General features: G+C 41.6%; 3 protein-coding genes and 1 long non-coding RNA gene across 10 annotated transcripts in view; all 4 read right to left on the bottom strand.

The window, feature by feature from the left end:
• Window positions 1-43,174, bottom strand: part of NPAS3 (neuronal PAS domain protein 3) — a 1,108,131-nt gene extending 1,064,957 nt beyond the window's left edge. For 3 of the 7 annotated variants that reach the window (XM_061611614.1, XM_061611618.1, XM_061611619.1), the window contains exon 1: window positions 37,732-38,610. Coding sequence is in view for 5 of the 7 variants with exons in the window: in XM_061611618.1 (XP_061467602.1) it covers window positions 37,732-37,781 (50 nt within the window). In the remaining 2 variants the exon portion in view is untranslated. Of the gene's footprint in view, window positions 1-37,177; window positions 37,226-37,731; window positions 38,611-41,766; window positions 42,968-43,101 lie in introns of those variants that run through there. The other 4 variants (XM_061611611.1, XM_061611613.1, XM_061611612.1 and 1 more) reach the window with 3 other exon arrangements.
• An 87,226-nt stretch (window positions 43,175-130,400) lies between these two features.
• Window positions 130,401-413,004, bottom strand: LOC133377466 (A-kinase anchor protein 6-like). Its single transcript, XM_061611610.1, has 13 exons — window positions 412,912-413,004; window positions 397,338-397,604; window positions 391,597-393,408; window positions 369,028-369,150; window positions 340,377-340,473; window positions 338,930-339,096; window positions 248,023-248,171; window positions 229,928-230,048; window positions 196,690-196,836; window positions 187,000-187,224; window positions 174,435-174,650; window positions 151,357-154,724; window positions 130,401-131,365 (listed from the first exon to the last, which is right to left on the bottom strand). The coding sequence occupies exons 3-12, from the start codon at window positions 393,256-393,258 to the stop codon at window positions 151,395-151,397; spliced, it is 6,237 nt and encodes a 2,078-aa protein (XP_061467594.1). The 5' UTR covers window positions 393,259-393,408; window positions 397,338-397,604; window positions 412,912-413,004; the 3' UTR covers window positions 130,401-131,365; window positions 151,357-151,394.
• Window positions 413,005-432,008: 19,004 nt separating this feature from the next.
• Window positions 432,009-455,311, bottom strand: LOC133378020 (A-kinase anchor protein 6-like). Its single transcript, XM_061612806.1, has 3 exons — window positions 455,286-455,311; window positions 448,105-448,456; window positions 432,009-432,215 (listed from the first exon to the last, which is right to left on the bottom strand). Exons 1-3 carry the CDS (start codon window positions 455,309-455,311, stop codon window positions 432,009-432,011), a joined length of 585 nt encoding a protein of 194 aa, XP_061468790.1.
• A 64,079-nt stretch (window positions 455,312-519,390) lies between these two features.
• On the bottom strand, window positions 519,391-534,180 carry LOC133378384 (uncharacterized). The gene is made up of 3 exons (XR_009760992.1): window positions 534,091-534,180; window positions 524,019-524,147; window positions 519,391-520,879 (listed from the first exon to the last, which is right to left on the bottom strand). It is a non-coding gene; the product is annotated as an uncharacterized LOC133378384 (long non-coding RNA).
• Between the last annotated feature and the right edge of the window lie 42,536 nt (window positions 534,181-576,716).

Here is a 576,716-nt window from a genome sequence, read left to right as displayed (position 1 = left end):
GTTTCCAATCCCTGAGATATATATCAATCAATTTTTTTTCTAAATAAACATGCCAATTAATCCAGCTCATCAAATCTACTAAATCCAATAATTTCAAAACACTATAATTGAACTATAAATCTATAATATGTAACAGACCTATCTCTTAATAGATTATAAAATCACCTTCCTCCAACAGTTATCTTAGTTGGTTTCAAATCTCATTAACATCATATCATTTTAATCTTCCACAAAAAGTCAAAAAGAAGTTTCCAATCCTTGAGATATATGTCAATCAATTTTTTTTTTCTAAATAAACATGCCAATTAATCCAACTCATCAAATCTACTAAGTCCAGTGATTTTAAATCGCTCTTCTGTCATTCTCCATATTGGGTCCATCTTCCATCTTCCATCTTTACGCACCCAAAAATCTTGCTGTCATAGTCATATAATAAAAGTCTGATAGGAATTTCCTCCATCACAGATATTTTCTTGCCATCAAATCCAAACGTATCACTGAAGTATTGTTGCAAAGCCGCATCTCTGTTCCTCTTTTCCACGTGATACACTAGTACATCTCTTGAAGGTTTTTCCATTGACACAAGACAGGGATTAATTCTGTTAACTTTCTCCATTTCAAGTTCCATCAGATCCTTCCAGTCCAAGAATTTTTTTGAACCGATAATATCTTTATCTCCAAACTCTTCAATTCCTTCAGGGACAGCGCTGAATTCCAAACTGTAATATTTGTCTCCAGGATCCATCACAGCCAGGAAATCCAAATCTTTTTTCATGTCCATAATTAAGCCAATCTCCATAGTTTGAACCTTGCCTTTAATTTCTCTTTCATCTTTTTTTTGTTTTCCAGATCTATCTTTATTCTCCTCTCTCATAGAATCCTGAGTTTCTTTCAGCTCCTGTCTCATTTCGTAAAATTCAATTCTCCACGCTTGTCTATTATTTCTCAGTTCTTGTTTTATTGAGTTAATCCCATTCATTATTTTCTGAAACATGTCTAGAGTTAAAGTCCCTTCTTGTACATCCATGGTCTTCTTAATTGTCATTCTTAAAGCCAAAGGCACAAAACTCCTTCAATTTTCAATGTCCCAAACAAAGAGCAGCTTATTTCTTTAACCAGTTACAAAGGAGTTAATTTTTCCAACAAACTAACGTCACACGCTAGACAGCCCTTATCTCTTATCTGCCTGAAAGTGTAAGAACAGCTTTAGTTCACAGCGTCGAAATAGCTAGTAGCAGAGAGAATGAGCAGATTCGTCAAAAAAAAAAAGTAGATCAGAAAAAATAGTCCCAGCCATAGATCAACAAGATTTCTTATCTCCTCCAATCAGAAATCTCTCGCCCGTTGTAATCTTTAGAATGCCATTTTCCATGTCAGCTTTTTGCAATAAAAAAAAAAGATAAGCTATTTATATTTTCTTCCCCCCTAGCTCCGCGAACAAAAAAAGGAAAGTCTTACCTCATCTAGGTTATCTCAATTGCTGTTACTTTGACAAATCTCTTTAGCTGTATAGATAAGAAAATGATGAATGTAGACAGGAGGATGTTTGCCTGTTAATCCGTAAAAAAAAAACGGGTCACTTATCCAGCTGAGCTAGCATAAAAATCCTCGCTCTGTCTGAGCTGCTGGAAGACAGACGATTCTGACGAATTCCAGACTCCAACAATCAAAACAAAGCTATGTGGGAAATCTCACGTTTCTTCTTTAACCGGAAGAAATTATTCCCAGTCAGAAAAGAGCCTTCTGACTGAATTTAAACTGGATAAGTTTCATCCAAGACGGGAGCCCGTCTCAGAGGCTGCACAGGCGTAGGGATCCTCCTGGGAAGTCCACCTGACAGTATTTCCATCTAGTCCGCATTTGACCAGTTTGCTAATCAAAAGTTCGTGGGGGACTTTGTCAAACACTTTGCTGAAATCTAGATAGATGACATCTACAGCATTTCCACCATCTACTAAGCTAGTGACCCGATCAAAAAAAGAGATGAGATTAGTTTGACAGGATTTTTTCTTGACAAACCCATGCTGGCTCCTACCAATCACAGCATTGTCATCTAGATAGTTGCCAATGGACTCTTTTATTATCTGTTCTAATATCTTTCCCGGTATTGAAGTCAGACTGACCGGCCTGTAATTCCCCAGATCTTCTTTTTTACCCTTTTTAAAGAGCGGGACCACGTCTGCCCGTCTCCAATCCTCCGGCACCTCTCCCGTTCTCCAGGATTTCTCAAAGATGATGGCAAGAGGTTCCAAGAGTACACCAGCAAGTTCCTTCAATAGAATGTGACGTGGAAGCTGCTTTTAAAACACTTATTTATTTATTTGTTTGTTTGTTTCATTTATAAACCGCCCATAGCGAGTGGCTCTCTGGGCGGTGTACAAAAGGTTAAAATACAAAATTTGGAAGAAACAAATCACCAGGAACAGATGGCATACCAATAGAGTTGTTACAAGCTACTAAGACTGATTCTGTCCAAATTCTGACAAAAATTTGTCAACAAATATGGAAAATAAAACAATGGCCCACAGACTAGAAGTGCTCAATATACATCACAATTTCAATGAAAGGGGACCCCAGGGAATGCAGTAATTATTGAACTATTGCCTTAATATCCCATGCAAGTAAAATAATGCTCAAGATTCTACAACAAAGGCTCTTAGCATATATGAGCGAGAAATGCCAGATGTCCAAGCTGGATTTAGAAAGGGAAGAGGAATCAGAGATCATAGCGCAAACCTAAGTTGGAAATTCCTTGCTCCAAGGAATTTCCAAAGGAAATCATCCTGTGCTTCATAGATTACAGCAAAACCTTTGACTGTGTAGATCATGAAAAACTATGGAATGCTTTAAAAGAAATGGGGGTGCCACAGCATCTGATTGTCCTGATGTGCGTCCTATACTCTGGACAAGCGGCTACTATAAGGACAGAATATGGAGGAACCGACTGGTTCCCCATCAGAAAGGGTGCGAGACGGGGGTATTTTATCACCCTATTTGTTTAATCTATACACAGAACATATACAGAAAGCGGGATTGGACCAAGATTAAAGGAGGTATGAAAACTGGAGGGAGAAATATTAATAATTTAAATATGCAGACGATATCACACTACTAGCAGAAACCAGTAATGATTTGAAACAAATGCTGATGAAAGTTAAGGAAAGCACAAAAGCAGGACTACAGCTTCTTGCCAAGGTTTAAGCCTTGGATCCTGTGCATACGAAGTATGTGCCATCTCTGAACTACAGTCCCTCCCCCAATCCTTGGCACATATTCATGGCTATTTTATAGTCAATTCTAGCAGCACTATTGTATGTTATTAAATAGTCTACATTTACAAATATATAAATGTGTACATGTATATGTAAATGTGCACATGTATAAACAACATTAATCATGCTTTTGGTGCACCCTTGAATCAGGCGGCTGGGACAAGGACCCCATCACCCACCCCACTATAGTTCCAGTCCTGTACTTCCAAGTTGTTTACAACTACACCTGTAGTCTGGCAGAGATACTGGACTTGAAATAGACTAAAGATGATGCTGGAGAAGTCTTGTGTCAGTCTCATTTCAGCAGCAAAGCCACCTGAAATCTCAAGGTGAAATAAGAAATCTTATTGCTGGAGGGGTAGGTGTGAAACTGACAATTCACTTCTGTAGACGTAACTTAAACAGCACTCAGGAAAATGAATCACATTTTTTCTGCAATAACATTCCATTCTGGGTGTAATATTCTCAAAACAGAAGTGCAGTCTGAAGGGAAGATGTCTACATTCCATGCATGAAATGACAAACAGTTGTGCATTTATTAGCTTTCTAAGCTGACCACCTGAAAAGGCCTGAACTGAGCAGCAAGATCCAAGATAAATCCAAGTTTTAGGTATATGATACACTGGATATTGACTGTGTTCCTTACAAATGTGTTTGCAATAGTTTACCTTTCTAACTATCTGGGATCGCTGTATGCTAGAAATTGTTTTTTTTTTAGTGTTTGCATTTTTTAGGGAGAAGCACATGCAATTTCTAGAAAATCAGAAATAAGTTAGCAGACTCTAATCCATATACTTTGATTGAAAATCCATCAATTGGAAAGGACCCTAAAAGATCATCTAGTCCAATCCTGACCAATGCAGGAAATCCACAATCCCTGATAGGTGGCCATCAAGTCTCTGCTTGAAAACCTCTTTTCTGAAGTATTATGTTCTAGAACAGTTTGTACTGTTAGAATGCTCTTCCTAATGGTAGTTAAATGTTTTTTTTCTCACAATTACAACTCATTGGTTCAGGTTCTATTCACTGAAGCAACAGAAAACAAATTTGATCCATTAATTCTGGACTATATATTTGGTCCATCTATCTTCAAATATACTAAGATGGCTGTCATTTCACCTCATATATCACTCAGCTCCTTCAACCTTTCGTCATATGACCAATCTCCAGGCCCCTCACCATCTTTATTACTTTCCTGTGCACACATTCTAGTTTGCCAGTATCCTTCTTAAACTGCAGTGCAGGAACCTTTTTTTAAAAAATGGGAGGAGATTTACTTTCAAAATCTTCAGTAAGGATGCATATCTCAATGCAAACTTTGGTTGTACTCTTTCAGTCCAGTGTCCACCGAGACTCATCAGGAAACCATACTACCCTCCTGATGGGGCTGAAAATTCATGTGGCCAAATCTATGATAGATTTAGAATCTGTCTTTTAATTATTTGGATTCTGATGTGTCCGAGTGAGGGGATTGGCTTTGAAGCCCTATCATGTAATTAAGGGTGTTAAGCTGGCTTCACTCAGCAAAGAATCCCAACTTACTCAAACATGGCTAGAAGATATAACAGCAAAAGTGAATTTCTGTTTGGTGTGCTGTTTGACACAATCAGATGCTATAGATTCATTGGCACTTCCTGTGTTACTGGAATTCCAGCTCTATTGACACATCATGTGTCCTTTCAAGTGACACAATACTTCTCAGTCAGGCCTTCCTCTAAAGTACCTGCCTCTTGCAGACTTCTCTCTCTTCAGCCACCCTACACTAAATTCCTTCACAGGGTAAGGGACAATAAACTATTCACTGTACCATACCAATAGAGAAGGAAAGTTTGGAAAGGAGTTTTTATTCCAGTTATGATCAATATCCATGAACTACCAAACATTTAGAAAACTTTTTATGGGAGAAGGTCTCATTCTCTTTAACTTTCCAGAGTACAGTCTAAAGTACAGCTAAAGCCTTTCATTTGGCCACTCCATGTACTGACTGTGGTTCCAAAACTATGGTGGAACAATTGACTTCTGATATTACATTTGGTTGCTTTACACCTCCCTGCTTTTAGTGAGGAAATCATAAATCAGGCACCTTCTGATAGGGAAAACCTTTTTGGCACTCAAACTGATAACACACTAGAAATGGTTTTAAAAGAATAGATCCTTTCCACAAACTACTTAGCTGGGAGTCCAGAATCTGTGAGTTCCAATCTCTGGTCGTGTCTCCTGGATGTCAAGGGCCAGCTAAAGATCACCCCACAGTGAGTGCCCTGCCACCTGTGCAGCCATGGGCAAGTTGCATAGTCCCAAGGAGCCCAATTCCTCAGAGGGAGGCAATGGTAAACCTGCTCTGAATACCGCTTACCATGAACACCCTATTCATAGAGTCGCCGTAAGTTGGGATCGACTTGAAGGCAGTCCATTTTTCACCCTAAAGATGTTTTGGACTGTAACTACCATCATCCCTGACCATTGACCATGCTGCGTGAGGCTGATAGAAGTTATAGTCCAAAACATCTGGATGGCACCATGCTGAAGACTGTTCTAACCTGCACACATGCTCCTTTGCTTTTTCACACCAGCTTTCCGTTCCCATATATCATAACCTGCCTATTGTATTCTCTTGTATTCCAGATATTCCAAGACTCAGCCTCCTCTTAACTGCACCATACCCATCCATATCTCTTTCTCAGTCCTTCTAGTAGTTGCAGGCACGTACTTCCTAAACATAATTTGCAGAATGTTGATTTATCTTTCCCTCTCTATATAGGCTAGGATATGATGACGCTTAAGGACTGGTTCAGGTCAGGGTAATCTACAGTAGAAAGAAAACCATCAGCTACTTAAGTTTCATGATACTATTACTGAAGTAGCAAAATTTAGAACAAGCGGAAAATCCCAGTTGTCAGTCTTCAAATAGAAATATTGAGGAAAGGTTGGAGTTCAGAACCTTTGAACAAAAGACTTTTCTTCCCGTTGCAGCAAGCACAACTGAGGATTCACTAGTGACTGAAATTAACCCCAAGAGGCTGAGCTAGTGGAGATGAGTGGTCAGTTTTCAGTAAAATGTGCTGGCCTCCAATAACTGCATAGGTTTCCAAATTCCTCATAGATTCTTCAGTAAAATATACCAAATTGCATAGCTGAAGTGGAAATTTCTAAGCAGAAAGTAAAAGGAAGCCAAATGCAACAATGCTATCCAAAGTTTGCAAAACACGGAATATATTTTCAGATGGCTGAATGTCAATCCTCACACCACTAGATAAAATTATTTATTTTGCTTTAAATAATGTACCTAACCTTCTAGCCCACTTATAGTTTCTTGATGCAGCTTACAACCACAACCATTTCAATGCAGTACAATCATTAAAACAAACAATTTAAATCTCAGAACAAACTGCACAGCCAGCAGTCAACAATTCAACCTTTCAGTGCAGAAACACTAGTATCTAACAGTGCAAATGCCAAAATATGATAAACTCATGAATTTCTGGCTCAGGGAAAGTAACAACCTATTGGACTTAAGGGTGGCACCTCTCTGTGAACTTCCATATTACTCATTAAGTTCAGTATTCCCTATTAACCTTAACAGTATAAATATTCAGTTATGAGGAACACTCAATGAGGCAACATTGGAAGACGTGGAGGCCCTTGCTTATATCAAATGATGAAACTATAAAGATCCAGTACAAACTATCCCCTACTTATATGTGGACAAAATAATAATATCTGAGATATTATGCATATGAGATATGTATATTCTCTCAACTGAAAGCAATCTGGCTTTTTTTTTTAGCAAGAAATAAGATTTCTAATCACAGAAGACTCACTTTTATTTCCCACTTTTTAAACAATCTAATGTATAGTATAAGTCTCCTATAAATCATGTTCTCCTTGATGCCATCACATGCTGTAGTAGTAGTAGTATTTTCATTGCCTCAAAATGAAAAGCAGAGAGGATGTCCATTAAGCCCACCTAGCCATGTTAAGTAATTTTATACAGGAAAAGGGGACTGACAAAGATATAAAACTGAGTGAGAAGATTCCTGGACCAAAAGGAGAGCGTCACAACATTGAAAAAAGCAGGTTATATCCAACTGTTTAAAGATATTAAGTTTTAATGGATGTCCAAATCCACATACTTGTCAAAGAGAGAAAGGATCTCACATCAGTGCCTGAATATGAAATAGCTCCTGGTCAAGACAGTGCAGTAATAAGTGCTCCTTAAAATAATTTCCTCAGTGCACAACAGATGAATCCTGGTATGGATTCTTAAACTGATATATGGCGCTGGGATAATAGCTCAGTGGTAGAACACATGCTCTGGACAACATTTGGGAAGTTAGGACCCTTGGAGAGCCACTGCCAGTACTGAGCTAAATACATCAGTGGTCTGACTCCACATCAGTATAAGGTGGTATACAGCCAGCACGGATTTTTCACATTCCGCAATATTAAATTGAAATACCCTCCATGCCATTCTGATGCTTCCCATAAGCGCATTTCCAAACAAAACCTTACAAAACCTATAGTCCTAGACTCAGAAACGCTTGCTTAACAACCCTCTAAGTTTTCATAGTGATGCACACAACAGTCAGAGAGAATTGACAGTTTGAAGTGTAAAACAAGAGAAAAAAATCCAGACTCCTATTGGACTTTTTTCTGTCAGTAGTCATAATTAATTAATTATTAAGAAATTAATTAAAAATCAGCCATGTTCACAGTGTACCTGTAATCCTATTACTGACCTTGCCCCATACTCTGACCTTCATCTTCTGCAGCTTAAAAGTTCTAAAAATGCATGGCTAATTTTTAATTAAGAAATTTAACATTGAAGTCTATTATATCATTGGCCATGCTCAGTAAAAACCAACTGTCAGTATTCTAAAAGCCAGACTCTCAGCTGTTTGGCTTGGCTAATCAGGTGGCCACACCCATGCCAGACCTTTATTTCACTTTAGACAGTCATGGTTTCCCCCAAAGAATCCTGGGAAGTGTAGTTTGTGAAGGGTGCTGAGAGTTGAAAGGAGACACTTATTCCCCTGACAGAGCTCCAGTGGCCAGAGTGGTTTGAAAGTCAGCCCCTCTTTCCTCCAACCCCACAGAGCAAGCCATCAAGGGCTCAGGATACCACCTGGTTTTGCAGTATGCCTGGAACTGTAAAAAGAAGGCAGCTATCAAGGAACTGGCAAGCTACAATATATTGCCAGTGGACCTAATCCACATTGACGGGCCACAAATTATTCAGGCTGCTTTATGTACCGCTTCTGGGACTTTATATCACATTGCATAATTAATTAATCAGATGGCAGCTATTAGTGAAAGCATTCTAGTATAATCTTTACTAGGGTTCCATCCGTGATTTGGAGAACATGCCTATTGGCATGTATCATTAACCAGTAGGAATAGAAGAGAATACATAAACTGGAAGGAGTGCCCCAGAATCCTCTCGATCTCCGTGAAGATCACTCCTGCCTGTAGCATGCATTTGGTCCTCTCTCCTTCAACTTTGTTGGGTCATCTTCTTTCAACCTTCCTAAGGTGTGAAAATTCCAAAGTCATTTGCATATTTTAGAGGACTTGAAGAAGGACATTATTTTTCTCATCTCAACTGGCTCTTGGGAAGAGCAGAAGCAGCACAAAACGCCTCTGAATATCAGCCATTAGAGAACAACAGTGTGAAATGGCTATTACACTCATGTCCCACTTTTGGGCTTCCCATTGGTATTCGATTGTCCACTGTGGGAAATACGGTGCTTGATTAGATGAGCCTTTGATCCAATTCAGAAGGGCTCTTCTTATGTTCATCCAAGAAGTGAGAATATCACCATGGTCGGGTCAGTGAGCCTGGGTTAGGAAGAGTACCGGCCTAGCAGAATCTGTGTCAAATATTTATGCCTATGCTTACAATTAACAAACAAAAAACATCTGTGACGTTCTGCGAGTCAGTGACCTGTAGCTGAGATGATGCCCTGATCAAATGCTGACAAACTGGAATAATTTTGAACTAGAAGGGTTGTGCAAAGTTGGCAGAACTTGGAAGGAACTGTAAGGAAAAAATGATGTGTGGTATGTATGGGAGAGATATGGAGGGTGTGATGGGATGGGGAACATTAGCACCAGATAGCCTGAGGTTCTAGAAAAAATGTAATTAAAATTAATACTATGGCCTTTGTTCCATATTACAGGCTTCCACTTTCACAAAAATGCATGTCTCATGTTAACAAATACATCATTTAACCAAAAGGCAGCACCAAGTTACAATGACGTCATTAATCATGTTTAGTAACAAAAAGAGATGAAAAAGTCTTACACAATGAGGGACTATAAAAGTGGGGGGAGAGAAAGGGGGAGTTAAGCAAGAACAATCTAGCTCAGTAAACTTGTGTTAGTTCAAAACTATGTAACAAGCATTCAAAAAGGACTTCCTAGTCAGTTGGTCCATTTCAGAATGGTCTGTCTGTTCCAATGATGAAGACTCAACAAGGGATGACCAAAACAGGTCTCACTTCCATCTGAATATCAAAGGAACTGCATATCCCTCTTTACTGAAGTTTTTAAGAAGGTGCAGCAAGTCATCATCATTTGACAATTATCCCTGTTGTGCCAGTAGGTTAGTAGGTATATTTATTGTAGCAGAAGGCTTCCAGGCAAAGCTGACTGTAATGAAGCCTTGAGGGTGCAGGTAATGTACTAGGATATTCTTATAAGTATTGCTGAATAAAGCTGAATTGTATCTTTTCCAATTTTGGTGTGGATTTCTGTTCCCAAGTGCACTGTCTGTTTAACCCTTAACAATGACTAGCGACAGTGCTTTCACCAGGCTCTGGGACTCAGCAAATGGTGCACTTTGCTAATGTCTACCACTAGCAATGACTTTAAGCAGGGTAGAGTATGTCAGGATTCTCCTTCTGAATTCTTCAAGCAACCAAAACAAGGATTGTTGTCTACATGGGGCATGTGCTGCTCCATGTTTATTTTATACAAATCCATCTATTTAGTGCTGGGCAACATCTGTCAATTCTGGTTTCTCTGTTTTTCATTTTTCCAGTCTTCCAATTCTCCACATTAGTTTTTTATTTGTCCTCATGAAAATTCAACAACATTTTAGTGCAAATTTCCACTAATATACACATTTTTGTATGCCATTTTGCCTAATATACATATTTTTGCAAAGCAATGCATGTTATTTTCGCTAATATATGCATTTTTATGCACATTTTACCTTAGGATATGCATTTTTGTACACATTATTTGGCTGGAGAACTGCAACTGCAAAATTTAAAGACAAGAACATTTCAAAGGATTGCTGCATTTTGGTTCACATATTATTCTAGAAAGTGCAATTAAGTAGGTTTACCTTTAAATGTGAACTGAATTGAATTTCTACACCTATGTTACGAATGCTGCATCCAGTATATAAAAAGTGAATGGAGCTTCCTCCTAAAGTAGTCAAACTTGTGGCTTTCAACATAATGCCACTCACATTTGGCTACTACTATGCCATGCTGCACAAGACAATGGTGTCATACTGCACTGTTAGTGGCACATAGGTCATTCTGATGTGGCCACAGCGGAAAACATCTTTTCTTAAGACATTTGCTATGCAAAACCCATTCCTATCCAATGGCTCAAAAGTTCTTTGACTGTAGCCATGCATTATTACATAACCTTCCTCAAGGAACCTTAAGTCCTTGCAATACTGACAAAAATTAACCTATTGGTAAACAAATGCAGACCGCATAAGAAAAGGATTTGTTTTTAATGCCAAATAGATTACATGTTATAAAATATGCTTGACTCACCTATCGTTAGAAATACATTTTTGATTTATCTCTTTTTTAAAATGTTTACTAGCAGCATTTATTTTTAAAAAGGCCAGGAAATTGGCATTTATTGATTTTGAAGAGCTATCTATCCGAAAACTAGATAATTAGTTCTATTTTATTGAACTGTTCATCCTAGAAAATTCCACCACTGTAAATGTAAAGAGAACATTACCATTCGAAAATATTAGTGCCTGAAGCTCGTGTCTATCAATCACATTTTATGCACCTATCTTCTTTCTGCAAAGCATTCATTGTAGTTACAAGCTCAGAATTCCTCAAATGAGTCCAAGCTCTTCAAAGATGTTTGTTGTTTTTATTTGTTCTTATGTTAACTGGAATCTATTACATGGATGTTTAATATTTAACAATGCATCTTGCCTTCTCTCATCACACGATTCATGACATTACTGAAGTTTCACATCAATGAAACTTCTCTAGCAAAAATAGTGAATAAATGCCAAATTTATAAAGTTAAAGCATGTTTGATGCTAGAAAATTACTGTATCAAAATACACGTCTACAATAAAATGAATGCATTTTAAAACAGACTCACTTGACAGTAAAATACAGCAACAGTTTGAGTGCAAGCTCCTCAAGGCATGGAATTATTCATGTTTCTTACAGGTGGTGTTCTCACTGGATACTACCACAATTTAAACAGTAAATTTGAGCCAGTTTAATCCCAGTCTTGAAAACATCCACATTCCAGTTAATGTATTTGGTTCTTGTTTTAATAATCATGTAAAATACATTATGTAAGCACCAAACTTATTTATGTTCTCGTAATCTTGTAGCCATAGCATTACATTATACATCCCTATCGTATTTTTCTATTCAGTGTGGTTTGACCTTCTCAGTTGCAATGGTACAGCTCTGTTCTGATTTCAAAAATCATGCTACAAAAATCTGTCAAACTAGACCCAATGCAACTCAAGATGTTTACTATAGATGTTTACTATAATGTATCACATTAGTAAAGTAAGATGCCAAGTAACAGCGTATATGGGGCACTCTTCTGTCCATTTGCATTGCATTTATTTCAATGTAATGCACATTTGAAACGTATATCTGAGTGAAAACAATGTTTTGGCTTCCACACGTCCTAGTACATTTGGATGCAAATCCAGTTTGCACCATGATACACGTGAGGACAGTCTCCAAAGCGCCCAGTGAAAGACAGAATGACTGAAGATGAGTATGCAGTTCAGACAGGACATGAAGGAAAGAACAAGAAACACCAAATAAGTAAAAAAAAACCAAAAAAACGCCTGCCCACTGAACCAATGTAGCCGTCAGCAGAGACCATCTCATTTGCATAATCGTTGCACCATCCATACTCACAAAAGCTGGAACCCTCTCTCTCCTCTCACACACTTCCACACCCTGAGATACTTGTGCATGGGAATGTGGTTGCAAATGAGTAAATAGGCATCTATTCACTAGGTGGGCAAAAGCGGCATAATATGTAGTGAGTTGTTGTCTACTATTTGCCGGTTGCTTTCCACTGCACCACTGCCCAACATGCTGCTTTTACACTTTGGGAAGCATTATTTTGTTCAGCAGACTGGATTGCTCTTGAGTTATCCCATTCAGCAGGTGAGGGCTTTGATGCCCCAGATCATCACAGTTTGGTCAGAAATGCTAGAGCATTATAGTTGGGGGCAGAGGTCTTCACCCAAACAAAATGTGATAAGACTAGATGATGGGTTAACCACAAGAAGTGGGTCTTGGCCTCTGGTGTTGCATATTTTCTCCACTCCAGGATTCATTTTTACTTACCTCATCTCTACAGAGATGATGGTGTCCACTCTCCACAGAGAGAGAGGATATATGGTCAGTTGGGTGGCAGAAGGTAACTTAGCATGAGCTGGATTTTCTGTGGCATTTTGGGTAGGTTTGAAAGAAATTTGGCTTTAAGGTAAGCACCCTGAGGTAACTTTTGCAAAGGTTATCTGACCAACCACCTTGCATTGCCAACCAGCTCTAGTGGTTAGTTTGGTCTGATGGTCTTGGGATCTGGAGGCCCACCCTCCTGAATAGTGAATAGTGGGACAGAGTGGGGAAACAGGCTCCCCTCAGCACCCCTTTGTGGCAATGAGAACCTCGCTCTGTTATAACAATTGTGTTTGGGTTTGATCTGGGATGATGTTACCCAAACATTAAGACCAAGGTTATTTAAGCATTCCCTTGATCTCTGCCAAAATTCATGCTGCAGGTGTTCAGTTCTCTGCTGCACATCCTTTTGTTCTGTTAACAACATTCTGACCATTTACTCCAACTTTCTTGTGTGTGAGTTTTCCTTCAGGCGTGAGGCCAAGATTGTTTTAGCACAAATATATCAGGGTGAGGAAGCATGTGAGAGGGGAGAGAGGTAAAAGAGGAAAACTGACCATCCTCTAAATTAACCACTATTAAAAAAATTACACATCCCTCAAAAATGTAAACACACAGAAAAGGGAGGACCACTATGCATAAACCAGTTTTCACTCATAGACCTAGTACTAGTCTCCTTTCATTCCAAAAGTACTCTCCAATGGGTGAAGTATAAGTCTGCACAATCCTTATGCTTCCTTCAGAAAGGACTTCAATTATATAAAAGTGTGCAGATGCCATTATGCTACTAACAGGAAATCAGTTGACATTTTTCCGTTAGATGCTACCTTCTTGTTATTATCATTGTAAATTATCTATGACCTTACCCACAACTTCCACAATATAAATCAACAATAGAGGACTGACATCTATGGCTGAAAATCAAAGTCAAATGCTCTGTTGGGATAGATAATGTGCCCACATATAATGCCCTTCTCATATGTTATTTGTATTGCCAACTATAGCTCTTGCATATATAATTTCCATTATACTTTTATAAATCAGCGTTTTGAGAAATGATTTTGAACCATAAATATATTTTCCTGGTTAAAATTCTTTGAGATGTTCTTAACAAGAGTCTTAGATAATGAATTTGGGCAAACTCTGGAACAGTCTTTACAGTATTATCATTCTCATTAATTTTCAGAACTACCCACTGTGTTGAGATGATTGTCATGGGCCTAAGACTTCAATTTGGCTAAATATTTTTGCATATATTTCAACATATAAGCAACTAACAGATGTTTAAATCTTACGTTCGCACTCTAGAAATAGTTAAATATTTACTATAATGCTATAATTTATTTTGCCGCACTCATCTTCACCTCACTTTTTCTGCTTTTAAACATTCCTTTACTGTGCTCATCAACAGTAGACAAAAAGCTTTCATAAGACTACAAAACAAACTGGATTTAGTAAATATAGCTGTGTTAAAACCTTTAAAAAAATAGAAATAAGGAACATACCACAAATGAAAAAATAAAGACAAATACAGAAATGCTTAATGCACAGCCGTTATATAAGGTTCAAATTATGTAAAATATTTTAAATTATTAGAGTAAGTTCTTCAAACTCATGGTTTCTTAAGGCTATACACTCTCCCTCATTTTCTCTTAGACATATAACAATTTCCTTAAATTATTAGAACCTGTACTAATAAAAATAATATTACTTTTTAAAGAGTTAACAGTGACTAAATGCACTATCCCACTTTAGTTCCACTTTTTTTAAAAAAAAATGCTTTTTTGTTATCTTTGAAGACCGCTTGTTTCCAATTGTTTTCTCCTTTAGCATCCTCATATCAGAGCAATAAGTATTTCATTACTGGTTTATCTGTCCAGAGGCTTGAGAAGCAGTAACAATTAACCCTCCCTTCACAGTGATTGATACAGGCTTTGCTTTCAATTTGTTCCACTACACAGATCATGAAATTCAGAATGCGATCATCCTTATTGACCTGTACCTTCAAACACATTGCTACAATGAGATGAAAGTAATTATTTTTAAAAAAAACAAAAAGGAACACAGGACTATTCAATGCTAAAAACAAGGCCTTCAAAAAACTTTCTGATGCCCTTCTACGAAACTGGCAGTATCAGAACTGAAATCAAAAGATGGATCTCCTTTTCAATCTAGAAGTACTCACATTGGAAGTGTATTTTATCGTCATCATACCTCAGCAATTCAGCTCTGCCACCTACAACATTGTTGTTGCTGCTGCTGCTGTTATGTGCCCAAGTCGATTATGACTTATGGCAACCCTATGAATCAACAACTTCCAATAGCATCTGTTATAAACCACCCTGTTCAGATCTTGTAAGTTCAGGTCTGTGGCTTCCTTTATGGAATCAATCCATCTCTTGTTTGGTCTTCCTCTTTTTCTACTCCCTTCTGTTTTTCCCAGCATTATTGTCTTTTCTAGTGAATCATGACTTCTTATGATAACCTCAGTTTTATCACTTTAGCGTCTAGTGATAGTTCTGGTTTAGATTCTTCTAACACCCAATTATTTGTCTTTTTCACAGTCCATGGTGTCCACAAAGCTCTCCTTGAACACCTCATTTCAAATGAATTGATTTTTCTCTTATCCACTTCTTTCACTTTCCAACTTTCACATCCATACATAGAGATCAGGAATAGGTCCCCAGATATTGTTGGACAACAACTCCCATCATCCACAGACTGCATGGTCAATGGTCAGGGATGATGGGAGCTGTAATCCATCAACATCTGGGGACCCAAGGTTGAAGAACACTGTACAAGAATAAAGAAAGATGGGAAGGTTTTATATTTACATAAAGTTAATTAAAGCAGATCTCTCCTATTCCAACATAATGTATCCAAACACATGGTTCTAATCCACAGAACATAAATTTCATTTGACTTCCATTTAAATTGGGCTTAAGCACAACTGACTTTCTCTGAATGGAGACCATTCAGCCCAATCTATAGGGAAAACACACAACAGCACCTCCCTTTCCATTCACCAGAAAGCTGAAAGGAAGTGAAAGGACAACCTGGACTGTGTGCTTTGTACAACACATATAATCCGCTTTCCCTCGAGATCAAGGCAGCATACAGTTTATCCTCACAACAGTCCTCTGGGGTAGTTAGTCTAAGAGATGAGGATTTAAACCCTGGTCTTACCACAAAAACCCTATTCATAGGGTCACCATAAGTTGGAATCAACTTGAAGGCAGTCCATCTCCATTTTAAGAACATAAGAGCCTGCTGGATCAGGCCAGTGGCCCATCTAGTCCAGCATCCTGTTCTCACAGTGGCCAACCAGGTGCCTGGGGGAAGCCCGCAAGCAGGACCCGAGTGCAAGAACACTCTCCCCTCCTGAGGCTTCCGGCAACTGGTTTTCAGAAGCATGCTGCCTCTGACTAGGGTGGCAGAGCACAGCCATCATGGCTAGTAGCCATTGATAGCCCTGTCCTCCATGAATTTGTCTAATCTTCTTTTAAAGCCATCCAAGCTGGTGGCCATTACTGCATCTTCTGGGAGCAAATTCCATAGTTTAACTATGCGCTGAGTAAAGAAGTACTTCCTTTTGTCTGTCCTGAATCTTCCAACATTCAGCTTCTTTGAATGTCCACGAGTTCTAGTATTATGAGAGAGGGAGAAGAACCTTTCTCTATCCACCCTCTCAATGCCATGCATAATTTTATACACTTCTATCATATCTCCTCTGACCCGCCTTTTCTCTAAACTAAAAAGCCCCAAATGCTGCAACCTTTCCTCATAAGGGAGTCGCTCCATCCCCTTGATCATTCTGGTTGCCCTCTTCTGAACCTTTTCCAACTCTATAATATCCTTTTTGAGATGAGGCGACCAGAACTGCACACAGTATTCCAAATGCGGCCGCACCACAGATTTATACAACGGCATTATGATATCGGCTGTTTTATTTTCAATACCTTTCCTAATTATTGCTAGCATGGAATTTGCCTTTTTCACAGCTGCCGCACACTGGGTCGACATTTTCATCGTGCTGTCCACTACAACCCCGAGGTCTCTCTCCTGGTCGGTCACCGCCAGTTCAGACCCCATGAGCGTATATGTGAAATTAAGATTTTTTGCTCCAATATGCATAATTTTACACTTGTTTATATTGAATTGCATTTGCCATTTTTCCGCCCATTCACTCAGTTTGGAGAGGTCTTTTTGGAGCTCTTCGCAATCCCTTTTTGTTTTAACAACCCTGAACAATTTAGTGTCGTCAGCAAACTTGGCCACTTCACTGCTCACTCCTAATTCTAGGTCATTAATGAACAAGTTGAAAAGTACAGGTCCCAATACCGATCCCTGAGGGACTCCACTTTCTACAGCCCTCCATTGGGAGAACTGTCCGTTGATTCCTACTCTCTGCTTTCTGCTTCTTAACCAATTCCTTATCCACAAGAGGACCTCTCCTCTTATTCCATGACTGCTAAGCTTCCTCAGAAGCCTTTGGTGAGGTACCTTGTCAAACGCTTTTTGAAAGTCTAAGTACACTATGTCCACTGGATCACCTCTATCTATATGCTTGTTGACACTCTCAAAGAATTCTAATAGGTTACTGAGACAGGACTTTCCCTTGCAGAAGCCATGCTGGCTCTGCTTCAGCAAGGCTTGTTCTTCTATGTGCTTAGTTAATCTAGCTTTAATCATACTTTCTACCAGTTTTCCAGGGACAGAAGTTAAGCTAACTGGCCTGTAATTTCCGGGATCCCCTCTGGATCCCTTTTTGAAGATTGGTGTTACATTTGCCACTTTCCAGTCCTCAGGCACGGAGGAGGACTCGAGGGACAAGTTACATCTTTTAGTTAGCAGATCAGCAATTTCACCTTTGAGTTCTTTGAGAACTCTCGGGTGGATGCCATCCGGGCCCGGTGATTTGTCAGTTTTTATATTGTCCATTAAGCCTAGAACTTCCTCTCTCGTTACCACTATTTGTCTTAGTTCCTCAGAATCCCTTCCTGCAAATGTTAATTCAGGTTCAGGGATCTGCCCTATATCTTCCACTGTGAAGACAGATGCAAAGAATTCATTTAGCTTCTCTGCAATCTCCTTATCGTTCTTTAGTACACCTTTGACTCCCTTATCATCCAAGGGTCCAATTGTCTCCCTAGATGGTCTCCTGCTTTGAATGTATTTATAGAATTTTTTGTTGTTGGTTTTTATGTTCTTAGCAATGTGCTCCTCAAATTCTTTTTTAGCATCCCTTATTGTCTTCTTGCATTTCTTTTGCCAGAGTTTGTGTTCTTTTTTATTTTCTTCATTCGGACAAGACTTCCATTTTCTGAAGGAAGACTTTTTGCCTCTAAGAGCTTCCTTGACTTTGCTTGTTAACCATGCTGGCATCTTCTTGGCCCTGGCGGTACCTTTTCTGATCTGCGGTATGCACTCCAGTTGAGCTTCTAATATAGTGTTTTTAAACAACTTCCAAGCATTTTCGAGTGATGTGACCCTCTGGACTTTGTTTTTCAGCTTTCTTTTTACCAATCCCCTCATTTTTGTGAAGTTTCCTCTTTTGAAGTCAAATGTGACCGTGTTGGCTTTTCGTGGCAATTGGCCAGTTACATGTATGTTTAATTTAATAGCACTGTGGTCACTGCTCCCAATCGGTTCAACAACACTTACATCTCGCACCAGGGCCCGGTCCCCACTGAGGATTAAGTCCAGGGTTGCCGTCCCTCTGGTCGGTTCCATGACCAACTGATCTAGGGCATAGTCATTTAGAATATCTAGAAACTTTGCTTCTTTGTCATGACTGGAACACATATGCAGCCAGTCTATGTCCGGGTAGTTGAAGTCACCCATTACTACCACATTTCCTAGTTTGGATGCTTCCTCAATTTCATATCTCATCTCAAGGTCTCCCTAAGCATTTTGATCAGGGGGACGATAGATCGTTCCCAGTATTAAGTCCCTCCTGGGGCACGGTATCACCACCCACAACGATTCTGTGGAGGAGTCTGCCTCTTTTGGGGTTTCGAGCTTGCTGGATTCAATGCCTTCTTTCACGTATAGAGCGACTCCGCCACCAATACGTCCTTCCCTGTCCTTCCGATATAGTTTATATCCAGGGATAACCGTATCCCACTGGTTTTCTCCATTCCACCAGGTCTCCGTTATGCTCACTATATCAATGCTCTTCTCTAAGACCAAGCACTCCAGTTCTCCCATCTTGGTTCGGAGGCTCCTAGCATTACAGGCACTTGTAAGCAGTGTCTCTCTTCAAGAGTCTTTGGCACTTGTGGTTAGGCCTGTGGTAATTTTGCTCTTCTGAATTTATATCCTGTGCCCCTGCTCTCACAATGCCTACTTCTAGGCCTACCCCTTTTAAAATTTCATCATTTCTTTGGTTTTTGTTTTCTTTCAGGTCCTAGTCTGACACTGTAACCACTATACCATATTAGCTCTCACTGCATTGCTCCTCCCCAGTGTAGAATACTGGGGAGGGTGTGGCTCAACAAGTCCAGCAGCAAGCATTCAGCCAGGGGCTACGTGCTCAGAATCCTGGACTGCAATCCCTCTACTTGATGGAAAGGGTTCCAGCCTCTCTGCTGGTACGTCTTGCTTGTGCAGAGACCTCTATATCTAATTGGGACCAATATAGCTGAAGAGAGTTCCACTATGACTGATTTCAAATTCTTATTCAGCCATGAAGCTTATTGGGTAAAGTGGGCCAAATGATGACATACCTGTTAGTATAAATGCGATAATTAGTCATTGTCTCCTTGGGGGAAGGGCAGAATAAAAATATAGTAGATTGGGCTACACAGGCAAAATGTCTGATCTGGTATAAGGCAGCTTCCTAAGGCTGCAGTCATCAGCAGAATTACTCTGCTTACGAGATTTACTTCTAAGTAAACAAGCTTACCACTGCACGAACTGAAAAGCAAGTTTCACACACTAAAATACTAAAACAAGAAATGTTGTCAATGCACAAATAAACCTAACTAGCCTCAGAAATAGCCTTGCAAACATTAACCTCCACAAACTGTTAAGTTTTATAAAATGTCACACGCTTTGTAAAAGAACAGCTGGGCCTTCTTGTTTAAAATAAGGCCTAATGTTAAAAAAAAGCCAGAAAACAAAACTGTACATCATGATGTTCTATATAGGCCTTGAATCACAAAAAAGTGATGGAGATGAACCAATACTGTATGGATTAGAAATGAATTATTTTGAACTATAATCATGTGCTAGCACAAAGGGGAGACAGAAACTAGCCATTACTCACAAGCTGATCTACAGATAAACCAGGGGAGGGGTAAAATGTGAAAAAATTATATGCTAAACTAAGTCAGGAGAATAATGAAAATCTAAAGTACTGTTACACTTCAAATAACATTCTATTTAATGTCTTTGGTGTACTGCACACTACTGGATATTCACAGAGTATAATCCGCAAGTGCCTGGGAGATAGTAGGGTTAAATCACACAGCTTCTCCGTAAACCAGCATACAACAACATAACATTAGATGTCAAAGGAGGTCTTTGTAGAAAGATATAGGCTTAAAATGGTAACAAAGGGAGTTTTGTTCATATACTTAACTTTGTATGCAATCGTACATTGCCAACAATTATAATTTTTAATGCCTCCATTTCACTGAAAAAACAAACCACCACCAAATAAAGATAGAAATTAAAATTTATTTTAAACTCAGGAGAGGGAGAGTTAAAACTAATTGTAAGCAAAGAAAGAAAGAAAGAAAAAAGAAAAAAAGAAAGAAAGAAAGAAAGAAAGAAAGAAAGAAAGAAAGAAAGAAAGAAAGAAAGAAAGAAAGAAAGAAAGAAAGAAAGAAAGAAAGAAATTCCTGAGATTCTTATGAACAGACTGTTTAAATGAAGAGCACTTTAATCAGTAGAGGAATCCTCACGTTTCTAATGTCTTGCTGTGCATTCTGCAGGTTAGAGTAGCAGCTGGTAGAGGTCATATATCTTTTGTGAGCATCCCAAAAAGGCTCACTGCCAGATTGTTAAATTATGAATAAGCAATGAACAAAAGAATGCAGATACGGTAGTGACAAGATAATCCAAGCAAATTTATCTATGACAAATTTCACAGGATTAACAAATTACATTTACACAGAACAATAAAAAACTGCAAAAAAATGATGAGCCTACTTTTCCCTAACAACATCAGCCAAAAAGAAAAAATCAAAAAGGGAGGGGGTGGAGAGACATTGCACAGTGTGTATTTACATAAAACTTTATGTGAAAATAAAGACATGTGCAGCTCATTCCAATGAATATTTACTTGAAAGTAACTTCAATGGAACCTAGTAAGTGTTTCTAGGACTGCATCAATAATTAGGGAGAGAAAATAAGATTTTTTTTTCTTAAGCAAGTAGTCACAAATATCATGCATAAAATGCTTCATCAGATGTTTGTGTGTTTATTATTTATATTTTATATTGTGAAATACTGAAATTATTAGTATTCCTCATGACTAGAATCAATTAAGGTAAAAATAGCAATGCATGGCCAAAAAAATAGAACTGTTACTTTATTTTCTTTTTCTTTTCTTTCTTTCTTCACTTAGTACTCAACAGTAAATAAACTTTAGCTATGAAAAAAATTCTAGCTACCTTCCCCAGAAGTTTTAAAAAATTACTTTTATAGCCTACAAAATACAGAATGCAAATTAGCTACAGGAGCATCTTGCTTTTTTAAAAGAAATTTGCAGATGACAATAATTTTTAACAAATCCATTTTTGAATCATGAACGGATGCCTTCAGCTTGAAAAGTAATATATAGATTATCGAAAATGGGAGCAAGAATGAAAGAAACACTAATTGCAAAGCTGCAGGTATTCTAGAAAACATGTTCACAACCAGTCCGCTCCCAGTTGTGCATGGTTACATATGGCTAATTGCACCAAATGTGGATGCACATTCATATATGTATTCAACTGAAAGTATTGCAGTGAAGATGCATTTGGATATGCATCTTAATGTATACCTATTTCATTACCATGGCTCCTGATCCAGCCAGTGATACATTTCTGTTCAGATCTCCTCATCAGGATCAGGTTGAGGCAAATGGAATATAACACACACAGAAAACATTGACCAAAACTTATCCATATAGTCCAGAATCATGTTGCCAACAATCGCCACACATATGCTTCCAAGTTATTAAGGCAACAGTTGTTCCCCATTGTATGATCATAGCAGCTGGTACGAAGTATGCCATCTCTGATTATGATTGCAAAATGGAAATGGACTGCCTTCAAGTCGATCTCGACTTATGGCGACCCTATGAATAGGGATTTCATGGTAAGCGAGATTCAGAGGGGGTTTACCATTGCCTCTCTCTGAGGCTAGTCCTCCCCAGCTGGCTAGGGCCTGCTCAGCTTGCCACAGCTGCACAAGCCAGGCCCTTCCTTGTCCGCAACTGCCAGCTGGGGGGGGCAACTGGGCTCCTTGGGACTATGCAGCTTGCCCACGGCTGCACAGGTGGCAGGGCACATAACCCCCGAGCCACTCACTGTTGGGGTGATCTTTAGCTGGCTCTTGACACCCAGGAGACACGACCAGGGATTTGAACTCCCACCCAGGCTCTCCTCCCCATTGTGCTATACCAGGTATTGATTATGATTGCAACTGGCTACAATTCAGAGCCAAGAAGTTGTTTTTATGTCAAATGGACTCAACCTTAACTGGCATTTTATTTTTAAAGCCTGTAACACTACTCCATCATATAAATGCACTAGTAGGATTCAAGCCAGAATATGACAACCTGGATTCTAAATACATTAGCCACTTCCTGTGACAGAGTTAGGACACATGCAGTTCTGTGCTGAATTTTGTCAATTATGTGGAAGTACCATTCATCTATATCAATAGGACATGCTTTTGTGATGTAGGAATCTATGACTGTTAAAACAAAACTGTACAAAATTAGTCACAATCAGAAAGGTTGCTACGTAAGTAGAGTCCAGCCCTTGTTGACACAGTCTTTGCAACTGGTATAGCCCTTGCTGACACAGTCTGTGATTAGGAGGATAAGCAGCACATAGATCAAATATGGCTCTGATGCTGCAATGTTAGGTGGGGGTAGGAGGAGTGGTACAATTCCAATTCCCCACCATACACAAAATTGGGAACATCTACTCTTAAGACTTTGTATTCATCCAAAACAATTTTAAGTGTCTGGGAAATGTAATTAAATCAGACAGCTTTGTTAGTGCTTAATTTTGTATCTTTAATGTGTCATTTATTTCTAGCAGGATTTCAGTACACCTGACTTTGTCCACATTGTGCATATCAGCCCAACTCACTGGCTCTCATTCACACACAATGGGTTCACTGAAATCAATGGTGTTTAAGTTAGTCAGACTAACCAAAATCCCATTTATTTCAAACGTCTGCTTTAAGTATAACTGAATCTCAATCCAATATAGTGTGCATAATCCCAAAGAGCATTTTCTTACAGTAAATGAAGAAGGCATTGCACAGATTGTCATATGTACATCTGAACCCACACAGGGGTCAGGCTACAGCAACCAATGTTGAATCGCAGAATCCTGAAAGCAAGCAAATGTGTAAAACAATACAGTACTGGTCTAAACTAAAACCACTTATTTTAATTTTAAATCTCCTTATTCCAATTTGAGAATACATATTATTTTCTATTTACTTTAGTATTTTAAATAACACATTTTAATACATATATTAATAAATGTAAAGCTTTACTAGGAGAAAGGGCCGGATATAAATCTAATAAATAAAATAAATAATAAAAATAATTGTCTTCAGCACATGTATATGGTGTTTACACAGCCAACATGTTTTTACAAAGTAGTAAGCATAAAATATGAAATATTAAAGTGAACATATAGACTTTAAATCTTCAAAAACCAGCATTTGAATACAGTTATTTCATTTATGCTGCCAAAACGCAAGCCAGAAAACATAGTAATTTAGTTTTATATAAGAAACATATGCTTTTGTTAAAGATGATGAATAAAATAATGAATAAAAAGAGACCGGCATTAACATTATTTTGGCAGGTTTATGAACCTCTCTATTTCCTACAAAGCATTAATTCACTAATAAAGTTTTCTTTGTGAACCATTGGTTTATACAGAACTGAAGTATAACTGCCAATTCTATATCCAGTGACACTTTTCACAAATAGGATCAGCCACTTTGTGTCATTATGAAGGTTAAGGGATAAACAACACACTCTACAAAAGTCCTTTTTTATCCCACAGCCAATATTGTAAAGATTCAGTCATTCAGCCCTTTCCACTGACCTCCACCTTGACCTATAAAGACTATTACCTACAAGTGGTTGAGTATTTTGTGTTTCTCTACAATGCTGCAAGTCTATTCTTTCCTTGGGGTAAAAAGACCTTTATTCCAAAACTTAGCAAATTATACAGTTATGTCAAAATGGCATTCAATCTTAAAAGGGTAATTCTACAACAAACTGTATCATTTAAGCTACTGCACAAGAAACGTGAACTTTAATCCAAGTGAGATTCAAAAGCTTAACCAGCATGAATAGTCAAGGGTGTGAAATGAAGCTATGAAAACCCGTAGTTTATATAAAGTATAATGTAAATGTTGAATCCTTGTTCTTTAGCTATATTAACCATTACCAGCAATTTGAATAACAAATCTGTACTTTTCAATTTACACAAATATACAAATCCATAAAAACCACAATTTTATCAAGTTGTATGAACCACAAATCCTCTGTTTAAAAGTTATTCCATCCTTGTTCAAAGACTTCATGGTGTTTATTTAGTTGTTGAAGCAGAATGCAGATATTTTCCCTCACCTAATGCATCTGATGTGATCATTAACTTCTGCTCCCAAGTGAGTGATGTAATGTACCCTGCCGATGTCCAGATTCTGTCTCCTTGCCCAACTTTGTAGAGCTGGGTTAGTCTGTGAGTGGGACATCACCAGAGAAGAGACTACCTCTGGTCTCCTTCTTTAGATTCAAAAACCTAGAATGCCTCTACATAAAGCATCAGTAAACTGTCTATTATCCTGCCAAGTGTTAAGGAGATTTTTTTTTTAAAAAAAAAATCACAGCAGATTCTTCATGACACAAGAAATATATACTCCAGTTCTGAAATTCAAATTGTACAACGAACAGGCACCAGTTCATTTTGTTAAGGATTTTCAAAATATAAAGGCAATCTAACCTTCTATTGATATTATTCTGTGATTTTTTTCATATATAGGGTTCTACCAGATCTGCAAATAAGTTCACAAAAATTTGTTGTTGTTATGTGCCTTCAAGTTGATTATGACTTATGGCGACCCTATGAATCAGTGATCTCCAAGAGCATCTGTCATGAACTACCCTGTTCAGATCTTGTAAGTTCAGGTCTGTGGCTTCCTTTATGGACTCAATCCATCTCTTGTTTGGCCTTCCTCTTTTTCTACTGTTTTTCCCAGCATTATTGTCTTTTCTAGTGAATCATGTCTTCTCATTCTGTGTCCAAAGTATGATAACCTCAGTTTCATCATTTTAGCTTCTAGTGACAGTTCTGGTTTAATGTGTTGTAACACCCAATTATTTGTCAGAAAAATTACTAACCTATAAAAAATAATCACTTGCTACTAATACATATGCAAATTTAAATTTTAAAAGCTCATAATGGAGCTGCACACTGGTGTAAATGTAAATAATTTGTTTATTTGTTGCTTTTCGACCCACAAGGATCTCCAAAGCAATATACAATAAAATAAAAAACACCAATTAAAACACAACAAAACTATTATTAAAACAAAATCAGGGAGCAGAAAAGCCAGGTGAAATAGGCAAAGATGGAAACAATATGATCTTCCTAGGGCAGGAGTTCCACAATCAGGGTGCTGCCACAAAAAAGGCCCTGTTCCATGTACCCACCTACCTAGTCTCTGATGGGACATACAACAGGATCTCTGATGAATATCACAAATTTAGAGCTGGCTCATATGAACGAATGGGGTACTTCACATATCCTGGTCCCAAGCTGTTTAGGGCTTTATCAGTACAGTATCTTGAATAGTACGCAGAAATAAACTGGAAGCCACTGTAGTTTATATAAGAATGGTGTTACGTGGTCCATAAAGCACTCACCAGGGAATAGTCTGGCTGTCACATTTTCCACCTTCTGCTGTTTTGGAACATGCTTCAAGAGCATCCACACATACAATCCACTGTAATAATCTAAATGATAGATTCTTAAAGTATGAATCACTGTGGCCAGATCTACCTTCTGAAGGAAGAGATGCAGCTGGCACATCAGCTGAAGATGGGCAAAGGCACAGCTGTTTAAGACACTCCTGGACACCGCAGCCAATTGGCCCTCCAGGAACAATGTCAGGTACAAAACTACTCCTAAACTGTGAACCTGGCCCTTCAGAGGGAGTGAAATCCCATCCTGAACAGACTATACCCCCAATTAACTTTACAGGATCTCAAAAGTTTACTTAACACCTTTCCCAGCCTTAGGGTCAGGAAAAGGAAAGGAGATTAGAACTTTGTTCTAAGACAACTCACAAATTCCATATACAAATGCAAACATAAATCAGGATAAAAAGTTCTTTGCAAAACAAAACGAGGAGCTTCTGGAGCAAAGGTACTGGCTGATAATGGACAAGATTTTAATCAACACTATAATGAGCATATGTGGTAGAGATTAAAAAAAGAGGGCTGAGTCCTGCTGAATAATGTGCTTCTAAATGAAGGGTCCAACTGTTTACCTTGTCAGCTAGGGATAATTTCTAGTTGCCTGTAATCCCAGGCAACATGTTAACAACAAGCATGAGTTCTATAGAGTAGCTCCATGGCAAACCTCTTGGTAATACCATGCATCTTTTTTTCCAGAAAAGACAATAAATACAAAAGAGCAGAAGCACAAGGTACACATTTTATTTATGTAGAATAAGTGTGTGTCCGCTTTATTTTCTGCTCAAACCTCTGTATTTTTAATACCTTAATTTCAGTAAGGCTTACTTCTGAGTAAACATATGTATGACTGTCACCTTTATATACACTCATGATTTCTCTACCCTTAGGTGAATACGAGCTGGATGGTATAATACTCCAACAACATGTATGCAACAACAGTTTTGCCAGGTTTGAACCTAACAACTAATTGCAGTTAGTTAATATCAAATAAGTAAAAGCAAGCATACCTCAAAGCAATGACTGAGATTCTCTTCCAGATCTGTCTAACTCTTCGTATTAAGCAGACAAAGTAATAGAGCTATATCTTGGTCCAGAACCCTCCTATCAATTCCAATTGACTTAGAATCTCTTGCTGGTTCCATTTGCTACAATGTATTCAGCATACACTGCTGAGACCAAGCATAACAAACATGACTTCTCTGAGCAACATACATTTTGTAAGGGAGCAATCAAACTACCAGGCAGACAGTGGAGGAGGGACCAGTAGAAGAGGACCTGCCACCCTGGCTGAATGCCAGCTCTACTGGGAGCCGTGTGCATGCGTCGGCCAGAAAGCACCGGCTCCAGTCAACAGGCCTCCCAGGGAGTGAGCACTCCACATAGACCTGTTGTTGTTGTTGTTGTTATGTGCCTTCAAGTCAATTACGACTTATGGCGACCCTATGAATCAGTGACCTCCAAGAGCATCTGTCATGAACCACCCTGTTCAGAACTTGGAAGTTCAGGTCTGTGGCTTCCTTTATGGAATCAGTCCATCTCTTGTTTGGCCTTCCTCTTTTTCTACTCCCTTCTGATTTTTCCCAGCATTATTGTCTTTTCTAGGGAATCATGTCTTCTCATGGTGTGTCCAAAGTATGATAACCTCAGTTTCATCGTTTTAGCTTCTAGTGACAGTTCTGGATTAATCTGTTCTAACACCCAATTATTTGTCTTTTTTTGCAGTCCATGGTATGCACAAAGCTCTCATCCAGCACCACATTTCAAAGGAGTTGATTTTTCTCTTATCCACTTTTTTCACTGTCCACCTTTCACATCCATACATAGAGATCGGGAATACCATGATCTGAATGATCCTGACTTTGGTGTTCAGTGATACATCTTTGCATTTGAGGACCTTTTCTAGTTCTCTCATAGCTGCCCTCCCCAGTCCTAGCTTTCTTCTGATTTCTTGACTATTGTCTCCATTTTGGTTAATGACTGTGCCGAGGTACTGATAATCCTTGACAAGTTCAATGTCCTCATTGTCAACTTTAAAGTTACATAAATCTTCTGTTGTCATTACTTTATAGTCTTTTTGACGTTCAGCTGTAGTCCTGTTTTTGTGCTTTCCTATTTAACTTTCATCAGGCCTGAATGGGATTTAATTTTTTAAAAATTTTACTATGCCAGCCTTTTGGCCAGCGGAGTTCACAAGAGTATTAGGACCTGGGGGACGGGTCTGACACAGGAAGGGTCTGACATGGGAAGGGTCTCATGTAAGTCCCCCCAAGGCTCCTCCGCCACCACGCCTCCTGAATGCCCCATTTTCGGGCCTTCTGCCGGCTTCCACCGGGTTTCTGTCCACCAGGCTGGCCGTCCACAACAGACCCCCGGCAGCGCCAGGAGGCTCCTTCAGCTACATCTCTGCCATGGCAGAAGGCTGCTACCAGCAGAGCCCGGAACAGCTGGGAGCTTCCTGGCACCAGTGGGAATCCGTGGCACCCAAGGGAAGGGTGAGTTGGATTGCTTCCTAAGTCAGATATCCTAAAATAATTTCTGCACTTGTAGTATAATAGTTAATGTAGGACTAGGACCATCCATTCCACATCCATGCTCAGATAATTTGCCATATACATGTAGATATAAGATGTGCATATGGTATCTTACTAAATCATTTCATAGCACCATGAGACAGACCAGAGTTCAAATCCCCAGTCATGAAATTCACTGGTTAACCCTACACCAGTCAATGCTATCTCAGCCTAACCTACCTCTTGGGGTTGTTGTGAGGATAAAATGTGAAGGGGGGGGCATGTATACCACCTTGAGCACCTAGTTGAAAAAGCAGGATATGCATGTAACTGACTAACTGATTTAGTCTCAGATTTGGGCACAATATGACAGATGAACTGTTTTGGGGTCCACATGAACAATTTTTCAGTGTCTATGAAGTAGCAAAAACAAGGAAGTCTTTTGGCATCTTAAAGACTGTGGACTATAAGATTTTGTGGAATTCTTCAGATGTTATCCTTAGCTAGTAGGTATAATGTATAAATACAGGTAAAGAGCAAAAATAAACAAGTAAGATGCAGATGAAATACAAAAGGTATAGCTTCTTACAATAACATTAAAGCTTAAATGTATGTAAAATAAGCACAGCGACTATTCACAGCAGTTGTAATTGATAAGAGAAATATCCTAGCTATGTGAAAAACACCTGTAGTTGAATAAAAGCCCGTTTTCTCGATTCAATCCAGAGGTACAATTTAACTTCTTGATGAGTTGTAATTCAGCAATTTCACATAGTAATACATCTTTGTGTTTCCTTTGTTCAAGAATGGCCACTTTCAGTTCAAAAACTGCAGGTCCTGGGAAATATTCTCCCACTGGTTTATGAATATGGTAGTTTGCATACAGAATCACATGTTTTGTCTCCCATCTTTGTGATTTGTATCAACTTAAAAGCGAGGGTTCAGTAGAAAAGGCATAGTGTGAACACAAGTTGTGTCTAAGGCCCTTCTCCGGGTCCCAACTCATACAGAGGCCCGGAGAACAGTAACAAGATCTAGGGCCTTTTCGGTGGTGGCCCCTGAATTATGGAATGCCGTCCCAGATGAGATACGCCTGGCGCCTTCTCTGTCATCTTTTCGGCGCCAGGTAAAAACCCACCTCTTCACCCAGGCATTTTAAGTTTTTTTTAAATTTAATCTTATGTTTATTTTCTTTTACTCTGTTTTTAAATATGTTTTATAGTTGTATGCGCAATACACACTTGCTTGTATTTTAAATATTGTGGTTTTATCGTGTTGTACACCGCCCTGGGAGCTGTTAGCTATAGGGCGGTTTAGAAATGCAATTAAATAAATAAATAAATAAATAAATATGCCACATCACATGGAAGTTAGTACTACCAAGGAATATTAACTTTCCTAACCATCTTTTCAATTTGCTCAACGTATCCCTCATCTTGGCTAGTATCCTAATCTTACTCCCTCATGACCCAGTACTTTCTCATTTAACCAAAACAATTGATTTTATTATTTCATTTTTATTTATAAAAACATACTTATACCAATTTTCAGCCCTAACAAGAGCCCCCAAAACAGTTTACATAAAAGAACAAAAGCAAGCAAATCACCATCAAGTAACAAAAATAAAAAATAAAACCAAAACCTAAATCAAAAGAAGCAGAGTAAAAACCTTCAATGATCTATGGAAAATCAGTAAAATCGACATGGAATATAAATGCTTCCCCTACCTACCTAAGGGTCAAATATGGAACTAATCTCATCTCCCCCACCCCCCCGCAAATAGAGTGCTGGCACAAAAAAAAACTCTTTCTCTTGCATTCCCACTAACTGAACCTCTTTAGTGGTGGGTCATATAAAGCTGAATTTGCACAGGTAGGTTTGTATAAATATCATACACACATAAGCTTAAGCATACTTATATGAGGGGATAGAGTAGAGTTTCTTTCTAAACATGTACAAGACTAGCTACTTCACAGTCAAGACATTTCAAAATTCCTGCCTTCATACCACAATAACATCAAAATTATTTGATATACATAGGTAGATAAGTACATGAATGAAATGGAAATGGACTGCCTTCAAGTCGATCCTGACTTATGGCAACCCTATGAATAGGGTTTTCATGGCAAGCGGTATTCAGAGGGGGTTTACCATTGCTTCCCTCTGAGGCTGAGAGGCAGTGACTGGCCCAAGGTCAGCCAGTCAGCTTCATGGCTGTGTGGGAATTCAAACCCTGGTCTCTCAGATCGTAGTCCTGCGTATGCAAAAAAAAAAGGGGGGGGAAGCCCACAAACCTCAGATGACACATTGTGGATGAAGCATACATATTAGTTCTGGAGTGATAATGGCTTGGCTTACACAAAATGCTAAAAAATGGCTTAATGGTACATGTGTAAGTTTCAGGATTCACACGCTCCTCCCTCCCTTTTCTTCCCCTGGCACAGCCATGACGAGATCAGAAGCTTTCACTTCCAATTTCAACTCACAGCAGTAACTCGTTATTTCCAAAGCTGGCCAAAGTGTAGTTTAAGGAATAATCAAACTTAAAAACATGGTTCACAATTCTCGCTTGTTTCCCTAAACCACAGCTAACACTAACCAAACTTTGCCATAATGAGGAACAGCAGTTAATTGAAAATGGAAACAAAAGCTTCCAACTGCCTCCTCTCGCTGTACTAGAGGTGACAAGGCAGGGAAGTATGTAAGCCTGAGAATTAACCAGTAGCACCACTAAACTAGTCTTTAGTGTTAAATCCAAACACAGGCAATGAAAGACAAATTGAAATGAAATTGGCCTGTGTGCTGATGAAAACACAACATAAAGCTGAGAAGAAAATGATGAAACTAGTCCCTGGATAATTATCAGTTCTTGCCCCGCCTCTTGCATCCCAGCATTTGTAATCACTTCCTGTTCTATGTTGAATGTGGTTGATTCAATCACCAGACAGGTCTTTTCAGTCTGATACTGTGATGTTTGCCCTCAACAGCAGTGTGTGGATTGTACTTTTAATGACTGTTACTTTATGAATATTTTACTTTTGTATTTGTTTTAATCACTTATGTAATTTCATTCCTTATCTTTCGTTGTACATTGTCCTGGACTCTGTTCAAGGAAGGGTGACTCATGAATACAATAAATTATGTTGATGGTAATGATAATCATAATCATAATAATAATCTTAAATCATTCTAAAGTTCCCAACTGTGCAGAGTCTTTCCTGAATTAGCTCTGAAGAACTCTGGGAATCTCTGATCATCTGTAGATGAAGTGAAATATGGCAATTTTTTAATTCAATATCTTAGAAGTTTGCTTCTATAAAAAACGAGTCAAATGTGAACTTCAGTATGCAACAAATATGTTGAGGTATCATTTAAATTAATGAGCACTCTATTTTTTTCAAAGTTCTCTTAAGAATGGGAGAGTTTAACTGTACACAGAGTGGCTGCAGTAAACAAGAATTTTGAAATCAGTCTTGTGAAAGATAGAAAGAAAGATGCAAAAAGCTATGAAATAAAAATGTAATATATGTAAGCAATTCATGTGTACGCTCAATTCTGGCTTTTTAAAAAATGATAATAGAATTTCAATGTATATTCCCAGAAAAATAACATATATTTACGAGTTTAAAGAAGAAACTACTCCCAGTATTTCAATGTAATATCATTCAGTGTAATACACAATCATATCATAAATTTTTAATGAATACTTCTACTCAAAGCCCTGTTAAAATAAAGGGCAGAGGAGAACCATTCACAGGCACTTTATATATTGTGAAACTACTGACTGTACTGGTCACAAAACAATGTTGCAGTCATTTCTGATATAGCAGCAACTATCAGATCCTTGCTGTGTTACCCTCCTGAAAACTAATACAGTACAGTATTACAACAAACTAAGATTACCATATTAGGTTCTACAGATATCAATAGTTCAAACATACTCTAACTGGAAGCAATTTATATCAAAGCAAAAAACTATATTATATAGGTTGAACAACGTAGAAACATTTCATTTAAAGTATAAGTTTAAAGACCTCACCAACTATAAAGTACTTAATACATCTTTCACAAATACTTAATAAAAGTAGTGATGAAATGTATTGATGAAGTCTACTGAATTTGTTGAGATGTAGATTCAAGAGAAGGCAACATGTGCTATAATATTCAGATTGACTGACCACAGACAAACATCTCATGTGTTCTCCGACATGCAAAATATTCCATTACACCACGTCATCCTTAAAAAAACCCAACAACTTGTAACTGGACAGACAAAATTTCTATAGCTCCTAATAAAAAAACACATTTCTATTATCCAAGGCCAAAAACATTTATCAGTGTCTTATAAAATGAGATCTAAATATTAACAAATATTTGAAAAGTAATATCTAATTACTGTGCATCTAGCAGTCCTGCTAATAAAATGTCAGTACTAAGCTCTATCACATACGGAATTTAAACAAAATTACTATGAAGCCTCCATATAAAATTACAGAACAATTCAAATGCTTCAGGATACTGACTTTCCTACATGTTACACCACCAGCTTTAAAAACTATATATGGCATAACTGTTCAACAATTAATGTTTATACTTTTCTAGTAAGACATCAACAACAGATTGCAGTTAAAACAGACGGATGGAAGCAATGGCAAAATGATGTGCCAACAATGCCTATACTGAAGTGGCTCTGCTTTACAGTTTAATAATGAAATAGAACATCAAATTGCTAAAAAGGAAGAGTATTATTATAGCAGCCTAGCAAGAACCTTCAAAAGATATGCCAACTTGCTCACCATCTCATGCCATGGTTGCAAAAACCAGCTTAAGTGTGGGATACAGTAAGCAACTTGCTCAGAAGGAATTGTTATTCACTGGTGAGATGCTAATTACATAATATTCTACATCAATAATAGAAAATTGTCTGAGAAAACATGCTATATAGCTGTAACTTGTTCTTAATAAAATAGAACCATGGGCTGTGAAAAATATAGTCAAAAAGCTTATAGTAGAAACTCATTAGCTGCTAAAATGCATATTATAAATTGATCAATACTCATATAAATCCCAAATAATATGTGGTCCAAGTAAGTAAAAATACAGTATACCAAATATATAGGGAGCATGTTTCAAAATGTGAACATCAGTGCCACTGCTCCATAAATCAGAAATCAGAGATATTGTGGTAATGTGGGAGGTTCTATTTAATAAAGGTCATTATAACTCCTAGCTCTAGAGCTATAAGATCTAATATCCTCTCTGGTACCTCTATGATATGCCCATGCATTACTGTTCTTGTTGACAGTCTGTTGCCTTGGAAATATTTCATTATTTCAGTTTTTCCATTTGTAGACCCTTGGCCTTGTGATATGAAGGCCACCCTATTTCATATTTTCGATTATCATTTAAGCAATCTTCTGGAGCTATTTATATAAAAGCAAGTGTTAGACAATGCATATCATCATTTATCACTGCTGTGTTTAACCATATAGTCTAGGAAGAAATACAAAAAAAATGAAGGGTGCTTTTTTCACTCTACATTACAACATAACACAGTGATATGCTTTACAAATCACTGTTGGCGTATCACATGCATTACAACTGTATGCATTTAACTTCCTTGGATATATCATCAAAGCTAGATAATCCCAAGCTTTCTTGAACAGTTTGCTGCCTATAACACTGTAGAAGGAAATTCAACAGCTTCAATAACTTTTTTCTCAAATAATTAATCAAAAAAGTTCAAAAATGATCCATACTTACTAAATAACAAATAATTGTAATTTTTTAAAAACTAGCTTACCAATTATAATACGCTGAGTTTTATAAATATTAAACTTTTGTATGCACTGAATTGAGGCTTAAGCTACAATTCTACACACTGAGACCTACTTATTTCAGTAGGGCAGGCAACCCAACACTATTCATGTTGACTTGGTTGTAAATCCCATTATACTCAATGGAGCTCCCAGGTAAATTCAGATGGACAGAATTGCAGCATTAATCTGTATTGCAACGTGCAGGATGACTGTTCATAATATTTAACAAGGAAGAAGTAAAAAGAGAGACCAGATTTAAACTGCTGCAGCCAAGAAGCAAGTAAAGTATGGGCTGTGTGTTAAGAAAATACTAAGCATTTATTTAGTAAAAAAAATGCATTACTGATTTATCTTATATTAAGAGGCAACTGTTTGACATAGTATGTCTTAAGCAGAGCGCCCCCTTCACAAAAAAACTCGTGTTCCATTTAATCATAAAATAGTTGGAACGTTGTAAGCAGTGACAACAAGTTAATCCTCCAGACATAAAACAACAGTCTGGACACTAGGCCAAGCTTTGCATTATTGGTGTTCCATGAATGTAAGTGACTTTCCCCGCTGAAATTATTACTCCTCCCACTCCTTACAGGATAAAACTACTCTGATCCAACCTTTCAGATGACAGCATCAGAGCTGAACAAGAATATGCTATTAAAGGGCATTAAATTAAATACAGTATATCCTCCTACAACTTCAATCAGAATTTCAGACCAAGTGTTATTTAGTACAGCTCTCAAGTGGAGCAGAATAACAAATCGCACACTTTGATTTACCTTCTTCGAATGCCAAATGGAGACAGGTGATAAAGAAAGCACTCATGCACAGGCTATGAAGTTTCCCCTAGAAATTAATTCTATCTTCAAGATACCTATCTCAGAAAAATTCCCAAAATGGCACACAAATATGCCTCTGCTGGAGAGATTACTGAAGCTGTCCCGACAAACACACTTGTTACTAATATAGTACCAGGCTCATATGGGGGGGGGAAACCCAGAACTCTCTGGTTCGGGGGTGGGGGCTTGAAGAGAAGACAGCACATATTGCTATTTATGTGTTGGTTTTTTTCCATCTCAAATGCACAACTCTATGTGCAGGAAACCAGCATGCTGCTAAAGACATTATTAGCAATACACAAATGCTTTTACAGCCACTGGAGGGAAAACACAGAATTTTCATAGCTAAAGAGAAGCAAAGGGATTTTAAACCTCTGATTTCCATAAATTTCACCAAGATGATGTATTTCCATCAGGAGCATATCCAAATATAGCTGAATGCAACAGTTTATACTATGAACAAAGCACTAAATACAGCATGAACAAAAGCAGAGTGTTTGTATTTAAACCTATTTAGAAAACAAGATAAAATCAGCTCAAATCCAAGCAATTCAGCCCAACTGATACCCAGATTATTCCCTCAGATACCTATTTTGACACTATGAGCAGACATATTTACAATTATAGTCTCCTTTGACATCCTGATTAGAACATGTTTTAAAAGCCAAATGTTACACTGTATCAGCAGAAAGCAACAATTACAATTCTTCATATTCCCCTGATCAATCATTCTGCACCTCAAGTTATCTAGGCATTTTTAAAAGCAACTCAGAGAATAGTTTTCATTTTATATCTTAATCTGGAACCTTCCTCGCCTCTTCACTACCAAGCAGTACCAGTAAAGCAAAGGAAGCAAAACAGGAAACCAATCTGTACTATGGTCTCAATTTGGTAATGAGACTGAAATGATGCTTTGAAGATTTTAAGAAACATAGTTCAGTGACATCACATGAACTTTTAAACTTTGCAATATGTTGCTTAGAGGAGGAAAGACTGTCCTTCCTTGCAGCAGTGGATGCTATCATTCCACAACTATTCTACTCTGGGCAATCAAGCTTCTCAGTACCCATAGCAACCTCTATGCCATTCCCAATTGTTCTCTAAAGCTTTTTACTCTGTCCCCTGTATCAGCACCCGTCCACTTTCCTTTTTGCAGGAATTAATCTGCACAAAGAAGTGCTGGGTCTTATCCTGTCTAGAACTCACACCCTATGCTCAAGAAGCCCTGTCCCAGAACTCTATTTCTAGGAAGGCTGGTTAGAATTACCCAAAAACATACTCTGCACATGCTCAGAAACAACAGCTTCTAAGACTAAGCCTTGATGAGTAGTGACTCAGACTAACCTTTCAGCATCTCTTGCCTGACTTGGCCTTTAAGTTCACATATCTTTAGAGGCCTTTCATATCCTCATTAGCCATTGTTTCCCACTCCCATTGTTTCCAATGGGTCAGCCACATGAGCCCATTACTTTCCAATACAGTTGCCATACAACGTGAGCCCTTCTCTAAAAGATGCACTTTACTTTCACTAAGATGACAGCTGCAGGCATGTCAACAGCCACGGAGCCGATCAGGAACGGCAGTAAAAGTATATGGGAAGGGCGGGGGTGGAGGAAGGAGAGGAATAGAGAAGGAAACAGAAGTGGCTTAACAGACCGACAGCGAGTCCACTCCTCGCATTTACTGCCACAGCAAACGGTTCTTGAGCCTGCTAAAGCATCTCCACCGACTGTGCAATAACAAACAAGTTAAGGACTAAACCCAAACCTCGAGTGATTCCAAAAGGCGGGTGAAAGGGGGAGGGTTAAGCGCAAGGCACTGTGGAATTGTTGCAGAGCTTCAACTAAACTTGCCCCAGCAGTTAAGGAGGAGCCCAGCAAGCCCCTCTCCCGTAGTTTTGGCCTAGCTGTACGTACCCAGCCGGCCCTTCCACAAGGAAGCCCTGGGCCTGGCGAAAGCTCTTCGCGTCTCCACGCACCCCCGACCCCTTCCTCTCTATTCCGCTTGTCGCCGCCCGTCTCTCTCCACCTCACCCCACCCCCCCTCGTCGAGACCATCCAGCCGAAAAGTTGCCTCCCGGGAATTCCGCCTTACACCCCCTTCCTTCCCTCCTTCCAACGCACCCAGCCAAACACCGACTCCTGCAATGTGGAGAGGTGCAGACCCGCTGCTGCTGAGAGGCTAGCCTAGCAAGTGGTGTGTGTCTGTACCGCGGCAGCAGCAGCAGGCAGCAGACGACGACAAATATTCATGCACCAAGAGAAACTCCCGAGACCTAGCAGGGCGAGCGGGTCTTTGCAGGCAGAAGAGTCGCCGCCTGCCTCTCCTCCTCCTCTACCACCACCCCTCCCTCCTCTTTTCCTTTTCCCGGGCATGGAAGCCAACCAAACCAGACCCGAGGCAGCGAGCGGCGGCGCCCCAGACACGGGCAGGCGCTGCTGCCGCAGGTTCAATACGGAGAAAGTGTTACCGTTCTCGCCTGGAAGGATCCTGCTGAAAGCTTGGCTTGGTGGGCGCCATCTTCCTGGGCTTTTTTCCCCCCTTTCCTCTCTCCCTTACTTTTCCCCCTCCTGGTGCTGGTGTGTGCTGTTGTGTCTAGCAGGAGCTGCGGCGGCGGCGGCAGCAATGGCCCTGCTTAGGCAGGCAGGCTGAGGAAAAGTACTGAGGCCAATGCATTGCGGACTCCCGCTCCCCGGCGCAGCAGTCCTGGCGCAGGTTGCTTCGCTCTGCTCGCTTGCTAGCGCTGCCGGTTCTCTGGCCGTCGCCGTCCATAAGCCGAGAAGCGGAGAGAGCCCAGGCTCCGCCGCCTCCGAAGACATACCAGACAGAGTGACGAGTGGCCGGCCGCAGCTGAGGGAGAAAGCCGCGCAGCCCCGGCGGGCAGCCCGGCCGTTGGCATTGCCCGGCAGGTGTGACAGCGAGGCACGCAACGAGAGAGCCAGAGCCCGCGGGACCGGCTTAAGCGTCAGGCCAGGCCATGGGGGGGGGATGAGAAGTCAGGGCTCTCCGGGCTTGACCGCTGTGAAAGTATTTCTGGGCATTTTCCAGCTGCTTCCCCAGCTCCGACCGCTCTGACTCGTGTGCAAGCGACCGGCGAGCCTCCGCTGCCGGCGCAACAACGCCACTCAGTTGCAGTTTCGCATACTTTCCTTCTTTGGAGTAGCAGAGCCAGCAGCAGGAGAGGGAGAGAGAGAGAGAGCGAAGCTGGAAAGTCGCAAACATGCGCTCACTTGGTGCTAGGGCTAAATTCTGGCAACAGGCTGTGTGTATTCACGGAATCGCACATGTCATAAAAATAGAATCGGGAAGGTGTACTTTGGAGGACATACACCGTGTGAACATGGATACACTCGCGTGTGCGTGCGCATACACACCCAAGAGGTTATTAGTGTGTACTAATCGAAGCACGTATACGTCTATTAGCGTACGTGCATGTCTTTATATACGCGGCGTGTGTGTGTGTGTGTGTGTGTGTACGGAGGATAGAATGACATCCTTCAGCTACACAGACTGGCTGCACATGCGTCTGACTCCTGTCCTCCGTCCAACTACCGTATACTACTGAGGACGTGGGAGACAGCGCGGAAATGGGTGCAAATGCATCCATCGGGATGAACGGTTTACCGTATTTCTCGTGGCATAGCGATCGCTCACCCTCTCAGAAAGTTCACTTTGTTGTTTCAGCCCACTACAGTGCCAGTTTTTAAAATTAACTAAAAAATATCTTAAAAAAAGGGTGGGAGTAAGAGTGTTTTATCAGCATATCAGGGAAATATTTTTTTTTCTAAAACAAAGTGTAAGAGCAGGGGAGGGGGGCACTTTTCGGACCTATTTTCCGAATGTCGGCTGGTTACAGCAATTGCGTATTTGTTAAATCCTGGTATTTTTGCTCCCGGGCTAACAAAAAGTAAATTCTCAAATAAAAGCAAGATAATCAAGACCCCTAAAAAAGATATCCAAGCTGGATTTTGAGAAAACTAAAAGGAATGCATCTACTCCACCCGTGGGTAGGTAAGCGATGGCTGCATAAGGAGTTTGCAAAGTGCCAGAAAGTTTAGCTGCAGGACGCAGTCAGTGACCCAAAAAATATTATCTCTGCCACAGGAGGCAGCGAGTTTGACCTGCCTCACGTCCCTCAGGGCTCTGAGGAGCAAATATAGCCACCCTGAGTCGCTTGCATCCCGAAGTTCTACAGCAGCCTCTGTCTGTCTCCAAAAACCATTCACCTCTTTCTGATTTAGACCCACCAATTTAAGGAGTCCTCCTTTTGCAGTAGGGCACATCAAAATCAGTAGAAATAAAACAGTTGTAAGGATGTGTAACCACCTGAAAAATGACCCAGTAACTATTCTGCAACAGAATACAAATGTTATTCCTGTAAGTGCCGGTGTGAGGATTCTAATACTGCCAGACTCCATAAAGGCAGCCTAAGTACCTTTCTGTCACCTCTCCAACTTCTCCCACCCCATTCAAAACAATAAAGTTAACAGGTGTCATTTGGATTTTGCAGTGAGTGTGGAAGAACTAGCAACACCTTGCTGCCTTACTGGAACATTTTCACAGAATCATTTGGAAAAGGATTTTGATGTATTAATTTTTTTTTTAAAGCTTGCTCTTAATCTGCCTGTGCAGAGTTAATATTATGAACACTTTTTAAGGGTCTTATTATACTATGCATTTTGAAAGTAAGGAATGGAACTTGGAATTGCAAGAGTAAAAATATACTAATAAAATTAACTTCTTGGAAGTAGGTTCCACTAAGTATAATAGAACCAATTCCCCTTGAAAGTATGCATAGGATTACATCCTTCTGGTGCAATCCTAAACATATCACTCAGTAGTAAATCCTATTGAATTCAATGAGGCTTACTCCCAAGTAAGTGGGATTAGGACTGCAGCCTTAGTTGGGACAAATAGTTACAGGTTAGAGGCGACTGTATTTATTTCATAAATTACACATACAATTTAACAAATACGTACTATTCCTTTTGTTTCTTATACCCTAAGCAATTTTAGTATTACACTTTAATACTAAAAACTGAGGAGATGGTTCATGTCCCTTTCACAATGCAGTAGAAATTCTCAAGAGATAATTTTCACTTATGTAAAACTAATATCCTATTTCTGATCCTTGACTTCCCCTTTCACAGTCAAAACTATGTTGACTCTTACCCTGTGCTTTCTTGTTAAAGTAAACATAAGAATTCTTCAAGTGATAAAAACAATCTGGAAACTAAGGAAAATGAGCACTACACCCAACTTTCCCCTGTCTTTTGTACTTGCTATACTGCACTTATTTTATATAAAGAATTCCTGTGTTTGCTTTAAGAAAAAAAGGGACAAAACACTGATCTTGAATTTCAAGCATTCAGGGGCTATGAGAGTGCTTTAGCATCTCTTGAGATGACTTCAGGAATCCCAGAATTTATCCTAAATTTGCAGAAGCATCATCAGCAGATAAGTTCATTAAAAGTAAACCATGCATTTTCCAAAACGTGCCCTTAACAGGTGCCTGGTTTAAGAGTTTCCAAACCAGTGACCGTTGGCATTTAAATTTCAAGTACCTGTTATTTAAGTTTGTGAACAACCTCAAGCTTTTACTCATCTAATTTGTTTTAATGGCATATTGACAGAAAGGATATTTGGAGCAACTTGGAGGGCACAAAAAGAATGAAAAATCAAATGTTGCAGAGTTCAGTGTAAAATCCGTCTCTTGCTTCCTACTTTTTGATCAATACATGTTTGCTGTAATCTTCTAGTGACACAGAAAAGCAAACAAAAATTTATTATAATTACAGATCCTATTAGCATTCCACCTGTCTGAATGTTTGGGGGAGGAGAGCAAAAAGGTGAGGAAGGGCTTTAAACTTCACTATGACTTATTGCCTAAGCCAACTTGGTTAGGTTTCCTTTCCTAAAGGAGCTGTCTGGGAAGCTCGAAATTTGCATTAGAATGCATTTCAGTTGAGTATCCAACAGTGCCGAGCCCACTTATGGTTTCCTCCTAGATTCCCCCTTAGTAACAGGTGACATGCTAGCACTGTTGTAATAAAAGTGTGGAATTGCAAGGGTGAAACGCCAAGTGAAAACTCTATCTTGTTCAACTGAAAACAAATTATCAATCACCGTAGCGTGATCAATTATACTTCTTGGCTGCCACGTTGTGGGGCTCGCACAAGGCTTTGACACTGAGAAATCCCTACTTGAGGAGCAAGGATAAGCAAACGGGATCCCAAACTTTGCAGCGGGGGGGGGGGGAGATCCTCTGCTGTTGAGCTTCCAGGAATCTCAGTTTCCCCTTTTGCTATTGTCGTCGAAGCTCAAGAAGCTAGAGTATTTCTGGCCACAGCTTTTAAACGATCCTTTTTGTATAAGTATATGCAGTCCCAAGAACAGCAAGAAAGACGTGATTTTTCTAAAAAAAAAAAAAAAATGAGCACAGAGGACACACACGCACAAAACAAGTGAGGTAGCCTAATAAACACTTTGGGAATTGTGCACTCACCGTTGTTGGTATGAAGTGATGCCCTGGACGTTTTGTGGGTTCCCGTTGGCTGCGGAACTGGCTCTCCCCATGCCCGGCCCGGCCGGCACTCCCCCAGCCGCCCCGCCAGCCGCAGCTGCAGTCACCTGCACGCTGAAATCCGGGAAGATCCGGATCATCCCCGCGGCTCAGCACCCACAGAGTGTCGGTGAAGAGGTACAGCAGCTCCTCTCCCTCCGGCGGCTGCAGCAGCAGAGCCAAGCACACTGCAATCCCATTAGTGAGCGGCGGCCACTGGGAGGGAGGCACGGCGCTTTGATCTGAGCGGCTGGGCTGAGATTGAGGGGGGGGCTTAGAGTGAAAGCGGGGAGGGGGAGAGAAGATATTTTTTACCAATTTGCAAACATGCAGCGTGTCGGGATTTGGGGAGAAGAAGCGCGGGAAGGCAACGCTGCAAGGGGGGGAAACGGGGGGGGATCAAGAAAGGAAATCTCTCTCCAGTCCAGGAACTGTGGCTAGACCAGGAATCCGAGCCGAGAAGGGACAGCGGGGAGAGGGGGCGCAATTACTTCAGCGTGGCTGTGAAAATGATGGGCAGCAAATATTACTTTCCCCCTCCTCTTCCTCTTTATCCTCCTCCGCCCCCCAAAACGCAAAAGTCTTGGAGGATTTCTGTTTCTCAAAAATGCTGTTGACCACAGCCGGGTGGGCCAGAAGAACCAACGGGGGAGGGGAGGGGAGAAGAAGAGGGGGAAGATCCCCGGCTCTGGAAAGAAAGGAGAGTGGAAGTGGAGGAGGAGGAGGCTTGTTGCAGCCGAAGTTCTTGGGAACTATGGTTCCTTCCGCCTCCCTCTCCCCCCTTCTGCCTTTCCTCTCAATGAAGAGCTCGTTTGCACCCAAGAGAAAAACGCGCCGCTTTTGTACAACGGTAGAGTTCGTTCTCTATTCTAGGGAAGTGACTCTCCTGCCCTCTTAGTGTGCGGCACTGTTACTGCTACTCAAACTTGGAAGGGGGGGGGGCGACGTGTGAGCGCGCGCGAGCGGGGGCGCGCCTGTCTGTACGCACCGGCCCTCGTCGTCGCTTCTCCAACATATCAATTATACCGTCCAATCCGGAGCTAGAAAGCCCTTACAACATGCATCCTGCGGGGTAGGAATAAACAAAATAATGAGAGAGGCAGTTCGCTCGGCCCGCCACAGCCACGCACGCCGTTTAGCAGAATGATTCACTGTGTCCACTTAAACTGGTTGTAGCGGCGACCCGCCAGCCACTGGGACGCGTTTGTATGTTAGCCGGGGCTCTTTCTTGACTCCAAACGGGCAGCGAGGGAGGGGACTCTAAGGTGGCCATCTTACCCTGGGACCAAAGTTCAGTGCTAGATCAACCAAGGCTCACTTCCAGGTAGATGAGCTTTGGATCTCAAGGAGTTTGTGGGATTAGGGATTTGGCCGTTCCTCTGCGCACTAGTGTGGCAAGGCTGAGTGCAAATTCCAATTCTCTGCCCCCCCTCCTTTAAACCTTCCTGGTTGCCGCTCAGCAAACAGAACAAAAAAAATAGAGACGTCTGTGTGCGGAACCTGCAGGCGGATTGCCATGCCGGCGGGAAAGGCGCTCGTGTTTTGTGTTGCAAGCTGTGCTTTACAAAGGCGCTTTAGGGGGCAGCACTGCTGGAATGGGCAGGCGGTAGCAGCCCCACGCTTCGTGCCTTTCCCGCTCGGAACAGAGGGACGTCCAAGGGGGAAAAAGCTCCTCGCTCCGCTGAAGCTACAGATAGACTCCCCTGGCGTAGATGAGAGGCACTGCAGCCCCGGGTCTTTTTTCTTTTTCTTCCTTCCCAGGTTCCAATCGCCTCGCTTGCACCTGGTTAGCTCATTCAGCTGGGGCACGTCCAGGCAGTTATGTAGGGGCATTTGCGAGGAGAGAAAGAAAGCGGGCTGTTCACATGGTCACTTTGGAAAGACCCATTTCCCCAAATATGGAGGAATCATTTGATGTTATTGTCTTTGCACGCACGATTTGAATGTGTGCAATCAAACGAGTCCTACAAACAAGACACCATGAGCCACAAGTTGCCAGCCTGTGTGCATCTTTAGACAAGATGAGTGGTTTTGGTTTTGTCACCCAGTGCTTATGGTCACTAATTCTCTGTATGTGGCAAGTTCACCACATATTAATAGAGCTGGTTGGCAGATAATGCTAAGCCAGACTATGGTTTGAGCATGAGTATGCTTGTTCCTGGAGAGATCACAGCTGCTGTGCTCTTGCTGCAGCCCTCCTGCTGTCACACTGTTGTGAGCTAAGTCATGGACTGGCTAGCATATCATTTGAATTTGTCTCATTTAGACAAACCACGATCTTTAAATCCAAGAACAAGCATTGTTTAGAATTGGTGATTTGTCTGGAGTAGGGATGGAAAGTTTGGTCAATTTTGGTTCTCTCAGTTTCTCCTTTCTCCAGTTGTAAATTCAGTTCTCCACATTTCTACAGCAATTTGCAATTTTTTAAAAAAATCCTCATGAAAATTCTTTAGCATCTTAGTGCAAATTTCTCCTAATAAACACACTTTTTGTTTGCAGTTTTGAATAATGAACACATTTTGGCAAACAATTTCTCATTATGCATTTTTGTATGTTATTTTCACTCATACATTCATTTTTATGTACATTTCCTCCTAACATGCATTTTTGTAAAAATTGCTCAGTTGGAGAACTGTATCAAAAAATTTGGATACTACGAATTTTGATGGCTTTATTTTGATTCTTATGTTGTTTTGGAAAGTGCGAATTTGACAAATTCGGCTTTAAACGTGAAGCGAATCTTATTTCTTCCCCTTCCTAGTCTGGAGCAAAACAAATCATGAGCCCAGATTTGAACAACATGCAAAGCCAAATCACAGTTTAGTTGACAGCAGTGCAGCAGGAGGAAGTCCAGGGAGGAACACAGCAGCCGTGATCTCCCCTCCAGAAACCTACACGTTCGCCCCAAGCCATGTTTTATTTTATTTTTATTTATTTAAAATATTTCTATCCCGCCCTTCTACCTACAATAGGGCACTCAGGGCAACTCACAATAAGATCATACACAATAATAAAAAAATTAAAATACATAAAAAATACATAAAATACATTTAAGAAATATAAGGAGAGTGATATTAAAAGGGACTAAAGAGTTAAATCTAAAAAGGGGAGAAAATAAAACCAGTTTCAGGCTCTACCTTCAGTCCCTCCCAAAGGCTTTCTGGATGGAACAAGATAGTTTTCAGAAGTCTCCAGAACACCAGGGATGGGGCAGAGTGGGCTTCTTGGGGTAAGGTATTCCAGAACTTGGGGACCACAGCTGAAAAGGCTCTCTCCCACATGCCTGCCAGTCTGACATCTTTCAATCCAGGCATGCAGAGGCAGCTGATCTTAAATCACGGGCAAGTACTTATGGGCATAAGTGGTCTTCAAAGACATTGGACCAAGGCCGTTTAGGGCTTTAAATGTCAAGATCAGCTCTTTGAAGTGGGCCTGGAAACAAACTGGGAGCCAGTGAAGTCAATAAAGCACAGGGTTGAAATGATCCCCATACTGAGGTCCAGTTAACATCCTGGCTGCCACATTTTGAACCAACTGCAATTTCTGAACCGTTTTCAAAGGCAGCCCCATGTAGAGTGCGTTACAGAAATCAAGTCTCAATGTCACCAATGCATGTGTCCAAGTCAACTGCTTCCAGGAACGGGCACAGTTGGTAAACCAGTGTGAGTTGGCCAAAAGCATTCCTGGCTACTGCAGCCACCTGATATTCAAGCAGCAGGGCAGAATCCAGGAGTACTCCCAAACTGTGGAGCAGCTCTCCGTTAAGAGAGTGCAACCCCCTCCAGTACAGGTTGCAGACCTATCCTTGGCACAGCTTTCCCTTTGACCAACAACACTTCCATCTTGCCCGGATTAAGTTTCAGTTTGTTAGCCCATGTCCAGCCCTTCACAGCATCCAGGGTTAGCATTTCCTTCCTGCAATCAGGCAAGGAGAGCTAGAGTTGTGTGCCGTCAACATATTGATGACATTGTACTCCAAATCTCTGGATGACTTCTCCCAGCAGTTTCATAAAGAAGTTAAAGAGCATGAGAGACAGAATGGAGCCCTGAGGGACCCTGTAGGCCAGCAGCCAGAGGCTCGAGCAGTAGTCTGCCAGAACCACTGTCTGGGACCTGTCTGCCAGGTAGGACTGGAACCACCATAATCCCTCCCAATCCCATCCCAGCTAGATGGCCCTGAAGGATTCCATGGCCAATGGTACTGACAGCTGCTGAGAGGTTCAGCAACACCAACAGAGGTGCATTCTTCCTGTCTGATGCCTGGCACAGGGTAATCAAGACAGTCTCTGTGCTGTGACTAGCCTGAAGCCTGATTGGAAAGGGACTAGGACGGTAATCCGATTCATCCAGGAAAACTTGGAGCTGAGCAGCCACTACCTTCTCAGTCACCTTGCCCAAAAAGGGAAGATTAAAAACTGGGCAGAAGTTGTTAAGTTCTGCAGGGTCTAACAAAGTCTTCTTTAACCTAGGCCTTATCACAGCCTCCTTCAGCAATGTTGGCATAGAACCTTCCCTTAGGGAGGTATTAATTAAGTATGCCTACCACTCCCACTCAGGCAGATTTGATTAACCAGGATGGGCAAGGATCAAGAGAGAAAGTAGTGGCCTGCATTTCTCCCAGAGTCATGTCCACATCCTCAGGCTTTACAAGCTGAAAGGTGGGACTGCCTTCAAGTCGATTCCGACTTATGGCAACCCTATGAATAGGGTTTTCATGGTAAGTGGTATTCAGAGGTGGTTTACCATTGCCATCCTTTGAGGCTAAGAGGCAGTGACTGGCCCAAGGCCACCCAGTGAGCTTCATGGCTATGTGGGGATACAAATCCTGGTCTCCCAGGTCATAGTCCAACACTCTAACCACTATACCACGCTGAAAGGTATCCATAGAAAAATGACCAGAGGACATCTGGCACAACTGTAGTTAATGAGGAATCCAAGTCAGTCCAAATACGGGCAATTTTATCTGGAAAGCGCCACACAAATGTCTCACAGCGAGCAACTCAGGGCTCAGAATCCAGTTTGGCTTAACATTATGTGTGAACTTTGTCATAGAAAACATACACTTTTTAAAATTGAATAACCTGAACAAGTCATTTCAGAGTCATGAATGAGGATGAGAGAAACACTTTCTCCTTATGTGTCTGTTTTGTATTGTTAGCTGAAGAGTTTGACACATGCCTATCTATGATGGCGACTTCCATTTACAGCAGAGGTGAGGAACCTCAGGCTCAGGAACCAAATGCCTCCATAGTCTGCCTCTGTCGTTCAAGGGGTATGCTTCCGAATACCAGTTGCTGGAAAGCGCAGGAAAGGAGAGTGTTCTTGCACTCAGGTCTTGCTTACAGGCTTCCCATGGACAACTGGCTGGCCACTGTGAGATCAGGAAGCTGGAATAGATGGTCCAATGGCCTGATCCAGCAGGCTCTTCTTTCTGTATGTTCTTAAATGCAGCCCTCCAGGCCTCTTTATCTGGTCCTCTGAACTCTCCCCAGGCCACATCCGTCCCTGCCCTTCTTCACACCCCAAATATTTTTGCCTGGCTGGAATGTATCCAGAGACTCAGGGTCTCGCTTGCGTAGTAGAAACCAGGTCTGTGTAGAAACCAGCCTATTGTACAAAGGTAGAATTTCTGTTTGTTCCTCCACCCACTTTTCCTTCTGGCTGCACCCACCACTGGCAGATGGCCCTTAGGAGGTTGCCCAGAAGAGAATGTAGCCCCGATTTACAGTGACAGTACTGTTGCAGATGAGAGTTGAGAAGAATTTGCTGTCTTCCTTTCTTTCTTTCCTCATACTTGTAAATTTCACTGCAATTTTTCATCAGGCTTTTATCTAAAATACTTTTGTACTTCATGCACTATTACTATATAATATATGGTATTTGGGGGGGGTTATACTTCACACTATACCTATGTAATAAGACTTAAGACATAGTTCTCTGAGGACTGCACCACCTCAGATATGTAGGTGGGGAATTGTATTTTTGCATGTTTCCCACTTTTCAGTTTCCTTACATTGGTAAAGTTCCGACATGGAAAACTGACTATCTTCATATAAAGAATTTGTTTTTCAGCGTATGTACATTTCTTCTCTTTCTAACTTTCACCATACCTCATGTGCAATGGTCTACATACAAAGGCCCATTTGGGATGAAAAAAAATTGAATGTCTGATGACATTAACAATAATAATAAATTAATACTTTATTGCCTCCAACTGCTAGGTAAAGCTACTCAATTTGGCTTCTATGTAATTTTTTTTTTACCTAGTAGTATTCCACCTAAAATTAATCTCTGCCTAAATTAATACAGGGGTCTACCTGGTTTATCTGCTTTTCTGTTATCCACCAACAAAGGAACCCTTGTGATTTGCCTAAGGATAGAGGACAGATCTGGGTAATGGCTGGTTTTTGTATTTCCAAGCCTGAGTGCAACCTGGTATCTGAACAGCACCTGATACAGCTTCATTGGAATGTTTGCTGCCAATTGCTTCATCCCTCACTCCAGCTTAAGTCTCTTACAAGATGCAGACAGAGATGGTGCATATAATGTGGCATTTTAATTGGACAAATAAAGGTATTGCCCTAGTGTAGGTTTTTGAGTTTTGCTTGTGGGCCAACACAGCTGCCTTTGCTTCTAGTACTACCTCACTGTCTATTTGAGTAGGGAGAGTCCTAGACTGTGAGCAGTAGGAGGACTCATCCTTGAAAGGCCATACCTCAGAGGCAGAACACATGTTTTTCATACAGAAGGGCTCAGTTTGATCCCTGACTGTTATCTCCAGCTAGGATTGGAAACGGAGGCGTTGTTGGAGGGTGTCCCAAAGGCCTCAAGTCCTGGGTCTTTTGTGATGGGTCTCGGATCTCCTGCTCTTCCCCCTCTTTTTAGCTTGCTTTTTTAAAAACTTTGCTAATAGCGTAGCTATGAGAGCCGGTGTGGTGTAGTGGTTAAGGTGTTGGACTATGACCTGGGAGACCAGGGTTCAAATCCCCTCACAGCCATGAAGCTCAGTGGGTGACCTTGGGCCAGTCGTTGCCTCTCAGCCTCAGAGAAAAGCAATGGTAAACCACCTCTGAATACTGCTTAACATGGAAACCCTATTCATAGGGTCGCCATAAGTAGGGATCGACTTGAAGGCAGTCCATTATTCAATAGGGTGGCTGGGCACACTGCAAAGCACAGTGCTGGTGAGATCCCAGCCACTCATGCTGTCATTTCCCAGAGACATCTAGATATGTTAGAACAGTGGTGACTGGCTTCCACTGGGACTGGTGGGGCAGAAGGCAGGGATCCCAACAAGAGATGGAGCCAGAACCAACCATTCTAGGTTTGTCCCCATCCTCCTCCCTGCAAGTGCAACACTGAGACGAAGGAGGAAGAAGCTGGCAGGCAATGCCACCCCTTGGTCTGGTTGCAAGTAAGGTGGCAGACAGGTAGGGGTTGGCTGCAGGCAGACAGGTTGGCAGGGCAGTGCCCCACTTACCCTAATGGGCCAACCTCCATTGTATTAGAAAATGCCATATTTACGCAAATTTGTGTCATGAAACTGCGCCTGAGCCTGTTAAGAATCTTGCAACACCCCTCACGGGAACCACTCCTCTCCAAAACCCAGGGGGGGGGGGCTACTATCAGCCTGTGTAGACAATACTGGGTTAAATGGACCATTGGTCTAACAATTCATATAGAGAAGCTTCCTAAATTCTTACTATGCCTGGGTGACTTACAATAAATAGAATCTTGATAGGGCAAGGTAGCGTAGGGTAAGGTAAGGTGATAAATTGGGGCTTCTAAGACTTTGTCCTGGAAGAAAAGAGATTTGACACTTCATTATCAGAGATACAGTTCTGATAAACTTCAGTTGTCAACCTTCACTCTTTTCCTAAGACTTCCTCTGAAATGTAGGTACTGCTGCAGAACTAAAGAAAAGGGATTAAGTGGCATGAAGTTCCTCACTCTCCTTCCTCAGATTTTCCTATGGAAAATTTAGAAGAACATCTGTCATTCTAAACAGTTAGCAGGAGAGAAAAGTGCAGTGAATTATGCTTTTCTCTTGTTTCTGATGTAATTTGGGGGGAGATAACTTGTGTTTGAGGAATGCACAAGCTGTTTCTGCATCTGGAGTCTTTATATCAGAAGAACCTTGGTGAAAGAAAGTACAACCTACCCTTCTGGTTCCTTGCAATGCTCAAAGCCATCACAGTGAAGTTGCTTTGCTCATGCAGAACATCCTGCTCGTCCAGGTGACAGTCATATTGGGCTGTTAATTTTGCTTGGTCTCCCCCTTGCTTGTATCACAAGGAGCAACTTTCTGTAGTCCACCTGCTCTTGAGGCGTTTTAGGTCCCTTGCAGTTCTGGTTTTAAAACACAAGCATTTTGAACCTGGCCCACTTAACACAAAACTAAATATCCGGCTTGGATAGAACTAGAGAAGCTTGTGCTTCCCTTGGCATTTAGTATTATCGCTTTAAAGCAAGAGTGGGAACAGTTTTATTCTGTTACATTTCCTCATACTAAGCTGAGGAGATTCATGCAAGCAGTACTTGGGAAGGAAACAGAGAGTAAGATGATGCATCTGATGGTGCTGCAGACCAGAAGGAAAATACAGGAAGGAAGGCAGATGCCTTGGGCACATACAGTAGGTTCAAGGACTGCATGTGGACTGCAGATTGCCCACTTCAGTTTGAAGGATGGGCTACCAGTCTTTTTGGACCTGTGGGCACATTTGGAATTCTGAGAGTGTGCTGTCGGCACCACCTCTTGTGGCTGCTTCTTTCCTTACGGCCTTGAGTCAGTCCCCCCCCCCCGCCTCCCAACAGGAAAATGAAAGCACATGTGTGCTCATGCAAACACTTTTTTTGATTTTTGAACAGGTCTGGGTAACAGTCAAAGGGAGTAGTATTAAAATTGCATGTGTTTGAATTTAATGCAGGGGTCCCCCCCCAAAAAAAAACCCATCATAAAATTAAAGCTTACTGTGGTAGACTGCACAGCAAAAATCACAGATCTGGTGGTTGTCAGCAGCACAAAAACATTGACCCAAGGCATGGATCGTCATGATTTTTATATAGTGTGATAACAAAACAAATAAATCACAGAGCATGTCTTTGTACACAAAAGTGACCTATGATTTGATGATTGTAAAAATTATGAGAACCCTTAAGGACTTGGGTCCATGTTTTTGCACCATGGCAGCACTGGATCCATTATTTTTATGGTTTAGTCAATGGAGATCGGAGACAGCTGTGATTTGATGGTGGTTTGCGGCAGTGCAGTGGAACCTATGAAAAAATATTCAGTTTCAGAGAATCCATTTTATAGGATCCAACTTCTTTTTGCATTTGTGTGCATACACCCTCTCTCTCTCTCCCCTTCCCCCCTCATTCTCTGGTTCTGGCATTCGTTATCTCTAACTCTTGATCTCTTGCTCTGTTATCTCTCCTAACTCCTCTTGCACCCCTCTTTCTCACCCCTGGCCACTCCTCTGGTTTCCTCCCTACAATATCACAGATGGCTCTCCTCAGTAGTGTAGTGGCAAATTACGAAGTGCAGGGCCTTTCAAGATAGTCACAGTTACACCCCTCCTCACCTTTTTGCTGCTGGGTTGAGAATGAGATCCTTGTTAATGCCTTCTCCCACAACAACAGGAGCCATAAGCATGAAATAGGAGAATGTTAGCTCCTGAAAAGAGTCTTCTTAGTGGATGACTCATCTCCTATCATTCTGATTAGCTCCAATCAGTAGGAAAGGACAAGGAAGCATGTTAGAAGACTCTTCTCAGTGGCTAAACCCCCACTTTCATATTGGAGGTAGGATGCTGGAGACATAGGGACCCTGCTCCCAAAAAGTAAGGTGTCTAAGATCCCCTGAGATTCTGCATGACTACACCCCTGGCTCTCCTCTCATTCTTGGTCACACTGTTTTCTGTTGAGCTGCTCAGGTGCCAATCTGAGCCTTAGAAAGTACATAAAACTGAAAGAGGAAGAAAGAGTCAGTGTCATTCTTCCAACTTCCTCTTTCAGCTCCCTGTATTTGTGGGGGTGGGGAAAGGTAAACATTCTGTCACCACCTCATAATGAAAGAGGTACCGTGTGGGGACTAAGGGATGTTCAGAGACTTTGTGGATGCCAGGGAACTATGTTGCCAACCTCCTAGGAGGTTTACTTTTGAGAACTCTGACTCTGAGACTTTTTGACAGCTCTCGTAAGAGCATTTTTCTTGGTAGATGTTTCAGATATTGCTTACTGTGAAATAGGCATTCTACATGTAGCATTTTAAAGGCTAAGCATGGATTTCTGACTGGCAAATATATTTATCCCAATTGTAGCCCCCTAAAGGGCACTGTGCCATAGGCCAGACTACAGTATGCATTTTTCCTTGTGTAGCTCCATAACAAGGCATCAGTAATATCCTTTTTTATTTTTATGCTAGCATTTTTTGTTCTCAACCAAATTAAGATAAATAATTCAATGTTAAAACACTGTCTGCATTCAAATCCTTTGTATTAAACAGCATCTGTGTTTGCATTCTACTTTAATACAAAATGCTTTGGACTGCAGCTAATACCAAGAGATATGAAACTAGTTAGTCCCCACATGTTGCACATAAAGAGAATTCATAATGAGCATCTGTGGGATGTGGAATGGATCCCATGAGTTAGCTGAAGACCTCATAACGTAAGAGCTGAGAAGCCTAAGTGAATTATGACTGTCTCTTTCCTCACAAGTAGGATTAATTTTCTATCCCACATATATTCATTATCTATCCTATTTATACCACAGGGACATCCATTGTTTGAGTGTTAAATATAAAGTCTTCACCGAAAAATATGGGATAGCTAGCTAATCGTTCCCTCCCCCCATTCACTAGCCAAAATGTTACTCACATTCCATGTTTAATGAACAATATTAGATAGAGACATTCACAGATAGTTTAAGCAAGTTTATTTTCTCTCTAATTGACATATTTTAAATGGTAAGGTTCTCATGCCATACTCCATCTGCTCATGAGTCTCCCAATGACATCAATAGAAATTTTGCATGCGGATCAAGAAGTGTATATGGCCTTTAGAGAACAGGTCAATAAATGGCTAGAGGAATGATCAAAGACTTCTTAACAGTACCCTTCCTTTTTCTTACAATGCTGTACAAGACTGGCATGAATATAGGGCTGTGTAAAGAGAATGATGCTGGGAGGAATTAAGCGTGTGGTAGCCATGTTTACCAGACCTTACCCAGTCTCATGGTACTGGTATTTATTTTATTGAGTTCTTAAAGTCCTGCCTTTCAAACAACTTTCAAGGTGGATCACAGGCTAAAACGCACTCATAACTGCCATTCAATAAAATCATAAAATCAGTAATAGATGTGCTGGAGTGGAGCTACCTCTCCTGACATCAGTGTCACTGCAGCTTACCTGGATGGGGCAGGATAGGGCAACAGCAAGGTTGGGACTGTGTGGATGCACCAGCAAGAGTACTGGATTGGCTCGGCCAGTCCTTCCACATAGCCCCATGCCAGCCCCATCCAGATAAGCGCCAGTGACAAGGATGTCAAGAGGACAGCTCCCCACTTCCTTCCCATCACATTGGCCACTGCTGCATATAATTCAAATATGACAGAAGACAGAATGTGACAAATTACTGCAGAAATATACTGCCGCCTCACGGACCTCTGAAGAATCATCTTGTCCCAAGGAGAAAAGAAGCCGAAACAGCTTGGTGAGCGGCCATCATCTACCTCCCAATGTTCCAGCTAAGGTGATTCCTCATTGTCCCAACTGCCACTATAGGGCTACAGGAAAAAGATGAAAACTGATTTAAGAATGCAGCATGAAAAAAGCAGACTTTTAAGACAGGAGTTTCCCTCCTGTTTGCATTTTCTATTTTATTATAGCATTTTAATTGATGCTTGTGGTTTTAATAACTTTATGTAAATCTTTTTTTGAGAGCTGCCTTTAAAGCAGTATATAGGTGCCTTAAAGAAATGAATAACATACAATAAAACAACGTTCACAGGAGGCATATCCAGATCCAGCACGGAAGAAGACCTGTGTTCAGAGCAGCCTTCAACAACCTAGTGCCCTCCAGGAGAAGGCTGTCAATGCCTACTAGACATTATGGCCATGTTCTATCTCCATTGCCAGAGGCAGTATGCCTTTGAATACCAGTTGGTGGGAAGAGCACTTGCATGCAGGTTCTGATTGTGGCCTTAGTATGGGCATTAGGTTAGCCTCTGTCTTGTTAGAGTTCACCTCACATCATTCCTGATTCTTGTCTATGCTAGCTGGGGCAGATGGAGTCCACCAGCAACTGGAGAGCACCAGGTTGGTTAGGGCTGGGTTACATCAAGCCCTTTGAATTGTGCCTGGAAGCAAACTGGCAGCCAAGCAGGTGAGCTGATGTAATATATTATTGAGGCAAGCTCAGGGAGGACAGAAACCTCCCGTGGAGCAGAAGGACAAAAGCTCACTTGATCTTGATTTTCAGTATGAATACAGACCGTGAAAGCGGGGCTTCACGATCCTTCTGACTTTTGGGGTTTTAAGCAGGAGATGTCAGAAAAGTTACCACAGGGATAACTGGCTTGTGGTGGCCAAACGTTCATAGCGACGTCGCCTTTTGATCCTTCGATGTCAGCTCTTCCTATCATTGTGAAGCAGAATTCACCAAGCGTTGGATTGTTCACCCACTAATATATTATTAATGTCCCATGTCATCTAAAAAGATGTACCACTGTATTTTTCTTCCAGCTGGTGGAACTTCTGGACAGTTTTGAAATTCATCCCATATAGAGTAAGTTACAGTAATCAATGTATATTATTACCAATGTATGGATCAATGTAGCAACATAGCATGTATCTCATACGTTGGATTAAATACCTCCATCCCTTTATATCCTTTTTGTTTACATGCTCTGAACAAGATTGTAATAGAATTTTAATAAAAAAAACCAAGCAAAAGAACTTAAATAAATAATAAATATTCTTAAAATGGCAATCAGCAGAAGCAAATGGGAGTCTGCTCTTGACTGAACCATACATAACCTATGGGGTCCAATAGTCATTCATAGCCTTCAATTATTGGAATACAAAATGTAGATTAGCAAGAAAAATATGTATGTGTGTGGATATGAGCATCTATGACACTAGGAAGGGAAATCAAAATAATAGTGTATATTATTATTAATTATTACCTTATAATAATTATAATACTTTAGACTGGAACTGGAATATCAGCAGCGTTCCCCAACCTTGTGCAGTACAGATGATGTTGGACTCAGCACCAACCAACATGGCCTGTGATGATGATGGGAGCTATAGTCCAAAACATCTGGGGAAACCAGGTTGGGGAAGACCAATTTCAACCTTCTTCACATGTTACACCCATGAAGAGGCAATACAATATGCCTCTGTATACCAATTACCGGGAATCACAAGTGGGAAGAGTGCTGTTGTGCTCAGGTTCTGCTTGTGGGCTTCCCATAGGCATCCAGCTAGCCAATGTGAGACCAGGATGGTGGACTAGATGAGCCTTTGGCTTGATCTAATAGGGCTCTTCTTACATTCTTATGATACAAAGGGGCTGCAGGACTGCACATTAACCCCCAACGCTGAGGTCTTGTGCTCATCCCAGCCCCACATATGTCGAGGGATAGTGTAATAAAACCCTGATTAAACATGCAGTCGCCCACCCACCCACCCCACCTTTTGACAACCCCAGGTTGCTCTGGATGGACCTAATTAAACCCTAATTAAACAATTAGGGCTGTGCAAGGCCCCCAATTGGGTTTGGGTCCCAGGTCGGCTTGGGTCTGGATTGTCCCAGGTCAGATCAGGTGCAATCCAAAATGCCAATTCAGGCCTCAAACCAGATTTGTGGGAGCATGCAGAGCCCTACTAGGAAGGATTATGGTAGAAACACTTAACATTTCAATCCAGTGATTTGCTGAGTACATGGAAACTGTTAGCCACATGGAATTTCCTCACCTACAAGGTGTTTTTGTTTGCAGAAACAGAAAGCACAACTTCACACTCACCCATCCATTAGCATGAATGGAGCTGTCCTTCTGTATAAATAAATGGGCAGTATTTATCTCCATGTTGGGCATACATTGGGGAGCTCCATGTGTGCACTGGAACACACATGGGGATCAGGATCAGAATGTAAATATTCAATTCTAGCTTTCAGCTTAATTTATTGTACAGCTGTGGTATACTATTACAAGATGTTCTGCAAATAGTTTTATCAGAGCTCAAAGCATTTCTAATAATGCTGTGCATTTTCTTCAATGCACTATATAGCATCCATACTTCTATGAAAAAAATTCAGAGATTATAATTTTTTTTATAAAGCTCACACACACCACAGGTTCTGTAACATAATAACACTTAATATTTATACATTATATTATCACAATTATATGTTGTATCTTTATATTAACTGCCAGTGTACTACTATTGCTTTCTCTCACAAGTGAAAGAAAATCTCTTCTCTAGAAATTCATTTCCATTTACTTAAAGTTAAATGGTTTGACTTTGAATTTTCATTATCTGCTGTTGGAAGAAGCCTGTGACAGATACTAGAGAGAATGCCACAAACCTTCATTGTATCATCTAATTTTTGCTTCACTTTAGTCAGATATCATTTAGGTAGAAAGCAAAACAGTATTCATTGAATGGGATAAGAAATAGAACAGAAATAAATATGAGGCTGGGATCCTATATTTGCTTATCTTGGAGCAGGGGTAGCCAACATGGTGCCCTCCAGATGTTATTGGACTAAAACTTCTATTATTCTTCGCAAGTATAGCCAATGATAAGGGATTATGGGAACTGTACTCCACCAACATCTGGAGGACACCATTTTGGTGATGCCTGCCTTAAGAGTAACTCAATGTACCTTCTTCTGAGTAGTTATGTATAAGATTGCACTGTGCAAATAGAATAAATCCTTTCTCTTTATACTGTTAGATTTTTAAAAAATAATTATACTTTGTTACATTAATTCTTTGCAACTGAAAAAATGGCATAATTTCATATAAGTGGAATATAACTTATTTTATTTATTTATTTATTTAATTTAATTTATATACCGCCCTAAGCCCAAGGGCTCTCTGGGCGGTGTACATACAATAAAGCAATCAAAATATATAAATACAATAATACAATAAAATCAAACCAACAAAGGTAAACAAAATAATCAAACAGTAGCAAAATACATCAAATACATATACTAATATGCATTAAAATGCCTGGGAATATAAAAAGGTTTTCACCTGGCGCCGAAAAGATAGCAGCGTCGGCGCCAGGCACACCTCATCGGGGAGACCGTTCCAAAGTTCGGGAGCCACAACCGAAAAGGCCCTATTTCTAGTCACCACCCTCCGAGCTTCTCGATGGGATGGTACTCAGAGGAGGGCCTTAGATGTTGAGCGTAGTGTACGGGTAGTTTCATATTGGGAGAGGCGCTCCACCAGGTATTGCGGTCCCATGCCGTGTAAGGCTTCATAGGTCAAAACTAGCACTTTGAATTTAGCCCGGAAACAAATAGGAAGCCAGTGCAGACGAGCCAGAACAGGTGTGATATGAGCGGACCTTCTTGTCCGCGTCAACAATCTGGCCGCTGCATTCTGGACTAACTGTAGTTTCCGAACTGTCTTCAAGGGCAGCCCAACGTAGAGCGCATTGCAGTAGTCCAATCTAGAAGTTACCAGAGCATGAACAACTGAGGCGAGGTCGTCACTGTCCAGATAGGGACGTAGCTGGGCTACCAATCGGAGATGGTAAAAAGCATTCCTTGCCACTGAGGCTACCTGAGCCTCAAGAGACAAGGAAGAGTCGAAAAGAACTCCCAAGCTACGAACCTGTTCTTTCAAGGGGAGTGTAACCCCATCCAGAACAGGGTGAACATCCACCATCTGGGCAGAGAAGGCACTCACTAACAGCGTCTCGGTCTTGTCTGGATTAAGCTTCAGTCTGTTAGCTCCCATCCAATCCATTATTGCGGCCAGGCAACGGTTTAGTACGTTAACAGCCTCACCTGAAGAAGACGAAAAGGAGAAATAGAGTTGCGTGTCATCAGCGTACTGGTGACAACGCACTCCAAAACTCCTGATGACCGTACCCAGCGGCTTCATATAGATGTTGAAAAGCATGGGGAACAGTACTGATCCCTGTGGGACTCCACAATGGAGAGTCCAGGGTGTCGAACAGTGTTCCCCAAGCACTACCTTCTGTTGACGACCCACCAAGTAGGAGCAGAGCCACTGCCAAGCAGTACCCCCAACTCCCAACTCCGTGAGTCTCCCCAGAAGGATACCATGGTCGATGGTATCAAAAGCAGCTGAGAGATCAAAGAGAATCAACAGGGGCACACTCCCCCTGTCCCTCTCCCGACAAAGGTCATCATACAGGGTGACCAAGGCTGTTTCGGTACCAAACCCAGGCCTAAAACCGGATTGAAACGGATCAAGATAATCAGTGTCATCCAAGAGCCCCTGGAGCTGGCCAGCCACCACCCGCTCCAGAACCTTGCCCAGGAACGGAACATTCGCCACAGGTCTATAGTTGTTCAAGTTATCTGGGTCCAAGGAGGGTTTCTTCAGGAGTGGTCTCACTACCGCCGCTTTTAGGCGGTCAGGAACCACTCCCTCTCGCAAAGAGGCATTGATTACCTCCTTGGCCCAGTCGGCGGTTCCGGTCCTGCCAGCTTTCACCAGCCAAGAGGGGCAAGGATCCAGCACAGACGTGGTCACCCGCACCAGTCCAAGGATCTTGTCAACATCCTCAAGCTGCACCAACTGAAACTCATCCAATAAATGAAGACAAGACCGTGGTCTGGATGCTTCATTGAATCCAACTGCTATAATATTGGAGTCTAAGTCCCGACGAATGCTAGCGATCTTGTCTTGGAAGTGTCCAGCGAACTCATCACAGCGGGCTACAGATGAATCTATAGTATTCCGAGGGCCAAGATGTAAAAGCCCTCGTACAGTTTTAAAAAGCTCCGCTGGGCGAGAGAGTGATGCCTTAATACTGGCAGCAAAATATCTCTTTTTTGCTGCCCTCACCGCTGCTGTATATCGCTTAGAGCAGGCACTTACCAAGGCATAATTGCATTCGTCAGGAGTCCGCCTCCATCTGCACTCAAGCCTCCTCCTCTCTTGCTTCATCACTCTCAGTTCCGGGGTATACCATGGGGCTGCATGAGCTCTACATAGGAGGGGGTGCATGGGAGCGATCGTGTCAACCGCCCGGGTCATCTCCGTATTCCACAGATCAACCAGGGCTTCAACAGGAGCGCCAGTCTTCTCAGTCGGAAAATCCCCCAGAGCCCTTTGGAAACCCTCAGGATCCATTAATCTGTAGTGTTCATAGTGGTGACCCTTGACATTCACAAATAACGTGGCTATGAATGAATAATCATCTTTCTTCCCCACCTCTTCCCACTAAGTATACATACACCGATTCTGGCCTGCTTGCACTGGCTGCCTATACGCTTCTGGGCTCAATTCAAAGTGCTGATTTTGACTTATAAAGCCTTACACGGCTTGGGACCACAATACCTGATGGAGCGCCTCTCCCGATACGAACCTACCCGTACACTACATTCAACAGCAAAGGCTCTCCTTCGGGGCCCACCCAGAGAGAAGCCCGGAAGGTGACAACAAGGAAACGGGCTTTCTCTGTGGTGGCCCCCGAATTATGGAATTCTCTCCCTGATGAGGTACGCCTGGCGCCAACATTGTTATCCTTTCGGTGCCAGGTAAAAACCTTCTTGTTCTCCCAGGCATTTTAACATTTTAATATCTACTTTTAACACCTACATCTATCACTCACAATCTTAATTTTAGTAATTTTAACATTAACATCTTAAACAGCTTAATATTTTAACTGATTTAATACATTTTTATACTTAACATTTTAGGATTGTGTCTGTCGTGTCCATGTGTTTAACTATGTTTAGTTATTTTGTTATATTGTTTCAATGGGTTTGATATATGTTTTTAATTGTATACTGGATGTTTTTATGCTGTAAACCTCCCAGAGAGCTTCGGCTATTGGGCGGTATAGAAATATAATTAATAAATAATAATAAATAAATAAATACAGTCCAAACAGTCAGTGTAGCTCTTAAATATTTTATTTATTTCCTCCAATTTTACAAAGCTTTGGGTTTTCAAGTATATGTTGACATTCTCACCAACCACTCATCTAATATATGGAACATAAAGCTGAACATCTACAAAATGGATGGAAATGGATGATGGAAGGAGGACATAACAAAAAAATAAAAGTAGGGAACATTTAAGGAAAGGATGCAAGCAAAGAATGGAAGAGAAGAGTCCATTCATTTCCTGCCAAATTTCAAATGCTTTCTAACATACTCAGAGATATATTTTGTATTAATATGAAACAAATACATTGGAAGAGTTCTGCCAGATTAGTCCAAAGGCCCATCTAGTTCAACATCCTGTTCTCATTGCAGCCAACCAGGCATCCACAGGAAAACTGCAAGCAGGACAAGAACACAACAGCACACTCTTCACTTCTGCTCCCCAGTGATATTCAGAGGCATACTGTATCTGATACTGAAGGTAATAATGGTTGTCTCCCCACCATGCATAATTTTACACACTTCTATTGTGTCACCCACTTACTCACCATTTTTCTAAACCAAGAAGCCCATAGGGGAGTTGCTCCATTCCCTTGATCATTTTGGTTACCCTTTTCTGAACCTTTTCCAGTTCTAAAATACCCTGTTTGATATTACCAGAACTGTATCCAGTTTTCCAAGCATGGTCACATCACAGAATTGTGTAACAACACTATGATATTGGCAGTTTTATTTTCAGTTCCTTTTCTAATGATCTCCAACATGGAATTAACCTTTTTCAAGATCTCCCTTGACAGTTTGGTGAAGGGACATGATTGTTTGTCCCCAATACAATATTCTTAGGGCTCATTATGACCACCCACAGCAATTCTGTGGACAAGTCTACCCTTTGGGGGATTTCTAGCTTGTTTGTCTCTGTCCTCTTTGATGTACGTCATCCCAATAAGTCCTTCCCTGAGCTTCCTATAGAGCTTGTATCCAGAGATAACCATGTCCCTCTGGTTCTATCCATTATGCCCACTAAATCTATGCTCTCCTCTAATATCAAGCACTCCAGCTGACCCATCTTGTCTCAGAGGCTTCTAGAATTAGCATTTATTTAAGGCATTTATATCCTGTCCTTTAGTCAAACAGAGCCAGTGTGGTGTGGTGGTTAAGGTGCTGGACTATGACCTGGGAGACCAGGGTTTGAATCCCCACACAGCCATGAAGCTCACTGGGTGACCTTGGGTCAGTCACTGCCTCTCAGCCTCAGAGGAAGGCAATGGTAAACCAGTTCTGAATACCGCTTACCATGAAAACCCTATTCATAGGGTTGCCATATGTTGGAATTGACTTGAAGGCAGGCCATTTCCAGTTTTTTAGCCGAAAAGGCTCCTAGAGCAGCATGTAGAAATTAGTACTCAGATGGGACCTGCCCCTATGTTCACAATGTAAAAAGATATGACACACAAGGAAAAAGGAATGGGAAGGAGGAGGAAAAGCAAGCTCAAACACAAGTTCTTAAAGTTGCAAGTCTTAAACATACAGCCGATGTCAGTAGACACTCTGAGCTCCTTCTGGGAGGAAGGGTGGGATATAAATTTAATAAATAAATAGAATATTAAACTGAAATAAATAACCACTTTTAACCTCCTTCTGATAAATCATACAAAAGGTTAAAATATCATCAGTCCTTTTAATTCCTTGATGATGGCCTTGGAATAATATCTCATTCTCAACATCATCTGTTGCCTAAGCAGATGCACTAGGAATGGAGGAAAGGGTGGGAGAGTCCACATATATTCAAGGAAGAAGCAAGCAGAGAATAAATTAGAAGGAAAATGCCCAGGGATAGTAGCAATAGCAATATTATTGAATCATTCAGAAATGTCTAAGGATATCAGCAAAACTAGGGAAAAACTCTGGAAGAATATCCCAAGATGCTATCTCAGTGGCTATTCAGCAATTATTCAGATTATTCTGATTATTGCAAGTACTCTTGGATGGAACAGATTATCTTGACCCATCCAGTCTGGGTTCAGGCCTAGTTATGGGACTGAATCGGCTTTGGTCACCCTGATGGATGACCTTTATCAGGAGAAGAACAAGGAGAGTGTGACCCTGTTATACTTACTTGATCTCTCAGCTGCTTTTGATACCATTGACCATAGTATCCTTCTCGGCCGACTTGGTTAGATGGGTATTGGAGGCACTGTTTTACAGTGGCTCTGATCCTGTCTCCAGGGTCATTTTCAGAGAATAGCATTGGGTGATTGTCTTTCGGCCCCCTGGCAGCTGTGCTATGGTGTGCCGCAGGGTACCATCTTGTTCCCTATGCTGTTTAACATCTATACAAAGCCTTGGGAGTGGTCATCAGGAGATTTGGGGTGAGGTGTCAGCAGTACGCTGACGATACCCAGATCTATTTGACTGTAACATCTGAATTGGGAGAGGCAGTGCAAGCCCTGGACTGCTGCCTGGACTCGATGGTGTGCTGGATGAGGGCCAATAAACTGAGTCTGAATCCTAGCAAGATGGAGGCACTGTGGGTTGGTGGTTCCCAAGTTCAGATAATTGGTCAGTTGCCTGGTTTGGATGGGATTGTGCTCCCTCTAATAAATAAATAAATAAATAAATAAATAATAAAGGTAAGCTATTCCTATAAAATGTATATTATCTACCTATGTCGTCCACTTCCACCACCACCATAACAAGAGAAATTATTTCAGATAATATTTAGGCTGCAATTCTGTACACTTCTCTGGGAATAAGTCTCAGTGAACTCAGTGGGACTTATTTCTGAGTAGATATGCATAGGATTGTACTGTTAGATGCTTATCTAGTTCCATATTATTATTTATTTATTTGTACATTTATATTCCACCTTTCCTCCAAGGAACTCAAAGCTGTGTAACTCTAGCACTGTTCGCGTGGTGCAATGGCTGTTATAAATCCTTCTGTAATGAAACAAACCAATGTTTGACTGTACACATTTATGTATATATCTCTTCTTTGAATCATATGTCACATCCTTAATTCATATATAACTACAGTATCTGCCAGGTCAGGTTGTGTATTCTGCAGAGAAGACCCATCCCACAGTGAGCATGGCTTTCTATCTAGTGGATGGGATAGGGCCTTCTTTGTGGTTTCCCCCTATTTGTGGAACTCCCTCCCTAAGAAAGCTTTGAAGGAACATCTCAAAACACATCTCTTTACACAAGCATTTTGGGGGGATTCTGTAAATGAATATGGTCGTTTTTATATTGCTGCTGAATTGAATTATTTTTACTTGTTTCATTGGTTTAATACGATTTAAAATGATGTTTACATTATTTGTTTTATTAGGTGTATTACAGTCCTGGGATCCTATAGGATGAGGAACACTATAAAAATGAAATGAAGGAAGGAAGGAAGATTTGAAACAGAAGACAATATGCCACTAATGATGAGATTAAACTGTTGCAATTGACATTCTTTAACTACTACTTCTACTTAAGATTTATATAGTGCCAACAGTGCAGTAAGCACTGAATTTGAACATACTGTTATGAGTCTGGGGTTTGGAATGGATGATTCCTGTAGGTCCCCTTCCAGTCTCTGATTTGGAATCCTGTGCCTTGGAATGAGGAATTCTCTCTGCTGGTCAGATGAGTCTCTCTTTTGTTAAGATAATAGAGTGGCCAGGTAGGATAATGGGTCTATCAGTTGCCCAGCAACTGGTGAATGGGCCAGGAAGACCCTTTCGTAACTGAAACTCTTCAGGAGAGCCTCTCCCCCCCCCTTCCTGGCTACTAGCAGAAGTTTGTGCTTTGATGTTTTTTAGTTGTGTCTAGATGGCTGGGGCTGGAGGCAGGCAGAGAGGCTATCCCTCTGCACCATGGCTTGAGGATGCCTCCTGTAACACTGATGGAAAAGCTGGATATTGGACTGCTGATGCCTTGAACCCCTCCATCCTAAGCTCAGGTTGGAATGTGTGTAAAAAAATAAACCATATTTCATAAAGACACCGCAGTATCCGCTGACCTTCCCAAATGAAACCAAATCCTGGAGGAGCACAGGGACCCCAGAAATCTCACCCCTCAGAGATTGGGGAGGCACGCGACAATACTTATTTAGTTAGAGCTGAAGATATTTCTATTTAGTGATGAACCAGAAAATACATATATTTCACCAACTATTTTTATTAGTTTTGTTACAGTATTCAGATTAAGGATCGATGCCCACTCATGAGTCAAAGTAGCATCCTGGGTAAGTTGACATGCTGCTGGCAACTTCAGACAGTGCTGCTTAAAGCCTCAGTTCTGTGTATACTTCCATGGAAGTCCGTTCCTTTAAACTGACAGTATTTGCTAGGCTTTTGATTTTCATGTATGGCAACTTATGCATCAGATGGAAAGAAAAGCAGGTGATTCTCAAGACAAGGTAGAATTTCATTAGAGATTCTGGGAAACACTGAATTAAGGGCCAAGACAAAAACAAGAGAGGGTATCTCAACATACTTGCATTAGTGCCAGGAACTAAAATGACTTTGCTGAAGTACAATTAATTGGAATTAAATGCCATTTAAATTATAATAGGACTTGCTTCCAAATATTTAGAAAATGGTTGTAATGGAAACGTCCTTCAAGGACAAATATTTGATTATTTTTAAAACTATTTAATTCACATTAGACTAGTATTATAATTTGCTTTGGTAGAATATTACCATTAAGTGGGTAGTCTTGTTTTTCAAAAGATGTGGGCTTGAGTATAAATCCCCCCCATAAAGAGTACATTTAACATATTCCTAAAATGTCCCACTGACTTGAGTGGCACACTGTTTTCAGTAGGATTCATTGCTGATAGTGTTGAGCAACTGACTTAGGCCTCTTCCAACTTAATAGAAATGGCCTGCAAAAGGGAATCATACCATACGACTTTCATGAGGCTTTCAATAAAACCAGGGTATCTGAAAGCTGCTCTGTATGTGGTGCTCCCCACCTCCATGCACCATACACACTTACTCATGGAAGCATGCATGCTATGTTGTTTTTCCTACCCCGTTTTTGTCTGTCTGGGAAGAAAGGCAATAACGAGGTGGGAAAGAATCACTTGATAAGACCTGCTCACATTGACTTCCGGGAAGGGTGACTTAGCCTGTGCCTGCTTTTGAGACGGGCTCCTGCCTCAAAAGAAGCTTATTCAGATATATCAGTCAGTTTTTTCTTTTTTTTTTGACTGATTAAACTTCTCCCGGGTAGGGAGAAACGAAGAGATTAACCTCAAAGCCTATTTTTGTTGGGACGACCAGATCTCATTAATTTATGGGACGAGGTCCAGCCGACGAAGGTGGGACGGATTTTTAACAGCAAGCTCTATCTGATAAAGCGAACGTTCACCTTATCTTCTAAGAGAGAACGCACTAACAGGCAAGCACCCTTCTTTCTATATTTTTCTTTTACTTGACTTAAATTGTTGCTGTTTAAAAGAGATTTGCCAGATTGATCAGTTTTTGACATCTCACTGGGGAGCCATAACTTCTCTCTGCTACGCACTAATTAATAGCTTATCTCCGTTTTTGTTGCAAAAAGCTGTCCTGGATTTGCATTCTAAAGATATACACAGAAGAGGGATTTCTATTCCAGATTTTTATTTTGAAAAATATTATACTGTTTTGAGACTACTCTCTTTTTGGTCTATTTTATTTTGACGAATCTGTTTCTTGACGATTGCCATTAATTGTTTCGATCCTGGGAACTGCATTTTGTTTACTTAACTATTGGAGAGATAAGGCTGTCTGCTCTGTTTATACTGTGATGTCACCAAGTTTGGAGTATTAACCCAATTGTTGCTGAAATAAGAAGTGGTTTTCCTATATTTTTCTTTTAAAATGGCAATTAAGAAAGTGGCTGAAAATCTGGAAATAACTATGTTTCAGAAAATAATGGATGAGATTGAGATAATGAAAATTGAATTGAGTAAAATGAAGCAGGAGATTAAAGATATAAGGGTCCCTGTGAGAGAGGTGACCCTGGAAGGGGTCCCTGTGAGAGAGGAGACCCCGGAGATTGGAACAGGGGTCCCTGTGAGAGAGGTGACCCTGGAGACTGGAATAGGGGTCCCTGTGAGAGAGGAGATCCCGGAGATTGGAACCAACGTGGAACAGGAACAAGATTTGGAGTCTATGGACTTTAGAAATAAAATCTATTGTTTGGAACTCAATGTTATCTCTGAAGAAATGAATGAAGATTCTAGAGATAAAGTTATCAATGGCATGGATAATCTTCTGGACTGGAATGATGTGATGGAGCCCAATATAGAGAAAATCTATGGAATTAACTGCAGCCATGTGACAATGGAAAAACTTTTAAGAGATGACCCAGTGTATTTTGAAAAAAAGAACAGAGATATGATTTTACAGCAGTATTTCAGCAACCTATTCAGAATGGATGGCAAGAAAATATTTGGGATAGAGGTAATCCCCATCAGACTCTTACTATATGACTATGGCTTTGACAGCAAGATTATTATGGAATACTGATAATGGAAGATTGGATATTGAAATTACTGGACTTAACAAGACTACTGAAGATGGAAGATGGAAAATGGAACTAATAGAGATAATAGAACAATGGCTACTGAAATTATTGAACCTAACAGATTCTGATGTGATGGATTAATTGAAATGTTTATTTTGACTATGGTTATGACAATAAGATTATCATAATTAGTAATGAGATGGATTAATCGATATGCTTATCTGGAAAAAAAAATTGATAGATATATTTCTTAAAGAATTGAAACCTCTCTTTGACTTTTTGTGGAAAGAATAAAGTAATGTTTATGAGATTTGATGATTAAGTAAGATAACTACTGGAGGAAAGTGATTTTATAATATGACTTAAGAGACAGGATTGTTATATATTATAGACTTATAACTGATTTGATCTTTGACAAATGGGAAGTCAATATTTTACTCTTTATTTTTTATTTTTGTTTTTTTTTTCTTTTTTTCTTTTTGTTTAACTATTTTTGATTTTGTTTTTTGTCTTTGAATGTTTTATGATTTTGTCTTGTATGTTTTATGAAAATCTGAATAAAAATTATTGGAAAAAAAAATAAGACCTGCTCACATTGTTCCTGTATTCAAATGCTTACTACAAATGGTATGGGAACATGCCGGAGGGAATCACAGTGCACATGAATGGAACTGTGGATCAGAGGAATCACCATGTGATCACCTGCTGGTGCTACCAATTTGTGGCACTGGGAGACATTCCGTGCAGTAGTGTCAATCCACCTTGGAAGCCACCTACATTCTCTCTCTCTCTCTCTCTCTCTCTCTCTCTCTCTCACTCACACACACACACACACACACACACACACAAACACACAGTGCCATCATGTAGAAGCATTCATCATTTAGATGCCATAATACACGTCTATATGCTGCTTAATCATTTACATTTCTAAGTGGTGTTTAGCCCTCCACATGGTGCCCTCCAGATCTTGCTGGACTACAGTTCCCATCAACCCTCACAACTATTGGCCATGCTGACTTGGGATGTGTTGACTATCCCTGCCAAAATAAATAAAGCCCAACAATTAAATGGTTTCTTAATAAATGAGAGAAGAGATACTTTAAACATTATACTGACATGAACCTTGCTTTTAGGAAAACAAGTGTCTAAATAAGTCATACTCCATGGAGGCGCTTGGCTGGAAGGAGCGAGGGGAGGAGCCATGGGCCGTGGGGCCGGGCAGCACCTCCAGCACCTTGGGCCTGGGAGGCACCGCCCAGTCCAGCTCCGGCTGAAGGAAGAGGGATGGGCGAGGCGAAGTGGGGCGGCCCAGCGGAGACTTGGCTGGGGCGAGCTGGCTGGATGAGGAGCTGTGTGAGAAACCAGGCGAGTCTTTGCTGAAGGAGTAGTAGCTGCTCTCAGGGGTCTCCAACGACGTGCTCTTCCAAGGGAAGAGGGGCAGCAGGGGAGATGGGGCTCATCCTGGCCAGCAGCTCTTGAGAAGGGCTGGGGCTGAACCTGCCCATCACCTTGAGCTGGGCTCCAGGCTGCCCTGGGTTCTCCGTCCACAGGGACTCCAGCTGCCTTGAGAGTCTACCTTGGCTGCTGCCGTGTCCAGCTCCATCTGCTTGAGGTCTATGTGCTTCGACGCCAGAGACTGGAAGGTGAGATCCAGGAGGTCCTGAGCATTGGCCATGTCTTCGCTTGCCATGATCCCAGCAGGCGGTTTAGGCTCCGATGCTGTCAGCCACCAGCGCCCCAAGTGTTGTGGGGACCTTAAGGCCCACGGATGAAGCTGGAGGTTCAACTGTGCCCTCGCTTCTCCTAGGTTCTCATTTTCTTCTTTGCTTTTTAATCAATGGCTGGGAGTGCTCCCGCCGCAATAAGTCATACTCAATATAGACCAATTGAAATAAGTTGTGCTCATCTTCTGGTGAGTCTACTCTGAATACGACTCAGTTAGATACAATCTCAAAATGTGTATATCTCTTTTTATAACTATGGGTACAATACAGCCAAATATAAGCATTTTAAAATCCCACTGATTTCCGTTGGAGACTTGCATTTCAGTCTCTTCAATTAAAAGCAATGGAACTTTAGTGCTTTGCCAATATTTTGTCAGGTTTTTGCTGTGGACATTTTTAGGTCCTGCTGCCTGAGACAAGGGCAAGATGGTGCCACCTTCCAATTCCACATATAGAAACCAGCTGGATTGGGAGCTCAATCTTATTTCAATGCTGGTAATAGGGCAACATCTGAGGGCAGCGGGCTAGCTCAGGGGTCACAGGTCAGTCTGTGTGGCGCACATAGCTCTGCCCTCCAACGCCTTGACACTCCTTTCCTCCAGCATCTGCTGCCTGAGGAAGTTGCCTCACTCTTGTTGTCAGCAAATAAAATAAAAATAGAGTAAAAGCTAGTTAACCTTTCTTAGTACCACTAGTCAAAGTCCTTAAACAGCCCCGCCCCTCGCTAAGGAAGGAAGCCTGCCTTCCTGCCTTCAAAGGAAGGAAGCCTGAGATAATCCTAAAGAGTTAAGCCCCAGCTGATAGTTGAGCTATCAGCCTCAATTAACACATCATTAGCTGGCAGCAGTAGCTGGGAGGGACCAGCCACACATATAAATTCAGAGCACCCTAGCGAGGGAGCCTGCTCCATGAGCTAGAGGGAGCCCCAGCTGACAAAGCATCAAGGCCAGAGCTGACAAAGCGTCAAGGCGAGTTAAGCAGCAGAGTGAGTTCGGCAGCAGGGCAAGGAGGCCAGGGCCCCCCCACTCTGCCCGTCTGTTCCCTGACCTCAACTAAACCGCAGTTTCCAACCCATTGATATAATAAACCTTAAACAAAACTATGCAGGTAAGAAGCCAGCAGGGGTGTGGGGGCTTTCCAGTGTTTTGCACCGCCTGCAGCATGTACGACTATCTGCCTGTTGGACAGAAGTTGTGGGTGTGCTCTCGGTGCAATGAGCTCCTGGCTCTCCGGGAACAACTTCACTTCCTTGAGGCCAAGGTGGCTGACCTGGAAAAGCTGAGAGAGGCAGAGAGGTGTGTGGAGGAGGCCTTCAGGGACGTTATAGCTGTGTCCCACTCCAATGATGATAGCTCTCCTGCTATCATGGAGAACGATGGTCTCAGGGAAGGAGAGCATCCAGCTGAGGAAGAGGGAAATGATCCCTTAGAAGGGACCCATTCCTTGGGGGATGAGCAGCTATCCTCTCGTGCCAAGGATATATCTCCAGGGGGTGGAGGGATCTTTGTAGTGGGTGATTCGATCATTAGGAACATAGACAGTGGGGTGTGTGATGGGCATGTAGACCGCAAGGTGTTTTGCCTGCCTGGTGCAAAGGTTGCGGATATATCCCGTTGTTTACATAGTTTGGTAGATAGTGCTAGGGAGGAGTCAGTGGTTGTGGTGCACGTTGGCACCAACAACATGGGGAAATGCAGCCGTGAGGTCCTGGAAGCAAAATTTAGGTTGCTAGGTAGGATGCTGAAAGCCAGGACCTCCAAGGTGGCTTTCTCTGAAATGCTACTGGTTCCATGCACAGGACCAGCCAGACAGGCACAGCTCTGCAGTCTCAATGCGTGGATGAGACAATGGTGTTGGGTGGAAGGGTTTGGATTTGTTAGGCACTGGGGAACATTTTGGGACAAGCCGGGCCTGTACAAAAGGGACGGGCTTCACTTGAACCAGAGTGAAACCAGACTGCTGGCACTTAAAATTAAAAAGGTGGCAGAGCAGCTTTTAAAGTGACTGAGGGGGGAAACCAGACAGGAGCTAAGGAAGGTCCGGTTCAGAGTAAACCTCCCCCCTGGGATAAAGACCAAAGGAATGATGAAGTTTTAAAAGGGGTAGGCCTAGAAATAGGCATTGTGAGAGCAGGGGCACAGGATATAAATTCAGAAGGGCAAAATTACCACAGACCAAACTACAAGTGCCAAAGACACTTGAAGAGAGACACTGCTTACAAGTGCCTGTACGCTAATGCTAGGAGCCTGCGAACCAAGATGGGAGAACTGGAGTGCTTGGTCTTAGAGAAGAGCATTTATATTGAGCGTAACAGAGACCTGGTGGAATGGAGAAAACCAGTGGGATACGGTTATCCCTGGATATAAACTATATCGGAAGGACAGGGAAGGATGTATTGGTGGCGGAGTCGCTCTATACGTGAAAGAAGGCATTGAATCCAGCAAGCTCGAAACCCCAAAAGAGGCGGACTCCTCCACAGAATCGTTGTGGGTGGTGATACCATGCCCCAGGAGGGATTTAATACTGGGAACGATCTATCGTCCCCCTGATCAAAATGCTCAGGGAGACCTTGAGATGAGATATGAAATTGAGGAAGCATCCAAACTAGGAAATGTGGTAGTAATGGGTGACTTCAACTACCCAGACATAGACTGGCCGCATATGTGTTCCAGTCATGACAAAGAAGCAAAATATGTAACTAGTCCCTCTGGTCCTCCTCCATGCCTGAGGACTGGAAAGTGGCAAATGTAACGCCAATCTTCAAAAAGGGATCCAGGGGGGATCCCGGAAATTACAGGCCAGTTAGCTTAACTTCTGTCCCTGGAAAACTGGTAGAAAGTATGATTAAAGCTAGATTAACTAAGCACATAGAAGAGCAAGCCTTGCTGAAGCAGAGCCAGCATGGCTTCTGCAAGGGAAAGTCCTGTCTCAGTAACCTATTAGAATTCTTTGAGAGTGTCAACAAGCATATAGATAGAGGTGATCCAGTGGACATAGTGTACTTAGACTTTCAAAAAGAGTTTGACAAGGTACCTCACCAAAGACTTCTGAGGAAACTTAGCAGTCATGGAATAAGAGGAGAGGTCCTCTTGTGGATAAGAAATTGGTTAAGAAGCAGAAAGCAGAGAGTAGGAATAAACGGACAGTTCTCCCAATGGAGGGCTGTAGAAAGTGGAGTCCCTCAAGGATCAGTACTGGGACCTGTACTTTTCAACTTTTTCATTAATGACCTAGAATTAGGAGTGAGCAGTGAAGTGGCCAAGTTTGCTGACGACACTAAATTGTTCAGGGTTGTTAAAACAAAAAGGGATTGCGAAGAGCTCCAAAAAGACCTCTCCAAACTGAGTGAATGGGCGGGAAAATGGCAAATGCAATTCAATATAAACAAGTGTAAAATTATGCATATTGGAGCAAGAAATCTTAATTTTACATATACACTCATGGGGTCTGAACTGGCGGTGACTGACCAGGAGAGAGACCTCGGGGTTGTAGTGGACAGCACGATGAAAATGTCGACCCAGTGTGCGGCAGCTGTGAAAAAGGCAAATTCCATGCTAGCAATAATTAGGAAAGGTATTGAAAATAAAACAGCTGATATCATAATGCCGTTGTATAAATCTATGGTGCGGCCGCATTTGGAATACTGTGTACAGTTCTGGTCGCCTCATCTCAAAAAGGATATTATAGAGTTGGAAAAGGTTCAGAGGAGGGCAACCAGAATGATCAGGGGGATGGAGCGACTCCCTTACGAGGAAAGGTTGCAGCATTTGGGGCTTTTTAGTTTACAGAAAAGGCAGGTCAGAGGAGACATGATAGAAGTGTATAAAATTATGCATGGCATTGAGAAAGTGGATAGAGAAAAGTTCTTCTCCCTCTCTCATAATACTTTAACTTGTGGACATTCAAAGAAGCTGAATGTTGGAAGATTCAGGACAGACAAAAGGAAGTACTTCTTTACTCAGCGCATAGTTAAACTATGGAATTTGCTCCCACAAGATGCAGTAATGGCCACCAGCTTGGATGGCTTTAAAAGAAGATCAGACAAATTCATGGAGGACAGGGCTATCAATGGCTACTAGCCATGATGGCTGTGCTCTGCCACCCTAGTCAGAGGCAACATGCTTCTGAAAACCAGTTGCCGGAAGCCTCAGGAGGGGAGAGTGTTCTTGCACTTGGGTCCTGCTTGCGGGTTCCTCCAGGCACCTGGTTGGCCACTGTGAGAACAGGATGCTGGACTAGATGGGCCACTGGCCTGATCCAGCAGGCTCTTCTTATGTTCTTATGTTCTCTTCCTAATGGTAGGGTTGGCTCTGTGCCTGGGGTGGGGGGGCATCTTTGCAAACACAAAGACCAAAGCCCTACTTTCAACATTCTTGTGCAGTTTTGCACTATTTGCAGTCATATTTCCCCATTTGCATCTGTATCTGCACCATTTTTAAAAACATCTTCATACTTCATTGTGTGATGTCAGCCAATAAGGGGCATCTACCTAAAACTCTCAAATGAATGTGTGGAGGGGAGGTGGAACCAGATACCCAATGCCCCTTAAACTGGATTGCTGCTCCATGTCTTTCTATACTATTCTTGCAGTTTCCTCACCAGCACTGTATGGCAAAGATGTTCACTGTGGTCAAGCTCTAGTCATATCTAGTTACGCATGATTAATTAAGGCAGAATATGGATGAAGATGCAAATTCAGATGTGCATACTGAAAGTAATGCAGGCCAGATGGATAAGAGCCACATTTGGATACACATCTGGATTTGGATACGCATCTGGATGTTGTCCATCTGTACTGGATTACCTGCAATGGAATGTGCATTCAGATGCTCATCCCAATGCATGTCCACATTTACATCCTGTCCAAACTAGACAGCAGCCTGCAACTGGATTGGTTAGAAAGCATCAGCCTAGTTCCCCCACCATCTACCTCATGCAAACAGTTTAGCACTGCTTCGCAAAGGAATATGAAAAATCACTCAAAAGAGGCTATACAAGATGCAGGGAATGAAAATATTTGTGAAATGTGCCCTCTTCTTTCAGCTTACCTTGGCCAGATTGTGCCATGCACTATTATAATTTATGAATATCTGTTTATAACCATAATATTATGAATCCATAATATTGAATATCTATCTTTCCCCACCTCCATTTTATTGTTTTATACTGCAATGACTTATGTTGTATTTCTCACTTCCCTCTCCCCCAGTTTTATTTTATATTGTGATGGTTTATCGCTTTAAGCAATAGATTTGAGTTGACTGATAATTATTACAAAACAATTTACAGTAAAAATTAAATAAAACAATAACTAAACTAATCCATTACATCTATCAATTCATATATTATTAATCTTAATTCTTCTAGCATCAAGTTTCTAGTCAATACATTTTAGATGAGCCACAGAATCATAGAATCATAGAGTTGGAAGGGGCCCATAAGGCCTTTGAGTCAAACCCCCTGTTCAATGTAGGAATCCAAACTAAAGCATACTCGATAGGTGGCTGTCCAGCTGCCTCTTGAATGCCTCCAGTGTTGGAGAGCCCACCACCTCTCTAGGTAATTGGTTTCATTGTCGTACCACTCTAACAGTTAGGATGTTCAGTTGAAATTTGGCTTCCTGCAACTTGAGCCCATTATTCCGTGTCCTGCACCCTGGGATGACTGAGAAGAGATCCTGGCCCTCCTCTGTGTGGAAACCTTACTAGTACTTGAAGAGTGCTATTGTATATCCCCTCAGTCTTCTCTTCTCCAGACTAAACATGCCCGGTTCTTTCAGTCTCTCCTCATACAGCTTTGTTTCCAGTCCCTTGATCATCCTTGTTGCCCTCCTCTGAACCCATTCCAGTTCCTTCTTAAAGTGTGGTGTCCAGAACTGGATGCAGTACTCAAGATGAGGCCTAACCAGTGCCTAACAGAGGGGAAGCAATACTTCATGCAATTTGGAAACTATACTTCTGGTAACGCAGCCTAAAATAGCATTTGCCTTTTTTGCAGCCACATCACACTATTGGCTCATATTCAGCTTGTGATCAACAACAATCCCAACATCCTTCTCATATGTAGTATTGCTGATTCAACTATCCCCTATCTTATAACTGTCCATTTGGTTTATTTTTCCTAGGTGTAGAACATTGCAACTGTCCCTGTTAAATTTCATTCTGTTGTTTTCAGCCCAATGCTCCAGCCTATCAAGATCACTTTGAATTTTGTTTCTGTCTTCCATGGTATTATTATCCCTTCAAATTTTGTATCATCTGCAAATTTGATAAGCGTTCCCTGTACCTCCTCATCCAAATCATTAAGGAAAATGTTGAAGTGCACTGAGCCTAGGACTGAGCCCTGCGGTACCCCACTTGTTACCTCCCCACAGTTTGAGAAGGAACCACTGATAAGCACTCTTTGAGTACGATTCTGTAGCCAACTGTGGATCCACTTGATAGTTGTTCCATCCAGCCTATATTTAGCTAGCTTGCTAATCAGAATATCATGGGGCACTTTATCAACAAGCTTTGCTAAAGTCAAGATACAGTATGTCCACAGCATTCCCACCGTCTACAGGGAGGTTACCTGATCAAAAAATGAGATAAGATTAGTCTGGCAGGATGTGTTCTTGATAAATCCATGTTGACTTCTAGTAATCACTGCATTGTTTTCAAGGTGCTTACAGATTGATCGCTTTATAATCTGCTTGATAGTTTCCCCAGTGATCAATGTCAGGCTGACTGGTCTATAGTTCCCAAGTTCCTCCTTTGTTCCCTTTTTGAAGATTGGGACAACATTAGCCCTCCTCCTATTGTCCGGCACTTCACGCATCCTCCACGATTTTACAAAGATAATAATAGATAGTTATTCCGAGAGTTCTTCAGCCAGTTCCTTCAATACTCTAGAATGCAGTTCATCGGGCCCTGCAGATTTGAACTCGTTCAAAGTGATTAGGTATTCCTTGACCATTTGTCTATCAATCTCAAGCAGCAATCCTGCCCCTTCAATATCATGTTTCCCGGGAGGGTCACAGACCCACTTTTGGGAGAAGACTCAGCCAAAGTAGGAATTGAGCACTTCTGCCTTTTCTTTGTCATCTGTTATCATTTTGCCATCCTCACTGAGTAGCTGTACCACCATTTCTTTTCTCTGTCTTTTACTATGGGTGTACCTGAAGAAAGCTTTTATGTTGCTTTAGGCATCTCTCGCTAACCTCAGCTCATTCTCAGCTTTAGCCTTCCTGACACCATCCCCGCAATTCCGTGCTACTTTTCTGTACTCTTCCTTTGTAGTCTGGCCTTTCTTCCACTTTCTGTATGTGCCCTTTTTTGTTTTCAGTTCATCTCTAAGCTTTTTGTGAAACCACATTGGCATCTTCTGCTGTCTTCCCCCTTTTTTCCTTGATGGAATTGTTTGCCATTGTGCCTTTAGAATTTCCTCTTTTAGAAACTCCCACCCATCTTGGACTCCTTTTCTCATTAGGGTCACTTGCCATGGATCCTTACCATTGTTCTGAGTTTATTAAAATTGGCTTTCCTGAAATTCAGGGTACACGTATGGCTACCCTCAGTTTTTGCTTCCTTTAAGGTCAAGAACTCTAGTATAACATGGTCACTTTCCTCCAGAGTTCCTGTAACTGCCACGATCTACCAAGTCATCTCTGTTGGTTAGAATCAAGTCAAGCATAGCCAATCCTCTAGTTGCTTCCTCCACTTTCTGTAGGAGAAAGTTATCTCCAATACAAGTCAGGAATTTCTTGGAGGGGCGCTGTTTGGCAGATTTTGTCTCCCAATAGATATCGGGGTAATTGAAGTCCCCCATTACTACTACATCATGCCTACTTGAAACATTGGCAATTTTCTTTGCAAAAGTTTCATCTTCATCTTCTTGATTGGGTGGTCGGTAGTCGACTCCAACTACCATGTTCCTTTTATTCCTTGCCCATTAATTTTAATCCAGATACTATTGGTGGAGCTACCAAGCTTATCCTTCTGTATTTCTGTGCAGGGATATATATTTTAACATATAGCATAACTCCAACTCCCTTTCTATTTCTTCTGTTCTTTTTGAACAAGTTATATCCTTCAATCGCTGTATTCCAGTCATGGGAGTCATCCCACCAAGTTTCAGTTATACCTATCAAGTTGTATTTACTTTCCTGTATTAAGAGTTCAAGTTCGTCCTGTTTGTTTCCCATACTCTGGGCATTAGTATACAGACATCAAAGACTATGTGATTTACGGCCTGGCTTCCTTCCTACATTTTTATGAAGACTATTACTGGGCCCCATTAGAGCTGTTCCCTCAGTTCCTCTTACTGTGCACAAGCCTTTGTTAGTCATTACCACCAAATTTACGTCTCCTTCCCCCTTTGGATTCAGTTTAAAGCTCTCCTGATGAATTTCTCCATACTGTGGCCACACACATTTTCCCCTGTCCTTGTGAGGTGCAACCTATCACTTCCCATCTTCCAGGAAGCAAAGCCCGTGGTCCCAGAATCAAAATCTGTCATGCCAGCACCACCTTCGTAGCCAGTCATTCACCTGGGATATTTTTCTTTCCCTTTCCACTCCTCTTCTAAGTGCCAGAAGAATGGATGAGAAAACTATCTGGGCCCCAAAGTCCTTGAGTTTCCTTCCCAGAGCTTCAAAGTCTGATGTGATTTCTTTGTAGCCCTGCTTGACATTATCATTCATTCCCACATGGATGAGAAGAAAGGGATATCTGTCCGTGGGCTTTATGAGCGATGGCAACCCTTCCGTCCCATCTCTAATCCTTCCTCCAGGGAGGCAGCATACCTGGCGAGTCCATGGATCTTCTCAGCATACTTGGGTTTTAATCCCACGCAGTAGGTAGTCTCTCACCACTACTAGTCTTCTCTTCTTGTCATGGGGCATGATTTCATTGCCTTTGCTTGACTGAGCTTCAGCCTCTCGCTTGCTGGGGTCTCCTGTAATTCTTCCCCTGCAGACAGTCCTCTAGTCTCATCTTCAAGTGCCTGGAAGCGGTTCTGTAGTTCCACCGGTGATGGATGTCTTCTCGCTTTTCTGCTCCTGTCTCTCTTTTCCATGGAGTTTCCTCCACTTCATTGTTGCTCTCCACAACAGTCTCCTCTTCTGCTTCAACATGCTGATGGTCTTCCACCTCCTGTACTTCTCTTTGCTATTGTTGTTTGTTTGTTTATTTTTTTATTTTTTATTTTATTTATATGCCACCCTTCCTCCCAGCAGGAGCCCAGGGCGGCAAACGAAAGCACTGAAAACACTTTAAAATCATAAAAACATACTTTAAAATACATTAAAACAAAAAAGCTTTAAAAACATCTTTTAACAAATGAAAGAAAAGATTTAAAAACATATTAAAAAGCAATTCCAACACAGATGCAGACTCAACATAAAAGGCTTGTTGAAAGATGAAGCTCTTCAGTAGGTGCCAAAAAAATAACAGAGATGGTGCCTGTCTAATATTTAATATTAATATTTAAGGGGAGGGAATTCCACAGAGTAGGTGCCGCCACACTAAAGGTCCATTTCCCATATTGTGCGGAACGGACCTCATGATAAGATGATATCTGCAGGAGACCCTCACCTGAAGAGTGCAGTGATCGACTGGGTATATGAGGGGTAAGTCGGTCTTTCAGGTATCCTGGTCCCGAGCTGTATAGGGATTTGTACACCAAAACTAGAACCTTGAACTTAGTCCAGTAGCTAATAGGTAGCCAGTGCAATTCCTTCAGCAGCAGAGTGACATGGTGGCGATACCCTGCCCCAGCTAGTAGTCTTGCTGCCACATTTTGCACCAGCTGCAGCTTCTGGACCAGCCTCAAGGATAGATCCACATACAGCACATTACAGTAATCCAGCCTGGAGGTTATCAGTGCATGGACAACAGTGGTCGGGCTATCCTGGTCCAGATTTTTTTTTAGGGAAGTTGATTGAGAGGGTTGTGGCACAGCAATTGTAAGTACTCTTGGACGAAACAGATTATCTTGACCCATCCCATTCTGGGTTCTGGCCTGGTTATGGAACTGAATTGGCCTTGGGTGCCCTGATGGATGACCTTTATCAGGAGAAGGACAGGGGGAGTGCGACCCTGTTATTCTTACTTGATCTCTCAGCTGCTTTTGATACCATTGACCATGGTATCCTTCTGAGCTGACTTGGTGAGCTGAGTATTGGAGGAACTGTTTTACAGTGGTTCCAATCCTATCTCCAAGTTCGTTCTCAGAGAATGGCATTGGGTGACTGTCTTTCAGCCCCCTGGCAGTTGTGCTGTGGGGTGCCACAGGGTACCATCTTGTCCCCCATGCTGTTTAACATCTATATGAAGCCCTTGGGAGCGGTCATCAGGAGAGTTGGGGCGAGGTGTCAGCAGTATGCTGACAATACCCAGCTCTATTTCTCCATAACACCTGAATCGGGAGAGGCTGTGCAAGCCCTGGACCGCTGCCTGGACTTGGTGGTGGGCTGGATGAAGGCCAATAAATTGAGTCTAAATCCTAGCAAGACGGAGGCGCTGTGGGTTGGTGGTTCCTGAGTTAAAATAATTGGTCAGTTGCCTGCTTTGGATGGGGTCATACTCCCTCTGAAAGAGCAGGTCCGTAGTCTGGGGGTGCTCTTGGATCCATCTTTGTCACTAGAGACCCAGGTGACCTCAGTGGCTAGGGGTGCCTTTTACCAGCTTCAGCTGATAAGACAGCTGCGGCCATTTCTGGACCAGGATAGCCTGACCACTGTTGTCCATGCACTGGTAACCTCTAGGCTGGATTACTGTAATGCGCTCTATGTGGGGCTGCCCTTGAGGTTGGTCCAGAAACTGCAGCTAGTGCAAAATGCTGCGTCAAGACTTCTCATTGGGGCAGGGTATCGCCACCATGTCACCCTGCTGTTGAAAGAACTGCATTGGCTGCCCATTTGCTACCAGGCCAAGTTCAAGGTTCTAGTTTTGGTGTACAAAGCCCTATACAGCTTGGGACCAGGATACCTGAAAGACCGTCTTACCCCTTATATACCCAGGCGATCACTGTGCTCTGCAGTGAGGTGGGGGCCTCCTGCAGATACCATCTTATCAGGCGGTTCATTCTGCACAATATAGGAAACGGACCTTTAGTGTGGTGGCACCTACCCTGTGGAATTCCTTCCCCTTAAATACTAGGCAGGCGCCATCTCTGCTATCTTTTCGGCACCTTTTGAAGACTTTCCTCTTCCAATAAGCCTTTTAAGTTGAGACTACCCCAGTCTGCGTCTGTGTTAGAATTGCTTTTAATATCTTTTAATATGTTTTTAACCATTTTTTTAACAAGATGTTTTTAAAGTTTTTAAAATGTTTTCAATGTTGTTTTGTTTTAATGTATTTTAAAGTCTTTTTATGATGTTTTAAAGTGTTTTTAGTGTTTCTGTTTGCTGCCCTGGGCTCCTGCTGGAAGGAAGGGTTATAAATAAAATAATAAATAGATGGCTGCAGCTGCCTTATCAGCCGAAGCTGGTAAAAGGCACTTCTAGCCACTGAGGTCACCTGGGCCTCTAGCAACAAAGATGGATCCAGGAGCATCCCCAGACTACAGACCTGCTCTTTCAGATGGAATCCGACCCCATCCAAAGCAGACAACTGACCAATTATCCAAACTCGGGAACCACCAAATCACAATGCCTCCATCTTGCTAGGATTCAGACTCAGTTTATTGGCCCTCTTGCAGCCCACCACCGAGTCCAGACAGCAGTCCAGGGCTTACACGGCCTCTCCCAGTTCATGTGTTACAGAGAAATAGAGCTGGGTATCCTCAACGTACTGCTGACACCTCCCCAAATCTCCCAAGGGCTTCATATAGATGTTGAACAGCACGGGGGAAAAGACAGTATCCTGCAGCACCCTACAGCACAACTACCATGGGGCCCAAAGACAATCACCCAATGCTGTTCTATAATGTTCTATAACATTGTTCCAGTGTTCTATCTAAGAACTCATCATCTTCTCAGGTACTCTTCAGTGTGGCCACGTGCCATTCCAGGCCCCTCACTTTTTCTTCCAACAGTGCCACCAGCTTGCACTTGTTGCACATGTGCGCCATGTTGTTCTCAGGCAAGAAAATAAACATGTTGCAGGTCACCACCACAGGATTGTCCTTACCATCCACAGTCTGTACTGCCTTTTCTTTCTTTCTTCCTACTTGTATTAAAATGGCCTGTGCTTTGTCCTGTCCTCCTTCAGGGTAAATAGGAGAGTCCCACTGGTATGTGGTGTGCCGTACAAGAGAAAAAAATTTAGGGACCTCCCCCACTGAACTCCTCTGCCAAACTCCTGCTTTACCTAATGAGGTATGTTTATTTGAAATCAAAATTAAGATTTTCAATAAGTAAGAAAAAAGGTAAAACATAAGAATTTACACGCAAGTGTATTATTTAGTTAGGGCTGAGCTGAAATGATGATTTATGAATATTTTAAGTTTTTATGAATTAAATTGCCATTTTTCATAGATGGACAGGGTTGTGAAATGTTTTAACTGATTTTAATAATAATAATAATATTTTAATATTGCATTTTTATATTGTTGCAACCTGCCCTGGGACATTACTGTGAAGGGTGCGTAAGAATTCATTATTATTATTATTATTATTATTATTATTATTATTACTGTTTTGAATTAGCTTTGTGGTGTCATCACAAAGCCAAACATCATGTTCATAGTGTGATCCCTGATTGTTTGGGATCAAGTTACCAGGTTGCTGAATATTTTCTTTCCTTCTTTTTTTAAAGGTACCAGTCAGCAGGTCAGGGAAGCAAGGCAGCAGGTTGGAGATAGAAACAGCTGCAAATTGGCACTGAACAAGTGGCAAATAAGGTGATCGAAGCTGAAGCTGTTAATGCCTCATGAAAGCCTTCCTCTTACATAGAAAATGTTTTCTTGAGAATGTTGAGCACAGCCGTATTATTAGTTTCTCTGTAAGGTAAAGAAAGATAATGTTGGCTAAGATATCATTTACCCTGTAACTCTTTGAAAAGTGCCTCTAGTCTAACGTCTGCCTAGATAGCCATCAAAGACTGGTTGAATGGATCTCTGTTTAATGTACTTTCCAAAGTGTAGCACCTATGAAAACATATTTACCCTAAGGCTGAAGTATAAAGACAGTGGAAATCGGCTAAGCTCAGGTAAGGGGATAGAATCCACAGTCTTTTATCCTGTAGGCTAGACTGTCTTCACATTGCTTAATCAGACAATACATTTTTGAGCTCTCAATATTAGCTCATGGTGAATATGATTCACTGCCCCTGTCAGAGAACAACAACCCTTAACACTTCTTTCCACTGATAAATAAACTCAAAGATTTATACAGCTAATGGTATAAGGAGATACACAGAGGAAATGGGTACCATCAAGAGGCATCATTTCTCTCATGTTTCTAATTCCATGGAATTATTCCTCAGGATCACCTATATCTATTGCATTGTTATACCATGGCAAATGCTCTTAAAATCCATTGGGTTGGATCTGGACATTTATGAGTGGCGTTACACTCGTGGAATTCTCCCACTCATGAAAGGCAGGGGAAAGAATGGTAGTTTTTGATGATTCTCCCTTCCCCTTTCAGCCTCTTAGAGCCCCTTAAAATCTGCCCTGGACATCTGGGGCACTCTCCAGAACAGTGTGGGAGGTGGTGCAGGCAAGTCAGCATTAGGCAGATGGAGGCGACTACCACAGGCAGCAGATGCTGCGCGGCCGTACCAGTGAGGTGTTGAAGAGCAGAGTTGTATGCCATGCTTTCCTGGAGCTATGTTCAGATATTGTTGTTCAGACTCATGACATGTCATTTATTTTTGTTACATTTTTATCCAGCCTTTCCTCCTCATTTTATCCTTATATCAACTCTGTGAGTTAAATTAGGCTGAAATATTGGGCAGTATCTAATGCTGCAGTTCCATGCATGCAGGGGAGCTTCCTCTTCTTCTCCTGTCCCTCCAGGGCCCCCCAACGTGCCTTGGGGACCCTCCAGAACAGATCTGTGTGGGATGGGGGGAGGAGAGGAAGTGGAAGTCCAGTTTCATTCATGGAACTATGCACATGGAACATTGGATACAACCCATTGTCTGGCTTACGGTCATCCATTGAGTTTCATAGATGAGTAGGAATTCTCCCAGAAGCCCTTGTTCAACACTATAACCACTGAACTGTACTGAGCCACCACATGGACCCTCTTACAATGTGTCTGTTCTCCCAATATTTCATCATGAGAGTAGAGGATGCAAAATGTTGGTACATACTTGAAAAAAAGAAGAGTGCGGCCAAAGCACTTCAATCCTAAGCCTTAAAGTGCGATGCAAATAAGCAAGTAGGGATTATGTTGGTATTGCCTGGCTTCCCTGCCACAGGATCATCTCTACGTTATTCCTCTGGAGCAGCTACAAAGCTGATGCACACCCACTCCAGGGTGTGGAAGCATCCTGCCATATTCAATCCCTTAATCTCAGGAGGATGGTAACCTTCATCCACTTTAGTTTGCTCTGTTTGTTTTATGAGGCAAGCAGCCACAGTTGGCCATACATTGAGCTACATAAAATATGGCAAATGAAATAGTTCTGAACTTTACCTGATAACATCAGTTGCTATTCATGTAGCTATTCCACGGTACCTATGACTCATTGCAATTCTACAGAAACCATGGGAAAAGGACATAATATTCTAGTTTTGAGCACAAAAAGCCTATCCATCATAGAGATATATGAAACCAGAATTTTTGGAGGACTTGGAGAAGTTGATTTACCAGAGTTTCATACTCTGGCAAATGACTTCCCCTCTACTTATTGTTTGGCAATAGTCCAAACACCAAGTTGCGGTTGCTGAAAAAGGAAGCAGCTGTCTGACCTGCTGCTCAGCATTTGAGTATGAGTTACTTTAGGTCATGTCATCTTCCAAAGAGTTGCCCCTGGTTTACCGCAGTCTCTTCCCATGTACCAAGGAATCTCCCAATTCCAAGGCAAGAAGCATCAGGAAATTGGATTGTTCTTTTCTTACTCCTGCTGCAGGAACTAGGGCTGATCTAAAAGCAAACATTTAACTTTGCAATGTTGTTTGTTGGTTACAAAGCTGCATCCCCCTCCATCTGCTGGGGCCAATCTGCCTCTGTACCCCAAAGATCCTCTGGTTGCGCTACCGGCTGCTTGGATAATTTAGCCAGCATTAAAACCCCACTTGCTTCACTTCCATCTGGTAAGACCTTTTTTCAGGGCAGCCTCTCAGACCACCTCAGTCACTGGCTCCCTTCTGATCTTCACTAGACCACAATTAATGACACCCTGGGTATTAATATATAGGCCTCAGTTCTTTCTTCAACTATTCTCATAGACCAACTTCTCATTCTATCACCTATTCCAGCTCACTAACTGACAGTGAACTCCCAACTGCCTGGAACCTCAGACAATCAGAAAGAATTTACCTGATCAGGCTCCATCTAATAAAATCTTAAAGTGATTGTTCCTCTCTCCTCTCAGAACCTCAGAACACAAAGACATATATAACATTTCTCTACACCCATCCTTCATCATACTACAAAAAATTCTCTAAAATCCCAATAAAATCAGGTGAAACAATTTAAATATGACAACGTATCTAGAAACTGACATCAGCAGTACAGTCAAATTTGTTGTTATGTGCCTCTAAGTCGACTACGACTTATGGCGACCATATGAATCAGCGGCCTCCAAGAGTATCTGTCATGAACCACCCTGTTCAGATCTTGTAAGTTCAGGTCTGTGGCTTCCTTTATGGAATCAGTCCATCTCTTGTTTGGCCTTTCTCTTTTTCGACTCCCTACTGTCTTTCCCAGCATTATTGTCTTTTCTAACGAATCATGTCTTCTCATGATGTGTCCAAAGTATGATAACCTCAGTTTCAACATTTTGGCTTCTAGTGATAGTTCTGGTTTAATTTGTTCTAACACCCAGTCATTTGTCTTTTTTGCAGTCCATGGTATGCACAAAGCTCTCCTCCAACACCACATTTCAAATGAGTTGATTTTTCTCTTATCTGCTTTTTTCACTGTCCAACTTTCACATCCATACATAGAGATCAGGAATACCATGATCTGAATGATCCTGACTTTAGTGTTCAGTGATACATCTTTGCATTTGAGGACCTTTTCTAGTTCTCTCATAGCTGCCCTCCCCAGTCCTAGCCGCCTTCTGATTTCTTGACGATTGTCTCCATTTTGGTTAATGACTGTGCCGAGGTATTAATAATCCTTGAGAAGTTCAATGTCCTCATTGTCAACTGTAAAGTTACATAAATCCTCTGTTGTCATTACTTTAGTCTTTTTGACGTTCAGCTGTAGTCCTGCTTTTGTGCTTTCCTCTTTAACTTTCATCAGCATTCCTTTCAAACCATTACTGGTTTCTGCTAGTAGTATGGTATCGTCTGCATATCTTAAATTATTGATATTTTCCCTCCAATTTTCACACCTCCTTCATCTTGGTCCAATCCTGTTTTCCGTATGATATGTTCTGTGTATAGATTAAATAAACAGGGTGATAAAATACACCCCTGTCTCACACCCTTTCCGATAGGGAACCGATCGGTTTCTCCATATTCTGTCCTTACAGTAGCCTCTTGTGCAAAGTATAGGTTGCGCATCAGGACAATCAGATGCTGTGGCACCCCCATTTCTTTTAAAGCATTCCATAGTTTTTCATGATCTACACAATCAAAGGCTTTGCTGTAATCTATAAAGCACAGGGTGATTTTCTTCTGAAATTCCTTGGTCCGTTCCATTATCCAATGTATATTTGCGATATGATCTCTGGTGCCTCTTCCCTTTCTAAATCCAGCTTGGATGTCTCTCTCCATATATGATAAAAGCCTTTGTTGTAGAATCTTGAGCATTACTTTACTTGCATGGGATATTAAGGCAATCATTCGATAATTACTGCATTTCCTGGGATCCCATTTCTTTGCAATGGGGATATATATTGCACGCTTGCAGTCTGTGGGCCATTGTTTAGTTTTCCATATTTCTTGACAGATTTTTGTCAAAATTTGGACAGATTCAGTCTCAGTAGCTTGTAGCAACTCTATTGGTATGCCATCTAATCCTGGTGATTTGTTTCTTCCAAGTACTTTAAGAGCAGCTTTCACCTCGCTTTCTAAAATTTCTGGTTTTTCATCATATGGTTTCTCCGTGAATGAATCTGTCATCCTTGCATCTCTTTTATAGAGTTCTTCAGTGTATTGCTTCCATCTTCCTTTTATTTCATCTCAGTCAGTTAGTGTGTTCCCCTGTTGATTATTCAACATCCCTACTCTTGGTTTAAATTACGCTTTCATTTCTCTAATCTTTTGGAACAGGGCTCTTGTTCTACCCTTTTTGTTGTCCTCTTCTATTTCTATAAAGTAACTATTGTAATAGTTCTCTTTGTCCCTACATACTAGTCGCTGTATTGTTGCATTTAGGGTTCTGACTGTGTTTCTGTCTCCTATCACTTTTGCTTTCCTTCTCTCTTTAACCATTTGAAGAGTTTCATCAGTCATCCATTAAGGTCTTTCTCTCTTTTTAATTAGAGATATTGTCTTTTTGCATTTTTCCCTGATAACGTCTCTGACTTAATTCCATAGTTCTTCTGATTCTCTGTCAACTAAGTTTAAAGCCTCAAACCTGTTCCTTATTTGATCTTCATATGCTTCTGGGATGTTATTTAAATTGTATTTTGGCATTATGATCGCTTTGTTGGTCTTCTTTAGCTTTACTCTGATTTTCAATATGGCCAGTTCATGATATGTACCACAGTCTGCTCCTGGACTTGTTTTCGCAGAAAGGATGGAACTTCTCCATCTTCTGCTACCAATTATAATTTGATTCCTATATTGACTATTGAGTTGTGTACTTACATTTGCAAGTAGGTTAGGTTCAGAGTCAGGCATTATTATATATCAAGAGTGTCTGGCCCTTGCCAGTCACTGAGACCAAATTTGTTTCCTAATAATGAGAATAGTTGGTGTATGCAAAGCACTGTTTCCTCTATGCACTTATCAAAACCTCCCAATCTGCACAGCCATCTGTAGAACAAAGCTAAGGAGCCAAGGAGTTTGGGGCACACTTGGGAAGGAGCCAGCCTGGGCACTTGGGTACTAAGTAGCCCTGGGTGAGCTTTTTCCTTAGCAGCTGCAAATGGTTATTTGAAACCAGACTTTCTCTCCAAAACAAAAATCACCCCCAATGCCTAGAAATGTACAGCACTGTATAAATTATATGACTGATTTATAAGTTACTCTTAATGGGTTCATAATTCTCCCATACTTCAATAAATATAAATTGTGATCTGATTGAAAGTAGACCTTTAAAAAAGGAAAAGAAAGAGAGGCTTAAACAGAACTGGGTTCTCAAAATTAATTACCTTCTCCTAAATATTGCAATTGGCTTCTCTTGGAGGAACACATTTTCGTCTTTGTAGCAGAAGTGATAAATGAAGAACCTCATCAATCTACCTCTTTACCCTTGGAATGGAACTTCTCTCTATATGCATACAAATCTTTTCCCCTTCATCTGCTTTTTGTTGAAAGTAACAAAATATCATTAGCATACTTTTTTGGAAGGGATTTTGCATGGAATGCAGTCAAAGATCCATATGTTGAGCAATTTTGGCAAAGTGCTAGTCCAATAGGGCAGGAAGGGGGACCCTATGGTTCTCCAGATATTATTTTTATGGGTTTTTTAAAAAGAAAATTATGGTGACTGAAAGAGTTGGGGGTCATAAAATAACCGCTCTCCAGTCCTTAGACATGAATGCTATTGCTGTTCAAATTGCTGCTCTTTAAAGTTTCTCCAGTGGCCACACGGGAAGAGAGAAAGAAAGGTACTGCTTCTTCCTCACTGAGGGAGCTGGATAAACTGTGGCTCTTGTCTCTTCCTCACTGCAAAAACAAGAAGCCGTTAATACAAGATGTCCCCTCCCCTATCCATAGACACCACTGCTGCTATTGCAGGGCTGTTGTGAGCTTTCAGCACCTCCAACCTGCAGTAGGGGTATAGCAGTCAACCACACTATATAGAGATTTTGTGTACTATTCTCTCATCTGAACTTGCAATGTGGGGATAAAATTAATGGATAATATTGCAGGGCTGTTGCATTTTCTCAGCTTCAGGTCAGCCTTCAATCTGCATACAATGTAATATCACTGGACAACACTGCAGGGTTGTTGTGAACCATTGGGAACATGACCTGTAGTATTCAGTGAGAACCACACTGCAAGACAGTCATAACTCAGTCTCCAAGTGGCAGCCCTTTCAAACACAGTATGGAGAATGAACTTCTTTTGCTTTGCAATTTGCATTTTGGGGTGGAGGTTAAAATGTTCTGAAATAAGAACCAGATTAGAATGAGCAGGAACTCTTCTCCATGCTGCTATCTTTTTGGTGTTTGTTGGGGACATATTGATGCACAGTCACAACTTTATTAAAATCTTACATTTTTCCATTGATTACTGTGGGTATCTCTTTCAATCCCTGGTAACATTTTAAAATACTTTCTGAATGTGAACCAGAAAGTAATCTACCAGATAGTGAGATGATTCTCCAAATCCCATGGAGAAGGAGGTGAGGTAAGGCAAATATTGCAGGACCATGGATAGCTCCAAGTAAGCAACTTGCTCCACAAAGGTTAAGAGCAGACAGCCCTTTTAAGCTCCTGCTCTCAGACTGCCTCTCACAGGCTCCACCTCCTTGTGATACTTAAAGGACCAACCCTCTGGCCTCAAAATGGGCACTCCTCCTCAGTTCCCACCGGGTGTGCCCCCATGCCACTGGACTGGAGAGGTCCTGGGGGAGGCAAGGGAAGGCGCATGTGAGGGTCCAGGATCTGGCCTTACAGATACAGAAGGTTCTTCTGGGGGCTCATGTTTCTCAGCCTCAGTTATTTCCTGATCTCCAGCAGCAGGCAGAGCTCTGCACCTGGTCTGGCTCCTTAGCTGGAAAGCTGTCAGCCTTTGCCTCCAAGTCTTGACTGCTGTTGGTCTCCAGGGTCATGACATCCTCTCTCCTCCCTTTCCAGCCACTACATTTTATCCTCCTTCCCACCCACCTCCCAGCCCCACTCAACATTCCATGCCATTGAGTTCTTATGGTACAGTTTGGGGGCTCACACTGCCCCAGTGTTTTTTACACACACACACACACACACACACACACGAGAGAGAGAGAGAGAGAGAGAGAGAGAGAGAGAGAGAGAGAGAGAGAGAGAGAGAGAGAGAGAGAGAGTACTTCTGCATAACTTGGATTCTTCTGAGTCTGCAGATACCTTTCTCTTATCTGTGGATGTTACAGATAATGGTGGGCACTTTCCCCTGAACTTTGGAAACAGAATATAAAATATAAAATACTATGATTTCTACTCTATCTTAAACAATAGTCGCTTTAGTGTCGCTTTCCATGACCACCAAGATTTTATTATTGACTTTTAAAGGGACAGAATTGAGCCTTTCAGTAATTTTTGTTAGTTTAAATGAGATTTAAGTGGAATTTAGATAAATAATTCACATTGTTTGTCTGCAAAGGTATAGAGTTCACCCCTCGGGAAAAGGCAACATGTGGAGATTACATTAGCCATATGTCCTGCTGTATTGCAGACTGGTTCTGCATGATGACCCCAGCAGTACAATCACCTACTCAGAAAGTTACTGTCATCCTACAACCATTAGTATGCTAATTAGTTATTTGCTTGGAACATGGTTGTCTATGACCTTCTCTAACCAGCAAAGTGGTGGTGAGATCAACTCTCTAAGCATGGCAATAGCATTAGTGGTCAACACATTGGTAGTGTACTGGCAACAGCCCAATATCAAATAAATGACATTGTTCAATAACCATAACCCCATGACTGCATTCCTGGGGAGGAATAAGTGGAATGTCCTTCTTGGAGGGAATAGCTATCTGGAACCCAGGCTGGGTGGGATATGGCTTGTTGGAATTCAGGTCCCACTTGTGTCCTACTAGTTTCTTTTTCAAATCCCGTTAATGAAATACTAGCCAGAAATTTGTTATAAACATTTTATTCCCATAGGTAATTGCATTCCTAATCAGTTTCTTAACAATTGTTGATCCTGAATTAACATTCTGTATATTCTTTTTCCTACAGGCCATCAATTAAAGTGTTGAATAAAACCAAATGTTTCACTAAGTCCTGGGGTAATTTGCCATAGACTTCCCAAATCCCTATAGTCTTCTCTTATGTACTATAAATTATTAGCACCCAGAGTTTACAAAAACATATTTCAGATCCTATTACAACATTCATAACAAAGTAAAAAGTGTATTTTTTAACTGCAAAATATGTTACTAAAATCTAGCACGTAATCCTATGGACTGGCTTAAACTGCAGTATAATAGGGGACAGAAACAAGCTCCTGACAGCCTGAACAATTTGGGGGATCCATCCCTCCAATGCAAAATTCCTCTGGGTTGAGGCTCACATATGTTCATGCCAACCTCAGAAGCTTCTATGGGGCTAGAAAATGTCAAAGAAGTCTTAAATAAGGGGTGGAAGGCACCTTCTCCACCCACTCTGCCATTATCAGAGCACTGCAGAGCACTCTCAAAGGTCCAAATTGGGGGAAGCAATGACATTACACAAAGTTGTCTTTCTACTGTCAGACTCAAATTGTTGTACCAGACATGAACAAATGAATTACATTCTTGCAGTGATGTTAGGATTTTTAAGCCAGATCCTCCAAGCTACTCCCTCAGCACAGCAGCCATTAGAACAAGCCTATTAATATAATTTGCAGTGTAATTAATTACTCAGGAGCAAATCCTGCTGAATTGAATAGGCTCATTCCTAGAAACTGTGTATAGAATTGCAACAGTACTTATCTTTATTTGCCCCAAATACTGACCCCTTACCTAACTTCAAACAGTTTTTAGTACAATGGTCTGATTTGTGTGTGTGTGTAATTTATAATGGTTCAGCACACAAACTTGCAAGTGATTACAAAAAATTAAAATCACAACTGTAATACTGAGAAAAGAGGAAGCCAAATTGACAGTGTTAACCCTGTTGCTGTTTGCTTGTTCACTTATCTACACACACACAAACACCATTTGAAAAATATGCACGCTACTTCTAAAGTATAAGATTGCTATGGAAGAGTGAAATGGAGCAGAATGACAGACTTCAGGAAAAAAGTGAGGACTTGCATCCATGCACTGTACACATATGGACAGCAGCTTAAAAACCACTAGACTGGACACCACTAAGGGTGAATTCTTATATGTCCTTACTACTACAAAATCAATGTGCTGTCTAGTATCTGTACGTTATTACCAGTAAGCAAACACATTTGTGGGATGATGTTGCCATCCAGCCACTCCTGTTAATTCATTCATGCATGTATCATTTCTGGTATGAGTGGAAGCTATGCTCACACACATATGAAGAAAGGTGGTGTGCAGTACAATCCTGTTCATCTATGCACAATCTTATGCACCTATGCAGAAGCGAGAGCATATGTTTCTCTAAATTTTAAACATTACTAGACTAGTTGAAATATTACATTGGAGGCCCGCAGGGCCAGCCTTAGGGGTGGGCCAGCTGGGTGGTTGCCCAGGGTGCCAAGCTGAGGGGTACGGCAAGCTTAAGCTAGCTGTAACAGGTGTCCTTGGGAAGCTGGAAGGGAGAGATGTACTTATTAGCCAAGCCTGTAGCCAACTGTAAGGGAGACTGCACCAATCATGGTAAGGTACAATCTTTCTTTATATCTGGGCAGCAATAGAGATAAGATTGGCCAGACAAGCTTATGATTGGCCCAGGCCAAGTAGCCACAGTTACAGAGTTTGCTGTAAGGAGAGAAGGCTTGAAGGAGGGACTCTGTGGCAAAGCAGATGGGCTGTTCTTGTCACAAAAAGAACTCCAGGCCTGCCAGAGAAAGAGTTCAAGTAATGACTGAGTGAACACCACCTAAGATTTCCAGGCAAGGTGCCACTGGAGGATAATTTTCTGTGGCAGTTACCACAGGGAAAGGCATAGGAGTGGTGTGGTGCCACGCCTTAAGGGAGGGTTCCTTCCTGTGTGAGTAGCAGAGAAGGCCAGTAGCAGGCCATAACCAGGAGACCTCTCAGACTGAGCTACAAGCAGCAGGAAGAAGCTCTATCAGAAGGGGTTTAGAATTTGAAGGAAGTACTCAGGAGAAGCACAACCTGATCCCTATCCCCTTATCCCAATGTAAGAAAAAATGTAGCATATCTATCATTCTCCTTGAACCCAGGGAAGGAGGAGCTGCAGGCGAGAATTATTTCATGTAGTCCATGCATACACAAGCTTTGTACACACATGGATGGGTCCAGAACCTGGAAAAGTTACTTTTTTGAACTACAACTCCCATCAGCCCAATCCAGTGGCCATGCTGGCTGGGGCTGATGGGAGTTGTAGTTCAAAAAAGTAACTTTTCCAAGCTCTGGATGGGTCTTTATAGGGGCAGCAGCAGATCCCCCAACATCATACCTGCACCGGACCCCACAAATCTTCTGGGTAGCCCTGCACTCCTCACCCAGGACACTATTTATCCTAGGGCCAGCCCTGGAGACCAGTGAAAATAGCTCTATGCAGTCATACCAGAGGTGGACAGATGTGCAGCACTGGTCTGGGGCCATTCCAAACAACTGAGCTCATTTTTGCCTCCTGGCTACTCTTTGCGCACTTCATTATTTGCATGTATAGATTATCTGGGATGCAGAGGTATGTGCAGAATATATTCAGAGGAAAAATCTTCCATGAGAGTAGGATTAGACAGATCCATGGCTTTGTATGCAATAAAGAAACTGTACATGGAAGAAGAAAACCAAATATATTATTGTATCAGAAGTGGAGCAGCAGAAATCCCTTCCCACTTTAAATCATTAATGGATAACTTATAGTGAGGGATGCAAACTCTGTAACATGCATTTTAGAAACTAATAGGCAATAACCCCTTGTGCTTCAAGAATGTACCTATAGCCAACAGATATTTCTATCAAACTTTAAAAAGCAGGGAAATTGGACAGCTATAGTGAATGCACCAGGGGAGCAGGAGATCTGACCTCTGAGATATTGTACTGCCCAACAAATTTGTAAAAATGCAAACACCATTTGGGTTGGGCTTTCACAGTCCAATCCTCTTCCTGTGTAGCTTGGAAGAATTTGGTAACATTTATTTTATTTATTTATTTTAAAATATTTCTATCCTGCCCTTCTACCCTATAATAAGGCTCTCAAGGCAGCTTACAAAAATAAAATGAAACACATACATAATAAAATTGTAAACAATAAAATCACAAAAACATTAAAATAAATTAAAATACATAAAATACAATTAAAATACATAAAATACGATATATATATAAGACAGTTTTGAAAGCAACAAACAGAACTTCACTCAAGCTTGCTCTGGATCCCTGTAAGGATTCCGTTAATCACCTAATATATATATATAAACGTAACTGTGATTAACCAAACAGAGGTTTTTATTATATTAACAAAACGTTTCAGCTTCTGCCTTCATCAGCTGCCAACATATAAATGCTGTTACCAAGGTGGCAGTTATAGAGCTTTGAGGATGGAATGCTCAGAGGGGCTTCATTTGCAGAAGCTAAGTAGTGGTGGTACTGTCCTCCAGGTTCAGGCCATGTGGTGGCAATGTGTCCAGAGAGTAAATCCAAAAGTTCTCCCTTTTGGTCAATGCTGCTGGATCTGCTGGCATCTCTATCGCTGTAATGGAAAAGTCCAACAGGCTGTGACCCTCGAAGTTAAAATGCTTTGCAACTGGTTGCTCCACTTTTTTTGTCAAAATTGCCTTGTGGTTTCTGAAGCGCATGCGTAGGTCAGTTGTGGTCTTTCCTACGTATTGGATATGACATCCTGATCTTTTGCACTTGATGATGTAAACTATATTGCAGGACCTGTAGGTGATGTTCTGTTTGATGTAATATGTCCTACCTGTCCTAGGGCTTGTAAAAGTGGCTGTCTCCCTGTCAACCCCCACAGGCACAGGTACAGCTTGACCCTCCTCCTCAGCTCCGGCTGGTGCGGAGAAGGGCCAAGCTTGCCCCGGCCCCCAATATGGATAACCCCATGGGGGCCAGCCCCATGCAGGACCTGGTCCATGTGAGCCAACCTTGGCACACTCACCCAAGATCCAGCATCCTGCGATGACTGCTGAGTCGAGGTCCCTGCCTGTTCAGGAGCAGACACCACTCCAGCCGACCTGCTGGGCCCTGCCTCCAGGGTGTCTAGGCGAGCTAAAATCAAATTCAACGCAGCATGGTTAGCATTTTCCAATGCAGGAACAGGTTGGCCATTGACTCCAGAGCTAGCCCGTTGCGGACCCCTCCCCCTAGCCCGCTTAGCAGGGGGATTATCAGTCATGACAGCAACCCCCTGATCAGGGGTAGGTTGCTGGGAGGAAGATGCAACAACTGTATGGACAGCCACAGCAGGTTGGCCCACAACGTTTGAGGTCGCCTGCTGCTGGCGCCTGCCCCTAAAATGTTTAGCATAAGGATTGCTAGCTGTGGCAGCCACTACCACAGCGGAGGTGGATTGTTGAGATGAAGAGGGAATGGCTGTATGGTCATTAAGTCCCGCACTGGACACCTGCTGACCCCTCCCCTTGGCTCGCTTAGCGGGGGGATTGCCAGCCGCAGTAACAACTAATTGAGTGGAGGTGGGTTACCGTGATGAAGCCCCCTCTAAGGCCTCCAGACGAGCCAGGATAGCCGCCCAAGGGGGTTCATCACCCTGTGGCCTGGAAGCACTAGGAGGAGGCATCTCCCCAACCAATCTAGGGGCCCTACCCTTTCCCTTAGGCCACCCTTGCCCCTTCTTGGGCGGCATTGTAAATTGTAGTGTATGCTATCAAATGCCCCTGTTGTTTAAGGTGACTTCTTGTCGATTGCCACCCGTAAGGCAAACCCGCCCCACTTGGCCTGACTAGGCCCAAGAGGCCCAGAACCAGCCTCCACCAAGGCCAAATGGCCCAGCTAATACCCTAGTGGGGGGAGGAGGATGCAAGGCCTAAGGGCCCATTGATCACTCCCTGAGGGGAGATAATGTCTAACAGGCCTCCGTAATCCCCCGGCTTGGACAGCCTCTGCCAGGCAGCACGTAAGTGCCAAACCCTGCTCTCCCAGGCAACACCGTTGGGACAAGTCTGCTTGATCCCAGCAGGGGGGGAAGTACTGCCCCCACCTGTGAAAGGCCCGGGTAATCCCCACTTGGACAAAGGCCTAAAGGCCACAAACAAAATGGCGCCCATCACGCCGCAATTGCGCCGTTTAAAATGGCGCCCGTCGATCCGCAGCCTGACGCTCTCCTGCGAAGCTCAGGCTGCCGAAGAAGAAGAAGAGGTGGGTGAGTGGGTATGCTCATTCCTTACGGGGTTGTTTAGGGAATTTTTCCTCTTTAGCATTTTGCACCCCCCAAAAAAAATATTTTGTACTTCTGCAAACCTTACCCTGGACCTCCCTCTTGCATGTGGGTGGTGCCACTTTGCCTATATAAGGACTGACATTTGGAGAACTGAGTTCACTATTGGTTTATATGATTTATTTCTTGCATGAAACTTGAATTCTTGCTTCTTATGTAATTGGGTAGAATTACACAGGATACATTATTGTGAAGGCTCTGACTTGCATTCTATCTTTGCTTTCATCAAGGGAGAAAAAAATAAGGAAGAAACTCTAGGAAGCAATTTTTCTGCAGTCTTCTAGCACCAGTATCTCATTTACTAAAAGTGATGACCCAGGGCGATGCCATTAAACTTAGATTTCAAAAATAGCTTTTTTAAACCCTCAAAACAATGGAGTAAATTTATAGAAAGATGGCCTCAACTGTGGAGATAAAAACAGTGACCTAGAATCTATACAGAATATAAAATGCATATGAAAAAAATGATGGAGTATATGGTGAAATGGCTATTATTCAGACCATGAAGGGCCAGGATTAGGGAGTGATTGAGGGCTTCCATGTCCAGGAAGTGCATGGAGTTTAAGCAACTTGCCTGGTACTTCCAAGGCTGTTGCAGATATGTCAAGGGATGACAGAATTCGCACAGCCCAGCCTTCTATCAAATGTGTGGCTTGGCTTGTTCTGTGCTGAACAGCTGGCCTCACTTGTGAGGTGAGCTTCATATCTCATATTTTGAACATCTGATGTGCAGAGACAATGCAGCAGAGTTACTTTAATCATACTTCAATTATTGGGGGGCGGGGTATACTTAATGTTCCCTGTTTTGAGGGAGATATATACAAATGTATCTCAGGCTTGTTTGGAAATGAAAATTCTTGAGCTATAAGTGTACTAGATTCCAGCTTTCTTAGTCATAGAGAAGTATCCTAACAATTTTGAAATGCTAGGGATCAGTCAGTGAGTAAGTCTGTCCCAAACATCTTTATTATATGTTGTGTGTGTTACCTTGGAGAGAGCATTCGATCTCAAATGAGGTTTGTTGCTGCAAATGTTATCTACATAGAGATCAAGGAGAGTAATTTACTCAGTTTACTAAATTTTCAATGTGATGTCTCAGATGGATGTAGTAACACTTTCTTGCCTAGTGGTTGTTGTGACTTTCTTCCTGGGATGAAATTTACCTCTTGAACCACAATACCTATTGGACCACAATACCTATTGGAACGCCTCTCCTGATATGAACCTGCTCGTACACTGCGCTCAACATCGAAGGCCCTCCTCCGGGCTCCGACCCATAGGGAAGCTCGGAGGATGGTAACAAGAACTAGGGCCTTCTCAGTGGTGGCCCCTGAACTGTGGAACAGTCTTCCCAAAGAGATACGAATGGCGCCGACGCTGCTATCTTTCCGGCGCCAAGTTAAAACCTTCCTATTTTATCAGGCATTTTAATTTTTTCTATATATGTTTTTAATCTGGTTTTAGATTATGGATTTCTATATATATATATCTGTTTTGTATTGTTTATGTGATTTTATTGTATTCATTCATATTTGTTGTACACCGCCCAGAGGGCTATGCTAGTGGGGCGGTATAAAAATTCAATAAATAAATAAACTGTTTTAGTCAGGAGAAGTCTGGCTCTTTGGCTAGACATTGTCTTGCTTAATTAACTGCCTTAAAAAAGCTAACTATTAAGGTTTTGGTGTAACAAGCTATCTATAATTTGGGGTTTTACTTAGCCAAAAGATCATACAATCTATTATTATAGCATGAACTGAAAATAAAAGAAAAAGAACCAACTTTGGTCATAGCCTCTGAGGCAAAAGGAGGATGTGATTTCCAAATTTTCCTCAGAAAATTAAGAGACTAACAATATTTTTCAAAACTATTTCCCCCTTAAATTTAACTCCTTTTCTTTTGTTCTTCCTATCCAGTAAACATATTAAGAATGGGGTTGGTTATATCATTATGTATATTGTTTATTAGATTTAGCCGATGCTTTTAAGTAGAAAATATTTACATGAGTAATATTTGGAATTTCACTATTCTGAAATTCCTCTTCTACCATCTGAATTGGACATGTTCATTAAAATACTCCTGCAAAGCATAGTGAATGGCTCATAGCAGTTGTATTTCTTGGGATCCTCCATTCTTGGGGCGGGGATTTTTTTGTTGTGCTCTTGCTCATCTTTTTGCATTTCCAGTCATGAACCTTCCTGCAATTTCATGATTTTTCATACCAGAAATTGTATAAATCATGTCGCTTACCAATATGCCTAAAGATGAAGTTCAAGATATATCGGATGAGGTAGGCTCTTTCTTATGAATGCACACATTGCACTAAATTAGCTATGGCATAAACCAGTCAAAATTAAGCACTCTGGAGTCGCATTAATATCAATGGGAAAAATTTAAGCAGGAATGGCCCTATGATTAGGCAAAGTGAAGCAGCTGCCTCAGGCTGATTTTGGGTGTCATGAAAGGGCTGCAAATGGTCAGCTATTAAATTTATTATCTCTGTATTTTTACACCCAGGGAGAGGCATTTGTGGGATTTTGGGCTTCATGTGCCAACATAACTTGGGTATGATGATTATGATGATGTTACACAAAAAGTTCTCCAAGTGACTTACAACATATTTAAAACATAAGCATAAGTAAAAATGTAATAATATTTACAGAAAAGCACATAAAATGTAAATGTACTGCCTTCAAGTCGATTCCGACTTATGGCGACCCTATGAATAGGGTTTTCATGGTAAGCGGTATTCAGAGGGGGTTTACCATTGCCTTCCTCTGAGGCTAAGAGGCAGTGACTGGCCCAAGGTCACCTAGTGTGCTTCATGGCTGTGTGGGGATTTGAACCCTGGTCTCCAGGTCGTAGTCCAGCACCTTAACCACTACACCACACTGAAAATCACATACAGTTCATAAAAAAGACATAAAGCACCCCCATAACAGCAGCAGAAAGCTTCAGTAGCATACTAACAGCAAACAACATCATCATAGTCCATCAAAACCCTGGGGGTGGGAGGTAAGTTTTTACCTGGTGCCAAAAAGATGTCAGTGAAGGGACCAGGTGGACCTTATTGGGGTAGCATTCCACCTTGACTGGAAGGGGGGAGGAGAAGATGCCAATTGCTGTTGTTTGTTTGTTTGTTTTGCCATAGGCAGCAAAATACCTTGGACCAGTCCTGGATTTCAACATGTGCTTAGTTTTGCTTTGGTCCTTGAAATCAAAGGGTTTCAAAAGTGTTTAACTGTTGCTGATCATACTCTTCATTTTTATGGTGCCATTGGACTCTTTGGCTTCTTTTCTGCAACAGACTATCATGCCTACTTCTCTGGGATGACATTCATGGTAAGCAACAGTAACAAATTGGGCTTGCTATGGTGGTAAACCTAAACCATTAGCTACACAAAGGCTTTAATACACTATGGAAACATAATTTAGGTTCCTTTCCACATCCCTCTGACTGCCAGAAGTGATATAAAGTTTCCTGAATTATCTTAACCTCACCTGAGCTCCTCCTCCTTTGGTCTCTAAACATTCCCTTCCCTTATTTATCATTCCCATGTCAGCTTCTGACCTGTATTGTCCATCAGATTATATTCTCATCCTTCTGTGTAGAATTTTGTCATTCTGTTCTCCCAACCAGCTAGCACACTCTTTACCTTAAATTAAAGTTAAAAGGTACAAGTAATAGTCATTTTGTCCTCTAGAGTAACCATAGATTTAACAGGGTCTGCCAGTGAGTCTAACAGCACTGATGAGGATGTGTAAACAAGGTCACATCTTACTGTGCAATCCTAACCATGTCTACACAGAAGTAAGTCCTATTGAGATCAGTGGGGTATATTCCCAGGCAAGTGGGGTTCAGATTGCAACCTCAGTCATAGACATTTCACTGCTTTTACTGTAATACATATTTGTTTTCAATTCTGTCATTTCTGTTTGAGGGAAAAGATTTTCTCGCATATAAGATATCCATCCACATTCCCAAAGAAGTTCTGTTATGAATGCTAATAGGCCTTCATTCTTCCCTCAACCAAAATTTGCTTTTTGCATTCAGGTCTAATTAAGACATATGGTGAATGATCTGTAGTGAAGCAAAATGATTAGTAGTTATGCTGGACTTTCTTGTGAAAAAATTCAGCATGAGAGTTGTTGGGCATTTCCTTATCGGTTAACCCTCTGCACGTGGTACCTGCCCTCAGAAATAAAGTCAGTAACATACAAAATGGCTGAAATCTTTTTGGGCAGAACTTAGCCAGAAGCTTGCATTCCCATCCCACCCAACTTACACATGATTTGAGAACATCAGTTGAAATTACTTTTGCAGGAAGAAGGTCACCTGAACCTATTTAATTTCCAGTGCTTGCAGCACTTTTCATCTCACTTAGATGTTTGGAATAAAACTCTTATTCCAGCTGCAAAATTTTACATTAGCCATGGGAATAAGCATGAGTTATTAATCTACTTAGATTCCTATAATTTATCCTCCAAGGCACCCAATGGATGGTGAGACTGGCCACCTAGCTTGAGGTAATGTTTAAACAGAACTGTTCCACATATTACACAAACAGCTACAGCTGCAAGTAAAACATAAATTAAAGTCATAACCAAAATAACCACAGGACTATTTTCTAAATCATTGCAATTATGGCAATTTTCTGGAAACTGGATTCAAATTAGATGTCATCTGCCATGGTCATCGGATTCTTCTATCTCATCTAGACTTCTCGTCGACGTCATTGGTGCTGGCTAGTCAGTTACCATTTTTGTCTTCTCTAGATTGAAGTCATTCTCAGCCTTCCTATGATAGGAAGATATTTCTTTTAAAATATTGATTCTAAGGAAATGATGTTTATAATACGTTTATATTATATGTTGGACTGTTGGATCTGCAGCATGCATTGAGGCACACAGACACATCACCACAAAGTGAAAATGGAAATGGACTGCCTTCAAGTCAATCCCGACTTATGGCAACCCTATGAATAGGGTTTTCATGGTAAGCGGTATTCAGAGGTGGTTTACCATTGCCTCCCTCTGAGGCTGAGAAGCAGTGACTGGCCCAAGGTCATCCAGTGAGTATCATGGCTATGTGGGGATTCGAACCCTGGTCTCCCAGTTCATAGTCCAACACTCTAAGCACTACACCATAGATCCTCTTAAACAAAAGAAAATGGGCCATGGATTACTGTAAACTGCTCAGAGAGCTTCGGCTATGGGGCGGTATACAAATACAATAAATAAATAAAATAAATAAATAAATTTATCTTTTTTAATTTAAAGTTTTAAATTTTGATCCAAAAGGATCTTTTTTATTTTTCAAATAATATTAAAATAAATTAATATTAAATTAAAAAATATTTAATTTTGATGAGGGTTTATGTTAAGAGATATCTACTATTTTGCCAGACCATTACTCAGTCAGCTCACTACTGCCTGTGATGTGGTGATATCTTCAGTGGTGCTTGTCACAGTAAGAAAGCAATTAAGGTAAAATGATAAAGCTTTGCATTTCATAAGGAAGGAGAAGGCCCATCATGGGTAGATTTTCAGCAAGAGAGAGGTGTTTTGATCTGTCACGGAGCATTTATATGTGCAGCCAGTGCAGATGTGCACTGCTATGTGAATGTGCCTTTGTGTCCAAGTGCTCATACAGGCCTTCTTTGAACTTGATGGATACATGGGATATATACTTCCATACAGAGCCATGAAACATATGCAACAGGTGTTAGTACCACTGAAATGGCCAGTCCTTGATAATGGGCAGAATGCATTCTACTCGTCCCAGACTAAGGACACTTCTAGATTATTGCTGTTTTTGGATGAGATTCAGTCACATACTGCAAAATTCAGGTTGCCTAATTCCAGCTGATCTGGCACTTTTGCACAACAAAAGTGTTGTGCCCCCCAAAAGGACTTTTTCAATAAGGAAAGTGATGTGATAATACACTCGAAAGTGTGGAATAGCAATTGCTTGACACAACATGGCATAACCTCCCCGCAAACAAATCAGAATGGATACTCAGTACATAGACAATACTATCTAACCTCCCCACAAATTTTCTGCAAACAAATCAGTATGAATAAACAGATTGTCTGGATATGACCTAACACAATATATTGGGGGCTGACAGCCCAGCTTCCAAACTGGCTTGAGCCCTGACACCTATGATTTTGAAATGGGTTGAAAGCTTGTCTTCTGTTAAGGACCATATTCCCTCAGGGTCAATCTGTCAGAGGCCTACATGCCAGCATTGAGCCAAAATTGGCTGGAGTTTGCTGCATTGCTGGTTTGCATAGTTGTGTGTGAGAGATCACACACATTTTCTCTCTTGCTGTCATCCCATTTCTCTCTGCATATGTGTGCTTTCCCCCTCCACTTCTTCAGTCTGTTTTGGCTTTCTCCCATTTGTGCCCTTCTGTTAAGAACAAATAGGAACTGATGGTTCGCAGAGGACCCACCAACACCACCACTTTCCCTAGCACTGTCCATTTCAGCTCCATCCATTTTCATTTTTTCTCTCCTGCCACTGCTGGCTAGAGGTTCCTTGTCGGCTAGAGGTTCCTTGTCAGTGGGGCAATGGAATCCACTCCGGATTTTAGTCCGACCTTTCAAAAAGACATGGATCCACCCATCACCACTGCCTCCTCTTCTCTCTCTCCCTGGGCTCCACCCACCCAATTGCTCATTGAAAGGCCTTTTTGTTCCTAAGGTCACCATGTAGCAGCTGATCTCCTTTAAGTGCACACACAGCAGAAGGGGAAATTATTTCCAGAGGGCTGATCTGGAAAGCAAGAGTGGGTTTACAGCATGTATAGGGTTCCAAGTTCACCATTGTTTGAAAAAAAGAAAGAACCACAGCTAAAATAGATCAGTTATGACTATTTGAAAATCCTAAAATAGATTTAAAATGTAAAAATATAGGTGTACAACACTAGCTTTTTAATTTTGCTGTCTGATTTTGCTATGGTCTTATGACAAAAAAAGTGTGTGTGTGCGGGAAGGAAATTATAAGATTGACCCTAACCATCCGGCAATAGAAAGAAGAGAGAAACAGAATTCCTTTCTTTGTAGGTCTGCTTTGTTGCAGAACATTCTTACTGCATTGCTTGCAAATCTTAGAGAGGTCAGAGAAGATGAACAAATGTGACCTCTGGAAATAATCTCTTTCATCTGTCTTGCTTGGCAAAGGACACACTTGTCTTGCAAATGGGGCTGTTTGACAATCATTGGTCTCCAAATATGGTTAAGCTTAATCTTTGGCGCTAACAACAAGCACACTTTTGACCTCCCTGGGGTGCAGTAGAGATACAGTGCCGAAAAAGGTCAAGGAACAACTTTCCCACAAAGATAAGAAACTAACAACCTTTTCCTTTGGCCAGCCCCAGAATTTGAAGGTTGGTTGTATAGGAGTTGACTTTTATAGATTAATTCAAGGTAAGGTAGTGTCATGGCCCCGTCAGAGGACTCCTCAGATGAGGACAACTCGGGAGTAACAGCAGCAGACCCAGGAGCAGCAGACTCAGAAGGAGACATGGAGGAGCCTCCTGAGAATCCAGCTCCTTCTCCCCCTCAGCTGCAGAGCACCCCAGATACAGCAGAGTCCCTGCAGCCAGATACAGACAGTGAACAGGATACTCCCCCCTCACCTGCAGAACGTAGACAGCAGAAGGTCAGGCAGAAGAGAGGCAGGCCTGTCTCCTTAAGGCCCAAACGTTCAGGACTCGCACCTGCTGTCAACCTTGCTCTTTATAAGGCACACCGTGGCTGCAGCTTGTTGCTGACTGCAACGTCAGGCGTGGCTTGTGTGTTCCTAGTTTCCTGGCACCCTCTTTCGGACTGACCCCTTGGCACTTGATCCCGGACCTCTACTGACCTCACTTCTGGACTCCTGACTCGGCAAGTACGCTTCAGACAAGCCTGGCCCTTATCAGCTCCCCTCCTCCTAGACCTGGCAGATTTATGACCAGACTGCCGGCTAAGGACTTTGCTTCCCTGCCAACCACCCAGGAATTTCCAGCCCCCCTACCGGCACTGCTGACGCAGTGTAGAGCTGACAGTTTGCAGTCAGCCCCAAACAAAGCAGGCAAACGAGGGAGTGGAGTAAGTGCTGACCATGGAGCAACTCCAGCAGGAAAACTTGCTCCTGCGCTCACAAGTAGACCAGCTGTTGTTGGCCGTCCAAGGCTTGCAAACCCAGCTAGCAGCAGCCCCACCCCCTCTCCCTACAGGGAGACCCAAGTGCCCTGTGACTCTCCCAGAGAAATTTACTGGGGCTTCCGACCAGCTCCCAGCCTTCTTGGCTCAGGCCCAGCTCTTCATGGAGTTACGACCAGAGGCCTTCCCAGATGATAAGACCCGGGTGGGATTCTTGATTAACCTGTGCACCGGGGCTGCAGCTAGATGGGCCACGCCCCTACTCCTCGAGCGGAGCCCCGTGCTCAACGACTTAGCCACCTTCACCAGAGAACTGAAGGCTATGTTCGAGGACCCAGTCCAATACGCCGGCTGCGGCAAGGCCGACGCCCCTTGGGGGAATATGTAACAGACTTTCGTTTATTACAACAAAACCTGGGCTGGAACGAAGCAGCTCTCATGGACCAATTTCAGGAGGGGTTGTCGGATGAGCTTCTGGATGAGCTAGCTAGGGTGGAGCGCCCTGGAACCCTGCATGCCCTCATACACCTGTGTCTCCAGATTGACGGGAGGCTGGAAAGCAGGCGTGCTGCCAACCAACCCCGGCCAGTCTACAGAGCATCAGCCCCAGTGGCTGGGCCCTCGGAGCCCATCGGCAAGGACCCTACACCCACGGCAGAACCAATGCAGCTGGGAGGGGCTCAGCCACATCTCTCTGCTGCCAAAAAGCTGCTGACGCCGGCAACAGGGCCTCTGCCTGTATTGCGGGGCCCCGGGACATTTTGCAGCCCAGTGTTCCGCGAAACGACCCACAGCCCCTGCCTCGGGAAACATCCATGCCCCGGCCTTCACAGGCCCCTGAGCCGGGGCAACCTCGTGGTTCAAGGGGCCTGCCACCTCAGTTCCTCACCGCCCAAGCATCTGACCGTGTTGATCGCACTGACAGTCCCCGGAAGGGGGACCCTACAAGTACCCGCCATGCTGGACTCGGGATCCACCAGCAATTTTATGGACGTGTCCTTTGCCAAGCTCCACCGGGTTCCTAGTCAACCCATTCGCCGCCCCCTCCTGGTGGAGACTATTGATGGCCGGCTTCTCGCCTCGGGCCCTGTAGTACAGGAGACAGTGCCGCTCGACGTGGCCCTGGGGGAGCACCAGGAAAGCCTCCAGTTCTACCTGGCTGCCGCACCCCACTTCCCGGTCGTGCTGGGCCTGGCGTGGCTCCAGCGGCACGACCCCATCATCCAGTGGTCCACGGGCCGGCTGACCCTATTGCCAAGCCAACTGCTGGAGGCCGAAGGAGCGCATCCTGATGACCCGGGAGGCAAGCTCCGCGCTCGAGCCTTACCGGAACAGTACCGGGAGTTCGTGGATGTGTTTGGGAAGCAAGAGGCAGACCAGTTGCCGCCCCATCGTCCTTATGACTGTCCCATTGATCTGCTACCCGGAGCCAAGATTCCCGTGGGCCGGCTTTACTCCCTGTCAGAACCCAAACTGGCAGCCCTCAGAGAGTTCCTAGACAAGAACCTGCGCCGAGGGTTCATTCGCCCTTCCACGTCCCCTGCAGCCGCCCCTGTCCTCTTTGTCAAAAAGAAATGTGGGGAACTCCGGCTGTGCAATGACTACCGCGCCCTCAACCAGATTACAGTTCGGAATCGCTACCCTTTGCCCCTGATCCCAGAACTGTTAGAGCGGCTGCGGGGCGCTCGCATTTTCACCAAACTAGACCTGCGAAGGGCCTACAACCTGGTGCATATGCGGGAGGGCGATGAGTGGAAGATGGCCTTCCGCACCCGGTATGGGCACTTTGAGTACACCGTGATGCCGTTTGGCTTGTGCAACACCCCTGCCGTCTTCCAGCACTTCATGAACGACATCTTCCGGGACCTCCTAGACCGCTTCCTGGTGATCTACTTGGATGACATCCTGATCTACTCGCGGAACCCCTAGGAACATAAGGAGCACATTTGAGCGGTGCTGCAGCGCCTGCGGGAGCACCGCCTCTTCGCCAAGCTCGAAAAATGTGCCTTTGACCTCACGACCGTGGATTTCCTAGGCCATCGGATCTCTCCCTCTGGTATCCAGATGGACGCCGCCAAAATTGAGACCATCCTCCACTGGGCAGCTCCGCGAAGCCCCAAAGATGTGCAGTGCTTCTTGGGCTTCGCCAACTATTACCGCCGGTTCATCTCCCACTTCTCCGAACTCACCACGCCCATCTCAGACCTGCTTCGAGGCAAAGAGAAGTTTGTTTGGACGGAGGCCGCTCAACAGGCCTTCCGGCGCCTCCAGCACGCCTTTACATCTGAACCCATCCTCCAGCAACCCGACCCTACCCGACCTTACATAGTGGAGGCCGATGCATCTGATAAGGCAGTGGCAGCGGTCCTACTTCAGCCGGTGGGGAGCAAGCAGTCCCTGCTCCCCTGTGCGTTCCATTCCCGGAAACTCAATGCTTCGGAACAGAACTACACCATTTGGGAGAAGGAGTTACTGGCCATCAAAGTAGCTTTCGAGACCTGGCGTCATCTCCTGGAAGGGGCACGCCATCCGGTCCAGGTACGAACGGACCACTGAAACCTGGAGCACCTGCAAAGCGCCCGACGGCTGAACCAACGCCAGATCCGGTGGTCCCTGTTTTTCTCCCGGTTCCACTTCATGGTCACCTACGTCCCTGGCCGCCGAAACACCCTAGCAGACGTGCTCTCTCGCAAGCCGGAATACCGAGCCGAGCAGGTCGATCGCCCCCTTCGCCCAATCCTCTGCCCAGAGAACTTCGCCGCTACTCACCAACCACAACCCCTCCTGGACCGGGTGCAGGAGCAGCAGCAAAAGGACCCCTATGCCCTGGCCCAGCAGCGAGAGCTCCAGTCCGGGACGGCCACCTGGGACAGCCCCTTTTCCTTGCATCAGGGCCTCTTGTACCACCGGAACCGGTTGTACGTTCCCCCGGGAGCTCTGCGGGGAGAGGTGCTCCACCTCTGCCATGACAGCCAGCCTGCAGGGCATTTTGGAATGTATAAAACCCTCCACCTGGTCCTACGGGATTTCTGGTGGCCCCGGGTCCAAGTGGACGTCAAGGACTATGTAGCAGCCTGTGATACCTGCCAGCGAGCCAAGAGCCACCCCGGCAAGCCCCCGGGGCTCCTGCTCCCACTGCCTACCCCCCCAGGGCCCTGGCGCTCGGTCTCCCTGGATTTTATCACGGACTTGCCAGCCTCCCGGGGAATGACCACCATCCTCGTAGTCGTAGACCTGTTCACCAAGATGGCCCATTTCCCCCCCTGTGCCAGACTACCCTCTGCCCCAGAAACTGCGCAACTATTTTTGACCCAGGTTTTCCGGTTACACGGCCTCCCCGACCACCTGATCTCTGACCGAGGAGCCCAGTTCACCGCCCGGTTCTGGCAGGCCCTGTTTCGGGCCCTGCACGTCCAGATCCACTTGTCCTCCGCCCACCACCCTCAATCAGATGGACAAACAGAACGCACCAACGCCACCGTCGAACAATACCTGCGGTGTTACACCTGCTTCCAACAGGACAATTGGGTGGATCTGTTACCACTGGCGGAGTTCGCATATAATAACTCCGTGCATGCCTCCACGTGCCAGACCCTGTTCTTTGCCTCCTACGGCTACCACCCCCGATTCTTCCCCTCAGTACAACCCCGGTCGCCGGTCCCCGCTGCGGATGTCATGCTGCAGGAGTTGCAGGCCCTGCAGGCAGTCCTGAAGGAGCAGCTGGAGCAGGCCAAGGACGCGTATAAGCGCTTTGCTGATTGCCACCGCCAACCAGGCCCGCCGCTGAAGGTAGGGGACCGGGTATGGCTCTCGACCAAATTCCTGCGTTCGCAACGGCCGTCTCACAAGCTGGAGGCTCGGAATGCAGGTCCCTTCCGGATCACCCAGCAAATTAACCCGGTGGCGTTCCGGCTCCAACTCCCTGCCTCCTTCCTCATTCACCCTGTCTTCCATAGATCACTGCTGACTCCCGCTCTCCCGCCTCACCCCTTGGGTAGTCAACCACGGCCCCCACCACCGATACAAGTCAACGGGGAAGAGGAATTCGAAGTGGCGCAGATCCTGGACTCCCGGAGGCATCGGGGCCGCCTCCAGTACCTCATAGACTGGCAGGGGTACGGCCCTGAGGAATGTTCGTGGGAAGAGGCGACGCAGGTGCATGCCCCTCGTCTGGTCCGGCGCTTCCACCAGCGCTACCCGGATAAGCCGGGCCCTGGCGGGAGGCGGAGGGTTGGTCGTTGGGCGGGGGATAGTGTCATGGCCCCGTCAGAGGACTCCTCAGATGAGGACAACTCGGGAGTAACAGCAGCAGACCCAGGAGCAGCAGACTCAGAAGCAGACATGGAGGAGCCTCCTGAGAATCCAGCTCCTTCTCCCCCTCAGCTGCAGAGCACCCCAGATACAGCAGAGTCCCTGCAGCCAGACACAGACAGTGAACAGGATACTCCACCCTCACCTGCAGAACGTAGACAGCAGAAGGTCAGGCAGAAGAGAGGCAGGCCTGTCTCCTTAAGGCCCAAATGTTGAGGACTCACACCTGCTGTCAACCTTGCTCTTTATAAGGCACACCGTGGCTGCAGCTTGTTGCTGACTGCAACGTCAGGTGTGGCTTGTGTGTTCCTAGTTTCCTGGCACCCTCTTTCGGACTGACCCCTTGGCACTTGATCCCGGACCTCTACTGACCTCGCTTCTGGACTCCTGACTCGGCAAGTACGCTTCGGACAAGCCTGGCCCTTATCAGCTCCCCTCCTCCTAGACCTGGCAGATTTATGGCCAGACTGCCGGCTAAGGACTTTGCTTCCCTGCCAACCACCCAGGAATTTCCAGCCCCCCCACTGGCACTGCTGAAGCAGTGTAGAGCTGACAGGTAGCATCAGAGAGACTTGCAGCAATCATGTACTACATTGTGCCTGTTACTAAGTTTTAAAACCTATTTCTAAATGTTTTTTGACCATCCCACACATTACACTCATCCTCATTCATCCTCATCCTCATTCATCCTCATCATCATCATCACCATCATCATTGGCTCTGACAGCCTGGTACTCTTCAGATATTCTGGACTGCAACTCCCCAAACATTTGGAGGGCACCAGAAAGGCAAAGGCTATTATATATTATTTCCTCATCCTTTATATACCCAGCTGATCACTGTGCTCTGCAGGAGAGACCCTCTGGCAGATACCATCTCATCAGGATGTCCATTCCATATGATCTGAGAATCAGGCTTTTAGCTTAGTGGCACCTACCCTTTGGAACGATCGCCCCTCCCTGTTATATATAGCACAGGCACTATATTATCTTTTTGGTCCCCTAAGAGCCAGTGTGGTGTAGTGGTTAATGTACTGGACTAAGACCTGGGAGACCAGGGTTCAAATCCTCACACAGCCTTGAAGCTCACTGGGTGACCTTGGACCAGTCACTGCCTCTCAGCCTCAGAGGAAGGCAATGGTAAACCCCTTCTGAATACCGCTTATGTCCAGTTCAGAGTGAGAACCACCAGTTGGAGACGAGGGTGCAATCAATTCTTGTTTTATTAAAGTAATGGATACATCAAAGGCTGTGCACCTCATAGAAACCCCTATGCTAACTCACTACAATCCCTAACTGCATTCTAGACATGCTCCGCAACTTGTGAGGAAAGTTGACTCAGTGCCCACTTCTGGGCGTGGTAGTCTCAAATAGGAGAGGTCTTGGGGCGTAACCTCTCACTCCGTCACACACACGCCTCCTTCTGCCCTGTCCGCTTCTCCCGACATCGTGATTGCGGTGAGGGGGGGGCGAGCCTCTGAGGGCTCATTGGAAAGCACAGGTTCCTGATCGGCAGGTGGGAGAGCGGAGGGTGGGGAAGATACTGCTTGGTGAAGGAGGAGTGTCTGCTCTCTCAGGAGCATCCCCCAACCCGTGGGAGTGCTGGGGGGCTGAGTGCTGTCCCATTGAGGGGCAGGACCAGCCGTGGGAACTGGCGGGGCAGGCGACTCGCTTTCTTCCCCAAGGTCAGGGTTAGACTCAACAACAGCTGGATCGTCCATGCTCCCTAACGGCTGAGGCTTCTGAAACTCATGCCTTCCCCCTCCTTCCTCGGGAAGGAGGCTGGGTCCATCACCCCTGGGCTCAACAGCTTACCATGAAAACACTATTCATAAGGTCGCCATCAGTCGGGATCAACTTGAAGGGAGTCAATTTTCATAAGATCTTATTTTCCAACAAACCTTTTAAGTGGACATTTTTTAGCTCAGTCTGTATCTGTATTGGACTTGAAATTGTTTTTTAAATGTGTTTTTATTGTTGATGTTTTTATTATTAAATCAATTCAGGATGTTTTATGGGAAGTGATTCATAAATAAAATAAATGAATGAATAATAAAATTACTATTAATAAATACTGGTGTCCTGTGGTCTCTAAACATTTTGGCTTTTCTCTTTCTCTGCCTCTAAATGGCAATGCGCAACACTGCAGAAACTGGTAGAGAAGAAATATAAATACATGTTCTGATGCAGCGATGCCCCCTAAACCTATCCTAAGCATTCACCCAAACCTCTGGAGCAGGGGGAAGGGAACGCACAGGGGAAAGAAGGGGGAAAGTCTCATTGCACTAGTGGTAATTCTTGTTCCCTCACTGGATTGTCACCTTGTAGTGGTGAGTGGGCTTGTGTGTTCCAATGAACCGTGAGCGATGCCGTCGGGCGTCATGTACTCCCAGCAGGGTCACCCATGGTGGTAAGGTCAAGGGAGAGGAACCAGACAAAAAACGATCCAAGAATGTCCTCAACGGCAGAATAGGCGGAAGATAACAATGTGTATGTTACAACGGCTGTGGCGGATGAAGGCTGCAGCAGATAAAAGACTTCCAATTGTCATGGTATCCATGCCATTGGATCAAAGCCTTTTTCTGTCAAGATTGAGTGTTGATCGTTGTGCACTAATCTCCCCACATAAAACAAATTCACGCACAGACATCTTCCAACCAACCTTATTCTGGAAGACAATCTTACTCGATCATGAGTGATTGCCAGTAGTAGTAGTAGGTAATCTTTGCGCTGACAGCAGGAGTTAGATGAATACTGCCCGATGCCTGCAAATTTCATCAGATATGCCACAGACTATATATCTTATAGGTGTTTATTGGTGCTCCCATTCTAGTCAAATGGGGATGACATCCAAGGCTCTGGAAAATGAAGCAAGGCAAGGCTCCCCGTTGGTTGTAAGGTAAAGCATGGTCAGTCCAAGCCTTCGAGCTGAGGCAAACCGCTATGTACGTCAATGAGGTGGGTACTGAGGCAAAATTCTTTTTTGCACAGCCCCCCAAAACAATATTTTCCATTTCATACATATTTTTCACTTGTTCAAAGCATAAACATATCTGGAGGGTGTCCCTCTGCCTGGATCTGCTTGGCTCCTCTGGGCTTTGCTGTTACATGGGGGGATAGCCATCTTTTCCTCTGTATAACTCCCCAGGAAGGGACTGCATGCTATGACATACAATTGCTTCCCAGGAGTATTTTAAAATTATTTTTTACCGCATGGTCATAGTGGCATGGTAGCTGCTCTAAGCAGCTATATAATGTCAACAAAGAAAGAAGGCAGCCCTCAGACCCCCTCATAGCTACATTTTCATTGTAGTGAACTGCACAGATCGTTTGCAATTTATTTTAAAAAATCCGCATGTAAACATATCAGCAGAAACCCATTATCGCATATATGAGAAACTGACATGGGATGGAAATAGGATGATTTGTCCATCCCCAACATTACCTCAGGACTATGGGCAGTATGCCTCTGAATATCAGTTGCTGGGGTTCATGAGTGGGAGAGAGCTATTGCATTCATGCTCTGCTTGTGGGCTTCCCATAGGCATCCTGGTTGGCTGCTGTGGGAATACAATGCTGGACCAAAGAGGTCTTTGGTTGGATAAAGCACAACTCTTATGTTCTTATTTCTTACACATCAAATGTGATGTGAGGGGTGAGGAATGGAGACTTGGATTCCGTTCACCAAACCCTCTTACCCCTAACCCCACATTCCCATTCACCAGCCCCACTTTCCAAGCCAAGAAACTCACCAGTCCCTGCGCCATGTTCCACCCTCTACTCAGTATCCAGGATCAGTAGCGGGGGCAGATTTTGCTCACATGATAATGTTGTCCCAAAGTGCAACTTTCTACTGTTCTCCATAGGACTAAATGAGAGCCTTTGGATCCCTTTGGAGTGTGTGTTTTTAGGCTGGGGCTGAACTTTCCACTGCCCTAGTGGCATTAGTCAAGAACAAGCTCTGTCTCTAGTAATACAACCCCATCCTAGGTTCTTTTTCATGGCCATACTAGAGTATGATGAAATAATGCAAAACGATCCTTATAATATATAGGTTAACCATAGAATCGATTTGTAGAATACTTGTGCAATGACAATTGATTTAGAAATCTCTGTTGCTCTAATCCAGGAACTCACATAATTTGGATATGGAATATGGTATATATGGAGACATATGTAATAGTATTTTATGGACTGCCGCATTTTGCAAGGTGTGTGTTCTAGTGTGAAAGCTAAACATCATTCACTCTCCATGCTGAATCCAACCTCTGCTGGACTTTGCCTTGCAAAAAAGACAGAAAGAGCTGTTCTTTTATTACTCACTTTGGCAGATTTATTATTTAACTGACGTAATTGCAATTGGGATAATACATTTGTGTCTATTTTAAGATGGGTGACATAATATATACATTCAATTCCTGCGGATGCTGGAACAGTTTGTTTTACTAGAATATTTCTAGAACAGAATTATTTGTGGCTTGAAGCTTCAGCTGGACATCAAAAGCTCCAGTGAAATACATACATACACATCACATATATGCATCTATTCCTATTTGGATTCTAGGTAGCCTGAATAAAAATCAATAAGACAGTGTACTTGAATTCAATTTGCTATTGCTCCCATGTGAATGGAACTTTCTGACATTATACAAGTCCTAAAGATGGAATATACGTGGAGAGGAAACAAGATTAGTTCAGACTAAGATTTATTGGTGAAAAATTGGGAAACAAATGTGACAAATGTATGAATCAATCAGATTATTGTCTTGTCCATCTAGCTTCTGTCCCGTGGTAGAAAGAAGCACAAACTGTGCTACAGTCATGAAAAGTCTAATCCAACTCAACACAAACCAGAAAAAAAGTTTGCCTCTTGATTCCTAATGGGTTATTTTTAAATATGTGATATTGAAACTAGGTAATTGTAAAATGAACTCTACTCCTATGACCACTGAGGTTGAACATCTGAATCAGGAATTACTGGGAAGGCTCTGGGTTAGTGTCTAACTGCAGTGGTGGGCCGGATGAGGGCTAACGAACTGAGTTTGAATCCACGCAAGACATAGGCTCTTGTTTCCAGTGAGTAGTTTCCACATCTGAGAAGTTTGTAAGTTGCTGCCCTGGATGGGGTCGCACTCTCCCTGAAGGAGCAGGTGCATAGTTTGGGGGTTACTCCTGGATCCAGCTCTGTCAATGGAGGTACAAGTATCCTCAGTGGCTAGGAGGTGTGTTTTACCAACTTTGGCTGTTCCTAGAGTGGGATATGCTGACCACAGTTGTCCATGCACTGGTAACCTCAAGGGTGGATTACTGCAATGTACTCTGTGTGGGGCTACCTTTTAGACTGATCTGGAGGCTGCAGTTGATACACAATGTGGTAGCTAGGTTGCTTGTGGGTGCAAACTACCACCAGCATATGACATCTTTCTTATGGAATTTGCACTGGCTGCCAACCTGCTACCAGGCCAAGTTCAAGGTGTTGCTACTAGCATGTAAGGCCCTATACAGCTCAGAACCAGGTTACTTAAGAGATTGCCTTATCCCTTATATACCCAATAGGTCAATGTGGTCCACAGGAGTTTCGCCTTCAAGTTCCAAAAGTTTTAGAAACCCGCTCCGCGGTATCTTAGAGTAGGGCTTTTGGTGTGGCTGCCTCTGTTCTGGGGAATAGCATTCCTGTCATGACAGGCACCCACTATCTGCACTTTCTGGAAACAACCGAAGATTTTTTTGTTCTGATAAGCTTTCCCAGCTGGATGAGCAGGCCTCTGCCATGGGTGTTCACTTTGTATTGTTTTTAAATCTATATGCTGTTATTTTTTATGTTGTTTTAATCTCTTTTTATTGTATGTTGTACATCACCCTGAGATGTGTGTGTGGAAGGAAATTAATTAGTCAATTAATAATGTGAAATTCAATGTTAAGAATTATTTAGTGTAACTATATGGTCCTTGGAAGGAGATCACAGGGACCGTAGTTTGGTGCACTCTTCCAGTACTTGAAAGGTTGCCTCACAGAGGAAGGCCACAAGCTCTTCTTGATCATCCTAGAGTGCAGGACATGGAATAATGGGCTCCAGTTAGAGGAAGCCAGATTTTGACTGAATATCAGGAAAAACATCCTAAATGTTAGAGTAGCACGACAATGGAACCAATTACCTAGGGAGGTGGTGGGCTTTCCAACACTGGAGGCATTCAAAAGGCAGCTAGACAGCCACTTATCAGATATGTTTTAACTTGCATTCCTGCAATGGCCTTATAGGCCTCTTCCAATTCTATGATCTCCATACAGCTTCAGTGTTGTTAGGGCCAAAAAGGAGTTATGAGGGATGTTCCATGAAGAGGCTTGGATCTGAAGGCTCCACAGCCATCCTAGTTCCTGGCATGTCCCCAAACCCAGGAGATATTTAGTCATGCTCCTGAGTGTAACTGAATTGTTCCCTTCCCTTTATTTACATTTTATTGCAGCATTTTATTGTAGTATACGTTGTACAGTTCAAGTTTATATCACTTACTGGTTTAGTAATGATTCAGGAGAATATATTTCACTCTTTTTTATTTTCTACCAATTTTCCCTTTCCTAATTATAAGGAAATTATTTACAGCGCCCTTGAAAAGGATTCCCCCCCCCCGAAAAGCATTGGACTCACAATAAATGCTAATTTGTAACACTTTTAATTTCTGCCTCCCCTTTTTTTTGCCTGCTAGTGGTGCTACCCCCAAGTCGTTACATTGTTTCCCCACCCCTAGGGAGATGATAGAAGGGCAGCCTTAGCACTGCTTAAGAGAGTCAGGCAGTCATCAGGGGACCATGCAGAGATTCATCAAGGGACGTGAGACACAAAGCAAGCCTGGAGAGAGTCTGGAGCCGAGAGCAGCAACCAGAGTCCAAAGATGGGCTGAAAGCTGAAAGATCCTGTGGTAGCAGGCAGCCGATGAAGAGTAAGGAGTCAGTTCCTTGAAGCTGAAATCACTGAAGGCAGAAGCTAAGAAGGCCTGCTAGGAGAGAGGAAGACTCATTTGGGAGAGCTGAAGCCAGTGCATCAAAAGATAGCTGTTAACCTGAAGTATCAAAAAGGGTTTGCACGTACACACATATTTGTAGCACAAACATGTAGTTTTTGTGAATTCGGAATTGTTCATGCTTGTCCTCAAGATGCTGCTTTCAATCTGGATTGATTCTAGATCCTGCTGTGCGCAAGTGTGGGCATGGCTACTTGACACGCATTTGAAAACCTTCCTCTTGATTAGGTTATTTATGTCTTTTCGTGCCTGCACATGCCCCAGGTGAATAAAGAAGGAAGTGGTGATTGCTATCTTGGTATATGCCCACTCACAACGTCATTGAGCAGGTGTGGATACATCCCCCATGGCAAGGGCCACCTACATTTGTTTTCAAATGGACACAGTGCGAGTTAATGCAGAATTGATTTGTAATGAGCTTTCAATTTTGGAATGAAACCCATTTCTCAAGAAATGCTTTTCAGGGCCAAAAAATATGCAATAGATTTAGATTGTGTGTGGAATTTAATGTGTGTGGGTTTAAATGTTCAAGCTTTTAATTTTTAATCTCTAATTTTTAGGATTTTGATTATGTCTATATGGAATGTACTTGTGTTTGTTTGTAGGTCGCCCAGAGTGGCAGATTAACCTCTGCAAGATGGGCGTCTAACAAATCTCATAAATAAATAAATAAACAAACAAACAAACAAATAAATAAATAAATAGAAAAAACATGTATTCATTCTTCATTTTTTCTAGAATAAAATGTGTGTATGCAGCCACAGTCCCTGACCAGAAAGGAAGTCCTAAGTAATGTTTGCGCAGTAACTGTGGGAGAGACTACCCTGACCAAAGAGAGACTTCAAGCAATGTCTTCTTTTAACTGGCGTGAAGATATGGAATAGCTAATGGTTTAGTACAGAGGTGGAAAGTAGAGTAAGTTGTTAGATTAGACACCTCTTTAAAGCACTAGTAATACCATTAAAGAAAATGTAACATCTTTAGTGCAACATTATGTCTTTAAGCAGTTATCAAAATAAATATTGTTATATAACCAACGTGCAAATAATATTCTTTAATATTATTCACTAATAGGCAAAAAACCTTGCGGTTTAAGAATGTACCTATAGCCCACAGACATTTCTAGCAAACTTTAAAAACCAGGGAAATTGGGCAGCTTGGGGAAGGAGGGGATTGGAAGGGGATGGGGAGGGAGGGGCAAAGGAAGGGCGAGGGGAGGGGCAAGAGTGAGGGGATAGGAGGGAGAAGGGAGGGTGGGTTTGATCTAGGGTTGCCAGGCTCAGGGCCTGAGAATGATTCTGTATCTTTAAGTGAAGAGAAAATTCAGCCAAGTACAGGTTTTCTTGCAACACTGTAATGGGAAAAAACACAAGGTGAAATTCTCCCTTCCCCCTGCACAACTTTTAAAGATACAGAAGACCTCTTGGAGGCTGGGCCTATCAACCCTAATTTGATCATTTGCATACTTTTTGAGTTCAATGGGATTTATTTCTGTGAAATCATGTTTGAAAATGGAAATGGACTGCCTTCAAGTTGACTGAACTTATGGCAACCCTTTGAATAGGGTTTTCATGGTAAATGGTATTCAGAGATGGTTTTACCATTGCCTTCCTTTGAGGCTGAGAGGCAGTGGCTGGCGAAAGGTCACCCAGTCAGCTTCATGGCTGTGTGGGGATTCGAACCCTGGTCTCCCAGATCCTAGTCCAACACTGACCCGGGGGAGGGGTGGGGAGGGGGGGAGGAGGGGAGGACATTGGGTGGGTGGGCACTGGGCAGAGGGAAATCCCCTTTCCTTTCCAAAGGGGAGGAGGAAGAGATTGGATGGGTGAGCACTGGGCAGAAGGGAAGCCCCTTTCCTTTTCAAAAGGAAAACACTGTGAAAAGTACCATTGCTATTCAGGCTTTCCCCCACCTTTTTATTCTACAGCAGGCACATGTAGCCTCCCACACAAATTTAAACCAAAGCTGTCCCTGGCCACATCCACACCAGGCTTTTATTTCACTTTGGACAGTCATGGCTTCTCTCAAAGAATCCAGGGAAGTGTAGTTAGTGAAGGGTGCTGAGAGTTGCTAGGAGACGCCTTTTCCCCCTCACAGACCTTCAATCAGAGTGGCTGACAGTTAAACCAGTCTGGCCTCTGGAGCTCTCTCAGTGGAACAGGAATCTCCTCTCAGCACACTTCCCAGGATTCTCTGAGGGAAGCCATGACTGTCTCAAGTGAAATCAAAGTCTGGTGTGGGTGTGGCCCCCTGATTAACCAAGCCCAGCAGCTGTTGAGTCTGGCTTTTAGAACAATGGCAGTTGGTTCTTACTGAGCATGCCCCGCATTATCATAGGCTGCCAGCCAAAATTTATTAAATTAATTCAAAATCAGCCAGGCATTTTTTTAACTTTTAAACTGCATAAGATGAAGGTCAGAGCATGGGGCAAGGTCAGTATTAGGATTATAGGTACTCTGTGAATATGGCTGATTTTTAATGAATTTCAACAGATTATGAGAAGTCTGAGAGAAAAAAGCCCAAAAGGGCTCTGGGTTTTTTTTCTCTCTTTTTAGACTTTGAACTCTCTATTCTCTCTGTTTTGTGTATTGCCATGAAAATTGAGAGGGTTGTTAAGCAAGCGTTTCTGGGCTCAGAACTATAAGTTTTGTAAGGTTTTGTTTTGAAATGAGCTTATGGGAAGCATCAGAATGTCATGGGGGTATTTTCAATTTAACATTTAGGAATGTGAAAAACCCACGCTGGCTATAGTATACACCCACTCTTGTGGCTGTATAATTTTGGAAAGTTATTTTTTCACTATGTATTTGGACATCTGTTAAGGGGTTCCTGAGATCAAGGAGCAGGTTTTTGTCTATGTTTGGATATGAATCAAGATGGCAGAACCAACCTTTCAAAACTGCACAGTTTCCCCCCGTTTCTTAGAATTCCAGAGCAACACTGGGTACAAGGCTACTTGCTATGCCGTATGCAGTAAAAAGGACAGCTTGCTGATCCCATAGTGAGAACACACCTTGTGGTGGTCCAGCGAAGGAGTCCTCCACCGTTTCTGGATAGTGGTGGGAAAAATAAACCGCAGCAGGCCCTTCATGACAAACCCATTCTCAAGTAGAAGGCATGAGCTAGCAAGATACAGCCCTGTGCAAATATGCAATTTAACTAGGTGAATATAATTCTGAAATTATAATGCTGCATTTTCACATTTTGTATCAGAAAATGTTCATACAGTACTACAGAAAGTAATGCATGTAGCAACCCACTGATTATTACAATCCTGTTCTCTTTGTGAGAAACCATAACTCAATTAATGAGCACATTCATTGGGTCACTCTCTGATATCTCCAGTGTGAGAACTGAATATAGCAGGGCTCACAAAGACCTCTGTCCCGAGGAAACAGTACTGGGCTAACGAAACTTCAATTGAATACATTTTTGGGGTAACAGATAATGCCAAAGGTGAAGGTTAATTATCTACAATTTCTCTTCAATTTTTTACCCAGTGACAGCATAATCCTATGCATGTTTACTCAAAATTAAGTCCCACTGTATACAGTGACAGGTCTGGCTCTACCATTAGACAAGAGTGAGGTAATCGTGTCAGGCAGCAGTTCCTGGAGGGAGGAGCAGCAGCACCCAGCTGTTTCTCCTGAACTTCCTAGCTATTCTCTCATTTGCCACACAACCTCTCCTGCGCCCCCTACACTGGTCTGCTACTTCAGGTGCAATGTGGGATGCTCTCTCTTCACCAGTGCTGAAGTTGGATTCATTTGCCAGTCCAGATGGCTTTTACTTGTCGAATGGGGACAAAGCGGCACTTCATCTTCCTCAAGCAGAAAAATGTCTCGGGCCAGCCCTCTTCAGTGAGGCTTACTGCCTAGTAAATGTGTTTAGGATTATCTCTGATTTCTAAATCTCAATGTCATGGGCACATTTCTTTCAAAAAAATTCACGTTCATTTAGGAAGGAATAATCTGTTAAGAATTAGGTTAGCATGAACACTTTTCAATTCTGTTTGTATATTTCACCTGTCATCAAAGATGAAGTGTTAAAAAGGTTTGCAACAGAAAAAAAATAAAATATTCAATACTTGAACAGACCTTTACTCAAAATTCTGTAAGAGATATTAGCTAATCAAGGCGTGTTGACAGATGATGAACTATATCACTAATTGTGCTGCTAAGAAACAAAACGATCTCTACTCACCTTGTAAGGTACAGTACATATCACAATGTTTGGACTGAGGTGACATGCTAATAGAGGATAACTGTGATGACTAGATAAAAATTTTAAACAGCGCCTTTTCCGTCAATTTCTCAGCTTGATGTTTCACATTTGCAGTGCAGATGTAATGATTTATTCCAAGAAATCCATAACCTTAAGGTTTGCACATTGCCATTTTCAGTCTCATTCTCTTCACATGCTGGTTCTTCATTAGCGTATGACTTTTAAGAATTTATGTTGATTTAGATTGCTTAGGCATTGTGTGCTTCTGAATTTTTAGTATCTCAGTACTTCTGGCATGTTTCCCTTTGTGTCTTCACCATTTATTTTTCTATGTAGCTGCTTTTGAGTTGTTAAAAAAGTTATTTAAAGTTAGGTAGGGAGCCCTCAGCTCAGAATTGTTCAGGTATAGATGGAGGTACAACACTTGAAATTGACTATCTTCATTCATGAGTGTTTTCTGATTTGTGGAGGGCACAGAAACAAAGTATTTATTCTTAAATAACTTTATAGAAATGCCTAATATTATTATTTCAATTTGAGTTGCTTCCCACAAAAGTCACGAAACGACTTACAAAAATTAAAAATCCAGTAAGAACCCAGGAAGATGCTTTACATTGAGTCAGACCATCTATCCAATCAGCACAGTATTGTGAAGGAAATAGATTGCTCTATGTTTATGAACTCAAAGCTAGATGACATTCTAGAGAAAGTTAGAGTCTTGTTGCAGGTTAGTCAAATTTGTTTCCAAAGAGATTTAGGGTAAGATCTGAAGCAGGCCCTCTCAGAGGTTCAAAAACGCCTGGGTCACTTCCAGCTTTTGAGGCCCCAGCCCTAAAAAAGACAACATTTTAAACTCCTTAATATGACAACACCTATATCGGTTAACAAAAATAAATAAATCCTTTTATCAAATCACAAGTCCTATTTTCTTAAATTTGCAGCTCTAAGCTGAGAGTGTATGTCACATTTTGGTCCAATGTGCCTAAAAACAAGTTGCAAAACATATCAAATGCCAAAAAGTTAACAAGGGGTCTAAATTTGAGACCCCCTTTGAGCTAGAGGCTAAGGCTAAATGGTCCTCCTGCTCCCTCTCTCTGATTGGCCTGGTTCTAAGGTCCCGGGGAATGTGGCTGAAGGGCCATTGGTTACTGTGGATCTTCTTATCCATTTACAGAGAAGGTCTGTGTGCAGAGGAGGTCCTCACAGAAGTGGAAGGAGACCTTGCTGATGCTACTGTGGAAAGCTTCACCGCTAGGGCTTACCCACTCAAGTGAGACAGGACCAGGAATGGCATATATCGGGACAGACCATGAAGCTGCAGGATGCTCCTCCACTCCTAGACACACTCCTTCCCCCAAAAAAACCTGAGGCCCTGGATATATGGCAGCCCTGGAGCTGGTGTATTTAATGCCTTTCCATAGCAGTCAGTGAGAAGGAAATATTTTAGGGAGTGAGGAAAACAGATGGAAAAAATGAGAAAAGGTACACACACTCGTCTTCCACCTTGGCAGGAGCAATCTAACAAAGCTCAGGATGCAGTGGTGGCTCTGCCGCATATCTCCCCTGCCAAGGAAGGTAGGGTTTTATTTATAAAATGTATATCTGTCTTGCACTAATGTTCTCACCACAGGTGATAGCAAATCAGGTCACATAAAATAATCCACAAAACATTTGCACAGTTCTATGATACCTAACTTAAAATTAGCTATACAAATTCATTCCACCGACAGCATCCCAAAATATAGGGAACTGCTTGATGAAGAACAAATGAAATGCCTTTACCTGATGCTGAAACCAACCCAATTTTGGCACCCACCTGAACTCAGAGGGAGAATGTTCCACAACTGGTGTGCCACCATCAAGAAGGTGAGCTATAGCCAACCAGACTTCAGTTGGTGATGATATGACCATCTGGGCCTCCCCAGAGGAGTCAACTCATGGGCAGAACAATATAGGGAGAGGCACTCTTTCAGCTAGGTGGGTCTCACGTTATTCAGGGTTTTATATGTCAAAGTCACCACCTTGAATTGGGCTTGATGACAAATAGCCAGTGCAAATGCATGGTGTTACATGCACATGGGCAACTGAACTAATCAGAACCCATGCTGCAACATTCTGCACTAGCTGAAATCTCTGAACTCTCTTCAAGGGCAGCCCTACACAGAGTGCTTTCAAGTAGTCAAGCTAGAAGTTTACTAAATCATGGGACACTGTGGCCAGACTATCCCTGTCCAGGAACAACCATAGCTGGTGAACCAACTGGTGCTGAAAATAGGCACTGGGTTTCCAGTGATAAAGTGGAATCAAGGAGTACTCCCAGTTTAGATACATGACCCTTCAGGTGGAGTGCAACGCCATCCTATATAAGCTGTCCACCTAATTCCTGGATCCAGAACCATCAGTCCACAGTATTTCCATCTTATCAGGATTCAGCTTCAGTTTATTGACCTCCTTCCAGTCCATTAATGCCTCTAGATGCTGATTAGCCACTTGTTCAACCTCACAAGATTCCAATGAAAAGGAGAGATGAGTTGGATGTCATCAGCATTCTGATGATACCTTGCCCAAGTCACCTGATGATCACTCCCAACAGGTTCATATAGATGTTAGATAGCATGGGAACAAGATGAAACTGCAGGCCCCCACTGCCCAGTTGCCAAAGGACCAAACAGAAGTTTCTCGTTGTTATTCACTGGATTGGAACCACTATAAAACAGTGCCTTCAACTCCTAACCAACAGAGCTAGAAGGATAACATTATCAATGGTATCAAAGGCTGCTGAGATATCAAGGATAATTATTAGGTTCCCCCACCATCCTTCTTCCAACACAGATCATCAATCATGGTGACCAAAAGCTATTTAAATGTCAAAACCAGATCTGACGCCAGATTGAAATGTTCCACAGTGATACAAGGGCCTTGACATGCTATCCAGAAAATCCTCCAGAGCATTCCAGAATCCCTTGGATGCCATAAGTCTCTGGGGACAACCCATCTTTATAGGTACTCCACCCATGCAGGGGAACACTGTTACCATCAATCCAAACCTTACCAGGAAATGGCCAGACCATGATAACAGAGTAATAAGAACTATCCCCACCAAGCCATCTTGCCTGGCTGACCAAGTCTAGGGTATGTCCTGTCTGTTTATTTATTTAAGACATTTATATACCACTTTTCAGGCAGACCTCACGAAGCAGTTTACATTTATTTATTTATAAAAATATTTATATACCGCTATTCATTAAAAAAAAACCCAAAACACTTTACTATATAAATACAGAATAAAACCATATAAAATTTTAAAATCAGAAATTAATTAACTAACTATCGTAGAATAATATTGTCTCAATCGCCTGCATAAGCCCGTTGCATGTGTTGGGTCAGTATTGCTCTGTTAAGCACATCAAAGTATCTCTGAATTGTTCCTGCTGGGCAGTTCTTCACAAAGTGTAAATGCACATCTATTTGGAAATTTACTATCAGGGAAATTCCATAGGGCTTTTGAAGAAGGGAAGACAGCTGGGGCAGGATGATAAACCCTGCTGTTCTTAAACTAGCTTTTCTCCTGTAGCGCAAAGAGTATTGAAAAATAGTTGTACATGTCTGTGGGTGCTTTTTGGAGCGCTAATAACAGTTTTATGTATGCCTATGCCTTCTAATGTTTAAAAGAAGGAATGGCAGGCATAAGACAAGGCTGAATTGCATGTTCATTAAGACTTTAAAATGCCAGAAATTAAAATGCCCTACTGTAACATTTCCGTGAGGAAAGAAGTGTATGATTGCATAAAACTTTCTGAGTACAATGAAAGTCTAATAAAAATATAATTATTATTGTTGGTCTATCACCTCAAACATGTTGTAAATGTCATTCTATCAGATGAGTCTGGTAACAGGTTTTCCATGTTGTACTTTATTGGACAAGGTGATTCATTGTCTAGTGCATTTTAAGATGTCAGCCCTTCTGGAAAGACAGGCACAATGCTAATTCACATGTGAATATTTCTCCATCGAAATATATGATTAAGGAAGGATTATTCTTTAGAAATGGGTCTTTCCCAACTTGCCTGAAATATGAGTGTTTTCTTTTTGGACTACAATTTATCATAGCAGCATCCATGGTAACTACATATGCTTCCCATCTCCTATGGGATTCCTATTTCAGACACCAAGAGTCGGAGTGGAGATAATTTTAACACTGCTCTCCAATAGCATACCAGGTAATTGGAATGAATTGTTTCTTGCTGATCACATCAATATTTCCAATAGCACATCAAAGTACTAAATAGTTTAGTATTTAGTAACAGCATGGTAGTTCCTTTACACTCCAATCAAACATGTTTACATGGAAGCGGAGCCTGTCTCTTTTTGTCTACGCAACTTTGTGAGACTCCATGTATGCTATGGGTGCTATATAAACAATAGTGAATCATATGTCTATGGGAGGCCGCATAGATCAGTGGCAGAATACATGCCTTGCATGCAGAAGGTCCCAGGTTCAATCCCTGGCATCTCCAGTTAAAAATGGTCAGCAGCAAGTGATGGAAAAGATTCCTAATGGAGACTTCGGAGATTCACTGCCAGTCAGAGCAGTCAATACTGGGAAAGATGGTCAAGGAGTCTGACTTGGTACAAGGCAGCTTCCCAATGGCCATATCATTGAGGAAGACAGTTGGTTTCCATTGTCACAATGTTGGTTGCTTTCATAGGTCAGCTGCTGATGCTATATTTAGGAGAAACCTCTACAATCCCACTTGGATTATTGACTTTGTAATTCTTTGTAGCAATGAAAATCTACAGATTAATTATAAATCATGGAAAGGACTGCAGTATCTTCTTTCACCCCTTCTAAATTCTAAACACAACTAGTGAATTTCAGTGGGAGTGGCTATGGGACTAGGAGAAAAGGTGAATGACAGATCAGCTTTAAGTAACCATCTCAATACTTTTTCATGTCTGTCATGTTATGATAACAAACAGGTTCAAGCTGTGGCTATAAGCTCCCCTCTCCCCAAGAACTTATTCCACATGAGTGTCTCTTTGGAAGATTCCCCACATGCCTATTTTAAACAGTGCTCTAAATAGATCAAATTCTGCACACTACCAGTCTAGGACCAAGGCAAGCATCCCATTTACTTCAGGTTTCTGATATGGTGCTAAAATGAACATCACAGAAATAGGCACAAACATATTTTAAAAAATAACTTCAGTGAGAATTGATCTTGCTTGCTCAATCTTACAGTTTACTCAAATGTTTGACCCTTCTGAGAAAATCTGTCATCTTCACTCTCCAGGAGCTTATGTCAAAATAAAAATGTGCATGATACGATTTGCAGTACATTTGTGTAGCTGGCATTCCAAGTAGGATAAAGAATGATGCCTAGTATAAACCAGACATTCTACCTCCAGTCTTCCCCCCACTGAGTGATGTGTGTATATACATGGTTGGTTTACATGAAAGCCAACACTGGAAGGCAGTTGTGAGCATTATCCCTCATGCTGAAATGGTGGAATGAGCAGGACACTCAATTCTTGGGTAAAGTTAATTAAGATAACTGGCTTTGGATAAATGTGGCTCATTCATATATCATTCAGAAAGACAACAGCAGTAAGTTAACTGTCCGTGAGGGGTGAATGTAGGGCCTGTATTGTTTTACAATGCAGGGCCTGCATTTTTTCACAAATGGGACTAATAGCAGCTTCAGTGTGTGCAATTTATATAGGTGAAATGATGCCAGGGGTGGGTGGGTAGAAAAAGCTAACTGGTTCCTCCCTCAGTGCTGCTATACCAATCAAAAAACCACTCCTCTGCAGCTACTTTGAACAAGGCAGATCAGATCGTAGATCTTTCTGTCATGTCTGTTTGGGCCAATATCCCTCATTCAACTTGTAGTTCCTAAGACACCTTAATCTGCTCCTTCTTAACTTGGCTTCTGCCAAATGGTGCCTGTAAATTGCTACAGCTCTGTGTCTAGGCGTTAGAAAACTTGGGCCAGGTTTTGCCTTTGTATGAGACTGAGGAAAACAGAATAAAATCCAAATGGGAAAGTTATGTGAACTCTTTCCCTCTCCTTATTTTGGAGGAACAGATTTGTGTCCACTGTTGCATTCAGAATTGCAAAACAATGAGGGGTGTACCACCTTCAAACAAAATGGGCTCCTGCTGGGAGGAAGGAATCAAATAAATAAATAAATAAATAAATAAATAAATAAATAAATAAATTGTACCATAGTAAACTGTGGTTCCAAAAAGCCTTTAAGAATAAAAATTAAAATCAGGGCAGCAGACTAGATAGTGGCACAGAACACAGAGGTAAACAGCGCACGAAAACAGTCCCTGTGTATAAGGGGAAAATACTTCTAAAAGACTTGTAGTGAGATGGTGCCAAAAGCAGCACTAGTCAGTTGAAACTGGTATCAATGTAGGAACCTAAGGGGACTAAGGGACAATCTTTGATTCTTGCCACAATATCACCAGCTGGAAAATACATCTCTTGTTTCTAGTTTGCCATGTTAAAAAGCAATCCACTTTGGATTAAATGCAATAGTCTCATCATAATAAAAACCACAGTTAGAACACATTTGATTTAACTGTTAGGACAATTAGGATATAAGAATATGTTTGTAGTTAATATCTGATGTGAGCCATATATGAAGAGAAAATTAACCTGGTGCATTTTATTTTTCTAAGTATATTGCTCAAAGCTGCCCCTCCCCCCACGTATTAAAAATGTTGCAGTGGGATTTGAAGCCAAATTACATTATTTCCCGCAGGGCTTAATACAAGGTAGGGCTCAATCCTGGAACCTGTGGTAAAGGCCAGGTTAGACTTGGACTGTGTCAACTAAACAGCAAAGCAGTGAGGTGATCTGAGCATGCACAGAGTATATTACCCATCTTGCTAAGGCTCTGTACCTTGTTACCATATGCTAAACCTTTGCAAGTTTGTGAGGCGGCTTGAAAGTGGTGGGTTGACAACATGGGTTTTCCTGTCTTCCTCATTTCCTCTCTTTCCTCATTGATTGTTGTATTTTCATTAAATATTGGTGTGAAGTTCAGCCCCATCACTTTACCTTGGTTAATCCCTTGATGATACGCTGAGGGACTATAGCATCGTCTGCATACAGAAGATCCCAGATTCATTCTCAACTGGCAGCAGATGATGGAACCTAGACTTCTGTCTGAGACCCTGGAAAGCTGCTGTCAATCAGAGTAGCTAACAGCAGGCTAGATGCACAAATAGTCTGACCTGATATAAGGCAGCTTCCTATGTTTTCATCCACCTTGCCTCAGAAGTATTATATAGTTCTATGGTTCTTCAAAACATTGAGTGAATTGTACACAATATGAATTACATGTAAGGGACTTGATAGAATTTATGCATGTTATAAACTATGTTAATGCTGACTTTCCAATATATATGTACTTTTCTGGATGGAGCAGGTTTTCCATTTCCAGATGCAAGCCACAATTTGGCTGGCAACTTGTAGCTATTTCAGAAAAAAATGTACTTTTCTTGCAAGCAATTTGGTTTATTTCACATATTTTGATTGTTAAGTCATTCAGGCCTAATCTGCACACAGTTAAGAAGAAAAGCAAATAAAATAGCAAGACACAATCTCAACTGAAGTGCAAGTTTGAATGTTCTAAAGGTTGTCAAATAATACAAGACTAAAATTGGAAATCAGTGTATTATTTGGGTTTACAAATAATTTGATGCTGAATTCAAACTTTGAATTAAAACTCCTAAGATCTTTAAATCTTACTACATTGTTTCATTTGGAAATTTCAACTTTAATACCACAAAACTTGTGTATATTTCAAATTAAGGCCATAGGAAGAGCCCTGCTGAATCAGACCAAAACCCCATCTTGTTCAGCATTCTGTTCCCACAGTAAGCAACCAAGATGCCCTAGGAGAAGCCCACAAGCAGAACATGAGCACAATAGCACTCTCCCACTCATGTTCCCCAGCAACTAGCAATCAGAGTCATGCTGCCTTTGAGCCTGTTGGTAGCATATTGCTAGTTCAATTCTCTTTTACAGCCATCCAAGTTTGTGGTGATCACATCTTGTGGTAGTAAAAGCCATAGTTTAACTATGTTCTCTGTGATGTATTTCCTTTTGTGAGTCTTGAATCTTCCACCACTCAGTTTCACTGAATGACCCAGTACAGGTATGGGGAAACTGTGGTCCTCCAGATGTTGTTACAAGCTACAACTCCCATCATCCCTGACCATTGGCAATGCTTGCTGGGGCTGAGGGAGTTGGAGTCCAATAGCATCTGGAGGACCACAGGTTCTCCATCCCTATTCTCCACATCATCCATAATTTGATGCACTGCTATCATGTCCCCCCTTATTCACCTTTCCCCCCCAAGCTGAAAAGTCCCCAACATTGTAGTCTTTCCTCATAGGAGAGTTGTTTCAGCCCCTTCATTATTTTAGTCGCCCTTTTCTCCACCTTTTCCACCTTTACGATAGACAGACAGACAGACCAGAACTGTCCAGGGTACTCCCAGGGTGGGCATTTCATAGGTTTGAATAGAGGTACCATGATATTTGCAGTTTTATTTTTTATTCATTTCATAATGATCCTCAACATAGAATTTGTCTTTTTCACAGCACCTGCGTGCTGAGCCGACATTTTAATTGAGATTTTCATTGTATTCAGACTTTTGTCTTAATTTCAGCCCTATGTATGTCTGTGTATTGACATCAACATCATAACCTTTATGTTTTCAAGCTTATTCACACTTGTGACTTGATCTATGCACTGCATCTGCCACTCAGTTCTTAGCTGATATGTATGAAGAAGTATGAAAACCACATATTGATCCTACAGGAGTCATGATAACAGATCACTTGGGACCAGTTTACTTGCATGGTCTCCTTACCCTGAGTGCTCACTCAACCACGTCACTCTGCAGAACTTGCATTGTTACAGGTACCACCACATAATACTCATTCTTCACTTGTAAGAAATCGTTCTTTTAGTTTGGCAACACCTATACCTGAAACTCCCTACCTATTGACACCCAGCAGGTGCTTTCACTGTATTTTTTTGGTGCCTGCTTAAAACATTTCTGTTTAGGCAAGCCCAGCCCTGTAGCCAGTCTACCTTGTTAGGTGGGACAGCCATATTTCTAGGTGGGGCATTGGGGGTGGAGTCGCATAGCACAAGCCAGTCCTCCTCCCCTCACTGGTGGAGAGGATGTGAGAGCCAGGCCTGCGGAAGGGAAAGGCAGTGACCTTCCCCCCACTCCTCCTCCATGCAGAGAGTGTATTAACTTACATTATGTTAACTTAAATAATGGGCTATGGAAAGTTCAAGTTAACAGAAAATGTAGTATGAACGCCAGGAATTAAATGACTGGCATATTTTTTATTTCATAAGAAAAAAGGATGTTAAGGATACAGTGAATATGGGGATACCAAAAGGTGTTAACTTCTCCTTGAGGGTTCCTCCATCTAATCCTTGTTCCTGACCTTTAGATTTTCCTTCCTGATGGACAATCATGGGGAAATCTTTTAACTAGTTGCTATATAAAGGACTAACTACGTGATTGGAAAATATTGTGGAAAGCTGTTTTTTTTTACTGTACTTGGTTGATTTTTCTGCCCAGAAACCCTGAAAAGGCCTCATGCTGAGATGCACACATTGGGAAAACTCCGAAATTAGGCCTGAGGTATGGCCTATGTGGCCAGCCAGCCAGCTAATAATAATGTCATGGTAGTGTTTCTGTTCCCCTAGGACTGTCTCCATCCTTTGCCATCAAGTTCTTAAGAAAAAGAAGAAAATAGCCGCTATGACTGTGAATATAATGAGTTCTTTAAAACAGCAAAGGGTAACTTAGGGTAGATATTTTTTCAGATCACTTTCAGTTATTCCTTTATTTCAGGTGCAAGAGTGGATGGCATCCAACGAAGCAGGAGGATGGGAGGAGGGAAAACCCAGGATGCCAGAAGGAAAAAACATAGATGATGAAGTTCCAAATGGATTTATTAAAAATAGTAAAGATAGTATTTCTTTACTATTTTTAATAAATCCATTTGGAACTTCATCATCTACGTTTTTTCCTTCTGGCATCCTGGGTTCCCCCCCCATCCTCCTATTTCTTTATTTCACCCTTTAGCAATAAGCACCCAATCCTGCTGTACTCATCATAATAACTGCACAACAAGCAAACTCTTCTTACTGCAGGCAAACAAACATGCTTTTATTGCTGGCTGGGTGGACAACATAACTGAAACTGAAAAGCAGATCAAATGAAAGTCCAAAGGGTGGAGTCTAACCCTAGCTCATAATACAAAGTTCCAATATATAACACTTCAAGGGTCATGTTACCATACCAGGTGGGTTTTTCAGGATCACATGAGTAATTATAGGGTGATTGTGACCATGAAAAATCCACCCTCAGTCAGAGAAAGTCTTGAAAAAACAGACTTTGGGGAGGGGGCTCTTCCAGATGGGGCTTTTGTTGTGCATTTGCCCTGCTTTATTCACTGATTTTTCAGAGGGTACTATTCTTACATTGCTCAAGCTCTTAAAACAAGCTGTCATTGTCTGACATGTCACAAATTAAAAAGAAAATTAAAAGAAACCTTCCTGGAGGGGGAAGCACAGCTCTAGACAGGCAGTGTACCCATTTGCCCCACCCTGGCTATAGGGCTGGGCAAGCCTATCCAGATACATAGATGTTGATGTGTTCTAATTTTATTTTATTTACTGTTGTTTTAATTGTCTTTTTAATGTTTTAATCACTTGTTTTTAACTGTTTTTATTCATAATTTTAATGTTTCTTATAAACCGCTTAGTTGGGTTTTTTTAAATAATCAAGCGACATATAATTTTTGTTAAATTTAAAATAAAAATGCATCTGTTTCAATGTCTGTACATGCTATCCATGTAGGAAATTAATAACCTTTGCAACAGTTCTTCATGAAGCAAGGTGTAGAGCATTAGAAGTTGTTATTGCAACTGTGGAACACCTCAGGTATTATGGTACAGATTTTGACTGTACAACTTTGTCAAAATTTCCACCTTGTCTTTATTGGCCCATTGTAGGAAGAATGCAACAGAATAGCTGATGGGCTTCTCAGAATTGGTTGATAGCTTTAATAGACATAAGAAGCCTTATGTCTACATTTTTACTGTCATCAGTGACCCGAGCCCCAGCAGCTTCTGTGAGAGGATCTGTTTTATTTTAGTTGAAATTCTGGGGGCTGCAATACGATGGAATCATTTTGCCAACTTAGTTGCATACAGGAAATAAACACCCAACCTGTACCTTATTTGATGGAATGCTGGTAATTGTGGGTAAAGAAGTGACTGATGCAAGTGGAGAGAGAAGAGATAGGCCTACTATTCCCAGAATGTCCGGAGGGATCCACTGCCTTTAATTGATTGATCAGCACAGGGAATAAAAGTGGTTTCCTGAAGGTTGCTGGAACTCCTGCCCTTTCCCCCCATCCCAGAAATGTTTTTCAGGATCTTATGTTGCAGGTGGCTTCCCCCACAGTGCCAAGAATGCCTCCAAATGGACCTTATAATGGCTGAAGTAGGGAATAAATAAAGGGTTAGGGTCAGTGCCATAACTAGGCAAGTGCAACAGGTGCACAGGCCCAGGGCCCAGGACGAAGGGGGCCCTGAAATGGATTTGCTGAAATGAAAGCAATTGTTATGTCGTATTTGTTTTATTATTTTTCAAAAAAAAAAATTAAGGGGCCCAAAAATAGAACCTTGCACAGGGCACATGAAAAGCTAGTTACGGTACTGGTTAGGGTTATATGATGGGCAGTATATTTGTTCTTCCTTAATGGAGCTAATAAACATTCTGCTACTAACCATTGAACGAATGTATATGTTCTTCATTTTCCAACAGGAAGATATCTTGTTTCCATCATGTGTGCATTTTAAAACAACATTTTTGAAATAGCAAGATGTTTGGGCAAATCTTCAGTGTTTGCACTGTAAACAGTCATAAGTGTCTGTTATGCCTATATGCCTATAAAGAACCTGGAAGGACCGTATAAGTATATAGATACTAATTGGTCAATGGATGCACTGTTTATTTTTCAATAGGATTCAGGTAAATGAGAGCCAGCTCTGAATTTTCCCCAGTAAACTACGTTTATTATGCCAGTTCTAATTATCATGCAATCTAGTGGTTTTAAGGCTTATGTTTTCCATACCACTGGGCATCACAAACATTAAAGCATTTTATATTGTCATTATACATCAATGTTTACACTTGGTTATACATATATACAGAAATTATTCACACCTTGCTATTTCCTTCCTTCAAACAAACATAATTTTACTATGAAAGCAGCTTTTTAATAAATGGTATAAGAAATACAGCAAGGCACAATTTTAAAAAAAGTGGGGGGTTTTCTGGTTACCACCTCAAGAAGCATAGTAGAAAACCAAAATGTTGTACTTAATTCAGTAGAATGTTAACAGTTCTTAATATACAACACTGTGTAGTTGTTTCTTGAAGTGTTGCATAGATTAATTTTTTTAAATTAAAACAAAAGGATAAATTTGTATTTCTTTTGAGTAATTTCCATTGTGTTGAATCAGGAGCACTAGGGTCTCTTCCTTTTGCTGCAATCAAATAAAAATTCCATTCTAAACATAGAATACTTTCAATAAACAATATGCATTATACACATAAAATAACAAATTTGATACATAAAATAGGAGAATAAATGGCATTTACAGTTCTGAAATGGTAATCCAGAATAATCATATATTCTGTGAAATTGCAAGATCATAAAAAAACAACTTAGTGGGTGAAAAGTCATACAGAGTCATACAAATTTGGAAGGGTAGGTTGTTAGAGGTAGCTTGGGAGAGAAATCCACATGAAAGCAAATGGTTTTGTTACAAAGCAAAATGAACATTGAAATAGGACCAGCATATGCATCCTGGTCACAAACCAACATGGATAAATTACATTTGGAAGGAAAATTTATATTGGGAGTCAAGTGTAACAAAAGGCAGTGACACAATGGAATTAGAGGTCATCCCAGAGTTTAGAGGATGAGCCTGCACCTGAAATGCAGCCAAGTTTCTAAAAGAAAAAGAAAAGGTAACAGCATGTTACAAAAAATACATTTTCATTTACAAAACACAATCCTTTTCAGAGCAACCAAAAATAGCTGTACAATGATCTCATACCAATGTACTTATATGCAAAACAAAAACAAAAACACACCAGCATATGAGCAACATTTTTCACAGCCTGAGGTTTAAGTCACTATCAGAGAGATATCTTTTTATTCATGTAGAAACCTCATTGATTTTTATAAAACAAGATTTAGTTTCTAAAGGCACAGGGGAAATAATCAAGTCTGACCTTTTCCCTCAATCCCGTCCTTTCAGGTGCCTGTGAACTTACCTTCTCTGCCTTTTCCAAGTGTACCAATCAATAGAAATGCATGACTCAATAAAGGCCAACCAACCAAAATAATCTCCAGTCCTAAACCCATTACATGGAAGTAAGCCCCATTAAAATCAGGAGAACTTACTTCCAAGTAATCCGTTTAGGCTTGGGGTGTAAGTAGGTTACGCAGGTTACATAAACAGAACCATAACTTATTCACTAATATGCAAAAAACCTTGCAGTTTAAGAATGTACCTATAGCCAACAGATATTTCTATGAAACTTTAAAAAGCAGGGAAATTGGGCAGCTATAGTGAATGCCCAGGGGAGCAGGAGACCTGACCTCCTCTCTGAGATATTGGACTGCCCTACAAATTTGTCAAAAAGCAAACACAACTTGGGTTGGTCTTTCACAGTCCAATTCACTTAGTTCGGAAGAATTTGGTAACATGGGGGACAGGGGAAGGAGGGGAAAGGCAGGTCTGATTATTGCATGCTTATTGAGTTCATTGGAATTTACTCCTATGCAATCATGGTTAGGATAGGAAAAAATGACCATGGGGGAGGAGGAGGGGGGAGGGGGAGGAGGAGGGGGGAGGAGCAGATTGGAGGGGGACAAAGGAAGGGGGAGGGAAGGTTTGATCATTTGCATACTTATAGAGCTCAATAGTATTTACTCCAGTGAAATCATGCTTACGATAGGTAAAACTGACCATGGGGAGGAGAAAGGGGAGGGGGAGGAGGGGGAAGGGGAAGGAGGGGATTGGAAGGGGATGGGGATAGGGAGGGAGGAGCAAAGGAAGGGGGAGGGAAGGGGCAAGAGAGAGGGGATAGGAGGGAGTAGAAGGGAGGTTGGGTTTGATCATACTTTTTGAGTTCAGTGGGATTTATTTCTGTGCAATCATGTTTGAAAATGGAAATAGATTGCCTTCAAGTCGATCCTGACTTTTGGCGACCCTTTGAATAGGGTTTTCATGGTAAATGGTATTCAGAGGTAGTTTTACCATTGCCTTCCTCTGAGGCTGAGAGGTAGTGACTGGCCCAAGGTCACCCAGTGAGCTTCATGGCTGTGTGGGGATTGAACCCTGGTCTCCCAGGTTGTAGTCCAACACTGACCCGGCGGAGGGGCAGGGACGGTAGGGGTAGGGGGAGAATATTGGGTGGGTGGGCCCTTGGCAGAGGGGAAGCCCCTTTCCTTTCCAAAAGGAAAACACTGTAAACAGTATCATTGCTTTTCAGCGTTTCCCCCATCTTTTTATTCTACAACAGGCACATGTAGCCTCCCACACAAATTTAAACCACATCCCTGTCCCTGGCCACATCCACACCAGGCCTTTATTTCACTTTGGACAGTCATGGCTTCCCTCAAAGAATCCTGGGAAGTGTAGTTAGTGAAGGGTGCTGAGAGTTGCTAGGAGACGCCTTGTTCCCCTCACAGACCTTCAATCAGAGTGGTTGACTGTTAAACCAGTCTGGCCACTGAAACTCTGTCAGGGGAATAGGAATCTCCTCTCAGCACCCTTCACAAACTACACTTCCCAGGATTCTTTGGAGGAAGCCATGACTGTCTCAAGTGAAATAAAAGTCTGGTGTGGGTGTGGCCCCCTGGCTAGCCAAGCCACGCAGCTGTGAGTCTGGCTTTTAGAACACTGACAGTTGGTTCTTACTGAGCATGCCCAACACTATCATTCAGTTCAATACAAAATTTCTTAAATTAATTAAAAATCAGCCAGGCATTTTTTAAAACTTTTAAACAGCAGAAGATGAAGGTCAGAGTATGGGGCAAGGCCAATAATAGGATTACAGGTACTTTGTGAACATGGCTGATTTTTAATGAATTTCAACAGATTATGAGAACTCTGACAGAAAAAAGTCCAAAAGGGGGTTGGGTTTTTCCCCTATCTTTTTAGACTTTGAACTCTCTATTCTCTCTGACTGTTTTGTATATCACCATGAAAATTGAGAGGGTTGTTAAGCAAGCATTTCTGAGTTCAGGACTATAAGTTTTGTAAGGTTTTGTTTTGAAATGAGCTTATGGGAAGCATCAGAATGTCATGGGGGTATTTTCAATTTAACATTTCGGAATGTGAAAAATGCACCCTGGCTATAGTATACAGCCACTCTTGTGGCTGTATAATTTGTGTCATTTATAGTTGCTTTAAGAGTAAAAAAAAAAAAAAGTGAAGGGACTCACACAAACAATCCGCAAATACAAGATGATACATGAAAATATATTTCTTGTTGGGAGTAATGAGTAATTTTTCATGATGTAGAATTTTTATGGCCTGGAGTTTATATATAGTGAGTGCTAAAGAGCTAAAGGTAACGTAGGGTAGATTTTGTTTCAGATCTCTTTCAGTTATTTCTTGTTTTTCATCCTTTAGCAATCCTGCTGTACTCATCATAACTGCACAACAAACAAACTCAACAAAGAGTTAAAGCTTCTGATGAGGATTATGAAGAAATAACTGTCAGAATACAGCTAAGAGTAGTACAAAGTACCTCTCTCAAGCATTTCCTAGGAGGCACTCCAGGCTTGCATTATATGCCTTCCAACGTAAGTGGAAATAGCTGGATCCATCCAGTTACCTTCTCCTTTGATCTTATTTGTTGCAACTGACCTCTCTCTCTCTCTCTCTCTCTCTTAAATAGAAAATGGTGTTTGCACAAAATTGTATAAAGCACAGGCATATGGTCTGAACCAGAACCTAATGCATTATTGGTTTGTAGCGGCCCTGTCCTTAAAACTTGTCATGGGTTTTTAATTTTAAAAAAGTCTTATCCTTGGACTCTATGCATTTCAAACTTCTAGACCTACAAATATAAGGGAATATAAAGTCACTGGGCTGTCATGACTAACTTAAGTCAATTGATTTCATTGAGCCTACTCTGAGTACAATTTACAGAATTAAGCATTCTGGAACAATTTGCAGTGATATGTAAATACAGAGTGAACCACATTCATACTGAAGTCTGTCAGGAGGGTGATCTTTGAGTGGGATCAGGCTTCTGCATATGGGTCTTCTTCCTAATTGGGGTCCATATATGCAAATGGTGTCTGGTCTAGCATTGTTGAAGGAAGAGAGGGGTCTCTACCATTGGGAAGGGGATATAGCTCAGTGGTAGAGTACATGCTTTGCATGTAGAAGATCCCAGGGTCATTCACTGGCATCTCTGGTTCAAAAGATTAGGTAGCAGTAAAGGAAAAACACTTCTGCCAGAGTCAGAGGAGGAAAACTAGAGAAGATAAACAAATAATTTGAGATTGTATAAGGCATCTTCCTACGTTCCTTAAAAAACATCTACAGGTGGGGAAGATAATGGGACATGCTCTCATCTGCTTTGTATTTATTCTTTGGAAGCTCTCACCTCCATGGTGGCGGGGGGTGGGAGGTACAATATTAAAGTGTCTCTGCCGATGAACACCACACCGGATGAGAGAACAGAATTATCACTCCTGATATAGAATTTTGTGAAGCTGCTTACAGAATTGATATTACTTTCTCTTAATGGTCAATTTTATAGCACATTGATAAAAGAATGAGATTACAACTTAGATACATTCAGCAGCAAATAGATTAGCTCACAACAGCTTTATTCTGGCTTGCAGCTGGAGCAAAAATCATATGAAATTAGTTGAGCTCTTTTGGTAAATATGCATACTGTCACCTTTGCGAACTGAGTTTATTTTTAGGGTACACATATACCATAGATAATTTTTTCTCTTAAGTATCACAGCTCCACATAAAATCACACATTTTAATGAGCTTAACAGCACAGGTGCTCCATGAAAAAAAAATGGTGTTTGCCATTTATCTTTCAAATTAAATAATGTGTTTTTAAATAGTAACTTTTTTCATAATACACTTATGGGAACAACATTTATCTGTCACATTTTAAGAGATGTATTAGTAATAAATGTAAATTACCTTTGGAAAATCAGTAATTAGGCTCATCAAAAAATAAACAATCTGCCACCAAAAAGATAATCTTTAGCATAGTTAAGTATAATAACTGTTATTTGAATAAGTTAACAAATTAGGATAGATTGCCTCTAATTCATTTCCCATAGCATGAGAGATGAAGTCAAAGTATCAACTAAGCTCTTACAGTGGTAGTGGTGGGGAGACACCTAGAATTCATTGAAAATACAGATCCCATAGCTTAAGCACATAGTTTCTTTTCACTGTCTTAACATCAACGATACCCTGACCCAGCACTCCACAGTAATGCTCACCTGGACTTTCTGCACTCAGGGGTATTCTTGGTGACCTCCAGATGTTGTTGGACTACAACTCCCATCATTCCTGAGCATTGGCTATGATGGCTTGGACTGATGGGTGTTTCTAGTCCAATACCATCTGGAGGGAACCATGTTGGCACTCCTGCTATACACACTAATCTGGGTGTAAGTTCTACTAAACTCAATTACTTCTTCTTTTTTTTCAATTAATTTTTATTCCAATTTTCAGAACCAAAACAATACAAAAAGAAAACAACACAAATCAATAACTAGTACAATACAAAAAGAAATATATATATATATATATATATATATATATATATATATATATATATATATATATAAAGAAAGAATATTGACTTCCGATTTGTCATAGTTCAGCTATAAATCTATAATATATAACAAACCTATCTCTTAATAGATTATAAAATCACCTTCCTCCAGCGGTTATCTTAGTTGGTTTCAAATCTCATTAACATCATATCATTTTAATCTTCCAAAAAAAGTCAAAGAGAAGTTTCCAATCCTTGAGATACATGTCAATCAATTTTTTTTCTAAATAAACATGCCAATTAATCCAACTCATCAAATCTACTAAGTCCAGTAATTTCAAATCGCTATAATTCAGCTATAAATCTATAATATATAACTGTCAGGCCCAGGATGTGACTCAGGAACCAGACCAACGATTGTAGTTAATTTGTGTTTTATTAGGGTAATGTCCAAACAAAGACTGCGTTTTCTCATGAATCAATACAGGGATACAGGTCCTGCGGCATTGGGAGAAAGTTGACAGAGCAAGGGACTTCTTCCCGCCTGTTCTTTAAGAAGGGGCCAAATGGGCGCACAATCTTTCGCTCCTCCTTAACTGCCCCTCAGGTACTGCCCGCCTTCCCCCCCTTCTCTCCTGTCTTTTCAGCTGTCTGCGTGTGCGCGGTGAGGAGGGAAGCATCACCCCCTCCTCTTCTGAAGTTTCCGATTCCAGGATGGGGGATAGGGGAGGGGCTGATGGTTAACTGCCTCCCCGCTTTTCGGCTGTGAGCAGCCCCCCCTCTTCCCCCTCTTGCTCTGAGCCTGAAAGAGGAGGAGGCGTGAGAATGTCCAGGGAGGGCTCAGGCTCCCCGTTGCTAAGCGACCTTATCACTGGCAGTTCCTCTGTTTTGTCTTCGCTCCAAAGGGGGGAAGTTCCTCCCCCTTCCCTCTGCCATCCATCCAAATACTCTTCTCCCAACTCTCCGGGATCCAGCTCCCCGGGATTGGGACCCCAGCTCTGCCTTCCGACACCATCCCCCCTCCCAGGCTGTGCCCCCCTCCCCTTGTCTGGCTTGGGACGGTGGGGAAAACGTTGATGGAAAAGTTTTACCAATTCTGGAGCATGCACATCAGCTGCATCTTCCCATGATCTGTCAGCCACCCCATAGCCTTTCCAGTGAATCAAGTACTGCAGCTTGTGGCGTCTGATCCTGGAATCTAAGATCTCCTCAACTTCAAACTCAAGCTGCTCATTTACCAGGAGTGGAGCTCCGGGAGGTTCCTCCGGCCGTAACTCACTGGGAGGGGCGGCTTTCGTTAAGAGGGATCGATGGAACACAGGATGTATTTTAAACGTGTCAGGCAGCTTCAGTCGGTACGCCACGGGATTGATTTGAGTTTCTATTTCGAAAGGACCCATCCTCTTGTCTTGTAATTTTCTACATTTGCCCGGCATCTGGAGGAAGCGGGTGGACAGCCATACCTGGTCTCCCGGTTGAAGGGGGGGCCCCTCCTTCCTGTGCAGGTCAGCAACTCGCTTGTACTCCGTTTTGGCTTCGTTTAACTGCTGTTTCAGTGTCTGTTGCGCCGCTTGCAATTCCTTAAGGAAGTTCTCAGCTGCCGGTACCAGCATTCCTTCTGAGCTGCTTGGAAGGACTTTAGGATGGAATCCATAATTAGCGAAGAACGGGGTTTGTTGAGTGCTGGAGTGCAGAGAATTGTTGTAGGCGAACTCTGCAAAATGCAAATATGATACCCAGTCAGTCTGTTGATAGGACACATAACTTCGTAAATATCTTTCCAAAACGGCGTTCAAGCGTTCCGTCTGCCCATCTGTCTGGGGGTGATGGGCGGAGGAGAGTTTTAATTCCGTCTGCAACTGTTTCCACATTGCTCTCCAAAATTTGGCTGTGAACTGAGTTCCTCGGTCTGAGACTACGCTGTTTGGCAATCCATGCAGCCGGTAGACTTCTTTTATGAATAACTTGGCCGTTTCTTTAGCCTCTAAGGCCCCTGCACAAGGAAGAAAGTGTGCCATTTTGGTAAGTAGATCCACCACTACTAAGATGGCTGTCATTCCTTGGGACTTGGGTAGATCAGTTATAAAATCCATGGAGAGGTCCTTCCAGGGTTCGTGTGGGACAGGCAACGGTTGTAACAGTCCTGCTGGTGTCCCTGTTTGTGTTTTTGTCCGCAGACAGACAGAGCAGGACTTTACATAACTCTCAATATCCTGACGCATTTTAGACCACCAGAAGTCCTTGGCCACGTTCTGAATAGTCTTGTAAATCCCAAAGTGTCCCGCTGTGATGGAATCATGGCACTGGCGTAGGATTCTGAGCCTTAATTCTCCTTCTGGCACATATCTGGCTGTTTTGAACCATAATAGTCCATTCCTCCAGTGAAAGGTTACTTCTGAGTCTTGACTTTGTCCTGTCTCCTGCCCATATTTTAGTACGTTTGCATCTTCTTGTTGTGCCTTTTTGAGTTCCTCTTCCCACGAAGACTGGCATGATCCCAACATTAATTTCTCTGGCGGGATCACGTACTGAGGCTGGTCCTCGGATTCACTTTCTTTGTACTGTGGCTGTCTGGATAAGGCATCAGCTCTCTGGTTTTTGGCTTGGGTTTGGTAAGTGATCTTGAAGTTAAACCTGGTGAAGAACTGGGACCATCTTATTTGTCTCTGGTTCAGCTTTCTGGCAGTTTGGAGGCTTTCCAGGTTCTTGTGGTCGGAGCGCACTTCGATCTGATGAGGGGCCCCCTCTAGGTATTGTCTCCAGTTTTCAAAAGAGTCCTTGATGGCCAGCAGCTCCTTCTCCCAAACTGTGTAATTCTTCTCTGCAGGCTTTAACTTCCGAGAGAAGTACGCACAGGGGTACAGCTCCTTTCCTTCTTGGTCTAATTGCAGAAGGACCCCCCTGATAGCAAAATCTGAAGCATCTGCTTCCACGATGAAAGGGCGGGTCGGGTCAGCAAAGTGCAGAATGGGCTCGGAAGCGAACCTTCTCTTCAGCTCCTCAAAGGCCTGGGTGGCATTCTCTGTCCATTGAAACTTCTTCTTTCCCCTTAAACAGTCAGTCAGAGGAGCTGTCAATTTGGAAAACCCTGGAATGAACTTTCTGTAATAATTGGCAAACCCCAAAAACCGTTGTACATCCTTTTTGGTGACAGGTTGGCCCCAGTCCAATATACAGCTTACTTTCCCTGGGTCCATCTCCACGCCTTCCGCTGAGATTCGATATCCAAGGAAGTCTAGAGACTTGAGGTCAAATCCACATTTCTCTAATTTAGCATACAGGTGATTTTCTCTCAGTCTCTGCAACACCGTCTTCACATGCTGGTCGTGGTCTTCCTGGTTCTTTGAGAACACCAGGATATCATCTAAGTAACAGATTACATATGTGTCCAACAAGTCTCTAAACACGTCGTTCATGAATTTTTGAAAAATTCCTGGACTTCCACAAAGTCCGAACGGCATGACCAGGTATTCATACTGTCCGTAAGCGGTCAAGAACCCTGTTTTCCATTCATCTCCCTGCTTCATCCTGATCAGATTGTACGCTCCTCTCAAATCCAACTTCGTGAAGATTTTTGCAGAGCGCAGTCGGTCCAGCAACTCTGAGATCAGGGGCAGCGGGTAGCTGTTGGGGATGGTGATCTGGTTCAATGCGCGATAGTCGTTACAGGGTCTGAGTCCCCCCCCTTCTTTTTCACAAACAATAGTGGCGCTCCAGCAGGGGATTGTGAGGGGCGTATGAATCCTCGCCTCAGGTTTTTATCCAGGAATTCCTTCAGGGCCTTCCTCTCATTCTCTGTGAGAGAGTAGATTCTCCCTGATGGGATGCTGGCTCCTGGCACTAGATCAATCGCACAGTCGTAAGGGCGGTGGGGGGGTAAAGTCTCTGCCTCTTTTTCATCAAACACATCTTTGAATTCTTCATACTTTGGCGGCAGGGTCACTTGCTCGATCTCTTGCACTGCCCCCGCTAAGGTGTTCTTGATTCCTTCAGGTTGACAGTTCTCCTGGCAATACTGTGAGGTGAACCACACCACCGCCTCCTTCCAACTTATTTTGGGTTCATGCTTTGCTAGCCAGGGCATTCCCAGAATCACCTCAAAGTTCGAGAGATCTGACACGTACAGCGAAATGAACTCTTCGTGCCCAGGGATTTGAAGTTTCACTTCCTCCGTGGCTTGTGTCACCCCTCCTGACTTCAGGGGTCTCCCATCGATAGTCTCCACAGCTAGGGGAGCGTCCAGTTTCCACCGGGAAATTCCATGACGCTTGACTAACTTTGCATCAATAAAATTTGTGGAGGCTCCACTGTCAAGGCAGTGGAATTAAACACCACTCCTCTGGAAGTTGTAATCCGAATAGGCAAGACCAACACCCCCTTTGAGGGAGGTTGGATCGTTGGGGGGCCTTTATACAACGCTGCCCCCAGTCCACCGGCCTGCACGTGGACTGGGTGTTCTAGTTTCCCGACGGCTCGGCTTTCCCCCCTTTCAGTCCACAGTCTCTGGCCACATGGCCTGGCTTTGAACAATAAAAGCATAAACGTTCCCGGCGTCGTCTTTCCTTTTCTTCTTCCGACAGTCTTGGCCTAGCCCCTCCCTGTCCCTCAGTTGCATTACCTGCCATCCCTGTAGTGGGAAGGGTCTTGTTGCGGGATGCCGAGGCTGAGTATCTCAGGACCTCCTGCTTCCTTTCCAGGCGCCTTCCTTCCATCCGGTGATCTATCTGTAGGCATAGCCGGATGAGCCCTAGTAGGTCAGCGGGGGGGGGAGGTCCTGGCCAACTCATCCAGGATTTCAGCATTTAATCCACTCCGGTACATAAACATCAGGGCGGCGTCATTGTAACCAGTTTCCTGGGACAGAATTTTAAAAGCGTTAGTGTACTCGGAAACAGTCCCTTTAGCTTGCTTCAGAGTGCCTAGTTGCCGCGCTACTGTTTCAGCCCTTTGCGGGTCTTGAAACATCTCGGTTATCTCCTGTATAAATCCTCTGTACCTTCCTAAGACAGTATCCTTTCTCACGAGATACGGAGTCACCCATTTTGCAGCTTCTCCCTCCAGGAGGCTAATCACGAAAGCTACTTTAGCCCCATCGTCTGGAAATTCCGTGTGCCTGACATCCAGATATAACTCACATTGAGCCACGAAGGTTGCCAACTGATCACTTTGTCCCGCGTATTTTGGGGACAATCCAATGGGAACCTTTACTACGGCAGCTGGAGGGGCTGTTCGCATCTGGTCTATCGTGGCCTTCAAGGTTTGATTATCCGTCTTCAGCGCCTTGACTGCTGCTAGCAGGGCTTGAACATCTGTCTGCAAATCAGCTACCTTAGTCCTCAGGAGTTCCACTTCTTCCGTCTCAGAAGTGGGGTTCGTTCCCCCCGCTGCTCCCTTTGACATCTTGTCCCAGTGAAGTGAAGAGAGCGTTGAGGGTGATTTAGGTGGCTCTGTCAAGCTGTCAGGCCCAGGATGTGACTCAGGAACCAGACCAACGATTGTAGTTAATTTGTGTTTTAATAGGGTAATGTCCAAACAAAGACTGCGTTTTCTCATGAATCAATACAGGGATACAGGTCCTGCGGCATTGGGAGAAAGTTGACAGAGCAAGGGACTTCTTCCCGCCTGTTCTTTAAGAAGGGGCCAAACGGGCGCGCAATCTTTCGCTCCTCCTTAACTGCCCCTCAGGTACTGCCCGCCTTCCCCCCTTCTCTCCTGTCTTTTCAGCTGTCTGCGTGTGCGCGGTGAGGGGGGAAGCATCACCTCCTCCTCTTCTGAAGTTTCCGATTCCAGGATGGGGGATAGGGGAGGGGCTGATGGTAAACTGCCTCCCCGCTTTTCGGCTGTGAGCAGCCCTCCCTCTTCCCCCTCTTGGTCTGAGCCTGAAAGAGGAGGAGGTGTGAGAATGTCCAGGGAGGGCTCAGGCTCCCCGTTGCTAAGCGACCTTATCACTGGCAGTTCCTCTGTTTTGTCTTTGCTCCAAAGGGGGGAAGTTCCTCCCCCTTCCCTCTGCCATCCATCCGAATACTCTTCTCCCAACTCTCCGGGATCCAGCTCCCCGGGATTGGGACCCCAGCTCTGCCTTCCAACAATAACAAACCTATCTCTTAATAGATTATAAAATCACCTTCCTCCAGCGGTTATTTTAGTTGGTTTCAAATCTCATTAACATCCTATCATTTTAATCTTCCACAAAAAGTCAAAGAGAAGTTTCCAATCCTTGAGATATATATCAATCAATTTTTTTACTAAATAAACATATCAATTAATCCAACTCATCAAATCTACTAAGTCCAGTAATTTTAAATCGCTCTTCTGTCATTCTCCATATTGGGTCCATCTTCCATCTTCCATCTTTACGCACCCAAAAATCTTGCTGTCGTAGTCATATAATAAAAGTCTGATAGGAATTTCCTCCATCACAGATATTTTCTTGCCATCAAATCCAAACGTATCACTGAAGTATTGTTGCAAAGCCGCATCTCTGTTCCTCTTTTCCACATGATACACTAGTACATCTCTTGAAGGTTTTTCCATTGACACAAAACAGGGATTAATTCTGTTAACTTTCTCCATTTCAAGTTCCATCAAATCCTTCTAGTCCAGGAATTTTTTTGAACTGATAATATCTTTATCTCCAATCTCTTCAATTCCTTCAGGGACAGCGCTGAATTCCAAACTGTAATATTTGTCTCCAGGATCCATCACAGCCAGGAAATCCAAATCTTTTTTCATGTCCATAATTAAGCCAATCTCCATAGTTTGAACCTTGCCTTTAATTTCTCTTTCATCCTTTTTTTGTTTTCCAGATGTATCTTTATTCTCCTTTCTCATAGAATCCTGAGTTTCTTTCAGCTCCTGTCTCATTTCATGAAATTCAATTCTCCACGCTTGTCTATTATTTCTCAGTTCTTGTTTTATTGAGTTAATCCCATTCATTATTTTCTGAAACATGTCTAAAGATAAAGTCCCTTCTTGTACATCCATGATCTGCTTAATTGTCATTCTTAAAGCCAAAGGAACAAAACTCCTTCAATTTTCAATGTCCCAAACAAAGAGCAGCTTATTTCTTTAACCAGTTACAAAGGAGTTAATCTTTCCAACCAACTAACGTCACACGCTAGACAGCCCTTATCTCTTATCTGCCCGGAAGTGTAAGAACGGCTTTAGTTCACAGCGTCCAAATAGCTAGTAGCAGAGAGAATGAGCAGATTCGTCAAAAAAAAAGTAGATCAGGAAAAATAGTCCCAGCCATATATTACACAAAAGTCTTATAAATCAAAAAGATTTCTTATCTCTCCCAATCAGAAATCTCTTGTCCGTTGTAATCTTTAAAATGCTATTTTCCATGTCAGCTTTTTGCAATAAAAAAAGATAAGCTATTTATATTTTCTTCCCCCTTAGTTCCGTGAATAATAAAAAAAAAGTCTTACCTCACCTAGGTTATCTCAATTGCTGTTACTTTGACAAATCTCTTTAGCTGTATAGATAAGAAAATGATGAATGTAGACAGGAGGATGTTTGCCTGTTAATCCATATAAAAAAAATGGGTCACTTATCCAGCTGAGCTAGCATAAAAATCCTCGCTCTGTCTGAGCTGCTGGAAGACAGACAATTCTGACGAATTCCAGACTCCAACAATCAAAGCAAAGCTGTGTGGGAAATCTAACGTTTCTTCCTTATCCGGAAGAAATTATTCCCAGTCAGAAAAGAGCCTTCTGACTGAATTTAAACTGGATAAGTTTCATCCAAGACGGAGCTCGTCTCAGAGGCTGCACAGGCGTAGGGATCCTCCTGGGAAGTCCTAAACTCAATTACTTCTGAGTGAACGTGAAACTGTAATTTAGGGAGCAGTTCTGTTTCCCTAAAAGAATGTGTGCACAGATATGGCACCTCAACTGAAGTGAATAGGGGAGCCTTATTAAGGGGATAGCTCTTTGAGACCAATGGCACAAAGACACTAATAAGTGATTGTTGAATAAGGGCATTAAGAGATTCACAGCATTTGTAACTGTTGAAAATGTTGAAAATAACACATTGAAAACACTGAAAATATAGCAGGAGAAGATGAACTGTATGAGTTTCCTTCCTTGATGTTATACTGTTCACATCTTTACACAACGTGCATGACCAGTTGTCTGTAGGGGTGAGCTGGCTGCAGTAACAGCTGCACTGATTTTTTAATTTCAGGAGTTTACAAGCATTTGCTTTACTGGAATTTTGCCAGAATTAATGGTGTTTGTGTATTGCAACTTTAAAACTGTTTTCACTGCACAAAATGTTGTTAAAATACAGTGTGAATAAATAGTAGTGTTCTGATCACAGATAATGAGGTGGAAAAATGGGTTCACAGGATAGTACTTTGTCAAAGTTGCACAGCACAAGAAATAAAAGTAATTTACAGGACTAGAGGTTGCAATGGAAATACCAATTTTCTATAGAAATGTTCCCCAGTCCAGCTCAAATTACACATTAAAAAGACATTTATATGTTACTAAAATTCAAATCAGAATGTGTATCCCAATGAAAGCAATGCAATGCATGTAGACAATGTCCTCATTCAGATGCACATCATATTTATGCTCAGAGTTCCTGATCCAGCAAGTAGTCCACACAAGGATCTCCTAAACTGGACCAGGATACATTACATAAATCTAACATTGTAGAAACAATGCACACCTTAACATGGTGAGGGCATTTGAGAGTGTTGAAGAGGCTGAGAGCAATGCTGGCAGGAGTCTAGACGAAGAGGCTAGACTCCTAGCAGGAACACCCACAGCAGAATGGTCAAAGCTGAGACACCAGATTAAGATGCATCCAAACTCAGAGGAAGGCAATGGTAAACCACCTCTGAATACCTCTTACTATGAAAACCCTATGAACAAAGTATCCAAAATGCAACATGCAACATGCTGGAAAATGAGACCCCCAGGTCAGAAGGCACTCACCGAGCTACTGGGGAAGAACAAAGGACAAGCACAAGTAGCACTGTGAATAGTGATGCAGCTGGGTCAAAGCTGAAAGGAAGCCCAGAGGCTGATGCGCACAGATGCAAAAGGAGAGTCCGGAGTTGTACGATGCACACAATAGGAACATGGAATGTGAGAAGCATGAACCAGGGAAAGTTAGAAATTGTCAAGCAAGAAATTGAATGTATCAACATTACAATACTTGGCATGAATGAATTAAAATGGACGGGAATGGCACATTTTCAATCAGGCAACTACAAAATATGTTATGCAGGAAATGAGTAATTAGGAAGAAACCAGATTGCTTTAATAGCAAGAAGTGATGTAGCCAAAACAATTAAGAGCTATAACGCAAGGTCTGAGTGAGTTATCAATGAGATTTAACAGGAAACATATTAACATAACCATCATCCAAGTCTATGCTCCAACGGCAAATGCAGAAGAAGAGGAATTGGATAAATTTTACACAGAAGTACAGGAAGAAATTGATCACACACCAAAACAAGATGTCCTGATAATCATGGGGGACTGGAATGCAAAAGCAGGGAACAGAGAAGAACTAGGAATTGTGGGGAAATGGGGCTTAGGAGAAATGAAGCAGGAGACTTATTGAATTCTGTGAAGCCAATAATTTGTTTCTTGCGAACACATTTTTTGAGCAACTGAAAAGACACATGGACATCATCAAATGGTCAATACATGAATCAAATTTAATTGGTATATTAAAATATATATACCAAATATAATTGGTAGCAGAAGATGGAGAAGTTCCATACTTTCTGCGAAAACAAGACCAGGAGCAGACTGTGGTACACATCATGAACTGGTCATATAAAAAATCAGAGTGAAGCTAAAGAAGAACAACAAAGCAATCATAATGCCAAAATACAATTTAAATAACATCCCAGAAGAATATAAGAAACAGATTTGAGGCTTTAAACTTACTTGACAGAGAACCAGAAGAATTATGGAGTGGAGTCAGAGACATTATCAGGGAAGAATGCAAAAAGATAATACCCCTACATAAAAAGAGAGAAAGACCTTAATGGATGATTGAAGAAACTCTTAAAATGGTTAGAGAGAGAAGGAAAGCAAAAGCAAAAGGAGATAGACACACGATTAGAACCCTAAATGCAAAAATACCATGACTAGTACGTAGGGACAAAGAGAACTATTACAATAGTTATTGTATAGAAATTGAAGAGGACAACTAAAAGGGTAGAACAAGAGCCCTATTTCAAAAGATTAGAGAAATGAAAGGGAAATTTAAACCAAGAGTAGGGATGCTGAATAATCAACAGGGGAACACACTGACTGACAGAGATGAAATAAAAGGAAGATGAAAGCAATACACTATAAAAGAAATGCCAGGATGACAGATTCATTCACAGAGGAACCGTATGATGAAGAACCAGAAATTTTAAAGTGTGAAGTGAAAGCAGCTCTTAAAATACTTGGAAGAAACAAGTCACTAGGAACAGATGGCATACCAATGGAGTTGTTACAAGCTACTGAGACTGAATCTGTCCAAATTTTGACAAAAATTTGTCAAGAAATATGGAAAACTAAACAATGGCCCACAGACTGGAAGCATATACATCCCAATTCCAAAGAAAGGGGGTCCCAGGGAATGCAATAATTATTGAACTATTGCCTTAATATCCCAAAAAAGTAAAGTAATGCTGAAGATTCTACAACAAATGCTCTTGCCATATATGGAGCGAGAAATGCCAGACGTCCAAGCTGGACTTAGAAAGGGAAGAGGCACCAGAGATCATATTGCAAACATACGTTGGATAATGGAACGGACCAAGGAATTTCAGAAGAAAATCACCCTGTGTTTTATAGATCACAGCAAAGCTTTTGACTGTGTAGATCATGAAAAACTATGGAATGCTTTAAAAGAAATGGGGGTGCCACAGCATCTGATTGTCCTGATGCGCAACCTATACTCTGGACAAGAGGCTACTGTAAGGACAGAATATGGAGAAACCGATTTGTTCCCCATCGGAAAGGGTGTGAGATAGGGGTGTATTTTAACACCTGTTTAATCTATACGCAGAACATCTCATACAGAAAGCAGGATTGGACCAAGATGAAGGAAGTATGGAAATTGGAGGGAGAAATATCAATAATTTAAGATATGCAGACGATACCATACTACTAGCAGAAACCAGTTATGATTTGAAATGAATGCTGATGAAAGTTAAAGAGGAAAGCACAAAAGCAGGACTCAGCTGATTGTCAAAAAGACTAAAATAATTACAACAGAAGATTTATGTAACTTTAAAGTTGACAACGAGGACATTGAACTTGTCAAGGATTATCAATACCTTGGTGCAGTCATTAGCCAAAATGGAGACAATAGTCAAGAAATCAGAAGAAGGCTAGGACTGGGGAGGGCAGCTATGAGAGAACTAGAAAAGGTCCTCAAATGCAAAGATGTATCACTGAACACTAAAGTCAGGATCATTCAGACCATGGTATTCCCGATCTCTATGTACGGATGTGAAAGTTGGACAGTGAAAAAAGCAGATAAGAGAAAAATCAACTCATTCGAAATGTGGTGTTGGAGGAGAGCTTTGTACATACCATGGACTGCAAAAAAATTATTTTATTTATTTATTTAAAATATTTCTATCCCTCCCTTCTACCCTATAATAGGGCACTCAGGGCGGCTTACAAAAATAAAATCAAACATACATAATAAAATTGTAAACAGTAAAATCACAAAAACATTAAAATAAATTAAAATACATAAAATACAATTAAAATACATAAAATACAACACACACACACACACACATATACATATATATAGGGATTGGTACTAAAGGGACTACAAAGGTAAAATTTAATGTAGAAGGCATAAAATCAGTGTCAGGCTCTACCTTCAGTCCCTCCCATAGGCTCTCTGGAACAAAATTGTTTTCAGAAGTCTCCGGAAAACCAACAGGGAGGGAGCAGAGTGAACCTCTTGGGGTAGGGTATTCCAGAGCTTGGGGGCCACAGCTGAAAAAGCTCTCTTCCGTGTGCCTGTCAATCTAACATCTTTCACTCCAGGCAAGCAGAGGAGACCAGAGGCAGATGATCTTAAATCCCAGGCGGGTACATATGGGCGTAAGCGGTCCCTCAGGTACATTGGTCCAAGGCTGTTTAGGGCTTTAAAGGTCAGAACCAGCACTTTCAATTGGGCCCGGAAGCAAATTGGGAGCCAGTGGAGTCGATAAAGCAAAGTGGTAATATGCTCCCTGCGCAGTACTCCAGTTAACATTCTGGCTGCTGCATTTTGAACCAACTGCAATTTCCGAACCATTTTCAAAGGCAGTCCCACGTATATTACAGCCATCAAGCTGTAATCAAGTAATCAATCAAAAAAAGATGAATAATTGGGTGTTAAAATAAATTAAACCAGAACTATCACTAGAAGGTAAAATGATGAGGTTATAATACTTTGGACACGTAATCAGAACACATGATTCACTAGAAAAGACAATAATGCTGGGAAAAACAGAGCAGAGTAGAAAAAGAGGAAGACCAAACAAGAGATGGGTTGATTCCATAAAGGAAGGCCCAGACCTGAACTTACCAGTTCTAAAGAGGGTGGTTTACAACAGATGTTATTGGAGGTCGTTGATTCATAGGGTTGCCATAAATCATAATAACAACAACAAGCACCTGTGTTAGATTTGGCATAATCCCCCCCTCGTAGAGACTGTGGCACTTCAAAAATCAGTATGTGTATAACCTTTTGTAGCCCAAGAAATATTAAACCACCATAACAATGTAATCAGATCACACATGTCTACTCAAAACAAGCCCATTGAGTTAAATGAGACTTATTCCCAGACAAGCGTGTATAGCGTTGCAACCTAAAGGTGCTGATCCTTAAGCTGCCACAGACTCTTCCAGCACAATCCTGTGTAGAGTTAAGCAAGCCTTAACTAATAAAATTAATAATCCTTTCTGCATTTGATCAGGGTGTTATTTGATCTTAGTATACTAAAGTTTATGTATATTCTGTGTTATTTCAGTGTTTAAACTACTGTTGTCATTCTGTGGAATTCTCATGAAATTGCTGCATATAATTCTGCATTACAGTAACTGTACTATGTTCCAGTTGTTGTTTTACCTAGGACTCAGGGCAATGGAGACACATTCGCCTATAGTAGAGGGACTGAGATAGCTTTACTCTGCACCATACCTGGGCACTGGGTAAAGGTGCCACTATCTCTACTTTCAAGGCTGCCCATATTTCCATAGAGAAGGATAATAAAATACAGTTTTCTATTTCAGAAGAGCAATTTGCATCTCATAATAGCCATCACTGGAAAGGCATTCAGGAAACTGGTTAAAACTTGTGTGTGTGTGTGCGCGCACGCACAAGTGCGTGCGCATGTGTGTAATATCACATTTTCTCTGCCCCACCCCGCTTTGTGAGTTGGAGAGCGACAGAAGTGGGAAACCTGCTTCTATTTGTGTAAGCTCCCTGCGTGATGTAAAACCCTGGAGTTATATTCAACATACTGCTAGGTTTCCATTATTGCAAGGATTTCTCCTTATGTGACAGAATTATCTCTTCTCTGCATGTCCCATAAATCTATTTGGGTGTTCCCCAATCTTCTGCAGCAGTTTGGGGGGGTGCAGGGCATGCACAGGGGGAGGAGAGGAGAAAATTCCTTTGCACTAGTGTTAATCCTTGTGCCAGTGGAAAACGTTGGTTGAATACCACCCCAATTTCCCAGTGATCTACATAATTCAGGAAGCCTCCATGATTCTCCGCTTCAGACAGTCACTGCCCAACTCACAGAATATGACAAGGAAGGGGATGAATGGGTGGATCTAGAGCACTCATTGACATGCACCTGCATGTGTTAAACCATTTTCCTGAATGCCTAAAGAGGGATTAGTGAACTGGGTAACCTAGAACTGAGAGAGCAGGTGGAGACCCTCTCCTCTTAACTTCTCTTCTCCACCAACAGCAGGATCAGCTATATTAATCCCCATGATGTGGGTAGGCAGGGCCAGTGCCAGACATCCTGGGGCTCTTGGGCACCAGATTGCCCTGGGCCCCTGCACATGTGCATACTCACACACACACAAGAATGCATGCCTACCTGTCTCTCGCAAGGAGGGAGCATCTTCCGCTCGAGCGCTCACTGGCTCCATCTCTCCTGTCTTTTGTGGTTGCGTGGGCTGCTATGTGCATGCATCGTTGCCATCAACCAAGATGGCGCTGGAGGCTTCAGCCCCTTAGGGAAACCTCGGCCGCCATCTCGGTTAATGACAGTCCTGCACGCAGGAGAGACGGGTAGGTGGAGCCAGCGAACAGGCAGGCAGAAGACAGGAGAGACGGGTAGGTGGAGCCAGCGAACAGGCAGGCAGAAGAAGCTCCCTCCCTGCAATCTGCGGCAACTATACTGGAGCACTACTCCTCCCCCACCCTATCGAGAGGTCCCTCAGGGGCCTCTGTGGCTCCAGGAGCCCTCGGCCAGGGCCCAAACTGGCTGCCCTTTGGGACCAGCCCTGTGGGCAGGTCCCAAAGAGCTGTTGAGGAAAACCTACAACATAGCAAGTGACATATGTAAGTGACAGTGGAGTATAATGCTCACTTGCTCACTCCTTCCCTTCCTCAACATAGTGAAACAGTATAACATCTCCTTTGGATCTTCCTCCAGTGTTGAATCTTTCTCCAGTGATAACTACTGCATTACAGAAAGAAGAGTGCAACTGATCTCTCTGAAAAGGAAATAACATGGGGGGACATGTGATGCAGTTAATTTTTGCAGGGTACAGATATCTGGGGAAATGCAACCAACAAGAATGAATTACATAAGGGATATTTCTTACTTTATAGCTGAACACAGATACTGAATGAATGAACTTCACATCAGCTGAAAATAGTGTTTAACTAGCTGCTTTTCACAGAGAAATAAACATATGAATTGATCAGGTAGGGATCAGCTTCTGCTTTCATGACTCTTGACAAATAAAAGCAATGATTTAAATTCATGTTCACCATTCTCAGCTGATGCTCCATTATCTATATCTAAGTCTAAAACATAAAAGAAAGAAGTGGCCTGGAATGGCTGTTAATTCAAGTGCTATGATCTCCTCAAAAACTCTGAGAAGCCATATTTTTGCTTCATTACACAGTCTTGCCAGCAATAAGCAAAGCTCATAGTGTTCAGTACCTACCTGTTTATGAAATGTGTGTGTCCAGGGAGGATTACATTCTACCTTTGTGTATTTATGTGCCTTTCTTTGTGAAGATGCAGGAGATTTTCTTCACATGTAAGAGCTTTAGTGTCCTGGTGCAAAACATCCTTCTCTTTCAAGTGATCAGACTTTAACTGAATGGCACCAACTGAGGCCTTTATATAAGAAAAACTTTCTTCAGACTTTGAAATCCCAAGCGGCTCTTCAGGATTATTTTTCTTTGAGTTATTGGGCAAGGAATTCAAGACTGGACATTCATTAGGGGTGTCTACATTCAAAGATTCAGTAGCATAATTTTTTAAATTATCTGATACTATCTGGCAAAGAGAGCCAGGCACATTGATGTCCATTTCCTCACTAAAGAAAGAAAACCCACTACATTCAGAAGATGTTCTAGGCTCATCTATTAAATCTAGGCCTTCATATTTTACTTCCTGTTCACTGTTAGCAATATATCCCTGTTGTTCCACTCGCTCTTCTTCAGGACAGGCTTCAAAAAAGCATTCAATATTTTCTGCAAAGTCCAGTGGGACCGGAGTGCTGCTCTTCTCTTCAACATATCTAGTTACCTCCCCACAGTCACTGTCATGAGAAGAAAGTGAGAGGTAAGAATAAAAATCCCCCTTTCTAAGTTGGATTGGCCTGTGCGAATGTTCTAGAACCTTTTCCCTGATCTGTGCTAATGAATGCGGAACAGTTGGTTCGCTTTCAGGCTGAGACTTGTTCTTCAAGGCTGTTGAGGCCATGTCAATTATCTCCATCACAAAGTTGTGCACTGAACAATTTTCCCCATTTCTTTTATCAAAAGGAGCAGATTCACAGCTACAACATGAATCACTACATCCAGCTGATGCATCTCTTTCTGTGTCATTTGATATTGAAGATGCACAGTAATCATTACCATGTCCACTGATTCCTGTTCTGCTGTGTTGATCATTTGGCAGCAATGTTAATAATGTATCTGAACCTTTGATATCTGGGTTAAATTCTGTAAAAGGTTTTTTAATAGAATGACCATCATATTGAGGATGCTTTTGATATTCTTTCTGAGAGCTGGATATATTTGACAGTTGAACAGACTCCTTGCCATCCATATGTGAATCATCTGAACTATCAGGAAATGCTTCACAGATACAACTTTCATTTTCACTTCCTTTACCATCAAGTGGGCTAACATTCATGGCAGCAGTTGAAATCTGAATAAGTTCTTCCTTTGGACTTTCTTGAGTAATTGCAACATTTCCATTCTCCATGTCATCCACAAAGTGATCTTTGGAAACCTGAAAGTCATCACTTTTCATTTGTCTTTTTGTCTCTGACTTATCATGATTCTCTGATGCATTTTTACTGTTACTATTATTTTCTGAAAGCTTAGGTATAGAATCATTCAAGAATTTTTCAATGTTCAATGAATCTTTTGCTTTCACAGTCTCATTACTTCTTAAATTCTTACAGCCCTGGATTTCATCATCTAGGTTACACCTTCTCTTCTCCTTTGTCAGATAAAATTTTGGTCTTATCCAAGTGTGGAGTTCATTCTTTATGTAGTCAAGTCCTGAAATTAAATTGCAGTCTTCATAAATATCCTCATCAGTTGCAATACTGGAATCATCATCTTCATCTTTAATGCCTGGCTCTTCCTCAGTCAGGGTGAGGGTAGAACTTGATAGCAAATCACTATCATCTTCATCATCAGTGCAGGCGGAGGTACAGGAAACATTAACAATCATGCTAACGTTGACATCGCTCTCATCAGCTACCGACCGACTGAGGTGTTTTCTGAATGATGCATTTGAATCTGGTGCTTTATTTCTGTGCAGTACAATATCTTCAGAGCACAGAGACAGATCATCACTGCTGCTTAGCTCAGTGAGAGAAGCTGGCGAATCTTCATTGATAGAGGACGCAATATCCAATGACATCTGGCCAGTCAAGGACATTCTTTGAGTAGTGCTTTGGAGTGTGATATCAGAGATGCTACGCTTTATTTTTTGGTCTAAAGGGCTCTGGATATTTTCTAAACGATTCAAAAGGTCTAATGTTCTTTTGCTAAGTTCCCCAACAGAATCACTACTCCCACTAAGGTCTCCAGAACCATTACAACTAAAAAGATCTTCATTGCTTTTGTAAGGAATTAGCCAACTCTCCAAGGATGTGCTACGATTAAGACAATCTCCACTTCTAAAAACAGTTGAGCCAAACAACTCACTTGTCACTGAAAGGGAGTCTAAAGAAGAGCTATGAGATAAAGTTGGGCACAGTTTTGCATTTGTTGTGTCATTCAGTTTCTTCAAATCCTCTACAAATTCACAGTGGTTGGGGTCTGCATCATCCAAGGTGGTCGATAAAGCAAGGTCACCTGTAGATACACATGGTTTAAACTCTAAAGGCTGATGTTCAGATGTAAAGGGAACTTTATCAAAATAAAAGCCATGAAGCAAACTACCCTTCTTCTGTGCTTTGTCTGAGTTTGAATGCTTCATTATCATCGGTAGCTTGAATTTGGAATCCTGAAGATACGAATAGTCATAAAATGTAAAGACATTGTGTTTTCCTTGTTGCAGTTCTTCTTCTGAACTCTCACAGTCCTGGTGGGCAATACTGCCCAGGTTTTTAATCTTGTCACTGGACTTTGACTGAGAACTATTTAAGAAGTTAAAATGGCTCTCCTCGTCCTCCTGGTTAACATTTTGTTTTATTGCATCAACTATATTCCTCAATTGAGAATCTGAAATGTTAATCATAGAATTATCCTGATTTCTATCAGTATCATTTAGCAAATGGACATCAGAACTGTTGCTAGCTTCTGCCTCACTTCCATTGATGGTTTTATTCTGACTCTCAGAATGCCTACTTATATTTCCACTGTGATACATATAATTCTGTGGGCTTGTCAAAGTGGTGCTGCCCATTAGGTCTGGCAAGCATTTGGTAGGTGACAATGATGAGTTTTTATTCACATATTTCTTTAAAGTGCCCAAATGGGTAAGGCTGGGAGATTTGCATGTTTTTTTCATTAGAGATACATGATTTTTTCCTGATAACTCTACATTGTGAAGGCTGTACACTTGGTAGACTTGGGGGCCTAGAGATGTTGTAGCGCCTGGGCTGCTGGGGCAATTTTCAGATACAATGGGATTTTCCTCTTTTTTTGGACTGTCACTATCACATGCTTCAGGTGGAGAGTTCAGTTTTGTGTCATTTTGCTTCAGTTCTTGATCAAGCTCATTGAATACCTCATTAATGCTAATTAATGTATTACTGATATCCATTTCATCCCATTCTAGTGCATCTTCATTTGCAGCATTTAGCTCCATTAAGCTTGGATCGATAACATTCAGGGATTCCTGTTAAAAACAGAATACAATAATGAGTTAAATTACAAACAGTGCATTTTATGCTATAATTGAGAGGCAATAGGAAGTCCCTTACTCCTTTTAAAGAGCCCATTGCTCATCAGTAACACTATGCAGTTATGAGCTACAAAAAATAAGAGATAATTACTGAAACACAGTAAATCACAGTGTGGAGCAATGAGCAGAATACTGAGCATAAACATAGGAAAGCATATTCAAATTCTAGATCAGCTATGAAGTTTACTGGGACTTGGGTTGTTAACCTAGGAATCAAGCAACAGCCGAGAGTTCAAAGGAACCCCTAAATTGCACACCTGATAAACCAAAGATAAACTCCATTAAAAACTGGAGTTCCTCCTCCAGAACCTAGAGGCTACCATCCACCATCACCTCTATCTCTTCTATTTATTTATTTATTTTATTTTATTAAGCTTATATACCGCCCGACTAGCAACAGCTCTCTGGGCGGTGAACATTAAAAATACAATAAAAATAACACAATACAGTATATCACAATACAAAACTGTACAAAAAACTGTACAGTCTAAAATCAAAATATAATAATTTAGAATTAACAGGAATTAAAATGCCTCAGAGAAGAGAAAGGTTTGAACCTGGCGCCGAAAAGATGATAGTGTCGGCGCCAGGCGCACCTCCTCGGGGAGACCATTCCATAGTTCGGGGGCCACCACTGAGAAGGCCCTAGATCTTGTCACCACTCTCCGGGCTTCCCTATGAGTCGGAACCCGGAGGACTCAGCTTTGTCCTGTTCCACCTAATCCAGTTTACTATGGCTCCCAAATTTAAGGTTAAGACTGCTGCTATTGGATCTGGTGATATATTTGCAGTGTATCTCAGGTGCTTAACTCCCCCTCCCAACAGCATCAGCACTGAAAACTCAGTAAACCAATGAAGGGACTGATATGACGCTGAGGATGCCTAGGATTATCTATGTAGAAGGCAAGATGAGGTAGGGAGTTTTGTCACAATTGCAGCTGGAGAAGGAAAGGTTAAACTGCCCCTCCCTGTGTTCTGTGGTCCTGATGAAACCTCACTCCTCCTGCTATTCATTTAAAAATGTGCTTCTGTGTGACACATTTCGTGTTATGTCTAGTTTGGCTCTTAGAAGCAAGGAGGAGTCACCATCCTATCTATAACCATGTAATTACCTGACCATAACAGTGGAGACAGTACAATCCCCTCCATACTCAGAATACTAGGCCAGTTCATAACTGTAAATCCCATGCATGATCCACATATTTCAGATTTGTAATGCAATGTGATAGCATCATGGTTCTCATGGCAGCCATGATATACTGAGCAACAACATAGTGAGGCCTTCTCAACATAGTTGTTGATGTCTCTACTCTGGGAGATGTAAACCTCAGATCTGTTGCCGCATCTGTTAGTTCAGTCGAGAAGTCTTTCTTAAGCAGAAGGAATACCAGGAAGCCAACAGAATCTCCACTATGTCTCTATTTCCCCAACACAGAGCACAGAATTTTCAATTCTGGGCTCCTGTTGAAGGGCGGGATATAATTTAAATAATAAATAAATAAATAAATAATTGGCTCTGTAAGGGTAATGGTATTCTTATAAACAATTCTAACTCCTCAACCTAGGCTGCTGGCTCAGTATGTACTGAACTGATGCTGAACTGAGTATCTGGTCTGAAACAGCTGAGCACATACAGGTCCTCCAGAATCATCCAGAAGTTTCAGTGATACACATCAGTAACCCACTGAGCATTAGATAATGCAAATGCAAGATCATGTAAAGTAATAGTTGACCCATCTCATTTCATATTCTATAAATATGTCCCAGTCTGGAGGCTCTCCTGAGGTCAAACACTGCAGATCAGCAGGAAAGAAGTCTCAGGAGTGATCACATCAACATTCTGAACTATCTCTTCATTCCAGAGATTGACTAGGTCTTCAACAGGATTGCCAGCAATGGCAGCAGGAAAATCTTGCAGAGCCATCACCAGATGGCAGACCATTTTAATAATTACCACTTCATCTCTGCACAAGGTTAAGGTTCCTGGCAACCCCAAATTCTACCAAGGAATGAATATAAGTCTCCATGTAGGGCTGGGAAATCCTAGACAGCTGTTGCTAGTTAGAGTGGACAATACTGAGCTAGATGGACCAATGGTCTGACTCAGTATAAGTAGCTTCCTATGGCCTATCTGATGCAGCATCCTGTTTTCCACAGGGAATAATCTGTCCATGATAAAGAAACACATTAAGTTGCCAGCACAAAATACCCAAGATATGTGGGTAGGACCAGATATCAACTGAGACAGACCCATGGTTGTCAGGGAGCCATAGAAATAATGAGCCACTCCCAACAAGGGACCTTAGCGTGGATGAAGTCCCCCAAGACAACCAGCCTAGGGGTTAATGTTAATCTATTATAACTGCTCCTTTGTTTAGAGCACACCCAACTGTGCTGAATTTTTATTTGAATTTCCGTTTGTTTGCTTGCTGATAAAAGCAGTATTAATGACTGTTTAGTATGACTAATGAATGTGAAAGACTTTAGTTGTAAAAACAATCCATCAATCGTCTAATCAAATACTACATTAATTTCATATATTGCTTATGCTGACATTGCTCTGGGAAACTGTTGAATAATGAAGCGAGACTTTAAAAAAATACAATTGTTGCCTTCCTATAAAATTGTTCATTTTATGTATACAACATTTACAGCTAATGTAACAAATCGTTCTCCCCTTTCTTTTAGAGATATAAAGTGTGAAAGAAAAGGAGATGGACATTCATTTTTCAAAGGATGTGGTGCAATGCTATAGAAGAGATGAGAAAGGAGGCCTATCCAACTTCCTTATTTAACTCTTTCGTCAGACACTTTGCAGGAGATGGGACTGCATGACACATGAGATCCCTTCTAGTTCTGGGATACTATAATTCTATTGTTTAGATACGAAAAACTCTGAAGCTTGTTTCCTGAAGCTCTCTCCATATTTCAAAATGCATACCAAGAGCAACAACCACATGCTTTAAAAGTTTTGAAAGGACAGAAAATCGGCTATAGATTGCATAGATTTTGTGAACTAGCAGAATCCAACTCCTGTTACTTAAGTATAAAACATTCATCCCTTTCTGGTTAGGAAGATAACATTGCCACTGTAAATCAGTCTTTGCCTGCTTCATTTACACATCATGCAGATTCAACAGTGAAACTTACACAATGATGTAACCTCAGCCCATTTATTTTAACTGTGGGCTCACTTATTTCAAAACTTACCTTTTGCCACTTAACTGTACAAAGTTTTACATGGGAGTATTGTCTGGAAGAAAATGATCGTGGCCAAAATGACAAAATCTTGTTATAAGCCATTTTTAATGGTTGCCCCAGGTGGTGTTCCTTTGCATTCAAAGAATCAGGCAAGCTACTAAAGTCTGACACTGTGGTAGTGGCACTGCAGGCAGTTGTATTGCATAGCTAGGTGCTGCACATTGCATTACAGTATCATATTGCAAATTTGCTGTCATGATGGTTGCAGAGGGCAATACACAACTTGCAAGAAACTTTGGTTTTTCATGTTATGTCAAGCATCTCCAAGGACCAATTTCTAAATGGGCACAGTTAAGATGCGTGGAGTTTGGAATGATCAATATACTCATATTTTAAAAATTTTGTCATATTTTTTTCAGTTCAAACTGTGAATTTCCCAGTGAAATTACACTGATCCTTGGAGTTTCTGCACCAGCAAATAATAGCTTAGGATGCAATTGCTCTTCCAATCCAATGTTGTAAACCCTAACAAAACCTTGACTTTGAAGGCAGGTTCACTGTTACAAGTGTTAGGCTTATTTTTAACTGTATATCATTTGGGATCCTCATACCTGGTTTTGTTTCCTATAGTTTTCTAATATCTGACTGTATGAATTGCAGGGAACTAGAAACAAGTTCCAGTTATGTCAGTGTTGTGGCAGATCACAAGCCAGTGGTTCTTCTTGAGAAATCTCATTGCTTATTCAAGACTTCTTTGAAATACTGGAAACTGACCAATTCAGGCAGTTTCATCACATGAAATAGCTTCAGGTACAGTAGCAATGACATGAAAAATGAGGGAGACATTTGTATGATACACACAGCCCAACTCTTGACTTGTTTTGGATCCAGAGAAGTTTGTGCATGCCCCCAAAGTGCATCCATGAATGCACAGGAAGAATTGCTAATTTTGCCCTCTAGCAGTAGCATCTGCATGTGATGTCATTAAGGAGGATCCCCTAACCTTTGGGAAGGCTTTTCAAAGATGCAGTGAACTTGCCTCTGGAAAAGGGAAACTTAGAAACTCTGAAAGAGGGAAACTTAAAAGCTCACATGCATGCAGTCCCTGTAGCTCACTGGGAGAGCATCTGCCTTGCATGCAGACAATCCCAATCTAATCTAATCCCCAGCATCTCCAGGTAGGAGAGGAACTTGCCTGAAACCCTGAAGAGTCACTTCCAGTCAGTGTAGATAATACTGAGCTAAATGTACTAATTGTCTGACTCAGTATAAGGCAACTTCCTCTTCATCTACATGTAATATTCCAATATAGATGCTTTTCTGTCTTGGTGGAACAGTCCTGTAGTATAACCACCAAATGCTTTTATACGTTGAGGGCAATTAACAAAGGCAGAAAAGTGTTGTCAGTTGCTGTGCACAACTGGATAAGCAGTTCCAGAAATGAAACAAAAAGAAATAAATAAATCCTTCATCTCCAAGAATGCATCAACCATAATGAAAAACAAAAATTATTTTATCTTTTGAAAAATGCCAGCAAGCCAGCTACTTCTTCTGAGGCAAATAGTCATGTTACAAGTGCCCGTTTCACCTCTGCATCCCTCCTGTTTTGTTCTAAATAGATCTCCTTGTGTTGTAGCCAGAGAACTGTCCTCTTCATGCAACACCTACATCTCATCATTAATAAGCAGAAACTGTGAAAAGGACATTCACACTGCAACATTTTTGGGTCCACAAATGTGTATAAAGACAACGCTTTACTACGAATGTCTAGAGGCAAGAGTAATTAGATTCATATACTTACTGTAATTAAAGTTAAAGCAGAAGCTAATTAGCAATGTTGTGTTTACTTAAAAAAAAGACCCTAGAGTGAGATCCATATTACATTTTTTAAAAATTTAATGTACACAGGTACCCACATTTCTAATTTAGTACATAGATTAATTTCTTCACTCTTTCGTTGCCCTTCCTAGGATTTGTAGGTAGAAAATGCATTCTAGTTTTAGAGGGAATCAGTGGAGTCATTTTTATGGTGTGAGCTAGGACAAGGTATATGTTCTGCAATCTTTTTTTCTAAATCATTTTTCTTACTGAAAATAATTAGCTTTTTGGACTCTTGCCAAAGAATGGCTCTAACCTTGTATTCAGCCTTATATTAAGGCAGGACACTGGTCCATCTAGTTCAATGTTGTGTAAATTGACTGGCAATTGCTCTCCAGAGTTTGAGACAGGAGACTTTCCTAGGCCAGGGATTGACCTTAGGACTTTCTTCATCCAAAGCATGTGCTCTACAACTGAACTATAGTCCTCCCTGAAAGAGTCAACTGAGAATTCTAGGGTCAGAGTTTTGCAAACATAGTGGAATAGCAGCATTGATCTCAAAGGTGTGTCCACAGTGCATGTGGTCTCAGTGAAGGACCACAATTGTGCAACTAATAGTGATCCTTCATCTACTGCATTAAGGCACATAAGTAACCTTAATTAGTCAGATAAGTAACATTAAACAGGGTCTAACTGGCAATAATATTGTGATGTTCAATACACAAGCTGAAGAAAGAGAAAATCCCTTGCTTATTTGGAAATAATTTGATAAGCCATTAACTGAGTTCCCTATTCCATTGATTGCCCCTCCATTTCCCAACGTTCCCCAATATCCACAGTTGAAAAAGTAAGAGAACAGTAGTTTACATTTCAGCTTATTTTTCACATGAGCCAAGAGAAAACCTGGGACATAAAAATTCTATCTGTGGTACTGTAACACTGAATTGGTCATTCCACAACCACCACCCTCCAAAACAGAAAAAAAGGCTAAAATGGAAGAATAGGAAACCCTCTGGTGGATTACAGAATTTATTTATACTGATGAGTATGTGTAGATTGACTTTTGGGGGGGCACAGGGGGCTGCATGAGAAGGATGGGGTGGGAAACTCTTTTAGCATGAGCAGAACTCTGCTTACTCTTCTCTGGATCCATCTCATAAATTCTTGCAAGAAAACAGTTTGTTTGCAAGAAGATCCATTCCAAGGCTCCAGGCATGAAAATCTGGACTGAGAATTCTGCAGCATGATGACAAAATCTATTTATCCATCTCTCTATTCTTTTTGGATCCTAGCCCATGCCAGAATCTCATATATCAACCTTAAAAGCCCCTTGCAAATGCCCAAGTGGCAGAAATAAACTTTCACAAACATTTCCAAAAGAAAATGCAGGTTGTGCCATTTTAAATGTTGGTCACTAAGACAATTCAAAGAAATTTTTACAATTTTCTGCAAATGGTGTTGGGCATACCTGTTTAAGTAAGTATTGTACCTTAAGCACTGTTCACACTCTGCCTTCAAAAAAAGAGGTATCACAGAAAACAGTGGTTACTTTCTGTTCTATCGCATTTTAAAATCAATTTAAGTGACAATCACTGGCTTATATGTCACATTGTATAGGTAGAGGGGATTTATGTGTGCTGATAACATCTGGCAACACAGCACATTTTTGCTGGAAGTTGTTTTTGCTGCTCTGTAGTTTGCTTTTCATCTGTCAAGGGGTTACATGACAGGTGGGTATGTGTTTGTGTGTACAGGCTTGAATGTCATTTTGGCCTCAGCATTGCTTCAAGTAAAATATATGCATTTCTCTCTTCCAAACAAATGCAATAAAGGTTAATAGTGGAAACAAAAAATACAAGGTATCTAGATGCACCTTAAAAACATATTTATGTGTGATTAGTTGTGCCAGAATGTGAAAGGGTTATACATTTAAATGTGTATCCTATAAACAGCAATGCAACACATGTAACCAGTTTCACACTGGAATGGATCCAGACTTTGCCTTCTGTGGACAGGATCTCACTGATAGAATGGGGTGATGTTTGCCCATTCCCATTTCCCCTGTAGCCCCCAGGACCACCTCCCACACTGTTCTGAACCAACAGGAACAATGTGGAAGGTGGTGCTGAGGGCTGCAGGAGGGGAAATCAGCAAAATTCACCTCCTCCCCTCCCTCTCCTGGTAATAGCATTCATTCAGGAGGTGCTTTGTCAGGGCTGGGTCACAGGAAGCAGTCTGGAGTGATGCAGGAGCTGGAGTAGGGACAGAAGAGCAATCCAGTTTGGAGGGCAAACCTGAAGGTAACTGGAGAAAAAACTAAGAATCACAACCAAAAAGCAATCTTGATCCGAGAGGAAACTAGAAGGCAGATTCAAGAACAAGCCAGGAATTAAAACCAAGCAACAAGACTAGGAACAGGTAGACCTTGTTACTTAAGTACAGTTCCAATGAGGCAAGAAGCCCTCATACATTTCTTCCTCCGCAGAAGGAGCCAATGGCCTATTTAACTGACAATTCCCTGACTTATATGTCAAGTTATATAGGTAGAGGGGATTTAATTATGCTAATAATAAGTCCAGAAGTTTCTTTTTTAATGAATAGCAGTATAGAAACAATTTTATAAACAAATAAGATTCTTTCCCAATAAGCTGTAGAGACACTGCTCACCACATGGGGCAGTGGTCAGCAGTCCTTGCTTCTATTGCCAGGAGCAAAGTCTAGATCCAACAATTTCTTCATTTATTCAAAGATTTATACCCAGCCTTTTTGGGCACCCTGCTCCTCACAAAGTGTTTGTGCACTCGTATGTGTATTTGAATGCACAGCCAATTTAAAACTCTGGTGCCTGATCCAGCAAGTGATATATTTGTTTTATATATGCATTTGTTGTAACAAGCGGAGGCTAGCAGCTCCAATGTCAGTGGGGCAGTGAATCCGTTCCAGCTCATCACCTTGGACAACCCCTTGAAAGTTTGGACTAAAACCTGGAGCAGATTCACTGCTCCAATGACATTGGAACCACACACACATCCAGTTGTAACCCACCCTGGGCTATTGTGACAAAGAGTGGGATCTAAGCCTTTGTTTTTTTAAGAAATAAAATAAATATATACAAAGAAGCCTGTTTATGCGCACCAATTCTTTTCTGGAACAAAGGAGGGCCATTTGTATGACTAAGATCGTATTCTGAGGTCAGCATCGTAGTTCTTTTTTCTTTTTCCATTTTATCTTGATTAGATTGTAAACCTGCAGGCAGAGCTATTGTTTGTATCTCTGTACAGCTCCTTGTTTGCTTCAGGTACTTTGTAGAAACTGCTTGTAGTTTTAAAAAGGAGGGTACCTTCCATTTTGCAATTGATCTAAGAGTGCAGGTGCTCTAAATGTGGAACTGCAAAAGTTAAGGGTTAGGAGCTGGCACTATTGATAGATCGATGAGCATTGAGAGCCTGTGCTTAAGTACATCCAACTGCATGCAAGCAAGTGATTTTGGTCTCAGAAGTGTTCTCCAAAACTGCACAGCAGTTCTAATAACAGAAGCAAAATGCTATGATTTTAGTGTAGATATATTGGCCTTTTGAGTTGCAATATGTGTACAGCAACTCGGGCACTAAAAGCCACTAGCACCGGGGAAACAAATATCGATATTAATGGCATCAATATAATTTTTGATTGTCTAAGTGAAGTGTGTGTCTTTGTGTGGTAAATGTGATGCATTTGTACAATCTGTAGCATTCTGGGGATAGGTTTATGGATTCCAGTCCCATGATGAATTAAAGTAAGACAATTTCTCCCCCCAATAATAATAATAATAATAATAATAATAATAATAATAATAGCAGCAGCAAAATTTGGCATCTTTCAACATTGCTGAGTAAACTAACTGCGTAAGCAATGACTCCATAAACTTTAGGAACTCATTTATTATGTTGCTATATCAGACACTGCATTTATTCACACAGTGCATCTATAAAACTGAGCTTTCATTAGAGCCATGGGGAGGCCCAAGTCTTTTTCTCTTCACTTGAGAAGGTGAAGCTCAAGAAGATAATTAAGCATGAAACAATGAGGAGGCTTGCTGGGTAAGCAGTAGTGTGAAAACAGTTACTCCTCACAAAAGAGGGGAAATTAGCTGGCTGGATAAAAGAGGAAGTGTCAGACTGGAAGATTGAAAGGACTGCCGGCATAAGCAGAGAGAGCTTGATACATCATTAATGCAATTTTTAACACTTAAAACCCCACAGCTGTCCAAATCCAAATGCATTCAGACACCACACATTCAGAGAAATGAATATGCCATGTTGAAATTATTTTCCTTAAACTACCCTTGTTCATCTTTCACTCCTTGCAGCCAAACTGCCAAATGTAGCAGGCTTTCAGTGCAGCATCTTTGTTTACAGAGTCAGTGCAAACAGAGCTTTCTAAAGAGATTCAGAGTCCTCATTATATTATAACACACACAATATTTTTTACATTGTAAACACCAATATTTCCTGGAGCAGAACGTTTGGTTTGGTTTTGCTGCTTTCAAACTGTGCAGTTTCATTTGTGATGTACATTTCCTTTCAAAACTTCCTTCTCCGGAATAGTGTTTCCTGAAGCAGCCAGGATTTTTTTTTTTTTTTGGCAGAGAGTCAGGTGCACACAGTGCCAAAAGAAATAGAATAAACAAACACTGCTTAATGCAGCTGGCTAGGTAATTTACATATTACTGCACACCAAATATGGAGACCTGAATATGGATTAGAGCTCCTGTGATGATACAAAAGCTGTATAGATACAGAAAAGGAAAAATTCTACATGACCATCAATTTACCTATCTCAGGAGTGACATTTCACTGTGAAATATATATAGAAACACATAGGTGCATTAGAAATACATTAAAATATATACAAGGAAATGGCTATGCTGTAGATTTTTATGTGTATATTTATGTCTGTTGGTCAACAACAGGCAACAACACACTATTCTTATTTGCTCTCCAAAAGGTGTCCTTTTCCCACAAGCAAATGATAAAATGCAAAGAATTTTTTTTTCAAAATGGCTAGCTTGTGCTAAAATGTTTTGGCATATTATAATGTTATAATAAATTTGAGTGTTCACCTGAAGCAAACTTAGCTTGAGATGTTCTGCTACACCACGCAATGAAAATTAAAATACAGGAACCTGTTTTAGTACAATGATACTTGCTTTTGGAAGGAGGATCTCCATATCAAAGTGTCCTCAACTTTTCCCATTTTTTTTTGGTTTATGTTTAAATGTATAATGAGCATACCCCTTGGCACTCATTAAATAAAACATTGCCCTGAAGTGGGAAGACAGCAGTTTTTCTATCAAAATTCAAAATCAGAGACGTTTAAAACTGTAATTCACTAACAGTCAAAAAAACCTTGTGGTCTAAGAACGTACCTATACCCCACATATATTTCTATCAAACAAAAAGCAGGGAAATTGGGCAGCTATAGTGAATGCACCGGGGAGCAGGAGACCTGACCTCCTCTCTGAGATACTACAAATTTGTCAAAATGTAAACACAATTTAGGTTGGTCTTCCACAGTCCAATTGACTTCCTGTGAGGCTTGAAAGAATTTAGCAACATGTGCCTCTGAGCATATGGTGAGTGGTGGCAATACCTGCCATCTCCAAAGAAGGAGAATTACATTTTTATATGTTTGTTGGTGTTCGTACTTTGCTTCATGCTTGTATTACTATTGTTTCTAGAGAGAATCTAATCTAGAAAAATTTATTTCTCTCATTATTCATCCTAGAAACCTGTGTCAAATTTATTTTTATTAATTTCAAAGCCTTTTTATTGGTCAGTGTCATGTGATGGTGAAGACAGGCTTTTGTGTTTAAAACTGGAGGTTATGTGCTGTTTCTATTTTGGGTGCATAAACAGTTAAATCTGAAACTGTAGTTTGATGTAAAATCAGACTGATTACAATATGTTGCTACTTGAGCAATGACTCCAGTTGTTGCAAAATACAAACTTGGCCTGCCCAAGATGCATGTTTTCAACCTGTTAGGAGGAAGGGGGAAGGAAAGGAGAGAGGAGAAAGGCAGACATGATCATTTGCATGCTTATAGAGTTCAATGGGATTTACTCCCATGCAATCATGCTTAAAATAGGTAAAACTAACCATGGAGGAGGGGGGGACAGGAGATGGGAAGGAGGGTGAGGGGATTGGATGGGGATGAGGAGAGGAGGGAGGAGGAGGAGGGGAAGGAAGGTTTGACCATTTGCATGTGTTTTCAGTTCAATGGGATTTACTCCTGTACAATCATGTTTAGGATAGGTGAAACTGACTTGGGAGAGAGGCATGGAGGGGGAGTAGGGGGAAGGGGATGAAGGGGGAGTAGGGGGAAGGGAATGAAGGGGGGGAGAAGGAGGGGAGGAGATTGGGTGGGTGGAGGGAAAGCTCCTTTCCTTTCCAAAGGAAAAGCATTGTGAATAGTATCATTGTTTTTCAGGGTTTCCCCCACCTGTTTATTCTACAGCAGGCATATGTGGTCTCCCACCTAAATTTAAACCTAGGCTGTCACTGACCACATCCACACCAGGCCTTTATTTCACTTTAGACTGTCATGGCTTCCCCCAAAGAATCCTTCAAAGTCTAGTTTGTGAAGAGTGCTGAAGGAGGCCCTGTTCCCCTCACAGAGCTATAATCCCAGAAGATGGGCTGACTGTTAAACCTCTCTGGCCACTGGAGCTCTGTCAGCGGAATAGGAGTCTCCTAACAACTCTCAGCACCCTTCACAAACTACACTTCCCAGGATTCTTTGGGGGAAGCCATGATTGTCTAAAGTGAAATAGAGGACTGCTGTGGCTGTGGCCTCCTGATTAGCCAAGCCAAACAGCTGTGAGTCTGGCTTTTAGAACACTGACAGTTATGAGCATGCCAGACATTATAATAGACTTCAATGTTAAATTTCTTAAATTAATTAAAAATCAGGCATGCATTTTTAAAACTTTTAAACTTCAGAGGATGAAGGACAGAGTATGGGGCAAGGTTTTTAATTAATTTCAACACATTATGAGAACTCTGACAGAAAGAGTACAACAGGGGCCTGGATTTTTTTCTCTTGTACACTTCGAAGTCTCTATTCTCTCTGAGTGTTTTGTGCATCATCATGAAAATTTAGAGGGTTATTAAGCAAGCATTTCTGACTTCAGGACTATAAATGTTGTAAGGTTTGTTTTGACATGAGCTTATGGAAAGCACCAGAATGGCATGGTATTTTCAATTTAACATTGCGGAATGTTAAAAATCCATGCTGGCTATAGTACACAGCTACACTCGTGGCTGTATAATTCCAAACAGTTAAACTGAAATTTGGAACCTATGGGCTTTTATGCAGGCACAGTAATCTAACTGAATCTCTTGCAATATTAACAAAAATATATTGCAAACAGTAGACTATCAAAACAGGGAACTCTACAGTCTAAATAAATGCACTAAAGTCTCATTTATAGACCAATCAATGTTGGCATTACAGAGAAATTTCACTGTTATTTAGGCTGCAGTCCTAGAGCTATTCCAATAGGACATCTGAGTAGAAATGGTTGAGATTGTGGTGTTAATTTGTTTTTTTAATATATTTATTTAAAATTTTGCATCAATTTTGTCTTCATGCTAATGGAAAAAGTCACATTCTGTACTGTTTTCTCAATTCATATTGAATCTAACAGGTGTCAGGAGTATACCAATGGAATAGTTTTTAATCCAACCAAGATTAAATAGTAACTGGTAATTTTGGTGGTATTAATGTAGATGCGTATCATCTTGTGGATTTGGGTACTGTATTCCATCCCAACAGAACACAAACCACAGAAATTGGCAATATGAGCAAAGATGCTTGCTGGGAATCTAGAGATCAATATATGTGGCCTTGACCTTCCTGGTTGTCACACAGAGGAGGGTCAGAGAAGATCAGTCTCTTCTCCATCGTCCCAGAGTGCAGGACATGGAATAACGTGCTCAAGTTACAGGAAGCCAGATTTCAGCTGAACATCAGAAAAAACTTCCTAACTGTTAAAGAGGTATGACAACGGAACCAATTACCTAGGGAGGTGGTGGGCTCTCCAACACTGGAGGCATTCAAGAGGCAGCTGGACAGGCACCTATCAGGTGTGCTTTAATTTGGATTCCTGCTTTGAGCAGGGGGTTGGACTCAATGGCCTTATAGGCCCCTTCCAACTCTACTGTTCTATGTTTCTATGAAATAGGATGGTGGGCTAGATAGATCTATGATCTGATCTTGCATGGCTCTTTTTATACATCCTACATCAGAGAGGACACAATCCTCTGACTTGAATGCACCATACTGTTATCAGCCTGGACACAGCTGATCACCAATCATCCAAGGAGAAGGGGGAATGAGTTCCAGATCCCATGCAACCTCTTCCAACTCTCCTAACAACCCCAAAGAGTGGATACTCTGCAAGTACAACAATGGGTGTGCTGCTACACTTCCTGTTTTCTTCATCTGGGCAAAACCCTTATGAATACATAACTCTCAGAAAGTCAGCACATATGCCACAACAGTTCTAAAGCATGACTTAATGAGTAGATTCCCTGAAATCATTGCAGTTCCTTACACAATACAACAATTGGGCTCCTGCTTGGGGGAAGGGCAGGATATCAATTTAATTAATAAATAAATAAACAAAAATAAACCCAGACAAGGGTATCCTTTTGTAGACAAGGGTATTCATTTGTAGAAAAGGCAGAAGGGAAGGGGACAGTTGCACTCCCTGGATGACCCATAATATCCAGATTCTCAGATTTCTCTTTCTTTCTTTCTTTCTTTCTTTCTTTCTTTCTTTCTTTCTTTCTTTCTTTCTTTCTTTCTTTCTTTCTTTCTTTCTTTCTTTCTTGTAAAAGTGTGTTCAGGTGCTTACTGTATCGATGAACGGGGACAGGAGCACACATGCAGGACCTACCCAATGTCATTTTATGTGTCACTCTGCATACTCAGTTCCTGACCTTCCCAATGTTGAGTGGGGAAGATCTGCACATTGTTTGCACACGAGAAAAACCCTCTGCATCCCTCAAAATATGAAGCAAAATGTGCAGGTATTATTATCCCCATTCATATTGGGAAAAATTAGCCTGTTAACACCTTTCAGTGTTTTCATGCAATGAGTGAAGTCATAGCAATGACTGGCATTTAAAAAAGCAGATCTAGCCAATTAGGCAAAGCGGCTAGAGTTACATGTCCATTATCTAGGGGGAAAAAAAACTTCTTGGTTCATTTTTAAACCTTTAAAAATGATTGCAGTCCCAAAGCATATCCAGGATGTTAGTGTACTTGTGACATGGCAGTAGCATGTCTACCCAAGAACAAAATGCAGCAACAGAGACAGGAGTTTGTGATCTTTCTAACTCAGGTCTTCTTTTATACTAGAAAGGTGACACACTCAATGAGCTTGCAAACATTTATTACACCCTTATTGCAGGGGGCAGGGTTGTGGCTGAGACTGTAGGACTGGCATAACCCACCGTAAGCTAACCCAGTGTTGTTAGGCCAATTTTGCTGGGGAAGAGTGGAGCTAGAGTAGTGTATGACAGCCCTGAAGTGTGGACCAGTGTTGTTATTCTGGCATCTTGGGGTTATTTTTAGGGAAAAGCAGTGGGGGAGCTGCACAGTTGTTTGTAGCAACAGTGCAGTTAATTAATAAGGGCTAGAAGGTGTGGAGAGAACCAGGGAAATCACTGAACGTTTCAGCTGTGAGTGGAATAAAAAAAGTCTCCTGGGTGCCAGGTCTATCCACAAATGGACATCAGGGCCACCCACTGAATAATAATAGAAAACATGGAATACAAGTTTCTCAGAAGCCAGGTCTACCTAAGCCTCCATGCCACTCAGTCACCAGATGTTCCAGAAATGGAGAGCTGTTCTTGGATGCTAATATATGCTTGCATATTTAGGGTATATTCTATGCCCCTCCCTGAAAAAAATCCTGTAGAATACTTAGATCAAGTCTCTGATATTATTGGAAAATAGGTGGAGCAAATAAGTTGTGCAGGATGCTGTCTTTCTTTCCTGATTTTTACACCAGTTTACAGAATGAGGTCTATGGTAAATTCTTACACTTCCTCCTTCCCCACTTGTTCTTGCTTTACAAAATAATTATTTAGTTTGCAATTAAGCCATTTCAGATGCCAAGCACTGTTGGTACTGAGTGACGATGTGTATCAAAACTAGTTCATTTTTTTCTGTTCTATAGGTGATTTTTCAAAATGTGTAATGAGCATCAAGCCATTTTGATTTTTCTAAGCAGTTCACCAATGGGAAAGGCAAAGAACAAGGATACTTAATTCAGGGCCAACTTTATGAAGGACTGTTTTCTTTGCCTGCAAGTGTCAGGGAAGAACAAAAGAAGAAGTGGATGAGGATATCAGCTCAGTGGCAATGCAGCATTTTAGCACATTTTTGTTTTCCAAGTTTGCTTTTCATTCATTATAAAGAATCTGGGATTTTTTCCCAACCTCTTCTCAAATGGTACTTTCAGCAACCTCTTTGACTCCTAAGAATAAGCATCCAAGAAAAAGGCTTCTGGAAATAGAACGCTTGGCATGTTTTTTTAAAAGTGAGCTGTCTCACCACTGCAATTTTTTCCAAGTTCTTACAACTCTAATTAAAATGTGGTAATTGGTTATGTTACCTCAATTACCATGATGCATGGACATTGATGCAGAGTGACACCAATTGAATCCCTTGGGTGTTATACCCTAAGGCCATCCCATTTATTGTGGCCTTATTATTTTCAATTAAGTGGCTGGATGTACAGCATACTTTCAAAGCCAATGCACATGGGAATTGTGCTGGACACATAGTACAGTGTACTTACAGAAGTGTTCGGCAGCAGAGGAAAATTTGCATGATGGAAAGGAAGCACTTCTCAAAACTACATGAATAATCTAAGTCAGAAATATTGCAGAGAGCCAGGAACAGACTTCAATCAGGCAGGAATCCCAAGCCTAAATGATACTGACTCAAAATGTGGCAACTAACAGCTTCTAAGTTGTGTAAGAAAGAAAAAGAATAGGGGCTTCTTATGCATGACAGATTTCAAGCAAGGACAGTGAAATCACAGGTAATGAATTGAAAAGAACAATATATTCTTTCTTTTAGAAGGGCTGCTTTGCCTGAGCCCCTGTAGGCATAGTAATTCTGCTTATATGATCAGCTTCTACAAGCCTTCATAAAAGGAAGACAGCAAGGAGAGTAAAACGAATAGAGATCTGGGCCAAGGTCCTTTTCAACTTTCCATTACAATCTATTGTTTAGGCTTTTATTACAAAGTCTATTTACAGAACATTCTTATGCAAGTTTACTTTGTACTGTGTTCAGTGGGGCTTACTCCCTGGAAAGGGTGCATACAATTAGTGCCCTATGTAAAGACTATCTGGGAGCAATGATGTTGAGGTGCATATATATTATACTGCATCTGGTAGCTGACTGATAGATTGGGCTCCTTCGGGAAGAAGGGCGAGATATAAATTCAGTAAATAAATACTTGGAGCCAAAAGTAGGTAACTATTATCCTAGGTCTATGTTGTTTCCATGACTAGAGGAGACGTGAGGCATCAAAAAAGGTCATTGGTCATGCCTTCAAAGCTAATATTTTTCTGAAGAAAGGCATTAGTGTATAATACGGATGGGGAAGCTATGGTCCTCCAGGTGTTGCTGGACTACAGCTCCCATCACCCCTGACCAGTGTCCATGCTGGTTCAGGTTGATGGGAATTGCAGTCCAAAAACATTTGGAAAAGAACAAGTTTCCCACCTCTGGGATATTGCATTTAGTCAGAGCAGAGTGATTAAGTGACCCTCAGGTGGAGATAGGAAGGAAGGAAAGGGAAGGGAAGGGAAGGAAAGGCAAACTGAAGGATTTTTGTTCAGTTGCCTATGTTGGTTATCTTTCCGGCACTTACTGAAGACCTTCCTCTTTCAACAAGCCTTTTAAGAATACCTTATCCCAGTCTGTGTCTGTGCTAGAATTGCTTTTTAAGATTTTTTTTAAAGCTTTTTAAAAAAAACATTTTTGTTTTAATATGTTTTTAAAGATGTTTTGTTTGAATATGTTTTACTATTCAATATGTTACAACATATTAAAGTGCTTTTAGTGTTTCTGTTTGCTGCCCTGGGCTCCTTCTAGGAGGAAGGGTGGGATATTAACAAACAAACAAACACGCAAGCATGCAAGCAAGCAAGCAAGCAAGCAAGCATACAAATAAAACTTCATGCAAATATACTTTAGGAAACACATGACTGGATGGTGAGAGGATGTTGGGGAATACTCCAGAACTTTAAGGAAAAATCACAGCAATTTAATTGCTTCCAAATTCCATATTGACATACACTGACAATATGAGAAACAATCATCTACTTTCTGTTATCCAGTCCTAGAGAAACTACCTGTTTCTGAGAAAATACTGTGGAAATTGCAAAAAAGATCTTTTAAAAATAGCAAAACAATATTTTTAAAAGGTGCTAAGAAGTCACCAAGCTCTTTTCAAGCTATTTCAACATAATCCTTAAGCAATAATAATAGGATGCTATTAGGGATCATGAAAAGAAAAATGGACAAAGGAAAATGTTGATAAATGTATTAAAAGAACAGAAGATGGAAGCAACTCCTGAACTTCTATAACACATCCAATCATCCAGGCCAGCATTTTCACTGTCAATGACTCTTGCCAACACTGAGTCAGATGCCATGAGAGATGTAAACACATCCCATTTGTTTTCATATATTACAGTATATTGTGGACAACCTCAAATAAAAAAAATATACTTGTTTCCCAGGGATACCATTCATGAGCCAAGACTGGCACACCATCAAGTACAGAGAGATAGGCTGAGCAGAGAAAGCAATCTTGGGATCAGCCCAAGAAATGACTACACAGGAACTAAATGAAAGGAAATGCTGTAGCAAGCCAGCTTAGAATTGGAAGGGGATGGCGGAGAGAGAGAGAGAGAATGCAAGAGAGACTAACTAATTTCAGTTCCAACTAGAGCATCCTGGTTCTAAGAACTCTTTTATCACCTGAGAAACTAGTAGAATTGGATAGCCCAATTTTCACAGATAGATGATAGATAGATAGCAAGAGGTCTCCCCAAAACAAAAAATAAAACCAATAATTAAAATATCTATAGTGAGAGTTCTTAATCGCTGCCATTTCTCAGCAGTTGCACTCCCTACCAGGTAAAAGGTAATTCAGTCTGGCAAACAAATCTAGGTTACCCCAGGCAAAGTGGGAACAAAGCAGTGTGGAGCTTGTGATGTTCTCTGACATCCTGACATGAAGAAAACACACAGTGCTTTTACACTCCCCCTACCTCACCTCCCAATCGATTCCTATCCTAATAGAGCCACAAGACTACTTCACTCCTGCTGCCAGAGTAGTGCTAGCCTTTAATTAGCACATAGCAGCTTATTTAGAGGAACTGCAGCTAAACCCAGCAGCAGCAGCTCGCATGAAAAAGACAAGAGTGGCTCCAGTTGCTGTGATGCTTTACATGTATGTTCAGCAGCTTGCAGAGCTTTTTCACAGTTGCCGCTTGCCTCTGCTTCAGGCAGAAGAGAGCAGTAAATTCCAGAAGGTGGAAAAGTGGAAACAACACAACAACACAACAAAAGCAGTACAGCTTCTTGGCAGGCACTGATATTTTAAGGGAAATAAAGCCGAAACTCTATCTGCATATCTATCACACGTCCTGCTCCTGGATCAGCGGGACTACCGCTGACCTATAAGAAAGAACTAGAAACCAGAAGGCAGGCAAAGAGTTGCTTCACATGGAGTCACACACACAGTGCCAAGTAAAACCAAATGCCCTAATAGAGGGATAAAGTCAGGCAAAGACACCAACACAGAGATGCTCCTGTTGGATTGTATTAATGTTGTGAGCCACTTTAGCAATGCTGGTCATACAGCAGGACACAAATTAAATCAGTCAATCCGTCCACTGCAGCCAATGACAGGATTCCATAGTCTTCACAGAAAGGTTGGGCCTTTAAAGGATGCTTTAAATTTTGGATAGTCTGTCTCAGGATAGGCTGAACAAGATTAGACATAGACAATTCTAGCGCATATATTTTAAACCTGTACAAAATATTTACTTCCATAGCAGTTTTCCCCTGTTCTCTTACACTGTTGGTAATAAAGGTTGAGGTTGGTGCTGCACGTACTAGTGCAGGACAAACTGGATGTATAGGATAAGTACATGATCTGCTTCATACAATTCTAGTCAAGTGATTGTACTGTATCATATCACAAACAACAATACATGTTTTGGTCTAATCCATAAAAGCATTAGCTACCCTTATCTGCCATTGATTTCAATTCTGCAAAATCCATTCAGTGCCTTAAAAGGATTAGAATCTATGTAGTTAAAAACAAAGCTCAAACGTTTATGCAATTCGTTCATAGCTCATTAATCAGTTGATTCCCTTGACATGATCATTTTGAGAGAAAGGTACAGAAACTTAATTATTTGGTTAGCTGTTGCACCTTTGGTGAAGATATCAAGAGTAAGATGAAAGAATTCTGAGACATTGGAAAAATATGCCTCATATGGATAGGTCTGGAGGGAAAGAACATCAGGCAGTTCACTTACTGGATGTTTTGCCAACTTCTTCTGCAGTCTAGTTTGCCACTGGACAGCTTGCATGACTATGGCTTCCCATCTCCTTTCAAGATTTACAATTATCAGTTGCATTGACTGGTGATCCGCATTCATATTACAGGTATCTTGGTCATCAAGGAGGTGCTGGCACAAACGCAACACTGAGCCTACGCCTCGGCGCCTCTGCTTAATTTCGCAGCAGAGGGACTGTGGACAGAAGAATGGTCAGTGTCAATGCACTATATTCCACTAAGGTATAAAAATTATACACTGCACTACACAGGGCAGTGTTGTTGTTTTATTAACATTATATAGCACTATAAATTCTAGTGCATAATGCATTATACAATTAAGGATTTCTGCCTTGTTCCAAAGCAGGGCAATCTTCTAAAAATTAGTTATCCCATCAACCTCTATTAATGTATGGCTTATTTGATGACAAATATTTCAAGACAAACAGGACTACAGTCATTGATTAGTTTCATACTATTCCATTTATACTGAGTATAAATGCTAGAATAGTCCAATATTTAGAGTCCTGAGTGTAGGCCTAATTAGGTGACAGCAATACTGTGGTTGTTGGTGAAAACACTTCCCTGTGACAAAATTTCAGTATAGCTACTATAATGGATATAGGTTTTATCATGTGAAAAATGTCCACTTAAGTATCATCAACATCCTAGAATGTGTGGTGCTGCTGTGAAGACTTATAAGGCGATAGCACCATACTACAAAATGAATCCCCTATTTATTTTATGGCAGCCACATTGTGTTTGGCGGTGGTAGGGGAACACTGTTGCTGAAACAAAAGAAGCTCATTCTCAATGCGCCATCTAGAAAAAATTATAATGGCCTGTTTTACAACACTGTTTGAGAGGATAATGAAGGGTATGGCCCTGCTGAACTTCTGGTGCCTGCAGAAGACATTTTTTAAAAATCCAGCAAGCATTTTAATTGAATGTTGATATTAAAGTTTTAACTGATTTTTATCTTTATTGTACTGAGTTACTTGTACACTGCTTAGAAACAATTATAATTAAGTGGTATATAAATTGTCAGACTAAAAACTATGTTTAAAATGCTGCATAAACCAACCAATACCAAACATAATATTCTGGGAAATAAAAATGTACAACACATCAAAGTAATGTCTGGTAAATTATCAGAATTATTGTTTATGGGCACAAACTAAAGTATGTTTTATTTCCCGCATGTAGTCAAGCTGATGTAGGTGTCCAAGTCATATTGATTTCATAGACATCAAGGCTGCAGCCCTAGACATATATATTAATGACTAAAAGCACAATCCTCTTGGTAGTTACACCGGGCTGAGGTCCTTCAGGATGTGGTGTAGCTGCGGCAGAGACAGAAGGGTGTTGGCAGCACCGAGCTCTGCCAGAACAAGAACCCCCTGGGCACAGCCATGACATGGCCAGAGAACTCTGTCACCTGGGTGCAGCCAAGGCCCAGCTGGTGCAGCTGAGACCAGTGCAAGTGGAGGCGACGGGAGGCCTGAAAAAGGGGCATTGCGGGGGGAGTGTTGGAATGGAACCTAGAGGATGCGAACTTACACTGCATCCTGAGCCTGTTTGGCTCAGTCCTGCACCCCTCTGTCCCAGCAGCTAATATGCTGGGGAAAAGGGTGGCAGAAGGAAAATGCATTTAGTTTTCTAACCACCGAGCACTGCCAGCACAGCCAGCCTCCTCCCCTCCTGGCGACTCCCGTAGAGAGGATGGATGTGGCGGCCCCTTCCGCTGGCTCTGCTTCCACCAGTCTCCACTTCCATCCAAGTTGGAGTGCACCTTTAGGCTGTAATTCTATACTTAACTGCCAGTAAGTCCCACTGAACTCAATAGGATTTACTTCTCCCCACTTGTGATTCCCAGCAACAGGTATACAGAGGCATACTGCTACCAACAGTGGAGGTAGAACACATAACCATTGTGACTAGTAGTTAGTTCTCTTTATTTTGGTCCATTCATCCTACATCTTACTTTGTTTGTGCTGTTCTGCACAAATCTGCAGCCAACGTTACAATGTGTTAAGTGCTTAAGTGTTAAGAAATACCAAGGGGAAAATGACACCACAAATGTCCAAAAAAAAGAGAATCCTTCAGCCCTAACCCCTCCCTGTGTTTCATTCACTGAGTTGCTTTGGATCTAGTATTTTCTACCATATTATAGCACGGAAGACTTCTTCACATTCAGAGGCTTACTAGGCAATTTAAATTGTGCAATGTGGAAACATCTGTTTCTTTCTGCAGGATGCTACAGATGAAAGTACATAACCCCATGAGAAAAATCTAAGCTATCACCCTAGCATTTTAGGTTTCCTTTTAGGGAGAAGGTGGTAGCAGCGGGATGGGGGTAGGGAATTACATTTAATAAGAAAAGCCTCATAAAAAATATCAGAGCTGTTTATAGATGTTTGCATCTGAAAAACATTGACTTTTTTTCTGTGCTAACTCCTAAATGAAACTGCTGTTTCCAAGAGGGAAAACTAAATACTGCCATTGTTTAAAAACTCCAGTTTTTAAGAAAAGTAGTTTTTCCTCAGAAAGTTTTGTGTTTCCTAACCAGTGCTAAGCTGAATTCCTAAAACAAAACAGCGGTGTGAATGTCTAATATCTATATGTATATATTCCTTTTTATATTCCTTTGAATAAAGGGGAAATTAATTGTTAAACTGAAAGTCTTCAACAAAAATTATGATTATATCCATAAAGTAGCTGAATGACTTACTAATCAGCTTGCACTTCCACAATTGGAGTGTGCTAGCAGTTAACAGATTGCTTATTAATGAACAAGGGTAAACAAGACAATGCAATCTCATTTAGAATGGGTGTTTTAATGCCTTTTAGTATTTCTGTTCAAAATGTTAATCCCAATAAGACTTCATTGTAAAGTAACACTGCACAGTTTATCAGCATGTGGACGTTATATACAGATGTTCTGCTTATTAATAAAATGTATTCTATAACTGTTTCAGTTGTCTAACTCCTATAAAAGCCCAAATCCCATTATTTCTGTAATGAGGGAACACTCTCCCTTTCATATCTCTGAATTTTAAATAAGCTGAATGACAAATTTTGAAAGCACTATTTACAGCAACACATACCCAGGAATTTTATTATTCAATTTATAGCTGCAATGCATTTTCTCGTGTTCCTTGAACTTGTCCAAATTTACTTTCCTGAAGTTTATTACAAAGAATTTTCTGGGAAGACAGATGTAATAGTAAAGCAGAAGTTACAGCAAGTTTCTTATTCAGAAACCCTATCAGCATTGCAGTTTACATAACACATTTACATATCAAACACTGCATCAGCCAGTGAAACTCTGGTGATACTACCAAGCTGCCAAATGAACACGTGCAAGGCTTCCCATTTTTCCTAATGTTTCTGCCTTGCACATGCCCATGTTCTGCTCAGAACTGTAAGTGTCACTAAAACATCACTGAGACTATGAGACATTAGTGAAGTGCTGGATGATGGGTGAAATAACTGGAGGGCTAATGTTGTCCCTATCTTCACAAAGGGCAAAAAGGAGGAACTTGGGAACTACAGACCAGTCAGCCTGACATCTATCCCTGGGAAAATTCTGGAGCAAATTATAAAGTGGTCAATATGTAAGCACCTTGAAATCAACGCGGTGATTACTAGAAACCAACATGGATTTATCAAGAGCAAATCCTGCCAGATTAATCCTATCTATTTTTTGACCTGGTAACCTCCCTGATAGACTGTGGGAATGCTGTGGACATAATATATCTCAACTTCAGTAAAGTTTTTGATAAAGTGCCCCATGATATTCTGATTATCAAGATAGCTAAATTTAGGCTGGATAGAACAATAACCATGTGGATCCACCATTGGCTACAGAATCGCACTCAAAGAGTGCTTATCCATGATTCCTTCTCAAACTGGGGGGAGGTAATGAGTGGGTACTGCAAAGCTTAGTCCTGGGCCTAGTGCTCTTCAACATTTTTATTAATGACTTGGATGAGGAGGTGCAGGGAATGCTCATCAGATTTGCAGATGATACAAAATTGGGAGGGAGAGCTAATACCTTGGAAGACAGAAACAAAATTCAAAGAGATCTTGATAGGCTGGAGCATTGAGCTAAAGACAACAGAATGAAATTTAACAAGATAAGTGCAAAGTTTTACACCTAGGAGAAAGAAATCAAATGCACAGTTATAAGATGGGGGATACTTGGCTCAGCAATACGACATGCGAGAAGGATCTTGGGATTGTTGTTGATCACAAGCTGAATATGAGCCAACAGTGTGATGTGACTGCAAAAAAGGCAAATACAATTTTAAGCTGCGTTAACAGAAATATAGTTTTCAAATCGTGTTCCTCTCTATTTGGCACTGGTTAGGTTTCATTTTGAGTACTGTGTCCAGTTCTGGACATCACACTTTAAGAAGGATGCAGACGAACTGAAATGGGTTCAGCGGGCGGCAATGAGGATGATCAGGGGACTAGAAACAAAGCCCTGTGAGGAGAGGCTGAAAGAACTGGGCATGTTTAGCCTTGAGAAGAGAAAACTGAGGGGAGATATGATAGCATTCTTCAAGTACTTGAAAGGTTGCCACACAGAGGAGGACTAGGATCTTTTCTCAATTGTCCCAGAGTGCAGGACATGGAATAATGGGCTCAAGTTGCAGGAAGTCTGATTTCAACTGAACATCAGGAAAAACTTCCTAACTGTTACAGCAGTATGACAATGGAACCAATTACCTAGAGAGGTGGTGGGCTCTCCAACACTGGAGGCATTCAAGGGGCAGCTGGACAGGCACCTGTTGGGTATGCTTTAATTTGGATTCTTGCACTGAGCAGGGGGTTGGACTCGATGGCCTTATAGATCCCTTCAAACTCTACAATTCTATGATTCTATAATTCTGGGGAGGTGAAGGGTTCATGAATGGTTCCAGCCAATCAATGCTGTCCATCGTTAGCTTCTACTGTTGGTCTCTTCAGAGCTATATGCTGGAGAGGTAGAGATATGCCTGTATCAAAAAGCTGCATTCTTGTCCAAACTTTGTAAGACCAAAAATAATTTAAGCAGTTAGTAGCTAAGTCAGATGGTCCTGAAAGACTGCAAATATAGCCATTTCAAATTTTGAATTAGATGAGTTCAAGGCTGAATCACACGTACATAGCTGTATAGGTTTGATATCTCCATGTAGGAAATATCACAATTCTTCAAAAAAAGATCTATAGAAAAGGGATCTATAGAAAATCAATGCAAACACACAGGCTAGCCTGACATGCTGATAGTTGTCATCTAACTACGTAGACATGGCTTTGGGTGTAGAAAGTGACATACAAAACTAATAAACAAAAGGCAGTTTTCATTTAAGTTGTAATTTGCTGTTTTTTTTAATAATGTTATTTGTTATTTAATTTTTGTAAATTGTATTGTTTTGTTGATATATTTTTATATTTGTGTTTTTCTTGTAAGCCGCCTTGAGGGTCTTTTGGCCATAAGGCAGGTATAAGTAATTAAAAATAAATAAATAAATAGTTCTTACTACTTTGATCCCTAGTCTAGAAACTATTTGTTAGGAGATTGGAGAGTGCAAGTAGAAAGTCAATATGTGTTGAGTAAGATCAGGGTGTAAAGGGTCCATACCAGTTCCACGTACTTCTGTGTTTGTATTGACCAGTTATCTTGATCACTTATCAATAGAATCTACTGTTAATAAAACAGTTTTCAAAAGTTTTCCATGAGATATCAAGCACATTTCTAATTCTTAGACACGCAATGAAGTAGAATGTTGGAAGATTCAGGACAGATAAAAGAAAGTACTTTTTCATGCTGCACTTAGTTAAACTGTGGAGTCCATTCCTACAAGAGGCAGTGAATGCCATCAAGCTGGGTGGCTTTAAAAAAAGATTAGACAAATTTATGAAGGATAAGGCTATCAATGGCTTCTAGCCTTGATGGCTGTGCTCTGTTACCATAATCAGAGGCAATGTGCTTCTGAAAACCAGTTGGCATAAGCCACAGGAGGGGAGAGTGCTCTTGCACTCAGGTCCTGCTTGTGGACTTCCCATGGACATCTGGCTGGCCACTGTGAGAATATGCTGGACTAGATGGGTCACTGATCTTCTTATGTTTTTCCTGACTGCTCTGATGAGCCCCATGTCTTAAAAATTAGCTTAGATGTACCTTATAAATGAAGAATAATAAGGTTTTCCATTAGAGACTTGAAAACGACAACCAGCAGTAAGTAATCTCTCAAAATAATAATAATAAAAAGCACCCCAAATGCCACATACTGGAAGTGAATGATGACTTGTCATCGTCTAAAGAAACACTGGCAAATCTGAATGTTTTTACTGATTTCAGGGTTAAAAGAAAATGTCACCTAAAAAAAGGGCTGAAACCTGTTGCCAATAGTGTGGCATAATCTATATGAAGCTAAATATTCTATAAGCATGCAGTGAAGTGCAAGAAAGAGCCACTGAAAAATGACATGATTAAATGGCACAACATGCAATCATTTGCTTTCAATTATATCAATGTATCTTCTTCCTTCCAAGGAGTCAGGCAGAAATATTGTTTTTTAAATGCCTCTATTAAATTGGGCACCAATAATAAAATAGATGAGAGTCCTAATAAGCTCATTTGCGTAACATACATCATACACTACAAAACTATTCTCTCCAAACAGCTTTGCTCATACATTTGTCTCCTGATTGTCATCCATCTTGCCTATATTACATGGTTTTTTAAAGGCATACTGCGGCTTTCATGGCCATTCATTGGAAACCCTTTGTACAACTTTTCTGATTAACCCCAGTGAGGATCTTTGATGCTAATTATGGGGATAAAAGTTTGGATATAATATACTTGCCGTCAGATTTTATTAGGATGATGGTCGAAGGAAAATTTCAGACTGACATTTTGGAAATATCATCTAACAGCAAGTTAGAAACATGGAATGACAGTTTAAAATGGATTGTGAGTTCTTTCAAAATAGTGAAGTGGTTTCCTTCATTTAAAAAACATACCTTTTATACTATTATCCACCAAATTGCTGCAATGAGCATCTCACTTGCTAAGATTCTTTTCTATGAGTGTGGTATCTCACTGACAAGTTTGGAAATGACATGTGACATTTATTATTAAAAATATCCACATTTCTAATAAAGAACTTATTTTCCTTTCACTCTATTTACATGTGAAAAATACAAGTGGCATCAAACTATTTTATTACAAATTTATTTTAAGTACGTTTTGATTGTTTAGGAATTTCTGCTTGATGCATTGCTATGCAACCTGAGTGATTTAGGCATAACTACTCCTGTCAAATTATGGGCTTTGAAATATATATACAAATCAATTATCTTTAAATTACTTGAAAAAAATTAAACTTCTAGTATTGCTAGCCAATAAGTAGCACTTGTATTTATTCCACCTTGACTGTAGCAGTACAGTACATGGATAGAGTAAGTCCAAAATAGATGCCTCTTTAATTTTTTTGCACATGAAAGCCATTTTTGGTACCACTCCTTATGCTGGGTTAAGTACTTATTAAAATCTTTCTTATTTAAAAAACATAGTTTGGAGTTCTGCTATTTAATCCGTATTCCTATGTAATTAGTAATGTGTAGTATACTTCTCTTCCTAAATTAAAAACTCTATTAAAATTCCAGTCATATAAAACAACATGAAAATTAAGTTATTCTGAAAGGAAATTATAATAGGTTACAGATTGGTTATATCATTACTGAAATGCTGGCATCTATCACAATGTCTCCCTGGAATAAAAAATGCAGTTTTGGCAATAATCTGTAAAAACGTATTCATTATTTTAAAGATTCTGCTATCTGAAGTCTAAACTAAGAAGCAGCTACAGGAGCATTTTAGGAAAACAGAGAAGTATGGCATTTTTTAAAAAACTATTTAGGTTCTTATAACTTTGTGAGTAAATGCAGACATGTTACTACTTGATAAGCAAATTTCCTATAGTGTTCCACTAGGTGTTGAAGAGAATCTTATATTCCACTTTCCCCCACAGCTTTCTTATAAAATTAATATTAAGTAGGACACATTCACAGTACTGTTTTTGATGCCTGCTAAAAATGTTTTTGTTTAGGCAAGCTGACCCAGACATGTAATTTGATTACATATACTCATTTTAAAACTGTTGATTTTGTCTATATTTGAATTTCTTCATTATGCCTTCTTGTTTTTAAAATTTGATGTTACTGGTATTTTCTTATGAATACTTTACATTGCTTTATGAAGTTTTTTGTGATTAAGCAGTATATAAATCTTGTTAAATAAATAAAAAATTAAAAAATCCCTTCACCACATGACAAGGCAATATAGAGAAATGGCTTGCAAAGTGACTAGAATTACCACTTGGCAAATGGTCAAATATAAATCCCATTGTATCTCACAACAAGGAAACTCATGCTGATATAATTACTATAATAAATGATTTCAGAATTTGAAATTCTTGAATCTTCTGCATTCACAGTAAATGAAATTTATTTCAAACATTAGTGCACAATCTTGGATGACAATGAAAGCTTTTGCTTTCTTGGAGAGCTAACCTTGCCAGATACGTTATCAGGATTACCTGATTCTGAGAATCAGTGAGAAATAAGAGACAGGAGATCACAAAACAGTTTCTTCTATTTCATGAGAGAGCCAGAGATAGCAGCATCCAGTTAAAACTTTACTAGTAGGAACTGCTGGCTACTATTGTTGAGAAATCAGTGATCCTTCCCCTTACCTGTAACTATTTGGACGTGGCAGGTGTGTGTGTGTGACCCTTAGCACCATGCAGCTGCTGGCTGGTTAGTCACTCCCATTGAAGTCAGCAGCATGTGCCACCACTAGGGTCTGTTAGCTAGCCAGCAGCTGCATGCCTGCATGGTGCTGGCTGAAGCATCACTGCTGCCCTTCAACTGTGTATGCATGTGCTCCTGTTCAGTCAGGCTGCTAAATGGGACTAGATGCCCTCAGCAGTTTTCTTCCATCTTCCCTTCCCCACTACTGATTCCTTTGTCCCCCCCTAGGGTTACAGCATGGATTGCCAACCTTTTTAGCCCTGTGGGCCCATTTGAATCTTTGAGTGAGTGCCGAGGGTGCCACCTCCTCTGGTTAGTTCTTTCTCCCCTCCTGGGATCGCCCTCCCCCCAAAATACAGAAAAAGAGAACATGCTTTCCCAAGGAATCTGGATAAAGGTTGGATGTAGTAGAATTACAGTAATACCTCAATTAACAAACTAGATGTGTTCCTGGACATTACTTATTTAACAGAAATTTTGGTACCAGAGGTAGTTAAAAGGAGCTTAGTGGAGGATTTGTTAACTGAGGTATTACTGTAATTTGAGCCTTGAAAAACACATTGAACTGAAAGAGGAAGTGGGAAAGAATGTCACTTCAGTTCTACATACTTTTCAAAGGGGAAAAAAGGTAATCACCCTCATCACTTCATGACAAAGGAGGCAGTGTGTCAGGAGGCTCAGAGGCTTCAAAAGTGCCAAGTGAAGACCTCAACAACACTATTGTGCCCAAGAGTGCCACAGAAGTAATCACTGGGCTAGAGTATTCTCTCTTGACAGAACACACTGCCTGCGTTCATGGCTGTCACTGGAAAAGACACAGCATCTGGTTGGCCACTGTGAGAACAGGATGCTTGACTACATGGGCCACTGGCCTGATCTGGTAGGCTTTTCTTATGTGCTTAAGGGCCAATTCAGACGTTCAAAGGAACCAAAGGGTTCTCTGTGTTACATGTTAAAGCAACACACCACTTCTGCTTCTTTTGAATGTCTACATCAGTCCTTTTATCAACTGGAGAAAAACTTTTTAAAACCATAGGATTATATCCAGAGATAGACAGGATGAGGCATGGGGCGGGTGAGCTGTAGCAGAATGGGGAAATGGGAGGAATTTGGTGGGGCTAAAGTGTTTTTTTACTTGTGCTACACATTTCTAGATTCAAGCCAAAAGTTAACACTGCCATGTAAAAGTAAACTGAAATATGTTTTGTCTATATAGGTTTAGATACCATCTGTACGAATTTAATATTAAAGGTTCTATTGTGAAACTATGATTTGCATACCATAATGAACATTAAAAAACCCCTGTATTTATAGCTATATAGAAAGTTAAGTTGAATGGAATTACAGCAGGTTTACCTACTAAAGTTTCTGCAAAATGCTCTAAACATTTTCTCTGAAATACATGTGTTATATATTTCATATTGTTAATTATATCAATTTTCTCTTATGTACGCTTCCCCAAGAGGGTAGTGGGTTTTTGAAAACTTCTTTATCATGGATTTTAAATTTAATGAGACAAGGATGGCCTGAAGATTTTATCTGTATCTCTGTAGAAATGTGATGTGTAACTTTTTTGTGTACTTTGATAGCTCTCATTTTGGAAGTAAGCAAGCATGCGATATATAAAGTGTGACTTAACTATTAGCCAGTTATTTAATTAAGTAATTGTTCTAAGGCACTGGTCAACAACTAGAGGTGCTTTGAGAAGGGGGCAAGAGGTGATGGGTGAAGGCAGGGATAGGGAACTCGTGCCCTCAAGGTGTTGCTGAACACTACCAACTCCCATCAGCCTCTGCAAATATGATCAATGGCCAGAGATTATGTGACTTGTAGCTCAACAATATCTGAAGGTTCTCCACACCTGGGTTAAGGACTTAACACCCACCAATGGCTTCTGCCAAGCCACAGATGTCACTCCTATACACCCCTTACAGCTGGGATGGGGAACCTAAGGCATGCATGAGGAACCTGTGGCCCTCTCGATGTTGTTCGACTGCAACTCCCATCAGCCCCAGCTAGCGTTGCCAACGCTCAGGGATGAAAGGAGTTGCAATCCAACAATGTCTGCAGGGCCACAGGTTCTCTGCCTTACAGAATCTAGCCTTTAGAGCACCTGCTCAGCAGGGCTTATCTATCATCAAACAGGAGGGGACAAATTGAGGAAAATGGAAGGATCCCTTGGAATTGAGATGCTCTCAGTCAATATAGGTTCCGCATATCCCTGCTAGTGGTAAGTTCACACACTCATTGTAAATCACATGCTTGGGAACAGGGGGGCAGCTGTGCCATTTTTAAGACTGGATACAAACATGATATTTGAAGTTAGGCTTCCAGATGTTCAAGTAGGTAAATAAATAGAAGGCTAAATTGTAACAGTGGCCATTCCTATTGACCACTGATGACTATTAAGAGTCTGAGGGGTCTCAGTTGCCTTAGCACTTTTTTCTATCACTGTCAAACAAATTTACCAAGAGAAGATTTAATTTTTACTCTAAGGCTGGGAGGTTGTCAGCTAGAAATGACTTTTCTCCATTCCCCTTTCCCTTCCCCTTCCCATGTTATGTAAATTGTCCCTGAAGTTCTGTTCAGCACAGTATATTAAGAACATTAGACCTGCCTTAACAGATCAGATCAGATCAAGAGTCTGTATAATCTACCACTGTTTCCCAAACATATGAGGCAGGCAGCTCAAGTTTTTAAATCCATGTTCTATCAAATCAAACTAAAACAAATGAGCATTCTCACGTGATGTGGGAATGAATCTCATAGATGTTCTCTTTTGTATACATAGGAAAGCACATAACAAAATGAAAATAAATGTGTCATGTATCTTTAAGGAATGCTGCAGATCCGAAAACATAGAAAATGGCTACTGTGCAGGCAGGAAGTATCCCTTTGCAACTAGTACAATAGTGGTTGTGCTGTACATCTAAAAGCAGCTATAGATGGTGATGATGATGGTGATGCAAAGGGACCATGAAACACAAGTTGAGTCATGCTTTCAATTTCTGTGTTTCTCCATCATGGAGTTCTGGGAGCACTTAAGTTTCCTTAAGTTGGGCCCCAATATGCACGCCAGAAGGAAGAAGCGCCCTCTCGGGTGTTCTCCCAGCCACCACCATCCCCCCCCCCGGCAGCCGAGAGGTCTTCTGTATCTTTAAAAGTTGTGAAGGGAGGAGGGAGAATTCCACCTTGCAATTTTTCCCATTACAGAGTTGCAAGAACACCTGCACTTGGCTGACTTTCTCTTCTCCTAATGATACAGGATCAGTCTCAGGCCAAGAACCTGGCAACCCTACACAGGAACCAGTTGCAGTTTATTCCCTTTTCCTCTTATTTATGCTAAACTTATGCAATAGTAATTCATGACTTCAGTCTGTAAAATCACACCATGAGTCTTCATTAAGTTGAATGTAGTATATGGAATTCAGCACTCAATATAAGGAGTCAAGACGTAAGGCTGACATTATTTTGATCCTTGTAAATGCTTATGTACTGAAAGATTTATCACTAAGTTCTGTGATTGGAAAAAGCAGCGTCTCCATACAAATGTGCAGGAAATCTTTAAGGTACCATAAGACTCTTTGTTGTTTTTACCTCAACACAAACTAACATGGTTACCCTTCTGGAAATGGAAACAAATGTGTGCATGAGACTGGGACCCATACATATTTAATATTTTATTTTACTATATGAAGCAGCCCTTGCATCAATGATGTGGTGTTGTGTATTTTTATTACCTTAAAGTATTGCAGTTGTTTCTCAGCATTCATTGTTCCTTCACTTTCTTGCCTCAGACAGGAATTGAAGATAAAAAGCTCAGTATCTCTCAGCCACCCTTTCAGCTCTTTGATCCTGACCTCCAGCTGCCTTACCAGGCTGCCGCTTTCAGGCGAAAGCAGGTCACGTGGACCTAACCCACTGTGCCCTACTATTGTGTCTTGGATCTTCTCTCCTAGGGTTTTCTAATACAACAAAGAAAGAAACTATAGATTAATCTTAAGCATATGTACTTGAAAACATACCGACAGTATCACTATCTAGATATTACCAATATTAGTCATTTTAATTCCTTATAAATGTCATTTACAGTACAATCCTATGCATGTCTACTCAAAAGTAAGTCATTTTGAGTTTAATGGAACTTACTCCCAGGGACATAGGTACAGAGTTGCAGCCTTTATCTTACTCTGTGTGGATACAGGCAACAACTGCATAAATAACCATAGATATAGCCAAATAAACCTGAGATGAGCAGTTTGGTCAGGTTTATTAGCCTCCCAGTTTTTAACAAGAATTTTACAACATATCAGGTGCAGATGTGTGGTCAAATATGTTACTGAATGTGTAGTAAAATGGCCCGAACCCTGAATAATCAATGACAAAAGACTCCCTTTGGCTTTATCCAAAGTAGATCTTTAGCAGCTTTCTCTGGCTTGGATCCAAAGACACATAAATGGAACTATGTTTGGGGACCTTCCTGCTCTCTCCTCTCCATTGCAGATGCCTGCCACCCCTGAAAAAAAATACTCCCAAGGGTTGAAGGACCATCTGAAGTGGTTTGAGTGTGTTGCAGGTAGCTCTGTATTGCAGGTAGGGAACAATGGATGGAAATTGGGAGGCTACCTTACATGAGCAGAAGCTAAGGCTGCATTCCTAACCTTATTTACCTGGGAGTAAGACTCTTTGAATTCAATAGAACTGAGTAGACATGGATAGGATTGTACTGTTTTCTTAACATCACATATAAACAAGACATATGAAATCATGTAATGATGAGAACATCATTCTACCAAAAGAAAAGTCTAACTAGAATTGTAGAATGGAAAAATACCCAAACAAAACCCATACATTAATTTACTGATAGTAATTGAATTTAAAAATAAATGCAATAAATATATTGTATTCAATATATAATTGTATTTATTTGTTTATTTAAAATAGTAATATAAAAGTTTAAAACAAATAATAAAAAATCCATACATTTTTGAAAGGCGACCATGGTGTATTTGTGAATATTTATATGTTCAGCAATGTGGTAATGTAGTCCAGTTTTCAAATATACCTGGGAAAGTAATTATACTGAGAGGAGCAGATTGATTTAGGGGGACATATTGCTCCTTTGCTGTGTAACACTTAGATAAATAAAAATATTGGAGTAGAAAATGAAATTAACTTCAGATTTCTCAAAAACTGAACTATGTTATTTACTATAGTCACTGGAAGCTTGTTATGATCAACCTGAAATATAGTCTTTCCCTCTTATATACCCAGTCGATTGCTGCACTCTGCTGGTGAGGGCCTCCTGGAGGTCCATTCCACACAACATAGGAAGTGGACCTTTAGTGTTGTAGCACCTACTCTTTGGAATTCCCTTCCCTTAAATATTAGACAGGAGTCATCTCTGTTATCTTTTCGGCGCCTACTGAAGACCTTCCTCTTTCAACAACCCTTTTAAGTAGAGACCTTATCCCAGTCTGCATCTGTTGGAACTGCTTTTTAAGATGTTTTAAAGCTTTTTTAAAAAAGTTGTTTTGAAAGATGTTTTGTTTTAATATATCATTAATACATTTTGTTTTAATATATTTTTAAATATGTTTTGTTTTAAATATGGTTTAGTGTGTTTTTGTTTGCTGCTCTGGGCTCTAAGAAATCTAATAAATAAATAAATAAATAAATAAACTTAACTTGTGAGGAAGTATTGTATGATGTCACATGAATTGTGATGGCATTGGTGGCACCACATGAATTTTACTTTATGCATTTTAATTCACGGATCCAGACACTGCACTGACTTACTAGACATGATTTCAAAAGGAGCCAAAGACCTAACTACACGTTACACTGCAGTCATGTGCAATGTTAGGCTAACAGCCCTTCTCTGTTGTGAAATAACTCTTGGGAAGAAGTTCTTAGTGTTAGATAATTGGAGGGGGAAGGGAGTGCTGCTTAACCCTTCCCCTACCAACAGCCTTCCTCCTGAAATGCCCCATTTTCAGCTGCTTTTCCTTCCTCCACTCACGGTTGTAGACTCATTTTTGAAAGGTCAACACAGCTCTGAAACACTGGTGAGGGGTAAGAGCAGTTGGGGAAGGATTTTCAAGGGAAGAACCCCTTCCTCACTTTGGAACTGAGAAGTTGCCACTGGGTTAATACTGCACATGCAGCTGCAGTATAATGTGTGGTTTAGCCCTTAGGCTGCATATATATATAAAAGCACATTCCTTTGGAATCATTTACAGTTACTGCCAATGTAGAATCAAGGGAAAATGCTATTATTCTCTTACTAATATAGTAATTTGCAGGCATCTTCTCCTACTAGCCACATATCTCCTAGTTTATGAGGGGGTTGAGATTGAGGAAGCGGGAGGGTATCCAACTAGAGTATACCCTGTGCCAAAGATAACTAATTGTGACCTAGATCATTTTAAAACAACTGTGACATGGCAATGATGTCACAGACAAAATCTTTAATCTTTGCTGTCATCATGGCATATGCAAATTGATGTCTGGTGCAGATTTTATGAGTTGTGAGTGGTCTGGCTGTATCTACCCATTTGACTATTCTTGGCTTACTCTAATAAATTTGCCACTTATTTTGCAGATAAAATTGCTTGTCTTCAGCTTGATTTGTAGCTAGTTTAGATAATAGCCAGCATATGAAGTAAAGGGTCAGATTTCCTTTGCTTTTTACTTATAAGAACCATTATGTGTTGTGGTTCTGTGAGTAATTACTTTGGAAAAGGACCTATGCCTGCAGAAGGTGCTGATTATCAACTGGTTTCATTAATCAATAAATCTTTAAAGGATAGAGATGGGTTAGGATTAGCCCCATTCAAGTCAGCGGGATGAGTGTGGACTAAGTGCTTTGAGAATTTACAGTCTTAGAATAAGCTTTGAAGCACACACTGAATTAAATCTACAGATACTCATCTACTCAAAAGCATTGCGTAAATAGTGTGTTGGGGAGATCATAACAAAAAACAACACATATTCTTGGCAACACCTTTCTATTTTGATGGCTCAAATATTGATAATTTGAAAGCTCTCAGTGGAATCCAGCTTTAGCTATTGTTTTTATGCTGTAACAAAAGTAGCAGCAGGAGGTGAAATCAATGCCCTTGGAGGGTAGGGTCACAAAAAAGGATTTATTGCCATTTTTTTGTTCTGGAACAGTTTGCAATCATAAATTCTTCATAAACAGAATACTTCAGAGAATGGTCCGTCTTCATATATATACGACAGAGGACATCAATTTCATTTAATTCACAATTTGTGTCAGCACAGCAGATGCCAATGCCTGCCTTGATAGGGTTGTTTAATATGCAATTGAGACAGAGTAATATTCAGCACAGGGGACAAAATTTCACAGATTAAACTGTACGCACCACTGACATTTCATTCTAATGTATTTCCATTCCACACTGTTCACCTTAGATGAAAGTAATATTAAAAACCATATCTCTCTATTTTACCATTGTTAGAAGTTAAAATCCTTGTCTTTAATTTTTTTATGCCAATTAAAATGTAATCATGCCAATTAAAACAGTATGCCTAGTGTTGTTAGTTTCCAGAGAGCTTTTTAAATTAAATTAAAGAAAACTCAATCAAAAACATCTTATTCTACATGAAATTTCATTTAAGAGGGAAAAAACAACAACTTTTTTTAAATGCAGAAATTACTTTGAAAAAATGATATAAAATTGCATCTTGATCTTAATATGTAAAAAAGAAAGGGTCTTTAAAATCCATTTTAAATTGCAGGGTAGTGTTTTATTGATATTTTAAAAATCTGATTATTGGGTAATGAAGAAAAGTTGATTAGCTGGTCATCTGGCTGATTGTGTTTCCTTTTGTTGTTGTTATGTGTGTTCATGTAGATTATGAGTTATGGTGACCCTATGAATCAGTGATCTCCAATAGCATCTGTCATGAACCACCCTGTTCAGATCTTGTAAATTCAGGTCTGTGGCTTCCTTTATGGAATCAATCCATCTCTTATTTGGCCTTCCTCTTTTTCTATTCCCTTCTGTTTTTCCCAGCAGTATTATCTTTTCTAATGAATCATGTATTCTCGTTATGTGTCCAAAGTATGATAACCTCAGTTTCAACATTTTGGCTTCTAGTGATAGTACTGGTTTAATTTGTTCTAACACCTTATTGGTCCTTTTCGTAGTCCATGGTGTGCACAAAGCTCTCCTCCACCACATTTCAAAGGAGCTGATTTTTTTCTTATCCACTCTTTTCACTGTCCAACTTTCACATCCATACATAGAGGTTTGGAATACCATGGTCTGAATGATCCTGACTTTAGTGTTCAGTGATACATCTTTGCATTTGAGGACCTTTTCTAGTTCTCTCATAGCTCTCCTCCCCAGTCCTAGCCTTCTTCTGATTTCTTGACTATTGTCTCCATTTTCGTTAATGACTGTGCCAAAACCTTGACAAGTTCAGTGTCCTTGTTGTCAGCTTTAAAGTTGCGTAAATCTTCTGTTGTCATTACTTCAGTCTTCTTGACATTCAGCTGTAGTCCTGCTTTTGTGCTTTCCTCTTTAAATTCCATCAGCATTCGTTTCAACTTATTACTGGTTCTGCTAGTAGTATGGTATCGTCTGCATATCTTAAATTATTGATATTTCTCCCTCCAATTTTCACACCTCCTTCATCTTGGTCCAATCCCGCTTTCTGTATATGTTCTGCATATAGGTTAAACAAATGGAATACACCCCTGTCTCATACCCTTTCTGACTGAGAGCCAATTGGTTTCTCCATATTCTGTCCTTACAGTAGCCTCTTGTCTAGAGTATAGATTGTGCATCAGGACAATCAGATGCTGTGACACCCCCATTTCTTTTAGAGCATTCCATAGCTTTGTCATGGACAGATCACTGCTTGCTGAAGTTTAGACTTTCAGCGACCTTTTCCCTCCACAAGGGTGGGGGACCTATTAAATTGGTCCGCCCCCAGAGACTAATGAATCCTGAAGGTTTTCAAAGGGCTCTGGGGGATTTTCCGGCTGATAGGACCGGCGCTCCTGTTGAAGCCCTGGTTAATCTGTGGAATGTGGAGATGGCCCGGGCTGTCGACACGATCGCTCCTGCGCGCCCTCTCCTTTGCAGAGCTCATTCAGCTCCTTGGTATACTCCAGAGTTGAGGGCGATGAAGCAAGATAGGAGGCGGCTTGAGCGGAGATGGAGACGAACTCCTGATGAATGCAACTATACGCTGGTTTGTGCTTTCACCAAGCGGTATATAGGAGCGGTGAGGGCGGCGAAAAAACAATATTTCGCCGCCACTATTAAGGCATCTCTCTCCCGCCCAGTGGAGCTTTTTAGAGTTGTCCGAGGACTACTCCATCTAGGCCTTCAGGACACTGTAGATACTTCGGTGGCCCGCTGCAATGAGTTTGCTGAGCACTTCCAGCATAAGATCTTATGCATTCGTTGGGACCTAGACTCTCATTTTATAGCAGTTAACCCTAGTGAGGTGTCTGGTGCACAGTCTTATCATGTTTTGTTGGATGAGTTTCAGTCGGTTCAGTTCGAGGACATGGACAAGGTGCTTGGACAGGTACGTGCAACCACTTCGGTACTAGATCCTTGCCCCTCTTGGCTAATAAAAACTGGCAAGGAGGGAACAGTTGGCTGGGCCAGGGAAGTGATAAATGCCTCCTTGCGAGAGGGAGTGGTCCCTGGCTGTCTGAAGGAGGCAGCAGTGAGACCACTCCTGAAAAAGCCTTCCCTGGACCCAGAGGATTTCAGCAGCTACAGACCAGTGGCAAATGTTCCATATCTCGGCAAGATCTTGGAACGAGTGGTTGCTGACCAGCTCCAGGCGCTATTGGATGAAACCGATTATCTAGATCCATTTCAATCGGGTTTCAGGCCCGGTTTCGGCACTGAGACGGCCTTGGTCACCCTGTTTGATGATCTATGTCGGGAGAGAGACAGAGGGAGTGTAACTCTGTTGATTCTCCTTGATCTCTCAGTGGCTTTTGATACCATCGACCATGGTATCCTTCTGGAGAGGCTTGCGGAGTTGGGAGTTGGAGGCACTGCGTGGCAGTGGTTCCGCTCCTACTTGGCAGGCCGTCTCCAGAAGATAGTGCTTGGGGAACATTGCTCGACACCGTGGGTACTCCAATGTGGGGTCCTGCAGGGTTCGGTTTTGTCTCCCATGCTTTTTAACATCTATATGAAGCCGTTGGGTGCGGTCATCAGGAGTTTTGGAGTGCGTTGTCACCAGTACGCTGATGACACGCAGCTCTACTTCTCCTTTTCATCTTCCTCAGGTGAGGCGGTCAATGTGCTGAACCGTTGCCTGGATGCGACAATGGACTGGATGAGAACTAACAAACTGTGACTCAATCCTGATAAGACTGAGATGCTGTTGGTGGATGGTTTTTCCAATCAGATGGTAGATATATATCCTCTCCTGGATGGGGTTACACTCCCCCTAAAGGAACAGGTTCGTAGTCTGGGAGTCGTTCTAGACTCTTCCCTGTCACTTGAGGCTCATGTAGCCTCTGTGGCACGGAATGCGTTCTACCAACTTCGATTGGTAGCCCAGCTACGTCCCTACCTGAGTAAGGAGGATCTTACATCAGTAGTACATGCTCTGGTAACCTCACGTTTGGATTACTGTAATGCGCTCTACGTAGGGCTACCTCTGAAGACGGTTCGGAAGCTACAGCTAGTGCAAAATGCGGCGGCCAGACTGCTAACAAGAACGAAGCGGTCTGACCATATAACACCTGTTTTGGCCCGCTTGCACTGGCTTCCAATACGCTTCCGGGCCAAATTCAAAGTGTTGGTATTAACCTATAAAGCCTTATACGGAGCAGGACCTCAATATCTGTCGGAACGCCTCTCCCGCTATGAACCAGCTCGTACACTACGGTCTGCTACGAAGGCCCTCCTCCGGGTCCCGACTCATAGGGAGGCCCGGAGGGCAGTGACAAGATCAAGGGCCTTCTCAGTGGTGGCCCCCGAACTATGGAATAGTCTCCCCGAGGAGGTTCGCCTGGCGCCGACACTATCATCCTTTCGGCGCCAGGTTAAAACCTTTCTCTACTCCGAGGCATTTTAATTTTTTGTTAATGATTGTAATGTTTGTAATTTGATTTTAGCCTTTGCTGTTTTTAGATTGTGAAATTTGATTTTAGACTGATGTTTTGTATTATATTGTATTTTATTGTATCTATGTTCACCGCCCAGAGAGCTATTGCTAGTCGGGTGGTATATAAGTTTTAAAAATAAATAAATAAAATAAATAAATGATCTACACAATCAAAGGCTTTGCTGTAATCTATAAAGCACAGGGTGATTTTCCTCTGAAATTCCTTGGTCTGTTCCATTATCCAACGTATGTTTGCAATATATCTCTGGTGCCTCTTCCCTTTCTAAATGCAGCTTGGATGTCTGGCATTTCTTGCTCCATATATAGTAAGAGCATATCATAATGCCAAAATACAATTTAAATAACATCCCAGAAGGATATAAAGATCAAATAAGGAACAGATTTGAGGCTTAAACTTAGTTCACAGAGAACTAGAAGAACTATGAAGTCAGAGATGTTATCAGGGAAGAATGCAAAAAGACAATACCTCTAATTAAAAAGAGAGAAAGACCTCAGTGGATGACTGAAGAAACTCTTAATATGGTTAAAGAGAGAAGGAAAGCAAAAGCAAAAGGAGACAGAAACACAGTTAGAACCCTAAATGCAACAATACAGTGACTAGTACGTAGGAACAAAGAAAACTATAACAATAGTAATTGTATCTGTCCGAGTTAACAGACACTCTAGGCAACGTATAAAACACAGTATACATATCAAGAACAATATAATCAATCTAAAACCAGCATCAATTTAATACATAAAAACTAATCCACCCCAATCCTGTAGGCCTGCCTGAATAGCCAGGTCTTTAAGGCTTGGCGGAAACCTATCAGGGAGGGAGCATGTTTATAAAGCTTTGTAATGACAACAGAAGATTTATGTAACTTTACAGTTGACAATGAGGACATTGAACTTGTCAAGGATTATCAATACCTCGGCGCAGTCATTAACCAAAATGGAGACAATAGTCAAGAAATCAGAAAAGGCTAGGAGTGGGGAGGGCAGCTATGAGAGAACTAGAAAAGGTCCTCAGATGCAAAAATGTATCACTGAACGCTAAAGTCAGGATCATTCAGACCATGGTATTTCCGATCTCTATGTATGGATGTGAAAGTTGGACAGTGAAAAAAGCGGATAAGAGAAAAATCAGCTCCCTGGAAATGTGATGTTGGAGGAGAGCTTTGTGCATCCCACGGATCGTGAAAAAGACCAATAATTGGGTGTTAGAACAAATTAAACTAGAACTATCACTAGAAGCTAACATGATTAAACTGAGGTTATCATACTTTGGACACATAACGAGAATACATGATTCATTAGAAAAGATAATACTGCTGGGAAAAACAGAAGGGAATAGAAAAAGAGGAAGGCCAAATAAGAGATGGATTGATTCCATAAAGGAAGCCACAGACCTGAACTTACAAGATCTGAACAGGGTGGTTCATGACAGATGCTCTTGGAGGTCACTGATTCATAGGGTCGCCATAAGTTGTGGTCGACTTGGAAGCACATAACAACAACGATAAAGCTTTAATTTTGAATGAAAGCAATTAAGGAAAGAAATAGATAGTAAAAACAAAACAAACACTCTTGTACTCAGCAGTCAACAATAATGCTTTATGCATCATGCATTATTGGTGTCTGGGTAAGAGAATCACTATACTGCATCTTTTGCCAGATTCGTATAACTCATGTTTGGCTGAGACTGAAGCCATCATAGCATGGAATGAATTATATGAAACTTTTTTTGTTATTTTTGTCAAATGTGATTTGAACACAACAGCATGAAACATATCCTTACTGCATCCTCAGACCTAGTACTTCTGTTTTGTACAAAATTTGCATATTCGTTTTTCAGCCATCAGTATGACCTGAAATATGTAGTGACATCCACACTTTTCATCTTAAGGGTATAGTAAATAGTTAAAGAGTAGATGTCTCTAACATGTACCTTCAGAATAAATTCTATTAACATTCACTCAAGCATGACAGTCAGTGTATATCAGATATACTGTATTATAGTTGACTTGGTGCATACCCATAATACATGGCATATTTTACTTACATTTTTTCTGTATTAAAAAAAACTAAAGTTATTGAAGTCAGATAAGAGACAAGCAGGGAATAAAAAAATAAACAGACAAGGAAACTAATGTTCTTTTTTTGTAATAGCATGAGTTGCTTGTTTGAAATATATGTAGTGAACTGAATGAAATAGATATTTGTGCTTCAAATTAGAAATCAGGCAGACAGCATACATCAAGACACAAAAAGTACACACAACCCACAAACAGTAATAAAAATGCAAATACCCCAAGCAGTTCCCATTTTTCATTAATTGAATCCACTTTTTCAAGGAGATCATTGGGTAGTAAAACACCACTTCTCTTCAAACCTTCAACTTTACTCAGCAATTCCATCTTTTTGGGCTGTCTGATTGACATTTCTACACTGTACCTCTAAAATGTAAAACAAAAACAAAGATGAGTTAACTATTGAAAAAATTATTCAGTTAAAATGTAATCTTAGAAATGGCGACAATCTCTTCTGTCAATATTGTATATTCATAAGTGATTTTTAACATGAAACTAACAAGATATCAATCATTATGATGGAAGCCTGCCAATGAGGGCCTTCCATTCGCTTCAACAGTGTCCTCAAATGCATTAGCTTAGCTTCTCCCATTGAAATCATGTTGGAGAGATAATGGAAACTGTTCACTTGCATTGGATAAAGAAAGGACCCAAATATTCCCCAATCCATTGCCATCCCAGTTTCTTGGGGAAAGCAGATTTTGCCATGCCCCCCCCCCAATCAGGCTTTCCATTTGCAGCCTGTTTACTTGGCTAGGATCCAGAGAAAGACTTCAGGATGCTCTTTCCCATCCTGGTGGCCTCCAAATGTTTTGGATTACAATTCACATCAACCCAGCCAGTATGGCCGTGTTGGCTGAGGGTGATGGAAGTTGTAGTCCAAAACATCTGAAGGGTACCAGATTATGGAAAGCTCCTTTTAAGACATAAACATGCTGAGTAGCTTTTATAGATTTCTTTTGGCCAGATCTCATGCCATATCAGAATCTGCCTTTGGAAGTGCCCTCAGATACAAACATGGTTTGCTATGTGATACAGGGTGAGGGCCAATGCCTGAGAAAATAAAACCTAATGTGTCCTTGGGCATGTAGAAACTAGCTGTGTACTTCTTTCAAGTCTAGCTTTTGTTTCAGAGAATCCAGTGACAGCAACTGACATCCAAGCTAGTCTTGTTGGCACAGACCTACCTCTTCACCTGGATTCTATTTTTTGTGAGAAAGAGAGAGAAACCAGGAACTGGCTGTTTATTTATGTAGCACAGTGTTCTTCAACCTTGGGTCCTCAGTTGTTGAACTACAACTCCCACCATCCCTGATCATTGGCTAAGTTTTGGAGTCAAGCAACATCTGGGGGCCCAAGGTTGAAGGAGGCACATTTTGCCCTGCCTTTTTCCTAGAGGGCCGACAATAAAAGGAAATGCAAAACATGGAAAATAAAAATAAATACAGAAAATATCATAGAAGCAATTATTTAAAACAAAATAAAACATTTAAAATTATTATTATTTATTATTATTTATTACATTTGTATACCACCCCATAGCCGAAGCTTTCTGTGCGGTTTACAACAATTAAAAACATTAAAAACAAATACACAAATATACAATTTTAAAAACACTTAAAAAAAAAACAATTTAAAAACACATGCTAAAATGCCTGGGAGAAGAGGGAAGTCTTGACCTGGCGCCGAAAAGATAACAGTGTTGGCACCAGGCACACCTCCACAAAGATAATTCCATAATTTGGGGGCCCTCTCCTTTGTTGCCATCCTCCGAGCTTTAAAAAACCACAGCGGAAAACATTAACAGTAAAACCAGTCACAGATAAAATAATATAATAAAAGCCGTCACAGCATAACACATGTAACTGATCAAGAGTCAAAGACTTTCCTAAAAAGGAGATTCTTCACCATTTGGGTGAAAGCCAAGAAAGAGGGGGCAAGATGAGCCTCTCTCAGGAGGGAGTTCTATTAACTAACCAGGGGACCAAGATGGCACTCTTCCACATGTCAGATGGACAAACAGGAGAAATAGATGGAACAAAAGGAGGGTCAATTAAAAAAAACACACACACACAGACAGACACTGCTCACTATTAAAATAAGAATGGGGGAAAGAAAGAGGACTGTGTATTGCAGGGCGGGTGTGGGCAGTGCGGGGAAGGGCCATAACTCAGTGGCAAAGCATCTGCTTTGTATGTAGAAAGTCTCTGGTTCAATCCTCAGCATCTCTAAATAGGGCTGGGAGAGACTCAGTAGTGGATGGCATGGTGGACTGCAGGTACTTACTTGACCTCCTGGCAGGTGAGTTGCTACTGCTTACCAGGAGGGAGAGGGGTGAAGCGGTGGGAAGGTTGGTGTGGTACAAATGCATGAGCACTGGATTGGCTCGGCTGGTGATTTTGTAACATTCCCCTCCCAGTAAGCATCAGTAACTCAAGTGCTAGGAGGCCAGGCAAGAGCCTTTGCTGCACCATGCCATCTGCTACTGGAGAGACCACTGACTGAAATCCCGAAGAGCCAATGACACTCACTATAGACAATGCTGAGCTAGATGGACCAATATGACCTAGTATAAGGCAGCTTCCTGTCTCCTATGTACGTCTGAGCATAGAATCATATTGCACCCATCCCATGTCTTGTGGGAAGGTCTGAGCACTCAAGGTTTGGGATGAAAGCAGGTTTTGTCCCCTCTGCCATGCTTTTCCCAAGTACAGAACTTTATATTTTCCTATAGTAGAAGCTATTCTTTGTATCATAGAAAGTAAACACATGCACTCAAACTCAGGGACACAGTTGGGCTTGGGGCTTAGCAGGGTCAGTCCAAGAGATCTTGCTGCCTGAGGTGGAGCCGCAAATGGTACTCCTCCCCAATCGAGGTGCATTTCATCTAGCTAACCAAATTATTCTGGCACCTGAGGCTGAAAATCCCACATGTGCCTCTCTTTCTTTCTCTCAGGAAAAATATAATAATAAATTAACAATTTGCTGCTCTTCCATGACACCCAAAATCAACTGTGTGGAGCAGCCACCTTGCTCTGCTTAATGGTATGGCCAATCTTGGGGCTTACTTCTTTTATGCTGTGCATGTGCGTTTCAGGTTTTGCCAACAGTGTTGTTAATCACAGGCATTTTATTTTGTCTTATAGAGCTCTTGCGCTCTCACTCTGTTCACACACATGTGTATACCTCTTCCTGTTCTTTATTTAAAAGGGATTGAAGAAACTGTGCCAATATGTATTTGATTACTAGTGTGTAGCACAATTATCCAAAAAGCATTTAAAAGGCCTACATAAATCACTTGTTACTATTAGCAAATGCATGCTAAATATTATGCTTCCCTTTCCTTGAAACTCAGTGATGAAAGCTACTCCTGTTGCTGTTACAGAAAAAAAAATCAGGGCTAACTATAACAAAATCAAAGTAGAAAAAAGAATGTTTAAAACATGGGTGTGCTTGCCAGATCCATGAACACTATATTCTAACAAAACAAAACAAAACTACAATTGGAGAGTACTTAACAAAAACAAGAAAGGTGTGAAATCACTGTTTCAGCTACAGATCCTCAGTATTTGCATGAATATGTTTGCATATTGTTAGTTTCACATTTTAATCTTTCATTTGCACTGCACATGAACATCATTTATATTTTGCCATCTTCAAATATTAGTCATTTGTGGATCACAGAGCAAAATGTTTTAAATGAGATGATTTAAAGCCTTTCTCATTATTAATGAACACTGATCAGGTGTTGGTGTATCCAAAATAAACATGAATATGCATAGCAACCAACCAAAGGATTGTCTAGATTTATAAAAGGATTTGATATGTGAAAAGAAACCAGGACCTGTCATTTCTCAAAATGTGCGTTAACAAGAGGCAATCAGGTCTGGAATTATGGAACTGGATCACACAGCAGATAACCATTTCCCTTGGCTAAAATTGCCAACAAGTATGCTTGTTGGCTCTATATGATTGCCTTTTCAGCTGGAAAGGGTGACTAGAGGAGATTACAATCTGCTTTATGTAATCTGATTTCTATTTAAAGATGATATAGCTGAAAAGGATTTACATAATTATTCCCATAAGTACACATAATATCAGGGTAAATCTAAGTCCATTTCAGCTGGGCGCTGAAATCCAGTTGGTTTTACGTCTTCCCTTTTTTCTTTTTTTGCCAAGTGGATTAATAGACTAAGAGAGTCCTCTGGCTACCTGAAACTGTTGTGGACTTGGCTAGTTAATATTTTTCACCTGTGATAGGCTGGGTTCAGCTGCTGTTGGCTGAAAAAGCATTTTTGGCAATGCTCTTGAGTTGGTGAAGATCAATAACTAAACAAAACGGCTAGCATATGCTTCCTAACAATAATGCTCTAGTTATCATAAAGACTTAATACATATATCATTTAATTTTTGTGCTAAACAAACTGGTTCTGCTATGCAACATAGCAATAAGGGTCTTGGTGACAGATGCTATAAAAGATGATTACATTAAAAATAAACAAGTTAGGCTTTTTATATGCTTTCAGCCTTCCTCACTGTGTAACCTACTGCATAAACAGCATGATGAAAGATGGTGATTGAAAGAAAATGTATTATACCGTGGCAGGAAGGAAAAGCTGAAAAAAAATCAATTTAATTGCAAGATATACTGGTTAGGAAAAGAACAGTCAGTATTTTGTATCAAGGTACAGAAATTAAAGTAAAGTTATTTGTTTCACTGTGGGGAAAGTGGCTACTGCACTGCTGAGCTGAGGTTCTGATAGCACACCATGGCATTGCTAGTGTGGGGTTTTTTTTTACCCATCAAACACCTCTACTTTCAGGCGAAATTAGCTACCCAGCTCTATCAGTGCTGCACAACCCTATTCTAGTAGGACTTTATCCTGTGGTGAGAAGATAATTTAATCTTTATATTCATTCTAGCCTTGGCATTAAGTGAGCAAAGGCTGCTCCATTGTGACAGGCTGTGAATGTTATATAGATTACTGTTCAATAGCATAAATAAATAAATAAGATTAAGAATTTTAAAAGTCAGAGGATTTCCCTTCCTTTCTACCCTCTCACTCCATCCAACAATGGCTGCAGTAAATAAAATAATTAATATTTAATTGTCTACTTCACCTGCCTGAGGGGCGGTTTTAGTACCTTAACAGTGCAGTTAACTGGATGCATCTGAGCACAAATAAATACTTTTTATTTATTCAGGAGAAAAAGGCTGTAACACTATTTACATTAAGGAATTTTGACTTCTTCCCTTTTCCCTCCCTCCGCATTCCCTTCCCCTTCCCCCACTCCCTCACCAACACTTCAATTTAATTAAAGAATTTTATCTCATACATATTGGCTATCTTCACAAAATGTTTTTTTAAGGAACTCCACTTGTCTGAACATAATTAAGAAATGTTGAAAAGATTATCTAGAGAAACTTATGATGGATGCTTCCTAAAGTTTTCTGGTTTTGCTTTAAAAGTGTGTGTGTGTGTGTGTGTGTGTGTGTGTGAAAAATCACACCCCAAAATTCTGTCCAAATAGAGACTGGAACAATGCCTTGAAACAACATTAATTGTCACCATGGAAACCAGAAGAATAAGCCATTTTGAAACTGGCCTAGAAGGCGCTCATTGAGCAACTAAAGCATTTCCCCCCCTGCCTCCTTCAGTGTTTAGGAACAAGATGCCTAGTTACTGAGAGGTCAAAGAAAGAAATCATCATGAAAGGCTTGGAGATGTCGGAGGCATGGTAATAATAATAACAACAACAACAACAACAACAGCAACAGCAACAGCAACAGCAACAACAACATTTGTACATTTAATAACATGGTAAGATCTCATTGCGTACACTTCCAGAAAGAGAAATGTCCCAAAAGTTATTAGGGCCAGGATACATATTCCCTCCCTGGAGTGAAACATTAGGGCAATATTATGCGGCCCTTGCTCCTAAAGCTCCCTGGGAATTCTGTTGTTGTAATAAAACTTCAGAAGAGGAAAGGAGGGGAGGCTGCATGATGGAATTCAAAATAATGCTCTAAAAGCACACAGAGAGATTAAGACATCCATTGTAAGACTTTTGTATGGTGCTTCTGTTGGTTATAGTGAAAAGAGACTAGACATACTGAACACACAGGGATAGAAGAATTAAGCCAATGAACATTTCTCCATTACTGGAAGCAGGTTATATTGTCTGGAGTGTTCTTCTTCTTTTTGACATTTTAACCAATGAATTTTACACTTGTTTTAAGGACACCATTGTATTCACTCATGTAGGAATTAAGTGATAAGTTTTTATTCAGTCATATATACTGTGAAAGTTTTAAAAAGATTCCTTCCTGCAGGAAAGCAATAGCTAAATATAAGCAAACACACACACACACGTATGTGTGTATAAGAACACACACATCCCTACACTTCATTTGCAAAAAAATCCTTGTGTCAACTGGCAATAAAAAATGCCTATCTGCAGCACTTCACTGTGAATTCACTCTCTAATCATATTCATAAATGTACATTGCATTAAAACATACACATACATGATATTATGTCTGTCATCTGTCTACATATAGTCATACTGTGTTTTCTGGCTAGTGTTTGTACTCTTCATGCCTAGGCTTCATGGTGGCCCCTTAGGAAGCCCATGCCTAATGCCATTCATTGATGAACAAAGACTCTTTTTATTCCAAAGTCCAGGGTCCAAAGCTCAGCTGTATACATGCAGAGAGTGAAGGAATCTGCTAGAGGCCAGACTACCCTTCACAACAGCTCTTACACATGCACCTTTTTTGTAATACCAAAGTGAGACATTTGCAAACAGTCCGGAGGCTTCGTTATATTTCATACACAGTCAATACAACCAGAATGTCTGGATGGTGTTCAGGTCCTTGGATTAGTGTTTCGTCTAGACAAATAACAGCCATTACTTCTTGCAAACTTCTTGCATTCTCTTACTATCAATTTAAGGCAAATAATTGCATAGGGAAATTATAAAGACTCCTACAGTTGTCCTTATAAATTAATAATAAGTTTTCTTGATTGGGATAAATTTGCTGCTGAGCCTTGGAAAAAAAAAGTGCAATGTCACTTAAAATTGCCAGAACTCACACAGCAAATTACTTCTGAGGCTAACAATTCATTTTCTTCTTCTAGTTTATTCCATTCACATGATCTAGAAATCACATTATTTTGGCCATGTATTGTTAATTGGACATAGATTGCATTATTTTTAATATAAATCAAACTACAAATATTAAAATGAATTGCAAATCCCCCAACAGAAGATCATAAAACAATCTTTTTAAAAGTATCTCTCATTAATAATTTAATTCTAATTATATCACTCTGAAAACTCAAGGAGACCCGTTACTTATTCCTATTAGATTCTCTTTTGAGAACAAACAATAATAATAAAATCTCACAGCTTTATATAAATAACAAAAGCTTAGTGATCCCACTATCGCAAAAAATAAAAATGGACTTTCTTTCATATATATATATAGAGAGAGAGAGAGAGAGAGAGAGAGAGAGAGAGAGAGAGAGAGAGAGAGAGTTCTCAGCCAATCATGCCCATTTTTCATCTTAACCCCCCCCCGGTGATGTCATTGATATAATTCTATGGAAGAACTCTAATAAGATGATGTACTCATTTTTATCCATAATAAAATATAGGATTTATATCAATTGCTCAGCTGATCCAAACCATTTAAATTTTTACTGTAACTGTAATATCTTTTGTGCCCTTTAATGAGTTTATATTAAATATTTAATACTGTTTAGGGCATATCCAGTACCACCAAAAACAGTTATATTCCCAGCAGTCCCACTGTTTCAGGCAGAAGGCTTGATTGATCCTCCTAGCCTGAATTGAGTAGAATGAAAAGAAGCAGTTGGAAAATAGCTGCAATCATTTAATGCAGATGACCTCTGACAGGCTCACAGCTCTTCTATCTGAACAGAAATTTGCATGGGGTCTCTGTGCAGAGGAACAATGTAACCTAAATGGTAGACAATCTTTATTCTAATGAAGTGGGTGTCAAGGTCAATGTAAAACTGCAATGATAAATGGTGCACCACTAGGCAAGAGAAGTTGCATAGGCATTGTACTGCTTTCACGTTAATTGAAGGCTGAAAATGCATGGAGTGAAAGCACAAGACTCTTCTCACCGTAATGTGTTAATGCAAAAAAATATTTTCTTCAGGACTCTGGAGCACTGATATGAATCTTATTGCAAGAACTGCAGCAGCACAAATACAATGGATTTTAGCCAATAACAGTGGGGTGGGGGTGGGGGTGGAGAAGGCACAGGAATTTTATTAGGATGCTTTATTTCTAGACTAACAACTTCAACAATCCACTCAGAGTGCCAAAAGAATAACAAGTCTCCAGACACCTAATGTAATTCCCATGATCCTTTTGCTATTTAGGAGATCTGTCTTTAATTAGTTCCAAACAAGCAGCCCTTTGGACAACTCTTCATTAGATACCATTCCTCCTGAAATAACGGTACTAAACCCCCCAGTTGTACTCCACATTTATTATTTTTCCCCGAGCTTCCAAGTTTCCTTGTTAGTATACAGTTAACATCTCCAGGTGCCTTTTGTTCTGAATAAGAATTAGACCAGTAAAACTGGGTTTTGTTATGCAAAGGGTGGTGTGCCTGGAGTGGGAACTAAACTACAGTCTGTTATTGCGGCTTTGTCAAAATGGCAATACAGCTATAATTATGGCACTTCATCAGTCAATCAAGTAATTTGTAGAAGGCTGTACATTTTGTCCCATAAAAATAAGAAAGACAGTAAGCTGCTTTTTAAAAATCTTTAACAGCTTAAGCCTGTTAAGGATACTTTGTTGTTAGCTAATATACTCATTACAAGCCAAGAATTTCAGCTTCACCTATTCAAAGAGGAAATGCTGTTTTATTATTAGATTTAGAACATCCTAAAGTTTGTGCAGCATTTCTAAAGACGTGCCGTACAATGTATGGTAAAACTATTTTAAAATTTGGTTTCTCCCTCACCATGCTCCAGTAGTTACATTTCATCCACAAAATCTCCTTTGAATTATCAAACTGTGTTTGTTCGTTTCAGAATGAAACACATACATGCAAAAGCAATACTGAAGTTAGAATGGGGTATACACATTTCTTAGCACATACACACATATTGATCCCACTAGTTTTTGAAGTAGCCCAAATGAGGTCCGCAGAGGCAATTTCTGTTGACACAATTTGATACAACTTGACACAAGCTAGCTTTAAATTTTTGAGTATTTCCCTGTATTCATGAACTTAAGCTCTGTCTCATTCCCAACATTTTAATAATATAATTAATTAATTAGGTTTCCAATATTTATCTATATTAACAAGATTCCTGGAGTTGCTATTAGAGTGATACCCTGCTGTCATTGCTCAAAAATATGTAAATTGCTTTTAATATTTAGCAATTTTGTACTGATTTTGATTGTTCAACACAGCTCACTAATACTATCTCAGTAATGGTTACAAAAACCCTGCAAGACAGGGCCTTCTCACAATAGTGCAGAATGGAGTGGTTAAGCTGAGGCTGGGTGGGAGATAGTGGCTTATCTAAGCAGGCTACCTAGCAAATTTATTTCTGAGGAAGCATTTGAACTAGAGACTTCTGAGCTTACACTATTACACAACATTTTTTTAGAATCCCAGAACTATAACAGTGCAGGACACCCACTGCCCCCTGCAAATCTGGAACATATTTACACATGAGTAAATCTCATTTGTTCCCCAAGCACTTGGCTCTGAATAAATGCAGTTTAATTCAGCCATACTGCTCAGTGCCTCTAATTTAGCAAGTTCAAAACAGTGCTTTGCATACAGAAATCTATTTCCACGATTCTGCAATCAAGAGAATATACGGTATATTTAAAAAAGTATATTCTATAGAAAACGTTACTGATGAAACTATTTAAAAAACTGTACAGCTTCATCTGTGTGTGATTTGTCAGGTCTGAAGCTTTGACGTGCCCAAGGGGCAGACCCCAGCGGGGAGTAGGCTGCAGAGCTAAATAGCTGTGAAAGAAGTCTTAATGTAGGATGGAATTCAAACTAACCTTGACATGACCTCAGGAAAAATATGCAAAAAGTAAAATGAATGCACTCTGCAAGATACATCCTAATTTTGTTGCCGGGCTGGTTAGTTTCGCAAACATAACTGAGACTTTAAAAGCAAAATAAGATATGAGGCAAGAAGGGAACAGGAATTCAGAGAAAAAGCTTAAGCAGGCATGATGCGTTACTGTGGAGGTATGTGAGCAATTTGGAAGCAATCCAAATAAAAACCAACACTGAACAATATTGTTGTCAGCCTGTCTATTCAGGAAAATTGTTTTTTTTAGGTTGAATATAAATGACACAAAGCCAAGATTACATCACTGCATTACAAAGTCTGTTGTGGCTTTTAGCCGAACAAGCCCCATGGACCTACTGGCTGATAGTAGTTATTCAGCAACAAGGTTTTTAATGTTTTTATCCAGCTTTATTACTATAAATACAAATTTTAAACAAAATCTCTTTTACAAATCTACATTCCTGTTTTATTCCAGAGGGTGCCCACTTGAGGCAAATAAAACAGCCATAAGCTATAAACTGATACAATGTCTTGATTTAGTTTTGATAGCTGTGTAAATCTATCCTAGTGGAATAGGGAAAAAAATCTTTCTAGATACATTGGAATTTTAACTGATAGCTAATTTTTTATATTGAAAATCAGTTTCATTATCTCCAGAATGCTATGGTGGCAAAATATTCACTGTGCTACTAACTAATTATAAGAACATATAGACAAGATGAGAGCCAGTGTGGTGTAGTGGTTAGAATGCTGGACTATGACCTTGGAGACCAGGGTTCGAATCCCCACACAGGCATGAAGCTCACTGCATGACCTTAGGCCAGTCACTGCCTCTCAGCCTCAGAGGAAGGCAATAGTAAACCCCCTCTGAATACCGCTTACCATGAAAACCCTGTTCATAGGGTCGCCATAAGTCGGAATCGACTTGAAGGCAGTTCATCATCATCATCATAGTCAAGATACCATTATAATCAGTGGGCTGCTTCAGGTCTTTGAAATACCGCTGTAGCAAGCAAGCCTGTGGAAGAAGTAATGACTCACCCATTGTGCCCAGCATCGCAAGAACCGCTTCTTGGCAGTGACATATGCAAGTGCAGTTAAACAATGGGTGTGCCTCCATGTTCATGTGAATCTCTCTCAGGAAGCAGCACATGTAACCATAGGTGTGCTAGGTTAAAATTTACTTCTTCTATGCAACTACCCCCACAGGGCTACTTGCATGGAGCAATTTCAACCATCTGAACAAACCTAAAGAAATGAGACCAAGTAATAATACTTTTATCAGAACAGATGGAGTCACACTTTACCTGGAGCAGCACATATTGTGGCATCGCAAGTAGCACAGAGTTGGAGTGTGTCTTTATGAGTTTAAAAGTTTCTATTGCTTTGCAATGTGAATGTAAAACCCATACTAGCCAAACTGTTCTTTTGCATTGCAAATCTGTTTTCTTTTTCACCTTACTGATGTTCACCTAATCAGGATGATAGGAGCACAAAAGGATGGTAAAGGAATGGAGGCAATTTAAACCTCACATATGAAAATGTTCTCAAAAGATCATTCTATTAGCTACCACAAATCTTTGCATTTTGCATTAATTCACTGGAAATATTACTACCAAATATTATCACCTCTATTTTCTATCCATTACATGGGCGGGTTTGGGGGGTTTCAAATACATACAGAAAATTCCTTATACCTTATTCAAATTGCCTACATATATTTGCATGGCTTATGCAAATATATGTATTTCTTAACACAGTTGCTGTACAAGCAAGATATCTTTAAATAAGAACTAAAATCAATAATATGTACATGTAGGCATCCTCACCATAACCTTGACCCAACTGAGCAATAAACATTTAGCCCTTTCCCAAAGCACCGTTATGTCACCAGCAGGGGCCACTTTAAACTAATTTCTGCACTATGGAAGTCACTTTATCCACAATTCACCTGAGTGGATTGTAGCGCCATGTCCAAACAGTCTATTCTAATGGAATGCTATGAAATATACTGTAGCTGGTATATTATTAGCCCTTTAAAATATTAGAATTTGAAGAAGCTCGTATTAAACACATACACACACACATACACACAGAGACAACTTTTTCTTACAATTGGTTACTTAATGGCAAGGCCCTCAGTTTGCAGGCATGTGAGGACATGCAGTTTTGAGGCAACAATGGCCTCTGGTCGTCTGCTGTGGTCAGACGTGCTCCCACACGGGGAATAGCGTGGTGTGAGGGACTCGATGGGGATGGACGGGGAATGAAGGAAGGTCAACCAGCAGAATTGGTTGGCTCTTCTTGAACATGGGGCATTTGGCTATTCCTCACCCCCACATACAGCATTCTAGAGTTGAGCTTTATGGGGCTGATGGCATTCACCTGACAGATGCAGGGAACAACATCTTTTGAGAGACCTGCAGAGGTGTCTGCGAGAGGTTTCTTGGCAGTGGGGTAAAGGGGACTAAATAGAGATTTGTCCCCCTTTTGTGGCGGTAAGGTGCAGGAAGGGAAGTAGGTAAGGACAGCTAGGTGGCCCCCTTAGGCACCTTTGGAGGTGATTGGTGGTTCTGGAAGCCTGTCTATCAGGGTTTTATGGCCCGATGACAGGATATGGGCTGCTTTTGGGGCCAACTTACTTCATCCACCTGGAGTTCTATGGCCCCTGGGGGTGGTGATGTGGGAAGCCCCCCCTGCTCACCTACAAGGTGTGGCCAGGGCAAGGGGTAAGCAAAAGGGACTTGGCCTTGCCCCAGCAGGGGCTAGTCGCCCGAGAGCTGTAGGGCAAGCTGCTTGCTTGTAGATAGTTCCCGCACTTAGGTTTCCCCTCTGCAGGTCGCTTTAATGGGTTTGTTATAGTTTAATATAGTGGCCCTTTGTTCAACCCAAACTGCTGTTGTCTGTGTTTTATTTTGCCCCTCGGCTGCAAAGCAACAACAATGATTTCAGTTCAATTAGGGCTTCCACCCATGACACTAAAGTCTGTACCTTAATATTTCAATACACAAAACATGCAGAGACTTGTATATGTCATGTCACTTTAAGGCAACAGGTAAAATAGAAATCAGCATGATTTGTGTCTTCATGTAATACCAATGTCACTTGAATATTTTAGTGGAGGCACACCTGTTTCTTTGTTTTAAGTATGCGATGTGTGTTTGGGCCAAACGAGTAGTGACATTAAATGTGTGATTGCATTTAATGTGTCTATTTTTTTCTACTTTTATATAACAGCTGGGTCAGGGGGGAGGAAGGATTGGGAGTGTGGCACATGGGAAATGGAGCTTTAATCCATTTGCCTTATTGCACTCCTGATAAATATCCCTCCCTCAAAGCTGGGAAGGAGCCTTTCATGAGTCCCCCCCCCCCCGTGACTGTTATAATAAATTTTTTAGACCATGTCAAACGCAGTCACACTTTTAATGTCACATCTAGTTTGGCCTTTTGTCTGTGTGCTCTTGATAGCGTTAAGATATAAGAGGAAACAAATACAAATTTATAGAAGCAAATATGAGAATTTGAACTCATGTAACATTTATAAAGTTCACAAAATAAACAAAGCACATGATCCAACCAAAGTTAAGCGTTTTGAAATTCCACTAATTCCAACTGACAGACATTTAAGGACATGATTAACACTCCCATTGAAATAAATTGGATTTCAAAGTGTTTAATTTTAAGTGCACAGTGCTCCTATTTTTTTTTAAAGTTGCAGAGAAAGAATTTTTTTACTCCAATTTGACAGCAATGATTCTTTCAGTAAGGTTGTCATCCTAATAATACTTTCTTAGGAGTAAGTCCTATGACACACAGTGGTACTTACCTGTGAGTAAACATGTATAGGATTGCATTGCACTTGTACAAAACAAAACAACACTACACTACACTACACTTCAGTGTCTTCCATCCCCTGCTTGAACAATTCCTACAAGTCTCTAAGTACTTTTGTACTTCTACAAATCTTGGGACTCATCTGTCTGCTGATGCCTCCCTCTAGTGCTTGGATGGTGCCATTTTGGTTACATAAGGATCAAAACTTAGATTGTTACTTGAAAAAAAATCATAACCACAATCCTATGCATGTTTACTTTGAGTAACTCCCACTGAGTTCAGAAGGACACACGTCTCCATAAATGCTTAAGATTGCAGTCTAAATCTAACTATTTTAGATTTTTCAATAAGGGTTATAGTATGAAGTATTAATATGGCATACATTTAAAAAATGAGAACAAGGTATAAATATTTCAAGAGAATCTACAGTACTTTATACATTAATAAGCCACTGGTAATACACTGACCCTATTAAATGTAATTTTTCAGGCCAATGGTGATTGGCATTAGATACTGACATTTGAAGAATTGCCATTATATTGATTTTACTCTTTGCATTTTAAATAACCTGCTGGACAAAGTAACAGTGGCAGAAGTTAGCTGTCATTTGGTAAAGCAATTAAGTACTTAAGAAAAAAAGCCAGAATATTGAAACCATGCAATAATCCTTAAGGACATTACAGATGTAATCAGTTTTTAACCCCTTCACAGGCAGATAAATTCCATCAGAAGGAACACAGAGAAAGGCTCAAAAAGACTATAGAGCCTGCCGTGAATACTGCAAATTCCATGCTGTTACACCCACAAAGAGATTCCAGCAGTCAGCAGATGTTTTAAGAAATATTGTTGCATTATTAAAGTTTTAAGATATTAGTACAACTATACAATGCACAATACAGCATAAGAGGCCACCTGGTGGTCAAATGAATCAATTAAACTTGAAAGAAAGACAAGCAAAATATTGTTCATTGTTGATGAATTAAAAGTATACAAATATAACCTTAGCTGTAATACAGAAGTGAACTAGAAATAAAAGAAACAAGCTATCCTTAGGAACAGTTCCTTTGGGCAAGAGGAAATCAGACTTGGTGAACAAATGATACAAATCCATAATAATTACAGTTTTTTGGGCTGTGCAGTCTTTTGGATATGTCGGCAGATGAGAAGGATATACATTTAAATATATTGCAGAATTTCTTAGGTTTGGAAGAACTTCTAAAAGGCACAAAGCAAGTAAAGAAGGTGTGAACGTGGATTCTCTTCACATCAGTGACATTTATCTGATTTTGCAAAACACTCTTGGGAGAGCAAGTTGGATCTCCTGTATCTTTAATAATGGTGTAGAAGACAGACTTTCATCAGGTGCCATTTTTCTCGCTGCTGCATGACAAGCTACACTTGCAAAAATTCCCTTTTCTGCACAGGCATTAAAGGTGAAGTAGCCTTTCTCCTTTTTAGCTGGTCACCCTGGTTGCCACTAGCCAGGTTGAAATAAGTCATAATGAAATTAAACATAAAGGCAATCAAGCCATATTTCCATTGTTCTCATTATAAACTGCTTTGCTAAGATATGCGATATTAGAAAACAAAGAGTGTTTATATTTTTGCTATGGGAAACATAATAGCATGTTTCCACCCCTCCCCAATGCAATTATTTATTTTAAACACTGCTAGTTCCTTACTGCTCCCAGTTATAAATGAGTTTGATACTTTTTGCTTTCTTACCATGCAATAGTCAAAAGTAAGCCCCGGTGAGTTTAGTAGGGCTTACTCTCAGGTGAGTGTGGGATTGCAGTCTTGATAATTTTTTATTGAGTTTTTTCTTCCAGTTTTCAAAGCCCTCATGCCAATCCAGCAAGGAAAATAGGAGGTTTCTGCACGGACTAATGAATTTCAATATTTCATTATTCATATAGAAAAAAACTATAGACTGCTTAATCATAAAGCTATCTACAGAACAAAATTATCGACAAAACACAGTCCTGCAATGGTGGAGAAAATCCCAGAAGACCTCCTAGCAATGACATCATTCAAGAGGAAGGAGAGGTGCCTTTGCAGAAGAAGAGGACCCAATTTTGCCAGGGGCTGGACCACATACAGTGGTTTGGCAGACCACATCTGGCCTATGGGACATGGTTTCACCATGAACCCTGATCTACAGGAACTTGGGGGGGGCGGGGAAAAGATCATCACTTGCCACTTTAATATTGATGTTACCAGTTCTGATAATGAAATCAAAGAAACAACAACTTCAATAACAACAACGTCAAGGAAGGAATATTTTCTAAGATCAAAACCCTTGTTGGTTGAAGCAGCTCATCTACTCTGAAATTGATGAGAATGAGGGCCAAAGCATACACTGCTAGGTCTTTTCTCTAGTAGTATTGCAAGTTGGAAACATTCCACCCACCCACATGTAGCTAAGTAGTAGTGATGAAGTTTCAGGAGTCTCAGCTTCCTCTACATTGATACAAGCATAAATGTACCTCATGGGAATTCTGGTAGCCATACACAATGACTGAGTGGGAATGGAGAAATACTGTAACACATACTGTTTACATTTCCCTACTTGTAACATACACTTACATTTAGGGGGAAAGCAATGCAAAAAATGGCCTAGGGTATTATTCCTATGCTATTCTTAAGTAATGGAGGACACTGAGGACACAGTATGATTATATTTTATGATACTGTTATTAGATTTACTGTCATATTTGTTTTAGCTTTTATTGTGATTTATATATTTTATGTGTAAACCACCTAGAGTTTGATTGCGTCATAGAAAGGCGGAATGTAAATCCAGATAAATAAAATGTGTGGGTGGATTTTTTATGATCAGATGTATTCCATATATCTGGTCACTGCAAGCTACACAGAGTCCATGCTCAACTAACAGTATTCAGCGACATGTTATCATAGGCAATGAAATCCACAAAAGTGAAGGAACAAATTTGGAGTTTATTGCTCTTTTGGCAAAGTAAGCACCAAACCAAGAGAATTGCAAGCATATTTATAGAATCTGAGCCCAATTTAATTTGTTTGATATTTATGGATACCAAATGCATGATTTGGCTCTTTAGAACATGTAGCCCAGTTTCACGTGTCACAACTACAGCCAACACAATATCAGCTCCTTCAGGAGGGAGGGAGGGCAGGATACAAATTCAATAAATAAATGTTAGTCAGAAAAGGACCTGTGGGCTTATGTATGCACATCAATCCCAATCATCCATTGACTGGGAGGAGTTATGGCTAGTGCACATGGTGGTGTCTAGTGAGTGGGGCATTCTTGAAAACCCTTTCATGTGGTGTGGTCCAACAGGTACTGAATTCATGAACAGGGCAAAAGATGACTCAGGTTCTTGAACCATGAGTCAGGGAGCATCTCTGTCACCAGAAATATTGGTTCAAGAAGTTATTCCTTTTTCTGCTTTGTTTTTCTGGGAAAATAACTTTGAAAACAGATGTGATAAATTACATATGATGTGTGGTTTTTCTTTTTCATACTTGAAAAATAGCATGTTGTGGAGAGGGTCAGACAAATTCATCCTATCACTCAAAAAGGTATTCTGGACAGGGTTTTTTTAAAGCAAGAAGCACTAACAGCAGTTAACCTCTTTTCTTTTTTTACTGGATAATAAAGAACACATTCTTCTGATACAGAAACATGAATACACTTAAAAACATATGGAAAGTACTGCTGGACCACACCAAATACCCATTCAGTCCAGCATCCTGTTTGTTTGTTTGTTTGATGGATTTAGACCCCACCCATCAATACAATTCCTAGGCTTACAAAATTTTAATACAAAAGAAAACAAATTTAAAGCATACACATTAACAATATACTGAAAATAACCAAGAGGATGAAGCAAAATCACTGGGTTGTTGTTGTTATGTGCCTTCAAGTCGGCTACTACTTATGGCGACCCTATGAATCAGCGATCTCCAACAGCATCTGTCGTGAACCATCCTGTTCAGATCTTGTAAGTTCAGGTCTGTGGCTTCCTTTATGGAATCAATCCATCTCTTGTTTGGCCTTCCTCTTTTTCTACTCCCTTCTGTCGTTCCCAGCATTATTGTCTTTTCTAGGGAATCATGTCTTCTCATGATGCGTCCAAAGTATGATAACCTCAGTTTCATCATTTTAGCTACTAACGGTAGTTCTGGTTTAATTTGTTCTAACACCCAATTATTCGTCTTTTTCGCAGTCCATGGTATATGCAAAGCTCTTCTCCAACACCACATTTCAAAAGAGCTGATTTTTCTCTTATCCGCTTTTTTCACTGTCCAACTTTCACATCCATACATAGAGATCGGGAATACCATGGTCTGAATGATCCTGACTTTAATGTTCAGTGATACATCTTTGTATTTGAGGACTGTTGCTAGTTCTCTCATAGCTGCTCTTCCAGTCCTAGCCTTCTTCTGATTTCTTGACTATTGTCTCCATTTTGGTTAATGACTGTGCTAAGGTATTGATAATCCTTGACAAGTTCAATGTCCTCATTGTCAACTTTAAAGTTACATAAAACTTCTGTTGACATTACTTTAGTCTTCTTGACATTCAGCTGTAGACCTGCTTTTGTGCTTTCCTCTAACTTTCATCAGCATTCGTTTTAAATCATTACTGGTTTCTGCTAGTAGTATGGTATCATCTGCATATCTTAAATTATTGATATTTCTCCCTCCAATTTCCACACCTCCTTCATCTTGGTTCAATCCTGCTTTCTGTATGATATGTTCTGTGTATAGATTAAATAAATAGGGTGATAAAAGACACCCCTGTCTCACACCCTTTCCGATGGGGAACCAATCAGTTTGTCCATATTCTGTCCTTACAGTAGCCTCTTGTCCAGAGGATAGGTTGCGCATCAGGACAATCAGATGCTGTGGCACCCCCATTTCTTTTAAAGCATTCCATAGTTTTTCATGATCTACACAGTCAAAGGCTTTGCTGTAATCTATAAAGCACAGGGTGATTTTCTTCTGAAATTCCTTGGTCCATTCCATTATCCAATGTATGTTTGCGATATGATCTCTGGCTCCTCTTCCCTTTCTAAGTCCAGCTTGGACATCTGGCATTTCTCGCTCCATATATGGTAACAGCCTTTCTGGTAGAATCTTGAGCATTACTTCACTTGCATGAGATATTAAGGCAATAGTTCGATAATTACTGCATTCCTTGGGATCCCCTTTCTTTGGAATCGGGATGTATATTGAACGCTTCCAGTCTGTGCGCCATTGTTCAGTTTTCCATATTTCTTGACAAATTTTTGTCAAAATTTGGACAGGTTCAGTCTCAGCAGCTTGTAGCAACTCTATTGGTATGCCATCTGTTCCTGGTGATTTGTTTCTTCCAAGTATTTTAAGAGCAGCTTTCACCTCACACTCTAAAATTTCTGGTTCTTCATCATATGGTTCCTCCATAAATGAATCTGTCATCCTGGCATCTCTTTTATAGAGTTCTTCAGTGTATTACTCCCATCTTCCTTTTATTTCATCTCAGTCAGTCAGTGTGTTCCCCTGTTGATTATTCAACATCCCTACTCTTGGTTTAAATTTCCCTTTCATTTCTCTAATCTTTTGGAATAAAGCTCTTGCTCTACCCTTTTTGTTCTCCTCTTCTGTTTCTATACAATAACCAGAGCTTAGAAAAGTTACTTACTAGCCAGCATGGCCACTGGATTGGGCTCATGGGAGTTGTAGTTCAAAAAAAGTAACTTTTCCAAGCTCTGACAATAACTATTCTAATAGTTCTCTTTGTCCCTATGTACTAGTCGCTGTATTGTTGCATTTAGGGTTCTGACTGTGATTCTATCTCCTTTTGCTTTTGCTTTCTTCAGTCATCCATTGAGGTCTTTCTCTCTTTTTAACTAGAGCTATTGTCTTTTTACATTCTTCCCTGATAACGTCTTGGACTCCACTCCATAGTTCTTCTGGTTCTCTGTCAACTGAGTTTAAAGCCTCAGATCTGTTTCTTATTTGATCTTTATATTCTTCTGGGATGTTATTTAAATTGTATTTTGGCATTGTGATTGCTTTGTTCTTCTTCTTTAGCTTTACTCTGATTTTCAATACAACCAGTTCATGATCTGTGTTGCAGTCTGCTCCTGGTCTTGTTTTCGCAGAAAGTATAGAACTTCTCCAACTTCTGCTACCAATTATATAATCAATTTGATTCCTATATTGACCATTTGGTGATATCGATGTGTAGAGTCATCTTTTTGGTTGCTCAAAAAATGTGTTTGCAAGAAACAAATTATTGGCTTCACAGAATTCAATAAGTCTTTCTCCTGCTTAATTTCTGTCTCCTAAGCCCCATTTCCCCACAATTCCTATTTCTTCTCTGTTCCCTACTTTCGCATCCCAGTCCCCCATGATTATCAGGACATCTTGTTTTGGTGTGTGATCAATTTCTTCCTGTACCTCTGCATAAAATCTCTCCAATTCCTCTTCTTCTGTGTTTGCTGTTGGAGCAACTTGGATGATGGTTACGTTAATAGGTTTCCTGTTTAAACTCATTGATATCACTTGGTCAGATCTTGCTTTGTAGCTCCTAATTGCTTTTGCTACATCACTTCTCAGTATTAAAGCAATCCCATTTCTTTTTAATTTCTCACTTCTTGCATATATTTTGTAGTGGCCTGATTGAAAATGTCCCATTCCTATCCACTTTAATTCACTCACTCCAAGTTTTGTAATGTTGATATGTTCCATTTCTTGCTTGACAATTTCTAACTTTCCCCGGTTCATGCTTCTCACATGCCATGTTCCTACTGTGTGCATCATACAACTCCGGACTCTCCTTTCGCATCTGTGCACATCAGCCTCTGGGCTTCCTTTCGGCTTTGACCCAGCTGCGTCATTAGTCACAGCGCTATTTGTACTTGTCCTTTGTTCTTCCCCAGTAGCTCGGTGAGTGCCTTCTGAGCTGGGGGTCTCATCTTCCAGCACTATCTCGTGTTGCATTTTGGATACTCTGTTCATAGAGTTTTCATGGTAAGAGGTATTCAGAGGTGGTTTACCATTGCCTTTCTCTGAGTTTGGATGCATGTTAGTCTGGTGTCTCAGCTTTGACCATTCCGCCATGGGTGCCCCTGCTAGGAGTCTAGCCTCTTGGTCTAGCCTCTTGATGGCATTGCTCTCAGCTTCTTCAACACTCTCAAACCCCCTCACCACGTTAAGGTGTGCATCCTAGAGTGGGAAAATCACTGGGACCAGCATAAAAAACAAGCATTCGCAGCACTGGCCAGACAGATGCTTCCAGGAACCCCTTAAGTAGAGCCTGAAAGCAATAGCCTTTTTCTGCTGTGGTTCCCCACTGCTTGACATTCAGTGGCACACTGCTTCCAAACATGGAGGTTCTATTTTGGCATTAGTTGATGGTTCTTGATAGACTATCCTCTGTAAATTTTACTTATTTTACTAATCGCATTTCAGAGCCATCTAATGTAATGGTTGTCACCATGCTTTGTAATAGAAACTTCTAATGTTAGCATTACATATAAACCCTACATATAAAACACCAGCCCTTGGTGTAATTACAAAAGAAATGCACAGTATTATGCAGCTGCACTTGGACTAGAAAGACATTGGTTCAAAGCCTTGCTCATCCAATAAATACATTGCTAACATGGGATGATATAAACCAGGAGTGGAAAACCTCAGGCAAGGGGCGAAATGAGGCCCTCCAGCCTCTGTATTTGGCCCTTGGAATTCTCCCCAGACCATGCCCCTCTCCAGACCACACCTTCTCCCACAGGCCTGGCTGGAATGTGCCCTTGAAACTCTTGCTTGCCTGGAATGAGGACGGAAAGATTTGTGGTGCATGTGTGTGTGTTTGTGTGTAGGGAAGCTCTGACTCTTGCATGGCTGGAATGCAACCTACTGTACAAAGATAAGAGTCACATCCATTGCTCGGCCCACTTCTGCCTCTGGCTCCACCCACCACTGGCGCGTGGCCCCCAGACAGTTGCCCACAAGGAAATGTCGCCCTCAGGATGAAAAACAGTTCCTTACCCCGATACAACCTATAATCGCTACTATCTAGCCCCTTCATGTCTATGCAGAGGTGAGGGCTGAGAATCACTATATGTATAGCACAGAAAGAGCAGGCAAGAAACAGCTAATGAAGGGAAGGGGTAAGGAAGAAAAGACCAGGCTGATGCAACGTATTTCCCCCTTTCCCAACTCACTCTTCCATATTTTTTGTTTTCTTTTGTTCATCAGTCACAGTGCTTGGGAGTATGCTTCTCCATAAAAGTATGTCCACCCTACACTAGGATTTCTGGGAAAGCACCACAGCATCAGGCGTTATTGTTGATGCTCAGGGAAAAGAGAGGGAAGAGGGGGAATAAACTGGGCCAGCTAAGCCCCTTCTTCCCCATCTTTTCTCCATTAATCATTCTCCTCCACCCCTTGCACACTGGCTTCCTATACTCTATGCTGCTGTGTGCAGACTCTGCACCTTTGCCCTCCATGTGAGGAGAGGCCAAAGGCCTCAGATAATTGATTTTTATGACAGATGGTTACCAGCATTCAATATAAATATGTATTGCGTATGAGAAGTGTACAATGTGCTGTTAGCAAAACAAACACAGTTTAACAATATCTTCTTTAGGTTTTCCTAAATCTTTTTAAATTGGTTTTGGGGAAAAAAGTCATGAAACAGATATTCAGATCTGTTCCAGAGAAATGTGCTTTTAACTTGCAACAAACCCTTTTCAATCAGTGTTAGAAGTTGAACTAATATTTTACAAAAAGCTGAAGGCTGCGATTTTTGCCATTTAGGCTAAAAGTTTATTAGCAAACCATAATCACTATCCTGATTGCAATTAAAAAGGCTCCCAAATGGGTCAACATGCTTAAGTGCGATCTGCAATCATTTAGATTTTAAAATGATGGTTATTACTTATTACCAGGATGCACAATGAGATATTGATTACTTTTAACCTTTAGATCTAAGGATTCAAGAAAGGTCAAGGCAGTAGTCTACCTTTCCTGTCTAGTAAACTTATGGCCTTTAACAGAATTCTAATGATTCTAGTTGGCAAGGCAGATCTGAAATTAGTTTATTCTCCTGGCAGACAGAAATTATGACATATTTTTAAAAGTCTGCATGGAGAGCATATTTTGTACTTTATGTTACAAGCTGGTTCCTCAAAACTGAAGCCAGTGTGGAATAATGGTTAGAGGGTTGTGACTAGGACCTGGAAGTCCAGAGTTCAAATCCCCACTCAACCATGAAGCTTGTTGGTGGGTGACCTTGCACCAGTTACAGTCTCTCAGCCTAACCTATCTCTCAGGGTTATTGTGAGGGTAAAATGGAGAGGGAGGATAACCATATATGGCACCTTGTGCTCATTGGAGGAAAAGTGGGATATAAATGTAATAATAAATAAATAATAAACTGTGGAGAGCACACAGAGGTCATCTGGTTAATCAGTTTGAGTTGCTGTTAACTGTTTTAAGCCATCTTTAACCTTAGTGTGTGGGAAACACAAATGTGTAAATATTCTCTCTCTCTCTCTCTGGTATGTATATAGCTTTCATCAGCGATGACTAACCTGTGACCCTCCATATGTTGCTTGGGCTACAATTCCCACCCTCTGTGATCACTGGCCACGCTGGCTAGGGCTGATGGAAACTGTAGTCAAAAACCATCTGGAGGGCCACAGGATCCCCATGTTAGCCCTCTTCAGACATTCTAACACTGTGTTCTGCAATCATGCAAGGGGAGCAACTATGGGGATGAGTGTACTAGCTCTGCCTTCTTCATTTTTATCCTTGTTATCCTCTGTGAGTTGTTTGGTGACTGTGTGGAGCATGGAACCTCCTGTATTTGTGGAGGCTCCCTGCATATTTGTTCTATAATGTACAGACAGCCTTCATAAGTATAGGAGCCTCCTCACTTCACACAGTCACCCACCAACTCTGGAGGGTGATGACACAGGGGCAGAGTTGGTGCACTCATCTCTGCACCTCCCACTCATGTGATTATAGTAAACAGCATCCAAATACCTGAAGAGGACATAATCTTTTCATACATTTTTCTACATAGTTATAGTCTAGGGGAAAAAGTGGACTGCACTCACATTTGGCTTCAGAAAACATAGTCTTTTTGCCCACCTTCCCCACAATTAGAATAAAATAATCTAAACTACTTTCTTGTACAAGATAAACTGATACACTGGACTTTAGTTGGGTATTTCAGCTTTCGTTCACTTTGCTAACATTTTGAATGGCTTCTTGCCTTTATTTCCACAAACTAAACAGAACTCACACTTCAACTTCAGAAGAAATATGGGCAAGAGAAACATATAACTGTTGTGTTACATTAATTTGCAGAACACTTGGCATTATCACTGCCAAGTAGTCAAATTGTTCCAGGTTGTTCCGGAAGGTTGTTATTAATAGCATGTTTTCTGAGGAAAGTTCTGTCTACTTTTGGAACTGCATTTCTGTTGCCAAGGAAACTCCTTTAAGCACAGCATTCTACGAGCACACTGCTGCTTTTGTTTGCCAGTATCCTATTCATATCATCTAAGTAAGCACTTTACACACACTTCAGTCTGCAGTTTCAAACATTTAAGTATTATAGCTTACAGTTTTTCCTCCCCTTTACATAAACTCTGCTTTTTCCCACTCCCCCGTGATTTCCTGAAATTAGTTTTAAATTATTTTAACAACAACAAAAAAGCAGAGAACTGCTCCCTCCCCTACACACTTTTTCCTTAATTTGAATTATAACTTCATAGTTTATAACATTAGTCTTTAAGTGTTAATTATCTTTTAACTCTGAAATTAATGTAGTCATTTCCTCTTGACTCCAGCCTACACAGTTATTGGAGTTTGGAGCAAAACGTGTCATTGAATCCTGAGCCAGAATTGTTGTGATTAATCCTGGTCACATGGACCATCTCTGCCGAAAGGAGATCACTGAAGAAAGGTGACAAAGACAGTGATTTCCTGTCAGCACAGAGTACGACAGAGCTGTCTAGAAGTGATGCAAATGAGGGAAACTTTCACCATGGTTTGTTTGATACACTTTAGGCCATGGCATTGCACAGTGCAAGAGTGAAAAGCACATAGAGCAGCAGCACACCCAGAGGAGAAAATGAATGGCATCTTCAGAAATGTCTCAATACCATATCTTCCAACATTTTACTGATGCAAATGCAGACACTTTATTTCCCTACAAATGATCACTTGCATTAAGCCCCACTCACCTATCCTCCATTACATTACTGAACATTCTGCTGAGTAGATCTGAGTGCTCCATTTAACTCTGCAAGAGTCTATCCTGCGTTGATTAGTAAAAGTTATGTTTGGTTAAAGATATGTTAGAAGTAGGGACCTCAGAAATTATTTCAGGGGGAGTTCAAGGTAGTCAGCACACAATTTTGGCTGCTTTCTGGATATATTTTTACATTTGTTCATTTAATGGGCAAATAATAAAGTTATAAGCTGATATATCTCATTACATGCTTGTGACACTTTACAAAAGCCAAATGTAAGAAACAGTCTGAGTCTGTGGAATTGCTTTTAAAGATTTTTTAAAGATTTTTTTTTAAAAGATGTTTTACTATGTTTTTAAATATGTTTTGTTTCAATTTATTTTAAAGTCTGTTTTTAGGATGTTTTAGAGTGTTTTTAGTGTTTTTGTTTGCCGCCCTGGGCTCCTTCTGGGAGGAAAGGGGGGATATAAATTTAACAAACAATGACCGCACACAATCCTACACATATTTACTCTGAAGTAAGCTTTACTGACTTTACCCTAAGGAAAATGGTTCTAAAAGAAAGCAAAGTTGCAGGAAATAAGCACATTTTATTACATAGATCTCAATTTTTCAAAAAGCAACAGATGAATTTTAATCTCTGTTAACTTTTCGGCGCCTTTTTTAAAAACTTTCCTCTTTCATGAGACCTATCCCAGTCTGCATCTGTGTTGGAATTGCTTTTAATATGTTTCTTTTTTTAAAAAAACAATGTTTTTTAACCCTTTTTAAAATATGTTTTTAAAGCTTTTTTTTTTTTTAAGTTTTTAAAGTTTTGTTTTAATGTATTTTAAGGTCTGTTTTTATGATGTTTTGATGTGTTTTTAGAGCTTTTGTTTGTCGCCCTGGGCTCCTGCTGGCAGGAAGGGTGGGGTATAAATCAAATAATCAATCAATCAATAAATTTTAGGGTGTTTTTCAAAGCATGTCCCCTCTTTGAAAATCACTATCATTGGGGGCGGGGTGAAAAGAAGAAACTACTTCTCACTTCATTCACAAACACCAGCCACAACTTTCAGCTTTTGCAATATAAACCATTTAGCCAGGCTAGAAAAATATAATTGTCCTATAATGTAATAAACCATTCAAAATGAACCTCACTGCCACTGCAGTATGTATGAGAAACAACAACAACCTGGCTGTGTACTACATAGTGTACTGCAGACATTATTTACCTGGACTCCTAAAAAGCTTTTGACAAAGTCCCTCACCAAAGCCTGCGGAGTAATTTTAGCAGCCATAAAATAAGAGGACAGGCTTATGGGCTGGAAATGGGTTAAAGAATAGGAGGCAGAGAGAAGGAACAAATCAACAGTCTATCCAATGGAAGGAATTAAGCAGTGGAACTGTATTGAAGACATGCAATTTCCATAGCTCTATCTGTAAATCAGTGGAAGAGCATTTGCTTTGCATGTAGAAGGTTCTAGGTTCAATCCCCAACAAATCTGAGTCACGCTGGGAGAGAACCCTGTCTGAAATTCTGGAGAGTCACTACCAGTCAGCATAGACAATAATGAGGCTGTGTACACACCATACATTCAAGCCACATGACTTTCTCCAAAGAATCTTGGGAACTATGGCTTGGGATTGTAGCTCTGTGAGGGGTAAAATACAGTTCCCAGGATTCTTTGGGGGAAATCATGTGCTTTAAATGTATGGTGTGCACACAGCCTGAGCCAAATGGACCAATGGTCTGACTCAGTATAAGGCAGCTTCCTATATTGCTAACTTTCACAAATGATCTGGAGTTAGGGGTGAGCCATGCTTGAGGCAGTTATGTGTGAAGCACCGCCATATTATTTAGGATGGTGACTGAAAACCCAGACAGATTATGGTGAGCCCAAAAGGACTTGGAAAACTGGATGAATGGGGCACAAAATGGCAAATTAAATTCTAATAAGTGCAAAGTGCAGGGGCAAAAAATAATAATCCCAGTCACATATGCACTGAGGAATTTGAATAAGATATCATTCTCCAGAAAAAGAATCTTGAAGTTGTAAACATTTATTTTAAATATTTATACTTCATATCTTCAAAAATAATTACACATAAGTAAAATAAAACAAATAAATCACCATCGAATCATGTAAAAATACAACAGCACATAAACAACATCTTAAATCAAGAATCAACACAGTAGTTTAAACAATAATTAAAAAATTGGTTCAATAGGCGTAAAAATTCCACTAATTTAAATTGCAGGGCAAAATAAAAGTCTTGGCATAGAGCCTAAAAACCACCAAGCTAAGTGCCAGGCAGGCAGTCCTGAGGCAAACAAAGTTGGAGAGTCACATGAGAGAAGGCTCTTTCCCTGGTAAACACCTGTCTAACCTCTCATGATGGCAGACAGCTCCTCTGTGGGTAAGCATAACTGGTGGGCTGATTTATGTGGTAGCAGGTGGTCTTTTAGATATGTGTGTCTCAAACTTATATGGCTTTAAAGGCTTTTAAAATCTATTTCCTTGATATAAACCCCACCTATCCCCAGTTGCTATTAGCCCCATCCAGGAAAAAGTACCTTATTTCTCTCTCCAACTTCTGATGAATATTTGAATGCCATTTAGTCAAGTGTACGAACCTCTCTTTGATTGGACACCTTCATATTTAAGCTTTCCTGTTGCTAAATCAACACATTTCCTTATAAATCATTATGCCAGTACTGGTATTTCTTGTACCCACCATGCCACACACATCCTTGTTGAAGATTTAATCAGGACACATTTTATGCAGTATGTATTTCAAGCACCTTAAATGCTTTTATAATCAACCCTCCAAATGTCAAAGGAGATGCCAACATTTTTATATTTGTAAAGAAATGTTTGGTTAATTTTACTCCCTACATGCTAACAATTTTAACAATCATATCTTTCTCAATTTAATGGGGTTTTAATCTAACGCACAATTAATCTTCTGGGGAAAATGTAAGGAATTATCATTAACTTTCTCTGTCTAGTACATTCATTTCTAATCTCCACAGCTCCAATAAACCCTGATTTACTTAATTTTTGAACACTCCAGGCAGAAATCTTGCACGAACACAGAGGTTTCTATTAAAGAATTAATGAGAGGAGTTTAGACACTTGGTCCAGATCCTATAAATCCTATGCAGGATAATTATCACTGGATCTTTATAGAATGCTTGTGAGAGCAGGCCCACATATTATAATGAGAGGAGGGGAAGCCAAAATAATCTACGCATAGACTTTAGGGGGCCCTCAGCAAGGTGCAGCTGATAGGCTCTTCTAACTCACATGTCCCAGTGCGGCTCTGCAGTATTTTGTTTTTCTGCCGCCACCAGTGCCATAGCAGTGTCAGCAATGCCACTCATCATCATCCCTAACTGAGGGCCTAGTAGTGAGGGTGTTGAGTGGCATCCCAACTAGGTCTAGCTACTGAGGGGTCTTCCTGAGCCCCTAAAGCCCTTGGCCAGTGCTCAACTTGGCGGATTGCTGGTGCTGGGCCTGATCAGGGATATTTCAAAGATCTAGATACTCTTTTCAAATTGTGTTATAACAGTAAAAGGATAACTAGGGAACAGAAGTAGAGTGAAATATCTGAAAACAGAGATATTTCTTACATTTATCTCTCTCTTGTCTTCCATCATTGAAGCCAAGGAGACCTATAGTTCCTAAGAAGTCTCCCATCCGGGCACAGACCTGGGCCACATTCATGTCATACATTTATTCCACTATTATTCTACTTTAAACAGTCATGACTTCCTCCAAAGAACCCTGGAAAGTGTAGTTTAAAGGGTGCTGAGAGTTGTTAAGACACCATATTCACCTCACAGAGCTACAATTTTCAGAGTTCTCTGGGAAACCACTCTAACAACTGTAGCTCTATGTGGGGAATAGGAGTCTTCTGTCTCAGCACCCTTCACAAACTACCCTTCCCACGATTCTTCAAGGGAAGCCATGACTGTTTAAAGTGGAATAAAAGTGGACTAAATGTATGGTGTGGATGTGACCCTACTTAGCTTCAGCAAGGTGGTTATCTCATGTGCCTTCAGACCATACCTGGCAACCAGTAAAATAAGTAAACTCATAGCACTGTATGTGTGCTCACAGCTCTCTTGTAACATTAGCATCTGTCTTTAACATGCTAGAGAACTGAATGATGAAATGTCAGTCTTGCCTCTCCTACCTTACCTTGCCTGTGCCCACCCAATTTGCTACTAATGCAGACTCCTTCTCCTCTTCTGGCTGCAAGCAAAATTTCCTGAATCCAGGTGCCTGAGACTGAAGTTGAATGACTTCCCTGTCTCACACTGGCTGCAGAAGCTTTGTATCCTGGCCTGGAGAGGAGGAGGAGGAGGAGGAGGAGGAGGAGGAGGAGGAGGAGGAGGAGGAGGAGGTAACGTATTGATGAGGCAGCTGAACAAGTAGAGAGGTTCAAGAATTACATATCAGCATTCAATTCATTGATATGCAACAGAAAGATATCAATATAAAAAGGTTGACAGAGTAGTAATAGCACTGAGACTTACCATCCATACTACATTACACTTTAGCTTACTATCTTATAAACCTTCATATTTAAGCTTTCCTGTTGCTAAATCAACACATTTCCTTATAAATCATTATGCCAGTACTGGTATTTCTTGTACCCACCATGGCACACACATCCTTGTTGAAGATTTCAAAATGATTGCAGGTTTATTTGAGGGCAGAAGGAGGAAAATTCCTCTTTGATATAAGAGTACATTACAGCCTTCAACCAACAGAGAACAAAAACTATGAATGAGCTATATATGTCAATTTTAAAAAGCCATAGTGTCATTATAAAATCAGGGGCAGAATAGCTTGGCTTGAATCGGTATGGAATTAGAGAAAGACATCATTGGAGACACATGCTGAACTGTGAATACACAGATAATTTTATCATACCTAGTTCTGATATTTCTATATTGTTATTATGCTTTTAATGTATGATCTTGCCTTGCAATGTACTTGTTTTATTATAGATCCTTCCCACTTATAGACTCCTTAGAGGCAAAGATTACTGCTGCCAATAGTGATAACACAGCAGGTAACCTGGCAGAGGTTTGCTGAGCTGGCTCAGAGGTGCAATTACTTATCAATTCAATAACTGGGAAGAAGATTCTGTGGATTTAAAAAATCTACCACCAGAAAAAAGAAAGTACAATGAACTGGCTTTTGTAATGGAGAAATGTGAATTACGGCGAGAGAAAAACATGATTCCAGTCCTTCAGAAAGATTTATTGCCTGTAGTTCTGCATGAGGATGACCAATTCAGCAGGTCAAGATCCAGTCAATATTGACCAACACAGAAAGCTATGGGAGGCGGTGCTATACTGTGAATAAAATATACATTTTGTATGAAGGAGACACATTAAAACTCAAATTCTGCACTCAGATGAGCCCTCGTGTGGTGGCAGATAGTACTGACCACATCAATAGAAAGAGTTCAGAAGAAATATGCTTCCAGTTGATAGATACCATCTCTCCATGGGGATGCCTCCACAAGAATAATTCACCATGTGCAACTGGCACAATAAAATCAAACTGTGATGTCTTTACCACAACTTTACCAAAGTAATGTGTTAAATGACCCTAATACATTTATTATAGAATATATTGCATATTCCTGGGAACTTGAAGCTGTTTTAAATACTAGTCTTAGGAATATAGGAAGCTGAATTTAACTTGAGTCCATTGAGCTCAATACTGTCTACACTGTCTGGTAGTGGCTTTCCATGGTCTCCCCCAGCCCTAGCTCAAGATGCCAAGGTTTGAGCCTGAGACCTTCTGCATGCAAGGTACAAGCTCTTTCACTGAGCTATAATCGTTCCCCAAGAAAACTAATGTTATGCTCCATTTGCACTATATATTTAAAGTAGTATCATACCACTTTAAACAGTCATGGCTTCCCCCAGAGAATCCTGGGAACTGTTGTTTGTTAAGGGTGCTGAGAGGAGACCTCTGTTCCCCTCACAGAGCTACAGTTTCCAGAATGTTTTAACAGTCAGTCCCTCTTCTCAGGAAATTTGGGGGATTGTAGCTCTGTGGGGGGAATAGGTGTCCTAATAACTCTCAGCACATTACAATTGCTATAACAGGAAAAAATTGTGAAATGGCCTCCAAGACCACCAGCAATTTTCAAGTGGTCCATGGGAAAAAAGTTTGAGAACCACTGACATAAGGCAATGATGAATATTGCCAGCACTGTATATAATAAGCTATACTGCTGTGATGTCCTATGTCAGTAAAGTAGTGCTCTTTGTGGACAATCAAACACGCTTATTTGCTCAGTCAATGGCTCTTCAAATGAGACTAAGGGCTGGTTCACACAGTAACTTACCGTGAGATTGGTGCTACTTGCATTCCCATTTAATTTGTATGGTTCACATGATGTTGCAGGCAATCAGCAGCTATCACACAGTTTTCCAATATCAAACCAATCCAATTTTAATGCGAAAAGGAAAGGAAAAACCGTTTCAGGTTTGCTGCGCTCCTCCGTGTAAGTGCTTTGCCTCAATTTTTTTTAGTGGGTGGGCTCTCTTATGCCCCATTGCCAGCTCCCTCTCTCTCTGCCGCCTGCAAAAGCTGCCTTTCACTCACTCCCCCCTCTATTCAGTTTCATACAGTTTTGTGTCACTTGCACCCCCAGGGCTCTCCCCGCTGTGGGGAGAGGCATGAAATTGACAAGAAACAATGAAACTGACAAAAAATCCCTCCACAAGGAAACAGTGATACTAAACCTTTCCAGAGGAACTCCTTGTGTGGAAGAAAAACATCAGATTTGAAGGTAGGAAGTGAACTTTGCAAATCTATTGCGATGGCAAAAGTTGCATCTTTACTGTGAAGTTCACTTTCTGTGTGAATGAGCCCTAAGTGCATAAGCTTCCTTCTGAATTTTCTAACCTAGAGGGTAAAATGCTTGTGCATGACACATGGATTTTAAAAAAAAATTGTATATTAATAAATAGCCCACAGAGAAACTGGCCTACCTAAAGTAGCTTTTCAACTTACCCGCATGTACATGCATTTCCTCTATTTAAGTATTTTGTATATGAAGTTTTTACAGAAAGTACAGAGAATTAAATGTACTTTAAAAAAAACAGCACACATTTGGTTAAATTATCAAAAAAGAGACAGAGAAGAAAGAAAACGACTTCTATCTGACCTTGATTGTACCATTTCTTGTATAAGAAATAAAAAAAAAGGCTAGAGGGTAGTTGTTTCTTGTCATTATACTGTTGCTGATTCTGTGGTTAGTTATTAATTTTATTTTTTATGATTTGCAATCTGCTCTTTGAGATATGCCATATGCTCAAAGCAATTCAAGGATGACAACTGTCAAAATTAGTCCAATAAAAATTGCCTAAATGAGGAAGATTTACTGCATCCTGATATTTCTGTAGGAACAGAAAGCCCCTGCTCCACTCCCAAAATGCTCCCCACCCCTCCATCTCCACATCACATACAAAAGACTAGAATGGAAGTTAAAGATGGAATTACTACATTTGAAGAAGTTGTCTTAAGTTTTTGTTAAGCAGAAGTTACCACAAAAAAGGAAAGCTCATTTTCTTTCTGTATTAGACACAAAGCGTTGTATCCAACAAAATCCTACTCGGAGTAGACCCATTGAAATTAATGGTCCAAGTTAGTAATGTCCATTAATTTCAGTGGATCTACTCTGAGTATGACTAACACTGCCTACAACCCAACAAGATTTGTAATCAATTAGCAAGTTTACCATTACTGTGCTTAATTCATTAAGAATATAGTGTATTGTTTTAATAAAAGAATATTTGCTTTATGTATAACTAGTAAAAATTAAATTGGAAAGATCCTATATCCTGAAAACAATAAACTAAAATCAAAACATTTCCTCGTTACACTAAAGAGGTGTGAAAGGTAGATAAAATCCAGACGAAAACTGCAATCAAAACACATTTTCTAAATGCTACTATAATTTTTTTCTTCATTTTGTTTCAGTCTACTTATGAATGCAGTTTCATCTATTTCAGTTCACACCAAAGACAAATCTTTGTCCTCCCATAGAATTGCACCAAATAGAATGTGATAAAGGGAACTTTCTCACAATTATGATGTTGGTGCAGGCTGTCAGCACCGAAGGCATGGAAATGAGGTTGGGGACAGGGAAGGGAATTCTAATAGACACCATGATATATACAATGAACGCAGGGCTATCCTGTGAGAGAAAGACTTGTCAAACTAATCAGATCTTCTATAGCTAGGTAAAGGCAGTAACAGAAGCGCTAACCTTGTAAAGATGCAGCTGCTGCTCCTCTGACATCATCAGGTCATGGCTGTCTATCACTATGGATTCCATGTCAATCAGCCAATCCCAGAGCTCCTGGTATTCTGAATCAAAGTCCAAAAGGCTGCAGATAAGGAACAAAATGTATTATGCATAATAGGGTATAGCTCTTGAAACCTTGTATTAGAATAAGATATTCTCAAAAAAGCATGATATTTCAAGCATTATTGCGAAAGAGATTCTTTATTTCAATTGGATGAATGAAAATTCAACTCCATATAAGCTGTGACCTAAATCTCAGCAAATGATACTAGATTCTGTCAACAACAGCAGACCTATTTCATTTGCTTCAAAAACTTTGAAAGAAATTAGAATTACATGTAGGGCTGCTTAATGGTTTTTAAAGTGCTAACGTATTTAGCAAACTTCGCTGCAATGAGCATTATGCGCTATTATTTGCACCAAAAATACTACTTTCACAAGAAAATGACTCAATACATTTAGCTATCCTTCTGCTATCTGCCTATCTCCGCAAATATATATCCTACATTTATTTTCATGCATGAGTAGCTAGCATTTCAACATAACGCTTTAAGATAGGCTTGAGTGAATATGGTAAGCCAGTGAGAACCAAGGCCAGATACAGTATTAGACAGGTGTTCCCTACAGACATGTTAGAAACCAAGGTAAGGACAGGAAGTCAAAACAATGAATCCTTGAATAGCCAGCAATCATTAAAATTCAAAGAAGGATCACAACGGTTTCCAACAAAATAAATCATTAGAATAAGGAGCTTAGAAGGATTAATGTTATTCTCTATTGAAAGCCTAGTGAATAAGTAAAACACTGTGATACAAAAAAAGTAAAAGTAAAAGAAGGTGCACATGGAAAAACTGCAAAACGGAATAGGGCTGATTTGGGTTGACACAAGATGTGGCTAGATTGGGCAGAGGCAGCCCCAAATTGCACTGGGTTGGATTGAGTCCACCCAGAGTGATCCAGGGCTGTCAAAAGGGGGGTGTTCTGGCAGCGAGTGGGAAGAAGGAGAAGCACAGGCAACCTGGGTGCATCTCCTGCCCCCCTCTTGCCCGTATGTCTAATCAATTGTTTAAAACCCTGATTAAACATGTGCCCAGGGGGTGGATGCGAAGAAGGAGACATGTATCTCTTTCTCCACCCACCTTCTGACCACCTGGGTAATTACAGTTTAAAATCCTGATTAGTCCTATGGGCAGCAGGTGGGGAAGGAGAGTGTGTCTTCTTTTCTGCTCCTTCTGACTGCATGTTTAATTAGGTTTTAAAACCCTGATTAAACATATGGTTGGGGCCAAGGGTGTAGTTGTACTGGGTCGCAGGGGTGTGTGTCATAGACCCCTTACTTTTGGGGGAGGAGGGTCCCAGCAGGGTCCCTATGTAAAGCCAATCAGCATGAAAGGAGAGCATTTAGCCACTAAGAAGAGACTTCTCACTTGTCTAACAACATGTGCCCTTGTCCTTTTTTGCTGATTAGAGTAAATCAGAGTGAAAGGAGGTAAATCAGTCACTGAGAAGAGTCTTCTCAGTAACTAACACATAGAATTATAGAATCATAGAATAGTAGAGTTGGAAGGGGCCTATAAGGCCATCAAGTCCAACCCCCTGCTCAATGCAGGAATCCAAATCAAAGCATTTCCGACAGATGGCTGTCCAGCTGCCTCTTGAATGCCTCCAGTGTCAGAGAGCCCACTACCTCTCTAGGTAACTGATTCCATCGTCATATGGCCCTAACAGTTAGGAAGTTTTTTGTGATGTCCAGTCGAAATCTGGCTTTCTGCAACTTGAGCCCATTATTCCGTGTCCTGCACTCTGGGACGATGAAGAAGAGATCCCGGCCCTCCTCTATGTGACAACCTTTCATGTACTTGAAGAGTGCTATCATATCTCCCCTCAGCCTTCTCCAGGCTAAACATGCCCAGTTCTCTCAGGCTCTCCTCAAAATGCCTCCCCTTTCATGCTAATTGGCTCCTAGGGTAAGTGAGAAGTGAGCTTCATGGCAAAGTATCTTGGTCTCCCAAATTCTAGTCCCACACTTGGCTTCATTTCAGAATTCTTGGCTTCACACTTGGCTTCATTTCAGAATTCTTAAAATCAAAAGGTTCTATCAATATTTAGCCTCCAGAGAGGGATTTTTTTTTTGGGGGGGGAGCCTTTGCACTCAGCAGTTTCATTCTGGTTCTATAAGTCTGTAATTGCAGAAAAGAGAGTGAATCCTGGGGGTGGCTGTGAGGAGACATGACTATCAGGAAGGGACCCTGCACTCCTGAACTGGCCACTACATTACTGGTGGGAGGGGAGGAGAGGGAGGAGTTGTGCCTTTCCTTTCACCACCTCCTGACTGCAGTCCCCCTCAACTGGCTTCGCCTTGGATTGTCCCAGGCCAGATGAGAGCCTCGTAGGCACCAGATCAGGCCCAGAATCAGGGGCTTGTGCACAGCCCTATTTTTTTTTAATCACAGGCAGTGTTAATGTATTGGGATAAAAAATGTCCCATGTGGTTTTTCCAGAAAAAGCTAGTTCAGGGAAGCAGTTTAAAGTGCTCTTCTCCTGATACAACACAGATGGCATTGTCTGGAACATTCTACTACATCAAATACATTGTGAATCAGCTTCAGGTAAAAACTTGCCCTATAAAAGCATGTTCCATTTCCCCCCCCCCCCACATGACAATTCATGACATGCTTTGGGTGTGTCCACACTTCATCAGAGATAGGAGGCTCATAGAGACAAATTGACTGAGGAAGTGAAACTGAACTATTAATCTCCCTAATGAAGTGTGTTGGCACTTGCCTTATACATTTATTAATCTGCCTTTCATGCACCTTGTGAACTGTGGTTGTCACTGGCTCACTTGCTTGGCTTATTACACTCATGCACTAAACAATCAAATGGAGTCAGAAAGCAAAACATCCTAAAGACTTTGGAACCATTCTGTTCCTCTCTGCCCAGAGAGTAAGGCCGTACCTGGGCGGGAGAGAGGGAGGGTGTGATTGTGCTCCTGTTTGTATGGCACTGTATCGGTCTAGATCAGAGGTAGGAAACCTCAGTCCCAGGGGCCTGATGTGGCCCAAGAAGCCTCTCTATTCGGCCCCTGGGAGACTTTTCAAGTCATGCCCCTCACCATCGCTATTCCACACACTCCACAAGCACTTGTGCCTGCTTGGAATGTGTCTGTCAACTGCGATAATGTCTCTTGATTGCCAGGATGGAGGTCTGTCTCTCTGAACCTCTTGTCTTTGCATGGCTGAAATATAACCTCTTGTACAAAGGTAAGAATCACACCAGTTGCCCCATCCACCATTGGCATGCACCCCTCCAAAGACTGACCACAAGGAAAAGTGGCCCTCCCCATTCCCCTATATAACACTGCATCATCTAAGAGCAATTAAGAAGATGGCAAACACAAGAGGCCTATTTGCCAAGCTCAGGAAACAATGGCATTTTGAGAAGCATTCTCAATAGCTGATCCACAGTTGTGAAACTCCATAACTCCTTACAAGCTGCATCAGGATGTTAAAGCACTTTGTATGCTAAAAAATGCTACACAAATTATTTAATAAAGAATGGCCCAATCCTCTGGAAGGATTTGTGCGCACAACTTCTAACAGATAATCAGGGAGATCAGCCTTGATAATCACCCACTGGAAGAAAAAAAGGAACCTACCTCTGAAACAAATGTCTGCCACTGTCAATCCATGGGTGCCTGCCTCCATATAAACAATCACCCCGCTGGATCAGGGTTAATCATTATCATAATCATATTAAAGATTGTAATACCTAGCTTTTGATAGCCAAGGCTAGCCAGCTGTGGGTGGTAAAAATTTGGTGATAGTTTTATTTTATTGTCACGTTTTAAATTAGTCATTACCTACACTGAGTCTTTAGGATGAATAAGGTAGACATTTTAATGAATCAATGAATGGTAAGATGTGTCCTTATACCTCACTGCAGTCTAGGCAAGGGTCCTTAATCATGGTAGAATGGAGTGACTGTTTGCCTTCTGTATGTTTAGGATGAAAATGGGCCGATAAAGAGTGTGATCAGTCAGTGTCAGGTTCCCTGCCTGCAGGTCCCTCTGTCATCTTGAGTCCAGACATTATTTAGTCAGGGAAAGGCCTCAGTACCCCCTTCTACACATACCATGAAGATGTGGCTCTCTTATCATCCTCAGATTCTGGGGATGATTCCAGTGTAGTTTCCCCTGCTCCAGAGCGGCATGGGAGCATGGAACTGCAAAATACCTTATGGGTCCTTTAGGGATGGCAAATAGCTCTTCTGGGGTGAGGATGGGGAGCAACTGGAAGAGAGGACCTTTACAGCTGCCTTAAACCTTCAGATGAATCTGAAACTTCACTGAGACAATATTTTCTACAGTTCAGCAAGCAGGGTCCACTGGGAGCTGCTCAAGGTTTGGTCTGATCTGGCGTAGCCTGAAAAGGCTCCAGTAACTTTCCCAACAGCCAAACAGGACAGGCAGCAGGAAAAGGATGGTGTGGTGGCAGAAATTGTCTCTCAGTTGGCAGTTTGTGAGATATTGCTGAGCGAAGCAGACAGATGAGGAGATAAACCGAGACTATATCATACAAGAATGCACATTTGGCCATTGTTGATGAAAATATTTGACCTACCAATATCCGGTAATGTGCAACTGGAATACATCTTTAGCCTGCTGCATGTCACAAAGATATATCATGCAAGGATGTTGTGGTTGCACTTCTTAACAACATTTTAATTGTTGGATTATAATTTGTGAATTATTTAGTCTATTTCCAAAAATTAGATCCAAAAATGTATAATCAATGGTTGCCAAATGGGATGTGAAATGGTATATTAATAGTAAAACAAACAGCTGTCTTGAAATAATGAACATGAGAGGAAGACCTGTAATCAGAAACAGAGCAGATGTGTTGCATGCAAAAAGGCTGCAGATTCAAAATATGGCATCTCCAGGTAGGGCTGGGAAAGACCCCTGTCAACTCCTGGAGTGCCATTGCCCGTCAACGTAGATATTACTGAGCTAGATGAACCAATGCTCTGACATGGTATAAGCTAGCTTCCTATGTTCCTGTGATAATAGCTGCATCAACACAAACAGCTCAGAATGTGGATGTAAATTTTATTTAGTCCCAGTAGCTTGACTGCAGGATTGAGTTGTAAGGAGTGTATTTTAACTTGGTGGACAGGTAATCATAAATGCAGAGTTGCATACCTAATCCTCTGAATTAGACATTTCTTAAGGTGTGGATGTTAATTCATTTGTATAAAATGAAAATTCATGAGAGTCTTCCTAATGAGAAGACCATCTTGCGAGTACCATTATCAAACAAAAAATTAAAGTGGAATTATTTTCACCAGCCAATTGTTCAAGTTTAATGTTTTGTATAATTTCTGGTATTGTTATTCAGTTGGCATAATTTCTTTGCTAAAATGCATACCCTATTTAGAATTAGGGAAAGGCTGCATATCCTCTAAAATAATCCATTCATGAAAAAAGAGCTCATCCCGTTCCAGTCATCATCTACTATATCTCTTTTTTTATACCATTATTTTTGGAATGTTCATAAGGCATCATATTTCTAACCAGAATGATTTCATAATATGATTAAAGGTCTTTCAGCTCTGCATATTTTGATGTTTTTTCACTTTAGTTAATTGTACCATGTGAAAACTCTAATTGTACCTATAGCCTAAAGATTCCTATTAATCACAGCTCTTCGATAAGTTGTTATCAAAGATATTTGCAAACAAATTAGTTAACTATTAGTCACATGTGGTTCAAATATCTAATCTAATACTCAAACCAAACAATCTGTATCTTGGCCAAATATCTTGTTCTAGTACAATGGTAGCTGCAGCCTTAAGCTCCTGGGAAGAATGACTGAGGGGCCATTGGATTCTGCAGATATCCCTCTCTACCAATAGAGACAGAGATTCATGTGCAGGGGAGGTCAGCCTCTGGATGTGCCCTGGTGCACAGTGGAAATCTTCACACCACTTTTGCTGCTCTGTGAGCAGAACTGCTGCCCATGGTAGAGGACCAAACACGGGAGTTTCAGGGGCATGTTGAGGGATGTGATGGGTCTTCAGAATCCTAAGTTTCCTAATTTCCTCCAACCCCCCCCCCAAAAAAAACTGAACACAAAACTACACCAGCCCTGGAATGGGCATTATTTATTCCTCCCACCCTCCACTGCAGTCAAGGGACAAATATTTTTAACAACCTATGCCTGAGAGAAAAAAAGAAAAAGTTATTATTGATGTGTATGTAATTTCTTAGACACCTACTATGAAAACTAGTTTTGAGGTGGCCTACAATACAAAAGTATAACAATATAATGATATATTTTGCTTTATAAATAAATTTGATATGTTTTTTATTGTACCTTGTGTATTCTATTGTAAACTGCTTTGGGATCTCTTAGACAGTAAGCCGGTCTATAAACTGAAATAATAATAATAATAATAATAATAAAAACTTATATGCATCTCATAGTGGACTATACATGAGCTAAATCAATCATGTTCAACAGTAACAGGCTCTGCAGCTCCTTCCTGAAGCTTGTGCAACCTGAGGGTATGGGGGCTGACAGTTCCTCTCCCCACCTTCTGCCCTGAGTGGAGCAAGCCAGCAGGCCTTAGGAAGTGATGCTGTCTCTGGTATGGAATCTTCTACTACCACCTTATGGTTGTTTTGCCCCTTTGTTGTAAACCGCCCAGAGAGCTTTGGCTATGGGGCAGTATACAAATGCAATAAATAAATAAGAAATAGGGAACATAGTGGGTCTTAGTTCTTAGTCAACATGCATGCAATTTCACTGCACATAATAATTATAGGCCAATAGACAACATTATACATAAAAAAGTATTAACAGCCATATGATTATCTACTGCAAGCGTTGCCAACATGGTACCCTCCAGATACTGTCTTAAGTGTCGCTTAAGAACACTTTGTTATGAGAGATGGCTCTAGCTGAAATTACTGCTGTTGTGTTTATTGTTTGACTTCTTTTTGGAATTTCAGTTTGAGTTTTACTCTTTTGTAGACTCAGACTCAGACTTACATCTTTGCAGACTCACGGCCTTGCAGTATCTCAATGAGCCTGCCAGCTAGTATTGCCGGCCAGATTTACAGCTGGCTTAACCGTTTGCGACCTCAGCAGCTACATGTTCAACAGTTTAACAACCTAGTAGTTGCGGGCTCAAGTGTCTTTTCCAGCTTGACGAGCATTTTAAGACCAGCGACAACCCTAGTCGAGAGCTAGGGAAGGGATATCTAGGACTGGAGCAAAGTTCTAGGTTATTTTGATGCATTAGTCGGGGTGAGGCATTCTCCCCCAGGAACACTTTCACGGAAGAGCATTTATCCCACCTTTACAAGACTCTATTGAAACGTCCATCGAGAGTCCTACTTTGTCCAACTTGAGATTCTTCTAGCAAGTGCTGTGCTTGGCTGTGGCAATTGGAGCTTCGGACAAGGATTTTAGCCCTCGGGGTATTGTGTTATTGCTGCCTGGACCTCGGCTTTTTATCAGGTTTTCCTGCTCCTGGCAGGACTAGGACCGAGGCCTGACTCTGTTGCTTTGCCCCTTTACCATCTATCTATCTGATGACTGTTTGTCTCTTAATGGGGCAACATTAAAGGAGGGTTGCCTTTGGGGGAGCTATCTTGGAGGTGTACGAGGGGAGGGTTTATTTTTTTATTATTATTATTTTATTATTATTATTTTTCTCTCTTTTTTTGGAAGTTAGTGTGGTGGGAAGGTTTTTTATGTGTTTGACACCTGCCTGTTGGTGTAGTGTGTTGGTTTTAAGAGTATAGCTTGCCTGCTATATAGGAAGGATGTGCTTTCAACATAAGTGGGCAGGGGAAGGGAACCAAGGGGCTGCCACTAATATTGTGGAGGGCAGAGGGAGATATGGAGTGGGGAGGCAATTATGTCATCAGGGGAGATGGAAGTGCAACAGGGTGTTGGTTGCCCCCAAATTGTCTCCCCATTCAAATAGTCTGGATAGCCGCGGTGTCAGCTCCCCCAGGTTGAAAATGCTGCTTGTGAATGCCAGGTCAGTGAATGGCAAAACGATGGCCATTCAGGATTTGATCCTGGATGAGCACGCCGACCTGGCTTGTATCACGGAGACCTGGTTGGATGAAGCTGGGGGGGTTAATCTCTCCCAGCTTTGCCCACCAGGATTCTCTGTGCAGCAGCAGGCGAGACCGGGGGGACGGGGAGGTGGAGTTGCAGTAGTCTATCGTGATGCCATCCCCCTGACCAGGTGCCCTCTCCCACAGTCTTTGGGGTTCAAATGTGTATATTTGAAGTTGGGTGGCCAGGACAGAATAGGGATTCTGTTGGTGTACCGCCCACCCCACTGCTCAACAGTCTCCCTTCCTGAGCTAGCTGGGGTAGTCTCGGGGTTGGTGTTGGAGTTCCCTCGGCTTGTGGTATTGGGTGACTTCAACATTCATGCTGAGACTGCTCTGTCGGGAGTGGCTCAGGATTTCATGGCCTCCATGGCAACCATGGGTCTGTCCCAAGTATTATCTGGCCCCACTCATGTTGCTGGTCACACTTTGGACCTTGTTTTCTGTGTTGGATGGGATGATGGTGATCTTGGTGTGGAGGAACTTTCTATAGTTCCGTTGTCATGGACAGATCACTACCTGGTTGGGTTTAGACTTCCTGGGACTCAGAACCTCTGCAGGGGTGGGGGACCGATTAGGATGGTCCGCCCCAGGAGGCTGATGGATCCGGATGGTTTTCTGATGGCTCTTGGGGATTTTCCTGTCACCGTGGCAGTTGATTGTGTCAAAGCGCTGGTTGACCTCTGGAATGGGGAAATGACCAGGGCGGTGGACACGATTGCTCCTGAGCGTCCCCTCTTACGGAGTGGAGCCAAACCAGCTCCCTGATTTACCAGGGAGCTGGCGGCAATGAAACGAATAAGATGGGGACTTGAGCGACGTTGGCGGAAGACTCGGTGCGAGTCTGACCAAACACGGGCTAGAGCCTATCTGAAGGCCTACTCCGTGGCAGTGTGGGCTAAGAAGAAACTTTTCTTTTCTGCCACCATTGCGTCTGCTGGGAGCCGTCCAGCAGAGCAGTTTCGAGTGGTCAGGGGTCTTTTAAACTCTGGCCCCCAGGAGGGTAATATAGAACACTCAACAGCCCGCTGTCAAGAATTTGCACGGCACTTTGCAGATAAAGTCGCTCATCTTCGCTCCGACTTGGATGCTAAAATTGATACAGTCTCAGGGGATGTAACTTTGGCCCCTGTTTGTCCAATAATAATGGATTCCTTTCAATTTGTACAGCCCGAGGATGTGGACAAGATCCTTGGAGAGGTGAGAGCCACCACATGTCTGCTGGATCCTTGCCCTTCCTGGCTTATCAAAAGTGCCAGAGGGGGACTGGCCGAGTGGGTGAGGGGAGTAGTTAATGCCTCTTTACAACAAGGCAGAATTCCATCGCACCTAAAAGAGGCAGTTGTACAGCCTTTGTTGAAAAAGCCCTCCCTGGATCCCTCTATAATGAGAAATTATCGGCCAGTCTCCAACATTCCATTTTGGGGCAAGGTAATAGAGCGTGTGGTGGCCGCCCAGCTCCAGAGATTCTTGGATGAAACGGATTATCTGGATCCATTTCAGTCTGGTTTCAGGCCTGGTTACGGGACAGAGACAGCTTTGGTCGCCTTGGTGGATGACCTTCGCAGAGAGCTGGACAGGGGGACTGTGTCCCTGTTAGTTCTACTGGACCTCTCAGCGGCTTTCGATACCATCGACCATGGTATCCTTCTGGACCACCTTGCTGGGATGGGACTTGGGGGCACCGTGTTACGATGGCTCCATTCCTTTCTGGAGGGACGAACTCAGAAGGTGGTGCTGGGGGACTCCTGTTCGACTCCTTGGCCGTTGACCTATGGGGTCCCTCAGGGTTCAGTTTTGTCCCCCATGTTATTCAACATCTATATGAAACCGCTGGGAGAGGTTGTCCGGGGGTTTGGGGTTCAGTGCCATCAGTATGCGGATGACACCCAACTCTATTTCTCCTTTCCACCTAAAGCCAAGGAAGCTGTCCTGGTCCTGAACCAGTGCCTGGCATCAGTGATGGACTGGATGAGGGCGAACAAATTGAAGCTTAATCCAGACAAGAAAGAGGTGCTCCTGGTCAGTCAAAGGGCAGATCAGGGAATAGGGATTCAACTTGTGCTGGATGGGGTTACACTCCCCCTGAAGACACAGGTTCGCAGTTTGGGTGTGCTCCTGGACTCAGCTCTGAACTTGGAGGCCCAGATGTTACACTGCAGCCAACTCAGAAGGGACAGGAAGGGGGGAGGCATGAGTTTCAGGCACCTCCGCAGCCAGAAGAAGCAGAGTTGGAGATTGTTGTGTCTGAGCAGGAGCGAACGGGAGGAGGGCAGCCTGCTCTTCAGCCAGTTCCCACGAGTAACGCCCTTCCCGAGGAGCCAAGCGCACTGCCCCCAGTTGATGCAGAGAACGGGTGGGGGAAAGTTTCAGAGTCAGTGCCAGCTCCTCCTTTTCCAATCAGTTCCCAGGAGGATTCCAGTGCGGCACCGCCTTCTGACCTCGAGTCTGTTGCTCGTGAGCAGGTGTCTTCTGATGAGCAGTTGGATGCGCGCGCCCTGTCCCCTCATTCCCGCCGGCGCGAGAAACGGACAGGGCAAAGACAGGAGTTACGAAGGGGCCAGAGATGACGTTCAAAAACATTTCCTATATAAGCCTACCGCTCCCAGTGGGGGGTTGTTGAGTCAACTTCCTTCACACGCTGCAGAGCATGTCTAGAGTATAGTCAGGGGTTTTAGTGAGTTAGCATAAGGTTTCCTATGAAGCGCAATGCCTTTGATGTATCCATTACTCTAATAAAACGAGATTTACTCGCACACACACTCCAGCCTCATTTTTCGGCTCTGGATGGGACACCAGGTCTCGGCCGTGGCCAGGAGTGCCTTTGCCCATTTAAGACTGGTGCGCCAGCTGTGCCCGTTCCTGGAAATGCCTGATTTGACTATGGTAATGCATGCCTTAGTTACATCCTGTTTAGACTACTGTAACACGCTCTACGTGGGGCTGCCTTTGAAAACTGTTCGGAAACTTAAACTGGTACAAAGAGCTGCAGCCAGAGTGTTAACAGGGGCTGGTTACAGGGACCATACAACTCCCTTGTTACAACAGCTCCACTGGCTGCCAGTTTGTTTCCGGTCACAATTCAAAGTGCTGGTTTTGACCTTTAAAGCCCTATACGGCCCAGGTCCAGGCTATTTGTCAGACCGTATCTCTCTGTATGAGCCTGCCTGGGCCTGAGATCTTCAGGAGAGGCCCTTCTCTCAGTCCCAACACCCTCACAAGTGCGATTGGGGGGACGCGAGATAGGGCCTTCTCAGTGGCTGCTCCTAGGTTCTGGAACTCCCTTCCTAGGGAGGCACGAATGGCCCCCTCCTTGCCATCCTTCCGTCGGCAAGTAAAGGCTTTTTTATTCCGACAGGCTTTTGGGATAGAAGGTGTTTAGGATTGGGCTTTACAAGGCTTGTTTTATTGTTTTATATTATTATTTGTATTATTTTAAATTGTTTTTAGATTTTTAAGTGCCTTTTAAGGTTTTAAGGTTGTGCACTGTTTAATTGTATTTTAATTGTATGTTTTTCTATGTTTTTAACTACATGTAGTTTTATTTCTAAGCCACCCTGAGTTCCAGTTTGGAAAACGGGCGGGGTAAAAATAAAGTTTCATTCATTCATTCATTATCAAACCTGCCCATTAGGCCATGTTGGCTGGGGCTGGTGGGCAGGGGCGTTACTACCGGGGCGCGGGGGGTGCGGATCGCACCCGGGTGACACCATGAGGGGGGTGACACCCACAGCCGCACCCCCCCACACTCCCGCTAGTGATGCCGCTGCCTACCCCTTCTACAGAGCGCACAGAAGGAGAGGCAGCTTCTCTCCTCACCTGGCGTGCTTCTGCCCTCCCCCTGACTGTCAGCCCATCGGTCCGCATCCCTCCCCTCTCCTCACCAACCACTCCACCCCCTTCTCCGCTTTCCACCCACCTCCCCCGGGTGAATTTCAGGGCTCTCCGGCTTGTTCTGTTTGTTTGTTGATCCTTCCTTTGGGGAGGGGGCCGAGAGTGGTGGAGTGGCAGGGGGGAGGGAGGGAGAGGGCGGGGACCTGGGGCTTTGGAGACGGCGGCGGCTCCTCTCTTATTGCCACTGAGTTGCGCTTCTCTTCCTCAGGCTGCAGGGGCCCCTGGCACCCAGTCCGGTGCACGCCGAAAGCAGGTGCCTGCTCGCTGGTGGTGAAGCCTGGACGGGCCTTCCACCATCAGCGTGGAGTGTGGCATGTGCACGTGCATGTGCGTGTGACTAGCCACCCATGTCCATGCCCCTGGGAGGGTGCGCATCAGAGGTCTGCACCCCCCCGCACTCCCGCTAGTGACGCCGCTGCTGGTGGGAACTGTAGTCCAACAACATTGCCTATCGGTGCCCTGCTATTAATATGAGTCTCCATATGTGAAGCAATCACATTATTTTCTCTGCCTACATTTCCTATTCACCCTTTTCTCACTCTGTTTTAAGTTTTGCTATCCCTTGCTGATAAACTATGAAAACCTGATGTACAGTAAAGTCAAATGGAAAATTTGAAATTCTTTCCTCCTAAGGTACCTATAGATTCCCCCCCCCGATGAATTATTTGTCCAGTGCCATTGTACTTAACAGCATCTAGGAAAAGTGTAGGTTGTGGAGGGGGAAAAGGTGCACCTTCTTTCTCAGGAGGAGTCTCCAGGCTCTGTATGTCTTATGAGAACAGGCCCTGGCAATTCAGGGATGTGCACAATTATAGTAAGAGGGAATATGTCCAGGGCAGATTAAAATGAGCAGAATATGAACAAAGTTTGGGTTGTGGTCAGGCTAAACACGTGTCAAGGGAGTAGACAAAGCATTCTGCTCAGCCACTCACAATCCATGTGGGGGTGGGCAAGAAAGGCTACGTGGAATGCAAACAAAGCCAGCACACTGCTAAGCCAACCCCTTCAGCCACTCATTTCATAATTAATTCCTAAAGAGTTTACAGTTTCTTTAAAAAAAGAGGGGAGAGAAAATAAAAATAAAAGGAGTGGGGAAATGGTGCCCACTTACCCTGTGGATGGTCTACAACTCTCATCATCCCTAACCACTCTGACTGTGCTGACTGGGGCTGATGGGGAGTGGAAATCCAACAAGAGGTTCCCCACCCCCATAGTATAAGAAATTGGCAATGCGCTTATCGGTATTTCTCAATATGAAGATTGTCCCAGTCTGCATCTGTATTGGAGTTTTTTTAAGATGTTGCATTTTTAAAATGTTTTGTTTTATCACTTCTTGTTTGCCACATGGGATTGATATCAGGACTGACTGGGCCACGGTAGGACATTCATTTTTTTGTTCTTGAGCCACTCCAGTGTTGCTTTGTCCTTGTGCTTGGGAGCATTGTCCTGCTGAAAAGTGAACTTCCTCCCAAGCTTCAGTTTTTTAGTGGACTGAAGCAGGTTCTCTTGCAGTATTTCCCTGTATTTTGCTCCATTCTTCCTTCAGTTTTAACAAGATACCCAGTCCCTGCTGATGAGAAGCATCCCCACAGCATGATACTGCCACCACCATACTTCACTGTAGGGATGGTGTGTCTTGAGACAAGGGCAGTGTTAGGTTTGTGCCACACATAGTGCTTTGTGTTTTAGCCAAAAAGCTCTCTCTTGGTCTCATCTGACCACAAAACCTTTTCCCACATCGCAGTTGGGGCACTATCATGCTTTCTGGCAAACTCCAGATGTGCTTTCAGATGGTACTTTTTGAGTAACGGATTCTTTCTTGCCACCCTTCCATACAGGCCAGTGTTATGCAGAACTCTTGATATGGTTGACTGGTGCACTATTACTCCACTCCCAGCCACTGAACTCTGTAGCTCCTTCAAAGTGATTGTTGGCCACTCTGTGTCTTCTCTCACAAGTCTCCTTCTTGTTCGAGCGCTGAGTTTTGAGGGATGGCCTTTTCTTGGCAATGCCTGGGTGATGTGATGCAGCTTCCACTTCCTGATTATTGATCCAACTGTGCTCACTGGGCTATCCAAACACTTGGATATTATTTTGTACCCTTTTTCTAATCTATGTATCTGTATTACATTATCTCTCACTTCTGTAGAATGCTCTTTGGTCTTCACTTTCTTTCCGATCCACAGCCTGACCAATGATCTTTCAACAGTGGGGTTTTATCCTGACAATGTGACAGCAACTTTAATGGTTCACAGGTGGAGGCCAATGGTAACGTCATTGTGTCCTCGATAGGGCAATTTCTTTCACCTGTGCTTCCACAGCACAAGGGTTGAATACTTATGCAAGCAACAGGTTTCAGTTCTTTATGTTTCTTACAAACATTTCCCAACATAAACCCAATGTCACCTTACAATAATTGATTTTCATTTTCAGTGTTTCAAAATAAAATATCATACAGAACAAAATTACAATGAACCATTTGTAATTCAGTTTTGATCCAGTTTACATGTTGGCCTGCTATCCAGGGCTAAGCCATAGTTTGGCTAAGCATTGTATCTGAATCCAGGCTCATGTTTTGTCTCACTTCAGACAAACCATGAGTGTAACTAAGATTGGTTTGTGGCTTACTTCTTGTGGGTTGTCTGAGGAGACAAACCATGAATTCTAGTTCAGACATAATGCGAAGCCCTGGGTAATGCAGCAGCAGAACTGGAGAACACAGTGCCCGCCATCTTCACTCCAGAAAAACCACATATTTGCTTGCTTGCACTAAGCCATAGTTTGGCTTAGCGTTGTGAACTGGGCCTTTGTGAAAGGAAGGGCTGCTTATTAATGACAGTCCAACTTCTTATAGTGAGAGAAAAAACTATAGGACAGTGACATAAATATTCTGTTGGGAAGGAAAAGCAATCAAACAAACAGATACAGAACAAAATTAATAACTCACTAAAGATGGAAAGAAAACAGGAAGTAGAACAGTAGTGGAAGAAGCCAAATTAGGACAACAGCACATAAGAAAACTCAGGCAAACATGTTGGAAGAACTTAAATAAAGAGAAATGTAAGACATGACTGGGGTTCCCAAAAAACAATTTTTGTAAGCAAAAAACAAAACAAAACCTGAGACTGTTGTCAAAACAATTGTTACTTGTTGAAAAAAGTCTTATAATGACGTGAAAGAGAGGAACAATTGAATAAAGGACATAAAGAAGTGGGAGAAATATGCAAGGTTGATTTATTTATTTATATTTGCATTCAAATTTTCCACCAAAATATACATAGTTCTGAAACTTACATACATAGAAATACATAGTTCTGAAACAATGCCTTTCGCATGACAACAACAAAAAACAGAGAAAATGGCAAGAATATGAACTGGGCTTAGCAATTCTATACTTACCTTATACATACAGATATGCTGCTGCTGCTGCTGCTTCTACAGAATGGGGAGGAGCCATAGTTCAGTGGTAGATCATCTGCTTTGCATGGAGAAGGTCCCAGGTTCAATCCTTGGTGTCTCCAGGTAGGGCTGGGAATGTACCCAGTCTGGAATCCTGGATAGCCACTAGCAGTCACTGAAGACAATACTAAGCCAGATTGACCAAAGGCAGCTTCCTATGTAACAGCCACTAAACTGTATACAGGAATATAGTTGAGGCAAGACACAGTTTTCATATTTAGCAAACTGGAAGAAATATGAGAGGCAGTCACACAAGTTAGCCATACTTTGTAGCACAGTTGACCCTCTTTCCTTGTTTATCTGCGTAGGATGCTCTTTCTGGAGTGGGGCTTACCTGTTAGTGGGGAAGAGTGCCTCTTCTGGGTGTGGGAAACACTGTTTCTTTCTGTTGAGGGAGGGAGAAGTGTTAGAGCAAGACCATTCCAATGATGCAGAGAATTCACATATAGCAAAAGAAATAGGGAAGACATGGGAGTTAATTGCAACAGTTATACATTACAGCGAGTACCCCCCTTCCCTTACTCACCTTAGTGTGGTGCTCTGTCCTGACCCCTCCAGTGATTGAAGTGGAGTTTGGGGTTAGGCACTGACATCTGGTCCCGAGGTGAGGTATCTGTTTTGGTTCTAGATCAAGAGCATTAGGGTTGTGTGCAAGTCCCTAGGGGTTTTGTAAGGCCAAGCTGCTTGCACAAAATGCCCTTTCTTCATAGTTTCCCATCACCAAAACTTATCCTTCATGAGCAATAAATGTGAGTGACATGAGGTCAGAGAAATAATAATAATAAATAATAAAATATAGTTTAATGCTGCATGCCCTATCATCTGACTATTGTATCCCTGTGTAAGGTTTAACTTTATGTACTGGTGGTGATGTGCTGTGACTGGTGCTGAGTAACACCATTTATCATTATTAATTGCTTCCCATGAGCGATTTACAATATAATAACAACATATATAAAACAGGTGCAACAATTGCATAAATAAAAACAATTTGGTGATGTGGCTGGGGTGGGAGGCAGGAGGGCTATTTATAATTCCCCCTCTCCCACTCAAGTCAGATACTGGGGCTTGGGACTACAACCCAAGCATCTTGGGCTTTATCTTGGCATCTTCATATAGTTTGCTAGTTTGCATATCATCGTTGTCATCATCATCGTTGTCATCATCATCATCACCCACCCTTCACAAGCAGGTCCAAAGGTGGATTGCAATAGTTTAAAATTCAGTATTAAAAACAAAATAAATCACAATCACAGGAATAGGGTAAGTCCTGAAAACATACATCTTGGGTGTCAAAGGCCAAGGTAAAGAGCATCTTCAGCATTCACTGAAAACTGTATAGTGAAGGTGCCAGGTGTGATTTGTCTTTGTGGTTCTTAGTTGTTTTACTTATGTTGCTTAGAAATATTAATAATGTTACTTAAGATGTGGAATTTATTATTATTATTCAGAGCTTGGAAAAGTTACTTTTTTAACTACAACTCCCATCAGCCCAATCCAGTGGCCATGCTGGCTGGGGCTGATGGGAGTTGTAGTTCAAAAAAGTAACTTTTCCAAGCTCTGTTACTATTAATAATAATAAGCAGTGGTAGTAGTAGCAGTAGTAGTAGTGTTTGGTTTTGAATGTGGGATTTGTATTGCATTTCTTATGGCATCTCTTTTGTTCAGATCTGTAAATTGATTAGAGATTTCTGTTAAAATATGAAGCAGTATATAAAATAAAAAAAATAAACAGGTCCTTTCTTCCATTTCTGAGTGTGAGCTTGCCTGCCCTGCCCCCCTTGAGGATTTAAAGAGAAAAATATATGTCTGCTGGAAACTGAGGGAATGCAAACAATCAAGAAAGAGACTGCACCCAAGATACACATGCACAGTCCACATTTTCCTTTTAAAAAATTATTTTGCCCCCCTTGTTGAAGGGTGGAGGGATAATTTAAAATCACATGTGGTTTGCAAACCTTGGGATCCCCCAAATATATAGCAACTTTTTTGTTTCGTATTGTTTCTGGGTGGGCCCATTTTGCTTCGAAAGTGATTGGCTGAGGGACTTTACATTTAGAAGGAAATTATACTGCTGCTGAACTACCTGGTGCTACCAAGCAATCTGCAATATGCATTGATTGTACGTTTCTCAGGAGCATCAGATTGGCTACTGCTGGAGAAAAAGTATTAAAGAAGACAGGCATTTCATGTGATCCAAGAAGGCAGTCCTTGTGGTTTTTTAATGCTTTTGATAAAATGCTGTTACAGAACCTTGGGGAATCCAAAGAAATAAAGAGCCAAGCTGTATATGTACCATACATAGGAAGTCTGAGAATATTCTGTGCATTCTCCTTGAAATAATGAGCAGTTGTGGTTAGCCTGCCCATACTGTGATAAATTCATGTAGGTCAATGAGTCATAGTACATTGATGGTGTGTGTGTGTCCGGAACAGAAAGTATAATTCTTGGCTGAGCAGGAAAAAAAATCCTCCTGAATAACATAGGAGTGAGGAAGAGAAGATCATGTTAAAAAAAGAGATAACAGATCACTGAGAATAAAACAACAAAAAGAATAGTTCCCTACCCATTACTTCCCACTGTGTGAACTTTTGACATATCCGCAAACTCTTCCTTTCGCTTGCTACTGCTGTTGTACTGCTCGCTGTACAGCTTTAAGGACATCTGTTCAACAGCATCTCTTTGTGCTTCCAGATAGCATAGCTGAACCTCAGCCTAGAAAAAGACAACAATAAATAAAACCCTTTGTTTTAATTCATAAGGAATGCATGCATAAAGTTGCTGCTTTTACGCCCAACTCAATGAGCAACTCAGCCCAAAGTTATCATTCACAATGGTATTAAATATTATCCTAATATTATTAACTTGGTTCTTTAAAAATAAAATTGGCTTTATAAGATTTGGAAGGAAAATAGCCTACAAATGCTTCCTACTCTGCTCATCTGATGCAGCCTATTTAGAGTCCCAATTGGCTAGCTTTGGCAGTATAACCCCACCCCTCTGATTTTTTTCTAGGAAATGTGCCGCTATCAAGCAGCCATGGTACATGACGATATCACAGTTCCTGGAAATAAGGTGACTAATTTGAAAAAAGTGCCATTGCTACCCAAATGACAGTACTGGGGAGAGGAGGAATGCATGAATTTGTGTTTTAGTCATACAATATGCCATATGCCCCATATATATATAATAAAATAGAATAAAACACCATAAAAATTACAAAATGATAATTAAAATGACTGGCTGATGAACAACATTTAAACAGTTGCATAGGCCTGTCTACATAAGAAAAGTCTTCAAAAGATGCCTGGAAATCAAAAGTGAGGGCACCTGCTGACTTTCTGCTGAAAGAGTGTTAAGAACATAAGAACATAAGAAGAGCCTGCTGGATCAGGCCAGTGGCCCATCTAGTCCAGCATCCTGTTCTCACAGTGGCCAACCAGGTGCCTGGGGGAAGCCCGCAGGCAGGACCCGAGTGCAAGAACACTCTCCCCTCCTGAGGCTTCCGGCAACTGGTTTTCAGAAGCATGCTGCCTCTGACTAGGGTGGCAGAGCACAGCCATCATGGCTAGTAGCCATTGATAGCCCTGTCCTCCATGAATTTGTCTAATCTTCTTTTAAAGCCGTCCAAGCTGGTGGCCATTACTGCATCTTGTGGGAGCAAATGCCATAGTTTAACTATGCGCTGAGTAAAGAAGTACTTCCTTTTGTCTGTCCTGAATCTTCCAACATTCAGCTTCTTTGAATGTCCACGAGTTCTAGTATTATGAGAGAGGGAGAAGAACTTTTCTCTATCCACTTTTTTTTTTTTTTTACAATAATTTTTATTCAAATTTTCATAAAACATAGAAAACAAAATCATAAAACATTCAAAGACAAAAAACAAAACAAAACAAAAATGATTAAACAAAAAAATAAAATAAAATAAAATGTTGACTTCCCATTTGTCACATATCAAATCAGTTATAGGTCTACAATATATAACAATCCTGTCTCTTAAATCATATTATAAAATCACTTTCCTCCAGTAGTTATCTTAATTAATCATCAAATCTCATAAACATTACTTTATTCTTTCCACAAAAAGTCAAAGAGAGGTTTCAATTCTTTAAGAAATATATCTATCAATTTTTCTCCAAATAAACATGTCAATTAATCCATCTCGTTAATAATTATAATAATCTTATTGTCATAACCATAGTCCAAATAAACATTTCGATTAATCCATCTCATCAGAATCTGTTAGGTCCAATAATTTCAATAGCCATTATTCCATTATCCCTATTAGTTCCATCTTCCATCTTCAATAGTCCTGTTAAGTCCAGTAATTTCAGTGTCCAATCTTCCATTATCAGTATTCCATAGTAATCTTGCTGTTGTAGCCATAGTCATATAATAAGAGTCTGATGGGAATTTCCTCTATCCCAAATATTTTCTTGCCATCCATTCTGAATAAGTTGCTGAAATACTGTTGTAAAGTCATATCTGTGTTCTTCTTTTTTACAAAATGCACTGGCTCATCTCTTAAGAGTTTTTCCATTGTCACATGGCTGCAGTTAATTCCATAGATTTTCTCTATATCAAGCTCCATCACATCATTCCAGTCCAGAAGATTATCCAAGCCATTGATAACTTTATCTCTAATATCTTCATTAATTTCTTCAGAGATAACGTTAAATTCCAAACAGTAGATTTTATTTCTAAAATCCATAAACTCCAGATCTTTTTCCAATTCCACATTTGTTCCAATCTCCAGGGCTTGTATCTTCCCTTTATTTTTTCTTTTCTCATCTCTGATCTCATTCTCCTCTCTCACAGGGTCCCCTATTTCTTTAAGCTCCTGCGTCATTTTGCTCAGTTCAATTTTCAGCTCCTTACTACCCTGTCGCAGGGTTTGTTTCGTTATCTCAATCTCATCCATTATTTTCTGAAACATAATTACTTCCAGATTCTCAGCCACTTTCTTGATTGCCATTTTTAAAACCACGAAAACAAAGCAAAACAAAAATAAAGAAGAACCACTTCTTATTTCAGCAACAATTGGGTTAATATTCCAGGCTTGATGACATCACAGTATAAACAGAGCAACCTGCCTTATCTCTCTTGTGCAAGAATGCAAAACAAATTTAGTTCCCAGCATCAAAACAGTTAGTGGCGTCGTGAAGAAGCAGATTCGTCAAAATAAAATAGACCAAAAAGAGAATAGTCCCAGACAATATAATATTCCTCGGAATAGAAATCAGGAATAGAAATCCCTCTTCTGTTTATTATCTTTAGAATGCACTTCCAGGACAGCTTTTTGCGACAGAAACAGAGATAAGCTGTTAATTTCGTGAATAACAGAGAAGAGCTATATCTCACCCAGAAGTTGTCCAAAGCCGATCAATCTGACAAATCTCCTTTTGCTGCAACAATTTAAACCAAGTAAAAAAAATAATAGAAAGAAGGGTGCTTGCCTGTTAGTCCGTTCTCTCTTTGAAGAAAAGATAAACGTATCGCTTAAGCAGATAGAGCTTGTTAGAAAGTCCGTCCGGCATTGTTGGCTGGACCTTATCTCATAAATTAATGAAATCCAGTCCTCTCAACAAAAACAGGCTTTGAGGTTGATCTCTACGTTTCTCCCTGCCCGGGAGAAATTTCATCAGTCAAAAAAAAAAAAATGTTCTGACTGATTTATATCTGAATAAGCTTCTTTTGAGGCGGGAGCCCGTCCCAAAAGCAGGCACAAGCGAAGTCACCCTTCCCGGAAGTCTCTATCCACTTTCTCAATGCCATGTATAATTTTATACACTTCTATCATGTCTCCTCTGACCCGCCTTTTCTCTAAACTAAAAAGCCCCAAATGCTGCAACCTTTCCTCGTAAGGGAGTCGCTCCATCCCCTTGATCATTCTGGTTGCCCTCTTCTGAACCTTTTCCAACTCTATAATATCCTTTTTGAGATGAGGCGACCAGAACTGTACACAGTATTTCAAATGTGGCCGCACCATAGATTTATACAACGGCATTATGATATCGGCTGTTTTATTTTCAATACCTTTCCTAATTATCGCTAGCATGGAATTTGCCTTTTTCACAGCTGCCGCACACTGGGTCGACATTTTCATCGTGCTGTTCACTACAACCCTGAGGTCTCTCTCCTGGTCGGTCACCGCCAGTTCAGACCCCATGAGCGTATATGTGAAATTAAGATTTTTTGCTCCAATATGCATAATTTTACACTTGTTTATATTGAATTGCATTTGCCATTTTTCCGCCCATTCACTCAGTTTGGAGAGGTCTTTTTGGAGCTCTTCGCAATCCCTTTTTGTTTTAACAACCCTGAACAATTTAGTGTCATCAGCAAACTTGGCCACTTCACTGCTCACTCCTAATTCTAGGTCATTAATGAACAAGTTGAAAAGTACAGGTCCCAATACCGATCCTTGAGGGACTCCACTTTCTACAGCCCTCCATTGGGAGAACTGTCCGTTTATTCCTACTCTCTGCTTTCTGCTTCTTAACCAATTCCTTATCCACAAGAGGACCTCTCCTCTTATTCCATGACTGCTAAGCTTCCTCAGAAGCCTTTGGTGAGGTACCTTGTCAAACGCTTTTTGAAAGTCTAAGTACACTATGTCCACTGGATCACCTCTATCTATATGCTTGTTGACACTCTCAAAGAATTCTAATAGGTTACTGAGACAGGACTTTCCCTTGCAGAAGCCATGCTGGCTCTGCTTCAGCAAGGCTTGTTCTTCTATGTGCTTGGTTAATCTAGCTTTAATAATACTTTCTACCAGTTTTCCAGGGACAGAAGTTAAGCTAACTGGCCTGTAATTTCCGGGATCTCCTCTGGATCCCTTTTTGAAGATTGGCGTTACATTTGCCACTTTCCAGTCCTCAGGCACGGAGGAGGACCCAAGGGACAAGTTACATCTTTTAGTTAGCAGATCAGCAATTTCACATTTGAGTTCTTTGAGAACTCTCGGGTGGATGCCATCCGGGCCTGGTGATTTGTCAGTTTTTATATTGTCCATTAAACTTAGAACTTCCTCTCTCGTTACCACTATTTGTCTCAGTTCCTCAGAATCCCTTCCTGCAAATGTTAGTTCAGGTTCAGGGATCTGCCCTATATCTTCCACTGTGAAGACAGATGCAAAGAATTCATTTAGCTTCTCTGCAATCTCCTTATCGTTCTTTAGTACACCTTTGACTCCCTTATCATCCAAGGGTCCAATTGTCTCCCTAGATGGTCTCCTGCTTTGAATGTATTTATAGAATTTTTTGTTGTTGGTTTTTATGTTCTTAGCAATGTGCTCCTCAAATTCTTTTTTAGCATCCCTTATTGTCTTCTTGCATTTCTTTTGCCAGAGTTTGTGTTCTTTTTTATTTTCTTCATTTGGACAAGACTTCCATTTTCTGAAGGAAGACTTTTTGCCTCTAAGAGCTTCCTTGACTTTGCTCGTTAACCATGCTGGCATCTTCTTGGCCCTGGCGGTACCTTTTCTGATCTGCGGTATGCACTCCAGTTGAGCTTCTAATATAGTGTTTTTAAACAACTTCCAAGCATTTTCGAGTGATGTGACCCTCTGGACTTTGTTTTTCAGCTTTCTTTTTACCAATCCCCTCATTTTTGTGAAGTTTCCTCTTTTGAAGTCAAATGTGACCGTGTTGGATTTTCTTGGCAATTGGCCAGTTACATGTATGTTTAATTTAATAGCACTGTGGTCACTGCTCCCAATCGGTTCAACAACACTTACATCTTGCACCAGGTCCCGGTCCCCACTGAGGATTAAGTCCAGGGTTGCCGTCCCTCTGGTCGGTTCCATGACCAACTGGTCTAGGGAATAGTCATTTAGAATTTCTAGAAACTTTGCTTCTTTGTCATGACTGGAACACATATGCAACCAGTCTATGTCCGGGTAGTTGAAGTCACCCATTACTACCACATTTCCTAGTTTGGATGCTTCCTCAATTTCATATCTCATCTCAAGGTCTCCCTGAGCATTTTGATCAGGGGGACGATAGATCGTTCCCAGTATTAAGTCCCTCCTGGGGCATGGTATCACCACCCACAACGATTCTGTGTTCTACAGCATGGAACCGGGGACACTAAATACTGACCTACAGCAGAGACCAGACAGGCCTCTGTAACACAGAAGACTATTAGCAAAGTTCTTGTAGATGATCTCAGTGATCAAGCTGAGATATAAAGTCTCTAGCAGTCTTTACCTGGACTCAAGTGGTTCAGGGCTCTGTAATAAAACAAGGATCTTGAACCTGGCCCAGTAGCATATACTGTAGGCAGCCAGTGGAGATGTTTTATAAAGGTGTTCCATGCTGTTGGCTATCACCCCTCTTCCCGCTTAGCAATCTAGCTGCTGCATTCTGCAATAGTCCGGAGACCAACCCTATGGGAAGCCCCACAAACACTGCATTGTAGTAATTCAGTCTTGGTACAACCTCTGTTGTGTATAGGAGAAAGAGAAAGCACAGCTTCCTGGACATGCTGCACTTTTACCCCTTTTGAGTCTCCCGCCCAAGACGGAACTGATGAAAAGGAAAGCCCATGGCTTCATGGAAATACGGCATTTTTGTGGGGATAATGGCAATGTTAGTCTTTATTTCAAGGAAATAAAAGCAGTGTATGACATCTACATAGTTTTGTTCAGTCATTTCCATCGCAGTCATTAGCATGCAAGTATACAGATCCCATTATTATTTGTACTCCTGACTGAAACCTTGGAGAGCTGCTGCCCATCAGTGTAGACAATATTGAGTTACATGGACCAGTGCAGCTTCCTATGTTCCTTATTTATTTATCCATGGAATTATGTTCTGCTTAGCTGTTGCCTAATGTTTCATACATTATGCTTCCAGCTCTAGCGTTTTATTTGACTAATGATGTAAACAACAACAAAGGCATAGAGCTCTTATTGCACCAGTCAACTTTCCCAAAGATTACTCAGCAACCATAACTTTAAGCAAGATGAAATAGATTAGTCCTGATGTTTTCTTTTAACTATTTCCTGGTCAAAGGGATGTTGAATAACATTTGGCTTCAGAACCTACTGAATAAAGTACTTTATCTATTGTAGCTATGTTGATGAGTTGGATTCTAGAGCTCAGGGCACCAAATGAAACAGGGATGGATTTGGCTGTTTCCCATAATTGTCCCTGGATTGTTGGGAGGAGTACAGAGTGGAGGTTGAGTCCAAGAGCAATTGGGGGCTGATATGGTGTTGTTACAACGTGCTCCACTAAAATGCAAACACACCAATTAAACAATAACAAGTTTCAGAAAGTGCTACCAATTTGTAAACTTTGCAAACTGTTTCTTCATTTGTAGTAGACCACAAATTATTACACAAGAAGAAAAGATCATAGTGGAAAGGGAATTCAGAACTTTAGAACCAATTCAGCACCTAACATGCTACCAGGCAGGTTGAGAAGGGGAGGCATCACTGCTGGTAGACTAAGAATGCAGTGGTGGTGGTGTAAATTCTGAAGTGCAGGAGCTCATCCCCATAGCCATGCCACCAAAGAAAGTCCAATAATGCCAGCAGTTGTGTTTCTCCATTACTACAACCCCCGCAAGAGCAGCAGTACACAGCACAATATTCAGTTTATTAGGATCAGCATGACTGCAATCCTATGCCTAATTTCCTGATAATAAGTTTAATTGAACTCATTGGTGCTTACTTCTGACTGCAGAGGTTCAACTTGTAAAAAACACTTGAACCAAAGATCTGCAGCCACCTGAAATCCAACCTTTAGCTTTTAATTATAAAATGCAAACAATCTTGCAAAGGAGTACCATCATTTAAACTGCTAGTATAGAGTAGAAACCCCATAAAAAAAAAAGTATCTGGCCTCTGTTTGATTGTTTTTCTCGTTCTCTGATTTCCTCGATGCTCATCTGTCACAAACAAACTTGAAAACCTCATTAGCACCTCATTCACTTTCCAGACCATGGAAGGTCCCTCAATTACTCTGGTGCTCTGGCAGATGACATCATTGTTTCTGCTCTGAAAAATGTCTTGAAGCTGTGCTCCTTTGCAGTCCCTGTCCACTTCACCACTGCCTACGATAAGAGCTTGTTGTTACATGCAAAGGAAAGGGCTATGAAATATTCTACACAAGGAGATTAGATAAAAGAGAATAAAAGTATAGGAAAGGAAATTTGTAAACAGAAAAGCATGTTGAAGACACATCAAAGCACCATAGTTTGGTGGTAGAGCACACGCTATGCATGCAAAAGGCCCCAGGTTCAATCCCTGGCATCTCCAGGTAAAGCTAGGAGAGCCCTGCCTGAAACACTGGAGAGCTGCTGCCAGTCAGCATAGAATACTGAGCTATCCAATGTTCTGACTTGGTATAAGACAGTTTCCAGTGTTCTTAAGACTACACTTTGGGCCATCAGCTGCAACACACGCACACCAAGCTTGGCATTCTTTTCTGTAATAAGAAAATACCTGTGCACATGGGATGAGGAACACTGTCCATCCTAGCTACAGTTATTCAGCAATGCTAATTTAAATTATAAGCAATTGCAGTTAGGAATGGGGTCCATGTTTTGTTAAAAGGCTCCAGTCCTCATTATTGGTTCCCTATTAATTTCTGATCCTAATTCAAAGTGCTGGTTTTGTCCTTTAAAGCCATAAATGATTTGGGACCCCTATACCTGAAGGAACATCTCTACCATAGGAACCTGCCTGCACTATTTAGTCTTCGGGGGGGGCGGGGCTGCTGTGTCTCCTACTTTCATCTAAAGTGTGATTGATGACCAGAGAGAACAGGACTCTCTTAAAAGTCAGATTATGAAACGTGTTGCTTTGAGACATTCAGCTAGCCACCTCCTTATATTCCTTCAGTTATCAATTACCAGGCATCCATTTCAATAATGTGTCCAGAGTTTACATCTGCGGCTTTGTTGGTTGCTGGATGTTTAAAATTATTTGTTATTGTTGGTGCTGTACACTGCTCTTGCATTTTGTCTTTAGTCTGCTATATTTTGGTTGCTTGCTTAGTTTTCAGTGTTTTAGTTGGTGGTGTTACCTGTCTTATGGGCTCCACTGAAAGGTGGGATAGATATATATCAGTGAATCAATAAATAAGGTGTGGAGGACACAGAGTACGACTTACCCCTGCTGTAAAAGTATAGCATAGACTAGGAGCTTTGCCCGTGTGTGCTTTGCATGCTAATCCCACCCCCAGAGACCCCCACTCTCCTTGCCAAACTCCAGTGCCTCCAGGCATTGGTGCACGTCACCTGCCATGGGCCTGCATGTGTTCCTTGCCCACTTGCTTTGCCTGTTCCTCCACTGGTGCCACCACTTACCACCACCCCATCTCAGTCTCTCTCCACCACTAAACCTTCCCACCCCCTCTTTACTTCTGCCTGTCTACATTTCTCTCCTCTGCTAAACCTTCCTACCCTTCTTTACTACTGCCTGTCTCCATTTTTCTCCTGCTCCTCAGGTGTGCATGCACATACAATCTTCAAAGAAGCATCTCACAAATGGCTATCTGGCATTGTTTGTAACATACTTTGCAACTACTGACTTATGTTTGTCAGCAAGCCAATTAAGTGCATTTTTATTTTGGCTATTGTCAACATGTCAGTAGGTGAAAACTTTCAAAAATTAATTGTATTTTGGAATAAAATTTTCTATCACTGTTATCAATTTAGTTTTCAGATTTGTTTGTGTGTGTATGTGATCAGTCTGCCTTGATAATTTCATGAATTTGGAAAGGTCATAGGAAAATACTTAATATATCCTTGTCATATATAATTAGCAATTGAATTCTGCAAGTTACCATCTCTGTTGTCTTTTCAGCACCTATTGAAGACCTTTCTCTTTCAACAAGCCTTTTAAATAGAGACTGCATCTGTGTTGAAATTATTTTTTGTAATTTTTTTTAAGATGATATTTGTATTATATTTATATAAAATCTCAACTTCTGGCTAACCTGAAAATACTTTAACCTTCCTAGGGTTATTTCTGCAAATTTGGTATTGTTCTGTTTAAGGGATGTCTCATCTTCTGTTACCGAAAGTGTTGCAAAGTTTTTCTCTATCACAATGCAAATTAGGAAAAAATGCTGCCAGTCCTCTGACTAACAAACTACTTAATTTGTATTTATTTGGTTTCTAGTAATTATCAGCGGTTGTGTTTTATATGTATTTTAATTTTTGTGGCTTTTATACTGATTTTAATCTTTTGGTCTGTGACCGTAATAAATGATTCATTCATTCAAATACTTTAACCATTTGGAGGTTCACTTATGCCCCACATTTCTAGTGAGAGGTATATCTATTCCTTTAAGACCTCGTATTCAGGGTCTCTTGATAAATGTGTGTGTGTGTGTGTGTGAAATCTCAGTCCTGTGGTGCAGAAGTACTTTACACTTCATCTCCTTTCTGTATTCAAGGGAGAGTTACACAAAGTATTTGTTCCCTGTAGCTTTTCTCATCATCATCATCATCTCTCTCTAGAAGTGAGGCCTGGGAAATCTCATGCAAAAGTGGGTAGCTTTATTATGTACAAGGTGGCGATTCCAAACATTAATTATAGAAAATTCACTTCAATTAATCAGTCTTTCCAATTTTGCAAAGAGTTCACATAAAGCAGACTGTAGTAGTAATGTAGGCTCAAGAGGTCACAAAGACATACATTATGTATTTCATAATCTGAATCTGAAGGAATACATAGCATCTTAGAATTTTCCATTCTAATTCAGACCTACTGACTGGTTGCCTCTGACCCCAATTCAAAGTGTTGGTCCTGACATTTAAAACCCTAAATGCTCTAAAGCCTGCATAACTTAGGGCAGCATTCATGAATCCAGTGTCATCTAAATGTTTTGGGCTAGCATCATCCTTGACCACCAGAAATGCTAGCTAGGACTGATGGGAGTCCAAAACATCTGGGGGGGGTGCTAGGTTGGGGAAGGCTGCCTTACGGAGTGCATCCTCCCATATATATGTCCCCATTCCTTAATTTCATGGTGATATTCTGCTCTGTTTTCTCAACTTCTCAACAGGTGCAAACCCAGGTTTTGTCTGTGTTGGCATCCAACTAGATTCATCTGACCTTTACATTGAGGGTTTTTCAGTGCCAAGTGATGTCTTAGAATTATCAACGGCTTTCTTTGCTGACTAACTGGAAGTCTGCTTACTGTGGCTATTCTAATTTGTAGATTTTTATATTGCTGCTCTGCCTCTGTTTTATTGTTTTAATGACAATTGAAGTTTAATTATGCTCCTTCATGCATTATTGATACTGTATGGTTTTAGGCTGTGGGCAACATCCAGCGGTGTCCGTCCACCAGCAGAATGGACTTCTGCTTGTGCAGTATGATTTTCTCTCCCTTTCCTCACCCTTGCTGCCCCCCTGTACCCCCACAATCTTCTCAGGAAGGTTTGGGGACTCCCCAAGAACATATGCCCATGTGGGGAAGGGGAGAGAAGACTATGGGAAGGCCAGTTGCATGAATGGAAGTCAGTTCACATGACAATGAATGTCACCTATTGTTTGTACACCATTATGCATGCTGTTTTTCAGCAAAGAATACAGCTTGTAAGTGCTTAAATAAAACAAACAAGCAAACAAACAAAACCTAAAATTGGTGGTGGCCCCCGAATTGTGGAATAGTCTCCCCAATGAGGTACGCCTGGCGCCGACGCTGCTATCTTTTCGGCGCCAGGTGAAAACCTTTTTATACTCCCAGGCATTTTAAAATGTATCTTAATAATTGTTTTTATCGTGTATTTTAAACAGTATCTTATTATTGTTATATTTTGATGTTGCTTGGTTGTTGTTGTTTGTTGTTTTGACTTTTGATTCTGTTATATTTACTGTATTTATATATTTTGCTTGTTTTATCTTTTATGTACACCGCCCAGAGAGCCTTTTTGGCTTAGGGCGGTATATAAATTAAATTAAATAAATAAAATAAAATAACTAAATAAAAGATATGGGGGGCACATGAAATAACTATATTCAATGGAATTCTAGATGCCTGCATATTCCCTGAATTCCTATATTTGATTGCTGCACATCATTCTGCACAAACCTTTATTATATGGGAGTTATTAACCTTTTTTTGTTTTGGCATCCTATGACTACCCAAAGATGTTTGCCTTTGTAGACTTTTGCTGGAACATGGCTGCTTCTTTTCCTGCTTCCCTTACAGAAAACAATTCCTTCTTTTGCTCATCTCCATGAACTTCAGTGAATGGATAGTATATGCAACTGCCCTCAGGAAAAGTGTCCCACTGTATCTTGACAATATGTTCCCCCCACACATCACATATTTTTATATATAGCTGTTGTTTTCAGCTACTGCAGACATTTTCAGCATGCACAAATCCAGGCAGATATCAGCTTCAAACAGATATTTCTGATTTCCATATGAAGTCATCTATCACATTGCTGCAGTACTTAAGACTTCCCTTGCCCCCTCTAACAGTTCATGTTCTACGGATATCATTGCAATTCCAGAGAGGCTTTGAAAACCTCAAGTAGGTATTGATTGGTTTCATTTTTTTTTTAAAAAATCCCATATTCTACAGAGACCACTGTAATACTCAAAAAGTCAAGAAAATTTGCACTGCAACAAGAGATATGAGTAAATGTACTGAAGATTATTAACGTTTTAGGTTTTTTTGTTAAGCAGCAAAGATGTTTTAAGTCACTCATCTGTTCTACAACTAGTTTGGTTTATAAATACTTTTAGGTAATCATTAAATTTGACATGTTTGTTTGTTAAACAGAGAGGAACATTAAGATTACATATCTATATATAAGTCCAGCATGAGTCATGAACTGCTGTGTTTTTTTGATACCCACCTGTTATGGTACAAAACCACACCAAGGCTAAGGGATCTCAAAAAGCTTGAATATTAAGGAATTGGGTTTGATGTGGTATAGTAAAATTAGAAATATTGGGGGGGGGAATAGGAATAAAAGTATCTATAGCTCTAGGCAGACGCAGGTGTCATTCTTCTGAGAGTGCCATGCCACATCATCCTCCCAGAAAACAAAACACCAAATAGACTACATTACTGTAGAGACAATACAAAGTATTCTCTTGTCACCTTGGTAAACGTCACTGAATAGAAAGTATAGGTTTGGATCCTAAGGTACTCTTGCACAAGTGGAAGATACTTCTATTTGTACAAAGGGCAGCACTTGATTTTCATTTATCTCCCTTATGTGTTTGTTTATCAAATTAATAAATGAAAATGTTCAGGAAGATCCCCCCAATCCTTGGGAGTATTTTGGGGCTACAGGGGGCTGCAGAGAGAAGGGGTAGGTGGGAAAAACCATGCTTGTTTTCATGAGCTCCATTCCGTAAGTCAAATGGATGTTAGGACCCAAGCCATACTTCAAAGGATATATTATCTGAATACTGAATTCATATAATGAAACACTGGCCAAATACATCTTCCTGATTTGCAAGTTCTCTATTTCCCATTACACATAATGGACATGGAAAAGTATTACTAAGCTGGTGGTCGTCAAGCCACTTGTGCTTTATTGTTTTCAGTAGTATTTAACCACATACAGTGTCACAACTTATGGAGATCTCTACGCCCAGGAGACAAATTTAAGATGACTAGTTAAATAGCAAATAAATATTAAAAATAAGGCAGATTCTGCAGCAGTTGGTGAAGATGTACACTTATGCAACCATTTTCATACATATGGAGTTCAATGCAACTACTGGACGATCCCTTTGTTTCAATGTTTGGGAATGACTCTAGAAGCACACAGAATCATTTAAACATGCAAATCATTCCCCATCACTGAATTGAATGTGATAGCCCACAGTTGAGTTTAACACACACATCATAGCCCATAACTTTTGCTATGAGGACTGAAGGGCTTAGAACAAAGCCAGTATTAACTTCCTGAAGTATTGGTCAGCAGTAGATGTTGGAGAAACTCAGAGCACACATTCAGATGAGCTACCTGCCAACCAGGCTAGTGACTTGTCCAACCAGTTAGCAGGCAGCAGCAATTCTTTGTAATATCCAAAGGGAACTTGCACAGTGGACATGCTCAGGTTATTTCCACACTGGAAGCTTGTACTTTCCTGCACTCCATTTGGATATTTAAAAAATACATCACTCGTGCATTGGGCTGGTGAAGCTTCTCATACTGTCCAGAACCACTTTAGAAAACATAACTGTTCTAAACATAAACTATTTGTATTGTGGAGAGGTCAGCTTCCCTGCTGCTGCTGAATTCCTGGCAATTTGCATACTATTAAAACATAAGCCATAATGTTTGAAAAAATTAATTTTAAAGCTGTGCTGTTAAAAGATGTTTGCTGAATTGTAAGCATCTATGACAGCTGGGAAATTTATTAACACTCTGATAGTTACACTATTTGTGCCTTAGCCTGGAAGGCAGTAAACAAAATCCCTTTTTTACTTTACAACAACGAAGGAGATTTTAATGCAAGAGGAGGTGTTTAAACAACAACAGTTTTTATCCCAGTAATGCAGTAATGAAGGCAGCATGTCTTTTTATTTTCAATATTTTGCATCCATTAAATTATTACTCTTATGCATTTGTTTGCTTATTTTTGGCTCAAGGGTGCAGTTTTATGTGTTAATACATGAAAGAAGAGAAGCAGACAATTCTGATGTAATTCAAAAATAATTTTGTTTATTGAATTGTTTTTCTTGCTATTCCTTAACCTACCATGTGTGGTCTAAGTAACCTCCATGTTAATTCCCTTTTTCTTATATGTCATCACTTCAGTATATAATGATGTACCAAACAAGGAAACAAGAATAAAAAGTGTATAATGAGAAGAAATAAACCTTGCTTCTCTTACTTGACCAAATTACTGCCTATCCAAACAATAATGTATTCATAATGGTGGAAATGGAAATGACACAGGATATTTCCAGACTCCAGTATTCAATCACACACCACGAAATTCAGGTGCACAATTAAAGTTGATTTGGCAATCTTGCACAACAAATCCCCAAACTGGACTTTTTGTGATAAGGGACAGGTGTAAAGAACAGCTGAGTTGGCCAAGGTAAAATGGCTCAGCTCTGGGGGATTTTGGGGAAACATCTTGCATGGTTTTCTGGGACTCATCAGGCTGGGGAATATTAGGGCATCTTACTCGTTACAGCTACAGCCTGTTATGGCTGAAGGGAGGCATCTGTGTTATCTGTACTGCCTGGTACTCAAAGTCAGGAGGCCAGAGTAGCTGTAAATTAGAAGGCCTGCCCTTCTGGACTATTCCATCACCAGAAGATGTCATGATTGGCGAATTGGCCTTGTTGTTGTTGCTGGGCAAATTCCCATAAAGGAGGGGTTATCCTTTAGCTAGTTGCCCCATTCCTATTCCTGGCTTGCATCTGCTGTTATAAGGAGCCAAGGGCTCTTACACATTCCTGTTTGTAAGTATGTAGCTTAGGCTAGATAAGATTTGTTATTTTGTGTCTGTGTTGCATTTGCTCACTATTTCTTGTATGGGTGTTGCTCATGCCTAATTTTTGTTGGAGTATTTGGCTTAAAGGAATTGTTACACTGCTCTTTCTTATATACACTTACTGTTAAGCAATAAACTACCTCATATTTACTGGTGTGCATTCTTTGGAAACAGTGTGGCTCTGAATCTTGTACCTTGACCATGAAGCTACTAACTACTGAATTGGTTTGGTTTGATGCTCCAGTGCAGTGAGTGTAAGGTTTGGCTCTTGCTCTTGGGAATCTCTCCTAGTCTATTGACACCTTGGGTTTTCCCCTAACTCAGGGTGGGAAATTGGCTAAGGAGGTGGTGGCAGTCTACCAGGTCCCTTGCAAGGTTGTTCTGGTTTTAATCAGCCTGGACAAGGGGACCATTGGATGTGCTTGGCTGGGATGCTTGCGTTTGGTGTGAATTTGAATAGTACTGGTGAACCATAGGTCAGTTCAACTGTTACAATGGGAAAATGCACTGGAAAGTGTGGGATAACGCTTGATGCAATGTTGCATAACTTCCCAGAAAACAAATCAGAATGAATGCTCAGTTAATAGCCAATGTCATCTAATCTCCCCATAAGCTTTGTGCAAACAAATCAGGATGAATGCTAAAAAAAACAGGCTGGAAGGTGGCCTCAGTTGTGACAGTCCATGTACCACCACTATTACTAAGACACTGCTGTTTGCGCATTCAGGTCAGAGTTAAGGACAATATGTGAGTGGAAAATTGAGCTGAGTAACCTCTTCCCCAACACACGCACACATGCACTCACGCACGCACGCGCACACGCACACACACACTGCAGATGTCTAAATGGAGGGAGGGAGTTCTTAAGCATATAGCCTTCCACACAATCTTCATACCAGTGAAGCATGTGGACATAATATATCTTGACTTCAGCAAAGCTTTTGACAAAGTGCCCATGATATTCTGATTAGCAAGATAGCAACATATGGGCTGGATGGATCAGGTGGATCCACAGCTACAGAATCATACTCAAAGAGTGCTTATCAATGGTTCCTTCTCAAACTGAGGGGAGGTAATGAGCAGGGTACTGCAGGACTCAGTCCTGGGCCCAGTACTCTTCAACATTTATATTAATGACTTGGTTCAGGAGATGCAGGAAATGCTCATCAAACTATAGATGATACAAAATTGGGAGGGATAGCTAATACCCTGGACAGCAGAAAAAAAATTCACAGGGATCTTTATGGGCTGGAGCACTGGGCTGAAAACAAAAGAATGAAATTTAACAGCGATAAGTGCAAAGTTGTACACCTAGGAAAAAGAAAGCAAATGCACCGTTATAAGATGGGGGAGGCTCAGCAATACTACATGCAAGAAGGATCTTGGAATTGCTGTGGATCACAAGCTGAATATGAGCCAACACTGCAGTGTGGCTGCAAAAAAGGCAAATGCTATTTTAGGCTGCATTAACAGAAGTATAGTTTTCAAATTGCATGAAGTACTAGTTCCTCTCTATTCAGCACTGATTAGGCCTCATCTTGAGTACTGTGTCCAGTTCTGGACCCTGCACTTTGGGAAGGATGCAGACAAACTGGAACAGGTTCAGAGAAGGGCAACAAGGATAATCAGGGGACTGGAAACAAAGCCCTATGAGGAAAGACTAAAAGACTGTTTAGCCTTGAGAAGAGAAGACTCAGGGGAAATATGATAGCATGCTTCAAGTACTTAAAAGGTTGTCACACAGAGGAGGGACAGGAACTTTTCTCAATTGTCCCAGAGTGCAGGACATGGAATAATGGGCTCAAGTTGCAGGAAGTCTGATTTCAACTGAACATCAGGAAAAACTTCCTAACTGTTACAGCAGTATGACAATGGAACCAATTACCTAGAGAGGTGGTGGGCTCTCCAACACTGGAGGCATTCAAGGGGCAGCTGGACAGGCACCTGTTGGGTATGCTTTAATTTGGATTCCTGCATTGAGCAGGAGGTTGGTCGATGGCCTTATAGGTCCTTCAATGGCCCTTCTAACTCTACTGTTCTATGATTCTAAGTGAAGGCTCTCTCCTTTCCTTCAGACATTTGCACTATTTGGATGATAATGATGATGATTTTGATTTATTACCGGCCCTTCACCCTAAGGTCCCAGGTAACAAGAAAGCAAAACAAAACATTAACAACTATTTAAAACAAATTACCATCACAGGAATAGGGTTGATGTTAGGGGATGGTGCAGGTTGCTGAAGCTCCACTTCCTGCTTGTGTGTTCTCTTTAACCAAGAGTAGGAAGCCTAAATAGAAATTCTGTGAAACAGTCATCCTTTACTAATGGATGGAAGGAAGGAACGACAAGAATCACTTTACACACAGATAACAATTTAGTTATCAAAATACTAGTGAACAAGCATGGCATTATAGAGTTCTTTTTAAAACAATTAGCCTCCTACAGTCCTAACAGTCTTTCTCCTGTGGTTCAGGAATGCACGGTAACACTCAGCCCAGTGCCTATATCCTTATTTCAAAGAGAATCATTCAAGCCGACATCCACCCTGTCAAGAATCTTGACTTTGAGCTGCTAATGTAGAATAAAAATCAATATATATTTTGATCATTTGATGAATATTTACTTCTTTCTTTAGTGCTCTGGGATTTCAGAATGAAAACTGCTGAATCAAGTCATTTTATTTTTCTGTGTTTGTGCCAACACCAATTTACTACCCTCTAGAAAGTTCCTGAACAAGACGTCCCAAGTGGCATACTTGTTGGTTTTTCCTGTCAGTCATAACAGGGTGCCAGCAGGGAGCCATAATCATTTCCCTTTCATACTGTTAGTGCTCCAGAAAGGAATTGTTTGATTTACTTCCCCAGAAAAAGTAAACTTGTCTTATTTAGATGGATCGTAGAATGCTAGTATCTTTATTCCTTTCAGGTTGTGCCTGAACTGATATTACCCATTAAAAGTTAAATACTTAGCATTTTTGGATCTCACAAAAAAAGAATGTATAGCTGCATTTCAACAGAAGGAAATCCTGGGAATGCTAAGAAAACAAAGAGCTTTAAAAATGGACTTTCTTCATGGATTTTTCTGAAAAGTGACAGTCAAATTCTAGCTGACTGCTGTAATAAGCCCTAAGACTTTGCAACATTGTTGAGTATGAAAAGATATGTTGCTCCAAAAAGCTTAGCAATTAAGATGCAACTTCAGTTGGCTGCAAATTTAGAAGAAATCTATGCTCATTTTTAATATAGTAATTTTTAAAAATGTATATCTAAAGTCTACCAAGATTGAATGTTTCCACTAGGATTTTTAAAAAGCACCTCCACATTTGAAAAAGAACTGTATTGGTTTAACAAGAACTGTAAATGCAAGCAATTTTTGTCTTGCAAAATAATTTTATACTGACGCAGTAGAAGGGCTTTAAATTAAACAGCATTTTTGTTGGTTTCTTCTTATAAATTAAATAAAAGTGGCAGTAGATGACTTACAGAAGGCTGATATCTGCTATACAGTTATGAGATATTATGCAAACAGATGTTTTAAATAAAATGAAATATTTAGATTGCTGAATACAAAAGCAATTATAGAACGTCTTAATTAAATTACATTTTTCATTCCCCCCCCTTTTTGTAAGGGAGATGGGGGTGGGAAGGAGAATTGTCCTGGAAACAGAACCAACAGGAAATGATGCTATATCTAAAACAGCTGGAGACTGTAGCTAATATAAATTTACTTGAAAATAAAAATGCTTTATGCCTCTAAAGACAAGCTATAACATGCAATAAAATAAAATATGAGAATATAAACGTATTGTTAAATCCTTACTTTATGTCTACATGGTAAGATGTGATCAACTACCAAAGAGGAGAGTATAGAACTGGCTTTAAACACACACACACACACACACCACACACACACACACTCACGCATGCACGCATGCACATACACCCCCCCAATACATATAATGAATTTGAACAAAGAATGGAAGTTCTTTATTAACAATTTTTAAAAAATCTGACAAATTTACCTCCTTTGATAATCAGGTCATAACTTTAGTCTGGCAGTGATGGTAGTATGATCCTATTTTTATTGCATTATCGTATATAGCCCAAATCTACTAAAACCCTTTTGTCTCTTCACTTTAAGTGTTTTTTAAAACTTCTTATTTATATGCCATGTTTTCCTCCAAGGAGCTCAAGGTGGTGTACATAGTTCTCCTCTCTCCATTTTTTTCTTGACAACAACCCTGTGAGGTAGGTTAAGCTAGGGGACAGCAATTGGCTCAAGGTCACCCAGAGAGCTTCATGGCTGAGTGGGGATTTGAACTCTTGTCTCTCAGCTCATAGTCCAAGAGCTAAAGGCAAGTAAAAATGAGTCTTACTTTTAAAATTTCAGTAACTAGGTTTCCAAATATTTATCTTTTCTTGCTCCTGATTGTGCAATTTTCATTTTTTTTAAATCCAGATTCATCTTTCCTTATCTAAAAGCTGAGCTCTATTAATAGTGACTGTCTGCCTATTGTGGCTCAGTCTCACAAAATTATAGATTCTTCTAGAAATCTGCACCTCTGGCTGTCCTCTTAGCCCACAGTCCCTGAGTCTCCCAGACTCTATTCTTGCTAATACCTTTCTGGCTAACCTTTGTGTGAGATTAACCTCCCCCACCCCCAAGTCCTCCTCTCTTTTTGGCATTTATTTTCTGCATGACTGAGGGATCACTGGCTGGCAATGCTGAGTGGGTGAGCTGCAGAATGTTATGAATACTGTAGGGCTCTAATTCTGGTTCAGACAAGGAGGGAACATCCAGATCTGTCAGACCAAAGGCAGTGGTGCTGGAAAGCAACCTAGGCCCCAGCTTCATGATTGAGCCAGTGGCCCCTGGATGTCTGGGGACCATACCCTCAGGCCTTGCACTCCCTCAAGGACCAATCCCCTCTACACCAGGGTCTTACGTCCCCATGACAACCTGTCAGCACAGGCAATGACACTTGGAGGGAATTGTTCAAGAGGAGGAGTGCACAAGAACATTGGTTCCCAACCTTTATGAATACGGGACCCCCTACATAAGCTCAAAAAAATTCATGACCCCCCTTCCCACACTAATTGTAATTTAATTCAAGCCTCTGTTAAGTGAAAAAATGTTGTGTGGCAAAATCACATCTCCAAATATCCCTTTCCATAAAAAGCTCCTTGCAGATGGGGAGGTGTTGCTTTTTCTTAATGCAAAGGTTCATCAAATTGGTATCCCTCCCCACCAATAATCTCAAGATGTACAGTCCTGTCTCCCAACACCAGTGGGTTACAATGATGGACAAAGATGCAGGTTCAAATCCCCACCCAGCCATGAAGCCCACTGGGTGACCTTGGATCAGACACAGTCTGTTAGCCTGACCTATCTTACAGGGTTGGTGTAAGGATAAAATGTAAAGGGGAGGACGATGTGACCACCTTGAGCAACTTGGAGGAAAGGTGAGATAGAAATGCAACAACAAATAAATAAATAAATACATTTCAGCTGCACTATGTGGACCCTAGCCTCAGCCAACCTACTGAGCTTTATAATAATAATAATAATAATAATAATAAAGAAAAAAAAGAAGCAGCAAAGTGGTAGTGCTAGTGGTGGGGATGCTAAAAGGTGAAGACAAAAGGGTGGATAGATTGAGTAGGGGGTTAGTGCTTTTAGGTCTTGGGGTGATCTTCAGAATGGATGACTTGGTTAGCATGCACTTGGGAAATGAGAGTGGAGCAGAAGACAGATCAGTGCAGGCATGCAGGCAAACACACCTGCCCCTCCTGCAAGCATCTGCATGTGTGCATGCATTTGGGCATGTGGGAGTGGGGAAGCCCTCAACAGGTACAGCATCTTGGAAAGAGAGATTGGGGGGGTGGAGTGTAGGTGGAAGAAAAGGGGGACTCAGGCACACACACTTAGTCTCAGAGATGGGTGGCGAGCAAGTCCTGAGCTTCCTCACTGCTCCTTGGCTCCATCTGGGCCAAAGGTGAGATCTGGGTGGCCTTGCAAATAAGAATAATTTTTAAAAGGAGATGGCAGTTAATCAGGAGCCAAGAAAGGCAGGGAGCTTTGCTGCCAGGAAGGAAAGGGGAAAGCAGCCTTTCCTTGCAACCTTGCTTCTTTTTGCTTCAGACAAGCCCTCTCCTCTCGTTCTGAGTAAGGGCGCCGTCAACAGCAGCAGTGTGAGGAGATGGGAGTTGGTGATAGTTATCCCCTTTTCTTCCTGGTGTCTCCACCAAAGTTTCTAGGTGGTCTGGTTCATGAGATACTACCAAAATGTCAGTCCCCCTCCCCAACTTCAGTGAAATGAGCTTGTAGCTGGCTGCTCTAACCCCTTTCAGGTTTGTACCAATAAGGGAAGTCAGACTTGTGACTGACAAAGCAGTAGCTAGACCCCATTGCAAGGCCAGAAAACAGTTGTTTTTTCCTGCTTATCTGCAAGTCTCATAAACTGAGTAAGTATTGTTGCACGCCTCCCCAATATCTGAGTGGTGAGATTTTAGGGGTCCCTGCGCTTCTTCAGGGTTTGCTTTCCTTTGGGAAGGTCAGCGGAGACTGCGGTGTCTTTATGAAATATGGTTGATTTATTTACACACATTCTAACCTGAGCTCAAGATGAAGGGGGTTCAAGGCATCAGCAGTCCAATATCCAGCTTTTCCATCTGGGTTGCAGGAAGCACCCCAAATGCCGTGGTGCAGAGAGCCAGCCTCTCTGCCTGCCTGCAGTTACCAGCCTTTCTCTAGACACAACTAAAACTACAAAACTCTCATAGGCTCCAGGAGGGGTGGGGAAGGCTCTCCTGAAGAGTTTCAATGACAAAAGGGTCTTCCTGGCCCATTCACCGTTGCTGGGCAGCTGATAGGCCTATTATCCTACCTGGCCACTCTATTTGGTTAACAAAAGATTCATTTGACCAGCAGAGAGTTCCTCATTCCAAGGCACAGGATTCCAGATCAGAGGCTGGAAAGGGAACCCACACAAATCATCTATTCCAACCCTCATAGTCATAACAGTATATAGCTTTCAGTCTTTTTCTCTCTTGTGTGCAGGAGTCAAACAAGTTTAAATTTTCCTGGCCTGTTGAAGAGGGCAGTGTTTTGAAAACCTTTCCCATATGAAGCTTTAATCCTATACTTGCTTTTCTGGTAGTAAAGCTGCAATATTAATCCCACATACCAGGAGTAAACCCCATTGAATTCCATAGGACTTACTTTTGAGTAGACATGGTTAGGATTGTGCTGTACATTAATGGGACTTTGAGAAAACATAGCAAAGAATTGTGTTTGTGTTGTAAATCTTTCTCTCCCCCTCCAATCCTATTTTTAATGCAATTAGGCAGGCTTACTTAGATATCACTGCTTTTCTTATGTAGGAAACTAATACTGATTTCATTTTTTAAAAATGTTCTGCAATGACCAACTGGTTTTGACAATAAACTATTATATGGGGTATTTTTACATCTCTGTGTGTATATATATGGAGTCTTTCCAACAACCTTATGAGGTAGGGTTGCCAACTGGAAACCAAGGCAGCTCACAATAAGAAATAAATCCCTTTAAAAGCCAATAACTGTGAAAACAAGTAGCAAAACAATAAAGCTGGAAAACAAGTATAAAGTTGCAAAACAGTTGCAAAACAGCTTAAATGATCCTGAATTTTGGGTTGGGTGAGTGAAGTTCCTTATCACTTGAGGTTGCAGTTCTGTGCATGCTTCCCTGGTTGAGTAAGCCCCATTGAATACATTGGGACTTGCTTCTGTGTAAACAAACATAGGATTGCACTATAAATATCTTTACAGGTTGTGTAAATAATAAACATCTCTGTCAGTCATGTTTATATAAATATTTCTTCATACTATGCCCTGATAAATATCTCATTTCACACTATGGTTGTATATCATTATTTCCTCTACATTTTAAGTGTGCCCTTCTTCCTTGGGGTGGTCATGGTTCACCTCTGTTGTTTTCATCCTGAGGGTCAGATTAGGCTGAGAGATGGTGAGTAGCCCATGGTCACCCAGTAAACTTTATAGCTTATTTCCATTTTAAAAAAATAATTGAAACAATTTACATGCAGGCAAACTTTATGAAATAGATCCTTGCAATACGTTCAAAGCACATCCAACTTGCATTTAAAGCACATGACTTCCCCTAAAGAATCCTGGAAAGAGTAGTTTTCCCCTCACAGTTATAATTCCCCCCACCCTTAACAAACTACAGTTCCCGTTATACTGTGGTGTGATTCATGTGCTTCAAATGTATTTATTTAATTTATTTATTTATTTATTGTATTTATATACCGCCCCATAGCTGAAGCTCTCTGGGCGGTTTACAGTAACTAAAAACATTAAAAACAAATATACAAATTTAAAACACATCTTCTAAAAACAAATTTAAAACACAATTAAAAAAATTTAAAACAATTTAAAAACACATGCTAAAATGCCTGGGAGAAGAGGAAAGACTTGACCTGGCGCTGAAAAGATAACAGTGATGGCACCAGGTGCACCTCATCAGGGAGATCATTCCATAATTTGGGGGTCACCACTGAGAAGGCCCTCTCCCTTGTTGCCACCCTCCGAGCTTCCCTCAAATGTGTGTTGAATGTTCCTTAAATACATGGTGTGGATCTGCCCTAGGTATGATGTGCATCCATTAGTGAATTGAAAAGAACAATTCTAAAATATAATTTCTTAAACAGGGGAAGGGTTGTAGCTCAATGGTAGGGCATATGCTTTGCATGCAAAGGTCCAAAATTCAATTTCTGGAAAAGGCTGTTGCCTGGAATCCTGGAGAGACAGTGGTAGTCCATGTCATCAGTATTTAGCTAGATGGTACCAAATGGCCTGAGTCAGTATAAGGCAGATTCCTTTGTTCCTAAAAATGGAAAGAGATCCAAGAGCCACAGTGACACTAAAATTTATTTATGTATTTTATTTATAACATTTATATACCCTTTATTGTAAAAAATCTCTAAGTGGTTTACAGAAGGAATTAAAACAAAAAATAAATTGGGCAAAAACAGTAAAAGGCAGGTACTAAAAACATTCAAAATAATAAAACCAACAATGAGTTAAAAACAAATAAAAAACACAATAGCTTCCACATGCCTTGGTAGGCTTGCCTAAACAAAAATGTTTTTAGTACGTGCTGAAAATTCTACAATGAAGGTGTCTGCCTAATGTCAGTAGGCAGGGAGTTCCAAAGCATAGGTGCTGTCACACTAAAGGGCTGATTTCTTACAAGAGCAGAAGTAGTACTATGTGGTACCCGTAACACACCTTGAACTTAGCCTGGTAGCAAATTAGCAGCCAGTGCAGATTTCAGAGCAGAGGTATTATGTGCTGATATGGTCTCACTCATGTCAGCAATCGTGCCACAGCATTTTGCATTAACTGCAGCCCTTGCATCAGGTTGTGTTGCATGGGGATTTCTGACCTTGGCTGACTGGCTGCCAGAATTATTTAGTTTTGGTTTTTGGTTAGGAATCCTGATTTGTTGTGGGATGCTGAGTTTTCTGCCTTACTCATGGAAATCTTGTTGTGGTTGGTATGGTATTACATTTAGGGAATCATCACTGTCTTTTCATTTTCTTTTTCATTTACCTTTAACGTCACTCCCCTACATCCATAGAAGCAACAACAGTGGTTCCATGCACTCAGCTCAACCCCCTTAAACTCACTGATGATATATCTTGTTGGTTGCATGATGGTTTGTTTCTTGCCCAATAGTGGTAAGAGAGAAATCACATACTGGGAAGTGTGGCTGCAATTGTTGTTCCCAAGCTGCTGCCTGTGACCAAACCATGCGTGCTTTCTTCTTGTCAATTATTATTCACTGGAATTGGGTTGGCTGTCAAAGTGAATTTATAGCAGCCCACAGGGTAGACAGAAAAGGGTAGAGGATCTTCTTACTCTTACTCATTTCTCAGACCTCTTTCTGAAGTGAAGGGTCAAATCTGTAAAGAGGTTTGGAGCAGCCATGTTAAAAGGTAGGGGCAAGGCATTCCAGGCAGGGGATTGCCAACCCTGCTTAGATATGTATATCTTTGCAGAGGATCTCTAGTCAAGCTTTACCAACAGCGCAATCCAAACTATATCTACTCAGAAGTGAGTCCTTCAGGGGCATCCATCTTTACTCCTGTGTGCTCCAATCTAACATATTTCCAACAATAGGCACCTTTCTTCCTACAATGGCCTTCTGGTGACTGGCCTGGCCTGAGGGCACTTCAACCCTTCTTGCCAGAAGCAAGTAGACTCGATTAAATGTTCCCTACCCAGGCTCCATCTTTTAGCTAAGATTTCTATCTTAATTTCCAATCAGAGAAATGTTTTTGTTTGAATTGTATTCTCCAAGCAACTGTGATTGATGCTGAATGTATCATGCTTAATGACATCACTTGGGCCCACCATGTGACATCACTAGGTCTCGCGCCTCTGAAATCTCAGGGTTTGGGATGCTTTTGACTTGGCAACCCTAATCAATACATGCAGGTAACATACTGGATTGTCTCTTGAGTAATTTGCTCTAATTGGTTCAGGGGATCAGAACTGCCCCCTTTACACATGAATCAGGTAAAGGGATTCCATGAATAGAAAAGCTGAGGGGCCACATTGCTACCTTGTCCCTGAGGTCGCACAATTCTTGGTCTCTGCTCCTGACATCCACATGTTAGGTGTGGACCTCTGTAGGGGAAAGTCAATGTGTTAAGGGTTCCAGGTCACATAAATGTCTACATCATAGGCTGGGGAGAGGCCAGCGCCACAGACTCACAGCTCCTTTCAACATGTGGCTCATGCATGATGGGAATTCAAAATTAAGCATATATCCCCATCTGCTGACCAATATTGCAGAGCCAATGCTAACAGGATCATATATTGTTGGTCCTCTGAAGAACTGCTCCTAACAGTTTTGAAGCAACATCATTTGATCAACACATAAAGGATTTTGTTTAAACTCTTTTGGGCCTTAGAACTTTGATGCATATTGCTCTGTGCCTGCTTCCTCCTTCAAAATGAGTGGGACAACCCATGAATGTAAGAGGTCCTCAGCACATAAGATCTCTGAATTATGCTCACCTGGTATTTGCTTTGCTAATCAGTACTGCTCCATTACTGCTTTATAAAAATGTTGATTATAATAAATATTTATGGTTGTCTCTCCCACACATGACAGTCACAACACTTCTATCCGGTGAAGTCTTTTTCTCTCTTTGGATCCCATAGTTCACATGTATTTGCAACACTGTTTCCTCCCTGCTTGACAAACTCCATCACACCCTTTTCTCTTCTCTCAACACACCTATAATTCACACACTCTTTCTTTTTGCTCTAACACATTTGGTCACATTTGCCTCTCTTTTGCTCTCTGCACCCTGCATTTGCCCTCTCAGCTTTGCTATAGGCCTCAGCACCCTATGTCTCCTTTTGTCTTTCCACAACCTCAGGTTTTTCTATACATTAATTTCTCATTTTCCTCTTTTTTTCTTCTTCCCTCCCCACCTTTTTTTTGTAGTGTTACCCATTTATCTCTGCACCTCTACATGTGTGAAACAATAACACAGGTTTTATTTTCTGAGGAATTCACACATCAAGGAAGCCTCAAGCATAAATTGCACCATGTGGCTGGCTGACAAAACTTGTGCCAACATCACCAAGTGCCTTTGAATCCAGGGAGAGGAAGAGCAATGCAGACCCAAGAGGCAGACTTTCTCCAGGCCTCACCACCCACTTTGGTGGGCCTTATTTGTCCCTGCAAAGATATGGGAAAGGACTACAAATGGTAGGTATTTGGAATTCTCCCAGGGGGCCACATATAATCAGAAAGAGGGCTGCAGTCAGACTGTGGGCCTTTCATTGTGCCCTACTCTTGAATATAATCACACCTTTTGGCTTTACTAAAAGGAAAACTGGCACATAGAACCCCTTGTCAAAATCTAGCTTTTTGAACTGATGAATGACTTTGCACCCCGGTCCTCCATACCTTTATGTGAAAGTAAGGTCCATTGATTTTATTCTTCCCCATTAAATCTCTCACATTGCTATATATGCAACAGAGCTCTCATCACCATCAACGCCAATGAAATATTTAACATCCTTCTTGAAACAGTCATTGAGATGGTGACAGACCTAGATTATATTCACATGCCAGTATTATGGCCTTCACCTACTGACTGTGAAAGCTTTCACAGCCCTGTTCACTAATTGAACCGACCAATTCTGCAGTGCTGCTGCATGTGATTTGTGATATTATGCCTTTAAGTGTGTTATTTAAGTTTGCAATGCAGTTAATTGAAACCCTACTAGATGCAAATCAAAAGTTTCAGCCTTAATTGAGATATTTTGAAAATTGAACCCATTGCTTCAGGCAGGTGCTACATGAGATTCCATTAATATAGGTAATTAACATTAGCCTCTGCTTTAATTAACATGCACACTTTAATTAGTAAAGCATTAACCAACATTAAAAAATCTGATCTTCATGCATCACAAAACCTGCAAAGTTATGACTTCTATGTTGTTTTTTTCCCCCAAAGGCTGTAAATCACATAGCACATTGACGGTTTTAAGAAGTATTTTATTCAATAAATAAGTTACTTGAAGTCCTTTAAATTTAAATATTTTAAATAGCATTAAACTAAGAGCTATATGTTACAGATCTTTATATTAACAATAGTTTCCTGAGAATAGCCCTGGGGACATAGTAAGAAACTTCTGAGCTACCCAGAAATCCTAATAAGCAATCTTTCAATTTTCCTGGTGAAGAAATCTGTGTAACTAAAAAGCTTGCACACTTTTCCACCAACAAGAGCTGTTCTGAAGAACCAAACTCACAACTACTGACTATATCAATACCAATAATTAAAAACCATAACAACTCCAAGCTCAGCCCAAGTACCTCCAGAATTATAAAGAAAAATCTGCAAACTTTTTACCCACTGAGTTCTAATCATGACATTTAACCCTAGCTAAAAGGCACAGTCTTATTTTTGCAGACAGTTGCTGTTTCTATAACAGAGGAAAAACACACTGAGTTTGCACAGTCCCTGAAACAACAACATTCTTTGAAAAATGTAATTGGTATGAGGTTGTGAACTCAAAATGCTGTTGCTTTGGAGGTTCCTGATAGCATTGATGCTTTTACAGGTTAGAACAATACATTCAATGGATTTGCAAAGGTGCCATTCTTTTATCCTCTGCTTTGGCTGGTACATGATACTGCTATTGTGGTTGTATAAGCTTATCTGACTATTGTTTTTGGATCATATTGTATATTTTGTATTTGTATTTTTAATTATTATACTCTGCCTAGAGATGCTTGCATGACAGGGGGGTACAGTACATAATAATAAATTCAGTTAATTTTATTTTATAGAGATATATTTTGTTATATTTATATAAATAAATATAGATAATAAATATAAATAATACATATTGTGGAGAACACCCATGCAATTCCACTGTTCCATTGGAGCTAGTTAACCTGCTGGCAACGGCAAATTACAACTACCTATTGTATGTTCAATTGAAAAGAGAACACATGTATTGGTGCTACATGTAAGTCAGTCCTTTAGAAAAAGACCCCAGATTATTCTGCATCCAGGGCTCCCACTGAAGTGGAACATTGTTAGTTAGATTTCATATAGAACTTGAAGGAACACACTTGCTAAAGTAAGAGACAACAATATGCATGCACTGAGAGGAGAACTACTCTTTGATTGAAGTCTCTGGAGGAATCGTCAATATAAGATATAAGTTTTCTGTCCTGAAAAATGTCTCTCCTACCATTCCTTGGAAGTCTGAATTGTCTTGTTTTATGAAGCTTAGACTATGAGGCCACTCAGATGTTCAGGAGAAGCAATATTTTAGAAACCTGAGAATCTCTGGACTCGAGCACACAAATTTCATGGTTAATCCCACTGCTAACACTACATTACATACATACTGCTGATCTTACTAAATCTAAAGGGACAAATACTTCTGAAATCCTCAGATTTCTCTGAATTACCAGATAAATTATTCCAGTCCCTACACATTGCCCTGTTAATCATTGTCATTTTCTGCTACTGTTTACAGGATTAGGAAGATGTCTACACATCTTTCTGTTTTTGTGTTAAATATATCCATCTGCTTCAGCCTTTTCTATTATGGTCCTTTCACATTATTTGTTTCCTGGCTCTTAGAAAGTTCTAGCAATAAAGTATGTTTTTTCTTTTTTCTTTTGAAGAATTGAAGGAATATTAATGTATCTTCTTTTTACCTTTTGTTCTATGTCTTGCATTTGTCAGATATTTGTACTTTTGAAACTGCCTTATCCTGAGACATGGCTATTGGTTCATCACCTAGGGCTTTCTATTTGGATTGATAGAGTTCACCCAAAATCTCAAATCTCTTTCAGTCCTTGATTCAATTACTGTTTGAGATTCTTTCTATTGGAGAGGCAAAGGAGCTTGGGAACATTGTCATGTAAGGCATGGTTTGCATCCAGTGATGACCCCTGCCAACAGAAGGGTCTTTGATTCAGAGAGTCTTCTGTTGGTGGAATGGAGAGGTGACTTTTGCTAATTCCCCCTTCCCTTGCTGTCCCTGCTCCAGAGGACTGGGAAACCCTTCATATCAGTGTGGGAGGTGGTGCAGGGGGAGGGGAAATCAGTGAAAACTGCCTCCCTCCTCTGCTGGCATAAGCTTTCACTGGATCAAAGAGCCTTTTATCAGCAAAGGGACAGCACTGGATGCAACCTTGTGTTTTCTGTCACTGAGCGATGGTCCCTCTCCTCACATGAAGGGAAGTATAATTTTTGTTAAGGAAATATAACAATGACTTAGTTTCTGGTGTCAGTTTTGTTTAAAATAAATGGCATTTGTATTTGGCCTATGCCATCTTGACAGTATTTTTCCTCCCCCCCCCTCAAAAAAAAAGATAGCAATAAAATTGTGGGAACTTTGTAGAAACTTTGGAGACAAATTAAATGTAAGATAAGTTTTGATCATGTATTTCCTCTTCCCAATTTGCATACATAATAGAAAAATGGTAGAGAATAGGTTAAACAGTCTAAAAGGATTTTAACCTTAAATTTGACAGAAGCTAAATGGCTGTGACATTGGGTGCGTCTACTTTATTCCAGCTAGTAATCCACCTTCAAAGTTCCTGTCAGGTAAATGACCTTGTATTTCATTAACTGATAATTAAATGGATTTATTCCACTAACGGTTTTAATTAAAATGCTAGAAATATTGATTACCCCTCTCATCCTTATTCCCCCAGATGAAAAAAAGGTTTTAGGAATGTTTATTTAGAGAAGACAGAGAATTAAATTAGATTGAATCTCTATGAGACCTGAAGACTGGTTCTTTCATTTCTGCTGCTCAAGCAGAAAAAGGTTTCAAATTTTTGATGTTTGATTAATTATTTTGAAATCCATTTATGCTTACCTTGGTGTTTAATTAAAAATGTCATTTTTAGCATAATTAAATTGGCTATCTGTGGAAGACTAACTTCAAACTTATATTTTTTTATATTTCGGGTAAAAGAAACTTTTACTTATTTGCTTTTGTCATAAAGATGTCATCTCATGAATGAAGAAGTATGAAGGGCTAGAGCTTAATTGGATTTTGTACATTTGAATATGTGAATACATATGCTTATGACTAAGGCAGGTTTATTTGGCTGTACATTTGGAATTCATCACATATGCTTTCAAAAATATTAACCTAACAAACATGGAGTATGCTTTTCCAAATATGCTGTATAAATTAATAACACACACATCACTATCTTTGGCATTCTCAAATATATTTTTACTTGGGCAATGTGCCTTTCATATTAGAGAACCAATATGCAACTAGTATTACTGTCATAGTCCATCTGATTTGTTTTAAAAAGCTGCTTTAGACTCTCAGCAGGTATCAGAACTGATGATGTTAAATTGGATGTCATGATGAAATATCAGACAAGGCAAGCCAGGTATTTCCCTTCACCCAAAGCACACAGGAATGTCAAGATCATATACAGAGGCTAATATCCAACATTAGTCATATTCAGTGTGGACCCATTGATATCAATGGGTTCAGGTCTACTCTGAGTATAGCTGGATATCACCTAAAGCTGCCACTCTATTTATAAAACTATTTTGTTAACCAGCTTAGGCTTCTACTTACCAGGGGTAAGCTCCACTGAATCCAATAGGTCTTACTTTTGAGTAGACATGCTTAGGACTTCACTGTAAAATGTTATTCCTACTTAAGCTAATAATTCACAGAGAACTATATCTTATTAACTGAAACCAGAACAAAGATATCATGTGATTCTCATTTCATGAAAGAACATATTCAAATCTCTACAATGCTGCAAAATACTCTCCTTAGAAGCACAATGGAAATTGGCCTGTACAAAAGGGACGGGCTCCACTTGAACCAGAATGGAACCAGACTGCTGGCACTTAAAATTAAAAAGGTAGCGGAGCAGCTTTTAAACTGACTGAGGGGGGAAACCCAACAGGAGCTGAGAAAGGTCCGGTTCGGAATAAACCTCCCCCCTGGGATAAAAACCAAAGAAATGATGAAAATTTAAAAGGGGTAGGCCTAGAAGTAGGCATTGTGAGAGCAGGGGCACAGGATATAAATTCAGAAGAGCAAAATTACCACAGGCCTAACCACAAGTGCCGAAGACACTTGAAGAGAGACACTGCTTACAAGTGCCTGTACGCTAATACTAGGAGCCTGCGAACCAAGATGGGAGAACTGGAGTGCTTGGTCTTAGAGAAGAGCATTGATATAGCGAGCATAACCAAGACCTGGTGGAATGGAGAAAACCAGTGGGATACGGTTATCCCTGGATATAAACTATATCGGAAGGACAGGGCAGGACATATTGGTGGCGGAGTCACTCTATACGTGAAAGAAGGCATTGAATCCAGCAAGCTCGAAACCCCAAAAGAGGCAGACTCCTCCACAGAATCGTTGTGGGTGGTGATACCATGCCCCAGGAGGGACTTAATACTGGGAACGATCTATCGTCCCCCTGATCAAAATGCTCAGGGAGACCTTGAGATGAGATATGAAATTGAGGAAGCATCCAAACTAGGAAATGTGGTAGTAATGGGTGACTTCAACTACCCGGACATAGACTGGTTGCATATGTGTTCCAGTCATGACAAAGAAGCAAAGTTTCTAGATATTCTAAATGACTATTCCCTAGATCAGTTGGTCATGGAACCGACCAGAGGGACGGCAACCCTGGACTTAATCCTCAGTGGGGACCGGGACCTGGTGCGAGATGTAAGTGTTGTTGAACCGATTGGGAGCAGTGACCACAGTGCTATTAAATTAAACATACATGTAACTGGCCAATTGCCAAGAAAATCCAACACGGTCACATTTGACTTCAAAAGAGGAAACTTCACAAAAATGAGGGGATTGGTAAAAAGAAAGCTGAAAAACAAAGTCCAGAGGGTCACATCACTCGAAAATGCTTGGAAGTTGTTTAAAAACACTATATTAGAAGCTCAACTGGAGTGCATACCGCAGATCAGAAAAGGTACCGCCAGGGCCAAGAAGATGCCAGCATGGTTAACAAGCAAAGTCAAGGAAGCTCTTAGAGGCAAAAAGTCTTCCTTCAGAAAATGGAAGTCTTGTCCAAATGAAGAAAATAAAAAAGAACACAAACTCTGGCAAAAGAAATGCAAGGGATGCTAAAAAAGAATTTGAGGAGCACATTGCTAAGAACATAAAAACCAACAACAAAAAGTTCTATAAATACATTCAAAGCAGGAGACCATCTAGGGAGACAATTGGACCCTTGGATGATAAGGGAGTCAAAGGTGTACTAAAGAACGATCAGGAGATTGCAGAGAAGCTAAACGAATTCTTTGCATCTGTCTTCACAGTGGAAGATATAGGGCAGATCCCTGAACCTGAACTAACATTTGCAGGAAGGGATTCTGAGGAACTAAGACAAATAGTGGTAACGAGAGAGGAAGTTCTAAGCTTAATGGACAATATAAAAACTGACAAATCACCGGGCCCGGATGGCATCCACCCGACAGTTCTCAAAGAACTCAAAGGTGAAATTGCTGATCTGCTAACTAAAATATGTAACTTGTCCCTCGGGTCCTCCTCCGTGCCTGAGGACTGGAAAGTGGCAAATGTAACACCAATCTTCAAAAAGGGATCCAGAGGGGATCCCGGAAATTACAGGCCAGTTAGCTTAACTTCTGTCCCTGGAAAACTGGTAGAAAGTATTATTAAAGCTAGATTAACCAAGCACATAGAAGAACAAGCCTTGCTGAAGCAGAGCCAGCATGGCTTCTGCAAGGGAAAGTCCTGTCTCAGTAACCTATTAGAATTCTTTGAAAGTGTCAACAAGCATATAGATAGAGGTGATCCAGTGGACATAGTGTACTTAGACTTTCAAAAAGCGTTTGACAAGGTACCTCACCAAAGGCTTCTGAGGAAGCTTAGCAGTCATGGAATAAGAGGAGAGGTCCTCTTGTGGATAAGGAATTGGTTAAGAAGCAGAAAGCAGAGAGTAGGAATAAACGGACAGTTCTCCCAATGGAGGGCTGTAGAAAGTGGAGTCCCTCAAGGATCGGTATTGGGACCTGTACTTTTCAACTTGTTCATTAATGACCTAGAATTAGGAGTGAGCAGTGAAGTGGCCAAGTTTGCTGATGACACTAAATTGTTCAGGGTTGTTAAAACAAAAAGGGATTGCGAAGAGCTCCAAAAAGACCTCTCCAAACTGAGTGAATGGGCGGAAAAATGGCAAATGCAATTCAATATAAACAAGTGTAAAATTATGCATATTGGAGCAAAAAATCTTAATTTCACATATACGCTCATGGGGTCTGAACTGGCGGTGACCGACCAGGAGAGAGACCTCGGGGTTGTAGCGGACAGCACGATGAAAATGTCGACCCAGTGTGCGGCAGCTGTGAAAAAGGCAAATTCCATGCTAGCAATAATTAGGAAAGGTATTGAAAATAAAACAGCCGATATCATAATGCCGTTGTATAAATCTATGGTGCGGCCGCATTTGGAATACTGTGTACAGTTCTGGTCGCCTCATCTCAAAAAGGATATTATAGAGTTGGAAAAGGTTCAGAAGAGGGCAACCAGAATGATCAAGGGGATGGAGCGACTCCCTTACGAGGAAAGGTTTTGCAGCATTTGGGGCTTTTTAGTTTAGAGAAAAGGCGGGTCAGAGGAGACATGATAGAAGTGTATAAAATTATGCATGGCATTGAGAAAGTGGATAGAGAGAAGTTCTTCTCCCTCTCTCATAATACTAGAACTCGTAGACATTCAAAGAAGCTGAATGTTGGAAGATTCAGGACAGACAAAAGGAAGTACTTCTTTACTCAGCGCATAGTTAAACTATGGAATTTTCTCCCACAAGATGCAGTAATGGCCACCAGCTTGGATGGCTTTAAAAGAAGATTAGACAAATTCATGGAGGACAGGGCTATCAACGGCTACTAGCCGTGATGGCTGTGCTCTGCCACCCTAGTCAGAGGCAGCATGCTTCTGAAAACCAGTTGCCGGAAGCCTCAGGAGGGGAGAGTGTTCTTGCACTCGGGTCCTGCTTGCGGGCTTCCCCCAGGCACCTGGTTGGCCACTGTGAGAACAGGATGCTGGACTAGATGGGCCACTGGCCTGATCCAGCAGGCTCTTCTTATGTTCTTATGTTCTTAAAGATATATTTGAAAGCTCTAATTCAGCAAAACACATTTATAATGCAATCCTAGGTATGTCTACTCAGATGTAAGCCCCATTGTGTGTAGGATTATAGGCATGTGCTTCCATGTAAGCATGTGATTTGCTTTATTTTATTTTATTAAAAGAATAATATCAGTGGTACTGGCAACCGCCCAGAGAGCTTCAGCTATGGGACGGTATATAAATGTAATAAATAAATAAATAAATAATATAAATAAGTATACTTTGCATGTGATCAAGTGACAGATGTTCTTCAATATTATTGCTTCCTTGCACACTGCTGCCACTGGACGAGGCTTTCTGGTGTTCTCAACAGGCAGTAATGTCTAAACTAGCTCTAGGTGCGCCATCTTGGGTTTGAGACCCCATGTATTTTCTCCAGTCATGTTCCACCAAATGAAAGATTTCCAAGTATGATTGGATACATCAAGCATAGGCACATATTGCTGCAGTGGTTTAATAGCGGGCAGAGGAGGGGGACTAGTTTGATGGCAGCAGTGCAAATTTATGACCGGCACTATTACTCTCCCAACATCAGATTGTAAATAATTATTTGCTGGTAGACTAACTCATTGAATCACACTGCAAATGGGATATCTTATTACATTTGTTTAACTGAGACTTGATGCATTGTTTAAGTAGATTAGGAAAATAATATTCTGGCAATTGTTAGCCCTTGGATCTAATCTGTCATCCAAAAGGGTGTTGCCTGGCTGGCCCGTTGCCAATCCAAAGGTTATAAAGGTATCTCCCTTTTTCCATCCCTTAACCTTGCATTAGATTTTTAAATAGCTCAGGGGAAGAGTGGTGGCGGGTGGTGCAGAAGCAAACAGAGAAATAGACAAAAATGCAAAAGAAATGGGGGGTGTCTTCATTCTTCTTGCCTGGAGTACTGAATTGGTAAGCATCTTGATAATTGCTCCTGTTCTGAAGGAGTGGGGAAACAAAGGGAAAAGGAAAATGGGAGGACGGCACAAGCATTGGTGAATGGCAAGCCTATTTGGCAGATGGGCAGGTGAGGGCTTGGCTCCCATCTCCTGTTCCCATGGGCTTAATTAATTGCTGGTCATGGACTAACTATTATTCTTGTTGGACTCCCATCATGTAAAAAGGGAAAAGTAAATATTGCGGGGTGGGGAAATACTGAAAGTACACAGGAAAATTTGGCATCCAATACACTGCTGGCATTAATAAAAGTTAAGTAGTTATAGTTGTCGTAGTAATTCTAATGGTGAGACATTACAATCTGCTACCTTTCCTATTTCTTTCAGTTTGAGATGCTGAACATATTTGTTTTTCAGAGAGATGTCAAATAATTTACAAATGTACACATTCCAGTTTTTATTACAAAGCCTCTGAAACTAGCCAAGATGAATAACTTAATTTTTTTAACACTGATGTGACATATTTTAACCTGTCTACATATAAAAGTAGTGCTGTTAACAATGGCAACTTTCTTCAAGTATGCTATGAATCACTGTATTCCTTTTTCCTTTTTGCATGCACCATTGCCACTATCTTACCTTCAGCGGTTTTGCTAGATTTCAATGAAGATGGAACCAGAGGGCACACATTAGAATTTTATATCAGTTCAAGAAGGGGAAAGAAGAAAGACATATGAAGCTGGAATGACATTCATTGAAGGCTCCCTAGGGAAGATAACACATGTTTTTGTCTTTCACCTGCTAGGCATGCTAAATCAGTGCAATGATAAGCTAATTTATGAAATATATTTCATTGAAACCTGGACATCTTTATTGTTGCTAGTTCAGCTATTACAGTTTGGGAAATAATGGATGCTGAAGTTAAAACAATATTAAAAGACTTGGATTTTTCTTAGGTAATGATTACCATATATCTTTCTAAGGCTCTGGCTTTCAACCTACACAAGTATGTTTTGAAACCATTTAGAATTAGTCAAAATTTGAAATATATATGCTGCCCTGGGCTCCTACTTGGAGGAAGGGTGGGAAATAAATAAATAAATAAATAATATTCATTTCCCATGCAATGCTAGTTATGCTGATGCTGTTTGTTACCCTATCAAGCAGTATAAGGCACTTGTGCCAGTAGTATATTTTATACTTATCATGCTAAAATACAAAACAGTTTAACACTTCTCTGCCATATGGCCTTTAAATCACTTTCTCAGCCTAGTGTGCCTGGTTGGTGGCTATGCCCTTTTGGCCCAATGAGATATGTAATGCCATAACTTTGAACCACAACTAGATTATGCTGGCACAGGAACAATGGTCTAAACTACTGGATCACTTAAAGCCAGCTACACCACATGCAAGATGCTGGTGGTACCAAAGCCATTCCATGACTGAACCAGGCTGTGCAGAGGTAAGATGAAATCAGAAAAGGCAATGTCACAAATGTGGGATATATTCAGCCACAAGAAAGTAAGCTGCACCCATCAATATACTGAACTTGCAGCTGACTGGCAGCACAGCAGGGCAGGCACACTCCAGAGGAGCTTGCTGCTTTGGTTATGTCAGTGTGATGCATGATGTCACATTTTTTTCATCTATAGGATTCATGAGACAGTCATTAAATCAAGTAGCTCAGTGCTTCTTCCTATGCAACATTACATAGAGTTAATAGCTTCACCATTTTAATCAAGAAACTGTTTGGTTACATTGTTTACCTTCACAGAATCTAGTCTGAAATCTTGTTTTTCACAGCCTTAAGGAGAATCACAGGGCACATGAGATTAGTTTCTGAATTGGCTGCCCATTACCTACCGGCAGGGCCAGTCCCAAAGGGGGGCCAGGTCGGGCCCTGGCTGAGGGTCCCTCGAGTCACAGAGGCCCCTGAGGAGCCTCTTGATAGGGTGGGGGAGGAGTAGCACTCCTTTTCTGCGATCTGTGGCAGAGTAGCTGCCACAGATCACAGGGAGGGAGCTTCTTCCGCCTGCCCATTCGCTGGCTCCACCTACCCATCATTTCTGTCTTTTGCAGTTGCGCATGCAGGACTGCCATTAACCAAGATGGTGGCCGAGGTTTGCCTAAGGGGCTGAAGCCTCCGCCTCTGTCTTGGTTGATGGCAGCAATGTGTGTGCATACCAGCCCGCGCATCCTCAAAAGACAGGAGAGCCAGAGCCAGTGAATGGGTGGGCGGAAGAAGCTCCCTCCCTATGAGACACAGGTAGGCGCATGCACACGTGTACCGGGACCTGGGGCAGCTGGTGCCCAAGGGCCCCAGCATGTCTGGTGCAGGCCCACCCTACCGGGTTAAGTTCAAGGTTCTGGTTTTAGTCCACAAAGCTCTATACTGCTAGGGAACAGGATACCTGAAAGATCATCTTACCCCTTATATACCCTTTTGATCACTACGCTGTGCAGGTGAGGGCCTCCTGCAGATACAATCTTATCAGGAGGTCTGTTCAGCAAACACAGGAAGCGGACCTTAATGTAGCGGCACCTACCCTTTGGAATTCCATCCCTTTAAATATTAGACAGGCACCATCTCTGTTATCATTTCCATGCCCACTGAAGACCTTTCTCTTTCAACAAACCTTTCAAGTAGAGACCTTATCCCAGTCTGCATCTATGCTGGAATTATTTTTTAAGATGGTTTTAAAGCTTTTTTAAAAATACGTTTTTAAAGATTTTTTAAAATATTTTTAAAAGACGTTTTAGTTTTAATATATTTTAACATCTGTTTTTATTTTTTTTTTAGTGTTTTTGTTTGCCGCCCTGAGCTCTTACTGGAAGGAAGGGAGGGAAGTAATTTTTAATAATAATAATAATTTTAAAGGCAGCCCCCCTACAGTGGATTATAGTGATCCACCTGGGCCATAACCAGAGCGAGCATGTGTCACTGAGGCAAGGTACACTTGTAAATGAAACAGATTTGAATTCAATTGTACGATGTGCACAACCACATCTTTGAGGACCACTGGAACAAGACTCAGAGATTTTGGTCAACCAAAAGATTGCTATGAGGCACCAATATGATATAGCTGCAAAGAAGGAACACTTCTTAATGTGCTAGAAGTTGGAACATAAATATCGATACTATTGCAAAAGCACTACAAGAATTAATTAAAAACTGAAACCAGTGCAAAGAGCAATTATTTTGATCCCTCAGGCAGAGAACATATCACCTGCCTTAGCCACCAAAAAGGCTTTACTAAGGTTGCAATCCTATTCTCATGTAACTAGGAGAATAGGTATGCCTAGGATTGCAATGTAAATTCTTGCTTTTCTGCAGGGAAGTTTGGCATATAGTTCTGCTTTTGCTGATAATAGAGTTTTGTAGCATATTACATGTTACTGTTTGCTGTGTATGTAGCTTAATAGAGAGGAATCTCTCTTAGGGCAGGGGACTGAACTGGGTATATTTATAGATACATTCCATAATTATGTCTCTATTTTTATTTTCTCTATGTTTTATTTTATTCTTTAGCTGCATGAAAAAGATGCATTTGCCTCATATTAAAAAAGAGCCCTGACAAAACTGTTAATTGCCTCTGAAAGAAGAGAATGACAATGGATACAACAGGACTTTTCCAAGACTTTACATAGCTGGATTTCACAAAATCTCTTTCAGTGACAGAAATAAACAAGTAAGAAGCATCTATCAGTACCCTGAATCATCCAGTGGCTGCAGACTATGGGGCTCAGTACGTTCCTCAAAACCACCATATATCTCTGATGGCTCTGTGGTTATTTAGACAACTTGAAGGGCATTTTCATATGTGAACCTTGAAGTGAGTTTTGCTTAAATAGCATAGTAATACAAATGTAACTCCTACAGTATCAGATTGTGCATTCAAATTACAAATGTCTTTCCTCAAGTTTTCTCCTCTGCTTTTACAGACACCACACACTGACATGGTCTGAATGATCCTGACTTTAGTGTTCAGTGATACATCTTTGCATTTGAGGACCTTTTCTAGTTCTCTCATAGCTCTCCTCCCCAGTCCTAGCCTTCTTCTGATTTCTTGACTATTGTCTCCATTTTGGTTAATGACTGTGCCAACATCCTTGACAAGTTCAATGTCCTCATTGTCAACTTTAAAGTTACATAAATCTTCTGTTGACATTACTTTAGTCTTCTTGACATTCAGCTGTAGACCTGCTTTGCTGCTTTCCTCTAACTTTCATCAGCATTCGTTTTAAATCATTACTGGTTTCTGCTAGTAGTATGGTATTGTCTGCATATCTTAAATTATTGATATTTCTCCCTCCAATTTTCACACCACCTTCATCTTGGTCCAATCCAGCATTGCGTATGATATGTTCTGTGTACAAATTAAACAAATAGGGTGATAAAATACACCCCCGTCTCACACCCTTTCCGATGGGGAACCAATCAGTTTCTCCATATTCTGTCCTTACAGTAGCCTCTTGTCCAGAGGATAGGTTACACATCAGGACAATCAGATGCTGTGGTACCCCCATTTCTTTTAAAGCATTCCATAGTTTTTCATGATCTACACAGTCAAAGGCTTTGCTGTAATCTATAAAGCACAGGGTGATTTTCTTCTGAAATTCCTTGGTCCGTTCCATTATCCAACGTATGTTTGCGATATGATCTCTGGTGCCTCTTCTCTTTCTGAATCCCACTTGGACGTCTGGCATTTCTCGCTCCATATATGGTAAGAGCCTTTGTTGTAGAATCTTGAGAATTACTTTACTTGCATGGGATATTAAGGCAATAGTTCAATCATTACTGCATTCCTTGGGATCCCCTTTCTTTGGAACTGGGATATATATTGAACACTTCCAGTCTGTGGGCCATTGTTTAGTTTTCCATATTTCTTGACAAATTTTTGTCAAAATTTGGACAGATTCAGTCTCAGTAGCTTGTAGCAACTCTATTGGTATGCCATCTGTTCCTGGTGATTTGTTTCTTCCAAGTATTTTAAGAGCAGCTTTGACCTCACATTCTAAAATTTCTGGTTCTTCATCATACGGTTCCTCCGTGAATGAATCTGTCATCCTGGCATCTTTTATAGAGTTCTTCGGTGTATTGCTTCCATCTTCCTTTTATTTCATTTTGGTCATTCAATGTGTTCCCCTGTTGATTATTCAACATCCCTACTCTTGGTTTAAATTTCCCTTTCATTTCTCTAATTTTGTGGAATAGGGCTCTTGTTCTTCCCTTTTTGTTGTCCTCTTCTATTTCTATACAATAACTATTGTAATAGTTCTCTTTGTCCCTACGAACTAGTTGCTGTATTGTTGCATTTAGGGTTCTGACCGTGTTTCTATCTCCTCTTGCTTTTGCTTTCCTTCTCTCTTTAACCATGTTAAGTTTCTTCAGTCATCCATTGAGGTCTTTCTCTCTTTTTAACTAGAGGTATTGTCTTTTTGCATTCTTCCCTGATAATGTCTCTGACTCCACTCCATAGTTCTTCTGGTTCTCTGTCAAGTAAGTTTAAAGCCTCACATTTGTTCCTTATTTGATCTTTATATTCTTCTGGGATGTTATTTAAGTTGTATTTTGGAATTATGATTGTTTTGTTGTTCTTCTTTAGCTTTACTCTGATTTTCGATATGACCAGTTCATGATCTGTACTGCAGTCTGCTCCTGGTCTTGTTTTTGCAGAAAGTATGGAACGTCTCCATCTTCTGCTACCAATTATATAATTGACTAGATTCCTATATTGACCATTTAGTGATGTCCACATGTATAGTCATATTTTCAGTTGCTCAAAAAATGTGTTTGCAAGAAACTTCATTGGCTTCACAGAATTTTATAAGTCTACTGCTTCATTTCTGTCTCCTAAGCCCCATTTCCCCACAATTTCTAGTTCTTCTCTGTTCCCTACTTTTGCATTCCAGTCCCCCATGATTATCTGGACATCTTCTTTTGGTTTGTGATCAATTTCCTCCTATACTTCTGCGTAAAATCTCTCCAATTCTTCTTCTGTGTTTGCTGTTGGAGCATAGACTTGTATGATGGTTATGTTAATAGGTTTCCCGTTTAATCTCATTGATATCACTCGCTCAGACCTTGTGTTGTAGATCCTAATTGCTTTTGCTACGTCACTTCTCACTATTAATGCAACCCCATTTCTTCTTAATTTCCTGCAAAAAATATTTTGTAGTTGCCTGATTGAAAATAATAATAATAATAATAATAATAATAATAATAAATTTAATTTCTTCATCGCCTATCTGGCCAATGGCCACTCTAGGCGACTTACAAAATTATTAAAATACAATTAATAAAATACAGTAATACAATAAAAACAATAGATCTACAACAACAATATTAAAACTGGGTAGGAGGCATTACAATTATATCGATTAACCCTCCCCGGATACCCCGAAGGCCTGCTGAAAAAGCCAGGTCTTTAAGGCTTTCCGAAATACATTTAGGGAAGAGGCATGCCGGAGATCTTGTGGGAGGGAGTTCCAAAGAGTGGGGGCCGCCACTGAGAATGCCCTCTCTCTTGTACCCGCCAATCTGGCTGTTTTTGTTGGCGGGATTGAGAGAAGGCCCTGTGTGGCCGATCTTGTCGGGCGGCATAATTGGTGGCGTTGAAGGCGCTCCGTGAGATAAACTGGGCCGAAACCGTATAGGGATTTAAAGGTCAATACCAACACCTTGAATTGGGCTCGGAAAGCAACTGGAAGCCAGTGTAGGTCGAACAACACTGGTGTGATGTGATCTCGGCGGCAACTATTCGTAAGTAGTCGAGCCGCCACATTTTGTATCAGTTGTAATTTCCGGACCGTTTTCAAGGGTAACCCCACGTAGAGCGCATTACAGTAGTCCAAACGAGAGGTGATCAAGGTGTGTACCACCAGTGGGAGCTGATGAACAGGAAGGTAGGGTTGCAGCCTTCATATGAGGTGTAGTTGGTACCAGGCTGCCCGGCTCACTGCCGAAATCTGAGCCTCAATGGACAGCCTGGAATCAAGCACAACCCCAAGGCTGCGGACCTGGTCCTTTAGGGGTAAACTCACCCCATTGAACTTCAGGTCAATGTCACCCAACCTTCTCTTGTCCCCCACAAGTAGTACCTCGGTTTTATCAGGGTTCAACTTCAGCTTGTTCCTTCCCATCCATCCACTCACGGATTCCAGGCAGTTGGACAAGGTCTCCACAGCCAACTCTGGTGAAGATTTAAACGAGAGATAGAGCTGAGTGTCATCCGCATATTGATGACACTGCAGCCCAAATCGCCTGACGATTGCTCCCAGCGGCTTCATATAGATGTTAAATAGCATGGGAGAGAGGATAGAGCCCTGTGGCACACCACAATTGAGAGGCCAAGGGTCTGATACCTCCTCCCCCAACGCTACCTGTTGGTACCACTCGCTCAATGACCTTGCCCAGAAATGGTAGATTCGAAATTGGGCGGAAGTTATCTAACACTTGGGGATCCAAGGAGGGCTTCTTTAAGATGGGCTTTACAATTGCCTCCTTGAAGGCTGATGGCATCACACCCTCTTTCAAGGATGCGTTTACCACCGCTTTGATCCCCTCGCCCAATTTCTCTCTGCAGCTCACAAGGAGCCACGAAGGGCAAGGATCAGTAAGACAAGTGGTTGGCTTCACAGATGAAAGCACCTTGTCCACTTCCTCAAAAGGGAGAAGCCGAAACCGATCCCAATTTACCGGCTTGCAACTGGCCAACTCTGCTTCATCGACTGTGTCCACGTCGCGCGGGATCGAGCTCCGTAAGTGTTCAATTTTATCAGCAAAGTGTTTTGCTAATAGGTCACAGGAGGCCTTTGACTGTTCCAAGGGTTCCTGAGCAACTGGACCAACCAGGCTTCGGACCACCTGGAACAGCCTCCTGGGACAACACTCCGCAGACGCAATAGAGGCAGCAAAGAAAGCCTTCTTTCCTACCTTTATTGCCACTTGGTAGGCAGCTACTGCTGCTCTAACCTGTGTCTGGACATCTTCGGAGCGGGATTTCCGCCACCGGCGCTCTAGTCGTCTCACCTCCTGTCTCAAGCTACGCAACCGCAGTGTATACCATGGAGCTAGCTGAGTTCTATTCAGGGGGAGAGGACGTTTCGGAGCCACCTGGTCTAATGCCCTGGTGATCCCCACATTCCACTCCTTCACCAGGGTTTCGACCGGGCGACCTTCAGCAGGTTCCAATTCCCCAAGCGCAGTCAGGAATCCATCCGGATCCATCAGGCATCTGGGGTGGACCATTTTAGTAGGTCCTTCACCCCTGCGGAGGGGGCATGGCAACGAGAAGTCCATATTTACCAGGTAGTGGTCTGACCATGACACAGGAGTGGCATGAATCACTCCCAACTTCAGACCACTTCTCTCCTCTCCCAGGACAAATACTAGGTCGAGAGCATGACCGGCTACATGGGTGGGCCCAGTATTACTTAGGTACAGTTCCCAGGAAGTCATGGTTTCCAGGAAATCCCGAGGGGCTCCTATGAGAGCGGCCTCGGCATGCACGTTAAAGTCACCCAGCACTACCAGCTCTGGGGACAATGCCCATACAGCCGAGACCACCTCTAGCACCTCGGCCAGGGAATCTGCCGTGCAGCGGGGTGGGCAGTACACCAGCAAGATCCCTAAACTGCCCTTCGGGCCCAACCTCCAGTACATGCAATCAACAATTTGAGTCCTATGGAGAGGAGGTCTGGCAAAAACCAAGGACTCTCGATAGATGACTGCCACACCCCCTCCCCGCCTTCCCACCCTCGGCTGCTGTGCATAACGGAAACCTGGCGGACACATGGCCTCAAGAATTGGAGCAGAGGCTTCGTCCAGCCAAGTCTCCGTAATACATGCCAGGTCTGCGCGCCCATCCAAGATCATATCATGGATGAGTGAGGTTTTCTGAGCCACAGACCTGGCATTACATAACAGCAGTCGAAGGTCGGTAGGAACCTTGCGTCCCCCAGTTTCCGTCTGGTTCTGAGCAGACCCGGAACATGGGATAGATATAATGCATCTGTCCCGTGTTCCCCTATTCCGGTGTGGTCTGCTAGCAGCACCCTTCCAGCGCCTGCCGCCCACACTTCCTATAACTTGGCCCCCCACCTCCCTCTCTGGCTTGCACATGCCTCTATCCCTATCTGCTTCTCAGCAGGCCACCCACCCTAATAAAATTAGTCCGGAGACCTGCCTCCGTACCCTGTAGCAGCAGTATTACTAATTTAAATTGAATTAATTAAACCAATAATTAATTAATTAAACTAATTAAATTACATTACATTAAATTAAATTAACTAAGTCAATACAAGTCAATCCAATTCACATTCATACACATTCAAGTATTGTAATGCTGATACGTTCCATTTCTTGCTTGACAATTTCTAACTTTCTCTGGTTTATGCCTCTCACGTTCCATGTTCCTATTGTGTGCATCGTACAACTCTGGACTCTCCTTTTGCATCTGTGCGCATCAGCCTCTGGGCTTCCTTTCAGCTTTGACCCAGCTGCGTCACTAGTCACAGTGCTACTTGTACTTGTCCTTTGTTCTTCCCCAGTAGCTCAGTGAGTCCCTTCTGACCTGGGGGGTTTCATCTTCCAGCACTATCTCGTGTTGCATTTTGGATACTCTGTTCATAGGGTTTTCGTGGTAAGAGGTATTCAGAGGTGGTTTATCATTGCCTTCCTCTGAGTTTGCATGCATCTTAGTGCGGTGTCTCAGCTTTGAGTATTCTGCCTTGGATGCCCCTGCTAGGAGTATAGCTTCTTGGTCTAGACTCCTGCCAGCATTGCTCTCAGCTTCTTCAACACTCTCAAACCCCCTCACCACATTAAGGTGTGCATCCTAAAGGGGGAGGTAGGGCATAGCCATCACGATTAATAGTCATATTAATAAAGGATAATAGCAGCCTTATCCTCCATCAATATGTCTGATCTGCTTTTAAAGCTATCCAAGTTAGTGGCCATTGCTACATCTCATGGAGGCTTCACATACTGGAAACTCAAAACATGTAGGCATACTGATTGGCCACCCTCAGTTATAGCCCTAAATAAAAATAGTTATAAGTTATTAAACATGTTAACAGGAGAAAATGCATTGAGCATTAATGCTCAAGTCTGGATCAAAAGGTTTCAGGAAATGACAGACAACAGGCTTGTACATCAAAATGTACATTCATGGATTTTGGAGAAAACAACTTCTAATCACCTTTCCTACATTATCTTGGAGTGTATCTGCATGATGATCCTATAATTAATTCTCCACCTGATAATTTTAGCTTGATAATTGCTCAGAAATGTTATCTTGGTCATGTAGGGTCACTCAAAGTTCTAATGACTCACGGCTGATGTCAGAGCCAGCTTGTCTGTTTTTTTTAAAATGAATTTGGGACTTCAAAATCAGCCTATGGTTAAAAATAAATGAAAAAATACTATAATTCTGGTTCATGGATGATACAATGTTTGTACAGTGTAATCCTAGGTATGTCTACTCAGAAGTAAGCCATGTTGAGTCTCTGATGCAATTTTTTTTAATGTGCACCTACAGTTTATGAGGAGCCTTCTGTGGAGAATAGCATAAATGATCTGGTAAATGAGTTTTGCTTCTTCCATTGATGGTGTGTGTTGAAGAAGTTTGTTAGATTACTTCCTTTTTTGCTATAGAGAAATATAGCAGCCATGCTCTCCCCATCTTCCACTTGGGGGAATGGAATAGATTCTAGATCCTAGGTTAAAAAATAGTGGGCACAATCCTAGTCAATTTAGTGTCCTGGTGCATAAATATGGGGGAAATAAACAAAGAAAAAAGTCAAAGAATTATATGAAGGAAATGGACTTAAGATTTGATGGAAGCTAGAAATGTCTAATGTCTGTGTCCAGAAGGCTTTCAGGTTTCTGCAGAATCTGGTAGGGGAGGTGGTGGCAAGGAAGGAGATACATATAATGCTCACAATCATTGAACAGGCTCTAAATAAAGTATGACATTTCTGCATAGTTTACCAGATGTTGCCATTGCTTTAAAATCTACTCCAGTTGGTACTTTTCAATAATGTGCTCAGCGTTAATGTCTAAAAATTATTAACAGCTTTTTATGATCTAATTATTTTCCATATGCACATTGAGGCAGGATAGTATTGACTCTGCCTGACCTTTTAGCAGAAAAGGTCTTCTAGTTAAAGGAAACATTTCTCTTTTACAGGAGCACTGTGCAAATATGCCCACAAACATTTTATAGCAAAGATAATAATACCGAAGGATTTAGGTTCACTTCTCAGCTGAGAAAGCAAATCTTTTTTAACTGAGATGCTTGGTCTATAACTCCTTTACTTATATCAACAAAGCATTACACTAAACATCACATGCAAGGCTTATAGTATTTATTAGTAGCAGAGTAGCAAGGTAGATTGTGCAACAACAAAAACTGTCATTTAATATTACAGGAGAAGTGCATGAATTGGCAGACGGGCGCAAGGTGGAAATGGAAGGTTTTCCTATATTTCTTGGTGGATTTTATTCTGAATTTTTCCAAGTTCTGATTTCCTATGGGATTGAAGTTATAATAGGTACAAGAGATGCTGCCTGTCACAATAATACACTGGGATTTGTTTTAAAAAAGTAACTGAAAATCCTTATTTTATTTATTTATTTTACAGATTTATAAACCACTTTACTCCCTGAAGCTATAGAAGTGGTGCACAATAAAATAAAATTAGATAAAATATAAAAAATTAAACTCTAAAAACTGTTGGAAGTGGGGCAAGAGCAACTCCTGTTTTGTTCTTTTGTTCATGCTCCAGAGGGAAGATAGAGCCAGGATCCTCCAGATGGATAGGCTTGTGATGCTCTGACTTTCTTCTGTCACTAGACTATTACGTCTTTAGGGAAGCTTACCTGCCCCTTCTCCTTCCGCCCTTTCCACTTCCTTTGTTCTCTGACTGTCCGGGAGAGAGGAGACATCCCTTTGTCTCTGCTCTCTCCAAGCCATGAGGCTAACCCTTACACCTGGGCGTTATGCCTCCAACTTAGTTAGTTAGTTAGAACTAGGTATGCTTTTCTATCTACAATGTATTTCTATAAATAAAGTAGCTTTTCTTATTTTACTAAGGGCTCATCCAGACGACTGTATAATCTGTGATATGATTGCTCTGTGTGTTCATTAATTTTCCATGGTCCATACGACCTCACCTGTTAAAGCGGACTTTCTTGCGGTTAAATCCGCTTTGGCATTACCGCAAAAAATGCGATTTGCTTTTTTAAACCGGGAATCATCCGCTGTACCTTCGGGTGCTCGGATGCAATACCGTGGAATTTAGAGCAGGAGGCGTTCCGTGGGAGGTGCTTGGGCGTTTCCCCATACCCCTTCTCTCATTCACAGCCAATCATATATTTCCACTTTTGCGCATGTTCAAAAATGACCAGGAAAAGCCTGGGAAAATTGAACCAATCAGAGCAATGGGGTGAACAGGAGCGATCAAATCAAAATCGGGAGAGGGAGGGTTGATTGGGGGGGAATCAGAAGAGCGGTAAGGAAGAACAGAGCAAATCAGGGGGCTGCATCCTTACGTGTCCAAAGCTGGGCGAGCAAAGGGAGGCTTTGGGGGCTATTCAAGGGCTGCTCTTCCCCCCTCCTCTCCCTGTGTGTGCACTTTAAATGAGGTTTGCTTGTTTTTCGTCTGTGTTTGTTTTGATCACTTTCCCTCTTTAATTCCCCTTGACTAAGGCTGCAATCTGAGACATGCCTACTCAGAAGTAAGCTCTGTTGGGTTCAGTGGGATTTACTCCCAGGTAAGGCTGCAATCCCAGACACATAATGCCCAATGGAGCTTACTTCTGAGTAGACATGTCTAGGATTGCAGCCCACGTTCCTTTTGTCTTTCTTTCGCATTAACTAACTTTTCTCTTCCTCATTCATTTTCCATTTTCCTTTCCATCTACCGACATAGTACTGGATATATACCCGGGCGGAGAGGAGATTTCCCCTACGCGCACACACCTTGTGCTGCTTATCTCCTCCCGTTATCTGTGCCTCCCCCTCCCTGCCACTCCTGCAAAGACCTGCTTGCTCTCTCTCTCTCTCTCTGTGTTTAAAAATAATAAACTCCTCATTACCTGCATTTCTGGAGAAATAAGTGGAATTGCCAGCCATGTGTATCTCCAGAAACGTTAATATGCATAAAGGTAAAAAAGCATACAGTTGGTTTTGCAAAATATCACAAAACAAGCAAGAAATAACACAGGAATTATTGGCATAAGCATACAAGTGGTTTGCTAGAGCATAGAGACTGGTGCTGTACCTTCCTAGACATGACACGTTGTTACTTTCTTTTCTGGAGAAATAAGTGGAATTGCCAGCCGTCTGTATCTCCAGAAAATTTAATATGCATAAAGGCAGAAAAGCATACAGTCAGTTTTGTGAAATATCGCAAATAAAGCAAACAAAAATACAGGAATTATTGGCATATAAGTGGTTTGCATGTTTCTTTTATCAGAGGGAACACCGCAAAGCCTGTGCTGGACGCTTCAGTGCAGATTGACATAGCAGCATGCAGGGCTGTTTGCCTGCATTCCCTGCCCGAGCCCAGAGCGGCCACCCGCCAGGGGGGGCTGTTTGCTTCCCTTGGGGGCAGCATTCCTGCTGCCGAGCCGCACAACACCCTGCAGTGAATAAGCCCAGGGGTTACGGGGGATTTGCCCGGCGATTACAAGCGCTGATCCCTTGCACTGCCCACAATCCCCTGGATGGCCAGGGGCACCTGGAGACACACACTCCAGCTGGCCCTGCTCCAGAGTGGCAAGTGGCAAGGAACTCCATTAGAGCTACTACTACTAAACCATCAGGGAATTCAAACTTTCGCGCTCTTACGTTCAAGCGCATGCGTGTTATTGCACTTTGGTGCAAAGGGGGAGAGGAGCATACGTCATATTTTGCGGACCAATTGACTGATAGGGGTGGTGTTACAGGCGGAGCTTGGAAAAAGCGAAAAGAATGTACGGATCTTCCTGTTGCATGTGCAGGTGCAAAAAAAGGGTATTTTTTACATCGGAAAGAGTGAACAAACAGGCAAAGTGGGAACTGTCAGATGACAAAGCGAATATGGAAAACATGGATTATCCGGGTCAGTTTGGACGAGCCCTAAGTCTCCAGTCTCAGTGATGCTGATGCAGGGTAAAAGCCTGCTTTCTTAGGTAAACGCGCACACACGCTGGCACACTTGCATTTCAACATCTGCTTTTACTCTGCTGCTGTGTTGCTTTAAACGAAATTAAGCACACAAATTACACACAGCGCAACAAAAGCAATAAAACTATTTCTATAATTAAACAATGAAACCATTTCTACAATTATAATCCCATAAGATATCAGGATCACACTTGGGAAAGTCTTCTTAAACAAAAATGTATTTAGTAGCAACCCAAACATCATAATCCTAAGTGCCTATCTAATTTCAGCTGGTAAGTGATTCTAGAAGTCGGGAGTTACAACATGGTTTCTAGTGGTATTCTCAGCAGTGTCCCATTTGAAGAGCACAGTTGCTGGACTAGGATGTTCCGTGATGGGCTTTTCAAATATTTCATATAAAGATTTTTTTAAATCCCAATTTAGGTCCTTTTCTAGCTACTCCACACCTCTCCCAAGGTCCCAAAGTTTTACCTGGGGGGGTAGCAGATGGTAGAGGACACTCAGCAACACAGCAGGGCTTGCTTCCTCTCCCCTAAGTAAGGCTTTTTTGGCTGGAGAGATGGGCATGGAGTACCAGCAGCAAAATATTGCTTTGCAACTAAATACAGCCATATTTATCTAGGCGCATACTATAGAACCTGGTTATGCAGCTCACATGCCTCTTTGCATTACTGAGCTTAAACAGTATAGCAGCAACAGTAAAATTAAGGATTTCTGATTTTCTCTATATATACACATCCAGTATATACATGTTACATGTATAATGCATGACCTTAAACTCAAATATTTTGTCCCTACTTAATTACATTTAAGGGCAGCAGTTAACTCAGCAGCCATGATCCAGCCATAGTTAGGAACTCTGATATCCCACTGAATTCAATGGAAGAGATTTAAGGATATGCTGGAAGGTCCCATGGAAGTCAATGAGATATCAAAGTGTTTAGGTTTGATGGGTTATGCCCAATATAGTTGCTTGACTGTTAGGATTGCTATTAATACACGTTAATACACTTGCAAGGGTTAAATTCAGGTTTCATTTAATCCAGATTATTTTAAAGACACAATGGGTGCTTCCACATAGCAGTTTATTGTGGACTAATGCTGCTCATACATGCAAGTTTTTCACTTTGTCATTTTGATGATGCCATTGTGTGGAATCTATGAAAAACTTGCATGCTAGAGTGGCACTGAGTCCAAAATAAACTGCTGTGTGGAAGTGGCACAAATAAGAATTGTTTAAAATCCAATTTAAAAGGCAATTTTTAAAAATGATAAAGAGTTATTCTGTATATGCATTTGTTGTTGTTGCTATGTGCCTTCAAGTCAATTACGACTTATGGTGACCCTATGAATCAATGACCTCCAAGAGCATCTGTCATGGACCACCCTGTTCAGATCTTGTAAATTCAGGTCTGTGGCTTCCTTTATGGAATCAATCCATCTCTTGTTTGGCCTTCTTCTTTTTCTACTCCCTTGTTTTTCCCAGCATTATGGTCTTTTCTAGTGAACTGTATATGCATAGGAGATAGTTAAAGACCATCTCTGTAATGACTATAAAATAGTCTGCAGTTTTTAATGTAGGTATAGTGCCTTCCATGCCCCCTCTTTCCATCTCTCAGCTGGTGAAACTAAAGGAGTACCATAGTATTCTTCAAATGACCAGACTTAGCCCAGCACCAACAACTTGATAGTTTCATTAACCTAGGGATCAGTTGCCCTTGTAGCTACTGGCCCATACTTTGTCACTCCAGAGGGCACTCTGGCATTGCTCTTAACCAACTGATAGACGCTATCATCAGCTAGTGGTAGGCCAAGTCTGGTCATTTGAAGAACATCTGTAAGTCCACTTCAGTTTAAAAAAATATATAATGTAGTCTATGAGAGGTTGGGGTTCATATTAACATTGTGAAAAATCCATAATTTCATTTATTCTACCAGCAGCTTTCAAAGCTACTGCCCTTCCAATGTAAGGCAGTATTGCTGATACACTCTAATTTGAGCAAATAGTATAGCCTTGCTTTGAAACAAATTTGATAGTCTTGTTTCTAATAAAGAAAAAATAAATGTAGAGTAAATTAGAATAAGAATACGTGGCTTTGCTGTTTGGGTTTTTATTATACAGCTTTAGTGTTATTTCACTAGTAACTATCATAGTAATATTTGAAAATGGCATTGTAATACCTTGACAGTAATTTCCATGTTTCATTGATAAGCTTTATTTTCAGTTTATTGCCATCCACAATGCCCATTAAAAATATAACTCATTGCAACTCACCCCATACACATTTTCATTAAATCTAATCAATATTGCAAAATAGGAAAAAGAAATAGACAGATGCCAAAGAATGTCAGCACAAGTTTTTCTATTGCCTGAAATAGGAAAGGAAGAAATTACATTAAAGTTTTAAGTAGAAACAAAAGTTTTCAGCTGATGCAGATAAACATCTATTAGACATAAAACTGTTTTGACCAAAACAAAACAAAAACCACCACTCTGAATATAGTTCCACTGGCTGCCTGCCCTGTTATTAAATGTAAATGGAAAATACATACAGAACTCCAAACAAGATAATACTAAATGAACAAACCATAGCTATTGCAGTATATTCTTTCCACATTAATTATGTACTCTTATCATAGTTGTATAACAAGCTGAGAATAACAAAAAAGAACAAGATAGCACTGAAGTTATTCTGCACAGAGGAAATAAACAAGCAAAATAATACAGATGTGCTTGTTATTAGATTATTAGAGTTTTATCTTGCTGAATAGCTTTCTTGAGTACAATGACTATATTAATCATCACTGTTCCTGGTAAATGATGCTCTAGTTCTGGAAAACTATTGCTGACATTTTCCTCCTTTCTTTAAGGTATCTTAATTCGTTATCAGGTTTGACTTGTTCAATGTGTCAGAAACACATTTCCTTGTTTAAGTGCCTTAAAAGGATTCTATCTGTTCACCCAAACAGATTATAAATCTCATTCTCACCTAATAGGTCTCCATCCTGAAAGGTTTTAAAGAGGCCTTCACATGATTTCATCTTGTTTCAAAATATTGCATTTATGCTGTGTTAGAATACATAAGAATCTTTTATACTGAAATCTGGGCTGGCATTGATATTACAACAGTTTAAGTTACACTCTAGATATTATCTGTTACAGTAATCCCATACCTGCCAACATTTTCATAGGACAAAATAGCGACACATTTGCTATACTCCTATTCTAATACCGAGGTTCACTACCTGAGCATTGCCTCATTCTCCCCATTGTACACTGCTGAAGATGCCAGTTCATCTGCTGAATATTGTATTTGTTTACTTTGCCACAGCTAGTGATGGACAAATCTGGTCATTTCGGTTCCTTCGGTTTCTCATTTTTCCCCAGTCTTAAATTCACTTCTCCACATTTCTGCAATTTGTGAATTTATTAAAGAAAACTCTTATGAAAATTTGTAAACATTTTAGTGCAAATATCTAATTTTTGCATGCATATGTCCCTAATATAATGCATTCTGTATGTTATTTATTTTATTATTTATTTATTTATTTATTGTACTTATATACCGCCCCATAGCCGAAGCTCTTTGAGCGGTTTACAGTAACTAAAAACATTAAAACAAACATACAAATTTAAAAACACATATTTTAAAAACAATTTAAAACATAATTTAAAAATTTAAAACAGTTTAAAACACATGCTAAAATGCCTGGGAGAAGAGGAAAGTCTTGACCTGGTGCCGAAATTATAACAGTGTTAGCGCCAGGTGCACCTCATCATACATGTCATTCCATAATTTGGGGGCCACCACTGAGAAGGCCCTCTCCCTTGTTGCCAAACTCCCAGCTTCCCTCGGAGTAGGCACCTGGAGGAGGGCCTTTGATCTTGAACATAGTCTACGGGTGGGTTCATATCAGGAGAGTCGTTCCATCAGGTATTGTGGTCCCAAGCCGTGTAAGGCTTTATAGGTTAAAACCAGCAACTTGAATCAAGCTCGGAAACATACAGGCAGCCAATGCAAGCGGGCCAGAATCGGTTTTATATGTTCAAACCGTCTGCTCCCTGTTACCAATCTGGCCACTGCATTTTGCACAAGCTGCAGTTTCCGAACCGTCTTCAAAGGCAGCCCTACATAGAGTGCATTGCAGTAATCTAATTTTGGGGTTACCAGAGCATGGACAACTAAAGCCAGGTTATCCCTGTCCAGATAGGAATGTAGTTGGGCCACCAACGGAAGTTGGTAGAAGGCACTCCGTGCCACTGAGGCTACCTGAGCCTCAAGTGACAGAGATGATTCTAGGAGAACCCCCAAACTACGAACCTGCTCCTTCAAGGGGAGTGCAACCCCATCCAGGACAGGTTGGACATCCACTATCTGGTCAGAAGAACCACCCACTAGCAGCATCTCAGTCTTGTCTGAATTGAGCCTCAGTTTATTAGCCCTCATCTAGTCCATTGTCGCAGCCAGGCACCAGTTCAGCACATTGACGGCCTCACCTGAAGAAGATGAAAAGGAGAAATAGAGCTGCGTGTCATCAGCATACTGATGGCAACACACTCCAAAGCTCCAGATGACCGCACCCAACAGTTTCATGTAGATGTTGAACAGCATGGGGGACAGAACTGACCCCTGCGGAACCCCATACTGGAGAGTCCAGGGTGCCAAGTAATGTTCCCCAAGCACCACCTTCTGGAGGCGACCTGCGAAGTAGGAGCAGAACCACCGCAATGCAGTACCTCCCACTCCCAACTCAGCTAGTCTCCCCAGAAGGATACAATGGTCGATGGTATCGAAAGCTGCTGAGAGATCAAGGAGAATCAACAGAGTCACACTCCTCCTGTCTCTCTCCCGACAAAGGTCATCATACAGGGCGACCAAGGCTGCTCCAGTGCCAAAACCAGGCCTGAAACCCGACTGAAATGGATCCAGATAATTGGTCTCATCCAAGAGTGTCTGGAGCTGGCCTGCAACCACTCGTTATTATCACTAACATATGCATTTTTAGACACACTTCAACCCAATATATGCAATTTTGTAGTCATTACTTGGCTGGAAAACTGGATTGCAAAATTTGGAAAGTGTGAATTTTGAAGGGTGTTTGTGTTTTGGAAAAGGCAAATTTGTTAAGTTCACCTTTAAATGCACCTTTAAACTGAATCAAATTTCTACATAATTCCTAGGCATATCCAACTTATTCCTATAGTAAATAAATGTTCTAGTTAAAGATATCCTAGAATAGCATCAGCCCCTTCAATGTTTATTCACCTGAAGAAGCCAAGCTTCAGGAATACTGGAGGTCCACACAGTGAAGATATCTGCAGTGTAAATGCCGACATATGAGCAGGTACTTGCAATTGCATTCTATGCAAAGGAGACACCCAGTTGTGTTGGTGTCCCAATTGTGTGGAAGCTTACACATGAACAGTTGCTCCTGTGTAGGCTTCTTCCACTGTAGATGCCAGAGCTCACATGTGGACATCTGGAGGGAGGGCCAGCAGTGTGCCCAATGCTAGGAGAGGGTCCTGGAGTACAGCCCTGTTCCCAGTAATTGTGTGATGCCCCCTTAACATGGTTAATTTGTGAAGGAGGCTGCCACTGTCCTACAAGCTTCTGTTACCAACTTCTGAAATGGTAGGCAATACTCTGTATGGCACCTTCATATTTATGCATGTGTGTTTACATGCGTATGCAGTAAAGATGCATCCACCAGCACCACCCAAATTTGGAGATTTAAATTCTACAGTCCTGGTTTAGAGGCCCAAAACCTATTTAGAAATAAACTATAAATAGTTAACAAGGTATTCCTAAAAAGCAACAATAGAGAAGAAATTGGGACATCAATTTATTGGGGACATATATGAAACAATAAGGATTGTCTGTGGTAAATAGGAACACCTGAAGTGTATGTAACTCAGATGCTTTCCAACAACTCTTTAGTGATGAGCTACTGCTGGGCATGATACAATGTCTGTAGATATCATATTTGTTTATTTATTTGATTCCTATCCTGCCCTTCCTAGCAAGGAGCTGAGGGCAGCAAAAACCCAAATGTTAAAACAATACAGTTAAAAATAAAACATACTTAAAACATTTAAAAGCAATTAAAAACATATAAAAACAACAACATGCAGAGTTATCAATTTCAAGATTACCAAGAACAGTATTTTTCAGCCAGCAAATGCCCAGGTAACCCTGAATGTTTTTAAGTCCCCCCACAATGTTAATAATGAAGGAGACCACAGAGGTCTGAAGGAGAAGTGTGGGGGGGGAGGGGTTTTTTGAAGGCAAGCGCTGATCCTGCTGGCCTTCAGGTTCACTTTAAAGTCCCGAAAATTGGGGCTTCAAAAGGAAGCATCATTATAATGTCAGGGGATTGACAGCTGGGTGGCCCTGCCTACCTGTCAACATTGGCCTGACAGGGATTGGGGAGATAAAGATCTAGGTTCCTCACCCCTGCCCTAGAATCTCCATTGGCTTCATATTACATTATGCACAAACGAGACTATAACTGCGACTGCTTTCTTCTCACAGGAGAATCGTAGCAGATGACAGTAGAAGTTTAATTTCTAATGGGTACCACTTGGTACTCTTCTACTGTTTAAAATAATATATGAAAGGTTGGCACAAACGCAACCTTCCTTTTGACAAACTTTCTACAGTCAACTTGGAGAAACATACATTAGTGTAAAGGTCAGAAATATATCCAATGCCACTTCTGGTCAATAATAATTTCAATGCCAGCTTGAAACAAATATAAAATCAGCATTCCTTAGGCTTAATTTCATGCCATAGAAGGAGCAAAGGATTTGTCGCAAATAATGACAATTGATGCTCCTAAATCTATTAGGTCCTTTGGTCCTTGAGTGAGAAAAGGACACATCATTTCCCCCCTCTGAACTCCAAACCAAGGCCCTACAATAAATTTTCAAATGCTCTTTAACCTGATTTAATATATTGAGTTGAGATACATTCCATTAGATATAATTAGATCTAGACAGGAAAGGTAGTTCTGAGAAGCTAATGAAATATCATTAAAACTGAATCTAAGATTGTTGATTAGGATAAAGCTAATCCTGATTAGGATAAACAAGCTGGATGATAGAAATCTGATTTTTCCCCACTTAATTTTTTTTTATGTGAGGCTAAGAAGCATAGGAAATGGAAACATTTCAAGATATTAAGGGCCATTTTCCGGTACTCTGAAATTTAGACACTTCATTGCCCTATCATTTCTATCGGTATTTCCATTTCACAGCAAAATATCATGCCCCACTCCAGAGCTCTTTGTGTGCACACAGAATTTCTCCATAGGCAGGTTACCCTATTCCTATTTTATGAACAGGGATGGCAGCTTTTCAGGAGCAAAGTGAATCTGAAAACCTGTGTGGTTGGTGACATTCCATCTACAAATCATTTCCAAGTAGGGTTGCCAGGTTCAGGGCCTGATCCTGATCATGTATCTTTAGGAGAAGAGAAAGTCAGCCAAGTGCAGGTGTTCTTGCAACACAGTAATGGGAAAAACCACAAGGTGGAATACTCCCTTCCCCCTGCACAACTTTTAAAGATACAGAAGACCTCTTGGAGACCAGGCCTGGCAACCAAGAGGTCTTCTGTATCTTTAAAAGTTGTGCAGGGGGAAGGGAGAATTCCACCTTGTGGTTTTTCCCATTACTGTGTTGCAAAAACACCTACACTTGGCTGACTTTCTCTTCTCCTAAAGTTACAGGATCAGTCTCAGGCCATGAACCTGGCAACCCTATCTCCAAGTGTGGTGAGGGTGATAAAAACAGCAGTTTTAGTGTGTTCAAAGCATTTACTGTTCATTATATTGTAATCTTTTTAACAATATTGTAAGACAGGGCTCTCAAACCTTCTACCCCAGAGCCCACTTGAAAGGGCAAAAAATGACTGAGGCCCACCAGCCAACAAATGCAGAGGAAGAGTCAGTCACAAAATGGTGGCCTTAGGCCTAATCAGCTGGCAATTATTGACATTTCCTATAGACATGTACTCTCTACTTAGATGTTGCTTTTTCTTTTTTCTTTCCGTCAGTCTATCCAACCCTTTCACCTCCCTTCTTCTCATTCTCTCTCAGGGGTGTAGTCATCCGGGGTTGTGGGGAATCATAGACCCCTTACTTTTTTGGAAGCAGGGTCCTAGCGAGGTCCCTATGTATGAGTCGATCATCATGAAAGGGGAGCCTGTTAGCCACTGAGAAGAGTTCTTGTCCTTTCATGCTCATTGCAGCCAATCAAAGTGAAAGGAGGTGAGTTACCCACTGAGTTTCCTAGCCTCTCCTTTCATGGTGACTGGCTCCTAGGGATGCCTGTTGTGGACTCAGAGACAACACAGAAAGCAAGGGAAATGAGGGAAAAAAGAAAAAGTGGTGGGACTGTGAGGGGGCATGGTGTGACTTTCACAAAGGGACTCTGCACTTCTGAATTTGCCACTACACTACTGTTTTGTTCTTACGCATGGCCAAAAAAAGAGGACATAGATTTGCCTAAATGTTGTGCATGCTAATTTAAATGTATAGATGCAAATGTAGAAACAATTACTATAATTTAAACAGATATACAATCACACTCCTTATTGGGGAAGACATACCAGGCAGCCTGTGTGATTGCTCAGTCTGCTCTCCATGTGCTAATTCAAGGCCCCTGTCCTGCCTTATTAGGGCTCTTTATCTTTAAACCAGACTTGGACCAGGCAGCTCTTCAACTAGACAACACCTTTAAATAGAGGTCTGTTGTCTGTAAAGCAGGACCACCCTAGGGGAAACAGCAGCTTTGATCCACCAGTTTTTTCTCAGCAGCCAGGGAAGAAAGTGGCAAAGCCCAAAAGTGGCCATGCATAAGACTGCCATAATGGGTGGAGGCTTCCCATACTTGAAGGTGAAGCAGGCAAATTGGAGAAGCAACTTCCAGAGAAGTACTACAAACAGGAAAGACAACAAGACCCGAACAATTTTCTAGTTCAGTGGTGGCAAACCTGTGACCCTCTAGATACTGCTGGATTCCAACTCCTCTCAGCCCAAGCCAGCATGGCCAGTAGTCAGGGACAATGGGAGTTGCAGTCCATCAATATGTGGAGGGCCACAGGTTCTCCAACTCTGATCTTGTGTGTCACCTGAATACACAGGGCAGGGTGAAGTATAATGTAGATGTCAATGCATGCACTATGGCCTTTTCAGCTACTGCTTTGCTATAAACTGGTGATGAGCTGTATTTTTAACTGGTGCTGGGCTTTTCTGATCTGAATTCATTTGCTTTATTATTTTAATTTTGTTGGTTACCTGTCTGATTTGTAAACTATATTGTTTTGTGTATTGTTTGTAGACAACATTAAGCAAACTGTTACTCTGTCCCTTTCATATCTCTTGTCCTTGGATCCAGTGCAAGCAAAACTATTGTTGAACAGAAATTTAAAAATGTGGATGGCCAAGACCTCCATGCTTTAACCAATGGGCAACATTTACCATTCTGATTTCGGCCTGATTTGGTCTGCCACTAACCAATGTATGCCATACTTATTTATACTTTTTAACAGTGCCTAAGTATAGAGGAGCTCTTCAGCTGGCACATTTTAACATTTTATCTTCAAAGATGTTAGAAGGCTGATTTACTTAAGTTCCTATCAAGGATAGGGTTGCCAGGTCAGAAGCATCCCAAACCCTGAAAGTTCAGAGGTGGGCCCTAGTGATGTCACGGGGGCAGGTTGTACTGATGTCACAGGGGTGGGCCATAGTGATGTCATGGGGTGGGCCCAAGTAATGTCACAGGGGTGGGCCCTAGTGATATCATTAAGCATGATACCTTAAGCATCAACCACAGTTGCTTGGAGCATACAATTCAAAGAAAAACATTTCTCTGATTGGAAATTAAGATAGAAATCTTAGCTAAAAGATAGAGTCTGGGTAGGGAACATTTAATCTAGCCTACTTGCTTCTGGCAAGAAGAGTTGAAGTGCTCTCAGGCCAGGCCAGTCACCAGAACGCCATTGTAGGAAGAAAGGAGCCTAGTGTTATGGAGATGTTATAGGAGTACTTAGGAGTAAAGATGGATGCCCCTGAAGGCTGCAATTTTAAACACACTTACCCAGTCCCATAGAACTCAATAGGACTTACTTTTGAGTAGATATTTATTTATTTATTTATTATTTGATTGATATCCTGCCCTTCCTCCCAGCAGGAGCCCAGGGCGGCAAACAGAAGCGCTAAAAACAGATTAAAATCATAAAAACAGATCTTAATATACATTAAAACAATGTTAAAAACATTTTAAAAAGCTTTAAAAACATCTTTAAAAAAGGGTTTAAAACATTATTAAAAAAACCCCATATTAACAATGTTGTTGTTATATGCCTCCAAGTCGACTATATTAACAATATATATATGGTTTTGATTGTGCTGTTGGTAAAGCTTGACTACAGATCCTCTGCAGAGATGTCCATATCCAACCCCCTGCCTGGAATGCCCTGCCCCTACCTTTTCACATGGCTGCTCCAAACATCTTTACAGATTTGACCCTTCACTGCAGAAAAAGGTCTGAGAAATGAGTAAGAGTAAGAAGATTCTCTACCCTTTTCTCTCTACTTTGTGGGCTGCTATAAACTCACTTTGACAGCCAATCCAATTCCAGTGAATAATAACTGACAGAGAGAAAACACACATGGTTTGATCTACCTTCACAGACAGCAGCTTGGGAACAACAACAATTGCAGCCACACTTCCCAGTATGTGAATTCTCTTTTACCACTATTGGGTAAGAAATAAACCATCATGCAACCAACAAGGTACATCATCAGTGGGTTTAAGGGGGTTGAGCTGAGCACATGGAACCACTGTTGTTGCTTCTATGGCTGTAAGGGAGTGAGGTTAAAGGTAAATTGTCACACAGAGGAGGGCTGGGATCTCTTCTCGATTGTCAGAGTGCAGGACATGGAATAATGGGCTCAAGTTGCAGGAACCCAGATTTCGACTGAACATCAGGAAAAACGTCCTAACTGTTAGAGCCATACAACAATGGAGCCAATTACCTAGAGAGGTAGTGGGCTCTCCAACACTGGAGGCATTCAAGAGGCAGCTGGACAGCCATCTGTTGGGAATGCTTTGATTTGGATTCCTGCATTGAGCAAGGGGTTGGACTTGAGAGCCTTATAGGTCCCTTCCAACTCTACTATTCTATGATTCTATGAAATCAAATTCAACCAGAAAAAAAAAGACAGTGATGATTTCCTAAATGCAATACCATACCAACCACAACAAAATTCCTATGAATAAGGCAGAAAACTCAGCATCCCACAACCAGTTAGGATTCCTAACCCAAAGCCAAAACTAAAAAAAATCCTGGCAGCCAGTCAGCCAAGGTGACAGAAATCTCCATGCAGCATAACGTGACGCTGGTGCTGCAGTTAGTGCAGAAAGCTGTGGCACGATTGCTGACAAGAGTGATACCCTATCAGCACATAATACCTCTGCATTGGTTGCCGATTTGCTACCAGGCCAAGTTCAAGGTGTGCTTTCCATGTTAGGGGTGCCACATAGTACTTATTCTGCTCTTGTAAGAAATCAGTCTTTTAGTGTGGCAGCTACACTTTGGAACTCCCTGCCTGTTGCAATTAGGCAGACACCTTCATTGCACTCTTTTCAGCACCTGCTAAGAACATTTTTGTTTAGGCAAGCCTACCCAAGCATGTAGAAGCTATTGTGATTTTTTCTGTTTTTAATTCAATGTTGGGTTTATTATTTTGAATGTTTTTAAATAAGTGTCTAACTGTTTTTGCCAATGATTTTATTGCTTTAATTCTTTCTGTAAACCGCTTAAGAGTTGTTGTTTTTTTACAATAAAGCAGTATATAAATCTTGAAAATAAAATACATAAATAAATTTTGGAGTCACTGTAGCCATTGGGTCTCTTTCCATTTTTAGGAACAAAGGAATCTGCCTTATACCTCTTAGGCCATTTGATGCCATCTAGCTGAGTACTGATGACATGGACTAGCATTGGCTCTCCAGGATTCAAGGCAATAGTATTTTCCAGAAATTGCAATGTGGATCTTTGCATGCAAAGCATATTCCCTGCTGCTGAGCTATAGCCCTTCCCCTGTTTAAAAAAGTATATTTTAAAATTGTTCTTTTCAATTCACTAATGAATGCACAGCACACCTAGAGCAGATCCACATAATTCATTTAAAGCACATTAAACACACATTTGAAGCACATGAATCCCACTACAGAATCAATGGGAACTGTAGTTTGTTAAGGGTAGTGCAAACAATAACTGTGAGGGGGTAACTATACTTCCCAGAATTCTTTAGGGGAAGTCATGCACTTTAAATGTAAGTTGGATGTGCTTTAAATGTATTGTGTGGATCTACTTAATAAACTGCCTGCATGTAAATAGTTTTAATTAATTTTTTATAAAATGGAAATGAGCTATAGAGTTTACTGGGTGACCATCGGCTACTCACCATCTCTCAGCCTAATCTGCCCCTCAGGATGAAAAGAGCAGATGGGAACCTTGACCACTCCAAGGAAGAATGGCACACTTAAAATGTAAAAGAAGTAATAATTTACAACCATAGTGTGAAATCAAATACTTATCGGGACATAGTATGAAGAAATATTTATATAAGCATGACTATCAAAGATGTTTATTTACACAACCTGTAAAGAGATTTGTAGTGCAAACCTATGATTGTTTACTCAGAAGCAAGTCCCAATGTATTCAATGGGACTTACTCAAACTGGGAAGTGTGCACAGAACTGCAGCCTCAAGCGATAAGGAACACTCACCCAACCCAAAATTCAGAATCATGCTACTTTAAGCTGTTTTACAACTGTTTATACTTTTTATGGTTATTGGATTTTAAAGGGATTTATTTCTTATTGTGAGTTGCCTTGGTTTCCAACTGGCAATCCTACCTCACAGAGTTGTTGGGAAGACTACACAGACACACACAGACAGGAGATGTAACAATACATAGACCCCATATAATAGTTTATTGTCATAACCAGTTGGTCACTGCAGATTTTTTTTTAAAAAAAATAACATCAGTATTAGTTTCCTACATAATAAAAACAGTGATATCTATGTAAGCCCTGCCTAACTGCTTTTTAAAAAAAATAGGATTGGAGAGGGAGAGAAAGATTTACAACACAAGCACAATCCATTGCTATGTTCACTCAAAAGTCTCATGAATTTACAGCACAATCCTAACCATGCCTACTCAAAAGTAAGTCCTATTGAATTCAGTGGGGTTTACTTCAGGTATGTGGGATTAGCATTGCAGCTTTAATCCCAGAAAAGCAAGTATTGGATTAAAGCTTTACATCGGGAAGGTTTTCAAACACTGCCATCTTCAACAGCTCAGGAAAATTTAAACTTGACTCCTACACACAACACGAAAAAAAGACTTTTGGTACTGCTGAAAGGTATATACTTATTCAATTTATGAGATGTTCAGATACAGGAAAAAACAGTTTGCTGCCTTTGCAATGCAGTCTAGGTACTGCTTGGGGCCCCAGAAATCCCTTGTTAATCACAACCCTGACTTCACTTATTGGCTACAAACCTGAAAGGGAGCAGCCAGCTAAGAGATCATTTCACTGAAGTTGGGATGGGGGTGGCTGATGTTTTGGTGTATATCTCATGAACCAGACCACCTAGAAACTTACTTTTTAAAAAAATGAAAGTTGAGAGTCCGAAGATTAAGTTGACTTACCCAGAGACTCAGAGAGGACCCCAAAAATCTGGAGTCTCTGGCCTAAAACTGGACATCTGGCAACCCTAATCAAAGATAGGTCCTGTCCAAGTAATCAACTGGAAGATGAAACTAGGGATGTGCTTGAATTTTGAAAAATTCAAATTTGACACCGGATTTCCTATTTATTTCCTTTTTTTGTCCTCACGGATTGGGTTTTGTAGCGATTTTCCACAGTTAAAGTGGATTTTTAAAAAAATTGGCTCAAAATATTGATATTAATATTGATATTTTCCTCAAAATATTGATATTAATATTGATATTTTGAGGAAAATATCAATATTTTTTAAAAATGATAAAAATGATTTTTAAAAATATTGTTATTGATATTTAAAAATATTGTTATTGATATCAATATTTTTGTGGGAAATAGTGAATTGATATTTATCTCAAATAGCAAACATTGATCCCTTGCAAAGTGGTATCGGAAGGAAGTTTGATGGAGAGAAAATCGAACCAGCACCAAAATGCAGATCCCATCCCTACTTGAAACAGTTTCCCATGTGTTTTTTTTTACTGTAGATTTTGTGAAGGGGTCGGAGACCATATAATCTACTCTCTTATGAGGCAGTTTCCTGGTTGAACCTTAGCGACTCTACTGAGTATTTTCTTGGGAAGGGGTCCAATATATTCATTACTGAACAGGTAGTAATATTTCTGATTGTAGTAATATCTCTTAGACGTTCAAGGACTGTTACCTCTTAATCTTCATCTTTGCTCTTTTGATTTTGTGACTATGTATTCATACAGTTGTATATTCTTTAATAGTTGACTGACTGCAATAAAAATGTTATTGTTATTGCATGTAGAAATGTAGGCTATTGTTCTCAGTACCCTCCCCAAACAAACCCCCCAGAATTCTTTTTAGAAAACTCTAAGTTTGTAATGTACCCATTCTCTTTGAGCCACAAGGTTCTTTGTTGTAAAATGCTATCACAACTTTTCTTTTGGAATATGTTTAAAGAGAAGATTGGCCTGAATCTCCCAACTTACTTTCATCTTTTAGGAATTAAAAGACTGAAGTCACATTTTTGCTTCAGCAACCACATAGCAGTTTTCTGCACAGCAACACAACCATTCCATTTTGCAATGTATTTTTTTCTCTAGTGAAGCCAGTATCTCAGAAAATCACATTATTATATTGTGTTATGATGCATGATGTTTTTTATAATGATGCGGCATGTCTAAATGACAAAAATCTGGCTCTCTACCAAAAATGTAAAGTGTTTTATAACTTTCTCTTTTTTGCACAGAAGAAAAGCCATTGCCGGTTCATATACCAAATATCCATGCTAAGAAATAGAAGCAGATCAATTTAACACAAAATATTCACAGATATTTTGTATGGCCACAATAATCAAAGACATTTCATAGGATTTGGGAGCAGCAGTTAGATATGATTTTCATGAAATTGTGCCCTACCCTGCAGGAGAAACACTAGGTACGCTCCTCAAGAAATGCAGTAGTTATCTACATATTGTATCTCTACAGCACAGCGCATGAGGAGTTGGATTGGATCACTTTTAAAAGGTCAGTTCCTTTGTACAATAGTTGCAAAATTTGCTCAGAAATGATCATGCTTTGACAAACTATCCTGTGTTTTTGTGATGAGTTTTGTGATAGTTCTAAACCAGCAACTTGCCTTTCATGCTCTGGAAAACTAGATTCTGGAACATAACAAACATGGTGGTTATTCTGTTGGCACATCACCACAGAATACCAGTTTTGGTGATAACAGTAATAGAACGTTTATGCTTCCTCTTGGTATGTGGGTATAAGAATCACATGCTAAAACATTGCATGACAGTACCTGCTGATAGCAAATTTATTTTGCAAAATTAGTAAGGCTAATATCTACACTGCATTATGTGCAGACTAATTTCCACATGTGGAGGAGAATCTCTGGATTTGGGACATAGTTCACCCAGGAACAAATAATATATAAAGAATCTATACCTTCCTACTTAAGATACAGAAGCTGAGCAAATACTATGTATAGCGGCAGGTTGCACTCACAACTGTGAAGACTGATTCTCATTTGACATTTTGGTACTTAGGTGTGCATGCTCTAGTATGAAATACATATGGGCCTTATCGATTATGAAGGGTGCATGTATTTTGTGTGTGTGCAAATATTCCCCATTTGGGGGATGAAAGGACATGGGTCAGGGCACCACTTGTGTCATGGTTAAAGCAAACAATGGGGAGGGGGAAAGTACGAACCCAGGCCAAGTATACTTGGAAAGAAGCATGTCCAGGTGCCTTTTGTACCTTGAAAGTCAACTGAGAATTAAGCCCTCTGAGACTGTTCAGTAGCTACTCTGGCTGTGTGGTTCAATGGCTGCAAGGGGACCCTGACGGAAATATGTTATACACAACGCTAGTCAGTCACAAGTAAATAAAGTATATTTCACCCAAGTTTCAAGAATGCTTATATACAAACAACAATTCCAATAGTATCAGCAATATTTTGGCCTGACTTCTAAGCTAGTTTGAAATAAGCCTGAAGGACTTCTATTCATCCTCTATCATTTATCCCCTATGAGTGGAAAGCTCCCTAGGAGAAAAACCAGCAGTTCTGTCTCTTGTAACAAATTGGTCTAAGGCACAACAAGCCAAAGCAATTAAAAACAAGCAGACTTGGAATGGGTGTGGATTTTATTAATACCTCTTTGTACCTGTTAAATATCACCCACTTCTATCCTGACTGCCATCAAGACAGGAGGACAAGGTTTTAAAAACTTGTATACCTATAAAGCTCTTTTTTTCCCCTGGCACAGAAAACACATATTTTGCTTTTTGACTAGGACTCATTCATTGAATCAGCTACCAAATCCAATTTTTAATAGAAAGTCTCTGAATAGCTTCTAATAGCAGCTAATATGCACTAATAACAGCTCTGAGGATATGCCTAAGATTATAATATATTAAAAGACCCATCAGCTTTTCAGAAGAACATGTAATTTTATGTTCATTGCTTCTTGGTTTCTGACGCACGAATTTGGATGGTTGCACCTCAACTTAAAGTTGAATCACAGCTAATATAATATTAATAAAAATTCAATAAAAGTTAAAGTTGTGTCCCCAATAGCATTAATGACTGCTATGGTCATTACCATGAGATAATTGACATTCTTGAACCTCTCTTCACATGGAAACATCCTCCCAGTACAGCCAATTTAATAGTAATGAGTGCTCTCTAAGATATTGTTTAACCAGGTACCCCAGCATAGTGCTTTTGCCCAGCTTCTCAATTCTCTAACAAACATTGCAATGTATACGTTATAGCCTTCTCATTTCCTAAGGATTGTTTCCAAGGTTTTCTTTCTTTTCCACTGTGTAAATTCACCATACAGTTGGCACAACTTTGTGCAATATTAAATGCATTATTGTCTCAGAAAATACATATGTAACAATTCCAGTTACCACATTTTGTAAGGAAGACACAGAAGGTAAGATGAATGGGAGAGAAAGCCTGAAATTTTGCTAACAGAAAATGTTAACTGAGATGATTGGGTAAACAGATGGAATGGATAGGATACAGGTCTAGATTAACCATTCGACTAGAACAGGGACCAACTAAACCAGTTCCTACGTGCTCCAATGCAAATCCCTGTGTGACATGTTAAGTCAAAATGCTGAAATCTAGTAGGCTCTAAACTACAGCTGACTTCAGAGTTATGGGATTAGAACAACATACAGTTCCATGTTTTTGATTTGGATCCATTGGGGGTAAAAATTCTTGTACTGAACTAGGGATGGGTAAATCTCTCCATTTTGGTTTCCCTCAGTTTCTAATTTTTTTACTTCAGTTCTCCACATGCCACATGTTTGCATTTTTTTAAAAAACAACAGCAGCACTTTAGTGTAAATTTCATTTTTGCATGCGATTTTATTTAATATTTGGAAAGCAATGTCCCCTAAAATAATGCATTCTTTTATGTCATTTTCGCTAATATATGATTTTCATGCATACTTTACCGGAGCATATCCATTTTTGTACACATTACATGGCTGGAGAACTGAACTTCAAAATTTGGATACATTTGAATTCCGAAAGACAGCTGTGTTTCACTTAGCATATTGTTTCAGAAAGTGTGAATTAGGAACATTCATCTTTAAATGCAAATTTAATTGAATTTCTTCACCATTCCTAAATGAAACTATATCTGGAGCACTATGTGACTCCAGATGAAATTGCAAATCAAAATATATGGTTTCTGAGCAGGATGTTTTCTCTCATGTCATAAATACAATATATACAAGCAGAAATAGTGTGAGAGGTATTTATAACCTGTATGGCTTGATTTAGACACAGGATGCTCCAGACTGTCACTGGTTGTACAGTTAAAGTTGATTTGGCACTCTTGTGCAACAACCCCCCCCAACATTCTGGACTTCTTGTAATAAGGGTGGTCATGAGGAAATGCACTGGAAAATGTGGGATGATGCTTGCCTAACACAGTATTTCATAATGTCCCTGGAAACAAATCAGAATGAACGTTCAATAAGTACCTGACATTGTCTAGCCACTGTGAAAACTCTGTGCAAACAAATCAGGATGAAACCCAACAAACAGGTCACATGGAAGTAACCATAATGATATCAGATACAACACTTAACTATTTTCTGGGGAGAAATCTCAACCTGCAATGAGTCTTTTCAGAAGTGGGATGAACAGAAAGTAAGAAGTAAATCAGGCTGTGCCACTTTTATTTGAACATGTTGTTTCCTCAAGCCCCATTCTTTCTAGAGAGATACCTATTTGGTTTAGTCTAGGGTTGCCATATTGCCTGGTTAGCTGGGTTTTACCTGGATTCTATCCATGGCACCTGGTACCCACTTAGTCCATTAGGTGGCCTGGATGCTCAGCTTTCATTAACAAAAAAAGCTAGTCTCTAGCCCTTGTGGATCCAGTGATAGAAGGCAAAACGTGGAGGCAGTTTTCTGCCCATTTTGCCCAGACTTCCAATGCAAAGTATTTAGAGTTTTCACACCCTAGAGATGACCAGGGCTTTAGAGCAATGCCAGTCTCCATCCATAAAGCCCATAAGCCTACATCACTTCCTTGCTTTTTCTTTGAGAGCTCTGGTGGGCACACGTGCTGCCCGCAAGTAATTTTTTGTTGTTACCGCAGTCACACTTTGCTTGGTCAGGTTGCTATGGTGAGTCCAGGGGATGGTGTTTCTTGTGCATGAGCTGAGTCGTGCTGCGGGCCCTTGGGGGGGGGAAGGAAGACTGGTGGCTCCTGAGTCCCAGGCAATGTTCATCCCAAAGGGATCAATGTCAGAACATACTTTAGTCATAGACGAGGTCCTGCTAATCTCTTGTCTAGTCTACAAAATCAAGTCTAAAATCCCTTCACAATTTCTGTAAAAGTTTTAAAACCTTTTATCTTGGGTAACTCTAATATCACACCAATGTTCTACATAGGCTTTGATTCATAGTTTATAATAACATTCTCCTGTGTAGTACACTGCTACAAACTGCACTGATCACATATTATAGCCATTCCGCCCCTGTGTTATCCTATAGGTTTTTTAAATGGAGCTAAAAAGATGAGGAGTAAATATTAAATGTAGAGGGACAAAATATATCTTTTTAGAGAAACATAATAAATGTGTTGATTACTGTAATAGAATATATGATCAGCTTGTCTTCTTTAGATGTACTTTCAAATGTACTTTAGATGTACTTTTGAGACAAGTAAACTCGTATCATTTACAGTGCAATCCAATACATGTCTACTCAAGTAAGGTACATTGGGTTCAATGAGATTTACTCCCAGATAAGTGGGTATTGGATTGCATCCTTAATTATTTTTTATGTTTGTTAGATTTTCTATGTATATATTTTTTTTAAAAAAAGATATGTGGAGTAAATCAAATAGATTTTGTTCATTTTCTTTCACTACCTGATACTGAGGATATGATCAGAATTTCCTATAGCCCTGGAATATACAGGCATACCCCGCTTTAATGTTCGCAATGGGACCGGAGAGTATACTTTAAGTGAAAATCTACTTTAAGTGAAGCAATTATCTTCACTTGTACTGCACGCAATCACCACTAGATGGCAGCAGCGTCATGCCAATAAAATGTATGTTATTGCGAAGCGCACAAACGTTAAGCTGGGTATGGGGACGTATGGAGCATGTACGTTATAGCGAGGCAACGTTAAGTGAAGCAATGTTAAGCGGGGTATGCCTGTATTGTTATTGTTCCCAATTAAGGCTATTCTGCCTGCCTCATTTAGCATAGATGTTCAGTGTAAAGCTTCACAAGTCAGTGAGAGATATTTCATATATTTTACAGTCTTCTGTACAGACCCACATCATGGTACTGCAATACAGAATTAGTAAGCTACAACAGATGTTAAAGAACTATAAGGAACAAAATCAGCAGGAAAATATTATTTACAAAGTTGGACCAGTAGCACAATGGATTTAGATCTAGAACTTATCTTATAGTATTTCTAAAATTATTATCTGAATTTTGACTTGTTTTTAACAGTGGAAGGGCAGGATATAAATCCTTTTAATAAATAAATATTACATAGTTTTGGAAGCTAAAGTCTAGGCATTTAAGGCCGAAAATTAAGTTTTTTTTAAAAAAGATTCCTCATATCCTCCCCCCGTTTTTGGTAGTAATTACTAGGCACAAAAACAAAACAACTGGGCAATGCAACCATAAATATACTTAATTTACATAATTGCATAATATGCAAATTAGCCTGCCCGGATTTGTGGAACTGGAATATGGCAACCCTAGTATAGTTTGGTTTTTACTTTTTTGTGTTCTTCTGTGCTGAGGGGAGAGAGAAGATTGTGTGAGAACCCAAGACTTGTACTGATGTGTGAGACTTCTCCTCAGAAAGGAACTTGTTAATATAACTACAAGATGTTGAAACTATACTGAAGGTTTGAAAAAAAGAAAACAAATGCAAAAAGAAGGGGAGGGAGAAAAAGAAGTGGAAACTTAAGGAAATATTAGATGTGGATTGTGTAGAGAAATTTTGTATCTCATGATTTGTAAAATTGTCCTCAGATTTACCATCATTTGTACATCAACTGAGAATTAAAACTTGCAATTGAACCTTCAGAGCAAACTTTTCAAAATGGCTGCAGCTATTTCCCCCCCCCCTCTGGCAAATGATTAAACTGGAAAACGAATGACCAAACTTACAGAAGGTCCCACTGGAAAATAGCATTTGACAGGTATCTTTATTCAAAATGTCATCGAGTCAACTCAATACTATAACACCAACACCAACAAAAATCTTTTTAATTACTTGTATAAAATACAGTATTCTTTCAGGCTGTCCTGAATAGTTCCTATGTAATTGTGGAGAAACCCTAAGAAGGTTACAGCAGTGAAACATTAAAATTCTAAGGGCAACTAATAACATTAAAACTTTATAGCCCCAGATAGAATAATTTAGACAAAAACAACATGAACATATGTTTTGTGTAATAATAACAAACATTTATAGCTGTCAAGAGAGAAAAACACAGGTTTATGCACACCTTAATGGCGTGCATGGCTGAGCATGAGTATATTTAAAACATAATATATTACAAAATTGACAGCAGGCATGACTCTTCTGGGTACTATGTTAAATCAATGAATAAATTACTAAAAGTGTGCTGTGGCTGTTTGGATGTGTAATTGAGCTTAACGTATGTAGTGTTATTTCAAAAGAAACTGTTCAAGAAGTTTCTAGACCAATCCACTATGCATCTTTTTAAAGCTGTTTGCAAATAGCAATAAATGAAACTGTCTCACAGTAGGAAGGAAGTTTAGTTATATACACATTACGCAAATGGGAAAAAAGTTAATTTTAATATGCTTTTCAAGAATTAAAAACAAACTAAAATGGCAACAGTACTTGCTGCATTCAAAAAATTAACATTTTCATACTGTGATTTAAATTTATTTTAATTAAGGATTGTTCTATATTCCGAAGTACTTATGCCAAAGTAAATCAAGAAGAAATTCACTAAATACATTGCAGGTGTGCCATGCTGAAAATGTTGCAATGAGGTCAAAACTAAGGGCGAGGTCCATTAAACCCCGAATACTGGGTATTAAAATATCATCCATTCACTTTAAAAGCATCCTTTTAAATTCTAAATTTAAATTTTTTAAATTTCTCAGGGGAGCACTTTATTTTTAAAACGTATTTCAATTTAAAAATATGAATTAATAGACACGTTTCATTTTGCAACATGAAGTAACAAGAAACCTGTAAGTCCAAGAACAGCCTATAAACATGGTATTTAGGATAAAACCGCTGCATACATATTTCCATTTGTAATTACTGAGCAGTTCATCTTACTATACACCTGGTTTGTGTACCAGAAAGTGTACACATGTAATATCTCATTTTGGCTATTCTTCTGGCCTGTCATTTTTTTGTGCAAATGTGGTGAAATGAATCTCTGTGATAGCAGTTTCAAGTTAGAAACGGTAGTAGTTTCAAGTTAGATGAGATCTGGAGGCTTAATTGAAGGAGAAATTGAAGCTGTGGAAGGAAGAAAAGAATGGATCTGCTGCTGGGCTTCCTAATAAGTTCATTTGCTGAAAGAAATGCTTGTGCTTGCCAGGGCTTGGACTCTCCTCTAGACCAGTGGTTCCCAACCTTTATGAGCACAGGACCCCCTTTATAAGCTGAAATTTTTTTGTGACCTCCCTCCCCCCAGGGAGGCAGGCTGGCTGCCAGGAAGGAAGGGGGAAAGCAGCCTTCCTTTGCAGCCTTGCTTGTTTTTGCTTCACAAAAAGCCCTCTCCTCTCATTCTAAGTAAGGGCGCTGTCAGTAGCGGCAGTGCAAGGAGATGGGAATCAGTGATAGTAATCCCCTCTTCTTCCTGGTAGCTCCACCCTCAGCCTCCTTTGGCATCTGCCATGTATTTTATAGGCAGATGCTTGCCCTTAGTGCGCCTGAAAGACGCTCTGGCGCTTCAGCAAAATGCCTCCCCTCTCATTTGGAGCAAGGGGGAGGTGTCACCTGCAGCGGCAGTGGAAAGCAGACAGTGTAGAAGGAGTGAAGATTTCTTTAAAAAATAATAATAGATAATTCATTTCTTTACTGTTCACAGCCCCCTCTGGATTACTTTGCGGCCCCCTGGAGGTCCCGGCCCCCAGGTTGGGAACCACTGCTCTAGACAAAGAAACAGCAAATGTGTGTGTGTGTCAGTGGTTGGGTGCCTCTCAAGCGATGAGTGGTCTTGTGCACTGGAAAGGAAACATGCATCAATGGAATGAGGCAAAATAGGGGGGGTGAGAGGTACAAGGAAGGCTTGCATGGGGCCTGGATATCAGTGGATCACTAAACACTTTTGAAGACCTCTGTTTGTTGCTGAAATGTCCAGTAGGAATGTCTGGGTTATGCTGGACATTTTTTTATTAAGTGGTGTATCTGGCCATTTGCCTTGGTTTTCCACCATTACACAACACATGGCAAGGTGGGAGGGGTGTTTGGAGACCAGAGTCCTTCAAAATATGCCTGATGTCTGTGGCAAAAGATGAGCGGATGATATATATTGTTGGAGCCTGATAAGACAACTAAATAAGTCATGGAGAGAGTACCATCCATTACATTCCTGATACTGAAATGGGACCGTCATTATGGAGGCCTGGATCCTTCCAATTTCCAGTATTAAAAATCTTTCACCACAAAGTCTACTTGTCAATTCTACCATAGCACAAAATATTTTGAAGTCTGCTGGATAGAAAATTCAGGATGTCCAGATAGATTTTGTCTTCAAACATTGTTTTACCTGTTTTTCCCTTTGTGCCTATCCTGGTGGAGAATAGTTGTGTTTTATGTATTCTACTGGGAGTAGAACTAAAAGATTCTACAGATAAAAAGGTTGCTATAAGATGTTGTGCTGAAATACTAAAACAGGCTAGCACTGCAAGAAAGAAAGAAAAAAAGGAAATATGCTACGCAACCTGGCAGAGTATGAAAGTAATTAAAATAGTTTAAAGAGAATGCTAACATGCAGAACCTAAAATTTGCCTTTATCTAACAGTATCTTTGTTCACATCAGCATTCCTTTTGTTCACGATTACACAGATAATAATTCTTCAACATCAACCGTAACAGCAAAAAATCTAATACTAAACTACTAATTAAACACGGTAATATTCAAAAGGTGTTAGTTGATTCTGAAGATATGAACACTTAATTTAAAACACAAATACAATAAAAGTATAAAATGCTTGCGGGGGGCAGAGCAGTGAATAGTGAGCACCAGTCAATGGAATGAAGAAATTTTTTTATTTTCAGAAGTACAATACTATTTCAATAATATGACAGAGGCTGTATGCTTGTAAGAAAGTAATTTTTAAAAACAAAAATGGTGATTGCTGCTGTATAAATATGCATATAAAGAGTTTTAAAGGCAAATCTTTTTCTATACTATTTTTTAAAAAAGGAACGAAAAACACAGTGATAGGTGTAGAACAGAATTGATTTTAGAGACCATTCCCTGAACCATTGCAAAAAAAAGAAGAGAGAGTACACTTAACGCCTACTCAGAACAAAGCATTTCCCCTTCTTATTGGCTAAGCCATGAAACACCACAGCACTCAATAACTGAACAAATGGGTTAAAAATGTCCTTTGAGAAATATAAATTGGTGACTGGAATGAAGCTAACCATTAGATGAGTAACATTGTAAAGATAACATTGTCTTCTCAGTATATTCAGGGGAGGAAACAGATCTGTTTTAAAAACTGATGCTTGGGAGAGGGAGAGGGAGGACAAACCAGTTCAAAGACTTTACACCAATTATCACGCAAATCCAAATATTTTATTTATTTATTTAAAATATTTCTATTCTGCCCTTCTGCCCTATAATAGGGCACTCAGGGCGGCTTACAAAAATAAAATCAGATATGTACATAAAATTGTAAGCAGTAAAATCACAAAATCATTAGGGACGGTGTAAAAGCCGGAACGGAATAGAACAGGCCGGAACGGCCCTTTATATAAGAAATTGATGCCAAAAACACTGGGATGTGTTAGAGACGCTTGAGAACAACATTTAGGAACAAAAACCATTCTGATAGGATTTTTTATTAACCCTTTAACAACCAAAATGCCCTCCAGAACGGAATGAAACAGCCCGGAACGGCGACTTCCCAGCGAGCCAGACCCACCAAATTCACCAGTCCAACACGACTACATGGGATGCATGCAATAAGACACAAAACTTCCGCGCAAACCACGTTCCGATACCCGTTCTGGGCTATAATACGCTTTTACGTAAAACAGCCCAGAACGGCGACTTCCCAGCAAGCCAGACCCACCAAATTCACCAGTCCCACACGACTACATGGGATGCATGCAATAAGACACAAAACATCCGTGCAAACCACGTTCTGATACCCGTTCTGGGCTATAATACGCTTTTATGTAAAACAGCCCGGAATGGCGACTTCCCAGCAAGCCAGACCCACCAAATTCACCAGTCCAACACGACTACATGGGGTGCATGCAATAAGACACAAAACATCCGCGCAAACCACGTTCCGATACCCGTTCCGGGCTATAATACACTTTTTGACTGGAAAGTTCTTCTGCCTCCACCTCATGAGCTCTACCCAATGAGTAGGAGTCCCTCCCACAGGTTGCAGACTTTACTAACCTTGATTTTGAAAGTAGTTGTGTCAGAAACTCATTTCACAGAAAGCAAACTGGTGAGGTTTGGCCTAGAACTTGAATACAAGGCAGAGGTGGAGTCTGAGCCCAAGCACACAAGAGCACTTCTTGGGACCCGGTTTTTTTCCTGTGATAGCACATCTATTTCACAGAAGGCAAATTCAATTTCTCTCCCCCTTCTGCCAGCCGACTTGCCCCTCCAATATCTCTCTTTCTCTCTCTCTTTTATTAGCCAAGAAGGGCAAGGATCCCATCCTTTCTCTCCCATCCTGTCCAAACATGCATACTTCTGTTCCCCCATGATTCCCCCGTTAAAACAGTGGGAAAGAACAGTATGCCGTTATACTGCCTGAAAGTTTGTCACTTTACTTTTGCACTTTACTTCTGTGATTTTCTGGATTAATGGAGTTGCAAATTTATTTTTTCTGGAAGCAATTAACATGGAAATGAGCACTAAACTTCCACTATATTCCACTAGATTTCCAGAAGTGACTTTTATGTCATGTGAATAAATAGAATGCAGAAACGATCAGGTAAGGAAACATGAAAATAAACATGAAAATAAACTGCTATGTAAATACAGCCTCAGTAATGTGAACCCACACCTACAATTTGAAATGATTCAAACACAGGTTTGCCACCTCAGTAAAATGAATGGATGTAACTGGTTTCCAGAAAGGTACAGTGACCTGACTGAACTATGGAACAAAATGCTAATTTTCACTATTCCTGTTGTTTTACAGTACACAGCCCTGAAATCTGAGTCTGATAAAGGGTGTTTTAAAATGTTTTAATTAGATACATAAATGTTGATACTGTTTTATCTCATTATATTTGTTTTTAATGTTTTTAGTTACTGTAAACCACCCAGAGAGCTTTGGCTATGGGGCGGTATATAAATACAATAAATAAATAAATAAATAAATAATCTATTGCAATTTCCATGGCACCACATATTCCCCAAGCATCAAGGGTGGAGATGGGAGTGGGACAAAGTTTGCTGAGACTAGGCACCAGCCAGTCTGAGTTAATGCGGTGCTTAATTTGTGTGCAGTGTGACTGACAGTGACTTAGATCATTTGCTATACCATGACACTTACAGCATGAGAATTACACTTTACCTTGAAAAGATTCTCCAATACAGAAAACCTGGTAATTCTGCTCCAGTGGTGGCTGGTGGCTACATGTCAGTGGGGCAGTGGAATCTACTCCAGGTTTTAGTCTGACCTTTCAAGGAGTTGTCCAAGGTCCCCTTCAGCACGTTGGACAGCTCCTTCAAAGTTCAGACTAAAACCCGGAGTGGATTCCACTGCCCCACTTACATGGAACCAATCTCCACCACTATTCTGTTCTTTACTCTAGGCTGTATGTTTATTTTCTAAATTTATCTGCACCTGTCATTTAATGAGTGAATTTATGTTATGTTATATTATGTTATGTTATGTTATGTTATGTTATGTTATGTTATGTTATGTTTATTTCTATGCCGTTTTTTGGCCAAAAAGGCCCTCAATGTGGCTCACAAAAAATAAACACAAATACAAAATACACATCAGAAAAGAACAATACAGTGTACAAAAATTTAAATAACAAAATATTAACATTGTTAAAATGCAACAAGAGCATCTTTCAATAACAATACAATAACAATCAGAACTTTCCTAATGTTTTGACAATGTCTACGATGTTCTGTCATCATATCTGAAGAGTACCTCACACAAATCCAAGATGGAAATCTGGCTTCTCCTCTCCCTTTTTGGTTGCTATGTAGACAACTTAAGAAAAGCATGAATTGGCAAAGATCTTATCAAATCAGGCCTGACATCAGCTCCTCAACCAACAGCTTAGGCCCAATGCCCTGGCAGGGGCCACTGACAACTTATACCGGGCCCCTGATGCTAAGTAAGTAGTTGTGCAAACCATTTTAAATTTCCAGCCATGCTGTGTCTGGAGCATAGTGGGGAATTTTAAAATGGCAGCTCAGAGGCACTGCTACCAGGTAAGCCCACAATTGGGATCCCACCAATACAGAAGGGAATTTACTGGCTGTGGGATTACCCACCATTATCCTGAACTGCCTTCTTTTTCTTCTTCTTGCACGAAGTCTGAGGTATGTGAGGGGCTTCCTTTGCTGGTGGCTTGTTGGGCTTGGCCCCCTCTCCCTCAGAGATGGGGTCTGGCCAACACACCTCCATCCTTCCTGGAGTCTCTTGTTCCTTTGTGTGCTGCTGATGCTGAGCCATTTTCTCCTCAGAAAACCTCAGCTTTTCATGAGTGCCCCTCTCCCATTAATTGCCCACTTTCTCCTCAGCGGCCCCTCCCCTCTTGTATAAGCTGTGAAAAACTTCTAAAATTCCCACTTCCTAGAAACTTCCATATAATTAAACTGCTGTGTGACTGTTTTCCAGCCAGCGGCATCACTAGCGGGAGTGTAGGGGGGTGCGGACCTCCGGTGTGTGCCCTCCCAGGGGCATGGATGAGGTGGCTGGGCTTGTGTGCACGCACGTATGCGTGCACACTCGAGGCCAGCCACCCCATCCATGCCCCTGGGAGGGCGCACACCAGAGGGGCACCCAGCTGGAGAAGGCCTGGGAATGCTGGCATGCCTCCCTCGCCCCACCGACGCTGCTCCCGGTCTCACCCGCCCGCAAGCCCGCCTCTGAGGAGGAGTTGGAGCAGCCTTGCCAGGCAACGGCATGGGGTGGAGCGGCTCTGGGTGTCACCCCCCTCATGGTGACACTCGGGTGCGGGCTGCACCCTCCGCACCCCGGTAGTGACGCCCCTGTTTCCAGCTTCTCTGAAATACTGAAGAATAGAATTAAAACCAGTCCTGTTCTGAAACAGGGACAAAAGCAAGTCACTCTGTCTGGGCACTTCCAGAGTGTCACTATGTTTAGGTGGGATTCAATCATAAACTGGCAAATTTAGGTTGCGCAATCAGAATTGGTTTGGAGGTCTTACTTATTATTAAATTTAAAGCTTGCCCTTCCTCCTAGAGGAAGCCCAGGGCGGCAAACAAAAACTCTAAAAACACTCTAAAATATCTTAAAAACAAAAGACTTTAAAAAGTATTAAAACAAAACATCTTTTAAAACATTTTAAAACAAAGCATCTTTAAACATTAAAACAAAACATCTTTAAAAAATCTTTTTAAAAAAAGCTTTCAAAAGTTTAAAAAAGTAATTCCAACACAGATGCAGACTAGAATATTTAAAAGGCTTTTTGAAAGAGGAAGGTCTTCAATAGGTGCCAAAAAGACAATAGAGACAACTCCTGTCTAATATTTAACGGGAGGGAATTCCAAGGGGTAGGTGCCACAACACTAAACACCTATGTTGTGAGGAATGGACCTCCTGATAAGATGGTATCTGCAGGAGGTCCTCACCTGCAGAGCACGGTGATCGACTGGGTATATAAGGGGTAGGACAATCATTCAGGTGTCCTGCTCCCAAGCTGATAGGGCTTTTAACACCAAAACCAGAACCTTGAATTTGGCCCAGTAGCTAATGTGCAGCCAGTGCATATCTTTCAACAGTGGGGTAACATGTTGGTGATACCCAGTCCCAGTGAGCAGTCACACCTCAGCACTTTACATCAGCTGCAGATTCTGGACTAACCTCATGGGCAGCCCCACATAGAATGCATCATAGTAATCCAACCTGGAGGTTAACAGTGCATGGACAACAGTGGTCAGACTATCCCGGCCCAGAAATGGCCACAGTTGTCTTGGCAGCCAAACCCGGCAAAAGACGCTCTAGTGACAAAGAGAGACCTAGGAGTACCCCCAAATAACAAACCTGCTCTTTCAGAGGGAGTACAACCCCATCTAAAGCAGGTAATTGACCAATTATCCAAATTTGGGAACCACCAACCCATAGCACCTCTGTCTTGCTAGGATTCAGACTCAGTTTACTGGCCCTCATCCAGTGCACCACTGAGTCCAGGTCTTGCACAACAAGCCTGCTTCTCTAAAAGAGCAAACATTTTGTGATAAGGAAACTGACAGGAAAATGCACTGAAAAGTGCAGGATGACACTTACTTTGACACAACATCATCTAAAATCCCTGCAAATAAATTAGGATGGATGTTCAATGAACAGGCCATCTGGAAGCGCTCTCTCTCTCTCTCTCTCTCTCTCTCTCTCTCTCTCACACACACACACACACACACACACACACACACAGAGTATGAATCACAGTTTGAAAACTTTTGCATTTGCATCACTCCCTACTTTTGTACTTGGCAAAATAGGGCATCAATATAAAACACAATAATGGATTTTAAGCCACTAGTCTCTTTTATTATATGATGAAAGATTATTATGAGAAATGATACGTCTGCTTTTTAATTGTACAACTAACAGTGCAACCCTATACACACCTACTCAAGAGCTAATCCCTACTGAGTTCAATGGAGTTTACTCCTGCCTAACAGAGCAATCCAACTTGATAGAGGCTGGCAGGAGTGAAGCCAATGGAGGTAGAACTGGAGAAGGGGTCGCCACATCCAGCTGCTGCTCAGAGGCCTTGTGGAGGAGAAGATGGTGGAAGGAAAGAAAATACATGTTTCCTTCTGCCACCCCTTTTTCTGGTGTAGGCTGCCATGATGGAGGGCCATAGGAGTGAGCCAAATGGGACCTGGATATTATGTAAATCCACCCTGGTCCCTCTTCCAACAAGCCAGCCTTCTGCCAGCTTCCACTGACTCCCCTTAGGCTTGGCAGGGCTTCCCTAGCAGACCTCCAGCTGAGCTGGGATGAGGGGCTTACGCTGGCATAGCCCGGTGTAGCCTGGCTGAACCCGAGCCCAGCCAGTACATCTGGAGGTCTGCCATATCCAACTCCCTCACACTGTAAATAGCAGTTGGATTGCATCCTAAGTGCATAGAGGATTGCACTGCTGCAACAACTTTCTTTCAACAGTGGATTCAAAATATGAAACTTTAGAGATTAGAAACCTAGAGCTGAAAAGCCCTTTAAATAAACTAAGGAAAAGCAACATATCAACTCACGTATATGACATTTCTCTGTATTGATCTAAAGACCCAAATCAATTCACTCGTAGTTTTTCAGTATCATAATACTGATCTTAAATACTATAGGAAAAGTAGGGTGGCTTGAACCATCAAAATGCATTAGAATTTCTAACCATAGGCTGACAAATTGCAGCTACCATTCAACTTTTCTTTCCTTTCAGTTTTCTTAGCCATTTTAGAAGTGTGTCCTGAGATTTTCCAATCAGGTTTTGCTTTTCTATGTCGGGATTAGTATTTTGGACCTACTTGTACTGTGAATTAGATTTGTCAGGTAAACATATTCCAGATCTTTATGTGGTGCAAATAATGTTTTCCACCTCTCATATCAGGTACTTCCATTTTATTTTCTTTGGAAACAAACCCATGCGGATTTTTGATTGTGCAAGCCCAATCCATCATTAAATTTAGTATGTGAATGAGAGTTCTATGATGTGTTAATAGGAGCTTTTCTCCCAGTTTTCTTACATGAGATTTTAGCAGGTTTTTTTACCTAAGAATAAAATTAAACATGTAGAAAACAGTAATCATATCCATTACTTTAATATAGGGCTGAGGAACCTCTGGTGCTCCAGATGCTGCTGGACTACAACTTCCATCATACCTGATTATTGGCCATATTGGCTCATGGGAACTGGAGTCCAATGCCACAGGTTCCCCACTCTTGCTTTAATGAATCCTCATGGGTTGTAGGCTTCTCAAAGTTTTCAGAGAATTCTCTTTTCCCTTGCTCCACCCAGCCTAACCAATATCGATGTAAATAAAATGAATAATTCCAAGGAGAACTTAACATTTTTCAGTATTTTGTGTGTGTGTGTTAGTAGTTGTGGTTTGTCCAAGGAAAAGTAGTACACTTTGGTGTCATTTTTGTAACCATAAACTAACATCCCAATCCAATGATTTCTTGAACTTTGATGCATATGTAGAGTTTCTCCACTTCCCCATTCACTTTGATAATGTAATAGTTTGGGCTACCTATTGCTTTGCATAAATGCATTAAGAGAGGAATCTGACTGTGTCAGGAGAGGGAACCAGTGGGGCAGATGAACCACCATACCCAAAGCCCCACAGGGCTCTCATCAACAGGGCAGAAGTGAGGGTAGAGCAGCATTCTTGTGCTTCTCTGATCTTTTCTGTGATTTTGTGTGTTTAAAGCAGAGGCGAGGAACCTCTATCCTCCAGGCCAAATTAGGCCTGGTATGTGCCCCAATTTGGCCAAACCATCTGCTCCATTGCTGACAGGTTGTGGAGCAGGTTGCTAAGGAACAATCAGAAGCCTTAGAGTGTGCTCCCAATGGTCCCTTGGCAAGTAAGGTTTGAACTGAAGCTGACGATACAAAGGAAAAATAATTAGTTTGGGACATCATTGTAATGTTAGGTGATGGACAAATGGGAGGCCCTGCCTATCTGTCAAAAAGGTTCTGGTGTGTGTGTGTGAAGGTCAGGATCCAGTCCAATCCTGTGTCACACCATTGGCTTAAACATTTACCTCCCATTGGAAATAATGGGAAGTAAACTCCATATGCCAAGTCCAGAGTTGTTTCCCCCCCCTTTTCAGGGGAGTGCTGGAGGACTGGGAACACTACTGAATATTTGGATCTATGGCATTGCTTGTTCTGCTCTCAGAACAACCCTGATCTGCTGTAAGCACACCCCATGCCAACCTCTACTGATGCCAGAGCTCCACATTTGTTGAGGCAAGGGCCATGGAGGTTTGCACAGCACTGGAAGGTTGGACCTCTCTCTACACCCTCGAAGGGGGAGATCTGGCACATCCTGTGACTCCTAGGACACTCTCCCAGGAACTATAGGATTTGGAGGTACTGCAAGGATTCCTACCAGTAGTTTTCCTTCCATGATTTATAATGATAAAAAATAAATAACAGAAATTAAGAGAAATTATAACTAAAGTTGGAACAAATACTTAAAAGTTTTGACAAATAAAGATACCATTTTAGGTAGTATAAAATTATTGGGAAGAGGCTTCTAATAATTATATTATGCCCCAGCTGTTTCAGTCATACAAAGTGCCTTCCATGGAATCACACTACTGGTCCATCTAACTCAGTATTGTTTCATATAGGGGATATTCCCAGCCCTAACTAAAATGCTAGGGATTGAATCTGGGGCCATTTGCGTGTAAAGCATGCATTCTGCCACTTGAGCCATAGCCTTTCCCATCTGATATCAATTTTCTGTCAGATAAGTAGGAACATAAGGAACAAGACACAAAAAAGTGAAAAGGGAAACAAGATGTGTGTGTGTGTGTGTGTGTGTGTGTGTGTGTGTGTGTGTGTGAGAGAGAGAGAGAGAGAGAGAGAGAGAGAGAGAGAGAGAGAGAGAACTGGGATATTATTTTCTACAGGAATAATGCCACCATTATTATTAGTCTCAATGAATCAAGTTTATTATATCTGCTAACTGGTATATTTCTTAATTAATTATCTGAATCTCTTTTATGTAAATGGGTCTTTTAAACAAAAAGTACTGCTAAAAGGTAACTAGTTTTCGTTTAAATTTTTTTTAATATTATTTATCTCTAGAAATTACCATGCTTTCCTAGGTGAACTTTAAATAGTCCTTCCTGTCTGTAGTTTCTTTATTCATTTTTAAAGGTCAAGGACTTGAAGCATTGCAATGGATGGGCTTAACTATTAACTATAGTTTGGGGGGGGGGAAATTCCATACTGAATACATCCTAAACTCTATTTCTAGTTGTGAAAAAGCAAAACACCTGTCACATAATAAAAGTCATAATAGTATATGCAAACTCTGAGTTCTTGAATATGAATGCTTACAATATATTTCTAAAACTGCCATTTTCCGCCCTCCCCATATGCTTACAAAAAAGCCCCCCATGGTAGTGTGGAAAGCACTTTTAAAAAGTCCTAGGGGGAAAGTTTCCTAGAGACTTTGAAATTCTTCCTATTTCTGGTTTCTTTGGAAGTTTGCAAAATCAGCTCTCTTCTACTGTCTCTCAACAAGGTTAAAAAAAAGAAAATACCCCCTAGATATATTCCTTAGATTTTCTATTATGCTTCACAGGTTTCTTGCGGTTTCTGAAGTAAGCCTTATTTTTCTCTTTTTGTCTTTTTTATTTTGATTACTTTCTCAACCTAGAAAAAGGGGGATTTATACTTTCAAAACCCTTTGGGGCCATTATCAGTTCAAAGGTCATAACTTACATATGATAACAAACTGAAATAAAGAAAAATATATTGTTAGGGGAATTACCTATAGAAATACCTATGGAATTCCTGAAGTTAAGGAAGGGAATTACCTGTGGAATTATCCATTCATTTAAGTGTCACACCTTCCCTGATAAATAGCACACTAAAATTCTTCAGCAAAATAACTGGCTGCTCAATTCAAATCAATAAATAAAATTTAGCTCACATTCATGCTATTTGGCCGTCATTCCTTTCTTAGGATTGCCAGGTCACAATGTGTGTCTGAGTAGAATCCACAACTGGCTGAATTCTGCCAACATAGTCTAGGCCAGGGCTGGGGAAGATATGGCTGTCCAGATTTTTTGGACTACAGCTCCCATCACTTCTGATCATTGACCAAGGTGGCTAGGGCTGATGCTATTTGCAGTCCAATGCTTTCTGATGGGCACCATGTTGACTACTCCTGCTCTAGACTGAGCAACTATTTCCTTTGACCAGCCTACCTAGCAATTGTTTCTCAGTCACTTAATTTCCACGGTACACAGCCTCATGTAACCCTAAGTGATATGAAGTTTCTTCATAGCCCCTTCTCTAAGGAGCAAACTAGATGTAACCCTAAACAAAGAAGAGTTAATGGCAGGTACAAAAGGGCCCAATTTTAATCAGAACTATAACAAGGAGGGAGGGAGGCATTAAGACAACCACACTGTGATCATGACTAATATCACCTCCCTCCCAAACCCTGCTATTAACATTTTTAATTATTTATTTATTTATTATTTGATTTATATCCTGCCCTTCCTCCCAGCAGAAACCCCTTTTAAAAAAGAACATAAGAAGAGCCTGTTCGATCAGGTCAGTGGCCCATCTAGTCCAGCATTCACAGTGGCCAACCAGATGCCCATGGGAAGTCCACAAGCAGGACCTGAGTACAAGAGCATTCTCCCCTCCTCCAGCTTCCAGCAACTGGTTTTCAGAAGCATACTCCATTGATAGCCTTATCCTCCATGAATGTGTAAAATCTTTTAAAGTCATCCAAGTTGGTGGCCATCACTGCCTCTTATGGGAGCAAATTCTATAGTGTAACTCTGTGCTGTGTGAAGAAGTACTTTCTTTTGTCCATCCTGAATCTTCCAACATTCAGCTTCATTGAATGTCCACGAGTTCTAGTGTTAAGAGGGTAAGGAGAAAAACGTTTGTCTAGCCATTTTCTCCATGCCATGCATAATTTTATACACTTCTATCATGTCACCTCTTACCCATCTTTTCTCTAAACTAAAAAGGCCCCAATGCTGCAACCTTTCCTCATAGGGGAGTCGCTCCATCCTCTTGATCATTCTAGTTTCCCTTTTCTGAACCTTTTCCAACTTTACTATATCATTTTTGAGGTGAGGTGACCAGAACTGTACACAGTATTCCAGATGCTGCTGCGCCATTGATTTATGCAACAGCATTATGATATCAGCAGTTTCATTGTCAATACCTTACCTAGGTATGGAATTTGCCTTTTTCACAGCTGCCACAAGCTGGGTCAATATCTTCACCAAGCTATCGACTAAGACCCCAAGGTGTCGTTCCTTGTCAGTCACAGCCAGTTCAGACCCCATGACCGTATATATAAAATCAAGATTATTTTTGCTCCAATATGCACAACTTTACACTTGTTTACACTGAATTTCATTTGCCATTTTACTGCCCATCCACGCAGTTTGGAGAGGTACTTTTGGAGCTCTTCGCAATCCCTTTTGTTTTAACAACCCTGAACAATTTAGTATCATCAGCATTTGGCCACCTCACTGCTCACTGCAAATTTGGCCACTTCACTGCTCACTGTTCATAAATGATCTAGAGAAATACTCTCTGCTTCCTGCTATTTAATCCTACTCTCTGCTTCCTGCTATTTAATCACCCTGGGCTCCTACTGGGAGAAGGGGTGGGATATAAATCTAATAAATAAATAATAAAATAATAACCAATACCTATCCACAAGAAGACCTCTCCTTTTATTCCATGACTGCTAAGCTTACTCAGGAGTCTTGGGTGAGGTATGTTGTCAAAAGCTTTTTGAACATTTAAGTACACTATGTCCACTGAATCACCTCTGTCTATAGATACAGTATAGCAGCTAGTCATCTCTAGTTTGTCCCTAATTTCTTGCCTTGGGAGAAGTCATCTAGGGTTTTTAAGGAAAGTGTCTGCAATATGCAGATGACATCTGGCTCTATTTCTCCATACTGTCTAATGTAGGTGAAGAGGTGGAAGTGCTTAATCATTGCCTGAGCTCAGTAACAAGCTGGATGAATGTCAATAAACTATAGCCTGACAATATGAAAGCACTGTGGATGGTTAGTTTCTCGGTCCAAGAAGGATGGGAATTCAACCTGTTTTGGATAGAGTTGCACTTGTCCTGAAAAACCAAGTTTGCAGCTTGGGAGCCAGGTATGCCACTTGAGGCACAAATGTCCTTGATGATGTAGCATGCTTTTTTCCAGCTCAGACTGGTGCATCATCTGAAACCTCTCTTGGACAGGGAATAGTATGGCAACAGTGATCCATGCTCTGGCAACATCCCACTTAGACTACTGTAATGTGCTGCAGCTGTGGCTGCCCTTGAATATTATTTGGAAACTGCAGCTTGTTCAAAATACAGCCATCATTTTAACTCAGATTTGCTGTGAACCATCTCTCCAGTTTGAAAAGAAATACAGGTTAACAGTGGTTGCAGGTTTACTTCCAAGCTCAATGTAAGGTGCTTGCTTTAATCTTTGAAGTTATCCTTTTATCTCCTGTATCAACCTGCATGGTGATTACAATCTTCCTCTGATGCTCTTCTCAGAGTGCCATCACCATCAGAAATCAAGTGAGTAGCAGCAAGAGAGAAGGTTTTTCCCCCTATCATTGATGCCCTAGTTATAGGATTCTCTTCCCAGGGAAGTTTGTCTGGCATTTATATTATTTTTTTTAATGCCAGATTAAGACATTTGTATTCTCTCAGGCATTTTGAAGGAAATCAATCTTTTAGATCTGTTAGAAAAGGAGGCTATATTTTCAACACAACCATTCTACTATCTGAATTGGTTTTCAGGATATGGTAATTTGGGAATTTTGTTTTAATGATGGTTTTTGGGGTAGTATTTAAATTATGTAGCTGTATTTTATTGTAATTTCTTATTGTGGGATGTATTTTATGAAGGACAATATATAACTATTTTCAATAAATACAAAAATTCCAATCTTCCCAATCCTTATCTCAAGCTGTTTAATCTGCCTCCAGGTTCCTCTTTATCAATAATCCTCAATCCTTTCCTTGTCTTATTACATCTTGTGTTTCCTACATTTTAGACCTGCTCCCAGTGTTCACTCTGCCCTATGTGAAGTTTTAATCCTATCCCAATTAACAACTGTTCCTTTCCTCACAGAAGATAGACTGGAAACTGTTTAGGTCCTGAGGAATTGAAGGTTCTGTGCTCACCAGCTCAGCCAATGAGAGGCTTCACTTCTAAAAACACAGTGAAATATTCAAATAATGTATGTAATGTCACAAGCCTTTTTTCCCCTTCTCCAATATTGTATGAATTTTACTTTTTAAGACAAAATGTTTTGAAGATAAGAACACTGACTAGAGTTAGACTAAGTTCAATGGGTTTGAGTTGAGACATCTGTTTTTTTTTTTCATTTTTGCTTCAGCATTACCCAGACTTTGAGTCGATACTATATTACAAAACCTGGTTAAGGAAGTAGTAGCATAAGGTGAGAGGACACCAAGGGTGTACTGTTTAAGGCAGCCTTTCCCAACCAATGTGCCTCCAGATGTTGTTGGACCACAACTCCCATCAGCTTCAGCCAGCATTGCCAATGGACAGGAAGATGGGAGTTGTGGTCCAACAACATCTGGAGGCACACTGGTTGGGAAAGGCTGGTTTAAGGGATAATTAAAATGCAATAAGCTTATCATATTTTGGCTTGCCTCATTTTTACAGATGTGTTCATATTACTTACTCTGCTCTTAGGCTTTCCTCATTCACAAACAAATGTACATGGTGACTGCTAAATTTGCTTTCGTTAATTAATATAAATATACACAAACATAAAAATGTGAATTTGAAAAAAACTAACACTGCACTAAAGTTCAGTGTATCCAGCAAAAATAAAATTCTAAAAGCCATTGGTCTAATTTGTGATAGATCTGTCAGTATAGTTTCATACAATTCAGCTTGTCATGAAATATTTGCAGTTAGAACAGGGGTAGGGAACTTGAGGCTGAGGGCTTAATAAGGCCCTGCTACCCTCTCTGTCCCCACACCATGCCACTTGGCTCCCCAGCCACATCTCAGGCCACAGTCCTCACTGGCCCAACTTCATACCCTCTTTGGTTATTCCTGCCTGGCTGGAATGTGTCCTTGAACACTGATAATGCGTTTTGCTTGTCTGGATGGAGGATAGAGAGGGGTGTGTAGAAAATAACCTACGGTACAAAAGTAAAATTTACATTGGTTGCTCCAACCAATTTTGCCTCTGGTCTCACCAACCACTGGCAAGAGGTCCCTGGAATGTTTTCCAGAAGGTTCCCCACTTCTGAACATGAGAAGTGCCTTGTATAAATGATAATATAAATAATAATCAAAAATAGCTGAAGCAATACCTCTTTGTCATATAAATTGCAATATGCAGAGAGGAATAATATGCTAACTCTTGAAACAAGTGTTTTAAATGTCTAGTCAAACTGAATCTATCACTTTGAAACTTCCTGAAATGTACTGATGACATCTACATAATCTGAGTAAGGAAGAAAACCCTTGCCACATTTCCCCAAGAAGTCAGAGAGTTCCCCCTGCTGTTAATCTGAGTCCACAACAGGATTTGCTTTCTGGATACTTAGTTGCAGGGAAAAACAGAAGGGAGTAGAAAAAGAGGAAGGCCAAAGAAGAGATGGATTGATTCCATAAAGGAAGCCACAGACCTGAACTTACAAGATCTCAACAGGGTGGTTTATAACAGATGCTACTGGAGGTTGCTGATTCATAGGGTCGCCATAAGTTGTAATCGACTTGAAGGCACATAACAACAACAACAACTGGGCATCACTAATATGCAGACCTGCATGCTTCCTTCCAGCTAACACCTAGTGCACACCACATGACTGATAATCTACAGTCAGATAGGGGCGTTGTGCCTGAAGGATTTGGATCAGTCATGCTTAAAAAGACAAATCCTCAACCAGTTAAGTGAAGTAACAGCTTGACAAGGACAGACTGGCAGGCAGGACACTACGTCAGTGGCCCACTATAAGACACTACTGTTGGGCAGACTTACAGAAGTGTCAGAATATCACTCGTTTCTATCTGTGTTTTAATAGAAGCCTTATGGAGGCCCTTATGGGAGATGAAAGGCAGGGTAGGAATGTTCTAAATAAATCAATAAATAAAACCTATCCATTGCAATCTGCCCTGTAAATGTGTATTAAAGGATGACATATAATTTTTTTAAACAAACAAACCCAGCACACATCACCAAAGATCTGCATCCCACCCTGGCAACTTCCCCCTCACGGTCCTTGGAGTGTAACCTTGTCTGTGTTTACAGATAGGTTTCTAAATCTGAAATAGATACTCACCAGCAAGAGCAGGGCACTAAGCCCTGAAATAAACCTTGGTGCTAACTTGGTCCCCCAATATCAATAGAGAAAGAACGGAAATGCTTTTGTCTTCCTCTTCCAGCAATCCTTATGCACCTTTTCATGTTGCACTTTGGTCTTAACCAGATCTGGTTCTTTATTTTTTGTAGTATCTGAAGTTATACCTTGAAAAGTCAAAATTTTCTAACCAGAAGCACAGCCAGTGTTAATATATTAAAGCAGTGGTGAGGAACCTCCACTTTGTAACCCCATGAAGCCCATCAGGCCTCACTGGTTGACCTGCTAAGCCATTTTTGACAAGCCACACCCATCTTTCCCAAACCTCATGTCATATATTATGTTATGTGATTGTAACTTCAATCTGAGGCTGTAAAGCCGGTGTGGGGAAACTTTGGCCCTGCAGATGTTGCTGTGCTACAACTCCTATCAGCCCCAGCAAACATGGCCAATGGCCCCATCTGTTCTATAGATTTAAAGCAGAATTATACAACTTTAAACAGTCATGGCTTCCCCCAAAGAATCCTGGGAACTGTAGACTGTTAAGGGTGCCTATTCCCCTCACAGAGCTACAATGCCAAGAGTTCCCTGGGAAGAGGGGTTGATTGTTAAACCACTCTGGAAACTATAGTTCTGCGAGGGGTATAGGGGTCCCCTAACAATTCTCAGCATCCTTAATAAACTACAGTTCCCACAATTATTTGGGGGGCTGTTTAAAGTGGCATAATGCTGCTTTAAATGTATAGTGCAAATGGTGCCATTGCTTGATACAATCTGGTAGGAAAGAGAGCAAATTGCCTTGCAGGAATGGTGGCATGCCTCTGGGGGCACCACTGATTGACTTGTAAGCAGAAGGTCCCCGTTTCAGTCTCTGGCATTTCCAGGTAGGGATGGGAAAGACCCCTTCATGAAACCCTGGAGAATTTCTGCCAGTCAGTGTAGCCAATACTAAGCGAGATGGACCAATGATCTGACTCAGTATTGGCAGCTTTCTATGCTCCTAGCATTAGGCCTATGACAGTTATGAACAACTGTTGAATAGCCTCTGTGATGTCACTGGTGATGAATTACACACTTCCCTTCCCCATGTCCTATGAATGTTGGGATTTTTTTAAAAAAAAAATTGGATCCATTTTTGCATGGTAGATGGTAAAGTATTAATTTAGCCTTCAAAAAGAAAATAAAAATAACCCAAAGCTAGCCAGTTTTGTTCCCACTCATTTCAATCTTTTCTTGTCTTTCTTTGAAGAGTGTATATTTCACCTGGAGTGTATATCCTTCTTATTCTTATTACAAAAGGGAGCTAACATGTTTTCTCTCTGAAGAAATGTTATTTACTCTGTAGCAAAACACGGTGCTAAGGGAGAAATGGCTTGCATTGCTCCAAAAAAGTCCTCACAAAATAGATACGGATATCAGTACTTTATTTGTAAATGCAACAGATGCACCATTATGGAAGGCTTTAACTCCAAGCAAAAAAAGAACTGTGGCAAAGCATATGACCTTCTCCCCACTACAATGGCCATCCCCTAATTAGGCAATGCATCTGATAGTCATTAACAGGAATGAGATAATGAATCACTTTCTCTCTTCTTTGTTAATTTGCTGTAACCAAGCGGCTAATGGATGTCAGAGCTGAGTGATTGCACTGATTATAGTGATTTATAGTTGCAACAAAACAATTTAAAACCATTCTGATTATTCATGTTAAAGATAGTTTATGTTTTGTTTACTAAATATTTTACATCCTTTTTCTGTCCCCTTGTAGACATCTGAGCAGAGCAAAAATAATTTCTTCCAAAAAATTTAAAAGTTTCAGGCTGGGAATATGTGTGTGCTGTTCCAGAGTAAGACATTTTATTTTGTTTATAGAAAAATTTAGCCAGTAGAAATGAAAAGCCTTAGGGTGGAAAGAAAACTTCAGTGGTGCCTAGTTCAAAAGGAAGAGGAAATAAGACAAACTTCAAGCCACTTACCTTGGGGCTCTCAGTCCCTTCCTCATTCTCTGCAGACACATCAGTAGCCAGTATCTCTGCTTTGATGATACCCAGAGCCCTAAGAATCCAGCTGTGTTGTCGTTTGATTTGCCTCTGTAGTTCCTTCCACTGACTTGCAATCATCTGCAGCATATCCTTCAGTCCTTCTCCAAAACAAGAGAAACAAATTAAATCACTCATTCAACTTCATCTTTTAATAACATTGTTTATACAAAAAGTAGCAAAGAATTCTTAGGGGAACAACTCCCCCCCCCAATCCCTCAACCTCAAGTATTTCAGCACACTTTACTAAGAAATATGATTGGGAATTCTTTTAAAAATTGGTATGCAGACAATAGGATACGGCCAAAATATGACACATGTTAAGTTCTGATTGATGATAGTGAAGAAAAATAAAGTAATATATAATCATTGGCTCATATGTTGAAGAAACTACAGAGGTATCCATACTTCAGCCTTGTTCACTGTGTTTAACAAACTATTGTTCTAGATACACATTTGCTGTTGCTTGCATCTTCTTTCCTTGTAAAAACATTATTTTTATTTCATAGGTATCCAAGGACTTTCTAGCTATCAGGGTTGTTGTTGTTGTTTTAAAAGACTTTGTTACCATTTTCCAACTTCTAAGGAATTATGCAAATCAGTCAACTGATTTAGTATAGCATGAACATTTTGGGGGGTACTATTTCATGTTCTATCAGAGTGTGTGCAGGTAGAGAAGTAACAGATGTAAAATTTCAAATAAGAATCACTCTAAAACCTAGAAGACAACTTCATGTTGTTAGTGGGGGAGGGAGCCCTTTCCAACCAGGCCAAAATAAAATCTGCAATTGCTAAGCACAAAGAGCATGCTGATTAAAGCCATACTATTAAGCTAGTCATGCAAAGTTCCAAAAATATGATTCATTCTGACTTAAGGGTTTTACTGAAAAGGACAAGCATAACTAAAGGAAATAATATTCCTAATTTTAAGATCTTTCATAATAAATACTTTAAAACTGCAGTAAAAATTAGCTTAAATTGCAAAGAAGCCTTTACCAGTGCAATTACTCATGCTGACTATGTAAAAATATATACATGTATAGATACGAACTCCTAATTTATCATCTTAATGTTATTTCCACAGCACCTACATCAAAGAATATGTCAGCATGAAGTTTTCAGTGGTGTAATTTCAATTGAAACTCAGCTGAGCAGTGAGACCAAAATAAAATGAACAGACTATTTGCTGGCAGTATTTCATTTTGTAAGTATCACAGCATTGTATGCAGTATATGAAACATTTATAAATCTTGAAGGTCAAACTGATAATGTAAATATTAATAATACATAAGGAAGTGAATATATGCAGTAATTTACAGCAATGCTTCTTTATTCTTTAATAGTCTGGAGACATAACGACTTGCAATATTTCAGAAGGATTTACCTGATTTGTGAGATACTATAAGATCAAGAAGTTGGCGTCCTTCTTCTACAACAGCTTCCTTCAAAGCACAGTGGCTGTCTACATTCAGCTTAAAACTCTGCAAGGGAAAAATATATATTTATATAGAGAGATTCAAATAGTAGAGAAGCATTGTAACATAAAACTTACTTACACAATTACCTGCTATTTTTATCAAGAACCACAGTGCCATTTACCCAACAGCCACATTCATTTGCAATACTGAAAGCTATTGATATTTCAGAACTGAGCTCAAAATGTTTCCATTAGATTAGCAAAGTGCATCTGTGTTGAAACAGCTGACAAATTTAGAAATTCATTACGTTTTATGAAAACATGTAGTCCGTAGGCTATATCTGGAACAATGTCCTATAAAATACACTGAGCTGGAGCCATCACAGGTGAGTAATCTTTTTCAGGGTCCCCCCCCCAAATATTGTTGAATAAACCATTTATATAAGTATTTGCAGCATATATTTATATCAAGTAATGCAAAATATTGTAACAAATTAATACTATTCATCTGATGTAGCATTTCCCATAACTGGAATAGACAAGCTGCATCAGATATCTTTCACCTTTACAGGCATTATTAGTATTATTGTTTCACAATAGTCCACTGTTATATTTATTTTGGTGATAACTAACTTCATTTTGACAATTAGACATAGGAAGCATAACAAAGAAACTACAGGAACTCTGTGTGAATTCTTGTACCTTTGATTATTTGATAAATGTTGCATAGTAATCTTTACAAGGGAAGACCTGCAAAGTTTAATTGAAATTATCTTATACTAATACATAGAACACAACATACTCATTCCCACACACTTTCAGCGGTTAGCCTCTGGGGGAAGGGAAACCCCTTACCAGAGCTTGGAAAAGTTACTTTTTTGAACTACAACTCCCATTAGCCCAATCCAGTGACCATGCTGGCTGGGGCTGATGGGAGTTGTAGTTTAAAAAGGTAACTTTTCCAAGCTCTGCCCCTTACTGTTCCTTCTCCCTCTCCTTGCTCCCAACTTCACTAGAAAGGATAGGAACCATCTCTATCCCAGTCATGGCAGCAAGTCCTGGACACTTCCTCATCTCTACCATAGCGAGTGGTCAGAAGGACAATTGTGCCCAGAAAGACAAGTGGATGGTTAAAGGAGGCTATCTGTCATTTCTACAGGGGAATGGATGAGATAGTTTTGCGCACAACTTCTAAGCCCTTCGGAAGTGTATCCTTTTCAAACTCAGAGTGGCCATGTTAATCTTTGCTATCTTTTCCCAGTAGCATCCCATCAACCAGTCATGTACAATCAGAAATCATGTAGGTTCAGATTTTTGCAGTTCCAGGGTCCTTCACTGATTATATGGAAGCAAACCTCGGGTTGTAACTGAGAGGACAAATTACAAGAAGCTGAAGCCAATTCTGGCTCCCTAATTATTGTACCTGTATGATATAAGATGATGATGATGATTTCTTGCCTGCCCTTCACCATAAGGTCCCAGGGCAGGTTACAGCAATGTATAAATACAATATTAAAATCATTTATTTATTTATTATTTTATTTATTTATTATTCGATTTATATCCTGCCCTTCCTCCCAGAAGGAGCCCAGGGTGGCAAACGGAAACACTAAAAACACTTTAAGACATCATAAAAGGACCTTAAAATACATTAAAACAAAATAATGTTAAAAACATTTTTAAAAAAAGCTTTAAAAACATCTTTTTTTAAAAGAAGGGTTAAAACATATTATTAAAGAAAACATTAAAAGCAATTCTAACACAGACACAGACTGGGATAGGTCTCAACTTAAAAGGCTTGTTGAAAGAGGAAAGTCTTCAAAAGGCGCCGAAAAGATAGCAGAGAGGGTGCCTGCCTAATATTTAAGGGGAGAGAATTCCACAGGGTAGGTGCCGCCACACTAAAGGTCCGTTTCCTATATTGTGCAGAACGAACTGCCTGATAAGATGGTATCTGCAGGAGGCCCTCACCTGCACAGCACAGTGATTGACTGGGCATATAAGGGGTAAGACAGTCTTTCAGGTATCCTGGTCCCAAGCTGTATAGGGCTTTGTACACCAAAACTAGAACCTTGAGCTTGGCCCAGTAGCAAATGGGCAGCCAGTGCAATTATTTCAGCAGCGGGGTGACATGTTGCCAATACCCTGCCCCAGTGAGCAGTCTCGCTGCTGCATTTTGCACCAGCTGCAGCTTCTGGACCAACCTCAAGGGCAGCCCCACATACAGCGCATTACAGTAACCCAGCAATATATAATCCTACCTGTGACATTCAACCCTTTGACCCAGGTTCTCTTTTAGTTGCACTTATTCCCATGGCAACCAGAATTAGCTAGTTGCTTGCCTCTATCCTGTCATTAATGTATGAAAAAACAAGTGCTGATGTCATACTGCTGACAAATCAGACATTTATGGCTATGTTTCTCTGAGGGGACATTTTCTGTCCCAAGCCATCTCAACAAATCTGCAGGAATTGACCTTCCTATCAATCAGATGAATTGCATTCAACCAAAGAAGTACTTCAACTGATTATAATATCAGTTACTGGCAAGATTCTAATATCCATACTTAGTTAAAAAAAACTTGGCAAGTGTAATTTTGAACTGACGAAGGATTGTACCATAAACAAGGAAATATATCTTAGTTTCTCATAGTTACTTGTGGGTAGATTTGGTGACTCCAAGACCACATGAAAATTGGAATATGCTGACAGCTAGGGTCATATTACAAATACTACCAATATGATTTACAAGGTATTCCTATCCTAGGTATGTTTACTCAGAGAAGAAAGTACCATTGAGATCAATAAGACTTAGTCTCAGGTAAGTGTATATAATATTGCAGTCATTGTTGTATTTTATATCTTTTTATTGTGTCTGTGGGCTGCCTTAGAAGGGCTTGCCCTGAGAGACAGCACGGAAACACTGGAAATAAATAAAAGCCACTTGCTATGCAATCACCATCTTGATTGTTCACTATTTCAGCTACACATCATGGGTCACAAATCACCTTGGTCTGCCAGGCTAGATCCAAAAGGGGCTACTCCTCTGCAGGCCCTTTTGACAGGTGGTGGGCCTGCCCACCTGTCAGTCACCTGATGTCATGTGATGTCAGGTGTATCTGTGCCCACTTTGGGCAGGGATTGGCTCAACTTGGGAGTTCCAGATCAGAACTCTGGAGTGGATTCAATCCCAGCAGGGCTTGCATCCAGCATTGAATTTAATCAGCATGAAAATGACAAAAAAGTGCCAGTTCTATGGAGCAGTCTGACAAGAGTAGCTTATACCACCCTATATGAAAGAAGATAGGCAGCAACATTTTGCACTAACCAGTCTCTTTGGAAGCATCCTACTTGATCACCTTATCTCCTGATATATCAGTGAGGAGTAGGCTGAAAAATAGGGATGGTGGAGAAATATGATTCCTTATGCATTTAAAGCCAAATCTATCAAATCCACACATTCTGAAACAATATGAGAAACACAAGCATCCTTCAAAATTCACATCCAAATTTTGTGATGCAGTTCTCCAACCATACAAAAATGTGTATGTTAGGGGAAAGTGTGCATAAAAATTAATATATTGATGAAAATAATAAACAAAAATATATTAGGAGAAATTGCTTGCAAAAATATGTGTGTTAGTCAAAACTGCATAAAAATGTGTTTATTAGAAGAAATTCGCACTAAAATGCCGAAGAATTTTCATGAGGATTTTTTGTCAAATTGCAAACTGCTGCAGGAATGAGAACTGAATTAAAGATTGGAAACGTGAGAAACTGAGAAAACAGAAATTGACAGAACCCTCCCAATAAAACATGGGGGGGGCAGGCAAGGTTCTCAGACCTTTAAAAGTTGCATAGAAGAGAGGATTTAGGCAGGTACAGATTGCTGCATAGAATAAGAAATGCACTGCCTACTTCCTACTCATCTACAGTAATTAAAGGTACCAGAGCTCTTTCTGCCTTTGTATCACTAGCTCACCCTAATTAGTAGTTAATCATATAAAAGTTTTACCCAGAAGCTTCCAAAACAAGCCAGTGCTCAAAACTTATGCTATGCTATTTTTGTTTTTTACAGTACTCAGTTTGTCATCTAAAATTTCTTAAACAACTTACTATATTTTAGGGACTCAGGGAACCTAATTGAAACATTTTGATTTTCTACAAAGATGCTCAGATTTAAAAACTGAGATAGCCCACAAAAATAACTTTTTTGATATTATGAGGCAAGTAGTGTCAAAACCAGAATGAAAATGAGACGAAGCCAAAAATATAAACTGGGTCAAGCATCCAGAAGAGAGGAAAAAACATTACTTTTTGTGCAGCTTCTTTTCTTAACGCTTCACTTTTCATGAAACCTTTTCTAGAAGTTCCTTTCATAAAAAGCAAGCTTGAACAAACCCTGACAATATTTAATTTACTGTTTACTTAAAACAGGCTTCTGTTGAATAGTTTGTAATCATGCACTTCACAAGAGATGTACCATGCGGGTGCCTCATATAGCAAAAGAAAACCTAAAGGGCCCAAGAGTAGGTTGGATAATTTCATGTAATTGATGCAGAGCATCGATGCAGCTGGATGCGGTGCTGCCTCAAGATGATGGGGATGCATTTGATAGGAAAATTGGAAAAGATGAGGTATTCTTCTTCATTAGAAAAAATAGACTTGCTGCCCTAGAAAAGATTCGTTTAACATAACATATCAAGTGTACAATGCAGCTTGATTTACAGGTGCACCTATTAACCAGTAATAATGTTGACTGAAGAAGTAAAATATGATGAATAAAGATGGGCCAAAACTCTGGGGCTTGATTTGCAATTTTACAGTTGCACAAAATTCAGACTTTGGCATCTTAATTTGCTGCAAAGCACAAATAGCGAAATCCAGCAACAGATTAACCAATATCACATTGGTCTTAAGGGGGAAACTCTTTTCACTAACTACAAGCATCATAGCAAACAAGAGCAAAATAGATGATAGTCAGTGACTTGTTACATTATCTCTACTCAGGTTTGTATGTTTTTCTTCCTCAAGATTGAGCTTGTTGCTTCCCAAACAAAACAACATGAACAAGTCTAGCATCAAGACCTACAGGTGGAAACATAAGCAGATGGACACTTATGCCCAAAGGCCAACATTTGAACTCATGTCTTCTACTTTATTTAGTCAGAAAGATTAGCCTTCTTTCAAGAATGACAGATTTAGGGTATGGTCCAGTGGAGTAGAGTTAGTGCTCATCCACATAATCCCATAGGATTCAACAAAATTCTGTTTTCCTGTAACTACGTCAATACAAGTGCATGCACACACAATGGAAGCATAAATTGCACAGAATGGGAAGTCCATGCTAACCCTTGCCTAACCCTCTTTCCACGTGCCATGAAACTTACTTGTGCTCTGGACCAGAGCTTGGAAAAGTTACTTTTTTGAACTACAACTCCCATCAGCCCCAGCCAGCATGGCCACTGGATTGGGCTAATGGGAGTTGTAGTTCAAAAAAGTAACTTTCCCAAGCTCTGCTCTGGACCACCCATTCTCTGAAATGCCCCCTTGCACTGCCTGTGCAAATGTTCATCTACTTGTATTGACTGGGGTATGATCTCCTCTGTGGGAATCCTCCATGTACTCCAACAGATTAAGCCCCTACTTTCAGCTTTATCCATAAATCTATTCTGCCAGAATTCTAAGCCTACTGACTCCCACTGTCTTCAAATTGGCAACAATATCTTAAAACAAACTACTTCAACCTATGCTATGTTCAGGTTAGCCTTATTCCATGTGTTGCATGACTAAAGATTGATTGACTTTACTGAAGAGAAAATTGCTTTCATTCTCTCTTGATATGTACATGATCAAAAAGTTTTTAAATCCACAATTTTCCCATTTAGCATTAGCTGCAAATATTGTATGTGTAAGTCTTAGGTGATTCTAAAATGTAGGGGGGAATTCATGGACTGGAATGTAGATAAAATATTTCCAGCATTTCCACTTCCCATTGAATTCCCCGAAGTGTTTTTGGGGGTCTGGAAAGTCTTAGGAATAGTGTTCAATGTGGCAGGGGAGGGTGCAATTGCAATGGTAAGGAGGAAACATCAGAAATTAGCTCTTTGGATTTCAGTAAGTGTTTTTGCATAGCAAGTGGAATTTTCAAACTTTTGGACTCTGTGTTTCTGCAATGGATTCTAAAATAATAACCATCAACATTTAAAACAACATTTACACAAATAAAAATCATTACATGCTGTGATGTTCCTGTAAGTTAGCATCTGTAAATTTGGTAAGTGTGGGTCTATTGGGTGATGTATGGTAATTGACTGAGAGAGAAAGGGGGAGTACATGGGTAAGAAGCTGAAGTAGGCTGGATGATGATTGGCTGAGTGGCTGGCTAGCTGAAGGTATAAATGGAGGTTTGTGAGTGATGAAGGTCGGGTCGGTTGGAAGGAGAGAGTTAGAGAGTTGAGAGAGAGAGAGGTTGTTGAGTGGGTTGGCAGAGTTCTGAGGGAAGTTTGGATTGGATTTGGCTGATAGTTAAAGAGGATATATACCATACGCTTTTGAAACATTCTAAAAGTAATCTTGTTATATCCTGTTATTAGTAAATAAATACTTATTTGGTTTACCAAAGGCCTGATCCTTGGCTGGGGAATATACAGACCAGAAGGGAGGGCAAGGTAATTACCAAGGCTGAACAGAAGCAGTATCTAATGGTGGCAGTGGTGAAGGGAGGAATTGTAACAAGTCAAGTATCCAGAGCAACCCAGAGTTGTATGCTTTTTATATAAAGATACAAGGGGGTTGGGAACAGCATAAGCACGCAGTCACAAAAGTAACCAGCTAGAGAGAGACTCAGGCAAAGTCTCTGGGAGTATTGGTTATAGGACATGACTGGTGGTGTTGCCTAGCAGTGGGATCTAGTGAGATCTGTGCTAGAGCGGAGTGAGAAACCATATAAAGAACGGTCCGGACTGGTGGTGTCCCTGGTGGTGCCTAGTGAAAGGCAGTAGCCATAAGCAGGTGGGAACCTGACAGGGAGAGCCAGGAAAGGGCGTCACACATGCCTTCAGCATTACTTTAGAATTAAGTAGGCATTGGTCCACAGCTCCTGGTCCATTTCAGCAGCAAATTGCTACATACAAATTTACCTGCCTTACAAATTTCTATGGCATCTGCTGAGATATAGGGATGTGTTAGAATTCTGCCCAATTCAGATTTGGTTCTGAATTTTCTATTAATTCGTTTATCCTCAACCACTGAGGATCAGATATTAATGGAGCAAATTTCTGTGACTATTTTTGAAAATGGACTTTAAAAAAATGCATCTCCAAAACTCTAAATCATTGGAAGAATGATTTCCTTTCAACATATCAATAATTTCATTAAAATATTGATATCTTTAAAGAAAAAATAGATGCTTCAAAGTATCAATATTTCCTTTAAAATATCAATATTAATATGGATAATTTTTCCAAGACAGATACAGCACAAACTCAAATCTATGCCAGCCTGTTAGGCTGACGGAATGCTTTCAAACCGGCATCAGAAAATGGATCACATCTAGGGTTGCCAGGTCTCCAGTATTCTCCTGGAGGCTCTGGATTTTGGTGGTCCTCTCCTGGTGAGTCACCTTAATCTCCAGACTCCTTATTAAAAAAAAGTTTCTAGGTGGTCTTGTTCATGAGATATACACCAAAACGTCAGCCACCCCCCGTAACTTCTGTTAAATGAGTCTGTAGCTCACTGCTCTAACCTCACCCTTTGTTTGTAGCCAATAAGTTAAGTCAGTGTTGTGATTGACAAGGAATTTATTGACCTCTAGGCAGTAGCTAGACCCCATTGCAAGGCCAGAAAACTTGTCCCCCCCCCTGCTTGTCTGAAAATCTCATAAATTAAGTAAGTATATAGTTTTCAGTCTTTTTCTCTCTTGTGTGCAGGAGTTAAACAAGTTTAAATTTTCCTGGGTTGTTGAAGAGGGCAGTGTTTTGAAAACCTTCTCCAGATGAAGCTTTGATCCAATATTTACTTTTCTGGGGGTAAAGCTGCAATGCTAATTGCACATACCTGGAGTAAACCCCATTGAATTCAATAGGACTTACTTTTGAATTGACGTGGTTAGGATTGTGCTGTAAATTAATGGGACTTTTGAGTGAACATAGCAAACAACTGTGTTGTAAATCTTTCTCTCCCTCTCCAATCCTATTTTTAAAGCAATTAGGCAAGGCTTACTTAGGTATCACTGTTTTTATTATGTAGGAAACTAATACTGATTTTATTTTTTGAAGAAAAAAAAGTTCTACAATGACCAACTAGTTTTGACTATAAACTATTATATGGGGTGTATGTATTTTTACATCTCCAGTGTGTGTGTATAGAGTCTTTCCAACAACCCTGTGAGGTAGAGTTGCCAACTGGAAACCAAGGCAGCTCACAATAAGAAATAAATCCCTTTAAAATACAATAACCATAACAACAAGAATAAACAGTTGCAAAAGCTTAAAGTGGCATAATTCTGAATTTTGGGCTGGGTGAGTGAAGTTCCTTGTCACTTGAGGTTGCAGTTCTGTGCATGCTTCCCTGTGTGAGTAAGCCCCACTGAATAAATTGGGACTTGCTTCAGAGTAAATAAACAGAGAATTGCACTATAAATATCTTTACAGATTGTGTAATAAACATCTTTGATAGTCATGCTTATATAAATATTTTTTCATATTATGTCCCAATAAGTATCTGATTTCACACTATGGTTGTACATTATTATTTCCTCTACATTTTCAGTGTGCCCTTCTTCCTTGGGGCGGTCATGGTTTACCTCTGTTGTTTTCATCATGAGGGGGAGATAGGCTGAGAGATGGTGAGTAGCCCATGGTCACCCAGTAAACGTTATAGCTCATTTCCATTTTAAAAAATTAATTATAATGATTTATATGCAGGCAAAGTTTATGAAGTAGTTCCATACAATACATTTAAAGCACATCCAACTTGCATTTAAAGTGCATGACATCCCCTAAAGAATCCTGGGAAGTGTAGTTTCCCCCTCACAGTTATAACTATCACGACCCTTAATCTACAGTCCCCATGATTCTGTGGTGGTATCCATGTGCTGCAAATGTGTGTTGAATGTGCTTTAAATGAATGGTGTGGATCTGCCCTAGGTATGATGTACATTCATTAGTGAATTGAAAAGAACCATTTTAAAAGATACTTTCTTAAACAGGAGGCGGATTGTAGCTCAATTGTAGGGCATGTGCTTTGCATGCAAAGGTCCAGAATTCAATTTCTGAGAAAGACTATTGCCTTGAATCCTAGAGAGCCAATGCTGGTCCATGCCATCAGTACTGAGTTAGATGGTATCAAAGGGCCTGAGTTGGTATAGGGAAGATTCCTTTGTTCCTAAAAGTGGAAAGAGACCCAAGAGCCACAGTGACTCCAAATTTGTTTATGTATTTTATTTACAACATTTATATACTGCTTTGTTGTAAAAAAATCTCAAAGCGGTTTACAGAAGGAATTAAAACAAAATTATTGGCAAAACCAATTAAAGAGAGATATGTTAGAATATTCAAAATAATAAAACCAACAATGAGTTAAAAATATGTTAAAAAACACAATTGCTTGTACATGCCTGGGTAGGCTTGCCTAAACAAAAATGTTTTTAGCAGGTGCTGAAAAGAGTACGACGGTGTCTGCCTAATGTCAATAGGCAGGGAGTTCCAAAGTGTAGGTGCTACCTCACTAAAGGAATGATTTCTTACAAGAGCAGAACAAGTGGCACCCATAACATGGAAAGCACACCTTGAACCTGACCTGGTAGCAAATTGACAACCAGTGCAGATTTCAGAGCAGAGGTATTATGTGCTCATAGGGTCTCACTCATGTCAGCAATCATGCCACAGCACAGTACTGCAGTCCCTGGGTCAGGTTGTGCTGCATGGGGATTTCTGTGACCTTGGCTGACTGGCTGCCAACATTTATTTATTTATTTTGTTAGAAATCGTGACTTGGTTGTGGGATGCTGAATTTTCTGCCTTATCTTGTTGTGGGTGGTATAGTATTGCATTTAAGAAATCATCACTGTCTTTTGTTTTTGTTTTCCTATTTGCATTTCATTTACCTTTAACCTCACTCCCTTTCATCTATGGAAGCAACAACAGTGGTTCCATGTGCTCAGCTCATCCCACTGATTATGCACCTTGTTGGTTGCCTGAAGGCTTGTTTCTTGCCCAATAATGGTAAAAAAGAATTCACCTACTGGGAAGTGTGGCTGCGATTGTTCCCAAGCTGCTGCCTGTGAAGGTAGACAAAACCATGTGTGTTTTCTCTCCTTCAATTATTATTTGCTGAAATTGGGTTGGCTGTCAAAGTGAATTTATAGCAGCCCACACAGGAGACAGAAAATGGTAGACAATCTTCTTACTCTTACTCATTTCTCAGACCTCTTTCTGAAGTGGTCAAATCTATAAAGAGGTTTGGAGCAGCCATGTTAAAAGGTATGGGCAGGGCATTCCAGGAAGGGGGCTGCCAACCCTGCTTGGATATGGATATCTTTGCAGAGGGTCCCTAGCCAAGCTTTACCAACAGCACAATCCAAACCGTATCTACTCAGAAGTAAGTTGAGTTCTCCTATTGAGTTCTATGGGGCTTAATCCTTTAGTAAGTGTGTTTAGAATTGCAGCCTTCAGGGGCATCCATCTTTACTCCTGAGTGCTCCCATCTAACATCTCCACAACACTAGTCTCCTTTCTTCCTACAATGGCCTTCTGGTGACTGGCCTGGCCTGAGGGCACTTCAACCCTTCTTGCCAGAAGCAAGTAGGCTCGATTAAATGTTCCCTACCCAGGCTCCATCTTTTAGCTAAGATTTCTATCTTAATTTCCAATCAGAGAAATGTTTTTGTTCAAATTGTATTCTCCAAGCAACTGTGGTTGATGCTGACTGTATCATGCTTAATGACATCACTCGGGCCCACCACATGACATCACTAAGACTCGCCCTTGAAATTTCGGGGTTTGGGATGCTAATGACCTGACAACCCTAATCCATACATGCAGGTAACATACTGGATTGTCTCCTGAGTAATTTGCTATGTGTATAATTGGTTCAGGGGAGCAGAACTTCCCCCTTTACACATGAATCAGGTAAAGGGATTCATGAATAGAAAGGCAGTGGGGCCACACTGCTAGGATCCACTCCATGACATACTAGGGCCTGCCCCTGAAATATCAGGGTTTAGGATGCTTCTGACCTGGCAATCCTAATCCCATCCATACTGAAATACTAGTGATTTGGGGAGAGGGGAAGCAGTAGGAGGAGCCAGGAACCTGAGGTGATAGATATATGCATGTATGGAAAGGTTACCTTTTGCACAGTGGGCATATCCAGCAAGACAGTTTCCCTGGCTGTAATCTTTTGGCTGGAAAAAGCTTATTTACTGTGTTCACAGTCCAGCACACAAATAGGCCTACAGTGCAATCAGATGAATATTTACTCAGAAATAAACTCCCCAGTGTTCAATAGGACTTACTCCCAGGTAAACATGCATAGGATTGCAACTTTCATATGTTACAGTACTGGTGGGTGAGCCACTTACTATCCATGGCTTTGCCCCACACTGCTATTGTAATGTTGAAAGGCCTGGCGCCATGTGGACCAACTTTGCAGTTGTTGCCAGCTTAGATCTGATTTTGATTTCCTATCTTGGTTTGTAAGCAGCAGCTAAGCTACAGTTTCCCATTCCAAATATCACAAGTGCCAAAACCAGGCACACAAAGGGAGGAGGAAAGGGTAGGGGCAAGGAGTGAGTGCATGGACACACATCTCACTCTTTGATAAACTATGTTTTATCAGCCTGATAGCTGTATTGTGACATCTGAACTGGCTACTGATAAATAAACTTGAATTATGCCAGTGTTTTCAAAGATTATTACTTACTGAGATATATAAATAACAGGTGTTCAGGATCATTGATTCTGTTGACAGTTACTATGGACACTTGCAGCCTGCTCCTATGTATGTTTACTCTGAAGCAATCACAGTGATTCAGTGGGCCTCGCTTTCAGTAAAGTGTGCATAACTCTGCATCCTTGCTGTTTATAACAACAATATACTATTATAAACTTTAAGTGAGTAGCCGCATTTATTACCACTTCTAGGAATGCTTATTTCCTGAGTTTTTTTATCTGAAAATATTTTATATTTATTTAACATTTTTATATCTCACCCTAAAAAAATAATTAAAACCACAAAATCAAATAAAGTACAGTAAGCATTATCCAAATGGGTGACCATATAAAAATGTCTTTATCATTTTTTCATCTTTGCTACAGTGTACACTGTATTTGACAGTATTTGTTTCTGCATAATAATGCTAAAGTTGTAAACGTACTGTTTTTAAACCAGGATAACAATAGTTTCTTACTATACTGGGAGGTATCCAACTAACGAGTTGCATAACGGTACCTTCCCTCTTCCCCTGCGAGCCCTCACTCCTCATCCCAGATCTGCTCTGGAGGGTTGGTGGAACCCCTAGAACAGATTGGGGGGGGTAAGAGAGGGGGGAATTCAACTGCGTAAGCAGAAATCTTTGCACTGACAGAAAGAGTTACTTAAGGCTACTATAGATATATATAACTCATAGTTTTAACTCTTTTTTCTTATTATTATTTGCCCAACTGGCAAAAACTAAGGTATACTTAGATAGCATAGGAGGAAGCAGGTTGCACCACCATCTCTGACACTGGATATATTTGTAATCATTGTTTTAATAAAATTAAGACATTTATATTTTATAACAATATTTTAGAAATACATGCAATTATTTATGTTCTAGGTTACACCAAGTGCATTTCATGTTCTTGAAATAGTGAAGTGAAATTTTGGAAGAAAGTATTCTTTATAAGCCTATTTCCTCCTAAATGTCTGGGGGTGTGGTGGAAGGAGGGAAAAAACAGATCTCTCCTTCCCCTCCCCTGACCCATGGCTTCACAATTTTTAGAAATGTTTAATCTCTAGGTCAGCCTTTGCCAATCTGGTCCTCTCCAGATGTTTTGGCTGACAGGAGTTATAGTCTAAAACATATGGAGGGCATTATGTTGGCAAAAGTTGCTCTAGTCTCTACACATGTTGTGCCCCATGCAAATATTCAGTGTGCAAATGTCAGGTGGGATTAGGCAAATTAATTCAAAATCCCCCAATTCATTCCATTTTGGGCAGGGCACAGACTTTCCAAACTCAAAATGAGTTTGCCTCTACTATTAGCCAGCCCTCCCTTTCAGTTTTCTTCCCCCCTCAAACAAAAATGAAAGCAAAACCTCTTACTTTTGAGAAAGGTAACTCGTGGCAGTGAGCAATTACTAGTGGAATTATGTTCAGGAGCATACTCGCAAGCATTATTTCTAGGGTTGCCAGGTCAGAAACATCCCAAACCCTGAGATTTTGGGGATGGACCGAAGGGATGTCACAGGGCGGGTCTGAGTGACATCCTGGGGTGGGTCTGAGTAACATCATGGGGTGGGCCCAAGTGATGTCATTAAGCATGATACCTTAAGCATCAACCACAGTTGCTTGGCGCATACAATTCAAACAAAAACATTTCTCTGATTGGAAATTAAGATAGAAATCTTAGCTAAAAGATGGAGCCTGGGTAGGGAACACTGAATCTAGCCAACTTGCTTCTGACAAAAAGGGTTGAAGTGCCCTCAGGCCAGGCCAGTCACCAGAAGACCACTGTAGGAAGAAAGTAGCCTACTGTTTCGGAGATGTTAGATGGGAGCACTCAGGAGTAAAGATGGATGCCCCCAAAGAGCTGCAATTCTAAACACACTTACTAAGGTACTAAGCCCCATAGAATAGGACTTACTTCTGAGTAGATATGGTTTGGATTGTGCTGTTGGTAAAGCTTGACTAGGGACCCTCTGCAAGGATATCTATATCCAAGCAGGGTTGGCAACCCCCTGCCTGGAACGCCCTGCCCCTACCTTTTAACATACAGACTTCTTTTCAGATTTGACTCTTCACTTCAGAAAGTGGTCTGAGAAATGAGTAAGAAGATTCTCTATCCTTTTCTGTCTCCTCTGTGGGCTGCTATAAACTCACTTTGTCAGCCAACCCAATTCCAGTGGATATAATAGACAGAAAGCACTCATGATTTGGTCCACCAGCTTGGGAACAACAGCTTGGGAACAACAACAATTGCAGTCAAACTGCCCAGTATGCGAATTCTCTTTTACCACTATTGGGCAAAAAACAAACAAGGCACACAATCCGTGGGTTTAAGAGGGATGAGCGTAGCGCATGGAACCACTGTTGTTACTTCTACGGATGAAAGGGAGTGAGCATAAAGGTAAATGAAATGCAAACAGAAAAAGAAAAGACAGTGATGATTTCTTCAATGCAATACCATACCAACCACAACAAGATTCCTATGAGTAAGGCAGAAAACTCAACATCCCACAACCAGTCAGGATTCCTAACCAAAAATAAAAACTAAAAAAATCTGGGCAGCCAGTTAGCCAAGGTCACAGAAATACCCATGCAGCACAACCTGACTCGGTGACTGCAGTTAGTGCAGAATGCTGTGGCATGATTGCTGACATGAGTGAGACCTGCTCAGCACGTAATACCTCTGCTCTGAAATCTGCACTGGTTGTCAATTTGCTACCAGGCCAAGTTCAAGGTGTGCTTTACATTTTATGGGTGCCACACAGTACTTGTTCTGCTCTTGTAAGAAATCAATCCTTTAGCGTGGCAGTACCTACCCTTGGGAGCTCCCTGCCTATTGACATTAGGCAGATGCCTTCATTATACTCTTTTCAGCACCTGCTAAAAACATTTTTTGTTTAGGCAAGCCTACCCAGGCATGTAGAAACTATTGTGCTTTTTATCTGTTTTTAACTCATTGTCGGTTTATTATTTTGAATATTTTAAATACCTGTCTTAAACTGTTTTTGCCAATATATTTTTTGTTTTAATTCTTTCTGTAAACTGCTTTGAGATTTTTTTTACAATAAAGCAGTATATAAATGTTGTAATTAAAATACATAAATAAATTTTAGAGTCACTGTGGCCACTGGGTCTCTTTCCATTTTTAGGAACAAAGGAATCTGCCTTATACCTCTTAGGCCATTTGATGCCATCTAGCTGAGTACTGATGACATGGACTAGCATTGGCTCACCAGGATTCCAGGCAATAGTATTTTCCAGAAATTGAATTTTGGACCTTTGCATGCAAGGCATATGCCCTACCACTGAGCTACAACACTTCCCCTGGTTTAAAAAAAATATCTTTTAAAATTGTTCTTTTCAATTCACTAATGAATGTACATCATACCAAGTTCAGGCCCATACCATTCATTTAAAGCATATTCAACAAATATTTGAAGCACATGAATCACACGACAAAATCATGGGAACTGTAGTTTGTTAAGGGTGGTGGGAATTATAACTGTGAGGGGGAAACTACGCTTTCCAGGATTCTTTAGTAGAAGTCATGTATTCAGCGGGGATTACGCAAACAGGGACAGAACTGCAACCTCAAGTGATACGCAATTTCATTCACGCAACCCAAAATTCAGAATCATGCCACTTTAAGCTGTTTTCCAACTGTTTATACTTGTTTTTATGGTTATTGGATTTTAAAGGGATTTATATCTTATTGTGAGCTGCCTTGGTTTCCTGACTGCAACCCTACCTCACAGGGTTGTTGGAAAGACTCCATACACACATACACTGCAGATGTAAAAATACATACACCCCATATAATAGTTTATTGTTGTCAAAACCAGTTGATCATTGCAGAACATTTAAAAAAAATAAAATCAGCTTTAGTTTCCTACATAATAAAATCATTGATACCTAAGTAAGCCTTGCCTAATTGCTTTAAAAATAGGAGGGGGAGAGAAAGATTTACAACACAAACACAATTCTTGATATATTCACTCAAAAGTCCCATCAATTTACAGCACAAGCCTAACCATGTCTACTCAAAAGTACTATTGAATTCAATGGGGTTTACTCTGGGTATGTGGGATGATTTATTTTTATTTATTTATTTATTATTTGATTTATATCCCGCCCTTCCTCCCAGCAGGTGCCCAGGGCGGTATGAGAAAGAATTAGCATTGCAGCTTTACTCCCAGAAAAGATTAAAGCTTCATATTGGGAAGATTTTCAAAACATTGCCCTCTTCAGAATTTAAACGTATCTGATTCCTGCACACGTGAGAGAAAAAGACTGAAAGCGATATACTTACTCAATTTGTGAGATTTTCAGAAAAGCAGGAAAAGGCAAGTTTTCTGAGTTGCAAAGTTACTGCCTTGTAAATCACAGCCCCGGCTTCACTTATTGGCTACAAATCTGAAAGGGAGGAATTAGAGCAGCCAGCTATGAGTGATTTAACTGAAGTTGGGGGGGCTGACATTTTGGTGTATATCTTGGGAACCAGACCACCTAGAAACTTAATGTTTTAAAAAAAATGAAAGCTGAGAGTCCGGAGATTTAGGTGAGACACCCAGAGACCCAGGTAGGACCCCCCAAAACCGGAGTATCTGTCTGAAAACCAGACATTTGGCAACCCTAATTATTTCCTAATATTGCTAGACATAGAACGAGCTCTCTGTGTCACAGGTTACCCCTTTCCCCATCTCAAAGGTAAGTTTGGGGTTTGCGGTAAGGAGGGCATGCTTTCTTTTTGTTTTTCAGCTTTCCTCAACAATTCAAAAGGAAACACTCAATTTTTCAAGTTTAAAAGAAAAGCTTTAAAAACTCAAATGTTTTTCAAGGCAAACTAAAGGGAGTTTGTGTATCACTAGAAGTGGGGTAGGTAAGTGTGTGATCTCTTGCTTCCACTTTTGTAGAGTCCTTCCAGCAAATGTAATGTCCCCAGAAGGCTAGAAAATCATTGGGTTGATTAATGTATATCTATGTCTACACCCAACCCACAGCAAGATGTTCCGCCCATCCTTTCCCTCCATTTAGATTTATGATTCCTGACCCCCTCATCCCCTAGCAAGGTCCTGATTTGCAGCAACTGTTCATACTTCTGTTCCAATGCCCAGTCTCTCTCCCACCTGCTCCTTTGTGCTGCTCTGATCCTTTGTTTCTATCTTTCTTGATTTCCAATAATATGAAGATTTTCCTTCCTCCCCACCACCTACCTATTTAGCCCCCCCTCTCTCTCTCACACACACACATACATACAGAGAGAGGGAGAGAGAGCACTAATCTACACATTCAGAAAAATAATGTAAATTCACCTAACCTTTCCTGTCTGTCAAAAGATTTAGGTATGAGAAAGGAGAGTTGTAATCTTACCTTCTCCCTGACATAACTTGTTTATAGCAGCATAGAAATGCTGCAGCCCAAGGAGGGCAGAACAACATTATTTTTTTCTTAACAAAGCTCAATTCTTGCATATGTTCATATAGGTACATCCGTTACCGCACTTTACAATAATTCTTACAAAAGTAATTTTACTTTTTTGTTTTTTACTGATTTTTGTTTTTGTTAACATTATCTGAGGCAGCTACCATCTATGGCAATATACTTTACACAGTCTGAAGATAAAATAAAATGCCTTTAAAAATACATTTGAAAACATTGCTTGAGATATTCAAATTACTGAAAACACATGGAAACGTTTCTTAAAAATGCAAATAAAACAGAAATGGGAAAATACTTAGTAAGGGTATATTAAATTCTTTTTGCATTGGCAAAATAAAATAAAATAAAATAAAAACAAAGCAAAACAGAAGAGGTGAACTTTTCATCCTCCACATGTTGCTGGACTGTAACTCCCACCATACCTGACCATTGGCCATGCTCAGGGCTGGCTCCAAATGGCTGCAGGAGCCCTTGAGGGGCCCCTCCACTCCCCTTCTGCGATTTGTGGCAGGATAGCTGCTGCAAATCGCATGGTGAGAGCTCCGGGGGGCCCCCCATTCTCTTGCTTCAACCTACATTTCTTGGCTGTTGCGCGGTTGTGCGTGCAGAGCTGCCCTTAACCAACATGGTGGCCAAGTTTCCCTAAGGGGCTTAAGCCTCTGCCACCATCTTGGCTGATGGCACACACGTGCTATGCACGCACATCCCTGCCATGTGTATCTTGCCATGCGATCCATGGCAGCAATCCTACTGTGAATCGAGGAAGGGGAACGCCGGGCCCCGGGGCAGGCTTGTGCCCAAGGGCCCTGGCATGTCTGAGGCCAGCCCTGGCCATGCTGGCTGGGCCTGATAGGAGATGGTATTGAATATCATCTGGAGGGGCGCAGCTTACCCACCACTGGGGCAAAGATGGCTTAAATACAAGACAGCTGAAAACCTGAAGTGAGGTCTAGTCATAGCAATGAATGAAGTTTTTTTTAAAATCATTAATAGGAAAAAAAACCTTTGCTGTTTAAGAATGTACCTATAGCCAACAGATATTTATATCAATGTTTAAAAAGCAGGGAAACTGGGCAGCTATAGTGAATGCACCAGGGGAGCAGGAGACCTGAACTCTCTGAGATATTGTACTGCCCTACAAATTTGTAAAAAGGCAAACACAATTTGGGCTGGTCTTTCACAGTCCAATCCACTTCCTGGGTAGCTTGGAAGAATTTGGTAACATGTGCCTCTGAATATATGGTGAGTGGTGGTAACACCTGCAATCAGCCCAAATAACAGAAACAAGTGTTGTGCTGATCTTGTTTTAGCAGGGGGAAAGCAACAATATTAAGACAGATGATATACAGTAGGGCCCCACTTCTCAGCACCCCACTTTTCAGCGTTCTGCTAATACAGCACCAGTGGGGTGATCAGCTGGAGGGGGGGCTGGAGCTCCCCGCACTTGCCAGAGAAGGGGAAGATCAGCTGTACTTCTCTTCTGGCGTGATCAGACTCCCGCTTGAGCTGATCGTGCCCGAGGGGGGGAAGATCTGATCTTCTCCTCCTCTGGTGCGACCAGCGGGTTAGGTTCCAGACCCCCACGCTACAGCTGATCTGCTTTTCAGTGGTCTTCGCTTTTCAGCGGGGGTCTGGAACCTAACCTGCCGTATGAGTGGGGCCCTACTGTAGTTCAGAATTTCTCTGCTCTTTAATCCAGGAGGTAAGAAATGGGATCCTGTGCAAGTTTGCTGAGAATGGATCGATCATTTGCATGTTTAATTAGTTCAATAGGATTTACTCCTCTGCAATCATGCTTAGCATAGGTGAAACTGATCACAGGGGAAGGAGGAGGGAGGGAGGGCTGGAGTGAGCAGGGGAGGAGGAATAAGGAAGAGGGGAGAGGGGGAGGGGAAGGAAAAAGGGGGAGGGAGAGGAGAGAGAGGGAGGGGAAAGGGATGTCTGATCATTTGCATGCTTATTGAGTTCAATGAGATTTACTCTCCTGCAATCATACTTAGGATAGGTGAAACTGACCATGGGGGAGGAGGAAAAGGGGGATGGAAGAGGAGAGAGAAGGAGAAAGGGAGGGAAGAGGAAAGAGGAAGAAGGGGAGGAGGCAGGATGGGAGAGGATTGGAAGGGGAGGGGTGAGGAGGCAGGAGGGAGGGGCAGGAGGGAGGAGGAGGAAAAGATAGGTTTGATCATTTGCATGCTTATTGAGTTCAATGGGATTTACTTCTATGTAACCATGCTTAGAAAAGGTAAAAGTGACCAGGAGAGGAAGAGGAGGGGAGAGAAGATGGAAGGAGGAAGGGAAGGGAGAGGGAAGGAGGAAGGGAAGGGAGAGGGGAGGGGAGATAGGGAAGGAGGTGGAGGAATTGGAAGAGGAGGGAGCATGAGGGGCAAAGGAAGGGGGAGGGAAGGGGCAAGAGGGAGAGGATAGGAGGGAGGAGGAGGGCAGGGGAGGTTAGATAATTTGCATGATTTTAGAGTTCAGTTGGATTAACTCCTGTACAATCATGCTTAGGATAGGTGAAACTGACCTGGGGGGGAGAGGGAAGTGGGAGAGAAGGGTAGGAAGGGTAGGGGGAGGGAGGAAGGGGGAGGAGAGAGGAAGGGGAGGGGAGGGGAGAAGATTGGGTGGGTGGGCACTGGGCAGAGGGAAAGCCCCTTTCCTTTCCAAAAGGAAAACATTATGAACAGTATCAACGTTTTTCAAGGTTTCCCCCACCTTTTTATACTACAGCAGACATACGTAGTCTCCCACGCAAATTTAAAACAAAGCTGTCACTGGCCACACCCACACCAGACCTTTATTTCACTTTAGACAGGCATGGCTTCCCCCAAAGAATCCTTCGAAGTCTAGTTTGTGAAGGGTGCTGAGAGTTTCTAGGATAAGCCTTATTCCTCTCACAGAGCTACAAGCCCCAGAAGAAGGGCTGACTGTTGAACCACTCTGGCCACTTGAGCTCTTTGAGGGGAATAGGAATCTCCTAACAACTCTCAGCACCCTTCACAAACTACACTTCCCAGGATTCTTTGGGGGACAGATGGCTATGTAAAGTGAAATAAATGTCCAGTGTAGGTGTGGCCAGCTGATTAGCCAAGCCGAACAGCTGTGTGTTTTGCTTATAGAACACTGACAGTTGGTTCTTATTGAGCATGCCCATGCTTATCATTGACTTCAATGTTAAATTTCTTAAATTAATTAAAAATCAGCCAGGCATTTTTTTTAACCTTTAAACTGCAGAGGATGAAGGTCAGAGTACAGGGCAGGGTCAGTAATAAGATTACAGGTACTCTGTGAACATGGCTGGTTTTTATTTAATTTCAGCAAATTATGAGACCACTGACAGAAAAAAGTCCAACAGGGGTCTGGATTTTCTCTCTCTTTTTTTACACTTTGAACTCTTGATTCTTCTGAGTGATTTTGTGTATCACCATGAAAACTTACAGTGTTGTTAAGCAAGCTTTTCTGATTTCAGAACTATAAGTTTTGTATGGTTTGATTTTGAAATGAGCTTATGGGAAACAGCAGAATGGCATGGGGGTATTTTCAATGTAACATTGCGGAATAGTTATTTATAAGTTGCGACTGAACAGAAACTTTGTGTTTATGAACATAGACCTGTTTTGTTTTTGTTTTTAAAACTATTTAGCACATGCAGATTTGTGTGTGAAGCACAAACAAACATGCACAAACACATTATGCCAGCCCTCATTCATTCCTCCTGGCTACTACTGGAACCTCCCTCCCCGAGTCTGATGATCAATAGTATGAAGAAGGCATTTTCACATCCCTTATTTTTGTTCAAAGAGGTAAGTCTTACTGCCTGCACACACAAGAGCCTTTTGCACAGCAGGATGAGTTCAGCCAAATGCCACATGGGAGGATGCAGCCCAGGGCTTGGGCTTGGTGTCAGAAGCTGTGTGAGGTGTGTCATGGAACAGATGGTTTTTGGGCAGCCAGGCTTCTATTGATTCCTCTCCTTAAGTTAGTATCAAATGCAAATATGATATCAAGATCATTCTGTCACTGCCCGTAATGGGAACTTAATTTCTTAGACTTCTGTTTAAATACAGATTAGAGTTTCTGCCAGGCCAAGAGCAAATGAAAAGTTGACATTCTAATTAATAAAATAGAGATCACAAAACAATGACTAATTCTGTCTTCCAATTTTTTTAAAAAAACTTTTTTATTAATGTGCAGTGCAATCCTATGTAAGAAGTAAGCCTCACTGGATTCAGTGAGACATTCCCATGTAACGATATGTACACGACTATCACGTAAATCATATGCTTATCAGAAAGCCAGATTACAAAATTGGAGTGTTTATAAGTATAAATATTGATTGGGACACATGCAAACTTACATACCACTGAAATATTCTGAAACTGAAGTTGCAGACCTTTCCCCACATTATATTAAACACGTGATTAAACATTCAGGTCTCAATTCAATGACAAGTGTTCACCTTTTGGGGGGCAGAGGTACAGCATTCCTCCACACCATATAATACATTATGCATAGCTTCAAAAGTCCAGTAGCCCACTGTACATTCAGAAGCCCTTCTTGTGAATAAAGGAGGTCTCCACAAATTCCCATTAAATGTGGCTTAATGTGCTGTCATTGGACCAGTGTCAACCACAGTCATCATCACAAACACAACTATTTTAATACTTATTTCTTCTACTTGCATTTAGAACTATTTAATAATTAAGAATGAAAATCCCTGATTTTCACATTTTCAAGTCATCAAAACCTTATTTGTCAGTTCTTATCAAATTTATTTGTTTAACAAAATTTACACACCACTTGATTGTAATAAAACCTCAAAGCAGTTTACCAAAAAAATTATCAACAAAATATATTTTAAAACAGTCAAAACCAATAAAGATCAACAATACTCTAAAAACAGATTAAAACACATGTAACATCTACATGAAATTAGATTCCATTGTACTACCCATGCAGGTGAATAGGTCATGTATGGATGTGAATTAGCCATTGTGTGTAATGCACAAGACTGTGCAGCTAGCTTCAGGTGCAGCTTGGAGATTTTGATCACATCACAAGCCTCCAACCCTTTGTCTGTATACCTAAAAACTTGACAATTACTTTACTGCTGTAAAACTGTCCTGTGAGTTTGAATGCACATTAATGCAACATCTACTCAACACCTTGAGTCGTATGACATTCAAAATGATACTATTATAATTGTGCCAGTGTACTGGTAATAGAGGAATAACAAGGCTTATCCACATGGGAGCATTACTTCATTCTAAAGATGCTATTTTTACCTTTGTTTTCTATTTGCACCATCTGCAGTGAGTGCTCAGTGCTAGCTGTAAATATGGTCTTTTCCATTCACACAAGCAATCCTTCCTCTATGAAGGATCAATCACACAGTTTTGTAATGATCACTTCCTTGAATCGTACATTTCCACTCCCTCTGGTTGCTAGGAAAGTGAGCATGCTCAGTTTATTTTACTAGCTGCAGTAGATTCCTTAACCCCCTCCGCCAAAATGGTGAGCCAAACAAGGGTAGAGAAAGAACATCTCATGAACCCAAAATTAGTATAAACACTCTAGAGCAGGAGTTCTGAAACTTTGTCTCCTACAGTGCCTCGTTCAAATTGCCAATGGTCTTTGTGGGCAAATGATTTTATTCCTGTTTTAGAAACTGTAATATGCTGCGCTAGATGATCTATGACTTTAAAATGTATTTGTATTGCTGCTATTATTTCTGCTTTGAGGTCTTATATATTGATACTTTTTCAACTTTCATCTACACAAAAGCTACTTAAGTGTCCCAGCAAGCTGATGTTGAAAGGCTGGCCTCCTAATGCATTGCCAGATAATCATCTGTTTTTAGATATGTTAAATCGGGTACCCAGCACAGCAATTACAAAAAAACTAACTGGACAAGTTTATTTTGAGTTCATATACTTGAAAGTACAAACCTTTGTTTGAGCACTATTATATCTTTGCACACAAGTTAAGGGAAAAAGAAAAAAATGCATTGTTTATCTTCCAAGAAGAGAGGCTGCTTGTTGCAGCAAATAGCTTAGAACACTGTCAGTAATCTGGCCCATGTGGCTGTTTGCAGCAACATAAAAAAGGCCAGCGGAACTGAGGAGAGCAGTCAGAAGTTACTTGTCAACCCACAGGAAACAAAATGAAAGAAGGGAGGATATAGCGGGCGTGGAAAGGGGTGCATGAAAAAGTAATGATTAACACACCTACCTAAAAACATTGAAGCAAAGTGTCTGCAACCACTAGTGGAGTGGAGTGGAAACGTATTTTTCTCCACTTTTTGTATTATCAGCAGATTGGGTTAGTACGTATTTACAGGGGGGAAACTGCATGATAGCTTCTGTTTGCTGGTAATGTCATGTGAATGATGCAAATTAAGAGGAGATGTGAGCAGCAGCAAACACACAGTAAACCACCGTGTAGATAAGTCCACAGTATGGGGCAGATTTGACCAAGGGGGAATAAGGCCAGCAAACAGAAAACTCCCACCCAATCTTCTAGAATTCCTTGAATAGTTTCTTTTCCCATATGTTGGGGCATGTGTACTGACTGATGCACTGTTAGTGGGCGGTTCCCGAGACCAGATGGGTGGGGTTCAACCTATCAGGGGGTTGCACTCCCTCTAAAGGAGCATATGTACAGCTTGGGGGTACTTCTGGACCCCCTGCTGTTGCAGGAGGCATGTGGCTCAGTGGTGTGAAATGCTTTTCACCAGCTTCAGGTGGTGGCCCAGCTGTGATTCTATCTGGGCAGAGCTGACCTAGCTTCAGTTGTCCATGTTCTGGTAATTTCTAGGTTCAATTACTGCAATGTGTTATACATGGGGTGCCTTTGTAGAAATTAAAAAATGAGAGAAACCAGTAATTAACCTCTGTCCCTAGATGGGAACAGCAATGGACATTAGGAGCAATTAAGGGAAGTTATTCAAAGGGTAATTAAAGACTGTTTAATTATAATCCCACTGCCATGCTCAACAAGGCATAACAAAAGCAGAAAGATTTTAATTAAAGGGATAGTAGACCTGAAAAACCTTAATAGTACTTTACCTGCCCTCACTGGACAAACACAGCAATTGAATTTCAGTTTTAAAAATAGCCACAAATCAGATCTAGAAGAAAAAAAGGAGGACAACACAGAAAACACTGGAGGACAACTGGCAGGTAATTATGTTGTCTGGATTCTCTGTAAAAAGTGACTAAGCACAGGATGGCAATTCCAGGCTAAACCACTAACATGGAACCAACCCACAAGTGAATGGAAAACATCCTGCAATTTTGCCAAACACCCATCAGTCTATATATTTTTTTCTGTAATGGATTACAAAGCTCATTAATGCAAGTATTGCTGTCCAGTATTTTGGCTTTTAGCACAGGAAGAATTTGGGTAGCATTTTCCAAATCATAAAAATGTGCATAAAGTAAATATATTATTATTATTATTATTATTATTATTATTATTATTATTATTATTATTATTATTATTATTATTATTATTAATTTGTATTCCGCCCTTCCTCTCAGCAGGAGCCCAGGGCGGCAAACAAGGCACTAAAAACACTTTAAAACATCATAAAGACACATCTTAAAATACATTAAGACAAAACAGCATTAAAAACGTTTTTAAAACTTTTTTAAAAAGGGTTTAAAACATTATTAAAAACATATTAAGCAATTCTGACACAGACACAGACTGGGATAGCTCTCAACTTAGAAGGCTTGTTGAAAAAGAAAAGTCTTCAAAAGGCACCAAAAAGATAGCAGAGATGGCGCCTGCCTAATATTCAAAGGGAGGGAATTCCACAGGGTAGGTGCTGCCACACTAAAGGTCCATTTCCTATATTGTATAGAACGAACTGTCTGATAAGATGGTATCTGCAGGAGGCCCTCATCTACAGAGCGCAGTGATCGACTGGGTATGGAAGGGATAGTATCCTGGTCCTGAGCTGTATAGGGCTTTATACACCAAAACTAGAACCTTGAACTTGGCCCGGTAGCAAATGGGCAGCCAGTACAATTCTTTCAGCAGTGGGGTGACATGTTGGCAATACCCTGCTCCAGTGAGCAGTCTCACCAACGCATTTTGCACCAGCTGCAGCTTCCAGACCAACGTCAAGGGCAGCCCCACATAGAGCGCATTACAGTAATCCAGCCTGGAGGTTACCAGTGAGTGGACAACAGTGGTCAGGCTATCCCGGTCCAGAAACGGCCGCAGCTGTCTCACCAGCTGAAGCTGGTAAAAGGCACTCCTAGCCACTGAGGTCACCTGGGCCTCTAGCAACAAAGATAGATCCAGGAGCACTCCCAGGCTACGGGCCTGCTCTTTCAGAGGGAGTATGACCCCATCCAAAGCAGGCAATTGACTAATAATCCGAACTCAGGAGCCACCAACCCACAGTGCCTCCGTCTTGTTAGGATTCAGACTCAGTTTATTGGCTTTCATCCAGCCCACCACCGAGTCCAGGCAGCGGTCCAGGGCTTGCACGGCCTCTCCTGATTCAGATCCTATGGAGAAATAGAGCTGGGTATCATCAGCATACTGCTGACACCTCACCCCAAAGCTCCTGATCACTGCTCCCAAGGGCTTCATATAGATGTTAAACAGCATGGGGGACAAGATGGTACCCTGTGGCACTCCACAGCACAGCTGCCAGGGGGGCAAAAGACAGTCACCCAATGCTATTCTCTGAGAACGACCCTATTCTCTGTAAAACAGTGCCTCCAATGCCCATCTCACCAAGTCGGCCCAGAAGGATACCATGGTCAATGGTATCAAAAGCCGCTGAGAGATGAAGTAAGAATAACAGGGTCGCACTCCCCCTGTCCTTCTCCCAATAAAGGTCATCCATCAGGGTGACCAAGGCTGATTCAGTCTGATAACCAGGCCTGAACCCAGACTGGGATGGATCAAGATAATCTGTTTCATCCAAGAGTACTTGCAGTTGCTACGCCACAACCCTCTCAATCACCTTCCCTAAAAAGGGAGTATTTGCAACCGGTCGGTAGTTGTCACAAACCTATGGGTCCAGGGTGGGCTTTTTCAGGAGTTGTCGAATCACTGCCTCTTTCAAGGCACCTGGAACCACTCCCTCCCGCAATGATGCGTTGACCACACCCTGGATCCACTCGGTCAGACTCCCTCGGCAAGCTTTAATAAGCCAAGAAGGGCAAGGGTCGAGAAGATATGTAGCTGGCCGCATCATTGCAAGCACCTTGCCAAGTCATCAGGCCGCATCAACTGAAACCATTCCCAAGAAATTGCAGCAGACGTTGCACTGGACACCTCATTGAGGACTACAGTATATGTAGATGGGGCATCAAGACTGCTCCGGAGGCGAGCAACTTTACCCTCAAAGTGCCTTGCAAACAATACCCAGTGGGCCTCCAAAGGGTCTAAGACTCCATTTCCCTGACAGACCCCTGACAATACGGAAAAGCTCCACTGGATGGCTACTTGAGGATGCGATGGAGGCAGAGAAGTGGGCCTTCTTTACTGCCCTCACTGACACACAGTAGGCACGGTTATAATGTTTTACTCGTGCCCGATCAGTCTCACAGCACGTCTTTCGCCACTTGCGCTCTAGCCGTTGTCCAGCCTTTTCATTGCCCTTAGCTCACTGGTGTACCAAGGTGCAAGCCGGGCTCCACAATGCCGGAGAGGGTGCTTGGGGGCAACCATGTCGAGAGCCTGACATGCCTCGCTGTTCCATAGTGTGACAAGGGCTTCAACAGGGTCACCCACTCTATCTACTGGGAACTCCCCCAGGGCATTCAGGAATCCAGTGGATTCCATTAGTCTCCGAGGGTGGACCATCTTAATCTGTCCACCCCCCCTGCAGGAAAGGATCGGAGCCATAAGTCTAAACTTCACCAGGAAGTGATCTGACCATGACAATGGGGTGACATCCACCCCCCCTATCTCCAGACCACCCCTTCCTTCATCTGGAGCAAAAACCAAGTCGAGGGTGTGCCCTGCCCTATGTGTTGGGCCAGTAACAACTTGAGACAGCCCCATGGTCATCATGGAGGCCATGAAGTCCCGAGCCGGAACACTGCATGGACATTGAAATTACCCAGCACTATTGTTCTGGGCTGCTCCAATGCCACAGCCGAGACAACCTCCACCAGCTCGGTCAGAAAAGCTGCCGGACAGCAGGGTGGATGGTACACCAGCAGCAACCCTAGTTTGCTGTCTCCTCGGCCCAACACCAGGTGCAGGCCCTCACAGCCAGCTCCAAGACAGAGTGGTTTCCTGGTAACAGAGATGGAAGTTCTGTAGACCACAGCAACTCCTCCCCCCCGTCCCTGCAGCCTGTGCTGGTGCTGCAGTGAGTATCCAGGTGGGCAAAGTTGGGTTAGATCAACTCCTCCAAGCTCACCCACCCAGGTCTCGGTAATACACACCAAATCGGCATTTTCATCCACAATCAAGTCATGGATGAGAATGGTCTTATTATTTACCGATCTGGCGTTAAACAACAACACACACAGGCCAGTGGGCACAGCAGATGAGCAACGACGAACCCATCCATGGGAGGAGTGGCAGCAAGGAACAAGGTACAGGAAGCCTTGCCTTTGGCTTCTAACGTAATTCACCACCTCCCCATGGCTATATTTCCTTCTGCCCCTAATCACTGAAATTGGGGTGGCATCACCCATGTATATACTGCAATATATATATTGCAATGATCCCATGCCAGTTTTAAAAAGTAGCATTTTCTTGATAATGAACTTCATTAATATTATACAAATCCTTGTTCAAATTTCACAATTGTCAGGTGAAAAGCCATTTTTCTTTTACTTATCACTGTATTTTCTTTGGTGGTATTTCTTTTTCTGGGTATAATTACACCATCCTACTGGCTCCTAAACTCAGGTCTAACGTTTCCCCCCCAATACTTGCTTCAAAGATGAAAGGTGAATCTAGTTTCTTATCAGCACAGGAATGAGTTAGAGTTTCAATTAATACCACTGGCAAGACTATGTTATGGATTTTCTTAAAATGATCTAATGTAGAATTTTTTTAAAAAATAGAAAGCTAATTGTTGTTGCTGATTATGTGTTAGGCTGCTGCACATGGTTTTTATATTTTTGTGATTTTAGGGCTTTAATATTGATATTCTGTATTTAAACAAAATGTGTACACCACCCTGGGAACTACAGTTAAAGGCCAATCTGGAAGTACGCTAAATGCATTTTCGCTGTTAGCTTCATTCAATAATCTTGCCTTACCAAGTGTGTCTCCAGGTACAGTTTAAGGCTGTCTGTCTCTGCTTTAGGAGGAGTCCAGTTCTCTGTTGTTTCCATGGCTTCATTTAACCAGTGAATGAATTCATCCAGCTTGCTTACAAACCCCTTCCACACAAAGAGAAAAGGACAAGAAAAAGGCAAGTCTGTTAGTAAAATTACAATCTGGTAAATACATTATTTTCATGCATTTCTTTTGACCATGAGAATATGGTACTGTTCTGGTCCAACAACTAAATAAATTAAAAGAATATGGTGGCATTTGATTATTATTATTATTTAATTAATTAATTTGTATCCCGCCCTTCCTCCCAGCAGGAGCCCAGGGCAGCATACAAGGCACTAAAAACACTTTAAAACATCATAAAAACAAATCTTAAAATACGTTAAGACAAAACATTGTTAAAAACATTTTAAAAACTTTTTTAAAAGGGTTAAAAACATTATTAAAAGAACATATTAAGCAATTCTGACACAGACACAGACTGGGATAGCTCTCAACTTAAAAGGTTTGTTGAAAAAGAAAAGTCTTCAAAAGGCGCCAAAAAGATAGCAGAGATGGCGCCTGCCTAATATTCAAAGGGAAGGAATTCCACAGGGTAGGTGCTGCCACACCAAATGTCTGTTTCCTATATTGTACAGAACAAACCTCCTGATAAGATGGTACCTGCAGGAGGCCCTCACCAGCACAGTGCAGTGATCGACTGGGTATGGAAGGGATAAGACGGTCTTTCAGGTATCCTGGTACTGAGCTGTATAGGGCTTTGTACACCAAAACTAGAACCTTGAACTTGGCCCGGTAGCAAATGGGCAGCCAGTGCAATTCTTTCAGTAGCGGGGTGACATGTTGGCGATACCCTGCTCCAGTGAGCAGTCTCGCCGACACATTTTGCACCAGCTGCAGCTTCCAGACCAATGTCAAGGGCAGCCCCACATAGAGCGCATTACAGTAATCCAGCCTGGAGGTTACCAGTGCGTGGACAATAGTTGTCAGGCTATCCCATTCCTTGATGAGGAGGATGGGGAAAGATTGGGCATAGAATATATTGGCCTGGTTCACACACTATGGTTGCATCAACACCATACAGTAGTGCCCCACTCATACGGCGGGTTACATTCTGGACCCCCGCTGTAAAGCGAAAACTGCTGTAAAGCAGAACTCATTGAATAGAATGGCACACAATGCCTGAAAACCGCTGTAAAAGCGGAACAAGCAACATATGAGTGGGGCTTTAGTCTACTTGTGTCTAATTGAGACCGCTGTATTAGCGAAGCGCTGTAAAGCGGGGCCCTACTGTACATTTAATGCACTGTTGTATCAATTTAACAGACATGGAAAATCCAGGGAACTGTAGTTTGGTAAGGGTGCTGGGAACTGTAGCTCTGTGAGGTCAGCGCCCTCACCAAACTACAGTTCCCTGGATTTTCCATGACTGTTAAATTGGTACAACAGTGCATTGAATGCATGGTGTGTGAATGTGACCTAAGGCAAATCATGGCTTCATGCAAACATAAAAAGTGTGTGGGTTCCCAAAGATAAGATCATAGATACTTTACTCCTTCCCATTCATTCTGCTGCTGCGCTGAACTAAGCTGTGATGTGGTTTAAGGTGTCATCCAAACCTGTGCTTGCGGGTTAGCTCTTCTGAACAAAGCATGAACCACAAGTCATAGGACAAACTGTGATTATAGTTTGTGGTTAGTCTGGAGAAAGCTTAACCATGAGTCTGGCTTCAGAGGACATGCTAAACCCAAGGCCTGCTTAGCTTGGTGCCTCAGAATGAGTGGGGTGGAGCAAAGCAACTGCAAACTCCACTCCTGCAGGCAATTGGGTCAGCAGTTTGTCTCATTGTGACATATGAACCAGGCATTTGAGATAATCTAGGGCAGGGGTGGGGAACACTTTTCAGTCTACAGGCTGCATTCCCTTCTGTTCAGCCTTCCAGGAGCCACATGCCAATGGTGGACAAGGACAGAGGAAAAAGTGGGCAGAGCGATGAATGTAAATTTTACTTCTGTATAGTAGACTAGTTTCTATACACATGCATGCACCCCTCTCTATCCTCCATCCAGGGAAACAAGAAGCATTATCGGAGTTGGTCATGTTCCAGCCAGGCAAAACCTCTCAAGGAGGGTGTGAACCGAGAGCAGTAGGGGTGTGTGTGACTGGGGAGAGTCCTGAGAGACAGACAGAGAGGCTTAGAGGGCCTGAGGTTCTCCACCTCTGATTTACAGTAACATGACTGGTTTATCTACATGGTTCTTGCCATGACCTTTACTTCATGGTTTAGAAAATTTGCAATGTTGTTTTCACAAAGAAATAAAGCCAATAATTTGGAAACAAGAGGGGGTGTAAATACAAGGAAACCCAAAATTTTGATTCTCAGAATTTCTATATCCATTTTATCAAGTTTTTTCATAAGCTGGTATAATGTTTAAACATCTGAGGGTAAATATTTCTGAATAGGAACATTGTGCAACAACCTGGTGCCCAACCTGGTGCCTTCCAGAAGTTTTGGAATACTCGCCCCACCAGCCACAGCCAGCATGGCCAATGGTCAGAGAAAAGGACCTTGAGGATGTTGACAAGGTGCTTGGACAGGTTCGTGCAACCACTTCTGTGCTGGATCCTTGCCCTTCTTGGCTAATAAAAGCTAGCAGGGATGGAAGAGCTGGCTGGGCCAGGGAAGTGATTAATGCCTCTCTGCGAGAGGGGGTGGTCCCTGGCTGCCTGAATTTATTTATTTATTTTATTATACTTGTATACCGTCCCATAGCTGAAGCTCTCTGGGCGGTTTACAGTAACTAAAAACATTAAAACAAATACAATTTAAAACAGATCTTATGCAAACAATTTAAAACATAATTTAAAAATTTAATAAACAGTATAAAACACATGCTAAAATGCCTGGGAGAAGAGGAAAGTCTTGACCTGGCGCCGAAAATATATCAGTGTTGGCACCAGGCACACCTTGTCAGGCAGATCATTCCATAATGATCCATAAGAGGCAGTAGTGAGACCACTCCTGAAGAGACCCTCCCTGGAACCAGAAAATCTTAATAACTATAGGCCAGTAGCAAATGTTCCATTCCTGGGCAAGGTCCTTGAACGAGTGGTGGCAGGCCAGCTCCAGACACTCTTGGATGAGACTGATTATCTGGATCCATTTCAGTCAGGTTTCAGGCCTGGTTTTGGCACTGAAACAGCCTTGGTCGCCCTGTATGATGACCTCTGTCGGGAGTAGGGTTGCCAGGTCTCCGGTTTTCTGCCGGAGTCTCCGGCAAAAGGGGGACGTCTCCGGCCTCCGGCAATACTTCATTTAAACTGGTGGATCTCCGGCTTTTCATTGGCCCCCTCAGGCACGCATGTGTGATTGACACACGCATGCGTGAAGGCTGTGGCTGGCCGCCTTCCCACCCTTTCTGGAGAGACAGGAGGAGGAGTTGAGGCGGTGCCCTGCAGTCTCCATCGCGGCCGCTAGAGCACCTCATCGTTTGAATCAGCTCGGGATGAGAAGGCCGCTTTTCATGAGGAGCAGGTTGGAGGCCGGTTCGTAGGCTCTTTGGGCAGTGAGTGAGTGAGTGAGTGAGAGAGAGAGAGAGAGAGAGAGAGAGTGGGGGGCAGGCAGGCAGGCCCCAGGCAGGCAGGCAAGCCCCAGGAAGGCAGGCTCCAGACAGGCAGGCAGGCCCCAGGCAGACCGTCCCCAGGCAGACCCCAGGCAGGCAGGCAGGCCCCAGGCAGGCAGGCAGGCAGGCAGGCAGATCCCAGGCAGGCAGGCCCCAGGCAGGCAGGCAGACCCCAGGCAGACAGGCAGGCAGGCAGACCCCAGGCAGGCAGGCAGGCAGACCCCAAGCAGGCAGGCAGGCAGACCCCAAGCAGGCAGGCAGGCAGACCCCAGGCAGGCAGGCAGACCCCAGGCAGGCAGGCAGACCCCAGGCAGACCCCAGGCAGGCAGGCAAGCAGGCCCCAGGCAGACCCCAGGCAGGCAGACCCCAGGCAGGCAGACCCCAGGCAGGCAGGCAGGCAGACCCCAGGCAGGCAGGCAGGCAGACCCCAAGCAGGCAGACCCCAGGCAGGCAGGCAGACCCCAGGCAGACCCCAGGCAGGCAGGCAGACCCCAGGCAGGCAGGCCCCAGGCAGCAGGCCCCAGGCAGGCAGGCAGGCCGACCCCAGGCAGGCCGACCCCAGGCAGGCAGACAGACCCCAGGCAGGCAGACAGACAGACCCCAGGCAGGCAGACCCCAGGCAGGCAGGCAGACCCCAGGCAGGCAGTCAGGCCCCAGGCAGGCAGGCAGGCAGACCCCAGGCAGGCAGACCCCAGGCAGGCAGGGCCCAGGCAGGCAGGCAGACCCCAGGCAGGCAGGGCCCAGGCAGGCAGCCAGGCAAACCCCAGGGAGATGGGCTGCATAACCTCAGAGGGGGGGCAGAGAGAGCGGTGGGCTGCATAACCTCAGAGACAGGGGCGGCGGCTGTGGGCTGAACAATTCTCAGCACTGATGTGCCTGTCTCTCCACCTTTATCTTGCTGTAGATAGCCGGGACGAGGTGCAGAACAGCCAAGAAACACGCACAGCAGGATCTTGGTAGGCATGCCTTTATGGAATCATATGGCTTCCTTTATGGAATCAATCCATGTCTTGTTTGGCCTTCCTCTTTTTCTACTCCCTGCTATTTTCCCAAGCACTATAAAAGATTATTCTTATTTTGTATAATCTTTTATAAGATGTTTCATCTTGATGCAATTAAAAACCATTCAATTGCTTCAGCAGGCAAAAAAGTCATTAAGTGGTCTGCCAAGACCCTCAGTAATGTTCAAGTAGTGGTGGTGGTGAGTTTGCAAATCCCTGGTCTATCGCCTTGCTGTCTGGTTGTGAGCTTACAGGATGCGGTGGACACAGGATGCTGGGTTTGAAGAACATAAGGAGAGCCCTGCTGAATCAGCCAAAGGCCCATTTAGTCCAGCGTCTTGTTTGCACAGTGACCACCTAGATGCCTGTGGGAAGCCCACAAGCAGGACCCGAGTGCAGCAGCGCTGCCCCCACTTGTGATTCCCAGCAAATGGTACACAGAGGCATATAGCTTCTGATATGAAGGGCCTTTACTCTGATCCAACAGGGTTCCTCCAGCAGCATTGTGGCATACTTGTGTGCAGGGCTGGATTACCCACTAGGCCCCTGCATTAGTGCCTATGAAACTCCTACAGGCCTACAAGGAAGTTTGGGTTCTACAAAATAATTTAATTAATGCAAATTATTGTCTGATGTAGCAGTTTACTCAGCCTTCACCCAATGAACAACAAACATATGTCTTAAGTAAATGTAGATTAAAAACTCACTTTGCAGCTGTTGTTGTTAGCAAAATCACAGATTACAATAGAGGAGCACAAGCCAAGATACCCATGAAGCATTCTCAGTACATGAGATTTTGGCGTGAGGGACAAAATGATAAAATCTGACAGTGAAGCAGTTTGCTTCTCTTCAAGATACCCAGCTTATAAATGATGAGTAATAAAAATAGACCTCAACCCACAAAAAGAGTGACTGGACAACCAGCCAGATGGGTTTTCCCAGCATTGTTGTCTTTTCTAATGAATCACGTCTTCTCATGATGTGTCCAAAGTATGATAACCTCAGTTTCATCATTTTAGCTTCTAGTGATAGTTCTGGTTTAATTTGTTTAACATGGCTGCAACCATATCCACTCAGAAGTAAGTCCTATTGAGTTCTATGGGGCTTAGTTCCTTAATAAGCATGTTTACAGTTGTTGCCTTCAAGGGCATCCATCTGTGCTCCCATCTAACATCTCTGCAACACTAAGCTCCTTTCTTCCAATAATGGCCTGGCCTGAGGGCACGTAAACCCTTCTTGCCAGAAGCAAGTAAACTAGATTAAATGTTCCCTAAAGGCATTGAACTGTGACCTGGCAGACCAGGGTTTGAATCCTCACACTGCCATGAAGCTTCCTGGGTGACCTTGGGCCAGTCACTGCCTCTCAGCCTCAGAGGAAGGCAATAGTAAACCACCTCTGTCTGAATACTGCTTACCATGAAGACCCTATCTGGGATCAACCTGAAGGCAGTCCATTTCCATTTTGCATCACCATAAGCTTGTGAGAAAGAATGACCTTGTCACTTCAGATGGACCGAGGAACACCCTATTTTAGGTAAGATTTCTATTTTAATCTCCAATCAGAGAATTTTTTTTTGAATGGTATGCTCCAAGCAACTGTGGTTGATACAATGTGTCATGTTTAATGATGTCACCAGGGCCCACCCCGTGACGTCACCAGGGCCCGCCCTGTGATGTCACCAGGGCCCGCCCCGTGACATCACCAGGGCCCACCCCCATTTTCTCAGGGTTTTGGATGGTTCCGACCTGGCAACCCTAGCCGGGAGAGAGACAGGGGGAGTGTGATTCTGTTGATTCTCCTTGATCTCTCAGGCTTTCGATACCATCAACCATGGTATTCTTCTGGGAAGACTGGCTGAGTGGGGAGTGGGGAGGACAGCATGGCGGTGGTTCTGCTCCTACTTGGCGGGTTGTCTCCAGAAGTTGGTGCTTGGGAAACATTGCTTGGCACCCTGGACTCTCCAGTATGGGGTTCTGTAGGGGTCAGTTCTGTCCCCCATGCTCTTCAACATCTACATGAAAACGTTGGGCTTGGTCATCCGGAGCTTTGGAGTGCATTGCCATCAATATGCTGATGACACACAGCTCTACTTCTCCTTTTCATCTTCTTCAGGTGAGTCTGTCGACGTGCTGAACCGATGTCTAGCTGCGACAATGGACTGGATGAGGGCTAATAAACTGAGGCTCAATCCAGACAAGACTGAGATGCTGCTAGGGTGGTTCTTCTGACCAGATGGTGGATGTCCACCTCTCCTGGATGGGGTTGCACTCCCCTTGAAGGAGCAGGTTTGTAGCTTGGGGGTTCTCCTAGAACCATCTCTGTCACTTGAGGCTCAGGTAGCCTCGGTGGCACGGAGTGCCTTCTACCAACTTCGGTTGGTGGCCCAGCTACACCCCTATCTGGACAGGGATAACCTGGCTTCAGTTGTCCATGCTCTGGTAACCTTCAAGTTAGATTACTGCAATGCACTCTATGTGGGGCTGCCTTTGAAGACAGTTCAGAAGCTGCAATTGTGCAAAATGCAGCGGCCAGATTGGTAACAGGGACCAGATGGTTCAAACATATAAAACTGATTCTGGCCCACTTGCATTGGCTGCCTGTATGTTTCCGAACTCGATTCAAGGTGCTGGTTTTAACCTATAAAGCATGTGTTTTAAACTGTTTTTTAAAAAATTTAAATGTGTTTTTAAATTGTTTTTTTGTGTTTTAAAATTTGTATATATGTTTTTAATTGCTGTAAACCACCCAGAGAGCTTCAGCTATGGGGAGGTATATAAATGTATATAAATAAATAAATAAGATGTGAGCTGGTTGTCCAAAACATCTGGAAGGTATTAGGTTGGGGAAAACTGGTGTAGAAGTAGTGCAGATGGCATCTGCCATGGGTGCTGTGCTGCCTCCGCAGGGTTAGAATTGTATATAGAGATACTCCTGTTGTGTTAAATAAGGCATTTATTTGGTTAAGAGTTATGGCTGTCTCTATGCTCCCTTAGCCTCACAGTAACTTCCTGTCAGGTGATATCACCCCTCTCTTTAATTGGTTAGTTATTTTTTCCCTCCAAAAACCTGCCTCAGTTTGTTCCAGTCATCAGTGAAGCTAGCAGCAGGCCTAGTAGCCCCAGAGGACAACACTCCTTTTTTACCTATCTCTCTCGCAGAAGCTCTTTCTCTCGCAGAAGCTCTCTCTCAGAAGCTATATCTCTCTCAGAAGATACTTCTCTACCAGAATTGCCTCTTGCAGAAGCTTCTTCCTCAGAAGGTAACTTTCCTCCATTTAATCTACCTCATCAACAATCCTGCAATATAATTACCTGCTATCAACCTTCTTCACCATCATCACCCTCCTCAGTTCACCATCCCCAGAGACTATATGCTTTCTTTTACGTTTTTGTATACCTTTGTGTTCCCTGGTTTAATAAATAGTTCTGATTAAAAGAGAGAGATTGAGTTGACTGTCTGGCAAAGTGAGTTTCAGAACCACGGGCTCAGAACAGTAAAAAAGGTGTGATTTACACTTCCTCTGAAGTCTTGAAAGCAAGTGAATTAGCATGTAACCCTCCTGCTAAAAAATCCGCTCAGCTTCTCTTACAAGTTCCTAGCCTGCTTGTCTCACAAAGTAGCTGGGCCCATTCAGAGTTATCAGGAGACTGTGTTTGGCTGTATGTTACTCCAAAGCAGACTGGAAACTCATACGCAGAGTTCTTCAACCCCCAGACGGCGCAGACCAAGCCAAGCGGGAAACAGAACAAAGCACACGGGTATTCCAACCACGCTGAAGGCAGTAGCCCACCAGCTATTCACAAGGCCTGATTGCTCAAGGCAAGCCCTCAGACCACCTTGTACTCAGCTCCAAACTCAAGCTCTGGGTGCAAAACGCAGATCGGCCTACAAGGAGCCAGCCCTGTTGTTTCCCCACATTGAGTGAGCACCAGAGCGCCACCTGCTGGACTCCAAGCATAACTGAAAACATGCATCCTCTTTTTTTCCCAACAGGTAGAGTCATTGCTGAAGTAGCAACATATTGTAATCAGTCTGATTTTATATCAAACTGCAGTTTCAAATTCAACTGTTAATGCACCCAAAAGAGAAATAGAACATAATCTCCAATTTGAAACACGAAAGGCTATCTTCACCATCATATGACACTGACCAATAAAAAGGCTTTGAAATTAATAAAAATAAATTTGACACAGATTTCTAAGATGAATAATGAGGGAAATAAAATTTTCTAGATTAGATCTCTGTAGAAACATACAAAAATATAATTCTCCATCTTTGAAGATGGCAGGTGTTGCCACAACTCATCATACGCTCAGAGGCACATATTACCAAATTCTTCCAAGCTACACAGGAAGTGGATTGGACTGTGAAAGACCAACCCAAACTGTGTTTGCATTTTGAGCAATTTGTAGGGCAGTACAATATCTCAGAAAGGAGGTCAGGTTTCCTGCTCCCCTGGTGCATTCACTATAGCTGCCCAATTTCCCTGCTTTTTAAAGTTTGATAGAAATATCTGTGGGCTATAGGTACCGCAAGGTTTTTTGCCTATTAGTAAATGTATGTTAAATGTCTGCATATGTGTTGCTTGTTCATCTATTCTTTATCAAAGAAGGGCAGATCCCGAAGTACCCTCTGGGAAGAGAGGAATAGCTTCCCCTTCCTCTTGCAACAAGTGCTTTCTGGATTCCAAGGTGAAAGCTTCGGAGGTTAACTGATTGGAGCCAAATGGTGTCAGGCTTATGAAGAGGTTACCCTTTACACTTAGGATGATCTAGATTCAAAGTTGGTTTCAATGGGAACATTTCTGTAAAATACAAAGGTTTCTAAAATTTGGGGAAGTGAGGGGACATGAGCAGAGAAAAACAGGGCTAAAGAATGAACCCAGGAGGCTTCACGGCACAGGTATTTGCAAATACGATGAAAAGCAGTTTTAAATTGGCTAATTGTTAGCAACCCCTGGGGCTTGACGAGTGGTTGATTGACAAGTGACGGAGGTCACAAGGGTGTGAAACGCTGGCGTCTTAATGGAAATCTTCCATTTACAGAGTGTTACTCTGTAAATAACTCAAATGTAAAATGGGAGGAAATTTCAAAAGAATACATTCTTGCCAATTTGCAGCTGCAGCCACAAAATCCGTGCCTATTACAGTCACAGCCAGCAGCAAGAAATAGGTGCCAGTCCGAAAAGATGGCGAACTATCAAATTCAGCTGGAATCCAGTGCCAGGTCCGACTTGGCATATATTCTCCCCCATTCCTAATTGTTAGGGCCTGCCCCCCAAAACCTCGATCCGTGGTGGAGGCCAGCTGAAACCTGGGGATGTGGAGAACCACCAAAAGGACACCATAAGAAGATCTCAGTGATCGAGGTAAACATAGGAAGTCAGGAAGTCCTTAAGGTACTTTGGGCCCAAGTTATTTAGGGCTTTGTGAATTAACATGAGTACCTTGAACCCAGCCAGGCTCAAGGTAAATAAATAAGCAAATAAACAGAGAAGAGGGATCAGTGGAGGAACAAAGGCTTTTTTCAGAGGCCCTTGGTACTGAACTTCCAGAGGAAAGTTGTCGCTTTTGTAAAAGATTTAAGACAGTTATCCTGATCCATGAGTGTAGACAAAAGGGCTACGCACGCACAGCTTTATAAAACAAACAATTGCAACACAGGGAGCCATCTTGTATCAAGTCAGCCTGCTGGGCCATCTTGCTCACTATTATCTACACTAGAGACAGGGAACTCTGTCCCTCCCGATGTTGTTAGACCCCCAACTCCCACAGTCACAGCCATCAGCATACCAAATAGTCAGGGATGGTGGCTGTTATGGTCCAAGAACTATGTTCCTAAATACATGTGGAGACAGGAGTTCCCCGCATCTGATCTACATTGACTGGCAGGAGCTTTCCATGTTTTCATCCAAGATCCCTCTGCACCCAGTCCTTCCTGAAGAGGCTGACGACTGAACTTGGATCTTCTGCATGCAAAAACATGTGCAGTACCACTGAGGTACAGCCATGCTCTGAGCTAGGCTCCTCACCATACTGGGTTCCTTTGGGAGGATACAAATTTAACATTATTTTTAAAAGGTTCCCTCAACTATTTGGATAGGAAAGTGAAGGAGGAAGTGACTGAATCCAGCCCCCTTCTTCCCTTCCAAAAGGTCTTGTCAGTGCAATGGTCACTTTGTTTGCAATGCTACCCGCATGCAGTCTCAGCTACTAGGATTGATTGGTGGAATCACACAAAATGCAGCAGCTGTTTGTGTCCACGATTTTCTATCTAGTTAGGGATCTGGAAACCAAAACCTGCTTCTTCTTGATGCATGTGGCCTCTAGACAGATCAGAGGCATGCAGTGAGAAAGAAGTACAATTCACAATACAGTAATGTGAAAACATATTCATAATAATAGCAATAAAACGGACAATTATATTCAACTTGTATTATACCACATGATCATACGAAGGGTCATAACGCCAGTAATTTATACATTTCATTTTCTTGCATGTATATATAGCCACAAAACTACATAATGACACAAACACAGTGGTAGAGAATATTTAACGTCTGATATTAAGACATCGATATGGATATGCAACCCTATACAGCACTAATATGACACAAAGCAGTGATAAAATAGAATAATTTGTTACAATGATATATTTGTTCCTCTTGTGATGCTATTTTCAAAAGTAGATGTGCTTCTGGTAAACAACAGTAAAAGATAAAATAAAATCGAGAAAAAATAGGTATAAGAACTGGGAAATCACAGTGGCTATCCAAGTCACCAAAAAAGGTCCATTTTCTAGTAAAAAGCACAAATCACTATAATCCCACTATTTTTCAGATGATGTCTGTAAAATTTTATGGAGACTGTTCAAAAGAAAACAACTGTAGAAATTGAAAATTATTTAGAATACTAAAAGCCTGACACTGAAAATTACTGTCAGAAGATAGATAACACAGCGTGGTTCATAAATCTCATTTTTCAAGTAGACACCACCATCTGGAGGATGAAACACAGTATAGCAAGTATTATCAACAGTTATTTCAGAAAAGATGTTTAACATACATTCTTAGCATTCTTTTAGTGATCTTCTAGTGCCAACATTAATGGCTTTTTTTGGCACTTATTCAAAATATACGTATGCTTCCAGGCTTTTGCAGGTGCTTAATTTTCAGTAGGTTGGCCATTGACTTTAACCCTGCTCTGGGTTTTCAGCTACATTTCACTTACTGCCATTTTAACGTCAATGTTTGTGTTTTAAAAATTGCTGTTCACCACCTAGTTACTAGCTGTAAAAGCATTACAGCAATGTGCTAACAAATAAAATAGAGTTCTACGCAGTTCAGTCCAGCCTTTGCTTGCTCTGGGCCCAAGTGAAATAAGAGTCAACAGCTGATGCTAACTACATCAGAAATATGTGACATCAGTAAACATAGTAAATTTAGAGCAACTGTTATCTGAACTCGGGAACCACCAACTGACAGTAACTCCATCTTGCTAGGATTCAGACTCAGTTTATTGGACCTCATCCAGCCCACCACCAAGTCCAGGCAGCAGTCCAGGGCTTGCATGGCCTCTCCCAATTAAGATGTTACAGAGAAATAGAGCTGGGTATCATCAGCGTACTGCTGACACCTCACCCCAAATCTCTGGATGACTACTCCCAAGGGCTTCATATAGATGTTAAACATCATGGGGGACAAGATGGTACCCTGCAGCATCCCACAGCACAACTGCCAGGTAGCCAAAAGACAATCACCCAATGCTATTCTCTGAAAACGACCCTGGAGGTAGGATTGGAACCACTGTAAAATAGTGCCTCCAGTACCCATCTCACTAAGTCAGCTCAGAAGAATACCATGTTCAATAGTATCAAAAGCTGTTGAGGGATCAGGTAGAGTAACAGGTCACACTACCCCTGTCCTTCTCCCTATAAAGGTCATCCATCAGGGCGACCAAGGCCAACTCAGTCCCATAACCAGGCCCAAATCCAGGCTGGAATTATCTAGTTCCAGGTATATTTTTATAATGGTGAGGAAGCTGCAGCTGGTGCAAAATGCAGCAGCGAGACTGCTCACTGGGGCAGGATATTGCCAACAGGCAGTGCTGGTGCCAGGCTATTTTGCGCCCTAGGCAAGGCTAACTACTTGCACCCCACAAATAAAATTGCTAACTTCAATTTTCAAAAACAGATGTCTTGCAGAAAAAATGAAAAGCACAAAACTTGAAACTGCTAAATTTATTTTAGTTGCATTTTTTCCAAGGGTTAAAAAAACTAATCTGTATAAAACTGTGCCCTTCAAAGCTCAGTACTGCGCCCCTCTGAGGTCTGCGCCCTAGGCGGCTGCCTAGTTGGCCTAATGATAGTACCGGCCCTGCCAACAGGTCAGCCCACTGCTGAAAGAATTACACTGGCTACCTATTAGCTACTGGGCTAAGTTCAAGGTTCTATTTTTGGTGTACAAAGCCCTGTACAGCTTGGGACCAGGATATCTAAAAAAATGTCTTATCCCTTATATACCTAGTCGATTGCATGTGAGGGCCTCCTGCAGATACCATCTTATCAGGAGGTCCATTGTGCATAACATAGGAAATGGACCTTTAGTGTGTTGGCACCTGCCCTTTGGAATTCCCTCCCCTTAAATATTAGATAGGTGTCATCTCTGTTATCTTTGAGGTGCCTACTGAAGGTGTTCCTCTTTCAACAAGCCTTTTAAGTTGAGACCTTATCCCAGTCTGCGTCTGTGTTGGAATTGCTTTTTAAGATGCTTTTAAACCTTTTTTAATAAGTTGTTTTAAAAGCTTTTTTAAAAGAGATATTTGGTTTTAATATATTGTAAAGTCTGTTTTTATGATGTTTAAAAGTGTTTTTAGTTCTTTTGTTTGCCCCCCTGGGCTCCTACTGGGAAGAAGGACAGGATCTAAATCTAAATAATAATATTAAAGTTTCTAATATAATATTCAGCCCTGTAGACAGCCTTCCTTGTTAGGTGGGGCAGCCACATTTCTACATGGGCAATTTTGGGTGGAGAGGCTCATAGCGCCATTCATTCCCCCCAATCCCTCACTGATAGAGAGGACATGAGAGCCAGGCCAGGGAAAGGGAAAGGCAGTGACCTTCCCTGTCACTCTTCCTCCATTCAGAGAGTGGGTTAATTTACATGAATGGTGTTTAATCTGTTGAATTATCTCACCCTTTTTTGAGAGATCCCCAGGAACACCAGACTCAAAAGCCTGACTTTACCTATAGCTACAGCCCTCTTCCACCGGTGGTCTGTCCCTGTGTTCTGATTCTTCATGAACTGAACTACTTTGGTAATAAAGTGAGCTTCTGAGCTTGGCTTTTATGCTGCATTAGGTATCTCAGTTTTAGATTCCACCTGAAAAACAAACTTGTCCATACTACAAGTTTAGGGAAGGATAGAGAGAAAATAAATACTTTTAGAGTATATCTGTTAACTCCTTGAGGGTCCCTCCTTCTAGTTTTGTTCCAGATCTTTAGATTTTCCTTCCTGTTAGACAATGAATGGAAACCTTTTTAGCGGCTGCTGTCATGGGCCCCATGGAGAACCTTTGGCAGTATTGGGAGAATGGAGAGGGGGTTGCAGATGTTGGGAAAGGGTCTGGTGAGACCATGGAGTAAATGCTTCCTGAGACCCCTGTCAGCCTGGTGCCAGGTGGCTACATTAGTGTCTTTGCTGAGGAAAATTTCAGCAGCCTTACCTCGCCTGCAGCAGGGAGGAAGGAATGCAATTTACCCTTATCATTGACACCTAAATGTAAATATACTGTCTTCAAGTTGATTCCGACTTATGGCGAACCATGAATAGGGTTTTCATGAGGCTGAGAGGCAGTGACTGGCCAAAGGTCACACAGTGAGCTTCATGGCTATATAGGGATTCAAACCCTTGTTTCCTAGGTCATAGTCCAACACCTTAACCACTACACTACACTGGCTCTCTCATTGACACCTCGCCCAGACGTATTCATTCAGCAGCCAGGTTGTCATGAAGCTGATGGACCATTCCAGAGAGATAAGGAAAGGAGATCTCTTGTAGACATATTAAAACAAAACACATTTAAAAAATCTTTAAAAAAAAGCTTTAAAAACATATTGTTTTTTAAAAAAAAGCAATTCCAGCACAGACGCAAACTGGGATGAGGTCTCTACTTAAAAGGCTTGTTGAAAGAGGAAGGTCTTCAGCAGGCGCTGAAAAGATAACAGAGATGGCGCCTGTCTAATATTTAAGGGGAGGGAATTCCACAGGGTAAGTGCCACTACACTAAAGGTCCGCTTCTTATGTTGTGTGGAACAGACCTCCTGATAAGATGGAATCTGCAGGAGCCCCTCACCTGCAGAGTGCAGTGATCGATCAGGTATATAAGGGGTAAGATGGTCTTTCGGGTATACCTCAGGTATATTTCAGGTTGTCATTGTCTGTCATGTCACAAATTTTAAAAATTTCCCAAAAAAATTCGGGGGTGGGAATGAAGCACAGTTTTAGGGGGGCAGTGCCCTCGTCCCCTCCCCCCAGCTACAGGGCTGATAATATCCTATTACAACTAAAAAATTGTTCATTCAATTTCTCCATCCCATGTGATCACCCAACCCCAGCAGGCCATCTGATACAAATGTTCAGCCCGCCCCTAATGGCAGGTTGCAGGAATGGCAGGAATTGAAATGTGTGGGATGGGACATGTCTAATGGACTCATTCCTCTTCGTTCCCCCTCCCTCCGCCTAATGCCAATTGCAGGAGGGGAAAAGCAGCTACGGCCTCTTTTGGACAGAGACAACTTGGCCACGGTACTTCATGCTATGGTACCTTCTGGACTGTATTATTGCAATGCTCTCTATGTGGGGCTATCCTTGAAGATGACTCGGAAACTCCATCTGGCCCAAAATGCCACAGCCAGATTGCTGGCTGAGGTTGCTTTTAGAACTCATATAACCCCTGTTCTAAAACAGTTGCGTTGATTGCCAGTTAGTTTCTGGGACCAGTTTAAGGAGCTTATGCTTCTGTATAAAGCCCTAAACGACTCAGACCCCAAATATCTGAGAGACCGTTTCCTTTCCTACAGACCCTCTCAGGTGTTAAGATAATCAGATGGGACCTTCTTGGTAGTTCCCCCACCCTGGGAAGTTCAGGGTGGTGGTGGCCCAGGAGAGGTCATTCTCTGTGGTAGTCCCCAAGTTGTGGAATTCCCTTCCCACAGAGGGTACGCCTGGCATCTTCGCTGTACATTTTTCAGTGAATGCTGAAGATGCATCTCTTTACTCTGGCCTTTGGCACTTGAGATATATGTTTTCAGGACCCACCCTGTTGTTGTGAATGTAGTTTGTTTTAATGGCTTTTAATACTGGTTTTGCGATTGCTGTTACCCTCCCTGGGACCTGGTGGTGGGTAGCAACACCACCACCAACAACAACAACTGAATAAGGTTTAAGTGTACATGTAGCTGAAATAATTCCATACTCTTTCCCTGCTTACCCTGTCTCTATTTCCCTCCCTGCCTCTCTTGTCTCCATTGTATCTAATGTTAGACTGTTAAAAAAAAAAGGTACAGGCATTTGTTTGTTTGTTTCTTACATTTATAGCCCACCCTTCCTCCCAAAGGAGCCCAGGGCAGCCAGGTTCCTGGCCTCTCATTCTTTGTAAATCACTATGTTCATAAATGGTGCCATATCAATGAATGAAAGAGTGAATAGCCCATCCTGCTTTAACTTCTGCTGCCAGTTACTGCAGCAGGTTCTTTCCCTATTGGCATTGCACAGGACACTGGACATTGATGTAAAAATTCTTCAAGAGATGAGGAAGAGCCTCCATGAATTCAACTAATCTGCCTTTAAAGCCATCCAAGTTGGTGGCTATCACGGCCTCTTGTGGGAGCAAATTCCATAGCTTAACTATGTGCTGTGTGAAGAGGTGTGGGATGGGGAAGAAGTTAATTTTCCCCCCTCTAACTTGCAATAACATCTGAGGTAGAGAAGGATTTGAGGGTCATAATGCTTGCTTCGTATATGAGCTAAGTATTATATTTCAGAGCCTGAAATGCAAGGCTTAGTGACATCTCTACTTGTTCCTGCAAACATGAAGATCTAGCCCAGGGGTTCCCAAACTGTCCTTGTTGAACCACCAGTGGTCCATGAGCTTCCTTCAGGTGGTCTGTGGTTGTCTGTGAAGAACAATTTGAATTCTATGGGATTCAAACTGTAATACAATAAAATACAATATAAGAAATAAAAGAAGAAATAGAAATACAAATAAAGATATCTAGCACTGGGCAGCACAATTGCTACTACAGGCAGAAAAACCATTAAGTGGTCCACCAAGTCCCTCAGCAGTTTTCAAGTAGTCCATGGGAGAAAAAAGGAACTTCTGATCTGGTCAAAACAGCAGCAGATCAGGGTGGGCAAAGGCCTATGATGCTGATACCCCTTCTAAAATGTGCTCAGTACTGGGGAAAGGAGCAATTCATTGGGAGAAGTCAGCTGCACAACTGCAGAGAGAACACTTTTGCCCCTTTTTGAGATGCCTGAACAATTGCTGAAAGGGAGGTGCTTTTTTGACACTTAGAGAAAGCTTTTGGTGTAAATCCAGTAGTGTAGTGGCAAATTGAGAAGTGCAAGGTCCCTTCATGTTAGTCACAGCCACAGCCACACCTGCTTCCCCCCCCTTCCCTGCCCCGCCACCACCACTGCCATTTCATGCTGCAGGGTTGAGAGTGAGATCCTTGTTAATGTCTTCTCCCACAACAACAGACATCCCTAGGAGCCAATAAGCATAAATGAGGAGAGTGTTAGCTACTGGAAGAAACTTCTCAGCGGCTAACTCACCTCCTTTCACTCTGATTGGCTCCAATCATCAGGAAAGGCCAAGGAAGCATGTAAGAAGACTCTTTTAGGTGACTAACACATTCCCCTTTCATATTGATTGGCCCACAGGATGTTGGAGAATTGTGGACCCTGCAGGGACCCTGTTCCCAAAAAGGTAAAGGGTCTAAGACCCCCTGAGACCCTGGACAATTACACCCTTGTGTAAATCACTGTTCCACTTTTGACTCAATCCTTACCTACACCAGAATGTTAAAGAATTCAAAACAAAAAGCTGATATCAAAATAGCTGTCTGTTTTTTATGGTCTGTTTTGATGGAATCCAAGTGGCAGTCCACATTTGCATATTCATATCTTACTAGCTTCAGCAGCTAGTTGTTAGTGTGAGTCTAAATCACTGACCATCACCACAGAGTCAACTACCAAGCAATCCTTTTCAGGAGAGACAACTCGCACATTAACTGAGAAGTCACCAAATATTGCATAAGTGATGAGAAAAATACATGGTATGTGTACCAGCCCTCATACCAAATCACAGTTCAGATTGAGCGGCACCTTGAGTAATGACTGTTACTGGAAGCCCACTACTACATGCCCTTGTGTGCAAGAGGCAGAGTGCTGAGGTCTCAGTTTGTGCAAACATCAACCAGCATCCTCATAATGCACTGAATATTCATCTCTAGGAGCCAGCAGGGTCTCCTCTTCACCATGCTATGAACAGATTTATGCATTACCTATGACAGGGCAATGGGAGTCCCAGTGTAGAATTAAGTAGCCTGGAGTGGCATTTCGTTGATGTGCTGATGTTAGTTTAAGCATCAGCCCATGTAGAAGGGCCTAGCCAATTGGGATGCTACTTAGGCATACTTAGGTGGATGTTGAGGGGAAGGGAGGAAGTGTCCAGTCTTTACTGAGGAGGTGACTTGCACTTACCAGTGGCTACTCACCCTGATGGATATGTTCTACCTCCACTGCTGGAGGCAGAATGGTTCTTAATACCAGTTGCTTGATACTGCAGGCGGGGACAGTACTGTGTGCTCAGGTCCTGCTTGTGGGCTTCCCACAGCCCTCTTGTTGGCCACTGTGAGAACAGGATACTGGACTAATGGGCCACTGGCTTGATCCAGCAAGCTATTCTTCTCTTCTTATGTTCACATAAACCACAACCCCCCATTCTTTCACATAGTCTCTAACTTGCATAGCAGGCAAGTGTGCAGATGGGTTTAGAAGGCAAGAGGAGATTTGGAGGATCATGAATGGGCAGATGGGTGAAAGGATGTATGGATTGGATCCCCTTTGTATTATGGACTGAAGATGCAAATCAATTAGAATTTGGATGAAACCAAAGTATTCTCCAAATTTGGCAAGGGGAATAGTTTAGCTTAATCTGAGCCAAGCTGATATCTGGAGAATCTTGCCTATCACTAGGAACTAGTGATACCATGTAGTAAATAAGATGTGCTATGTGATATGTTTATCAAACAAAACCAACTCAGAGAGAGTTTCAAAGAAAAAAATGGTGCTAAAGCAGCAACCAATTGGAACTGTGAAGATGCTGTGAGCTGATGCAAAATAGGTAGGCATTTGAGGGGGACATTTTGTGATCCAGGAAAGCTATCCTTTCATGCTAAAAGCAAATGTTCATCCAGCCCAATATATATTTAGGGAAAGTAAAATTCCCATACTGAGACATGACTCAGGTTGTATGTACACTGAGAACCACTGGACAGGAACATAAGAAATGCAGGAAAAGAAAAGCAATGTGGTGTAATGGTTAGAGTACTGCACTAGACCAGGGCGGGGCAAGTTCAAATCTCTGCTCATCCATGAAGTTCAATGGATGATTTGAGCTAATTGCTGTCTCTCAACCTAACCTACCACACAGGGTGGTTGGGAGGATAAAAGAAGAGTGGAAAGAACTATGAACACTGCCTTAGGGAGATAGAAATCTAATAAATTTTAAAAACTGGAAACTGGGATCTTCCAGGCCAGCTACAACTAAAAAGACTAGAATTTGGAACGGATACCATTTGAACAGTTATGGTATGGCTAGGAGTTAAAAAAAATACAGGAGTTAAAACTGTTTTCCAAATTCAACTGTATTTTCTGAATTCATTTTCTCTGTTAAATCCAATGCTGCATTGTGCCTATGTTTTCCTCGAAGGTGTTTCGTTACTTCAATAGGTATGCTCCCACCGGTGTTGAAATTAGTGCCAAGTATATTGTTCACTGTACAGTTGTGTTCTGTTTCTAAAAGCTATATGAACATGACTCTTAGAAACAACACAGCTGTGAAAGAGCTGGCCTAGCAACAGTACGCCTCAAGGGGGTGCCACATTGCCATGTCTAAGAAGGATGTTAAATGCAGTAGGAGCAGCAGGAGATGAAAAATAGTACACAAACACACCTTTTTCAATGGTGGGCATTTGCTGTGGGCCATCAATGTGCAATTTGCCACCATAAATTTCCAAGCATCAGTATAGCAAAGAAAGCTTTAAGAAAATGTGAGCTGTGGACTGTCTAAAATGTATTTGTGGATAGATATCTAAATATGCAGCTACCACAATAGAGATTGTTCATTATGTTGTACCATTTACAAACAGTTTATTCTTTCACAGGAAGGATGAACGATCAAACTATTTCCATTTCATGTCAATTTCACATGTGTTCATTCCAAGTCTGTTCTGTTCTGTTCCCATATAAATATGCATTTTTCCAAAACAATGTGCATGAAAACTCACATATTTATTTGAACCCATATTTTCTCACATAATACACCTTTCAAAATATATGTTATTTAAATGCACATTAGAAGAGACCAAAGTCCTATCTAGTCCAGCATCACGTTCTCACAGTGGCCAGGTAGATGCCTATGGGAAGCCCGCAAGTAAGAAATATTTTTTTAAATGTATTTTATCCTAAAATAGGTGTAGTGGTTAAGGTGCTGGACTATGACCTGGGAGACCAGGGTTCGAATCCCCACACAGCCATGAAGCTCATTGGGTGACCTTGGGCCAGTCACTGCCTCTCAACCTCAGAGGAAGGTAATGGTAAAACCCCTCTGAATACCGCTTACCATGAAAACCTATTCATAGGGTCGCCATAAGTCGGAATGGACTTGAAAACAGTCCATTTCCATTTTATCCTAAAATATGCATAATAAAATGCATTTTGATCCCCACCCGCCTTTTTGGAGCCCATAACTGCATCACAAAATTCAGAGAACTGCAAAAACCAAAGGAAATTACATTCTGATCCACACATTAGTCTGGGAGGTGTAGATCAGGTCAGTTCACATCAGAATTTGCAAATATCAAATTCCTCAAGCATATCTATTATGTAGAACCTCCCACATTTTAAACAATTCAGCCTTCATGTGCTGGCAAAACAAGCTGAACAACGTCCTGCCGTGGCTCTTTATTGTGCCCAGTGCATGAGGACGGAAAGGGCAAGAGCAGAAGGCAGCCATGAGGCAGCAGAACTGAAGCTGATTGATTTAACCACTCAGACACATGAAGGATCCCCACACACACTTGGGCTAATCAGCACGGCTACCCTGTGGATGGAGATGCATGGGGCAGACCGGAGGAGAGATGTCTCCTTTCTAGTCTGTTTCTCGTGACGCATAAAAAGGGGTCAACATATGGAACAAGGGCATTGTGCTTGTGTTGCCCCTCTCTTCCTTACGCTTTGCAGTGTTGTTATGGACATTTGGTTGGCTGCTAGTTATTGGGGCAGGAAGGAAATTTTAACTTACTCCCTGATTGCCAGCTTAATAATAGCTATGTGGTATACAGATGTGTAGTGCTACCAGGTCCCTTTATTTTATTTTTTTTGGAGCCAGCCCCCTCCTGGGTCCCTCTGTCTCCAGCGCTACAGTCAATCAGCAATCACAGTGAATCCCCTTTCATGCTGATTGGCTCCCACTGTCTGTTGTGGAAGGACAGAGTCATAAGGAGAGGAAGCGAGGACGACAACAGTGTGAGACAGGGACATTTATGGAGAGAAGAGGTATTTATTTAATTATTTAGACAGAGGTTCCCAAACTGTGGCCCATGCCTCCTTTGTCCCTTGGGTTTACTTTTTTTAAAGAAAGAACTGTGCTGGGGCTACCTGGAGAGGGAAGGGGAGGGATATCACTGCAAGCTCAGGCTGCCAGCCAGCCAGCAGCAAGCACCTCCTTAAAAGGTTTTGAGGAGACTGGGGCTTGCTTTTTTTTTTTAGTTGCTGAGGGAAGTATGGAGAAGTGGGAGGCACAATCCAGTGGGAAATTCTCCTCTGCAAAGAATAATGGATCAGGCAGATCACTGGTAACATTGCACCTGTGCAGCAGGCATTACAACGCATGCTAACTATTCAGATGTGGGTGTAGAGCAGGACACAGATGGCAGTTTTCAGCATACAGGAATACCCTGCTTAACATTGCTTCACTTAACCTTGCCTCACTATAACGTACATGCTCCATATGTCCCCATACCCCGCTTAACGTTTGTGCGCTTCGCAATAACGTAATTTTATTGGCATGACGCTGCTGCCATCGAGTGGTGATTGCGTGCAGTACAAGTGAAGACAATTGCTTCAGTTAAAGTAGATTTTCACTTAAAGTATACTCTCCGGTCCCATTGCGAACGTTAAAGTGGGGTATGCCTGTACTTACTTGAAAGTAAGAGCAAAAGAGTTCTGCTGAATTGGACTGCCACAGGGCTATCTAGCCCAGCATCTAGCAGTGACTTCAGACTGACCATGGCCAGGAAGCACACAAGCAAGGCCTGTAGGTGATAACCTTCCCCCATTATTATACCAAATTGTTATTATACCCCATGTTTTATTCCAGATTGGTCCATCTAGCTCAGTACTGTCTGCACTGAGTGGCAGTGGTTCTTCTGAGTTCCAAGCAGGGGACATCCCCAGCCCTACCTGTGGACGCTGGAGATTGAACCTAACACCTTCTGCATGCAAAGCAGATGCTCTTCTACTTGATTCTTGCTTTGGCCCTTCTTGATTCTTGCCCTCCCCTCCCCAACCATTGTTTCCAGATGCAGGAAAAATATCAACGAAATTATAAAGATGTAAACTGTTAATTTCTTCCTTACCTCCATTTTTTCCCATATAATTTCATAATTATCCTGGTGTTGTATATCTTGCATCAGCTGCTGAATTAAAGCTGATTTATTTGTGGTAGATACATTGTTTTTATCAGAGGGCTGAGTCACTGATGGTTTGCGTGGCCTGTCTTCTAGGTATTTTTTAATGCTTGATGAGGATGTGCAAAGCTCTTCATCTGAAAGAATGTCACTTAGAGGCCCTGATTCAATGCTGTCACCTACTGAGGATATTATGTCACTTGAAGAGCTGGGCGAAACTCTACCTAACCTTTTGTGCTTCTTTTTGATCTGATATGTCGGGTAAATCTCAGAGTCTGAGTTCATTTCTGAGAGTTCCCAGTCATCAATGTTTTGAATGATCTCTGCTTGAGGTTTCTGAGGGAGTAGCTTAGTCAGATTTTCTAATTTTAAAGCTAATACTTCAGTCTGTTTGAGGTGCGATGGAAGTGCTAAGTATTCATCGGAACCATACCAAGCCTCAACAAGTTTGCCATCTGTATTAACACAACTTGAAGATAAGTGGGTCTTTTTGCCCTTATTTCTTGGAAAAACTGGAGATGAGGACACCGCAGACTCTGAGCCAGCCAAAGAGCTGCTCACTTGGATATGAGCCGGCGAATCAGAATGATCTCTTTCACTGCAATACTGGCCATTCTGTTCTTGCTGTTTACAAAGATCAGAAGATGCGGAGGTTGAATCACTTTCTGTTGCTTCTATGGACTGCAAGCTGCCAAAAGGAATTCCATTTCGCAAAGCAGTGAGGCCTCTTTTGTCCACCTGATTTGTTGAAGTAGCATTTGATACAATTCCAGATATTCTGCATGATGCCACCTCTTCGGGAATGTCATGTGACTTTTTGCATCTCAGTTTCTCCCTTCTATTGTCATCACTGGATGTACTCAGAGCCATGGAATTTTCCTTCAAGTGATTTTGAGTTGTGTAGTTGAGATTCTGATGACTTATACTGTGTAAACAATCACACGACTGGCTGATGGAAGAGGGACAGTTATTGTATGCCATTTGTAAAGCCAGACAAAGCTTGGATCTGTCTGGTGGATCTAACAGTGATGGTGTGCTCCTACTTATTTCTGTCTTAAACATCAGAGAGATCTGATTTTTTATATCATTGACCACCATGTCCGTTCTAAATATGTCTTCTTTTAGAAACAAGCCTCGTTTGGGCAAGGTGGGTTGTGTGGGAGAATCCTCACTGTAGTCAAAGCAGTCTCTTATTGATCTTTTGGGAGTTGAGTTTTCACAGTGAGGATGATGTTTGCTTTTTGCACCATCAGAGGGCAATGGACTCAGTTCCTGTTTTACTAATTCAAATACAGTCTTGCCATCAACTGATTCTATAGAATCCTCTGTGCAAGATGATTTACAAAGAGGCAAGTTCCCAGAAACATGAGAGAGTGAAAGTTCATTGGATACAGTTGATGAAGCTTTGTAACTTTGGCCTTCTTCCTGGTGGTTGGTTGACAGGGGTAAATGGATGTCTTTTCCATGAATGGGTTCATTACATTTGGAAGTAATTGAATCAGTTGCTACTGCCAGTAATCCCACACTTCTGATAAGCTCTGGAAAATCTTTTTCCATTTCACTGCAGTTCCAGGACTCAAATGGTTTGACTTTAGCCTGACCAGAGGTCATATCACCAAGAGCACCAAGCAAGTCCTCACTAGGGCTGTAGTCAGACAGTTCAAATGCAGTAATTCCACAATCCAGTGACAAGTAATTTTGAGAACATTTGATAGTTAGCTGTCCTGAGTCATCCACTTCCGTTAAAGAGTCAAGGCGGTCCTGTGACAAAACAGAAATAGGGAACGCTTTTAGTGCTCTCTCTTTCTCTCTCTGTCTCTCTCAAAACACACTAAACATTAAAAATACCAGAATCAGGGGCAGCTTTCTTCTCTAATATTTAGAAAAACAACATTACCAAACGTTACAGAAAATAATGTTGCTAGATCACTTTGCAAAGTACAAATTTGATAAATTTGTCTTCAAATGAGAACCAAAGTGAATTTCTGCCCCATCCCTAAAGGGTAAAATAATATACAGATCTCTAAAGATTCATGCTGGCACATTTATTTAAAATAACAGGGATAACACTGTTATGAAATAATGACATGAGTAACACTGCTTGGGATGTTAAACTGGCAGAAAGGTCAGTGCACCCATACCTAAGCAAATCAATGGGTGCAGCAAGCATTACCATCACGGCACTATTAAACTTTTAATGATATTATGATGCCAAATACATGAAAACATGATTAATTTGATCAGAACTCCACTTTTGCAAGAAGACCTTGCTTCTGACTCCTTGAATCTTATCTGTCTTTTCTGGAACTTGACCTTTGGCCTGGCCCTGACCATGTCTCTGCTTCTGTCCCCTGGGCTTCCCTTGTTCTTAGTGTCCAACAACTGGAACAGAAGACGGCTGCTGAGGCCCGATGCAGGACATGGAATAAAAAGGCAGGACATACACAAGAAGCCAACTGTTCAGCTACCAAGTCAGAGCCAGACAGCATGTTATGTTTTCCACAAAGGTGCCATGTTTAATTACTTACCATGTGGATCCCAGATATCGCATAGTAATTCTCCATAACATCTTGTTCTTCATGATCATCAGGGATGTGGAGAAGGGATGGGGAGATTTGCAGCATGATATCCCTAATCTACATAGTGAGGACTTCTAAACACTGTGGCAAGAAGAGAGATCAGACACCGTTCACTTGACCAGGACCAGCTTACTCGTGGGCTGCAGCCCTAGCAATAGCCTCCAGCCAAGGGAATCATTGCCACTTAGGCAGAGGAGGGGCAAGGCAGCAGCAATATCGGGGTTGTGACGGTGCTCAGCGGAGCCAATATAGTGCTCCTCCCAATGTCCCTAACCTGCTGCCATCTTGTTCCTACTTCTCCTAATAACTGATAGTGATGCATCTGCTAGGAGGCTATTACTATGGCTTCAGCCCTCCAGGGAAGCCATTCCTGCACTTGACTAACATTATGTGTGCTCTGGCCCTGGGTGTATAGTTAATTTAAAAATCTCCCACAACAAGCCCTTTATGGCCAAATGCAGCCTCTCAGGTAAAACTCTGCCCAGGCACCCAGGAACAAGAGTGCGGCAGCTTCAGTACCACATCATGCAAACTCTTGGAAGAAAGATGCCTTGATAAACAAAGGCAACTGGCCAGAGATTTGTAGGGACTAGGCCCAGAATCTTCACAACTGGCTTTAACACAGAATGTAATGACTCAGAAAAATGAGCATTCATGTCAAATCTTGGAAATAAGTTTGTGGATTTGGGGACATAATTGGCATGGAAGATGAACTTCTGTCCATCTGTGAAGGTTCATTTTCACAATGCTGGCCTAGTCTAGAGGTACTCCCTGGCAAACTATTTCTTTAGAACACACACACTGATAAAGTGGCATGCGAGTCAAAACTAGATCTGAAGAAGCAGTAGGCAAAAGGTAGGTGTAGACAGGAAATAGAGCTGGGAGAGGAAAGGAGTGGGCCTCTGCCTGTCTCTTGGTCTCAATTTCAGAACCACCCACTCTCTTCAGATCAACTTCAGTGAGAAACCATTGATATTTTTATCATCTTCACCAAGTCTTTGCAAGTAAACTTGTTTAAAATTATTAGTTAGCAGCAACAGAAACAAAAAGCAACAATGTGGTAGTATTAATAGATTGAATGTTAAGCATCATAACTAGCCATGCCATGGATAAGCTTACTATGCAATGGGCTTGTGCAAATCATGGATGAACAGAGTTTGTAAAAACAACTTGGCCTTCACATTCGTGCAAGCATCCTATGCTCACAGTTTCTATGAAGTAGAACCAGACTCTTGTTTGTTGTGAGTAAATGAACTATGCAATGGCAGATCTAAAGATGAGTCTCAACTTGTAAACTTTTTTGCCTGGAGACTAGATTTAAATTCAGATTTGGGAATCTGAACAAAATACATCTTTAATGTTGTCTAAGGATTTGATCTTGTCAAACCACAACATCCTTCTGTTCTGTTCCATGCTAGGGAAAATCAAAATCTCTTACTGCAGCCTTAGGTAGTTAACAACTGGACTTGCCCACATTCTATGTTTGCAGTAAGACATTCGGTTAAGTTGGGAGCAGACAAGGAAAGTATATCTTTCAGAAGCAGATTTTAGAATTCCCTGGTTAAGAGGCCAGAAAGGGCTTTGGATCAGAGAAAGGGAGACTGTAGCCCTTCAGATGTTATTGGATTCAAGCTTCAAGTTCCCAACAACATCTGGAGGGCCACAGATTAGATCACTGTTCTTCAACCTTGGGTCCCCAGGTGTTGTTGGACTACAACTCCCATCATCCTTGGCCATTGGCTAAGCTGGTTAGGGATGATGGAAACTGTAGTCCAACAACATTTGAAAACCCAAGGTTGAAGAACAGTGGGTTAGATGATACTCACATTATTCTTATTAAAGACTTTTTATAGCAGCTTTGGTGGTAGTCTCTTCTGTTTTCTGCACACATCACCCCAGCCGGCACTATACAAGGGTCATAGGAATGTAGGAAGCTGCCTTATACAGAATCAGACCATTGGTCCATCTAGCTCCAGGATTTCCAACAGGATTTCCCAGTCCTGCTTGGAGATGCCAGGAGTTAAATCTGGGACCTTCTGTATGCAAAGCAGTTGCTCTACCACTGAGCTAATTTAAACATTGCCACGAAGAACCCACCAAGAAGCATTGCTTTAATTCCCATTGGCACCCTGAAGCCCTTGTAGAACTGTGTCAGTCATAGCCAGTACAAAACCAGGTGTCTAGCATGATATCTAAAAAGCTGCTTTACCTGGCAGCATTTCCATGCCAACGATCCAGAGTCCAGGAAAAAGTCACACTACACTGACATAGTGTCTGCATGTGTAAAGGCTGGTTGGTGGGGGAAAGAGCCTTTTAAATGTTATGCCCACTGGAGTGGAGTTCTTCTGTGGCCCTGGGCTTTTTGTCAGTCTCCACACTGCAGTTATCATGTTTAAACTGGCCCTGAAACAGTAACTTCCATGGCGTGCTTCCAAGTTGCTTTTGATCAGTGTAATGCCAAACATCATAGTGTTGAGTAGGCAGGGATCAGTTATGCTTGACCCTAAGCACTCCATAAATTAAGCATATCTTTTGATAGGATTGGAATGCAAAATGGATGTGCAAAACACACTCCATTTTGATCACACTGATTTAATGAGATTTATGACACATTTTTAGGATTGCAGGAGAATCCTGCCTATAACGCATGCACATCTGTACAGTCATGGGGAAAATGTTAATTGCAGATTTAAAAGGTTCTTTCAGTAGTGTTGTTCATGTGAACCTATAACTTTCCATTAAAGAAATGATTCATGCATCCACTCTCTGTGCTAATCACAGAATGTAAATAATCCACATGTGCTATGGGACTTTGCCACTTGGGTTACATACAGGCTTTTGCCTTTAGCTCTACATTCATTCGGTTTTATCTTTGGCACAGCAGCTTCCAAGCAAACATGACAGACCCACACTTTATTTTACCTAATTCAGTCATTCTGAATTACTTACTGCATCACCCTAAAAACTGATTGACAACTCTGGGCAGACAATAGCTTGAATTTCCTGAACTAAGCATGTTTTGTAGTAGCAGCAGAAGTAACTAGATTCCTTTAAATGAGCTTGAATGTGCGAACACAACTAAGGATTAGAAATAAAAAAGTAAATTCTTACATTGACTTGCCATACCTCCTTTGTTTCCTCTGAAAAGGCTTGTAGAATATCAGTTTGCCTAGTGTAATTCCCATTGGCATCCTGCAGTCCCTGTAGAATTCTCTCTCGCAGAACCAGGACAGAAACTCGAAGCTGGTGCCAAAGAAGTTGCACTGTGTGGATGTCAACAATCACATTGACAGAGTAAGACAGAAGCTTCAGGGAAAATTCAGTTTCCAGAAGAGCATGGATTTGTTCAACGTGATCAGAGATATCTTCACATATATCCTGTAAGAAAGGAGAGGAATAGAATATTAACCAAGGTTGTACAATAATCTGATTCTACACTGTTAATTACATTTTTGACTTTCATAATCCAGAGCAGTGGTTCCTAAACTCCTTCCCCTCCCAGACCACTTGAAAACTGCTGATGGTCTTGGTGGGTCACTTAATGATTTTTCTGCCTGTTATAGCAATTTTAATGTGCTGTGCTAGATGCTGTATGATATTTAATTATATTTTGTATCTTCTTTTATTTCTTACATTGTATTTTATTGTTACAATTTGCATTCCATAGAATTCCAACTGTAATACAATATAAGAAATAAAAGAAACAATAAAAATACAATTAAAAATTAACGTGAATATTTAAGGTAGACATGTTCCAGACTACCCGAACTAATCTCGCGGACCGCTGGTGGTCCATGAACCACAGTTTGAAACTCCTGATCTAGAGAGATTATGTGTAAGGTACACATAAGGACTTGTGCATCTGCACTGATGGGCTTTTCTGCTGGCAGCAGCAGTTTATGCCCCACACTTCATCAGAGACCACTTTTGATGTTCCTGCAAACTTCTGGACAGTTGCTGTCTTTGGCATTGAGAAAGCATTTTCCTACAGGTTATATTGGTAAGTGACTCTTGGGGAAGGGTGGTGTCTTCCCTCACAGCATACAGTCTGGCTCACTTGCTTGTGTTGACCTGCAGACACCTTTTGCTGTGTAACTGAACTCTGTAGCATATTATGAAGAGGCAGGGAACTGTTTTCAGCTGGAGGGCCACATTCCCTTCTGGGCAATTTTCTAGAGGTCATATCCCAGTGGCTGGTTACAGAGGCAGAGCAATGAATGTGAATTTTACCTTTGCACAGCAGGGTAGTTTCTGCACACACTCACACACCTCTCTATCTTCCATCCAGGCAGGTAAGAGGCATTATTAGAGTTTAAGGACAAATTGCAGCCAAAGAAAAGCAAAGAGGGTGCAAAGCAGGACCAGTAAGGGGTGTGGCCTGGGGAGAGGAGCTATGGCTGAGGAGAGTCCCGGGGGCTACATAGAAAGGTCTGGGGGCAGCATTTGGCCCCAGGCCTGAGTTCCCCTAATCCTGATCCACAGCAAGCTGGTATATACTTGGTCCTGGCAGGAACTAATTTTGTTCCCCTAGGACTCTGTGACATCCTACACTTAATGCTGGCTGTGGTGGGTTATATGAACCACCACCATCACTTTAGCTATATGGCACCAGTCTTCCAATGGATGCACTTGTATCCATGATGCACTTCAAACCATAGCCTAGAGGTTCCATTTGAAATAAAGGGTGGAATTCAATGCTAGTCCTACTCAGAGTAGACCCATTGAAGTTAATGGACATGACTAACTACAGTGGGTCTACACTGAGCAGGACTTAGTTGAATACCACCCAATATTTTCCTACATATCTCACAGCCTATTTTGTCTAACAGACAACTCACCTCATTGAAGTCCAAAATTAGACACTGGTCAGACCTGTGCAAATGTTTTAATTCATGCAAATACAGTCCCAGGCACATTGTGGTTGTGCTGCTATTTCTGCTCCTCTTTTTGCCGTGAAAGACAACTTAAGTGTGTAAAATGCAGGCTAACAGTGAAATGAAAGTTAGGGGTTCATTTCTATCCTATGCATTTTTTTCCTCTCGGGAAAAATAGTGTTTTGTGTTAACTAACTTGTATGTGTGTGTGTGTGTGTATGTGTGGGGATTAATTTGGCAATTGCCTTGACATTACTTTAGAATTATATAAACATCTTCAGGTGACAATATCATAAAAAGGCCTGTCCCAATAACACTAACAGGTGCTGCTGGTTGTAAGTTTCACTGTCTCATGTTCATGGCAGATGTCTACTGGTGTTATATATTAACACAACAATTGACAGCCTCGGCCTGCCTCCTCAATGACTTCTTGGATTGCTTCAAGGGTATGTCAAATATCTAAAATATCACCCAACACCAAGTGTGTATTTTTAAGGATGAAAAGAGGAAAGGGGGGAGGCAAAACCTCTGTGATGATTCCCATGCAATGTTTAATGGCTGAGCATTTAGGTGCAAAGGACAGTCTATTTTAAATGCAAAGAAAGCCTTAGTAACTCCAGGAATCAACCAACCAACCAATGCTAATGTTTTATCTCAGTCGCACCTGGAATCTAACTATAGGGTTAATCTCAGAAATATCAGAACATTCTACATATAATCTCATGAATCCCAGACACTACATTTAAAACAAGAGTTAACCAACAATTGTCATTGCTACAATAATTTCTTTATGAATGGGTCTTTTGAGTCCTGAAAACACCCAGCCTCAACATTTCTTTCTATAAAAGAAAAACAATATTTAAGGGCATCTTGCAGAACCCATTTTCAGTTCCAAGGGTCTGCAAAGGTAGCTCTCATCATCATCATAAAACAATTTTAAAACAATCATTAAAAAAATTTTTAAAAAGTGAAATGATGAAAAGTATGACCAGAGCGCAAGACCTAATATCAAGAGCGACAGAAGATCATCTTTAAATCTACCTCAAATCCACCTTGGTGGGGGGAGCTTTAACATTTGTTTGTTTATTTATTTATTATTCGACTGCTGTTATGTAATGCCAGGTCTGTGGCTCAGAAAACCTCACTCATTCATGATATGATCTTGGATGGGCGGGCAGACCTGGCATGCATTACGGAAACTTGGTTGGACGAAGCCTCTGCTCCCATTCTTGAGGCCATGTGTCCACCAGGTTTCCGTTATGCACAGCAGCCGAGGGTAGGAAGGCAGGGAGGGGGCGTGGCAGTCATCTACCGAGAGTCCTTGGTTTTTGCCAGACCTCCTCTCCATAGGACTCAATTTGTTGATTGTATGTACTGGAGGTTGGGCCCGAAGGGCAGTTTAGGGATCCTGCTGGTGTACCGCCCACCCCGCTGCACAGCAGACTCCCTGGCTGAGGTGCTGGAGGTGGTCTCGGCTGTACGGGCATTGTCCCCAGAATTGTTAGTGCTGGGTGACTTTAACGTGCATGCCGAGGCCACTCTCACTGGAGCCCCTCGGGATTTCCTGGAAACCATGGCTTCCTGGGAACTGCACCTTAGTAATACTGGGCCCACCCATGTAGCCGGTCATGCTCTCAACCTTGTATTTGTCCTGGGAGAGGAGAGAAGTGGTCTGAAGTTGGGAGTGGTTCATTCCACCCCTGTGTCATGGTCAGATCACTACCTGGTAAACATGGACTTCTCGATGCCATGCCCCCTCCGCAGGGGTGAAGGACCTATTAGAATGGTCCGCCCCAGGCGCCTGATGGATCCGGATGGATTCCTGACTGCGCTAGGGGAATTGGAACCTGCTGAAGGTCGCCTGGTCGAAACCCTGTTGAAGGAGTGGAATGATGGGATCACCAGGGCATTAGACCGGGTGGCTCCGTAACGTCCTCTCCCCCTGAATAGAACTCAGCTAGCACCATGGTATACACCACGGTTGCGTAGTTTGAGACAGGAGGTGAGACGACTCACAGGACTAGAGCGCCGGTGGCAGAAATCTCGCTCCGAAGATGTCCAGACACAGGTTAGAGCAGCAGTAGCTGCCTACCAAGTGGCAATAAAGGCAGGAAAGAAGGCTTTCTTTGCTGCCTCTATTGCGTCTGCGGAGTGCTGTCCCAGGAGGCTGTTCCAGGTGGTCCGAAGCCTGGTCGGTCCAGTTGCTCAGGAACCCTTGGAACAGTCAAAGGCCTCCTGTGATATATTAGCAAAGCACTTCGCTGACAAAATCAAACACTTACGGAGCTCGATCCCGTGCACCGTGGATACAGTGGATGAACCAGAGTTGGCCAGTTGCATGCCGGTAAGTTGGGATTGGTTTCAGCTTCTCCCTTCTGAGGATGTGGACAAGGTGCTTTCATCTGTGAAGCCTACCACTTGTCTAACTGATCCTTGCCCATCGTGGCTCCTTATGAGCTGCAGAGAGAAATTGGGCAAGAGGATCAAGGCGGTGGTAAATGCTTCCTTGAAAGAGGGTGTGATGCCATCAGCCTTCAAGGAGGCAATTGTAAAGCCCATCCTGAAGAAGCCCTCCTTGGATCCCCAAGTTTTCAATAACTTCCGCCCAATTTCGAACCTACCATTTTTGGGCAAGGTCATTGAGCGAGTGGTGGCCAACCAGTTGTCAACACACTTGGATGAAACGGATTACTTGGATCCATACCAATCGGGTTTCAGGACTGGTCACGGAACTGAAACAGCCTTGGTCGCTCTGGTAGATGATTTGAGGAGGGCATTAGATAGGGGAGAATTCACCTTTCTTGTCCTCCTCGATCTCTCAGCGGCTTTTGATACTGTCGACCACGGTATCCTTTTACATCGCCTGGAGTGATTGGGAATTGGAGGCACTGTATTACAGTGGTTCTGTTCCTTTCTCTCTGATAGGTACCAACAAGTAGCATTGGGGGAGGAGGTTTCAGACCCTTGGCCTCTCAACTGTGGTGTGCCACAGGGCTCTATCCTCTCTCCCATGCTATTTAATATTTATATGAAGCCGCTGGGGACAATCATCAGGAGATTTGGGCTGCAGTGTCACCAATATGCAGATGACACTCAGCTCTATCTTTCATTTAAATCTTCACCAGAGTTGGCTGTGGAGACCTTGTCCAAGTGCCTGGAATCCATGAGTGGATGGATGGGAAGGAACAAGCTGAAGCTGAACCCCGATAAGACCAAGGTGCTACTTGTGGGGGACAAAAGAAGGTTGGGAGATGTTGACCTGAAGTTCAATGGGGTGAGTTTACCCCTGAAGGACCAGGTCCGCAGCCTTGGGGTTGTACTTGACTCCAGGCTGTCCATGGAGGCTCAGATTTCGGCGGTGAGCCGGGCAGCCTGGTATCAACTACACCTCATACGAAGGCTGCAACCCTACCTTCCTGCTCATCAGCTCCCCCTGGCAGTACACGCCCTGGTCACCTCTCGTTTGGACTACTGTAATGCGCTCTACGTGGGGTTACCCTTGAAAACGGTCCGGAAATTACAACTTATACAAAATGCGGCGGCTCGACTACTTACGAATAGTCGCCGCCGGGATCACATCACACCAGTGTTGTTCGATCTACACTGGCTTCCAGTTGTTTTCTGGGCCCAATTCAAGGTGTTGGTATTAACCTTTAAATCCCTATACGGTCTCGGCCCAGTTTATCTTACGGAGCGCCTTCAACACCACCAATTATGCCGCCTGACAAGATCAGCCACTCAAGGCCTTCTCTCAATCCCGCCAACAAAAACAGCTAGATTGGCGGGTACAAGAGAGAGGGCATTCTCAGTGGCGGCCCCCACTCTCTGGAACTCCCTCCCACAAGATCTCTGGCACGCTTCTTCCCTAAATGTATTCCGTAAAGCCTTAAAGACCTGGCTCTTTCAACAGGCCTTTGGGATCTCCGGGGAGGGTTAATTACTGTGACTGAAATGCCTCCTACCCTGTTTTAATATTGTTGCTGCTGTATTATTCTCATACTGTTTTTTATTGTATTATTGTATTTTATCTCATTGTGTTTTAACTGTTTTGTACGTCGCCTAGAGTGGCCTTTGGCCAGATAGGCGACACAGAAATTAAATTTATTTATTATTATTATTATTATTATTATTATTATTATTATTATTATTATTATTATTATTATTATTATTATTATTATTATTATTATTATTTATATCCTGCCCTTCCTCCCAGCAGGAGCCCAGTAATTCCACTACTAATGTTGTGGATTATGATACACTAAGGAACAGGAGGACACATGTTCTCTAAACAGTGAGATGTTCCAGAGCAGGATGACCCAGATCTGGCTTCCTTCAGATGGAAACAGTACAGCAGAGCTGCCTTCTCAACACTGGCAGCACTGCTGCTTCCCTGAAGGTAGCTAGGGCAGGGCAGTGACAAGGTGGGAGTTGCCAGCAGTATGGCACTCCTGCTGGTACACCCATGCAGCCCGAGTCTCACTGCTACCCTACCCCAGCCTCATCTAGGGAAGCAGCAGCGATGCTTCCTGGAGTCAGGAAGACAGTTCCCCAGCTCCACCCCACATGTACATGCCACTATTGGAAATAGGATCATGGTGTATGGGTTCAAAAACTCAACCTCTGCCTCTTTCTGTCTTGTCTCATTCTCCAATTGCTGTGTCTCTCTCACTGACCACGTTTGGATGCAACATGAAGCTGCAAGCCGTAAATGTGTCAAGTGCTTCCCCATTGCTGCCCCCTGCCACCAGGAAAACAAACAGACAAACCATGGAGCACACACTAGATCCACACTAGAACCTTGACTGGGAAACATGCACAAACCTTTGCTTCAGATCAGGTCAAAGCACAAGCTCATACATAAACTAATTTGTTTATGGGTTGGAAATGTATTCAGGAGTGGCCACTATCCCTGAAGCTGATTCTATGGTCCTTTTCACACACAGTTCTGGCTTACATAATCCTAGTTAGAGGAAGAAGGAGGTGTGTTACCCCAAGGAGATCTCTGTATCACTTTCATTGAGTAAATATCAACCACCCTGTAACTTCCCCAGCTAAGACTTAAACAGATATTCTAGCCCCCTTAACTCTTTATTTATTTATTAAATTTATATTCCACCTTTTCTCCCAAAGGGAACCCAGGGTAGCATACAGATAAGAGAGCACTAAAACATATTTAAAACAAAACACCTTACAAACATCTTAAAAAACAATTCCAACACAGATACAGACTGTGAAAACATAACTACTGAAAAGGCTTGTTGAAAGAGGAACTATTCACCAGTCACCTTCACAGCAGTCAGATAGTAAAGGATTATGTTAAATTAATCCTATAAAAACAAGTTATTTGTTAAAATTATGTTTTGTTTTTAAGCTGGCATTGACACCAAGACATTCCACACAAGAACTGAAAATTATATCACATGTTCCACCCACAGCCAGAAAAAAAATCCCTGTTTAATACAAACCCATATTGGAATGACTGCTGCGTAAATAGGCACATGTGTGTGCTTTGCAAAATAGAGCTCTTCTTTGGTTATACGAAGCACTTTGTAGACTTGCCTAAATCAAAACCTTAAGTCAGGCACATATATATGAAACCATGTGCTTTTGTGTTGAGCCGGGCAGCTTGGTATCAACTACACCTCATACGAAGGCTGCAACCCTACCTTCCTGTTCATCAGCTCCCACTGGTGGTACACGCCCTGGTCACCTCTCGTTTGGATTACTGTAATGCGCTCTACGTGGGGTTACCCTTGAAAACGGTCCGGAAATTACAACTTATACAAAATGCGGCGGCTCGACTACTTACGAATAGTCGCCGCCGGGATCACATCACACCAGTGTTGTTCGATCTACACTGGCTTCCAGTTGTTTTCCGAGCCCAATTCAAGGTGTTGGTATTAACCTTTAAATCCCTATATGGTTTCGGCCCAGTTTATCTTACGGAGCGCCTTCAACACCACCAATTATGCCGCCCAACAAGATCGGCCACACAGGGCCTTCTCTCAATCCTGCCGACAAAAACAGCTAGATTGGCGGGTACTAGAGAGAGGGCATTCTCAGTGGTGGCCCCCTCCCTCTGGAACTCCCTCCCACAAGATCTCCGGCACGCCTCTTCCCTAAATGTATTTCGAAAAGCCTTAAAGACCTGGCTCTTTCAACAGGCCTTCGGGATCTCCGGGGAGGGTTAATTGCTATGATTGTAATGCCTCCTACCCTGTTTTAATATTGTTGTTGCTGCTGTATTGCTTTTATATTGTTTTTATACTGTATTACTGCATTTTACCATATTGTGTTTTAACGATTTTGTACGTCGCCTAGAGTGGCCATTGGCCAGATAGGCGACACAGAAATTAAATTTATTATTATTATTATTATTATTGAGTTGATAGGGTGTAGAGAAGCATCTCTGAGCATGGAATTTCCCATGTAAAGGCTGCATCTATACAAGACCAACTGTCCATTTAACTATGCCCAGAGGACAGCTGATCCAATAATTTACAGCTGCTACTATCTGTCACCTAAAGTCAAAGCCCTTCACGTTAACTACAAAGAAAATCTAGTATAAACACTGCTGCAAACAAGAGTCTGCACACTGACAACGCAATCTTAAGTATGTTTGCTGGGAAGCAAGGCTCAGTGAAATCAATGGGATTCACTCTCAGCTAAGTAGGAATGCAGCCAGAAATTTCTAGGGTCTGCTTGACCCTAGCTTTTTCTAACAAGGTTTAAACAGAAATGCTGGTAGTGTTGTTCCTAGAGATAGATACGACACCACTGAGACATATGTGAAATCTAGTGGGAGATGAAAGATTCCAGTGCGCCACAGTTAACAACAGTGACAGAAGCAAATGTATTTTAGTTTATGTTCTTTGATCTTGTGGTAACCCCCCTCCAAGAAATAAGCCCTTACTCATTGCATATGACAAGCTTACATGCAAAACAAATTCATGGTTTAAGAGTGTGTCTGCATTGTTGAACTTTATGTTAATAATATTATAAATTCCTCTAGGGATTGAAATTCCAAACTAAACTTGGAAGCAACATAAAATGTTTTTAAAAATATACTTTTTATGTTCAGATGGAGTTAGAACCCTACAATATTGTTGATTTATTGACCCAGAGAGAAAGAATTATTAGAACTACAGCTCCAATCCTCCCCTGCTGGAATAGTGGACAGACTAAGATGGTCCACCCCCAGAGACTAATGAAATCCACTGGATTCTTGAATGCCCTGGGGGAGTTCCCAATAGATAGAGCAGGTGACTCTGCTGAAGCCCTTGTCATGCTGTGGAACAATGAGACATGCTGGGCTCTTAACACGGTTGCTCCAGCATTGTGGAGCCTGGTTTGCACCTTGGTAAACCAGCGAACAAAGGACAATAAAATAGGCTGGACGACGGCTAGACTGCAAGTGGCAAAAGATGTGCTGTGAGGCTGATCAGGCACGAATAAAACATAGCTGTGCCTACTGTGTGGTGGTGAGGGCAGTGTGGTGGTGAGGGCAGCTCTTTCATATTGTCAGACGTTTGTTGACATCAACTCCAAGAAATTGAGTTTTAGTCCCTTCAAAGGCCCACTGTGAATTGTTTGCAAAGCACTTCGAGGGGAAGTTGCTCACCTCAATAGCAATCCTGATGCCCCATCCACAACTCCTGTAGTCCCCAGTGAGGTGTCCAGTGCAACATCTGCTGTAACTTCTTGGGATCAGTTTCAGTTGATGAGGCCTGGTGTGTCCTCTTAACCCTTGTCCTTCTTGGCTTATTAAAGCTTGCCAAGGGGGTATGACTGAGTGGATCCAGGATGTGGTCAATGCATCTTTGTGGGAGGGAGCAATCCCAAATGCCCTGAAAGAGGTGGTGATCCGAATGTTCCTGAAAAAGCCCACCCTGGACCCATTGTTTTGTGACAACTACCACCCAGTCTTAAATACCCCCTTAGAGAAGGTGATTGAGAGGGTTGAGGCTCAGCAATTGCAAGTACTCTTGAATGAAACACATTATCTTGACCATTCCATTCTGGGTTCAGGCCTGGTTATAGGACTGAATCGTCCTTGATCGCCCTCATGGATGACCTTTATCAGGAAAAGGACAGGGGGAGTGTGACTTGTTACTCTTACCTGATCCCTCAACAGCTTTTGATACTATTGAACATGGTATCCTTCTGAGCTGACTTAGTGAGATGGGTACTGGAGGCACTGTTTTACAGTGGTTCCAATCCTACCTCCAGGGTCGTTTTCAGAGAATAGCATTGGGTGATTGTCTTTTGGTCCCCTGGCAGTTATGCCGTGGGGTGCTGCAGGGTACAATCTTGTCCCCCATGCTGTTTAACATCTATATGAAGCCCTTGGGAGCAGCCATCAGGAGATTTGGGGCAAGGTGTCAGCAGTACGCTGATGATACCCAGCTCTATTTCTCTGTAACATCTGAATCAGGGGAGGCCGTGCAAGCCCTGGACCATTGCCTGGACTCAGTAGTAGGCTGGATGGGGGCCAACAAATTGAGTCTGAGTCCTAGAAAGATGGAGGCATTGTGGGTTGGTGGTTCCCAAGTTCAGATAATTGCTTGCTTTGGATGGGGTTGCACTCCCTCTGAAAGAGCAGGTTCATAGCCTGGGAGCGCTTCAGAATCCATCCTTGTCACTAGAGGCCCAGGTGACCTCTGTGGCTAGGAGTGCCTTTTACCAGCTTCGGCTGGTAAGATAGCTGTGGTTGTTTCTGGACTGGGATAGCCTGACCACTGTTGTCTATGCCCTAGTAACCTCCAGGCTGGATTACTGTAATGAGCTCTATGTGGGGCTACCCTTGAGGTTGGTCCGGAAGCTACAGCTGGTGCAAAATGTGGTGGGGCAAGTGCTCACTGGGGCAGGGTATCGCCAACATGTCACCTGCTGTTGAAACAATTGCACTGGCTGCCCATTTGCTACCGGACCAAGTTCAAGGTTCCAGTTTTGGTGTACAAAACCATATACAGCTTGGGACCAGGATACCTGAAAGAAGTCTTATCCTTTATATACCCAGTCGATCACTGCGCTCTGCAGCAGAGGGCCTCTTGCAAATACCATCTTATTATAAAATATGTTTTGTTTTAATATATTTTAAAGTCTGTTTTTCAGAAGATTTATATATATACATATATATATATATATACATATATATATATATATACATATATATATATATACACACACACACACATATATATATATATACATATATATATATATATACATATATATATACACACACACACATATATATACATATATATATATATACATATATATATACACATATATATATATATACATATACATATATATATACATTATATATATATATATATATATATAAATGCCACCACAAATGGGGATAGTGCCATTTCTGTACAATAAGTGACAGATTCCTTGAAGGGAATAACAATAGTAATTATTGGCATTTCTATAGCAATTTCTGAATGTTCAAAACAGTTCACAAACATTATGTCAATAATCCTTATAACAGCCCAGTAAAGTAGGACAGTGTTATTATTCCCCCATTGCAAATGGGGGGCTGAAGCCAATACTTTTTTCCCAAGACAAATCATTGTATGGAGATGGTGGTGGAATTCAGGATCATGCCCACTAACCTTCCATGTGTTCATCTGTTCCTGTGCATAGAGCTTAAACACATACACACACAAGCAATATACACATAGGAGGGACTTCCCTAGCTCAGCCTCTTAGTCATGACATTACACATGTTCTTGTCCTTCCTTCTGCCATCATGAACATATGGCAAAACTGTGGAAGCCAGCCACTAGATATTAAAAACTGGGATGACAAACAGATTTGGTGTGCACGAACAAGTCATGAACACTATAATAAAAAGAGCCATCTTCCCCTGATGGGAAGATAAAACACTAAATGTCATTCATGTAGCATGCGTTGGTCAAAGAACATGCCTGAAGCATGCAAGGGAGGAGGTGTACCATAAAAATGCCTGAAGTAACTGATGCTACTTTCCATTTCTGCCAAAGTGCTGGTATTACCATTTGCAATGAATTTGCACTTGTTTGCTGTTCAGTATAATCACACTTCCCCCAAACAAACATCAAGAATCCTTGGTGTGCTGGTCAAATTGTTGTTGTTTAAATTTATTAATTGGTTTTCTTCACAAAAGTGAACCCAAAGCGACTTACGATCAATAAAAAGATAACCAATAAAAAAATAAAACAACAAAAAATAAACAACACAATACATAAATGTTTGGCTGTGGAACAGCCCATCCCCTAAAAGATGCAACAACATCAAGCCCTGCAAAAACATGCCAAATTAAGAGCCAAATGCCTGGGAATTATCAATAGTTTTGTAAGAAATATTTTTCACACTCACATCTTATAGTAATACAATATTAACATGAAATATCAAATTAAAAGGCAAAACCTATATGAAACATTAGCTTTCGTTTTGTCTGGGTGGCCAGATTGAACCAATCCAAAGATTCTGGCTTGGTGATCAAGAGAAAAGCTCTATTCTCCATTCATAGAACCCACACAAAGAGAACGGAGCAATGGGACATGCTGATGGCCCCACTGCTGATGTTCTGCATGGCAATCCCACTCACCCTGGTGACAGCCATGCGTTGGTGCAGACATCTGCATAGGAAATGTCTACATGTGAGCAGCAGGTTCTGTGTTTTGCTATACTACATTATGCTATGGAGAATGCCTGAAGTTGTTGTTGTTGTTATGTGCCTTCAAGTTGACTATGACTTATGGCGACCCTATGAATCAGTGACCTCCAAGAGCATCTGTCATAAAGCACCCTGTTCAGATCTTGTAAGTTCAGGTCTGTGGCTTCCTTTATGGAATCAATCCATCTCTTGTCTGGTCATCCTCTTTTTCTACTCTCTTCTGTTTTTCCCAGCATTGTTGTCTTTTCTAGTGAATCATGTTTTCTCATGTGTCCAAAGTATGATAACCTCAGTTTCATCATTTTAGCTTCTAGTGATAGTTCTGGTTTAATTTGTTCCAACACCCAATTATTTGTCTTTTTCGCAGTCCATGGTATCCGCAAAGCTCTCCTCCAACATCAGTTATGTTCAAGTAAATCATATAAGCAAATGGGTATGCCTATTATACTATGAAGCTATCCATTGGCACACAAAGAACTATCTGTATTTATCAGCATTACTAAAGCTGATTTAGTAATTAACAGTGCAATCTTAACCATGTCTACTCAGATGTAAGTCCTATGAATTCAATGGGCTTTAAGCTAAGATAATTATAGAGAACAAATATATTTGCTATTCAGGTATGATCATGAGGTATGTGGCATAAAAATAACAAACTGTGAGAAGCTTTTAAGTGTTTATTCCATAGTTGGTCTGTTACTGTTAGTTTCAAAAGGAGAAACTCACATGCAGTTGGGTAGGCGGTCTACTACTAAATCCAATAGAACTAGATAAGAATTCCCCTGGATGTCAGCTGCCCCTAGAGGAAACATGCCAAGTTGGTGGAATGAGAGATATTTCCGGGTGAGGCAACTATGGCCCTTGAAATAATGAGGTTTCAAGTAACAAACAGAAAATAAAATCCTACTCAATTTCTTTAAAATATAGCCACACTGATAAAGAGCAAACTATTCTTATAAATTGTAAGCACCAGATGTTGACAGTGTTCAAACCAATATGAATTTAAATGTGAAGGGTAGTGAATGTTTTTCAGCATATTGAGTTATACATGATGCTACTGTATAGTCTTTAGAATGTATCACACCCTATCCTTACTATATTTTTAAGATCACCTATGGCCATGGAAAAGACAAACAGATTTTTAATGTACATTCTTCTATATTCCATTAATATTGCATTTTAAAATCTCAGAATCACTGTAATGTCTATTTTCTGGATTTTTTTCTAGACCAGCACTAGTTTTCCTCTCAAGTTACAAAATTAGGAAGAGTCCTTTTTATTCACTTTTTGTAACCAGAGAATGATGCACCTCTGCACCCAACCCTTTGACACAAGATGTAAATTTTTATGATGCATCCTTTTTTGGGTGATGTTTGTGATTGTAAGCTGTTTTAAATGGTTTTTAAAGGATGTGTTTAAAACTGTTGTAACCTGCCCTGGAACCTGAGGGTGAAGGGTGGATAATTAATCATCATCATCATCATCATATCCATCACAAACATTATTTACTTCTGTGCAAAAATGCCTAGGAAGAAAGGATCTCATCAGACATATTCCAAATGGTACAATATGGAAAGGTAGCTATAGAATCATCTTCATTTCATGAGCAAAAGCCATCCCTTCTTAAACAAGCAAAGAAGATAGGAAGAAACTATGTTGACTAGTAAATGTTGCACACCTAAAGATACAATTGATTCTTCAAATACAAATTTCGCATTTCATGAAAAGTTTACACTAGTGCAAAGGGAAGCTTTCCCTGCAATGCAAATAACAAATTGTTGTAGGGGAAATGGGTAGGAAGAGAAAGAGTTAAACTTCTCTCCAGTTTCATGGTTCTGTGGCTGCTCAAGGCTTCCTTGTGGCTGCTATTTTTGTGCACATTAACATGCACATGAATTGCATGAATGCAATTAACACCATGTCTAGTTTGGCTCTAGAGTGTACAGGAATGCAGCTTTAGTTGTGTTAATGCATTTAATGAAAATCACGAAGAAGACAGAGGCAGCTAGCAAAGCTGTTGTCTTAGCTTGGTTGATTAAAAATGGTATACATACATGAAGCAAATTGCTAGCAGAGAAGGCATTGCTGCACAACCTGTAATACACACTATTATGGGGGATTAAACACAAAACCTAAGCATGCTGACATCAGATGGAAAACCTTTATGCCATCTCACCCCAAGATAAAATAAGGGTGTAAGTCAATGGAACACAGCCTCCTCCATACAATAGCCAAATCATTATATTAAATAAAACATTTTTACGTCCCTTCAATTTAGGGTGCCTCCACACTGTCACTATTTTGTGGGAGGGATTTAAGCACATACTAGAAATTTAGATTTGTGCATTTACAGTGGATTAAAGCAAACTGTCTCCCTAGCACAGGAAATTTACTTTTAAAAATGGACTTTTTGTGATTAGAAAAGTGGCAGGGAGATGCACTGAAACACATGGGATGAATGAATTATTAATGAGAAGATGTATAAACACCCCACAAGCAAATCAGAATGAATGGTCATTGTTGTATAGCTACCCCGCAAACAAATCTGAACACCTACTCAATAAAGCCCAGGCATAGTCTATTGCCCACAGATACTTGGAGTGAAAACTCACAAGAAATGTGTTGGATGTAAAGATCACAACTTTATACTGTGTCAGACCTTCTAAAGAATATTGTTACTTTTCAGATGTAAAAAGGGGGATTAAAAAGCCTATCAAAAACATGAAAGCCACGCTTGTATCTGAAAGCAACTATAAAATAAATATAGTGCTGTTACCTTTCCTCTACATATACATAATCACACAAATGATCAAAGAGCATGCCCAACAGTTGTTACAGAAGCTTGATATACGGGTTATTAAACCAGAAAAAGGCAAATGGGGGGAGAGAACTTTGCCTGGAACAAGATATTACTCTGAATATAGAATAATTAAGCACCTAGTCTTTCTTGACAAAAATTACAGCATGCAAAGGAATGAAGTGCACTCTTCCAAAAGTAAAAGTTCATTGGGATGAAACATGATCCCCCTTTTAAAAGATACAACACAAGAAAGCATTTGCAGAGGCTAAACTTTGAAATCTCAGATCTTTATCCAAAGCCCATGTTTTGTTAATTCTTTTCCACTACACCATGTCCTACCTTAATTGTTTTGAAAGGAGAATTTTCATTCAACCATTTAGCAGAAAATTCACCAGTCACCTGTTTTTTCTTCTTCTTCTTGGTCAAAGTAGTTATTTTGAGTTAGTAATTCAGGAAACATGCCAATATAAAATCCAGACAAGACAGATCCATTTTCAATTCTCAGGCAACTGCTTTTGCTTTGCAAGGAACAAATTCACAACAGAGCAAATGATTTAAAAAAATCTGTATGTGCACAAGGGTATTTCCCAGATTAAATGAAGGCTTGCTTTCTTCTCCTGAAGTTTCTGAGCTACAATAATGTTTTCTCTGACATACAGATCTTCGACTGGTAACTCACTAGACACTTGCTGCTTGAAACTAGTTGGGTTATTTTAGTCACTGACATAAGTTCCAGTAGAATGTTAGCTGTGCACCAAGACGGCAAAAGGAAATCTAATATAAGTCGGTCACTTGGTTACACTGCAAAGCTGATAATAAAGTTTCAAATTTGGATATATTTATGGTCCCATAAGTACTTCACTTATTCTCTCCCATCTCCCACCTCCAATAATTTGATTTAGACTGCAGTCCTATGCACGCTTACTTGGGAGTAAGCCTCATTGAATTCAGTGGGACTTATTTCTGAGTAAATACGCATAAACTTGTGCTGTTACGCTGCAATCCTAAGCACCTTGGGGTAGAGCCCTCTTGAAAACCAGGGGATTTGCATGAAAGCAAACTTGGCTAGAACTGGGCTACAAGTGTTTAAAAATTGCACTGATATTAAGTAAAGCCTGTAGACTTGAGTTTAGAATGTATTTCAGGACACAATAGATCATAAGATCGAAACAGTTTGTTAACAGCAGATTTGACTTCCCTAATGCAGTGACTCAGAAGATACCAAGCAAATATTAAATGGACACTTTTGACTGCTGGCCTTCTTTGCAGCACTATACAATACTGTGCTGAATTCTGAAAGGGATAGAAGTAGAAGTTACATATTGGTAGAGAAATCCTCAGCTCAGAAGCCCCTAAAACTATGAGAGAACCTTGTGGTTGCCACCAGAGCAAACTTCAACATGATAGTTCTATTTCTACAGAAATAAATACATTGGATTGGATTGTGTGCCTTTTGAGCCAGATGAGGCTGCCATGAGCAGAAAGAGGTGGGTGGGTTTTTTGCTGACATCATTTTTCCCTCTGCAGCCCTCTATGCTCACCCCAAATCTGCTCCAAACCAGGAACAGCTGAAACACCATAAGAGGAAGCTGAGAGGGGCTTCAGGACAAAGGGTGTGTGTGCAGTAAGCATCTCTCTCCCCTTCCACCCATGGAAGCCCAGACTCAGAACATTCTCCAAAAAGATAATTTTAAGTATGGAAATTACACTTACCTTAATACAGGTAATGAGAAATTTAAACACTCAAAGACGGGAGGGGGAGGGATTGGAAGGAAAGGTGTACTTGTTTAAGTCTTGTTGCTCTGTATAGTATTCTTGAAAATCAATAAATAAACATATTTACAAAAGAAAGGATAAATTTTATGCCTAGATCTAACAGTTATAAAAGACAGGGTGACTGTAGAAAACACAAGACCAATTCAGTTGTAGCTTGTCATATGTGTACAAGCTGCAGCAAGTCTTGGATCTATGTGTTATCTCTCCCCTTCTTCCTTCTAAAGCAGCCTTTCCCAACCGGTGTGCCTCCAGATGTTGTTGGACCACAACTCCCATCAGCCTCAACCATTGGCAATGCTGGCTGAGGCTGATGGGAGTTGTGGTCCAACAACATCTGGAGGCACACCGGTTGGGAAAGGCTGTTCTAAAGCTTTAAAACAAAAGAAGAGCCTTGCTGTGTCAGGTCCAGCCTAGTCCAGCATTCTGTTCTCAGAGTTGCTGACCAAATGCCTATAGGAATCCAGCAAGCAAGGCCTGAGTGCAACAGCATTCATCCTACTTGCGATTCCCAGTAGCAACAGGTGTACCAGATCAAGTCCCATGGCTTTATATGCTGGTTTGTTAACTAACTATGTTTTGTACAGTCCACGGGCTGTGTTCAGAGATCTTACTAAACCAGGTGCAGAGATCAAGGGTGAGTATCAGTGGTGGGCCACTAGGGCCCCAACAGCTGCCTAAGGATGCTGGATCTGACACTGGCCCTGGTCATTTCCACATGGGGGTAACGCATGTGGATGTCATGATCTGTGCAATTACAGTGGTCCTTTATCAAACTCCCTCAGTTGTGAAATTGCAGAAGACATATAAATAGCCCCTAAATTGGGTCCCTATTCTTACAAAAACTACTTCTTTATGAGAATGTGCTACTTAGGAACTTGGCAGCAGTCCTGCACAGTCCCAATGTACTCATGTGGGCACCACCATCAAATCACCTCCAGATGTTGCTGGACTCCAACTCCCATTAGCTCCAGACAGCACAGCTAGTGGTCATAGATGGTCAGCGGTCAGAAATGATGGGAATTGTGTTTTAAACAACTTCTGAAGGGCCACAGGTTCCCCATCCCTGCTCTAGGCTGAGTTTATATGAGTTAAAGATACCTTTGATTTATGAGAAATAAATGCAGCCAACACTTTTGGCCTTGTCCTTCAAATTGCTAGAAATGCTAGACATTCCTTATTCATTTATAAAGAAATGAGGAGTGGATTATTAGGAAAATGGAAAGGAAGAAAAACTCTAGCATTAAAACCTTTAAAAAGGAGCACTATATATGCTACTGAAGTATTCAAATGAGGTAATCTGAGAGAGTGAACAGCACAACTGACATTGCATACAGTAGATCACCTCAGCATGTGTACACACATGTGTTTTGAAATTTGATATTTACAGCTGAACTCTTAACAGTAATGAGTGCTGAGTTATATATTTTCATTATAAGCCATCTTGATAATGAGTATTTTTCTACCCTAAAATTTAAAATGTTACATAATAATAAAAATGTTGACGTTATGTTCCAAAGGCTAACAAACTGAGCCCATTTCATGCAAAACAAACTCAAAGGCTTTATATTCTTTATACTTTTCCTTAGGGGATTGATATGTACATCACTAAAAGTGACTTTTTGGAAGCTTTTGAAAATAGAGAGCCTAACGTTTCACCGCAGTATTGAGAAAACAGGAGTAGACACTGATCTAAAACAGGGGCAGGGAACCCTTTTCCCCCCAAGAGTCACATTCTCTTCTGTTCAGCCTTCCATGCCAGTGGTGGGCAGGGCCAGAGGCAAAAGTGGATGCAGCAATGAATGTACATTTTTTCTTTGTACACATGTTCACACACCTCCTCCCTGTCCTCCGCCCAGACAAGCAAGAGGCATGCTCAGATTTCACAGACACATTCCAGCCAAGAAAAAACTCTCAAGCAGAGCAGAGCTAGTGAGGGGCGTGGCCTGGGGACAGGGGTGTGGCTGGGGAAAAAGAGTGACCTGGAAAGAATCCTGAGGGTAGGATAGAGAAGCCTGGAGGGCCACATTTGGCCCTTAAGTCTGAAATTCCCCACCCCAATCTAGAATGAACCTATTCGGGCATTCTTCTACTCATACCATGAGGGGAAGAGCAGGAGAGTGCTTGCTAGCTCTACCCCTCCATCACATCCTCAAGCCCAACCTCACCCTCCTCCAACTGTTAAAGGGTCGGTGTTGTTGGGTGCTGTGAAGTGCACGTACTCCAAAAAGACATGGACAGGGTTAAAAAGCACACTCTGGAGCTCAAGGCCAGAGAGAAGCCGAAGGTTGCAGCTGGCAGGGCAGGAAGTTTGCCAAGGCTATAAAACTTCCATGGAAACGGCTCTGAGTGGGGGGGGTGCATTGTCGAAAGTGAGGGAGAGAGGAACTGGTGTATCTGTGTAGGACTCTTGAATCTAGTAAAAGATTCATCTTCACAACTCCTGTGTGCTGTCTCTATTCTTTTCCTGAATCACGCAGTGGCATTGCCCTAACAGGCAGGCTGCACATCCAACAAAGGGTTATGGGCCCAGGAAAAGGCAAGGAATAGAGCATGTGCAAAGTGCAGTGAAGGAAAAACGACAGCTGAGCTAAGCTAACTAACGGAAAAAGCACAGACGGTGAAAACAGGACCAGTTGGAACCATCTGCAGGACGTCCAGTGAAGGAGACCTGGAGTTCAAAGGATTCAGCTACGGTAAAGCTGATAGCAGAGGTTTTGTTTTGCAAGAGTGACGAAGGGAAGCCGTGTCTGTGAAAAATGGCAGTTTCACTTTCGCAAGGAACGCTATTGGAGCGTTTGAATGAAACAAATTATCTCAACTGGAAGATGAGAATGCAGGCGTTTCTCACAAAGGAAGACTTATGGACTGTTGTAACAGAGGATCCCCTGTCTGATCCCCCACCGGCACCGTGGATAAGGCTGGATGAGCGTGCGAGATCGTATCTAATCCTGGCTGTGAGTGATTCTCAACTGTTATATGTGCAGGATAAACAAACTGCAAAATTGACCTGGCAAGCTCTGAATGAGGCCCACGTTCGTAAAACAGCGAGCAATAAAATAAGTTTAGCCAGAAGATTGTACCAGCTCAAGTACACAGACGACGTCACAATGTCTGAACATTTGTTTAAAATTTCAAAGCTCTTTGCTGAGTTACAGGAAAGGGATGTGACATATTCGGACACACAGAAAATATACATAATCCTGGCAACATTGAATTCGTCATGGGATAATCTCATAAGTTCTCTGGAAGCGCTCCCAGAGACGGATTTATCGCTCCCTTACGTGACAGGGAAATTGATGCAACATTGGGAGAGACGTCAGGAGGCTACAGAGCAGGAGTCGAGAGGAAAGCCAGAAAGATACAGTGAAAAGACTGAGTTTAATGACAGGTCATTGGGCAGGTCGTTTGGAACAAAGGCATGCTATCGTTGTGGGTCATTAACTCATCTTCAAAGGGACTGTGAGTTGCGGCAGAAAAGGCAGAGGGGAAAGCCGTCGCAAGTACAGCTAGTGAAAGCTGCAGGAGAAAATAAAGACAGAGACTGTGATAAATCAATAAACAGTGTTTGGATTCTGGACTCAGGGGCTTCGCATACCCTAATAAGAGATAAAAGAATGTTCAGAACCATGGTCCCTGAAACATCCGAAGTGCTGTTGGCGGATGGAGCTAAAAAACAGGTACAAGCTAAGGGGACAGTGACTGTAAAAGCTTTAAATACTACAATGACAAATATTTTGTACGTGCCAGAGATCAAATTTAATATTCTGTCTGTATCTAGACTCATTGCCATGGGTTTTATTGTTGTATTTGGAAATAACACGTGTGAGTTGCTAGCAAGGGGGAAAGTATGTGTGAGAGGTTTTCTCAGGGATTCCCTGTTTTACGTAAATCTAAGCCCTACAGAAAAGGAAAGTGTGATGATGTATGCAAACCAGAAGCCCCATGATGGGTGCATACACTCCTGGCATAAGAGGCTTGGTCATGCAAATCATGAACCCATTAAGAAATTGCCAACACTGAGCAGTGATGTTAAGCTGAAAACATGTGAAAAATATGTTGATTGCGAGATCTGTAAACAGACAAAGGCAACAGTGATTCCTAGAAACAAGGAAACTGAGAGTAAAATGACTAAGCCATACCAAACAATCCATATAGACTTGGCAGGACCATTTCTGAGCTCACAGGGTGGAGCTAGATATTTCTTAGTCATAGTTGATGAATTTTCGAGATACAGTACACTTTATCTGCTGCATTCAAAGAATGAAGCAGAAGGGAAGCTGAAAAACTTCATACAAAAGGTGAAGGTGCAACATGGCATGTGCATACAGCAAATAAGATCAGACCAAGGGGGAGAGTTTACAAGCCAGTCTTTGGCACAATATCTGGAAAAGAAAGGTATTAAACATGCGTTAACTGCTCCATTTAGCCCATATCAGAATGGTCTGGTGGAAAGAAAAAACAGGTCATTGCAGGATGCCACGAGGGCAATGATTAGAGATGCCAATCTGACTAATGCGTACTGAGGAGAATGTATTTTATATGCGACACATATTCAAAACAGATTGTACCACAGTGCCATAGAAATGACACCATACGAAAAGCTGTATGGAAAGAAACCTAAACTCCAGCACATCCTAAAGTTTGGCGCAAAATGCTGGGTTCATGTCCCCAAGGGAAAACGTAGGGGGAAACTAGCACCCAGGGCTCAGAAAGGAATCATTTTAGGTTTTCAAAATGTTTTTTACCGCATATGGCTTCCACAGGAGAAAAGGGTGATATTTAGCGGGAGTGTGAAAGCTCAGGAGGAGGACTGGGATAAATCAGTGTCAGTGGAATTAACGCACACACACAATGGCTCTGAACAAAGGGAGCAAACAGTAAAACAAGAGGAACAAGAGGAACATGCTCTTGTTGAAAATGAAACACATAGCAGTCCCAAACCAGAAGTTGTTTTAAGGAGATCTGAGAGATCTAATCTGGGGAAACTGCCTGATAGGTTCCAGATTAGCATCATACAGAAACATGATGAAATGCATGGATATACAGGGTATACAGAGGTGCCAGAAAGCAGAACAAATGAAGAAACTGTATCTGACATGTTTCAAACCAGAAATAAATGCTGACTGATGTGTTGTCTGATGTGACAAACAAAATGTATTCATGTAACAATAAAAGATGGAGTGAGAGACCAGAAGCAATAAAGGATAAAAGAAAATGTTAACTATGAAACTGTAAAAGTAAATTGGATTGTACATGTGAAAATAGTAACTGTAAAAAATGTAAAATGTATAAAGAGCCATGTCTGTTTGGAAGGTGGGGGCTTGTTGGGTGCTGTGAAGTGCACGTACTCCAAAAAGACATGGACAGGGTTAAAAAGCACACTCTGGAGCTCAAGGCCAGAGAGAAGCCGAAGGTTGCAGCTGGCAGGGCAGGAAGTTTGCCAAGGCTATAAAACTTCCATGGAAACGGCTCTGAGTGTGGGGGGTGCATTGTCAAAAGTGAGGGAGAGCGGAACTGGTGTATCTGTGTAGGACTCTTGAATCTAGTAAAAGATTCATCTTCACAACTCCTGTGTGCTGTCTCTATTCTTTTCCTGAATCACGCAGTGGCATTGCCCTAACAGGCAGGCTGCACATCCAACAGGTGTCTGCAATGAGGAGCCAGCTGAGTTTGTGGAGGTTCCCTGCGCAACTCAGAACTCTGCATGATTATGAGTACACCTCCCTCCCTGTTGCCTATATCTGCCCTTGCATGAAGAGTGATGGGACCAGCAATGGAGATGCAGCCCAGGGGGAGAGCTTGCTAGCATTTCTGCGCTTGTGATTCTTGTTGCAGGAGAACAAAGCCCGCATAGAGCTTCAGCCTTAAAGCCAAACTACATGTGATGCTAAATGTGTCACTGCAAGTGTCATTACACTGTACATAAGTAGCATGAACAGGATCAGGACTAGACAGCAGGGAAAGGTTTTCTTAAGCTTTCATTGCCCGACTGCAGTCCCAATTAATATAGTCCCCCCTCCCACAAAGGTGCCATTACATCCAAGAGGGGAGCCCTCAATCGGAATTTCTATCCAGGAGGTAATAGCAGCTTTGGGGAATGACCAGTGGAGGCTAGCCCATTAGGGCAAATGGAGCACTGCCCCACCAACCTCCGTCGTCCCTTAGCCTGCCCTTACAACCAGTCAAGGGAGTAGCTTGGCTGTCAGCTTCCTCCTCCTTAGTCTCAGTGTTGCCCCTTGTAGAATTAAGCAGGGAGAGGTACTTGCAGTGACACATTTTGCTTCATGTGTAGTTTGGCTCACAGTGATCAATCAGGCTGAATCATGGGCTGTCTTTTAAACATATGTATATTTCTGGAATATATAATGTTGAGTTGATTAATAGGCTTAAAATACATTTAATAGCTTCATTATTATTCACTTTATCAAAATGAAATGAGAGATGTCATCACTTTGCTAGGCACAGCAGATTTATAGGAAGTTTTTTTCAGAGCTGGCCCAAGACATTTTGCTGTAAATGCCTACCCCTCCCCCATCATAGGTGCACAGAACCTAAGGCTAATCAAGTTATTTTGACACCTAAGGCAGAAAATCCCACAAGCCCCCCTTCATAAATACAACTATAATACATTAAATAAATAACAACTTGTTGCCCTTTCATGATATCCAAAATCTGCTGCCGCATTCTGCCTGATGGTAGGGCTGGCCTGTATTTTTTCAGCCACATTTTGTTTTGCATCCTTTCCCCCCATGGACTAGGTCCTAGCATTCTAGCCCTTCTGCAGGCTCATTTCAGAAGCAGAACCATTGTTCAATTGCAAGCATACATCTAATCGGTTGTGTCCACTTTCATGCAAAGACATATGAAGTTTTTTATTTAGCTGGACACCAACCTTCACTATGCTGTGATGGGCAATTACTAGCAAATTCACACTTTTGTCCAGTGCTGCTTATTGTAAAGGAAATGCTGTGGTGTAGTGTCAAGTGAAGAGATGAGTTTTGTTTACCTTGCTTGCTTTCTAATTAATCAGTGGATGTTTCTTCTGAAGTTGTGGTAAATTTTATTTATTTATTTATTGCACTTGTATACCGCCCCATAGCCGAAGCTCTCTGGGTGGTTTACAGCAATCAAAAACATTAAAACAAATATACAATTTAAAACACATATTTTAAAAACAATTTAAAACACAATTTTAAAATTTAAAACAATATAAAAACAATTTAAAACACATGCTAAAATGCCTGGGAGAAGAGGAAAGTTTTGACCTGGCACCGAAAAGATAACAGTGTTGGCACCAGGTGCACCTCGTCAGGAACATCATTCCATAATTTGGGGGCCACCACTGAGAAGGCCCTCTCCCTTGTTGCCACCCTCCGAGCTTCACTTGAAGTAGGCACCAGATCTTGAATGTAGTGTACGGGTGGGTTCGTATCGGGAGAGGCGTTCCGTCAGGTATTGTGGTCCCAATGGACAGGCCTCCCGATATGGACAGGCCTCCCAATATGGAAATGGCCTCTCCAACCAAATTTCTTAAGGAGGGAAGGAGAAATTATTCAATGCTTTCTTGAGAGAACTCACCATTAGCCGTAGTACAACTTCTTCCCTCACCCTCAAAAAACTGTATTGTCAGCCTGGCCATGATTTTGTGTCCCCCACAATGCTCTGCACCTAGCATTGTTCCAGGTAATTTGATATCAGATGGGGATGGTGTAAAAAAAAAAGTTTGGGAAAATTCTGCAAAGTAACCTCCACTAAGGGGATGAGAAAAGAATTTTTGTCTGAAAAATGCCTTCTGGGAAATTTCAACTCAGCTTTAGTTTCTTCACTGAATATTTGAAGGCTACTGAGATAGGACCCACCCTACATCTTTGGGCAAGGACTTGAGAGTTTTGTAGATGGCTGAAAAAAGTACTCCATGCTCTGGTAACTTCCAGACTGAATTATTTCAATGCACTCTACGTAAGGCTGCCCTTGAAGACGACTCAAAAACTTCAACTGGTCCAACATGCAGCAGCCAGATTCCTAGCTGGGGTTGCTTTTAGAACTCATATAACCCCTGTTAAATTATTGTTAGTTCTTAAATTGTTGCCTTTGATTTTTAAGTTTGTGACTATGTATTTATACAGTTTGTATTCTCTCAATGGTTGATGGACTGCAATAAAATGTTGTTGTTGTTGTTGTTGTTGTTATAAGCTCTGTTCTAAAACAGTTGCATTGGTTGCCATTTTGTTTTCAGGCCCAGTTTAAGGTGCTCATGCTAGTGTTTAAAGCCCTAACAAATTAGGTCCAAATATATGAGGACTGTCTCCTTTCTACAGACACTCTCAGGTGTTAAGATCAGCAGAGGGGACCCTCACCCTCAGATGTTTGTGTGGTGGTGGTCCAGGAGAGAGCATTCTCTGAGGCAGCCCCAATGTTGTGGAATTCCCTCCCCACAGAGGTGTGTCTGCCACCTTCACTGTACAGTTTTCAGAGAGTGCTGAAGACACACCTCTTTACCCTGGCCTTTGACACCCAAGATGTATGTTTTCAGGACCAACCCTATTCCTGTGATTGTAGTTTGTTTTAATTGTTTTTAACATTGAATTCTAAACTGTTGTAACCCCACCCCACCCTGGGACCTGCTAGTGAGGGGCAGGTAATAATGATAATAATAATATTTTAAGGAAGACTATTCAGAATTTCTACAGCTATGCTTACTTTTTATTTTTAAAGAGAAAGAGAGAGAGATTCATGAAAATCAGATCACAGAATAGATTCCATCTGCACCTTTCAAGTTTAGCATTATGCATTTTGGGCTCCGCAGTTCTGTTATCGCTGTAAGATCTGAGCTGACATTTCACATGTATATTAAAATTGATTAAGTAGAGCCAGATCCCTATGCTATACTATTTTCATCTTTCCTTTTAACAAAGCACAAAGTAAGCTCAGGGAGGTCTGCTACAAAGAAATTTCATTTTGAAGTCTCATTTCTAACATTTCTGAGAGATTAAATAGCCAGACAGATATGACAGTTCAGCTTTTACCCTTAAGGATTTAATCAAGCAAAGCTTTAAAGTATGGAGTCTCCAACAAAAAAGGTGAGGCTCAAACTGGTACCTCCCTATCAATCCTTCTTAAAGCAATGGTCCCATTCCAAACATTTCTAGGCACTGTGGTTACATCACTCTAAATGTCCTATATGAAAACAGCTGTTACGTCCCATATTCATGACCTTTAGGCTTTCTAGATCAAATTATTCAGCTGTCCTTTTCAGACTCTCTGGGTTGCTATGAAATAGAGCCCAAATGAACAAACTGAATTTGTGTACAATTCAAAACACCTAGGGTTTGCAGCCAATGTTAAACATTCAAGAGAAATATGACAACTATTTGGCCACACTGTACATTTTAAAAACAGTTGAATGTTTGATAGGAGCTTATTTATTTACTATAATTACAGCCTGTTCTTCCTCCAAGGCAATCAAGACAGTGTACATGGTTTCCCCTCCCCTCACTTTTATCCTCGCAACAACTCTGTGACGTCGGCTAAGAGATTGTCACTGGCTCAAGGTCACCCAATGAGCTCCACTGGCTGAATGAGGATTTGAACCAGGATCTTCCCTGTCCCCTCTGATGCAATGCTCTAACCAGTACATTATTCTGGAACCACATAAATTTAAATTTGTTCGCAGGCTATTGTTAACTGCGCTGAACGTGGGGATGGAGCAAGCTATGAGTGTGATACATATAGAGAGAGTGGCTCAAGTATTAATCCAGTCTTGAATGCAGATCAGTCAGGTTAAACTGTTTTATTTGCTGGTGGGGAGAGAGGTTTATTTTTTGCTGCAATAGCTAGGAGTTGTGTTCTGTGGTTTGTAGCCTTATCTTGTGCCAGGGAGGGAGAGGTTGGGCCCATTTGGGGGGCAATTGCTCTGGCTTTGAGCAGGAGGAGATATAGTATTGGATCAAGAGTGAGCCAGGTGAGGGAAATTCGATCCAGATGGCTAAAGTCTGGACTGTGGCACAGGCACTGCCATATTCTGGCTCTTCTTCCAGCCAAAGGTTTGGTGGTGGCCTTGCCAACCTGTCCTCCAGTCTCTGGGCACTGCTTGTACATATCAGGGCAGTCTATAATGAGATATCCCTCAGCCATGATTTAATCAAGGATGAGATGGCTGACTTAACCTGTGTAAATGAGACATAGGAGGAGGAGTTGATAGTTGGTTCAGCACAAGGGTAGACTGGAGGGCTGGGGAGATGGGATCAATGTGATCTATAAAAAATACTATCTTGCTTTCTAAGCTCCCTGCAAAAGAGCTAATCTGGAATGTTTGCATTATGTGTTGAGCCAGTGGGACAGACTGGGGATTCTGTTGATGTATGACCTATCCCACTGCCCAACAGTCTCCTTACTTGAGCTGATGGAGGTAGTCTTGGATATGGTGTTGATAAAAGTCTTGAGGGACATCAAAAGCCATACCAGGGTCGCTTTGTCTGGGGCAGGAAGTTTACATGACAATCATAAGGCTGTCCTAGCATGTCATGAGCCCAACACATGTAGCTTGGCACACCTTGATTTTGGTTTTCTTGGTCCAGGAGGGAGTTTAACTGAAAGTGGGAAGCATTGGCACAGCTGCACTGGCCACCTGTACATTTCCATGCCCAATTCAAAGTGCTTTGACCTCCATGTCTTTAGGAATGTTCCTCCTGATATGAACCTATTTGGACTTTTAGAACTTCATCTGAAGCCCTCCTCTGGGAGGTGAAAAGGGACTGGGCCTCCTCAGTTGTGGCTCCACACTGGAGGAATTATCACACCTCTGAGATCCACCTGGTGCCATCATTAACATCTTTTAAATACCAGGTAAAAACATTTCTTTTCCAGGCACTTGATGAATTATTATGATTTTTCTGGATGATATGTTTTGATGCTGAAGTTTTTCATTGCTCTTTTATTCTCTGGATTTTTGTAAAGAAACAGAGAAAGCTGCCTTATACTTAGTCAAACCATTGGTCCATCTAGCTCAGGATTGCCAAGCAGTAGCCCTCCAAGGTTTCAGACAGGGGACATTCCCAACCCTACCTGGAGATGCTGGTGATTGAATCTGGGACCTTCTGCATGCAAAGCATGTGCTCTCCCTCAGCCATGGCACTTTCCAAGTTTTTATTGCAATGCATTGTTTTTTTTTCTGATTCTATATTACACTTTATGCTTTTAAAATTTTGTTAGCCACTTAGAGATCAGTCAGTTTTGGTCAGCTTCTCATTATTCCAAAATTAAATTCAGTTTTTCACATTTCTACAGCAATTTGCGATTTTCTTTAATTCCTCATGAAAATTCTCCAATATTTTAGTGTGATTTTCTCCTAATAAACCCATTTTTGTAGACAGATTTGACTACTGTACACATTTTTTCACACAGTTTCTCATCCTACAATGTCATTTTCACTCATTCATTTTATGCATACTTTCCCCTAATATACGCAAACACTGTAAACAGTTGTAATCATTGGTTAGTGAACTGTATTGCAAAATTAATATAAGTGCAAATATCGAAGGATGGCTGTGTTTTGATTCTCTATTGCTTCAGAAAGTGCAAATTTGATAGATTCAGCAATGCAAACTGTATCTAATTTCTCACCCATCCCTAGTAGCCAGTGACTAATAAATGAAATAAATAATAAAAACAAAAAACAAACCATTGCAATGAATTTCAAATTTACAGTAGAAGAAGCCAGTGTGATGTAGTAGTTAGAGTGGCAGACTAATGCCAGTAACACCTGGGTTTAAATCCCCACTCAGCCACTAAGGATGAAATGGGAAGGGAGAACCTCATATGCTACCAAAAGCTTGGCACACAAATGGGGTGATAAAAATGCAATAAATAAAAGAAGAACACTGCATAGGCATTGCAGTAGCTGCGGCATTTGTGGGGCTACTTTCATAAGACATTCACTAGAAACAGAAAATCCATTGTACTCTTCTAAAGGCACTAGATGGTGCTGTGCTACAATTGCAGTGGAAACCTTAGTTTTTGTACATAGCTGCTAATAATTACTTTTATCTGTTACTAACAAAATAGGCTTCATTCTGGGCATCTAAGAGAGAATATTGGAGAGAGATATTTTACTTGCAATCCTCAAGTCATTTAGTCTGAAGTAGTTCGTTTGACTGAAATACATGGAGTAAGATTACATAGGAACATTGAGAGATGTTCTTAATATTTTATTTCATAGCTAAGAACAAATTCACTAACAAACAAACCTTGTGGTTTAAGAATGTACATATAGCCAACAGATATTTCTATCAAACTTTAAAAAACAGGGAAATTGGGCAGCTATAGTGAATGCACCAGGGGAGCAGGACACCTGACCTCTCTGAGACATTATACTGCCCTACAAATTTGTAAAAATGCAAACACAATTTGTGTTGGTCTTTCACAGTCCAATCCATTTCTTGTGTAGCTTGGAAGAATTTGGTAACGTGTGCCTCTGAGCATATGGGGAGTGGTGGCAATACCTACCATCTCCAAAGATGGAGAATTACATTTTTGTATGTTTGTTGGTGTTCTTCTTACATTGCTTCTGTCCTGTGTTACTAACCAGAGAATCTAACATAGAAAATTATATTTCTTTCATTATTCATCCTAGAAATCTGTGTCAAATTTATTTTTATTAATCTCAAAGCCTTTTTATTGGTCAATGTCATATGATGGGGAAGATAGCCTTTTGTGTTTCAACTGGAGGTGATGTTCTATTTCTGTTTTGGGTGCATTAACAGTTGAATCTGAAACTGCAGTTTGATCTAAAATCAGACGGATTACAATATGTTGCTATTTAAGCAATGAATCTAGCTGTTGGAAAAAATACTTGGCCTGCCCAAGATGCATATTTTCAGCCTGCTATGCTTAAACCACTCCATTTAAGGAAAGGTGGGCATGGTCAATTAAAAACATAGAGCACACCTAGAATTTTGCTAGAATATATTTCACCTCCCACTGTTTTATCTTGTGCAGACTGAGACACTCCTCATGTTCATTGGAGACTATTCTGCAGAATAGTCAGTGCCATTATCCCACAATTGTTTTTGGAGGTTTTTAGTGTAAATTTTGCAAAGTGTTGCTGTACTTCACATATTTACAGAAACAGAAGCAAAAGAAAATGATTTACTATAGGAAACTTCACTGAAATTGCAAAGTAAATCAAACATATTTAAAGTGACTATCTCAACTATATCAACTGTCTTAATATTGTTGCTTCCTCCTTGCTAAAACAAGATTAGCACAGCACATGTCTTGTTTCTGTTACTTGGGCTGACTGCAGGTGTTGTCACCACTCACCATATGCTTAGAGGCATATAGACATAGAAATAACTGTTGGCTATAGGTATGTTCTTAAACCGCAAGGTTTTTTTTTTTGCCTATTAGTGAATTTCTCTACTTTTTAATCTGAGAGGTAAGAAATGGGATCCTGTGCAAGTTTGCTGAGAATGGATTGATCATTTGCATGCTTATTGAGTTGAATGGGATTTACTCCCCTGCAATCATGCTTTGGATAGGTGAAACTGACTACAGGAGGATGGGGAGAGGAGGAGGGGGAGGGGAGGAAGAGGGGAGGAGGAAGGGCATAGGGGAGGAGGAGGAGGAGGAGGAGGGGAGCAGGTGGGAGGGGGAGGGGAGGTTTGATCATTTGCATTCTTATTCAGTTCAGTGGAATTTACTTCCGTGTAATCATGCTTAGGGTAGGTGAAACTGACCATGAGAGAGGTGGAGAAGGAGGAGGAGGAGGAAGGAGGAAGGAGGGAGGGAGGACTGGAGTGGGCAGGGGACGAGGAAGAAGGAAGAGAGGAGGGGAGGAAGAAGGGAAGAGGAATGGAGAGGAGAGGGGAAGGAGGGGAGGAGGAGAGGAGAGGGGGAGGGGAAGGCTGGTCTGATCATTTGCATGCTTATTGAGTTCAATGGGATTTACTCCCATGCAATCATGCTTAGAATAGATAAAACTGACCATGGAAAAGAGGGAGCAGGAGGGGAAGGGGACAGGAGAAGAAAGGAGGGAGGGGAAGGAGAGGGAGGGGGATTGGAAGGGGAGAGGGAGGGGGAGGGAGAGGGAGGGATGAAGGAAGGGGACAGAAGGAGCAAAAGGGAGGGAATAGGAGGGAGGAGGGCAGGTTTGATCATTTGCATTTTTTTTAGTTCAATGGAATTTACTCCTATATAATCATGTTTAGGATAGGTGAAACTGACTTAGGGGAGGGGGGAGGAGAGGGAAGGGGAGGAAGGGGGAGGGGAGGAGATTGGGTGGGTGGGCACTGGGCAGAGGGGAAGCCCCTTTCCTTTCCAAGAGGAAAACATTGTGAACAGTATCATTCTTCTGCAGGGTTTCCCCCACTTTTTTATTCTACAGCAGGCACATGCAGTCTCCCACCCAAAATTAAACCATAGTTGTCCCTGGCCACATCCACACCAGACCTTTATTTCAGTTTAGACAGTCATGGCTTCCCCCAAAGAATCCTGGGAAGTGTAGTTTGTGAAAGTTGCTGAAAGTTGCTAGGAGAGGCCCTATTCCCCTCACAGAGCTACAATCCCCAGAACAGGGGCTGACTGGCCTCTGCACTCTGGCCACTGGAGCTCTGTCAGGGGAATAGAAGTCTCCTGACAATTCTTAGCACCCTTCACACACTACACTTCCCAGAATTCTTTGGGGGAAGCCATGACTAAAGTGAAATAAAGGTCTGGCATGGTTGTGGCCTCCTGATTAGCCAAGCCAACAACTGTGATTCCGGCTTTTAGAACACTGACAGTTGGTTCTTACTGAGCATGCCCAATGTTATAATAGACTTCAATGTTAAATTTCTTAAATTAATTAAAAATCAGCCATGCATATTTTTTAACTTTTAAATTGCAGAAGATGTAGGTCAGAGTATGGGGCAAGGTCAGTAATAGGACTACAGGTACTGTGTAAACATGGCTGATTTTTAATTAATTTCAACAAATTATGAGATCACTGACAGAAAAAAGTCCAATGGGGGTCTGTTTTTCTTTCCTCTTGTTTTACACTTTGAACTCTCTATTCTCTCTGACTGTTTTGTGTATTACCATGAAATTCAGATGGTTGTTAAGGAAGTGTTTCTGAGTCCAGGATTATAAATTTTGTAAGGTTTTTTTTAAAAAAAATATGCTTATGGGAAGCAGCAGGATGGCAATGGGGGTATTTTCAATTTAACATTGCAGAATGAGAAAAATCCATGCTGCTATAGTATACAGTCACTCTTGTGGCGGTATAATGAAAGTAATTTAAGACAATAATTAGGAGACAAATGCTGAATTATCAATAATCTCAGAGCTGACATTGCTTATGCTATTATTTGCAGATAACACAAAAAGGCGTAAGTGTTGTTTTGCATTCTCCCTTTACTTAAACAGAAAGTTTAGGGCAGCTTCTACAAGGTTAGTCTATTCTGCAGATCAAACAAGTGAAAAGGTATGGTGTCTTTATTACTATGTATCTATCTATTGTTATTTATTATAAATTACTATTTATTAGTAGTATTGTTATTTACTGATGATGATGAATTATGTTTTTACATCTTGTACTTTGACATAGTTATTCTTAGGACTTTAATTGTGGCTCTAATGTAGTTGCATTTTTTGCCGCTGTTGTTAGCCACCCTGAGCTCCTTCGGGAAGAAGGCCAGCACAGAAATTTAATAAATTATCATCATCACAATCTACAAATGTTGAGGCTGGTTCCAGATAATTGGCCTCTAGCACACATAAACCATTATTCTTTCGCTGTCGGCTGCAAGTCTACCTGTAACTAACATCCCACACTGTTGGGGATATTGTGCTGTTTCTGTTTGTTCATCCCACTACATTCCATCCACTTCAATGAACTTCAATAGCTGCAGTAGGTGGAGAAGGAAAATCCAGCAATTCACTTGGCAGGCATTTGGGGAAAATGAGTGATCGTTTTCTTAAAAAGAAATTATTTACTTAGCGCTCATTCATTTAAATGTGATTGCTGATTACTACCCATGAAATGTCAAAAATCAAACTGTTTAACATTTGCTTGGACCAGGAGAGTAGATTGCATTTAAGAAGAAAAACGCTGCATTGCTAAAATGGCAGTGGCTCATTTTCCTCCTTGGTGTTTTTGTTTGTTTGTTTAAATAGCCGTCAGTGTCATAGTGCTATAATACCAATTTAAGCAATATATCTCTAATATTTGAATATTTTTAAAAAGGTATGTAGCCAGATAAATGTTTTAATGCTAATTAAATTATTATTGATTTTTTCAAAAAAAGTAACAGGGTTATAAAATTATTCAGAGTGCAAAGGAATGTGTGCTGAGCTGTGATAGGTTCCCCTGCCCACTTCAAAACCACACCTCTTAAAAACAGATGGAAGAGTAGCACTAAGGGTATCCACACCCGTGGAGATTGTACTCTTCTTCCATCCTTCTAAAAAGGGGGGGGCTTTCTATGGTAAGAAAAAAAACAGAAGAAACATTGGGACACCATGGGAAGATTACAAACAAATGCATGATTATGTCATCCATAATCTGTGAAGAAGGCATGGTGATTCCACACTAAATATCTAGTGTGGAAGAAATGGCAAACTCAGCAGCAGCAGCAACAAATGCATAGAGAGACATTTCAAAGCAACTTCTGTTGTCTATCCAAAATTCCTATACTGCTTCATTTTCAGCACCTTGGGCCTTTTGCTAAGCCTCACAAAACTGGTTTTAGCCCTCAAATTGAAACTTACTGTGACAAGTTGCCCGTTAACTTCTGTTATCTCCCAATGAATGACAAAGAAATACCAAAGTCTAAAGGAGGAGGCTTCTTGCATGATAAAGCAATGGGGCTCAGACCAGTATTATAAGTGATCACTGACATTCAAAACAAGAACCCTTGGGGGATTTGGGGCAGTGATTATAGATGTCATGCATTATCTGATAACCCACATTATTATATTATATTATTTTTATGTATATAAAGCCAAAAACTACCAAAAAATCAAGATGGTGAACAACGTAAAATCATCAATAAATTACATCAATAAAAACAAAATAGAAATAAATCAGTGAATCAGATTAATAACTCAGCTTGACTGGATCACTCAATTTAAGCCATCTTGTGGTGATGTGATGTGGTGCAATCACCTTGAGAAAAAAATGAAGCACTCTCACTGTTTCCATTGGCTATATTGGCTGGGCTGGTGTCCAAGAACATTTGGAGGGCAACAAGTTAGCCACCTCTAATGTACAATGTTTTTGTAGTCCCAATATAGATTTACAGGATTTTTTGAATTAAGTACACTGCTTTAGGGTGTTTTTTTATTGCTTTCATTTTTGAACAACAAGGGGAACACTGAAAGTTGTTCTGCAATTTATACAGGAATTTTGCTGCATTCTGGCATACACTGGAGCAGTGAGCAAGAAGAAGTATAACTTGACACATTATCTTGTTGTATACTTTCTGTTGTGCTTGGCTGTTTTTCTACTCATCTATTCCCACTGCAGCAAATTATCTTCCATGCATTCAGCCTTCCCACTGTTCTTTCCTCAACATGTGGCACAGGCCCAACAAGAGGAGGGAGGACCTGCTTTATGAAGCATTCCGGTCAGCAGAGATGAAGAGAAAGTCACTGGCATCCAAGGTAATGTACACTAGTAAAGGTCAAATGTGGATGAGAAGCGTAGGCAGGTGAGAACTGACATGAGGAAGTATCAAGAGTCGGGGTGTGCAGACATCAAAGGCATGCTTTAAAGAGCTCCTTATGACAACCATTTCTACACAACTGTAGAACGTGCAGTAGCTCCCTAGAGCATCAGGGCATTTTCTCCATGATATCACAAAACCAAAGTGGCACCCTTTGGGAAGGAACTGAAAAATGGGATGAAAAAACAGAGAAGTGTAATTAAACACACATGCCACACACAAACAAGCCGAACTTTATTTGAACAGGGAAGAAAACAAGAGAGCAGAAACAAAGAAAAGCAGAAAGGGCTGAAAGTATCCTCTCAAAAGCCAAAGACCTTCCATTTCAAGTGTGCAAAGTCTTTATTTGCCATGACAATCTCATGAAGGAGACAGTAGTAAAGCTAGGGCTCCGCAACTTGCCCCCCTCCCCAGTGACCACTCAGAGCAGTGGATGATGATGAGAGCAGCAGGAAAGACCACGGCATCCTTATTTTTAAAAAATCTTTAGGCAGGGGTCAGCCGGATGCCATTATACTTGAATACAGGTGCTCATTTTTATTTTATTTTATTACTTTTACAATTTGTAGTCACAGATTATGGGAGTTGTAGTGCAACAACATATTGAGGTCACTGGGTTTGGGAAGCAGGCAATATAAGAACACACACCCCTTAGAATCTTTCAGGAAGACTTTGCTCCTGAACTAATGACAGCTGGAAGCATTGTCATGATTATTATTATTCTACCGTGCAGTGAAACATGGTCCTTTGTAGCAGAAATGGTGGATCTGTGGTCCTCAGATGTTGTTCCAGCTTCCACCAGCACTACCCTGTAAAGCCAACGGTCAAGGAGTTATAGTTCCGATTCTACAGTTATAGAGGTCCACAGGTACCCCATCCCTGCTTTATAGTTTCATAAGCAAAAAAATAACATAACATAAAATGACATTTCCCAGGCCCAAGGAGTTTCCTTATGTGCATAATTTGAAATTATGCAGAGTGAAAATCAGAACGTGTAAACTGAGTGCATTAAAAAAAGAAGCTCGAACTTTTGGAAAACAGTCCAAAAAAATGATGCAGTAAAAGCGGCTAAAAAGGGCATTATTCTCCACACATTCTAGGAAAGCAGAGGAAAGAAAAAGAATCCCAGTATAGGTGACATTAAGAACTTTGTTTCCTGTATGGTACACATCAGTACATTGTTTGTAATCTCTCACACACAAGTGTCTACATCCTCAAAAAGGATGATCTGCCCACGAATACTTTCCTTATTTATCCCTGCCTTCATCTTAAAAGCTCAGCTGCTAGCTAAGATTTGCAAGCCATTGAGGTATCTAGATTAGTTTGTGGGAGAGAATATATCTCATGCATTTTTGGGTATTCATGAGCGTACTGTGACTTTGAACACCTACTCATGTTAACTAGGGCAACATTAACCACTCCTAGGATAAATAGCAAGCCTTTAATTAAAGAAGACAAAAATGTTGGTTATAGTGCTAAGCTGCATAGAGGAACTGGAAACTGGAAAAAGTCAGCAAAAATAACAATGCAAGCGGGAGGGAGTGTTGGCACATCACAGCTTCACAGTTCCCTTAAAAATGCATTTCCTAATTACAACATAAATGAAATATTTATTAATCTGAGTTTACAAACATATGCTACTGGAAAAAAATGTATTTTCAAGGTGGGAGTATAATCACGTCACTAACAATAGCTCTGGATAGGGGGCTAAAAGCATCAGTACTTGCTAGGATGGGAATCACAGGGATCTCTTTGTTTCTTAAGCTTATTTGATAAGCTTCTCAGGGAACCACAAACTTTAAAACAACATTTAGGAACACATGAAGCTGCCTCAGACAAAGTCAGACCATATGTCCATCTAGCTCAGACGGACATACACGCTTTGACTGGCAGAGACTCTCCAGGGTCTCAGGCAGGAGTCTTTCACATCATATAGTTCCTCATCCTTTCATTTGGAGATGCTGAGGATTGAATATAAAGTGAATCTGCTGGATCAGGCCATTGGCCCATCTAGTCCAGCATCCTGTTTTCACAGTGGCCAACCAGATGCCCATGGAACCTGAGCACAACAGCATCCTCCCCTGCTGCAGTTTCCAGCAATGAGTATTCAGATGCATACTGCCTCTAACTGTGGGCCTCTCTAACTGTGGGAGAATGGCTAGAGGGATGGACCCCGTAGTTGGCAACCCACCACCGGCCACTTTGACATATGGGTTTGAAAGCTGCAGCTGGAGCTGCAAAGGAAAATTGTTCACTGACTTTATTGACAAGACTCGAATGACATGAAAAGGTAGCGCATTCAAGAAGGGCTGTATTTTACCTGCAAAGCAATAATTGGGAGCACGCTTGAGAGTGTGCTTCCAAATCTTCCTTTGCAACTCCTACTTAAATTCACAGACCAGACCCACTGAGCTTCATCTAGGTTGGTATATCACATGCCTTCACACTCTCTGGCCTTAAACACGATCAGACTACAGCCACCTTTTCAGTTATCCTTCAGAGGATACTCCTAATTCATCTTCCTTCAGCCTCAGCTTAAAATTTCAAGCCAAAGCTTGAACTTTCCCATACTTGACAGTGGCAGTTGGCGGCTGCATGTAAGTGGGGCAGTGGAATCTGCTCCAAGTTTTGGTCCCAACTTTCAAGGAGCTATCCAAAGAACTGAAGCAGCTCCTTGAAAGTTCAGACTAAAACCTGGAGCAGATTCCACTGCCCCATTGACATGAAGCCCCCAGCTGCCACTGCCTGATGTCGTACATTATGACAGGCCAGGGAAAGATGGGTGTGGTTAGCTCAAAATGGTCTGGTGGGCCTAATTCAGCCCATGGGCTGGAGGTTCCCCACTCCTGCTCTGCATGCAAAACATGTACGCTATAAGCAAGTTATCTGTATTTAAGCCACTTGAGTTTAGGCTTAAACCACTGACTTCACCATCGGAGTACAGAAAAAACTTCCACTTATCATTTCTGCTACCACTTGTATACATCACCTTTCTAGGGAAGGGGGCAGAGTCCCACAACACTACAACATTTTCACAGATGCTGATGTAGCTCATCACGTTCATGCAGCCTGCATGCAAATTGTACACATTTTCTGTAGCCCTTCAAACCAAGATACAAATTCATTGAGAACTGTGGTACTGAATCAGTCACAAAATATGTAGCTATGCTGATGGGAAACAAAAATGTTTTAGATCATACAGCTGTCCTAAATCGAGATGCATCAGCTGTCCTAGCATGAATTCTGAAAAGCAAATAGTGAATCAGCCTGACACAATGATATTGCCTTTCCTGCTAGTCTGCATTTGCTTGACACAAGACATCACACAAAAGCAGTCTGACAGCACTCTCTGTAGGGAAACTATATCTGCAGCAGTCCAGCTTCTCTTCTTCTTCTCACCCAGCAGAATCAATATGACATAGATATACAACTTCTGACTGACAACTTGGGAGGTGACTGTAGACCGATTGTATTTAAGATCAGAAGGTGCAAAGGCACATGATACACCAAACTTGCTGAATCTGAGTGGGTCTGGTCAGTACTTAGATAGGAGATGTCCTATAAATCCTACTTTGGCTGGAACTAGACAATGTGATCATCTTTCCAGTTTTTTTTTAAAGTAGTAGCAGCTGTGAGGGGGGCCACTGCAGCACATGGGGGCAGGGTTCTGTCCCTTTCCCCATGCTGTTTCTCTGCCAAGCAGGGCCTCCCTGAAGCTATTAACCTCGAGCCCTCCAAAAAAGGTACAGTTTCCTGCATTTTCCACCCAGTGAATCCATGAACTGAGGTGAGATTCAAACCAGAGAGTGCCAGGGTCATGTTCTTAACTACTACAGTTTGCAAGCATCTAGATTCCTACACAGGATGCTATCTGCTTGAAGAGGAGGTGCAATGGCAATGTGTGAAAAAAGCTTGAACCTGCCCCCACATTTCACTGCAACCCCATCCCCCACCTGCCCAATGCATTCAGATTCAGTTACTGTATATAGTGATTAAAAATGCAATATCACCCCCACTTGGCAGGACTCCGTTTCATGTTGCCCAGTCGATAGATTATGTCTTGGACATTCCTTCAGTCTGGAACAGAGTTGCCAGCTAAGCCAATCAGATTTCAGACTTGCCTTCCAGAGGTGATACTAAGACTTCTGCTTTGTGCATGAAACACTTCAAATGGAAGAACTCTGTATTCTACCTCCTACTCTATCACATACCTGTTCGGCAACTCTAGGCAAGTCTCTCAGTTTGTCAAACTATAAAATTATGCATCTGGCTTTCTAGATCAAAGCACCTCATGACAATTAACAACCTTCCACAACAGGCATTTTGTAGGGAATTCTGCAGGGTTTAACAGGGTGCTAAAACAAATCCTCACATTCAGCACAGAGACCATGCATCTGCAGTCTTACCCTCCCCAATCCCCCAAATTAGATATCTGCTCCAAGAGGCTTCCTATCTGTTAGGTGAGAGCAGAAAGCTGGACTCCATTTAGATGTTCCCTTTCCCCGTGCACAACATGTAATAAGCACTGTGAAGATACACTGATCCTATCCCTCACTATTTAAACCTTAGTTATCTATTTTATACATGTCCTCCCAGAAGTTTAATGCAAGGTAAGTGAGCATAGGATTGCAGCCTTGATTGCCTAATTGGTTAGCTATCCAGCATATACTTCAATCTCTTTATATGCAGACATGCACTTACATGGTCAGAAGGATTTGCTGGCACAAGATATAATCAACACAAACATATTTTCAATTAAAGCTCATCAACATTACATTGTAGATTTAAATCTGAAGGAGATTATGTTAATAGGAGCTTCATTCGGGGGGGGGCAGCGCTGAGGTAGATCCTTCATATTTGAGGATCTGTTCAAGTCCAGCCAAAGTATGAAAATGAAAGGATACGGAGATGTTTTCAGGTGAACACAGTAGTCCTAGTGATCAGTGAGGACTCCTATATTTCTAGGATTTCTCCTTTGCTTTGCCTGATCTAAGTTGACTGCAGTCAAAATGGCTCATTAGTAACCATGCCACCTGTAACCGTTCTTTTTTAAGATGGTAATTACACATCACTGGTAATATACAACAGAATTATTAGAATACAACATGGCACGCAAGGGAGCTCTCAAAAGATAAGTACTAAAAATTAAAATCACTTTTGTTTTCTTTTAAAAGAAATATATAATTGGCCAAATTATTGGCAAAGCTCCCTGCAGGGATGCTTATCCTCTTTTAGTTCTTAAAGTTCACAGAGGGATTCTCAGGGTATATATAATAGTTCAGCTATTAAACAGAAATATAATGACTTATACGGGAAAAGGCCAAGTCTTTGATATTGTAAACAGGTACATGCATGCACACACCTGTGTGTGTGTGTGTTGGTATCTCTGCCAGATAGGTAATGTGGTGCCCTCCAGATGTTGTACACTATAACTCACATCATTCCTGACCAATGGCTATGCTGGCTGGGGCAGACAGGAGCTGTAGTCCTAAACATTTGGAGGGCATCATGTTGGCTACCACTATCTCTCTTTCAGAAACAGCAAACCCAGTCTAGACATCAAAGCTGCAAGGCTTCTCAAATTGCTTTCCCTGACCTTACCCCCACCTAATACAGCTTCACATGTCACTCCAAAATTCTTTGAGGAAGGTTTTCCAGAACAGCTTCCAAAGCAATGCAAGGCCCCAGTGTGATCACACAAAAAAGGGTGCACTTAAAGCAGGTTCCTGCATTATGGTCTCTATCAGCCATTATTTCAATAAAATAAAACAGGAATAACATGAAATAAATTCTCAGCCTCCCAGTTTTTAATTTTTGAAATAAATAAATGATAACATTTGCCTAGCATAAATCTTCCCATTAGTCCCTCCAAACACCATGGTAGTTTGTATGTTTGTCTGGATTCCAGCTCTGTGCATAATGGTTAATACAGGAGGTTATTTCCTCATCTCATTCCTGCTGATTCAAATATTGCTCTAGCTGCAAGGTTGCAACTGCTAACTGTGTGGGGCTGGAGCTCCATGAGGTCACACCTGTGGGTCAAAGTGATGTCAGGGTGAACAAGCCTTTAGTTTTGCCACATTTATAGTTATATCTATATATGCATCGCTTGTATATTTTAAAAATGTATTATATGTTGTATTATAATATTCTAAACTTTAGCTATGAAAAAAATCAAGACCATACACTCAGTGTTTACAACTAATGGGATGAGGTTCTGTTTGTTTTACACCTAGAATCAGGGCTAGCCTTAGGGGTAGATGAGCTCAGTGGCCGCCCAGGGCACCAAGGGGATGGGGGCAGTGAGCTGGGCTGAAGGGGCTGCCGAGCTGAGCTCCGGAGTGTGGTTTTTTAAATGTACTGTTGCAGTGAGCTAGGGGGGCAAAAAGCAAGTGTCTGTAACCTTTTTTTAAAAGGTTCTGCAGGTTGTTTGGGTACTAACTACAAAAATGATCTTTCTTCAATTAGCTTTAAAGTATTTTCTTTTTCAATTTCCACTTTGATGTTATTTGTGCCAGGCAAAAATCAGTGGAACACAGCTTTACATTGAGGCAATGTTATTGAGCTCTTAGCACATACTATATGTTAATAAAGCTGTAAGACATCAGATGGAAACACTTTTTATTTATTCTTTCCTTTATTATTTATAAATGTAAAAATAATGGATATTCTAAAATATAAAATCCTTACCAAAACATAGGAACTGCTGCAAAACAAAAATATTAAAAGTAAAACCTGTGATAGCTGAGGAGGGAGAGTTGAAGCTCAGGAAAGAGAGCCTGCAACAGGAGCCATTTTATGTGTGTCCTGAACATAAGAAGGCCTACAACTACATGAAAGTCATCCTTTGAGAGCCACCCACAACACATGACAGAGACTTCACTGGAATACTAGAACTGGAGCAGGAGTGCACTGAAAGCAGAGCAGCAAATAAGAGGTAAGCTTTTCATAGCCATTGCTGGGGGAAAGCCTGGGAGTATCAGGGTCTGTTACATTGCTATGTTTTGCAATCCAGCACAAGCCATATAACTTGTAAAACTGCAAAGCTGCAGGGCTGCTCAGGAGGGGAGGCAACTGGAGCAATTTGCCTCAGGCCCCCACAATACATGGGACCCCCTGCATCAGTTCCTGTCCACATCACTGACCCCTGCCTTGACCTCTGCCACATTGCTCATTAGAACTCTTGATATTTTGTTTAAAGTTTTTATATTTTTTAAAAAATGCTTATTAGTTTTTATATAAAAAAAGAAATTGCCACCCTGGGCTCCTAATGTGAGGAAGGGCGGGATATAAATACATACATACATACATACATACATAAATAAGTGTAAGATGGCACTGAATCTCAACATGTAATTCTGACATAATGGGACATCTCCCAGGCCATGATGAAGTAAATAATTTACACAGTTGTGTATGAAACAGAATAGATGATAATGTGAGGCTTATGCTAGCTGTAAAATGTATCCTTCAGAGGCTGGAAGGGAGGAACCTGTTTATTAGCTAGGCCCTTAGCCCAAATGTAAGGGAGACCTCTAAACCAATCACAAAATCTTTTGTAGCCCCAGTTACAGAGTTTGTTGTAAGGAGAGTAGGAACAGGGAAGACTTGGAGGGATTCGGTGGCACAGCAGGCAGCCTGTTCTTGTCACAAAAAGAACCCCAAGCCCACTGGGGAAAGAGTTCAAGGAGTGAGTGAGTGAGTGAACATGATGTAAGATTTCCAGGCAAGGCGCCACTGGAGAATAATTTTCTGTGGCAGTTATTGCAGGGAAAGGCGTAGGAGTGGTGTGAGGATGGGCCTTAAGGGAGGAATCCTTCCTATATGAGTAGTGGAGAAGGCCAGCAGCAGACCACTATTAGGAGACCTGTGAAACTGAGCCCCAGGAAGCAGAAAAAATTTCTTCCAGAAAGGGTTTGGAATTTGGAGGAGGTACTCAGAAATAGTACAATCCAATCCCTATTCCCTTATCTCCTTGTAAGAAAAAATGAAGCACATCTATAATTCTGCTTGATCCCAATTGCAATTGGGATCAAGCAGGAAGAGCTACAGGGGAGAATTCTCACATGTAGTCCATTCATGCAATAATTTTCACATGTAGTCCCCAGGTTTGTACACAAATGCATGGGTCTTCATAGTGAGCAGCAGCAGGGCCCCCAGCACCACACCTGTACCAGGCCCCATATATCCTCTGGGTGGCCCTGCAAAGCTGACTATGGGAGAGGGGCACCAAATGCACTATTGGTACTATTTATCCTAGGGCCAGGCTTACCTAGAATCCAATCAATAGATCATCTCATACAGCATATCTGCACATGCTGTCGGTAAATACATCTTCAGCTTCATGGTAGCACTGATCCTGTCTGGATAGGGAGGGCTACTGGCATTCGGTAACCCCATTCCCTAAACAGGTATTCATGATTTTTGTAAATAGAGGTTTTCTACAATCAAGGAGTATATAAATTTTTGTTAAATAAATAAAATAAAAAATAAGAACTTAAGAAAAGTTCTGCTGGATCAGGCCAAAGGCCCATCAAATCCAGCATCCTGTTCTCACAACTAGTGGCCAACAAGATGCCTATGGGAAGCCCACAAGCACAACTCAAGTGCAACTGCATTCTTTCCAGTTATGATGCCAAGCAACTGGGGTTCAGTGGCATATTGCCTTCAACACTGGAGATAGAACATACCCTTATCCTCCAAGAATTTGTCTAATTCTCTTTTGAAGCCAAGTTGGTGACCGTCACTGCATCTTGTGGGAGCAAATTCCATATTTTAACTATGTGCTGTGTGTGAAGAAGTACTATCTTTTGTCTGTCCTGAATCTTCCAACATTCTGCTTCATGGGATGTTTTCAAGTTTTAGTATTCTGAGAGAGGGAAAGGACAATGTCAGAAACCTTTTTCTCATGGTCTTCCAACTGGGCACAAAGAATGTATGACAGGAAAGCAGGATCATGCCTACTGTACCTGACCTGGACCTCCAGACATTGACCGTGTCTGTGTGAACAGAGCCTGCACACATACAGGTATGTGTAGGTACATATACTGTGGGTAATAACTTTGCCAATAGGAATTAGGGTAGTAACATCTGGGTCAGGGCTGGTTCTAAAAGGTGACCAGGTGGGGCAATGGCTGAGGGCCCTGGGGCTACAGGGGCCCCTGGGAGCCCCTGTGCTCCCCTTCTGTAATCCACAGCAGGATTGCTGCCGTGGATAGCAAGGCAGGAGCTTCAGAGCCGCCCGCCATTCCCCCGCTTCACCTACCTTTCTCTCTGCTGTTTTTTGCTGCTGTGTGCACTGCACGCGCAGGTTTGCCATCAATCAAGATGGCAGCCGAGGTTTCCCTAAGGGGCTGTGTGTGTGCCATCAATCAAGATGGCGGCAGAGGCTTCAGCCCCTTAGGGAAACCACGGCCACCATCTTGATTGATGGCAAACCTGTGCATGCAGTGCACACAGCCAGAAAAACAGCACAGAGAAACGTAAGTAGAGGGGGGGAATGGGGGACGGCTTGGGATCTCCCGCTGTGCGATCTGCGGTACCAATCCTGCTGCGAATCGCAGAAGGGGAGTGCCAGGGCCCAGGGCAGGCTGGTCCTCAAGGGCATGCCTGGGGCCAGCCCTGATCTGGCTAGTTGTATCCACTAACATCCAACAGATAGGGACAGAAAGATCTGTTAATTTTGGTTCTCTCAGTTTCTCGTTTTTTTCGATCTGAAATCCAGTTCTCTGCATTTCTGCAGCAATTTGCTATTTTTTCTTCGTGGAAATTCTTGTGCATTTCTCCTAATAAACATTTTTTTATATGCAGTTTTGACTGATGTACACATTTTTGCAAGCAATTTTTCCTAATACAATGCATTTCTGTATGTTATTTTCAGTCATATATTCATTTTTATGCACACTTTCCCCTAATATATGCATTTCTGGAAATACTGTTTGGTTGGAGAACTGCATTGCAAAATTCAGACAAATGAGAATACTTTGAAGGATATCGGTGTTTCAGTTCTCATATTGTTTCAAAAAGTGCAAATTTGATAGATTCGGCTTTAAATGTGAACTGAATCAAATCTCTCTCTCATCCCTACCACTATCCTAAACAAAGTCAAATCATTCCATTAAAATCAACAAGCCTGCTCAAATCTGCAAATCTGTAGTTTATACTCTTCAATTGGAATGAGAATAAATCCCCAGTGGACCCCAAGTATTGTTACATAATTAAAAAGCAGCTGGTATAACTGGACACTAGGCAACCTCTCACTACCTCTTTTTTTTTAAGAAAAGAAGTTGAGCTGGAAAATGGTCCTCTATTTACACTTGCATTACTCTGCTGATTATGCTGCTTATATTGGCTTTTTATATCCGTTTCCCACTCTGCACATTTAAAAGCCCTTTGTATGTAGGTCCGTAGCACAACTTCTTTTCGTTGATGTTTTATTCATTGTTCATGGAAAAAGCATGATTTATTTATTAAATAAACTAGTCTGAATGGGGAGGTAGAAAATGTTCTATTTAATTATGTAAACAAATGGAAAAACCATACTTCACTATTGGTCAGAAAGCAGAGCCACATGTAAGCTGAGGTTTACATATATGTTTTTCTCTTAGATTCTCAAAAGAAACTCATGCATATCATGGAACGCTGGTAAAACAGAAGTGGCAGACTTCCTTTGCACATTTGTAAGGTGCATACAGTGAATACCAGCCATCTGCCCTCAGGCTGTTTTCTGTGTGAAACATTTCCTCACATAGAAGTACTTGTTCTGAGGCCAGGAAAACCATTTCTATAATTATCCTCAATTACCACATCCATTATCTATTCCTGTAACAAAGTGTATAGCGTAGTCAAGTCAGTTTTCTAAGCTTCTTTATGGCTGCACTCGTTCATTTATTGTGCCAAGCAGCTGAACAGGGCCAGACCTACCATTAGGCAAAGTGAAGCAACCACTTCAAGTGGCAAATGCTGGGGACAACTGCAGCCTTCCCTTGCTCTTCCCATCATTCTCATCTATGACACACAGCTGCTCCTGGCCCTCTGGTTGGCTGCCCCAGGTGTGGTGGAAGATGCCATCCCATCACAAGTACTGTATTGAAGTAAGACTCAACTGCCTATCCAGTTGGCATCTGTACATAGAATATGGACAGGGCACCATTTTATCCTTTGTCTTGGGCAGACAATATTAAAGACTCCAAGAGTATATTGATGCTGTAAGTACTTTCAGTTGTCCAACTATCAATCAGTAAAAGATTGAGGAAGATGGATTAGAAAGTGTTTCTATAATATGAGCAGTTGGCTATTCTTGTTCAGAGAACATAAACACCCTTAATTAAATAAATCAAATAAATATATGTACAAGCAGAGGTGCCAATTCCAGCAGGAGGTGAACACAAGTTACATGGAGGACTTGAGAGTATCCACAAGAAGGGCAATACTGAAGGAGCATCAGCTGCAAACTACGGTGTGGAAATTTCACATATGGGTGGGGCAAGGATGCAGAGCTGCCCTCCTGAGACCAGCATGCCTGCTGCTTACTTGGACAAGGCTGAAGCAGAGGAAGACAGGGCAGCAGCATAGTCGGGGCCGTGCAGGTCCACCAGCAGAGGTGCTGTATTTGTCCTGCTGGTACACCTGCATGTCCCTGACCTCGTCACCACCCTACCCTGACCCAGTCCAGGAAAGCAGCACCATACTGGTGCTAGGAGGGTGGCTCCACCCGCCCCACTACATGTGCTTCTACTGCTAAGGTCTGGACTATACATGCAGCAGTGTGAGATGGTAGCACCCTAAAATGGTAGCTTGGACTGTACCAGTTCAGACTACCGCTTTGCTCCCTGCAAATACAAAATTAGCCCAGGAGGAAGACATTTTCTAGCTCAGACCACACCATTCTCAGCACATTTTCACTTGCAATGAGACCCATGGAGACCATTCAAATTGTGATCCCTTCCCTGCTGTTCAAGAATCTATCAGAGGAGTGGGCAACCAGCAGTGCTGGAGCTATATGTGGCTCTTGTTTAGCTTCAGGTGACCTTGTGGCAAGGAGGAGAAAATGAGAGAAAAGGAAGTGTTGGGGGGGGGAAAGGGTGGCTCCACCTATCTTTGTGCTGTGGCCCCACCTAACACAAGTTGTCGATAACAGCACCAGGTGTGGAAACTTGAGCTGGCATCACTAATGTAGAAAGAGGTCTGAAGGGAGTTGTTATCAGGACTGGCACCAGCCTGCAGTGGGCCCTTGGCGGTGGCCTGACTGCATCACAGATTAGCACACTGCACTCGCATGCCTGCCATCACCAAAGATAGAGAGGATGCGTGTTGACACCCCCACTGCCATTTCAGGTGATGACAAGCATATATGTGCTGATGCGGTGCCATGGCGCTGCAGGAAGCTGCACGAGCAGCTCACGCCAGTGGTAGGGAGGTGCCTGGGATAGTGGCTGCCGCTCTGCAATCTGCATCAGCAACGGATCGCAGGGCGCACACTTTGCAACCTAACGCTAGCACAGACCGCAGAGCAAGAGCTACACCTGCTCAGTCCCAGCAGGAGGGCCCCCTCTCAGTGCCAGGGAAACTCAGCCAGTGCCCAACCTTCCAGACATTGAGATTCCTGATAATACGAGTCCTGTATTTTTAAAAGGGCTTGTTTCATTCCACATTTTAACTGTGGATGTTGTTTTGATGGAATTGTTTTATTGTTTTTTTTTTAAATTATGTTTGTTTATATTTTTCGTAAGTGGTTTTATAGTTGTAAAATGCTTACAAGCCACTTTGGCAACACTTCAGACCAGTCTACACATCCTTCAGCTCTCAAAATCAGAGGTTAATGATTGCGCATATCAGCATGACTATATGAGCCCAAGAATACTCATGGGCCCTATTGCGGTGTGCTCTTAGCCTCAAAGGTCTCTTAATTAAAACAATGAGGATTTTATATTATTTTCAAGTTCTTATGATTTCTGTATGGTCATCACTTGATGGCTTTTTTAAAGAAAAAACTGTCAGGTTTTTAACAGAAATGTCATTCTTTTCTTGGCTTTTTGTGAAACTAATCCTTGCGTGTGATCAACAAGTAATCCACTGCAAAGCTCTCATCCTTAGAACAGCAAACATGTAGTACTTCCCTGTAAAGGCACTGTTTGATTTGACCGTTATACTTCTAGCCCTCCATAGAACTTAGAACTTAGAGTGACGTAAATAGCATCCCCAAGCAATCTTCCATCCAGGTGCTGGCAAGGCTTGTGCTGCTTAGGATCAGAAATGTTGTGTGCCTCCATGACTCGGCTGTAGGCTTGAGAAATCATTCTGTTAATCTTTGGTTTACAGAAAAGCAACGAGTGCTATAACTGTGACACACTAGGTAGCATTCATAAAAGATATTCATAAAATAAAGTAGGACTATTTCACAATAAACACAAGCAGCTTCAGTACTGAACGAAGACGAGGGAAAACAGAAAAGTAGCAGGCTGGTTATATTCTATAGGGAGCCCAAGCTTTTTTATTTTTGCAAACCAAAGGATGATGACATAGTGGGGTTTACATCAGGTGCCAATGATGCCATCCTTTAGTCTTGCACATTTCTCTTTGGGGTGGCTGACCAGCAAAAGTCCAAATGGAGACCAGCAATGTAATTTATGCATTAAAAATTTTCTTCACCTTTCAGTCTACATTTTCCCAAGGCAGAATGTGTTCCCCCATGCAAATACTGTCTTATTAGGTGCTTTGTTCTTCTGTTTATGCCTAAGAGCACCACTTTCATGAAACATTAATCATTTCAGCTCTGGGGCATCTGCCATTATGTTCTGATGTTTTATTTATCTATTTAAAACATTTTAGATCACCATTCCTCATATTGGATTTTATAGCAGCATGCAGCATAAAACAAATAGAAAAACCACAAACTGCAGACAAAACTTGAAAGCAGGCTAAGAGCAAAGTCCCTGTACATGTCTACTCAGAAGTAAGTCCCATTGAGTTCAGTGGGGCTTATTCCCAGGTAGGTGCATATAGATTTACAGCCTAAAACTTGCACAGTTGAATCAGTAAAATCTATTACAATATCTGAGAGCCCAAATGATAGCAGTGCTGGTCCTAGGCACAACTTGTTTTGTGGAAAGCATTCTGTATAATCTCTCATTTGAGGTTAAATAGGATATCTGATAAAGAAAGCACCTGGAGAAACAGGCAGGTTGATGTGGGAGCAGGCACTCCTTGAGATCTTTGGGTCTCCAGCCACCTAGGGGATGGGGTGGGAAACATCTGGCCCTCAGCCTAACTGCAAAAGCCCTCTGCGAGCAATCAGTGCAGGTTGCTGGCAAAAGTGATCTGTTTCTGCCAGCATCCTGCTGGACAGAGAGGAAGTGGAACTCAGAGAGAGAGAGAGAGAGAGAGAGAGAGAGAGAGAGAGAGAGAGAGAGAGAGAGAGAGGGAGGGAGGGAGGGAGGGAGGGCCCATCTCATTTTTATCTTTCCCACACATTGCTGGCATATGGTCCCTGACAAATTACTCCAAGAGAATATGGCCCTCGACAGAAAAAAAGGTAGCTCACCCCCGATTTAAGGCTTTAAATGGAAGAAGCAGCTACTTGAATTGGGCCCAGAAGCAAACAGGAAGCCAAAAGAGCTCTTTTAAAAGTAAGGTGATATGGATGAACCAGACTGAACCAGTCCAAAGTTTTGCAGCCAATGACAAGTAACATACTGAACCCATGGTATACAGGAATACCTCGCATTAACGTACTCAATGGGACCAGAGCGAGTACGTAAACCGAAAATGTCCTTAAAGTGAAGCACTATCTTTTAAAACTTTTTTTTACCTCTCCTTCATGCGGAGCCTCAAAGCCCCGCGCTAAAGCCTCTGCTGCTGTGCTGCCGCACCTCTCAGCTGATCGCGATTGTGCCTCCCAGCTGATTTGCGGTGGCGCGATCGCGTCTATTTCCACCCCCACGCACTGTTAAGTGTCCGTAAGTGTGAAACAAGCGTATGTAAACAGGGGCATGGTGGAGTATGGAGTATGCCCGTAAAAGTGAGTGTACGTTAAGTGAAGGTCCGTAAAGCGGGGTATTCCTGTATTTGAGTTATTTAGTATTGTGGAATATTCTTGTTGCTAAAAACAAAGGATGGGTTCTCCAGAGACCAGGGATGTTGTGAGCACTGGAATCAGGTGTCCTGAAAAGCATCGCCTTTTCAAATGTTTGCATGCAGATGTGAGACAAGCAAGGCTCTCCTTGCAATATGCTGCAATCAAGGCAATCAGGACCCTGCTCACCTCAAATATGCAGGCCCCTGTAGCTGCTTCCACTGCTTCAAGGGCTCAGTTACTTACCTTTGGGAGGGAAAGGTGACAGGAGAAGGGGAGGTTTCTGGAGGCCCATCATTCCATGCCACTCAAGAAAAGTCACTCAGACAGGGGATGGGGGCAATGGGTGCTTTAAGTGCTTGCGTTTTTGTGAGTGTTTGACTCATGTGCTTGCAAAAGCTTGACCCTTTGGAGGCTGAATTTTTGGATGCTCATTGAACTCTTCCAGAGACCACTAGTGACTAGGGATGGGCAAATGTTGTCAATTTTAGTTTCTCTCAGTTTCTCATTTTTCAGTCTTAAACACAATTTTCCACATTTCAACATCAGTCTGCATTTTTTTTAAAAAATCTTCATGATTAGCATTTTACCGAGCATTTCTTCTAATATACACATTTTGTATGCAATTTTCACTAATATACACATTTGTATAAGTATATTTCCCCTGTTTATATTTTCCCTAATATAATGCATTTTTCTATGTTAGTTTCTCTAATAAAATCAATTTCTATACACACTTTACCCTAGTATATGCATTTTTGCACACATTACTTGGCTAGAGAACCGCTCTGCAATATTTGGAGAATTGCAAGTTTTGAAGGATAACTGCATGTTCGCGTTTCATTTTGGAAAGTGTGAAATAGGTAAATTCACCTTTAAGTGTGAATCAAATTTCTCCTCCACCCCTACCAGTGACCCACAGTGGGGCCCTCTCCTTCTAAAGATGAAACGCAATAGGTAGATAGAAACACATCAGCTTACTTTCAGCTGCACCAAATGCACATCCACATGTTTGCTGTCTGAGTCCTGCTGCACTGAGTAAGTCAGATCCCTGACCCGTTCGGATGTCATCCGAAGCCATGTCTCAATTTCAGGCAAGTGGAGAACGATTTTCCAGTCAGCTCCTGTGTGAAGAGGGGGGGGCTTTTCATATTGCTGCCCGGAATCATGATCTTTCATGGCCTCTTCTCCACCATCTTGCTCAGTGGTGGGAGTCATGTTGATGACCATGGGGGATGCATCAGTAGCTTCAGAATCCAGTTCCTGATGTCTGATAGGGGAAAGTGCTACTTCCATGGCTAATGTCGGGAGCTCTAGACCATAATTCTTTCTGCTGTGCAAACAAAAGAGAAGGCAATTGTTTTAAGAACAAGAGCTTGGATTGTAAGTGTCCTGCCCACCTCACCTACATGAGCATGAAAAGCAGTCTGTTGGGTGCTCTAAACCGAAAAACAATTAAAATTCTGCAGAAACATAATTCAAATCCCACTCCAAGAATACTCACAATCTGTATGAACCTTGCAAATTAAGCAGATTTGCATTATATCTTTTGCTTCACATTGTTTGGTGGGGTAAGAATCTATGGAGGACAATAAAGCTATGCCCCTATCCACTAAAAGTTCTCATTAGCACCCCACCCTCCAATTTCCATCCATTGTTTATGTATTGTGAAGCACATCTTCATTGCCTTAAGAAATATAAATTTGCAAGGGAGGTGTGGAGTTAATGAAAGCCAAGTTTTTAATTAAAACTTAAGCATAACCTGGAGAGCAAGAACATACCAGGGTGGCTTGGGATAATAAAAGCCAAGAGATTAAAGACCCCAAGAGTATAATGATGCTATAATTGCAGTTATTGTAAGATTCTTGAGGAACCATTCCCCACAGGACCAGATGAAGACTTTTCGCTCCCTGAGGCAAAGGGTAAGATGACGTCTTCCTCCCCCAACATTTAATGTACCAAAGTCAGCAGGACTGGGAGTTGATTCTTACTTCAACACTGGCAATGGGACATATCCTTCACTGCACTTGAGGGCAACATGCTAGTTTAGGAGGTACAGGGCAGGCTACATGACAAATACAGTCTTGCCTTCCAACACCTTGTCACCACAGCCTCCCCCACCATCCTCTGCTGCCTGAGGCAGCTGTCTCATTCTATCTAATGGTAGGGCCAGCCCAAAGGCCTTTCCAGGACAGCTTCCTGTTTTATACAGTGAGCAACCAGATGCGTATGCTTTGGATGCAGAAGCCCATGGTTCAGTCTGTGTCATCTCCAGTTAAAAGCATCAGGCAGCAGGTGATGGGAAAGGCCCCTCCTTTAAAGCCTGGAGAGCCACTGCCAATCAGAGTTGACAATGCAGGATTAGACAGACCAATATTTTATTCTGATACAAGGCAGCTTCCTCTCTTCAGCCATCCTGCCAATTGCAGTAATGGCTTTAAATATAACACTTTGGTTCATTTGAAAATTGTATCTTTCTAATTAATAGCAAACTGAAATATGCTGGTATTCAGTAGCCTTTAAATTGGCAGTAGATCCTAAATAAGTGCATTTACTCTGAATGTTTTCTTACTAGACACAATTCACAGCAAAAAATAATTCAGAAGGGCAAATCAATTCTTCTCAAAACTATTTTGTTGCATTGTTGTAATGCTTTTAGGAATTTTAGATGAAAATCCCAACATAATGGTGATCTGCTCTCCAAATGCAAGCAACTTGAGTACAAAAAAAAAATCCACCTGAAAAAATAGGATCATCTGGTAAATCAAGCAAAGGGGAGGGAAGTAAGGTGAATATGAGACCAGACCAAGACATTTGTACTAATCTCTATTATCACCATATGCTATATTATCATCATATGAAAATCCACATTTTGTATAATGAAAGGAAATTCAACGTTACCCAAAAGCTCCAAATTAAGTTGTTATGTGTTAAAACAAAGCAGATGTTTAAGTAGCTTTTCTGTATATGATACAGAACGAAGAACCAAATGACCATAAGTGATCAGTTCATTTTGCTGGCCAAAACCACTTTTATTACTTTTGTAAGTCATCTTGATCTAGATGAAGAACATAGGAAGCTGCATTATACTGAGTCAGACCATTGTTCTATCTAGCTCAGTATTGTCCACACTGACTGTCAGCAGTACTCCAGGATTTCAGGCAGGGACCTTCCCAGCCCTACCTTGAGACGTTGGGTATTGAACCTGGTACTATGGCCCCATACTCATTTATATCAAGTGTGGTACAGTGGTAAGAGTGTTGGACTAGGACCTAGACACCAGGGTTCAAATCCCCACTCAGCCATGAAGCTCAAAGGGTGACCTTAGGCCAGTTACTGCCTCTCAGCCTAACCTATCTGACTGGATTAGGGTTGCCAGGTTCAATCCCTGAGACTGATGCTGTATCTTTAGGAGAAAAGAAAGTCAGCCACGTGCAGGTGTTCTTGCAACCCTGTAATGGGAAAAACCACAAGCGGAATTCTCCCTTCTGCCTGCACAACTTTTAAAGATACAAAAGACCTCTTGGAGGTTGGGCCTGGCAACCAAGAGGTCTTTTGTATCTTTAAAAATTGTGCAGGGGGGAAGGAGAATTCCACCTTGTGGTTTTTCCTATTACAGGGTTGCAAGAACACATGCACGTGGCTGACTGTCTCGTCTCCTAAAGATACAGCATCAGTCTCAGTGATTGAACCTGGCGACCCTAGACTGGATTGTTGCAGGGATTAAATGAGGAGGGGGAGAACTGCGTATGCCACTTTGAGCTCCTTGGAAGACAGGTGGGATATAAATGCAGTAAACAAATACCCAACTACAGCTAGGGTTGCCAGGTGTCTGGTTTTTGCCTGGAGACTGGATTTTGGGGGTCCTCTCCAGGTGAGTCAGCTTAATCTCCAGCTTTCATTTAAAAAAATTAAGTTTCTAGGTGGTCTGGTTCCCGAGATCAGGGTTGCCAGGTTCATGGCCTGAGACTGATCCTGTACCTTTAGGAGAAGAGAGAGTCAGTCAAGTGCAGGTGTTCTTGCAACTATGTAATGGGAAAAACCACAAGGTGAAATTCTACCTTTCCCCTGCACAACTTTTAAAGATACAGAATACCTATTGTTTTCCTGGCCCGGCCTCCAAGATATCTTCTGTACCTTTAAAAGTTGTGCAGGTAGAAGGGAGAATTCCACCTTGTGGTTTTTCCCATTACACAGCTGCAAGAACACCTACACTTGGCTGACTCTCTTCTCCTAAAGATACAGGATCAGTCTCAGGCCATGAACCTGGCAACCCTACTGGAGAAACACACCAAAATGTCAGCCCCCCCCCCAATTTCCATGAAATGATCTCAGCTGGCTGCGCTAACCCCTCCCTTTCAGGTTTGTAGCCAATAAGTGAAGTCAGGGTTGTGATTGACAAGGGATTTCTGGGCCTCCAGGCAGTACCTAGACTAGGGTTGCCAGATTCATGGCCTGAGACTGATCCTGTAACCAAGATCAGTCTCAGGCCATGAACCTGGCAACCCTAACCTAGACTGCACTGCAAAAGTAGAAAACTGTTTTCTCCTGTTTATCTGAAAATCTCATAAATTGAGTACGTATATAGCTTTCAGCAGTACCAAAAATCTTTTTTTCTCTTGTGTTTAGGAGTCACTGAAGATGGCAGTGTTTTGAAAACCTTCCCAATATGAAGTTTTCATCCAATCGTTGCTTTTCTGGGAGTAAAGGTGCAATGCTAATCCCACATACCTGGAGTAAACCTCACTGAATTCAACAGGATTTACTTTTGAGTAGACATGGTTAGGATTGTGCTGTAAATTAATGGGACTTTTGAGTGAACATAGCAATGGATTGTGCTTGTGTTGTAAATCTTTCTCTCCCTCTCCAATCCTATTTTTAAAGCAATTAGGCAAGGCTTACATAGATATCACTGCTTTTATTATGTAGGAAACTAATACTGTTTTTTTTTAAAAAAATGTTCTGCAATGACCAACTCATTTTGACAATAAACTATTATATGGGGTCTATGTATTTTTACATCTCCAGTATGTGTGTGTATATGGAGTCTTCCCGACACCCTTGTGAGGTACCATTTAAAATCCAATAAAAATAAAAAGTATAAACTGTTGCAAAACTCCTTAAAGTGGCATGGTTCTGAATTTTGGGTTGGGTGAGTGTTCCTTACCACTTGAGGATGCAGTTCTGTGCACGCTTCCCTGTTTGAGTAAGCCCCACTGAATACATTGGGACTTGCTTCTGAGTAAACAAACATAGGTTTGTACTACAAATATCTTTACAGGTTGTGTAAATAATAGACATCTTTCACAGTCATACTTATATAAATATTTCTTCATACTATGTCCCAATAAATATTTGATTTCACACTATGGTTGTACATTATTGCTTCCTCTACATTTTAAGCCTGCCCTTCTTCCTTTGGTGGTCATGGTTCCTCTCTGTTGTTTTCATCCTGAGGGGCAGATTAGGCTGAGAGATGGTGAGGAGCCCATGGTCACCCAGTAAACTTTATAGCTCATTTCCATTTTAAAAAGTTAATTAAAACAATTAACATTAAATAAACGTATCCACACAATGCATTTAAAGCACATCCAACTCGCATTTAAAGCACATGACTTCCCATAAAGAATCCTGGAAAGTGTAGTTTACCCCTCACAGTTATTGTTTCCACCACCCTTAACAAACTACAGTTTCCATGATTCTGTGGTGGGATTCATGTGTTTCAAATGTGTGTTTAATGTGCTTTAAATGAATGGTGTGGATCTGCCCTAGGTATGATGTGCATTCATTAGTGAATTGAAAAGAATAATTTTAAAATATACTTTTTTAAACAGGGAAGGGCTGTAGCTCAGTGGTAGGGCATATGCTTTGCATGCAAAGGTCCAAAACTCAATTTCTGGAAAAGATTACTGCCTGGAATCCTGGAGAGCCAATGCTAGTGCATGTCATCAATACTGAGTTAGATGGTATCAAATGGCCTGAGTCGGTATAAGCAGAGCTTGGAAAAGTTACTTTTTTGAACTACAACTCCCATGAGCCCCAGCCAGCATGGCCACTGGATTGGGCTGATGGGAGTTGTAGTTCAAAAAAATAACTTTTCCAAGCTCTGGGTATAAGGCAGATTCCTTTGTTCCTAAAAGTGGAAAGAGACTGAAGGGCCACAGTGACTCCAACATTTATTTATGTTGTTTATTTATAACATTTATATACCGCTTTATTGTAAAAAAATCTCAAAGTGGTTTACAGAAGAATTTAAACAATAAAATTATTGACAAAAACAGTAAAGACAGGTATTTAAAACATTCAAAATAATAAAACCAACAATGAGTTAAAAACAGATAAAAACACAATAGCTTCTACATGCCTGGGTAGGCTTGCCTAATTTAGCAGGTGCTGAAAGGATTATAATGAAGGTGTCTGCCTAATGTCAATAGGCAGGGAGTTCCAAAGCGGCCACACTAAAGGACTGATTTCTTACAAGAGCAGAACAAGTACTAAGTGGCACCCGTAGCATGGAAAGCACACTTTGAACTTGGTCTGGTAGCAAATTGGCAACCAGTGCAGATTTCAGAGTAGAGGTATTATGTGCTGATAGGGTCTAACTCTTGTCAGCAATTGTGCCACAGCATTCTGCACTAACTGCAGCCCTTGGGTCAGGTTGTGCTGCATGGTGATTTCTGTGACCTTGGCTGCCTGGCTGCCAGGATTATTTTAGTTTTGGTGTTTGATTAGGCATCCTGACTGGTTGTGGGATGCTGATTTTTTTTTTTGCCTTACTCACAGCAGTTTTGTTGTTGGTGGTATGGTATTGCATTTAGGAAATAATTGTCTTTTATTTTTATTTTTCTATTTTTTGCATTTCATTTACCTCTGACCTCACTCCCTTACATCCATAGAAGCAACAACAGTGGTTCCATGCATTCAGTTCAACCCCCTTAAACCCACTGATGATGCACCTTGTTGGTTGCATGACGGTTTGTTTCTTGCCCAATAGTGGCGAAAGAGAATTCACATACTGGGAAGTGTGGTTGCGATCGTAGTTCCCAAGCTGCTGTCTGTGAAGGTAGATCAAACCATGTGTGTTTTCTCTCTGTCAACTATTACTCACAGGAATTGGGTTGGCTGTCAAAGTGAGTTTATTGCAGACCACAAGGCAGACAGAAAAGGGTAGAGAATCTTTTTTTACTCTTATTCGTTTCTCAGACCTCTTTTGGAAGTGAAGGGTCAAATCTGTAAAGAAGTTTGAAGTAGCCATGTTGAAAGGTACTGGCAGGGCATTCCAGGCAGGGGGTTGCCAAACTTGCTTGGATATGAATATGGATATCTTTGCAAAGTATCTCTAATCAAGTTTTACCAACAGCACAATCCAAACTATATCTACTCAGAAGTAAGTCCTATTGAGTTCTATGGGGCTTAGTAAATGAGTTTAGAATTGCAGCCTTCAGGGGCATCCATCTTTGCTCCTGAGTGCTCATCTCTAACATCTCTACAACACTAGGCTCCTTTCTTCCTACAATGGCCTTCTGGTGACTGGCCTGGCCTGAGAGCTCTTAAATCTTTCTTGCCAGTATCAAGTAGGCTAGATTAAATGTTCCCTACCCAGGGTCTATCTTTTAGCTAAGATTTTTATCTTAATTTCCAATCAGAGAAATGTTTTTGTTTGAATGCTCCAAGTAACTGCGGTTGATGCTTAATGTATTATGCTTAATGACATCACTAGGGCCCACCCCGTGACATCACTACAGCCCATCCCCATGTAATCACTATGACGTGCCCCCGTGACATCACGAGGGCCTGCCCCTGAAATCTCAGGCTTTGGGATGCTTCTGACCTGGTAACTCTAGTTTAGAGCAGAGCCAAAATTTCTCAGAAGACATTTCTCTAGAAAGCAATTCTGATATTTTTTCTTTTTCTCAATTCCACCCTCCACTCTCCAGAAAAGCCCACTTTGCTGAATTTTCTCTGAATACTCTGCACAATTTGTTTTTTGTACTGGTCGCCATTTCCTTCCCCTGGAGGATAGAAAATGGTTGCAAGTCTGTCAACACAGTTGCTGTTGTTGTTGCAGCTGCTGACATCCTCTGGTGGCTGCAAAAAAGAAGAAAACTTTAGGGGGAAGTGGGGAGGACTGTGCTACTGCCACTGTTAAAGGTAATCCTCACCTCCGAGAAACCTTTGGAGAATTCATCTTCCCCTTGGGGAAATTCAGTGAAATGGATCATAATTTCTCTGCCCAAGGAAAGGGTGGGGAATTTTATCAGGCCCCTCCCCAGCCTCCATTCAAAGAGAGTAGTGCAATATTCAGGCCACACATCACTGACTGGGATTGAGAGTGGAATGCCCTGCTGTGGTGAACCTTACTGCTGTTTGATCCTTTAAAAATAATAATAAATGGAGTGGAGAAGAGGAGCACACAACCTTCAAAGCACTAAATAAAATCAAGGCAAACAGAAACAGCCTATCAGGGTTTTCCTAGGAGAGCCAATAGCCTTGTTTCATCCAATCGCCTTGCTTATCACTTTTATTAAAGACTACATGTCTGAGCACTCCTATGCTGGAGTGATAGAACAAGTGAACACTCCACCTTTATAGCCATCATAGATAAATAAATAGTAATAATCATAAACACTTTTTAAAATCTTGCAAAAGCATGGGTGTACGTGTTGTGTTGCTTGCCACCATTCACATCACAGGCACTGTTATAACTGACCCTTAGGCAACCACTCCAGCAATGGATGCCCTTTATGGAGGAAGAAATTAGATTTTAAAAAATAGTATAAGAGGCTGCATCATGCTAAAAAAATGCACTTTCACTGCAAAGGAAAGTGAACCACAAGGAAAGCAGGCACATCACATGTAACAATCGGATAACTAACAACTGCATATTGTATTGCCCATAAACTACTAATGAGGAAAGGCGCGACATGCAACACCTCCTAATACAAAATATATAAAAATATTGTTGTACTTTAAAGGTGCAATCCTAAACAGACTATTAGGTGTAACTCTCACTGGATTCAGTGGGATTTACTTCTTTGTAAAAAGGCATAGGATTGCACTATATGACTGCAATCCTAAGTACATCTACTTCAAGAGAGTAAATCCCATTGAGCACACTTGGGGCTTACAAGTAAACATCGCTAGGATTGTGTTACATGTGCAGTTTTGACAAATATGTCCATTTATGTTCCACTGATTACAATGGTGGCAAAATTCCCACTGAGTTTGATAGTTCTAGATTGCATTATGCCATTTTGTAGTTTGAGGGAACCTTGATAGTTATTTGAAACCAGACTTAACTGTACAATTTCAATGAGTAATATATTATGGTTTCTAGCATATTCTCAGTATTATTACCTTCTAAATGCTGGATTTTGAGTAGCTCATGAATTTTACTATTGCCAATATTAGCATATTGGCAAACTAATTACTCCCTCCCTGTTCAGCCACAGGAAGTACAACACGCAGTGCTTGCCCAGTGGCTGTTCTATATAAAATTGACGCCTTGTGCTAACTCTCCAAGCTGTGCGCTCTCTCTCTCTCTCTCTCTCTCTCTCTCTCTCTCTCTCTCTCTCTCGCTCTCTCTCTCTCTGTATGCTTTTCAACAAGAAAAATAACACTGCAGCTGTAGCATACACCTTTAGAACACGTTTCTGTATAAACAGCTGGGAGAGTGGGATATATACATACATGAATGAATGAATGAATGAATGATATACATACTTCTTCCGGGTTCAAAACAGAATGTTGCAAGTTTAATTTGGAAGCAGGAAGGGCTTCTTCTGACTCTCATTGGCCTTACTAACTGCTGTCCTCCTCCTCTTGCATTCTTGAGCCTGCATGGTGCCTCCCCAACACTGTAGATACTTCCACTGTTATACAATTAAAATTAAGACAATTCCTTTCTTATAGTACTCCTAACAAAGCCACAGTGAATCACTGCCAACTCACATGCACACACACATCAAGAAGGCTGAAACTGTACTGTTTTTTCCATTGTCACATTTCTTACAAACATAATGAAAACATCTCAATGCTTACTAACCAGGCCAGAGCTTGCCAGTCCCACCCACCCCCCAGCTCACATTTGCTTATTGCATTTAGAAATTACTGAATCATTACACCTAATTCACTCTGTGATTTCCCAGAAGGGGCCAAAGCTGCCGTAATCTGGCTCCTATGGCTGCAAAAGGAAAGCAAAGATCTCCCGCACACATTCCCAAGAGAACTGGCATCATCAGGCAGTGTGTCCTCCTGGTGTTGTCATTCTTCCTACTAATCTAGGAACGCCAGGCTCCTCCTTGTCCTTCTCTTTGTCCACTGGCAGAACAAGGCAACTGTCCAATCAGCCTATAAAACCATGCAGGCGAGATAGCCCCAAAAATATGCGCTTGATGCATGTGTGCTTCTTGGCAAAGAAAACAGCCAGGGGCTTGCTGAGAGCATTATTGCTCTGCTAAAGTCAGAGAAGTAACTAAAATGCCACCAAAGAGTTTAAAGAAAAAGCAAGTTTTGCAAATTAAGCTAGCAAATTTTGAATCTGTTGTATGCCCTAATAAACTAAGTGACCACTCAATGGGATAATTCAGCCATTTCTGGTATTCTCTTAATGCACTATTATCTCATGCAGCTAAATGGATTTAAGTATCCATATTGCTCTGCTGAAAGGCAGCATTTCCCTAGTCAGAACCCTGTTGATTGGTTCGCCATTTATCTGACACAGTAAAAAGGAATTTCTATATATCACTTGCAGCGCATGATAAGACTGCATCATGTATGGCATTTTTTGAATGGCATTTTTAAAAAATCAAGTCAGAAAAAACAGAAATGTGATATATCCTGCATAAAAAGAAAAAAATGTACAATTTTTAAGGAGGAATCTTCCCCCCTTCCATCTCAAAGGATGCTTCCCTTGCACTTGACTCAGAAACTGCAATTAGTGCAGAATGCTGCAGCCAGATTGCGATGGGAATGAAACCTTCTAAGTGTATACTTACAGTATAACACCTCTGCTCAGAGATCTACTCTGGTTGCCAATTTGTTACTAGGCCAAGATCAAGGTGTTACTACCAGTATATAAAGCCCTTAACAGCTGAGGACCAATTTATTTGCAAGACTGTCTTACCCCACTCGAGCACTTTGATCTGCAGCAGAGGCACTCTTAAGGTGCCACATAATACTTGTTCTGCACCTGTAAGAAATTGTTCCTTTCATGTGGCAGCACCTACTCACTGGAACTCCCTGCCTATTGACATTAGGCAGGAGCCTTTGCTGTATTCCTTTTGGCACCTGGTTAAAACTGTTTTGTTTAGACAGGCTTATCCAGACACATAATGTTGATCTCTTTAATTTTTTAATTAATCGCTGTTTTAATGTTTTAAAATGTGTTTTAACTATTTTATTAGTTTTCTTTATACTTTTATTTTAATTTTTTGTAAACTGCTTACAAGTCTTTACATTAAAGTGGTATATAAATTATGTTGAATATAAATAAATAAATAATGTATGTACATAGGCAGCAGTTCTTGCCAATAGATTGTGGGGTGGAGAGGGGAATGTAGAGGCCTCAATCTAGATACAGTGTACTAGGCCCAGGAAATCCTGTTGGACCCCTGACTGTATGTCTCACTTCTCACACCCAATTCAAAAGTATAATACAGATAATTATTGTCTTATCTGTGCCTCTTCTGATTTCCTGCTCAGCTAGATATTAACCCCTTCATGCAAAGTCTGAGATCTCTGTGTCACCCCCAGGGTGTAAGCTAATAAGCTTTACAAGCATCCTTTCTCTCAGACATGACCCTGTCCTCAGAATATGCTGACTCAGCACAACATCAGTTTACTCATCAGTAACAGTAGTTGGTTCATGTCAGACAAAAAGTTATTAAGCATTCTGAAGTACAGAGAGGGGACAAATATCAATCAGTGTAGTGTCCACTGGTTAGTGAGAATCCTAATGAGTCCTTAATCCCACCAAACAAACAGGCACGCACACACATTGTTAAAGTCAGCCTTAAGTGCAGCTGTCTGTCTGTCATGAAATCAATTCAGTTTCCTTTCCAGAGATATTAGAAATAAAGGCTGAGAAAATATATTTCACTAAACATTCTCTCTTGCTGAATTTTAAATCAAATTATGTATCAGCTGATGCTGGAGTAAACTATTTTTGCCCAGCTCCAATCTATCCCTCATTCAATTACAATGTAACAAAACTTCTTGTTTCCCCTTCACAATAGCTAAAAAAAAGCTAAACTGGCCAGCTTCAATCAAAAGGGAGACAGAATAAGAAAATGACTTTCTTTGGACCACAGATCATAACAAAAGATTTGTCAGGTTCCCATGTCTCACTAAGCAAAACCATGGCTTAGTGTCAACCACGGGTCCATCTAGCTCAGAGTTGTCTATCATGACTGGCAACGGCTCTCAAAGGTTTCGGACAGGGTTCTGTCTCACCCCTAATTGGAGATGCCAGGAATTGAATGTGGGACCTTCTGCATGCACAGCAGATGCTCGCCACTGAGCTACAGCCCTTCATATAGCTGGATAATAGCTACTGGGGGGAAGGGATAGCATTGTAAGCAGAAGGTCCTTCATTTCCAGAATCTCTCAGTAAAAGGGCCTCAGGTAGCAAGGTGATGGGAAAGAACGCTGCTTAAGCCCCCAGAGAGCTGCCACCAGAGGACACTTTGTTGTTATGTGCCTTCAAGTCGATTACGACTTATGGTGACTCTATGAATCAGCGACCTCCAGTAGCATCTGTTATAAACCACCTTATTCAGATCTTGTAAGTTCAGGTCTGTGGCTTCCTTTATGGAATCAATCCATCTCTTGTTTAGCCTTCCTCTTTTTCTACTACCTTCTGTTTGTTGTCTTTTCTAGTGAATCATGTCTTCTCATTATGTGTCCAAAGTATGATAACCTCAGTTTCATCAGCTATGTGGCCCTACAGCACCTTTCTACCCAGGATTCTTACTCACAAATAAAAAGTAAAGGAGGCTTTGGTGCTGGGTGGCTTTGTATGCTTCCATATGTTATGTTATGTTATTATTTATTTACATGAACATCCCACCTTTCTTCCAAACACTGTAAGGCAGGTTAGTCTAAGAGACAGTGATTAGCCCAAGGAGCTTAATGGCTGAGTAGGGATTTGAATCACATTCTCCCAGGTCCTAGGCCAGCCTTTCCCAACTAGTGGGCCACCAGATGTTGTTGGACCACAACTCCCATCAGCCTCAGCCAGCATTGCCAATGGTCAGGAAATATGGGAATTGTGGTCCAACAACATCTGGTGGCCCACTAGTTGAGAAACGCTGTCCTAGGCCAACACTCTAGCCCATCCCTGTAGCCAGCCTTCCTTGTTAGGTGTGTCAGCCACATTTCCAGGTGGGGCAGCCACATTTCCAGGTGGAGCATTTGGGACAGAGAGGCACATAGCACCAGCCAATCCCCCCCCCGCACTGCTAAAGAAGATGCGAGGGCCAGACAAGGGGAAGGGGAAGGCAGTGACCTTTCCCCTCACTCCTTATATGAATGAAGTTTAATCGATTGAACTGTTTCACCCACTTTGAAAGATCCCCAGGAATCAAGTTTGACTTTGCCTATAGCTACTCTCTCCTTTACCTGTGTTCTGTCCCTGTGTTATGATGCTTTATAAACTGAACTACTTTGGTAAAGACAGTGAGCTCCTGAGCTTGGCTTTTATACTGCATTAGGTATCTCTGTTTTAGATTCCACCTGAAAAATAAATTTGTACATACCACCAGTTTAGGGAAGGGCAGAGAGAAAATAAATACTATAGGGTGTGTTTGTTAACTCGTCCTTGAGAGTCCTCCTTTTAGTCTTGTTCCTGGCCTTGTTCCTTCCTGTTAGGGAAAACTTTTTAACTGGCTCTTATATAAAGGACTAACTAAGCAGTTGGAAACTGGGTTACTGGGTTGATTTCCCCCCAGAAATCCTGAAAAGGACTCATGCTGAGTTCCACATATTGGAAATATCAGAAATTAGGCCTGAGTTATAGCTTAGGTAGCCAGCCAGCTGTAGTGTACACATCAACATTTCTATTCCTCTGGGGCTGTTTTCATCCTTTGCCATTTCATCCTTTGCCATTAAGTAAGCAAGAAAAAGAAAAAACCAGCCACTGAGTATAGCGAGTGCTTTAAAATAGTACAGGGTAGCTATTTTTTCACATCACTTTAAGTTATCTCTTTACTTTGCTCTTTAGCAATAAGCACCCAATCCTGCTCTATTCATTATAATAACTGCAGAATAAACAAACTCTTACTATTTACTGCAGGCAAACAAGCATGCTTCTTTATTGCTGGCTAGGTAGACAGCACAACTGAAACTGAAACTGAAAACCAGAGCAAAGGAAAGTACAGGGGGTGGGGTCTCTCTCTAGCCCATAATACAAAGTAGTATGTATAATACAAAGTAATATTTAACTCTTCAAGCATCATGTTACTATATAGGTTATTTTTTTCAGGATCACGTAAGTAATTATAGGTTGACTGTGATCATGAGAAATCCACCCTCAGTCAGGGAAAGTCTTGAGGGAGCAGACTTTGGGGTTTTTTTTCCAGATGAGGCTTTTGTTGTGCACTTGCCTTGCCTTATTCACTGAATTTTTCAGAGGATCTTAAATGGTTCCTGTTCTTAAATCAAGCTATCATTCTTTAAATCGAGGTTGCCATTGTCCGTCATGTCACAAATTAAAAAGACAATTTCCCAAAACATTCTGGAGGAGGGGAAGCACAGTTCTAGGGGGGTGGCTCCTCCATTTGTCTCCCTCCAGTTACAGGCCTGCTCTAGCAATTTCACCACCTTGCCTCTCTTTTGAGGTCCCAATTGTGTTGGCTGATCATACAGACCGATCATGAGGTCAGACTATGTGGACTTTTGGTTTCTTCCAGTTCAACTATTCCAGGTGGGCTTTGCTATTTTATACCTCTCTTTGCTGAATGTGAAGCATATGAGAATTTTTTGTCAATCACAACGTACAACTGCAGTAATTCTGCAGCGCCAGAGGGCTACAGAGCACAGTTCCAAAGAGTCAGACTGAGGAATGACTGGACCAGTGAACCTGAGCTGTCTCCCACACCCTTAGGCAGATGTAAAGTAGCTAGGGAAACTCTGTCATCATAAAATACACTCAGGTTGGAAGATAGTTTCTCCCACTTGGGAAGCAACAAATGAGCAAATGGAGCTGGAACAGCTGTAATAAAAAGTGATCTTAGTAGAATGTGTGCTCTGTTGGGAGGCTTCAGCTTGTACTTGTAGAAAGATTTTAAGTATCAGAGTTCACACTGGTTTCTTAGGAGCAAAGACTTAGTGAGATGAGGGTATTTCCCATTAATTTCCCTTGCAACACAAGTGGCTTGTTTCTCACTTTTTTGTCTTTGAAAAACAGAGTGATTGGGAAATGGCACAAAGAACTTTCGGCAAGCAAAAAGAAACTAGCAGCTTCTCATGAAATTAAGAACACACCATGATTCTGCAACAGCTAATTAATATTACCCTGGCTTTGTCACCTTCAACTCCAAGGCTCCGTTGTCCACGTTTCAAGTCCAAAACCTTGAGAACAATGAAACACAGAGGAACATGGTACTTGATCTACCTTGTGCCATTACTTGTTATGTCCTTACAGTGTTATTGCTTGTTCTTTACATTATGCCAAGGGTAGGCCAATACACTTTTATTCTGTATTTATGTATTTTTCAAAAATTTATGTACCATTTCAATATAACATTTCTGAGTATTAAAAGGCTGAAATGGTGGGGGACTTCTAGGGGTTTATTGGTGGGAGGCTGTTGATCCACAGGATTCAAACCACCTTATTCCCCCAGAGCATCTCCCAAATCAAACCTGAAACAAAATCACCACCAGCTAGCTGCAGTCTGGGCTAGCTTTTCCTGTTTTCTTTCCTTCCATTTCTCCCCACTCTCTGGCCAACTGACCACGATAAGAGGGAATAAACTATGCCAGCACCAGGATTCTCTCTTCAGTTCTACTATCAACTGAACAAGATTCACCATATGAAAGAGGAAACAAGTGCAAAAGGAACACTGAATGGCTAGATGAATGGATTGATGGATACTTCTCAATATAGATACTTCCACAATATGCACTTTAATGTGGAATTGTCACTCTTTACCCTGTAAAAGGGCCATAGCTCAGTGGTAAAGCATCTGCCTTGCATGCAGAAGGTCCCAGGTTCAATCCCTGGCATCTCCACATCAGACAGGGAGAGACCACTGCCTGGCACCCTGGAGAGCCACTGCCAGTCAGTGTAGACAGTTCTGAGCTAGATGGTCAATGGTCTGATTCAGTATAAGTCAGCTTCCTGTGTTTCTGTGTTCAAAAGTAACTGAACACTGACATGACAGAAGATAAGATGTACCTGCCAAAGTATGGAAAGTTATGTAACTTACAGTGTGAGAACAGTGAATGGGGAATGCTAAAAACCCTCAGTCTGGAAGTGCCTTGTGGGCACAGTGGAATTTTGTTTTCCTGTAAAATGCTGATGTCCTTGGAGAAGAAAAGATGTCACTTTATTGCTCCCAATTACAGCCTCTCTCAAAATTCACTTCCATAAAAGTCCCTTGTCCTAGGAGTGGGGGAATCAAATCCTTCACATGGATTGCCATCCAAAGTTAAAAATGCACAACAGAAAAAATTCAACACTATATGGCTGAAGCTCGACTGCAACAGGTGGCAGCTTTTAGGAAATGACAGATTACATCTACATCATTCCATTTTGTGAAATAGATTTTGGAATGGAACACAAGAAGTTGATGTATCTTCTAATGAGATACAGCAGTACGATAAACAAATCAACCCAAAAATCCAACTTGCATTTGGGGCAGTGCGTGTGTGTGTGTAAATCTGAGCTGTTCTGTGATAATTAACACCAAAAAGGGAGAAACTGTGATAGCAGCTTTGTTAAATAAATTACAAAGTGGATAAACTGATTAAAAAATGGTTTCCTAAGAACATAAAAATAGACCTGCTGGATCAAACCAAGACCTATCTAGTCCAACATCCTGTTCTCACCAGTGATAACCAGATACCTATAGAAAGCCCACAAGCTGGACTTCCTGACTGATGGATAAAATCTGCACCTTACAGCAAAACAAGTCAAGAGCCAATGTGATAAGGAAAGAAGTAGATGTCATTCAATAGCAGATCAGAAAATTTGGTTCTATTGATTTCACGTCATCTCTGTATTTTCTGTCACAGAATTGTGCACCTTAGTAGAAAGTTTTAACTTTAAAAAAAAAGTTCACATGTGGTTGCAAACAAACCCAAATGAACTGAATATAAAAGGACACAATAACGTCTGCCTGAACAACTGAGAGGTTTGAATACATCCATTACATTATGCAAATAATGTCACCTCCTGATGGATGACCTTTATCGGGAGAAAGACAGGGGAGTGCGACCCTGTTATTCATACTTAATCTCTCGGCAGCTTTTGATACCATTGACCATGGTATCTTTCTGGACTGACTTGGTGAGATGGGTACTGGAGGCACTGTTTTACAGTGGTTCTGATCCTATCTGTAGGGTCATTTTCAGAGAATAGCATTGGATGATTGTCTTTCGGCCTCCTGGCAGCTGGGCTGAGGGGTGCTGCAGGGTACCATCTTGTCCCCCATGCTGTTTAACATCTACTTGCAGTCCTTGGGAGCGGTCATCAGGAGATTTGGGGTGAGATGTCAGCAGTACCCTGATGATACCCAGCTCTATTTTTCGGTAGCATCTGAATCGGGAGAGGCCGTGCAAGCCTTGGAGTGCTGCCTGGACTGGGTGGTGGTCTGGACGAGGGCCAATAAACTGAGTCTGAATCCTAGCAAGATGGAGACACTGTCGGTTGGTGGTTCCTGAGTTCAGATAATTGGTCAGTTGCCTGCCTGCCTCGGATGGGGTCATACTCCCTCTGAAATAATAGGTCCTTAGTCTGGGGTCCTCCTGGATTCACCTTTGTCACTAGAGGCCCAGGTGACCTCAGTGGCTAGGAGTGCCTTTTACCAGCTTCAGCTGGTAAGACAGCTGCGGCCATTTCTGGACTGGGATAGCCTGACCACTGTTGTCCATGCACTGATAACCTCTAGGTTGGATTACTGTAATGCGTTCCATGTGGGGCTGCACTTCAGGTTGGTCGGGAATCTGCAGCTGGTGCAAAATGCAGTGGCGAGATTGTTCACTAGGGCAAGGTATTGCCAACATGTCACCCTGCTGCTGAAGGAATTGCACTGGCTGCCCATTAGCTACCAGGCTAAGTTCAAGGTTCTGGTTTTGGTGTACAAAGCCCTACACAGCTTGGGACCAGGATACCTGAAAGACCATCTTACCCCTTATATACCCAGTCGATTCCAATCAAGAACAACATAGGAAGTGACCCTTAGTGTAGTGGCACCTATCCTTTGGAATTCCCTCCCCTTAAGTATTAGACAGGTACCATCTCTGTTATCTTTTCAGCGCTTACTGAAGGAGATCCTGTTTCAACAAGCCTTTTAAATAGAGACCTTATCCCATTCTGCATCTGTGTTGGAATTGCTTTTTAATATGTTTTTAAAGCTTTTTTAAAATTTTTAATGTTTTTAAGGATGTTTTGTTTTAATATATTTTAAAGTCTGTTTTTATGATGTCTTAGAGTGTTTTTAGTGCTTTTGTTTGCCATCCTAGGCTCCTACTAGGAGGAAGGGTGGGATATAAATAAATAAATGCAAATATTATCAGCAGCATGTTCCATTTCAATGCAATTAATGAGCTTCTGCTACTGGTCCATGTGTTTGGTCTATGTATGCTCTCAGGTTTCAGATCCCTCTCCAGGCACAGAAGGTAATGGAGGGGTGTGATGATAGCTCCTGCAACTGGCAGGAAGAATGATACTTACAAATAAGTATCAGGAAAATGGCTTTATGCAGTTGCTTCATCTACATCTACAGTATCTTATGTCTGCTATATTTCAGTCTCTTGCTCAAGACCCAGTTCCAGAGTGAACTGCAGGGACCCTGAGTTGGAAAGGAATTATCCAAGACTTATATGTTCCTGTGATGTCTCTCGTCTTCTTTGTCATATGCACACATTCATCAGGCATGCGTGCATGCAGACACGCGCACACACAACACACACAGCTTATTAATTTATTATTATTATTTACTGCTACTGCTACATTTATATCCCACCTTTCCTTCAAGGAGCACAAGGTGCCATACATGGTTCTTCCTCTCTCCATTCTATCTTCACAACAACCCTGTGAGGTAGGCTAGTTTGAGAGACTGTGACTGGTCCAAGGCCACTCAGTGACCTTCATGGCTGAGAGGGGATCCTAGCCTAACTCTGTAACCAATACACCATCCTGGCTTGATTATGCTTTCATTATTTTGGTTCTGTAGCACCTTTATTTAGATAGCATTTTGTATCACTGAAAGTGTGAAAGGTTCAGGATCTCATGACAGAGTCATTATGAATTAGACCATACACGTGAAAGAGTATTCCATGATGCTCTCCTGACTATTTTCTTTTAAACTGAAATGCAGTTGGAGGGGAGGCTTTGAGTTTGATGACAGCAGCAGTGATGGTGGGACGAGGTGATTAACCCTTCTTTCTGCAGACCATTTTGCAATAAAAAATGTAGGTCTCTGTATTATACATAGAAAGTATATGGGAAATGGGGGAGCAGATTGCAAAAATGGCCTGCATGGAAAGGAGTTAATCACCATGTCCACCGCCAGTGTGTCCTAAGGCTGTATTTCAATGGTGTTTTTTTTTAAAGAGTCCTGACACCTGCTACCAATGTCATATGCAATCTCATATGTGCCATGTACTTTAGGCCAGAGACACAGACATTTACCTCTCTCTTCCATACCCAGTGAACTGCAATGAAGCCTTAAATATATTTTGCTGCATTTGGTTGTATTAATCCCTTCTTAGCCCTTCCCTCCCTCCTCTTCAGATGCACACCGTAACGTGGTGAGGGGGTTTGAGTGTGTTGAAGAAGCTGAGAGCAAAGCCGTCAGGAGTCTCGACCAAGAGGGCCAAGAAGATGCCAGCATGGTTAACGAGCAAAGTCAAGGAAGCTCTTAGAGGCAAAAAGTCTTCCTTCAGAAAATGGAAGTCTTGTCCGAATGAAGAAAATAAAAAAGAACACAAACTCTGGCAAAAGAAATGCAAGAAGACAATAAGGGATGCTAAAAAAGAATTTGAGGAGCACATTGCTAAGAACATAAAAACCAACAACAAAAAAATCTATAAATACATTCAAAGCAGGAGACCATCTAGGGAGGCGACTGGACCCTTGGATGATAAGGGAGTCAAAGGTGTACTAAAGAACGATAAGGAGATTGCAGAGAAGCTAAATGAATTCTTTGCATCTGTCTTCACAGTGGAAGCTATAGGGCAGATCCCTGAACCTGAACTAACATTTGCAGGAAGGGATTCTGAGGAACTGAGACAAATAGTGGTAACGAGAGAGGAAGTTCTAGGCTTAATGGACAATATAAAAACTGACAAATCACCGGGCCCGGATGGCATCCACCTGAGAGTTCTCAAAGAACTCAAATGTGAAATTGCTGATCTGCTAACTAAAATATGTAACTTGTCCATCGGGTCCTCCTCCGTGCCTGAAGACTGGAAAGTGGCAAATGTAACGCCAATATTCAAAAAGGGATCCAGAGGGGATCCCGGAAATTACAGGCCAGTTAGCTTAACTTCTGTCCCTGGAAAACTGGTAGAAAGTATGATTAAAGCTAGATTAACTAAGCACATAGAAGAACAAGCCTTGCTGAAGCAGAGCCAGCATGGCTTCTGCAAGGGAAAGTCCTGTCTCAGTAACCTATTAGAATTCTTTGAGAGTGTCAACAAGCATATAGATAGAGGTGATCCAGTGGACATAGTGTACTTATTTCAAAAAGCGTTTGACAAGGTACCTCACCAAAGACTTCTGAAGAAGCTTAGCAATCATGGAATAAGAGGAGAGGTCCTCTTGTGGATAAGGAATTGGTTAAGAAGCAGAAAGCAGAGAGTAGGAATCAACGGACAGTTCTCCCAATGGAGGGCTGTAGAAAGTGAAGTCCCTCAAGGATTGGTATTGGGACCTGTACTTTTCAACTTGTTCATTAATGACCTAGAATTAGGAGTGAGCAGTGAAGTGGCCAAGTTTGCTGATGACACTAAATTGTTCAGGGTTGTTAAAACAAAAAGGGATTGCGAAGAGCTCCAAAAAGACCTCTCCAAACTGAGTGAATGGGTGGAAAAATGGCAAATGCAATTCAATATAAACAAGTGTAAAATTATGCATATTGGAGCAAAAAATCTGAATTTCACATATACGCTCATGGGGTCTGAACTGGAGGTGACCGACCAGGAGAGAGACCTCGGGGTTGTAGTGGACAGCACGATGAAAATGTCGACCCAGTGTGCAGCAGCTGTGAAAAAGGCGAATTCCATGCTAGCGATAATTAGGAAAGGTATAGGAAAGGCCGTTATATAAATCTATGGTGCGGCTGCATTTGGAATACTGTGTACAGTTCTGGTCGCCTCATCTCAAAAAGGATATTATAGAGTTGGAAAAGGTTCAGAAGAGGGCAACCAGAATGATCAAGGGGATGGAGCGACTCCCTTACGAGGAAAGGTTGCAGCATTTGGGGCTTTTTAGTTTAGAGAAAAGGCAGGTCAGAGGAGACATGATAGAAGTGTTTAAATTATGCGTGGCATTGAGAAAGTGGATAGAGAAAAGTTCTTCTCCCTCTCTCATAATACTAGAACTCATGGACATTCAAAGAAGCTGAATGTTGGAAGATTCAGGACAGACAAAAGGAAGTGCTTCTTTACTCAGTGCATAGATAAACTATGGCATTTGCTCCCACAAGATGCAGTAATGGCCACCAGCTTGGATGGCTTTAAAAGAAGATTAGACAAATTCATGGCGGACAGGGCTATCAATGGCTACTAGCCGTGATGGCTGTGCTCTGCCACCCTAGTCAGAGGCAGCATGCTTCTGAAAACCAGTTGCCGGAAGCCTCAGGAGGGGAGAGTGTTCTTGCACTCGGGTTCTGCTTGCGGGCTTCCCCCAGGCACCTGGTTGGCCACTGTGAGAACAGGATGCTGGACTAGATGGGCCACTGGCCTGATCCAGCAGGCTCTTCTTATGTTCTTATGTTCTTAGACTCCTAGCAGGGGCACCCAAGGCGAAATGGTCAAAGCTGAGAAACCAGACTAAGATGCATCGAAACTCAGGGGAAGGCAATGGTAAACCACCTCTGAATATCTCTTACCATGAAAACCCTATGAATAGAGTATCCAAACATAGGGTCGCCATAAGTCGTAGTCAACTTGGAGGCACATAACAACAACAAGCCCTTCCCTCAGCCACCTTTGTGGTTTCCCACTATTGAAACTCTTTATTTGTCCCCTGGTGTAAATGTAAGGTACCCCAAATCCCTAACACAGGGTCTTCATTTCATTTTATACTGATAAGTGATCAAGGAAGACATGTTTACTTTTCAATGGTTTCATTATGAAGCTGGGAGGATTCTCCTATACTGGAAAATATCACAAGAATACCCATTCTTCAAATGGCTATATTATCAAAAAACTAGACAAGTCATATACATTATGGTCATCCAAAACCACCCCCTGATCCTATGGCATGCAGTGTCTCCTGACTATGCAAGTGAGGTTTCTTCAGAGCCCCTCATCCCTCCCAAAAAGGGGGCTCAGGATCCTCTTTCTCAAGTCCGTTGTCTGCTCATCACTAGGAATGGGACAAAGTTCTGTCCCAGCCAGAATCTGGACCCAGCATTTCTGGAGCAGAGTCCCAGACTTGTTGCTTTCCATATAAATGGAGGCTTCTGGGGCAGGAAGGCCTTTGGGCATGTGAAGTGGGATCACAGAGCAGCTTCTTTAGCTTGCACCCACCTCCTGGGATAGAAGTCCTGGCATAAAACATACACATACACACACCCTCTTTGGATCAGGGATGTTTGAAGTGAGGTGGGTCTAGGTCCTAGACCTCTCAGCTGCTGCCTTGGCCCACAGACTGGCCAAGGCAATGAGCATGCAGACAAGATGGGGGGAGGCACAGTAACCCGTGCACAAGCAACCAACTGCTGCAGATCTTATACAGCCACATTAGCAGGAAAGGCCCATCCAGTTGTGTAGCAATCACTTCAGTATCCACCAACACCAGGGTCTCACTGCAGCGTCCCATAGAAGCTCCTAACAGAAGTCAATGTTTTCCTTCCTTACCCCCCCCCACTACTGAGAGATGAAGCTGCCACTCAGTTTCCCAATAGCACAGAAAACCCTATTGTTCGGTGTCCTTGTCTCTGGGTTTTCAGGCCTTAGTAATTCCCAGTGTGTAGTTTTACTACCAGTAAACATGGCAACTTTCTCTTTCTTCATGTTACTGAATACTTTATAGTTCCTTAAGCAACTGAACATTCATTCTGAGTCATCATGCCAGCTCAGGCAAGCAATGTCAGGAGCTTCACTGCCATAAATGCAATGTAATATATTACATGATGCTATTCTGGTGTTGCAGGGACATTACACAGTTGCTTCATGCTAACACAAATATTTATGATATAACAATTGTAGGCCCCATCTTAACTATACACGTAAAGCAGTATCATACACTTTTAGACAGTCATGGTTCCCCCACCAAAAAATCCTGGGAACTGTAGTTTGCTAAGCATGCTGAGAGTTAAGCGACCTCCTATTTTCACCCAGTTACAATTCCCAGAGTTTCCTGGAAAGACGATGAATAAAACCACGATGGATAAATAAAACAAAAGTGTGCTGTTAGGTTCTGTAAATAGCTTATTCGTGCATGGCTTAACCAGTTGATGGGAGTTTGGATGGAAAGACAACATATGCCTCATACTTGACATATACAAAAACAGGCAGTTCCATACAGGCAGTTCCATATACTTATCTACATATACTCTTTCATTTAGGCAGTTCCATATACTCATCTACACAGCTGCAAATGTGGCAGAAAAGTTATTTGTATATCCAGTTGTGACACCCTGGAAAGAATTCAGTTGTGTTAAAGCAGCTAAGGCAGAAATTGCATGCACGCTCATCTTAAGAGTAAGTCCCACTGAGTTGAACTGGACTTACTGCTGAGTATGCATGCATAGGATTGCACTAAAAGGTTGCAATTCAATTATACTTACTAGGGAGCAAGTCCCAATGAAATAAGTGAGCTGTACTGTCATATGCTCAAGATTGCACCACATGTGAACATAAGAAGAGCCTGCTGGATCAGGCCAGTGGCCCATCTAGTCCAGCATCCTGTTCTCACAGTGGCCAACCAGGTGCCTGGGGGAAACCCGCAAGCAGGACCCGAGTGCAAGAACACTCTCCCCTCCTGAGGCTTCCAGCAACTGGTTTTCAGAAGCATGCTGCCTCTGACTAGGGTGGCAGAGCACAGCCATCACGGCTAGTAGCCATTGATAGCCCTGTCCGCCATGAATTTGTCTAATCTTCTTTTAAAGCCATCCAAGCTGGTGGCCATTACTGCATCTTGTGGGAGCAAATGCCATAGTTTAACTATGCGCTGAGTAAAGAAGTACTTCCTTTTGTCTGTCCTGAATCTTCCAACATTCAGCTTCTTTGAATGTCCACGAGTTCTAGTATTATGAGAGAGGGAGAAGAACTTTTCTCTATCCACTTTCTCAATGCCATGCATAATTTTATACACTTCTATCATGTCTCCTCTGACCCGCCTTTTCTCTAAACTAATGTGCATCAGTAGATGTTTTTCAGCATTAGATGCAGTAATAATTATAGTGATTTCCTAATTGCATTGAGCAGTGGGTTGGGCTATTCTTTGATTCTATGATAATAATTTCAATATATTCAAAGATTTTTTTAAGATATTTTATTTTTAAAATCTTTTAAAGATTTTTTTTCATATGTTTTTTAGTGTGTTGTCCTTTGTCTGCCACCCTGGGCTCCTTCTGGGAGGAAGGGCAGAATACACATTTAATAAATAAATAAATATCACCTTTTTAATATAGACAAAGTACAGAGAATCTAGAGTCTTTGTAAAATGTGCTGAACCATCACAAGACCAATGTGATATATTAATGATGATCATTTAATCTCTCTCTCTCTCTCTCTCTCTATATATATATATATACTGATGGAGATGTCTACATCCATTTGCTGATTATTCAGAGATCTGTAGTTAACTTACTCAGAATCATTCCAAGATTAAATGTACATGGGTTCATCATACACAACAGTTCTTTGCTATGTATCAATCTGGATTGTTTTAGTAGTAGAAGTTTATCATGCCTTCAATATTCAATTGCCATTTTGATGCACATGTTACAGAATGTAAATGGTACGTATCCCAAATTCAGCTATGTAAAGTTATCTCTAGTTTAGATCCCGCTTAAGCATGAGGCCTTGTATCACATGATCGGTCCATGCTTTCCTGAATACTAGAGCCTCAGATTCAAATAGACACAATGCCACCTTATGAGGTAGTAGGTGCCTGTCATAGTAAATTATTGTCTACAATGGAGGTGCCCACAGCCAGTCAGTAAAAATAGTCCCTGCTGTTTCCAAAATGTAAATTTAGAGTGGCAGGAACGGATATGTCCTCAGGAGACATTCTTTGTAGATCTATTCAACCTGGCAGAGAATGAACATCATAGAAAATATATGTAGGTTGAAGAATAAAAATAAGAACAGTGAAGGGAAGAGTAGAGAAAAGTAAATATTCCAGACCAAATCATCATATTGAGAAACACATAAAACATTAACAATATCTCCATATGTAACTTCTTAACAACTAAAGAGCAATAGCTTTGTAAAGTAGTTTTGTACTTAAAAGGGTTCTGTCCCATGCTGACAAATGAATCTATCATTTGAAGAGAGTCTTCTAAATGAAGCTGCACAGGCAACATTGACTTTATAGTGTTTTCAACAACATCAACAAAAGAAAGGTATTGCACAGGGTGGATATTCTTTTAGAGCATTTTCATCACATTTAACTTTGCCAGTGATTTGACCTAGAAACAAACAGCAGATTTGCTCACTCATCAACTGTTCCTCATGTCCTGCTGTTAACGTCAAATGCAGCAGAGACACCTCTCTGATATATGTGTGTTCTGGGATCTGGGAGCTTCAACACTGCCTATAGTTAACTGTAAAGCTACAGACATCTTCTGTGTGATTGCTGAAAAACAGTGCCTGGCACATCCCAGTTTTGGATGAGGAAATTGTATCTAATGCTTATCTACTTTATGGATTCATTTCACTGAGCCTCACAATGCAAGAGCAAGTCATTGCAAGTGTCAGCAGTGAAAGACTATAATTCTGCCTAAGGCATGAAAAAAGCCATATGTACTTGGCATAGCGACTACCTATCAAGAAAATGTCAGTCTTGCACTGACTACCCTCATTCTCTTTCTGCATTTGCCTCTTGTTATTTTTCTCTGGTTTCGTCTATCAAAATAAAAAATAATAGTGCTCCACCCTTATATCCACTGCCTGAAATCCTGGAGAACAACTACCAGCTTAACTGCAAGATAAATGGACCAATAGTCTGACTCAGATTAAAGCAGCTTCGTATGCTCCAATTATGGACAAATGACATCGCTTTCTCTATAATGTGGCAGCCTTCAATGTATAAGGAGCATTTTACATGGATAATCATCCAAACATACAATCTTTCTCCTGCACTTTGAAGCTGTACACCGTAGAATATTATTTCTGCATGTTTAGAGCTACCCTCCTAATGGTTCCAAAGCAGTCAGACTTTGGCAAATCCCCACAGGAAATAAATTCCCCCCCCCCCACACACACACATTAAAAGAGACAGCCCAGGAAATCCTAACCCTTTTTCAAAAATAAAAAATGCCAGTCTTCATATCCATAGCTCTTTTTTGTGACTTTAGAATCAAAATAGTGCACCTGAAGTCCTGGACTATACTGTACTTATTTTTAATTGGTGCTGAAAGAATGTTAAGCACATGTTAAAAAAATTAAAATATCTTCTAGATAATTTTTTTCCTGGAATGTGAACTAGTATATTGAAGCCAGGAATAGAAGCAATGAATGCTTTAATACTAGCAAAAAGATTATTGTTTAGATTAGTCTATACCGGGGTGTAGAACCTCTGGACCCTGGGCCAATCTTAGCCTGCCAGGGGATCCAAATTTGGCTCATGAGGCCATTTTCCGCAAACCATGCCCATCCGTACATCTGCTGATATGACTGCTGATGTCAGCTGATGGATGGAGCTTAATCCTGCATTGGCTGTGCACCCTGTTTACAAAAAACAGCTGGTATCTTCAAGGTGTACAATGTAAATACTCAGAAAAGTATCCAGTCAGTTCATCAGAAAATAATTATTATCCCCTGCTTTCATGGCACTCAGTGGAACTGGGAGCCAGAGAGCATGAAACACTCAGTGACACTGAAAATGCTGTGGTCATTTTTAATTTTCTCTTCAACATGAAGACTGAAAGTATTTGCAACACTGCCTTGTCACATGTAATACAGCCACCATCTACAGAAAGACAGAAAAAACACATACAAGTAAATGGGTATTATAGCAATAGTTTTTGAACGCCCAGGCAGATCAAAAGGAACAATTTCTGCTAGCAGTGGAGTGGAACAAGCTAAAAAGCCTTTCGATGACAGAAGCTAAAACTGTTTGATTTAATAGCAAGTAACATAAAGATGTGACAGAAATTTCCAATTGGCAGTCGGTATTTTAGCGTGTGACAGCCTTGTGGAAAAAATAATTGAGGGAACAAGTGGGAGTGTTAAAAAAAAGAGAGGGAAATCTCAGAATCCCACTTTATATGAATGAAGTTTAGTTTGTCCTGGGCAAAGGCAAGCCAAGATCAGTTCTAGGATGAACATTAAAGTATAGAAGCAAGGCATGGAGAAGGCTGGCAAGGGGTTCACAGTGCTTACTGCAAGGATTGTGACCCTCCAGATATTCTTTGACCGTAACTCCCATCAGTCCCAGCCAGTACACCTAATGCTCAGAGATTATAGGAATTGTAGTCCAGCAGCATCTGGAGGGCCTCACATTTTTGCCATCACTGGCTTAGTGGGTTTCGGGGCAAGGTTCACAGAAAATGCAGACAAAACAGATGCATGGTTCAAAAAGATAATATTGAATGCAGACTTGAGAAGCCCTCTCTACTTCCTTTGGCAATGGCTGCTGGGAGATGGGGCCCATAAACCAAAAGCAGCTAAACCAATAGCAGTCAGTGAAGCAGTAAGTAGTGCTACTTAAGCACAAGTGGTATCAGGCTCTGACAGTAATTTCATGGTCTAGGCCCAACATGCTTGACACAAATTGATAGTTGTCAAATGGAACCATGAATGTTGATATTCTTCCAATATAAACTTTTAAACTGACTGAGGGGGGAAACCCGACAGGAGCTGAGAAAGGTCCGGTTCGGAATAAACCTCCCCCCTGGGATAAAAACCAAAGAAATGATGAAATTTTAAAAGGGGTAGGCCTAGAAGTAGGCATTGTGAGAGCAGGGGCACAGGATATAAATTCAGAAGAGCAAAATTACCACAGGCCTAACCACAAGTGCCAAAGACACTTGAAGAGAGACACTGCTTACAAGTGCCTGTACGCTAATGCTAGGAGCCTGCGAACCAAGATGGGAGAACTGGAGTGCTTGGTCTTAGAGGAGAGCATTGATCTAGTGAGCATAACGGAGACCTGGTGGAATGGAGAAAACCAGTGGGATACGGTTATCCCTGGATATAAACTATATCGGAAGGACAGGGAAGGACGTATTGGTGGCAGAGTCGCTCAAGGATTGGACCCTTGGATGATAAGGGAGTCAAAGGTGTACTAAAGAACGATAAGGAGATTGCAGAGAAGCTAAATGAATTCTTTGCATCTGTCTTCATCTGTCTTCACAGTGGAAGATATAGGGCAGATCCCTGAACCTGAACTAACATTTGCAGGAAGGGATTCTGAGGAACTGAGACAAATAGTGGTAACGAGAGAGGAAGTTCTAAGCTTAATGGACAATATAAAAACTGACAAATCACCGGGCCCGGATGGCATCCACCCGAGAGTTCTCAAAGAACTCAAAGGTGAAATTGCTGATCTGCTAACTAAAATATGTAACTTGTCCCTTGGGTCCTCCTCCGTGCCTGAGGACTGGAAAGTGGCAAATGTAACGCCAATATTCAAAAAGGGATCCAGAGGGGATCCCGGAAATTACAGGCCAGTTAGCTTAACTTCTGTCCCTGGAAAACTGGTAGAAAGTATGATTAAAGCTAGATTAACTAAGCACATAGAAGAACAAGCCTTGCTGAAGCAGAGCCAGCATGGCTTCTGCAAGGGAAAGTCCTGTCTCAGTAACCTATTAGAATTCTTTGAGAGTGTCAACAAGCATATAGATAGAGGTGATCCAGTGGACATAGTGTACTTAGACTTTCAAAAAGCGTTTGACAAGGTACCTCACCAAAGGCTTCTGAGGAAGCTTAGCAATCATGGAATAAGAGGAGAGGTCCTCTTGTGGATAAGAAATTGGTTAAGAAACAGAAAGCAGAGAGTAGGAATCAACGGACAGTTCTCCCAATGGAGGGCTGTAGAAAGTGGAGTCCCTCAAGGATCGGTATTGGGACCTATACTTTTCAACTTGTTCATTAATGACCTAGAATTAGGAGTGAGCAGTGAAGTGGCCAAGTTTGCTGATGACACTAAATTGTTCAGGGTTGTTAAAACAAAAAGGGATTGCGAAGAGCTCCAAAAAGACCTCTCCAAACTGAGTGAATGGGCAGAAAAATGGCAAATGCAATCCAATATAAACAAGTGTAAAATTATGCATATTGGAGCAAAAAATCTGAATTTCACATATACGCTCATGGGGTCTGAACTGGCGGTGACCGACCAGGAGAGAGACCTCGGGGTTGTAGTGGACAGCACGATGAAAATGTCGACCCAGTGTGCGGCAGCTGTGAAAAAGGCAAATTCCATGCTAGCAATAATTAGGAAAGGTATTGAAAATAAAACAGCCAATATCATAATGCCATTGTACAAATCTATGGTGCGGCCGCATTTGGAATACTGTGTACAGTTCTGGTCGCCTCATCTCAAAAAGGATATTATAGAGTTGGAAAAGGTTCAGAAGAGGGCAACCAGAATGATCAAGGGGATGGAGCGACTCCCTTATGAGGAAAGGTTGCAGCATTTGGGGCTTTTTAGTTTAGAGAAAAGGTGGGTCAGAGGAGACATGATAGAAGTGTATAAAATTATGCATGGCATTGAGAAAGTGGATAGAGAAAAGTTCTTCTCCCTCTCTCATAATACTAGAACTCGTAGACATTCAAAGAAGCTGAATGTTGGAAGATTCAGGACAGACAAAAGGAAGTACTTCTTTACTCAGCGCATAGTTAAACTATGGCATTTGCTCCCACAAGATGCAGTAATGGCCACCAGGTTGGACGGCTTTAAAAGAAGATTAGACAAATTCATGGAGGACAGGGCTATCAATGGCTACTAGCCATGATGGCTGTGTTCTGCCACCCTAGTCAGAGGCAGCATGCTTCTGAAAACCAGTTGCCGGAAGCCTCAGGAGGGGAGAGTGTTCTTGCACTCGGGTCCTGCTTGCGGGCTTCCCCCAGGCACCTGGTTGGCCACTGTGAGAACAGGATGCTGGACTAGATGGGCCACTGGCCTGATCCAGCAGGCTCTTCTTATGTTCTTATGTTCTTATAAATTCATAACCAAATAAAAATGGTTTTAGTTCACTATAAAAAGTTGCACATGAACCCACCCTGACAGTAGAGTAATTTTTAAATGCTGGCATCTCCAAGAAACATTTTTGAAATGTATATTTAAACCAGAGAATCATGTTGCCATGTTAACCACAAGCAGGAGAGACGCAATATGCTCTTCAGTGCTTCACAAAAAAATAGCTTAAGCCTGATAGTCTTACCCAGACAAATAAAGATTGATATACAGTGAAATAACTAAAACTGCTATATTTATAATATAATAAAGCTTTCCAAAGTTTTGATTGGGCACAATAAAGGTATTGCCCAACTGTGGATTTTGAAGGTTTTTTTCTTATGAACCAACACTGGCGTTACCTTTAATAATAATAATAATAATTTTATTTATTGGTCGCCTATCTGTCCAGGTTAATGGACACTCTAGGCGACTTACAATAAAAAACAATACATCAAATACAATATACAAAATAAAACACAGTCATAGTCAATTTAAAATCAGTTTCCAATTAAAACATCATAAAACTAACCCTCCCATAGGCCTGCCTGAATAGCCAGGTTTTTAAGGCTCGGCAAAAACCTGTCAGGGAGTGAGTATGTCGAAGATCAAGGGGAAGGGAGTTCCAGAGGGTGGGGGCCACAATCGAGAAAGCCCTCTCTCTGGTCCGCACCAGCCTAGCTATTTTAACCGGTGGGACCGAGAGAAGGTCTTGTGAGGTTGATCTTGTCAGGCGGCATAATTGGTGACTCTGGAGGCGCTCCTTCAGATAAACTGGGCCAAAACCGTTTAGGGTTTTAAAGATCAATACCAACACCTTGAATTGGGCCCGGTAGACAACTGGTAGCCAGTGAAGATCCATTAACACTGGAGTGATGTGATCACGGCGATGGCTGTGCTTGATCAAGCGCGCCGCCGCATTCTGTACCAGCTGTAACTTCCGGACCATTTTCAAGGGTAACCCCACGTAGAGCGCATTACAGTAGTCCAAGCGAGAGGAGACCAGGGCATGTATCACTTGTGGGAGCAGATGAACAGGAAGGTAGGGATGCAGCCTTTGTATCAGACGTAATTGATACCAAGCTGCCCGACTCACTGCTGACACCTGAGCCTCCATGGACAACTGGGAGTCAAGAATGACCCCAAGGCTGCGGACCTGGTCTTTCAGGGGTAATCTCACCCCATTAAGCATCAGGTCTGTAATACCCAGCCTCCCTTTGTCTCCCACAAGCAACACCTCGGTCTTGTCAGGATTCAGCTTCAGCCTGTTCTCTCCCATCCATCCACTTACGGATTCCAGGCACTTGGACATGGTATCTACAGCCAACTCTGGTGAGGACTTAAATGAGAGATAGCGCTGAGTGTCATCCGCATATTGGTGACACTTCAGCCCAAAACTCCTGATGATGGCCCCCAGTGGTTTCACATAGATGTTAAACAGCATGGGAGAGAGGATAGAGCCCTGTGGTACTCCACAATTAAGAGACCAAGGGTCTGAAACCTCATCTCCCAAAGCTACCCTCTGGTGCCTATTTGAGAGATAGGAATGGAACCACTGTAAAACAGTGCCCCCCATTCCCAATCCCTGAAGGTGATCCAAAAGGATACCGTGGTCAACGGTATCGAAAGCCGCTGAGAGATCTAGGAGGACGAGGAAGGTATACTCCCCCATATCCAGCGCCCTCCTCATATCATCCACCAGAGCGACCAAGGCTGTTTCAGTTCCATGCCCAGTCCTGAAACCCGATTGGAATGGATCTAAATAATCCGTTTCCTCCAAGTGTGTCTGTAACTGCTTGGCCACCACTCACTCAATCACCTTGCCCAAGAATGGTAAGTTAGATACTGGGCGGAAGTTATTCAGTTCTCGGGGATCCAAGGAGGGTTTTTTTAAGATGGGCTTTATCACCGCTTCCTTGAGGACTAATGGCATTGCACCCTCTTTCAAGGATGCATTTACCATTGCCTTGATCCCTTCGCTCAGTCTCTCCTTGCAGCTCATAACAAGCCACGAAGGGCAAGGATCAAGCAGACAGGTGGTTGGCTTCACGGTACCGAGCACCTTGTCCACTTCCTCAGAGAGAAGAGGCTGAAACCGATCCCACCGGACCGGAATGCAACTGGCCGACCCTGGCCCACTACCTGTATCCACGGCGAGCGGAATCGTGCTCTTCAGGCGCTCGACTTTATCAGCAAAGTGTTTAGCAAAATTATCACAGGAGATTTTCGATTGCTCCATGGGTTCCTGAGCAACTGGACCGACCAGGCTTCGGACCACTTGGAACAATCTCCTGGGACAACACTCTGCTGACGCAATAGAGGCAGCAAAGAACTCCCTCTTTGTTGTCTTTATTGCCACTTGGTAGGCAGTTATTGCTGCTCTAACCAGTGTCCGATCGTCTTCAGTGCGAGATTTCCGCCACCGGCGCTCAAGTCGTCTCACCTCCTGCCTCAGACCCCGCAACCGTGGTGTATTCCTTTTATATAACAAGGCAGTAGGGGTTGTAGCAGATTTTCTCTTTTCCCACAGTTGCAGTCCAGAACCACTGTGAGAGGCCCATGCCTACAGTTTGCATTGTAAAAAAAGAAGAATGTCCCATTGAAATGGGTATTGCTATGATTTCAGAAACTGAAAGCATCAGTTCCATTTAGTTAAAAAACAAATAAATGAAATTAATGGTTAAAAAAGTAGATGTTCCCTGCCTGATCCTATAAATCCATTCTAGCAGTGGCTGGGCAAACACCAGTGGCGGCTGATGGCTCCCTGTCAGTGGGGCAGTGGAATCCGATCCCGGTTTTAGCCCAAACTTTCTTTGTTCAGCACCTTGGACAGTTCCTTGAAAGTTCAGACTAAAAGCCAGAGCAGATTCCACTGCCCCATTGACATGTAAATACCATCTTATCAGGCAAACTGTTCCAGACAACATAGGAAGTGGACTTTTAGTGTTTTGGCACCAACCCTTGGGAATCTCCTTAAATATTAGACAGTCACCATCTCTATTATCTTTTCGGCACGTACCAAAGATCTCATCCCAGTGAGCAACTGTGTTGGAATTGGTTTGTTTTTTTGTTTTGTTTTTCGAATTGCCCTGGACTTCTACTGGAAGGGCGGGATATAAATAAATAAATGAAGATGTTTTGTTTTAATATGATTTAAAGAAGTTTTAATATATTTTAAAGCCTTTTGTTTTTAAGATGTTTTAGACAGCTTTTAGTGTTTTTGTTTGCTGCCCTGGGAGGAAGGGCAGGATATAAATAAATTTAAAAACTGAGCCACCAGCCATCACTGGCAAACACTGAAGCTAAAGTAGGGCAAGTGAGGCTGGAGAAAGCAAATTGGCTCAATGCCAGCCACCATCACCACTACCCTCCTCAAATATATATTATTAGAAGGCCTTCTCAGACATAGTATCCTGGCTGTGGAGTACCCTCCCCAGAAGGGCTTGCCTGGTTCCTACCTAAGAACATAAGAGTTTGCTGGATCAGGTCAGTAGCCCATGTAGTCCAGCATCCTGTTCTACAGTGGCCAAGTTGATGCCCATGGGAAGTCTTTTCTGATGCCAAGGGAATTTTATTCTTCTTCTTCCAGGCATTTACAAGATTTTGGCACTTTGAAATTTTCAGGAGTGGGGAACCTTTGACCCTCCAGTTGTTGTTGAACTGCAGGTTCCATCAGCCCTAGCAAGCATGACCAATGGCCAGGGATGATGGAAGATGTAGTTCAGCAACATCTGGAGGGCCACGTTTCCCCACACCTGCTTTAGATGTCTGTGCTGTGAGAGTTTTATAATATTTTGTTTCAGTTTTCACTGTCTTCGTTTTATGCTGTGTTTGCAGTTGTTTTATATTGTTTTATAGTGTCCACAGAACCTCATTTGTGGAATTGCATAGAAGCAATGTAAATAAATAAATACCTGATTATTTACTTGGAATTCCAGATCAGGTATAATAAGTTAAATGAAAAAGTTAAATAGCATTGGTCCTAAGAGCATGGGAATTAGCAGTCTATAACAAAGGAGAATGAAGGAACTACTGGAGATCTTCCTAGCAGCAGAAAAAGACTGCACAGATATTGTAACCAATATGAATAGAACTTTCACCACCACTTCTTCCTTGGAATGGATAACCATACCTGTCTTGCCCTTTTCCTTTTGCAGCCCACTGCTTTGTCTGCTTCCACCGATACAAATTTCTAATTGTGCGTTAAAAGGTAGGTTGTCATGAAGTTCAGTTCCATAATGTATCTAGTAGATGGTCTTCATTTGTGCTCCAGTTGGCATGAATTACCTGCCACATAATGTATCTAACTACATATTAGTTTGACCTATCTGACACTGGTTTTAAGGCTCTGAAAGCAATTACTTGGTAAGAGAATGTAAAAGATCAAAACAAAACAAAGCTTTATGTTGCAAAACAGAAAGTTAAATATAGTATGTGTACTGAAAAACAAACACAGGCAGGAAATTCTTCATGCTGGGTGAGGTTGTGGTGATGGGGAGCAGGACAATTTGATTCAGTAAGAATCAGCTAAAAAGAAACTCACTAAGAGACTCGTATCTGGCACCACTGAAACTCATCCAAGGATTGTGTGCTCCTGTGGTGACGAACGAGGCAAAGAATCTTAAAGCCATGAATTCATTAAGTGACTTTAGGTAGGCCAGTCTCTCTCCGCTTATCCATCTGCAATCTACTGTTCTGCCTTACAGGGTTCTTTGAAGTATGACTGAAATAATGTAGGTGGAACAATTTGAACATCTAAATGTGATATATGAATGGTAAATATTATTGTTCTTGGTTGACAGAGGTTATGAAGGAGATTCCAGAATACTTTACCTCCAGAAAGAATAAATAGTTCTGTGCTTTCCACAGAACAGTAATGAACAAACATGTTCTGAGGTTATGATTTAGCACTCAGAAAGAGACAGGCTTATATTCAGCATTGGCATAGTTAATGCTTGGTCTGAGGGACTTACCAGTACTTGAACCTAGCTGCAACAGAACTGTGCATTGTTAAAGGAATACAGTTTTTAGCAAGAGTGCACTACTCTTGGCTATTCCAGTTTGCTAAGCATGAACAGACAAGGGGTGGACTATTGTTGCTGTTGGATGAATCAAGTGTTCAGTTCCCAAAACAGGACTTCATAGCTAGGCATTCTTACTAACTGGCCATAAGGTGGCAAATTGCAATTAATATATTATGATAGCGAAAAATGTCTGCCTCTTCTGCTATCATAATATATTAACTGCAATTTGCCATAATGTCCCATTATTTTAGCACTGGTGAGTATGTTACAGAAGATCTCCTTAACTTTCTCTGTCTCTCTGTCTCATGTGGGTTAGGGCCGTAGCTCAGTGGCAGAGCATCTGCTCTGCATGCAGAAGATCCTAAATTCAATCTCTGGCATCTCCAGGTAGGACTAGGAGTAACTCCTGTCTGAAACCCTGGAGACCCGCTGCCAGTCAGTGTGCAGTCCTGAGCTAGATGGGCCAACTGTCTGACTCAGTATAAGGCAGCTTCCTATGTTCCCATGAGAGAAAGGGAAGGGCTTGTGCCATTAGGAACCAAGACTGATGTAAGCAATAGACAAAGGATTGCAGCAGGAGCAAGTGGGTGCAAGACTGGGATGTGGAATGGAAGTATCACCAGCAGGAGCAAATTAGGATCTTGACAGGAGGGCCAGGAATCAAATTTACAAGGAGGAGAAGGAATGAGCTATGCATCCCACTAACTAGACAGTACAAATAGAAGGTATGGATAAAAGGGATCTTGTTGGGACTTATGACCAAGGAGAATGATTGAGAAGGGGCTGCCAGATGGTGATGATGATGATGATGATGATACCATCCATGCACAAAGAATGAGAGGACTGAATGAGGACGGGGGTGGGAAGGAGAGAAAGGGAAAGCAAGCCAAACCTGTGTGCCTGTTCAACAGGGTGGATGGTGATGGCAGTGGACAAGGAGAGTGAACAAGAAGAAGAATACTTAGGAGCAGAGCTAAAACAAACTTGGTCTTGGGCATACTGACCATAAGGAAGTATCCATGTGGAAATATTAGAAAGGCCCTTGGAGATGTATTATTGATTGATGGAAGAACATTCTGTGGTAATGAGATAGTGTGCTAATGGGTAATGATAAAGTTAAACATTGTCTCCAGTTATTATGGGTTGGAGCTAAGACTTCAGCCTTTAGTTTGTTCTTGTGACTATTTTTGATTTCCTGTGCAGTTGTTAACTTGTTCATCCATAAACTGCCTCTTAGTTGGGGCCTACAAAAGTGAGTAATCCTGCCTTATACTAAACATGAACTCAACATGTAGAGTGGGGTGTCAGCAGTGTATAGGTGGGGCTAAAAGCCACTGCTTTAGAGAGAAGATGGCATTTGTGGATTTTACCAAGGATATCTGAATTGCTCCAAGCCCAACCCAGGCTAGCTCATTTTATTTATTTTAATACATTGACTCTTAGCAGTTACGCTTGTTTGCAAAAGAGATAGTTTTTATCTTTTCTACTTCTTTTATTCTGTAGAACCCACAGGACTCCTAAGTGACATTTGAAAAAGAGTTAAACACTGCTGCTGCTCTATAGAGTAAGAATAGGGGAATCGCTGGCTTTCAGCCTTGCTGTAATTGTTTGTAGCAAGGATTAAACCAGACCTTTTGCCTTTTGCCTGTTTTCCTCATAGAACGAACATATGGTATATGAGATTTTCTTGACTGTGACCCATCTGCTGCTGACTCATCTAATTGCTGGGCTTGCCTTTATCACCTACAAAAACTCCCCAAGGTTCTGGAGTCTACACAGGCAGAAATATCTGCTTTTCAGACACAGATCACTCAGCTGAGCTAATTTAAGATTCATCAAATTAAAGCTGTGCCAAAAATGTATCCTACATTTTTAAAATCAACCATAAATTAACAAGAAAAGAAAATGCATTTCAAAATTTTCAAATGGAAGAGAAAATGTTAATTACTGTAAACTGCCCAGAGAGCTTCAGCTATGGGGCGGTATATAAGTACAATAAATAAATAATGTCAGTGAAAATTTCATGGGCAAGATACAGGGTTTTTGATATGCTTATTTTACTTTTGAGGTGGCCAAGGGTGTTTGTGGGTGTCCTTTCTTTAATTCTAAAAAAATATCATCAGTAGGGATGGGCCAGAAATTTGATTCAGTTTGCATTTCAAGCCAAATCTATAAAATGCTCACTTTCTGAAACAATATGAGAACTGAAACATAGCCATCCTTCAAAATTTGCACTTATTTGAATTTTGCAGTTCACCAACCAAACTATGTTTACAAAAATGCATATGGTAGGGGAAAGCGTGCATAAAAATGAATATGTGAGTGAAAATAACATACAAAAATGCAGTACATGATAAAAAAATTGCTTACAAAATGTGTACATTCGTAAAAACTGCCTACACAAATGTGTTTATTAGGAGAAAATTGCACTAACATGCTGGAGAATTTTCATGAGTTTTTTTAATTGCAAATTGCTGCAGAAATGTAGAGAGCTGGATTTAAGATTGGAAAAATGACAAATGGAGAGAACTGAAATTGACAGATCTTTCCATCCCTAATGACCAGTACTTTGCACTCTGTAGCCTTCCCAGGTACTCGTACTTCCATCAAAGCCCAGGGAAAGATATCAAGAAGCAACTCCTCTCACATTTTCTCAGATCAAGAAGTATGGGCAGGCACAGAGACTGCAGAATCAGGTTTTCCAGAAAGAAAAACACATATACCACTCTTGGTCACCATCTTGCAAAAATAAGGTAAGCTCAAAACCCCACCATAACTGGAATTCCAAACAAAATTCTGAGAATGAGGGCTCTTTCGCAGAGGAAGAAAACTTTTGAGGAAGTGGAAGATAGACTTGGCAGAGCACTGCTTAAACTACCCTGTAGGCAAAATGAAATAGCCTCAAGATCATCTGACTTAGACCATCTGGACACTAAAGAATGCTAAGAGTTAGCCAAGTGTTTTTTGTTTTTTGAGGGGGGTGGGGAATCATCCAGTTTTCCCACATTGATCATTTAAAAATGAAACATATTATGCTTTAGAATGTACGGTTTCAATACTAAATTAGAGCAATTCTATCCCACTTGCTCTTGGTGCACTGAAAGGTGTTCCAACATTTTAAATAAGATTTAATTAGACCCATAAGATTGATCCCTGTTGTACGTGTTTGAATCCTCTGATTTGCTGTTGTATTCACTTTTATATGTTTTTATATTGCTGTTTTATTGGCAATATAAGGAAATATGTTGGCAATATAAGAGAGGAAAAGGCAAATTTGGCTTACATTAAGTGATCCTTGGCTTTATGTGACAGTAAGGAGCATACTGTTTCTATAGTTCCATGAAATAATCTAACAATATACTTGTTCACTTCTACATATACAACTCATGTAAACGAATCATGTGCTTCTTTTTTATTTTGCTGATTTTATTTGCATATTAATTGTTTTAATTTGCTCTGTGTTCCCTTAACAAATCAAAACTTATTTAGCTACTGTTCATACATTCAGAATGTCCCATTACCATTCCTCCCAAAATGTTTTAGCATTTCAAAATGTAGTGGGCATACCCTAACAGAAGGGTGAAATCTGTTGTGGCCTAGTAGGTGCTAATTAATAGTAACTCTAGTTGTTCATAGGTTAACTGTGAAAACAAATGATGCTTGTGTAAGGAACAGCACTTGGCTGACTGCCCCCACTTAATCAGAGCAAGCGCTTTGGGGGAAAAATGCATTTTCTTCTGATTGTAAGCCAAACAGCAAACAGTATATAACTGATATAGACCTCATTCTTTGGCCACTGCAGAACATAATGTAATATTACCCAGAAACAAGTGATTTTTATATCACTCATTAAGATGCCCTTTTTGTGTGCTAGCATTTCAATATCACATAGCAGGTATAAACATTGGACATTATCTCCCAAGCACTGCTGCTTTGCAATTTCCATTCTTTTCAATGAGGTTTGAATGGAGGTTATTTGGCAGCAGCACTTGGTGGATTGCCTCCATTATTTTTTTTAAATAATAATATTAAAATTGTGAACAAATGGTTTGTTTGAAGAAGAAACCCTTTAACTGTTTTCCATTCTCTTTCACTGCTGGCACATGTACTCAAACAGAAGCCCTAGGGGTTAGAAAGACAGTCATAACAGTATATTTTAACTCCCAGATATGTGAATGGCACAATGACCTGCAGTAGGGTTTGCTTTGAGAGGGACAGTAATATTTTATTTCCTATGTCCCAAATAGGACTGGATTCCAAGTATGTGTTTCGTAAATGACTGTCATCTGAGGATTCAAAATATGCTGTGACATGATGGATTGCAAAACTTCTTGTAAGGACAAGACTGTGCAAGCGTGTCATTTCAAATTGTTGTTGCAAATTGCATGTGTCATGGCAAGGTTTAAAGGCCTGTATTTTGGATGTATTCAAGATTAATTAGTAATACATCTTTGTGCTTATTTTCACTAATGTACATATTAATTACTATAGCCCAGAGCTTGGAAAAGTTACTTTTTTTGAACTACAACTCCCATCAGTCCCAGCCAGCATGGCCACTGGATTGGGCTGATGGGAGTTGTAGTTCAAAAAAGTAATTTTCCAAGCTCTGCTATAGCCATGTTACCAACCCAACTCTAAAGTCATTCTCACCCCCTTTTTTCTTTTTAAGTGAAGGGGTTTGTTCATTTGTTATGTTTACTTCAGCCTATTAAATTGTTTGTAACAATAGTAACTCAGTACAGTAATTTGGCCAGAGGTTTTGTACACCACATAGATATATTTTTGTATGACCTATTTTTGTATATTTTTGTATGATCTTATGTTATACGAAATGAACAATAAAACAAAAATACTGGCATTCCTAAAGATTAGTCATTGTGCTCACAAAATCTTACCTTCAAAATGGCACCTCAGCCATTACTGTCTTACTTATGAATCATTTTACTCTTAAGCCACTTGGGTGCGATCAAATGGAAAGCTAGCTGTGCACTCTATGGAGTATCTGGTGACATTTGCAGAACTTGCGTTGGGTAGTCTTGACGTGTGCTTCTCATGATGTAACAAGAAACAATGATAAATATGTGTGTGCATGGACAGGTTTTTCAGTGTGGTGGATAATTGTGACAAAATGGGTTGCCAATGTCCAGAAACATCAGGAATCCCTGGCATAAAACATCATGCATGATCTGGTCTTGTAAACTGCTAAATTAAAAGGGCTTGCAAGAGTTGCTGTGTATGTTTTTCATTTATTTTACTGTTCCAGAATTCTAACATAGCTGTCCCTATTCTATTCTAAGGTTGATACTGATGACTCTCAGACTACCATTTTATGACCATCTGGCACAAATGACACAAAATTCACTCTGTCAGTCCTTCTGACTATTGTTGCAATACCACCGGAAATCAACAGTCTCCTAAGAATAAGGCTAGTCTTGTCTGTAGGAGTGGCAGACTTGAGTCTTATGGGATCTACTTTGTTTTTTACTACAACCCTGAGGCCCACTTGGGGTGAAAGACAGAGTATTAAAAAATATGAAGCCCAGGAATTTGGCTTGAGTACCAAATGTAAACAGAGCTCATAGTCCTGCTTTCCTAATTTTAGTGTGGTGGTTAAGGTGTTAGACTACAACCTGGGAGACCAGGGTTCGAATCCCCACTAGGGTTGCCAGGTCGGAACCATTCAAAAACCTGAGAAAATGGGGGCGGGCCCTAGTGACATCACGGGGTGGGCCCTAGTGATGTCAAGGGGTGGGCCCTAGTGACATCATTAAACATGATACATTGTATCAACCACAGTTGCTTGGAGCATACCATTCAAAAAAATTTCTCTGGAGATTAAAATAGAAATCTTACCTAACATAGGGTGTTCCTAGTTCCATCTGAAGTGACAAGGTCATTCTTTCTCACAAGCTTAGGGTGATGCAAAATGGAAATGGACTGCCTTCAAGTTGATCCCAGATAGGGTCTTCATGGTAAGCAGTATTCAGACAGCCTTCCTCTGAGTCTGAGAGGCAGTGACTGGCCCAAGGTCACCCAGTGAGCTTTATGGCTGTGTGGGGATTCGAACCCTGGTCTGCCAGATCACAGTTCAACGCCTTATCCACTATACCACACTGGGGAGAGTAGAGAAGACCAATGCACTTTAGCTGGTAAACCAGCCCACCAGTGTGTCCAGATGGTATGGACAGCTGCTGCCTCTTTTAAAAATGTTGTGGTGGGAAGGTGTGTACAATTACAAAGCACTATGTACAAAAGTGCTCCAGGGAAAAACAACCTATGTGCATTTCAAAGGCTGCATGTATACACGCCCTCAGAATAACTACAGTGCATGCTTTAGGCTAAATCTAAAGTCCCTGAATCTACAGAGCCTTTTTTTGAACCACCCTTCAAATAAGCTTTCAGTTATTCCAGAGCAGATAAATACTCACAACTGCTAAAGAGGGAGATGAGAGAATTATTCCGTAACATCCATTAGCTATCTTATTGTACACAGAATTGGGGTGGTTAAAGAGTTGAAAACAACGGTCAAATTTATTCCATCCTTTCAATTAATGCTTAAGGGTGAAGTAGGATTCTAAGCCACCATAGTGATTGTGAAGACATAACTGGAGGGGCTTAATTCTGGTTAATTAGCAAAGGATACATTAGCGTTACCTTGTTTATATGGCATCAGTGTGTCTCTCACAATCATACATTGGCAAATGCAAGGTTCAGTAGTGCATTAATGCAAATGGCACTGGGAGAATCAGCATTTGGGAGCAATTCATGAAATATGATGGGAAGAATTCACATGGGCGGTTGCTAGGAGACGGGGCCCGCCCCCATTTTCTCAGGTTTTGAATGGTTCCGACCTGGCAACCCTAGGCCCTGGACATCTACCCCCAAATCCTACTCTGACAGCATCACCAATCATATTAAAGAACAAACTAATCCTCCTTTTCTGAGCTTAAACATGCTGCAGCTTCAGACATTTCTGCCTCTCCTGTACCCCATGAGGCAGCTCCCTTAATTCCAACACACACTAACCACCACTAAAGAAAAAAAATGTGTACAGGAAGGTGGAAATGGATGCCAGGCTCCTATTTTCAGTTCATGGAAGTAACGCCTAACAGTCAGAACAACGGTTAGGATATCTCCAGAATCAGAGGCTTGGAGTCAGGATTTCTGAGCTCTGCTCAAAAGAGAAAAATTTGGCCTGTATTATGTTACAGGAACTAATGACACACAACAGCTATTGATAATCTAGTCTGGGGAGGGAGGTCTTGAACAGAAGCAAGTCTGTGGTTCTGTATCCACCTCTCGACCTGGGAAATGGGTGTAAAGTGTGCTTAAGGGTGTTATTTGTGTTGGGAGTCAACATTCTTGAGTGATAGGAAGAGGGCAGGAAATCAATTGCTAGCATCTCCAGGCAGGCCTAGGAGCATCGCCAGTCTGAAGCTCCACAGAGCCACTGCCGCTTGGTGTGTAGGCCAACCTGGGGCCCTCTAGGTGTTTTGCACTACAACTCCCATCTGCCCCAGCTACATGCAGCCATGCTGGCTGCACTGATGTAGTCCAAACCACCCGGAGGGCCCCCAAGTTGGCAAAGGCTGGATGGCCCAACGGTCTCGGGATAAGGCTGCTTCTGCCTGCGTGTCAAGCGCAAACGTCTGAAAGAAGCCTTCGCGTGTCCAGGCTTGAAGCGCCTCCCCAATGCTTCAGGCTCCCTCTCTGCCCGGGTGGGTGGAGGTGGCAGAAGGGCGGACGGAGCCGCCCGAAGCGAAGGAGCCGCCTCGGTGCCCCGTATGTGCCGAGACTCCCGGGCAGAGGGGAAAGGGCGAGGCTCCTGCTCCCCCGGGAGGAGCTCGTGCTGGCTCAACATGCCTTTGCTGCTGTTTGCAAGGCTTGCGCGGAGGCTCAGCTGGGAGAGCTGCACGGGCGCACATCAGTCGGGTAAGGGCAGGCAGGTGTGCGTGTGGGGGGGATCCGGCAGGAGGTTGTGGGAGGCGTGCAGGCCAGAGCTGGAGGGGTCCCCTGGGAAGAGCTGCAGGAGGGAGGGCGTTGCCAAGGTGCCCTGCAGCCAGCAGGCTTAGGCTGGCAGGCGTGCAGCCCCAGCTGCCATCCTGGGTGGCAGGTGGAGGATTCAGTCTACCCTCTCTCCCTCCCCTCCCAGCCTCGGTCTAACCATCAGAGCGGGCGGGGGGAGCCTGTGGCCCTTCCGATGTTGCCAAACTACAGCTCTGCCAACCCCCTCCCCCCGTTCTTAGGTACTCTGCCTCCCTCTGTAACCGTCAGCTAGGAACGTTAGCCCCAGAGCCGGTTCCCCTGCTCCGGAAAGGGCGGCTGGTGTCTTCTTCACACCTCCTGCTGTGGGCGCTGTGGCCACGATGGGGCTCAGCAGTCTCTGGCTGGGGGAACCCATCGCGGCTGCTGCCGCCCAGCCGCGGCGCCCACAGCAGGAGGGGTGAACTGTGAAGAAGATGCCAGCTGCCCTTTCCGGAGCAGGGGAACTGGCTCGGGGCGCCTAAGAAGGAGCTGGCCCAGCCTCGCTGCCACCGCCTCTTCACAGCTCAGGGGCTGCCAGGCCGTTCGGACCTAGCAACCGCTCCCGTGGGGACTGCTGCTGGGGGGGGTCCCTGAAGGGGCGGCAGCTGGACGGAGCCCACGTCGTGGCAGACGCGGGCCAGGAGGCTGCCCTCGCACACCCAGGCGGCTGCAGGCTCCACGTCCAGCCAGCACCTCACCTGCAGTTGTGTGTGGGTGCTGGCTGCTGCTGTAGCTGTGTGCCACTCGCTAGCAGGCAGGGGCTGCTGCTGGGGGGGGTCCCTGCAGGGGCGGCGGCTAGACGTGCTCTATGATGGGCCTCAAGCACAGGACTGAAAAAGGGCGGGAAGTCGGCCAGCCACAGCCAACGTATGCATGTGTCAATCACGCATGTGTGGCTGAGGGGGCCAATGAAAAGCCGGAGAGCCACCTTTTTAAACAAAGTATTGCCAGAGGCCGGAGACGACCCCCTTTTGCCGGAGACTCCGGCAGAAAACCGGAGACCTGGCAACCCTAATCCCCACATAGCCATGAAGCTGAGTGACTCTGGGCCAGTCACTGCCTCTTAGCCTCAGAGGAAGGCAATGGTAAACATCCTCTGAATGCCGCTTACCATGAAAACCCTATTCATAGGGTCTCCCATAAGTCGGAATTGACTTGAAGGCAGTCCATGTCATGTTTTCAATTAAGGGAGGTGGGGGAGTCATTTTATTGTTGTCATTGTTAAACAATTGGAGATTTGGAAATCCTTGCTGATCTACTTCAAATCAACCAGAGATCTAACAGTAGATCCCAAATTACCTTCTGCTCATCCACGTCTAGAATACCTGTTTCAGGGCTATGCTAAATTTGAATTGGATTGTTAGGATGACTGAACATCTGTTTGGCTACCACTACAGCTGCTTTAGAAGACAGGAACACTTCCTGAGATATACACAATAGTATATGTGCTGACTGTAGCTTTGGAAATAACCAGCATTTCACATTCACACCAGAAATATTGGACTGGAGACATTTCCAGAACTAGGACCAGACTCAGTTTCAGCTTTCAGGTAATATGTGTAACCTCCTCCAATTTAAAGTTTTAAAAAACAAAAGAAAAAGGATCCATGTGTGACCACTGAATATTTCAGTAGAGATACAAGACTTCCTAGAGTCCCAGGCTATGGTCTGAAGGTACTTGAGGCCACCACCTTCCTGAAGCCTTGGGTTCCATGGTGAAAGAAAGGTGGGGTATAAATGTAATAAATAAATAATAGAGTTCTACAGATCAGATAAGCAAAAAGAAGAAATGCAAGGTAGGAACTCTAGATGGTTTAATATTTCCAGATAACATTACTGGTACAGAAATATCAAAGAAAGCAAGGGCTTTCAGAAAGAAAGCTTACAGAATCTGAAAGATCATCATAAAAAACAACAGACATGGATTAGCAAAAAATTATCAACTTCTGATCAAATATGAAACTGAACCGGAACAAATAAAAAAGTGTATGGTAAAATGGGGTCAAAATATTAAGGAAAATATCCCTTTAGATATCTGGGAAAATCACTGAAAATCTGCACACAAATCTCTCTCTCTATAGTAATAAGAGACAATTATGAGTAGATGGTATATCACCCCAGTAAAGATAAACAAAATTAATAAAAAAATATTTATCTCTATGTTGGAAATGCCAAAAAGAATGGGGATACTTCCATATGTGGTGGAAATGCGAAGTGTCAAAAGAGTTTTTGGGGAAAATAAAAAATCAAGTAGCAAAGTTTTTAGGATACAAGGTCCCATTTTACCCTTTAAAAAAAGAAATTATGTGGAACAATCAGGCCAGAACATAAGGAATTTGTTTTTTATATGTTTCCTGTGGCCAGTACTTTGTATACATAATATTGGAGATGACATACAACCCCCAAAATTAAAGAATGGGTGGAAAAAATATGGGATTTTGCCGCTATGGCCAAGTTGACAAATTTCTTGAGATACTGAGAAGACAGACAGAGGCAGGACAATATTCTGGTAAAGTGGCAGAAATTGATTGATTATAGGAAAATATATGGTTTATTACAAAATATGAGTTATGGGTTAACAACGTATTAATGAATAATTTGGTAATAAGTAGTAATTAGTATAGTGCATATATGCTTTTACCCCCATTTAAATTTGATCTTGAAAATAGTCCTAAACTGATTTAGTATCTTCTGTTACCTTTTTCTGCCAGTCGGTTAACTCATTATGGTGTAGTTTGCTTTCTCCTAATTTTCATCTTAATTCCTTGCACTGTTATATGTTTTGACTATAATAATATATTGTCAAATTATGTTAATAATAATAACTGAAACAGAAAAAAGGATTCACGATCAAACCAGTGTTTGGATTTACTAAAATTTAGTCTTGCTGGAATTTTAGCTTTCAAACAATTTTGTAGGGAGGAAATCAGACCTTGAAACAAGGTTAGCCCTGCTCTCAGGGAATCTGCTGTTAACATAGCTTTGCGACAGGGTTGCCAGGCTCAGGGCCTGAGACTGATCCTGTATCTTTAGGAGAAGAGAAAGTCAGCCAAGTACAGGTTTTCTTGCAACACTGTAATGAGAAAAACCACAAGGTGAAATTCTCCCTTCCCCCTGCACAACTTTTAAAGATACAGAAGACCTCTTGGAGGCTAGGCCTGGCAACCCTACTTTGCAATGGCATAGAGTCCGAGTACAACAGCTTTGTTAAAATGTGCCCTATCTTAGCTCTTAGCTCTGCCTCAGAGTTTAGCAACAATTCATAATCGTAAATGTTTTGAGATCCTAGTTTCAAGGATAAAACCATGGGCAAGTGCTCGCTCTCAATTCGCTTGCCCACCTTGAAACAAGACACTAAATTTAATAAATCATACTAAACAATGAAGTAATCAATTGTAGAGGCTCCCAACCCTGAAAGAAATGTGAATTCACCATTGCTATCACCTTCTATATGTATATGTATTGTTTTTATTCTTGTTGTTGGTCGCCTAGAGTGTCCCTAACCCGGACAGATAGGCGGCTGAAAAATAAAATTTATTATTAATTTATTATTCTACGCTCCCATTTAAAATTACTAGATCCAGTCTTTTGACCATTTGCATTAGACAAAGGCCAGCATAGTTAACAGCCCTTGTCTTTGGACTGTCTAATGGGAACCATATGGGTCTCCTCATGGTTGGGCAGGCATCTGTGGAAGTGGGAATACAGAGCATGGTCTTTCTCTCCTGTTCTGGCATTTAGATCACCTGCCACTATCACAAAGGATTCTGGATACAAAGCAGCCAATTTGGTAATATACTCTTCTTATTTGGACCAATTTTTCTTGATCTGCTGTTTATATCGCTGCGGGGCCAGGTAAGCGTTTATTATCAATAGGCTGATCGACCCATACTTGATAACCAAGGAGGATGCAAGGTGAGCTAAGGGAGCTGGTACACTAGTGACCATTTGAATGGCAGTGGATATCAGCACCCCAAGGCCTCCCTTAAGGTGACCTCCCCTAGAACTGGGGTATGCATCAAGACAATATGCAGCAAAGCTATTTAAAACCAGGCCCTCCTTTGCCCACATTTCTTGAAGCAATATAATATCATGCATATCTTTAAAGTCCAAGAAGGTAGAGTCAGTGACTTTACTCTGCCAGCCTGCAATGTTCCAGGACAGTAGTGTCAGATGGGTCCTGGGCTGCTGTGATTTTTGTCATTCCCGGGCTGCCATGGACCACTGGGGATTTTTCTGGGTCTTCACACTAGGAACACTTAGTCTTTGTTTATATTTTCCTCCCTTTTCTGGCACTGCCCATCCATGTTTTCTGAGAAAAAGTCCTTCTTTCTCTGTTGTTTGAGATTTATTGTGGGGGGCATCTCAATGGTTCCAGATTCTTCCTCTACGTATTCAATTGCTTCAATACTAGAGCTCAGCTTGATGACATTTGAATTCACCTGGGGTACTTGATTTACTAAGCAACCAACAGGGTTAGTTACCTTTCCTGGTGAACCATGTTCATCCTCCTCTAGCAATCTCATTTCAAGCCAGGTGGCAGGCTTGTTATTCTGAGTGTTTGTAGTTGGTATTGTGATGATTAAGTCATTTCTAATGGGACTATCCTTTGGTGATAGATTGAGTTCTGCAGTAACTTGAAAACTCAGAGTGGATCTCTGTACCCCTACGGGCCCTAGGGCAGGTTCTTCACTCCTTTTCAGGTTTTTGAGCAGTTGCACTAAATCACCATGTTCCCTTACTTTGTTTGGGCAATCTTTTGTCTTTATCTGCTTGTCTATCAAATATGATTTTAAAAGGTCTAATCTCAGCATGATTTCATCTTTGGCCGCTAGAGGCAATGCACAAAAGGAGTCCAATAACATTTTTTCTTCATTAACAAATTCTTCCTCCTGAAAGAGGGGTTGCCTTGCTAGAAATGCAGAACAATGCTAGGAGAAATGCAGAACAAATCACAGAAAAGGGGGAAAATTAATTGATTAAATTTGATATATAACTCAAATAATGGGAGCAGGATTAACTGTGTTTTCTGGATTGACCCCAGAAGCATTGGCAGAATGCAATTCCAAGCAATTACCTTTGCACTGTTCATTTGTATGGGTGATTCTGTGCTCATCATTATCTCACTGGGCTCCAAACTAACCATAGTGGAGAGAGAAAAAGTCAAGATGACCAGATTGTGAGATTTTTGTCTTATAAGGTAAGATGGGCTACTTTTGGTGAAAAGAAAATGCTAATTTCTTATAGGTAAAGAGAAAAAACCAGGTTACAGGAAACCTGGGAATGCTCTTGACTGAAAACTCTTTCAGGCAAATGTTAACACTATCATTAGTTGGAACTAGATACCACAGAACCCGTCTTTTTAAAAGCATGCCAGCTCCCACTAGGCTCTGTATCATGGGAGGTGAGAAATCAACTCAGCAGCTGTTTCTAAAATGAGGACCATGGTTCCATGGGCTAAGAATGACAGTGTTCTCCAAGAAAAATACAGCCCTTGGTGCTTCTGAACACAGGTGAAATAGACTGGGTGGAGATCTACAGAAGCAGGAGCTTGAAATGCAACCAAACCATTGCAACTGCAAACTCATCAAAAGAAAAATGCTGCAATTCAAAAGAACACCTTCCACAAGCCCTCCATTAATGTTGCTGTTCAGGCTGCACTGAACACCTAACAGCCCAGCCCTTGCCATATGCTCTAAAGGTCTCAACTGCAGCTCAGCATCTACCAAAGGAAAAAGGCTGCACCAGTCTGATATCAGACAGGCATGAACAGGGGCAGGTCTTGTCCTCATTTATTGGATGAGTTTCAGTTGGTACAGCTTGAGGAAGTTGACAAGGTACTTGGACTGGTGCGTGCAACCACTTCTGTACTTGATCCTTGCCCCTCTTGGCTAGTGAAAGCTGCCAGGGTTGAAACAGCCGGCTGGGCCAGGGAAGTGATAAATGCCTCCTTGAGAGAGGGAGTGGTCCCTAGTTGTTTGAAAGAGGCGGTAGTGAGATCACTCCTGAAGAAACCTTCCTTGGACCCAGATAATTTGAACAACTATAGACTGGTAGCGAATGTTCCCTTCTTGGGCAAGGTCTCGGAACGGGTGGTTGCCAGCCAGCTCCAGGTGCTCTTGGATGAAACCGATTATCTTGATCCATTTCAATCCGGTTTTAGGCCCGGTTTCGGCACTGAAATGGCCTTGGTTGCCCTGTATGATGACCTATGTCGGGAGAGTGACAGGGGGAGTGTAACTCTGTTGATTCTCCTTGATCTCTCAGCAGCTTTTGATACCATCGACCATGGTATCCTTCCGGGGAGACTCACGGAGTTGGGAGTTGGAGGTACTGCTTGGCAGTGGCTCCGCTCCTACTTGGTGGACCGTCTCCAGAAGGTAGGGCTTGGGGAGCACTGCTCGATACCCTGGACTCTCCATTGTGGAGTCCCGCAGGGATCGGTTCTGTCCCCCATGCTTTTTAACATCTATATGAAGCCGCTGGGCGCGTTCTCAGGAGTTTTGGAGTGCGTTGTCACCAGTATGCTGATGACACGCAACTCTATTTCTCCTTTTCATCCTCCTCAGGTGAGGCTGTTAATGTGCTGAACCGTTGCCTGGCCGCGATAATGGACTGGATGAGAGCTAATAAACTGAGGCTCAATCCTGACAAGACTGAGACGCTGTTGGTGGGTGCCTTCTCGGCCCAGATGGTGGATGTTCAACCTGTTCTGGATGGGGTTACACTCCCCTTGAAGGAACAGGTTCGTAGCTTGGGGGTTCTTTTTGATCCATTCCTGTCTCTTGAGGCTCAGGTAGCCTCGGTGGCACGGAATGCATTCTACCACCTTCGGTTGGTAGCCCAGCTACATCCCTATCTGGATAGCGACAACCTTGCCTCAGTTGTGCATGCTCTGGTAACCTCAAGATTGGATTACTGCAATGCGCTCTACGTGGGGCTGCCTTTGAAAACAGTTCGGAAACTACAGCTAGTGCAAAACGCAGCAGCCAGACTGTTGACGAGGACCAGACGGTCCGCACATATAACACCTGTTCTGGCGCATTTACACTGGCTACCTATCTGTTTCCGGGCCAAATTCAAAGTGCTAGTTTCGACTTATAAAGCCTTACACGGTGCGGGACCACAATACCTGGCGGAACGCCTCTCCCGATATGAACCTACCCGTTCACTACGTTCAACATCAAAGGCCGTCCTCCGAATCCCGACTCACAGAGAAGCTCGGAGGGTTGTAACGAGATCTAGGGCCTTTTCAGTGGTGGCCCCCGAACTATGGAATAGTGTCTCGAGGTGCGCCTGGCGCCTACACTTTTATCTTTTCGGTGCCAGGTTAAAACCTTTTTATTTTCCCAGGCATTTTAACATATTTTATTGTTGTTAATATATACCAGGCTGTTAAATATTTAATATGTATGCTTTTAGTGTTTCTATTGTTATTTTATTATTTTTTTTGTATTGTATTTACTTTATGCTATGCACTGCCCAGAGAGCCTTTGGCTTTGGGCGGTATAAAAATTGAATAAAAATAAATAAATAAAATAAATATGACATTTGCACCAGTTTTTGTACTGCAAAATAAGTCATCTGACCCTACCAGTGATAGCTGGTGCCTATTGAGACTGGTAGGGCAGAAGTTAGGAAGACCAACAGTGGGTGAAGCCAGAGCAATGACAGGCAGAGCCATCTCCTCATTGGTTGTGAGTAAGAATGCAGGCAGGCAGGTGCTGACTGAGGTTGGTGGGCAAGTGCTCCATTTTCCTTAATGGATCTGTTTCCACTAACTCCTACCTAGTGGCATATTTACCCAGTGTTTATCTTGAGGCAAAATTTCATGGATATCATTCATTTGACTAGAACACCAAATTATTGGGCCAAGGGTCATAATGAACAGTATCCCTTTAAGGTAAAGGTGTCCCCGCACTTATAGTGCGAGTCGTTTCCGACTCTTAGGGTGACGTTTACCAGGCAGACCATATATATGGGGTGGGATTGCCAGTTCCTTCCCCGGCCTTTCTTTACGCCCCAGCATATGCCGGGTACTCATTTTACCGACCACAGATGGATGGAAGGCTGAGTGGACCTCGACCCCTTTTTACCAGAGATTCGACTTCCTCCTTCCGTTGGAATCGAACTCCGGCCGTGAGCAGAGCTTCGGCTGCATTACCGCCGCTTACCACTCTGCGCCACGGAGGATCTCTAGTACCCCTTTATCAGTCCTCACTTTTGACAAAGGTGGGTGATGCATGTGGGGTGAAGGGTGCAAGGGTGTATAATAAATAATGCTATTTTTCTCAATTTAAAAATCTATTCTCAGAGGCTGTGTTTGTAACAACATGCATGTTTCCCATAGTCCTGTTGAGCTTAGTAGGCTTTACTTCTGCATAAACTACATTGTTTCTATGTAGTCAAATGCACATACAGCCAAACCACCACCAGAAGTCTCTCTTTTTAATTTTTTTCCTGCTCACAAAATGTCTGCTCAGATCAAATTGCCTTAACATCACTTTTGAAAGAAACTTTATGGAGGGAGTTTTCAGATTGATCACCAAGGTTGCTTATCTACATGCTCATCTACAGAGTTAACCCTATAAAGCTGTTCTTCATTCACCTCATAGATTGCTACGGGGCTTAATTAAATGAATCTATAAATAGCTATAAACAATTTACATTTTCAAAAGGGAGCTTCAGCCCTAAAGAAGATTAACAAAATAATAATTTTCAAAGAGACTACTTTCAGTTACATCTGTGGTCCGCTGCAGATGTCCCTTTATTGCATAGAGAAGGAAGTGTGGGTTAGCATGCTCGCCCTATCCCCTCCATCACCATCCCTTTTAATGCTGGCTGGGGGTGGGGAATTGGAAGACGTTAGTTAATTAGGAGTATGGCTAAGTTATTGTTTTATGTTGATTTTGATCTTGTTGGGTTTTGAAAGATTTTTATGGAATAGATTTGTATATCTAGAAGACTTTTTAAGCATCCAACAGATGGAGTTTCCTGACTCTCTTTCAGAAGAATATTTCAGAGGGCTGGGGCTACATTGAAAAGAACCAGTCCCAAGAGGTTTCCAGATGGCAATCCACTGGCTGTGGTGCAGTCATCAGGGTCTTCTCTGATGAATGTAAGAACATAAGAAGAGCCTGCTGAATCAGGCCAGTGGCCCATCTAGTCCAGCATCCTGTTCTCACAGTGGCCAACCAGGTGCCTGGGGGAAGCCCGCAAGCAGGACCCAAGTGCAAGAACACTCTCCCCTTCTGAGGCTTCCGGCAACTGGTTTTCAGAAGCATGCTGCCTCTGACTAGGGTGGCAGAGCACAGCCATCATGGCTAGTAGCCATTGATAGCCCTGTCCTCCATGAATTTGTCTAATCTTCTTTTAAAGCCATCCAAGCTGGTGGCCATTACTGCATCTTGTGGGAGCAAATTTCATAGTTTAACTATGCGCTGAGTAAAGAAGTACTTCCTTTTGTCTGTCCTGAATCTTCCAACATTCAGCTTCTTTGAATGTCCACAAGTTAAAGTATTATGAGAGAGGGAGAAGAACTTTTCTCTATCCACTTTCTCAATGCCATGCATAATTTTATACACTTCTATCATGTCTCCTCTGACCCGCCTTTTCTCTAAACTAAAAAGCCCCAAATGCTGCAACTTTTCCTCATAAGGGAGTCGCTCCATCCCCTTGATAATTCTGGTTGCCCTCTTCTGAACCTTTTCCAACTCTATAATATCCTTTTTGAGATAAGGCAACCAGAACTGTACACAGTATTCCAAATGCGGCCACACCATAGATTTATACAACGGCATTATGATATCGGCTGTTTTATTTTCAAGACCTTTCCTAATTATCGCTAGCATGGAATTTGCCTTTTTCACAGCTGCCGCACACTGGGTCGACATTTTCATCGTGCTGTCCACGACAACCCCGAGGTCTCTCTCCTGGTCAGTCACCGCCAGTTCAGACCCCATGAGCGTATATGTGAAATTAAGATTGTTTGCTCCAATATGCATAATTTTACACTTGTTTATATTGAATTGCATTTGCCATTTTTCCACCCATTCACTCAGTTTGGAGAGCTCTTTATGGAGCTCTTCGCAATCCCTTTTTGTTTTAACAACCCTGAACAATTTAGTGTCGTCAGCAAACTTGGCCACCTCACTGCTCACTCCTAGTTCTAGGTCATTAATGAACAAGTTGAAAAGTACAGGTCCCAATACCGATCCTTGAGGGACTCCACTTTCTACAGCCCTCCATTGGGAGAACTGTCCGTTGATTCCTACTCTCTGCTTTCTGCTTCTCAACCAATTCCTTATCCGCAAGAGGACCTCTCCTCTTATTCCATGACTGCTAAGCTTCCTCAGAAGTCTTTGGTGAGGTACCTTGTCAAAAGCTTTTTGAAAGTCTAAGTACACTATGTCCACTGGATCACCTCTATCTATATGCTTGTTGACACTCTCAAAGAATTCTAATAGGTTACTGAGACAGGACTTTCCCTTGCAGAAGCCATGCTGGCTCTGCTTCAGCAAAGCTTGTTCTTCTATGTGCTTACTTAATCTAGCTTTAATAATACTTTCTACCAGTTTTCCATGGACAGAAGTTAAGCTAACTGGCCTGTAATTTCCAGGATCCCCTCTGGATCCCTTTTTGAAGATTGGCGTTACATTTGCCATTTTCCAGTCCTCAGGCATGGAGGAGGACCCGAGGGACAAGTTACATATTTTAGTTAGCAGATCAGCAATTTCACCTTTGAGTTCTTTGAGAACTCTCGGGTGGATGTCATCCGGGCCCGGTGATTTGTCAGTTTTTATATTGTCCATTAAGCCTAGAACTTCCTCTCTCGTTACCACTATTTGTCTCAGTTCCGCAGAATCCCTTCCTGCAATTGTTAGTTCTGGTTCAGGGATCTGAAGGTATGGCGCTGTGAGAAGGACGTGCCAGGTAAGGGGAACGCGGTCCAGACATGTTGTGGCTGTGCCTTGTTCCGGTCCTTCCCACACCCGCAAGGTCGTTGGTAGTCCTATCAGCCAACTCTCAGATCTCCAGTTGCTGTTATTAAATGCCAGATCGGTATATAATAAAACCTCCCTCGTCCACGATTTGATTGTGGATGAAGCAGCCGATCTGGCATGTATAACTGAGACCTGGGTGGGTGAGCAGGGAGGAGTTGGTCTCTCTCAGCTCTGCCCACCGGGGTACTTGGTTCAGCATCATGGTAGATCTGAGGGTCGGGGAGGTGGGGTTGCTGTCGTCTATAAGAGTTCCATCTCACTCACCAAGCACCATGTTCATTCAGTTACTGGCCTGGAGTGTTTGCACCTTGTGTTGGGCCAGAGGGACAGGCTGGGAATCCTTTTGGTGTACCAATGGCTTCCCTAACTGAGCTGGCGGAAGTGGTCTCGGATATATTGTTGAGGTCCCCCAGACTAATAGTACTGGGGGATTTCAACATTCATGCCGAGACCACTTTGTCTGGCGCGGCTCAGGACTTCATGGCTTCCATGACAGCCATGGGGCTGTCTCAATATGTTAGTGGTCCAACACATGTATCGGGGCACACTCTAGACCTTGTTTTTGCTACTGAGCATGGGGAAAGTGATCTGGATGTGGGGAGCTTTACAACACTCCCTTTGTCATGGACAGACCACTGCTTGCTGAAGTTTAGACTTTCAGTAACCTCTTCCCTCTGCAAGGGTGGGGGACTTATTAAAATGGTCCGCCCCCGGAGACTAATGGATCCTGAAGGTTTTCAAAGGGCTCTGGGGGATTTTCCGGCTGATAGGACTGGCGCTCCTGCTGAAGCCCTGGTCGCTCTGTGGAATACGGAGATGACCCGGGCTGTAAACACGATCGCTCCTGCACGCCCTCTCCTGTGTAGAGCTCATACAGCTCCATGGTATACTCCGGAGCTGAGAGCGATGAAGCAAGATAGGAGGAGGCTTGAGCGGAAATGGAGACGAACTCCCGACAGATACAATTATGCGCTGGTTAGTGCTTCGACTAAGCTCTATGTAGGAGCAGTGAAGGCAGCTAAAAAACATCATTTTGCTGCCACTATTAAATCATCTCTTTGCCACCCAGCGGAGCTCTTTCGAGTTGTCCGGGGGCTTCTCCATTCAAACCCTCCGGACACGGTGGAATCATCGGAGGCCCGCTGTAATCAGTTTGCCGATCACTTCCAGAATAAGATCTCATGTATCCGCCGGGACCTAGACTCTCAAGTTATAGCAGTAGATCCTAGTGAGATGTCCGGAGCACAGTCTTGTCCTGTTTTGTTGGATGAGCTTCAGTTGGTTCAACTCGAGGACGTGGACAAGGTGCTTGGACAGGTACGTGCAACCACTTCGGTACTGGATCCTTGCCCCTCCTGGCTGATAAAAACTAGTAGGAATGGAACAGGTAGCTGGGCCAAGGAAGTGATAAATGCCTCTTTACGAGAGGGAGTGGTCCCGGGCTGTCTGAAAGAGGCAGTGGTGAGACCACTCCTGAAAAAGCCTTCCTTGGACCCAGACAATTTTAACAGCTACAGGCCAGTGGCGAATGTTCCATTCCTGGGCAAGGTCTTGGAACGGGTGGTTGCTGGCCAGCTCCAGGCGCTATTGGATGAAACTGATTATCTAGATCCATTTCAATCGGGTTTTAGGCCCGGTTTTGGCACTGAGACAGCCTTGGTCGCCCTGTACGATGACCTATGTCGGGAAAGAGACAGAGGGAGTGTAACTCTGTTGATTCTCCTTGATCTCTCAGCGGCTTTTGATACCATCGACCATGGTATCCTTCTGGAGAGGCTCGCGGAGTTGGGAGTTGGAGGTACTGCTTGGCAGTGGTTCCGCTCCTACTTGGCGGGTCGTCTCCAGAAGGTAGTGCTTGGGGAACATTGCTCGACACCGCGGGCTCTCCAATATGGGGTCCCGCAGGGGTCAGTTTTGTCCCCCCTGCTTTTTAATATCTACATGAAGCCGTTGGGAGAGGTCATCAGGAGTTTTGGAGTGCGTTGTCATCAGTATGCTGATGACACGCAGCTCTACTTCTCCTTTTCATCTTCTTCAGGTGAGGCTGTCGATTTGCTGAACCGTTGCCTGGCCTCGACAATGGACTGGATGAGAGTTAACAAACTGAAGCTCAATCGAGACAAGACTGAGATGCTGTTGGTGGACGGGTTCTCTGATCGGATGGTGGATATCTACCCTGTCCTGAACGGGGTTACACTCCCCCTAAAGGACCGGGTTCGTAGTCTGGGAGTCTTTTTAGACTCTTCCCTCTCACTTGAGGCTCAAGTAGCCTTGGTGGTTAGGAATGCGTTTTACCAACTTCGGTTGGTAGCCCAGCTACGTCCCTATTTGAGTAAAGAGGACCTTACATCAGTGGTACATGCTCTGGTAACCTCACGTTTGGATTACTGTAATGCGCTTTACGTAGGGCTACCTTTGAAGACAGTTCGGAAGCTACAACTAGTGCAAAATGCGGCGGCCAGATTGCTGACAAGGACCAAGCGGTCCGAGCAAATAACACCTGTTCTGGCCAGCTTGCACTGGTTGCCAGTATGTTTCCGGGCTAGATTCAAAGTGTTGGTATTAACCTATAAAGCCTTATACGGTGCGGGACCACGATACCTTGCGGAACGCCTCTTCCGATATGAACCGGCCCGTGCACTACGTTCTGCTACGAAGGCCCTCCTCCGGGTTCCAACTCACAGGGAGGCCCGGAGGGTGATGACAAGATCTAGGGCCTTCTCAGTGATGGCCCCCGAACTATGGAACAGTCTCCCTGAGGAAGTACGCCTGGCACCGACTCTGCTCTCCTTCCGGCGCCAGGTCAAAACCTTCCTATTCTCTGAAGCATTTTAAATTACACTGATTTAATTTTAAAAATGTTTATTGTGTTGGATTGTTGCTTGTATTTTAGTATTGTTTTCTTATTTATTGTATTTTTATGCTGTTTTATGTTCACCGCCCAGAGAGCTATTGCTAGTCGGGCGGTATATAAATTTAATAAATAATAATAAATAATAAATAATAAATAAAATAAATAATCTTCCACTGTGAAGACAGACGCAAAGAATTCATTTAGCTTCTCTGCAATCTCCTTATCGTTCTTTAGTACACCTTTGACTCCCTTATCATCCAAGGGTCCAATCGCCTCCCTAGATGGTCTCCTGCTTTGAATGTATTTATAGAATTTTTTGTTGTTGGTTTTTATGTTCTTAGCAATGTGCTCCTCAAAATCTTTTTTAGCATCCCTTATTGTCTTCTTGCATTTCTTTTGCCAGAGTTTGTGTTCCTTTTTATTTTCTTCATTCGGACAAGACTTCCATTTTCTGAAGGAAGACTTTTTGCCTCTAAGAGCTTCCTTGACTTTGCTCGTTAACCATGCTGGCATCTTCTTGGCCCTGGCGGTACTTTTTCTGATCTGCGATATGCACTCCAGTTGAGCTTCTAATATAGTGTTTTTAAACAACTTCCAAGCATTTTCTAGTGATGTGACCCTCTGGACTTTGTTTTTCAGCTTTCTTTTTACCAATCCCCTCATTTTTGTGAAGTTTCCTCTTTTGAAGTCAAATGTGACCCTGTTGGATTCTCTTGGCAATTGGTCAGTTACATGTATGTTTAATTTAATAGCACTGTGGTCACTGCTCCCAATCAGTTCAACAACACTTACATCTTGCACCAGGTCCAGGTCCCCACTGAGGATTAAGTCCAGGGTTGCCGTCCCTCTGGTCGGTTCCATGACCAACTGATCTAGGGAATAGTCATTTAGAATATCTCGAAACTTTGCTTCTTTGTCATGACTGGAACACATATGCGGCCAGTCTATGTCCGGGTAGTTGAAGTCACCCATTACTACCACATTTCCTAGTTTGGATGCTTCCTCAATTTCATATCTCATCTCAAGGTCTCCCTGAGCATTTTGATCAGGGGAACGATAGATCGTTCCCAGTATTAAGTCCCTCCTGGGGCATGGTATCACCACCCACAACGATTCTGTGGAGGAGTCCGCCTCTTTTGGGGTTTCGAGCTTGCTGGATTCAGTGCCTTTTTTCACGTTCAGAGCAACTCCGCCACCAATACGTCCTGCCCTGTCCTTCCGATATAGTTTATATCCAGGGATAACCGTATCCCACTGGTTTTCTCCATTCCACCAGGTCTCCTTTATGCTCACTATATCAATGCTCTCTTCTAAGACCAAGCACTGCAGTTCTCCGATCTTGGTTCGGAGGCTCCTAGCATTAGCGTACAGGCACTTGTAAGCAGTGTCTCTCTTCAAGTGTCTTTGGCACTTGTGGTTTGGCCTGTGGTAATTTTGCTCTTCTGAATTTATATCCTGTGCCCCTGCTCTCACAATGCCTACTTCTAGGCCTACCCCTTTTAAAATTTCATCATTTCTTTGGTTTTTATCCCAGGGGGAAGGTTTATTCCGAACCGGACCTTCCTCAGCTCCTGTCGGGTTCCCCCCCTCAGTCAGTTTAAAAGCTGCTCTGCCACCTTTTTAATTTTAAGTGCCAGCAGTCTGGTTCCATTCTGGTTCAAGTGGAGCCCATCCCTTTTGCACAGGCCTGGCTTGTCCCAAAATGTTCCCCAGTGCCTAACAAATCCAAACCCTTCCACCCGACACCATCGTCTCATCCACGCATTGAGACTGCAAAGCTGGGCCTGTCTGGCTGGTCCTACGTGTGGAACTGGTAGCATTTCAGAGAAAGCCACCTTGGAGGTCCTGGCTTTCAGCATCCTACCTAGCAACCTAAATTTTGCTTCCAGGACCTCACAGCTGCATTTCCCCATGTCGTTGGTGCCAACGTGCACCACGACCACTGACTCTTCCCCAGCACTGTCTACCAAACTATCTAAACGACGGGCGATATCCGCAACCTTCGCACCAGGCAGGCAAAACACCTTGCGGTCTACACGCCCATCACACACCCCACTGTCTATGTTCCTAATGATCGAATCACCCACTACAAGGATCCCTCCACCCCCTGGAGATATATCCTCAGCATGAGAGGATAGCTGCTCATCCCCCAAGGAATGGGTCCCTTCTAAGGGATTGTTTCCCTCTTCCTCAGCTGGATGCTGTCCTTCGCCAAGACCATCGTTCTCCATGATAGCAGGAGAGCTATCATCGTTGGAGTGGGACACAGCTATAACGTCCCTGAAGGCCTCCTCCGCACACCTCTCTGCCTCTCTCCGCTTTTCCAGGTCTGCTACCTTGGCCTCAAGGAAATGAAGTTGTTCCCGGACAGCCAGGAGCTCATTGCACCGAGAGCACACCCACAACTTCTGTCCAACAGGCAGATAGTCGTACATGCTGCAGGTGGTGCAAAACACTGGAAAGCCCCCACACCCCTGCTGGCTTCTTACCTGCATAAGTAAAGGTGTTGTAAGCCACTTTGTGGTAGCTTTCCTCAAAAAGCAGGATATAAATCATTTAAATAAATAAATAAAGTCCCTGTTGCTTTCCCTGAGTTGGAAGGTGACAGTCTGCAGTGGGGAGCCTGTTCTAATCATGAAGGCTCCACATAGTCTTAAGAACCAGTTTCCAGGGTTCTAAAATACACAGGAAGCCTGCATGACCAGAACAGACTGACAACCTCTAACTCCATTTTCTTTTATGATCATCAAAGTAGACCCACTGAAATTAAAGGCCATGGCCATGACTCACTTAGGTCCATTCAGTGATTCTGCTCTGAGTACAAGATAGCTGAATACAATCCTTTCTAAATAAATAAATTCCTAGAGGCTGGTGGAGAGGGTGGGATGAGTGCCTTCCTCCCCATTTTATCCTCCATAAGATGTTAATGGCATGAAAAAAGGAATGATTGAAAAGGGCTAATGTTTACAGGAGTTCCAAAACTTTCAGATAATTTCAAATGAAAATAAGTGAGAAAGCATGAGAAAACACTGGAATATTATATGGAAAATCACTGTAATAGTAATAGCCATAAAGGAGAAACACAATTTGAGATTACTTAGACACGGTGTGTGTGCATTTTCTTTATATTAATAATACATAGTGTAATTATATTGCTGTCCTCATCCTGTGCATGCATTCCCCGACCCTGTATTCAGAGCTGATGCAGTGGCAAAACAGAAGAGAATTCTGTCTAAAAAGAGACAGGATAAAACACTCATTTGGAAAACATATCATGAAAGGTTTAATATCTATGCAAAACAGACAGTATTTGTAATGTCTTGCCTAAGAGACAGGATCCAGACACAGTCTATCACATAGCTTGTTCAAACTTAAGATCTCACTCTCTGACCTTCAAATGATAAAGGGCTGAGTCAGCCTTGCTAAGATTGAAACTGTCCAAGAAAGAGAAGTATTTCATCATTACATGAAAGAGGAACAAGGAAAGTGCTTTGGGATTCTCTCCCAGAAGCTGTTTAGCCAGCCTAAGCCACAGCTGCTGCTAACATTGTGTCTGTCTGTCTGTGAATGAGAACAACATAGAAAAAGCAGCGGTTGGCATCTTTTGGAACAGAGAGAGAAAGAGAGATATGAGCTGGCACTGGGACTGCAGCCTTGGGGAAAATGCAAAAATTCTCAGGGGATTTGCTACCTGCCAAAAGACTGCCTGTTTCTCTTATTAGGATCTACTTGTATATTGGTAAATAGCACAAATATTACAAAGGACCATATTTAATTTGAAGATAGAACTACCTGCCTCTATTCAGAAGCGTGATGTGCATAACTCTGGTTTTGGAATGGCAACATCACTTCCTTGAAGAGTTAAGATGAAGCAAATAATCTCACCCCTGAAATCACAACATTGCATAAGACGTTTGCAGAAGATCTTAAAGCAAGCCTTAAATGTTATTGAGGACCTTAGAATAGCTATGAAGGGAAGGCTGTAGGGCTGTAGGTGGAGAGGTAAGAACATTCATCCATCAGCTGTTTCGTGGGCTCAAAGAGGACTTAGAAGCTGAACTGTAGTTTTACTTCCAACAGCGGGAATAATCCTTGCAAGCTCTGGGAGCAAAACAGATATTGAGTTATCTGTTGCACAGTATGAGCAACTAGGATGATGGACAGAGAAGAACTTACAAACAACTAACACAAGTGGCTCCCATCTACTCTTTTAGTGTGCACCATTTTATTGTTTATTTGTTTTTTGTTTCTATTTTGTTGCTGGTAATTGTGTATATTGGTTGGGATCCTGAGTTTGCTCCTGGTAGTGGAGCCACCCTTGAGTGGAATTCTGCTCATGTGATGGTCCTGCTGGCAAAAGGGAGGAGATGACTTCCACTGATTCACCCCTTCACCATGCAACCTCTTTAGCCCCACCCCTACCCCCTGAATCTATTCTGGAGATGGATCCTCTGGAGCAGCATGACAGGTGTTGCAGGGAGCTGTAGGAGGAAAGGAAAATCTCCCCCCTTCCATCAGCAGCATCCTCTCCATAAATGGCACTATAAAATGTTTTAAATAAATTTGTGTGTGAGTAAATAATACTAACCTGACAGATTAAAGCCCCATATAATGAACTGTGGCAGGCCTTAAATCAGCAGTTTGGATCCAAGCACATGTCAGCATGGGCCAGAAATCAGTACAGGCATGGAAAGAGAGGAAGAACTTTTCCACAACTTGCAGCAGATTGAAAGTGGTGTGAGGTCATACCAAAATCACACAAAGCAAGGCAGAAGATCCTGCCAAAGAGACAACTCGCTAAGAGACTGTTCAGGTGTCCCCCCAATGCATGGAGCAGAGAGAAATACTGTGTCGTCTGGTCCCAGCCTTGACATCACCTTCTCCATGTAGTCCTGCCCACTGACCTTTGCATTCTGGCTGGGGCTGATGGAGTCCAGCAACATCTGGAGAGCAACAGGTTTCCGAGCCTTGAATTAAACCAGGGCTCTGTCTATCCCAGCATCTTGTTTTGTAAAGTGGCCAGTCAAGCAGGTTTCTATGAGAACTCTACAATGAGAGTTTCTAGCTGTTATTTATTTATTTATTTCATTTATATCCCACCAAGGAGCTCAAGATGACATGCAAACATGGTTCTCTCCCTCCCAGTGTTATCCTCACAACAACCCTGTGAGGTAGGTTTGGCTGAGAGAGAGTGACTGGCGCAAGGTCGCCCAGTGAGCTTCATGGCCAAGTGAGGATTTGAATGTGGTGTAGTGGTTAAGGTGTTGGACTGTGACCTGGGAGACCAGGGTTCAAATCCCCACACAGCCATGAAGCTCACTGGGTGATCTTGGGCCAGTCTCTGCCTCTCAGCCTCAGAGGAAGGCAATGGTAATCCCTCTCTGAATACTGCTTACCATGAAAGCTCTATTCATAGGGTCACCATTACTCGGGATCGACTTGAAGGCAGTACATCATCATTCCCAGGCTCTAGTCCAACACTCTAACCACTATACCACACTGACTGTCAGTTGTTAGAGATATGACATGAACAGAAACTTCACCAATTGGTCTGTACTGCCTTTTGATGGACAGCCTGTTTGCTTCCACAATGCTCTTCTGTAAATAAGCACATATTGCAAATACAGCATAAGTCTCCAGTGTTCTCTCCTTGAAAGGAAACCATCTCATCTACCTTTAGAATATCTCACCACTCTCAAAGGTTAGGAGCACATACCAACTGCATAGTGTATTGGGATGTTTCATGACCCTCACCAAAGGTTTCTAAGGTTCAGGTGTACTTCCATACCATCTTTTGTTGTTATGTGCCGTCAAGTCGATTTCACCTTATGGCGACCCTATGAATCAACGACCTCCAATAGCATCTGTTATAAAGCACCCTGTTCAGATCTTGTTCAGGCCTGTGGCTTCCTTTATGGAATCAGTCCATCTCTTGTTTGGTCTTCCTCTTTTTCTACTCCCTTCTGTTTTTCCCAACAGTATTGTCTTTTGTAGTGAATCATGTCTTCTCATTATGTGTCCAAAGTATTATAACCTCAGTTTCATCATTTTAGCTTTTAATGATAGTTCTGGTTTAATTTGTTCTAACACCCAGTTTGATTTGTTCTAATACCTAATTTTTTGTCTTTTTTGTGGTCCATGGTAGGCCATCACAAATAAAGAGAAGTTTTTTTCAATGTCTCATTTTCTCCCACATTTGGAGTAATGAGAACTTATCCATGCATCATCTTCTAGCATTCCATTACTACAGCATCCCTGATACTTGACTATCCACCAAGCTCTTTAAATGGTTAAACTCCATTAACAATTGTAAAGCATATCATAAGAGTGGGCTTTCTGCTTTGACAGCTGGTTGGACGTGATAATCTTTGAGGTCCCTTCCAACTCTATGATTCTAGGGAAGAACACATCCAGTTGTCTCTAAAGAAAGTGCCTATATTTAGTGGAGACTGGTGGGTCTGATGTCAGTGGGGAAGTGAATCAGCTCTGGGTTTTAGTCCAGACTTTCAAGGAGCTGTCCAAGGTGCACAAAGGAAATTTGCCTTTAAAATGTTTGTGCCTCTTTAAAAATATTAAAACATTAATAGTATGCATGCAGGGAACAAATGCTTTAGTTTCAACAAATGCAGTTCTGTCAATGTAGCAACTTCTATCTTTAGCAGCTTTCTATCCGAAAAGCAAAAATGTGTGCTTTGTTAGTGTGCAGAAATCTTGTTTAAGCAAGATCATTTCAATTTAGTATTCTTATTCTTATTGCATAGACATTAAACCTATGATTTACTCTAGGGACCTCATTTCCAATTTTGTAGATATCTTTTCATGTACTCTTTTGAATGTAAGATTTAAAGTTTTAAAGTGGAGGATGGGCAAGAGGGGAGGAGTGATGGCTCAGGGAAATCTCAATGGCCCGTGAGGAAGAAACAGTCACACTAAAAAAAAGGGGGGGGCCTGCCCACTGAAAAGAAGATGGCAAGTTCTAGGGACCAATATTTTCCAATGTTGACTTTACCCGCTCCTTTCCCACTGGTATTTTCTTTTAATTTTCTTCTCCAGTTTACATCAGATATTTAATGAATTAGTTATAAAATACAATCTAGACAGCTGAAAGCAATATCTATTTGGTGCTTTTGCTGAAAGTCAAGAACAATATTTCCAGAAACATCCGGCAATGCTTTTCCAGGTAGTCCAGGGTCTTTGGGGTTCTGGCCCGATACTGGATCCTGAGCCTTTAGTCGCTCGCTGTAGCATGTTTGTTTGCAAGGCACTTTGCAGATAAAATCACCCACATTCGGACTGACTTGGACTCCTCATTAACTACAGTTATGCCAGATGTCCCCAAGGCTTCCTCTGGCCATTTTTCTATGGATACCTTTCAGTTTGTAAAGCCTGAGGATGTGGACAGGAGAAATGAGGGACACAACCTGCTCTCTTGATCCTTGCCCATCCTGGTTAATCAAATCTGCCCGAGTGGGAGTGGTAGGCATATTTAATTAATATCTCCCTAAGGGAAGGTTTTATGCCAACATTGCGGAAAGGGGCTATAATAAGACCTTTGTTAAAGAAGACATTGTTAGACCCTGCAAATCTTAACTTCTGCCCAGTCTCTAATCATTCCTTTCTGGGCAAGGAGATTGAGAAGGCAATGGCTGCTCAGCTCCAAGTTTTCCGGGATGAATTGTATTATCTAGACCCTTTTCAATCAGGCTTCAGGCCTGGTCATGGGACATACCAGGCTTAGTCACCCTGCTTGATGACCTACACCAGGCATTAGACAGACAGAGTGCATCCCTGCTGGTGCTGCTGGACCTTTTGGTGGTTTTCATTACCATCAACCATGGTAAACTTCTTGGCTGTCTAGCTGGGATGGGATTTGAAGGAGCTGCTTTGCAGTGGCTCTGGTTCTACCTGGGGGACAGGTCCCAGAAAGTGGTGCTGGAAGACTCCCCTGACTGCTGGCCTATGGAGTCCCTCAGGGTTCCATTCTGTCTCTCATGCTCTTTAACATCTATATGAAACTGCTGGAGAGGTCATCTGGAGATCTGGAGTACAATGTCATAAATGTGATGATGACACACAACTCTATCTCTTCCTACCACCTGACTGCAGGGAGGGAGTGCTCATCGTAAACTGGTGCCTGGAAGCTATGAAGGTCTGGGGACATGGGCTAACAAACGGAAACTTAATCCAGACAAGATGGAAGTGTTGCTGGTCAAGAGGAAAGCTTTGCCAGAGATAGGACTGCATGTTTTTCTGGAGGTAGTTGCACTCCCCTTAAAGAAGCAGGTCCACAGTTTGGGAGTACTCCTGGATCCTGCCCTGCTGCTTGTATATCAAGTAGCTGAGGTAGCTAGGAGTACTTTTAGCCAATGCAAATGGGTCTACCAGCTGCACCTGTTTTTGGAAACAGTTGACTTGGCCACAATGACACATGCATTGATGGTGTTGAGTCTTGATTACTATAATGCACTCTGTGCGGGGCTGCCTTTGGAAATGGCTCAGAAACTACAGTTGGTTCAAAATGCGGCAGCCAGAATGTTAACTGGACTGTAACGTAGGGATCATATAATCCCTGTGCTTTATCAACTTCACTGGCTCCCATTTTGTTTCCAGGTCCAATTCAAAGTGCTGGTTTTGACCTTTAAACCCCAAGCAGCCTTGGACCAATGCCTTTGAGGACTGTTTATGACCATATGTACCTGCCCCTGATTTAAGATCAACTGCCTCTGGTCTCCTTTGCATGCCTGGAATGACAGATGCTAGACTGGCAGGCACACAGGAGAGACCCTTTTCAGCCATGGCCCCAAAGCTCTGCAATACCCTACCCCAAGGAGCCTGCTCTGCTCCCTCTCTGATGGTGTTCCAGAGACTTCTGAAAACCATCTTGTTCCAGAGAGCCTTTGGGAGGGACTGACAGTAGAGTCTGAAACTGATTTTATTTTCTCCCCTTTTTAGTTTTACCCTTTTAGTCACCTTTTAGTATCATTCCCCTGGATTTCTTAATTGTATTTTATGTATTTTTATCTATTTTAATTTTTTTGTGTTTTATTGTGTATGTTTTTATTTATGTGAACTGCCCTGAGTGCCCTATTGTAGGGTAGAATGGCAGGATATAAATATTTTAAATAAATAAATAATATTGTACTTCTGTTCTTAATCAGGGGCTCAAGTCGGGTATAACAGCAAGCCATGGTTATGAGAGTGAGAAATGGAAAACCACCCACCCCTCTTTTCCTGCTTTCATGCATTAAGGGAGGTTAGAAGCTTTTACCTTTCATTTGGAGCAAACTCTAGTATGCCATTTCATTGGCAAATTATGGTTTATGCAAACCAATACTTTGCCTTCAAATCAGAATCTGTACCATAGGGCAATCTGTATCTGTAGAAACCATAGTTTGCTGCATTTGAAAACTACAGTTTGCCACAAACTAGAAGCAAAAAGTTATAACCTTCCCGATGTGTATGGAGGTCAAAAGGAGCATGTGAGCCTCACCTCTGCTAGTTCTCATAATTTAATTTATTTAAAATATTTGTTATCCACCCTTCATTCACAGCAATATCAGATCAGAGTACATCAAAGATTAAAATCGCATACAAAATAACTACAAATATAGATATATCACTCTTTACAACCAGGAAGACAAAAAATAAATAACAGATAGGCCGAGGCACTAATACCCACTAAACACCTGAGTGAAAGTTATATTTCCTGTTGAGGCTGATAAGAGTTGGTGCCAGATGTGCTTCAGAGGGAAGGAAATTCTACAATTGCAGTGCCACTACTGAGAAAGACCTCCCACGGGTTGCCCCAGAAAGGTCTTTATGAGAGAAGGCACTTTTCAAGTAAGCAGGTTCCAAGTTTTGTAGGGCTTTATATGTCAATGCAAAAACCTTGAATTCGGCTCAGTAGCAGCCTGGAGACCAGTGCTTCTGAACCAGCTTCAATGGCAGCCCTGGAGAGAGTGCATTAAAGTAAGCCAGTCTTTAGCTTACCAAGGCATGGATCACTGTGACCAGGCTATCTCAGCCAAAGCTGACAAATGTCGTTTTTAGCTGCAGAGACCAAGTGTATCTTCAGTGATGCCTAGGAGCACCCTCAATCTACAAACCTCCTTCAGAAAGACTGTGACCCTGTTCAGAACAGATAACCTGCTTAATTCCTGGACCCAGAAACCAACCACCTATAGGGCCTCAGTCTTATCAAGGTTGAGTCTCAGCTTATTGACTCTCATTCAGCCCATCTCTGACTCCCACCTGAGCATCAGTTCAGGACCAGTATGGCTTCACCTCACTCAGTTGTTGCAGAGAAGTAGCGCATGGTTTGTAATTTATGGCTACACTGAGACAATGACATCTAACATCCATGAGGAACAATGTATCTTTATGCTACATGAAGAATGCTAGTGGATGAATGAACTAGAAAATTTCAAGTTCTGGTATAGATCCTTCCATTGTTTTCTTGAATTCTATTTACATCAGAGGAGGTCTGCACTATTTGTCAAGCCAAATTCAGGTCATCAGACATGTATGGCTGCTTACCAGGGACTTGATGAACCACTAGTTGTTTGGGTTTTTTGGTCAACTCCCCAATATTGCAGAAACTGGGGGGATAGTCAAGTACCTGCCGGGACGGAATACATGGCCAGTGGACTGTGTTTGGCCTGATGTCATATATTTGCAGACTTCCACCTAACAGAAAACAGTTTCTAGCTAACATGGCCAGTCTAGAGAAGGTGACAATTCTCTGGACCAGTAATCCAAAAATGAAATTCCTAGCAGACAGTAATTTTTAAAGCTGGCATACAGAAAGGTGCAAGTAACTCTTGTTTCACAGCATCACTATGGTACTATCATGTTGATAGTTGCCAGGTGAAGAGATTAAAGCATGCTGCCAATTTTCTACTTTGGTTTTGATTAATTACTTAAAACAATGATTTAAAATTAAATATTGCCCTATCTTAGGTGATATGATATGATTTTTAAGAAAGATAATTTCTCTTATCATTTCTCTTGGGGGTTGGGGGAGACATAATCTTCCACATATTCAGAATCGACAGATGTACATCAGGATGGAATAGCTTTTCCTGGCTCAGAGGAAATTCCAATTAAACATCTGCACTTTTAACTTTTGATTAATTCCACTTATCCACTAATTGCAATGATTAGTGCTTTCAGTTCTGCTCACAACTGTTAGCTAAATATCTACTAAGACAGGGTCCTATTTCTAAAGTTAACAAATCTTTATATTTAGCACACCTGGATTGTTCTTATTTGGCCATAGGGCTCATAATGTTTATTTTAATTAAAATTGCTGATAGTGTACTTAACAAAGCTAAGGTTGAATAATCACAAATGCGCCTCATTTTATAATACTTTTATGCTGTTCTTAACAATGGCATTTGACAGGAAAATCTCAAGCTTTACTATTGATCGCTTTAGTCCTTCCATATGCAAAAGAAATTGCTTACACCTTGCTTACACATATGTAAGCAAAAACAGTGCTACCTTCAGCATAAGAGAGCATATCAGACTTGAGATCATTGTGTTGGGCTATTTGATGGATGCCAGGCTAACTGCTCCAAAGAAAAAACAGTTATTGTTCAGATCCTGCCATAATGCCCCACCCCAAGAGCAAGCCAAGTCGTGTTATTTCTAGAAACTTTCTATAGAAAATACCAGATGAGACATTTCTATTCTATTAGGATCCTTTGAGTGATGACAGGTTTAAGTAAAACAAAAGTTTTGAGGGGGAGCAGGAATTAAAGCTCCTGACTCTGGTAACAACGTTGGGTATGATCTCTTAGAAGCTATTCTATCATTGATCTATTATAAGCAGGTGTTTTCAAGGGGAAGCAATGCCAAGAAAAACATAATGCTTTCAAAACAAACTTAAATGTGTAGAAATGTGGGGAAACTGGACTAGAGACTTCAAGATGATTGGCCATTTTATCACAACCTTCTTTAAAGTTCCTTGTTAATGAGTCAAATAAATGTTTGCAAATGTGCTGGCATTATGTAGCAAAAACATTAGGAACTTCATGCAAGTATGCAACTCTACATTCAGTCTGTCCAAATAGGAATATAAACCGAATCAGACCATTGGCCCATCAAGCTCATTATTGTCTACACTGACTTGTATACTCCTTGTTTACAGAAGCCTTTTTCCTGCTTTACCTAGAGATGCTAGAGACTGAATCTGGGATCTTCTACAAGCAAAGTATGTGCTTTACCACTCTCCATTTTACTACAAGGTACAACACAGCCAGGTCAATGGGTTCATTCCGATGCTCTCTCGCTCTCCCTTTTATAGGGAACTAAATTATATATTTCTGGAAAATGTAAACTGCAGGGATTCTGTTAGGATGTTCTATTTCTGGCTATGTTGCTTACGATATTAGCAGCAAGCTAGCACTATGTAGTGTGCATTGAGCATCCTAGTTCTATCTCACTTGAAATTGTACACTCAGCCTTTAAAAAACAAATCAGAAAAGCTTCAGCTATGCTTCATAAAACTGGGTATATCCAGATAATGCAGACTTGCTTTTCTCTGTACAAACGACGTCTGTTACACTCACATTTTGTGTTTTTTTGTCCTCTGTCCCAGAAATACAACTCTATTGCTGTCATATTCTTCGGGACCCAGACAATAAGGGCACTGCTGTATAATAGTAACGCTGCATTTCTGAGCAGGTGCTTCTGTCCTTGGAGCTAATTCCCAAATAGTAACTTATTTGCTACAATCCAGCCAGTAGCCAGACATTCCCCATCTTGCTAACTCATGCCTTGTGCATGGCTGGTAATCACCTCTTAGACCCCAGACACTTCTTTTCATAAGACAGTACAATGTCCCTTTTAAACTGTCACAGTAAATAAAACACTCACTAATGCCTTTTTCCTGGTTTTAAAGAACAGATGCATACTTAGACCACTACAGAGGTTACAGTGCAGGCTGTCTAATTACAATCAAGAAGATCCATTACGGATAATGCCAGATGAGGCCTTTGTGATTATTATGGCTACGAAAAACAATCGGTTCTTTACTACAGTTGCTCATTTATGCTTTATATTAGCTCTTTACGCTTTAGCTGTTTGATCAAACAATAAAACTAAGCAGCAATAGCTATTCGTTTCCCATTTAAAAAATAAGAATTGTGATAAGCAAGGCAGAAATGGGGACCACTCCCTAATTCCTAGTGGACGTATTGGTCAGTTAAACTGACAGGTGTCTGGTATTTTCTCTCCTTTTAACAGCAAAACAGCTAAAACAATGACTCATCTAAACATTCAGAGACAACGAATGGCTGTATCCCACCCATCCCGGTTACATCAAAAGCTAAGTGAAGTCCATGTTGACTCCCAGCAGCAAAAGATTAAAAAGGGAGGGGAATGATTACAAAGCAAAAACATTTAGATGCCATCTATAAGTAGCGAAAATCACCCTGATGTTGAACACACAACTGAAGTTCTAAGAGAATATGTGCATTTTCTCCTTTGGTTAAGAGGAAGTTAGTACAACCACTAGTCTTGTTACTATATTTGCGTAGGATCAGCAAGTGGAAGCCTGGTTTTGCTGGTTACACCTTCACTGCAATTGCAGTGGAGGACTCACTGTCTTTCCTGTAAAGAGTATGCCAAAGATTCACTAAAGAGTCGCTTTTACAGGTCAACAATATTCATAGGTAGAGGAGCACCCCATTTTCCACCATGGAATCCTGGGGGTGGGGAGTTTTCATGCCTTATGGTTTACAAACCATTAAAAAGAGCAGTGTAGGATACCATTTAAAGTCAATGCACTGTCAAGTGCTTATTCAGCACTGGTTAGCTCTTTTTTTTTTTTAACCTGCTCTCCTTCTATCAAAACCCACCGGAGGTAAATAATGATGCTGCAAACCAGTGAAGATTTCCAAATATTAAGAATATAGGATGTTCACTTCTCTTTAAAAAGGCAAGTGGATATGGATATTTAAAATATTTTTGGCTCCCAGATACAGGAATAAGCTATCACTTCCTCATAAGGAAACCTATCAGGAAGGTGCACCACAAATTAAAATGTGGAATTCACATATATTATGGATATCTTCAGGAAAGCAGCAAGATCGATTATAAATATTTTTGGCTCTCTGTGGGTCTTGTAGGCCTTTGTCTAAGCCTTTCTGCCTGAAAAATTATATTTAGACATGCAGCATCTTTCCTCCAAACTCATCCTCAGGAGGCAAAACTCAGACACTAAAAATAAGAGAGACTCCTACAGATCAGGCAAGCAGAACACACAAATAAGAATAGGTTCATGTTTAAACACTCACCATCTCCTGCTCACACCATCCTCTTTTGATGTTTACAGCACAATCTGTAGGATGCAATGCTAGGAGGTGCCTTGTTTGACCTGCTGCATGATGCTGTGACATCAGTTCAGATGATGCAGCTCATTATGGGAAAGGCTGCTGTTGCCATGGCAACTGAGATGTGCTAGGAATCCTTACTGCATTTCCAGGGCAGCCCAAGACAATACAGAAGGTTTTAAAGAGACAGACAACAAAAAAGCATGGGAGGATTGGAAAGTGCAGTGTCACTGTATTTTTTTTTTAATGTAACTGTTGTAAGAATATATTTGTTATTCAGGGAAAACATCGTCTGAGAATTTCTCACTGTGCAGTTGCCAGCTGTGTACATGCATACATAGACAGCATTATCTTTAATGGAACACAGATTTTTTTAAAAAAAAAAATGGAGGAAAACATAAAATTCACATGTTCCTTCAGCATGGCTTACAAAAATTATCTTTTAAACATCATACTGTGCATAAATCATACAAGCCAACTGGTGTAACACTGTCTTCAGCATTAAGGCTGTTAACATGACCCAAGGTCTGTCCCCCAAGTCCTGCCCCACCCAAAATAGTTCTTAAATGAAGCTTCTTAGAAATCTTATTTGCTAGTGTCTGGGTTTAAAAAAAGAAAAGAAAAAAGCTGCAGCATACATTTGGCAGCTATTTTGTGTAAGTCTTTTGAAGCTCTTTTTTAAAGAAGCTTTTTTTTTATTGATAAGATGAAAACTTTCTAGCCAGTCAAGGGGAAAAAAGCCCTATCATTTCTCAGCTGTAAACTAACCTGGAATATCATCCGCATGCTGAGTAGCCTGCCTTTCATCTGTCTATCAGCCAGGCACATAAATGAAGTTTCAAGAGAGGCTGGGAGCAATCTGTGTGCCTTCTGGACCACAGTGCCATGGGCCAAGCTATAGTACAGTAAACAGACCTTCTTTTGATTATTCTGGTTCATGATTTGGAAACGGGGTGGGTGGGGAAGAGGCATTACTTTCAGCACCTGGAGTTTATCTTCAAATTGGATATGAGAGAAATGCAACTTATAGTGGCTGTGTTGCGCAAGATTAAAATAGAGCAGTGTGACAATTCACACTTAAACAAAGATGGCACATTTTTGGCTTTTGGCCAGAGCTGCTTAGATTAAGAACGTTTTTTGGCAAAACTGCTTTTCCCAGGCATGAAAATCCCCTTTCAACATAACAGAAAAGCTCTGGATTTTGTAGGCTTCATAGGCATATGCCCAAGAGAAAACAGAAAGCCTAGAGGGCCTCTGAGCCTTAAAGATGCCACATAAGCTCATACAGCAATGTCTACAAGCCATTAAAACACATACTCATGCATACTAAATCTGTGTACCCCCTTCTCTCATTTGCACATAAGAGGCACCTCTCCAGCATGAGCCCCAAAGATTAAATGCATGGCGATTTGCATTACTTGTGGAGCAATGGAGTTTAAGATTATTCAAGGTAATGATCCATTTAGTGGTTGGTACACATTTAACAAGCATGACCAAGGTATAAGAGTTATCTGTTGGGAGCAGGTTCGAACTTGACAGAATCAGGCTGGACTCTTTCACTATTGTTTCATGGCCAAAACAACATTGCAGCTGAACTTATTAAAGGTGATGAGACTTTCACCAATTTCCCCTTACCCTGCAGCCTCATGAGTTCCCCCAGTTCAATGTGGAGGGTTGGGGATCTTCTAAAGCAGCATGAGAGAAAGATACAGCACAGGTGGAAGGGAGAGATCTGAAAATTCTCTCCCCCTCATTCAGCTGGATCTCAGTCTTATCTGTGAATGGAAGGAGACGTCGTGTTAACAGAAGCCTAGTTAGGAACACAGCCTATACAAATAAGCCAACAAACCAAATTCAATGCCAATAAACAAAACCAGCAAAAAAAACCCTTAAAAGAAAGCCTCAACAAGAAAGATTTCAATATATATTATTATTTATTGCTATTTTTAAAATTTATATCCTCCCTTCCTCCCAGTTGGCCCAGGGCGGCCAACAAAAACACTAAAAACACTATACAGCATCATAGAAACAGACATTAAAATATATTAAAACAAAACATCTTTAAAAACATATTGAAACAAAACATCTTCAAAAACATCTTTAAAAAAAAAAAGCTTTAAAAACACCTTAAAAAGCAATTCCAACACAGACTCAAACTGGGATAAGGTCTCTACTTAAAAAATTAAAATGAAAGAGAAAGGTCTTCAGTAGGTGCCAAAAAGATAACAGAGATGGCACTTGTCTAATATCGAAGGGGAGGAAATTTCAAAGGTAGGTGCCACTACACTAAAGCTTCCTATGTTGTGCGGAACGGACCTCCTGATAAGATGGTATCTGCAGGAGGCCCTCACCTGCAGAAAGTAGTGATCAACTGGGTATATAAGGGGGTAAGGTGATCTTTCAGGTAACCTGATCCCAAGCTGTACAGGGCTTTGTGCACCAAAACCAGAACCTTGAACTGAGCCCAGTAGCTAATGGGCAACCTGTGCAAGTCTTTCAGCAGCAGGGTGACATATTGGTGATACCCTGCCTCAGTGAACAGTCTCGCTGCCGCATTTTGCACCAGGTGCAGCTTCCAAATCAACCTCAAGGGCAGCTCCACATAGAGCTCTTTACACTAATCCAGCCTGGAGGTTACTAGTGCATGGACAACAGTGGTCAGGCTACCCCGGTTCAGAAACAGCTGCAATGATGAACCATCAATATTCATTTTTATTGTATGATAACATGAACTAATATAAAAGAGTAGGAAAACTTGTTTTTCCATTTATGAGACTTACCCTCAGGAGATACCATGGTGATGCATTCTAAAATAGGTTAAATATTATTTATTCTTTCAATCAATTTCTAAACCATCCTTCATCAGTTAGGATCCCAGGGTGAGTTATAATACAAATATCAAAGCATTAAAACATTAAAATTCAACCAACAATTAAAAAACAATCTTTTTTTTAAAAAAAACAGTCTGATGAGAAAAGGAGACATTGCCCATCAATTTATTGCTGGTCTTTGTCAAATCAACTTCTTCCAAAGGCCTGGGTGAAAATGTACATCTTCAACCAGTGCCTGAAACCTAATAATGATGTCACGAGTTGTACCTCCCAGAGAAGGAGTTCCATAGATGGGTGTGTTGGGCTACTGTTACTTCTGTGTTTCTCATAGAAAGAGATCTATGAGAGAAAAGGAAAACCTGAAGCAAAAGGGTTAAACAGTGTGAAAGCAGTTGCCAGGCTTACCAAGGTCGACAGCTGGTTGACAAGGGCAACCATCTAGATAAAGAGCAGAGCTCACGCCAGTTCGTGTGTGTGGGATTTTGTATGGTGAAAGAACTGTGTTTCGATACATCTTAATGTCAGTAAAGACTCTTAGAATATACTTTGCCTGGTCTGGATCATTATTTAACCGATCTGCATCAGCACCGCTTTATGGATCACACGCATACTTAACACGCACTAGCAACAGGGTGCCACTGCAATGAACGCCCTATCACATAACACCACTCCATGGGCTTTCCCCTACATTAAAAAAGGCCTGCTTTGAATGCAACACTAAACTATGGTCTAGTGTTTAATATAATAGCAGCCATGAGCCCTAGGCTTGCCTTTTTATGTCCAAACTTGGAAAAATTCTGGTTAGTTTAAACTATGGTTTGCATACAAACCAGGATAATAAACCACCAATTGATCCTTGCCTGAACTAGTCAGAGTTGAAAATAGTCAGAGCTTAAACTAGCTAGAGTTCCCCTGGGTTCAGACATAATGAGAAACTCTGGGTAGTTTAAAAGCAAAAGCAAATTCTTCTGATCTCCTCATGATTCCACTGGAGAAGGGAAGGGAAGGATGGGATCATCAGCAGTCCAAGATTCACTGCTGCTTGTGCATGCAATGCTAAACTACAGCATTAGCAAAATTATAGCATTAGCAAAATTATTTGCAAGCCATTTTAAGTGCTCTGTGATAATGCAAATGTAATAAATAAGAGCTTATGAATTACCTGATTAGGCTGGCGTTTTGGAAAGCCCATCACATCATGTAAGTTTCATTTCAATTTAGAAGAAAAGGCTTTCAAGATTAGTCATTGTAACCAGTAACAAGAGGTGTTTGAAATCATTACTAGGATTTCTTGAGGAGTCATCTAGCCCAATAGTAACAAAACAGTGGATGCTGAACATCTGGAAAACATATCTGAATTAAAAACAAGATGGGCCAGTCTAGTGCTTCATAATATCTGCTTTGGGTAAACTGAGAAGGAAATGGAAATTGCACAGCAACACTGAAGACAGTTTGGGAAATGCTTATTGCATATCAAGCACAGTTCTGTATCTAAAAGATCTATATCAAACAGTTTGGCAGAGTTTATTTTAACTTTTAAAGCATCTCCAATTAGCACTACTTTAAACCAGAGATCCTAATTTAAAACAAACTCTAGTTAGTTTCACAAAAGACCAACTTCAAACCATCGGTTATGAAACTGCTTGTTAACCATTCTTTGTTTTAAACTAGGATTCCTGGCTTGAATCCAACACTAGGCTAAGATGCATTAAATGAAATTAAATTTCTCCCAGCCATGCAGGAGGAAAAGAGAGGAAAGGGAAGGTGTGCAAGCCCAACATTTTGCTCAGGCTCATTGCACCCAGACCCCCCAAATGGTGAGGCATACACAAAATATGGGATGAAATGGACAACATTTTATTAAGCCAAATTGAACCAATTATCTCCCTAAGCAAATGAGCCAATTAAGCTGAATGATCAGTTGGGCCAATTATCAAATTAAGATCTGTGGAGGGAAACTGAATAAATATTAAAAATCAGTGCGGGCTCCTAAAATTTTAGTGCTATAAAGTTTAAACCTTAGTCCTCAGATTTTGGGGCAAAGAACCTTGGCTCTAGGCCCAAGGGTGGTTTCTCTACTTACCCCTAGGCCCAACCTTGCCAGCATATTAACTATGCCTAGAGAATTCTGTTCAGGTCACCCTCAGCTCCAGCCTTCATGCATTGAGCCTGTGATCTGGGCAGTCCTCAAGGGGGCTCCTGTCCTCACCATCTGGTGGTAACAAATAGTGGCAATGAGAGAGGAAGTTCTAGGCTTAATAGACAATATAAAAACTGACAAATCACTGGGCCCAGATGGCATCCACCCGAGAGTTCTCAAAGAACTCAAATGTGAAATTGCTGATCTGCTAACTAGAATATGTAACTTGTCCCTCAGGTCCTCCTCCGTGCCTGAGGACTGGAAAGTGCCAAATGTAACACCAATCTTCAAAAAGGGATCCAGGGTGGATCCCGGAAATTACAGGCCAGTTAGCTTAACTTCTTTCCCTGGAAAACTGGTAGACAGTAATATTAAAGCTAGATTAACTAAATAATTTAAAAATAATAATAAATAAATAATAATTTAATTTTTGTGTCGCCTATCTGGCCAAAGCCACTCTAGGCGATGTACACAATTAAATTCCAGTAAAATACAATTTAAAATACAATTTAAAATACATAGCAATACAATACAGTCGACAATAAAGGATTAAGTTACAGCATAAAACAGCATGTAAACAACGGGCATTCAGTAATAGTGATAGGAAGCTTAGCCCACCCCAGAGGTCCCGAAGGCCTGTCCAAAGAGCCAGGTTTTTAATGCTCGGCGAAATGTATCCAGGGAAGGGGCATGTCGAAGATCGAACGGGAGGGATTTCCAGAGAGTGGGGGCCGCCACTGAAAATGCCCTCTCCCTAGTTCCCACCAACCTAGCTGTTTTCGTTGGTGGTACTGAGAGAAGGCCCTGCGTGGCTGATCTAGTCAGGCGGCTAAATTGGTGGTACTGGAGGTGCTCCTTCAGGTAAACTGGGCCGAGACCGTATAGGGCTTTAAAGGTTAATACCAACACCTTGAATTGGGCCCGGAAAACAACTGGAAGCCAGTGTAGATGACCTAACACCGGCGTAATGTGATCACGGCGGCGGCTATTTGTAAGCAGACGGGCCGCCGCATTTTGTACCAGCTGTAATTTCTGGGTCGTTTTCAAGGGTAGCCCCACGTAGAGCGCATAGAAGAGCATGCCTTGCTGAAGCAGAGCCAGCATGGCTTCTGCAAGGGAAAGTCCTGTCTCAGTAACCTATTAGAATTCTTTGAGAGTGTCAACAAGCATATAGATAGAGATGATCCAGTGGACATAGTGTACTTAGACTTTCAAAAAGCTTTTGACAAGGTAATAATAATAATAATAATAAACTTTAATTTATAGGCCGCCTATCTGGCCAATGGCCACTCTAGGCGGCTTACAGTAAAATATGATAAAATACAATAAATAAGATATAGTCAATACATTACATACAAGTTCAGTATAATAAATTATCAGCATTTCAATACAAGGCTAATTTATCCTAGAAGTCTCAGAGGTTGTAAAGGCCTGATTAAAGAGCCAAGTCTTCAGGCCCCGGCGAAATATTTCTAGGGAAGGGGCATGTCGAAGATCTATTGGGAGGGAGTTCCAGATCGAGGGGGCTGCCACAGAGAAAGCTCTCTCCCGAGTCTTCACCAACCTAGCCACTTTAGTTGGCGGGACTGAGAGCAGGTCCTGTGTGGCAGATCTCGTAGGGCGGCACAATTTATGACGGTGGAGGTGCTCCGTCAGATATACTGGGCCTAAACTGTATAGGGCTTTAAAGGTTAATACCAACACCTTGAATTGAGCCCGGAAAATAACTGGAAGCCAGTGGAGATTGTAAAGCATTGGAGTAATATGATCGTATCGGCGGCTATTCGTGAGTAAACGAGAAGCCGTATTTTGTACCAGCTGTAGTTTCCGGACTGTTTTCAAGGGTAGCCCCACGTAGAGCGCATTGCAGTAGTCTAAATGAGAGGTGACCAGAGCGTGCACTACAAGTGGGAGCTGGTGAACAGGAAGATAGGGTTGCAGCCTTCGAACGAGGCGCAGTTGACCCCAAGCTGCTCGGCACACCGATGAAACTTGGGCCTCCATAGACAGCTCAGAATCAAGAATCATCCCAAGACTGCGGACCTGATTTTTCAGGGGCAATTGTACCCCATTAAATATCAGGTCGATGTCTCCCAATCTTCCCTTGTCTCCCACGAGCAGTACTTCAGTTTTATCAGGATTCAGCTTTAGCCTGTTTCTTCCCATCCATCCACTCACAGATTCCAGGCACTTGGACATGGTTTCCACAGCCGACTCTGGTGAGGACTTAAATGAGAGGTAGAGCTGAGTGTCATCCGCATATTGGTGACACTGCAGCCCAAACCTCCTGATGATGGTTCCCAGCGGTTTTACATAAATGTTAAATAGCATGGGAGAAAGGATAGAACCCTGTGGCACACCGCAGTTGAGGGGCCAAGGGTCTGAAACCTCATCTCCCAATGCTACTTGCTGTTGTCTACCGGAGAGAAAGGAACGGAACCAGTGTAATACTGTGCCTCCTATTCCTAATCCCTCCAGGTACCTCACCAAAGACCTCTGAGGAAGCTTAGCAGTCATGGAATAAGAGGAGAGGTCCTCTTGCGGATAAGGAATTGGTTAAGAAGCAGAAAGCAGAGAGTAGGAATCAACGGACAGTTCTCCCAATGGAGGGCTGTAGAAAGTGGAGTCCCTCAAGGATCGGTATTGGGACCTGTACTTTTCAACTTGTTCATTAATGACCTAGAATTAGGAGTGAGCAGTGAAGTGGCCAAGTTTACTGACGATACTAAATTGTTCAGGGTTGTTAAAACAAAAAGGGATTGCGAAGAGCTCCAAAAAGACCTCTCCAAACTGAGTGAATGGGCGGAAAAATGGCAAATGCAATTCAATATAAACAAGTGTAAAATTATGCATATTGGAGCGAAAAATCTTAATTTCACATATACGCTCATGGGGTCTGAACTGGAGGTGACCGACCAGGAGAGAAACCTCGGGGTTGTAGTGGACAGCACGATGAAAATGTCGACCCAGTGTGCAGCAGCTGTGAAAAAGGCAAATTCCATGCTAGCAATAATTAGGAAAGGTATTGAAAATAAAACAGCCGATATCATAATGCCGTTGTATAAATCTATGGTGCGGCCGCATTTGGAATACTGTGTACAGTTCTGGTCGCCTCATCTCAAAAAGGATATTATAGAGTTGGAAAAGGTTCAGAAGAGGGCAACCAGAATGATCAAGGGGATGGAGCGACTCCCTTACGAGGAAAGGTTGCAGCATTTGGGGCTTTTTAGTTTAGAGAAAAGGCAGGTCAGAGGAGACATGATAGAAGTGTATAAAATTGTGCATGGCATTGAGAAAGTGGATAGAGAAAAGTTTTTCTCCCTCTCTCATAATACTAGAACTCGTGGACATTCAAAGAAGCTGAATGTTGGAAGATTCAGGACAGACAAAAGGAAGTACTTCTTTACTCAGCGCATAGTTAAACTATGGCATTTGCTCCCACAAGATGCAGTAATGGCCACCAGCTTGGATGGCTTTAAAAGAAGATTAGACAAATTCATGGAGGACAGGGCTATCAATGGCTACTAGCCATGATGGCTGTGCTCTGCCACCCTAGTCAGAGGCAGCATGCTTCTGAAAACCAGTTGCTGGAAGCCTCAGGAGGGGAGAATGTTCTTGCACTCAGGTCCTGCTTGTGGGCTTCCCCCAGGCACCTGGTTGGCCACTGTGAGAACAGGATGCTGGACTAGATGGGCCACTGGCCTGATCCAGCAGGCTCTTCTTATGTTCTTGTGGTCTTGAGGCTTTGATGGACAGGTCTGAAGAAACTCCCCTTCACCTTCTAGGAGGTACCTCAAGGTTCTCACCAATTTTTCCACTTACCCCATTTTTCCTGACCTTGCACTGACCCTGCCAAAACAACCTTTTACCTAACACTGCCACCAATTCACAATCCAGTATAACACAGGCAAAGCACTTCCCTGGTCAAAATGACAAAGGAAGGCAAAATTCCTTTGAGGCTCCTTAGAGGCAACCAGGTAAGCCCGCACTGAAAAGGTAATGGGTGGAAGGGAGGGTGCCACCGAAACCACAATGAGCGGGAGAATGGGTGGGGTGTAAGAGCCAGCCAATCAGACAGCTCTGCACACCACCCACAGCAGAATAAACATCTGCACCCGCACCAGAGGTCATGCTCCATCGCAAAAGGCGATCGATCCCCCTCACAGCAAAACGGGGGGGGGGGACCAGGATCACAGTTCTGACTCCTTTATGTAGCACTAATAGTGTTACATGAGAATGCAGCCATTGTTTGTTCCTGACTGAAGGGATCTTGTTTTCTTAGGACCAAACTAGACATGGTGATTGAAGATCTATGATTTAACCTCCTCCAATTTTTAAATACTAAATGCAGCTGGACTAAATGACTGGGGGGCCTAATTCAGATTGGAGCCACAGCACTGGGGAAGAATCTGAGTGGACATGTTCCCACTTCGTGGGCACATTTGAAATGCTGAAAAAGTATTATGGGTGCCAGTCACAAAATGGCTGCTGTGAGGGCATGACACAACACAACATGGCTGCCTTGGGAGACATGGCATAACACAACAAGAGCAAAAAGGAGAGACAGCACTATAAAATGGTACGAGTATGCCCCTTCCATCAATGGTGGAAAATGGCACCTACATCAGCCACTGCTGCACTTGTTCAGAGAGAAATTCTTTGCACTTGTCCTCTGTTGGAACAGAAGGGAAAGTTGATGTCTAATCCTGGCATCCAATGACATGTGGGCATGTTTAAAAAGATGTGTTCAATGTAGAAGAAGGTCAGACAGTGCAAACGCAAACCAAGCAGGTGCTAGGGATGGAAGAATCTATCAATTCCAGTTGTGGTGTGTGACAAAGTACTTTATTTTGCCTGTCCTGAATCTCCCAATGTTCAGCTACATTGGATGTCCATGTGTCTTAGTATTCTGAGAGAGAAAAAGAACGTCAGAATCCTTTTTCACGTGGTCTTCCAAGTGGGCACAATGCACATATGAAAGGGAAGCAGAATCATGGCCATTGTACCAGCCCTGGACCTCCATACATTGATTGTGTCTGTGTGAACAGGACTTATATATATATATATAGGTTGTATAGGTACATATAAGTAATAACTCTGCCATTAGGAATTAAGGTAGTAACATCTGGCCAGTTGTGACCAGTAATTAACATCTAACAGATAGGGATGGAAAGATATGTCAGTTTCAGTTTTCGTAATTTCTTATCTGTTCAATTTTAAAGTCAGTTCTCTGCATTCCAGCAGCAATTTGCAATTTTTTTTTAAAAAAAATCCTCATGAAAATTCTTCTGCATTTTTGTGCAAATTTCTCTAAATAAAAACAGTTTTGTATGTAGTTTTAATTAATGTACACATTTCTGCAAGTGATTTCTCCTAATATTATGCATTTTGAATGCTATTTTCACTAATATATTCATTTTTTTCACACTTTCCCCTCTATGGATTTTTATAAACAGTGTTTCATTGGAGAATTGCATCACAAAATGCAGAGCAGTATGAATTTCAACAGATGGCTGTGTTTCAGTTCTCATATTGTTTGGGAAAGTTTGATAGATTCTGCCTTAAGTGCAAATTGAATCACATTTCTTTCCCATCCCTGTCTCATGCACTATGGATTTTTGAGGCAATATTTACTGACACCTTTTACAGGCACCACAGGAGCTACTGGCTACTGGCGAGTACACTGGTAAAGGCACCACAATGTACATAATTCTGACAGCACCAGTAGCAGAACAAAGTTTTGATAGTGGTGGCTGGCACCTCCATCCAGAAATCTAGATAGCAAACTGGATCCTTTTGACAGTGTTTTTTTCCTTGTTCTGTTCTTAAAGCTCATAATATTTATATGAGGTGGGGAACCACTGGCTCCAGATGTTATTAGACTCCAACTCTCATCAGCCCTAACCAGCATGGCCAATAGTTGGGGACCATGGAAGGTGCAGTCCAGCAACATCTAAAGGGCCACAAGTTCTTCATCTCTGATATATATACACAATGTTGCAAGAGCAGATACACACACACACACAAACACACACGAGTATCAAATGTCTAGTAGCTTATCCATTATGCAAAATAGGACTCTGCTGATAACTTGTTCCTTGAGACACAGAGGACACATGCCAACCCACATAGTGTGGTTTTAGCAACTGGACTTGCAGTCCAGTTTGGCCAAAAATACCTGCATCTCCACAGTGCACAGTTGCTGGTGTTCCCTGGCGCAGCCAGGGAAGTGATTAATGCCTCTCTGCGAGAGGGGGTAGTCCCTGGCTCCCTGAAAGAGGCAGTAGTGAGACCACTCCTGAAGAGACACTCCCTGGACCCAGAAAATCTTAATAACTATAGGCCAGTGGCAAATGTTCCATTCCTGGGCAAGGTCCTGGAACGAGTGTTTGCAGGCCAGCTCCAGACACTCTTGGATGAGACCGATTATCTGGATCCATTTCAGTCGGGTTTCAGGCCTGGTTTTGGCACTGAAACAGCCTTGGTCGCCCTGTATGATGACCTTTGTCGGGAGAGAGACAGGGGGAGTGTGACTGTTGATTCTCCTTGATCTCTCAGCGGCTTTCGATACCATCAACCATGGTATCCTTCTGGGGAGACTAGCTGAGTTGGGAGTGGGAGGTACTGCATGGCGGTGGTTCAGCTCATACTTGGCAGGTCACCTCCAGAAGGTGGTGCTTGCGGAACACTGCTTGGCACCCTGGACTCTCCAGTATGGGGTTCCACAGGGGTCAGTTCTGTCCCCCATGCTGTTCAACATCTACATGAAACCGTTGGGTGCGGTCATCCGGAGCTTTGGAGTTTGTTGCCATCAGTATGCTGATGACACGCAGCTCTATTTCTCCTTTTCATCTTCTTCAGGTGAGGCTGTCAATGTGCTGAACCGGTGCCTGGCTGCGACAATGGACTGGATGAGGGCTAATAAACTGAGGCTCAATCCAGACATGACTGAGATGCTGCTAGTGGGTGGTTCTTCTGACCGGATGGTGGATGTCCAACCTGTCCTGGATGGGGTTGCACTCCCCCTGAAGGAGCAGGTTCATAGCTTGGGGGTTCTCCTAGAACCATCTCTGTCACTTGAGGCTCAGGTAGTGTCGGTGGCAGGGAGTACCTTCTACCAACTTCGGTTGGTGGCCCAGCTATGTCCCTATCTGGACAGGAATAACCTGGCTTCAGTTGTCCATGCTCTTGTAACCTCCAAATTAGATTACTGCAATGCGCTGTACGTGGGGCTGCCTTTGAAGATGGTTCGGAAACTGCAGCTTGTGCAAAATGCAGTGGCCAGATTGGTAACAGGGACCAGACAGTCCAAACATATAAAACCAATTCTGGCCCACTTGCATTGGCTACCTATATGTTTCCGAGCTCAATTCAAGGTGCTGGTTTTGACCTATAAAGCCTTACACGGCTTGGGACCACAATACCTGATGGAACGCCTCTCCCTGTTGCGCTGCAGCCAACTCAGAAGGGACAGGAAGGGGGGAGACATGAGTTTCAGGCGCCTCCGCAGCCAGAAGAAGCAGAGTTGGGGATTGTTGTGTCTGAGCAGGATCGTGCGGGAGGGGGGCAGCCTGCTCTCCAGCCAGTTTCCACGAGTAACGCCCTTTCCGAGGAGCCGAGCGCACCGCCCCCAGTTGATGCAGAGGACTTGTGGGGGGAAGCTTCAGAGACAGTGCCAGCTCCTCCCTTGCCAAGCAGTTCCCAGGAGGATTCCAGTGTGGCACCGCCCCCTGACCTCGAGCCCGTTGCTCGGGAGCAGGTGTCTTCAGATGAGCCGTTGGATGCGCATCCCCTGTCTCCTTGTTCCCGTCGCCACGAGAAACAGACAGGGCAAAGACAGGAATTACGAAGGAGTCAGAGATTACGTTCGAAAACATTTTCTATATAAACCTGCCACTCCCAGTGGGGAGTCGTTGAGTCAACTTCCTTCACACGCTGCAGAGCATGTCTAGAGTATAGTTAGGGACTCTAGTGAGTTAGCATAGGGTTTCCTATGAAGCACAATGCCTTTGATGTATCCATTACTCTAATAAAACGAGATTTACTTGCACACACACTCCAGCCTCATTCTTTTGGCTCTGGATGGGACACTCCCAATACAAACCCACCCATACACTACGGTCCCTCCTCCTGGTGCCTACAGGGAGGGAAGCTGGGAGTCTGGCAACAAGGGAGAGGGCCTTCTCAGTGGTGGCCCCCAAATTATGGAATGATGTCTCTGACGAGGTGCACCTGGTGCCAACACTGTTATCTTTTTGGTGCCAGGTCAAGACTTTCCTCTTCTCCCAGGCATTTTACCATGTGTTTTAAATTGTTTTTATATTGTTTTAAATTTTAAAATTGTGTTTTAAATTGTTTTTAAAATGTGTTTTAAATTGTATATTTGTTTTAATGTTTTTGATTGCTGTAAACCGCCCAGAGAGCTTTGGCTATGGGGTAGTATACAAGTGCAATTAATTAATTAATTAATTGATTAAAAAGATATCTACCAAATAAGTCCCTGGACCCATTTGTATGCAAATTTGTATGCAGGTTTCTTACCTTGGGGCACCAATTTCAGGTCTGAACATTTCAGCCAATTGCCCACAAAACTCTAGGGAATATTAAATGATTTCTTTATCACCCTCTCCAAAATTGTAATGGCCCTTGCAAGGAAATCAGTGCACCCAACCTTCTGAAATTTGGCAGGATTCATGCTCTCAGAAGGAAGCATTATCTTACCTGCAAAATTCATCCAATTCTGCCAGAGATAAAAAACAGAGACTGTACCTTTTTGGGGGGGGGATATAGAGAAATCCAGCACAAATTGCCTGTAATTTTGCAGGATTTAGCTACTCTGGAGTGGCTATTAGGCTTACCAATTTCATCCACTTCTGTTAAAAGGAAACAAAACTATAGCCATTTTTTAATTTCCTAATAGTGAATGGGGGTGAGGGCTGAACAAAATGTATTTTGAATCTGAGCTAAATCAGGCATCCTCCAAATTGGTCTGAGACAAGACCAACTGTTTTACAAAGCACTGAATTAGAGACTGAACCAAATCTGGTGTTCATTACACATCTATAATATTTGTATTATCCAAAACTGAGAGACAAATGTTATACAGAGAAAAAAGTGCTGAGTTCACCAAGAGGTCTGATTGGCAGGGGCGTCACTACCAGGGTGCGGAGGGTGCGGACAGCACCTGGGTGACACCCTGAGGGGGATGACACCCAGAGCCGCCCCACCCCGTGCCGTTGGCTGGCAAAGGAGCTGAGAAGTACTCCGGGTCGGCGTAGCCAACTCCTCGTCGGAGGCAGGCGGGTGGGTGAGACCGACAGCAGGCGGCCGCTCGCTGGCAGTGAAGCCGGGACAGGCCTTCCACCACCAGCCTGGAGCGCTTGGTGAGTGCACACGCAAGACCAGCCACCCCCGTCCATGCACCTGGGAGGGCACGCGCCGGAGATCCGCACCCCCCCACACTCCCGCTAGTGACACCGCTGCTGATTGGAAGTTGGAACTAACGCTGCTATTAAAAGCTGCTTTGGACCAGTATAGCCTTCCCCAATCTGGTGCCCTCCAAATGTTTTGGACTTCAGCTTCCGTCAGCATGGGTATTTGCAAGAGATGATGGGAGCTGGAGTCCAAAACATTCAGAGTGTACCAAATTTGGGAAGCTTGCACCAGTGCAACAGAGACAAACCAAATCAAGACCAGCAGAATTAGGTACTAAAATGCAGCATTGGAGCTCCAATTTGGATAAAAGTGCCTGAGGAGAGGAATTGCACGGAAATAAGCCGCAGGTAGTGTGGGAGAGTCTGCATTCCTAACCTGCAAATCCCTTTTGGTCATCAGATTGTCACTCCCCACTTCCTAGACCTAGCCTGACTGGCTCACACATGCATATACAATTACATCATTAGATGTTTATTCAAGTCACTTGCTTGATAAACTACAGTTATCTTTCTGGGCTTCAAGAAAGAGACACTGTGATGAGGGGATGAACATGTGTGAATTAAACCACAGATAATCTTACCTGCTGTGATATATACAAAGTAGTTGTTCTTTTCCACTAAATGGAGGGCAGCCATGTTTTAAAAAACCCACATTTTCCCCCTTTTGATCAAAAGCACCTTGAGACTTGCGAGAATTCCAGTGTGCATATGGAACAAGCTGCAAGAAAGGATTTTCAGCTGATCTATATATTTGCAGTGAAGGGAGAGGGGAGGGCCTTGGATTGATAGGAGACAGATCAGGTGATCATTATTTGTTTTTCCTCTTAATTTTTAGCAGTTAAGTAATGCTTCTCCACAAGGTGGCAGAAAGACCCCATGGTCAGCCAATGATAATTATTGCAGCCAGTCAATCTCTTTTGGAGTGTCCCAGAAAGAGTTCAATTATCTGTCCTATTAAACTCTTGGGGTAATTTTCCTTTGAACAATTAATGAAGCGTAAGGATGAAAAGGAAAATGTATTCAAAGAAAAGCAAGTAAAGCAAGAGTTTAAAGGAGTTATAAAGGCTGGAAATGTCATCTTCATCTGTGTATGGTTTTGTTCTCTTGTGAGTACTGCACACACACACACGTGATATTGCAGTACCATTCCTAAACAACTAATAAACTTTTGGAAAGGAAAACAGATAAATTTACTTGACTTGCCAGTTAATCAATTTCACATACATTATGTTTGATGGGGTGATTATAATGATGAGGTGGTGGTGGTATTGGTAGTAGTAGTATTTACATGTTTATCCTAACATTTTTCTCAATGAGTTCAAGTGTACATGGTTTCACCTCCCCCAAATTTGTTCTCATTACAACCCTATGAGGTAGGTTAGATTTAGAGATGATGAATCATGAGCATCATGGATGAGTGCAGATTTGAACCTGCATCTCTCCAGTCCTAGACCAAGGGCAGATCTAACCACTATCACATAACATTTATATTCAAACTTCAGCTGGTAATTTTGAATTGCTATATGAAATTCAGTATCTGTCAGATGAATGGCCCATCTGGCCCAGGATAGTCCTCTATATATTCTTGTGGAATGAATTCCCTGGTGAGGTGAGTCTGTCTCTTTTATTAACAACTTTCAGGAAGAATTTAAGAACATTGCTGTTTACCCAAGTATTTGATGGCTGAAAGATACTGTTACTGGTGACCTTGAAATTATTAGCTGGAAGGGTATGTGATTGTTTTTAGATGATTAAAATATGTTTTCATTTTTTAATTGTATTGTTTTAACTTTTTGTGTGTGTTTGTCACTCCTCTGAATTGAAGGACACAATATAAATTTAATAAATAATAAAAAAACAACATTTTATTTTTTATAAAAATATACACATAAAAAATTAAAACAGATCACCAGCTAATTATTACAGAAAATGTTTTTCTAAATTATCTGCATAAACCAGGCAGCAAAGAGAAGCTTTCAGCAAAGAAGCCACTGCCAGTATCTCTCACACAAACGTGGCAGGTATATTATCATTGCTCAAATAATATAGCTTCCTAACAATGTGTGTGTTTTGTATCTAAATAACTAGGGGGGGATCCTTGAAAATCTCCCAACTCATTTCTGCCTCTTACTGGGGGGAATATTTATGGCCAGAGATAGGGAACCCATGGTCCTCCAGGCTACAACAACCATCAGTCCCAACCAGCATAACCAATGGTCAGTGTGATGAGAGTTCAACAACAACTGGAGGGCCACACCCCTATTTTAGGGCAAAGTCTTTGCATGTTGATTTTTTTTGCCGTTATTCATTGTTGAGACCCTTTTCACATTGTCCATGTGTTGGGACACAGGAGATCATTAGTCACTAATGATGACCAACGTATTTTTGAACTGCTAACTTTGAGGTGCTAACTTTGTATTTTATTTTTACATTTCACTCAAACAATATTCTAATCATCCGTTTAAGAGCCACGTGAATAGTATTACATCAAGGAGTGATACTTCCTTGAAATCATCCAGAATGATGGGCATTGTATAGAATGCACAAGCCACACACTGCCAAAAGGACAAGCAATTCTAAAAGGCATTATGCAAAGCTGCCACTAAAATCAAAAGGAGTTTCTTCAGTTTGTTTGAGGATTAGCTTGTAAGTAGAGCAACATAACAATGTTATATGGTTGTTTAGGTACAGGGGATAAAAAGGCAAAAGTCAACTGCTCAGAACTTAGGTCAACAGAATATAATTGAACCAGTGTAGCCATTTCTACTCAAATGTCTAGCAAAAACTATGAATTGCAGCTTCTTCCAGGTGCTTAGGCCAGATCTGATATGCCAGCAACAGTGGACAGCTGCAGATTTGGGTCACTATGAACCCAGGTTAACAATGGGATGTGCTACACACACCTTTAGAAATGCAACACCCAACGCTAAATCCAGCTTTTTAGGCTGCCTTACACATGAGACCCTGGATGGCCCCTTAACAGTCAGGGAGCAGGGATGAAATGTCAGCCAGGTACCCAGTCTGGTTAGCACCTCAGGAATGTCCCTCAAGTCATGACATCTTTAGCTTTGGTCTACAGATGACTTTGAAATGAGCACAGGCTCTTTCAAGCCCAATAAAAGAAGCAAACTGGCACATACTAAATACCTTCATTAATAGGACACAACCATGCTCTCACTGATGGGAGGAGGGGGGATCCAGGTTATGCCAATACCTAACTCTGTGCCTATCTCTGTATCTGATTTATCCTGTCAGCATAGTCACACACCTCAATATGGCCAATTACCACTGGTGAGAACAAAGTGACTTCCACAACAAGCATGGCATCCACAGGTCAATCAATCGATTTGCATTCCCTAAGGCAAAAGTGGGGAACAGATGTTGTTGGACTACAGCTCCCATCAACCTTGAATGTTGGCCATCTTGCCTGGGACTGATAGGAATTGCAGTTCAATAACATCCCTGCCCACCCAGGGCAGGAAAACATGGAATATCCCCTTTCCACTTGAGCAAAAGTTGTATCCTAGTACTAGCCTGACCCTAGCTCACCTAATTTTACTGGTTTCCTAAGGGGAGGAGTTACCTAAGTTTAAGTGTTTGTTCCCAAGCAACCATGTTGTTCAGTCTTTTAGACCTTCATGGGTTCCCACAAGGACAAATTGCTCCTGCTCCAGCTAATTCTCTCCATTCCTTCTCTATCCTGTTTCCTTCCCCCTTCTCTGTGTTATTTCCTTGGATCCTTCAAGAACCTTAAAGGGGAGTAGGCTACATGTTTTCCAGTTAGGAGACTTTTCTGGTTATGGAATCATATTGGGAGGCTTCTAAGGAACTGAGGTTGCTTACTTGGAAACTGCATCATGCAGGGCTCAAGGCAATATATGAAGGGTTGCCAGCCTGTTTCCCCGCCCCTCCCCCATCATGCCGTTTGTCTGTCTTGGAAAGGAAACTAGTTTGGAACCTAATTTTCTAATAACAGGCAGCCACCCACAAATTCATATCCACAAATTCAAATTCATATCCAGCTGCACTGAGCTACAGTCCTACCCCAAACTCTTGAGTCACTGTGAAACTCAGGAAACCCACTGCTTCTCCTTTTTCTGGAACAGACGACTATTAGAGAGGACTGGAAATGTAATCTCCATTTTCCAGATTTTACTTCTTTTTCTGCCCTTGCATACTTCAGACCCCTGCTATTTGCAGCTGAGCTTCTCCTGGTGCATCTAGGACTCCATTGCAGACCCCTAGTGCCACTCTCTTACATGGCAACATTAAGATTCCACATACACCTCCGTCTATCTGTTTTGATAATAAGGTCTGTTTTGCATCAATGTGGAGCCCATGGCTTTTACTTTCATCAAAACAGAGCAAAAGTGTGATTGGGAGGAGGTGGACTCTATGCCATGGCAGCCTCTGCACTTCTGACCTCTGACGGAAATGGATTCCAACACTCTCCAGCCAAACAAATGAACCAACCACACAATATCCTGACATGTTACTTAACACAATATACACAGAGGTATTTTCAGGTTTCAATCAATTATTGCTTCTATTTGCACAAAATGTTTCTGATTCAGAGTGGGGACGTTGGTACATAATTCACATGTGAAAAACACATTATTTCCTTATTTAGCAGCATTTGATTTAAACAAAGCTAAGCACACAGGAACCATTGTAACAGAGGTCAGTTTCTAATCTGTGATGTCATTAAATCTCAGTAAATCCTGCTGGGTGCTGAATACACATCCATCATATAATGAATCTGCAGGGAGAGAAAAGATTAGGAGAAGGAGGAAAGAAACAGTTATTTTTAGCTAATATTTTTTGTCTCCCAGCCTTAAAGGCCTTTAAATTGGCCACTGACAGCAACAAGTCTGTGCAGTGCTGCCTGTACTTTTGATTCCTGGTTCACCTCTGTGTGTGTGTGAGAGAGAGAGACAGAGGACAGAGAGGGGGGGAGAGAGAAAGGAGAAGTCTTGAAGACCTCACATTCATTGTCAATTCAATTAATTTTTTCCGTTAATCAAAGCTTCCCACCTCCTCTTGAATTTACAGATTTCCATCTGTACACAGAAATGTAGAGCTGGTATAGTAATTTTAAGATTATATGTTTATTTTCATGTACATCATTTAAAATGCTAACAATTAAGCAGTATATACATAAATGCCTTAAATAAATAAATAAGCTGGGTGTTGCTGGTTGAAATCTCACGTCTGCCAATGCCCCCCCCCCAAAAAAACCACCATAGGCCGCTCTGTCTTAGTCTTATCCCATGACGAAGCTCATCCATTGCACTCGGGTATGCTGACCACTGCGATTTCCGTAAATGCAGGAGATTTGACTTCATAATTTGTGGGGATAATACTGTATGGGATAGTGTATGGCAAAGTTTTGAACACTTTAAATGCATACGTAAAATTATTATTATTATTATTATTAATTATTATTATTATTATCAGCACCACTACCACCACCTCCTCCTCCTCCTCCTCCACTACCACCACCACAGTGAAGCATACCACTGAAATATAATATATCCTCTAAGTTCTGAAATAGTTGTTAAAAGGAAGGTATATCTTGATTAAATAACACAAGGGGGACCCAACTCATTGCTATAGCCAAAGCAAATTGATTCTCTATTTATATTCACAATGTTGACCCTCAACAATATAGTCATCAATCATTACATTAAGCCATGAACCAAAAAGAGTATCATTTGAAGCAAACTCATTTCACAATAGCTTTAACATTTGTTGGTATTACGCCAAGGTTATGTAGGCTACTTTCAGCATGGTGTGAAAAAACACGCTGCACATCAATTACAAACATTTCATCCTTTTCACAAAAGGCCTTAGAAGCACCTCATTTTCAAAATATTTATTAGTTTGATTCTGAATTTTATCATCACTTGCTTGGTTTTCTTGAATAGCATGAAAGGTCACATCTGAAGCTTTTCTTCTTCTTGGCGATCACTCGTGACCGAGTAAGATTGTCTAACCAAAATGTTAATCAATGACTATTTGGTGAAGACTTCTGGAGATGGTTGGGTTATGTCTGCTGGAGCAAAAACAAAGAATGTTATAGCACCCTAGTGACTGACACATTTGTTATGGCATAAACTTTTATGGATCAGAGTCACATGATGCTCTGGACTATGAAAGCTTTTGACAAAATATACTTGTTAGGGTTTGTTTTTGTTAGTACTGGATTAAGAGTAGGGGTTGTGTCCAAGGTAGACCTAAGTAACCATTCCGTAAGTGCAATAATATTGGTTTGTGCAATGGAACTTTCCCCTTGTCCTCTCCCTATACCCCAACACCCTCCCCAAATCAGCTCTGGATGGTTGGGGGATACCCCCAGAACAGATATAGTGGGGCCATGAGGAAGAAGGGAGGAAGTTCTGCTGCATAAGCAGATATCCTTGCACTGATGGAACATGTTGGTTGGATACCACCTTAGGGATGGACATAGCAGGCTATTTCCAGTCCATGGCAATTCACTCATAAGTCTGCTCTGTCCCATTTCTGCATTAATCTGCAATTCTAAAAAAAAATTGCACAAAATTATATTCAAATATACACTTAAATATGTATTTTGAATGCATTTACTCACAAAATACACATTCCTAAATGCACTTTATCCCAAAATATGCATTTTGATTTTTTTTAAGTCAAGAACTGCATTGCAAAATTTGCAGAAACCTGTTCTGATCTGCACATTAATTCAGGAGGTGCCAATCACGTCAGTTCATATCACAATTCACTAAGAACTAATTCTTCAAGCAATCCTAGTTAAAACAATCCTTGCTCATTTGTGTGGGAGGGCTTAGCATGGCCATGCTACACAGGCATCTTGAGGGGTTGCAACTCCTTGTGCTTGTATCAATTCATGTGCCTATTGCAAGGCTAGCCAACATGGCACCTTCCAGATGTTGCAGGACTACAACTCTTATCATCCCCAACTGATAGCCATGCTGTCTGGGGCTGATGCAAGTTGGTGTCCAACTACAGCTAGAAGGCACACCTGGCTACACCTGGCTTATTGCAATATGCATGACTAGGTCTAGCTCTGGTGAAGGACCTTGCCCTCTATATTTTAACAACTGTTGCTCTGGATAAAACCAATTATGCCAGTATATGGGAAGTAACCACTCTTCCACTCTCTGTGCTTCCTGTATACTTCTCAATTTGTCTTTGGTGCCAGGGTTGGGAACCTGTGGCACTCATGACACTGTTGGATTCCATCAGCCCCAGCAAGCATAGCCAATGGTCAGGGGTGATAGGCACTATAATCCAGTAACACCTGCAGAGCCACAGGTTCCCCAGCTCTGAGTTTATCATCATGTAGTACAGGCTAGATTCCAGATAAAGATAAGGATACTGAACATTTTAAGAAGAAGAAAACAGCTACTAAAAGATTATTTCCTCAGGGAAGGAAGGTGGTTTATTGTACAGGCACAGAAAATAAAAAGGTAAATCTTAGGAACTGTATATAAAGTACTTGTCTGAGCAGAGAAGGAAGGGATAAGAACAATGAAGCAAAAAGTGATAAGGGTTTAGGTCACAAAGAGATTTAGGTATATATCTAACATTCTCTAGCTTGATTTAGGTTCTCATGGACTCAAACAGATAAAACAGAGACGTGATTGCTGTGTGTAGATTCAAGTATTTTGCACATGTTGGTACGTACTGCATTATAGCAGCATTTGAAAACCTTAATCATGGCTGTTGCATGGATTGTACAGCCACAAAAGTGGATGCATACTATAAGCCAGCATGGATTTTTCACATTCCACCATGTTAAATTGAAAATAACCCCCTTGCTATTCTGCTGCTTCCCATAAGCTCATTTATTATTATTTTTATTATTTATTGAATTTATTAGTCGCCCATCTGGCTGGCTGTCCAAAATGTACAAAATAGGCATACAATACTTAGACATTAAAAATCTAAAAACAATGAAGTTAAAATCTAGCCAAGCCCAAAAGCCTGCCTGAAGAGCCAGGTCTTCAAGGCCTGGCGGAAACTCATCATGGAAGGGGCATGGCAGAGATCATTTGGGAGGGAGTTCCACAGGGTGGGGGCCACAACTGACAAAGCCCTTTCTCTAGTCCTCACCAGTTTGGCTGTTTTGACTGATGGGATGGAGAGGTCTTTTGAGGCTGATCTTGTTGGGCGGCATAGCTGATGATTCTAGAGGCGCTCCTTTAGATAGATTTCAAAACAAAAACTTACAAAACATAGTCCTGAACTCAGAAACACTTGCTTAACAACCCTCTAAGTTTTCATGGCAAGACATAAAACACTCAAAGAGAATATATGCTTCAAAGTCTAAAACAAGAGAAAAAAATCCAGACCCGTTGGACTTCTTTCTGTCAGACTTCTCATAATATGTTGAAAATTAATTAAAAATCAGCCAGGTTCACAGAGTACCTGTAATCCTATTACAGACCTTGCCCCATATTCTGACCTTCATCTCCTGCAGTTTGAAGATTTAAAAAATGCATGGCTGATTTTTAATTAATTTAAGAAAATTAACACTGAAGTCTATGATAGCGCAGGCATGCTCAGTAAGAACCAACGATCAGTATTCTAAAAGCCAGACTCACAGCTGTTTGGCTTAGCTAATCAGGAGGCCACACCCATGCCAAATATTTATTCCACTAAACAGTCTTGGCTTTCCACAAAGAATCCTGGGAAGTGTAGTTTGTGAAGGGTGCTATTAGGAGACTCTTATTCCCCTGATAGAGCTCCAGTGGCCAGAGTGGTTTAACAGTCAGCCCCTCTTCCCAGGGAACTCTGACTATTCCCCCTCTCCCCTCCCTTCCTCCCCTTCCCCCTCTGCCTCCCCTGTCCCCTCCAGCCCTTCCTCCCTTCTCCTCATCTCTTGTGGTCAGTTTCACCTATCCTTAGCATGATTGCATGGGAATAAATCCCAGTGAACTCAATAAGCATCAAATTATCAATCCTACCTTTCCCCTCCCCGTTCCCTTCCCCCTCCCTCTTCTTCCTTTCCCTCCTCCTCCTCAGTGGTCAGTTTCACTATCCTAAGCATAATTGCACAGGGGTAAATCCAACTGAACTCAATAAGCATGCAAATGATCAATCCATTCTCAGCAAACGTGCACAGGATCCCATTTCTTACCTCCCAGATTAAAAAGCAGAGAAATTAACTAATAGGCTAAAAAAAGAACACCTGTGGTATAGGTACGTTCTTAAATCGCAAGGGGTTTTTTGCCTATTGTGTGTGTACTGCCTTCAAGTCAATTCTGACTTATGGCGACCCTATGAATAGGGTTTTCATGAGGCTAAGAGGCAGTGACTAGCCCAAGGTCACCCAGTGAGCTTCATGGCTATGAGGGGATTCGAACCCTGGTCTCCCAGGTCATAGTCCAACACCTTAACCACTATACCACACTGGCTCCTATTATTAAATTTGCCTATTTGTGAATTTAATTCCATCTCCCAGACTTTTGCCAGCTTTGTGTATCAGCAGAACACCAACACTTATCTGTATTTGTCAGGCCCAGGATGTGACTCAGGAACCAGACCAACGGCTGTAGTTAATTCGTGTTTTATTAGGGTAATGTCCAAACAAAGACTGTGTTTTCTCATGAAGCAATACAGGGATACAGGTCCTGCGGCATTGGGAGAAAGTTGACAGAGCAAGGGACTTCTTCCCGCCTGTTCTTTAAGAAGGGGCCAAACGGGCGCGCAATCTTTCGCTCCTCCTTAACTGCCCCTCAGGTACTGCCCGCCTTCCCCCCCTTCTCTCCTGTCTTTTCAGCTGTCTGCGTGTGCGCGGTGAGGGGGGAAGCATCACCCCCCTCCTCTTCTGAAGTTTCCGATTCCAGGATGGGGGTTAGGGGAGGGGCTGATGGTAAACTGCCTCCCCGCTTTTCGGCTGTGAGCAGCCCTCCCTCTTTCCCCTCTTGCTCTGAGCCTGAAAGAGGGGGAGGCGTGAGAATGTCCAGGGAGGGCTCAGGCTCCCCGTTGCTAAGCGACCTTATCACTGGCAGTTCCTCTGTTTCGTCTTCGCTCCAAAGGGGGGAAGTTCCTCCCCCTTCCCTCTGCCATCCATCCGAATACTCTTCTCCCAACTCTCCGGGATCCAGCTCCCCGGGATTGGGACCCCAGCTCTGCCTTCCGACACCATCCCCCCTCCCAGGCTGTGCCCCCCTCCCCTTGTCTGGCTTGGGACGGTGGGGAAAATGTTGATGGAAAAGTTTTACCAATTCTGGAGCATGCACATCAGCTGCATCTTCCCATGATCTGTCAGCCACCCCATAGCCTTTCCAGTGAATCAAGTACTGCAGCTTGTGGCGTCTGATCCTGGAATCTAAGATCTCCTCAACTTCAAACTCAAGCTGCTCATTTACCAGGAGTGGAGCTCCGGGAGGTTCCTCCAGCCGTAACTCACTGGGAGGGGCGGCTTTCGTTAAGAGGGATCAATGGAACACAGGATGCATTTTAAACGTGTCAGGCAGCTTCAGTCGGTACGCCACGGGATTGATTTGAGTTTCTATTTCAAAAGGACCCACGCTCTTGTCTTGTAATTTTCTACATTTGCCCGGCATCTGGAGGAAGCGGGTGGACAGCCATACCTGGTCTCCCGGTTGAAGGGGGGGGCCCTCCTTCCTGTGCAGGTCAGCAACTCGCTTGTACTCCGTTTTGGCTTTGTTTAACTGCTGTTTCAGTGTCTGTTGCGCCGCTTGCAATTCCTTAAGGAAGTTCTCAGCTGCCGGTACCAGCATTCCTTCTGAGCTGCTTGGAAAGACTTTAGGATGGAATCCATAATTAGCGAATAACGGGGTTTGTTGAGTGCTGGAGTGCAGAGAATTGTTGTAGGCGAACTCTGCAAAATGCAAATATGATACCCAGTCAGTCTGTTGATAGGACACATAACTTCGTAAATATCTTTCCAAAACGGCGTTCAAGCATTCCGTCTGCCCATCTGTCCGGGGGTGATGGGCGGAGGAGAGTTTTAATTCCGTCTGCAACTGTTTCCACATTGCTCTCCAAAATTTGGCTGTGAACTGAGTTCCTCGGTCTGAGACTACGCTGTTTGGCAATCCATGCAGCCGGTAGACTTCTTTTATGAATAACTTGGCCGTTTCTTTAGCCTCTAAGGCCCCTGCACAAGGAAGAAAGTGTGCCATTTTGGTAAGTAGATCCACCACTACTAAGATGGCTGTCATTCCTTGGGACTTGGGTAGATCAGTTATAAAATCCATGGAGAGGTCCTTCCAGGGTTCGTGTGGGACAGGCAACGGTTGTAACAGTCCTGCTGGTGTCCCTGTTTGTGTTTTTGTCCGCAGACAGACAGAGCAGGACTTTACATAACTCTCAATATCCTGACGCATTTTAGGCCACCAGAAGTCCTTGGCCACGTTCTGAATGGTCTTGTAAATCCCAAAGTGTCCCGCTGTGATGGAATCATGACACTGGCGTAGGATTCTGAGCCTTAATTCCCCTTCTGGCACATATCTGGCGGTTTTGAACCATAACAGTCCATTTCTCCAGTGAAAGGTTACTTCTGAGTCTTGATCTTGTCCCGTCTCCTGCTGATATTTTAGCATGTCTGCATCTTCTTATTGTGCCTTTTTGAGTTCCTCTTCCCATGAAGGCTGGCATACTCCCAACGTTAATTTCTCTGGCGGGATTACGTACTGAGGCTGGTCCTCGGATTCACTTTCTTTGTATTGTGGCTGTCTGGATAAGGCATCCGCTCTCTGGTTTTTGGCTTGGGCATGGTAAGTAATCTGGAAGTTAAACCTAGTGAAGAACTGGGACCATCTTATCTGTCTCTGGTTCAGCTTTCTGGTTGTTTGGAGGCTTTCAAGATTCTTGTGGTCGGAGCGCACTTCAATTCGATGAGAGGTCCCCTCTAGGTATTGTCTCCAGTTTTCAAAAGAGTCCTTGATGGCCAGCAGCTCCTTCTCCCAAACTGTGTAGTTCTTCTCTGCAGGCTTTAACTTCCGAGAGAAGTACGCACAGGGGTGCAGCTCCTTCCCTTCTTGGTCTAATTGTAGCAGGACCCCCCCCGATGGCAAAATCTGAAGCATCTGCTTCCACTACGAAAGGGCGGTTCGGATCAGCAAAGCGCAGAATGGGCTCAGTAGCAAACCTTCTCTTCAGTTCCTCAAAGGCCTCGGTGGCGTTCTCTGTCCATTGAAACTTCTTCTTCCCGCTTAAACAGTCAGTCAGAGGAGCTGTTAATTTGGAAAACCCTGGAATGAACTTTCTGTAATAATTGGCAAACCCCAAAAACCGTTGTACATCCTTTTTGGTGACAGGTTGGCCCCAGTCCAATATGCAGCTTACTTTCCCTGGGTCCATCTCCACGCCTTCCGCTGAGATTCGATATCCAAGGAAGTCTAGAGACTTGAGGTCAAATCCACATTTCTCTAATTTAGCATACAGGTGATTTTCTCTCAGTCTCTTCAACACCGTCTTCACATGCTGGTCGTGGTCTTCCTGGTTCTTTGAGAACACCAGGATATCATCTAAGTAACAGATTACATACGTGTCCAACAAGTCTCTAAACACGTCGTTCATGAATTTTTGAAAAATTCCTGGCCTTCCACAAAGCCCGAACGGCATGACCAGGTATTCATACTGTCCGTAAGCGGTCAAGAATCCTGTTTTCCATTCATCTCCCTCCTTCATTCTGATCAGATTGTATGCTCCTCTCAAATCCAACTTCGTGAAGATTTTTGCAGAGCGCAGTCGGTCCAGCAACTCTGAGATCAGGGGCAGCGGGTAGCTGTTGGGGATGGTGATCTGGTTCAATGCGCGATAGTCGTTACAGGGTCTGAGTTCCCCCCCCTTCTTTTTCACAAACAGTAGTGGCGCTCCAGCAGGGGATTGTGAGGGGTGTATGAATCCTCGCCTCAGGTTTTTATCCAGGAATTCCTTCAGGGCCTCCCTCTCATTCTCTGTGAGAGAGTAGATTCTCCCTGATGGGATGCTGGCTCCTGGCACTAGGTCAATCGCACAGTCGTAAGGGCGGTGGGGGGGTAAAGTCTCTGCCTCTTTTTCATCAAACGCATCTTTGAATTCTTCATACTTTGGTGGCAGGGTCACTTGCTCGATCTCTTGCACTGCCCCCGCTACGGTGTTCTTGATCCTTCAGGTTGACAGTTCTCCTGGCAATACTGTGAGGTGAACCACACCACCGCCTCCTTCCAACTTATTTTGGGTACATGCTTTGCTAGCCAGGGCATTCCCAGAATCACCTCGAAGTTCGAGAGATCTGACACGTATAGCGAAATGAACTCTTCGTGCCCAGGGATTTGAAGTTTCACTTCCTCCGTGGCTTGTGTCACCCCTCCTGACTTCAGGGGTCTCCCATCGATAGTCTCCACAGCTAGGGGAGCATCCAGTTTCCACCGGGAAATTCCATGACGCTTGACTAACTTTGCATCAATAAAATTTGTGGAGGCTCCACTGTCAATTAAGGCAGTGGAATTAAACACCACTCCTCTGGAAGTTGTAATCCGAATAGGCAAGACCAACACCCCCTTTGAGGGAGGTTGGATCGTTGGGGGGCCTTTATACAACGCTGCCCCCAGTCCACCGGCCTGCACATGGACTGGGTGTTCTAGTTTCCCGATGGCTCGGCTTTCCCCCCTTTCAGTCCACAGTCTCTGGCCACATGGCCCGGCTTTGAACAATAAAAGCATAAACGTTCCTGGCGTCGTCTTTCCTTTTCTTCTTCTGACAGTCTTGGCCTAGCCCCTCCCTGTCCCTCAGTTGCATTACCTGCCATCCCTGCAGTGGGAAGGGTCTTGTTGCGGGATGCCGAGGCTGAGTATTTCGGGACCTCCTGCTTCCTTTCCAGGCGCCTTCCTTCCATCCGGTGATCTATCTGTAGGCATAGCCGGATGAGCCCTAGTAGGTCAGCGGGGGGGGAGGTCCTGGCCAACTCATCCAGGATTTCAGCATTTAATCCACTCCAGTACATAAACATCAGGGCGGCGTCATTGTAACCAGTTTCCTGGGACAGAATTTTAAAAGCGTTAGTGTACTCGGAAACAGTCCCTTTAGCTTGCTTCAGAGCGCCTAGTTGCCGTGCTACTGTTTCAGCCCTTTGCGGGTCTTGAAACATCTCGGTCATCTCCTGTATAAATCCTCTGTACCTTCCTAAGACAGTATCCTTTCTCACGAGATACGGAGTCACCCATTTTGCAGCTTCTCCCTCCAGGAGGCTAATCACGAAAGCTACTTTAGCCCCATCATCTGGAAATTCCGTGTGCCTGACATCCAGATATAACTCACATTGAGCCACGAAGGTTGCCAACTGATCACTTTGTCCCGCGTATTTTGGGGGCAATCCAATGGGAACCTTTACTACGGCAGCTGGAGGGGCTGTTCGCATCTGGTCTATCGTGGCCTTCAAGGTTTGATTATCCGTCTTCAGCACCTTGACTGCTGCTAGCAGGGCTTGAACATCCGTCTGCAAATCAGCTACCTTAGTTCTCAAGAGTTCCACTTCTTCCGTCTCAGAAGTGGGGTTCGTCCCCCCCGCTGCTCCCTTTGACATCTTGTCCCAGTCAAGTGAAGAGAGCGTTGAGGGTGATTTAGGTGGCTCTGTCAAGCTGTCAGGCCCAGGATGTGACTCAGGAACCAGACCAACGGCTGTAGTTAATTCGTGTTTTATTAGGGTAATGTCCAAACAAAGACTGCGTTTTCTCATGAAGCAATACAGGGATACAGGTCCTGCGGCATTGGGAGAAAGTTGACAGAGCAAGGGACTTCTTCCCGCCTGTTCTTTAAGAAGGGGCCAAACGGGCGCGCAATCTTTAGCTCCTCCTTAACTGCCCCTCAGGTACTGCCCGCCTTCCCCCCCTTCTCTCCTGTCTTTTCAGCTGTCTGCGTGTGCGCGGTGAGGGGGGAAGCATCACCCCCTCCTCTTCTGAAGTTTCCGATTCCAGGATGGGGGTTAGGGGAGGGGCTGATGGTAAACTGCCTCCCCGCTTTTCGGCTGTGAGCAGCCCTCCCTCTTTCCCCTCTTGCTCTGAGCCTGAAAGAGGGGGAGGCGTGAGAATGTCCAGGGAGGGCTCAGGCTCCCCGTTGCTAAGCGACCTTATCACTGGCAGTTCCTCTGTTTCGTCTTCGCTCCAAAGGGGGGAAGTTCCTCCCCCTTCCCTCTGCCATCCATCCGAATACTCTTCTCCCAACTCTCCGGGATCCAGCTCCCCGGGATTGGGACCCCAGCTCTGCCTTCCGACAGTATTTTTCTTGATGTCTTATTTTCAATCCATGTGACATAATGAGTTTTGAAGACATTCTATAAAATAAATGTAGTAATCCTACATCATTGGCTAGAGAGAATACTCATACCTTGAAAAACAAAATGTCATTCTGAAATCAAAAACAAAAACAAAAAGTGGCAATTACTTGATTTTGACACATGCACAATTTTACCACACTGCCATAGATCCACAAGGATCTTTTGTTTTACTGAGGTTTCAGTATCACTGCAGACCAGTGGTTGAGAAATCTTCAGGTAGGAATACTTGGTGAATTTGATTTTCGTGAGATAGTTACAAGCTGACCTTATTTCCATCTCACAAGTTTATGTGCCGATTGAAATCTGATGGCATAGCTATATTTCACAGTTCTCCAAATCTTGTGACAGTGTTCTCATTTTTTTAAAAAAACCCATCAAAATCTATTTTAACAATACATTTAGAAACACATATTGAGATAAAATATGATAAAGTTAAGAATTTAAAATGTATTAAAATATGATTTTTATGCCATTTTAATAAAGGATTTGCAGATTAATGTGGAAAGAGAATTAATGCGAAAGTGACAAGAAGTGGAAATAGATTGATGTGTACATCGCTGTGCTCAGATACTGTCAAACAGGGACCCCCAGTGCCAAATAGAAGCCTTTTTAGATTGGGGGGAAGTAATCTACCATTTCTCTGAACGATCTCTGTGCTTCATGTGTGGGGGAAAACACACAAACTGCTGTCAAAGCAAGGTTGATCCAGTTCAAATGTTTCCTTACACTCCTGTTGTCTTTTCCATGAAAAGTTCTGATTTTTCTGATAGCAATTTCTGGTAATAGATGTTACTACTTTGTTTTGCTTTTTCAATTTTGGGGAATGCTCTTTTTATAAAATCATTAGGGTGCACACATGCACCAGAATGGCCATTCTCCACCCCCCTTTGCCAAGTCTCCATAAGCAAGACCCCCAAGTTGGGGGAGGGGGAGTTTATGAACATCTCCTGCTTCAGACAATAATGCAAACCAGACTGTTGCAGAGTGGGTACAGTATACAGCAAGCAGATAAGAGTCTTTAGCTTTATTTAATTTGGGAGTGGAGGTTCAGTCACCAGGCTTTAGAAAGATACAAGAGTGTTCCTATTTTCATGTGATGTTTGGCAAGTTTGCTTATCCATTTGAGCACATGCCTAAGGACTGCACATCTGCCTTGCAAACTGGTCCCATTTTAACCTAAAATTAATGTGACCAATAAAGTTTAGATTGCACTGGAATATGAATTTACCGTATGTATGCCACAAGGAATTATGAGTAGTTACCTCAGTTCTGGTGCCTGCACGTATGTCTGGATGTGTGATAGCATCCACATAATCTGGACTCCACTTGCTTCCTCCAGCAGATGTTCATGCTATATATATAGGCACCAGGGGGCTAAGCTAGCTGGCTGATACAATGTTTGGGGCAGATCTAGTTGGTACAACCCTACTCCCTGCTCACACAGCAATACACCATATCAACATTTAATCTAAAGAGGACTTGTACTCAAAGAGTCACGTACTCAAAGAGTGGTCGTCGGTGGCTCTGCTTTGGACTGGAAGGAGGTTTCGAGTAGAGTGCCACAGGGTTCTGTCCTGGGGCCAATACTCTTCAACATTTTTATCAATGACTTAGATGACGGGGTGGAGGGAAGCCTTATGAAGTTTGCGGATGATACGAAACTGGGAGGGATAGCTAACACAATAGAAGACAGGAATAAAATCCAAAGGGACCTGGATAGACTAGAAAATTGGGCTGAAATTAATAAAATGAATTCAATAAAGACAAATGCAAGATTCTGCATTTAGGCCACAAAAACAAAATGCACGGGTACAGGATGGGAAATACCCGGCTTAGCAGTAGTGCGTGTAAGAAAGACCTTGGAATTGTAGTGGATCGCAAGTTGAACATGACCCAGCAGTGTGATGCTGCGGCAAAAAAGGCAAACACGGTTTTGGGCTGCATAAACAGAGCTGTAGTTTCCAAGTCGAGGGAAGTAATAGTCCCACTATATTCTGCATTAGTCAGGCCTCATCTGGAATACTGCGTTCAGTTCTGGGTGCCTCATTTTAAGAAAGATATAGACAAGTTAGAGCGGGTTCAGAAGAGGGCGACGAGGATGATAGCCAGTATGGAGAACAAGTCTTATGAGGAAAGGTTGAAGGAACTTGGCATGTTCAGTCTGGTGAAGAGAAGGCTGAGGGGCGACATGATTACACTCTTTAAGTACCTGAGGGGCTGTCACATAGAGGAGGGTACAGATTTGTTCACTGCTGCCCCAGAGGGTAGGATTAGGTCTAATGGTTTTAAGTTGCAGGAGCATAGATTCAGATTGGACATTAGAAGGAACTTCTTGACAGTAAGGGCAGTTCGGCAATGGAACCGACTGCCTAGGGAGGTGGTGGGATCCCCTTTGCTGGATGTCTTCAAGCAGAGGCTGGACACCTATCTGCGGGAGACGCTCTAGCTGTGGATTTCCTGCTGTGAGCAGGGGGTTGGACTCGATGGCCTACAAGGCCCCTTCCAACTCTATGATTCTATGATTCTATCTTTGCAAGGAAATGAGCTAAAGGTTTAGAATGTAACTGTGTCCCCTTTGCTGTCAGAAAAACCTCACTGTTTGATCTCTCACACCAGGATTTAAGAACATCAAGAAGAACCCAGTTGGATCAAACCAAAGGCCATCACATCCACACAATATGTTTAAAGCACATGGCTTCCCCCAAAGAATCCTGGGTAACTGTTGTTGGTTAATGGTGGTGGGAATTGTAGCTCTAAGGGGGAATTTGCAGTTCCTAGGATTCTTTGGGGGAAGCCATGTACTTTAAATGTATGGTATAGATGTGGTCTAGAACTTTATTCTGTTCCCACACTGGCTAACCAGATGCCTATGAGAAGCCCATAAGCAGAATGTGAGTATAAGAGCACCCTTTCTCACTCATGTTTCTCAGCAAGTGGTATTCAGAGGCACACTGCATGTTTTCAGAGGTACACTGGATGCAATATATAGCCATCATGATTAGCAGTAGCCATTGATTTTGAACAGCAGAGCTGCCATTTCAGGGTGAGGAAGAGATTATATTAATTCAAGAAGAAATTCTAGGCCAATTAATTTGATAATACACGTGAACCCTGTGTGGAGATTCCTGACTTCATCAATTATATCATTAGTTGATGTGGTCTGAAGAACTGATAAATAAGGCTGCCTATTAAATAACACACCAGAATTGCAATAATGCCCTAGCTAACAAAATATGTTAACTGCTTGTTAATTAACTTTATGAGACATTATATACTTGCTGACCTTAAAAAAAAATACAATAGCTAAATATAACATACAAAAGAAGCTTGGATAACATCAAGAAGAAGGATCTCTGAAATCCACTAATACCTTGAACTTTAGCCATCCGTTACAGCCCTGATCTATTTAATAAAGAAAGATAGAAAATGCAAACATTTCTAAAAACACAAACCAAATATTGCAAATCACTCTGCCCAAAAGCTTTTTAAGCATACAGTCTCAATGCTAACGAAGCATGATTTTCTTTGGCCAAGTAAGATGATGACATAAGAACTTAATTACAGGCACAGACTAAATAGAGGACATATACTTGTACCTAACCTAAGATACACCCAAGTATCATAGAACTGGATGGAGCGCCCAATACCTTCCTTTGAGGGGGTGGGGAAGGCTATCCACATGGTGCTTCAGACAAGCCAGGTCTTGAATGTGAAATCCTGAAGTTTATTAGAAAGTACATTGGGGGCTTGGAAATCATGCATCCTGTAAGCTTGAAAGCATCCCTACTGCGCCCCAGACTTGGAGCAAGCTGGCAGGGAGTCTACTTGCTTCTCTGAAGCTTTCTGCAAACCAAAACCTCAGACTTCACTTCAAGAAATGTTTTTGTGGGTTTCAAGGAAGTTGGGAAAGAAGTCCATTTGTTCCTTCCCCCAAACTACTACTTTTTAATTCAATACTGCTTTTTAATCTTTAATACTACTTTTTAATCTTTCTCAAGCCAGCACTCAACGTAACACAACATATGCAGAGAGAAATAGCAATCACAAGGTAATGGTATTGGTTTTACCATCAGATTTCTATAAATAGGACCGTCACTGTTGGTTTGCCTTAAGCTGGAGGCAATACCTGGCCAGAGTCTCGGCCTTGACAAAGAAGGTTTACAGCACAATCCTTCTCAGATGTTGAGCAATGGAGGTCCTTTTGGTAGTTTGCCACTCTCAGAAGTTCAGGGGAGTGGCCCAGGAGAGGACATTCCCTGTGGCAGTCCCTAGACTGTGGAACTCTCTCCCCACTGAGGTGTGTCTGGCAACTTCATTGTACAACTTTCTGCAAATGCTTAAGATGCACCTCTTTACCCTGGCCTTCGACACCTGGGATATATGTTTTCAGGACCCACCCTATTTTCTGTTATGTTGTTTAGGTTGCTTTTAAGTGTTTTTAACTATGTGTTTAAATTTGTAGTAACCCACCCTGGGATTTTTGTGTGAAGGGTGTGTAATAATAATAATAACAACAACAACAATTTATTTATTTATTTATTTATTTATTGCATTTATATACCGCTCCATAGCCAAAGCTCTCTGGGTGGTTTACAGCAATTAAAAACAATAAAAACAAATATACAAATTTTAAAACACAAAAAACAATTTAAAAACCATTTAAAAAAATTAAAAACAATTTAAAAACACATGCTAAAATGCATGGGAGAAGAGGAAAGTCTTGACCTGGCGCCGAAAAGATAACAGTGTCGGCGCCACGCACACCTCGTCAGAGGCATCATTCCATAATTTGGGGGCCACCACTGAGAAGGCCCTCTCCCTTGTTGCCAGACTCCCAGTTTCCCTCCCTGTAGGCACCCGGAGGAGGGCCTTTGATGTTGAGCATAGTGTACGGGTGGGTTTGTGTCAGGAGAGGCATTCCATCAGGTATTGTGGTCCTAAGCCGTGTAAGGCTTTATAGGTTAAAACCAGCACCTTGAATCGAGCTCGGAAACATACAGGCAGCCAATGCAAGCGGGCCAGAATTGGTTTTATATGTTCGAACCGTCTGGTCCCTGTTACCAATCCTGTCATGAACTTGCAATTTTGTTAACCTGGTTTTCTTGTAACATGGCTCAGATACAGGGAACTGTGGGAGTTACATCTTGGAAGGAGATGGGCCTCTGTGAGAAGAAAATTTTAAGTTTTGGTTCCAGCTGCAAGTAGTTGGGAGGCCTGAACAGAAACACCTGTTTATCTCTGCTAATCTGCTGGGAGCCAGGTACTCAAGGCAATGCAGGCCTGAGAAGGTTGAGATCAGAGAAGGGAGGGGGGCCTGCAAGGCACGAAAAAGTGAAGAAACTTCGGGAATATGATTGCATCAGAAAGCCCCCTGATTGGCTGATCCATCTTGAACCATTGCTGGGTTTTTTCCCTTAAGTACAGGGGATGAGACCCATAGCTTTTGTTCCCCTGGACGTTGCCTTGGACGTTCCCATGGACGTGCCCTTGGTTGTCCATGTGGGGTTCCACTGCTTCTTACTATCCTGATGTTATCTCTTTGAGGAGAGCTGAGATTTACCAACAACTACCTCTTCAGTAAGTAGAACAGGCTAGATAGTTTATTATTTTCTGTTGTGTTTTGAACTCTCTTATATTATACCTAAACCCCTGGTTGGGTGTGGTTTTGAGGAATTGTTTTGCTGCTATTAAATGTGCACTTATATTTTTAATAAAGCTACTTCTTATTAACCTTGTGTATTCATTGAGTGAGACCATTTTGGTTCTGAATCCAGCACCTTGACCACTGACCATAACTACCAGAAAGGAGTGTATTTTGGCTTTACCAGAGGCTTCTGGACAAGGAATGCTTGTTTGGCTCTTGTCTTTAGGAATCCTTGGTTTACCTATATCTGGGCTCTGCGTTTCTCCTAACTCAGAGTAGAACCAGTTGAAGGGGTGGTGGCAGCCTATCTTCTATCTTGCAGGGTTGGTGTTGGTTGCACAGCCTTGGCAAGGAGGGTATTGGGTTCCAGATCAATTGCCCAGGGTGGGGAATTGGGTCTGAAGCATGCATCCTTGGCTCCTGAGGGGGCCAAGGGCATGACAAATCCAGCTGCTGCATTTTGCACAAGCTGCAGCTTCCAAACCATCTTCAAAGGCAGCCCCATGTAGAGCGCATTGCAGTAATCTAGCTTGGAGGTTACCAGAGCATGGACAACTGAAGCCAGGTTATCCCTATCCAGATAGGGACGTAGCTGGGCCACCAACCGAAGTTGGTAGAAGGCACTCCCTGCCACCGACGCTACCTGAGCCTCAAGTGACAGAGATGGTTCTAGGAGAACCCCCAAGCTACAAACCTGCTCCTTCAGGGGAAGTGCAACCCCATCCAGGACAGGTTGGACATCCACCATCCAGTCAGAAGAACCATCCACTAGCAGCATCTCAGTCTTGTCTGAATTGAGCCTCAGTTTATTAGCCCTCATCAAGTCCATTGTCGCAGCCAGGCACTGGTTCAGCACATTGACAGCCTCACCTGAAGAAGATGAAAAGGAGAAATAGAGCTGCGTGTCATCAGCACACTGATGGCAACGCACTCCAAAGCTCCAGATGACCACACCCAATGGTTTCATGTAGATGTTGAAGAGCATGGGGGACAGAACTGACCCCTACAGAACCCCATACTGGAGAGTCCAGGGTGCTGAGCAATGTTCCGCAAGCACCACCTTCTGGAGCTGACCCGCGCCAAGTAGAAGCAGAACCACCACTGTTATAAAAATAGAGATTATTGATTGATAGAAAGTTTAGTTTCCTGCCTGCTTTAAGAAGAGACACTCAGTTCTCAGTTTTGTTCATTGTTTAAAAGTGACCTTGTATAGTAAGGACAAAAGCAGTCAGTAAGAAGAACACAGTATAGGGAGTGTTCCTTATCTTTACTGTGAAGCACAGTGGAACTGAGTAGAGCTCCCTCCCACCTTCGGAATGTCCATGTATTGCCAACTGCTTGAAACTCAGAGTGTATAACTGCCTGTAAGAATCATGAATGCTTCAGACCTCACAGACTGACACGAGTCTACTGTGAGCTCTCCGCTTTGCAAATGTATAGTTAATAAAAGGCCTTGGTTGGCAATTCTGAGTCTCCGTTGTTTGATATTGGACCTCAACCAGCGGGAACGAACCTTAATTCTGGTGTAACACCACCATGCAGTTCCTCCCACTCCCAACTCAGCCAGTCTTCCCAGAAGGATACCATGGTCAATGGTATCGAAAGCCGATGAGAGATCAAGGAGAATCAACAGAGTCACACTCCCCCTGTCTCTCTCCCAACAGAGTTCATCATACAGGGCTGTTTCTGTGCCAACACCAGGCCTGAAACCTGACTGAAATGGATCCAGATAATTGGTCTCATCCAAGAGTGTCTGGAGCTGGCCTGCCCCCAATTATAATAATATATAACAATTTTATAATAATATATAATAATATATAATAATAATTCTATACATCAGGCATGGGGAAGTTTGGCTCTCCAGATGTTGCTGAACTAGAACTCCCATCATCCCTGGCCATTGACCATGCTTGCTGCGGTTGATGGGAGTTGTAGTTCAGCAACATCTAGAGGGCCAAAGGTTCCCCACGTCTACTCAGAAGGAAGTCCTACTGAGTTCAGTGGGACTTACTCTCAGGTAAGTGGGTATAGCACTACAGCCTCAATAGTCCAAGATATTCAGATGATGTCTCCATCACAGCTAATTGTTAAAAGATTGCTTCTGGATACAGGAGAACTACTCTGGACTGTTCTACATAATAAAAACAGATTTGGGGGAGCAGGAATTCCTTTCCCACAGCTAAGAATGATGTAGACTAAGCCTGTGTGCTAATGTAAGGGGACAGAATCTAGTTTTCAAGTCTCACTCAGAGAAAGATTCACTAATAGGCAAAAAGCCAACAGATATTTCTATCAAACTTTAAAAAGCAGGGAAATTGGGCAGTTATAGTGAATGCACCAGGGGAGTAGGAGACCTAACCTCCTCTCTGAGATATTCTACTGCCCTACAAATGTGTAAAAATGCAAACACAATTTGGGTTGGTTTTTCACTGTCCAATCCACTTCCTGTGTAGCTTGGAAGAATTCTCCCTATTCAGAAGAAAACCAAAGATTCAGTCCATTTCTAGTTTTATCATTTTTCATGGACTGCCAACACAGCATTTGTGGGACCACATGCACCCACAACTGCCTTCCCTGGCATCCATGGGGTCTTGTCTCCCTCCCTCCCCCACTGAAATTAGACTTCTATTGTAGGCAGCAAGAAAAAAATGACTTTGAGAGTTCTGGACAGCTGTAAAAACATGGGTGGATAGGCAATAAGAAACACTGAAAAACAGAGCAATATTTTCCTGTTATAATTTGTATGTTTCATTCTCAGTCTCAGTAAAGCAGGCAGCCAGCAATATCCCCTTTGACACCGCCATCATGATCCTACTTATCCCCTCATTAGACTCAGTTACTCACCATCTGTTTGTGCTAGAAAAATCATGATGAAGACATAAACTTCATTCTAATGTGTAAAGCAAGGTGGCATCTGTAACTATGCAAACTGGCTCAAAAGCTTGCTTGGCTGCAACACTGATATCAGTTGCAGTAGAGGAGCATACAGGTGGTGCATTAAACTTGTTAAACAGACAACAAACAATGTCGCAATGTTTTTACAAAGGCTTTTACAAATACATGCTGTATTTGCTTTAAAATGCAAACAAAGTAAAAGTATATTTTTTAAACTCAATGGGCTAATGAAAATGAGACAATAGGAGCATTCCTAAATATATTTGACATAGTTATCCATTCTTCCACCATGCCAGCTCTTACAGGATCACTTGTAATCCCAGGTGATCCCATGAGAGTAGGGTTGCCATATTGTCCGGTTAGCCGGGTTTTACCCAGATTATAGCCCTCCTACCCGGCACCTGCTTAGCCCATTAAGTAGCCTGGGTTTTTCAGGGCAGGTGCCAAGCTGCAGAGACTGGCGAGGAGAAAAGAAGAGAGGTGCATGGGAGGGCAAGGTGGGCAGTGCTCAGGGCCGCCACCAGCCTGTCCCGGGCCCTGGCACACGCATGTACACACATCCCTGCCATCAACCAAGATGGCAGCAGGGGCATGAGCCCCTTAGGGAAACCTCGGCTGCCATCTTGGTTGATGGCAGGGTTGTGCCTGAAAAGCAACCAGCATTTATGTCAAGAGAGAGGTAGGTGGAGCATGCAGTAGGGGGTCGCAGGCCTGCGCAGTAGGGGGGGTGCCTGGGAGCTCCCTCTTGCGATCCGCTGCAGGGTCAGGAGCCCGGATTTGTGGGACTGGAATATGGCAACCCTACATGAGAGCTGCAGAGGGGCGGGGGTGGGCCCTGACATATAAAAGGCCTTGGTCTGCTTGACTCCAGTCTCTTTCTGCATGAGCCACCTTTCCCACACTCCCTCAGTTTTAGTGAATCCCTGAGCTATTGCCAACAAGACAGCTGGTTGACAGGGCAGACAAATTGAGGATTTTTTTCTCTCAATCAAATTGGCTCTTGGATTAGCAGGTTTTTTCACCTATCCCTCAGTGATTGCTGTGCAATTGTTAGGTGCTCATCTGCTTCTGTCACAAGGCAGAAATGGTATTGGGCAGAATCAAACATAAGCAGGACCCCCATAAGAGATCTAATGGGATACTTGCTGGCCATGCCCCAAACTCAGGAGGGGCCAAGCCTCATCCCATTTGCTACCACCCCTCACTGGTTGGCCAGCGGGATCACAGGCAGTAGGCTTGAGCCTGGTCTGGGTCTAATGCTGGCCAACTCTCAAGGATGATGCCCAACTACTTGAGCTGACTCAGCATTCCCTCAGCATGGGCTGCCGGAATGAAAGCAGATCTGTGCCCTATTGCCATGCCAGCCCAGCTCACTTGCTGCAGTCAATAAAACTGTGGCCTGTTTCCACCCATAAACCATTATTGGCTGTTTTGTTCCCATTGCTAAAGTGGAGGGGGGGACACATCTTGCACCTGCCTCACAATTAGTTTACTGTGAAATTCTTGAAATACAACTGCCTCTGACAGGAATCTAAGACTGGCTTAGAAGCAGCCGGAACTAGTCTAGTAGGAAGAAATCAGTAGTAATAATTCCTATACAACATTTTTAGACACAGGTGTGACTTGCTGAAACATTCTCCATTTGGGGGATATTTAAATAGTAAAAGGAAAGTGGCATTTATGCATTTTTGAATTCCAGGTCTGAGCTATTTAAGAGCTAACACTTTCCCTTTCACCTGTCAGAGAAAAGTACAGTTATAGACTAAACAAATACATCTTAATAGATGGATCTGACAACTCAAGTAATGATGCCTGATTTTAAACCTTCCATTAAGGTTTGCTGAACTTTAAAATCTTATCACATTTCATAGATTTAATAGCATCACTAAAATAATTCCTTATTCTAAAATGTAGAGAATTTATATCCTAGATTTCCTTTCCTTCAGCCAGAAGGTAAAAAGCACTCCATAAGAACTAAAAAGTGATCCCAGCATTCACTACATTAGAAAGCCTCATACGTAGAGGTAACTGTGTGCTCTAGGAATTTTTGAGGGATATATTTGTCTCCTACCCTGTGTCTCATTCAATATTCCTTTAACATGCTTCCTCTATAATGTCAAAGGAATATTCCCTTGTATCAGGAATGAGGAACCTGTAATGCACACAACCAATGTTGTTGGACTCCAATTCCCATGAGCTCCAGTCAACATAGCCAATAGGGATGCTGGGAACTGATGTCCCATAGGGTCCCCATCCACATTTGAGGCAAACAGCTTCACACTATCTGCCTGTACTTAAGGAGAAGTGAATTTAATGTGGCGTGGCAGTCACCCTTCTCTCCATTATCTATAGCAGCAACTCTGTCCAAATGAATACATGTGATTTAGTCTAGTCCTATGTTCCAAGGACCATTACGTTCTACAAATCAGGCAGCCCTTCAACACTCCCTGATAACAAGTAAATTAAGAAAATCATTTCCTGGATCCTGCTGAATAATGAGCCTATCAGTAGGTCAAGAATGTACAAAACCCATGCACACATACAGGTGACAATATTGTAATCATTTGTGCATTGTATCAGGAAGACTAGTATCATGGGGCCTGAATTGAGGGATGCAGCGACTCTCTTGGCTCACATGCCATTATTAAACATATACCAGGACTAAGTGAGAGGAGGAAAACTTCCTTGAGTTCAGAGTGTATGTGGGGTAACTCAAGAATTTAATTCTACCATCCAACATCTGGATTTTTATGTGCAGAAAATTGGACTCTATCAAGGGAGGTCTTCAAGCAGAGAGTAGACAGGTGAAGGAAGCTCCAAGCTCTGGATTTCCTGCATTTCATGTGGTTAGATGAGATCAGACTAAATTCAATAAGTCTGGCCCTAGGAACCCTTCCCAGGCCACAGCCTTTGTTGGCTCTGTTTCACATCCTGGATGGATTTTGCCTGGCTGGAATCTGTTCTTGAACTCTGATAATGCCTCTTGCTTAACTGGATGCAGGATAGGAAGGGGTGTGGATAGAAACTAGCCTACTCTACATTCACTGCTCCACCCACTTTTGCCTCTGTCCACACCCACCACTGGCATGTGGCCTTTGGAAGGTTGCCTAGAAAGGAATGTGGCCCTTGGGCTGATAAAGGTTCCTCAACCCTGGACTAGGAGGTCTACAACCTTTCCAATACTGATACTATGAATTTATTTTTCAGTAATGCAATTCTACAACCTGCTGTATGATGGAGTCCAATCCAGGAACAGTTTTTACTCACCTCATCTGTTTGGCTGTATGAATTAGGTCTTAACTGTGCAGTTAGAGGGGATTCAGTTACGGGATTTCCCGTCAGCTTCAGTATCCATTTTACTGCAGGAAGCTTCTCAGCGAGCTAATGCCCTGGGGAGGTGAGGGAAATCAAAGTTTTGTAATAACCTCTTTGAATACTGGAACACACAACACAGTGTACTTGGACTTTCAAAAGGCTTTTGACAAGGTACCTCACCAAAGGTTCCTGAGTAAGCTTAGCAATCATGGAATAAGAGGAGAGGTTCTCTTGTGGATCAGGAACTGGCTATACAGCAGACAGTAGGAATCAATGGACAGTTCTCTCAAAGGAGGATGTAGAAAGTGGAACCCCCCCTCCACCCAAGGATCAGTAGTGGGACCTGTGCTTTTTAACTTGTTCATAAAGAGTTAGGAATAAGCAGAGGTGGCCAGTACTGATTGGTTGCTGATGGTACTAAATTGTTCAGGGTCATTAAAACAAAAAGGGATTGCAAAAAACACCAAAATGACCTCTCCAGACTGAGCAAGTAGGTGGTAAAATGGCAAATGCAAGTCAATGTAAACATATGTAAAGTGATGCATTCTGGGACATTTTTTTCTTAATTCCACATACATGTTCACGGGGTCTGAATTGGTGGTGAGTGACCAGGAATGAAGCCTTGGGATCATCATGGAAAGCTTGATGAAGATGATGACCCAGTATGTAGTAGCTGTGAAAAATGATCCATACCAGGGATCATTAGGAGAGGAATTGAAAATAAAACTGCTGATATCATAATGGTGTTATACAAATCTATGGTGTGACCATGTTTGCAAAACTGCATACAGTTCTGGCTGACTCACCTCAAAAAGGATATTGTAGAGTTGGAAAGGGTTAAGAAAAGGGCAACCAGAATGATCAAGGGGATGGAGCGACTCCCTTATGAGGAAAGGTTGCAGCATTTGGGGCTTTTTAGTTGAGAGAAAAGGCGGGTCAGAGGAGACAGGATAGAAGTGTATAAAATTATGCATGGCATGGAGAAAGTGGATACAGAAAAGTTCCTTTTCTCATAACACTAAAACTCATGGACATCCAATGAAGCTGAATGTTGGAAGATTGAGGACAGACAAAAGATAGTACTTTGTCACACAGTGCATAGTCCAGCTATGGATTAGACAAATTCATTGAGGATAGGTTTATCAGTGGCTGCTAGCAATGATGGCTATGCTCTCTTTCCATGGTCAGAGGCAGTATGCTTCTGAACACCAGGTGGTGGAAACCACAAGAGGGGAGAGTGCTCTTGCACTCAGGTGCTGCTTGTGGGCTTCCCACAGGCATCTGTTTGGCCATTGTGAGAACAGGATGTTAAACTAGACGGGCATTGGCCTGATCCAGCAGGCTCTTCTTGTGTTTGTGGGCACACGCACACGCACATGCACGCACGCACGCACACACACACACACACACAGGAAATGTGCTGAAAGCAGAACTATAACCATGTCCTTACTGTTTAATTTGATAGTCTATTATACCTTACACATGTGTAGTATTGAAAGCTTTCTCTTAAAAACATGGGAATATTTTCAAGAATGCAATACCAGCAGCAATGTTTGGGCAGTGTTGTGTTTCATTAATATCTGTCTCTGTCTGCTTATGTACTGGAATCACATCATGGATATACGAACTCCAAAAAAGCCCAAGAAATGGAGTTCTGCTTCAAGAGTTAGTCTTTAGCATCTGTAGCCATTAATGTGTTAATACAGTGCATCTTGACATATTAAGTCTATATTTAATTCCATGTGTATTTTTGATGTGGCAAAATCTTGAAGAATGCAGATGATTGCTTTGAACCTACATTTTAAAAGAGGGGTATAATTGTTGCAATTCAACAACAGCTGCTCTGAGAGGCTGCTTTGTGTCATGGACATTTGGCTTATGTTCCAGTTTCACAGACTCCCAGAGTAACATGAAATGCCAAGAATATTTTTGGTCCACCTATCTTATGTTCCGACCTTACCACACTGAAATGCAAGTTATAGGTACCGAAAACAAGCACCCCACTCCACATAGCACTTTTTCTATGAAGACTCAGCCTTCCAAAACAGGAACAGTGAACAGAATTCACTGTAAAGGACATATACAAACTTTTGCAAGCTCTGTATGTATGGGAGACAATGGTATTTGTTTGCATCCTTTGCAGATGCCTGCTGCGGATAGGACAAGGTCACAGTAGGAATAAAACTAAACCGGGCCTATGCTGTACTTTACTTTTCATTTGCAACCATGGGACAGGCAGGAAAGAGAAGAGGAACACTGTGATTCAATTTGCCAAAGGTAAGAGATGGGAGGCTATATTGAAAAATGTATCTGCCATTGTGAGCTGGAGGAATATTAATAGTAGCATGTACCCAGATTCAAAAGAGTCTGGCCTCTTCTCATGTATGGCTCCCCTTGTGCAACGTGCCAACTGGACAGGAAGGAACCACATAATCTCTCCTATCCACATAGTTGCAATAACCACACATACATTGCAACTGGATGGACAGCGCCATGTGGAAACAGGCCTTCTGTGGCTTGGGCAACTTCCACACCATTGCAATTTCTGGGTGGGATTCAATCACATACAGGCAAATTCAGGCTGAGCAATTAAAGCAGATGTTGAGGTCTTGCACAACAAACCCATTTCCCCAAAATAGTGGACTTTTTGTCATAAGGAAAGTGATGGGGAAATGCAGTGGAAAGTGTGGGATCAACACTTGCTTTAACACGTCATCTACCTTCCCTGCAAACAAAAACAGAGTGAATGCTCATTCAAGAGCCAAAGTCATCTAATTCTCCTGTTGACAAATCGGGATGAATGCTCAATAAACAGGTCATTTGGAAGTGACCTTCGCATACGGAATGCACTCACAGAATCTTATCAGCCATCACATTTGGGGTGTTCTCACAGGATGATAAATTTTGGCTAAAGAGAGGGGAGGTTTCCATGTAGTTCACCGTTCTCACTTGAGCCATTTGCATTTTTTTAAAAAAATTTTTACCAAAAATATTGAAACATTTTAAACTTGTCACAACTCTCAGTTTCAAGGCATACCATGGTTAAATTAATCCTTCCCACCCTGAATTTTGCTAAGTATCAACCCTTTATTGCATATTATTTAACTGGTTAATTGATTGATTGATATCCTGCCCTTCCTCCCAGCTGGAAGGTTAGAGCATAGAGGTAAGAGATGGAGAGAACAGCATCTTGCTTTTAAAAAGCCATCTCAGACTTGTCTGTAAGTGAGACTTTAAGTAGGAACTCATAGCTCATTTGCTGCTACACCACACTACACCATCTGTCACTATTTAAAAAACAGTATCTATTCAGCGGTGCTTTTTCTCCCAAGGTCTCATCTGGTTGACTCATCACACTCAAAACTTTTACTCTCTTACAATCTGTTCCACCAGTTGTAGTGGTGGCCACATTTATACTCACTACCTGTGTTTGAGATTCATAATACTGCCACCTCATTTTAAAGCTTTTGCTGCAGGCTATGTGTTATAGAAAGGAAGTATAGCAGCAGTGCATGCAGTTTGCTGACTACAGTGAGCTTCTTTGAACAAGATTGCAGGTGATTGCTTTCCACGTGATATCATTAGTGGTCCTTAGAATGTATGAGAATCTGCAGCCAGCCCCTTAACTGAAGCTGGTATAATCTTGCTCCATCCCTACACTCTCTCAGACCTACCATAATATAATAATTTGGAGAATTCTTCTCCCTCCAAAATTGTCTCATTTTGGCCCCCAAAGCAATGTTAATACTGAAAGCAGCTTAACTCCCCTACTCATTTTTGTTCCATGTTGATATGCTGTCTCAGGGCGTGAAGTTGGTAGATCATCGCCTGTAAACTGGAGCACAAATAGCACAGGCATTCATCCTGTTCCGAAGTGAAATTTAACACAACTGAAATTTAACACAAGAGTTGTTGGGGGGGGGGGTTGCACTGACCTACCAAACCCAGACAATTTATGTTTGCCAAGTCAAGTGAAGGCTTTCATGACTGTCTGCCATAGCCAATTGATTATGTTGTATATAATATTAGAATGTGCTAGAGCTGCACTTTAATAAATCAGGTAGCCTTAATGCTTCCTATAGTAAGCACAGCTTTAGTAGGAAAACGCAAAAATTAGCAGTCAGGGACCAGTTACTATCAAAGTCACCACATTTTGGAACACTGATCTAGCAGCCTGCAGTTTTGACCAAAAACACAAGAGGTTGCAACCTGTAAATATGAATGGGAACTGGCCAATTATTTATATCAATATTAGTAGCATTATGCTGTAACATATTCCTGGGACTGTTTGTGACTTTTGCCACCTACTTAACTATTCATATATCTCTATAGAAACATGCCTCAATAAGGTGGCCATCAGCAGCAATCTGCTGAGCTATGTTATTTTTTCCTTGTAAACCACTTTGATGTTTTAATGAAATAGTGGTATTCAAATATATTTATAAATAAATATGGTAAAATATTTTCACCAGGCAATTTCAATATTACATCTGGCATTCACAGCATGGTCTTTGGAGTGACTCCTATAGATCAGGAAGCCTCATCCACATAATATACTCAGATTTACTAACCAGCTGTAGCCTGGTTAGTTTGGAGCAGCTGAGTGGCTATTTCAGGGATGACCAAACAGTTCTAAATAATAAATTGTTTCAACTGTGATTTGAGTCAAATTATCTTATGCCCACTCTTCCAGAGCTACTGTGGTGCAATGTGGCTAAAAGGTTGGCCTTAGATTAGGGGCTGAAAGATCTTTCAATTTCAGTTCTCATTTTTCTAATCTTAAATTCAGTTTCCCACATTTCTGCAGCAATTGGCTATGTTTTTTTTAAAAAAAATCCCCATAAAATTTCTCTAGCATTTTAGTGTGAATTTCTTCTAACAAACATATTTTGCAGGCAGTTTTGACTAATGTGCACATTTTTGCAAGCAATGTCATCATATAATGCATTTTTGTTTTTTCACTCATATATTCATTTTTATGCACACTTTCCGCCAGCATATGCATTTGTGTAGAGACTGGTTGGTTGGTGAACTGCACTGCAAAATTCAGATAAGTGTGCAAATTTCAAATGGTGTGTTTTGGAAAGTGCAAATTTGATAGATTCAGCTTGAAATGCGAACTGAATCAAATTTCCTGCCTATCCTGAGCTTAAATGCAAGAAACTCCCAATTTAAATCCCTTTCAGTCTGATCAAGCTCACTCTATATTTATTTACATAATACAGAGATTTATATACGTACCATCTTTCAAGACTTTACCAGGACATTTTACATGGAGTCAAACGTTAAAGTTTACATACACACACAAATTAAACCTAGCACAATTTGAAAAGGTCATTTTAAAAGCAGATAGCAGTAAAAGCCAGGAAGAATAAAAAATCTTCTGGTGTGTTAAGGCTAAAATGATATTCCAGGCACCTTAAGAGGATGAGTGGGGCACAAACATACTACAGATTTGAGATTGTGTTAATTCCAGGAAATGAAGGGATTTAGACTCTGCTTGCACAAAACAGTAAACTAAGCAAGGTCCTAGCACAAACATGTTGGCTCCGGGGGAGGATACTGCAGCTACTTTGCTCCTTCCTGGTCTTTTTAGCTCAGCATAGTGGGGCAGCTAAACCAAGGTTATGTTGTCCAAACCCAGGATCATGATTAAATTCTGTCCTCCTTAACCACGATCTAAAGTCAAGGTTTGTTCTTAGTTACAGATCATGATTAAGGTCTACAGATCTTAACCATGATCCTGAGTTAGGACGACACACTAAGTCAAACCTTGGCTTAGCTGCCATGCTGTGCTGAGATAAGCTAAAGGGACCAGGGAGAAGAAAAGCAGGTGTGAGTTCCTCTTTGGAAGCCAGTACATTCATGCAGTCCCAGTAAGTCATAATTTGGTTTACTGGGACGTGCTAACCCATCATACTGATAGTATTGGCCCATGCAGAAGTCTGGCAAGGAAAGGCCCAATAGAAACCAAGAAAAGATTTTACATTTCACTTACTTCTAACTTTAAGGGCCCCTTACTTGCACCAAACTGAGAATTACTTTTATCTGGGTCATTGTGCCTATCTGACATATTGGCACAAATACCTTGTCACATAAGTGCTGACCATTCAGTTCGTACCCAAGAATGGTGTAGTGCTATGGAGACTGCCTCAAAACAGACAAAATGCATTTTAAGACTATCCTCTCCTCAGATCAGGAAAATACCAATGTTTATATAGCCCAGACCTGGTAAAGATTCAGATACATAAACATCAGCACACTAATGCCCATAGATTAGGTCAACTGTGCCATAGAACGGAGCCAAAAGACATCCCTATCCACCTGTCTCATTCAAGATTAAAGTCATGGGAATTATCTCACTTAAAGATTTGCCGAGAGGGCCTGTAACCCCAAACCATTATAAAGAATTTCACTTCATCCTAAAAAGCCCTGAGAGAGAGAACTGTTTCATAGAATACTGGCATCTTAGCTGGAACAAGTGGCTGTTGTATATTCGAAAGAAGGGGAATTAAATGAATGGTCAATCAAAATAATTGACAGCAACTATGCCCTTCACTTTAAATTTGCCATTCACAAAGCCTATGTGATTAGCACAAATACATTTAGCTTGGAACAAGTCATATACGCAGCCAGTCCCACAAGAGGATCAAGGGTTTAACTGATACTGATGCAGAAGATGAATGTTACTTTGGCAAAGGAGGAAGATGATTTTCCCACTGTCTTTGGAAATATCTATAGTGAAGCAAAGATCGAGTTAGGAGTAAATTGGTATTACATTTCCACCTCAAGTACAGACTAGACATTTTGGTATCATAGCTGGAAACACCAGTGCAGATACTTTAATTTCTTCATACTTACCTACCTAGCCCTTTTGACCTTACCACCTTATCTACCTTACGTAACTATGAAAAACTGATGCATGAATTGCTCATTTTTCTGTCCCCTCCCCTCTTTTTCCTACTATAACATGTTTATTAGATTGTAAGCTTGCAGTCAGGGAGTGTGGATTAAAAAAAAAAGCTTTGTACAGTATCTTGAACACTTTGGATACTTTTGCAAATAGCAACCATACTGACACTGGTCTCAACAATCAGGGCCAAATCTACTAGCCTAGCAAGAGTTTTAGGGGAAGAGCCATAGTCCAGTGGTACAACACAGCTTTACATGCAGATGGTCTCAGGTTCAGTCTCTGGTGTCTTTCCTGGGAAAGACTCCTGTCTGAAACCTTGGCAGTCAGTATGAGGAACCTGTGGCCCTCCAGGTGTTGTTGGATAGGATGGAAACCAGGGAGACCAACAGTAGGTGGAGCTAGAGCCAATTGGAGCTAGAGCCCCCATCCTCCTCCCTGCTGAATTCTAAAATGGCAACATTGACAGTGAGGAGCAGAAAGCTGACAGGCAGTGCTATCCCCCTGGACTGGATTTAAATAAGGTGGTCAGGGGTGGATTGGCTGACATTGGCAGTGCCTTGCTCACTATTGTGGCCCAGCTTCTAATGTCAGGTAGCCCAATTATTATTATTATTATTATTATTATTATTATTATTATTATTATTATTATTAATTGCATTTGTATACCGTCCCATAGCCAAAGCTCTCTGGGTGGTTTACAACAATTAAAAACATTAAAAACAAATATACAAATTTAAAAACACATTTTAAAAAAGCAATTATAATAAATTCCTTAGTACGTTACTTGAAGGAAATTTTGGTATTTTTGCTTATATGTATCCAATTCTGCAAGAGGTACAGGAATGCTAGCTGTGGGATTGCCTCAGAATAGGTCCCCAATTGGCCAGCCACTATTTGACCCCACAAACAGGAGAACGAAAACAGAACACATCTTCATGTTGGTACCCTGTTGGAAAAGATGGGACATCTCCTACTTACCACACTACTAGGCGATCCAACCAAAAAATGATTTGATAGCATGCCTTCCCTTTCTTCAGGGACATCTTGCATCCCACAAGATTGGCGCACTTCACAGTTTGAGAAACAAAGATGATTCAAGCCACAAACTATTGAGCAAATGAGAGTTGTCTTGGGGTACATGGTGCTGTACAATTTTAAAGCTAACCTGGTCACTGTCAAGTGGGTGCCTGAATGTGGGCCAAGCTTCAGGGAGCTCCATTGCTCTCAGCAAAGGTGAGATGCTGGTATAACAAATAAGCAAAACAGTTTGCCCATAATTTAGGATAACATAAGAACAGCCTGCTGGACCAGGCCATTGGCCTATCTAGTCCAGCATCCCGTTCACACAATGGCCACCTGTGTGCCTATGGGAAGCCTGCAAACAGGACCTGAGTGCAAGAGCACTCTCCCTTCCTGCTGTTTCCAGCAACTGATATTCGGAAGCATACTGCCTCTGACTATGGACGAAGTACATATCATGATTAGTGGTCACAGAATCATAGAATAGAGAGTTGGAAGAGACCTATAAGGCCATCAAGTCCAACCCCCTACTAAATGCAGGAATCCAACTGAAAGCATACCTCACAAGTGGCTGTCCAGCTGCCTCTTGAATGCCTCCAGTGTTGGAAAGCCCACCACCTCCCTAAGTAATTGGTTCTATTGTTGCACTGCTGTAACAGTTAGGAAGATTTTTCCTGTTCAGCCAAAATCTGCCTTCCTGTAACTTGAGCCCTGTCCCTCCTCTGTGTGACAACCTTTCAAGTACTTGAAGAGTGTGATCATCTCTCCCCTCAACCTTCTCTTCTCAAGGCTAAACATGCCCAGGTTTCAGTCTCTCCTCATAGAGCTTTGTTTCCAGGCCCCTGATCATTCTCATTGCCCTCCTCTGAACCCATTCCAGTTTGTCTGCTTCCTTCTCAAAGTATGGTGTCCAGAACTGGATGCAGTACTCAAGATCAGGCCTAACCAGTGCTGAAGAGAGGGGAACTAGTACTACACACAATCTGGAAACTATACTTCTGTTAATGTAACTTAAAATAGTTTTAACCTTTTTTTCAGTCACATTGCACTGTTGGCTCATATTCAGCTTGTGATCAACAATTGAGTTCCTTCTCTCATGTAGTATTGCTGAGCCAAGTATCCACCATCTTATAGCTGTGCACTTGGTTTCTTTTTCCTAGGTGTAGAACTTTGCACTTATCCCTGTTAAATTTCATTCTGTTGTCTTAAGCCCAATGTTCCAGCCTATAAAGATCACTTTGAATTTTGGTTGTCTTGCAGGGTATGAGCTATCCCTCCCAATTTTGTATCATCTGCAAATGTGATAAGTATTCCCTGCACCTCCTCATCCAAGTCGTTAATAAAAATGTTGAAGAGCACTGGGCCCACAACCAGGCCCCGTGGTATCCCATTCATTACCTCCCCCAGTTTGAGAAGGAACCATGGATAAGCACTCTTTGAGTATGATTCTGCAGCCAACTGTGGATCCACCTGATAGTTGCTCCATACAGCCCACATTTAGCTAGCTTGCTAATCAGGATATCATGGAGTACTTTGTCAAAATCGAGATATATTATATCCACAGCATTCCCACAGTCTACCAGGGAGGTTTCCTGATCAAAAAGTGAGATAAGATTAGCCTGGCAGGATTTGTTCTTAATAAAGCCATATTGGCTTCTAGTAATCACTGCATTGTTTTCAGGGTGCATACAGACTGACCACTTTATAATCTGCTGCAGAATTTCCCCAGGGATTGATGTCAGGCTGATTGGTCTGTAGTTCCCTGGTTCCTCCTTTTTGGACAAGACTTCCATTTTTTGAAGGAAGACTTCTTGTCTCTCATAGCTTCTTTGACACTGCTCGTTAACCATGCCAGCATCATACAGCTTCTAATATTGTGTTTTTTAAAAGCTCCTAAGCATTTTGGATTGATTTGGCCTTCTGGACTTTGTCTTTCAGCTTTCTTGTTACCAACTCCCTCTTTTTACCAATGCCCTTCATTTTTTGGAAGTTTCCTCTTTTGAAGTCAAATGTGATTGTGTTGGATTTTCTTGGCAACTGGCCATTTATGTTTAATTTAATAGCACTACAGTCATTGCTCCCAATCGGTTTGACAACACTTACATCTCATACCAGGTCCTGGGTGGCACTTAAGATTAAGTCCAGGGTTGCCATCCCTCTGGTCGGTTCCATGACCATCTGTTCTAGGGCACAATCATTTAGGATATCTAGAAATTTTACTTCTTTGTCATAACCAGAAATCAAATGTAGCCAGTCTATGTCAGGGTAGTTGAAGTCTACAACATTTCCTTGTTTGGATGCTTCCACTATTTCATTTTTTATCTCCTGAATACCTAATGACCATGAAACTTCAGGATACATTCAAAGAAGGGCCCATAGAAAAACATCTGCAAACTTGCAATATATCATTTCCAGAGCTTGGAAAATTTACTTTTTTGAACTACAACTCCCATCAGCCCAATCCAGTGACCATTCTGGCTGGGGCTGATGGAAGTTGTAGTTTTAAAAAGTAACATTTCCAAGGTCTGCATTTCACCTCATCTTTTCCTACGCTGCAATTAAAACAGTGAAAATTGTAACAAAAGTGCAATTCAGTTCTCTACTCTTCGTTTGTGCCACCTTTTAACAAACCACCATTATTACAATCAACATCTGAAATGATTCAATTACTTTCAAAACTTGAAAATCTGTTCAGTTTTCACCTGTAAAACTCTTTATCTAGTGCCCTTTTGTGTGTTTTTTACTCTGTAAGGAATCCTAACCCAATGTAGAGTATAACAATTAATTTAGAGCTCAGACCTGAAATGAACAAAATACAGTGCCTTGCAAAAGTACTGACCCCTGACCAATGCTCTCATATTACTGAAATACAAATGGTACATTGTAATTTTGTTCTGTATGATATTTTATTTTGAAACACTGAAACTCAAAATCAATTATTGTAAGGTGACATTGGTTTTATATTGAGAAATGTTTGTAAGAAACATAAAAAAACTGAAACATGTTGCTAAATATTTGATTTTGAGTTTCAGTGTTTCAAAATAAAATATCATATAGAACAAAATTACAATGTACCATTTGTAATTCAGTAATACGAGAGCACTGGTCAGGGGTTTGAGTACTTTTGCAAGACACTGTAATTACCAACTAATAGGTGCCAACAGTATTAGAGGTCACACAGTCCTGTCAACTGTTTAGGTGGAGGATCAGCAACATTAGTTTGAAAAGACTTTAAAAGAGAGGGGTCAGGGACAGTGCAGATGTCTCATAGTGAGGCTAAAGTGATTTATAGAAGGCACTGAAGGAAATATAGTAGCCTGGTAGAAGCAGCAATATGGCAGTGGAGGATAGGATTAGGAAGAAAAAGATTCACAGTGCAATAATATGTGTCTACTCAGAAGTCCCACTGAGTTCAATGGAAATTATTCCCAGATAGGTGTATAGAATTACAGACTAGTATGACCAGAAAGCAAGAGAAATCTTTGTATTCTTCCTACCTCCTGCAACAGCACATCCTTACACGTTGAGGTGCAATCCTGAATGCAGTTCTCTAAGAACTTTAGCTAAAAATAGCAGTGTACTCTAAGATGTTTTTGTGCCCACTGATGGCAGCTAGTAGGTGGCAAACAGACTTGAGCACACCAAGTACACTTGGCTTGCCTTCAAAGAAGCTCAAGGAAGCATATATGGTATTTCCCATTCTATCCTCACAACCCTGTGAAATAGGTCAGACTGAGAGGCAGTGCCTGGTCCAGGGTCAACCAGAGGGCTTCATGGCCAAGGAATTTGAACCAGAGTCTTCACCATCTCAGTCCAACACTCTAAACCACTAAAGCACACTGGCACTCTTCTATAAAACTTCACTTGTGCCATGAAGACACAGCAATTAAATTCTGAGGAAGCTGAGTGCATTAGAGTTATAGCCAACACTATCACCATCCCTTCAGGGCTAAAATTTTATTAAGAAATATTGTATGAGGGCTTTATAGACTGAGAAGTAATATGTCCATCTATCTTTCCATAAGGGACATTCACATATGATGTACACATGTACAAGGAGTCTGTATACATGTGTGAATGTCTATACATATGAATTTAAAAGTAAACTCATGGCTAAGCTCCTCAAAAATATGAAGTACAGATTGGGTGTTGAATGTACCTGTATATGATCATGTGCAGCGTTCTAGTCTTTGAAACAAAAAGGAACAGCCAGGATGACACAAGATAAGGACAGGGGGGAAACCTCAAGTAATTGTTCCTATTCCCTTCTGTAGTTAAAGAGAGTAAATATAGATAGTACTTTTAATGAAGTGGAATTCTGAGTATGCATTTCTTCAGCACATGCAGTAAGAGCTTTCATAGCTTTATTAATAACTTTTCAGTGAGGCCAAGAGAGGGTTCCAACAAAGAATAGCTTTTATCTGTCAATAAGTAAGCTACCAAGAGGGTCCACACTGATTTTCTAATTACTGTTAGAGCTGCAAAACAGTAATTCCTTTCAGCAAATGTATTCTTATGATGCTAGGAAGACTTGTGAATAAGCTACAGGAACTTTTGAAATTGCTGCCCTGGGCTCCTTCTGGCAGGAAGGACGGGATATAAAGTTAATAAATAACATTATATTATGGGAAGAGGGGAACACAGTGTCTAGACAAAAGCCCAGCAAAAGAGCTAGGAAACTTGAGAGGTCAGATTCTCCTACCCAAAAAGAAAAAGAGGACAGGTCTCAAGGGACAGCCCTTCTTATTCCAGCCAGTGTTAATTTGTAGCTTCCCAACTCCAGAGAAAGAAAAGCTTGCGAAGAAAACTACACTTCTTCCCTGACAATTTGGGAAAAAGAGCATTAATTAAACTAATACAAAATGCCAGAGGAAAAAATGTTGTATATACATGCTTAACCTAGTAAGCTTGTCTGCTTAACGGAGCTCAAATTACAAGTAGAAAAACTTTGTAATATTATTGCTTTGGAGATCTAAAAATGGTCTCAGTACTTGCTTTGCATATAAAAACATTAAATTATAGAAGTCAAATGAAGCAAGCACATCACTCTTCAAAAACCACACCTACTGATTTCTATCTCATGGAAATTTCACAAATTACATGGGCGGAAATAATTTCCTCTCATGGACACCTCATATATTGCAGCCTTAACAGAATTTGAAGAGAATTTCAGCAGAAGTGTAAGACTTGCACCCTAATGTTTACATGCATAAAAGGCCCATCTTAGTTAACAAATATGGGGTATTTAAGGCACTTACACCATATCTTTCAATAAGTTTCCAGGGCAGCATTTAACCAGAAACTAAAAATATTAAGCCTGTAACTTATTGGATTGGATCCAGACTTGCAGAGAGCAAAATTCCACTAACTGGACGCTTCTATGGGTGGAAGGCAATTTTCCTGTTCTATCTTACCCCTGCAAGCCTTTGTACCTCCCAAAGATCTTCTATGGAGGGTTGGGGAATACTCAAGGAAGTGTGAGATGGGGGGAGGGATATTGGGAGGCAATTTCACAATATGTAGCTCCCCTTTTCTCCAGTGGCAGGAAGATTCACTGGATCTCAAGCCTTTTTGTTTGCAGAAGGGCAAGTCTGAATCCAAACCACTGTGTTTTCCTCTTCATCGATGTACATACAAATCTTGCCAAAAAGATATGCTATATTCTTGCATGTATCTATATATTAAAAGTATTCATTTCCTTCTCCCCAAAAATGTCTTACTACACTTAGGTTGCAATCCAATACACACTTGCCTGGGAGTAAGTCCCCTTGAACCCAATGGAACTTACTTCTGAGCAGACATGTATTGGATTGCAGCCTTAAATAAGGAAACCTTAAACTGTATTGGAAATGCTTTACAATTAGTTAAACTGAATTTCAAGAACACCCACTGCAGAATTTCTTCACTGTATTTACTTGGATATAAGCAGAAAGTTTGCCCTTCAGAAGTTGAATATGCAACTAAACATTATACACAGTAGGCATCTTAATGTTTTATTCATTGCATTCTGCATACAGATAAGCTTCATCGATATTTAATTCACTGTAGCATTCTGTAGGTGGTGTGACAAGATTACATGAATTATAAAGAACTTTAAAAGTATATATATATTCAGCTGATAAAGCATCACAGTTACCGTAAAAAATGAAATCACAATGGAAGCTAAGGCCTAATTTTTTAAAAAAAGTTCTCCAATTAGTTTATTCCTTTACCATTTTAAAGAGATTAGAAACTAAACGCCAGTACCTCAAAAATAAACAAGTCAATTGTAGTTTCTAGCAACCAGTATTCAAGTAATGCAGAAAACGTACAATGAGAAAAACTGTTGCTCTTCATTAAAGTTGTATACCTATTTACACTATGTTAAAATCCTTAAAGTTGAGTGTAATGTAAAAATAATCTGTAAAACATCATTTAATATAAAATACCACTTAAAATGTATTGTGTGGGACTAAACATACTCATAAAATGTTCAAATACACAAACACCCAACAGCATGATACTAAGCACAGTTATTTAGAAACAAGTCCCACCAACTTCAACGGGACTTACTCCCTAGTAACTAAACTCAGGATCATAGACTAAGGCTACAGTCCATCTCATTCTCAGTGGGATTTACCCAAGTACAACTGCACCAAGGACTGCAGCCTAAACTGTACATTTCAGAAACACACAGAACATAACAGAGGTCAGGATGAAGGATGAAGGATTCAAGCCGACAACTGTTGAGCACTGTTCACATTACTGTAACTGACCGAATTCACAATATAAACAAATTTTCTATGGCCTGAAACATGGGGGGGGGGGGAGAAGGAGCAAGCTATAAGCGATTTCTTCAATAGTGAAAATGAACAAGCCAAATTACTAGATGCATAATCATTCTGTTTAGGTCAGCTATTTATAACATCTATGACATGCACAAAGTTCTCATAGGTTATTAGAGGCTGCTTGCCTCCAAAGACCATTTGTGTCTGATTTGTCTCCTATTTTCACTTAGCAACCAAATATTTTTGCATAGAGATATGGTGTATATGAGAAGCTGCTAAAGCAAAAATGACAGGCAAAAAAGTATGTTGCTGAGAGCCTTCTGAATAGCATCCATAGCACATTAGTTTTAATGTAAATATCATAGAAGAAACAAGTAGGTGACCCATGTAAATATTTTCCTAAATGTTGATGAATCTGGCAATCTATGGGCACCATTCAGCTTTATGTAGCAGCAGGGAGTGCTAAAGTTGCATTCAGGTTATAGAATATGCAGACACAGATATACTTGTGCATTGCTATAGTAAGGCACCCTTGCCCGACATGATGCCCTCCAGATTATTTTGGACTACAGCTCCCAGCATGCCTGACCATGCTGATGGGAGTTGGAATCCAAATCATTCTGGAGGGCACCTGGCTGGGAAAGGCTGCTGTAATGAACTGCCATGTTGGTGGATCATGTTCTAGGCCAACTAAAGAGCAGCATTTTAATAGGTTATAGGACAAGCAGAATTGCCTAACAAAAATAGGTTGTTTCAAATAGTTGTCTATAATGAATTGAAAACAAGTTCTGCAAACCTACAGCACATCAACACAGTTAACTAAATTACATTAGCTTACAAAAAGACGGAAGTCTACGTGGAAAAACAAATTTCAGCTCTCACTGTGTTAGACAAATTCTTTAAACGGATATGACTGAAAAATGTAAGCCTACTTGGAATAGAAATAAGCTTTTTTTCTGTACAGTTTGATGCTTTTGTTTAAACCATCTAGAGTAGAAAAATAAATTCTTTAGCAACCTAGAAACAGTTTATAAAACTCTTGAAGTTTAATTTTTTTCTTAACATGCCTATGTTAAACTGATAGCTATAAATAAAAGCTATTTAATCAACAGAAGTAATGTAAAACAAGTTAATGCTACTACATTTACAGGACAAACTTTTTTCTCTTGTTATTTATATCCTGTGTGCTTTGAAATGGAATAAAGGGTTTTCTGTTGTTTTTTTTATAAAAGATAATTACTTGCAAGAATATAACACAAATATCAAGATAATTTATAATATACAAATACTTAGCAGCTTGGGTTATGATATCTTAGCTAGAATGATAATCCAAGTCATAATTTGAAGTACAATACCTAGGA

Source organism: Rhineura floridana, chromosome 2 (assembly GCF_030035675.1).
Source record: "Rhineura floridana isolate rRhiFlo1 chromosome 2, rRhiFlo1.hap2, whole genome shotgun sequence".
NCBI classification, from domain to species: Eukaryota; Metazoa; Chordata; class Lepidosauria; order Squamata; family Rhineuridae; genus Rhineura; species Rhineura floridana.
The sequence above is the reverse complement of the archived record's forward strand: the minus strand, read 5'-3'. Positions and strand labels throughout refer to the sequence as shown.

Coding starts and splice junctions, on each gene's coding strand:
- LOC133378020 (XM_061612806.1), bottom strand. CDS start 455,311: ATGAATTCTCCAAAGGTTTCTCGGAG. Junction 448,457..455,285: donor TCTCCAAAGGTTTCTCGGAG/GTGAGGATTACC, acceptor TTGTTTGCACAG/CAGAAAGAATTATGGTCTAG. Junction 432,216..448,104: donor TGCATTTGGTGCAGCTGAAA/GTAAGCTGATGT, acceptor CCCATTTTTCAG/TTCCTTCCCAAAGGGTGCCA.
- LOC133377466 (XM_061611610.1), bottom strand. CDS start 393,258: ATGACCTCTGGTCAGGCTAAAGTCAAACCATTTGAGTCCTGGAACTGC. Junction 248,172..338,929: donor AAGGGACTGAGAGCCCCAAG/GTAAGTGGCTTG, acceptor GTCTTTTTCTAG/GCTGAGGTTCAGCTATGCTA. Junction 187,225..196,689: donor AAAAATGGGAACTGCTTGGG/GTATTTGCATTT, acceptor TTGTTGTATTAG/AAAACCCTAGGAGAGAAGAT.